General features: G+C 33.2%; 27 protein-coding genes across 54 annotated transcripts in view; 10 read left to right on the forward strand and 17 right to left on the reverse strand.

Annotated features, from left to right (window-relative positions):
• Cv-c (RhoGTPase activating protein) overlaps positions 1-67,839 on the reverse strand; it is a 230,120-nt gene extending 162,281 nt beyond the window's left edge. For 2 of the 3 annotated variants that reach the window (XM_072897445.1, XM_072897443.1), the window contains exons 1-2: positions 66,787-67,839; positions 41,167-41,383 (exon numbers count right to left, since the gene is read on the reverse strand). In XM_072897445.1, the coding sequence (XP_072753546.1) occupies positions 41,167-41,337 (171 nt within the window). In that variant the 5' untranslated portion in view covers positions 41,338-41,383; positions 66,787-67,839. Of the gene's footprint in view, positions 1-41,166; positions 41,384-57,626; positions 59,885-66,786 lie in introns of those variants that run through there. The other variant, XM_072897444.1, reaches the window with a different exon arrangement.
• A 19,488-nt stretch (positions 67,840-87,327) lies between these two features.
• Positions 87,328-200,114, forward strand: LOC140669076 (uncharacterized). 6 transcript variants are annotated; one of them, XM_072898570.1, is made up of 28 exons: positions 87,328-87,575; positions 111,363-111,445; positions 111,769-111,814; positions 138,054-138,850; positions 156,258-156,441; positions 158,211-158,855; positions 160,713-160,949; positions 162,325-162,865; positions 165,869-166,333; positions 168,036-168,339; positions 168,904-169,222; positions 182,418-182,495; positions 186,153-186,230; positions 187,306-187,410; positions 187,896-188,012; positions 188,651-188,937; positions 189,869-190,006; positions 190,335-190,429; positions 190,508-190,727; positions 191,320-191,411; positions 191,854-192,121; positions 192,231-192,338; positions 192,616-192,855; positions 192,944-193,011; positions 193,089-193,415; positions 194,211-194,381; positions 194,871-195,154; positions 196,096-200,112. In XM_072898570.1, the coding sequence occupies exons 5-27, from the start codon at positions 156,277-156,279 to the stop codon at positions 195,131-195,133; spliced, it is 5,331 nt and encodes a 1,776-aa protein (XP_072754671.1). In that variant the 5' UTR covers positions 87,328-87,575; positions 111,363-111,445; positions 111,769-111,814; positions 138,054-138,850; positions 156,258-156,276; the 3' UTR covers positions 195,134-195,154; positions 196,096-200,112. The 6 variants fall into 6 exon arrangements, with proteins under 6 accessions (XP_072754671.1, XP_072754674.1, XP_072754668.1 ...); XM_072898573.1 differs by lacking the exon at positions 87,328-87,575 and adding an exon at positions 110,511-111,018 and having other exon boundaries at positions 165,914-166,333; positions 196,096-200,114; XM_072898567.1 differs by lacking the exon at positions 87,328-87,575 and adding an exon at positions 110,511-111,018.
• Positions 127,678-130,497, reverse strand: Pasi1 (septate junction component pasiflora 1). Its single transcript, XM_072898018.1, has 6 exons — positions 130,320-130,497; positions 129,692-129,786; positions 129,446-129,545; positions 128,916-129,103; positions 128,767-128,817; positions 127,678-128,691 (listed from the first exon to the last, which is right to left on the reverse strand). The coding sequence occupies exons 2-6, from the start codon at positions 129,776-129,778 to the stop codon at positions 128,608-128,610; spliced, it is 510 nt and encodes a 169-aa protein (XP_072754119.1). The 5' UTR covers positions 129,779-129,786; positions 130,320-130,497; the 3' UTR covers positions 127,678-128,607.
• A 1,198-nt stretch (positions 200,115-201,312) lies between the features above and the next one.
• LOC140668788 (prostaglandin E2 receptor EP2 subtype) lies at positions 201,313-209,550 on the reverse strand. 3 transcript variants are annotated; one of them, XR_012047251.1, is made up of 7 exons: positions 208,166-209,550; positions 207,239-207,478; positions 203,863-204,040; positions 203,412-203,653; positions 202,550-202,778; positions 201,993-202,267; positions 201,313-201,459 (listed from the first exon to the last, which is right to left on the reverse strand). XR_012047251.1 is itself a non-coding variant. In XM_072898105.1 (6 exons), exons 1-6 carry the CDS (start codon positions 208,367-208,369, stop codon positions 202,158-202,160), a joined length of 1,200 nt encoding a protein of 399 aa, XP_072754206.1. In that variant the 5' UTR covers positions 208,370-209,550; the 3' UTR covers positions 201,313-202,157. The 3 variants fall into 3 exon arrangements, 2 of the variants coding, with proteins under 2 accessions (XP_072754206.1, XP_072754205.1); XM_072898105.1 differs by having other exon boundaries at positions 201,313-202,267; positions 203,863-204,037; XM_072898104.1 differs by having other exon boundaries at positions 201,313-202,267.
• Positions 209,551-220,583: 11,033 nt separating this feature from the next.
• On the forward strand, positions 220,584-226,345 carry LOC140668755 (uncharacterized). Its single transcript, XM_072898056.1, has 3 exons — positions 220,584-220,741; positions 222,707-225,640; positions 225,902-226,345. The coding sequence occupies exons 1-2, from the start codon at positions 220,664-220,666 to the stop codon at positions 225,482-225,484; spliced, it is 2,856 nt and encodes a 951-aa protein (XP_072754157.1). The 5' UTR covers positions 220,584-220,663; the 3' UTR covers positions 225,485-225,640; positions 225,902-226,345.
• A 2,770-nt stretch (positions 226,346-229,115) lies between these two features.
• Positions 229,116-243,743, forward strand: Mtg (mind the gap). 2 transcript variants are annotated; one of them, XM_072898578.1, is made up of 8 exons: positions 229,116-229,373; positions 236,509-236,643; positions 239,510-239,628; positions 240,823-241,227; positions 241,759-242,022; positions 242,343-242,656; positions 242,835-243,015; positions 243,240-243,743. In XM_072898578.1, the coding sequence occupies exons 1-8, from the start codon at positions 229,334-229,336 to the stop codon at positions 243,498-243,500; spliced, it is 1,719 nt and encodes a 572-aa protein (XP_072754679.1). In that variant the 5' UTR covers positions 229,116-229,333; the 3' UTR covers positions 243,501-243,743. The 2 variants fall into 2 exon arrangements, with proteins under 2 accessions (XP_072754679.1, XP_072754680.1); XM_072898579.1 differs by lacking the exon at positions 236,509-236,643.
• A 397-nt stretch (positions 243,744-244,140) lies between these two features.
• On the reverse strand, positions 244,141-263,000 carry LOC140669078 (thrombospondin type-1 domain-containing protein 4). 4 transcript variants are annotated; one of them, XM_072898576.1, is made up of 14 exons: positions 262,917-263,000; positions 258,423-258,715; positions 251,976-252,123; positions 248,969-249,135; positions 248,267-248,363; positions 247,951-247,990; positions 247,649-247,773; positions 247,432-247,561; positions 246,783-247,047; positions 245,920-246,120; positions 245,285-245,446; positions 244,938-245,114; positions 244,592-244,808; positions 244,141-244,438 (listed from the first exon to the last, which is right to left on the reverse strand). In XM_072898576.1, exons 2-14 carry the CDS (start codon positions 258,462-258,464, stop codon positions 244,302-244,304), a joined length of 1,908 nt encoding a protein of 635 aa, XP_072754677.1. In that variant the 5' UTR covers positions 258,465-258,715; positions 262,917-263,000; the 3' UTR covers positions 244,141-244,301. The 4 variants fall into 4 exon arrangements, with proteins under 4 accessions (XP_072754677.1, XP_072754678.1, XP_072754676.1 ...); XM_072898577.1 differs by having other exon boundaries at positions 258,423-258,674; positions 262,917-262,991; XM_072898575.1 differs by having other exon boundaries at positions 258,423-258,674; positions 262,472-262,966.
• A 6,360-nt stretch (positions 263,001-269,360) lies between these two features.
• Positions 269,361-271,174, reverse strand: LOC140668611 (malate dehydrogenase-like). Its single transcript, XM_072897782.1, has 3 exons — positions 270,773-271,174; positions 269,931-270,302; positions 269,361-269,735 (listed from the first exon to the last, which is right to left on the reverse strand). The coding sequence occupies exons 1-3, from the start codon at positions 271,172-271,174 to the stop codon at positions 269,436-269,438; spliced, it is 1,074 nt and encodes a 357-aa protein (XP_072753883.1). The 3' UTR covers positions 269,361-269,435.
• Positions 271,175-271,931: 757 nt separating this feature from the next.
• Positions 271,932-272,985, forward strand: LOC140668806 (adenylate kinase isoenzyme 1). Its single transcript, XM_072898120.1, has 2 exons — positions 271,932-272,067; positions 272,432-272,985. The coding sequence occupies exons 1-2, from the start codon at positions 271,932-271,934 to the stop codon at positions 272,983-272,985; spliced, it is 690 nt and encodes a 229-aa protein (XP_072754221.1).
• Positions 272,986-276,575: 3,590 nt separating this feature from the next.
• Positions 276,576-301,459, forward strand: LOC140668610 (photoreceptor-specific nuclear receptor). Of its 2 annotated transcripts, none has more exons than XM_072897780.1 (9): positions 276,576-277,055; positions 277,668-277,831; positions 283,327-283,732; positions 287,970-288,073; positions 292,292-292,421; positions 298,260-298,378; positions 298,762-298,973; positions 299,433-299,721; positions 300,013-301,459. In XM_072897780.1, exons 2-9 carry the CDS (start codon positions 277,711-277,713, stop codon positions 300,249-300,251), a joined length of 1,620 nt encoding a protein of 539 aa, XP_072753881.1. In that variant the 5' UTR covers positions 276,576-277,055; positions 277,668-277,710; the 3' UTR covers positions 300,252-301,459. The 2 variants fall into 2 exon arrangements, with proteins under 2 accessions (XP_072753881.1, XP_072753882.1); XM_072897781.1 differs by having other exon boundaries at positions 292,307-292,421; positions 300,013-301,458.
• LOC140668789 (uncharacterized) lies at positions 294,824-297,403 on the reverse strand. Its single transcript, XM_072898106.1, has 2 exons — positions 297,198-297,403; positions 294,824-296,729 (listed from the first exon to the last, which is right to left on the reverse strand). The coding sequence occupies exons 1-2, from the start codon at positions 297,401-297,403 to the stop codon at positions 294,824-294,826; spliced, it is 2,112 nt and encodes a 703-aa protein (XP_072754207.1).
• Positions 301,460-311,515: 10,056 nt separating the features above from the next.
• Mon2 (Mon2 homolog, regulator of endosome-to-Golgi trafficking) lies at positions 311,516-351,955 on the reverse strand. 3 transcript variants are annotated; one of them, XR_012047200.1, is made up of 16 exons: positions 351,381-351,955; positions 350,928-351,059; positions 350,661-350,843; positions 350,335-350,571; positions 350,118-350,243; positions 349,763-349,960; positions 349,433-349,679; positions 349,096-349,249; positions 348,769-349,011; positions 348,415-348,701; positions 345,995-348,326; positions 345,726-345,913; positions 345,360-345,603; positions 345,150-345,232; positions 344,787-345,016; positions 311,516-311,937 (listed from the first exon to the last, which is right to left on the reverse strand). XR_012047200.1 is itself a non-coding variant. In XM_072897773.1 (15 exons), exons 1-15 carry the CDS (start codon positions 351,498-351,500, stop codon positions 344,847-344,849), a joined length of 4,938 nt encoding a protein of 1,645 aa, XP_072753874.1. In that variant the 5' UTR covers positions 351,501-351,955; the 3' UTR covers positions 343,348-344,846. The 3 variants fall into 3 exon arrangements, 2 of the variants coding, with proteins under 2 accessions (XP_072753874.1, XP_072753873.1); XM_072897773.1 differs by lacking the exon at positions 311,516-311,937 and having other exon boundaries at positions 343,348-345,016; positions 345,150-345,226; XM_072897772.1 differs by lacking the exon at positions 311,516-311,937 and having other exon boundaries at positions 343,348-345,016.
• LOC140668612 (uncharacterized) lies at positions 320,519-340,212 on the forward strand. The gene is made up of 6 exons (XM_072897784.1): positions 320,519-320,616; positions 332,977-333,274; positions 333,437-333,481; positions 336,670-336,980; positions 337,316-337,513; positions 337,877-340,212. The coding sequence occupies exons 2-6, from the start codon at positions 332,980-332,982 to the stop codon at positions 337,910-337,912; spliced, it is 885 nt and encodes a 294-aa protein (XP_072753885.1). The 5' UTR covers positions 320,519-320,616; positions 332,977-332,979; the 3' UTR covers positions 337,913-340,212.
• Positions 351,956-352,616: 661 nt separating the features above from the next.
• Mrpl13 (mitochondrial ribosomal protein L13) lies at positions 352,617-354,006 on the forward strand. Its single transcript, XM_072897942.1, has 4 exons — positions 352,617-352,747; positions 352,914-353,037; positions 353,471-353,625; positions 353,705-354,006. Exons 1-4 carry the CDS (start codon positions 352,724-352,726, stop codon positions 353,936-353,938), a joined length of 537 nt encoding a protein of 178 aa, XP_072754043.1. The 5' UTR covers positions 352,617-352,723; the 3' UTR covers positions 353,939-354,006.
• LOC140668695 (uncharacterized) lies at positions 353,532-356,968 on the reverse strand. The gene is made up of 3 exons (XM_072897941.1): positions 356,750-356,968; positions 355,537-356,464; positions 353,532-355,382 (listed from the first exon to the last, which is right to left on the reverse strand). The coding sequence occupies exons 1-3, from the start codon at positions 356,870-356,872 to the stop codon at positions 354,229-354,231; spliced, it is 2,205 nt and encodes a 734-aa protein (XP_072754042.1). The 5' UTR covers positions 356,873-356,968; the 3' UTR covers positions 353,532-354,228.
• Positions 356,969-358,381: 1,413 nt separating this feature from the next.
• On the reverse strand, positions 358,382-366,969 carry Gat-a (GABA neurotransmitter transporter-1A). Of its 2 annotated transcripts, none has more exons than XM_072897877.1 (9): positions 366,409-366,969; positions 363,496-363,771; positions 362,976-363,276; positions 362,639-362,831; positions 362,266-362,533; positions 361,510-361,884; positions 360,957-361,259; positions 360,410-360,577; positions 358,382-360,283 (listed from the first exon to the last, which is right to left on the reverse strand). In XM_072897877.1, the coding sequence occupies exons 2-9, from the start codon at positions 363,649-363,651 to the stop codon at positions 360,194-360,196; spliced, it is 1,854 nt and encodes a 617-aa protein (XP_072753978.1). In that variant the 5' UTR covers positions 363,652-363,771; positions 366,409-366,969; the 3' UTR covers positions 358,382-360,193. The 2 variants fall into 2 exon arrangements, with proteins under 2 accessions (XP_072753978.1, XP_072753979.1); XM_072897878.1 differs by lacking the exon at positions 366,409-366,969 and adding an exon at positions 364,925-365,565.
• Positions 366,970-370,270: 3,301 nt separating this feature from the next.
• On the forward strand, positions 370,271-376,000 carry LOC140668607 (VWFA and cache domain-containing protein 1). The gene is made up of 9 exons (XM_072897775.1): positions 370,271-371,011; positions 371,087-371,452; positions 371,558-371,731; positions 371,846-372,318; positions 372,397-372,598; positions 372,696-372,942; positions 373,038-373,701; positions 373,793-374,162; positions 374,241-376,000. Exons 1-9 carry the CDS (start codon positions 370,543-370,545, stop codon positions 374,780-374,782), a joined length of 3,507 nt encoding a protein of 1,168 aa, XP_072753876.1. The 5' UTR covers positions 370,271-370,542; the 3' UTR covers positions 374,783-376,000.
• A 160-nt stretch (positions 376,001-376,160) lies between these two features.
• On the reverse strand, positions 376,161-380,375 carry Rpn1 (regulatory particle non-ATPase 1). Its single transcript, XM_072897776.1, has 4 exons — positions 380,172-380,375; positions 379,071-379,801; positions 377,364-378,934; positions 376,161-377,062 (listed from the first exon to the last, which is right to left on the reverse strand). The coding sequence occupies exons 1-4, from the start codon at positions 380,244-380,246 to the stop codon at positions 376,761-376,763; spliced, it is 2,679 nt and encodes an 892-aa protein (XP_072753877.1). The 5' UTR covers positions 380,247-380,375; the 3' UTR covers positions 376,161-376,760.
• Positions 380,376-385,052: 4,677 nt separating this feature from the next.
• Positions 385,053-460,156, reverse strand: Mnb (minibrain). Of its 3 annotated transcripts, none has more exons than XM_072897778.1 (9): positions 458,091-460,156; positions 440,186-441,345; positions 410,202-410,452; positions 392,800-392,968; positions 392,358-392,525; positions 391,972-392,258; positions 391,726-391,872; positions 391,063-391,495; positions 385,053-388,301 (listed from the first exon to the last, which is right to left on the reverse strand). In XM_072897778.1, the coding sequence occupies exons 2-9, from the start codon at positions 440,334-440,336 to the stop codon at positions 387,817-387,819; spliced, it is 2,091 nt and encodes a 696-aa protein (XP_072753879.1). In that variant the 5' UTR covers positions 440,337-441,345; positions 458,091-460,156; the 3' UTR covers positions 385,053-387,816. The 3 variants fall into 3 exon arrangements, with proteins under 3 accessions (XP_072753879.1, XP_072753878.1, XP_072753880.1); XM_072897777.1 differs by lacking the exon at positions 458,091-460,156 and adding an exon at positions 457,774-458,027; XM_072897779.1 differs by lacking the exon at positions 458,091-460,156 and adding an exon at positions 444,281-444,299.
• A 3,016-nt stretch (positions 460,157-463,172) lies between these two features.
• Positions 463,173-469,470, reverse strand: LOC140668575 (uncharacterized). 3 transcript variants are annotated; one of them, XM_072897733.1, is made up of 8 exons: positions 469,134-469,470; positions 468,752-469,061; positions 467,856-468,469; positions 466,773-467,426; positions 465,506-466,388; positions 465,263-465,317; positions 465,081-465,110; positions 463,173-464,831 (listed from the first exon to the last, which is right to left on the reverse strand). In XM_072897733.1, exons 3-8 carry the CDS (start codon positions 468,170-468,172, stop codon positions 463,936-463,938), a joined length of 2,835 nt encoding a protein of 944 aa, XP_072753834.1. In that variant the 5' UTR covers positions 468,173-468,469; positions 468,752-469,061; positions 469,134-469,470; the 3' UTR covers positions 463,173-463,935. The 3 variants fall into 3 exon arrangements, with proteins under 3 accessions (XP_072753834.1, XP_072753833.1, XP_072753835.1); XM_072897732.1 differs by lacking the exon at positions 468,752-469,061; XM_072897734.1 differs by lacking the exon at positions 468,752-469,061 and having other exon boundaries at positions 469,094-469,470.
• A 358-nt stretch (positions 469,471-469,828) lies between these two features.
• On the reverse strand, positions 469,829-472,957 carry LOC140668576 (speckle targeted PIP5K1A-regulated poly(A) polymerase-like). The gene is made up of 4 exons (XM_072897735.1): positions 472,703-472,957; positions 472,236-472,336; positions 471,839-472,135; positions 469,829-471,746 (listed from the first exon to the last, which is right to left on the reverse strand). The coding sequence occupies exons 1-4, from the start codon at positions 472,954-472,956 to the stop codon at positions 470,245-470,247; spliced, it is 2,154 nt and encodes a 717-aa protein (XP_072753836.1). The 5' UTR covers position 472,957; the 3' UTR covers positions 469,829-470,244.
• A 173-nt stretch (positions 472,958-473,130) lies between these two features.
• Positions 473,131-475,230, reverse strand: LOC140668579 (tRNA 2'-phosphotransferase 1-like). Its single transcript, XM_072897739.1, has 2 exons — positions 474,982-475,230; positions 473,131-473,718 (listed from the first exon to the last, which is right to left on the reverse strand). The coding sequence occupies exons 1-2, from the start codon at positions 474,991-474,993 to the stop codon at positions 473,131-473,133; spliced, it is 600 nt and encodes a 199-aa protein (XP_072753840.1). The 5' UTR covers positions 474,994-475,230.
• Positions 475,231-475,388: 158 nt separating this feature from the next.
• Pet117 (cytochrome c oxidase assembly factor-like) lies at positions 475,389-475,767 on the forward strand. The gene is made up of 2 exons (XM_072897744.1): positions 475,389-475,546; positions 475,623-475,767. Exons 1-2 carry the CDS (start codon positions 475,455-475,457, stop codon positions 475,765-475,767), a joined length of 237 nt encoding a protein of 78 aa, XP_072753845.1. The 5' UTR covers positions 475,389-475,454.
• Lin-52 (DREAM core complex component lin-52) lies at positions 475,767-477,044 on the forward strand. 3 transcript variants are annotated; one of them, XM_072897740.1, is made up of 4 exons: positions 475,767-475,984; positions 476,535-476,612; positions 476,696-476,794; positions 476,866-477,044. In XM_072897740.1, exons 1-4 carry the CDS (start codon positions 475,954-475,956, stop codon positions 476,997-476,999), a joined length of 342 nt encoding a protein of 113 aa, XP_072753841.1. In that variant the 5' UTR covers positions 475,767-475,953; the 3' UTR covers positions 477,000-477,044. The 3 variants fall into 3 exon arrangements, with proteins under 3 accessions (XP_072753841.1, XP_072753842.1, XP_072753843.1); XM_072897741.1 differs by having other exon boundaries at positions 475,844-475,984; positions 476,702-476,794; XM_072897742.1 differs by having other exon boundaries at positions 475,921-475,984; positions 476,684-476,794.
• A 45-nt stretch (positions 477,045-477,089) lies between these two features.
• LOC140668583 (chymotrypsin-like protease CTRL-1) lies at positions 477,090-478,998 on the reverse strand. Its single transcript, XM_072897745.1, has 6 exons — positions 478,473-478,998; positions 478,073-478,181; positions 477,771-477,952; positions 477,593-477,691; positions 477,331-477,503; positions 477,090-477,194 (listed from the first exon to the last, which is right to left on the reverse strand). The coding sequence occupies exons 1-6, from the start codon at positions 478,963-478,965 to the stop codon at positions 477,090-477,092; spliced, it is 1,161 nt and encodes a 386-aa protein (XP_072753846.1). The 5' UTR covers positions 478,966-478,998.
• A 118-nt stretch (positions 478,999-479,116) lies between these two features.
• LOC140668577 (PI-PLC X domain-containing protein 1) lies at positions 479,117-485,113 on the reverse strand. 2 transcript variants are annotated; one of them, XM_072897736.1, is made up of 7 exons: positions 483,722-485,113; positions 482,910-483,148; positions 482,327-482,581; positions 481,780-481,988; positions 480,823-481,027; positions 480,243-480,513; positions 479,117-480,089 (listed from the first exon to the last, which is right to left on the reverse strand). In XM_072897736.1, the coding sequence occupies exons 2-7, from the start codon at positions 483,004-483,006 to the stop codon at positions 479,849-479,851; spliced, it is 1,278 nt and encodes a 425-aa protein (XP_072753837.1). In that variant the 5' UTR covers positions 483,007-483,148; positions 483,722-485,113; the 3' UTR covers positions 479,117-479,848. The 2 variants fall into 2 exon arrangements, with proteins under 2 accessions (XP_072753837.1, XP_072753838.1); XM_072897737.1 differs by having other exon boundaries at positions 483,681-485,113.
• A 12,397-nt stretch (positions 485,114-497,510) lies between these two features.
• Positions 497,511-512,075, reverse strand: part of LOC140668574 (insulin receptor) — a 65,508-nt gene continuing 50,943 nt past the window's right edge. For 3 of the 4 annotated variants that reach the window (XM_072897727.1, XM_072897728.1, XM_072897729.1), the window contains 7 exons: positions 507,297-507,690; positions 506,163-506,655; positions 504,336-504,762; positions 503,230-503,392; positions 502,865-503,042; positions 502,084-502,243; positions 497,511-502,000 (listed from right to left, as the gene is read on the reverse strand). In XM_072897727.1, coding sequence (XP_072753828.1) covers positions 498,932-502,000; positions 502,084-502,243; positions 502,865-503,042; positions 503,230-503,392; positions 504,336-504,762; positions 506,163-506,431 — 4,266 coding nt within the window. In that variant the 5' untranslated portion in view covers positions 506,432-506,655; positions 507,297-507,690 and the 3' untranslated portion in view covers positions 497,511-498,931. The remainder of the gene's footprint in view (positions 502,001-502,083; positions 502,244-502,864; positions 503,043-503,229; positions 503,393-504,335; positions 504,763-506,162; positions 506,656-507,296; positions 507,691-512,075) is intronic. The other variant, XM_072897730.1, reaches the window with a different exon arrangement.

Raw genomic sequence — 512,075 nt, forward strand, 5'->3', positions numbered from 1 at the left:
AAATATAAGCTGATCCCAGGAACAAATTTAAAACAAGATTCTCCGAAGAGAAACAAACGACCAAAAAATTACATAAATCTCCCTGAAACATTCACTCGAAATTAAACCGGGATACAGTTATCATGACTAATTTAATGAGTGCTTCGTGGTATTGATATACGAATGGTGAAGATTTTTAAAACGTTGTAATGGAGATAATAAAATAATAATAAAAATTGTGATAAAAATCGATTCCTTCCTCAACAACCTGCCAGTCTTTTTACGAGAAGATCAAAGATCGCATCCGAAGCGCATCCTCGACTTTCATATTTGGCTATCACCGAATCAAGGCCGGGCATTTCATCACCAAATTATAACGTCTCTTAAGGTCCATCATAATGTTCCCGATGGCAAAGATAAAAGCACCGAAAGAGAGCAATAAAAGTGTTGATGAACACGTGGCCGATAAACAAGGAAAAGTAGCTCGAGCACCAAACTCTTTGGCCATGGCTTGGAAATTCCTTTGCTTCCGTGATATTAAGATTATTGGCAACTTTCTCCGATAATTGAACCGAGAATCCATCGAGGTAAATCGATAACGCGCGGAACCTGCTCCGCGCTCATATCAGAAATAGAGAATCAATTATATATATGTTAATAGAAAATTATAATATTAATAACATGTTTTACAACAGTATTTATGTCTCGTTATCGCGAACCAGAGTATCGTGACATGCGCGAAGATTTGCTCGCACTTGACAGAAATAGACAATTACACATTCTTAATGATATATTATAACCGTCAATTTACGAAAGAGCAATGCGTAAAAATATATTGAGATTGAAAGATATAGGAAATTAATTACGTTAATGGAAAATGATAATCGTACCGATTTTTAAAGCGGTCTTGCCGACGAGGGAGAACGCGACAACCGATAAAGAGTCGCGTGTACGTTTTTCAAGCGATTTCTAAACGCGATCTCGTTCCGTCTATTTTCTAAGTCTATTAACGACGTCTACAACTGCAAGAGTGTACAACCTAACCGTGGGTCCTCGGAATGGAAACCAAGCCGAGGAAAAAGCAGGGAACGCAGCGTTCTAAATCCGTGACGTCAACCGGCAAGAACTTGGCCGGTTTTAATTGGCTTAATGAGTTACAACGTCGCGTCGGGTGAGAGCCGCGACCTCCTAATGTTCCAAACTATTCTAAACACGACATTGGGTGGGCCATCTCGCGGTTTCTGTCCCTGACGTTATTCCCGCGATTGCGTCCCGAAACTTCGCCGACAGCTACAAAATCGTCCCACGCGCACGTCCAATATGTTCGTGCGAAAATTGGATATTACTTGGTACATTCAAGTGTCAAAACCGCGATCGATGACCGTCACGGTGAGATAAAAAATTAATACTTCTCTTCTCGATTACCATTCGACCCTGTTTCCCGTCCTCTCCTCTTCGATACATATTGTATGATATACTCCGAAGTGAACATGCGCTCGATTTTGATGTCGGTCACGTATACACCCGAGTGCAATTTTAGGGCTTACCCAATACCTCATACCTGTCATACACGCAAGGCATTCATATATTATTCGAAGACACGTGCATCACCACCTCGTGCCATCTACCTGCCGACAAGTCGCGAAGTTACTGTCGATCGAGCGCACCTGCCGGCTATTCGTCGCTTCGCGATAAATGTCGGAACCTTCTCAATCGTAATAATATGTTTCGTCGAGTATCCTTAACACGTTTAATGTCACTCGAATTCTGACAAAAAATTTTTTGCCGAAAGCTAAAAATGATAAGTATATACATTCAACGTTGCACTGCATAAATTTTTTTCAAGACTTAATTGTGTTATCTCATTTGTTTTTATCTGCTTTCTATGATAACGATAGTTTCTTAAATACAATCAAATAAATTTTACACCTAGATTCTCTTATTATCACGTGTCCATGTTTTATTATTTTATGATGCGAAAAAACAAATGTGTTTACATATATTTGTGAAGCCAAATAATTATTACGATAACGTAAGAATGCAAATATTTGTACGTAAATATTTTCAACAGAAACTCACGTGTTTTTAAATTTTATTGCGATTCTAATTTCGTTAAAAAGAGAAGAGAGGCAGGCAAATAGGTGGATGGCTAAATCGGCCACCGTGTATCACGATCGCCTCTCACTCCTTTCGAGAAACTGGAACCACGAAGGACAAGATTTATGTCGCTCGCCTCCGCAACAACCGCCTATGAACCAAACTGAACTGCGGTTAAATCGATGCTCACCTTTAATTGGCGATCGCGCGCACGTTATAGACGATCCACGACATATCGGAGATCTCTCTCGCGGCATCGCATTTTACCGGGAAAGTCGACACTTTTAACGCATTCATAAAGAGTGACATTTTACGAGCACGACTCTCAGCTGACGACAATTGATTCTTCTGTGAGATTTCAATTTTCTTGATAAATTTTTCTTACTATTATTTTACAAATTAAATGAAATATAAAACGTTGAATAATATTGTAAAATAAAAAAAAGAGCACAATAAGAAACGAGAAAGAAGAAGGTAATAAGAGCTGTTATCGCAAAATATCATCGTTAAATAAAAACACGTTGCCAGTTTTTCTGTGTGAAATGTGCATTCCGTGTTTCCTGCATTTGCATTGAATAAGATTTCTCCTATTAATGCGTGCAACAGAAAGCATTTTCTCAGATGCTCTCTGAGACGCGACACACAGTGCAGCTGTATAATTAAAACGCCGTAAAGCCGAGTCGCTACGCAACCGCTTGGATTATTCCGCAATTACGAGGAGAGCCGATTTAATCTCGCGAGGTGTGTGCTTGCGCTAATAAATTCATTTCGAGCTCGAATCGGATGCTCGAAGGAGCGGCGATGAATCGAGATTCGCGAGCGATAGCGCGATATCTCGAAGCGCGTGGCGAGACATAAACCAGGTGTGCGAGCCGCGAAACTATTAAACGACGCTTCATTTAAGCAAAGAACGGTACGTGTACTATGCGTGCGTAGAGAAAGGCAATTCGCGTGCCGGTAATTTAAACGCTAAATGGATAACTAAATGAAACGTGCGGTCATTCCGCACGCGATAATATCTTTTACATCTCCATCGGAGAATTATTCCGCGCGCGGGCTTCCAACTCGAGAACCCTATCATCACTCACTTTGCGAATCATTGAATATTCAGATGCATCGGCGAAAAATAAAATTCGTGCCCCCTCGAATAAAATTTTATCAACTATTGAATTTTTTATGTTGGAACGATAGTGGTGCGTTTTATTTAATAATTTTACAAATTTGTCACATTTTATTTATTTATTTTAGAGAATAAACGGGAAAAGCTCTCCTTTTTGTATAAAAACATTTCCAGATACATATGTATAAAATATCTTAATTAAAAAGGAAAATTAACTACGAGAATTAATAAATTATAAAAGAATTTGGATAAAAAATGAATGCCGTAAAAAACAAATATGTGCAATTAATCTAGAAATTTAATTTGATTGAAATGAGATTTTGCTAAATAGAAAAAAAAAGAATTAAAACATTTTATAAAATATATTCTTAGAATTTTTTTGTAAAATATACGAAATTGCGACAAATTGTTAGTTAAAAAATATTCAAATAAAAACATACTTGTATGAAAAAGTTCTCGTCGACTTGCAAAGAGTTTAAGTTGTACCTCGATCTTGTTTGCATATCATATCTCGATTCTTTCTGTATATTTTTTCGTTTGTGTGAATATCTTTGTGAAATCTGATAATTTATATAACTGTATATTACATGCTACTACTTATTTTGCATATAATTGTATTTAAATTCCTTCAACTTTTCTGTTAAATAATCTCGTTTATGTATATGAAATTTTTCCTCCAGATATTTTTAGAGTCAAATCCTTGTTTTAATCGCATAATAAATTAATGCGAATATAATCTACTGTGAAAATGTATAGCTCAAGCAAATTTGTTGATTCTGCTTATCGAGGCAAAATTTATTTCTAAACCTCTTAAACATTTAAATCCAGTTATTTTGTTAACATTACGTTACGTCAGAATAACACACAATCATTCTTCGGAGATAAAAAGTCAATTTGCGCTATAAATAAGTTGATCGGTAAACTCATTATTCTAAATGACAGATCGCGTAAGAATATGATAAGCTTCTCAGAGAGAAATTTATATTTTGCACCTTCGCACACGTAATCGCAGCCGACGCACTTATTCATTACTTACCTACATATACATATACATGCCCGTTATCACGCGCCGGCGAACATGAATGACTTACGGATTTACCGAGCGTCATTAGTGGATCTATGCGCCATTAGACGAAAAACACGGTTCTATATTCGATGCACACATCAATAGTCACTGAACGATATCGACACGCTCGATAAGCACGATCGTACAACAGCAGCGTGATCTTCGACGATCGGGACGCGAGTGCGTGTCGCGTTCGAGAACGTGCACGCACGATCACTATTCAAGGATCACCAGGTGACACCGATCGGTCCAATGCTGCGCGCCGCTAGTTCCATTTTCATCGCGAACATCGTTCCAATAGTTGAAATTTTCCAATTCTGATTTATTGAGAAAATCTCGGAATCGGATTAATTAATTAAAGTTCTTGCAGTTTTATTATTTTTTGCATAAAATTCCAAATGTGCGAAATAAAAATGCATACCCTGACTAATCGAAACTGCATGAAACTCTACGAAAAATAAAGAAAAGAATTAAAGTTGACATTTTTATGTGCCATTTTCAACTCTGTGTGTATGGAAGTTTCCGAGGATATTTTTTTCCTTTATTTTATATTTCAGTCAAAGAGATGGAAAGATTCAAGGCCCCTATCGATATCGCCAGTTTACACTGACCCGACGGTATATGGGAATGTCGCGATTCCACGCGGGGACGCGACTAATGTTTAAACATGATACTGCAAAGTGGATAATGAAGTATGATTACACGTCAAAGATCACCGCGGCCTTGGTACGCGCGAGGTCTCCGCGAACAACGATGACAGGGAGATGCACACGAATTTATTTACACACACCTGACACGTTAAACACCGGGATGTACATAAAGTCACGGATGGACCTTAAATCATCCCCGTCGTCGTCGTCGTCATCGAGAGACGGCGTCATTAATTTTTCCCGAACGCCGAGCGCGATCATAAATTACCGTTTAACGATGGTGCTCCGGGATTCGTGCGTCGAGGCCGATTCATCGCGATTCTTAATTACATGCGCGAAGAGGATCCGCAATTATTGACTTTCGTATCGAGAGTGCAGAGACGCCTTCTCGGTCGCCGCAACCGCAACGCGTTTTGCACCGTCGAGTATGGATACGCATGCATGTGCACGCGTGCGATACAGGCGTGGACTGTCTCGTTATTGAATGGCTGACAGCTAGTCGAGCTGTCACGCGCGAGTGGAGAAACTTAACCGAGAAGAGAAATGCGCGGGGCGCGGCACTGACTTCGCTCAGTTTCACCCTTTGACGTTAATCGCTAACGTGCTTGCAAATAGTCGCAAGCACGTGGCTATAACACGTTACCTATCACTTTATTTAATTGGACGGTATCGCTAAGGCGTGTTCGGATGAACTGAATTGCATCGCTTTTAGCTTAATAGAAATTTAATTTGAGGTTTACTGAGCTATTGAATGACTGATAAATAAACTAATAGATAAACAGATAAGTCTCTCTTTCTCTCTCTTGCAAGAATCATTAATAAAAAATTCTAGGAACGTATTAAATGCATGATTAAAAGTGCGAGAAATTAAATTTATAAAAAGTGATATCAAAAATATATGATATTGATGTAAAGTAACATTAATGATGTCGATAATATTGATAAGAAAGATTGCTATATAATAATATTATATAAATAAAAATAAAATAGAATATCACATAAATGCAATATTATAAAGATAGCCATATAATATTACCATAATAATCAGAGCTTTTTCAGTAGCAGAAAATCTTGACGGAAAGTATATAACGACTCTGTTTACAAAGAAAAAATATGAAAGATTGAAGAAGCAGAATAATACAATATAGGGTTGGAAAGTGTGAGAGGTATACTTTGGGTATAATTATTCGCGTTTTTCATTTTCGCCGCCGACTACTATAACCATTAACCGTAATTTTCAGATGAGTCTCAAGCCATCAATTGCACAAGATGAAGGTGGATTGGTGGCCGATGGTGGAGATGCAGCCGCGCACTATTATACGCCAATGTACACGCGTAACATTGGCCGATTCTCTTAATTTTCTCTTGCGTGAAGATACCAGTTAACCGCCGTTTGAAAACAAAGATCGCGCTGTCTCGGTATAAACGATCCTTGCTTTATAGCAAGACGTGTCCTTGAAAGCTGGTTACCTTAAACTTCACTACTAAACACTGCGTATGCGCGAATCTCTTTAATCGAATTAGCGTTCAATCAAATGCGAAATAATCTTCGATCGAATCTTATTGAAACTGCGTGTAATAATAATTATTATCGAATTTACGATCGCATCGTTACTTTAAGTCGACTTAAATTTGTCAGTTCTTTCTTTCTAAGTTCTTCTCGATTTTTATAATAAATAAGACATTAAGATGAATGTGTGTTATATAAATTACGGTTTTATATACATATAATTAATCAATGACGGCTCGTCTCTTTTAAATTTCTAAATTAAATAACTAACAGATATACCTATCCCACATGACGGAAGTTGAGCCAAGAGAATTCATTCGAAATGGCAGGCCATTAAGCGCGAATCAGACAGCCCACACGAGAAAATCCTTGTTGCTCTCGTCGAACTTCATAATTATAATGTCTGTCGGGCTCGAACTACATCGCGCTTGTGCTTATCGCTCCCCCTTTAATTAACTCGGCAACAGCATCTGTCTTCGAACAAATCAATAAACGCGTTTACAGTAAATAACGCATTCTCGCGGATCTCATCGATCACGCGGGTTTCGCGGTCACGAGTGAACTATCGCCAATTCCGCCTCGAGTCACGCTGCGAATACGGGATCGCGATCGCCCTTTCTTCGCGAATATCGTTTGTGAAAATAATCTGAAAGCGCCGGCGACCCGTAAATCGATTCCGCAAAGAATGTCCCGTAAGTAAAGTCGCCAAGCATTTAATGCCGGGCCATGTCACGAATCCAATTATCAGCCACTGGAAATTCCTCTCCGTCGAATAAAGTGAAAGTATGATACGCCGCTTGAAGCGGCTACCACAATATTGCTATTGAAATCCTCGAGTCATATGCCACCCGTGTTTCTAATTACCGGATATTCCATTTGCATGAAAGCACGGTACGCAACTTATTGCATACAGCTTCCGTTTTAGCGCAACTCGTTCAGTTTCGAAATGTTTCCTTCATATCTTAAACTTCGCGACGTACGTTCTAACGCGTACACAATTTTAAAGTTTAATACAAAATATTATTGTCAAATTTAATATAATGAAATTATTGTCATAGATAAATATATAATTCATATATAATTAATATTATATATATAAAATATTAAAAAAAAAAATATATATATATATGTATAAAATATATTCTCTGTTCTCTCTCTTTTTTCCGATCGCAATATATTAATATCCTGACTATAATTACATGTCACGTGTCTGATATAATCTTCGGCGTTGATTCGCGTGCAATAAATTTCATCCTCGGTTGCTTTAAGGAGCCGATCGCATCTTTGTGCTGGGATTAACAAATTACGACTTCTCACAAAATGGCGCGACAGCTGCCATTTTTTTCGTTTAATTACCACAACGACGAAGATATATATACATATATATATATATATATATATATATATATGTATTAGAACGAGTTCGTTTATACCGGTTTCACGGCCACCGGTTGAATTTGAGAAAAAGGACGATAGGTAAAGGGCGGGCAAGACGCGCGTACTTTGTCCTTTTATCGCGGCGTCAGTTAGGCCGTATTTCACGCGGTATCGAAGACTCCAATCTTACCATCAACGTAAGTGGCAAGGACTTAACTCTCGGAGAAAATAAAAATTTCCCCGATAAGACCGCCTCGGAACGACACTCGTGAATTTATTCGCAAGCGCTTTGCCTACGCATAAACGGTGATTCGAGATCGTCGATTCATCCTCTTCTCGCGAGTGTTATTAGCGGCGAGGAGTTAATTACGATGTTTAACCGGCACTTTCTCCTAGCCCGAAGTCTGCGAGCTAAACGTCTGCATCTAGGTACATGGGTGCAGTCGTTAATCATCGATCACGCCTGAGTTTCATTTGATATTTGTCATCTTTCGTATGAAAAATTACACGCTCCTTAATAACGAGTCGATAAGATGGTCGTGATGAAAATTTAATCACAGTTTTAAATAATATCTCACGCATATATATATATATATATATATATATATATATATATATATATATATATATATATATAAACATTTCATCATATATCAACAAATTTTATGTACACATTATACTTTATTATTATTATCGTATAATATAAGATATATCTCTGTTTTCCATTTTATTTCAAATAAACTTTAACGGAATATTTTTTTAATCGATATCGATAATCAGGATATATTAAATATAATTAAATATTTAATCTATTTAGGACAAGAAAGATCCCTCTAGTACAAAATGATTAATAAGAATAGACATCAGAACAAAATATATATAGATATAAATTCTAAAAAATAAAGAGTTTTAAACAACTCTTATCTCGCTTTATAAAATTTACAAAAAATAAGATTTTTTCACTCGAATACCTTTTGATCAAATTGCGTTAAGCTATTAAATTAGAAAAAAACATTATACATGGCGAGAAACTTTTATTTTAGCCGCACATGCTTGTTTCTAGTTTACGTGAAAATCGAATCAATATTTCCACGAAAAGTATAATTCCCCTTTCTCGATGAAGTTATCGTTAACGTTGCTGTTTCACCTCGGGCAAGTGTCTAACTATGACGCAGCAGCAGGCGCAATCAACTGTAACGACATCGTCACGATCTACTCTGTCGTCCCGATCTTAGATGATAGGGATTTTTGCGGCGACCGGAATCGATAAAGCATTCTCGCGATGACAGCGGGCTATCGATGATTTGCAAATGTCCCCGTTTATCGGAACCCGCGTATTATCACACCGCGGGTACACCGTTAGACCGATTAAACACCGGTGCTGGATTGCACGTACCAAAGTATTAATCACGTCGCGTCTCGACCGATCGTCGACCGAGAATAACCGCGCGATTATTTACGATGCGCGCGTAGGAACCAGTTTACTTCACGGTTATGCGAATGATAAACGCGCTCCAGATAGGCTGTGGAGTCTTTTGGAATCCCACTTTCGTTTGAGCTCCTCGAAGAGGAGCCCCGAGGCTGGCCCTCTTTTTCATCCTTTAACGTCTCACGGCGCGCCCATTGTGTCTTATCGTACGCTCTCCGAGATGACACTTCATCTTTTCCAGCTGTTTTATTGAACTCGAGCTTGCGTTGACAGCTCTTACGAAGGGAGAAGATCTAATACGGAAATATTTTTTCCCCAAAATATAAGAAAAATATCTTTCTAGTTGTAACAGATAGAAAGAAAAGCTCGAGGCTGGACATACAAAGTAATCGTTTCCGGTTGATAAAGTGGCGATAAAAGTAGCCGTACGGCTGCACACAAACATGAGACGGTATAGTTATTAAGTGCGATTGGCGCAATTCCTAGCAATCTAGCGATTTCATCGGTGAAACCGCAATACTTGTGTCGACGACGAATAGTAACAAAGCGCACGATCGAGACACCGTACAATAGCTAGAAATAATCTACGTAATCAAACCTGTCCTCCTCTCACTGTTACTTTGTTCGAGAAATCCTCGTGCCTATCCTTCGAGTAAATTGCTGTGGCGAGGGCGCGATGAAAATTTGACGAAAAGAAAGTTTTTCACGTGAGAAATTTTTGTGCCGTATAACTTTGTCATTGTCATTGCATATTTAATGAAAAATCGACTGAAAACTTTGCCGTCGTAATCAGTCAATTTCGATATTATAGCGAAACTTGTCAATGTTGACCCTTGATCGATACTATTTTTTTGGCATCCTTGAATCTTACGGGAGTGTGAAGTTAGCACCCCCCGACAAAATTTTTATTTTTTATTTATCAGGAACTTTAGAGGATATAAAAACAAAGCAAATGAGCTATTCAGAACTACTCGATCTCGATTTTCGATGTAAAGTTAGCACCCCAATTTTCAAATTCAAATTTGAAACCGTTAATCGACGGAACTCTTTTTATTTTTTATAAAGAACTCTTAAACTCTTTAAGAAGAAGCTAGAACTCTAATCAGAACTATAAAAATTGCATTTCGGAGTGCTAACTTCACACACCCGAATCTTACAGATGGGCTTCGGTTCGACGTATTTATCAACAGATGTAAAAGTGTTTTAAAAAATCTAACAAATTTATATATTTTCGTTGATTATCGCCTTCTAAATAAAGACTAAAAATAATAAATTTCAAAAATAATTTATTTAAATATTATTATTGTAAATATATCCCTTAGTCTGCACTGTTGTTTTTGGCACTCTCTAATCGTGCGAGTTAGTTTGCGTATTTTCGACGAGTTTATTAATGTGTAAAAGTGTTTAAAAAAAAACTTAAAATTTATATTACCCTGTTTGATCTTTCTAAATAAAGATTAGAAAAATAAATTTAAAAGATAATTTGCTTAAATATATTGTTTTACGACGACAATTTATTTTTAAGAAATTGACGCTGTTAGAAAAATCACGAACAAAAGTAACTCACCAGCACAGAATAAGAAATATAAAGCAAAACACTTAAAGAAATTGGTATTGGTAGAAAATTGCACGGACAAAAATAATCTACAGGTACGGAGGAAGCATTAAAATTATTGATTCAATCGTAATCGAGAAAACAAATAATAAAAATAAATCAAATAATAAATAAAATAATACAATTTAATACGTATCTAAAAATAATATGAATAATCGGCAGAAAGGTTCAATGTCATCGTTTTCGAAATACTAAAGGAAGACATCTCGCGAGGCAACCGTCTCGCTGATATTTTTCCCTTTTTGCTTTGTTTGCAAAGATGTATACGTTGTTCTTTGCGAGCCGGTGACTAGAATCAAACAGCGATCGCGAGAGTCGTATGTGATCTCTCTTTCTCTCTCTCTTTCTCTTCTACAAGAACCACGGTTGTTTCTTGCTGGGAGCCAAGAAACGACAAGCTGCCGTATTAGGACAGGCAATGGCGCTACTGTCGTCAATAGAATTCCCAATGAGCTTATTGAAAATCTCGTTGCAATTGCTTAGTTATGAAACCGTCGACGCCATGTTGCTGCCGAGCAGTAACGGAAAAGTTTGTTGAAAAATAAACTTGTACGAAAAATATCAAATCACTTTTGTGTAATAGCACAAATCTGATGGGAGAATTTTTCTTCGTATACAAGTTTAGCCAATATTAACAACTATCGCTTTGTTATATCAAAAATAATTTATCCTCGCGATAACATATTAATTACGTAATTAATTATTTTGATAAATCTCTCTAATATATATAATTAGATTTCCAGCGATACAATAAATAATTCGACATATCAAATCCTAACTTTTATATTAAAGAAAAATTAGAATATTAGTATCAGACGTAATACTTAGAATATATTATAATATTTATCTAATATTTATTTTTATATTAAAATATTTATAATATTTATATATTTTTAATATTTTTAACAGATTACTTTAGCTTACTCAACTGTGATTTAATTTTATCTTCTACGTGCAAAGATAGTCTCTTCGCTATCTCTCAAGCATGGGAGGAAGAAAAGAGTTCTATCTAAGGGTCACGTACATCCGCATACGTGATTGAAAAATTCGAGATTACAAAGATGTCTCTCTACGAAGCGTTAATGCAATCCACGTAATTCGTCTGTATTTTTTGAGACGACATCCGACACGTCACCCATCTTCTGTGTATTTATTATATATCATCGGTATTTCTTGTTGCACACTCATCTAATATATGCCTCAATAATTACCAATACTTTTGTTATCAAGAATAATTTAAGCTTGCTGTAAAACTATATTACATAATAAAATATAATTTTACGACGTAAATTAAAGTTTATTTAAGTTACGAAATATATGAGGATGCGAGAGCAACCGTAATATTTTATCCGCTTTGGGCGGGACTACTTGAGACGGGGGCGATTTTAAGACCACGAGGGAGTGTTCTGATTTTTTCCTATTTTTTTTTTCTTATCCTCGAATTACGGTCCAGTTCTCCGGCGTATTTCATTCTCGCCAATCAAAGTTATCCGTGGAAGTTACAATACAGCAGAGTCACAGAGGGACGACTAAGCGAGCGAATCATGTCCTCTGCCGTCGTCTTATGAAAGACGATGTAGGATACGTACTATATCTTGGAATTTTCGTGCCGAACCAAGACCCGCGTCTCAGGAGGACCGTCGAGCAGAACATAAAAGCGAGCAGTAAAGTTCGGTTTCTCTCGGGACTTGTCTCTGATAATATCGCGGCTCATGAAATTTACCACCGTTGCCGAAAGAGAAAAAGGGAGATTTGCGAGAAGCATTGAGAATGCTAAAGAAGAATTAGCATGATAATTAATCAAAGTATTTTAAGGTCATTTACATAAAATCCATGCACTATCGCACTTCAACATTTGATATGAATTATATGTATGTAAATAATTAGATATACTTTGCATATTTTAATTCATATTAAAAATGTTTTTTTATTTCCATGCAGTGGTAGCTCATCTAAACTTTCTTAATAAATTAACTTGACTGGTTAGTTTGAAAACGGAACTAACGAGTCTCATGTCAAACTTGATCAGCTTGTTCTCGAAGCTCCGTTCAAACTGAATAGCAAACTAGTCCGCATCGAAAGGAGGCGGTAAAAAGTAAACGAGTTCAAAAAAAGGAAGCGAGGAGTATCGGGCCAGGTAAAAAAAAAATGACGAAGATGAAGAGGGAGAAAGACACTAAGGAAAAAAAAAAAAAAAAAAAAAAAAAAAACAAGAAACGCACGGGCGGGAGTTACGGGAAGAAATAAAAAGACGAGAATGGCCATTGAGGGCCATGGAGTATCGCCATTATTCGCCTTTCCTCTCATTGTCCCCGCTATTGCCTTGCATTATTTATCGACCCTTGGTGCATTGTCTCGCGCAAGGGTCCCGGTACGATTCGACCTTCGTCGTCGCAAAGTTATCGCACAGGAGGAAGCGAAGCGAGCAGATGCACTGAGACTGCATTCATGATAATCGCTTCTAGTTTCGACCTTCCAATTTCCTGCCTACTATGATTCATTCACCATTGGTGCTATCATTCTATTTGTGCAAACAAAGATGACGCAAAGAAGAGGGTGTAGCTCGAAATAATTTCTTTTCTTATTCAAGAAGTAAGTCAGACACTTCGTAACTATCACTCTTCTAATGGTAATGGTTGTTTGACAAGTTACATTAACAGAAATCACCGAAAAATTAATGTGTAAAATAGTTTCGATTTCCTCCTTATATTCAACGTATAAATGCTACTGTAATAAATTATTTAACTTTTGCATTAAATATTGCCATAAATGTTACTTTCATTCTTCAAAATGAGCGAAAGTATCATTATCAATCATAAAAAAAACCGCAAAATATATAACAACTCTGCGAAATTCTTGTTTTACATGTAAAATTACAATAACAATCAAACACAATTATTATTTTTTCAAAAAATATTTTATAAGAAAGAAGCTGAAACATTATTGATTATTTAATAGAAAAATAGAAATTTAACAAATTTTTAAACTTCAAATATACAAAGACCGTCGTTTCTTGTCACGTTGTATAAAGTTTACAACAATAAAACTGGAACGTGAGTAAACAAGCAGATCTACGTTTGATTTTGCAAATCCGGTGCTGCATCATCCGGGAGTGTGCAATTCGCGCTCCAGATGCACTTGAGCGCGTACCTATGTATCGATTATGGTAATCGCTGACCTTATCTCTCTTCGAGATAACAATCTATCGATGACGCTCGATCGATCTCGCGAGACGCATCCTTGTTATATGCTTGCGAAAGCTTTGCAAGAAGATCGATCAGTCATAAAGGAAAGGGAATTGAAAATTCGCGAAGATGTGCTTTCGTTGAAAATGTCGAAACGACGAGATACACTCACGATTTCGATAACTTCAATACGAGCCGCCTCATAAATAAACATTACCTCGATCCACAAGCCTACTCGAAAATTCGGATTTGCAGCACTGGATGAGTCACGTGTTACATAAACCAGCGATATTTTGCGTTCGCCGACGTTCATCGCATTCGTAAATGCAATTGAGAAGAATCACGCGTGAGCTATGTTGCAATTGCAGTGCGATTAAATTGACATTTCGTTGCATAGATTTTTTTCTGTGGTAAAATAATAATTAATCATTGACGACCTTATAATTCTATTCGATAATTGATTGCACAATTTCTGTTTAATTACTCAATCAACGATTTTACCAACATTTATTAATTTTAATCGTAGTTTAAAAATTCTCTCTCTCTCTCTCTCTCTCTCTCTCTCTCTCTCTCTCTCTCTCTCTTCTTTCTAGAAAAAACGAATATAAAAAATTAAAAGTTAACATTGATGAAATTGCCTATAAGTGTTCCAATACGGACAGATCATTAATCTAGCAAGTTTTCATAGTAGCGTGAGAGAAAACTAAATATCTACAAACTGTCGCGTTGACTTCATTACATAAATCATGCAGATGTGCCGCAGTAATAGATGTAGCATTAAGTGAAGAAGTACATATATAAAATAATGCAATGTATTCACATATCGTTAATCATATTTAAATTGATTGTAAAAATATGTAAAATCGATATAAAAAGATTGATGATAAGTATATAAAGTTATATAACTTTGCATAATAAAATATAAGAATATATAACTTTTTATTTTACATTAATTATCAATTAGTAATTTTATATTAACAATAATTATAAATTATTTTTACTACGCGTCATCGAATCATATCGTCAGTGTTTTCATAAATAAAAAATTAATAAAGGTATTTAAAATTAGCAGATTTATATTTGAACACATATCTATCGATCCGCGCATGATCAACAAGAATTATTATTTTTTTTTAAATTTAATTTAGCCTAGAGATATCCATTCGGTTGCGACAAGAATTAGTGACATATCGTGATCCTCGCGCCATCTCTTCTAGAATGAACGAACGCATGTGGTTGAGTTTCCGTGGTTCTACAGACAAGGAGAATTCCTGTCCACGTTGCCGAGGATGGTTCGTATCTCGGATACACGCGCACGCGTCGTAAATATAAATTCGAGAGCGTGACTCGCGAGTAAAGTACTCTTTACCATAGCAATGAGTGGTCCTTAAAATATATGCAAGGCTTACTTTCTGTTTCGTTGCGTACACTTTGCATAATCCATTCGATACACTTTAAAAGTTCATTTTTCATTAAATATTGTGTAATGATATTTAAGTAATTGCTTTGCAAACGTACAATTAAAAATTTTTCCACATTTTCAAAGTAAAAGAAAATTAATTTATCACGAAAAGAAATATATATTTTACCTATTATTATCATTACAATGATAAAATAATTTTGCAGAATTTTTATTGTATAATATAAGTGTATAACTTTGATCGAGCTATCATTATTTATTGTTTATTATAAAGAGATTTAAAAAATTTAATATCAGTATTTAAGAAATTTGAAAAATGTTGTAAATCCATAGATTTAAAAAATATTAAAATAGATAAATGTTAACATAAAATATTATTTGAAATAATTATTACAAACTCAATCGTACTCTCTTATACCATCTAAAAAAATTTATATAATTTGTAATAATTTATTTTAGCGTAAAATGTTAAAATATACAATTCCAACATGACTATATACAATAATTTCGCATTGGAACCTAGTAATATTGACGTTTGTGATGTGACAGGAAATATTTTGTCAATTAATTGAGTTTGAGTGTTTTTTGACTTTATCTTGACTAAATTCTAGAACAAAATTATATTTACATATTATTATCAAAAAGTAAATTAAACTTGTGAGCAAAAATATTGTAGGAATTATATTTACATAAAAAAACTAAAATACAGACAATTTTAAACCGGCCACATTTTCTCGGATTAACTGCAGCTTATATACTGTGTTATATTTTTGTAAGCGAGTCGTACACTCTTTAGAAAAGAAGTTAATTATGCGTTTTATTTGACGAGGCGGCACGAGGCAAAGGCAAATGAGGAAGGAAGAAAACAGAGGAGAAAAAAAAGGGCAATCTCTGCACGAGAGATCTTCCCACACAGGATCACGACAAGATTACATTGCAGGATACTCCGCAGAAGGATCATATTGCTTTTGGACCCAACTCATGCCACATGACCCTCCTTTGCGAATTCTCGATCCTGTTTTGTAAAATTCGATATAAAAAATGGATCATAGCTGCAAATCGAGATATGTGCACTCGTTAATATCAAGGAAAAATATATAATTTTTATAGTATTATGAAAAATTAAAAAAGCAATATTATGTTTTATTAATTGTACTACACAATTTTAAAAATTATTATAACTTGCTCATTTGTTATTATGTTACTATAAATCAATTTAATGATATTAATTAGGAATACAACGATTTGATCGATTTCATTGTTGTGATGTCAATTAAATTTATGTTAAGTCTTTTGGCTATAAAAATTATTTAAGATGATTTTTTTTTTCTATAAAAACGCATAAAAAAGTGATTAACAATTATAATACTAAGCAAAAATACTAAAATGCATTTATATTTAGCTATATCACACACATACACACACATACACACACATAAATGCTTAAACTATTACTAAATTATTATTACATATAATTAAGACATCAGGACAGTATTTGAGGCAAAAATTAAGTGTGCGAAAGGGTTAAATCGCCGACTGACTTAAATACATGGTAGAGTACCCAGTTTTTTTTTCAGCGCGCGCTTAGCGCGCTGCTTAAGTGGTAATCGTTGATTATTCGATCGGCCGCGTCTCGGTCCTGAGTGCAACATATATGAGCGTGCATTCTGAGCAACGATCTCTCACAATCAGCTAAGAGGGTCAACGGCCGACTAAACCGAGCATGCGACGTGTACGAAGCGGCCTGGATCCCGCCACCACCATCGATTTCTTATTTAAATCACGGCCGAGCTCACAAATCACTAAGCTATCGCATCTCATTAGACAGCTCGGAATCTAATAAAACCCCTTTCGCCCATCGTCCCGCGCCTCCCCCATTGTATGCGCGAACGATCGTGCTATATATTTCGAATACACCACGATTACACTCGATCTTTTTACCGCGGCTTGCCTTTGTTGTGCTCGCGCACGATACCGAATGTGCTTTTTTGACGACCGATGTCAAGTGTCACTCCGGCAACTAACCTTTATCGCGTTCAATGACCATCACTCAATTACACTAACGGAAAAGTATGTGTATTTTTGTATCTTCACGTTTTGTATCTTTACTTGGACGAAAAAGGATAAGCAATTATATTTTTGTTAATCTCCTCTATCTTAAAATTAGTAAATAAATTAATTGCAAATAATTTTATTGCGTTGCATGTGTACAGATGCAATAATTCAGTAAACAGAACAAAAGTCCACGAGAGAATAATTTTATTCTCCTCGATTCATTGTAAGTCAATCGCCATTGCGAGAAAAAAAAAGTTTCGATGACATCAACGTCGCTGGTAGCATAAGAATGTTGACATAATACTGTTTACTCAACGGGGTAACAGATTGCCGTATTAATTATCGGTGGTCGTCAGCAACTCGCCGTTCAGCGTAGCCATTTTTCATAATTTAATGTTCGATTCGACCATGTCGCTTCGAGCGATTGGAATTTAAATTCTGCATCTCGTACTCTTGCGAAAAAAAATCGTTTATGAGCAAAGTCCCTCAAGTAAATATGAATATCCAAAGAAATTCCTGCATATCGTTCTTTCAGAGAAATCTGCAGACGATATTAATGCATATTTTCGTTAGCCACAAGAAATATTAATATCCATAAAAAGAGGGAGAGGAGGGGGGGAGAGAAGGAGAAAATAATAAAATCTTATCTAATTTTTAAAAAATATATATTATTATAAATAAAGAAAAAAGAGAAAAGCAGTAAAAATCATTAATCTAAAAAAGTGTTGATTTTTTATTAAATTTCCTAAATAGAATACAAAACAATTTAATAAAATAATCAATTTTGAAAATAAACATAATAGTCGATGACGTAATATGAAAAACTATTGGTAGCAATATATGGAATCACGATTTACGATCTCTATCTCTGGACTTTTATTTCAAAGAAAAATGAAATTGTGAGATATAAACGAAAGACGAAAATAGAAAATGCAGATTGCAATCAACAGTCAACAATGAACTGATAAATGTATTCATAAGAAAATTATAAGTAATATTTATCAGACAATTCTTCAGTAATGTTTATCTTTATAGATAAAATGTTATCAAAAATTGCAAACTTATATTTCGATTTTGTCGATGCTTTCAAATAAAAAATTCATATTTTGTTCGATTAGTGTCCCGAAATAAATTCGTATCAACTGTTCGGATAAAAATTTCTTATTAATGCCAACATTGTTCAACTCAATGACTGACACTGAAACGTATGACCAATTACGTTGAAAAGTGCCGCTTATTAAGCGTGGATTACAAGTCACCGAGCAACGGTCAGCCGAAAAAAAAGATCAAAGCGAAGCAAGATATCAGGCAACTCCGGGAATTTTTTGCGCCACAAGACTTCGTGTCAATTACTGATTCCACGTTTTCTCGACTACCACGACCAACAGCTACGCAATTACTCAAGTCTACCGTAAGAGTGTGAATAATCATTGTTGTGAAAGCTTGTTAATATTTGTAACCAATCACAGATATTAATTTCTTCAACAAGCAGCTTGAAAATAATGTAATATTCATATTCTATTTTATTTAAAATTCTTTTCTCTGAGAAAAATATAATTTTTACTTTTGAAAAAACAATCACCTTCGGTCCAATAATATTATTAAATGGTAGAATCCAACACAAAAATAGTATTTGTAATATTAATATGATGTAATTAAACAAGAAATGTATGCAATTTCAAATAATTATTATAAAATTACATATTAATTTACTTTCTTATTCTACTTTTATTAATTGTGAATTTATGTAATGTTTTTGTCAAGAAAACTAGAATGAGAGCGTTAAACAGTTACTCTTGCACTAGTATCGTACTGTTAATCTTGTAAAATTACATTATGTTGCGCAGTTCGCGTGTATATAAGATTTTAATTAAATTACAATGTATTCACAACCATTTATATGCAGAACTGAAATATTCACATAGATACCCTCCACGTGCGATATTCAATCGTGTGCGCGAAACACACACGTCAGCGTGCACGTATATGTACAAACGATGCGTAACGCATGTAACAAGGTTGAATTAATAACCGTGCCTCAAGGGCATATGAAATAATGAAAAAAATATTAAGGAGGGTTTACGAGATCGTAACAGTTATTTAATTAACAAGAAATAAATTTCATAATATGGGCAGAAAATTGTTTTCATATTTTGGTAAAAGATATTTATAAATATTTATGCATAGAGAAATTTTAATATCGGATGGTAAGTGAAAAAATAAATTAGAAAGAAAATGTGTTAAATATCTCTAATATTAAAAAAAAATTTAAGAAACTTTAAGTGCACATGTGATTAAATACAATAAAATGTAGAAATTAGAAGGTACATTCTTTTTGATATTTTGTATTATAATATTAGATTATAAAAATTTTATATTATTCAAAACTGCATTATTCTAAACACGTGTCTCGCGCATTACGCATAGTTTCCCATAGAGCGGGATGCGGCCCTGTACACGAAACGTATATACGCCGAAGATCTTGTCGGGTGCTCGTAAAACGGGGCTTTACTATGTTTTGTATGTAGTATTTAACCCTGAATTTATATCCCGTCAGAGCTCATTTATACCAGGCGTCGTCGCGGTCGCAACCCGTTGTATTCAGTAATGCGCGCAATTAGATAGTAATTAGCTGTGCCGCGGCGCGGTATGGGCCCCACGTGGGCCCGTGACGTGCAAAGCGTTTCCCGAGCGTGACTGCCTGCCACGATTGCTCTGGCGATCCTCGGGACGTTTTGAAAAACCATTTCTCTCTGCAGACCGCTGTTTTTCGCGAGCGGCCCATGGGATAAATCACGTCAACGTGAACAATGCTTGCCGTTGTGGGAAACGAGAAACCGCGCTCGATTCTTATATAATCCAGAGGAGCGTGAAATCAAATACTTTGAATTAATTAATTAGTAACAAATAAAATAATATATAATATGTAATTCAATCAGTTATGTAGGAAAGTTAAATTAAGAGATTGTATAAACTAGATATTAAATTAAAGATATAATTATGAGCATGCTTTTCACCTTATAATTTAATTGAATATAATTAATTCGACATAATCTAATTACGATTTAATTGAGATTTTATATGTAATATCATAAAAATTGTAACCTGATAGTAAGAATCATAATGAAATAACACAGAATATTATTGAATAGCATTACAAATAATAAAGTAAGAAACACGACGAGTGGACTTTTTCTTTCTTCCTCTACTTTAACTTAAGGCAATTAAACTTTCTTTTCAATGACTCGTACATCCTTTAATTAATTCTTATTACAGTTGTTACAATTGCTACAGTAAATAAGATAACAAGAGAGAACAAAATAGAACGTGGTTTGCATCGCAAAGCGATATTTTTTTCAATAAAAAAGTAGCTATAATTACGTATATATCTACACCATTCAAAGTGAGTAATCGATACGTATCTCATTGCACCTTCCTTACAGAGAATATAATACGAGTACGAAGCGCAAATAAAGGACGACCAAAACAATCAGCATTATGTTAATAGATGTAATTATAGGCTTTACAAAGATCGAGTCTGCTAACGATTATCTATTTCAAACATACATATGCTTTTGTACAAATTTGCTAAACGAATCGATGAATCATCGTACTTTCAGGTACAAACATCACTTTTCAAACTTAGAGAATATTTTTACATAGCAGAAACATTGTTGAAAATGTTTATCAATTTCTCAATTAAATCGTAATAGACTTGAGAGTCGATGAATAGCTTTTTAATTGAACCTGATAATTTTAGTAGATTATATATGTATAACATTTTCGCCACAATAAAATTTGACATTTTATTTTTGGAAAAGCAAAAAAGTTGTATAAAAGAGAAAAAGGAATATTGATGTATTTTTATTGAAGTGAAAAATTCTAATTTATATCTCTGCTTCCTTATCTTCATTTGACTGTAAGTTGTTACATCGACTTCACGAGAAAATGCAACTTGAGATGTGCCGCGCATCTCTGTCTTTCATCCGTACCGGTTGTGCATTGTCATAGACATCTGCATTGCTTCGCCGACATACGCAAATGATGCTTTGAACGACGCACCGTTATCCGCAATAATTATCGAGCGTAAAAAGCAATGGAATCCGCGCAGATAGGCAGACGCGTAATTTGTGAGTAGCGACGTGTACCCGTTTATCTACATAATTGCGTATTTAGTTACGTAATACGTTCCCTTGAAAATATGTATGTTCCATCCTCTTTTCAGAACGTTTTCAGGACGCGATAAAGCGCGGGCATGCACACGCAAATGCGTTGTACATGTCGGCTTCTCTAAAGCTGCTTTATCGTTGATCCGATTATGAACGCCTCTATCGATGTAAGTAGCGGCTTCCCACGAATCTTCGTCGACGGGAAAACGTCGGCCCCGAGGAATTATGAGGCTAACATATATTTCAAAACGTTACCCAACTAGTTGCAATAGATTAGTTTGTTAAAAATGGTAAAATAAAGAGAAATTTTTTTTTATTTATATTCAATTAAGAAAGTATTTTCTAATTTAAACTTTATCCAAAATCAAATCCATAAATTAGGAATCAATATAGCAAGTAAATTAGCTTTTTGTTAAGAAAATGTTGAATAGTAAATGCGAACCAGATTAATATTGGTAAAAGATTTTTTAACATGTTTCTATTACATTTTTCTTGTTAAACTAAAAATTAATATCAAATTTAGCAACGTTTATATCTTTTGTTTTAAAAATTTCATATATTAATTTGAATTAAAAAAGACGATTATTATTATATTGATTTTATTTTTTTAAACTATAGTAATTAATATGATTTATTAATTAAAGCAAAAATATCTTTTTGTATAAAGGTAACAATAAGATGTTACATATTGACACTCATCTTTTCGATACAATACACGAGAAAAATATATTATCCAAAATTCGTTATACATCCGCAAGTGTCAATTTGTAGGAAGCATTAAGGTATTCTGTAATTTACGTGTTTCTGTAATTTGTACGAAGCGTTTTTCTCCTCCGACGAGTGGCAATTTTATCGAATCGATAGAGATATCTAAGAGTGAACCGAGCGCTCGGAAAGTTAATTAGCCACACCGCTCAAATTGGCTGCAATCAGAACGGAACCAGCCGGTGAATCGGCATGGTTAGGTGTGTGAATCAGTGGGTATCGCGTCCGTCATTTCCTTCTGTTGCGACCGTGCGTTTTCCGCTGCGCACTCGCGGGAGCCGGCTACCACTCGCGGCGAAGAAGCATCGATACTTATCGATAATTCTAATGGCTATGCCCGATCCGCGATTACGGAGATCGACGATGAGTGAGTTACGGCCGCGGGCGCATCGATTTGCGGCTCCCGTGCGAGAGCGAGAGAGACTATCTTAAAAGAGCAACGGTGTCCCTCCCATTTCTGTCCTTCCCCATCCCCTCGCTGTTTCGTAATACGGTAACGTGCCGCAAATTGACCGATTGAAACTCGGTTATAACGGCTACTCATCGCCGATCGGTCGATTGATCGCGGCCGATCAATCGATACGCGCGTGTGCGGATGTAACAGCGATCGTGAATCGATCTCTTTCTCGTTCCTCTCCACCCCCGCCGGATCGCATTCCTACGCTACTAACAATTATGATGCGCATATAAATGCGAAATGCACTTTTGAATCGCGTCGCCACCGATTGAAACGCTCTCGCGTCCAGATAGAATCATTCATAATGACGGGCAACAGAGCTTCGAGGCAGAAAGGAATTCATTAAATGAAGATGAGTCTGCGGTAAACGAATCAGCTGTAGCAGTTCCTCATATTTGATTGAACGTTTTTGTCAAACACTAAATGTCTGATTATAATTTATTTATTTATATATTTATTATGATTTATTATATATTTTTTATATATGTATTATTATATTTATTTATTTAATTCGAATGTCTGGTATATTATAATTTAAAAAATATTCAAAAAGTAAAATTAAGTTAATCTGAATACAAATCGGAGAGTGACTTCAGCACACATTGTTACATTTCAAGCTCTCCAATTTTAAAGAGAAACATAAAATAGAAAGGAGAATATTTTTAATAAATAAATGTTTTTTATCATGATTTATATAGAGAGTATCTCTTTAATTTTAAGCTACTTTACAGCAGCGCAGAGTTGAAGCTTTAAAATGAGGAATGTACTATAAATTTAACGTAATAGGCAATAAAGGCACTACTAAAAGAGCAATATTATCCTCGTACAAGCTATTACGCATCGCACGCACGATATTGCGTCACGATATAATTTTATTAGACACCGTAACCGCATAGATCGTGGGAAATATTGCGACGTTCATCGACAATTATTTTCGTACCCCAAGACTTACGAGAGATACGCAAGAATTATTTTCCAAGATACACGGTCGTTCGCGGGTCATCCTTTTTAGTGCTGAAGGGCCGCTATTCGTTAACCCGGCGCATCCTTTACATCCCAATCATCCGGTGTGTCGTGGCCAATTCTCGATCGTTCGTGGTCAATCGCATCTTCTTCCGTTTATCGGACCGGTGACTTAACGGTAATCGTTAATTACGAATCTCTGATCACCATTGACGCGAATTGAAAGTCACATTCGAGCCGTGCAATCAGCATTTCTAATTACGACGATCCTTAATTGTGGCAGCTGTCGATCGCAACTTGGTTGTAATAATCGGGATTCCATCGATCAAAATTTAATTAAAAGTTATTCTGAATTAATATTATACATATTATTAATATTATTAAAAAAGATTATTGTTAGCAAAAACGAGTCAGAGCGCAGACATTTTATTTGGCCAATTAATAAGCAATTATCCGTTCCACCGGTATCAACCAGAAATAAACTGGTCGCGTATCGCGATTTTGATATAAAATATAGAAAGAGAAATAATAATGGTCTATTGCGCTTAATGAACTACCAATTAGAAATCGCTCATGCGCGTGGAGCTAATTGCTATCCCGGCGGTAACGATGCATAGGTCCGCGAGTAATTACCTCTCGCAGAAATACCGCTCGTTCGACGATAACTTGTTGCACGCTGATGCATTGCGACACATTATTCGCAGCATAACGTACCGGTGACTCAACATATAACGCATCAAAGATTCTCGACGAATTTCTCTGGCGAAAGTACGCGTGATTTATACGCAAGATCCGACTCGTAAAAGTCTCCTCAATCGTGATAAGAATTTGTTTAAAAAAATGTATATATTTCTTATTATTACTGATTAACTTCTCGATCCTTTTTCAAACAATGCTTGAAATGTATTTATATTTGTATTTAATTGATTATTCTCTCTAAAAATCAATATAAATATTGTTTTTTTTCTACGATATATTATAAAAAATGTCTGATATTTTTTACTTACATTAAGTGAATTTTATTGTCAATGTAATTTATTGTGAATATAATTAATTATTCACATAATTATAAATTAGATTCTCTGCAGTTTTTTCAGCATATTTTAAAAAGTCACATATTTCTCATTAGAATATCTCACTTATTAAATTTGTTTTTTTTTTTCAAATAATACTTGGGATGTATTTATAAGATTTGTATTTAATTAATAACTTTGTCCGAATCAACGTAAATATTGCTTCATTTACTATGTATTGTAAAAGTTGTTATCAGTACAAAATGTCTGGATATGTTGTCATTTATATTAATTTTATTGTAAATATAATTTATTATTTATAATTGTAAATTGGATTCCCTTCAATCTTAATTGATATATAACTGCAAATCTGCATTAAAAATGTATATAAATCAGAGGAGAATATGTATAAATCATAAATTATTCCCTATACATACTATATGTATGTTTTATAGAAATAGAAAACCCGTTTAATCCCTAATATATTCAGGGAATTGACGCGATATCCTGGAAAACATATGAATTGCTAACATTTTTTCCTCCACGAGCCATGTACGGTCTAACTAGAATTTAACACTATCATTCACGAAGAGAGACTTCTCTCTCTCTCTCTCTCTCTCTCTCTCTCTTTCTCTCGGCAACGCCACGGAGAACAAGCCCGCAAAAGCGGGAACGAGAGAGCGTCCCGTTTATATAATCTCAAGAGTGACCCGCATAATTATTTGCAAATACCGTAACGATACGACGCGGTACCGGCATAAATTTTCATCGGGCGTTAAGCGTGTCCGCGAGCCATAATCCGATCACATCGCCTTGCCTGGTTACCCCGCGAGGAAGGCGACGGTGATAGAGTGATATCACGTGTGCGATGCGTGTGTATGTGCATGCGTACGTGTACGTGTGTGTGTGTGTGTTTGTGTCGACTCAGCCTTTTCGTTCCTTTTCCTACCTCTTGTTCGCGACCTCTACTCTTCCGCTTCGCCTCGTACACAGCAAAGGCATGATAAAATAATGACACATCCTCGATATATATCCTGCCTCTCCTTCCCTATCTATTTTCCTCGTCGTTTATTCAATTTCTTTTTCTTCATTCATTTTCCTTTTCTTTTCTACAAGATGATAGGATGACACGGGATAAACTCATTTCCTTCCTATCCACGATCTTTAATTTATTTCTCAATTCTACTCGACTACTTTTTCCGCTATCTCCTTCTCCGTTGCATCTATCTCGATCCGTTTACTCTCACTCTCATCTTCAGCATCCCCTGTGGTCCTCCGCATTCCTTTCTTCCCCCTTCCCCCTTCCCCCCGCCCCGATATCTCTATCCTTAATCATTTCTTTTATTTTCTAGCGGCGCACTGCATTTCTCCCCGAGCTTTTGTTTCTTTCTCTTTCGCTTTCAGTATCAGAGGCCACGCTCTTGGGCACATGGCGGAGGCGCGACCGAAGCGAGGAGTTATTTATCGCGGAACAAGGAAGGAAAGTTACGGACAACTTACGAGTTACGAGGATGCCCGGAGACATTCCCGGTCGCTTTTAATGAGAAACGCCACTATATAATCCTTGCATTAAACCGCATAGTCTTGCGAGATTACCCCTACTTGCGCGGGCTTCACAAGCGCGGAGCATAGTGTCTTTTCTGCATCATTTTTCGGCTTGATCGTTACGTGAATATTACAGTCATACCGTGTTAACGTAAAAAATAATTAAAAATAAAAAATGCCATTAATCTTGTATTCAAGAATTGAAATAAATAAATAAAGTTGTTTTACGAAAACATAAAACAGATTAATCAGAGATTGTAAATTTTTTTTCCCCGATAAGAAACGTTATATTTAAAAGCTCAAAGTAAATAGGACAATAATACTTTTATAAATGAATAACAATTTCTTATCACTAATACATAAGAAAATTGCTGTTCAAAAATTGTCAGATAGATCCTCGATAGAATTGAAATTTAAGCACTTTTTGATGAGGAGAGTCTACCACCTTTCAAACGTTTATCGACGGTCCGTACCTAATTATTTTCCGCCTCGTGAGAGTAAATCTGCTCGAGTGCTCTATCTGCCGTGATGCCGAGAGAAACGTGTCCAACACGAGAACGCGAAGCATCATCTTATCGAACCGCTCCAAAGTTCACGCGTGTCTGCGTCACATTTTTGTCAAGAGAGAGAGAGAGAGAGAGAGAGAGAGAGAGAGAGAGAGAAAGAGAGAGAGAGAAAGATAGAAGACAACACTTTCTTGTATCGAACTGAGACATATCGTACGTCAATTATTAAGCGGGTTTCACATTATCACATTATTAATTAACGAACTACAATTCTCGTTTTCTTTTGGTTGATCCGCGCGTTGCGGCAAACCTTTTTATGAAATAATTAGCAGACGGCTTGATCCCTCGAGATATGTGAATGTCAGAGAGCCTTGATAAATAATATTCGGCGGTATCAAGGAAGATGTGCATTTTAATGAAACGAAAATACGATCGACTTGTGCGAGGATGCCGGCGGTTCCGCTTTTTCGCCCATTAACCTGACACACGAAGAGAGTACTGACCGCATGATCGCGCAAATGAAGGTTGGTTGCGTCACTTATGAAGCGTTACAGCCCGATTAACATCGTAACAAAAACACCGACGTGACTTCCCGACACGCACCCGACTTAAGTAACAATATTAAAGCGTGACTTTAAAACCCGGGCTACATCTTAATAAAATATGCTGACACTCACGACTCCTCGGACTGATTCGCAAAAGTTACGCGCGATTTGTGTGTGTGTGTGTGTGTGTGTATATGTGTGTATATGTGTGTTTATCGGCTACGAGATATAATTTAAAACTGACAATCCAACGTTTCATTTTAACATTCAATACATAATTAACTATAGGTAAAAATATCAAAAAATTTGACATTAACATATATAAATATATACAACCATTAATATCTAGAATTTAAGAATATCTAAAAAACTTAATTTAACTTCTAACTTATAAAAATTTACATTTTTATACAAAAATTTAATATTACTGAATTTTTTTATTTAAAAAAATGTAAATTTTTTAATAAATATATATATATATATATATATATATATACACATATTAAAGTAACGATAATGTAAAAACAATTGTGTCAGCAGATTCGAAATATGCAGCTATTGCGAATAATCATCGCGCAGAACTCCCCTTGTTCACGCTGTGTATAAATATACCGCCTCTCTTCTTTTATGCAACTTTTGTTTGATTCGCCATAAATCGCGAAGCACACGGGCGTCATTATTTAACCGTTGAACCAAGCGATAAAGGCACTGTGTGCTCGGCGATAGCGCAATCGTACGCTGCTGCAACACACGATTGCGACTATGCGTTACAGATGCGTATTGTATATATCGACCACGCACGCGTGCAATATACGATGCCGAAGTAGACCAGTGGGATTTCGATAGACACAAACAGGTGGGCAGCGTGTGATTCTTGGCTCCGTGTTATCTGCGAAAAAATTGCGACCGCGATAATCAACAGCAACGTGACATTGTAACGCATCAGCGTCTCCTTCTTTATCTCTTCTCCCTTTTAAATGCGATATTAAAACTTATATAAATTTTATTATATTCAACTTTTATATATATATATATATATATTATTAAAAATAATATTAATATATAGAAATAAAATATGTTATATTAATATGTTATTTTTATTAATAAAATTTTGATTATAATAAATTATAAATTATATTTAATACGTATATTTAAATATTAAAATTTTATTATGTTAAAATTTTTATTATTATTTTGAAACAATCCTTTTTCGAGAGAAACTTCAAAATTGTATAAAAATGAAAGATTCTCAAAAATTTTGTGACGAATAAATTGATAAAAGAAAAATATATGTAGCACCGAAATAATACACGAACAAACGGCCAGCAGTCGCTAAAATTTATTGCGGTAATACACGACAGAATCTTGGCAAGTGATGCCACTTAGCGAGCAAACACACGATCGGTTAAATCACGTAAATGGATACACCTCGATTATCGTTGGATCGTTGGAAACTCGATACACGTGACGCGAAGCACAAACGTGCCCCATTGCAATTTCCTTCTCTAGGATGTATCAGCGCGCACTCGGTGTTGATTACCTAAGATAATATTAGATATTTCGAATTAATTATTATGCAGTTTTAGTAACGCATCCTTTAATTGACAATAACGTCGTGCCTCGATACAGAGGATTATTCGAGTAGATTTTACGCCACAGATTACATGAAATACGGTTGAATAGGCGAAAAAAAAATCTATTCTAAATATCTACGAGATTTTTGGTAATAAAATCACGCAAGAGTGTGTCTGTTGAGAATGACTACAATTTGAGTTTAGAAAAAAAGATACGAGAAGTCTTTTATCGTTATGCAAACACGTTCGAGCATTGACGTAATTCCTCATCTTCGACGAGAATTATCATCGCATTACGCATTCCATTGTCGACTGAATACAAAGTACGAAAATATTTCGTGTCGCTTATTGCAAGCTGAGAATTATTTTCGTTTTACTTAATCGGATGAAACATTCCTGTGTGTCACTCAGGAAAGATTATAAATATTTTTATACGAACAAAAAATATCTATAAATTTGCACGATGTTTATATATTAACCGTATGATATTTCTTTCCACTGTGTGTTTCACAAAGACGCTGTGAGAGCAGCTTAAACACGCAGGCGATTATAAGGTGGCGATGCCGACGAGATGTTATGTCATCGCTATAGCCACGCCAGCCTCTCATTTCATACCGTTACGTTACGTTTCCTCAGCGTAAAGCTAATCCATGTTACTTGCCCGATCGTTGTGTACACCGCTTCTTGTTCCCCTCCCCTCTCAATATCTCCTTCAATATCTATCGATATTCCTACGCATCAATTTACATTCCTATATTCGCGAAAAATGCGGAAATGACTCTACTTCCAAATACTTGCTTGTAAATAAAAATACATTGAGCAAAATATATAATGAAATTTTAAAAAGTTTTTTAATTTAAAAATTTTTAAGAAATTAATTAATTCTAAAGAGAAATGTTCAGTTACTTTAGAAATTCATCTTTCTTTGATAAAAAATTTTTCCGAGAAGCTAAACTTTATAATAAAATTCTAAAAAAAAAAAGTTATTTGAAGGAATTACTAGATATTGAAGGGCTATTGACTATCATGATATTTTTGCTGAAAAAAAATCAATCTCAAAATTAGCAATAAAATAATGATTAAAATAATAATTAAAAATCGGTCTCAAAATGACCGATAAAATAACGATTGAAAAAAAAAAAAAAAAAAAAAAAACAATTAACATTCTATGTAGTACGAAGCATGAAATTTTTTGGAACGCCAGAAAACGTTAGTGCGCAATGAAGCGGGCGATGGGGAGCTGGTTATCAGTTACCACCTACTGCTCGCAAACTCGTCTCCTCTCCGCTCGCGGTGACAAGCACAACGCGCAAACAAATTAACCGTCGGAATCGGCGGCGCGTCCGGTCGATTGCGTCGCGTCGGCAACAAATTGACGGTACAAAGCGGCCACAAAATGCGGGGGGACGCCGCTAAATGGATGTAATTCCAAGTTAACCACACGTTGGCTCGCATCTGCCTGCCACCGCAGTTGCGAACGGCTCGCGTCGCAGCTGGCTAGAAAAAAAGAGAAGAGGCGAAGGGTTGGTAAAGAGAGAGGGAAAGGGGGAGAGAGGCAAAGCAAATTAATTTCGACGGCACTGGCTCATGAGGTCGTTCACACTGAGAAAAAGCGACCACGATATCTAGAATATCCCGTGCGGAAAGCTAGCTAGGATCGACACGCCAGTTCTACAAACTGCCGTTGATTTCGCGAATTTATTTAGCAGAACGTATAAGAGCGTGCGTTTATTAACAAAGAATACCGACAAAGAACTTTAAAAAAGAGAGAGATTCGGAGTTATATAAATATACTTTTGTATTTAGGTATCCCTTTCTTACACACGTTACCTACTTATGCAAATTTTATGTATACGTAATAAACAGCTGCGTAGTTATTGACACTAATTTAAAATTGGATTATTCATAGAAAAATAAAAATAATTTTATTTCAATTAAATTATATATATATATATATAGAGAGAGAGAGAAAGAAAGAAAATATTCTTGTAAAAATAAAAAAATGCCGGCTACAAAGGTCTTGAATGTCATCTCATACGAAACACAACAAGCCGAACCAAATCGAACAAAGCAAAATTAGGTCTAAGAAGGAAATAGCTGTTGTGCATATTTGTTTATCAAGCAACTTTGCTCGGCAATTCACACATTACACGTCTTATCAACATTACAAGTTCATTGACATTTCTCGTATTTGTTTATTCGTTATTATTGCATCATCTATGTCAACAAGAGTGGATATATTTATGAAAATTGTTGCTGAATCTACAACTAAATCGATATTGCGCGAGAAAAATTATTTGACAAAATGTCATTGATACAACATGCAACAAAGTGGTATAGTAAATGTATAGCGATCGCAACAAATCGTAAAAAAAAGGCTCGCAATCGGTCATTCGTCAGCAGAGACCGGATCGCTTTCATCGTTCGCGGCAGTCGAAGCCGATTACGTCGCGACTCGACTTACAAATCCGCTCGGGCATTTCCATCTTATCAGCATTGCAAATTGATAATACGCGAGGAGCGACGCGCAGGCCCGCCGGCGGAAGAAAAAACATTTATGTGACCCGATGACCCCGCCTGGTTATTAACCTTCTCAAGAGCGGACTTGGTTCGAAGAGAACGGAGTCATCTGCGTCATTAAATTGGAGCAGAAGCGAAGAGTTTCACTTTTCGATTACGGAATCCTTTAAAGTGCGACATTTGAAAAGTTGCATTTTCCAAGTGCACACATCTTCAAATAATTTTTCTTATTTATTTATTTTTATTCATTTATTTATTATTTATTTATTTATTTTTGTTTATCCATTTTTATTTATCTACTGTTTATCATTTTTCTATATAAGATGAGATATAATTCATTATATTTATGACGTTTTTCAAATAAATAAATTTAATCCAACTAATCTAATTCAATTTACGCTAACACGCTTTCTTTATATTTTCCAAGTCGGAAACGTTGGACATTTTCAATGAGCCAACTAATGAAGTTGCATTGAATGTTAGCGGAAGGTAGTCGCATTCTACATAGTCCTGCGGCAGGAACTGCATCCGATTCGCGTTAACGAGGTACGAAACGTAACCGTTTTTCGAGCACCCATCCGACACGCCCAACCGGATGTGCGGCAGTCCTACACTTCCACCCACACACGCGCATATCTTGTCCCCCACGTGCGCGCAACATGCGATCGGAGCGCGGAAGCGAGGGAGTGCAGCTGCGCGTGCACGCGCGCTCGCGCTCGCGCTCACGTGTGTGTGCATTTTGCAGGGAATGTGACAGTACCTGGTCACATGGCCGGGAGATGAAAAGTGAAAGTAACCAAGGCTAGCACAAAGAAGTCATTGAGGAATTCGAGAGAATAATCGCCGCGCGCGCGCCATCGACACGAGAAAGAATTCCACATTTCTTATAAAATTGAAAAGAAACAAAAAATGAAACAGAATCTGCTAATCGTGATATTAGCATATATATATATATATATATACACGCATATATTGCATTTTAATCAATATTTACTCAGTCATTAGTCATTAATAATAATAAAGAAGATAAATTTGTGTTATATTCTATCTATGTTTTATCGAAGATATCAATTGTTTATATTGCTCTGATAAATGTATCGATTGTTTACATTGGTTTAATGAGTCAAACCGCGCGCATCATTAATATGATTAATCACAGTTGCAGTTTCGGTCACATTTGTAGAAAATAATCTTAATGGAAATATTCAAATTACCTTTTTCCCATTTATTATACCCGACGAAAATCGTAATATTGTAGAGTTAATCGCGTAATCGATGCACGTATACATGCGGTTTCACTCGTGTCGTTCCCACGAAGTTATCAGGCGGCCGCTTTTCCCAAGACAACACGTAAGTGCGCAGGGTCGTGTTTACTTTCGAGAGCAATAGGATCTGAATTAGATCATATGATAATTAGTAATTACGTACCTATTACGACATCTATGAAAAAATCAATTCTGACCTAACAAGTTTCTCGATTCTGTTCGTTATCTTAATTAAAAGATTTTTGCATAAAGAGCCTTTTCGAAATTTCCAACGATTCGATATTGTGGACGTCATGCTGTGTACTAATGCGTACTATTCGCCTATCTGTATGGTCGGATTAAAATTCGCAACATTATTAAGAAAACCATGTCTGAATTTTCTTCAACATTCCAATATACGCTTGAATCCAATTATTACTAAGTAGTTTTTAATTTGATCATTAATTTGATAATTAAAATCAATTATTGATAAAATTTATGATCGGTGCACCTTAAAGTATCTTACATATAATACGAGACGCTTTACGAAGGATATACTAGATAAAAATATAATTTGCACATAAAATGTTTCTACTCTTCTTTAATCGCAATTAAAGCTATTCCAATTTTCTTTGTTATTATCCTCGTTTGGACTTTTGTAATTGGACTCTCGCTTCCTTGAGTACCTTGCAGCACGTGACATCATTCGCGCCGCGAGTAATACGTGCATCATTCTTGTAATTAATCGGCCGATTCAAGTTCGTCGAGTGAGTCAGCTGGACATCGTTCAGAGGAAAAATATTTCGCTCGATTTACCGCGTGCCAAGTTAAATCATTCGCAAAGCTTTTCTCGCGATCGACGCAGCGCGTGCACGGAGATTGCAATCTTCGGAAAGGGAAAGGACGACCAGCCTTGAGATTCCAACATAACATCCAAGTTCGCATGCAAATAACGTCACACTATCAAGATCTCTATCGGGCACAGGTGTGAACGTTCTTAATTTGTTACATAGTTACATTCTCTCGTAGAATTTAGAAAACAAGATCCAAGACAATTTTATAATTAATTTGCAATAGATTTTAGTCAGTTTTACTCTATTGCATTTACTTTATTTATTGCGTCAATTAATTATTTCTGCCGATTTCATTTTTAAAGTATGCATTATAAATTTTAGATATGCTACAATTAACGTAATACAATAATTAATTATTGAATTATTAAATTATTAAATAAAATATTACTTTAAAATATTCTTTGTATAAAGATTTATATAAAAAAATGTAATTTTCTTTAAAGTATATTTTTCAATCGTCTTAAAATATTGAATAAATTATTATGATAAAATTTGCAAAAATTCTCTATACAGCAATAATATTTAATAATGGATATTATAATTTCCGGAAGATGGTATGTATGTCAGGCGTGTATAATCGACATAATTAATAAACATAAAAAATACAATAGCATACACTGCGACCATTTTTACGCCACAGAATGGCAGACGAAACGCGGAAAAGGGGTCTTCGAGAGATCGAAGGCCCGGAGCGTTACCAGAGAGAATTCCAGGGCCCCCCTGACGATCGGGAAGCCCCCGAGATAGTCTTCAGCCGGATGTTATTTCGTATTCCAGCGTTCCCTGCCCACTCTGTTTCCCTGTCGTCGCGGACAGACGCGGCGTTCTGAGCCCCGAGAAAGTTTATACCCATTTTGCATCCAGAGATTTTATCGCGATTCACTCTGACGCACGATTTATGCGGTGATGCGTCGATACGCGGTGCATCAAGTGCAGGAGGCCCGGCGCGATTGGCCGTGGGAAGTGCCAGTCCTTTATCCATGAAGCTTATCCGCCAGAGCTTCCTCGAAAATTTATATGGATCTCCCATCAATCTCTCGTAAACGCGCGAAGGTGCGAGGCCTTCGGTCTTCGTCGAAACTCACGTTAAGGTGAAATAAACCGGCTTCGTGTGCCGTTTACGTAAAATCATATATTTTTCCAAGAGTCGCCGCGCAGACTACCTTCAACAAATTCCGGGAACGATTTATTTCATTTTTATTTCAATTAAAAGATTTATCGTGGCTGAAATTCCCGGAGCTAGCGTTTAATCTAACAATCAAGCAATCAGCCCGTTAGATAACTAACAAGTAGCACGAAGTGGAAAACACGATCGTAAATTTGAATGAATATATCTGCGAGCTAAAAGATAATGTCACATTCGATAAAAATTTTCAATTTTTAATAAAAGCAACGATAAGTAAATTGATTTATATCAAGATATCAAGAAGATCCGGAGAAACCAGAGATTGGTCGAAATGTATAAAAAATACAAGATACGCGTAGGTGCAAATTTATTCGTAGCATTAACAGTCATCTGTGTTTTTAAGACGAAAAAAACGAGAGAGAGAAAGAGATTTTGTGACTGACTCAAATATCGGCACAACCGCTGATTTCAGCATATATTCTCGCGCGCGAATCGCCGGGATATAGGTACACGCGCGTGTTCTTCACCGGTAATTTAATACGAATAAGCTCCTCGCATCCGCGACGTGTCTGCCCGTCCTCGCGAATACACAATTTCGTATGCAAAGCGTAACCTATTTGCGAATTTATTGCTGCATATAATCTCCGGCTACGATTTTCGAGAAGAAACTCTTTTAGAAAACACGTTCGCGGTATTAATCCATGGCGAATTTTGGAGATACATCGGAGATATCTTTATCGTTCTTCCCGCACAAAATTCTCGTTAACTTACAGATTTTATTAATATCGGAAGTTTGAAAACTTTCATTAAATTCTTTAAAAATATATATATATATATATATATATATATATATTTATTTTTTACTATACTATATTTTTTATATATAGTATAGTAAAATCAATTTAATTATTAAATGTTGCACATGTTATAATTATTAATATTTAGAGAAAAACGACGCAATGTTTCTTTATAAATAAATGTATTTTGTGGCTGTTTTTTTTTTTAAATAAAATATTAAATATAAAATATATATTATAGAATTATCAGAAAATTAAAAACGATTAATATCGAGTAAAAACCTATTATATTTTAAATCCTTACATTTTTACAATTTATAATAACTGTGAAAAATATAGCAAAGTTGAGGAAGATAATTTCGGAGTCTGCAGCCGCGTACGCGCGCAGTTTGAAACTTCAATCAGCCTCGCGCAAACGTTCGTCGCGGTCACGAATTTATTCCGCGTTCGGACGCGTCGCCTCGCGAGAGCCTGTACGTGTTACGTTCGAGATCGGGAGATAGTTATGCAGATAGAAATGCTGCCGGTCGGGGCGCTTGCGTTTACGGCTTGAGGTCGCTACGTTCCGTTCTGATTATTATCCGCAACCTCAGGCAGGCCGTGGGCATCGGTGTACCAAACGTGTGCTCCCTGGCACATGTGTATTTGCATTAAACTGCCGTTTTAAGCGGTTATAACCGCCGCCCTCTGCGAACAAACCAACCTCGCGAGGTCAAGCGCGAATTGATAGCGTCGCCACGGACGGAAATCAATTTTTCACAGCAGAAAGCTTTATTATAGCTGTTCAATGTGTGGTCTGACAGCTCATTAAATTACAAACTGCGAGAAACTTAATTAAAACTACTACTCCTAATTTATTCTAAAATATCGGTGTATTTGTCGATATTTCCTTAAAATAATTTTAATCAAAATTATATGTATATGTAATTTGTAAAATAGTTAGATACGTGATTATTACTTAACGACTATATAACGCGAGAAAATGTTTGCGGTTGAGGGGAATATATGTATGTCCTAAAGCAGCAAGCTACTTTTACAAACGCAATTCCCTGTCAATGGGTCGTCGAAAATGCATCTCATGATCCACCGAAACCCTATCAAAATACAATCTCGTACTTTAGAAATGCGCGTAGGCGTCGATATATGAAATTTACATTTGATTTTTATATCGATCGATTCAAACATTGAATATTATTCGTATCTATTTTAGGTTCCCGTCATTACAATGTATGTAAATATCATCGAAAGAATGTGTCTGATTGAACGTTCTAACGATATATGAATGAAAGTGATTCTGAGGACAAAAAGAAAATGAGTTTGATCTTATTCTTTCTTTGTTATACGTGAGATCCTGCGAGATTTTATATATGACACTCATCTCTCATGTCATAATAAAAAAATAAAGATCCATAAATTCTGACACATATATGTATGTCAACGTTAATAAAATACCAACAAAAATGACTGTAATAATTAAAAAGTAAAATATTCAATCTTAGCTTTATATTCATCGTATAAATACAAAATTAATTTAAAATAGTCTTTATAATAATTTTTTACAGTAATTTTTATATCTTTGATGACATCATGAAAGGCTTGTTTCATTGTATGACGAAGAAACGTTGGTCATTTCTATTTTAAAATTCCTACAGCGGTGAATGTAAAAATTATATTTCGTAGATTTAATTATAATTTTTATATTATTTTATATTTTGATATTAAAGATGCAACATTCAACAAACAATTATGTTTAAAAAATTATCTTTAATTGTGTTTTTTTCATTCTCGCACTTTTGGATTTTGATCGATCTTAGAAAAAAAAAACTTGTCAATTATTTTCACAAAAGTCTTTGATATTAGTTAAACAACAAATAATTTTATTGAAACATATCATTTTATATCATCATTCAATCAATTAATAAACGAAAAGATATGCGCGTATTTTATGATTACGGGGATTTTCTGTGGAAAAACATGAATATACGGAAAAAACTAAGATCTAAAGACTCGCACGCTGGTATAGCCATAAACACGGACCGCGACGCTAAATTTGGCGCACATTTACGGACTCGAGACGCAAAACAAGTTTTCCCGATCAGTCTGGTCGCCACTGACGACCAGATATGTTAAGATTGAATCAATCGTTCCGTCGTGCGAAAGAGGATTTGAGAAAAAGAGAGAGAGAGAGAGAGAGAGAGAGAGAGAGAGAAAGAGACCAGATCCTGTTTAACCTAAACCTTGAAAAGCTAAAAGCTTAATTCAATAAATGGTAAGCTGTCAATGACCAACGATACTTTACGCCTGCTTTCTTTACAAATCTTCGATTTGAATCGCAATTATTAGAGAGCCAGATAAGCCTAATAATGACAATTTAACATCCTAACGACTACTAATGTAACTGATATGATTCTAGTAAAACCAGAAGCGTTATCTGTTAAACTGTTATTTATTAACTATAAAACTATTATTTGTCTATTAACTATTATTTATTATTGTACTGTATCATATTGATAACTGCAATTATTATTTGCATAGGATTTGTCGTTTGTTGTGATAAGGTAATGATACTGATGTCGATTCAGTTGAGAAACAGTTGCGAGTGAGAATCGAGTATTGATAGAGAATCATTTATTATTACTCAAGTAGTTCCTCTGAATTTAACTTTCAATAGGATCATAGTCTACATTCTTTCGTTAATGTTCGAGCGTATTAAAGCGATCCAGACTCCTCGAAGCTCCGAAAGTAGACGGAGCACCCATTGCAGAGGTCAAGGATCGCAAGCGGAATCGGACAAGGGTGACGTGCGACTTCTTTTCTATTCGTTTAGTTAATAAACGCCTTTCAGTTCACATGGTCGAGAAAAACAACGACAAAAGAATCGAGCGAACAAAAGGGAAGTGCGAAAAAAGCGGAGAAAGATCCGTTTGTATCATCTGCCCTTCGGCTTGGGAGAATGTTGAGTGTCGAGCTCCCTCGCTTGAAAGAGCAAGAAAAAACGTGAAACTACTCAACCGTGCAACACAAAAAAATATGCTATTAATTGAATCATTATTTTTTGTACATAATTAAAAATAATATAAATCTAATTTCATAATAAATAAAAATAATATTACATATTTAGTAAATAAATCAAAATATTATATAACTGTATATAAACGTTTGTGGAACGTTTATGTTAACAAATGCGTGAGAAAATTTTATAGTAATTGTATACAATTATAACGCTATACATTAAATCATGTGAAGGCTTAATTATTAAACTAGAAGTTCAATAATTAAAGCTCGAAAACTAGATTGAAGTATGATTTAATATCGAATACAGGTAAATGGATTGACCGATGACATTTATGACTTCGTTACTATCGGTTACGATAGTCTGTTTCTTAAAGGGGAAAACGATATGCAGATGAATCTATGGCAGCCTTGAAGTTCAAATCACTCGTTAGCCGATAAGTGGTCGATCCTTCATCTGGAAACGATATTGGGTCCCGATTGCATCGGGGCTATAAGTTTCTCGTAAAGACCACGTTAAGGTGCCGACCAGTAGCAACACTCGCAGGCAATATCTGAGAAATAGTAGGAGGCCGAGAGGAGAACGACTTCCGCGCCAACTAGTTTTAACGATGAGCCATCATCTCCTCCCTCGCTCCCCTCGCCGCAGGATTCTTCTTATTTGTTTGCGCTGCATCGACATGCACCGATGCACTCACGATGCGCTGAAGGACGATGCGGAACCGACGCGACGCGACGCGACGCGACGCGACGCGACGCGACGCGACGCACGCATGCACGCATGCACGCCCGATTAAAATGAGCAAACACGTTGTAAGCGAACGACAAAAGCAAAATCTTACGGTAACAACTGATAATCGAATTCCACGATACGTATACGGAAATGCAAAAGTATCGAACGCATTTTTCGTGAATTTCCAACGTTATGAGTCGAGTTAAATCGCGCTAAGATTTATTTGATTTATTAAATTAATATATCGAGGTTGAATCTATTTTATATAATAAGTATTATATAAAAATGATAAATATTAATAAATTAATAAATTAATAAATGTTATATTAAATGTTGTATGATAAGAAGAATGTTATATTATTTGTGCATATATTGTAAAATTAATATTATTAAAATATATTGGCAATATTTATACATATTTTCTGACGCTAAACTAATTTTTCAAGTATATCCACTATAATTAATGAATATTTAAACCAGTTGCATATGAGGGAACGTAATGGTGACACCTGTAGTCAAACGCACCTTACGCGAATTCGCAAACAAGAACCGGTTCGCACTCGCGGGTGCTATTGGAGTCGTTTAGTTAGGTAAAATCTCTGAAACAGATGTATAAACATCGGGATCAGGAAGAGAACATTGAAAAACAAGCAACGAAGCGAAAAACGAGTTACGACTTGTCTCGTGATTTCGCGATCGTCGACGTCGCGTCTAATTTGTCGCGCCATGCTTCGCCATTGACGATCAACGAAACGATCGATAAAACATCGATCGATTTTACGATCCTGCTAAGTGAACGTAGTTATGGCGTACTAAAGGAGCGAGTGATCCATCGCGAGGGCTCGCGAGAGATTTCAAGAGACAGTTTTTTATGTCGCGTGTACGTTAAGCAAAGCACGTGTGATTTAAATCGAATCAAACGACTTGTTTTATTGAGGAAGACGAGAAATCGATCAGAACGGAATCATCACGCTCGGTCTACCCGTCAGGCGAGAGAAATCCTCCGTTCTTATGATGATCTGCTCGATAATGAGAAATATTATGGGCGAACCTCACGATCCCTTTCACCGCTCGAATCTTCCGTTTCGGGCCTAAGATGTCGAGGAACCGACTTGGTTCCTTGGAATCAGAATCGATTATCGTAAAGAGAAAGTGGGCGTCAATTTTTCACTCAACCTTCTTAAATCTCGGCGCTGATCTTCGTCTTATTCATTCAAAAGTCTGCTCGTACAAACGTGATTATGTCGAAACCTTTCACGATCCGTAGAAACATGCTTTTAATAGCGAAATATTGTGAAACAAGCAAGCTAATCGTATACGGAATAAAGGTAGAAGAATATGGGTGGGACTTTTGAATACGCGAGTGATATATATGCACGCAATGATTAATCATACCGACAGGCAGCGAGAGATTTCGAGTACGATTAACTCTTTAACGCTCACATGATGTAATTTATCGGCAAATTTAATTATAAAACAAGAGTATCGGACAGAAAAATTCCACAAAGAAACGATATAGAAACATATTATTTATCTCTTATAGTATTTATCTATTGAATGTGAAATTACTGTAACGAGAGAAATTGGAATTTCTCGGCTAATATCTTTATTGATGTCTAAATAATATAAATTAAATTATATTTCATTTATTTAAAGATCAAACTTTTTTTAACATACTATACAAAATATTTATAATTTATTTTCTTTTGTGTAGCTTTTTTTTACAAAAGCTGAATATAATTGCAAAATTCCGCGATTTCCTCAAATTCCATAATATCTTCAAATTTTATAATCACTGCCGATTAAACGAGAGTTAAAAATATATGAATTATGGACTTACCTTAACCTTGGCGAGATACAGCTCCAATTCTCTGTACGGATCCATTTCCGTTCTTCTCTCGCACGTCACCTTGCCATTTTCATCACTTTCCACGAACTTTAATCGATTCGACATTCTCTCGACAGTCGAGCCATTTTGCAGACGACCACCACCTTCCTGCATGGTCTCCATGCTTTCACGGTCACCTCGATGATCTTACGTGCATTTTCTTGTGCACCTGCAACATGATAAACAACATAAATTAATGTAATAAAATAATTAAAATAGCAACATATTTATTTATAAAAGTATAAAATAAAATTTTACTTCAAAATAAAAATCGAGACCAATTTATCATGTGGATCGATTAATTCGATACTATAAAAGTTTGCATCCTAAAATGATAAACATCGTTTCAATTATAAACTATTAATAACCGACGAATAAAAACAATACAATAATTTTAATGTATACCGAAAACGGTGCTTAATTGAGAGCGTGAAAAGGGTGAAAAGAGGTAAAAGGAGAGTGTGTTCTGTGGCAAAGGAATTATAATTAGCTCCCGGCGTGAGTCACTGCGGCCGCCGCCGCCGCCGCCGCCGCATCGCGTCGCGTCGCGTGGTCCATACAATCTCGAAGCTTGTCAAACACTTGAAAAGGGTAAAATGACCACCTGCGCTGTTATGATTGCATTTGGCTAAGTTTAGCGGCCGCACTAGCGTTAGTCACTGGAGTTAATTATATTTCGTGCGGATTAACCGCACCTAAGATAGGCTAATCTGAAATCAGGGCTCTACTTTGTATTTAATAAACTCGAGATTGCATCATACGTAATCCGTGGACACGATCGTTCCTTATCAGACAAAAAACATTTTCCGCAACGCGTAAATATTGAAATGTCTAACAAGCGAGTTGATCCTAATACTTGTATTTTATTGGTACTACTGTGTGACATTATCAGTCGTCAACTTGTAAACATATATAAGAAATTAATAAATAATAAATTTCTGATAAATCATGATAGAACAGGACCATCTACTGGAATCGATATTAAATAATATTAATTTTAATAATATTTCTTAAATAATATTTGAATAATTAATATTATTAAATTAAATAATATGTAAATATTACTTTAAGCAAAATAATTATATAAATAAATAATAATATTGTTTAATAATATTATATTACTATATTATTATAATATTATATTATTTATTAATATTACATAAATAAATTTTAAATAAGAAATCCTAATTCATATAATAAAAAAAATTATATATGCAGAAATAACTTAATGTAAATGACTTTACAAATCGAACACATGTTTCGTCAACTTTCTATAAATCACAAAATTAGTGTGTAAAACCAGCGCTGTAAATGTTGTCGATTTAAAGTAGGCGAGAGAGCTGGCGCTTTCAATGAATGATGACATAAAGAGCATAAAATGCAGTCGGGTAAAATAATTTCTTCCATTTCGCACAGCTGTGTGGCTGCGGAAATATGGCGGCGACGGATTGATATTTCTGCACAGAAGTCGCGTACGCTACGACATGGAGACAAACGCGATAGCAAAACTAAAATACGAGCGTGTTTTACGCTCCGGCGGTCTCGCTATAATAATTAACATTACATTTTGTATTCACTTTCGACTTATCATATATGACTTTATCTTAGCGCATATCTATTCATCTGCGAAAAAAAATCTTGGCTGAAAGATAGCGCGATGTTATCTACTAATGAAGTTTCATAACTTGAATTTTCTATAATTATTGCAAAACTGATTCTCACTTATAATCTGTTACGTTGAAGTTTTACGATCGTTGAAAAAAAAAAAATTACGACTATCCATTACATCATGGCTAAGAGATTCTGCGATTTATTAATTTCGAGATAGCATTGTCGACAATATAATGTAAAAAATATAATTTATCTTATCTCGCGAAACTCTTTCATAAATTTTTATAGCAAGTTGCAAAACTATTTGCAGTTATACACGTGTCTCTTTAAATAGAATATCTATCGCGATAAAAACGTTCAGAGTTAACCATTCTCTCTCTATGTCTGGTAGAATTGCTTAGAAATAAGGAAGCTTAGAAGGAAAATAACAGAGCACCTTTAGACGCTGTTCGATTGACACAAGTTATGCAACGGACATTAAATGAATCATATCGGTGTAATTAAATCTGTCGATCGTATTTTATTCGATACATTTGTAGCTAACTATAAGTCGTGTATCTCGATGCAGATCTACACACGATCGCGGGATTACGAATCGATCACATCAGGATCCGCTTGAAGAATACAATACGACTGCCGTTACAATCACTGAACTCGCCAACAATGAAGTCATACATGCAAACGCGAGTCGCCTACCCGCACACGTAACATTAGAAAATCACCGGATGTCTAATCGCGGCCAACTGCCGGCGGCCAATACGTCAGGTGATTTCACAGGTGAACGATGATGCTCGTTGCATGTTAAGTACGGTTCACGCCGGATAATGGCCGCGCTTAACTTCCGCATGAAGTTAACTCGTTGACGAAATTATTTCCCAAGAAGTTTCCCAACCAGTATATTAACCAATATAATCGTACAATGTCATTTAACAATGATAAAAATAAATTGCTGGTAATCAAACATAATAGCTTAAATATTGTAAATATTGAAATCTTAAAATACAAAAAAAAAAAATGATTTTATTAACGTTTCCATTTTTTTATTTCTTTTTATTTCATAATTTAAACAATATTTTATAGCGCTAATGATTAAAACTCTTGAAAAAATGCATAAACACACTGAAAACACTATACAAGAACTGTATTAAAATAATTTAAAATTTATTTAGCGATTGAAACTCAAATATCGCATGTTCGAATAAAAATAAAAATTTCGCTAAAACAAATTAAAAATTTTTGACATAGTTCTCACTGAATAATACTAAAATTCTTCAGTCTCACGATTTCTCGTTTATCGCATTTTATCTGGAAATTACAGTCAATGAAATTTCGACCTCCGTCTGTCTTAACTCTATATAAAACGAAGGAATTTGTGGCTCGTGATAGGTAGGTGAGGACTGTCAGAATGCGATATTGATGACTCTCGATATCGGTATCTCACCCTAATCGGATGCCATTCTGCGAAAGGCAGACACGGCCTGTTGGCTAAACTGAATTAAACGACTCGCTAACCGTGAGAGAAAAAAAAAATAGGGAAAGAGAAACGCTTCGTTGTTCTTATCAGCTGGGAATTATTGCAGGTAATTTACCCCGGGATCCATTTGCTTCTGGACGCGTTCACACCTGGGTGGCTTGTAAGAATACAGATGAAACAGATCGGAAATCGACTTCACAAGATATGTATTAGATTACAAATTCATTACTACATAAATATGAATAAATTGAAATTTTATTCCTTGCAAATCGTATTTATTATTAAATTCTATAATCGTTAAGTATAAAATTGCGTATTACTCTTCACACATACTGTATAGTGAAGCATTTTCTTTCTCTTCTTTCTTTCCTTTTTATTCTTCTTAAAAACTTAATCAATCTTAATAAAAATAATTATTAAATTAGTATCAAAATAAGGTAAAATTTATTTACACACAAATAAAAAAAACATAGTGTAAAAAAATACTAATACTGAAATTACAAAATCTTCTTGAAAAAAAAATCCCTTTTTGTAAAAAATTTACATCTTACGCAGACGCGTGTGTGTAAAATTAACGTATCCTTTCGTAAAAACTAATAATCAAATTTTTAGTAGTGCGGTAATTTTTTAGTAATGTGTAATAATTAATAATTTTAGTATCGTAATAATTTTAGTTTAAATATATAACAATAAATAAAAATAATATTAATAATAAATAAAAATTGACTCAAAAGCGTCTCAAATAAACATGTTAAAAATGTGATAGTATATAAGTATCTTTAATCAAATGAATAAAATAAAAAATAAATTAATAAATTAACGCTGCTAATAATTAGAATTCTTTAAAAAATAAAAGAATGTAATCCGTAGATTATAAAAAAAAAACATCTTTAATTTAACGGCCAAAACTATTTGTTTAAATTATATCAAAACATATAAAACTATAGAAAATAAAACCAGAATGCTTAATTATTTACAAAATGATGCGCCAGCTTCACATACACCAAGCTTGTATGTACGTCGATGTGTTGACTTGCAATTTGAGATAGCAACAAAATATCCACGAACATTTCGACACGCGTGGGTAGCCATAACTCAATTTACGAGATTTTTATCTTTTCTTGAAGTTTGGCTCTTGCCAAGGTGCGATACGTCGGCGATAATTGTTTTTAGTGTCTCCTCACCATCGGGAAGGCGAACACGATGGCTTTGTGCTAATCAAAATCGTAAATTCGACCGATAAGAATGCTGAGTGTTTCACGTACGATATATTTGTTACGTGAAATGGAACTTTAAAAAGCTGTTTTTGCCTCTTTTTACAACGTTATTATCGCACTCTCGCATGCTTATTACGTTCCGCGGAATTTTTTTGCTCCCAGTTACGTGAAGCCTAATCTTGTACGCGTGGACGATAATAATGAGCGATTTCAAATTATACGCAATAACAAGAATAATTATCCCCCTGTACCGCAAGAATAATGCGTGGCTGTTATAATTTTCAGACTTTCTCGTTAAATTGCTAATTTAAAGAAAAAATTTACATAATACAATTAAACGTGAATTAAAATTTATCGTAAAAACTATCAATTCAATTTTATGCACTAAAAGAATAACATATATCCGAAAACTTACGCGATAAGTTCGCACATGGTTTCTTCTACGCATCAAGAGATTGTGTATGTGCGATTTATCTTTTAATTGATGCTGCGAAGAGTAGAAGGATCTACTAGGAAAAGTGGGAGTTATATAAAGATAATTGCAATCGTTCAAAGTATCATGCAATAGCCGACACTCGCGTGCATGATTACATTAGATTAGAGTATGTCCTGTGCATGTGCATCGACAACGATCATAATCGTAGAACATTGTTTAGAATTCAAATTTGAAGCCGTTAATCGACGGAACTCTTTTTATTTTTATAAAGAACTCTTAAACTCTTTAAGAAGCTAGAACTCTAATCAGAACTACAAAAATTGCATTTCGGGATGCCAACTTCACACACCCCGATCTAATTCGTTTAATAAATATTCTAATAATTTTTACGCATCAACATCTCTCTAGAAATTAAAAGTAATTACAGATTGACATGAAATCATTTAAAATTGATCGGAATACGATCAGCGTTTAACCTCGGTATTTGCACGTCCGGTCTCCCGGACAATCTAATTTGTTTAATTATAATATTCTAATAATTTTTACGCGTAGAAATATTTGTAGACTGTTATAAAACTCTCAAGCGTTTAAAATCTGACAAGAAATGCTAAAAAATCGTCGGAAGACAAAATGAGACGCAGCATAAACTCTCGATTTGTCCCACAAACATTTTTTTATTTTAATAGTCAAAATTATTTGTTTAATCTATACATCAAGAATTCTAGAATTATTAAAAATAAAGCCGGAACTTTCAACAATTACATAGTTTCTACGAAGTGAGATGCTATTTCCACACACACACACACACCATTTACATTAATATTTGATATAAATAATAAAATTTTCTATTTTTTTATTTGTATTTTTTGTAAAACGTAAAAATAAATTCTGTGCATTTTTTACAATATAACATTTAATGCATCGAAATATATCGTTTATATGCTTACTATGTAAATGGCGCAATGTATAATAATTGTAAAAAAATTTAATTTTATTGTACTTTTTTAAATAACTTTTATCATATTATTAAATATTTTTTAATCATATATTATCATAAAATAATTTACTATCACTCAATTGAGTATAACTTGTCTGATTGATATCTAATTTAATCTAACTTATCACATAAGAATTATAAATATGATATAATATCTATAATATAATATCTAATTAATTATAGATTCACCAATCATAGTCTGTTTTTTTCTCGTTTTTAATTTATTTATTTTTCTACCTTAAAATCTTTTGATTATCGATGAGCACTTATTCATCGCACATGCAACTGTCTGAATCAGTCAATTAGGTAATCAATTATCACTCACGAAAATCGCGATACATACTTAAAATTCCATAATAGCACGGTTTTTTTTTTACTTTCCGATGTACATTTATTCAGATATCATCATAAAAAGATAGATGCCGAGAATCAAAACTTGTACCGACTTTACGCGCGATGATTCGATTGAATATCGATTACCAATATTCACGACACTCGCGCAATTATAATAATCGCCCGACACTTTTATTCGGCGATATTTATGCGCGCTGATCTACTTAAGATCATATTATTCACCATCACTCGCAACGCTTAAAACACACGCATCTATGATATGTACTTTTGTCCGATATTTATTCTCGGCATTCCCGTAATTCGCGTGACAGCCACTCGACAACGTAAAAACGTGCGTTCATATTCGTGATACTATCGTGATCGTCCAACGATTGCCATTTTTTATTTCTAGCAGAGACGCAACGTACGAGAGATTTATACAAACAGCTAAGAGAGATAGAGACAATACTCGACGAAGCTTTGATGGAATATTTTGGAACACGTGTTCTCGTCTAGCACGCGGTAGACGCAATTTGTTTCTATGAACACGAACTCGCGTCCGTCCTCCTCCTCTCCCCCCGCCTTCCCCCCCTTTAATTTCAAGAATCATCCGGTGAGGCTCCGTTTTTTGTCCAATATAGAACGCTTCGCGATACACGTGGCTTTTAAATACGTTTATATTGCGTGTATCCTCGCGTCCATTCCAGGAATAAAATCGTCGCAACTCACGCAGCCGTTGAATCTCGATCCTTATCTCTCGATGTGATATATTACAACGTCCGATATTTTTTTCGCCCGGTACTCTTGAAATCATTCGGTGACTATAGCGAAAACGCGATTAATATTATGTAAGAGTATTATATTTTACGGGAAGGAATATCGCAATTATTCAAGTATTTTTTGATGCAAACAAATACATAATCCAATAATAATAGAATATATAATATATAATGGATAGAATATATTATGCATAAAATATACATAATCGTTAATAAACAAATACATAATAGAATAAATATATAATTTATTATTTTTATAATACGTATATTCTACAATTAATTTATTATAGGCGAACAGAGATACAAGCGTCTTAATCTCATATTTGCTATACGTTTGGCCTCTCGGACCATCTTTGTTTAATTAATATTCTTCTAATAATTTTTACGCATACTTTATGTAGAACTATTGTATAACTCAAAACGCTTAAAATCTGCTACAAAATGCTAAAAAATCGTCGGTGGATAAAGTGAGATGCAGCATGAACTTGACGTCACAGTTTATTTCGAGCCATTTTTTTAGTTTAATAGCTAGAACTATTTGTTTAATCTATGTATAAAGAAATTCTAGGACTATTAAAAATAAAGCAAAAACTTTCAACAATTAATGAGACACCAGTTTCACACACACTCATAAATGTTATTCGTTTCGAATCCGAGAAACGCAACTGTTTATTTTATTAGGATATCCGTCTGTTAGACTAATCCGTAATTAATCGCTATCGCGACCGTTATCTCTACTTTGTAATTTATGTTAAGTTATTCACCATCTATACATCTGACTCTTACGGCCCCGGTGCATTCTAATAAGCCGCTGCAACCGCTAATTCTATTAACCACTTTAGCACACTAGTATGATTGGCACTCGGACGCCCTCGAAAAATGTCCGAAAAATTTCTGCACGTTTCACAAAGAAAATTGCGACTGGTGATTCGTTAAAGATGTAGGTTTCGACTAAGCATGCGAGTCACACGATGACTAGCCTATTAACCTCTGCAGCTGTTCGGCTACGTGAATTGCGAACGTGGATGTGTTTCCCTCGTCTAGACTCATTGACATCATTCCCCCAAAAACAGCAGCAGAAACAAAAAAAAAAAAGAAAAAAGAAAGAAAGAAGAAAAAAAAAGATAAAGGAAAGTCAAACGCATTAAAAATCAAATAATATTAGCAAAGTCTTTTAAGTACATTCGACGAGATTCATCTCAAGAGCCCTTGATAATTTTATTTTGACAGGAAATTTACTTTTTCGCTTGCGCAACTTTCACTCTAAAGATGTATTAAAATAATAAAACAAAGATAAAAAATACAATATTATTAATGAGCAGAATAAAAAAAAATTAATATAAAAATATAATTAAATTTATAAGAAGTAAAACATAAAAATAAAATATAATAAATTGTGGACATGGAAATTTATACTACATACATAGAACTTTAATATTCTTCAGGAGAAAAATTCTTGATGTCAAAAAAAAATGCTGTGATATCATGTTGCTATTGAGTTAACAATAAACGGAATAATATTAAACTGTGAGTACAGAATCCGTTTATAAATGTCACAATTTTGACATCTAAATGCGATAACCAGTGAAACACGTAGATAAGGCCACACCCTCATTAAAATTCAAAGATTCAGTAGTTCAACATGCACACGCATTGTTGCCATCCAACGTGTACATTCGTGAATTGTAAGCTAACGCCTAATGTCATGCTAATTCCTTGCCATGCGTGAGTCATCGCGTGACATACAATCGGACTTTAATATTCCAATTGATTTGAGCATAAAAAAAACATTATTTTCTGTTTAACATTAATAAAAAAAACATTAAGAACATTCGGATTGTCGACAAGACAATCTCTTGTAGATATAATGTTTTTTATATCTATAGCTAAACCAAAAGGAATCCAATATTTCTTGCTTTTTTAGATATATACTAATTTTATTTGAAAAATAAAAATATTTCGATAGAAAGTAAACATATATGTTAGATGTGTATACTAGAGATATATTAAAATCTAAAAAAAAGAAAAAAACAATACAATATTATTAATGCACAAAATAAAATTAATATAAATATATAAATAAATTTATAAGAAACAAAACACAAAAAAATAAGTTTTATTAGAGAACAGATAATGAAAATATTGAAATAATACAATAACAATGTTCTATACACATATGACCGCAGGGGAATTCTATTTCTTTATCACGTAACAAAATTTTTGCTACAATATTCCGCCTCGAGAAAGTAACGGCGTATCTTGAAGAAGTGGAGGCGTCAAACTCAGTAGTGTCAGCAACACCTTTATGGGTTTAACGCTCGTTAAACGTTTGTGTACACTTAGTTGAGTAATACATGGTATAACTAAGCAGGTGTACGCATTCCTGCCACCGCGGGCAATCTGACCAATCCGAGATGATAGATTCTTCATATATCTCGAATAATACTGTTGTATCTATGCGAGAAAAAGAGATAAGAATATATTGTTTACTGTATATATATATTATCAATTTTTTTTATTAATTTATGTTGAGGACAAAAATGCATATCAAATTTCTGTACAACTGTCATTTATGATAAATGTATTGTATTTAATCGTATCTAAAAAAAAATTTTGTTATATTTCATATATATATATATATATATATATATATATATACTAGCAACGTTGTATAATATTATCATATATTGTATATCGTGTGATGTAACATTCTAATTTATTCTTCATGCTATTTTTAACGACGAAATTCGTCAAACGTCACAATAGTATTTTTATCTATCTTTAATGGATTTGTCCGCATCGGTGCGTTTCTAACGACACGAAAAACCACGTTTGGTCACGTATATATATATATATATATATATATATATATATATATATATATATATATATGCCGATATTTATTCGGACTTCAAAGTTCGTTGGGGCACAATCGAGATTCGTATGATTAAACGGCAACAGAAAGACGGTTGAGATGTTGAGAAAGAGAAAGGCCACTAGATGGAAATGGAGGTATCGTGTATACCTAATTACTATCGCTATCACGGTATTTATCATTCGACCGTTTATAAAACGCGGCGACGGCGGACGAGAGGAACTGCATTTAATTCCAATTAGCCGTTCCGACTCGAAAACCAGTTTCGAGACTGCCGAGGATTTTGTAAAAAAGAACTTTGTTGCCTCTTCTTCTTTCGCGATTACTTCCTCAGAATGTGAAAAATTTCATCCGTAATAACGGGCTTAATCCAATCGAAACAGGGAACAAAACATGATTCCATATCAAATAAACTGTATATCGATTGAAAATAATCTACATCACTGATATTTTTTGGAATAAAATTTTTAAAATACAACAACGCGTTAAATTCTTTTACAAGCAAAAAAAAGGTTATAATAAAATAATTATAATTTTAAATTAATAAATTTATAAATACTTATTATAATTAATTATAATTATAATAAAAGCATAATATATATAAAATTATACAATAATTATAAGAAGTTCTAAAAATTTGTAGGAGAATAAAATGCACCTAATCATCGCTGTATATGAAGTCAGTTACTATATATATGTCCTATGCTTCTCGTTTTCGTGTCGTCATTATGCCATATCTGCTCCGATACCCTGGCACAGTTTTATCGGCACGTTTCCTAATATAAATAATTTATGGCGATACGGATGGAACTACTGATATGTGCTGACCTCGAGTCTTGGAAATACTATTGCTAGCGCACAATAATGTCGCGTCGAGATAAGTAGTTAAATAATTTTCATGTTCACGGCGTTTTACAATAGTATGCTAGAGTGATGCAACCGACTGGAAAGCGCGATCGCTAATGTCGAAAGACTCGGGATAACCGGAATATCTCGGAACCGTCTAACAGACCGACGTATTAGAACGTTAAGTTTTTCCGCGCGAAATAACGGCGAACGCTCATGACATGAATCGCTGCGGGCGAAAATTCAATTCGCCGCACTGATAATTCCGCGAGAAGGCTCTTGTCAGGTGGCGTTAATCGGGGCGGAAAGGGAGGAGAGACCCGGTGCATTACTTTACCTGATCTTTCCCTTCCCTCTCCCCTCCCCCGCTCGAGCTTCAGGGTGTTCTTGCGCCGGCCACGCACTATCCGGCAAGCACGCTCGATTTGCTTCTGTCTCGGTGCACCGTAATCATCGCGTCAAGTCGAGTAGCACGATAATGACGGCCGGTAATTACAAAGCATTACGCTCGCGACCGCTGGACTGCCCTGTTACCGTCGGAATTAACGTACCAGCGTGCACTCTGGTATGCCGGATCTCGAAGACGAAACGAGGTTTTGTCACGCGGAAATCGCACCCGCGTGCGTCTCTGTGTTCAAGCGCTCCGCTCGAAACTTCCGCGTGAACGTCAAGAGAAAATTATCGTGCAAGTCAGCTCTAACTTTAGCGATACAGTCGAATGAATAATTCAAAATGTTAGATAAGAAGATTTACGGAAGACTTTAAAACAATGATAATTTAAGTAATTCTTACATAAATTAAGAAAATTATCAGAAATAATGATAAATATTATTCATTCCTTTCTTATCGACTAATTTCAAATTACCAAGAATTTTTTAATATCACTTACAAAAATTATTTTAAATTATAAAATTAAAAAATATTATTTTAAATTATTTAAAATGTATATTATTTTAGTATTAATTGAATATAAATTTAATATTAATTAAAAGACAAAATTAAAATTATTTATTTAAAAAGACATGAAAGTACTGTTATCTGTCAATCATTTATCTCCTATATTTTTCTTATTCTACGCATATATTTCAAAAAGCCTAATTAAATTATATCCTAAAACTGTGTTTGAAAGAATTTGTTACGAAATAAAAACACAATAAATGTAAGTAAACACAAATAGACGCAATATATGTACACAAATAGGTAGACTCGAAAGTAGTTCGTAGACCTCGCTAAGAGATAAGTAACCTTGCAAGGCCTCCTTACAACCTTTCTCCATCTCTCTCCCTTCGAGGAACTCACTATGAAGTGTTCAATGGATGGAAACATAAGCTGAAAGGAGCTGGTCGCCCAGGATGTTGACTACCCGCGATGTTTAGCGGCCGCTAACTGGCTCTAAACATTCATCGTTAAATAGCTAGTTCCGGTATCGGACTCAAAAAGAGAAGAATGGTCAATAGATTCTTGTCGAAATTCTTCAATTTCGGTACTGATTTGTAACAATTTATTTTTCAAATATGTACGAGTATATACTGCGAGAATGAACTACTAGTCAAAATTCTTTTTTATTAAAAAAATATATAAATAAATTATATAATTGATAATATTCTTATTTTAAGCAATTTCTATAATTTATTTGTATTCACAGATTATTTCAAACATTTCCATTTTTTTTTTCTTCAAAAAGCCAACAAGAAACTGTACAAATTATTCACTATTAAATTAGCAGCAATTAAAATACATAATGGTTAAAGGAATGTTTATTTATAAATAAAAATAATAAAAAATTAATTTTTATTAAAATAAAAATTCGGAGAAACACGCGTTCTTAATTGATGAATGCAATCTTTCTTCGCGAGAATTTGAAAAATGTTAATGAGAATTGTAAAAAGTCATTATGAAGTTGTCGTTTTCTAATTTATTGTCGAATCACGGACGTAACATCTATTGCGATAAATTGATTGAGTTCTTTAAGAGAGTATACACTATAAGAATATATGTGCAATAAAATATTTATTGAATCGTTGGATATAATTAGCTGGGAAATTTATAACAAGCGCATAAAAGGTTCTTCTCGATTGACTCCGGAGTATAACATGAAGAGAATTCAGATCATTAAGAATCCCTTCTTAAGTACATTCTTCGTCACGCTCAAGGATCAAACGTACTATCCGCGAGTGTGTGGCCCCTTTGTTACTTTCGCGACTTCATAATGTTCTTATGGTTCGCATATACGTATGACTCAGCCTCTCGTGGTATCCATCCGGGAATGATAAACGAAAACGATACATTCATCTGTCTCCAGCGTTTTTCCGGAACCGTCAATTATAATTATAAAATCAGCGAAAATATGTATTAATTATTCCCTCCTCTTCCGACAGCTTAATTAAAAATATATTTTATAAGGCAACAAAATATAATTAATTCAGCTTTATGTCTGACAAGCTAACTAAATTTATCCGTTTAAACTAAAATTGAAATTTTAATATTCCACATCTCCATTATACAAAAAACATCTCCTTTGCAACAACGTGGCACGTATTTACCTTTGAGCAACTCGGCAGAGTAATAAATAAGAAATAAAGGTTAAAGATTATTAAATCTGATATGCATTTTTTCCCTAAATTACAGCAAACCATTTTCATACGTTCTCCAAACCATTTAGCAAGATTTAACTTTGTTGGTAGGCGTAGGCTGCACGAGTGTAATCGGGAAACGATAGAAAGCATGAAAACGGGCATAGTGCGACGTCTTGATTTATCGCCTTTATAAAATGTACAAGGAATCGTGCGGGGATATCGACATAACGTGATCGTGAAGATTGCGTGACGGGAGTTATTATCACACGACGATTTACAGTTTATCGCGTGTTTCGTACGATTCACCTCGTGACTCGGATACGCGAAAACTTAATAACAAGCTCGAAAATCGAGTCGCTATCAAGTAACAGATGGTGTTATACCCCCGAATAAATAATGCGCGTCGGTTCTTTAATGTTTTATTTATATTGTTACAATATATGTACATTTACGCGCGTTCGAGTATTACCATTTTTTTTCCACGGACGTAATTTATTTTATTTTATTTCGCTCGCAATTTAAATTTTAAACCCACTCTCGACTCATGCCACGAGTTTACGTCTGTGTTCGTGTACAAAAGAGAGTTCGGATAATGTAAATTTCTGCGCGACTTATACGATCAGAAAATATATATATTTAGATCATAGCTTGGGCTATTGCAGTAGTACAAACAAATAGAGCGTCGTTACAATGTCTACGAGAGAATAAGGATACGATCGTGTCTCGAATCGGACGTGATGTTTGTTTGAGTGATGTCAGGAAGGGACCTACGACGTGAACCCTGAATTCCAGTGCACGGAATTAGAATCGTTTGCACTTAATTATTAGAAACACACTTGCCAGCTGGCGATTTAAAGTAAAGACTGTAGCTATAACATGTAAGACGAAGTTATTTTTAGAATGACAATAAGAATTTCAGTGGAAGATATTCATTAAAACGTAGACAACCGTAGTTCAACCTATCTTTAATTATCTCGAATACAAAGTATCTACTTAAATCTTGTAAAAATGTATTTTCTAAAAATTCCTTGATCTTTCAGGTATTTTTTCGAAATTCCAGGTAAAGGAATTATTTAAAGATATTTTGGTGGAATTTTTTAAAATAAATTTTTTCAATTGTAAGCGTCTTCTAATCTTTTGTCACTCATACAAAAGAAAAAGACAAAGCCACTTATATTTCGAGTACTAAATTTACAAATGTACTGAAAAATTGAATGACTTTTGTTAAGCTAAAAATTTTGCACTATCATTACATTTTTATTTTTATCATTAAAACTAAAATAAAGAATATGTATACTGCATATTCAATATTTTATTAAGATTTTTATATTTAATGTTTTAAACAGAGATAAATATATATAAATAATTTACTGTATAAAAACAAAATAACAAAGAGAAAATTAAGAAAAAAATTTTCTTAATCCCAATAGAATTCCCTGATTTTTTCAGTCACAAAAAACCTTTCTGAGAAATCTAGGCTTTATAGGAAGTATATATTTATACCCTGTACAAACTGTACTGTAATTCATCGTGGTACATTTTCTTTTTTCCACGTAATATCGCGACGAGGCAAGAACTTTCCCGAAAGTCGCGCTTTTCCCATCACGCGGTTAATACGATCGCTCGGTGGTCGTGTTTCTTCAGCAAATGATTGCATCGTGGCATTCGAGCGGCGGCGAATAACTCGCGCGGTGGTCGTGCTTCTACCGCGATGGCTCGTTGCATTTTGAACGGCGAGTATCTTGTACTTCTACCTCACTGACGGCCGTCGGTTTATCTGCGGAGATCGTCCGACTCTCTGCTTCTACGGGCTTCGGATCGCGTCAGAGAAAAGGTTGCTTTACATTGTGAGGGGCCCTTATCTACCGTCTCGATCCCTGTGCGAAAGGATCTCTCGAAAGTGCAGTGCCGATATACTTGTATATACGGGTCATAGAACTTAGAATTATGATATATCTTGTCGCGGCGCGCGCGGCGACGGTGGCGGCGGCGAACGTTCGTTGAATCTCGCAATATAAACGCCATAAATGTGAATTACATTAAAATCGTGATGCACGTGAAATTAAATCGAATGTAGTTTCCAGTCGGCTCACCGTGTTCCGCTATTTTTACCTATAGGCTGAGCTGATTAAATTTATTAAGATAAAATACGCTATTTCTCTCTACTGAATTCGCTTCTATCTGTTTTATACGATACGAGTTTTGTCCGATTAACTTCGTCATATTGCGTTCATCTTTTTTAAAATTCAGAGATTTCTCGAAGATTTTAAATTAAAAATTTGTCGAATTAAATTAAATTGTAAAATTACATTTAAATTAAAAATCAGAGAGATTTTTTGTTACCTATTTATATCCTTTTCAATAACACATGTAAGACAAAAATAATATTATATCTCAATAAAATTTATATAAATAAAAATGATCGATAAATATATATTTGAATCCTACTTCATCTTTTGTAATGAATGATCAATCAATGATAAAATAACCTGTATTTAAAAGATTGATATTTAAAAAGTCACGTATCATAGGAATTAAATGGCAAATTTCAAGATTTTAAAAGCTCTAAGCTGGCAGGACCAAATCAGCAAAATCAAATGAGACCTAATGGATTATTTAGTACTATTTAGTACTTATTTTGTACTATTTTGTACCACCAAAAATAATTTTGTATCCCAATTCAGAAAAAATCGTGGCGCTGTTAACTTAATACTAAGCTAGCAGGATCAAAAGAAAAAATTAAAAAAATAAATAAAACAAAACAGATACAATTAGTAGTACTGAATTTGTACTAATTTGTACCACCAAAAATAAATTTGTATTCCGTTCCAATTAAAAAAAAAATAAAAATAAAACAAAATAGATACAATTAGTACTGAATTTGTACTAATTTGCACCATCGAAAATAATTTTGTACCACCGAAAATAAATTGGCACGGGGTACTGTTTTGTTTTATTTATTTTTTTAATTTTTTCTTTTGATCCTGCTAGCTTAATATTAAGTTATCAGCGCCACGATTTTTTCTGAATTGGCATGGGGTACAAAATTATTTTTGGTGATACAAAATAGTACAAAATAAGTACTAAATAATCCATTAGATCCCATTTGATTTTGCTAATTTGGTCCTGCCAGCTTAAGAGAGCTGATATTCTTACGTGTAGTTAATCATAAGAGTTAATCAATTATGTTAACAATTGCTAATTATAAAGATTATAATTAGCTAATCGTATTTTAAAGAATAATGCGGTATATACGAAGTACACATACCTATTCCTTCGAATGTCGCCGTACATATGATAAGAGCAATAGCGCGCTACGTCTGTAAAGGTCGAGCGCCGAACACTGTGTGACGATGTAAGATAACAAATTCCTTATACCTATAAAATAATATACGTAGGTATGCCGAATATCCTTTGTAAAAAATAGTGACGCGTCCTTGTTTGTATCCTTGGTATGCGTGACGTAGGAAGACACGCCATAGGACATAGTGGGGGAAGGCAAGTGGGGGAAAGGACCGCCGCGTCGCGCAGAAAGCAGAGAGACGAAAAAATTATTATTGTTCAGCCAACGCTCGAGAGTTAACAAGTACGTATTCGACATACATATGTCGTTTATATCAATAAAGTTTTTCTATCTCATTGTCAGTAGCTTTCGATATACGATCTGATTCTTTTGTAAAACTAGTTTTACTTACAACACCTTTCGTTCTCGAGTTTCAAATTAATTTTATTAATAAATGAGTGTATTACAATTTTTTATTTTTAATGGTTTTTATTACGATAGTTGAATATTAAGTTAGCAGAACCACAATTTTTTTTAATTGATACGAGGTACAAATTTATTTTCGGTAGTACAAATTAGTACAAATTCAGTACTAATTGTATCTGTTTTGTTTTATTTATTTTTTTAATTTTTTCTTTTGGTCCTGCTAGCTTAATATTAAGTTAGCAGCGCCACGATTTTTTCTGAATTGACATGGGGTACAAAATTATTTTTGGTGATACAAAATAGTACAAAATAAGTACTAAATAATCCATTAGGTCCCATTTGATTTTGCTGATTTGGTCCTGCCAGCTTAAGAGAGCTGATTTTAAATATCAAATGAAAAATGTGCGTGTCGCGAATTAAATTATAATATAAAATTAAGTATCTTTAAATTGAAAATCGAAAAGATTTCTTTGTTATCTATATATCTTTCGATAACGCGGCAAACATACATACACATATATAATTATTGCATCTCAATGCTTAGATAGAATTTATATAAATGATCGATGAGTATATTTTAATCCTACTTGCCTTTCAATTTGTAATTCAGTAATAAAATATATCCTGTATTTAAACGATTGTATATTTAAAAAGGTCAGAGGTTATAAAAATCAAAGGACAAATTTCAAGCAGGTATGGTAGACGCCAGAATACTTATATCATAATAAGAATAACAATAAAGAGTACAGCAAAAAAAATATATAATGAAGCGTGATCCGTATGATCCATTTTGCTTTGAAACAGTCGCGAGTGCGCGAGCTATAAGGTACTTTATCCTCTCACCATCCCCAAGTCGTAGAACTGGTTTTACACGCGGTCGATTCCGATATATAAAGGACGAACGAGGGTGAGAGGAAGCCGCGGATAGCGAAAAAGAAAGATGTATCAATGATCCTTACAGAAGATCCCTCGCTTCTTGTAGTCCGCGCGATTCATCGCTCACCGATTAAAACGAGAGACAGACTCTTTTTTGTGACATCGTGACTCAGTGCCATAGATAAATGGCAAACTCTTTTTTGTCACGCTTAAACGCGAAGTGAATTCAGCAAATACTTTATACTAAGCGCGTTCTTATCTTCTTTCTTTTTTACATCTCTTTCTACCATCATCTTTGTTCCTTCATCCTTATTTATATTTTATCTAATTATTTAGTAAAATATGACGCTAGAATAAATATCAATGATATATGTACGTCAATAATTTATTTGTAGAAATATTCTTCTCTCTTTCTCTTTTAATAACTATCGTTTTTTGGATATCGGTTAAATTTTTACATAAAAGAAATTTATAACAATTATTAAATTCATAATCAAATAATATTTTATACCACAATTATTTAAATTAATTTTGCATACGCGTATTCAAATAACAAATGATAAATTTTATGAGCGTTTCTTACGTCGCAACTTATGGTCGTTAATTCCGTGTATTCTAAACGTCGTTTTTGATAGCCCGCTCACGAGATCAGCTTTCTACGAATTGATTAACAGTGAATGCTTCTTGAATAAATTACAGTAAAGATGTACCAGCACACATATGCATAAGTTTTCTTTTGTCTATAAATCTATCAATAGAACGAAGAATTTACACTCTATTTATATTCTACCGCGTGCCATAAAAAATTGAAAATAATTTATGTGTTGCAAATACTCGTAGATTCTGCACAAATCGCTATATAAAAGTATTTGTGATGTATAATAAATATGAGTGTCATAAAATGATGCAATATGCATGATATGCATCGTGAATACTATAAGATTTTGTGTAATAATAAATCTTTACGAAGGAAAATGCCAAAAATATTCCGTTAATATTATAACAGTAATATATTATTTTAAGCTACATGTGAATAACAATGGTGATAATAGTATCATTAATATTTTTATAAACATAAAAGGTCACGCTAATAAGTTTGTAACAGCATATTTAGCTAAAGATAAAGTTTGCCGGATTTAATATAAAATGTCAGATAAATAATTAGATGCTGAAGTAATAAGTACATGCTGTCCAAAGTTACTGATCAGAATGAAAGCAATTAATAGATTATATAAACAATCCTCAAATTATTTAATCAAAAATCATACAACACATAATAATAATAAATAAGTTAGAATTGATTCTATAAGCGTTAAGAGAAACTGCCGCAAATTTTATTGTATTTTTTTCGAACCCGAATAAGTTATATAATAAATATGTGCAATTAATCATGAATAAATATCCTTACTCGTAGGCTAGAAAGAAAAGACATGCGTAATATGATCCATTTATTAAATCTTTGCAAACAATCTCGAAGAACTTAATATCCTTATGTGAGATGAGAAGTTCTTCGAGACGTTGATATCGATACTATCAATGACGCGACTCTTTAATCGCCGCTTGATAAAATAGGTCTATTGTTTATATCGCGGTGTTCAACTTATTTTTTTGTACATTACGACGTAATAAAATAGATTGACAGTAATATTGCATGTCCAAACTTTAAACTTTTTTTTCGAAATATCTTTGTTCATAATAAAAGTTTCAGCGATACGTGAAACCTATTCAATTGCTTAATTCTATTTATTAATTGTATTAATTAATTGATATTGTATATTGATCAATTACAATAAATATGCGACTAAACCTACATTACTTAATATTTATTTATTGTTAGCTTTACATTACTCATCGATGGATGAGATCGATTCTACATCATATCTCACCAAGATTTTCGATTTCGTGCACGCGACAAGAATTTGCACGACATCGAAATCAGTTTTATCGCGCAAATTTTATCGTCGGCTCTATCGATGAAAGACAACCACGATTAAACAGAGATAAATATTTTCATACCAGTACGCACTTTGCTTGTACCGCTTCGATTTTTAACTCTTCCGCCCTAACTCGATTTCACACACGAGTGACGCTCTTATCAACGTATCGAACAGTGACAATAGTCCCCCTTACTCTTTAATTGGCTATAATTGCTTTCGATTTCCTCGATCGTTGATTGTGTGCCGCGCAACACTTAACGAGGATGGTACGAAAGGTCTACGTGTATGCGTGCACGTGCGTGAGTGGTAGATCGACGGGCCCATTTGCATATTTAAATCACGATTCGATCGGTAGATGCTCCTCCCTCTTTATCTCTCTGTTGATTTTCTTTACTCTTAGCCACTACGATTGACTCAGTAGCTTCTCAATGCTTCCTGATTGTATCCGATGCTAATGCAATTTAATTCTAGATTGTCTGCATTTTCCATAGAAAAAAAGAGAAAGAAAAAGAGAGAAAGAGAACCAAAATGTGTGTAATTTTTAAAAAATATATATTTATATATATATTATCAAATTTTTATTATTTTATTATTTGTTATTATTATTAAATATTTTTATTATATTTATATAATTTATAATATAAATAATTATATAATTTTTATTATTTATTACTAAATATTTATATATATATTAAAATATAAAATTATACACGCAAAAAAGTAAAATTAAAATGAAGCCTTTTAATAATTGTAACAATAAAATATTATTCGGAATTCATAATATTAATTCAGCAACTCTAAAAATATTTCATTATATATTATTTATTTATATAATTTTATTTATATTAATTTAATATATAACTTGCAGAGAAAGATGTTATTTAAAATTTAAAAACTTTTGCCTGTCAGAGATTGACGTAAATTTTTTTGAGCTTCTGTGTAAAGGATTGTAAGATTATTTCTCGTGTTCCGTCGACAGTAATCCCGGTTAACGGAGATCGCTTTTAGGACCGTCGTCCTTCGTCGGAGGAACAACCGATATGCCGCGGGCTCGATTTCAAAGAAGCGCGCTGCGGCATAATCATAATTCCACGAGAAATATGACCCAATGACACAATAAGTACCGGTCATTACCGTGTGCGCAACTGGCCGGCAGACAGTGAGAAAATTAAATTCCCACGCACGATCGCACTTCGCGCCATTAACGTTTTCTATTCGCATTAAAATCTCGCTTGCGTAAATTTGCAACCGCGCGTTTTACTCTCTTCCGCGTAAGGTAAAGGAATATGAGAAATGGGAAAAATTCCGTTAAAACTGTTACTTCGATATTTTTTTTTTTTTTTCTTTCGAACACAGTCTCTCTTGTAGCGCGCGCGAAGACTCTTCTGTATTTTCCTCTATTTTACTCACAACGATACAAACGGCATTACCGCTGCCTCCTCGCGGCGCTCTAAGTCAGAGGAATAAAGCCCGGATCGCGCATAAATATTTCACACATCACCTACCGAGATATACAGGCATTTAAAGAAGCGCGAGGAGAAGAGCGCTCCCGGCGTCAGTTCGCGTCGGGGTTGGCTCGTGGAAAGTTTCACGCGGTTTTACGTTGCGTCATAAATGCAGGATGTAAATCATGCGGGGAGGCACGAGCGACTCTGCAGACACGCGTAAAAGTTGAAGGATCAAGAAGGAAGCGAAGAGAAGTCAGAGGATTACTGACGACGCAATTAATCCTGTACAGTAGAGCCTCCGATGCAGATATTTTTCTTCTATTTTTATGTAATACGATATAAAATAAAAAATTTCCAATATATAGAAATTTGCAAAACTTTATAATTCGTATAGTCTTAAGATATTAAATATAAAATGGTCTTAAATATTAAACTGCGTTAAAGAAAAACGATGTGAGCCAAGACTATTGCAGTGATTAATTTAGTATTATATTATTAAATTTTAATACTTTTTTTTTAATTATGTGCGTTTTTATATAAACAATTAAAATAACATTTTAAAAACTTGTAAATAATTGTCTCTTTTATGAACGATATAATTAATTATAATTTTCAATATTTTTTTTAATTTCTCAAATTTAAACACACATACATATAAACATATATATAATATTTTTAATAAATTAGAATTACGTCCACATATTTTCCTCCGTTAACAGTATACTTGAACTCATAAAAGGCAATAGTCTAAACAAAGAACATACTTCCGCTGAAATATCAATCGTAAAATATGGAGCTTTTCGGAAGAGTAGTCACACGTGCTGGCCACGTGTTTCGTTGAGAACTCGTGTTAAAAGGAGTCATAGCCCTTTTCGTTCGTCATGAGAACAAAGGAAAGCGCATCATCATTCTTTCATAAAAATAAATTTCATAAAATAATTGCCACGTACATACATACATTATGTAACCACCAGTAATTATTATTTAGGATTAAATAAGGGATCGTTTTTAATGGATAACTAATAATTTCTATGTTTTTTTTTTTTTATATTGCCTTTCAAAAGTTGGAGAAATTCTGCTGCGTTTCTTTGTGATCTATGAACACGTTAACTAGTTTCTAAAATGATAGACGAAATCTTATCGCAGTTGATAGCACCTACACAAAGAGTAAAATATCTGAGTGACTATCTTTCTCTCTTCCTCTCTTCGCTCTCAGAAAAAGTAGTCATGATATTCATTCGATTTGTTGATTTATAAATAAAAATGTCACTGACAAGTCAGCGTGATATCTTGTGTATTTGTGCATGATACAATAAGATAGTTTTTATTTGTAATACTGTAACCGATCAATATCACCCTTGAAAATTCATAATCTTTTTATCTCTGAAGGAAACTATACATTTAATTAAGAGTACTATACAAATTGTACTTTGCATCAATCATAATAACCGTACTTTACATAGGTAATCACGTTGTAAAATCCAAAGAGATTTAAAGAAAAATATTAAAATATGTACTCTAAAATTTTTATTATTACGAAGAATATAATATTTATATTTCTTTTCGTACAATTATAATAATTGAAAAATTGATATTCGTTAATAAAAAATTAATGTACTCTTATTTCGACAATCTTTTCGACGACCTTAAAAAATAAGAGTGGTGTGTTGCATTATTTACAGAAAATAAAATTCGAAATATAATTTAATTTTAATTTTAAGCTCTAAATTTTAATGACAGACATCAATTTGTATGTAAAACAACAATCTCAATTGCATCGTGCGAAAATGAGCTGTTTGCTTTGCGTCGATCCGAGGCAGAAATAACTCGCCCTCCCGCTTAGAATTAAGGAAACCGTTGTTATTATCAACAAAACATGCGTTTAGTTTCGCAATCGCATTACTAGTTACAATCGACGCGATGACTGTTCGTTTCATACAAGTTGCCACATTGTAATTTCTACGAAAAGTGCAATCATAGCAATTATATACATAAAAGAACGCAGGAAAAACCATTGTTATTACCGCATTAGGTTTTCTTATCATGATAAACACATATATTATTTACGCGTAGATTAAAAAATATAATCTATTACATCTTTTTATTTCACTAGTATCTATTTCATGAAAAAAGTTTGTATTTTGTACGATAAATAATTTTTATAGAATGTAAATATCATTTTCAATAAAATTTTTTTGATATAGATAACATAATTTTTTAATATTATTTTTTAATATTATTTAATTATAATTTATTTTTTTCTGTATTAGTTTGTATTGTATTTAATTATAATAATAAATTTCAATTTAATATACAAATACCTATGACACATAATATTATTTATCCTTGATTCACAGTCTTTTCCATGTGCTAAATTAAAATTACTATTTAAATATTAGTACCATTATTTCGAGAATCCTACATCCTCATGCCATATACTAATAACGTACAAAATAACAGGCCCGACGATCGCCCGCGGCTGTTAGCGTCCGTTCGCACCAGCGATAATATTATGAAATAAGTGTAAATAAACACTTTTTCTTTTAATGCACGTTTAAGACATTCATAATTTTCAGCCATGTGTATTGCAATATTCATTCAGAGTCTTACCAGGCGTGTTGAATGAGAAGCTCAAAGTCATAAAGCATCAGTTGATTTCATTAACATAATTCATTTATCTTTTCTATGATATCACAATACAATATCCCAAATAAATTTATAATAATAAATGAAATTGATAAGACTTATTCAAACTTTATATTAAATAAATGCTAGATGTGTAATTAAAAATATTTTTAATTACTTAAAACGGCTTCTCATTAATTTGTGACTGATTAATAATAAAATTTAAAAATTATAATTGCATGCATATGTGTTGTAAGTATTCTGGAAAATAACGGATTATTTGAAATTGTATTATTGCTGCGGAACATCATCAAAATATTTGCGGCTTAAATTAGCGAATAAATACCAAACGAATAGCTAAATTAGCGATAATATGCCAAAGGAATTTATAACTCTAAATTAAATCTCAAGATCAACAATAAAATTTAAAAAATTATATATAAATGACATGTATATGTATGTGTATTTTAGGTATTCTGAAGAATAATGAATATTCCAGCGTAATATTGCAATGGAATATCATCATCAAAATATTTGCCTTCTAAAGTAGCGAATAAAAAACGCACGAAAAAAAATTGTTTCCTTGAGAAGCGCAAGCAAACCTAGACACGCGTAGATTTTAATCAGCGGCGCATTCCAAGAAGATGATGATTTCACGGTGATGTCACCGAGGCATGGAACGGAATCGTAATCGGGATCTCGCTTTCGAGGATCGATACGAGACCTGGCCGAGCGAGTCTCTCGCTACCGCCGACAGATAAATCGCTACGATAAATCGAACGAATCACCCGGTATGCACGCGTCGCGTCGCGACAGATATGTCGATTCGAGATTTGTTAAGCAGCGCAAGCTCGGCTACCGTTGATTCTCCTGTAAACAACGCATCCAGTTTCCGTTACTACACGGCTGCATAATCGGCGATATCACCGTGCGATTCGCGATCGGTTGTCGCGTTTAATTGGATGACATCGAGCGATCGACAGCCGTTCTGCCGATCTAACGATCTCGCCGCTCGTCGCTTTAGTTTGACTTTACTTACTCAACACGGCATCGCCATCCGGGCATCGGCATGGATTCGATACAGTAGCGGTATAAAGAGAGAAAGATTATGTCACGCTGTATTATTCACAAGTAATTATAATTCTGCGACTGGTACTATTTCAATTCAAGTTTTTCGTCACGCGAATAAAATCATATATGTAAGCATAACATATTTTTTAAGCCAATGAATAATTTCCTGTTTCTCTTAAAGCTTAACCAATTACTTCTTTATCGATAATAATATAAATGACTTTGTCATTGACGTCACAGAATTGCGTGTTGAATGGAAAAAACAGATCATTTAAATTGCATATATTATTATCAGGTTGCAATATTAACCAGTTGGCCATAAACGACAATTCGCATTCATATATTTAAATGTTTGCACCGATAAATTTTCTATATTTATACCTTATTTATATCGACAAAAATATTTCAACGCGCGCGCATGCGTAATAAAAATCTATTTAATAAAAACATTTTGTCGTTTGTCAGCAATATAATATCAAATTAATCAATCAAGGATTAATAATTTATAAGACACACAACAATGGAAAATTATTTTGATTCAATACATTGAAAATAAATATATAATAAATTCAAGTAAAATTAAAGGAAAAAAAAGTTGTTCCTTGTGCAATTATCTCAAATAGAAAATTAAATATTCATTAAACCGTTCTTAATATTCTACTAAACATTTTGTCATTTATATTTGGCTTCGTTAATAAAAAATTGTTTCTCGTGTAATCTAATAAAATAACTATTGAAAGTAAAAAGATATAGTATACTCACACCGGAGGAAAGATTCCCAGCGGACGTTGAAGGCGGCGAGAAATGACGGTACGCATCCACGTGTTCGCAAGAGCGGCGAGTTGAAATTCACTTGTACAAACGTCGGCGCGACACGAGACCAACACAAGAAACCACCAGCCACCGGCGGGGCTGGTCTTCTCTCTTTCACGATTATATCACTGCGGCCACGACGCGCGGTCTTCCTCTCTCGAACCGGCGTGTTTCCGGCGCGTCACTTTCCGCGAAACTCCGAGTAACTTCACTTCCGCGAAATTCCGAGCAACGTCCTCCTCGAAACGCGACGAGACACCACTATTCGCCGTTCGTTCGTCGCGAATAACAAAACGCGCACGAAATACTCTCTTCGACTTGTTTACTTCGCGACACACAATATCGAATAAAATGTCGACTCGATCGACGATAAATTGTTGATGTTCAGTTTATACCGAAAGAAACTGAAGTCGGTCGCACTTTGATTCCACCGCTATTGGTTGGGTTTTCAAGTGTTTCCCCTTTTACTTCGACAACAAAGCATGACACGAAACTTTTTTCGAAGGGTTGGTTGTCTATCTCTATATATTATATATACCTCACACGTGTCACGTGGCTCCGCCACACTTGTTGATTGTCGCCATGGATACACGAGCGCTCAGTTCCCGCGAAATTTCCCGATACGCGTGAGAATCAACTCTCGCACAAAGTCAACGCACAATCACACAAATCCCGAAAGTTTCATAAATAACGAGAGGCATCCACGAGAGGGATCCAGAAAAGGCCACGTATGTACGTATACTTTCGATCAATCTCGCTTGTATTTAGACGTCGCGAAGAAACAAAAACCGGAAAAAAACATTCTCACCTCGACTCGAGCGTTTTTCTCGGAACGCTGTTGTCGTAACTTTTGTCACTTGCTCGACGAACGAAGAACACTCGACAGACACTGGACGCGGGATCGAAAAATTCGAATAACTCTCCTGGACTCCACGCACGTTCGCGAGCGACGCGTTCGAAGCGAATTAACGACATGTAACCAAGTACGACCGACTCCCGCGACCGCCGCGGCGAGACTGAGGAGCGACAAGGGCGTGCGCATGCTCGGCACGCTTACCGCTTCGAGTCGAGCGCTCGAGCCAGTCACGGGAGTCATTCCGTCTCAGTCGCTCTTCGGGTGAGCATCGTCGCGCGCACGTCCCGTCTACTGTCTCTCTTTCGCTCTCTCCTGCTTCCAGTCCGTCTCGCTCACCGCTATCCGATCGCACACCGCCTTCTCCATCTCCCCTGCTGCCGTCCCGAGCTTCATTGAGAATCCTTATCTCCGTTTCTTTCTAAGAAGCAGTGGAATCAAAGATTGTGTGCGCTCCGCTTAACCCGCCTCGCCGGTACGTCATATATGAATGAAATATATATTTTTCTGAAAGTATTGTATATAATACATGTATGAATGATTTTTCGATATAACTAGTCTATCGAAATTCAATATTTGTTGGAATAATATGTATAATGGCGCGTTATATATTGTATTCTTTTATGGCTGTGTGTATGATCGAGACACGCATTGCGATTGTTTAGATCTGAAGTTAGATTCGTGAATATTTTGCCGCGACGCGTCCGTCGTCTTCTGTGTCATCTATTTACGACACCAACGCACATTTCGTAATTTTCATAATTTGAGATTTTCGACGCGAGATTTGAAAATACGAGATTTAGTATAGTTGAGTGTGAATCGATCTTGTTTCAAGAAAGAGAGAAATCGATTCACATGGTTATATTAAACTCGTATTTTCAAATCTCGTGTAGATAATCATATATTATATTATATATTTATTATGACCTTGCACTAACTTTACATGGGATATTCGTTTCAATTTGTCTAGTACGAACGTAGTATTACTGTTTTTTTTCTCGAATGCAATATACGGTGTTATCTTTCTCTCTCTCTTCCTCACGCAACTCGCCGTCTCGTCAACCGCGTATGCGCTCCGTTCGCTCAGCTGTTCCGAGCGGAGGCACGCACGTGCGTGTCCACGTAGGCATCCTTCGTCACGCCTTAGGCGCCGGTCCACACTTTTCACGGAATGATCAGCGGGAATCTAATTACGCGTACGTTTCATCGATTGCTCGCTGAGCAATCGGAAACTTTTCTGACACAACAATACGAGTTAACTACATGATGAATAATACCGTGACAATTATTGTTATTACATCCTTAACTCTGTCTTGTAATTTTCATCTACGCACTAGATGTTTCTATTGATGGACTCCAGCCGTTTCGATCCTTCTCTTGCGACACACAGAGTTTAATTTCTTTCAATATCTTTTTTCTCTAAAAAAGAATGACATACTTTTTTAATTATTTAACAAATTTAATTAAAATTTAATTAATTAACATTCCCAATATTTTTGATCAAATATTAATACATGTCTTCTATATTCAAAATAGTATTAAATTGCATATATATATATATATATATATATGTATATATATATATTATAACTAAGAAAATAAATTATGATTATCAATGTTTGCGCACGCGCGGAGAAAAATATTTCTTTACATTTTTTTAAAAATTATAATTGAAACAATTCTAATTCGAATATTATTAATCATAATGGCTTTCAATATACGTGTGCATCTATTATCATAATTACAGGTATAATAAAAAATCATTTTCGCCTCGCGATAAAGAAATTTTGACAAAGTAGATTTCTGCATAGGACATTCTCGAGCCACCTCGCGATCATGGATCTCGAGGTGGCAGCCCGAAATTTATCGCGACGAGACTGATCGATGGAATGCAACCTCTTCGCGGAATGTCCGTTTCAAACCGGCGGTCCAGTGTGAGCATGAGCGTCCTTGAAACCAAGGATCCCGGGCCATTAATTCCGCGGAGGATGTTCCACGCGAGGGAACATTCGTCCTCGCGAGACTCAGCTGTTTCTTACAGAACGTGCGAGCACGTTGGAGCACGCGTGGATACACGTTCCCGACTATCTTGAGTGAATAGTCCCGGCCGTCTATGTCGCCTCGTATGGTCTACTCCGCAAGATCTTTCTCGTCTGCCGTCGTAAAGTCGACGAGAAAAGCCGCGATGTCTGTTGAATCTCAGATTTCCGCGGCTCAACTACAAATAATATTTATTCAACTCTATTTGTGACCAAGTTAAAGATATATTTTTTAGGGATTATTTAAGGGATGTCTTCAAATTTTAGAATTTTTATCTTACTTTTAAAGATTTTCCAATGAAATATATATATATATAAACATTTTTCATATTCTTAAATTTATTTTTACAAAACTTATAGAGATTATTATTACTTGAGCAAGTACATTTTTCGAAACACCGTGTTATTTTCGGACGTGATTCTGCAACTCGTAAAATCGACTGGAAACCGATAATCAATGCAGGAAGAAGTTTGGTATATATGTATACATCGCGTAGCAACTCCGTCGCATGCCAGTGAGATTACCCTATTATTACTTCATCTAGTTCGGGATGGTGCAAACTCGTGCCTTTCCGTACTTTAGATACGCTAGACTAATCAGCTATTTACCACGCAGGTTGTTCAACTCTTCTGCTTAAGACCAGCGTGCGGCTCTTTACACGCCTACGCTATAACGATTGTAAATATTCACTTAAACGCAGAAATCTAAGAAACTGAGTGTTTATTCATTTTCTGGATATTTCAAAACTTTTTTCTAACATTTTTGTAAAATACAGATGTTAAAATTTCAGCGTAGAATTTTTTCAGAGAAAGAATCTCTGACAACTATAAAAGAGTTAATTTTACGTGCACGAATAAATTGTGACTCATTCATTGCAAAAGAGAAACGTTACTTCAAATATAATTGGAATATCTCGGTCGAATGAAAATTGATGCCTCATCGTAAAAGTCTTTTTCTGGAAGACGTTGTATATCACGAGAGAGTCCGGCGGCTTCTTTGCGGTACATCTTTGCGCGTTTCGACTTTAATTCATCGAGGCAGATATCATGGTCGCCCGCATGCCTTTTCATTAATCTCAATTACGACGCAATTAAAAGCAGTCAACGAAAGTGGGGTCATGAACTGACTATCCACCTTCATAATCGGGTTCTCTCGAGTGTTCTTATTTTCGCAACCGATTTTTTTACTAGATACTACATTATATTATATCCGATGAAAAAAATGTGAGAAAGTAGATTTTCTTCAGCTAAATTATTCGTGAAATTCCAAGAAATATAATTACAATATATTTTCTATAGTATTTTCTATAATATTTCTTATAAATATAATATAAGAGTTATAAGAGAATTATAATTAAAATTTAAGAATTTCTAAGAATTTATAATATTTATATTTTATACTAAAATATACGAATATAATTGAAACATTTCTTGTAATTATAAGAAATTAAATAACTATATAAAACAAAAGTTTTCTATTTAAAAAAATTTATAGAAATATCATTTATTTTAATAATAGACAAAGGGATATATATATATATATATATGCAGATTTTGCGTGGGATCGAAGTTCCGAGATACTAACAGATCGGAGATGTGCCATCTGAACCGAGTTATGATATATGTGTTTTTGTGTTCGAATTCATCAAGACGCATTAGAGGGACCCGGAATATCTCGCATCGTCGATTTCATTTGCATTCCTTTCCTCGCCAAGGCCGCGTCGGGTCCATGGGACCCACAGCTCCAGGGGTCCCCGGCTCGGTTGTTTCACCGCGCGCGTCTCTCTCGACTTTGAAACTTTCGTTCTCGCGCGAAGCGGTACGCGTATTAAAGGTCTCCTCGATAATAATGACAAACGTTTATCCTCGTAGCGAGAATTATTCGTTTCGCGATCGTCGACCGACGAGGGCCCCCACGGAAATGCGGGCATTAAATCAACGACTGGCATGAACCTAACTTACCTCGTTATCGCCCTTACACCCTCCACTGACACGCAAGATTTACTTAACTATGTATGACGAGGTTTTGGAAAGGAAAGAGGAAAGTGTGCATCAAAAATAACAAGTCCTTCGCGACGCGTGCAAGCCCATTGATTTGCAACCTTTAAATGCAACTTAAAATTAAAATAGTAAAGTAGAATGATATAACGTAATAATATGTATAATATAAAATTATAAAAATTTTTATATATTAATAATTTTTATAAAATATTATATAATAGATTTACATAATTGTAAAAGTATTTAATTTAAAATATTTACATTTATTCGACTCTTATTGTGACTAATAGATGTTTGTTAGCTTGTGCTGCAGTTCGTGGATAAAGATCAGTTCTTTTTACGGTTGCAAGGATAGTGTGAACCAGGTAGGGCTTAAAGAAAGCAATGTAGATACGATCTTCCGGTAAAAGGAGATAAAACCCCCGTGGGTGTCTGAGCCTATAGTTCTGTTTAAAGGCCCTTTTATAGCCTTTACCCTTTTGTGTCGGCTTGTGTAAAAAATCCAATGGTCTACACAAATTTCTTTAAAAGGACAAATAGATAGGCAGGTTGAAAAAAATTTCACACACACACACACACACACACACACACACACACACACACACACACACATACACACAATAAATGATCTTGCACCTTTACCTGCTCCCGATGTGGCAATATCGATATTTACGAATTTTAAAAAATTTTTATACATAGATACTCTATGAAAAGAAAAAATATTTTTTTTCAAGTTGCAACAATTAACATTTATTCCTGGTGTGTTATTTTTGTGCGCGATTTTTCTAACAACGTCAATTTCTCGAAAACGAATAATCATAAAATAATATATTTAAATAAATTATTTTTTAGGTTTATTATTTTAATCTTTATTTAGAATGCTCAAAGAAGGTAAATTTTTTCAGATTTTTTAAAACACCTTTACATATTAATAAACTTATCAAAAATACGCGGATTCACCTGTACAGTTAGAAGGCGCCAAAACAACAATACGGAATAAGGGTTAATTTAACAAAACAATTATTTAAAATGATTTCATCTCTAATAAAATTTCGTACATCTTTACTTCTTCGACAAATTTTGGAGTTATAACATCGAGATTTGTTCTCTATTCTGGTTGGCGTCGAGTTTCGATGATAACACAGACAAATAATGAAACTCAAGATGTTTCGCAGACTAGTGTGCGTTGCATCAGAAATCCCTCATTGTTACTGTGACGCGCGCGTTCGATGGTTGCTTTCGCCCTTTCGTTTAGAAGATCGGATGTCCAACCGGTTCGCGCGTAAAACGATTCCTTTTATTTCGGTTTTTCATCGGCGTTTGCGTCGTTCTCGCCGTTCTCGCCCATTCTTATGCTAATACCGAAGCGCAACGCTGGTAGACCGCCATAACAAATAATATAAAATACCATTAACATTATAGCTGAATTTACTTTATCGAGATAAACCATCTTGTTTGTGATGATTCTTACAAACCCTCGGACATTTATCGAAATTTAATTCGCTTCTATTAAGCTGTTCTCGATTCACCAAGAACTGTATATACTCTAATTACATCTCTGAATCAAATACGACGCGCGTTATGAAAGATTATGCAAACTGCGGACACCGCAACACATTACCGTTCTTATCACTCTATCAGCATAAACAAAAGCTGTATACAGTACAATACCGCCGCTCGGCGCTTCAGCTCATTTCCAGATGATAATTGATAACACGTAAGTAGTACCGTGAGACACAGCTTGCGGCTGCAACTTCAAACGCGATCCGCGAAATCAACGGCCGCTTCTCGTATTACGAGGCGAGACGTAAGCTCATCATTATATCGTATTCCTCGTATTATTTACTATTTTGACAGACTTTGTTATCAACGCTATCTATATATACATATTTATTTATCAATGTTATCTTTTACTGATTTCAACTTTTTACATTTATTATTGTAAAAGTTTTAATTTTCTTAAAAATAAAACTTGCATACTTTGAAACATTTTTTTGAGAGTATCATATATACATTTTGAAAAGACAAAATTCCGGTCTTTTTTGGCCTGTGTAATTGAACGCAACGGTGATTTCCATCCGAGAAAAGACGGGAACGAGGCGGCATCGAACCGGTCTGCAAAATGTTTTCCACACGGTAGTTAACGTCTCTTCATGCGCTTACGCACATGTCGCATCGCCTAATGCAGCGTGTATGCGTGCGTGAGCGCGTGTCGCATCGTCTGCGATGCGTGTTAGAGAAACTAGGTAGCCTTGAGGGGGACCTGCGTTTTCTGTCCGCGAATTCTAACCGTCTGCGTGTCTCGTCGCTTTTATTTAAGAGACGATGGGCGACGTGTGTCATTGATTTGCATAGCCGGCGCGCCCATCGCCATGACCTTGTTCCTTGTGTCCGGGCATCGAAACGCATGGGATGATGCACGCGAGCATTCAGATGCATTTTCGACATTGATTAGAATCGTGAATAATTTCTCAATAACCTTTTCACGAATCATTTTTACATGACATTTTTTAAGCGACCTCGTAGCTCAATGAAAACGATATTTGTCATTATTTTAATGGAGATCCTGGTGTGAGAAGCACCTATCTTAAAATAGAACATGGTTGTTAATTCCGAAAGATTCGAGTTAATTGGAAGCAATAAGAAATGTGGGTTAATTAAGAAATGTGTAATTTATACGACACTTCAATTTATTATAATTAAAGGCACGTCGTAAGCACCGCGTGCTCGACATACGTGACTGGTGTAAATTATAATATTAAGTAGTTGTAAAAATAACATCTTACAACTTTTTACTCAAAATAATATTTTATTTGCGCTTTGAAAGTTTGGCGAAACTTTTTAATATTAACATAACTCGATCATTTCTTTTGTTTTTATTTATACATATATTAAGGGTATTATTTTCGGAATTTAATGCACGGTTCCGTTGACAACGACGGTTATTACATCGCGTTTCTCGCTGCGCGAATAGTTTTGCACAGAAAAAGACGGAGATTAGGATGGAAAGACGTCGTAAAGAGAGCCTGAGAGAAGTCGCGAGACACGATTCCTCCGTGCTTTTATCTGCCGCACATTCCACGACCGAAATATTTCCAGTGCGCATATAAAAGGGCTCCCTTCGTGCCAGTCTTTCTCAACCTTCTTCATGACTGTCTTGATCGTTAACGTTTCACCTTTCTGTCCAAGTTAGATATGGATTAATAACTGATAAAAAATTGTTAACTCTTTTAAAGATATCTATCTTTACATAAAGTATATTGAATAGCCATATTTTAAAAATTTGCAAATTTGAAACTGATTTGTTTTCTTTGTAAATATTTAAACAACATGTATATAATCACGCAGTTATTTGATATTAAAGGATTCGTTAGATAAAATAATATAGTATAAAGAAAGAACGGTTCATATATAATTCGGTGTCATAATGCTAATTATTTTCAAAGAACATTTTATATTTTTGGTTTTTTTTCTTTAAAGCATAAGATAAAATACTTAGAGTAATTTAAATTATTTAAAGTTAATATAAATTATTTAGATTTTATATCTTTACAAAATTTCTTTTGTTTTGAAAAACATATGAACAGAGTGAATATGATTAAACTTATATTATTTATTAAAAAATTATAAGTACATAACTTGATATTTGTCATAGACTTTTTTTTTAAAACTCTATTTCTATCTTTAAAATAAGTAGAGAGAAAAAGTGTAAATGGTTTGTCGCCTCGTGCTAAGAAATAATTCTCAAAGGGGTGGAGTGTTTTAATGACGGAAAATGTTTTCCAAGTTCCGCGCACTCTCCTTTCACTTGAAATCACGGGACTTCTATTTCTGGAAATACAGTAAACCGCGACGAACAGGGCTCGGGATTGGATTAAAACGGAGAGAAGGAAATTACAAGATCTTAACTTTGCGTCGTTTCTTTACATCATTCTATTTTAACTCGTCTTTAATTAACCCGACCTTCTTTCATGCACTTTATCTTCTTAAGTAAAATTATGTACGTGTTAAGTTAAATATTCAATTTAATAAATCAATAAGATTGAGGCTTTGTTTTTCAAATCGGCGTGTTTTCTATTTGTCAGTAGAGCCGAATCACACGATGTCACACGAGTCACAGGCGTCGAATCCACGAAATCCTCTCGGTATACAGAATTATTTATTGACGCGCCGTCCAATAAATTATTTTCAGGACAGGGTGCGTCGAGGAACAGCAACGAGACGGGGTCGTTCTGCCTTATAAACACGCGGACGATTTCTACGAGACAAAGTGTCGTGGCGTGGCTGTTACCACGTGACGAGGCATTGTTCGGTTCGGTTGTGTCAGTTGCGACGAGACGACGCTTCCACGGTTGTTACCACGGCTTCCTTTCGAAAAATAGCCCGCGAAAATAAAAGGTGTCCTCGAAGGATTTCCTCGAAGGATGCGCTAACTCATTGCGTCAATTTTTCACAATGGAAAAACGACATGGGGTTCTTATCTTGCGTATACTTGAACCTTGGGAAGTATCTTCTTTGGGGCTACTATAAGGCATTAAAATGGACACTTTGAGGCACTCATTTTAAAAATGGCTCCTAATCCGAATCTATGTCCCATATTATCTAGACAACCGATATAATATGTATTTAAGTGGAAAATTTAGGATGCTTTCATAGAATTCGGATAAATGGAACTGCTTAGAAGAAATGTCGAACAAAGTAAAACAGTATCATATTTCGGAAATGTCGTGCGAAATGCGTCTAGGTTTTTTCTGTCGTCGTATTTTCAGTATGATCGAATTTTCAACAAATGAGTAAAGATATATTTGCACATTTCATATACATATTTGTGTACGTTTCAATTTTTAGATTTTAGCATTTCTCATAATATTTACAATGACAATTAAAAAGAGGGAAAGAATCTTTTTTTTAATATAAGTGAAATGTAATTTTATAATTATTTATATATAATTATAATTATTTAATCTAATAACATTGCAATTATTTAGTATAATAAAACGTTGACAATTGTGTTTAATTTTCAAACACAAGTTATAATGCGTTTGAACAAAAACACTCGAAAAAGTAGATTTCTGTTTTCTTCACATTCAGAAAAATTCTTTTAATTGACATTTATTAAAATGGCCTAACCATTATCAGCTCGTAAATACTATAACGCGCGTAAAATATTTCGTAGACCAAATACATATATAAAATCTTTTTGTCGGGGCAAAGATTACGTGTTTTATATCGTTTGTACGGTGTATATTTGCGATACAGAATATAAAGCGGCATTTGTCCCGCGGGAACATATTGCTAGTCATCGATTCGACGTGGGCCGACGGATGGCGAATTTACAACTTCCTCCCACAATGCGATTCCAACATCGACAACGAGCGTGTGATCTATGATTTAGCGACTAGCGATGAGAAGGAGGCGTAAGTTCTCCGCGACTTGATAAAACATAAATATTAAAATGGACAGTTTGCGTCTTCTCATGGGTTCAATAATGCAATTACGCCGACGCAGTACATTTAATGCGACAAATAAATAAATAAATTTCGGTAAAATTTAACATACGCTATATTTGCTCATTTTATATAAAATAATAAAATTTAAACCTTTAAAAGAACAATAATTTAAAAAATAAATTAAACGGTTTTTAAAGACTCATAAACAATTAAAGAAGCGCAATAAATTAGAATATTTTAGCAAATGTAGATACTCATATTGATGTTGGAAAAATAAGAATTTTATTTTGAAAGCTTTATGTTTTATTTGTTTTTGAACAATTTAATTTAGTCATATAAAAACCGCAAATAGGACGAGAAACTGCAGAATGCACATGCATCGGCTACATATCTGGCAATAAATTGTGCGAGAATGAAATTTGCGGCATCCGAATATTGCGTTTTCTATCGGCAGTCTTCTACGAAAGAGTTTCTAATCGCCGTCGTAAATTGCGCGTCACCGTGGAAAACATTCGCGGAGAAAACGATACATTTCTGTTTGCACGAGAGAGACTATGTTAGAGTAAAGAGTCGATGGATTTTTGCAACGCGAGTACGCGAATGAACATATGCTTGTAAAAATAAATAGAAATGGATGAATGAATTATTTAATTTAATTTATTTATTTAATTAATTAATATTTTATTTAAACTTGCAAACTGTACGCGCTTCGTACGCATTTTTTATTTGGACTTGATTTTTCCAATTTATTAAATAAAAAAGAAAGAAAAAATCTATATATATTTAAAGTTACTTTGCTGATAATCTATATATTTAAAATTACTTTAATTACTAATTTACTTTAATGTACTTCATTTTTTATTTTATACATAATTTTATATATATATTTTTTTTCTTATCAGCATAAAATCAAACAATTAGCATCATGAATATAAGTTTTTGTGCGAATCTCTAATCTTATTTTTATATTAGCTCTCTTCAGTTTATATAAAGCAAATAAGGAACTAAAAATTTTTCTCTATAAAAATTAGAGGATATTATAATAAACTTTTCCATTTTGCAAACGGTTACTTCATGCGAGCTTTTCACCCTTTGATTGTATCGACAAGTAAATCACGTCCGTGGCACATACAGAAGGGTAATAAATCCGATAGGACTTTTTCTAATTATACGAGCTGCCCCGCATACGGCAATGAAGTCGCCTGTTCAGCACCGTTAACAACCGTTCAAATAGCGTATAAAACAAGTCATCGCGACGTTTTCATTGTGGCAGGAGGGAATAAGTGCCGAGAGTACGTATACTGTATATCGAAGGGATGCAAGAGAGAGGAAAGTCAACCCTCTGTAGTAGAGTCTTTAACCGAATGTATACGATCGTTTCGTTAGTCGGGTGTGTTGATGGGTCTCAGGCCCTTTCCTCTCGCTTCGCTCTCTCTTCACCTTCTTAGTTTCGATTTATATAAGCTCGAGACGCACACACGCGGCCGACTTGGTCATATTTTTAGTACTGCGAGATCGTTTGGATCGTCTACTTGTCGACGACGGCGAGCGCATGTTCTCGGCAATGCAGTGGGTTAAAGAAATTTACTGCAACATATGTATACGTGATCTTAAAAACTTTAAGTTATTCTTCGATACGCGATTAATTATTATTATTAATATTAAATCTTTATTTAGCATTAAATTATTTTATTTAAATTTTATTAGTTTATTTTAGTAATAATTAAAATAATTTATTTATTTATTTAATTAATATTTAATTAATTAATATTTTATTTAAACTTGCAAACTGTGCGCGTTTCGTACGCACTTTTTATATGATTTTACTTGATTTTTTAATTTAAGTAAAACAGAGAAAAAAATCTATATATTTAAAGTTACTTTACCGATTATCTATACATTTAAAATTACTTTAATTACTAATTTACTTTAATGTACTTCAATTTTTACTTTTTCATATAATTTTATATACATATATTTTTTTTTCTTTTTCTTTTATATGGTATTAAAAAATAAGTTATTTTTATATTCATTATATATTTTATATAAAGGTATAGTGTATATTAAAATAGAAAGAATTAATAAAAGAGTTAATAGTTTTGGAGATATATTACATTAGTATTTCACAGAAATACACATTTTATTATTAAATATTTTTAGATAAACTTTTATCTCTCTTTCAAGCTATCAAGAAGCACTCGCTAGGGTCGACGAAAAATGTTACTTTCCTCTAGCGATGCAAATCGCTTTCGAAAGAGCATTACTATCGTGAACATGTGGATTTAGCATATGTAGGTCGTTCTGAAACCAAAAAAAAAGCTGCGACTCTTCCTCTCGGTAGAAAAACCCCTTTTATCGTCTCGTTAGTACGTCGTCGCTCGAGATGAGAAACGATTATTCGGTGCTTGGAAAGCTTGGAGCGCATGTCGAATCGATCGGCACGGTCGATCCAAGATCGGAATGACTCGTGAGCTATGAACAACTATTGATGCGCTATCGCGTAAGCGTTCTCGTATTATTCCGCTCTTCTCCTAATGACCGTTTTTCCCTCACGACAGTATGACAGAGCATATGATTAATAACGCGAGCTGAACAAGGCAGACGAGATTTTTTTCGTGCAATCAGCTGCGCGATAAATCGATATGCAGCAGTGGAGTAACCACAGATTTTCAGCTTTCAAGTCAGATATTAAACAAGCTATGCTTCGTCTTGCAAATTAAAAATTAAGAACTGTTTTGATTCAATAGATAAAAGAATTATATTATAATTATGTTATGTCTAATTTCACAATTATTATCCTTTTTTAACACGTTTAAAACTTTAATCTTTAATTCAATTTAATAGACGATGTTAATAGTGTCGCCACTGATATTCAGCGAATGAGAAGCCAAAGTAATGACGTTAACGTATATTCGTTCCGTTCAGCTGGTATTATAAGCCTTTGTTTCCAGTGGAATTTGATTCTCTCACGGATATATATGTAAGTGCATCCGTGATGCGAACGAGCAAGAAGAAAAAAAACAGTTTCTCACAGTCACGAGCGGCACATATGCCTGTCAGCCATACGGCTTGCAATATTGCAACAAACTCCATTAACGGTTACCAACTCATTAGCCGTCGCGATAAAAACTAAAAAGAAATCGCATGAGTGTGATGGCTTTATGTTTAAGGAAACAATGTGATATGCAAAAATAAACGCTTTAGAATTTCTTAAGAAATTTTCATATAATCTCTATATCTATATGTAAATAAATTTGTCTTATTTTGTTTAGATAAATGTACATCTGCATTTAAATTAGAGATAAAATATAATGTAATTAAATGCAACATGAAATGAAAGAAAAAGTTTCAAAAGAAACAATCTTCCTTAAATCTTTACAATATAATTTTGTTCAATATTTTTTTATTATTTAATTAAGAGGTGTATATTGTTTATGTGCGTATATATTATTTAATTAAAATATATACATACATCTATTGTGGTTTGGAAAGAACGCGAAGAGATAAAAAATGGTAACTAGATTATCATGTCTGCGGCGTCGTTCCCACCATTACAGCCTATTGTTGGTGCAGCCGCCTTATTTCCAACTGACCTAGAACCGCGCGGTGTGAAAAAAGGAACTCGGTTGGGTTACGGAAGATATTTTTTTCTTTTTTCTTCAGCCGAGAGCGCACATCTTACGATGCGTTTCGCGACGTGGTCTCCTCTCCCTTCCGTTGACAAGACAGCCGTGACTCGCTTAGCATAAAACAACGTTGCTTGATCGTACTTGTTAGCATATGAAGTGCGGTAGCCTCGCTCGTGTGTACGACTCGTATAAAACGCGCTTACAACGTTTCCTCTACCATTGACATCACAATAATGATATTAATTATATCCAGTCAACGCGCGGGGAAATATATTTGCTGGTAAAACGACCGACTGCAGCTTTACTTTACCCTCGCTAAATCGAGTGTACTTGTTGCCGTTGCAAGTCTGATGAATTGGCTATTCGCCAATCGCGAAGCCTTCGATTCTGCATGCACACCATTTCTCTAATGGAACTGCCGGCTGTCAACTAGTAAAGCGCGAAATGTTTATTGTTAGAATAATACAGAATATACTCGGAAGTATAAGCTGTAGCCAGCTGAATTACAGACCGCGCTTCCGGATCTCTATTCTGAAAAAAAGTTGAAAGAAATATATTTTTTTCGACTATTTAAAAGTAATGAATTAAATTTAACATAATTTGTATTGAAAAAAATATGACGAATATATTATCACATTGTTTATCATTTAGCAAATCTAATTCATATAATTATTATTTGCAGATTTCGTATATATAAGTTTATTGTATAAAGCGGCTCGTGTAAATATTAAAAATATGTAGCTGCTCGTTGCACATTTATATCTTTTCTTACAAGCAAATATGTGTCACTTTGCATTCCTCTTATTTATTTGTGCATAAAGTATTGAGGCAAAATAATCGGAAAAATAAATATTTACGAGATATTTCATCACTTATGTAAAATTAAATTAAAATATAAAATATTAAAAATTTATATTAAAATTTATATTGTAAATTTATATTAAATTAAAATATAAAATATCTCATAAATTATTCAATTTTTTATCATACCCTTATAACTTGTTACATCGAATATTGTGAGAAATCGATTTATATAAAAAAAATTATGGTAGTTTGATTTAAAAAAACTAGTTTGATCTTAAAATTTCTTTAATGCTTTTTTTTTTACAAAAAAAACCTTTCCACTTTGCGATATTCTCCTTTATATTAAATATTTTTGTATAAAGAATTTTTTTACATATTTTAAATTCTTTTGCAAATATTTATATGGGTCACTTTATACGAATCAATCTGTATATGTTGTAAAATTTCTACTTACAAGGCAAGTTAATGACAGTTCTTTTCTTCTGTCACTTCTCGTCGCCGACCGTGACATTCTTAAACCGATCATGTTTGCAAAAAAATTCACCTTTGCCACGGAGACCTTCGCAAACGTTCTTATGTGTTTCCCGTCCTTCTCGCTAATATCATCGAAGCGTGAAAATCGCAACGTAACGTGGAAATGTTTCTTTTCAACTAGAAAGCCGTCGGTTTGCGCGTCGCGGCGCCGATAACTCGCAGAATGGCTTCCTAACGAAGGCACAATATCGGCCAATTATGCACCACAAGATGCAAATTTGCATCACTAATGGTGCGCACAAAGAACGTTGAATTTCTTGCGACACGGTCGAGCTACCGGCAACTTCCTCGGTATCTTCTTCTTATACTTTTAACGATGCGTGCGCGTTTGTAGCAACAGGGAACTCGGTATTTCTGTGAAAGGTATATTATTATTATTATTAATGATGAATTGTATGCGTAAAAAATGTGATAGTTAATAACCATTAAAAATCGTTGGGGATCGTACACATTTACATCTTGTAATTATTACAATTCTATAAATTATCCTTATATCACTACTTCAAATTATTTCACTATTACCATCATTATTGATATTAAAAAAGATATAATTAATATTAAAAAAGTTTTATGAAAAATATTATATACCATAAAAATTTCACACAAATTGATAAGAACTTAATAATTTTATGGTATCTTACGTTAAAAGCTAAGCATTTGTAATAAATGATAATTTGGAACGAAACTTTCGCGCTCTGAACAGAAATTGATTTCAAATTTTATTAGTCTATAATTCTTTTTCTCTTTCATGTACTAGAGCATGGTAATAAAGATTGTTCTTTTATAATGATTCTGCACTTTCACGAAGCGTGATCGGGCCAATTGCCGGCGTGAAAATTATAAATTTCCTGTAGCAATAAAATCTCACGATATATATATAAATATACATATAACACACGTTATGAACAGGGTCTTCATCTCGATGTTTATTCGGTTGGCAAGTATTAAAATCGGTAAAACGAGCAAAGGCGTCGCCAATAGTACACATTGATAGCCCATTGATAAGCGGGTTTACTCAGATGTGGTAGCTGCGTGGTATCGTCGAGACGCACAGCTTGTACTGCCTTGTAACTGGCGGCACCTGCAAAAATAAATAATGATAAATAACGTGATAAATGGTTTTTATCAAGTGACTTCCTGACTGCGTGGACATGCGTCGCCGATAAAGACTTTCTACCGCGCGTTTCATATAGTTTGCTGCGCATAAAAGTCGTTAGAACGTCGTCAAACATTACCTTATCAGATTTTAATTATTTAATTATTTGATTTACTAATATGTTTATTGCTAATTTAGATAATCAATTTTTTAAACTAAACTGCATTTTATTATATGTCAAGATAAGTTGCACAGACTTTTTCAGATATAAGATAAAATTTGTTTAAATATGTAAATTAATTTTTCACTACAAAATATAAATTAGTGAAAATTAGAAATAGTCTTCGAACATTTTTATATTAAATTTTTCATATTTAAATTCTTTGAACCTCTAACCTGTACGTTTTAATTCTCTCGATATTGCATTTAGATTAGATTTATTGACAAGTCTCGAGCGAAAAACATTTGGATACTTTCTACGTTTGTTCGCGCAACAAACGATCGATAGGTCACGCGTTCCAAATAGATGAAGCGAACGTGATCTATGCACTCGCGATGCTTCCGGCGTATTATTTAACCGCCACGATTGCGCCAGAGTTGTTGCATAGTTGCCGCCCAGCGACTCGATGGTGCAATTAATTACTCGCGATATAAAATAATTCTTAACGTAACGAGGAAGTATTAAAAGTAACTAGCTGGAAGCGGCCAATTACGAACCGTATAGCTTCAAGGCTCCGATGCGGCAGTTATCGCGTCACGGCAGTGCGTAACGCAATTCGTGCGCGCGATCTCTATACCCTGTATAACATAAATAAATTTTACACGTTTTGATGATAGCGTTTTACTATCGCGTTACTTCCACCACGCGCGTTTACGGATCGTCGACCCTTACGGATTTAATCGTACAACGCTTTTCCGTCTCGTCTGCAACTCGTCTGTGTGCGATTCAAATTCAGTGCATGTTCAATGAATATGTTACTCGACACAAAATGAGGTGTATTTTATGATTTATATACATATAAATATAAAATATTAAATAAATATTAAATAAAATATAAAATATCTAATATTAAATATTAAACAAATTTAATATTTAATATTTATTATTTTATTCAATATTTTATATTTTATATTTTAAAGAGCAACAAAGGAAATAATAAAGGTGATTGACCTTAATGAATGCCATAAATGTATCGTTGCAACCGTCACACTGATGACAATTAATCGCCGTAATGAATGCAATTGATCTGGATTTATCGAGATGCGCCTCCCAAATCTATTAATTTTTATTAATTTAAATTAAAAAAAAGCAAACATATATAAAACATATATGCGCTAGCTATTTACAGATGCGTTGAACCGGTATATCGCCTACCATTATACGATTATGATTCTAGGACACCATAACTCCATGCTGAGATACGCGCAACTTGTGCCCACGTGCTTTTCATCATCTCGCGATTTTTGCGTATCACTCATTATTATTAAAATCGAATATCGCTGCAATGCATCGGTTGATGAGCCGCGGTTATCGAATGTATGCGTCGATCATCGCGGTTGTCGGACAAGGTCGGCAATTAATTGCAACAATCTTGAGTGCCATTATCGGAGATTCAGATCTTGTGTACGTTTGATATGATAAAAGCATTCCGATATTCACAGATTCAATTTTTCAAGAGCCTCTCGCAGTAAGTATTTTTCAAAAGGAGATGATAATTTTTGAGCGATCTTTTAATAATCTTAATAGAATTGCTCGCACATAGCCAGCGATTAAATCATGATGTGTTAATGATTGAGATGCCTACAAATGTCTCTATATAGTGCAAAAAAAAAACAAATTTTCTCTCTCTCTCTCTCAAATAATAAATTTCGGCTAAAATTTCGTCTAAAACAAGACGATCGTTGCACGCATGAACGACGGACGATGCTAAGCGGAGAAATCCGCCGGCGACTCAATTCGCGCATGTCAATCGTATGTGAGTTACGGCAGACAGTCGGCAAAATAGGGACGATCCTGAGCTCTCTTGGCATAACGTACGATTTCCTGATTTTCGTGGCAATTTACCGCAATTTGTCGCCCACGCGCGCGCCAAATGCAAAGCGAACGTAGGCTGCATAATGCAAGCTGCTTTATAACGCACATCGCGCCCGGCTCTATAGTTCGTTTAACCCACAAATCAGACTCCAGATTCGCGCGCTTCACTCGTGGGCGATGATCGGAGCAGGCTCGATATGGGATCGTATAGCTCCGCTTTCCCGCTAATGAATCGCTCGTATATAAGGCAAATCACGAGGCAACTACTTCGGAAGCCAATCCTAAAAGTCATCTTCAACAAAAAGATTACCATAAACATTCGACGATTATATTATACGAGAATAAATAATTCTGATTGTTTTATTGCGTAAATCCATCTACATATATTTTTAAAATAAAATAAGATTATAGATAAAGTTACTTTTACCTTTTACTTTATATTAATTTAAAAAAAATATATATATATATATACACACATTGTATATTATCATAAAAATAATTGTATCTATTATTTTTTGGACGAAAGTTTGCGTAGGTAGATTGTATATATAATTTTATTTTTTAACATGTATTATACGAAAATTATTCTGGCTGTTTTATTATATAAATCTATATCTACGCAAATTTTTAAATTAAAATAATAGATGAAATTATAGGGAGATAAAATTATTTTATCTCTTATCTTATATTAATTAAAACAGAAATATATACACACAATTCTTTTATCGTATATTATCGTAAAAATGATTTTATCTATTATTCCATCTTTCAAGAGTCTATAATTTTTTTCTACTAAAGTTGCGTAAGTAGATTGTATATATATAATTTCACTTATTTTCCGATTGAATTGATTAATCGACTAATCTGCCGATGCATGGCTTTCCAGAGACGGTAAGTAGACCTTCTATGGAAGGTTGAAAGCGACGAAAGAGATTCTCTGGCAAAACACGACTCGCATTTCCTATTATCCGAGTCGCCTTGAACTTAATTCGGTCGTCGGCATGAGCCGACGACATTGCAAAGATGACGGACGAATCTGGAAAGCCGATCGATTCAAGAAAGATTTTTGCTGGCTATAAAAAGTTGATTTTAAACTGAATAGAACTGTGAATGAATTGTCAATTACAGTTGACGCTAAACAGTCGGAATTGTATCGAGAATCTCGTTATCATTGTAAGAATGAAAGTACTCGTAAAAGAAATGAAGGATAATTTCCAGTTTACAGTCGATTCGCCAAATTTGACAAAGAGCTATTATATTTAAAGTTGTTCTACAAAAAGGGCGCGAATCAAACTGATGTCATTTTATGAAAATGGACTTATCGCAGTCGTTAAAAATTAAATCAGCTTTGTCGACAAGTCGTAATTACGGTACGGTTGTAATTCGATAGCGTTTCATTTTCGAAGAGCCATTAAGGTTTTAAGGGCGCGCCTCGGTCAGGACTTTCGAGATTTAACGCGAATAAAGGCGCCCTAGGCACGCACTTAAAATTATCTCGGACGTTAAAACTGTAACAAATTAGTCATCGGCACGTCGTATGACGTCGTTACGCCGGCCTGACCGCCTGTCATTATTCTCCCTTTCATCGTTTAATTGCCAGTTAAGTTTCATGCTCGCCGTTAAGGACGGACGCGCCTTCCCTCTCGATAGCCGACTTGCATCCATATGGCATTGCAAGTGCGTTGCAACTGCCTTGAACTGATCCACTGCCGATTGTAAAGCCAGACAGTTAACTTATAATTGCAGGGGAATAATATTAAATAGTTATTATTAATTAAGGAATGTATTTTTTATACTTTTCATCTCAAATCTCTCTATAGCATATTTTAATATCATATGTAATATTTTTCCAATTTAAAAAAATATATTATTTTTCTGCGCAATAGAAGGATTACATTCAATAATATGTTAGATTTTTAATATTTTAATTTTATATTTTTTATATACGTATAAATAATAAACATATATGACATATTTTTTTTGTTGAGAATATTGAATAATATTGAATCTGTAGGCTTGCAAAATTTATGAAAATCACCGTTATTACAGGATATGGCGCGGAAACAAGCTGTACAAGTATGATTGCTCGTTATCATGACGGAGATCGTTAGGACGAAACGACTAAATTGGACGGCTACCGTTTGGAGATTTCCTCAATCATTTCATCAACTGTCATCATCGGGCTTGGTCGCTCTCATGGGTCAGTCCCATGCGATCTCATCGTGCTACAGCAAAGGGACGAAATTATGTCGTGCAAATCTGCAATGTTTCTATAATTTTTCTCCAGAAAAAACCAGGTAACATGCTATAAGATTATTAATGCCGAATAAATGTACATATGTGGCCAAAATCCACTTTAAATGATATAATTCACGACAAAACAAGATTTAAATCTATTTATAATTTTACATGTGATATGTATTCTGATGTATACTTTGGGTATTTTACTTTTTGCTAATATTTTTATAATAAAATACACAAAGGCTATGCCGAATAAGCATACTAAAAATGCCCCCGACGAGTTTTTCAAATAACATTTAGCCTGTCATGTTCTCACTGTAAAAAAAAATTTTCCTCAAAATTTCAGCTCCCTAACTCTATTATTTTCTAAGTTATCAAGAAAAACGTAATTTTCAGTTTTTATTTTTCTTTTCTGTAAATATTTGAAATGATCCCATATCGATTTTTTTCTAAACATTTATCAATAAAAAACACAAAAAAATATTTTTTTATTAATCTGGAATAAATGCTCGATTTTTCAAAAAAGATTGAAATTAAGAAATGGCTTTTTTAACATGTTCCTTTCGAGGTTCAATCACCAAACTTTTATAGAATACTCTTTTTATATGTCTCAATACCCTCAAAATTTTTCAATGTTTTCGAGTTGGTGCAACATGATGAAAAAAATGGAAAAATTTTTTTTTATTATTTTTTAATAATAGAAGAGAAAATTATTAATTTTTTTTGTAATAATTATAATAGTAATTATAATAATTGTAATAGTTATAATTATACTGCAGGATAGAAATATTTTTTATGCAAAGACAATTTAAAAGTTTATTTAAAAGTTGTATTTGTGAAAATTGTTTTTGCATAAAAAAATATTTCTATTTTACAGAGTAATTATAACTATTACAATTATTATTATTACTATTGTAATTATTACAAGAAAAATAATTTTCCGCCTTATTATCAAAAAGTATTAAAAATAAAGGATTTTTATTTTTTTTACTTTGTTGCACCAACTCGAAAAAATTGAAAAAATTTGAGAGTATTGAGACATAAAAAGAATATTCTCGAAAAGCTTGATGAATGAACCTCGATTGGAATATATTAAAAAAGCCATTTCTTAATTTTAGTCTTTTTTTAAAAAACGAGTTTTTATTCAAGATTAATAAAAAGATATTTTTTTGTGTCTTTCGTTGATAAGTATTCAGAAAAAAATCGATATGGGATCATCTCAAATATTTGCAAAAAAGAAAAATAAAAACTGAAAATGACATTTTTCTCGATAACTCAGGAAATAATAAAGTTAAAGAACTGAAATTTTGAGGAAAATTTTTTTTACAATGAAAAAATGACAGGCCAAGTGTTTTTTATGCTTATCCGGCTTATAGCCTTTATACATAGACTTCTGTCTTAAATTATAGACAATTTAAAGTAGATTTAACAATAATGAAATAGTGCGCTTGCTTTAATGATAATTGTGTCCCTTTTTCTCTTGATTATCGACTAAATGTGTTACTTCTGTTATTTTGTGGACAGACATCTACATAAATTTAATTAAAGAATTTCTTTTCCGAAAGATAAGAAATAGTAGGATTTCTCACCATTAATTTTTCGATTTACGTCAAAACATCGCTACTTATTTTATTTTTCATATAAAAAATACGATGTACGATACGCAAAGTACATGTCAGATTTGTTTTATGAAACTTTCGTAAATTCCGAACGGCCGATTTTTCGCGATCGTCGCCGAACGTTCGACTTTCGTGGAATGATTTCGTGTTCGAGGCAAACAGCTCTCGCCCATTAATCTAATCGATAAAATCGTTGGTAATCGATAGCCGCGTAAGCCGCTCGCAGTCACGCTGCAATCGCAAACGCTAATACACACAAGCGTGTGTCTTTTAAGGATAAGTAACTGTTACTTATGGTATCGCTTACAACCAGTGTGGCGTAGAGGATGTGGTCTCTTCATCGCGTGTTTTCCATATGCAGAGCGATAAGAAATATAAGATTACGATCAGCAAGGTTATTAATATATATTACGTATAAAGTTGCTGACATACATCAACTTTTTAATGGAGCTCTAATTTTACTAAACAATACTGTGTATTAATATCAAGGAATTTATGAGGCATATGTGAAACATATTTAACGTTATCTTGTCTTTTTACTATCTATCGCCAGAGTAAATCACTTAAATGCACACGCGCAGGAAATTCTCGTTTTGAAATGGAGCGAATCTTTTATCGCTTTACGGGATTTTTTTCAGGATAATCACGCAAGACTATACATTAGGGTTTCTCTTCCCATCACACTTGATTGATTATTATTTCTACGATATACAATCTGACTTCGTGATGTTTCGCAAAGAGAGAGACCGTTTTACCTTTAATAGTTTGCAAAATCGTAACATGATTGAAACGAAAGTGCAGGATCGGTTAATTAAGAATTTGTTGAAAACTGCAAAAAATTAAAATTTCCACGATTATTACGTTGGAGGGAAATTTCCAATATTTTTTAATTGTTTCATTTAATAAGAAAGAAAAAAAAGAGACTTAACATTTTGCTAAATTAATATATAAAACTTTGTTAGATTAATTATTCTTAACGATCGATATATATGTGTAAAATTAGAATTTTACGCCCGACTGTTTACCGTTACATGTACATGTTTGTTATCTTTTGATCAAAACATATTAAAAAATTGACTCGATCATCGTGAAAGCCGATAAAAAATCATACAAGATTTTCCTGTAAAAGCGCGCGACGTCTAATTCTGTTATATCACGTCCGCCGCGGATGAGAGTTCGCGCGGTCTTTTGATGATTACGTTGTAGGGATGATTAACGAGTAGCTTTCGGTCCGCGTGTATCTCATTAATCGTCCGACATGCACGGAAGTTAAGAACTTACCGGTCATTATCAGGGGACATAGTAACCAAGTGGCTAATGCAGAATCCTTGGGATGATTAATGTCGCGGTCGTGCTATTACTCGCCACGATGATGGAGATGCACTTTTACATGTGCAATGTGGACCTCCGCGCGCGATGGTACACTTTCATGTTAGCCACTTTGTTGCTTTATCTTGCATCATTATTTATAAAGATAGGAGGAAATTGAAAATAATACAAATGCACGCTCGTGTGAAAATACTGATTACCAAAAATAAATTTGTAAATAATATAAAAAATATATAAGCCACAGTTATGCCTAATATAAAGTTCAAGATAATGGAGGTTTGAGAACTTTTAGCGATATTTTAATAATAGATTAATATTTTTTAATATTTAATATTTTCTTCTGTTAACGATAAAATATCAAAATGATTTTCGAAATAAAGCGTTTTATACGAATTAAAAAATCAGTCTGCATAAATAATTGCTTCGTAAAAACGCGAATAATAATCTGATCGAATCTTGAAATCGTCATATAAAAATAAACATCCGTCGTTTTATCATCCGTCGAGCGAAGCAATGGCGGCATTACTTTTGCTCCATCCTGGCAACGGAAGTCGAAGAAGTGGCGGCAAGTTTTTGCGAAATTGTTGTATTCGACGCATAATGAGTGCAAAGTATTCTCCGAAGCTCAACCGAAGCGATCGTTGAATGATTCCATTTGTGAATGTCAAAGTGCCGTTTTGTCATCCGCCGCGAGGATACGCGCGGTAATAAATTTCCGTCGCGCGCGAAAATTCCGCGACTCTCGCGAGAGCCTGGAAGCTCGACAGGCGACTCACGTGGGCACACGTACATACGCGATCTCATCAGAAGTCCATTAAGTCCATTCGCCATGTGGGCACGCGTACACGCACCCACGCGTGAGCCAGGTTTGCCTTACCGAGACGCTTAGGGGCATAAGAGCTTCACCGGTTTTAACTATACATATAATAAGAATGAATCAGAAAATAAAGACCAAAGTTTTTCATATTCTATTTTAAGCGGTAACGTGATTGTGCGAGTTAATTTACTTTAGGTAACTTAAAATTTGGAAACAAAAAATGTTATATATATTTACATTATTTATTTCATGATCCTCCTTCGAATTGTAATTTCTGGATAAATGAATTATTTTAATTTTGGTTATTGCTTAGTGATAAATTTGAGCTATTAACTAAAATGATAGAAGATTTTTATTATAGATTATTTAACCTTTTCTTGAAATCATTAAATGACCACATTTATTATAATTTTGATTTATATAATTTATTTTATGATTTACGTTCTAATATTTATTCTTTCTACTTTTTCTTTTTATTATATATATTATATATTTATAAATTTTAGTTTTATTTTATTGACGTTGCTTTAATTCACATACATTCTCAACATTGTCTATAGTCTATGTCTATATTATCGGTATACAGATTAATTAATTCTCACAATTGATAAAATAAACGTATGAAAATGTGACAAGTATTCCTTCCGATATATTTATTTGAAATAGTAATTGATGCGCGACAGGGGATCAGATTTATAAATTATTTTATTGCGATATTCACCGGCAATAATAAATTTTTAAATATTCTTCCGTTCAAATACATTTTGTCTTTCACTTTGAATTCTCGATTTACATATAATAATCCAGAATAATATATAAGTCACAAGCTAAAGTAACGAAAAGTCATGATATATTAACTGTTTATTAATAATTAATTTAAATTTCAAAATAAAAGCAGAAAATTTCACATGCTTTTATTTCATAGCATGAAACATTTCAATATATTCATTTTTGAATATTTCGCGTAATAATAATGACTATCACATATTGGCCGCGTTCGAGGAGACGCTATTAGTGCGAAGAGCATCGTTCTATCTTTGTTATTTACTCAAAGTTGAATAAGAACAGAACAGGTTTAATAGCCCTAAATAGTGTCTCCCCGAACGCAACCATTGTACACATATGATATTTTGTTGATATTCGGTGGCGTATATACAATAGAAAAGGGAGAGCACTGTTATTGACATTCCATAGCAAGGCTATATCTTGCTATGGAATGTCAACAACAGCGCTCATTCACGCGACGACGCTCGAGCGAGCAGGCAGCATCGTGAATAGATTCGTGTTGTCGGAATTATTTTTCGAAGAACTCGATTATTTTTTCTATTACAATTCTAATTATTATTACAATCATCAGCCCGTGCACTTGATTAACTACTGCGATAAACGACATAAGAGCATCACGGCGATTGCTATTTGATTCAAGTAACGAAACGACATAATATATCGCTCGTTTATTAATAATACATATATTTCACCGGACGTATGTGTTACAAATATACTATGTTTACCGATATTGATTTTCGATTACACATTTTCAATTTATTTTTTATTGTGCTAGGCTAATTAGTGTAACATCGCGCGGTGTCAAGGTAAATCGATTCAATTTCGTGTTTTCCGAGCATTAATAAAACGTCACGAGTATAATTATAGATATAGATTGGAGTTTGCCATTGCAACATGTTTAATTAATAAAATATAATTGTTATTAATTTGTATTTTAAGATTTATTGCACGCAAATTTGTACACCGTTATCAGAAATATATCTTTTGAAACGTCGATCGAAATCCATCGACAAAACTAATTATATTTCATATATTATAGTCCGCGAATATTAATCTTTAATTTGTTTATTTATCTATTAATATTGTAACGTAATAATATCTTAAGATGCAACGTACGCTGCTCATTAGCAACAGAGATAGTATTATCGCAACGATTGATACAATTTTGTTGCATAATATTTGAATGCTGAGAGCGAATCGCAATTTCCGCATTTGTTTTCTTATCGAGATATGATAAAATACGCAACATCGTATGCAATTAACGTTGGGAGTGCAAAATGCTGTGCAATCGTTGTGTTCTGTTGATTAGTGCGCGCAATCGTAATTAACAGTGTTTTCGCGAATAAGTTCTGCGAAGAAGCAATGAAGGATGAATAAGAGAGGAAAAGGAAGTCTGGAGATGCATCGAGCAATTGCCGTAGGGTAAGCAATTTGTAATTTATTATTATATTTACTTATAAATTAATTGTTGCTTGATCGCCATCAAATAATGTTTTTATCTAGATCTCAAATATTTAAATAATTGCTTAAAATTATAATAAAGTAATTATTTAAATTGTTTATGTAAAAGATTACATTTTTATTATATTTTATTATATAGGTATTATGAAAATTTATACATAAATAATTTCTTTATGTAAATTGTACAATCTTTTTTAATAAATATTGATTTAAAGGATAAATGAAAAGAAATTAATATTGCGCTTGATAATTATTTTTATTTTATATATTTTTTGTATGTGTTACATATAATTTGGATATATTTATATTTTACGGATCACAAAGTTGATCAACATTGTTGTGCTTGATATCCATGAATTTAAATTCTAGTTTGTTTATTTTATAAAATCTAGAGATAGATTTTATGAGAATTGTATCATATTGACTCGCGGGCTTAATACATTGGCTTCGCGATTCTAATCACGGACAGTGAATTATTGACGTATGATCATAACTTATTGCGGGTAAGGCACGAATGAATGGCCGGATTTTGCCAAAAGGCTCCTTGTTACTATTTTCTTAGACCAAAGCTGTTTGCCAGATGCGTGCGACTAGACTGGAATGCGGACGAATTAATGGCGACAAATTCCTCGTCTACGAGTTCATACACTTGTCCTAATTTCGAACGAACTAGATAATCGCCAACTTGAGAAATTCTCGGAATGTCCGTCGCATTGCTCTCTGTCTCGCTGTTTGTCAAATTAACCCGATTTTTTCTAGTGTCGGTCGCGTGCTTCGCGTGAGTTGAGAAAATTAAAACCGTCGACCAACATTAGACGTGTTACATGTTTGAATAACGAAAAATAGGTCATGTGATTCTAATATGTAGATATTACAAGAGTTTTCGAATCTCTCGGGACTTGGTGTATAATGTTATGTTTTAGTTATTACTCTCAATGAGCGACATTCAGTCGCCTTCGGACAGGTTCCGTACAAGTCATAAAGAGTTCGCTGGCCTCTCGGCTTGAGTGTCGCTCAAGCGGTGCATCAGGATGAATCACCCAGGGTCGGACGAAGATACTTTGAAGCCTCTGACAGGACAATCATTCTTCGCGTTTATTCTGAAATCGATAAGTTCATTTAAGTAACTGTTAAAAATTTTAATTTTTTTCATAAAATTAAAAAATTAAATTTGCCAATAAATTTTTCACAATTGTACAGGAAAGAATCATTATAGACGTAAAAACTTAATGTGTCCATCAGTTTAGCATACGCTACTTGCGTTATGAAAATTATACTAGTAAAAGCGACTGGCGAGATAAAATAAAAGCAATCCACACAGTGTTGCATACTATAATAATATCGTCATGCTACATAGTAAAGTAATAAGGAGAATAATAATAATGCTACGCGTTTACATTAATCCGACCCTGGAATCACCTGGGCGAAGGCTGTTTTATTATGCAAATACGCGGTGGTTTCGCGCGAGCCACGCTACGAGGATACTAAATGCACTCGGTGGATGCACACGTAGACGAGGCAGATGCGTACACATCGGCAACGAGTCGATCGAGAGATTCGACGAGCTGTATCTTGTGCCATAATGCAATTTTTAATAAAATAAAATGCAAATTATTTGAACGCGTATAAAATAATTATATGTTTTATATATGCATATACTTCTATATATATATATATGTTAAAAAATTAATTTCAAAAGAATTTCTATCAAAGTTATTAATTTGCGTTAATTAACTTTAATGTTATTTATTGAGCAATTACAAGAATATATTTTCTAATAATTAATAGAAAAATTGTTAAAAATCAATTTCAAATAAAATCTTTAGTATTACTTTTTCGTTTTATTATAGGTGATTTAGTTTTTTTTCATAATTTTATGTATTGTATATTTTTAAATTGTTAGCAGAAATAAATTAAATTAAATTTATTAAATTTTTTTTCTTAAATTTATTCGTGTATAATCATACTGTGAACAAGTAAAATACTAACTCCTCATATTTGTATCCTGCACAACTGAATTACTCATCGAATATTACCCATTAAACTCGAGCGTGCTAAAGTACAGAAGGAGGTGCCGCTAATCTGTGTTTATATTTAATTATCATTATTGTCGCGCGTCGCGAGGGCACGTCCCGCAGGTGCGTGGAACGCAACTCAACGATGCATTCATATCGACACGTCGTCGGCGGGTAACCGCAGCCAATCGAAACGTGGCGGTTTATGGACGCGCCGCGCACCACGTGAATAATATTAAATGCATTTTGCGAATGCTTGATGCCGTCGCATAAGCCGTCATCGTGCGCGCGCGTTCAAAACGACGTTTTTTTCGCGATCGCTTGATCGATGTACATACATGTGTACTTTAATATTCGTTGAGAGGATTGACGTCTCTTCGCGCGGCAAAATTTTATAAATCGGGAACTCGAGGAATGCGAGATGGTCGATAAAATGGTCGCGAAAGCGTTAAATGTGTAGATAATATTGTAAATAAGGTCTTATTACGTTCGGCGCACGCTGGATGATGATGTGCATCCTATGCCTATAGTTTTTCCCTTTTGCCTTGATCAAGAATTTAAATTTCTATTGGTGTATAGTTAGAAAATTATTCATCTATCTGAGCATCAACGAGTTTTATTGATGCTGTTTATTGAGAGATACAACCGTGCGATTCGATGCAAAAGTCTAATTCCTTATAAAATTTGTTTATAATTAACCAGTATATTTATAAAAATATTTACTTAGTTTTAATAAAGATTCTTGGATCAAAATAATAAATAAAAAATAATTAAAAATAATTGTTGCATTAGTTATTATAAATAAATGAATTTGATAATATTTTTATAAACTCTGATAAAAAATGTATGACATGGAAGAGTTTAATTGTCGCATTCGAGGCGAATAAGCTATTAAAGTTCTTTCGAGGGAAATAATGAAGACTTAGTGCAGTGAGATATTATTTGATAAATGTCATCAATTAAATGACAACGTTGAAAATTCGACCTATCGAAAACGGGTTTAAACGCTAATGCGGCGGGGTCACAACAAATGCACAGTGGCTCTCTCATTGAGAAATATTATATATGTACCTCTCCACAAGGATATTGCCTTTGGCGCACTCGAATATTGACACATCGTCGAATATGGGCCCATCGCGAGAAGCATTTCCGTGGCATCGACGAGTCTCCGGATGACAATGGTACGCGTAGGCGCCAATGACAGAGTAGTTGTTCTTCGAAGGTGTTTAGAAATCGAAGGGAATATAGGGGGAGAAAGTAACACCGGACGAAGCTATTGTCTCACCCGACTGTATTATTGGTGACGAAGCAACTGCGGCAATTCTCAATTTATTGCGTAACGATAGGAAAAGCGCAGAGAGCGCGCGCATGAAAAAATACACGGTTGAGACACACTGTAGTTTCTTAAGTGAGAGAAGCTACTTTCCGAATCGTCGGCAGTCGTGATGATAAAATTGCGTTTTTTTTTTTTTTTTTTTTTTTTTTAAGAGAACTCTCAGAAAAGGTCCCTTCGATTTCTGCTCGCATTCCGCGAAATCGACTAAGTAGTTCTGATAAAATTCGTCACAAATTTGCAGGCAATGTTTGTCTGCAATAATTTCGCTGATCACATTAAACAAGCCGAGCACTATATTTATACGAGATTAAATACGAATGATTGCAATTTAATTCAATTTTTCACGTATTTCTTAATATAATTTCTCTATTTCATTCTTTGTGGAACTTAAAATATTTTTCCTATAGCGAAAAAAAAATTAATTTTATCGGAAGAATACAAAATCTATTTTTGAAACCTATATTAAAAATCATTTTCTGCAGAAATTAAGTTTCGATCTAGAAAAATCAAAACTGAAGAGAAAAATGCGAGCAAGATAAACTATGTTTTATCTATAAATCATATGTCCCTAGCATATCAACTTAATAATTGTTAAAAACGCTTAGAGAGGACAACGTTATAAATGGAACTGAAAAGATGAATTGAAGATAGATAACAAAGAGTTTCATCGAGACTTCGTTCTGTCATAATTCATTCGCGATCAGTCTCGTAAATTTGCCGACCCACCTCGTGGAATTTCTAGAGATAGAAATGGTCGATACGCAAATGGTCCAGCGAGATGCTTTATCGGACTGAAGCGGGTCTTAGAAGAGAGAAAGACTATTTATCGAGAGAGTGCATCGAGGAGAGAATTAAACGGCGGCAAACCGCGACGATAGTCTATCAATATAGATCAGCACATAGAGCCGTGATTGCATATTATATCCGCCGCTATCGCCTCTTAACGATCGCAGAATCATTCCGGGGCTCATTGACGAGCACCATTGTCGAGTCCGCTCGACGATTCCGCTCTCGTTTCGCCGCGAGGTTTTCCTTGGCGCTGCTTGAAAGCAGACTGGTTTTTGCGACGAGAGTGCTCGCGCGCTCGCGCGCGGGATCTCGTTAAATTCCATCTCGTTCTATCGGCGATCGACGAGCGGGATCCAGCTTCGATCCAGCGATATACCCGCCTCGCCGTTTGTATACCTTTGCCGTGTGTATGCCTTCGCAGGTGTGGCTTGCGACAGGATGTGTCAACGCTTGTGGAAGCCGGTCACGTAGGTGCGCACGCCGCGATTGTGGCCGGTGCATTAACCCTGCGAGGATGTAATGAACAAGACGACCTGTCGAAACCTCTTTCTTTCCTCAGGCGATAGGGACTCGCCTTTCGGGTCACGCAAAAGGAATCACGTATGATAAATCTCTCGAGCGGTACCGGAATGTCCTTCGGCCCGCGGGAAACGCACATGCGTCACGATGAGTCTTTAAGATTTCGCACGCCTCAAATTTGCCGTTCCTGAAATTTCACTTGATTCGAGCTTGAGAAAAAAATGTATAATATCACGCTCAGAGCTACGATAAATATACATAATTAGTTGTGAATAGATCTGATAAAATATATGTAATTTTATATAATCACATATAAAGTTATATTATAAATATATTTATATCTGATTATATTATATTATTTTTTCTCGGGAATAATTAACTGTATTAATAAGTACAATCATACATGCATAACATATATACAATTTAATTATTTATAATTTGTGCTTTCTTCTGATGTTTTACACGTTGAATTCAACTTCCCACGTTCTTATTTTCGTTACAGCGAAGGAGAAAAAATAGCTTATGAATGAAGCCGATTTGTTTATGAGCGCGGACAAGGTAGGTCTAAAAGCGAACATTGTTCGATCGTAGGGTTTCGTTTAAATGCCTTGGAGCGAGCAGTTGCAAGATCTACGGTTGTTTTAAGCGGCTGCGAAGAAGGTGTGAAGGTGCGAAGAAGCAAATTGCGAGCTCGCGTAGAGAAAGAAAGAGTGAGAAACGGCGGCGGTGGCGGTCGAGGCAATGATCGAGGGCTTTATTATGCGATTCATTTGTCGCTGGCGAAAATCGATCGGCCGAAGTTTGTCCACGGCGTTAAATCAGCGGAAGGCTATTAAGGCGGAACGATTAATTAATCTAGCCTCCCAAGTATACGAATTTTAATGAGCACATATATATACACATATATATATATATATATATATATATATATATACATATAATATGCATTTGCGCGTACATGAGCCTCCTCAAGGTCGACGATTAATTTCGGATTTAAATACGGCGTGCTCGGGGCGTTAAAACGAGACGAGAAATTATGAAATGGATCCGAGGGGAAGAGGGAACCGCGTAGAAACTCTCTCTCTCTCTCTCTCTCTCTCTCTCTCTCTCTCTCTCTCTCTCTCTCTCTACCCGAAAGGGTTACAGACGAGACGAGAGATTCGAGCTCTGAGACCAATTTCGTCGCGAACACTTTGTGCGATTCGTCACGGCTACGACGACGTGGAACGTTAACCTTCCCACGACTAGAGCGCGAGCTTTCCTTAATGGCTACCCTTTCTAAGAAGCCGATTTAATTTGGTCCTCGGTGCCGCGATAATAGAACTGCTGCCGCGTATGCGCAGCACATATTTCATTTGCATTTGTACCATATAATTCATGTAACGCGTATCTATAACTCATCTATTCTCGCGCACAAATTTGTGGAGATTTATTCAATCGATAAATTAATTTTAAAATTAAAATTATTAATTCAATCGAGATTTGTTTAAAATAATTTTTTGTCCATGTTAATTTGTTATTATATTCTTATATTAATTTGGTTCGTTAATAAAGCACGATTTCCGGTTTTGGAAGTAATATCGCGTAATCATAAAATATGATTGCAAGTGTACAAATGTGTGTTCTATTGTGATTCTATTCAAGAAAAATGGGCGCGCCCGATTTCTAGACAGATATCGATCGATACTTTCATCATGACATCGAACATTGCCTTTCATTGCATTCAGATCTCCATTATCAAATAATTATAATTGTATAACGTTTTCAGCTTTTTTTTCCAAATCAAATCAAATTGAATAAAATAATATTTTAGAAATTTCTTGTTAGTCAAAATCGATCTATATTTGCTCATTAGAGTTTGAAAGAAACTTAATTGTCATAAAATATGACAGACTTGAGACAATCATTTCCTGATTCAGGATCATGAAATCATAAATACAAATGTCTTATTCCATAATGCCAATGTGTCGTTGTAAATCAGTTTATAATTGCAAATATCAAGACAGATTAAATTTTTTAGATTTGATATTAATTTTTTTAAATGTCTTTAACAAGACTGTAATCAAATACATTTTTTACATACTTAAAATATACAAATTAAAAAAAAAATAAAAATATTTTTCAACGAGTTTATCCTACGGAGTTTCTTGATGATTAAGCGTCTCATTTAAGTTGAAATTTCAGTTTCTACATCTTCTGTATCTCGCAACAATTTATTCAGAGCGATACATCGCACGGATCATTTGACTTTAACCCGGACGTATGTAAAAAAATTCAAAGATTTCAAAATAGCGACTGTGTATAAAATTATAAAATATACTCCTACTTCCATGTGCGATCAAACGGATACACGCGCGTGTTCTCTGGAGGCCCAGATTCATAATTCACAAAACGGGACATGTTGCGTTTGTTTGTGTGACAAACTTAGCGCTGGACGTTGGCAGTGAGTTTCACTCGAGTTTCGAGGAACGATATGAACGGGAGATGAGAAATAGCTTCAACCGTGGACTCAGGACTAGAAATCTAGCATTACTGATTAAATATTTATAGGGTATATACATATACATACTAAACAAATCGTGACAAGAAAAAAATTTATATATTCATGTCAAGCCATTTACGAAAGGTAGCAATAGTGCTTCTAATAAATAGCACTGTGTCATTTTGGATTCTTTATAATATAATTTTTTTTTCAATCTACAGTTAATATAGTTAATAAATATAATATACTTAACATATTAATATAATTAACTTTATAATTAATATAATTTTTACTTTGTATTAACAAAAGAATTAAAGAAATGTCAATATATTTAGTAACCTTTTCAAAGATGAGAATTTTTCAAAATGAGTTTTAATTTTTTTCTAATAAAATAATATGCTTTAGTAATATTTAAGTTTAGCACCAGAAAAGTATTTATCTCTCTCAAGCAGAAATGGGCATTTATTATTACAATCGCGAAGACGTATATACAACCATTCGTACGGAGTGTCGTAAAACGGTGCTTGATAGAACATAAGTTAAGCGAAATCTTAGGACCGGATAACCACGTATACGAGTCCGCGCATCGATAAAGTTAAATACGACGGATGTGGGGAGACGTTTCTCCGCGATATCTAAACGATTCTAAATCTCGCGCTGTGCGAGTACGAGTTTCTAGATGACTCGCTAGAAAGTGATATTCGATATTTTCCACGAAGGATAGTCGCGACCGATACACGCTCTCGCACTCTTGTATAGCTTGATATACTTTGTCAGTGGACATTTATTCGATGTAATGTCGATCGATGAGGAAACGACCGGCGCATTTGTTTTCGCAACGTATTGAGACCACCTTTCTCGCGCCGTCTGAAAGACTCAAGACACAGCAACTCCCGAGCGTCGTTCGTGTCGCTATAAGACATCATAAAGAGCATGATTTCATTGCGATCGATTGCATTAACTCACCGAGGGTGACAAACCGTTTCGCATCCACTCGAGCGGGAATGTTTCGATGAACGATAGCGCGACATAATTATTTCATCCACAAGTTCCGATTGAGTGTGATTCATGGCATGTTATAGAAACTGCGCGTTAAAGCGTAAAGTAATTTCACGATCGAGTAACTGATATATTGACTCGAAGTGCTCTCCTATTCTCATATAAATTCTAAGAAAAATTTAAAAGTCAATTTATAAAGCCTATGATATTTATAAAGCTTATGATCTTACAGTAATTTTGAAATTTAGGTGAAATTTCAGCGCAATTTAATTGAAATTTTTAAAAAAAGATGCAAAGATAATTTTTTAAATATGTTATTAATTTTCCTTTAAGAAAAGTTTATTTTTTAATTAAAAAAAATACACACACACACACATATATATATACACACATCAACATTTTTTTAAACAATAAGAATTTGACTAATCAAATAAGAAAAATTTATGTCGTATATCTTATTACAATTAATTAAAAAAATTTTTTAATGATATTACATGAAAGCTATAATTACTTTATAATTTAACAGTCCTTTTTTAACACGTGTTCGGTCGCGAAGATTTTTGTTTTTTTTTTTTTTTTACAATCACGCGTGAGAGATAGTAAGGGATATATTTGTCGGCCGATAAATTGGTTGGCATGCAAAGGATACCAAAACCGGCACTGGTTGCCAGGAATACTGACGTCCATTCAACAATGGACCACTTCGTCGAGAAAAATTGCCACACACGATGCCATGCATCTCTCGACGGCGAGAAGAGAAGAAGAAGGAAGGGACGAGGTTGCCGGAACATTAACAAACAATGCTCTTGCTGGTTTGCGTATATGTGAGGAGTGACATTCGTTCTGGACGAATGAGAAGACGGGAGGATTAAGGAAGAGGGATGACAGTATTAAAAAACGGAAGCGAGAAAATACATTTTTAGAGAAAGATTTGCGGTTTGACTCTTTCGTAAAATTCACTATTTTGTGATTTGCATATTGTTTCGCCGAACATTGTAGCATATTGCATGCGTTATAATTTTATAATTATAATTATTTTATAATTATTAATATGATTTTATACATATAATATGATTAATACAATTATTAATATTTTTCTTATAATATATTGTATATAATGTAATTATATTATAAATATTAATAATTATAAAATTATATATAACACATACAATATTAATTTTATAGTATTTGGCAAAATAACTAAATATAATTATATTATAGATATTAATATAACATTTATAATTTATATGTATGTTATATCTTTCTAAAAGAGTAATATCTTACGATTATAAACGAATGTAAAATATTTACACTTGTCTGTCGATGATGCTAATCAACCGGCAACAGAAAGAGTTTCTCTTCTTCTTTAATCTCTAAGAAATCTCTAGAAATCGAAACAGAATGAATACAGCCAAGAGCAATGAAAAGTCTAATACTGTTAGAAGAATAAATATCAGCTACGCAATATGATCAGAGAATGCGTCGAGTGTGTATGCAAAGCAAATATTCTCAAATGTAGAGATATTTTCTGATATAGAGAATCATTTAAGAAGTACAAGATTTTAATAATGTAAACATGTATTCAAAGTAAATTATTCCAATCGTATAAAAAACTTAAATCTCTCACTTCCTGGTAGTTTTTCGATTTTGATGTAATGTAAATCGATTTGATTTAAATGCATTAAAAAATAAGCATTGCAATAACAAAGTAAGAGTATCTGCGGAGATATTCGCTGACGATAAAAAAAGATCCGCTGTCGCGCATATGTTAGCATCTAAGCATATGGAAGGAGCATTTAATCATCCCACGATACGCAATTATTCTAATGAAGGGACCAGATGCGGTTCACATACAAAGAAAAATTTTCGTCGACTGACAAAGAAGCAGAGATGACGGCCCCCTTCCCGTTCCCTTTAATATGACGTGCTTTATTTCAGGCATTCTTCTCATACTTGTCACAAAAATAATAAGACAAACGAATCTCATTGACTTTTTCAGATAATCTTTAATATATTTTCTCGCACACATATTCATCTTGTCAGTTATATTAAATAATTTAAATGTAACATTTTTACACAGAAATTATTATATATTATATATTCTGTTATGATTATATATTATAACACAAAAATATAATTATCTCAATTGATTAATTAGTTTTAAAATTATTTAGTTTATTTTAACAAGCATTAGATACATTACATTGTTTCTATTTATTTCACATTCGTCTTTAAAAAAAGACGTTGTGTAATCATTACAATTATTTGGTCGACGCAGAACCATTCCTTTCATTAATTTCTGTAATATAAAGGCATTTTCTCTTTGTTTCTTTCTCTCTTACGCATCTGCTCTCGTTCTCTCTTATGCTTGTTTATGTAATTTGTCGTATTGTTGGCCGCCGTCATCGTTTCCGCGATAATTGCGACAACAAGGGGACCACTTGACTCGTGCCACCGGGCCCTTAAAGTGCTGCCCCACTCTAATGCCCTTCCGCTTCAACTTGGTGGTTCTGCGTGCATGGCAATTATGGGAAATAAGAGGATAATGAGAGCACATAGAACAAAAACTTTAAGTATGGAAAAAAGAAAAAAGACACATATGTATACGAAGAATAAAATCTAAAAAGTGATTTTAGCTCTCAAAGAACATCCAGATATTTTATACTAATACATGAAAGAATTGGAGAAAGAAATTCTTCCACGCATATATAGCTGTTTCGGTATTTGCAATCTGTCAAAAAAACCGCGAAAGATAAAATTGAAGAAAGTTTTTTTTTTTTACCAAGCCTGATTTTATTTTTCCACATTTATACACTTGTCATTCTTGTTCTCTCGCAATTGATATGGAACAAAAAGAGTAAATGACAAAAAAAAAAAAAAAATGCTCTCCTTCAGATATCACCAAGCTGAAGAAGAAGAGAGTGGGCGGACAAGAAAAAACAAAGAGAAAAAAGATAAAATGGAAAGAGAAATGCGTGGCAAGTAGCGAAGAGGAGGAAGATGCGGCAAGTATATACTGGTCACATCAAACGGCACCGCTGCACGGTAAAAGACACTTTATTTTGGACGCGGATGGCAGAGTAAACGAGTTTTCGTCCGTCGTCAACATAATCGTATTTCCATCCACCGCTACGGACGAGCATACGATCATGCGAAATAAAAAAGTTTACTTCTCTTAGATTTCCTGCACGAAATAATGAGATATCTATCAATATAATATTTCGCAAAAATTATGAACTTATTCTAATAGAAAAATTTAGTTTATATTTACATGGATATTTATTAAAAGATTATTCTGGTCTTTATGTAAAAAGATTATGGAAGGTTTAATAAAATGTTAAATATAAATATTAATTAAATGTTTAATAAAATATTAAAAATTTAAAGTATTAAAATATTTAAAACTGAAGTATAATAGAAAGAAAGAATTTAAAAATTTTAGACACACACAACTTGAGACTATTTATTATATTTAATTTTTCTCAAAATAATAAAAAACAAGCCGAAAATTTAAAAAAATTTATTTGAAATTACATTACTGGTTGATTTGTATTTATCTTATCGGAGTCCGTTTTCTCACGTTTATCGAACATCTCGATTAAGGAATTCCTAGACAATCGAATCGTGAATTCTCCTTCCATAAGTATTCGTGACACGCGTTAGGCGCGACATAATCTCGCGTCGCGGCTTATCAGTTTCCCGGTGTCGCTGCTCGTTCGCGCCGCAGTGTCCTCTCTGTCGCTTTGTGTGGCTCTTGTGACGCCGCAACGAGAGACCGCAAAACCGGGGTGTCAGTGTCCCATTGCGTGAGATAATGCATTGCGGGGCTTGCGCCATTGCATTGCTCTTACGCACAATGCCCTCGCCAGTCTTTCGTGGGGCCTTTGTAGGGGCCCCCCCTACTATATACGCGCGGCTTCCTTCGCTCGCCCTTCACCCCTCCCCCCCTCTCCTCCACCGTTCCTGATGCAAATGCTGCATAACAATGTCATACGGCGTGACCGGTCGCTGAATCATGGGCGGACGGTACACTGGGACATGTTTCCATGATCGAGCTGGTCGTCGACACCGCCGACGCGCGTAACAGCATTGACACCGACACAACCACAGATTCGCGCGGTTGACTCGCTCGTTAATCGGGATGGTGCAACGCCATCATTATGCGTATCCTGTTTGGACATTAACGTAACTAAACGCTTAGGCAGCTTCGTGCTGCTCTTTTTTTTTCGCGACTCGGTTATTACAGGTGACGTTTCACCTTGTTTTGCGCCGGAAAAAGATAGCGTATTTACGTATCACGTCGCATATTATTTTTCTCGTATCATGCGTGCGTGCAGATATTTAGCAATTTTGTAAATCTATCTTTAAGATGTTAATAAGAGCTCAACATTTTTTTTTTGTCCAGCACGCACAATCAATTCAAACTCAAATTAATTAAATATTGCGGTAACTAAAAAAGATATATTTTAGTGTCAAGTTTGCAATACATTCTAATATACTTTCCACTTATTTTTCATGTAGGCATAAAACGAAAGAAAAATATTTCTCGATAGTTTATAAAAAATGCAGTTCTCTCTTTTGCAATAATATAAAATACAAAACGCGCGCACACACATGTCAGAATTTTCAGAATTATATTGACTATGTTAAATTTGATTAAATATTTATTAAATTTAATTAGATTAAATATCTATTTAATTATTTATTAAAATAAATTTATTATAGAATTTTAATTATGATTCTATTCAGAGATTTTTGTGTGTGAGTAAGGTTTAGATAAAATATTAAATAATCAAATGCACTTTAATGCTCAGTCACTGTTTTTTGAAAAAGTATATAAGTATGAAAGTATATCCCATGTATTTTTTTCTTGCTCAGGGAAAGGTGCGATAATAATTTATAATAAACGCGCGATTAGGTAGCTAACGTATTATTATTCAGATGCGTTACACGTTGCACTGTGTCCCGCTTGATCAGTCCGAGGCGAGGATGATTAAACGCGAAGAAACTTCCTGCGTCGAAGAAGGAGAAAAAAAGCATCCCATAAATATTACGTCATGGGCGCGGATTAAATACCAGTCAGGGAGCTCGCGCGCGATGTAAAAACGTGCGGGTTACATAAACTTACGATTATCCCGCGGTCGGATCGTCGACGTCAGTCAATCCTTTGACACGCACTGCTCGTTGCGAGCAGTTAATTATGTATTTCCGTATGACGTGTAAGATTAAATGAACTGTCTAACGGTGCCTTCTCGTCGATTCGACGATCTCGCGTGATCCGGCGCGACACGGATTTCGTAAGCAGCGGGATTGATGTTTCAGCGCTTGCTGGATCAAGAAAAGCAGCGTGCGCGACTCGTGTTAATCCAACGTTTGACGTCCATGCATCATAGGCACTCACGCGTGTATGAAATACTTAAACTTTCACTCGTAGAGTGCGTAATTTAGATATCTACAGAAAGACAGTAAGTATACATATGTTTTTATATACCAGAGTACTTTTAATCATGGTTCTATTCAGAGATTTTTGTGTGTGAGTAAGATTTAGATAAAATATTAAATAATTGCTATTTCTCAAATTCTACTTTAATTAGGATGTATTCCTGATAAAACATAGACAATCTGGACTTTTCAGAGAATTTTTTTGTACCCTGGAGAAATCAGGGAATTTTCATGAAATTTTATTGGAACTCAAGGAATTTTTTAAAAATCCTCTCTTTGATAATTTTACCTTTATTTTATAAATTATATCTATCTCTGTTTATAATCAATGTCTTAAGAAAATATTGAATATACAGTATATATTTTTTTTTAATTTTTAGTGTTAAAAAATGATAAAATATTTATGAAAGTTATGAAAATATAAAAATAAAAATAGAGAAAGCTCGCTTGTATAAATATAAATAAAGAGAATTATCATAGCCTATCATGAGCTGATTAAAGATGGACAAACAGTTGATTACAAAATTAAAAGATAACAAAGTATGTAGGTCGTATTTCATAAATTAATGCAATTACAAAGTTACAAGATAACAAGGTATGTAGGTCGTATTTTATAAATTAATGCAAGACGTTTCGACGCTTACTTGTGTCTCTTCAATTGCCAATATAAAACAAATGAAAACAAAAACGTTGTGGACAAAAGTCAAACCATCATTAAGTCAGCCAAACGTGTCACGCAAAAAATCGAGTTCAAGTTTTCCATGAGAAGAACCCATTGCAATGACTCGCAATACAATCAGTTTATTAAGCAAAATATTATGTTTATCCATCTTTAATCAGCTCGTGATAGGCTATGATAATTCTCTTTATTTATGTTGAAAGTTAAAAATTTTTATTTTAACGAAATATATTCAATTTTTTTCAGTACATTTGTAAATCTAGCAATTGAAACTTAAGTGATTTTGTGTTATTTCTTTATATGAGTGAAAAGTATTAGAAAATGCGTGGAATAAAAAATTTATTTTAGAAAATTACATTAAAAAATCTTTAAATATTATGTTTACCTGAAATTTTGCACAAAAATATCTAGAAAATTAGGAAACTTTTTTTTTACAAAATTTGAATAAATATCCTGTTAATCCATTTGTAAAACTTATATTAATTAGGAATTTAAACACAAAGAAAAGTATCTTTCTTTATTGAAATATCACATCAATACTAAATTAATATACACGATTAATAAGAAGCAACAATTTCTTCTGGAGAAACAACTCAACTTTTGCAAGCATGTAATCTATCTTTCCCTTCAATTAAATCGTGTGACTTTGAGACACGGAACTCTAACCGTTTTTTTTTTTTTTTTTTTTTTTAATAAAGATCTATGTCATCGTCCAAAGAGTCGCATCGTTGAAGCCATCCGGCGTCATCGCGGTATTCGCTAATCGTCCCGTCATTGTCCGCGCGACAGGCGTGAATAAGTCGAGGGAGCGGCGAGCATTTTCAAAATATTTCTTTGTGCTTGTGTCCATACATACACATGCGTACAAAGAAAAGAGGGAGAGAGAGAGAGAGAGTGAGCCGGCGCGCGTCAGTGTGCTTAAAGAGTGTCACAATGGGAATTGGAGTCGGTTTACGAAGTGTAACTTAAGCGAGAGGCCATGGAGAAGACAGTTGTCGGCCATTCGAGGTACTCTCCCTCCCGAACGGCTCGTCTGCATCATAAAGAACCAGTGTTATATAAACTTGGAGCTCTCGTCGTAGAGAGAGATTCATCGACAAAGGCAAGTCCTTCGCTTCTCGTTTCGGAGTAGTTAATTACCGTACGTTATACGTTATATCTATTATCTAGATCACTTGATTCTTAGTCATTTATGTATGTGGTATTAAGTCGCTAAAAGCAGATCGTTGTACGAACCATTTCATTATGAAGGCCGGATGATATCTCTATGATGTGTGATGCTATTATTCAATCTAATAGGATTATTATATTAATGTTGATATAAAAGAACTCGTTTGACGAGTTTTTAAAATTTCAGGTCAGAATTTTCTAAGTTCTCAGGGATTAATAATATTTTTGAAAAAATTCTGACATTTTTTTTTAGAATTTTAGGTAGCATTTCAAAACGGTGTTTTATAGAAAAATATCATTCAAATTGATTCCAATTGATTCTAATTAAAACATACAATGATTATGGATTTTTGTATAATAAAAATGTGAAATTATATCTTTATTTCTCTCTGGACTCTTATTTTTTTACACTTATAATTACGTATTTTAAAACTCGATAAAGAGACTTTTCGGAAAAGAGCCAGAACTCTATCAATTATGCCGAAATTTTGAGAATGGGGTGCTAATTTCTCGCGGAGAGTTTACAGACACAGTCTCGAAAGAGTCCGCACCTTTTTTCTCTCGCCGATATTGCGTGAGCATAAAGTAATTACGGGCGGCATGCTGATCGGCAAGAAAATCGCCGTGCACGCGCGCGGTCGTTAACTGCAGGTGCATCTCGTAAGAAGCCCGATCGCCCGGGTGCCCCCCGGTTCACTTTCGACGATCGGCATTCCGCGGATACCGATGACGATCGTCAAGATCGCCCAGATCCGATGCCGTCGGATTATAAATTATACGAGCGTTTCCGAATTAAACCAGCAGCACGGAATGCCGACATTCGGTTTCAGATGGATGCTACGAGATCGTTTTTTCGAGTCGCCGGACTTACACGGATTAAGATGACACAAAGATGAAAAAGTTTTTAAATCTTTACGAACTCTTAGCTTCGATACAAGTTTTATAACAGGTTTTAATCAAGAGATTTCCATTCTGATAAAAAATTCATAAATCCGATTTTTATTTAGTTCTTATGTTCGATTCTTCTTTATTTTTATGTATGGGATTAATTCTTACATGATTATTCTCAGTTTTATGTGATATATTTTTAATTATTTTAATTATTTTGTTTTTATTAATATACGTTTGGAGAATTTCTCTAATGAAAATATATCTTGTAGATTTATATATATATATATATATATCATAATTATATTAAAACATATGGACACAAATGTCTTATTAATAAAATAAATAATCGTATTATGCGTTAACAATTTTAATGTTGAAACATAGTAATAAAAAATTTAAATTATATAGTATGTATATAAGTGTGTGTGTGTGTGTGTATATATATATATATATATATATATATATATATATATATATATGTTTTTTATTTATAATTAGCGCGTTTTACTGATGTCATTATTCTTATCCGAGTATACATATAGTTTAGTATGTAAAATATTTCGACAACAAATTGATAATAAATCGGTGTTCGACCTTGACAGCGTAGCGCCCTATTGTTTACGCACCGCGGCCTTGCTATCATTCGTGCGACGACACTCGAGTAATAAGGTAGTGATAGCGAGACGCTCCGTATAGTCTCAAATTCTTTTTCACAATCACGACAAATATCGGAAAATTTCGCTACATCATGAAAATTAATTAACTTTCGAGAACGACACAATTATTAGAATCAATATTCTAATGTCTCATTTGAAATCGTGTCTAATCAAATTCGAATTGACATGCGAACATCCGCGACAAGAGAGTCATTCGCATCAATTTCATCAGTAGATTCCGTCTTCTTCGAGCTTCGAATTTAATCCTTGCACGAAGTAATCGGTGATTTCCTTGTTGATTCAAATGTGATTCTCGTGTGAAACGGCAACTGTGATTTTTGATCTTGCCGAAATTCGGGAGTGTCATCCAAAGTATCACGCGTAAAAGTGCAGGAGTGCCATTCAAAGTATTGTGCGTACAAGTGCGCGTGGCGCGAGTAAATCAATGAATCATGATAACTTGAGAGGAGGAGGCCTGAGAGAGGCATCGATACCGATGGAACAACCGTGTAATAAAGGATTTATTATTTCTATATTAGTTATTTATTACTTATGTGCATGCGATTTGAATTAAGTAATTAATCACATAATTTGATTTTTTATTTACATAATTTAAAGAAAGAATTTTAATATAAGATCTTTTTTATATAACTGTTATAATCTTATAAAAGTTCCTATTTTTATAGCTTTTAATAAAGTTCTTAAAGCGTTATTAATAGGATTGTTAAAAAATGTATAAAGTTATTTTATTAGTTTATTTATTATTATACGCGTCAAATATAAAATTCCAATTTTAAAATACCAATTATTTTAATTATAAGTATAATTTGAATCTTTTATTTGTATGTTACAGATCAATGTAGTTGATGATTCTGACAATCTGAGAGGAGGAGGAGGCCTAGGAAAGGCATCCTGCATCAGCGGAACAACCCTAAGGTGAATATTTATTATTTGAATATACATATAGGTATTAGTTATGTATTATGAAAATTGCGTGCTCGCATTAAAATTGCATCTCATTATTTAAATTAACTAAACAAAAGAAATTCGAAAGAAGACTTTTATAAATCCTATAAAGTTTTAATTTAAAAAAAATCATTTTTTTAACATTTATTATTTATATATCTGTTTAGTATTGTACTCATTGTATAATATATGAAATTTGACACGTAAAATAATTACAATTTTTTTATTATAGTATTAATATATTTTTTAAGCGCTTCGCGCTTTATAATGGATTTTATATTTATGTGTTACAGTCAAACGCTTTAATATCAACAACTCCGCTGTTGCACATCAATATCGGTGAGTAACAAACTTTTATTTAAGTTTGAGATAACGAATTTGTAGATATTGTGTAGATATAAATTGTAAATTGTAGATAGATCCATTTTAAAATGGATGAGCTGGAAAGATTAAATTAAACAACTTTTAATAAGATCTTTTTTCGAGCATCTATCGTAAAAATAAGCAAAAAAGTATAAATTTAGTAAATTGGAAAAAGAAAATTAGAAAAAAACATTTTTTTTAAATTAGTAAATTTAAACTAATTTATTTAATAACAATTTTATTTTAATTACATTTTATCAACTTATTTTATATACAGTTTATTAACTTAATTTCTTTTAACGATTTAATTCTAATTTTTTAGAGCCGTCCATATTGTAGAACTTGTTTGTAGACTGACTACTGATTAGTAGTACTGTAGTTCTTAAACTTTGCTCTAACTAATGTAAAGCCAAGTGATTAATCAATTAAGTTACCTGTAATATGATAATAATTTATATAAATATTTAATTAATTTTATTATAAATTACATTTATTATAAATTGTATATTACTATAAAAATTTCAATCAATCAATCTTAACTTTATCTCTGTTAAAGTTATAATTACTCATGTTTAACGAACGATCATAAAGTCGCAGCACCATCGTCAACGAGCGCGAAATATTTACGTTCATCTATCGGCGACAGTAATTAGCCGCCAAAAGAAAGAATTTTTCTTTTTTCTCGGATATAGGTTACGTAAAATAGGCGGTACTGAACAAAGGCATAGCAAAGATACATTAGATATTTTTGAGAAGATATATTTCACGTATTTTATATTTTATCTACATATAATAGTACGTAATCAGGGATACTGCATTCAATTAAGGTTACGTGATTAAGACACGCGATTAGGACACGTGATTAAGGCACACGAGTGGCACGTTGTTATGACACGCTCCCAATTTCGGATAATCGCAGATTTCTGCAGATTTAATTAGCAAGCAAGCTGATTTAATTAGCAGCTTGTGAGAGCTATTATAAGACCATTAGGACTTTCTTAATATCTCAATAGTTCTACAGATACTGAAACATAACATATTAAGAAAACTGAAAATAAGATTAAAATAAACATAATATATATATATATATATATATATATTTATTTTTAGAAATGTTTAAAAACATTAAATGTATATTTGAGAAAATTATAAAAATTAAATTAAAATTATTTTTAAAAAATTTCAAAATTGTTTTTAAAATTAAACAAATTATTTAATTATATAAATGTTAACAAATAATAAAACATGTTATATAATCTATCTTAAACAATAAAAATATTACATACATATGTATTAGAAGTTGCACAACTTTAAGTTCAAGTACTGTCAATATGAAATTATTATTATTAAATAATTGAATATACTAAATATATATATGATACTGATAGCATCATTATAATTGTAAATTACATTAAATATGTACAGATAAAATTACCAATAGAATTTTATTTGAAATTTCGTCACGAATTATAAATCGATTAAAGAGATCTTTAATAATATATAATACATTTTTCATACGTTTTAAATATTAAAGATATCCACAACGCATTGAAAATTTAGCTTTATTCAACCGAGTATATAAAATTAAATATATTTCTGATTTATGTGTTTCATTGAATCTCCAAAGCTCAGGACCGCGAGAGATTAAACTCCGAGCTTGATTGGTGTAAATGTAATATTAATCCGGTAAAATATCTCGGTCGGCTCTCGCATTTGCCGCTTGAATTAACCTAAGCCTTTATTTATTGACAAATTCAGAAGGACGCGACGAACTCTTCCATGATAATCCGTGTAGCAATGATGCACCTGCGCCAGACAATTTGTCTGTTAACTGTGGTATCATATTCGGTCAACTTTATGAATTTACGCCATTCTCGATATTGCAGCCTGAGAAACAAGAACTATTAGTGTGATAAATTGACATTAATCTCTAAAGTCTAGTAGAACGAGAAAGCGTTTGGCAAACTTAACGTATTATTAATAATATATCATTATTAAGTTCTTAAACACTTTGTTCACGATATAGTAATTTGAAAAATTATTTGCAAATATGCAAAGTAATTTGTAAATGTTATATATTTACAGATACATATATGTAATACTCACTAGCAAAAATTATTGCGCATATGTTTTACTTTTTAGAACCACTTATTGATAGTTGAATACAATTATGGTTTGATACACACCTTCCGGTAATTAAATATTCAAAATGCAAACATTTATCACTGGCGTGCCAGTCACATCCTTCTCCTGAGCTATCCCTCCTTCATCCCTCCTCTCCTTTGACGCTCGAGGGATTCTCGTTTAACCTCGTTTTCTTTTTGGGGCGAGATTTCTGGTTTGGGCGGTAGGTCGTAGGAAGTATCGCAGCTGGGTGGTCCTCTCGGTGGCTGCATTGAGACGTCAGCGCCGAAGTAGCCTGCGCCAAAATCTCCGTGTGCGTGTGCGTGATTCCCGAGGAGGATTGCGGCAGCCCCTTGGAGGTGAGATTATGCCGTTTGGCCGCGATTAAACGGATGGAATGTGGCTCGAGAGACACGTTCCAGATAGATTCTGGACTGTGTGCGGAGAACGTGACCGAATTATTCACTCTTTCGTTTCGTTTAAACGCGCGAGCGATAAGAGCGCCCGGGTTGATAAGAAAGCGACGACAAAGGAGCTTAAATTAGGAGATAAGTGGAGCGGGAGGGAAAGAATGTGATGATAAAGGAAAGTGGAGCAGAATAGCAGCGGAGATACATCTTGGTGGAATGTGTATGCGTGAAGATAAGGCCTGCTCACTTAATCATGAATTTAATAACGCAAAGTCATTTCGTTTTATGCACTTGGATAGAACTTGTTCATTAATCCTATGCATTTATTACATAGTCGCTCTGTTATCGGAGATGGGCAAAATTTTATTCAAAGAATAGATAACAAATAATAGAGACAAAACATATTATAATTTATTTGTAGGGAACAAATGCATTTTTACTTAAATAAAAATTTATTTGATTAAATAATTATCTAAATTCTTATCTAAAAAATTATTTAATAATATGTTTTTATTATTTTTTATTCGTATAAATAATGAATAATATAATACGAACAATATCATCACTACATTATCAAATATTGTAATAATCGTTTATACGTTTCTATTAAAAAAAAGGATCTTTTCTTAAAAGATAAAAAAGAAACAGAATAATTTTAATCTGTTTCAAAAATAATACGTGTAAAAATTAAAATAAAATACTTTGAGTACATACGTATTATATAATAAAAACTATAATAGATAACACAAATATAAATTAAAGTAACAAATAATATATAAATAACGAATAGTATAAATAAATAAATAGTATAGATAAAAATTTTATCAAATATTCAAATAACATTAATAAATATTTATTATTCAAATAGCAAACTAGATAAAAATGTACTCAAATAATATCCATTTCTATTTGTTATCTTCGGAGTATCAAATATTTTCTATCCTTAATATTCTTTTCAACTTTCTTAAGACGCATGTTCTTAAGATTTAAAATGTAAGCGCACTCTCGCACTCTTTGCATTAAAAATCGTTGTGCAATTATGCAAATCGCAGCATTACGGAAATGTACGAATTTCCATGGAACGATCGACCTATGTATAATCATGTGTGTCGGTGACCATTCAGCAGAGTGGCTTTTCCATTTAGCATACATTTGCAAACAAACTCCGCGGGCTCTCTGTTTACTCGACGATATTATCGCGGGTACATCGCCTTAACGGGCTTGCGCTTAGGTATGCAAAATGAAAAATTACGCGCGTGTGGATTGTTACTTTTTTTACGTCACGCTATTTAAGTTCGCGTATGTTAAGTGGCGAAACCTCGATGGAGCGTATTATACGATTTGACACGAACGTCTAATCGTAATGATAGGGCACCCGACGTTAACAATCGTCGTAATAGTCTGGAATTACGTCGGCGAAGATAAAGCCGCGGCCGCGCTCAAATAGTCAATATAGTACTTGAAGCGCTTAATTTCGCGCGACGCCGAGTTATGCAGGTGAGAGCCCGCATATAATCACCGGCGTGGCAACAATCGACGACCGCAACAACGATCCCTCGAGGAAGTAGCACTTATTGTTAGCGGGAGTGACGCTGTGGCTTGTCGGTATTTACGCGTTAGAATTGCAACGAGTTGAATTCCGAGCCAATTGTGTACATTGAAAAAATATTCCCGTCCGAAATAGATTCTCATCTCACGAATATTTCTCACTTATCTTTATATCTTTATATTTTTTATATTTCATTTTTCTTATTATTTTTCTCGAAAATGAACACCAAAAGAATCCTCTTAACTTAAGAGAAAAATTCTTTGAAGAATAAGTAGTCTTTGATATTCTTAATATGTAAGAATATATGTACTGAATAAGATATTTTTTACGTTACTTAATAATATATTATTTAATAATTATATTACATTATTTAATATTTGAGATTAATTATCTTAATGATAACAAAAACCAATTTTAAAAATAGACATTTGCTATTTATTAAAACTTTGACCAAATTAGATATACATTTTTTATTTAATTTATAAATAAGATATTTCAAAAAAATGTCATGAGAGAAGAAAATATCTTTATTCGTTAAAAATTAAGGCTTATAAAGCATATTTCGAGAATATAATTTTTCCACTACGTACATATTTATCTCCGCGTGTCTGCACTTGTAAGTTAAAAAATTTTCGCAAGATCTATCAAAGATGTAATAAAACACGGCCGTTTCCATGTCTGGGAATCTTACGTAAAGTTAAATAATTTTTCTCGAGAATTGGAAAATTGTAAATAACGTAAATCGATCGCCGGTGTTAAAATGAAACCGAATGAACTTTATGGAGCCCGCGGCTGTCACGACAGGTTATCCTAGGACGCATATATGTAGCAATTTATTCGTCATTACGGCAGAGTGCAAGAAATCGGTAATACTTTGGCTCGGTCCGGTTATATTCTTAATATTACATATTACAGCTCTCCCTTGGGCCGCACTGAATTAATCCTTCATTATGTTTTTCTTTTTAAATATTTAATATATTATCCTTAAGAATATTGGCTCTCGTAAGGTTTTGTATTTTATTATTTTGTGAAGAATTTTTGAATGCTTTTAGAAAATTTATCCCAATGCAGATAACACAAAAAACAATTTATTTACATAAAAAATATGCTATTTGACGATACATATATCGTGGCTTCACAATCAATATTCAATTAGCTGACTTTTATAAGATGTGATAAAAATTTTGTCTTTATTTTATGTGTCAAAAGAGTGTAACGAAAGCAAGTGTTCTATTTAGAGCACATATTTTTTTTTAATTGCAATGTTCTTTAAATTTTCCTTCCTTTTTACGTTTCGCGAATAAACGCCGCCGTCATGTATTCTATTTTCGCGATGAACCGCAAGAAGCGTGTTCTCCTTCGTCGCGTCAGAAGTCCACGTGGACTTTGACAAATGTGACGCGCCATGCTCGTCTGGGCAGGGAGGCAAGGCCCGTTCCTCTCGAAGACGGAGAACGTCGACTCGTAGGATTAACCCAATTCCTTCTTCCCACGAGATGCAGCGACAGGCGTGTTCCTCTTGGCGAAGGCTCATCCGCACCGAAATGCGCTTAAGGCGACCTTTCGGCGCAGAAGCACGTGATATTCGCGTTACCTTCCATCTCGTCCTTGTTTCGTCTTCCGCTAGGAATAATAAGCGGGTGTATCCGCCTCTTGTTCGGATAAGGAGGCTCCCGACAATCATTAAAGCAGTTCCTCTCCTTCTGCCTCTCTGAGATCCATCGCGCGCGATAAGATAATGCACGCCGTCGATCATCGTGTTTGCATCCAATTTCGTTTGATCGCGTCCGGCTACTATGCGTTATACATTAAGAACGCATGCGAATGAGCGGTGTTAGATATAATCCGCCTAAATGATGTACTAATGCTAATGCGTACGAATATATGTAATTTGATTCTCGCTATTAAAATTATCTGAGCAAGCTGCAATAGTGATTTAAAAATTATCTTGATGTAGATAGAAACTGTATCGTTTTATTCTTTAATCTTGAATGTTTACTTTGAAACTTGACAGGTTACAAACGCGTACACAATATAATCCTGAAAAATATTATAATACATATTTACATATATGTAAACATTATGAAAAGGCTATATAGAAAAAATTATTATTCTTGAAAATGTCTTTGAGAACCTTTATTCTCGACATGTAAATCTTGAAAGGAGATTATAATGTTAAACAAATAAAAATTATTTGTTCAAAGATATTTAATATAGTTCTACTACACTAAGAAAAATGTATCCTTATTATTCAAGAATAATTTTCATAAATAGAAAAGAAATGTTGGATGGACAGATAGTATATATTCAAAAAATTATTATAACAAAATTAAGATAATAATCGTATATTTTTTAAATGACTATTATATAATATTAAAATAAAATTATAATATTGTTGAAGTTTAAGATTATCACAAATCTCTCATTCTAAGAAGATCATATATTGCTGCTTATATATGAAACAATGATCGCGTTAATTAAAGTATATAAGTTTTCATTTCATACTAATTTTTTTCTGTACTTATAAATCCATATTAAAAAAGAAGTTTACTAAAATGTAAAATCATTCGAGAAGGAGAAAATTCGGGCAATTCATGCAAATTCGCAATCTTGGAAAGTAGATAATATGATAGTAGATTCTAACGTTCGTTTTCATTTCTCCTTTCCCAGCGACGGATCGTGCACAGTTCGTCTCTGTCAACGTTGCAAGCCATTATCGATTCCCAGAGTATCTCTCTCGATTGAAACGTACCTGTTGCACGCCCGTTGTACGTCCGTCGTTTCGAACGCGGCGAAACTCGTCGATCCGTTCAATGACGGATCGTCGAACCACGATCCAAGATTAATTCTTACGAGGGACGACGAGTCGGCATCGACACACACGTGCAGCGAGCCGTGTCACGTGTGTGCCAGCTGTAGCATCTTTCCCGCGCATCGATCTTGCAATATCGGATCAGCGGATTATGCTCGGTCGACTCGGGGCCGCTCCTACAAGAGGAGACCCCGAGTTCTGGTACGAGACGAGGTGCGCTCGTGACATTGCACTGTCTATGATAATGCGACACGTAAACTCCATAATCCGCTCTACTAGCATCGCGCTATGCGCGATTTCTCTCGCGAGAGAACCATCCGCGTGGGAGATTCGCGACTTTTACGAGCTCTCCGGCTGGCACGTCATTCGTCTGGAATTTTGCGGCTTACGCGGCAATCGCGATAAACGGAATCTTCTCATGAAAAATCTCTTGCGTGAGAAATTTTTGTAAGAACAATACATTAATATTCAAATTGTACAAATTAATTCTTTATGCCGAGATACATAAATAAATAAATTTTAGATATTAATTATATTTTTTTCATCTCGATATCTTATAAAAGATTGCAAAATGGGGGAATAATAAATGCAACTCTTTTATTTAGAACAACTTTCTCCTTATTTCTATATTTCAATTGTTATAAATAAATAAAGTATGAAAAATAAATAATAGAATAGAGAAAAAAATAATGAAATATGAGAATTAATAATATATATATATATATATATAATTTATTAATATACATGGAAAAATAAACTAAAACTAAAAAGAAAAAGATAAAATAAAACTTAAATTAATTATATAATGGAAAAAAATTGTCTTCTAATAAACTTACATAAAAATTATAACGTCATTTATATATTTATTGAGTGCGAAGTTAAACTAACCATATAATATTGCACTCAAATTTAATCACAGTAGAGTTCAATTACCAAAATCTGATAACAATCTACGTTTAACCCTCTTTTATCTTCGCACAGACCACACACGCACGCCGCAATAATTCTTCACTCATGTGTAACACCCGGTATATAATAGTACACCAGCAACAAGCATAGTAGCTTTAATATACCGTGACACCCTCGGGATACGAATGATTTCAATAATAATAGGGATTTCGGTATCAATACCCCGTCGCGTCTCTCATATCCTTTGATCCCTCGAGCACTCAGGTTCTCTCGAGAGTACCGGCGGAAGAACATCCGAATCCTTCACGAGACGATGAGAGGAAAAAGCTGTCTCGACCGTGGGAAAGTGTTTCTCGCGCGAATAATGAATGCATTTTACGTGACGACACTCGAACATTTCTCAAGCGATTAATCGTACCGCTCGAAATTAAAGACCCGGCGCAAATTAATTTAGCTGCTTATTTTTTTTCGATTGCGCGAGCACAGGAACAAGTAATAAACCGTCGCGATATAATTTACAACAGCATTGCGTATCGATTAACTCTTGTGCAATCGAGAACGAACATCGTCACGTATTTGGGTTACGGGCAACCCGTAGAATCAATTACATTCGCGCTCACCGCGGTTTGCAGTTTACAAATGAGCGATAACTGTGTATTCAGATATCCATACGTCTATGTGTATTCTTCTATTTACGGTGACCATGACACGATATTAATTGGTGGAGAGTGGTAATGTAGATTTGTCCTTGCGGACCGTTTGCATTACGATATCCAGATGCAGATGGAGATCTGAACGGACGTGCTTGGTGTTAGTCTTGCGTAATGCGAAATTAGACACTGTCGACCTATTTGCGGGTTCCGGCAAAAACGCGTATTTACTACTGCATACTACGTAGTTTGCGTAAAGTAATTGTCTCACGCCACGGTCAGTGCTCACTAAGTGACTTGATGCGTTTAAAGATTACCACATGTGAGATACTCGATTTAGACACTTATTTGCAGACAAAATTTCAGTGATAGTATTTAAATCACAAAAAAGACTAAATTATAAAAGAATATCCAATTGTTTAGTAAATCAGAAATTGATGCGTGCAAAAAAATTAATTATATCACGTATGCAATTTTTTTGTGTAAGAATTTATAGAAATGATATTATTATTATATTAAAATATTAATATTTTATTCATAATTTGAAAAAATAATTTTTATAATTTATGATGTCATAAAATATAACATTTTTTTCTCTGGAGAACTTTGAAAGCCCATTTCGCGGTTTCGTCTTTAAAAAAAGGTCGATTTGTACAGCTGTTGGCGATTCAATTTAGTGTATATTATATCGATTAAATAGCACTGTAGCTGGCGCATATATTTAACGTAGCAGATTTATATGAGATAATTCGCGTGCGGCAACGAACGAGACAACGGAAAAGGCGATCGCGATGAGAAAACGACAACTCGTCGCAATTGAAGTGGTCAGTTGGACGTAATTATCGCGGGCGAGCTTCCTCGTGTTACTTGATAGCGCAATTAACATCGCCACCAGCTGGGGTGCCGCGTGTGAAACATGCGCCGGTGGACGCGAACGGATGATCGCATTAATCGTTAACTATCTCGTATGACGGCGGCGCAACGACAGCTTTAAGCCACATAATAGTGACAGTCGTAAAGCTGCAGCCGCGTGCAATTAATTCCCATCCTCGGACACGATCGTGTTCCTCGCTCGCGCGAGCCTGTCTCGTTCGTCCCGCGGAAATCCATGAAAATTAATTCGACGCTATTAAAGCGACGCGAACCTGCGAGACACGCGACCGGACAAGAGAGAAACCTCGTTTCTCTCTTTCAGGGATCTCTTTAGATCTGCGTGAAATCTCGTAAGAGTATTAGTTGAGATATAGAATGCGCAGATTTAGACTTTCACGGGAGCCCTAAAAGTTGTTAGCATAAATATTGATTCAAGTTAAACGAGACTCATCTGGTCTTTTAGCCGTTTTCAGAGATGCAATTAAAAAGGGACGGGACGAGATCTCATTTAACTTTGTTAATCTTTACGAGGATTGCTATAAAGCTATAAAGGCAATAGTAAATTTACTTCTTGGAGAATTATAGAAAATTAATCTGCTTTTTTTAAATATTTATAAATGGAGCAACAATTTTACGAAGAACATATTATATTTACAAATTATTATTTACTGCTTAATAATTATTAATATAACTGATTTTTAAAGAACGAATGATTATAAATCTTTAGAAGAATGATTTTATAATAGTCGAAGCTTTATTTAAATAATTACTTTAGACAATTTTACGAAATCAAATTTATTCATATCGGATCATAGAGTTAAAAATATGCTCATAAAAAATATAATCGGACATAGACATAAATATTTTTTCGATAATCAAAAGAATGCATAAAGTAATTTACAAGTTCAACTCATTAAATAAGGTTTTAATTTAATATTTTAATTATCCTCTATCCTTTTCTTGCCGTTATGTATTATAATGGAAATCTAAAAAACTTGAAAGTAAATTACAAAGTTATAAAAATTATTGAATTTGCGATGCAACGAAATGCAGTTTAAATCTGTCGAGGTTTGCGACGCTTCCTCGCCACTCGAGATCAGCACGCAAGTATTATGTATAACGGGTGGGATACAAAGTATGCGCGTGACCGTGACGTGACAGGAGGTTCAACGAGGACACAATATCTCTCGCGACATCCAATAACTCAGACCCTCGTTACAATGCGCCTGTAACAATTACAAATAACCTGCGGCACGGCTGTTCGCACGAGGCGCATGATCTACGATCGCGGATCATTCGCAAAAAAAGCCTTCGTGCTGGGATTTTTCTTCGACAGTTATTCGAGCATTTCAGTCTTGTAAGTCTTACAAGTCTAGAAGAAATAAAAAAAATTTAATCTAACAATAAGGAAAAAAAATAATTCGCGATTCGATTTTAATTCTCCAACTCGTGTCTATTAATACAGCAAACGAAAGAAATAATCATTTGGATAATAGTGGCTTATTTGCGAGAGGAGAATGTAGTCGCGCTAGATATTTGCATTGCATTACAAATATCATGTACGTTGCTACAATCAATGAAATGCATGCGAAAAGAGCGGCATGCGTTGCTAATATGGAGCTTGGCCGCAGCCGGTCATTGCGGTTTGTGCAATGCAAGATGCACTAATATGGCTCCGCGGGCCCCGATAGAAAGCGAGATACATACGTTATGAGACCAGACTTCTCTCTTTGCATACATGCCGCCGCCGTAAAAATTCCCGTTGATTCCCTGAGAATTTTCGTTTTTCAGTTACGTTATTGCAGTTCTTTCGCCAGAACTTGATTCAATGAATCATGCAACTTTCTTCATTTCTCGGCTGTACAAAATTAAAAGAGATCTAGAAGATTAAATTTTATAATATTGTAAAGAGAGTTTGTTATAAATTTGAAGATTATTCAATAAATTAAATGAAATAAAATATAATTAATAGTGCGTCAAAAATCACTCCGTTTATTTATTCTAATTATCGTGTTAAATTAAGACATTTATCAAATATTGTCAACGTTCAACAACATTGTCTTCTTTCATCATAAAATTAAATATGTATATTTAATATGCGTTTAATGTTGGAAATTATAATTTTCATTTGTGATTTTAATTTTGCAATTTTTTATTTAAATAATTCCAAGGAACCGATCAATTATAGAATAATTTCATGACGATATTATTTTTATTTGTGTAAAATTGCAATTTGTCTTGAAACAAATTATGATTCAAAAGAGATTAATAATGAAAAGAAACTGTTCGATGAAAGAGGCGCAGGTAGAGAAGTTTACCTGCGTACACAAGAGTGCTTTTGTGAACAATACAAGATAAAAAATGAAAATGCATACGAATAGATTGAATGCATTCTGCTTCGACGAAAAGGAGGCCGTTCGAAGAGGTTTACTCAACCATATCTCGTCAAATGGTTATCGCTCGACCTCAGGGCGCCTCAAAACCTGATGCGGGGCAGACCATAACTTAAGTGTTTTCTTAAAAAGTATTCTGAGGCTCATACGTCGAGATGAAATTGGAACCACCGAGAACGAGGGTGTTATTTTTCCCAAGGAAGATTGAAGGATAAACATTGAAGTCCATCGAGATCTCAATTTCACGCATCGAATAGTCTTTCTTCGAACTAGTAAAGATCGTATATAAATAAATCGGTATCGCATTATAATTTCTTCTTGCAATTTCTTTCAGCGATTAAATTAATTTAGAAATAAACAAATGTTTATTACGTGTCGAAACAAACATAATTTCTTTTTACAAAGTTTATTGTAAAGTGTTAATCAGAAATGCAAATAGAATGTATAATGTATACATATATACATATATAAATATGCAATACTGGCTTAAACCTTTCTTTCAGAATTATAATAAAATAAATTGAGAAAAATTACTGAAGCAATCATAAATCTAAATAATTACAATTATATAAAATAACTTATAACAAATAGATAATCAATAGTTTATCTACATCATCGCCGTCTCTCATTCATGAAAATGATAGAGTACGACTCAACAGAGAGTCAAAATAAATTATTAAAATTCGTATTAACACGAGTGGCAAAAGATTAATTTCTATTTTATGCCGGAGAATGAATCGGGCGCCGCATAAACTCGACGGGACTCTCATGTCACGCGTCGTAATCTTTTATGAAACCATAACGCTCGCCGCGGATTCAGGACGAGATACTTACGAGGGCTATTACGAGTAATTTCCGCTCCCTTTAACTCCTCTCGTTTCCTCTCGAAGCACCGCGCGATACCTTCTCTGGTTCCTGCGTCTCGTTCTCGATTATTCGCATTTTGCTCGTTGGAATCGTAAATCGTGAAACCGGCTTAATGAACGGTGGACAACGACTCGTGAAACGGCTCCGGAGACGTTAAGACTCATCGCGGCGATTGTAATTGGCAGACAGAGGGAAGGGAAAGTCGAAAGTTTCGCAATGTCCTTAAACTGCACACTTGCGGGCGTAATTATTGTTAATCATGAAAGAAACGGAGATGTATGATTGAACCGTATTGAACCAAGTGTCTTCAAATATTGTACTTACCGCGAAAGTCCATATGAGAGATTATAGTAATAAATCTATTTTATGATAACGATTATTATGGTTATTATGATAATTTACAACGATAAACCATTATGTAGTAATAACATTACTGCAAAGGTAAAAGTTTTGAAATATTATGGCTAAACATAATTATTTTTAAAATATTTATTTTAATTTATTTTATATTTTAATTATTTTTAAAATTATTATTTTAAAAACATATGATTATTGTTATACTTAGAAAAGAGAGCACGTGTATTTTCTAGTGCCATAATTGTTTAAAATTGCCATTCTTCTTTATAGAATTTATTGTATATTATATATTGCATTTTATTATATGTATATATTGTATGTTATATATATTTTATATTATATTTATTTATTTATTTATTCATTGCGTGTTTTATTCATTTTCTCTATGTGAATTCCAAATTGTATTGACAAGTCCGTACTTTCGCCGGAATGCAATCACGGCGCATCCATAAGACAAAATATCTGCAAAGATCATTGGCGTCACAGAGATTTACTACGTGTCATGCAAAGAGGTCGTCAGCCAAATTGTTTCACATTGATTTTCAGGTCGGGCAGGCCGGTACGGCACCGCGACCACTGCCCACACACGCGATGTCTCCGCAAACGTATTGTGGTTTTCAAGGCGCTTATTTATGCACGGCCCGGCGTTTCCGCCCTTTCCGCTTGACGTTTAGGGCCGTTGACTCGTCTGACTTTGTCGTCGTCGCGTCGATGAAGTCTCTCTGTCGTCGCTCTCGTGCCGATGCACCGCCGTCACTTTCTCGAGCTCCGCGAATTTTTATCGCAAATAAATCTCTCGGACGTTTCAATTTTACGTCTCTTTACGATACAGTATAAATTATTGTTAATTTAAAAAAGAAATGAAATTGTGGCGAATTTGATTTAGTTTGCATAAAAAAAAAAAAACATATGTACAAATGTCTGTCAATACAGAAATAAGATTGTACAAAAAAAAGTTTTAATAAATATAGGAGCAAAAAGAAAATAAATACACAGGAAAAGTAAGAAAGCATATTATGGGATAGTGTAATCTTTCGGACTGCATGCTTTAGACGAGCCTATACATTCTTCTTCCGCACTATCAGTACAAGAAGAATGTCCCATTCATACTTTTACACGCTGTTTATGGACGCGTTATGCGTCGTATCAGTCTTATCAGCACTTCTAAGCCGCCTGCAATTTAATGCATTTGTATGCGCGTGTAGGGCTATCGGTAGAGGAAAGATCGTGGCCGCAGAAAACGCTACTTTGCAGTACAATAGCCGCGTGAACCTTGAAAATTTGATAGCACTTTCATAAACTATAAGCAAAGCAGGACAAGCAGACATTATTTCAGACTTATTATATTTATATAATAAGATATATACATTTCGGCAATAATCCTTAATTATTTATCCTTATTAATTAAATAAAATAAAATTAAAATTAATTGAAATTAAAGGGATAAAATAATAAATGATCGATAAAATAACATATGATTATTCTTCCCTACATTTATTTTGCACGTTTACTCACAAGAATAGACGAAACGATTTATTTCGCTTGACTGTATGTACATCCGAAGCGAAGACAAACGATAACGACTATCATTGCAAAATATCACAGCTTCGCTAGATATGTTTCAAACGCCGCTAGAGGCAATGACATGGACATGCGCGCCGTTATTTGGTGAGAATTTGTCAAGTCCATGCGCTCTCTCCGCAGCTCTCTCACGACAGGCGGCGTCGCTAATTGGATGCAAGATACGAAGCTACGTTTTACTAGGACGCATCCATTAATATTGTCTTCGACAGATGGGCACGCGCGCGCAAACCCGGTGGTCCCGACGAGAGGGAGGATTTCTCGCGCTGTCATTAATCACTGAAACAGGAACAGACCTGGAGCTCGGGTCGCTTAGAAAGCGCCTGATTTCTCGCAAAGACATCGGTTAATCGCGTGATCGAGAATCCGCGATTTTCGTTCCGCTGGCACCGCTCGTATCGTTAATCCTGCGATGGATGATATCCGCAACGAGAATTATATATTTGTAACATACTTGTATGCGATTTCATACTAACTTGTATGTACGCGCAAAGATCCATATGCACGCATTGAAATCTCTCGGTCACGCGATGCGCGTATAAATGTGTTGCAGATAAATCGTGCGACTACTTTATTAAATCTTTTGGTAATTAAATAATGTATAGATATAACTTTCACGCGTTAATAACAAATGTAATTAATTATTTTCCGCGCATATATTATTAATATATTTTATTTTTCGTTTTAGCATACCATTCAATAATTTTTATATATCTTTTATCAAGTCTTTCTGTAATAATTTTTTATATACATATATATTATAGTTTTAAATATATACGTTATAATTTATTTTATCTTGATAATAGAAATAATATTTAAAAAGTTACTGAGATGAGGAAAAATTACTTGATTATAGAATAATATAAAAAATATAGTATTACGTATAAATAATCAATTATTATTACTATAAAATTTAATATCTCTTATATTACAAAATTTATCATCTGTTGATAAATTTTTTGATCGAGTCTCTTTGTTTGAATAAAGTGAATCGTCGTGCCATCTACGGCATAACATGAGCAATGAAATTGTGTGTTCGTCCTAGTAAAAATAAAAATAACAATTGAAAAAAAACATAAAAATGGTAAAAATTTTTATTAGTAACAAACTTATTGTTAGTAATAAATATATATTTGCAATTAAAAACCATTATTTAAATATTTTTGTATATGTCAACATATATATTATATATGTTAACAGGTGGAACAATTTTTGATTAATAAAAGAATTTGAATAGTAGAAAAAAAAGAATTAAAAAAATTACATAACCGAGATTATATTATTTATAATGAAAGGATTAAAATGAAAAATTCATTTATTCTTAATTCGTATGCTCGTATAATATAAATAGAAGTTTATTATTACATCAAATAATGATTCTTCACATATATTATTCGATTAATATTATAGAAAAAATAGTTTGTAGAAAAATTGTATAATCTCTATAAAATTGTCGGAAAGAGAACAATGTTATAGTTGTAAGAGATCTCTAACACGAATTTATAATATATAACGTGATGCTACTATAATTATTATAATTTATCCATTAAATGAGATTCATTAAATAAGCTTTCAAATAATTTGTAGCTTATGATAATTTGGACGGATGTTTCAAAAGGCTTCCCTCAGTCTTTTGTTACACATTAAAAACTTATTCCTTTTCATCACTAATTGTATACTATTAAAACTTAAGTAGAAAAGCGATATGATATGATTAATGTTAATTGAACTTTATATAAATGTAACAAACGTAATCGCTGCATTTCACGCAGCTTAAAATGTTATTGCGATTTTAAAAAGCGTTATTAAAAAACTACATATCGTTAAATGGTATGTCAAAAGTACGTAAGCTACGTTTTATAAATATATAATATATATATGGATTTTTATATGTCTAAGGAAGATTGTAAAAATATATGAGAATTGATGAAATGGTGAATTTTATCTTTTAGATAACTATTGAAAGAAACCTTTCAAGTATAAATATTAAAACGACTCGTAATCAAATCATTTTAATATTTATACTGGAAAAGATATTTGATTGTACTAATTAAAGAGAGAGAAAAAGAGATAGAGAGAGAGAGAAAGAGATAACTTTATGTGTTATCTTCAACAGATTCACATGTTTTGTTTACGTAGACTTTTCTGAGCAAATCTAAATGGAGATTCTCTCTCACACTTCTTCTTCGATGACTATTAATGTATATGTATCATATATCTCGCTCTTTTATATTGTACTTTTCTTTAGGGCCACAAGAGTTCTATGTTGGGAGATTGCAACTTTGCAAATATTTTGTACATTGATAAAACAACCAGCCAACAATATATCTGAAAAAAACATGAAAGATATGATTATCAGAAATAGCTTTGATAACGCGTAATAAATTTTGATAAAGCACTTACGTTATAAGACATCCAGAGCCAATTACACAACGTGGCGAACACGGAATCCAACTAAAAGCAAAAAAATATACAGAGAAGCGATATGATTGCGAGTGTTTATCAAAACGGTAAAAGAATCATCGCTTAAGTAAAAATAAAAGAAGACTCACGTAAATATAGTAACCGCCTAAAAGCCACAGTCCAAAGACTAATTGGAACAAGCAAACGATAAACCATCCAACAAGCCATGGCAACAACCATCCACGTACTCCTTCTTTTATGCCATAAACCATGAATAAGGCACATATGATTAACAGAAGCAGATAGAAGATTAGGAAGCCCCCGACAATTTGCATGGCTAAAAATTACAAGCATTTCTTTATTTTCTCTCTCTTTAAAAATATAGTAACAAAAAATATTAGGAGCTTGGTAACGTAAAAAATACGGATTGTCAAAATTAATTTCCTTGAAAATAAAGACTCGAACAAAAAGAAAATTATCTACAACTATAATTTACTTTCGCATAAGAGGTCATCATCTAAGCCGCACTCTGCATACGTACATCAGAAACGATGCAAGTTTTGAAAACATCTTCATCGAAAAGAAAATATCACGTAGATATTTTATCTTTTTAAAATTTATTTCTATCCTCTTTTTATTCTTGAAGCACTTCATTATATGCGATCTGTGTCGTACTTACAGCCTCTCACATCAGCTTCAAATAACGGATTGTATATTTGCGTGGAATCGCCACCAGCCAGTTGATAGCATATTAGTGTAATTAACACTATACTAATTGCCTAAAAGAAATAAAAAATCGATTATTTTATATTTTATCCATAATAAAAATAATAAATTACGCATTAAAATTATTCTCTGCTAGATACACTTGAACATTATCACTGCGTCTAATTGCTTCTTAATTACAGTCAATTAAGACACTTACCACTGTGTAAAACGCTATAGCTTTACAGCCAATTTTAACACTGTTTGACCAAATACACGGCGACCAACAAGATTCCAAGACCGCCATTGTTCACGCTGAAATAAAAATTAAAATTTGAGAAAGTACAAAGCGCGCGTCTTAATCACCGACAACGATGTTTATCGAGCGACTGTTGTAAAACTTGGGCGTCGACGTGAGTCAGAGTTACCAACCGTAAATACGTATCGAAAAAATTGTGATTAATTGTAAAATTAAATAGGTTACAAATTCGTATTAATCCGCTAAACACCAAGTCTACATGACAATAATTATGTTAGCATTTATTGCCGACATTCCTGAGCATCAATTTCAAAAAAATACATCAATTGACAAGAAGCAAAAATGTTTAGATTGAAGGCATAAATGGGTTTTGCTCTGCAGAAATTAATATTGTTCGATGAAATTAAAAAATGTCCACATTAATTTTTAATGAATAGACACATCACTCTTCACTCGATATTTTGACTTGACAGATACAAATCGCGCGTTCTCCAATGTCATGACACGATACGGTGGCACAGTTGGTTCATGTGACACATGCCAGCACCGAGCAATTTTCGAAAGTCGTTTTTCTTTCTATCATACTTACGATTTTTGTGAGAAAAAAATAATTTTTATCGCAAATTTTTATTGCAAGCGCAGATTTATCTGCCGCCACGGTCGCTGAGATTCGATTCGTTTCGGAGTAACAGTGAAACTGACAAAGAATGCCATGCACGCGTCGATGGGCGCACGGCTAATGGCGTCGTTGGTGATCATCGTTGATGATCCCCTCCACTTTGCAAGCAAGTTACAACGCCGACTATTTCTCTTTTCCCAAAACTTGTAACTGCATCGACTTACCGATGCTGTAAGCGTCAACTGGTTGCAATTATATTTAATGTATAACTAGATCGTCTATGAAGAAATTTGTTTTCCAGATTTTAATGTACTCCGAATAATATTTTTGACAATATCTTATAAATTATTATATATTTATTTCTTTTATTTTTGGATCACAAAATATTCTATAATTAATGTTTAACTTTAAAAAAAATTATAAAGTATAATTTATGATATATTTTATTATAAAATTTATGACATATTTTAAGATACAAAATTCTCTCCTTTCTTTCAATATTAAAGTGTACATATTTTTAGCATAAAAAATAGAAGACGTAAATCTCATTTTTTAGAAGTTTGATAGTAAATTCTGATAAAGAAATATAAATATATTTTTTTTGTTAATCCGTTGAGTCTAATAAAATCATTGAGACAACAATGAATTGAATAAATCCACCAGCTGGTAACATAGTGCGATTGATGATCAAATAGAACCAGATCATCATTATGTACATGTCTCTATGGCGCCAAGTTTAAAAAGAATTATTCATATGTTTCATCGTATTTTTATAAATTTTAATTTAAAAATAATTGTATTTATTATATATATAAATTTAATAGTATTTTTTTCAAACAGAAAATTTTGTTTTGTAAAAAATGTAACATATCAAATTTTATGAGTTCAAATCAAGTAAAGTGATCATATGTATCTGCAAGAAAATTATTTATCAATAATGTATGAAGCTTGAGAATATTATTTGCTAAAAAAGAATATACTTAATGTTCATTTTATATAAAATAATCGATTTCTTTAGAGAAATTAATAAAATAAGTTAATATGAAAATTTACAAATTTATATATCTTTCACAAGTAGAAATGATGAACCTAATAGAGTTATGATAATCAATATCTGCAAAGAGATTTATTATTTATTAATATCACAGTGCAAGGTCAGCTTGGATAAAAATAGAAATAACCACATTTATATATCTTCTATTAAGCCATGCGTTTAAAGAGTAGCATGATGGTTGCTTTGTAATTTGCAACGTATTTCAAAGAGTGCTTGTAAAAAGTAAAGAGCAAGTGATAATTTTCGTGATTCTTGTGCAATGCATTCTATAACAAGAATTTTTTTTTTTTTTTTTTTTTTTTTTTTTTTTTTTGCGTAAGCGCAAGAATGGAATTATACAACATATATATTTTTAAATATTTTTATAATAAACTAATATAAAAGAAGATTGATTTTTGACATTTGACTGTTTTGAGATAAGCCTGTTATTGCGCTTGTTACCGTGCATTACTGAGACAGTCAACGTCATCGGTGATTAATCCGTAAATGTAGTGCAACTCGGTTTCGGATTACCTGGCCGCAAAAAAAAAAAAGAGCAAGCCACCTGAGATCGACTAGGCTGAGATTTACCAATGATAAGTCGGTGATAAAAATTCAGCTCGAGTGATGCAGGAAGCGTTCGTGTGTTTACGTATCCCGTTGGGGAAACCGCTTTATGCGTGTTTCGTGCTTTCACATCGATGGGAGACGATGTAATTCAATCGGGGTAAAATAAGCCTAAAGTGACGCGGAGAAAAAAATCGTTGTTAAGGGTCACGCGAAGGGTCTAGACGGACTCACGTTCGTGAATCTCCTTTTGTAATCGTCGTGTTACACGACGGTCACAGAATGGTTTGTTGATTGGCTGTCATTGTCAGTCGGTCGTGAGGAATTTCACGGGCCTCTACGAAACGATAAAATCCTCCCATTCACCCTGGGGGAGGACAGTATCTACGCGCGTCTATAAATCCTCGCAGTCATCGGACGCAACAACTAACAGCGTAATGGATCCAGACATTCCATGGGATAGCGGTGCTCGAAAGCGCCGTAGATCATCGACATGCAGGATTAACGTCATCAGGATTAGCAATATCATAAGATGCCAGAATATTTCCAGTTGGAAAACGATGCAGCAACTGATTATATCGAATAGTCGTAATGGCAAGATTACCGTTGAATATCGTTAGCAATTCTCATAATGCAACACTAGTTTCAGTAATAATCGCCATATTTATCGCCTTAGAAGAGAGTAATAAAAGTCGCAAATAAATTTTCTCCGCGATTTCTCGCGATGATTATCCTGACCATTCTTTCGACTATTGACAGAAATAAATATATTTAATGTATATATGTATAATATAAATTAATAAATTAAATTTATAATATAAATATTAATATGTATAATATAATTATATACAGTATAAATTTATTTAGTATATTGTAAAAGCACTTATGTTACTAGAGTAAACAAAAAATTATAAGTAAAAACAAAAAAAAGGTTCTAATATAGAAATATGAAAAAAATTATCTTTAATTATAATAAATAAATAAATAATAATTATTATTATTATTAATAATATTTATTAATAATTTATTCATAATATTATTAATAATATTATTAACAATAATATTAATAAATTTATTAATAATATTATTAATAATTTATTAATATTATTATTAATAATATAATAATAATTATTATTAATAAATTTATAATTAATTATTATTATGCTAAATTTATAATAAATTATTATTATTGCATTCTAATAATAATAAATTAATTAACTATTAATAATGAATATTTCAATTCTTTCTTTGAATCATCTTCGGCATACGAGTATCTTATCTATTTTGAAGATGCCAAGGAAGGACCAAACGTTCATTATTATTCTTAAAAAGAATCTTTTTACACAAAATAAATGCACTTATTTCTCCTTCCCGAGTTATATAAAATTATAAGAGCCGATATAGATAAAGATTTATTCGCAAATGCTATTCACATAAGCATTCGTCTACCAATCGACGTGTAATTTTCAACTTTCCATTAACACTGTCATAAGCGATAGCGCCAAAGAGCAAGAGATGCGTCCTATAGTCTTTCGATGCCGGCTAGTCGAGAAGCTATAAATACATATGTGCTGTATGTGTGTGTATACAAGCGATATACATAGATATACATATCCGTCTGTTCTCCAGTCTTCCGTACCATTTTCTATGATCGCTCGCTGCCATATCGGTTTCTCCCCAACAGCGCTAAGCTCCTTAGCATCCGGTGGACCACTGTAAACTACCTCGATTTAGGTGTCGAAGTCACTATGCCAGCTGCACGACACTGTTAGCGTTGCCGTCTCGCCAAAAAGTATCTCGACAGCATCAATGGTTGGAACGAAGACAAGACACTGGCTGGCAACGCCGCGGAATCTTTAACCGATATACCCGGCACGTGGCTCTTCTCATACCTCGATCAAATTGAGCAGATCGGAGTAATCAGTAAACCCGACAAAGCCGTTCTGTCGCGCCCGCTGCTTCTACAACAGACGAACGTGGACGATCTCTCGAAATGCACAGACGAATTGTATCGTGTGCACGATTTATTTACTCCACTTGTTTATATTGAAGATTAAATTAAATCTCTTTAGACAATGCTGCGTTTGATCGCAAACAATATAAACGCGTCTAACATAAACATGTTGAGAAGATATAAATATTAAAAGATACTATTACCTCTCTAAATTATAATTATGAAAAAAATAGATTTAACGCTAAAATTCTCTTGTGAAACTTTCTGATAATTTTGAACAGTTACCAGATATTTGCTTAGATATTTATGGATAGACACCCTGTATATATATTACATATATATGTATATATTTCTATATTTATATAATGTTAAGAGAATACGTGAATATTAAATAATTACGAAATAAAAATATCTCAGATTATACTATTTTAATTATGTTATAATAATTGTTAATTTCTTATTATTGGTAAAAAAACTATTGCTACATTTCATTTGTTTTATTAATACTTAATCTTTATAAATATACTTAAATGCTACTCTCCAAATGAGATAATGTAATTAAGATAAAAATGTCATGAGAGAAAAAGAGAGATAGAAAGAAAACGAGAGAAAAAGGAAAAAAATAAATGAAAAAAAGAAAACAACATAAACGCGTCTAATATAAACATGTTAAAAAGATATACATAAATATTAAAAGATACTATTACCTCTCTAAATTATAATTATAATTTAAAAAAAATAGATTTAACGCTAAAATTCTCTTATGAAACTTTCTGGTAATTTTAAACAGTTACGAGATGTTTGCTTAGATATTTATGGATAGACACCCTGTATATATATATATATATATATATATATATATATATATATATATATATATATTACATAATATATGTATATATTTCTATATTTATACAATGTTAAGAGAATACCTGAATATTAAATAATTATGAAATAAAAATATCTTAAATTATATTATTTTTTAATTATGTTATAATTGTAAATTTTTTATCATTGGGAAAAAATTAAAATCATTACTGTTTTCCATTTGCTCTATTAATATTTAACCTAAACAAACTCAAATGCTATTTTAAATGAGATAATGTAATTAAGATAAAAATGTCAGAAATGAAAGAAAACGAGAGATAAAAAGAAAACGAGAGAAAAAAGAAAAAATAAATAAAAAAGCGAAGAAAAAGGAAGCAAAAAAGGAGGAATGAAAAAAGGCAGAGGAAAAGGAAAAAAATAAGGAAAAGAAGAAGGCAGAGGAGGAGGAGAAGGTGAGGGAGGAGGAAGAGAGGAAAAAGTGAAAGAACAAGAGAGAAATAAGAGTAAGAAAAAGAGAAAAAGAAAAGATGCTGCGTGTCTTGCATATACAAAGAGTATACAAGAAGAATATTCTTTTTTTTAGGTAATTAAAAAATGAATTATCAAAATCTATTAGCCGAAAAAGAAGAGATGGCAGAAAGGAAAAAAGAAAGATACAGTGAAAAAAGAATATAGAGAAAGGAGAGGAACAGAGACAAAGAGAGAGGGTAATATATCTAGAAAATATATGTATATCAAGTTAAAGAAATCAAAGAAGAGATAAAGAGAAAGAGGAGATAAATAGAAAAAGGTAAATATGCTATTGTATGTACACGTACTCTTTCTTATTATATTTTATATTGAGAGAGAAGAATAAGAGAAAAAAAGAAGGGAAAAGAGAGATCAAGTATTAATATTTGTAATTAATATTTTTAATGTTAATATGTAAAGTTTAACTTACTGCAGATGTTGCATCGTGAGAGAATTCATAACAAATTTTAAAATAATTATCTTTGAGATAAACTGTTATCGCGCCATGTCGGTTGTTTAATTTTGCAATCAGCTGCTTTCTCTGAAACGGAAAATATTTCGGCGACGCACAGGAATGCGTTATTTGTTTGATTAGCAAATCGAATTTCGAGTAATATTTCTTGTGTTTACAACAGTTCGAGTCAGCTCGACGTACTTGGTATACTAAAGTCACTCGAGTTGAACGAAGCGAATAACAGCATCAGAAAGAGAGAGAGATAGAGAACGGAGATGATTGAGATATGCTGCCTTCGTGATAACTCTAATAATTCAACAACACGCCAGTCTCGACTTAATCTGTTTAAGATTTAATTTTCATTAAACATGCAAAAATACAGATATGTTAATGTATTTGCGTAAGTTAATTTATACGTAAGATAAAAACAGCTAAGAAAAAATTTCATTTTTCTTAAAATTTTCTGTAATGAGAATTCTCAGTTAACGTGAATTATCTGCGAGTAAAAACTCAACTCTTTGTACATTTAGTTAACAACGCTGAAAAGATACGCGGTCTGAATCGAACTGATAACAGGATAAGATTCTGAAAATTTTTTCTTTTGAAGTTTAAATTTAATGCTTAATATTACGACTATTATATCCATCAAATAATAACAATGCAAGAGCTACTTTCAACAATTAATAATATTGCATAACTCCAAAATATTATTAAAAAAACTGTCTACTGAATATATAATTAAAATTGTTTTTATAATATATTTTTTATATATAAACACGATGTTTTGAAATTATATTATGTCTGGAAAAATATTATGTTAATGTCATTTGATAGAAATTAGAAAGCGGAAAGAAAATAATTATATAATTGTTTCTCTTTTAATGTATTAACATTTATTATTAAAAGAAAGCGTAATATATTAGTCATTATCAAGACTGAAATATCGCGTGTTCTGGATATCGAATCACGTGCTCAGAGATCGCGTGAAAATCAGTTTCGGGAGCTAATAGTGGCGGCGGTCAGTTACGTGACTAATATCTTAATATATATGTACTGCGAAATATTTAGCCGGTATAGCGAGAGCAAGCCACGCGATGAGGTGTTTGAATCTGAGATTTCTCCCGCCCAAGCGAAATAAGAACCTTGACTAAGGAACTTATAGACGCACGGTCGTAATGGATTTCTCGGTATCACCATATATATTTTTATAAATAAACTTAAAAAATATTATCACCAAGTATAGAGAATATTAAAAATAAAAATCTACACACAGAAAGCCAAATTTTCATCTATAGAACGTAACATTTAAATTAAAACTTTGAAAAACTCCTTTAAAGTAGAAAGAGAGAGAGAAAGAGGAAAATAATGATATTTATATTAATTAAATTAAATATTTGTAAAAGTAGGAGGCAACCGATTAAGAAAAGCGAAGATTCCACGTAAAATGATCTCTAATAACGAAATTAATCTTGCCTTGCCAGTGTGTGTCGGCAAGGACAATCTCGGCGAGAATCTTGACGCGGCCACCTTTCTCGCTGCGGGAGAGTTAGCACGAAGGGGGCATAGGGGCCCCTCCGGTTAGATTAGGCCCCGTCGGACCCCTCTTGCTCGTCGAAGCCGTTCCTTCGTGCCGGTCTGTGCTATCGGGCTCGCCTTGCTTTGCCTCGTGCACGCGCGTCATGGTCACTCGCGTCTCGGAGCAGCATCGTCGTGGCTGGATCCCAGCTGGATCCGGACAGTTTGCTTCGTCGGTCCCGTCGTCAACCTTCACCAGGCGAGAAGCAGTGGTATCTCGGCGCGTCATATCGTCGTCGTCGCGAACGACGAGTCGCATCGCGCGCGGACTCTCCGCGACTCTCTGATGTAACTCCCTTCTCCCTGCACCCGCGTGAAACCGCATCGCGGCCACCTTATATCGTCGCGATTACGCACGCATACGCATACACGCACGCACGCACGCCTGCGAGAGAGTCGTGGTCCCAACGATCCCGTAGATCGCCCGCGAACGTCTGCGACGCGTCCTCGCGCGCGCACGCCGGGACCGATTTCTGCGCTGCTTTGCTCGAGTGTGAGTTCTTTTGTGAGCGACTATCACCCTTTTTAAGGGGTGAGAAGAACGTGGGAATCGGTAAGACCTGTGACCTGTGTCTCGCGGATGCGCATCCGGATCGGCGTCTACTTGACAGCGGAATTCTCGAGCCTATCGTCGCGCTATCAAGAATTCAATTCTGTTGCATGTTTGACGTTGCATTTTTGTGTGTGTGTGTGTGTGTCAAGTTTTATTTTGAAACGTATAAAAATTGAGGTGATGGAGAAAATCTATTTAGAATAGAAAGAAAATTTCTTTGATCCCCCAAGAGAAGAACTCTGTAAACGGAGTTCATTGACAGGATTGACGTGACAGTGGGAAAGTGCAATGTGCGATTTATATCGCGCGAAATCATTCGTCGATATGACGGAGTAACGACGAGACACTACTCCGATATATGGATTACAGTCGCAGATCATAACTCAGGCTGGAGCATGGTTTCTTTCCGACTCTCGCCAGACATTCGACGCAAATAAAACTTTGGATACAATCGAGAAGAACGGTTTTACGGATTTAACGCTCTCGATTAAGCGGATCGTAAAATACAAAATATCGCGGCATTTATTGCGATTGCATGCGCGTAATTCACGGACTTTTGGCGGCGCGATCTGCGTGATGTGACAAACGGAGAAAGAAAGATCCGGAGGATCGAAATCGAGAAGGAGCGAAATCGGGAGGAAGTGAGAGATATCTAGATTTGTAGAACGGCTATGCGTTGAGCTCTCTGATGTGTGCCACGGATCTACCTTGTGCCAGTGCTCGCGTTTGAGTAAGATCGACTCCCCGGATCTCTCCTTGGTAAATCGAGATCGCTGATCTTCTCATGCGATTGACGCGAACGACGCGAACGACGCGCGGTGAGCGCGTACCGAGAGTCATGTGAACGAGTGCGGACGCACTTGACGAGAGAATTCGCGGGCTTGTACGAGACCGCTCAGCTGGTGATACATCTCGCTGACGGATATTGGATCATGGATCTGCGCTGCGTTGTCCTTCAGCCAGCATACTTTCTCAGGTGGAATCGCGCGGAGAACATCGGCGAAAGTATCTTCGATCGTTCGCAGAAGTAAGTTTGACTATTATTTTACAGCTAGATACATACAATTTTGCGTTATTAATGCTGAAATGCGTCAGATATGAGATATGACTATATTCGAGGTAGGAGATAATATTCTGGTTTAATAAATGTTAAAAGAATTTAGATTCCTAGAATTTAGAAACGAATTAGATCCTTAAACGCGATGAAACCTGAGAGGTTTAAGAAATGGGATCCTTTTGTATTCGATGATTTTATTAGAATGCCAAGATTTTAGATTTCAATGAATTATGAGGCGCCAACGTCACATAATTAACAAGAATAAAATTAAAAGTGATTACGACTCATATTTTATATTTATCAAAAATCTCGCATTTAAATGTAATTTTTGATTATTTTACATAAAAAATGTAACTTCTATATTATTGTAAATTAATTTTAAATTAAAATTAATAATAATTAATCATAAATTAATATCAAAATTACAACAAAGATATAAGTATTAAAGATTAAACTTCTTGAATTTGCGTGAATGCTGAAGATTCGAGTTTTCGAGAGGCAAAAAAAAAATCATAAAAATTTAATTGATTTCTTGCACAAAATTCATGAAAACACGCGCAGTTTTCTCGCGCAGTCGATCGACAAATCCCTCGCACTTGCGATTCAACGGGCGCTTTCTTGGCCCTGAAGTCGAGCGCGGCGCCGAGCGACGTTCGCCGAGTACGTCCTTGATTTTCTCTCGATTAGTATCCATGCGCGCGGTGGATCGCCCGTTATTGAAGGAGGAAAAAGTGCCGGGCGTCGTTCCGGTTGGCCGTTTCGGTTCAACGGCCCGCGCTCTGAAACGGCCTGTATCAAACGGCGGCTGCACGCGTTCGTTCGCGCGGGCACACAATACCGATTCTTTGCACGTTACGACGACGAGCGGAGAGAAGCGCGGCTTCCGGGATTGCTTAGGATTACCGCCTGAACTTTCACCGATCGGCAAAAAATCGCCATGTTTTCCGCTCGAACAACGCTGCGGCAACGGGGGAACGCTATATCCATAAATGCCGACGTGATCTTCTCCATTGTGTTTATATCCGCAATCTATCATTTTTTTTCTGTTCTCTCTTTCTCTTCCTGCAGCTAATATTTAATATCAAAAAATAATTTTTTTTATACCCAATTAATTTTTTTATTCATTAAATATTGTATTTTATTTCATTTATTAAATACTTATATCCTTAAATTTTTTACTTATTAAATTAATGAAGTTGATTCAATTAAATTTTATTACTTATTAACATACTTAAATTTTTTTACTTATAAAATATTGTCATTCTCTCTCTATTTTTCGATGTATTTTTTCTTCAATTAATTTTCTTTTCTTTTTGAAAAATTTGTTTCTATTAAAATTTCGGAAAAAAGTTAAAAATTCATTTTATCGCATATCAATTCTTTCTAATTTTAGCAGAGAGACCGGTATGTAGAGTATTGCCAAGTTGATTTAAAAGAACATTCTACTCTTTGTGGAATTTCTAATGTTTGCCACGCTTATCGAATGTTTGCTTTCTTTCCTCAAATTAATTATCGAAGTCTACGATGCCGTCGGGCGTGAAGTACGAATCGTTTTAAGGAACGGGAGGGTAAACAAGAAGAAATTCCATTGCGCGACTCACTGCTTCTCGCAGTTGATTATACAAATGGTACAAGTCTTTTTTTTCACTGAACTTATTGTGCCTGTGTAGTTACGTAAGCGTTTAAGGAATTTTGCGTACAGACACGGCAATCATCATCTGATATTCACACTTGTATTAAATTAAAACAGCTGCGAAAGTCTGCAATTCAGATTTCCTCCGTTGTAATTTTCTCGAAAATGATAAAGGAATAATTGTTTTTCTTTTTCCAATTTTTGTTATTTTATTTATAAAATATGTGAGCAAATTTTTATTATTAATATTAGTGATAAACAAGTTTACAAATTATTTTATATTCTAAATTGAAATTTTATTATTTAGTTTGTATAAAATATAAAGTTTATATAAAATTCTTGTATATAAATTATAAGAATTTAATAATAAAACATGTAATTATAAATTGTAGTTGATATTGAATTTTTTTAGTGAAGATGTCTAGGTATCAATAATTTTTTACTTACAAACAATTGTGAAAATTTAAAAGAGGACTTTTATAAGGTAAACGTAATAACAGCTCATTGATATTAATTTCTTTAGATAGTACAACAAAATTTTGAAGAAAAATATAAGTATATTAATTATAAACATAGCTGAAGGTGAATGTTAGGAAGGAATACGAAAACACAGGTAAAATTTTTGCCGAAACAAGATAGAAATTTGTCGACAAAAGTTTCAACGGCAAGACTGTGAGATAGGTACACGGTGCATAATTACTTATTGAAAGCTACGACTGCGTTGCTGTAAAACGACAAAATAAATCCAGGGACGGAAGATCAGATTAGATCTCACAGTAATCTTCACCACCCAAGAAATGCACAGCGGAACTGAAGAGTAAAGGTCCCCGGTTTCTTTCGCCCGAGACGCAACTGATTAACCCACGTTTCTCCCTCCCCCTTTCTCTCTCCCTTTTTTTCCGTTTCTCAGATCTTATTGCCGATGAGGCTGTTAATTCCTGTTGCGGCGCGCCCTACGAATTCCAGCAGACGGTCGAAGAGAATCAATGGCATCCGATGCGTTTCGTCCGCGCACACGAAGAGGGATGTTTCTGGTCGCGGCCACTGGTTCTCCAAAGGCACGACATATAAATACCGCTTCGTTGCGAGCCCTCCTCCTCCTTCTCTGTCGTCGTCGTCGTCGTCGTCTCCTCTTCTGCTTCTTCCCTCCTTGGCCAGCGGTGTCTATTTAGATAATCTTTCGCTTGGCGGGAGGGGCACTTGATGCGGTAAGGGAGCCTCTTCCTCTCGCTGGCTTTTACCAAGGTGGTATCGCGTTCCTCTCGCGTGTGGATCGGCGATCTTCTCCTCCCACCCCTCTTTGATCTCCCGTTCCTCTCGTGATCGCTGTTAGTTGCCGGTGAAACTTTTTGGCATCCGCCACGCCCGTGCGCGAACTCAGATCTCGTGATCTTCGTACGACGGCCTTGGAAAGAATTCCGAGGAAAATCGCGAACAGAGTAACCGCGAAGAGCACTGAAGAGGACTCGAAAAGAAATCTGGAAGGGAGGCGAAGTCTCAACGAGAATGTCGAGGACGCTCTTAAGAGTCGTCAAGAAGAACAACATCTTCAGGAAAAGCACGTAAAATATTTTGAAAAGAAACACTCTCTCTTCTGCATTATCCCGAAATAGAAATATTGATGACGAGAAAGAGCTTGGGGACAATTATAAAATGAAAGCTTGAACGTGATATAATTTGTAAATATATATAATTTAAAGCAAAACTAGGAAAAAAATTTAGAAAATCCTTCATAACAAGTTTTAATAGCGAATCGAAAGACACTCTATTTCCTTCTTTTTTTTTCTCTCAAAGAATTAAAATTAAATACTGCTGTCAAGTCTGACGTGATACCGGAAGTTTTTAAAAAACTGACGGATACAGTGAGGCATGTGAATGGATGAGAGATGATAAAATTTTTGAGTAAATGAGAAGAGACGCTATGGTTAGCGATGCCGGTGACGATGGAGATGCCTACGAATTTATTCTGGGAGGATATGTACCTGGTGTGCCGACCGTTGACTGACTGCAAATTGTTTGTTTAGCGTGACGATAAAAATATTTGCATATTGTTGAGATAAAACGGGACAGTAGCTTCAGTTACTGTTGATAAACATTCATTAGTTTCTCTTTCTCTCTCTCTCTCTCTTTTTTTTTCTTTATGATTTTGTTTCAGGTTCATTTCAATTTATTCGATAGATCTCGTATCCCGTGGATTGTTCATATTTTCTGTATTTTAATACAACATCATACTCATTGAAATGAAATGGATTGATATTGACTCATGATATTGATATTTTTTTCTTTATACATAATTATACATAATTGATAAAATTATACATATTAAACGTAATTATACATATTAAACTAAAATGTTTTCCTTAATTAACTTTTAATTAAACTGTACACTTTATAAAATATGTCTCTTTTTATGTAAATTTATGTATCATCTTTCAATAATTTGCATTAATTGCATTAATAAAATTACGGCTAATTTTTTAGCAATATATAAAAAGTACATTAAAACAAATAATGAACATTCATCTTTTTATTATATGAGTGTTAATTTTTACGATCAATGGTTCTGGTCTCTATGTTTTTCTGAGATAATTATAAGAGAAAAAAGTAAGTAACCCCACTTAGATTTGAGATATCGATATTCCATCACGGAATTGTCAAACATTCGTAATTTAATCGTGGAACGCTATCGGGATAACGTCTCGTGTGTAATAATAATAAAGATACCATCGTTATTGACTTTAATTATGATATATTATAGTTTGTCATTACATTAGATAATTTGCTAAAAAGCAAATACTTGTTTCATGCTCTTTTTATATTTACTTTTCTGCAAGTTTTTTCTTATAATTAAAATAGATCAATATCTTAGTTCGATACGTTTACATTAGATATTTTGCAATTTATACAAATATTGGAACGATATGTGAACGATATAAAAGAGAATTATTTTAAAAAAAACATTTAAAAACATCCATTTGTTAAAGTATTCTATACCAGAATAATGTCATTTTCGGACATTATTTAGATATAGTTAATCTTACAAAATACATATAATTAAATATAATTATTCTAAACAAGTTATTCTAAACAAGTATTTCATCCGTGTTACTTCCGCCGCGCGGAATGTCTCATGCTCGAGTCATTTAGTGGCGGGGAGTCAGATATAAATATCGTCACTTCAATTTTCTTAAGGAGAAACACGGTTACTCACTGCGGCAAAAATATCATACCACTTCTTGTACGGCTTTAATAAATAATTAATTAATGACGTAATTCCCCGTCAAAAATGGCACGTGGAAATAACTTAATTTTTTAATCGCAGTTGTGAATATTCATGTGTTGCAAAAAAGAATTACAAAAGTAGGTGAACATAGATAGAAGTAAAAGTATTCTCCGATCAGAATTTATGAGCGATGATTTATAACAAGTGATTTATAGTGACTTTCGATCGATATGTAAATGAGAAGGTCAGACGTGCCTGTTTAGACTTAGATCGGTAAATTAATTTATTGGTAAATGACAAATAGTTACCTGATTAGATCGGTGTAAATTGTATTCGTTTAATTAGTCGAAAATATATTATCAGCTATTGTTTATTCTTTAATTTTCATTTCATAATTCCGGAATATTTTTTATCCTGTTTCGATCAAACCTGCTTCTAAACGGAAAGTTTAATATTATCGAGAGTACTCGATTTATATCCAGAATTATATTTTTTTGTATACATTTATATTTATTATATTTTATTTATGTTTACATACATATGTTTTACTCGAAACTAAAAATATTTAATAATGCATCTTTCTTCATCGTTTTCTCTTATGTATTAATATAAGAGCAGTTTCGCGCGAGCAGATGTTCGCGACAATTAACAGTGATTGACGCGAATCTGTCCGACGCACGAATCGCAGATTAACTCAGGGCAAAATTAATCGTGGAACGAACCAGCGGTCGGGATGTTTCTGTGTAAAACGTTAATACGCGTCTTTCTATTCTTAGAAACGTTTCCCCGGGAGAAAGATTTTGAAACCCCCTTGGTGACTTTCTTTACGTATTACGTTGGCGAATCGTTTGACGTACAAACAGCTAGCAGTCTGTTAGCCTGCCTCAGGCATGAAAGCTTCTCATACCCTAATAGATATTAGTATGGAAATTTTATCTAGATAATAGTTTATAATGAGACATCGTCCCACAATAGATAATGCTGGCAATAAAAGAAACAATTTATATAATAATAAAGATCATAAAAAATGCATACTCCAAGTGTTGCAATTATCTCATTTCTCTTTATTATGTCTCTTTATTATATTCTAATTTAAATTTATAACATTTTACTTTAAATCTCTCCTTTTCTTTCTAATAATTAAACAAATTTTATGCATTAAATATTACTTGTAAAACAAAATATATAAAATATTTTTTGTTTATGAAATATCTTGATGATATTTAAAATGTATCATTAAACTGTAAAATAATTTATGCGTAATCCTCTATCAGGGTGTCTACTCCCTGGAAAAATATGAAAATAGAATTCTCAGGGCTTTCTTTTATATCTGGAAAAATCATGAAAATCTCATAGAATTTTATTAAGATTTTTTCTAAAAATTACTTTCTTGTTAATTTTGCTCTTATATTGTAAACAGTTCATGTGTGTGAACTGGTGTTTCCCTTACTGGAAACTTATTAATTGTTAAGAGTTCTGCCTTTATTTTTGATTTTTTTTAAATTTTTAACTAGGAATTATTACATGGATACTCACGTATAGCCATTGATTCTTCCTCATCTCTTTTACTTTCTCATGAAAGAAAAATTTGTCTAACAATAAGACATTTTCCGTTTCATCCTCTTCCAGCTCTTCTAACAATTTAACCAGGCATTCATATGTCACTGGAGAGCTCTTTCAACAGCAGTATACCATTCGCTCACTTATATATACAATATACACGGTATTATAACTTCTACATGTAATTTTATATATATATTTTTCTTTTATATAGTATAAAAAATAAGTTATTTTTATTCACTTATATAAAAGCATATTATACATAAAAATAGAGAGAATTGATAAAAGAATTAAGATTTTAAGATATATTATATTATGCGCTTTTTGATTGATTTTAATTACTTTCACTTATTTATAAGTATTTACATAAAAAATATGACACTCCTTCAATATGTTAACTTTTATATTGAACTAATTGTAAGAATACAGAACGCAAGGAACAACAAAAATTATATTAAAATAATTATAGCCGTTTGAAAGATGATCCCACTTTAGCAATCATAAGATTTTAGACGATATTAACTCTTGGTATAAGTTGTTTTAGTTAATAAATAATTTGATAGCGTGCTAAGAGATGCTCTCTTGAAGATGGGTAGGTACAGTAAATATTAAGTTTGTCTTGCTATTTTAATACGGAGATGAAACATAAAAAAAGTGTGCAACATTGTCTTTTCTTTTCAATATTCTCGTCTTGAGAATTAATAATAAAGAGATTTATTCCATTTTTATATGTTTCAATTGATTGCTAGATTTATCTTTCAAACAGTTAGGATTATTTTATTAATTTGTTCCTTGTGTTCTGTATCCTTATTGTTAGTATAATATTAAAATTAATATACTATTTCTTGAAAGAGTGTTATTTTTCGCGCAAATTTTTGTAAATAAGTGACAGTGCAAAGAAAAATATCAAAATTGATTAAAATCAATCGGAAACAATATTATAATCCTGAAAATTATAAATTCTTTTATTAATTCTATTTTAGTATACGACATATTTTTATATATAAGTGTGTATAAAAATAATTTACTTTTTTATACTATGAAAGAATAAGAAGAATTATATATATATATATATATATACATATTCTTTAGAATTATAGAAGAATAAAAAAAATATATAACACACATACACACATATATAATTGCATATATAAAATTAGTAAAAAGTAATTAAAGATTTTAAATATATAGATCTTTTCTTTCTTTCTTTATTTAATAAATTGAAAAAAGTTAAGCCTACATAAAAGCGTGTGCTGTTTGCTAGTGTTTATAAGAAATTATTTTCTTCTTTAAAAAATTTTCAGCAGTGTTTAGTATAATCACTATGTTAAATGTTAAATTACGATTATACAAAATAAGATAAAAGCGACAATTTTTTCAAACAAATTCAGTTCTGTGCCTCAAGATACATAAAATATGTAAAAAAATCCTTAAAGTAGTTATCGAATATTAACGAAAAATAAAGATTTGAACAAACTTTATTCGTAAGTCAAGTACTCAAATAATTAAATACTCTTGATAAATGCAAAATAAAAATCTTTAACAAATATATTTTCGTAAAACGCGTAAAAAGAACAATAATGAATTTTTAAACACTTATTGTTAGCAATAAGAATTTTTGGTAAAAGGGAATATCCACTAAAAGGGAATATGCACTTTAATAATGTATCTCTTAATATTTCAATGATATTTTTTTTCTTTCATTAAAATCTTAATAAGTCCCCGCGTTAATAAGAAATTTTTCTGCTTAATTTTCCTGCATGAAATAATGTCTTTCGTATGTGTTACGTTACGTCGTGAGACGTGATCGCGCGTTACATAAGAGAAGCTCCCCTTTAAGCCGTTCAGTTCCGCGCAGGTGTACAGAAAAGTAGGTCACTGGGGTACTGGAGCACTGGGAACCATCTTTTCCACCTTCTATGTGTTACCGAGGTTAGTGTCTGCCATAGTGTGCGCGGTACGTAAGCTGCGTAGTTTTCGGCGTCTTTTTACGCGCTTCGACGAAATGTGCGTAGAAGAGTGTCGAAAGGACTGAGTTTAGCAACGGGCATTTCGTTAAATGATTCGCGTGATTGTAATCGGTGATCTTTTCAATAATCATCGTGTATTTCTTTGTGCGTTTCAAAGGATCGTTCTAGAAAGATCCATTTTCTGTTCGTTTCACGAACCTTGTATATTTTGTAACCAGGATTGCCATGTAGAGAGGAGTATTTAGAATCTCAAGAAACATCGAGGAAGCTTCACAAAGATGGAGCTCAATACACTAAATGTGAGTAATATTATTATCCGCGATTCTCCTATTCTCGATTGTGTTCCTTAAAAATTAAGTCCGTATGTATAAAATATTATATCAAATTTCGAGATTTATATTGTTGTATTTTTTCGTGCGTTTGATCGATGACATTGTGAAGTGAATGTTATAAAGTGTCATATTTTGTAAGTGGAGTTAATAAATGTAATGTATTGATATTAAAGAGAAGTGTATTAATTTAATATTAAATCTATTACATTGTTAAATTATATATTATCGATTGATCGGTGATGTTGAATAAACTTTATTAAGTTTGGCATGCGATGATAGATGCAAAGATGACAGTATGATAAAAATTATTTGTAATAAATAAATAAATATTTTACAAGTTTATTAAAAATATTATTTATGGAATTATAATAGTTATTATAATAAAATAGTAATTTATATTTGTTTAAACATGCATTTTTATTATTTTTATTATTTGGAAGTAGCTATAACGCACGCTTTATGAACTGTCAACAAATTAACATTCACTTTTCAACGTCATTGATTGCCAATCAAACGCACGGAAAGTGCAACAATATAAATCTCGAAATTCGACTTAAACACGCTTCACGAGTTTTCATCACTTTTTTTATGATGGATAGTTCTAGAGCTTAACAGATTAAACAAATAATTCTGGCTATTAAACAAAAAATAGCTCTGGCAAATTGAGACACCAAGTTTGCACTGTTTATTTAGTCCGTTGACGATTTTTTACTACTATGATTTTTTACTGACATTTCTTACCATATTTTAAACATTTGAAAATTCTACAATAATTCTACAAAAAGTTCTACGCGTAAAAATTATTAGGATATTAATTAAACAAATCATTTGAAATGCCGGACATTTAAGTACCGAAGTGAGACACTCTTATCTTTGCTTGTCTATAATAAATTAATTAGGCATATGTACAAAAAACATTAATGCCTTTACAAATGAATTTATGCACATATCAATACATTTATATATTTTGTATATACATATATGGAAAATGTTCCAATATGCACATAAAATCATACATAAAAACTTTAATAATTCTTTCTATACATACTATAAAGTTGATAAATTATCTATTTCATTGTTAATAATTATATTTGTTTGCACATCAAAATATTTGAATAATTGCAATATTTCTTCATAAAAAATAAAATTCATATAACATATTCGTATATATATTATTAAATAAAAATATTGCGCATGATTTTTGTATATAAATGTCAGTATATTCCAAATTAAAATATATAAGATTACAAATCTTATATATTTTAACTTTTATTATATTTTCTCCGTGTAGAGAAAAATTACTATTGTATTATTTTGTCGCGAAGCAAAGAAATGCAGAAAATTACACGAGCAGTTCGAAGCATAGAACTCTAATCAGAACTATAAAAATTGCACTTCGGGGTGCTAACTTTACACACCGAAACAATACATACCGAATTTTTTGTACGTATATAACGCGGTGACTTTGTTATATTCGTTTTTTTTTTATATTACATGCGATGACACGGGAAGATACTAGTCTGACATATATTTCGTCAATAAATGTAATATGTAATGAAATTGGAAATGCAAAATGTCGCGCGAGTATTTTTGAAGATGCATCAACGAAAGATTAGGAGAAAATAAGCAGACTTGGAATGACATCGAACTCTGTGGAGTAATCAGATAATTTATTACGTATGGAGTAATTTATTATTAATTTATTTACAGAATTATTTTTTTGTCCCGATTATCACATATTTCGTGCAATTCTATTTAGATGTGTGTAAAGCTGACGTCTCATTTCGTAGAAATTTAATTGTTGAGAGTTTTGACTTTATTTTTAATAGTTCTAGAATTTTTGATATGACTAGCGTCTCATCTCATTGTCAGTACTTGTACGTTTGGCATTTCGGCCAATCTAATTTATTTAATAAGTAATAATTATAATAATTTTTACAACTCTTTCTGGAAATTATATAAATGTAATTGCAGATTGACATGAAATCTTATTAAAATCGATAGACCTATCCAAATACGACTGTGTTTCATTTTAATATTTATATATTTGGCATTTCGGGCAATTTAATTTGTTAATTTAATAAATATTTAATAAATATTCTAATAATTTATATATATAGAACTCTCTTCCTCTGGAAATTAAAAGTGAATGTAGACTAACATAAAATTTCTAAAAAAATTAAAAACATTATAAATATTAATCGATTGAAATATGACCAGCGTTTTAATTTGGCAATTTAATTTATTTAATTAATATTTTTGTAGAATTATTATAGAACTTTTAAATACTTAAAATTTGGAAGTAAGAAATGTTTAAAAAATTATCAGCGAACAAAGAAAGCAGCGTGAACATGTTTTCAGTTTGTTCTGAGTTTTTTTTTTGTTTAAGAGGACTATTTGTTTGTTTATCAAACTTGTTAATTTATCAAACATTCTAGAATTGTTAAAAATAAAGCCAGACTTCTAAATAATTAGTGAGCTTCCATGAAGTGAGACGCCAGTTTCACACACACCAGTCAAACAAATTATTTAAAAGATATGCTAAATAAGTGCTAGATTGTAAATGTATTTAAAAAACTGAATAACTTTCATGAGATAAGCATTTTTTATGCAAATAATTATCTTATGAAAGTTATGATCTTATGAAAATTATTTTATTTTATGAAAGTTAGTTGGTTTTTTAAATAGATTTATATAAATCTAGCACTTGAAACTTGAGACTTTGTGTTTTTCCTTTTGTATAAATGAAAAGCATTAGCAAACATATGTAATAGAAAAAATTTATTTTAGAGAAAACATTAAAAAAATTTTGAAAATATTCTCTTTACTTGGAAATTTTCTCTTTGTTTAGAATGTTGAACAAAATATCTGGAAAATCAGAGAAATTACAGAGAATTTTTTTTACAAGATTTGAATAGACATCCTGTCTATATTTTACAGCGTTGTTAGAGATTTTGATAAATGTGTTAAACTCATATATTTAAAAAAATGAAATACTTGTGATTTAGAAACAATTTTCATGTGATAATTTGGAATATTCACAATTAAAATATCTTTAGAAATGGATTTATCATCTTCAACGAAAAGGACGTCGTTGAATCTGTAGAAAGAAATCCGCGAGGTTGTTAGAGTTTATGTAGTTAAGAGTTCAAGATTTTCCACGTCACAAATCACAGGTCTGGAATAATTAAATTTAGAACGCATACTGCGTCGTGGAATTCTAAGATTTTTTATTTTTTTTTTTTAGAAATGCGTTTAAGAATTTAAATTAGCACAAGAGCAATTTCTTTTATTAAGTATTATAATAAAAGAAATGTGTGTGAACATATTTGCACGCGAGACAATCTCTTTAAAAGATTTTGATGTGTGTATGTGTGTGCGTGTGTGTGTATGTGTAAAATATTATCATACATCAATATAAAATTTTTATATTAATATTTTTTTATTAAGAAAATTCGCTTTCTTTTCTTTCAAAGAAGTGTTATTTACATTAAATTAACAAAACGTTAATTTATTTAATTGATAGATGTCAACAATTCTATTTACAGCCTTTATATATTTAGATCTTTTAATTTAAATCTAAACAATTTTGCAATTAATGTGTAAATCAAAACTTATTAGCGTCTCGACGTTTATATCTCTTATTCTTTTGGCGACGTACAGTCGCGAAAATCGTCAAAATACGCGGGAATGCACTTTTGACGCGGATGCTTATCGTTTCGCAAATAAACCGCACGACATGCTGCGCCGCGCCGCGATGACAAAGCATTGCGAATGTTTATCAGTTATTTGCACTGACGAGGGACGAGTTGCCCTCTCTTGTACAAATAACGTGAAATGGAATGCGACTGCTTCTTTCCTTATGTGATGCTTTCCTTTTTTGGAACTGAATGTTAAGCCGGTAATGACAGAAAAATTTTACATTATTTAAAAATTTTGCAAATTATATTTAAAGTTATAATTGGAATTACCGTGTAATACATACATATATAAATATATTTTCAACATCTTTGAATGAGTAAAAAAAAAAATAAATGTAGAAACAAGTGAGAAAAATTCTTGCAAACGAAAATAATATGCTTCGTCCGATCGAATGCATCTAATCTCGCTGAATCGCTCTTTTAACCGAGTGAATTGATTCAATTGAGGAACCGAATGGATCGCGACACGCGCGTTTATAATAGAAGCGATCCAGCTGGAGCTCGCGAGAGAGCTGCGCTTTCGTTTCGGTTTTCTTACGTGCTCCGCGTGCCGGATAAAACGTGATCTTCCTTTTCTTCGCGATCTTGATCTTACGCCGGGGCAAGAACCCCTTCGATCAAATCGCAACGCGCGAAGATGCATTGCTCGCGCGTGTTCCCCGCGACTTTGTTTTTCACCTTGATAGTTTAACCATTTCACCGTACAATGGATAGGAAAAATATTTAATATGCGTGTTATAAAAATTTATTTATTTAATACATAAGTATACATATACATATATCTTTTTCACAATATGATTTATTTCAGTATTATAGCTTGTACATACATACATTATTTTATAAAATTATATTTTTAGTTCGAAAAATAATCTTAATAAGCCTTAAGGCTTTAAGATAGCAATGGTGATTGTGTTAACTGCATGCGATGTAATGAATGGCGCGATAAATCTTGAATATATTATATATGACTCTTTTGGAAATCAATATGGCAATATGGATAAGTATCGCGGTATAAATATAACGATATTAACTTGGCCTTGTGCAGTCTCCATTATTTGGTAGCGTGTTTATCGATTGAATATCTTTTATCGCACTACGCAGAATCATCGAGCGAGTCATCACATTCGATTTTATCTTGAAAATTAGCAATTGGATTTTCCAACCAATTATAATGAATTCTTTTGATTCTTTAATTTTGAAATTTATCAATAAAAATAAATTAAAATTAGAAAGATTACTGAAAAAAAGAAATATTTTTCTCAATTATTCTACTCGTATATATTTTTCTATCTCATGAAAATTTTTACTTGATTAATAATACACATAATATTAAAAATAAAAAAGTTGCAACAAATAATACTTCTCAAATCTATTAAGAGAGAAAAATAATTTCAAAGTCATTGTGGAAGATAAGTTACAATGGTTCAACATCGGCTTCAATGTTATCTTATATTTTTCTACTACGAAATCACGAAGCAATTAATTAGAATTAAAGCAAGGATTAAGATAGACACACACAGAGACGTCAAGAATAATGTTTTTACTAGCATGTGCTGACAAGGCGAACAACAGTTTATCGCTTCACGATTTTCACCGACGAAAATATGTTTTCCGTCACATTAAAAAAATTCAGACGGGATGGACGCCAAACGGTGTAGCTGATAAACACATTTTTCACGTCGACGAGAGAGACGCGATTTTTTTTTCTTCCATATTCCATCTTTGTTACGCTATGATACGATGAAGACAGCATCTTGGCGCGAGTTCAACGATTCGTGACATCGATCCGTCATTGATTACAAGATAAAGTAACGCAATGAATACCTATCTATGAGAGATTGATACTCACTGACCTTACTTTACGGTAGCAATGCACGTGAATAATACGTAAAAGGCACGCTTTTAATGGACGGTAGTTATGCGCTGCTTTTCTCGAGGAGTCATGTATGCTTCAAGAATCGTCAGTCTCTGATGTCGATTAAACTTCTTAGGTTCAATCTTCTGCCTCCTGACTGTGTAATCTACTCGATTCTGATATTACGAGATTTAATAAAAGATTACGAGGCATAATAAAAGATTACGATATGAAAATATAAGAAGAGATAAGATATATACAGATATACAGTTTTTTGTGTCTATCAAAAATATATGGATATATAAAATTTATAAGATTCTCAGATCATTCTCGATACAAATTTAATTTATTTTGGACAGTCGTGTAGTTTGAAAAAACTTGCAGTAGAATAGATGCAAAAGAAGTTAATTTTGTGTTGAAAGTTTTTTCAGGATGAAAAAACGTTTAAAACGAAAAGAAAAACCAATTGTATCGAATACATTGGTACCTTGAGTAGCGGTGCAATAATGCACGACGATAACTTCCGGTTCGGTGAAGTGTCCCGTTTGCTTTAACGGTAATAATAAATTTGGAACGGATGTTTTTTTTATGCAAGGCCACGCACGCAAATTTCTGCGAATTTTCCATCCATTATACCTGTCAGCCACGGCCACGCTTATCTACTTAAACGGATGTCCATTAAACCGCAAGACTTTCAATTCTTCGGATATAAATCGCAATTAAATCTGTATTCTTACCTTTTGTTCGATAAATTTTGTTGTTTATTTAGGTATAGTTAACTTTCTTAATATCAGGGACAAAAACATGGTATATAAAATTCGAACCGTCAGCCAAATTACATGCCTAGTGTTTATTAAATTTGAATTTTATAACTTGGATTAAAAAACACTATGGCACAAATAAAAAACAAATATATACAAAATGAAAAATAAAATCTAATTTTTTTCTGACAAAATTATGCTTGTGTCTTTGTTTCTAAAAATATATACATTATAGTAAAGGTGAGATTTTGCTTTCGATATTTACATCTCTCTTTCTCTTTCTGTCTCTCTTACATAAGTATTTTATTATTAAATAAAATAATCACACACATAAACACACTATGAATTCTCTCATTGTCGCTACTTGTTGTCCAGCTATTCTTCATCAAGTTGTTATTTTGTAATGAAAATATGTAGGGAATGCATGTAGGTGGCAGATCGAGATTTATGCAACATAATTGCAATTTTGTTTTAATTACTTGTTTATTTACTCGTGCGCGATAAATGGCCAGCAGGCGATCTGTGAAACTCATTGATCCGCAAAGCGTCGCGACAATTGCGTGTTATAACGATCAGCTGATTTTATCAAGCACATCTTTTTAATAGAAAATACGCAATTGGCTCAATAACATGCTTTCGATGTGTATATAAAACGACTTTAGAATAAAATGAAACATACGCGTAATAAATTGTAAGAAAATATCTCAAACATAAATAGCCTTTGTATGCAAGTCACCGGGTGCCTCTACATGTCTGTGTATATGTGTAATTTACTGTTTTCACTATACATTTAATGCAAAATGTGGCTGCGTTTAAATTCTTTATTTTTTAATTCAAGTTATTTAATTTAATCTGCGATATTATTAAAGTATAATGAGAGAACTTTTTAATATCTTTTTATTGATTTTTTATCGATTATATGATAGATATAACGCGGGAAAAAAATTTTTTTAAAAACTATTACATATTACATACTATTCTATAAACTTTTAATGTTAAATTATAATCTATTTATATTATTAAATGTCTATTAAAATTAATCTCTAATTATTAAGGCTCTTAATGAATTTAAAAGAAGAAGATGAAAAAAAGTCATATGCGCGATTTATGCGATAAAAATGTGTATGGGAGAAACTCGCATGTGTGGGTCGGATTAAATTCATATTTTACATATGTTCATAATTTGAATCTGATTTTAAGTGGAAAAAGTCACGGTACATTAATCTGACAACGACTTTAGATTATTTCTCTCAAATTCATCATTTTGCCACATTTGACTTTCATAGATATCGGCTAGGCGTTTTTCGATAATAGCGATAATGGCATATTTCATCGAAATATGCAACATGATGCAGTATCATTAAAAATGAAGGAACGTTGTAATTCGTTGAATTAGTTCTTAAAGTTTCAGGTATGAAGCCTATATAGAAAAAAAATCAAAGAAGTAAAAACTGAATTTTTAATTTCGATAATATAAGCCAAATTATATACTTCTTTGGCGATATACATATATATATATATATATATATATATATATATTGATATTATTCAACGAAAATAAGTATAATAATATATTTTATTGTATCTCATTATTAGTTTTACATTTTTAAAGTAGAAAGTTATAAAAATTCCTATTTTCAAAATTATAAGAGCAATATACGTATAAAAACACATGCTATTATTCTAACATAAGTCATATTACAAATCAAGGACTTAAAAAAATAATCATTTGTTATAAACTTCCGCATTATTGTTATTTTACCGGCAATTTATTTTTATCTGTGTAAAGCCTCTTGAAATATCTTGTACCGAAATCGTAAACTTGTTCCGAGTTCTAAATTCATATTTTTCGCAACTTTAAGGCGATATAACTTTTTTGCGGCTGTACATATCGATCTTGTTGGTTTTGCTGATGGCCTCGTCGCTTCTGGTAGCAGTCGACGCGATCGTTTTGCGACTTTGAATGACTAGCAGCTGATTCCGGCGTGTTTCATTCATCGGCAATGGCACAATAAATAAATAAGATCGTGAACCGACAGTTATTGAGGAATGCGCGAACGTTCGCAGTAATTCACGCAGCGAGCCGCATTTTGCGTACGTAAGTGCGTGATGCGTTCGTCGCGTGAGCCGTTCGCTCGTAACTCAAAGATCGTTAATATCTCATAGGATGAATCTAACTCGTTAGTCTTGGCGCAATTCATGTGAACTGCGATCTTTCTCGCGAAACGCAAAATTTTCGTTTTTCGCTTTACATTTATACACGTGTCATCTTTATGTGTCAATTCTTTCGATATTCGATTACTTTTTTTTTAGAAAATTGTATCTTGCGACTTGAATTTCAGGGTGAGGGAAGGATGAAGAATGCCCCGTGCTGGCGGAGGAGACGGGGGTAGCGGACCCCAGAGGACGGGAGGGGGTGGTTTTGGAGGATGGCTGGGGGGCGCCGCGAGGGCCATGACAGGTGGAGGCGTCGGTGGAGGATATGTCATTCTGGGTGGCACCAGATATGGCCTGCGAATCTCTCAGGTATTGTGTAATTCATTCATTAATACGCTAATTATATGCTGGATAAGTTATTTAAAATATTTTTAGATGTTTTATCTTAAATAGCAGAATTTAGAGTAACATAACAAATAATAAAATAAAAAAGATAATAATCTTACAAAATTTTTTTTCTTTAGACAATAATTAAATCAAAACGGCCCTCTGTGGTTAAATACAAATGATTACAAAAAAGCTAATGAGAGCTCAGTTATTGGTGACCTTGGGCTCTCATTAGCCTTTTTATAATTATTTGTTTTTTTCCTAACATGTGTAAAACTGCATTGTTTTACTTTTGTTTTTAATTATAAAAGACGAAACTTACATCTTTAATTTATATCTTTGATTTATATTTTTACTCTAGCTTAATTACCGGTAGTTTTCTAATTTAATTATAAATTTATTTTTAATAAAATAATTTTAAAAATTTAAGTAATTTTTTAAATTAAATAAAATATTTTTTATTGTAATATTTAAAGTGATTTTGAATAAATAATAAATTAAATGAAGTATTTAGTCTTATTTAAAAATAAGATTCAGCAGAATTTATATTGTTTGACGAGAAAAAAAGTTGCGTCATTTTCCTTCTAATCCGGCCATTCCCTTTGAGTTTTGACCATCGATAACGACCTTCGATCGAATCGTGACAGGGACGATCCACGACAACAAGATTAAGATGTCGAAGGACCTAAACTTAGAACTGATTGCACAAATAGAATCCGCCAGTCACTGACTCGAGTCGATTTTGCGGCGACTCTTTAATTCTCATCTGCTTGTTCCGACTTTTCGCCTCTCTTTTCACGACTCGTCCGGAATAATAAGCACCGTTGACGTCACACCGGCACGTATGGACGACGTGAATTTCATGTGACACATCGCGCGTTGTCTTCTGCCAAATTCTGCCATGATCCATATAAATCGCCTTCAATAATTTGTCGTCATGTAGATCGATGACGTCACTATCGATTTCGGTCTGCTGAAAATATTATCTTGGGCTTGGCGACATAAAAAAGATTGGCCGAAATTTAGGAGAGAAACGACTATGAAACATGATGCGCCCTATGCAACGATACACTTCATCGTACGCTATTTTTTCACACAAGTTTAAAAATGGAGATACATTTAAGACAACGCTTGACACATAGTGTCCCTAACTCAAGAGATCGGAACATAAGAGAAATGGATGGAAATGAGCAAAATGTTTTACCAGAGACGGTGAAATAAAACGGACATGAAGACTATATATGTGTTTTACGAAATACAAAGAAGTAGCAAAGAAAATATGAATGTTTTGAAGAAATTCCGAGCCAAAGTTGTATAATTCTATTTTCGAAAAAATTTAGCAACAGTTTTTTTTCTCTTCAACCGAGTCATCTATCTCTCGACATTACTAATTCCAAATTAAATTTGTAAAAGCATTTTTAATGAAAGAGATTTATAATTACCCAAATTGCTCTTGAATATGACAAATGTTGGAGCACGTGCACCGCATTTTTAAAATATTTTATAATAAAAGAAAATGAGTAAAAGAAAACAAAATAATTTTTCTTTTATTATAAAGTCCTTCCTTTATTATATAATATTTTTATTATATTTTAAAAATAAGATGCACGTGCTCCAACATTTTTCACATTCAATAAATTTAAAACGTAATCATAAATTAACACAATGATAGAGATTTCTTTACGAAGAATGGGAAGATTGATGATCAAAATGAAGGCAAGCAATATGGCCGTACAATTTACCTATTCCAGGAGAGCCTGCCGCCGGCCAATTCCGGAGAGGAATCGCAGGAGCATCTGCGGAAACGGAATTCGCGCGAGAGCGACTCGCGGGAACGACTGACGGAGAAGACGGCGGAGAAGCCGCCGATCGATCTCGCGGGTATAGCCGATTGTTGCTGTATCGGACCGCGGTCGCGACTCCCGCTCCCGCGGATTCCAGTCTGCTCGTCCATCCCGATCACGTCCTCGATGACGTCCGCGCCGATGCCGTCGTGCCCTTCGACCGTCGTCAGCGGTTGCTCGCCGCCTCTTCCTGCTTCTCTCGCGGAGACGACGCCGACGTTTGCTAATAATAGTCACGGCGCGGTGCAAACGTCGGTGGGGAACATGGGCAGCACCAGCCAGCAGAAGCAGCAGTCACACCACTACCAACATCACCACCACCACCACCACCAGCAGCAGCAGCATCACTACCAACAACAGCATTACCCACAAACAGCGGTGGCGGCAGTAACGTCGTCGTACCCACCGCCGCTGACGACGACGACGACGACGACGCCGTCTTCACCCTCGACGTCGCTCGGCTACTCGTCCGGCATCCCGACGACGACGCAGACCGTCTCGGTGCCGCGGCAGCTCGCGCAGTGGACGAAGCATCAGACGCTCAAGCTTCAGGTACTCGTCGAAATCGATTATTGATTCCTTGTCGAGTCATTCGATTTATTCGATCGGTTGTTGGTCGATCGTTTGTTTTGTTCGCGAGTGGATCTTTTTTTTTTTTTTTTCGCGCGATGAGCATTCGATCACGATCGTCTATGATCTACGCGAGATTCGAGCTTCACGTGTAGATCCGCGTGAAGTGCGAGAGGTCTCACAAGGGATACAAGGTGGAGTGGCTTAGGTCCGGAAGACTCTGTGTCAGCAGCCCTGAGGTAAGTCTCAAGGTCATCGCGAGAAATTTTACCTCTGCGATGATGCATACTATTGACTGCGGGCTTGAAACTATTTCATTCTTGAAAAAGATAATAATCTTTGTGCCAAAGAAAATTTTAATTTTTTCCACTCTTTGCGCGCGCGTGATACTATGATTAAAGAAATTAATAGTGTTTTTTATTTGAAAGGAAGATGTTATTTTCTTTACAAAATATTTAATATTTTTCTTTTTTCCAAAGTATTCGAAAAATTTTTTAAATTTAAATGTATATGCGAGTTGAAAAAAAATATATATATATTATTTTATTAAGAAATTTGCGAGACATAATTTTTCTTATACTCGAAGAAGCTTTATGATTAAACTGGTGTTTCTGCTGCGGACGAAAATCTTTTTTTTTTCACTTTTACGAGACTGTCAGAACGCATCCACTTTGCTTCGAGAAACATTCGCGGTCTCTTCGTGCCAGGAAAACTCGTCGGCTTGCAAAGAGGCTGTGCCAAAATTCACGCTTGATCTTTCCGTACACACATATTCCCTCCGTCTCAGTTTCTTCATTTACTTTTTAAAATCATGCACTCGCGCGTCTGTCCGATTTTTGGATCGCCTCACGCGCAGCGGCCGTTCCCGAGGGGGAAAAGATAGAGGCGACGAAAATAGAATATCGCTTCTTTTCCGACTAGACACTTATGTATGCGCACATATATGAGATATCCTGGGCCTGCCACTTCGTCGAGCGATTACGTTCCCGCGACATCCTCTCGCAAGTGCAACGCGCGTTGCTATTACCGCGCGTCAATCGTTATACAAGCGCGATGCATTCTTTTACGTTTGTCAGAAAATTGCAACGATTTGCTTCATGCGAAACAAATTGGTGCAATTTTTTTTATCATTTTTGAAAATTAACAGAAGAGGCTAGAAAAGAGAATCATTTTAAAACTTCACTTATTTTGGAGAATTCAATCAATGAATGAACAATAATTCAGTCTCTAAATGGGAAAATATATTTTATAAATTACCAATTCAATTTCAGAGAATGAGAAAAATGTTTTAATAAAATTTTTTTTCGCGGAATTATTTATTTAAGATTCATTTGCATTTTTTTAACAGTATTACATATTTAACATCATTAATAAGATTACTTTAATTTTTTTTTTTTTTTGTTAGCAAAATATTTAATGTTAATATTCTTTCCATGAAATGTTAATTAAAAAATTAGAATAAATACTAGAAACGAAACGTTTCAATTAAATTTTGTTCCAAACGTATTTTACATATAAATAAATATAAAATATATAAATAAAACTATGCAATATAATATTGCATTCCTTGAATCTTATTTCTTAAAACTGAATATAAACTCGAAGAAACAAAGTAAATTAATTCTGTAGTTTAAATTTCTACTTTAGCGCTATTCAAAATTAAAGATTAACGTTCTTAATTAATTAATTTTTGAATCGATTCATTAAAAATGAATAATCGAGAATAATGAAAAACAAACGTGATTCTTTGTGCGTTTCGAGTTGATGTTGCATATCTATGCGTACCAAACCGTTATCGAAACTGCGAAATTTATTTGTTTTTCCCTATTCGGACTACAGGAACCAGCCGTGATAGCGGTGGACCGACTGCACAGGTTTCGCTGGAGCGGGGGCGGAGGAGGAAGTGGCAAGAAGTCCTCTTCCGGCCCCCGCAGTGAGAAGGCCGAGCGCCTTCGCGAGCTCACAGAGAAACTCAAGGGACCGGCACCGGTTCCGCCACCCAGAAGACCGTCGCGGATCCAGGCTTCCTCCCCTCCTCCGAGCGGATACCAGCCGTCGTCTCAAAATTATCCACAGGTGAGGAATTCCATACGTCATGGTGACGAAGACTCGATGTATTCTCTTGCGCACGAACGAGTGATATTTTTCGCATTGCTATTTTTTTTCTATTTTTTCATGTTTACTTTAAATATATGTATTGCCAAGAAGAAGAATGTCTACTTATTTATTATCATCACATATAAATATCATAAAATGTTATTACGAAATAAGTTAAATTTATTAGAAATTTAAATAAATAATTAATATAATTTAAACAAATTTTAAATTTAAATTTAAATTTTAAATAAAATATATAATTTTATTATGAAATTAAGTATATGGAAAAATTACATAAATAATAGTTTAATAATTTATATTACGGTGCACGGGACAAAATTTTTTTCATAAATTGTCAATAAACTAGAAAAAAGGAACCTATTATGATTTTTTATATGATAATTTAATAAACATTTCATACAAATATTTAATACAAAATATTTGTTGTATTAACAAAACATTTATTTATTATTAAATTTTCTATGTTGCACTTATATGATAGTAAAGTTTGATAAATTAAAATTATTTTTTTTTATTATTTAAAATTAAAAGAAAAATTAAGAAAAATATAAATCGATACTAAATGTGTAAAATTTGCTTATCATTACACACATACATATGCATAAGAGAGAATATCTATATTGAATCCTGTCGAGATAAGAAATAACCGATACATCTACTTCTCATTAATGAATCTCAATGCCCATCTTGTCACTCGTTCCGAGAAGAGTTTTGCTGACCTTCGCGATTCGCGAGACACCTTTGTCACGATTTTGCTGAACTCGGTGCATTCTAATACGCGTACAATGATCGCTCTCTCGTACACATAGAGACGCATAGAGACACACGCATAACAAATAATATAATTGTCATTCTATTCATCATAATTTTTATTCTTTACCTTTAAATATATTTCTTACCAATTATAATAACATCAATGGTAACATCAGCATACAATATAACAGGAATTAATCGATATAGCATCACGTTAATTTCAATCAAATAGGTCAAAGGTCATTAAAATTTGCGTGATTCGATGTCACATTCATTAATTCTTGTTACAACGTAATAACGACACTACCGGTATCATATAGCAAGATACTTATTAAGGGCAGCAGAGAATAACAGAGGTCAAAGGTTATCGAAATGATATTTTAATAATCGCCCATCATGTATAAATCATTATCTGATTTATTACCTACGTAACATTGCACGTCTAATTAAAATCCACCCACAAACAAAGTGGGCGTATACAAACCGACATACAAGAGGCATCGCGTGCTTCTGCCATTTATAACTCGACACAATGTAAGAAAAGTTTGATTACACAAAATTTCTTTGGTCCTTTTTTCAGACTCAAGGCTCAAACCCAGGTTGCGGTCGTTGCGAGGGTCGCCCGTCTCATCGCAGCTTTGCATACAGCGAAGGCGGTCAACATGGTGGCAACAATCAACAACCTCAGCATCATCAGCAACAGCAGCAGCAACAACCGAAGGACCATCCGAAGACGATCGTCCGCAGTGAGAGTGTCAGTGAAGAGTGTCTCAGTGATCGATCGGGTAATGACGCCGGGTACCGAAAGCCCTGCCACGACTCGAGGAAGCCCTCGAGAGCGGGCAGACCCGAGAGAAACAGTGGTGACGTCAGTGACCTCAGGAGCAAGCAAAACGCCAATGCGGAGGCGGCGAAGCACTTGAGACAGTACAGTGATTCTGTGGTGGACAGTGCTACGAGTGTGGACGATCTGTGCGATAACCTGAACGTCGCTTCCGTCGGCGGTGAGGGAGAGGCCCGGGATGCCGTAACCACGTTGGAGCCGCGTGGGCTGCTCGCCTTTCACAGGGCCGGCGCGCCCTACAGGAGCGCCTCCTTCAACCAGGTGGACTTTAATCAAGGTAAGCTTCCGCGTGTAACCCATGACGATCGGTCGAGCTCGTTAAGGACGTCTCCGAGGTCTAATTAAACCAATTACACAGAGCGAGACTGATGCAAATTATGTTTTACCTCATCGTCACATTGAAGTGGGAGAAAGAAATTAGAGAGCATCCTCGTGCGCGATTGAATCGAGCTCTTGATTCTATAAACGCGATGTTGCATAAATATTTATTGTCTCGGAGAATGATCTCTCTTTTTCTTCTTAATCGACAATTTAAACCGATATTTATAAATATAAGAATCTTGAAATAACGCCACGTGATAGCCTTATATTAGATTTCAACCCTGAACTAAATAATAGTTTCTGTTGCATAATGGAGGACTAAAAATAAGAAAGGCATAAGTGCAGCTGTCAATAAAGTTTGGACTTCTAATGATGGATTCAGTAATAAAGTGCTCTTGACTTGTATATACATTTACACTATTTGCTTGTTAGATCATCGTAAAACTGCAATCGTATTACTATCTTTGATCAGATCCGTAATATCTTTGATAATAATTTTACTCGATCTACAAAATATAGGAAATTATTGAAATAAGAAAAAAAATGAAAGGGACCATAGCTTTTTTATTATCAATAAATTATTTTATTATTAAAACTATAAATATATATTAAACAAATATTTTGTTATTAAAAAAGTATTATAAATTAAGTTTATGGTTAAAAAACGTTTTTAAAAAAATGTTCATCGAATAACGATGGATAAAAAAGCTCGGAAGATTTTAACACCGAAGGCGCGAAAACTCGACGCTCAGTTGGCAAGCCGGAAACACTTTACGCTTCCGAAGCAACAAATCTTTCGAGACACCTTTTACGCACGAAAGACGGCTGCTGCAAACGCGGATAACCAGGTGCTCCTGAAATATCGCCAGGATTTCCGCGCTTGCCTAAGTCTCGTCTATCCGCGATTGGGCATGTAAGCCAAATTTATTTATTCTAACGCTTATACTGTTTACATTATACGGAGATTAAATCTTATACATCTCTTATTGAATATTATACGTATGTTTATGTATTTGTGAAAGTCGCGTTTTGCAAATTGACGTTATTTCAATTTAAAATTACAATTTATTATTTTAAACATTATATTTTAAATCAACTATCAAGTAATTAAGTTTAATGAAATTTAATCATTTATCGTTGAGTAAAATCAAGAATGATACGGAAGAGAAAATATTCTTTACTTTCTTGTGCAGAGGAAATACACAGTAAATTAGATAATTTTAACGAATATATATTTTCGTGTAATTCTATTTTCAAAACTTTAAAATACATGAAAATAATATGTATGCTATACGTATATATGTATAGTGAGATTGTGAAAATGACATATTTGATATATAAGATATATTTTGTCATAATTATTTACATAATTAAAAAAGAGGAAATTAATTATTTTAGTCTGAATGTGCTGAATAAAATTTTGCATCGTACACTTTTCTTAATCGGTCAGCGCACGTTCCCCGGAACTTCGCCAACGAGATGCGCGCTGTTTCGCGTCTTCGAGATCTCCTCTCGTCTCGCACGGTCTGTTTGTTATTATTGGAATGGTCCACACACCTCCTCGACCTAAGAGCGCTGCCAAACTTACGTGACACTCGAGGAGGTAATTAGGACTTCCTCCGGTGCTCTCTCTTGCGACTGAAAGACGGCCTCACTATATTGCTCGGTGCAAGAGTACTTGAGTTATTATTAAAAACATAATACACCTCTGAAATACGTCTTATGATAGTACAGAAACCATTCAAATTTATATCGAAATATTTGCATTTTAGTAATAATGGTTAATATTTGGCCTGTCATTTCCTCATTGTAAAAAAAAATTCCTTAAAATTTCAGTTCTTTAACTTTATTATTTCCTGAGTTATCGAGAAAAATATCATTTTCAGTTTTTATTTTTCTTTCCTGTAAATATTTGAGATGACCCCATATTGGTTTTTTTCTGAATAGTTATCAACGAAAGACACAAAAAAATATTTTTTTATTAATCTCGACTAAAAACTCGATTTTTTAAAAAAGACTAAAATTAAGAAATGGCTTTTTTAACATTTTCCTTTCGAGGTTCAATCATCAAACTTTTCGAGAATATTTTTTTTATATGTCTCAATATTCTCAAATTTTTTCAATTTTTTCGAATTGATTCGAATTGCAACATAATGAAAAAAATAAAAAATATTTTTTTTTAAATTATTTTTTGATAATAGGACGGAAAATTATTTATTTTTTGTAATAATTATAATAGTAATTATAATAATTGTAATAGTTATAATTATATTTTTTTTAAAAAACGAGCTTTTATTCGAGATTAATAAAAAAATATCTTTGATGTCTTTTGTTGATAAATGTTCAAAAAAAAATCAATATGGGGTCATCTCAAATATTTACAGAAAAGAAAAATAAAAACTGAAAGTGATGTTTTCTCGATAACTCAGAAAATAATAGAGTTAGGGAGCTGAAATTTTAAAGAAAATTTTGTTTTATAGTGAGGACATGACAGGCTAAATGTTATCTGAAAACTCGTCGGAGGCATTTTTAGTTATGCTTATCCGGTTATAGTCTTTAGTTAGACAATGAATTATAGATATTTTTATTTTAAGGTTTTTACGAGATTAATAGTAAACAATATATACATTTATTCTCTAAATACTAGAATATAGATTACAATACTTATTTTCTCTTATTGTTAATTACTCTTAATTTACATTGTACTTTTAATAAGAGATCGGTTTCAATTTCTTAGTACTTATTCTCCAAGTAATAAAATGACTATTAAATATTAAAAAAAATAAAAGCATTGTAATTTTATTATTTTATATTTACATTAATATCAATATTAATAGATCAATTCTGATAAATATAAATCATTAAATATTTTCTCTTTTATTTAAGAAACTTTAAAACATAAAACAGAAATGAACAAAAAATGATAATCTCACTAATTTCTGATGAATTTCTGCAAAAGATGCAGATTTTACTTTCAGCACGAACTCGCACTTTCCTCTTCCAGTGAACCGACAAAAAACCCAGCCGATCGCGACGTCTAATCGTTCCGAGATCAAAGACGTTCGCGCGAGCACATTACCCCGTCGTCGTGGTGATGTCACCACGACACCAGGTGGCTCGACGCCCCAAAACAGTCCCAATCGACAGAGCCCTAGGACGTCGACGCCCAGCGTTGACAGCGCCGTTGGTTCTGCCGAAGGTCTAGGTGTATCTCAGCAAGGAAATCACGAGGAAATTCGACCCAGAAGCGATGGCTCAGACAGCCTGGCAACTTCGAGCGCACTCACCAGCCCGGAACCTCTAGTTCCGGAGGTGAACGAGCCGAGGGTAGATCAAACGGACGCGACCACCGTCGAGTCAATTAGCCACGAGTCGGTTTATCCGATTGTTGAGGGAAGCACCGTGGAAGAGACTGTTCAAAAAGGTTAGATTTTAAGGATATAAATATAAATATCTTACGTTTAGTTTTTTTTTTTTTTTTTTTTTTTTTTCAAAAAGAGTTCTGTTTGAACATCTTTAGTTTGAGGAAATAAGAACTCTTATTTGTTATCTTTATTGTGTAAGAAATATTATTTATTTAATTAAATTAATTAATTTATAAATAATAAATGAAATTAATTATTTAATTTTTTTTTTAATTTTAATTAATAAGTAATAAAGAAAATTATTTATTTAATTTTAATATTTAGAGAAGAAACTTCAATATAATACAAAAATTACTAAAATTACTACATTTTATTTTTCTATTATTATATTTTACACATACATAAACATACTTTATTTCATTTTGTTTTATCTTAATTTAGATTTGACTATGTTAGCAGCTATCGATTTCTAACTGCGGTATTGTTTTAAGAAGCATCGCGCGCTCTCAGGATCTTACAATCTTTCTCGAAGAAAAAGGAAACAACGGCGGAATAGTTTGGAATCCCAAAGTTGTTAGAAAGCAAAGTTTCCGCTCGCCGTAGTGGATCGATTGTGTGCGTGAAAGATATCTCAGTAGGATATAAAACGGAAATACACTCGCGTGGGAGTCCGCGTGTGCGAGCGAGGGATCTGTGTTTGCCTGAATTTCGCGCGGTTGCTCATCAACGGGGGAAACAACGAGAGCGGGCAGGAAACGGACGAACAAGGCGAGGAAACGCGGTGCGATACCGCGACCGCGTATATATTATTGTCGTCATCGGTTAAGAAATGCGCGTCGGTTCATCATTTATTGTGAATAGCGCGCGATTCCAGCCGCGAGTGTGAATGCGAGTGCGCAAGTGAAGTCATCAATGAAGATGGCTATAACTCAATGACGCTCAAACCCGTCTATTTCCACTCTCTCTGGCACCCACCGTTCTGAAAATAGTGCCGCGCAAAATAACATGGAACTTACGTGCACCTTTGTACCCGTGGCTCCTGTCGATGCACCCAAAATAGTCTGCGTTCTTTCTCTCTCTCGCTCTCTCTCTCTCTCTCTCTCTCTCTCTCTCTTTTTGCTTCTCGACCCTCGCCTTCGCTCTTCGTTTCATCGTTATCCCTCGACATCGCGGAATACATATTCGATTCGGCGACCATGAAATAAGTTCGATTCAGAGCTCAATCGGATCCGAATCGATAAATTCTCGCGCGAATCTATCTGACTCGATTAGATTGATTTAAATCGATAAAATATTAAAACGATTTTAAACTATTGTTTAACTCAGGTTAAAAAATTGAGGGAGCATGTAAAATGACAGAATATTTAATTTGAAACAGTAAAATACTTTTCTTAATTTTTGTAGATTAAATTTAAATTTTACAAATGAAAGAAAAAAGTTTATTAATTTACATTAAAGAGAGATGAGAAGTTTTGAAGGTCTCTCTATAGCTAATAATTTTTCAGACTTCTAGCAAAGTGCACTTCTATTCTTATGTGTGTGTTGTAGCCTTAAAATATATATATATATATATCTTAAAATGTAGCTTTGAAGTAAACAAATGTTTCTGAACAATCTCACTACAGCTCTGCACAAATATATTGGTTGTTGAAAGCTTCTTCATTTTTAATAAAACGCCATCTCTGATCACTTGCAATTTTCATCCGTCTTAGACACACGACAGACGGACAGAAATGATAAAGACATGATGACGATTTTTAGAGACCAGAATAGAGCCGCACGAGGTGATCATCACACCACCCCCGGAGGAGCCGCGTCTGAGTCAAGCTAGCGAAGGTAGCGAGGCACCTAGTGAGACCCCCTCAGAGACATCCTCGCCATCCGGTAAAACGAGACGATACCGGGGCGACACCAGCAAGAGGAGGAAGGGCGTGTACATAACTCAATGGCCGGAGCCCTTGGACGCGGACAGGAACAAGCTGTCAGCTCAGAGCAGCGAGGAGAGAGACGAGCCACCTGCGACGCCCAGCGATCTGTCCGACTGCGAGGGCCACACGCCTCGAAGGTAACCGGAGAACCTATGCTCGGATCCATCGAAATAGAACGGAAGTGCGCCTGATATGCAGACGCGCATCTAACGTGCTCACAAACTCGCGTTAATAATAGCCTTAACGAAATAATTACAGTTCCACGTATAAAGGAAGAGTAAAGCATTGCTTTTCGATCTTTGTGGTTTGTCTTTTTTTTTTCTCGTGCAAAAAAATTGTGTATATAGAATACAAATTTAGAAATGTTAATATTCTTAAATTTTAAGACGCGAAAGTGTGCACAATATTTCAAAAGTCTTTTCTTATCTTTTTAGAGGAAAAATATTTTTAAGTATTTTTTTGTATTTATAGAGTGTTAAAACATTTTTTTTTCATATTTATAGATTAAAATTTTAATTTTATATTTAATAAATATATCTTAAGAATAAAATTTAAATTTAAATTTAAAATTTCAATTTTATTCTCAAGATTATATTCGTTTCATTTCCTCTGATTTACATACATACATATATATATAACATATATTAATCTATAAATATTTATATAAAAAATAATAATGCTTTTCTTTATTTCCAACCAAGATACAGCAAGAGGCCGCTTCGCGGACCCTACGGCCAGATGCTGGAGGCCGAGATGGCGAAACCGCGTACCGCCGACATCGCACTCGACGAGGGTCTTCGTCCTCGCAGAAAGATCTCGGCGAGTCTCACGTACAACACGAGCAGTAACAACAACAGCGGCGGTGGCGGCGGCGGTTCCGAGCCGCCCACGCCCTGCCACCACCGGACGACCTCCAGCCCGACCAAACTCGAGGGACTTCCGGGGCCGAGTCCCGAGCTACTCGCGGAGCTGCTGAGAGGGTCCTCGGAGAGGGTGGCTCGTGCACCGGCGCATCGAAACGTGAGTCAGATTATCTTGCTTCGATATAAATTGCCTGTTACAATGCCCCGGCTACATTTCGTCCATTTTTCGCGATACGAGGGAGATAAGCGCGAGGGAGGGCCGTAAAGTATCCGCACGGTTCGTGCCGCGCATTTGTTATCGAGACATTTGATGCATACACAATGCGCGCGTTTCCCTTGATTAATGAACGAGCAATTTCATTGGAAAATTGCATTTTTTCTGGCCTATGCTGAAAGCACAACTTCGTCTTGTATGATATATGTATATAGTACTTTTAATTGGACGCGATAAAAGAAGAGAAAAAAAGAAATTGATGTTGGCTTTCGAAATTTGCACTATTCTTTTGCATAAAGTAATGTGTGATCTCTTAATTTAACTCACTACGTAAAAAATAAGACAAAATTATAAATAATAATTTTTTATATTTTTAATTTTATAATTATAAATAATTTTATAACACTTTTTAATATTTCTCTATAATTTATAATACTTTAATATTTCTAGTAAAATATAACATTTGCCGAATTATGCTTATCTTCAAAAGATAGCTGTTTTAAAAATAGTTAAAAACGAATCGTCTGACTCATTTATTTAATATTGTAATATCTCTCCTTTGAGAGAAGTAAATTATTTATATTCTATATTTATAATTAGCTATAAACATGACTGATTCTCAGTATATGACAACCTCTCTTTTCATGTTAAACGAATAAATCTCTGGATGAGGCACACATTTCGCTCTAAATACAAGGTATGAATACAAGCCAAAGAATTTTGATTCTGTTCCTTCCTCGAATTTCGCTCCTCTTCTAAATACAAAAACGCTGATCGGGGTTATCTCGTATCTCTCTGGCATCTTTCGTGCATCAGCGTTGTAACATCTGGCCGAGAGGCCACACAAGAGAAAACGTCGGTCGAAACTGAGAGATCTCTCCGAAGTTCGAGAGGATGGCCACCGCTCGTGTTCGCATGCTTGTTCGACTCCAGCGCCGAAAACATAATCTAATAATAATGTACGGTCATATTTCTCGGATGAGTCCGTGCCTTGGCCAGTGCACTCGAGGTTGGTGTAGCCGTGTCCCTACGTGATTCTGGCACGGCGGGGGCGTACACGCGGATATTCCTGGCGGGTTAAGCGTATCTGGGGACGTCTTCGACGTCGACGATTCGCCATGATTTGCCTACCGCGATCATCTCGACGATCAATTTTCGCGACCTTGCGTGGTACATGTGCTTGTCAGTTTGCATCTGGTGACTTGTGGATTTTTTTATAATAAATCGATTTTTATTAATTAAAAGACCGCAAAAACAGAGAATCTTTTAGTCAATTTTACGTTCTTACAAAAGATTTTTTCGAGAAAATTTTATTTCTTGGTAAATATTTCTTCTCAAATATTTTAATATTGAGTAGTAATTTTATATTAACTTTTACTTATTAGTTTATTTTTAATCTGACGATATATAATATTAATAATATTAAATAATATTAAATTTGTATGATTTCTTGAATAAAGCAGAATTGAATTTATTATGAAACATTATACGTAAAAAAGATTATAAATATATAGTTTTAATTAATTACGATATTAATTATTATATTTCTTTCTTATTTCTTATTTAAGTTAATATATTCCCACTTCTTTTTTTAAAATATGCTCAAAATATTTTTAGTAAGTTAAAAAAACTTTGGAATTTAAACTAAAAATATCGTAGTAATAACACTACGAAAAATAAGAGAAATGTTAGAATATTCATGGATTTTTTATACATTTTAATTTATGAGCAGATACTACAATATATCAAACTAAAATAACTGATCTGAATATTTAGAAAAATATTTTGGCTACATCGACAGTTAATATTTCTCAAAATTATGTCTAAACATTTTTGACAGTTCAATTATGTTTACATCAATTTTTGCGTATATTTCGCAGTAGGATTTTACGTAAAATCTTATGCAATAAATATATCTTCTATCGCTACTTATCTGCAAAAAAACAACAAAGAATTGTAAGAGCAATAGATTCTTTTTCTCTACAAATTGGACGAATATATCACTTAAAAATGTCGTCATAACATAATCACGTTTCTCCGCTCGCGTCGATTAAAAGCCAGATAAGTCTTCGCAATTAAACGATTCATGCTCACAGGATGTTACGTGTAAAATATTAAAACATTTGTTATTAATGCAGAGTTAAATAATCGTAGCAGTTTAATTAAAAATATTTGCAAACAATACAATTTATTTTTTTTAAATTTTTATTTAATATAAAAGTTATTAATTTATCACACAATAAATTTATTTACACAATATGTATATAGGAAAATGTAAAGAGAAGAGAATTTGTTAAAAAATTTATTTTTACTATGTGCTTACGCAAGATATTGAAATTTACAAATATACACTCGATCTAATAAATGAGGACTTTTCCTTAGTGAGAAGAGATATTTTGCAAATTTTTTCGCTGGGATTTAAAGCGTGAACGAATCTTGATGCGAATAGTCGGCGAGATGAAGATTAACGAGGCTGTTTGAAGAATTTCTATCGTATTGTAACGATGCACACACGCGGCAGAAATTAGTCACGGTAAAAGAAAGCAAAGTTGTGTCGTTGAGAGAAAGCAGAATTGTTTATGTAAAGATGAAACATTTATCACGATATATCTTATGGCGTGAGTTGCAGTCATCATGAACTGAATTTTGAATTTAGCCAGAGCTGATATTTTTTCTTCTTTTTTTTTCTTGTGACGTATATGACGTCACAAAAATGCGCGCAAACTCGTGATAAGGCAGATAAGTAGATACGCAGCATTTGTACGCAGTCGCGTTCCCATCGGCGAGAGCAGCGACCTATTTCTCCCGCGTATACGGGAGACCCTCTGTCGACGTCATGTTTACCGCTGACGTCATTACGCCCAGGCACATCGTGAATTTGCGTTCCATTCATGAAATTCCCGTCGGACGCAGAGAATGACGTAATACTAAACACCTACCACCATCGTGTAAAGCTCACGAAAGCACATTGAGTACTTTATAAAAATCCTTTTTTATTTTTTGCGCACATGGCTACACATTTTCGCGTATTCTCGTCAGAGATGAATAATTATTATGATGTAAAGATAAGTCAAAATTTCAAGATAAAATATCTGTTCTGATTATCATGCGCGTAATAGATTTGTACTTTATTTTAATATGGCAGCAAGAAAAACATAATTTTTAAATCATTAAATAAACATAATTTCAAAATTAGTTTTATTATTACATATATATTTTATTAAATACATATTTTTACTCCCTCTAATTGTAAGAAGTATATTTTGATATATTGCGCAATGTAATGCCCTAAATAATTTCAAATTTAGATTCATGTAAGTCGCATACACATCGCTTTTATTTTATATTTGTTTAAATTTTTGCCAACATAAACAGAGATTATTCAAATTATATGAGATATGATTCATATTTCAGGGTACATATTATTTGACCAATGGTACGTGCTTCAATCATTTAATATTACAAACAATAAACGTGCGTCTAACAATTACTCTGGTGGCTCGATTCTTGAAGTAGCAAATTTCCCTGTAAACGTGATTAAGTAATACGTACTGAGAATACAAATTTTCTACTTTATCGATAGCATTATTATCGATGGAAGTTCAGAGAAACCACGGTCCAGACAAGGCGGCAGAGTTTCGACGCGTGCGAGAAAGCGTGTCGACGCGAAAGATACACGCCGTGGAATATAATGAAAGGCCTTTCGGTCGACCATAAACTTTCGAACAATAGCGTAATCGCGGTTCCATTGACTGTTAAGTGCGGACGCGACTAAACACGTGGGTGATATCGGTAGATACCGACGACTTTTATTGCCCACCGCGCTTGTGTATCAGTCTCTCTCTCGGTAGACCGTAAAGGAATCTCGTGCACGCGCGATATTAAACGCAGTTACATCTGATACAACGGTATGCAACGAAGATTCTTAAACAAGCTCTCCGACAACAGCTATTTTAATATCAAAATGGCATAAAAACTCTATTTGGTATTCTTGTACTCTTTTAACATGCATAGAGCTCAGTTATTTATTTTAATTTACGACTTTCGTCAAGAATAGTAAAATAAAAACTGCTACATTTTTAGACAATAATAATTTTAATTTTTTGTTGTATTTTTAGACAGTATTAATTTAATTTTGTTTTTTTTTTTAAATTTTTGTTTGTGTAATGGGTCTTCTATGTCATGTTAAATAAATAAATAAATATTATTTTTTTATATATTTTAAGTGGATTATTATTAAATATTTTACCGTGAATTTGTATTTGTAATTCTGTTTAAATCAGAACGGAGAAGAAAGCTGTGAATTTAAAGCCGGATGTTACAGTAATCTGACTTTGGTTGATTTTTCGAAGCGCACAAAATGGGAATAGAGATCATAAATCAGTGACGCGATGCTTCCGCAATATCTCGCGACATTTCGATCGGATCGAAGAATGATCGTGAAACGAAATCTATATGCGCGATCGCGCGGTGGACCAGGATGTTGCCGGATAATCTATGAATAAACCGATGAGTTGTAGGGCGCGCGGGTGCATGCAAAGTAGTAGTTGCACCATATTTGCCGCGTGGCACGTTACCGGGAAATATTTAAATATTTAACTTACACGTATGCGTATATATAAACCACTTGGCCGCGACTGATGCCTTTACGGTTTCGCAAGCGCGACCACTCGCCGGTTGCGCGATATTTAATTCGATCGGATCGACCTTAAGATCGCGATCCCCTGCTCGTTGTGAGTAAACAGAATTGCATTTCCGCAGTCGTTCGGACCATTGCCCGTCCCGTAAATGTGTATGCACGTAACTTTATTATCGTACTACGAGCATCTATTACAAGCTACTTGTTTGCGCGATATTTTATATTGTTTACGCATTTTCGTGAGTATTTTTAAAAAATTCCGAAAGCGAATACGTTTTAACGTCATCTAAATCTGACGCGTAGACTCTTTCTTTTACTTAAATTCATTAATCTTCTAAAGTATAATATATTTTTATGTGTCATAATATTTTTCGAGGGGAGAAAAAAATATTTAAAAAATTTCTAACGACTCAAAAACAAATAATTGTTAAACTGCAAGAAATATTTGATTTTATCTTTTCATTAAATATATTTCATAAACTATGTAGGTATTTTTTTATATTAAAGCTACTTAATAATTTAGAAAAAAAATATAAATAATTATATAATAATTTAATAATCATATTAGAAAAGGAGCATCGTACACACTAACACAAAATTGTTTTGAGTTAACAACTGCTTACGGAATTCTTGCTCTGAGCAATGTGTGTTGCATTCTGCAGCAACTTGATAAACTTGCTAAATGCGCGTCCGAAAAGTACGCAGCAGCATTTTGATGCCCGCCACAAGTCTGGGCGCAGACTAAACATGCGTCGTCGAAATAAATATGGGTCGCGGAATGTTGCAAAAATGCGCTCTCATAGAATAATTCAGAGAATATACATGCCAAGCCGCAACCGCGATCACATTCCGCGCGTCCCGAAGAAAAATCATCGACGTTTCACCCATGTTGATGACACCCACGTCGTCGACGACCCTTTTGATGTAATTGCCGCCGTCGCATGACGTTCTTACGATTTTTCCACTCAATCCTTTTGTAATTTGTGTATGGTATTGAGAGAGAAAAATTTTTCCTCTAAAGTTTTTTTATGAAAAATTACAATGATTTAATGAAACATATCATGTATTATTTCATATTATTTTATTAATATTCTTTTTGCTATTATTTTAAATTAATTTTTAATAATATATAGAAATATCTTACGTTATCTTTTTTTTAATCTCTTAATTCCGGGCATATTTATATAATCCTGATATAGAAGAGTAGAAAATAAAAATTTTCACGGCTTTACTCTTAAGAAATTTTTCCTTAAAGTTTTTCATGAAAAATTAAAATAATTTAATGAAAGATTATATATTTTATTAGTATCTTTTGCTATTATTTTTAATTAATTTTTTTATGCTAATTTATATGGAAATGTATTACTCTATCTTTCTCTTTTTCTCTCAAGTCCGAGAATATTTACATAATACTGCTGTAGGGGAGAAAAAATATAAATTTTCACTTTAACTATTCTTAACGATTCTAGATTTGTTTTAGGTGTCAAAAAAATCAAAATAGAGAATTAGTATCGAAAAGGTCTCTTTTCTTTCTATTCCATAACGATTTTCATTAAAAAGCGTGGGTGGTGGAAATTGATGCTTGTTATCGAAGAGACAAGCACAGCCTTAATAAATGCCTGTTCATGTATTCGAGAAATGGATTCACAGGCTTATCGATTTCTCGCTCGTTCGTCAGGATGGTAAACACAAAAGCTTGCGTCTCCGTAAAACGGCACAACTAACCGGTCATTGTTCTTGTGTATGCTCGGTTTGCATAAATCATGTGTTTAATTTATTTAATCCTCACGTGGACGCGTTTATTCGGGCGTAAATCTAACCGTCATGTGTGATGCGGCGAGCAAACATGTGAGCGAACTTATCAAACCAGAATGTGCCCTTCGATTATGAATTAGGTTTGTAATTTAAAAGAATAAAATTATGGGTCCGCGCAAAAAAACATAAGAATCTTAGTCTTGTGGGTTCGAAGTTTAAATTAAATAAAATAATATATACATAAAATTGAACCACCAAATCTGTCGACAAACGTGTGATTTAAATTTAAATGTGACCATTCGATCCTTTAAATAGCAAAATTTAGACGCGTCGTGAACTGTGTATACCATTGTGATATTTAGTTTACTTATATTAGATCTTTTTAATTTAATTTGGAGAAATTACAGGCTGCACAAATTACAATTTACATGCATTTAAAAAAAAACAGATACTTTCTATATTTTTATTAAATCTCAATCGTACAAAAATATTGCACGCTCCTCTCTCTCTGTCTTTTTCTCAAAGAAACTTTAGAGAGATTACAGAAAATAAAAAATATTTTCTTAAATTTCCCAGATAGCATCCTATCTGATCTTTCAACAAAGGGAATAATTTAATAAAAAATTAATTAATTTTGACCTTCACTTTAAATCTGACGTTAGAAACCTGTTGCGCGATGGCAGAGTTTGAAAGGGTTAACTCAGCATTTCGATGCAAGGTCGCGTCACGAGACTTCATCCCCTTTCCCGTAGGACAAGGAAGGGGAAGGGCGACAGATACGGTGGTACAGCATCCAGGATACAACGAAGCGCGTGTAAAATCCACGTGAAAAGTACGCGCCGGCGTCCTGACGTGCGCGCGCGCTCTCAGCTTCCGTCCTCTCCGCCGCCGCTATTCTCTTGGGCATCGATCAGCTTCCTGGTAGCTGTGCGACGGGTCGCCAGTTTCAGGCGTAACGTCGCGTCTAGCTGTTGCTCGTCGTGAAAAAGCCGCAGCTTGCGAGGATCGCGATGCCGTCGCGATAACGTGTGTTTGACAAATCGGACGTGTACGCTTACAAATATTCCGATATCTTTCGAGACGATTTTTTTAGGTCTTTTTTTCTCTTCTCTCACGATTAAAACCCAGTAAATTAATAATGATAATAATCTGTGCGGTGTGATTTTACAGTAGGTAGACGCCGATCATTACAAGTGTTTTGTCTTCGACAATTTTTTTAAAGATAAAAAGCACGCTTTTTCCGAGCGAAATAAAATCTTTCAATGTCAGTAATATTAATAAACATATAATATAATTTTACGATGCGCGGTAGATCGTTGTTGTTGGTCGTGCAATGTTTTCAAATTTGTGTCTGTTATTAACATTGGATATTATTTATTCGGAAATTAAAGGGAAATAGAATCAAGTTATTAATCGCGAATAGAATTAATTCGAATTTAATATTAGAGTTTCTCGTGCGAAATATTTTGATTGCGATCAATGCTATTTATTTCGCGCGCATTTTGTGTAACATGATGGAGTCACAAGCGAATAATATTTCCATCGTGAACAACAATTTTTTCTGTTTAGTGCAACGTGCTAACATTACGCAATAGAACGTTAGAGTGAATGCTCGGGAATTAAATGATACTCTCTTCTCGAATCAAATATTCAATTCTTAAATAAAAATATTGATTCTAAAAATTATGGTATTTTTCACAGAAAAAAAAAAAAATAAAGTAGATCTCGCGTTTTTTAACGAAATTTGGCAGTTTTGCTTTCGTTTCTTCAAGAGGATAGAAGAGAACTGTCATCTCGTTCAGGTTCATTCTCGATCGATGTAGTTGTCTCGCACGTTAAATTATCTCTCGGTTCGTTCGATTTACATATCACCTCCCCTATCGTATTATTCGTTTATCACGTTAGGCTGAAATAAGCGACCCGATGACGAATTTTTTTCATTATAGGTTTTTGAAAGAAGGTGTAACGACGTTGTGCTTTACGCTCCTTTTTCCTCTCTCTCTTTCTCTCTCTTGATGAAAATTCAAGTAGCGCGGGCGCAATTACAGTGCGTCTCGACGCCTCGCGTGTAACAGGTTGTAATTTCATTCGAGCCTCGTCGGCGAGCAAACTCGTGTTGAAAGTGTTTACTTGCAATCGCGTGGCTTTCTAGAGCGGCGGGAAGGCACGTGGATAAGTACTTGTAAGTACGTGGACGGTTCTAAACACGACAGGGCTGTTAACGGTTGGGTGCATTTAATATGCTTTGTTATATTCAGTGGTCTATTGTCTCTCATTTTTTCTTCAAACTTTTCCTTTTCTTTTTTTTTAAATTCTTTGAAAAACTACCTTGAGATCGATTTTCTTTCTTTGTAGAAACTTGACTGAACAGCTTCTTTCTTTATAACTTAGCGAATATTAAATATCCTGCTGGTTAGAGACTTTTAATTAAAATCATGTTAATATAAACTTTATTGAAACGTAATGAACAAAATTACAAAGATTTAATATAATATAATATAATGTAGATGTGTAATATTTGTATAGTATAACGTTTTTATATTTTTATAATTCTATCTAATATATTTAATTTTTTTATTTGTATTTCTATAACTAATTACCAGATTAAAATGCTGTTATTATAAGTTTGCTTGAAATGAAATGAAAAAGAAATCTTTTATTTTTATAGCTGAAATTTTTAATTTAAAAAATTTTCGAGGTTTTAATTATTTTTAACATACTTACGCATTTGAATTTGAGAGTATAATCTGCATATTTTTCTAACAAAAAATAACTGTACTATCTCTAACAATTGTAAAGAAAGAATAATATATTATTGTTGAAATATTATATTATTAAAATAGATTATTGCAAAAATCGCTTGTAACATTTTTGAATTTTTTCTTGCTGTTGCTACAGATGATTGCTGAAAAAAACCATTAGCATTCTGTATGCGTATTTAAAGGCAAATTGAATAATGTCACTTTATATCGTTGGAAGACTTCGCTCGAAAATCAACTTTACTCCTTTTGTTTGACAGCCTGAATTTAATCTTTCACGCGTATTTCAGTTTATCTTATCGATGCTCTCTCTCTCTCTCTCTCTCTCTCTCTCTCTATATATATATATATATATATATATATATATATATGTTTTTTTTAAATATGTTAACACGTCGTGCACGTTTAATCGAAGAATTGTCAAAACGCATTTGAATGTCAGAACCATCTGGTTTCTCTCTCGAGACATTCCAGTATTAGGAAACGTGCGTTTCCTCTTCTCGGTGTCACGACCACATTGCACCGAATACTTCTTTTTGACCTTGCCTCGTCTGCTGAAAATTTTGCAAATTGATCACGCGCCACATCGCAATGAATTTTGTTGCATATTTTACACGAATTTTAAAATCATTCTAAGTCACATATTTTTTTTATCAAAGTTGATTAATTTTTGCTCTACATTTAATAATGAATAATAATTTCGACAAATAAAAAATTCCGTAATATTAACAAAGTTTATCTCTCAAACAATAGTTATCAACAATGTTATACACACAATTAATACTAATTAGAAGATAACTGTTTGAATTGTTCTGTACATGTTTATAGTGTGTAATTGTCACGAAAAAGTTAATTAACAAATTTCGACGAGCTGTTCTGTCTGCAAAAATATTTATTTGACTCTCACATATTGTACCCACATATATACAGCACACATAAAATTAAATGTTTATTTAATAAAGCATTAGTGCTTACCTAATTACATGATTGCGATAATAAAGCCAACTGCTGATGTCATAAATGTGATTGTGGACTGCTAAAGATAATAGAATATAAGATTGATTTTTTTCTATAAGACAAAAAAAAAATAAACGCGTCATACTAATAAAAAAGATACTAAAAAAGTCATAATAAAAATGAAAAGAAAAAAAGTGTAATAAAATTTTAATAAATAATATAAATATTATAAAAGGAGCGAGTGCGTGAATTTTAGATAATGTGTATATTATAAATTTTTTAAAATTTATGTAACTTATCCGCTGTTAGATATTGATTTTAATTATCTTTATTCTCTATCTAACATATCTTTTTTTTTTATCTCTCCCTGATATTAACAAGAAGATGTCATGCGAGAATACTAGGATTACTTAAGCATAGGGATAAACCACGGAGAACATTTGTGACATAACTTCGCATTAATTAGCAAAGGGATCGCTTATGTAATTAAGTGATCGTACAATGAATCATTATGCTCGCACAATGGGATCAAGTGAGAGGCCATGATCGATCGCGCGCAATCGATTCTGTAATCGGGCGCGACTTGGTGGCACGAGGAAAAACCGGAGCGTGAAAAAGTAAGAGAAAAAGAGAGAGAGAGAGAGAGAAAGACAAAATGCCGTGGATGAGCTTACAAGCTCAATCGGTTGAGGGGAGCAGGGATCCTTAGTCACGGCGCTAAATATAACAAGCGGTCGGTCGGTCGGTCGGTTCGTTCGTAAACGAACGTAAAACGTTCGACGCGCGATCGTCTCGAAAGCTCTCCGTGCTTCGTGCAAACCTCCATGAGCTTTTAAAGAGGCGCTACCCGTTTTTTCTTCGATCGACACGCGCGTTATCTTCAGATACGACGCATATACACAACGTTCTTTTCCATTTACGATCTCGAGAGCGGAAATTTGCGTAGCTTTCAACACCGATCGCTCGGCTGATGACGGAATTCTGATTCAGGGAATTGAGTATCTTTGATTTTTGTAATTTTAGCCTTCCCTGGAACTGATAATTATTAGAAATTTTGCGAGAATTATTTATCTTGCAATCCTTATATTTAAAAATAACAAGAAATATAAGCATATGCGATATAAATTGTCAGAGTTCGTAACTCTTATATAACAATCGATACAGATTGAAAGTGTATATGGACATTTTTTTACAGATGCATTCGTTTTTGATATTTTTTCCGTCATTAAAATATATTTTTATAAAAATTGTTTATCGAAAAATCTTCAGTTAAGGATGAAGAATTAAAAATATACAGAAATTTGCTAATCACGTGTGAGGATCGATATGTATGTAATTTGTATTATTTTTCTTTTAATTTTAACGTTAGTTTCTTGAAAACTTGTACCATTAATAAGAGCAATTTAATTAGAAAGATTAGAGAAAGAGAGAGAGAGAGAGAGAGAGAGAGAGAGACGTAATTGTAATTTATTTCAAATATTTCGAAATTTACATAAAACTTGTGAAATTCGTAAAAGGAGTACACACATAAATTACATAATCACCATTCTTTCGATACAGTTTACGGAAACGAGGAACTCTTAAGCGCGATCGAGGAAACTCGTAGGAAGAGAGCCCAAGAATAAAACGTTCGAGGACGGCGCACATTTACGTAGACAAACCGTAAGAGCTCGGCTTTGGTTTCGCCATTTCCGCCAAGCGGAGCAGGTTGAAGCGATAGACCGGAAACGCGCGAGACGCGATCTGAATACTCTGTGTCGGCCACATTTCGCGGTAGCATCGGAGGTTTCTCGAGGATGCTATGCGAGTAGAGCGCATCCGCGCTTACGAAATCTCAGTACAGGTGGCCTACGAGGATGACAATGAACGCTGATCGCAAGCTCATCAATCAACCAACGTCGGTGGACAGCGAGAATAACGAACGCGTCACCTCTGATCGCGTGGGTAGTTCTCGTTTTCGTCGTTTATATAGACTAGGCAGGCAGCTAATTCTGAATGAAAAAACATTCCGGCTACCTTGAGTAAGCGCGTGGAGTATGTTCTTTTGACGTATCACGCGCGTCACAAAAGTATTTCTAAAATAATCTCTCAAGTGTCTTATTTAAAAATCAGGTTAGGGGTCTTTTTTTATTTATATATTTATATTTATAGCGTTTTCGATTGAAGCTTGTTTGATTGCTCCGAGAACGATTAATTACGTACATCTTAAACTCTGTCTTAAGTTATTAGGGTTACTTATTGTATTATTAGATTAATCAGTGAAATATTTCAAGGAGATTTTAATTAATCAAGACAAAGAGAATCTTATGCTTTAAAGTCAAAATAATGTCAAACGAAATGTACTTTTATATTATTTATGTATTATTAATGTATTATTTACATTAATCAGATTCAAAATATATTTTCGGTTGAACATGTGTTTCTGACAATCGAAAAAGCTATTAGTTTTCTTCTATACTTTTTGAGAAAAAAGATTTTTGAGAAGAAAGTATATTTGTTTTGTCCACTATATTTTTATTTGCCTTAGACATATAATGAAAGAAATACAGGAAAAAGGAAACGAATAAAAAAGGTATAAGCTAGGAAGAAGAGGCACGCTTAACACGTTAAAAAAGATTGATAAAGATAAAAGATATAATGGCGAAAGATCCTGAAGAGATGGATTGCACGCGATTCATTACAACGTGTAGCTATGCTTAAGTCCTTCATCAGAGTCTCTCGACATAAACAATCAGTATCGATACATTGTTCCCATTATCTCCTCCGCGATGTGTACTCGAAACGCAGCATCTTGCGACTTATTATTCATTTTGAATAACAATCATAATCGAGCCCATCATGCGCGCACGCACGTGAGGTCTTTCGTAAACGCACGTGCGAGCTTTACCACGAAACGCGATGCGACGATATAATCGAATGACAGCTGTATTATCCTTCCTCTCCATCTCTGTCTCGATCAAGCATTTTCTGCTCTCTTCGAACGCCACTTAACGAATATTTCAATAATTGTCTCTCTTTTACGTTACAGGACACAAGAACTCACGTGGTCGTGGAGCTTTACGATACGGAACGATCCTACGTAGAGGCGCTACAGATACTAGTCAATGTGAGTATTATATTGATTCTAGACAAAACTTTGGATAAAGTTCTAAATGAAATCAGATTTTTTAGATGACAAGAGAAATGAATATTGTTAAAAGATATCTTCTGTTTAATGTGTTATTAAATTATAAATAATAGAAATATTAAAAATCTTTTATAACGTGTGCCCAGATAATTCACATATAAATACAATCCTTAATATTTGATAGTGTTTTTTTCGAAATGTAATACAGACTTTTTACTCAATTCAAATATTTGATATTATTGAATATACTATATATTTTATAATTAAAGTTCTTTACAACTTTGAGATCCTTATTAGAGTATGAAAAGATAAATTAATTTTCTTTAAAAGTAATATTCTCTTCGGATTGGATTGGTCAAGAAAATTGCATCGATCGGTCTCTCGAGTCTCAAGTCGCGTTACAACGTCAGAAGAAACGGCGTTGAATCGATGCATGTCGGAAACTGCGATTCGTCCTTGCAACTTGTAAACAAACACCCCCGTTCGTTTACTCGCTCCGCTCGAGCGAGCTGTTGCTAGTTTGACCCAAGTACGCCGTCTCTTTGGCCTGTTATTTTCATTAAATTTCCATTCTCGACTTCGTAATCGTTCTTCGTTAAACACCGAAAGTAGATTCAAATACCTAAGTGGCAAACGTATCATCCGTTTGCGTAATATTGCATTTGGAATGTATTCGCGATTATACATGTATCGTTGTTCTTACTTTGAAAATTGAGAAATCATTATCAGATGGCGATGAAACAATAATAAATTTTATATTGCGATAATTTGGTAATAAAAATTAATCATTGTCTAAATCCATCTTCTTCAAACTTTCCTTAATGCTAGGAAATTTGAATGGTAAGAAAATTGTGGAGAGTCTATATAAATAAAGATATATAGGTTTATTTTATTAATTAACATAAAAAATTTAATTAGAATCTATTTTTATTAAAATAATTGGATTAAATAATATATAATATAAATATAATATATAGTATAATATAATATTTTATTTTATCTTATATTATATATTTTTATTTTTTATGTACTTTTCATACATAAAGTGATATATAAAAACAAATTTAATAATTTAATATTTATTTAAATAATAATTTATAATTTAAATGATAATAAAGAATTATTTTTTTTTACGTAAAAAATATTTGATGCCGTTACATTTTTGCGTGAAATACTGTTTGAACAAAGGCCAATCTAATTCAATGTAATCATCAAAGCTAATAGTATTAGAAAAAATAGTTAACATTATACAGTATTAACATTATACAAGAGAAACGCGTTGTACATTAAAAATGTGCGTTAAAATTCCCAACAGATAATCGTTATAATTGATTGTGTATTTCAAGGTGGCATTAAATGCAACAAAATTCCTTTTTACCAAGGACGCTTGCAAATGTACTCGCAATTTTATTTTCAGCGCATTATTTGCGTCTTTCGTCCGAATATTTTGTTTTAGCGACGCAACGCATCTAACATTCAGTTAGATGCACAGTTGAAGGGCGCTCCAACGTAAAGTTGATTACTGGACGACGTGCAAAACGAGTTTGCAAGCAAATGCGTATGTCAAGGTATCGCTATCGCGCGCGAAATGATAATAGCGTTACTCATCTAAATTCAATTTCCGACGGGGATATTCCGCATATAGAATATTCCAGTTCACGTGTTTTTTACTCTGTCTTTTTTGCACTCTTTATATCTTTAACTTTACTGAATTTAAAAGCTGAAAATAATTCATAATAAAATTTCATCTGATTTATACGATTCTTTAAAGTCAATTTACGGCAAGACGTATAGAACGGAATACATAAATAAGAATATAATCTGATTATATAACTTGCATTTATCACTCTATGTGTGAAAAGTGCATAAAAAATAAAAATATATAATTTAAAATAAAATTAAATGTTATATTATATACTATATTTATATTATACATATATATTACGTTTATTATTTATTATAACATTTTTTTTACTAGAAGCATTTAGAGCGTTGCTCTCGCGAGCTTTCTCTCGATATATTTTTTTGAAATGTATCAAACTCTTTCAAGCACACGTGAGGCTCGCTCGTAACCGGAAGTGTGCTGATTCGAGCACGTGTGCAGTGCACGCAACGCGTCACATTAACAACGTGTGCAACGTGCTTTGTATAATTATTATATAGACTGTAGTTGATGCTTCAATAAAAGGTATCTGGCAAATATTGACTATAAGACCGATGTTGAGGCAGATCTTTGTTTTAAATAATTAAGCGTGTTATGTGCCATGCTAATTGCATTGATGTTTTGCAATGCGGAATAACCATTGAATCGAGCAATTACGATAATTAATGCACGTGATAAAGTTATCAGGAAATTAAATGCTACTTTATTACATGATTCGTTCGAGGACGCCTTTCATTTTACCAATTATCAGCAATCGTTATAAAACGATCATATTGCGTAAGTTTTCGAACGAACCCATCATCGTTTCTCGATCTGAAAATCTTTAATGATAAAAAAGCCTTTCGTGACATTCACCCTTTCGAGACGGATGGATAAATAATTTAAAATATCTTAAAACTATGTGTGTACCATACTTTTAAATTGCGCATATTTAATATTTTTACATACTCTGATATTTTCTTTATACTTTTTACTTTGTATATTTTAAATTAGTTTTTTAATTATCTTAAAAAAATTTTTTAATTTTATCATTTTTAAATATTAAAGGGGCAGCATTAAAAAAATGAAAAGTACAACAGACATGTAACATTTAAAATGCGCGTTGTACTAATTACTGAGTAAATTAAATTTAATGTAAAAATGCAGAAATACATATGTATATTTAATTAAAAAAGATATATCTGTAACACATTCTGATAAATTATATGAATATTTTAGATTACTATCGTACTAGATTTGCTGTTTACATTTGAAATGAGAAGCTAAGTTTAATTGACGCGTGGCATTGTTAACGTTTCCAAAGGGTTTGTAGTTTTTTCAGAGACGATTTTTAATTCGTATTAGCTTGTATTATTAGCGAATTTTCAATATTACCGTGCGCTTAATTGTCATATTTTATAAACAACAAGTACCATTGTCGGCATGTTTGCCAATTATTTAACAACGGCCTTGGAACTGATGATGCGACAAAGAGCCCCGCATTTTTCACATCGTCAACGTAAAAAAAATATATAGTGGAAATAATGTATCGTCAGAGGAACGGTACAAATAAACTGCAGGACATATTTCCTGCCATAATTGATTACGCGCGTTGGCGTTAATTGAATTTAATTTTAATTTATTTCTTGGTATTGAAATTCTATCGCTTAAAATTAACGGTCTCCTTCACCTCGAAGGACAAGAAGGATCGAGCTGAAGGCTTCGCGGTAAATACGCACTTTCTGATCATTTGAATCTTATCATTATTATTAGGAAATTTCTTTCGCTAGTTGATACCATTTAGCACACAAGTTTTTTTTTCTATTTAATTAAAAATATTATTGATTGTGCGAAAAAAATATAATGTGTCAGAGACACGTTTTCAATTTTGTTGATAGAGAAAACTTATTGATAGATCGAAAAATTATTACTACAATATATGTGTTTGAAAAACATATTATACATACAGTATTTGGTATTTGCATTGATTTCAGAAATATCTACAGCCCTTAAAGAGCCCCGAAAATGCCGGCCTGGTGGATGCCGCAACAGTCGATGAGATATTTTATCAGGTAAGGCGAAGTTGTCATTTTATTATCAATTTTTGTTCGAAAAAAGCTGTTTAAAAAAAATTGAATTGGCTAAAAAAATAATGTTGTTTTTTTTTTCTGCAATAGATGACGTTTTTGTACTTTTCAATATAGAACACTGGTTTTAAGCTATAAAATATATACACAGTCTGAAAGCTAACACTTCAACGCGATTTAAAAAATTTACATTTGATTAAATTTTTTTTAATTGACCTTATATTGAAAATGAATGACAAGAAGGTATATTTTTCGGCAATTATGCTTTACTTTATATTTACATACAATCGCGTGATCGAGCAGCATACTCCGATTTTTCGTGTATTACGATATTTCGTTATTATATTTCATATGTATCGATTATATTTTATTATTATTTATAATTATATTATATTTTATTTTTATATTTATTATATATTTCATATATCGATGATTTAGTCACGCTGCTCAGTAGTGCGAATAAGTCGCGCGTGTACTCTTAAACCCTTGACACACGTTCGGAGAAGCAGTTAATTAGCAAATTGCTAACTTAATTAGCTGTTGACAAACTGCGTCCTTGAAAAGTAGCGAGTAATCAATTGATCAATATTTTATAGCCTGATAGTATCTAATCAAATTGACATTTACAATAGTTCATCGAATATTAGTAATATTTGGAATTAATAAAAGATGCGTGAAAAATTTGTTTATTATGTTAGACTTTTATAAAAAAAATAGTGGAATATTAAGATTACACAATTAAATATTAGAAGTTATAACATATATATGTAATAATAATTTGAAACTGCTTGCAATTGAGTTTGGGCTTTTTTTTATATTTTCCTTTTATCTTTTTTTAATACTTGAATGTACTTGTATCGATAAATAATAATAAAATTGTGAGAGTTAAAGCACATGACACTTCGCTTAAGCGCGATGCATTGTATTTCATAATAATCGAAAATTAAAAAATATATATATATATTTTTTTTTTGGCTTGATCTCATATAAAATATTATTTAATCTCGCCTCATTTGATTAATGATGAAGTTGTCGAAGGGAAATGCTTATGCATTTTCAGATTCCTGCGCTTCTCAGCCATCACGAGGTATTCTTGGAGGAGTTGCGTAGGCGACTAGACACCTGGGAACTCAAGCAGACGATCGGCGACGTCTTCCTCGATGTGGTCAGTTTACATTGTTACTAGGCGTACAAATATCTCCGGGTCTTGTGTGTGATAGATTAAGCGTATAACAATATATGTTTGTCTTCTTTTTTTATTATTTAAAATTTTCAAATGCTAACCAATTTTAAAATACTAACCAAGAATCAACAGATTCGCTGCGAACCGTTGATTTGCGATGCGTCATTTTATTCAGTCCGCTTTAATATCCTTCTTACATAAGCACGGAATATTTGTGGCCCTTGAAACACATTTGTCTGCGTTCCGCATGTTCTCCCTGTATTATGTAACGGATAAATTCACGATGGCAATTTTGCGGCGCAGTCGTATAATTCACCCTTAACTCATGAATACTTAAATAAATTACAGCTCTTCCTTTGAAATAACGCGTTTACTTGTGTGGAGAATTGCGTTTCGCGTACGGTATATATTTCCAACGATACGCAAAGGTATATAAACATAAAGAAATCCGTGCTGTGTTTTTGCAGTTTACGAAACCGGTGGTGCTGGAGACCTACACCCTGTTCCTGGACAATTGGAAATCCGCGAGGAAAGCGATAAAAACAACGTGCCAAGCGAAACCGGCCTTTGCACGATTTCTCGAGGTACGTTTTATTCGCTGCAATTCTCTCTCTTTTTATTCTCTCTTTCTCTCTCTTTATATATCGAGGTAGTTGTTATTAAATTCAGAACTTTTTTATTTTACGTCAATTTTTAAAGCATATTGTGGTCCTGATCTTTCGTACAATTTTATTGATATAATTTAACTTATTATTTGATTGCCATCATCATTCTTGTCTACCGCGTAGAGTCCCCCGAGACACGGTACATTTTTGACATGCTCGATAACTTAGTTTCTGAAATGCGTCAGCCATTTTAAACGCTAAACTACACTGAGCATTTTTCAAAGATTTTTAAAGAAAATAGTCTAGAATTTTATTTTATTGAATTAATAAGTTTTATTACATTTTTTAAAATATTACGTAAAAACAGAGCTCAACGAAAGATCGTTTATTAAAAGCAACGGTAAAGTAAAGTAAAAAAAAATAGTTAATATATAATTCAATCTTTAAAATTATCTTTTATGTAGAGTTTGTGTTCATGATTATAATTTGATTATAATTATTATCGCTTGAATTTAAATTGCGTGCCGAAATTTTCTCCAACCTGGGGTTTGTGTAATTTCACCCCAAGTAAATTATAAAAAGTTTTCAGTGTAGATTGACATTTTTGTTATAATTAGACGATGGAGCGTGAGCACAAGGGCAAACTGGGCCTGGATCAGCTGCTTATCAAACCCGTGCAAAAGATCCCGCGGTACGAGCTGCTGATACAGAGATTGCTAAAGCACACAGACCCGACGCATCCTGATTACGAGTTACTGCAGGCTGCTCAGAAAGAGGTGCACGAGCTAGTCGTGAAAATCAACTGCACAGAAAGGGAGTCACTCGAATGGGAGCAGCAGCAGACGACGTTAAGGGAGGTTCAGACTCTCATCGAAGGTCTCGCCGGCATCGTAACAAACGACAGGTATTAATGGCCTATTGTTTTGTTTACGATTCTTCGGTCGTGGATGATCATTAGAAATCAGAAATTGATATCAAATTGAACGATTTTAATAGAGCAATATATTTGAATACCTGGTCCTGACGGCTGATCTCGAATTTACTGCGATCGATTTGCTGCGCGAGATCGTGATTTACGATCATTTTTCAGCATAATGTCCTTCAGTAAAACGTATCTACCACAAATTTATGATTTTAATGGAAAAATAGTCTCGATATTTTTCTCATATCGTGCGCCTAGAAACTTAATTTCAGCAAAATACGGAAAAATAATGGAGCGAGGATTAGTGCAGTTGATTAAGATCTTTAAATTATAATTAATCGCTCAATTTGCAGAACGTGCTCAAAGTCATATTTTGTCGTTTAACGCATATTTTTCTTGTTTCTAGATACTTGAATATTAAGTTTTTATCATTTTAATCATAATAATAAAATATTAGATATAGATTGTGTAGTTAACATTAAAGCGTTTATAATTTAATAAAACGCACGATATAATTTAGTTTCATAATTTAATTAAACGATATAAAAATTTACAGTCTGCTGTCGTGATATCAATCTTTTAGAATAGCTGTTTGAAAGCAACCTTTAAAGGCGTAAATGATCGAGAAAATACATGTATCACGAATGATTGAGAAACTGTCTCGTCGCAGTAACGTTTTCCAATAAATTGTCGATTATTGCTGTGACAGAAACATCGTTCCACTTCACGCGCTTTTCAATCTGTGCCAATCGCGTCGCACGCGTTACATCGTTTTTCCACGGGACTTATTTAGCCGTCGGAATCGGGGTATCGATTACCAATAATAATGTGTTGTGGTGGAAACTGGCCGCGACGCGACAAAAGATTCATCGAATTTATCGTGTGACACGTTATCCGCTTTTTCCCCCCGTAGAGCTTTCGTCCGGCACGATCTGGTCACCATAGCGTCGAATCAGGGCACGCGGAAGGAACGGGCTTTATTTTTGTTCTCCGATCTCCTCGTCATCACCAGCATCAAGCGTAGAAGCGGCACGATAAGAAAACCATCAACGTAAGTATTCTTGACAAGAATATCTAGAATATATTTAAGTGAAAGGATAAAATTGTAAATTTCTCTATCAAGTAAAGATTTTTTCAAATTTACTTTTTTTCTATTTAGCTGAGTTTTATGACAGATAAAATTTTATGGAAAAAAAATGTAGACACAGTGACAATATTTACGAAATTTTCTAAAAATAACTTGCAATTATTTTATTTTAATTATTGAAGATTTTTAATGAAATTATATGATAGATATTTGATAAAAATATATTTTTATATAAAAAAAGATAAACAAAAAGACACAAAATATAAAAAAAATAAGGGATACAAATTTGCAGGAGCACATGTCCAAACAGCTTGGTTGGTTTGCTTGACGCGAACAAATACAAAATGCTGATGCGAATTCCACTGGATGATCTCGAAGTGATGAAAGGTATTATAGGGACTCTGAGTTACTGAACTAACTTACTCATCATTTTACAATGAAATTATTCTAACATTGATTTTCCAGCCAAAGACGAGAATTTAAGGCGAATGGTGCGCGAAGTAGACTATCTTCGAGAAGACTGCACAAAGTTAACTCAACTTCAGGAACTCGCCACGACTTTGCACGGTGCGAAGCAGCAGTTGGAGGATCTTATCAAGGATATGCTGAGTCAGTCCCAACGACAACTGGCAGAAAGAAATTCGCATTCGCAGTTGGCTTGCTTGGAACTAACACTCAATACTCAGTAAGCGCAAGAGAAAAATTTTTAATTTTAATATTATTTTAATTTAATTCTTTTTTAATTTTTGAGGCAAATTATCTTTCGAGAATTAAATGAGTTAAATAAATGAAAAAAACTGGGATAATAATTATGATAAGAAATTATGATTTTAACATCTGACATACATTCTTATTTGTCGTATACTCCGAGCAAAATTATAATTTTTGCAATAATACGAAATAAATTTTTGCTACGAAATATCAGAATCCGCGATCTGACATATTTTTATTTATTATATATTATATTTTTTTATTTATTATATAATTTGTTAGTTTATAATTATGCATATACACACACACACTATATATATATGCGAAGTGAAATAAACTAGAATTTATGATTAAATCAATGCAATCTATAATTAAATTTAACTTGGTTGATCGGTTGAAGAGAAAACTAATTTTGCAAGATTATCGCGAAATCCTTTAATCGCGTTTTCCGAGAATCATTTTCGATCACATTTTCGCTATATATATACATTGTAAATTCCTAAATTATGATAATTCAATTGTAGTTGCAACATGATTCATATTGCACTTGCGCACTTTATTTACAGAGCCGGAATTGAGAATATATCTGTTATGTTCGCGAAACCTGACAAACGTGCGAGTTGGGAGGAGAGCTTCAACGAAGCCAAACAAAAACTTGGTAAGTAGCGTTACGTTTGAGCTTTTCATATTTAGAATCATTCTTAATAAAAAATTCTTTTTAAATATTAATATATATTTTTAAAAATAATATTAAAAAAATTGTTTAAACAATAGTAACAATATAGTAAAAAAAATATCGAATATTATTCTTAATAAGTGAATAATTTAATCAATCATAACTTTACTTACATTTACAAAAATAATATCTACTATATGAAAACTTAAATAAAGAGAATTAAATAAGTAAAAATAGAAGATTAAATTACGATCCTAAAATAAACATGACATTGTGTTTATTAAAATTTTAATTCTGGTAGCAACCATATTAATCCATAAATTTAAAACCTTGCTATATGCACACATAAAATAATAATCTGTTGCATATGTTTTATAAACTCACAAGTTAGAATATTTTAAGCACTTTGCTATTTTGCGTGCAGCGCTATCAGCCGACAGGAGACCGTGTCCTGAATTCGTGGGACCTCTACCAGTCAGAAGAACGCGAGCTGGTCTTCAGTTCACGTGCGCTGCGCCGACATTGGTGAACGGGCAGGGATCAAAGGACGTTTGGGTCTGCAACAGCGACGGTTACGTCGGTCAAGTGTGCGTGCTGAGTCTAAGTCCGGAGCCACCTCAGGTTGAGTCGTGCAACGGAATCTGCAACGCCAGGATACTCTGCGTCGCCGGGATACCCGCGTGCAAGCCTGGGTAAGATTAAGCGAGAAGAAATTAATAATCGTGACGAGAGATCATATTTAAATGCATGTAATATGCGGATGTGGAGGTATATGAACACATTGTTGTCATATCTTTTCAGTTCGAACTTATGCACGTCTAACAACAGTCCGTTCATTAACAGCAAAAGCGGTATAAGCATATCGGTGCAAGACGTGGATGCCAGTGGCGGTAACATACAGTTGGACAGGTAATCATTCTCTCTCGCGGCTGAACACGTGTAAATAACGATATCTCCGTGATATTTGTTAAGTGGTTTATAGTTGGGTACAATTTATTAATAATAGTTATATATTTACATTTCATTACATATATGTTTTTTTTCACATTTACGGGATTAAATGTAAATCTCGAGCGCAATTTTATTAAGAAAAAATTTCTGCTTAAATTAAATTAAATTTTTATTAAAATATTGAATAATTCTTACGCATTGGTTTGACATTTATCTTTACTTGCGCATTTTACAGTAGCTCGGGCTCTGACGACTCGGACTTGGACGACATTCCATGCGCAGATACAGGCAGCGTGACATTGAGTGGTGACGTGTCGAGTATTGACAATACTATGGTGGAGGAGGACGCAAATCAGCCCACAATGTGGTTGGGAACCGAAGACGGCTGCATTCTCGTGTACAATTGCAATGATAATATTCGAACCAAAAAGAATAAAGTGAAGATCCAACACGGCAGCAGCGTCCACTGCATCATGTAAGAGCCTTTTCTCTTGTATCATTATTATTTTATTTTCTATAGATATTATTTTTTATAATTTATATTTTACTATAATGTTTTTCAGATACTTGGATAACAAGGTATTCGTTTCTCTGGCCAATGGAGACATCGCCGTTTACGTTCGGGACCACAGTACGTGCGATTGCTTTTTTTTCTTGTAATTTATAGTTAAAGTGATTTAATACAATTTATTGTCCATTGTATTGTAGCCGGTGGATGGAACATACCGGATCCGACAACGGTGTCCGTCGGGACGGTGGCGTCGCCGGTGACCAAGATGTTATCCGTTTCCGGGAAACTTTGGTGCAGCTGCCACAATAGCGTTAAAGTTTTGAACACTCACACTCTGGACATCGAGCACACGTTTACGGTTAGCAGCGATACGAGCCGTGCCGTTTCTTGCATGGCGAATTCCGGAGGTTTAGGCGTCTGGATTTCTTTACATAATAGCGCTGTGCTCAGGCTCTTCCATTCCGGTAGCTATGAATGCCTAACGGATATCAATATCGCACCGGCTGTCACTAAAATGCTTGCCAGTAAGTCTCAACTCTCGAACAATTGAAAATCTCAGTTATTGTGTCTTAAGTATCCTCTTAATTACATATTGCATAATTTCCACCAAGATTATCTTTGCAAAATGAATTAAATTAACAAAAATTAAAGAAGGTAAATTTTAAGAAATTTAATAAATTTGATATATATACATTTTGTAATTTTTATAACTTCTGAGAAATCGGTCAAAGTTACACAATCAACCTAGTGTAATTGAAAAGCAATTGAAAATCTTTATCATTGTCTTAAGTGATCATATGTTGCATAAATTTCATTGATTATCTTGGCAAAATGAATTAAATTAGCAACAATTTAAAGAGTATAAATATTAAAGAATATAAAGAAAATAAATTTTACAATATTTTACAAATATTCTATATATTTGACATTTGTATATACCTTAATTGTAATTTTCATAACTTTTGAAGTCGATCAAACTGATACAATCAAACTAGTTTAAAATTAATTGTATACAATTTCTATTAATTTAAAATTGTTTGTTTTCTTGCCTAATCTTGGTTAATAAAAATGTTTGCCATTAAAACATACAAAGGTAAAAGTAGATAGATATAACAAAATATACACTGTTATAAAATATAAATATAAATACACAAAAAAATAAATATACAAAATATAAAATATGTAACAAATTTATTTTTCAAGCTTGTTGAAATAAACCGTGTTTTATTTCGATTTGCTAATTGATTAACGGTAATTAGTCTTCATCTAGGGACAAGATCCGGCATGTCATTTTAACGAAAACGTTAAATTTGCTGCAGGTTGCGATGACATAATTCGGCAGCACAAGGCCGCGTGTCTCAGGGTTACCGCACTATTGGCTTGCAACGAGTTGCTTTGGATCGGTACGAGCGCCGGCGTGCTGCTCACTGTGCCAATTCCCCATATAAAGCCATCCACTCAGAGGATGTCGCAGCCACCGATCGTGACTGGTGCGTATTGACGTCACATTCTCGTCACATTCTGTCGCCGTTATTATTGCGCCGTGATATAATTAGAAAACTGGCCGACATCCCAAATCGCGCTCGATGCTCGTTCGTGCGGAAGGATACAGGAACGATCGATCAGTGTCAAGTTTTTTTTTCATCGTAGGATGTAACACCGTGATCTGTGTAAACATATTAATAGTCTCTTTTGTTTTGTACATAATTAATATCACATATATAATACTTCGGTAAAATTTTGTCAATTTATTGATATGTTTGCCTATTTTGATGAATGAATAAAAAAATCTAGTCAGAAACTTAAAATATACATGTGAGATTATTTTTATATGGATTGCATTAAAATTGTAGTCATAAAATTTTAAGCATTATAATTATGATATCTCCATATGCTTGATTTCTTGTGACATTTATCGAAGCGCAAAATTTGGACTCGGAATATTTATTTTAATGAAAGAATTATTTTGCCCCACGCAGGAATTCCTCATGGACATACGGGACACGTGCGCTTTCTCACCTGCGTGGAAACGCCAAATCCCTCGGAACCTGTTCCTCGTACGGAGGAAAATCGTTATTCACTGAAGTCGAGTAAAACGCAGCAGAATAATATCAATCGCGGGAAACTCCTAATAATATCTGGCGGAGATGGTTACGAAGATTTTCGTGGACCTCAAGCATCCGCGGAGCTGCAGGCCGGTCGTGAGGATTCCACGAATCATTTGCTGCTATGGAAAGTGTGATATGATCTCGTACGACCCCAGGTAAAAAGATAAGGAATATATTTAAGTAATATATTTAAAGAAATTTATTTAAAATATAGATTAACAATGTGAATTTAGGTTGTATTAATTATACATTATTACTGTTTTAAATACATGCCATTATTTGTAGAAAAGAAAAATACAATAGATAAAATTTTTAGAATACTTTTATTCATAGAAATGCAGGACTGTCGTCTCTACAGAAAATTTATCGCTTATTTTAAAATACATTTTTTTTTATCAGATACTATTCTTTCTTTTTAGTATTTTTATTAACATCTTATGTTAAATAAAATTTTTGATCATGCTGAACAATGTTCAGGATGATGCAGTAGATGCTACTTTACATCTAGTAAGTATTGCATTATTTTATCGAAATTTTGAACATAATCCTTCTCCGGTAAAATATAGATATACATATATCTGGTTTATCATTTATTATATACTTCCTATAGCAATGATTTTATTTTTTTTCTTGAAGCAGATAAGATTCTTATATTTTCCAAAATTTACGTTACGTTTATTTTTGCAGGCATGCTTATATTCAATTTGACAAAATTGAAACAGAAAGTAACTTAATTTTAATCCTATTGTAAGAAGCTAGTTGAAATTAATTCTTTCCTGATTCACATTTGTTTTATTCTTCAATCATTTTAATACTCAAATCAATGTGATTATAGATCTACAATATATATATAATATAATCTAAAAAAAAAAAAAAATAAAAACAAAAGATAGCAATTGTCGTGTTGCGAAAACACATAATAATTATTCATTAATTTTTAATATTATTATATAATTTATTATGCGAATGATAATGAATCATTTGCTTCGAAGAAATTGTTTTAATTGAATATACTTGATTCCGATAAGTGGATCTATAATCACCGTGCAAATTATCTCGTGGAGAAACGATTTAAGAAAGTTCGCCTGTATTGTAGGCAAGGGTCGCGGTGAAAGAAAGCCGGCATGACACGCCGTGGGAATCATCGTTGTTGTACACGCAACACGCGGACGGATGCCACCGCCGTCGTCTGATCGTGGCCGATCAGGACGCGTCGGCAGGCCGGGTTTTCAAGGAGCGTGGTAGGATCCTGTGGCTGATATTAGCCGAATGGATTAAGAACAAGATGCGGGAACTGCACTATTCCCAGGATGTGAAGAAGTATCAGTTGCAGTTCGCGCGGGAGTCCGACTGATCGAGGACGGTCTTAGACCTGTCTCTCTCTCGTCTTTGCACGATCTATAAATGGATGATGTTAACTGTTGTTGTTTGGCTGTCAGTTTGACGCAAAATCGTCTACCAACGACAAGTGCTCGATGGTCGTTTTTTTTTTATTTAAAGAAAATATAAAATATTATGGAACAATTGTGTTACATAATATCTGAAGATCTAAATGTTTAAAAATTATATTACATAATATTTAGAGATTTAAATGTTTAAAAATTTTATATATATATTTTTTCGCGTTATATAGATTATTAAATTATTAGCAATTTTCGTTGTATTTATTTCGAGATTCTGTATTTGTAATATTTATTATGTAGCATAAAGAATTATATAATTTCTCTGTGTATTGAGCACGTGCCTTTGGTAAATAAAATCGGACAAATTGCGAGATTGAATGTTACGTTGGAAATGATAAGATCTGATTCTAAATGTAATCCTCGATGTCGATGTATGTTTTCTCTATACACGAAGATACGAATACTCCCGAACGATACAAAATTAAAAAGACACCTACAAACTTGTTACGTCTTTTAAATAACAATGAAAAACTTTTTAGACATTTGTGTCGTTCGGATTTATTTTACGGGCACGTTTTCTTTTCGTTGCACTTTCTAATATCTTTTATAAATTTAAAATGGGATAAGCGTAATAGTAAAGCTTCTAAAAAAGAGCAAAAAAATATACAAAAAGAAAATAATAAAAGTGCAACTAAATAAAACATGCATTCTAACGGGCCGGATTACGATTAAATGAATCATCGACATCGATAAATCGACGATAGTGGAGTACCTGGTAAGGCGTTGAATCGAGCTTATATATGTGTATATGTATCAACACTGGCCTAAATCAATTAGAAGATATGTAGAGATCTATAATTTGTTACGATTACTAAAGTGCCAAAAAAAAAAAAAAAACGAAAATTTACTTCCCGTTTGTCGATCGATACCACGAAAGTACTGACATATTTGGTTATTTCTAGTACGTTGTATAAAATGTAATTCGATGTGTTCGTGTTAATTGTTGAGAAATTTATTGGATCTGTGTACATCAAGGTTAAAACTGCAGTAATACAAGAATTTATTTATTTAAAGGAAGCAAGAGCAGTAAAGAGAGATCTATTTGAAGCTTTTGCTTATTAGAAGTAAATGTTTATATTTTATCTGGAGTTTATTATTTTTTAATTAAGATCACAAATCAGTGAAAGCAAATTTATATATAATTGCAAGTCAGTACAAGTGCCAATAAATCTTTCTTTAATTCGTCATCATGTACGCAAATTTGATTGTATTTTATTATTCTTTATACTGTTTATACACAAAAAGTTGTTACACAATTCCCTTTTAAATTTACAAAAATTTAATTTAACTTAATAGATATTTAAAGGCGATTATTTTCAAAGTTTTCTGAGTTTATATTATTAATATTTGATTTGCGAGGAATTTGTGTCACAAAAGAAGAAAATTTAATTATACATTCTTTAGTATACACAGTTACTAGCTTATTATTTATATTTCTGCAAGAATACATCATATAATTTACAATCGGAAAAGCATTATAAATCTAATAATACAAGAAAAATTTTAAAAGGTTGTGCATCACTGCTTTTGTACGATTGTGATAATTGATAATTTAGTCGTTTTACACTCGCTGCTTCTGCAAGATGCAATCAATGTCGGATAATATAGTAATTTAAAAGAACATATAATTCGAGATAAGGATCTGATAATAAAAATCGTAACACATTTAACGAGAAAATATGCGATAGTTTATCGCTTCTGTTAATCACTTATGTCATACGAATATTCGAAAGATTAATTACTGTTTTGACTTTTAGCTAAAAATATACAACATTGATTGCCATAAGTACACAGTCGCGTGTGATTTAAATAGTCGACAGTCTGTAATAAATTATAATACGCCTGACAATAATTAAATGATAATGAACCTCAAGATTATACAAGAGACCAACCGAAGTTGTATGTATATAAGAGCCATCAATGTTTCTGCTTGTGATATCCTTCGTTGTTCATGAAAACAAGCAACAGCCAAGTAATTATTCCGATCACAGACTTCTATATATTATATTAGATTGCTAACACGGCTATATGGTGACAGATGAAGCCAGAGCAGTCATTTACAATTGAGTTGAAGATGAATGTATATGTTAGTAAGTGCGTAAGAAATTTACACACATAAATTAAGAAATTCTTACATTTGCTAACATATTCAACACACAATTGTAAATAGCTGCCCTGGCTTTATCTGTCACATCACTGTTAGTAGTCTAAGTTTATAAAAGTCTGTGATTCTAATTATCTGCGAATGTAGTGATTTACGTGATTTGGTGTTGACTTTAGTTAGTATTTAATTAATTATGAGTAAACTGCTTACAATTTGCAATGAAAAAAAATGTAACAAATCTATAAATTAAGTACAATGAATATTATATTAAATGTCAGACTAAAAATTGTGCGTAACTTGAAAATTTACGTCTTACATAGTGTTTCGGCATTTACGGTTTATTATATTCTTATTCGAATATATACTCAAGACAAGCAGACTTTTTTAGATAAAAAGATGTGGTATTTATTGTTCTATCTCTTGGTCTTTCCATTCTGATGTTCGACAATTCTATTTATGTGTGTATGTCGATTATAATGTCTAAATCGGGATTTGGCGCGCACTTGTTTATCGCACAAAAATAATTTTGTCTCTCTCAAAAGGATATACATATTATTAAATTATATAAATTTTTGTCGAATTAAAAGGCAAACGGAAATACATGTATGAATGTGAATGATATGTAATCAAGTATAACTTCGATCTCCAAGAGATCGTCCTTCAAGCAAATATATACACGGTGTAATGTCACGGAACATGAGTAAAATGTTAATATACTGCGCTTTCAGTTGTAATTTAAATTATCATTAGAAGAGAAAATTGTATTAAAAAATATGTTTCATTGTGTACAGACAATATACATGTATGTACATGTCGATAATATTAAATAAACAAAAGAAATCTTTATCAGGGGTATATATATGTTCCATTAATGTAATATTTTAATGTCTAACGTTTTTCTGCAAAAACACAATAAATGACATAATGATATTATATAATGAAAGTTTGCATCTTTCTCTTATATTATAAATTATGTAAGAGAAAAAATACACACAGAGAGCGCAATCATAATAACTTCCGATTGACGTTATATCCTGTATATGCGTTCTACACAATGTATACATCAATTTTAATTACTTGCATTTGTGAGATATGTATACGTTTCTCGAACGAGACTCCACTTTTTCGATAGTGAGTATATAAGTTACATTTTCAATATTGTCAGTGTCTATGAGCGAGTTACTACTTTGACACATGTGACTTGTATTATATATAATGTCATTCGATATATTTTTTTGGTTTATTATCACTGATAAATATACATGGATAGCTGATGGGCGCAGCTGTCGCGTCCTAAATTGAATGTCAGTCATCTAAAACTGAAACTTTCCCGCATGCGCATTACAGTGGTTCAAGAGTGGGTTCAAGTGATTTGTACTAACTATAAAATAATATATAAATTTAGTGTATTTTTTCATAAAAATAAAAGAACTGTGTCAATGTTTCAAAATGACACGTTGTTGTATTTGAAATGATACAGAAAATAAAACATTAAAACGTATATTTCACAAGTAAATGTATAATTTTTGATTAATATATTCTATAATATATATTATTTTTTGATTAACATATTCTATATTCTATATTATTATATTTATGTGCATAATAAAATAAATCATATCAATTCATATTATTTAATTCTTATAAATTCTAATACATCGTGATAACTTTTATCATTTATTATAACTCTTATTAACATTAATAACTTAATTAATCCTTCATGTTTTTTAATAATAGAGAAGAGCCTGAAAAGGGATTTATAATAATATAATAATATAATATAATATATTATGTAATAAAAAAATAAAATAACATGAAATAAAATATAATAAGATATAATTAATTGAGACATAATATAATAATATAAAGTAGAATAAAATAAGATAGATTAGAGAATTAATTAAAATAAAGTGAAATATAAGATAAATTCCTACATTATGTATGTTTGTTTTCTTCTCTTTTATCAGATAAAGAAACAGAGAAAGAATAAAAAATTTGTATTTTGATCTCATTTATTTATAAAATAAATTTTAATAATAATAGGTAATTACTAATAGATAATTATTATAATAAGAATATAATTAACAAGTTTATATGAATTGAAAAATATTTGAGAATAAATTATAAATTTGTAAGAATAATTAAATAATTGAGACCGCAATTTATATTTGAACCGAATGAATAAAATAAAAAAAATCTATAATAAAGACGCATACATCTATATATATTATCTAAAAATATTTTTGTAACAAATATTAAAATATTAAATTAAGTATTTAATAAATTAATGTTTTCAAAAATAATGATACATTATTAGTGCAATATATTATCTATTCTTTTCTCTCTCTTTTTCTGATAAAAAGGAAAAAGATAATCATATGTAATATGTAGGAATTTTCGAATTGTATATATATATTAATAATATTAATTCTATTTAATAATCCGATTTAACTAATCAGAATCGTAATCTGGAAAATTTCGGATTAACATTTATTATTCCAAAATTGCTAAACACGCACAAATATTATACGATATACATAAAATGCAATATATATAAAATAGTAACATATGTATGATACTATAATAACAATATTCGTTTAAAATAAAGTTGTTTAATATAAATATACTGATTAGTGAAACATTGCTACGCTCTACGTTGCAATAATATATCGCGAAATATATAAAAATTTATATATATATATATATATATATATATATATATATATATATATATAATCGAAAATCCTAATGACAAAATTTCGAGGGTGTTGTAATTTCGGAGATATAAAAAATCAAAATTGATCAATCCTTGTGTTGAATTTTTCTGCGTTCAGAATCAACATGTTGAAGGGAACCTGTGCATTGCGCAATCGGGTCTGATGAATGAACCGATCTAAAAAAAATTACGTAATTGTCGCATAATAATGTAAAAAAGCACTTGACCGCTAATGTGCTTACGATCACTTTTCTCTTGACGTTTTGTCATTGGGATTTTTATCTTACTGTTAGAGTGACGTCAAAAATCTATTATAAATTAATGGTTCAGTAAGTCTGGGACCTATATATATATATATTTCAGATACATGAGAAAAATATTTGAAATAATTGAATTGCATCTTTTATTTTATAAGTAATCTATGTTGAACTAGAAAATAATTTTGTAAAGATATATATTTTATATATTTTCTCTTTAAAATGTATTTTCCAATATTTTATATTTTATTTTTTGAATTTATACTTGTCATTCAGCTCTGATTGCATTGCACTTTAGTTGTCTGCGCAGTTAATATAAACTCTAATATGCTAATTGCGCAAGCAACTAATAAATCCGTCATTATTATTTATTTTCACGCTTATTACTGACTAGAAACTTATATAAAACATTTAAAAGTTAAATCGATTCAAATATATTTTTTATCTACAAACCTTTTAAGTGATTTTGTGCGCAGAAAAAATCAACTTGCACTGTGCAAATGAATGATGTCGATAGTCAGTCAAAAAAGAAGCAAATATCTGCCGGTATCAAAACGAGTATTTATATGTTGTGTGATTTTTCAAACGCTTTAAGAAGATCATTCGTACAGGCCGGTCTCAGAGAGATGCCGTGACGAGATGCGAATCATGTTCCTCACTGACAGGTGTCGACGCCTCAGTAATCGGCGTGGGTGGACCACCACTGCTACATTGATGGTCCATTGTTCCTATAATGTAAAATAAGTTTTGTGCAATTTTATAAAATTTTATTTTTTATTTTTTTTTACCAATAATATAATCTACATTTTTAATTACATTTATTTATACTAGTCATATTTAATCATTCTATTTTTTAACTTATATGTGATATATATTACTAATGTAAATTATACTTGCTTATGATATGGACAATTGTATAACTTATAAATTCTCACATGTTTATCAAATGTTGCAGAAACTCTTAACGTGTGTTACGAATCTCTTCGATATTCAAACTTTGGTCGTCTCACCTGTAAACGAGTTAGAACGACTTCGATCTGGCCAGCAGATTCTACAGAGCGGTTTCAGCAATCGAAATCTCGGCCGCGGTACTCGCAAAAGTACATAAATATACGGATCCAAGGTGAAGTGAATGCATAAAAGAATATCTGCTACAGCGTAAAAGATTTTAATAAATTTCCGGGTAATGATCGCCGTTTGTGGTAACCGCATCGCGATTTGAGCTAGCGGAATAGAAATCTACAAGCAAAAGAAAAAGATAAGTAATTTCTAACAAAAGATTGATATATGTCATAGAGAATTTTCACGAGTAAACAAAGGTATTTACAACTTTGTATTTATTAAATTTTTTTTTTTCAAACACTTTTATAGGTGAAATAGATCTGTATATTTTTCTTTATGTTATATTTTTATATTATATATTTTAATTTGATACAAAACAAAAAAAAAACTGTTAAATATGTTTCTAATACATCATAGAAAAATTATTTCCTGACTCACATTTTTCCTACGACTAAATCGCGATTTTTCCAAATACAAATTTTCCGTCATCCAATAAAATTGTCAGGACGAAATCAATTCAGAGACCGTCGGAATATTGACTCGCGGATGTCTCGATGGCTTATACGTGAAACTATTTTCAAATATTCATTATTCATCCTTACTGACCTTCGTCGCTTTTAAAGCGGAAAGAAATGATTTTTTTATATTGATTAGATATAAATAATTATGATTATTGTTTCCGGTGTGAGGTTAAGAGAAAAGATTCATTTTGTCAATCAATTAATTTATTTAAAAACGCAACTGTCATTGATTTTTTTTTCTCACACAATTTTATCATAAATTAAAACTAATTAAAGTCAACAAACTTACCATATGTGGCATCCAGCAGATAACGAATGATATCGATAATACAGCCATAAGTCTGGCAAATGCTTTTTCCTCAGTCGTAGCAACTTCCGGCCGAATCGGAGGTCCAGCTACGGTTAGCAAGGGTTTTGCTCGCGATGAGGCTCTGCAGATTCGCCTGAGAGAACCTGCGCGGCGACTTAATCGACTCAAAGCTCTAAAAACTGCCAAATTGCACCAGACAATGGACAAACATAAAAGTGTACCTATAATTAAAAAGACCATTAAAATAAATATAACACAAAAATGATCCTCTTTAAGTTCTTTTTGTTAGAAACAGAATAATAATTATGTAATTTTACATTTATTTTTGACGTTATATAAATATGTATGTGTGTGCAGCTTTTTTATATTAATGAAAGTGTATGTATTATAATTTTAATGACATTTATACCGTTATTTTTAGCTTACACACCGAAAACAAAAAATACATAAGCATAAGCGACGTCGCTCGACTCTGTAGCCTCCCTATAACGGATGCAACTCTCGTTTTTGTAATACAATCCGAAACCCATAACTGGAAGACTGGTCATTCCTAGTGCGACCAGCCAAAGCGCCAACATACAACGCACAATTACCGGATACGTCACCTGCTGGAAAATACATGCGTGTCATCTTATTAAGGTATCGAAACACCACGATGCGAGCATCAATTTCTTGCTTGCCGCCATAATCACAAATTGAAGAAGAAATAAACATAATTACAGATTGAACCAGTTCGCTTAACTATATATATAGAACAACAATGTGGTAAGATAATAAGCAGTGTGATAAGATAATAAATTTTCCTTCAAATTTTGAAATGTTTTAAACTCTTGGACGAAAATGAAATCTAAGCACGATACACACAATTTATCCTGCGACAGATATAACTACTAAGCAATATCGCTAAAATTGATAATTTTTTGTTTAGAGTTTATAAATCATTATTAATTTGCTCTTTCTTGTTTTGTAATGTTTAGATATATCAAGAAATAATTTCTGATTTCTTTCTTAATAAAAGATTTAATCAAGAAAGTTAGAAATTTTTTTTAGAAAATTTCAATTTATTTTTATTAAATCTAATCGAAGGTTTTTTTCTGTGTAACTTCACTAATAAGGAATTGAGAGCCTGGTTGAGATCCAGATAATATAAAACACATAAATATTCTCTTTTGGATTTTTCTTTATTGATAACTTCGTATGTTTAGGTCTCTAATTTGGACCATCATCAGCGAGTGTCCAATTATAGACGAAACATACGAAGTTATCGGTAGAAAAAAAAACCAAAAAGAGAAAATTTGTATGCTTTATTTTTTACACCTGGCTTCCAACTAACTCAATTTCTTTTATTAGTTATTATATTTTTATTATTTTATTCAAATTTCTATTTCAGATCTTATAAATCTCTTCTTCTAATGATTAATTCCTTTAAAAATTAAGTTTTCAAGTTATGTGTGAGAGATTTTTTTCTGAAGGAGACTCTTAAGACATTGAATTTATTACTTCCTAATAGTCGCATAAATCGTCCTTATTTTTCTTTCTATGATCCCGATTTATGCGCTCGTCTTTTTACTCTCTGCCCTTCAAAGGCGCTTCGGCAAAGTTAGAAGAGAAAAAACGCGGGAAAATGTTAGATCTAATAAATCTAATAAACGAGGAAAGGGACGAGCTAAATTTCTATACTTTCACGTGTGAGTCTCTCATTTCATATTATGCGCAAAAATATATGAGCATATGAATGTAACGTTTAGTATAATTTTACTAAAATAAGACTACTTTGCTTTGATGAATTTGAAACATTTCGAGACCATTTCATCAGGTACCTTTTTTTAAATTTTTATAGATCTTTTATGAATGATCATACGCTTTTGAGATTCGCAAAATACCCGAGATCTTGAATTAAACCGTATCTTTAAGAGTGAGTTGAAATTAGATTGGTATCAATAAATTGAGTCTTTATTTATGGCTTTATATCAGTTTCATGATTTTTACTATCAAAAAAATCGGCAATGTTTTATTAAAATCGAGAATATCATTTATCTTATTAATTCCTTAAAATTAACCGTATATATCTATGCTAGCACGTAAATTTTAAATTTCTACATTTTCTACAGTAATATTTGTGTATATTTTAGAGTGTGTGTCATTATATACAGATTTTCTAAATGATCTTTTAAAATCAATGTTTTTAATTTATTTTAAACTACTCTTTTCAAGCATAGCACAAAATAAAATTTAATTCAGATAACACAATATTGTAAATTTTTTAACTATTTAATAAAATGCTTTAACATATTGTAATGTGGCGCGCGATTACGGCAAATATATGTACAAAGTAATATCGTAGATGTTATATCGCAGAAGAAGGAAGTAATAAACTTCTTGGCGATATCACGTGTTTGTTCCTATAAGTGGTATTGATTAACGATTAAGAAACGTGCTATGATGAAAATTACAGTTCAATCTATTTTTGGAACAATAAAATGATGTGTGCTTTATACATTGAAAATTAACAATCATGAGTTTGACATGAATTATTTTTTATCGAAATGCTTAGATATTTAAAGCGTTATATCGAAAATCAAATGAAATATGATAAGTTTGAAGTTTAATTTAAATTTAAATTTTCAGATAATTTAACTTAGTCTTTCTCTTCGGTTAGTTAGAAATTTAGAAAATTTAGAAATTAATTCAGTTAGAACTAAGCGAAGAAATTTCTTAATTACAATATTTGATGAGTATAACTTTGTAAAGTATATAATTAACTAATAGTTAATTATATACTTTATTTTAGTGAATCAATATGGGTTTGCAAATTACTTCATTTTGCTAAATGATATTGTCGAGAAAAATATCTCGAATTAAATTTTTTCTAGAAAAGATAATATTTTGATAATATGCGGCATAACAAGAACATTAATCATCTTCAATTACAATCTTAGGTGCTGCTTCTGAAGATGATCATAGTGTAAATTGACGTTTTATTATTAGAGTATGAAAGACGTCAACCTTATTTATCGTGTATTGCGATCAATATTTTCTTAGTTAGTGTTTCTATAAAAATAAAATTTTAATTGGTTTATCGAAACAGTTTGACAATTTGAGTTTCAATGTTTTCATATCAATAAATAATATAATTTACGAACATAGTTCCAATTCCTATTCGTCGATCAATTGTGAAAATTCTTTACGCTTTTGCCTCTTTGTCATAATATATAACCGTTCTATAAACATTGTAGAACTCTAAAGTACCTCTACGGCACACGTGTATAAATTTTCTTATACACGTCAGCTTATCCGCATAAAGCAAAAACATGTCATGAATTACAACGTGCAGTTGATTTTGGCAATGTAATCTCGATATCTTTAGATTCGTTATTAAAAGAAGCAATTTCTCTAATAATATAACTAATTATATAATTTCTCTATTTATTTAATTTATTCTATACGAAAAAAAAATTTAACCATGTACTTTATTTAATTCTTTCTAATTTAGTTTTGCAGCATAAAATATTACAATAAAATAAAAGATTTCTCAGAAAAAAATATTATAGAAACAAGGAGAAATTTAATTCTGAATTATTAATAAATATAAATATAAATAAATATTAATAAATACAAATATAAGAATATTAATTTAACTATTCAATATCATTTAAATTATTCAAGAAACATTGTTAATATGATAAATATACGTTAGCCGCATTCAATCAACGTTTGATGACAAAGAATAAATTTTCTTCGCGAATTTCTCATAATTAGCTTTTTTTGGTCAAAGGATTAAAATATTATTTTAAAATTAAATTTACCTTTTGATAAACGAAGGGTCTAGTCAAGGCCAACCATCTCTCTGCTGCCATGACAATGGCAACGCAGCCGCTAAAGAGTCCGAAGAGTCGCCAAACAACACGTAGAGAGCAAAATATTTTCATGGACGTCACACCACTTGCATAAATAGTGACGTACATTTGTACCAACATGCCCAACAATGCTACAAGATCGTTGGTTGCTAGACAACGCAGCATTAGCAGGTGTTTACGATTTCTCCTCTGAAATAAAACGATACGAAAAAAGGTTATTTTAACTTTGTTAAAAGACTTTTATTAAAAGACACAATTTATGGTAGCAAGAAATATGTTAAAAAAAAATAAATTTTTTTTAACTTAAATATATATATATATATATATATATTTGTTATGTACATAGTATTTTTCATTATATTTATATTAAAAAATTAATAGATTTATATTGTGATAATGGTTAATAGCTACAGTTTATACTTATTATAATAAATTTGTAATTTGTAAAATAATTTATAATAACTAAAAGTAATTTAAAATTTAAAAAAGTAATAATTTGAGAAAAGCTAAACCTTTCTAAAAAAAACTTTAGTAACAGAAGCTTCAACTGTCCTATTGTCAGGATTGAATTTATGAAAAATTGTTTTCCAGAGTTTATAAGACAATGATCGAACCATTGATTACAAATTTTTAAAGATTTCATATTGAAGGAAAGCATACTTTTTACACTTTTGTTATATGCAATAAATAATTTTTTATCGCTGATAATATTTTGATATTATTAATTGCAGTAAAAACAAATTGCAATTAATACAAGAAAATTACTTTTATTTTTTAACAATAATATGACATTATAATTTATATAAATCATTTCATTATTTAATAAAAAATGAATAAAAATTTAATTATTAATGAATAAAAAATGATCTTATTTACCTTATCTCGATGAAAAAGAATAATTAATGCAGACACGTTGCCGATGACGCCGGTTACATACACCAGACTCAGTACAAGTTGAAGGATGTAAGGCATGCGTCTCTTCGGTACAACGCTCGCTATTGTATCGGACATCATTGTTGTGTTATTGTTAATAAACACCAAAGTTGACAAAGTATTATTCTGCCAGTTATCCGCTAGCATGATTGCAATTTTTATAATACGTTCCGTGCGGTTAGAATTTTAATTTCACCTATTGTTAGTGTTTGCGCGTTCAAATTTGTCGAAAAACTTATCTCAATGGCGCAAAACGCAATTCTCAATATAATAATAATGCCTTGACGTCATTGTTTGTCAACAGGATTACATCAATTGTTATAATTAGACGTAAACGTCAATTCTCTTTGAGTATCGATTATCTCATTAACAATTATCGTTTTTCTTCCAAACTTATACGTGATTTTTAGAAATTAGCATCGATCATAGTTCGATCATTTGCTATATATATTTTTTTCCTTCTTACTTTATTTCTCGGCCAATTCAGATTACGAGAAATTCAAAGTGGATTAAGATAAATTTCTCTTTACATAAAGCATGTCAGTCATTTGTATTTATATAGTCTCAATGCGTTCTGTGTTTTCAGAAATAAACGTTACGTATGTACGTTGATGTTGATACTCACGTGCATGTTTCTTTAACATTTAATGTAAGAAACAAATTAAAAGAGAGGAAAGATTAAAATTTAAAAAATACTTCAAATTAGCAATATTACAACTAGTTGAAAACAATAGAAAATTGTATAGATAGATTTAAATGTATATTAATCTCGATTAAATCAGTCAATCGTGCTGGAAATAAGAATTATGAGAAATTGCATCAATTAATTGCATTAATTAATCTGAAAATTTTGTAAAATCTTGCTAATAGTTAACAATTTTAAGTAATCTTATTCGCAATAAATAGATTGAAAATCTATTATTATTGGAATCAAATACTATAAAAATCTTAAAATCTTAACAAAATCTGTAATATCTCGTAATTTTTGAAATTCAGATTTTGGCACAAAAATCACGAATTCAAAAAACTGCGTTTCTCTAGCAGATTCGATTTTACTAGTCGATCACTGTTTCGTCAAAGTTGAGATTCCTTAAGACAAGTCTGACACGATTTCACCTAAATCGTAGCCAGTCGATCAAGGTTTACGGGGTCTGATTCTCGTATCGATAAGAAATGCCGAGCACTCGTCGCGCTCTTCTTGTCGCAAGTAATCCTGGAGAGCCAACGATCGACGAAATAAACCTCTGCGAATCTTCCGAGCAGAGATCTTGAATTAAAGATTTCTATAGTATCTTGAAGAGTATCAAGAGTTCCTTCGATGAACGGAGTTGTCGTCTAACTGATTGAAACCACGCGGTCAGATCTAATTTTGTTTACTCCCGTAGGACGAGTCGATCGCAACGGCGCCTGCGCGGAGTCATCAGGAGGAATCATCAATCATTTATTGCTAAATTTATCAGTAATATTAGTGATGCAAATAATGTGCACAATCAATTTAATTTTTAAAAATTTAATTATTTTTACGCAAGAAAATTATATATTATTTTAATTTTGCAAATAAATATATGTGATTAAGTTTAATATTTGATCACAAATCGAGAGTCTGTGTTTTTAATTAATGTTGAAGAAATTTATGTAAATTATTAAATTATATATATATACCTATATATATATATATATATATATATATATATATATATATATATATATATATATATATATATATATATATAGGTATACATACACAAACAAAATTATCTACAAGTTGTGCATGACAAAAATTAGGTATACTTTGCAATTTATGTGTAATATTTTATAATATTAATATTGTTATAGCATTAGAGTAACAATAGTTGAAAATAATTTTATAGCGTGTGCATATAAATTAATGATAGCAAAACAATACATTTGCTTTTTTAGTGCCTCTCAACGATTCGCACAAATTTAATTCGCAGGCATGTGGGTGATTATGAATAATGCATGCTACATGCTTTTCGTATACAAGACAGCACACTGGTTGATAAATAATTTCAAGCACGGGCCGATAATGCGCTAAACAAATGCTCTGCTCCTTCAAGGATAAAAGAACACGAGATGCATTTCCATTGTACAGAAAAACGATGAACTTTGTACGGATTTGTCAAGATTTGGATTTGCTCCAATGATTGTGGCAAGAATAGAAAACTATCTAATTTTGATTGTCAGCCAAGAATCAAATCGATCAATGAATGAATGTAAAAGAATTTATCGATGAGCTGCAGACGAATAAATGCATAAAAACGCAGGTCGGCGCAATTGTGTCGTTGCATCAAGATCGTGATGCGCCTGATATGTTGAGAGGTGAATGAACTATTATACATCCGTCGGTCATGTCGTCTTAAGTCTCAGTGGCCTAGATATTAACATAAATATCAGAATTCATTTTATTTGAATATTTTAAAAAAGAATTATTTAATTTTATTTACGTTGTACAAGAAAAAAAAATTGCATAAATAATCTCGCTTTATATTTGAAACCGGAAGTATGTACATACATACTATATAAATAAGGAATGTGTAAATCGCAAAGGAGGAAAATTATTACGCGGGGCAACAAAGCGACTATTGTTAGCATTGATTGAGAAAGGAAGGTTTTTCTCTTTAATGTGAATGAATGCGCTAATTTGAATAACATGTTTATAATAGTTATGAACGTTGACCTGAATATTTTAAAAATGATAATAAGAAAATTGCACTGATAAAATTAAAACGATATAAAGTTGATAATTGTAAATCCGAGAAATAAAGATTTTATCACTTCGAAAACTACGTGATTGAAGTTCAATGTCAAATACAATCATTTCCATTTAAAAGAAAAATATCTAGAAAACAATAATTCTCAAAAATCATTCTGCCAATTTTTTGGCCTTACGTTTTATGATTTTTTATTCACTTATACACAATTAAATTTTTAGATAAATACTATTTCTTTCTATACATGTATGTGTGTATATACATATGTATGTACATATGTATCTTTTTATGATGTTTAAATACTGTTGCTTCTTTATTATTTTAATCATTACTTTTATGAGATTTATTAAACTTTTTATATCCAAAATACATTAACAATCTTTGATATAATAACATATTTCATCAAAACATGGATCACTACGTCATCGCAAGATAATTATGAACAAAATATATATTTATGTTATGTGAGATTTTGTGTGCGCAGCTTGTATGTGAACGTCATGCAATAAGAGCCAACGTAAACAATATCATTTATACTGAGAAGTATTGACTATTTTATCGTTGTTGTTACAGAGATTTCGGCGTCATATCACTATCCAATTAATTTTTCGATAAGACTAAATATTGAATCTTAAATATCATATTTTGAAGCACTGGCGAATATAAAATAACATGTTATTATTATTAAATTTTTATAGGTACAGTAATTTAAAATAAAATAGAAAATAAAACGAGTGGAAAGAGTTTTGATATATAAAGTTTATGTAAAATTAATAAAGATATAATAATTAATAAAACGTGTCATAATAATGGGATAAATAAACATTGTTAAAATCTACTTATAATTATGTTGTAATTTGTCTTTTTTATTTTATAATGTAATTTTATACAACTACTGACAATATCGAAACGCATTCCTTGACAACACGAAAGAATCATCTGTATTCTTGCGTGCCAGGATGCACTATTTAAAACAAAGGTCCATCTCTACATGGTGAGCCATAAACATACAATAGTCAATACCCAGGAAGCTAACGAGGAAATTAATTTAAATAATGTAATCGCGATTGGCGCCATTCTTGCATAACGATCACTCGAATTGTGATGCACATAACGACTTTACGATTCGGCGAGATAATTTCTGTCTTCTCACTGATTCAACAAACCAAACTAAATTCGATTATTTGTTATTGATTTATCATCGTAAACTACAAACAGCGATAAAAATTATTATTAAAGTATTTATATTGTAGTATACATATAAATACGCATGTGCAATAAAATAAATTTTCTTCATCAATTTTTTAAATTTTTGATTTAATACAATAGTAAGTAATTTAATAGAATAATGATTAAAGGTAAATGCAATAAATTGCTTTCTTTTTATACTTGTAAAGTGAAGCTATCAAGCATATAAAAAATTGTTATTACATTGGACGTTTGTGGAGATCGATTAAGATAAGTTATTTAATTTGCACTTTGAGAAAAATTCACTGAAGAAGGCTTGAAAGGAATCCAAAACAGATGGATTATAAAATAAATAATTAATTGAATTATTGGTTAAAATTATTTCATGTTCTACACAATGGCCCGTTTCTATGAATTTTATGTTAATCTGCAGTTTAATAAAACTTCAGATAAAATTAAACCTCAGTTTAAAGCTACGAACATTACATTGGAAACGTTTAGCTAAACTTATAACCTATGTGACATAACTTCATTTGACAAAAATGTTTAGAAATAAGGCGCTGATTATTGGTTCTAACAGAGAACTAAACTAGACAATCTTATGTGTAATATATAAACCAGTATATGTGTATAACTTCTCAAATTTTTCTTTAATTTCACAAGATGGAAAATAAAGCACGAAAACGGGCAGTAAATTTTTCACAAGCTGAAAAAATGATTTTAGTAGATTTGGTTTCTAAACATAAAGACATGTTAGAAAATAAAAGATCCGACAATGTAACCTTAAAAGATAAAGAACATTACTGGAAAGTAATAGAAAAAACATTTAATAGCATTTCTTCTACAGAATTTCGAAATTCGAAAGTATTAAAAAGTTGTTGAGATAATCTTAAAAAAAACCAAAAAGTGTTTTGCAGAGGAAAGAATAAATTTTTACAAAACAGGTAATAAATTCATTTCACATTGTTTCACGGTTTCGAACAATTCTCTATTATTCTAAAATTTCTTTACTTTTTCTTGAAACTACACAGATCAAGAATAGGTCTTGAAATACAGTTTTAATGTTTTATGAAGAAAAAGTTCTGAAATATAATTTTAATATTGTTTAAAACCATAAAGAAATTTTAGAAAAAGTGACACAATAGTTTCGATAGATAAAATTCCTAAAGAAAAGCTTTTTCTTCTGACCCCCAACTGCAGATGCCCCTTAAATGACAATGTTTTCTGTATAGGCTATAACCGGATAAGTATATAAAAAGCGCCGTAAACGAGTTTTCAAATAATATTTGGCTTGCTCTTTCCATCGTAAAAAAATTTTTTTTTTAAATTTTGGCTCACTAACTTTATTATTTTTTGAGTTATAGAGAACCGTCATTTTCAGTTTTTATTTTTGTTTCTGTAAATATTTGAGATGATCCCATATCGATTTTTTTCTGAATATTTATCAACAAAAGACATAGAAAAATATTTTTTTATTAATCTCGAATAAAAACTCGACTTCTAAAAAAAGAATGAAATTAAGAAATGGCTTTTTTAACATGTTTCTTCTGACATTCTTCGCAGGGGAGCTCCGTTTCCTTCAGCATCTTTTTTTTTTTAATGCAATTTTCTATTCCTTTTATTTCTTTATTCTCTCTCTCTTTTCCCCCTCTCTTACTTCCCCCCCCTCTCTCACTCTGACATCTTCTGCATTTTCTTTCTTCCTCTTCCTTCCAATATTTGTTTCCTCTCATTTCGTTACCCAGCCTATATCTTGCCATTCTTTGCCATCTCCCTTCTCCTCAACCTTCTTTTAAATATCCCGGTATCTCACCTCCTTTTATAAACTTATTAAATTTTGATTTCCCTACCCTTTCCCATCTCTCTTTCCTCTGTTTATTTTTTTCTTTTTTCTCTATTATTTCCCATCTAAATTCCCTTTTCTTTCTTTCTTTCCTTTCTACCTTCTCCATTTCCATTCCTTTCTCTTTAAAAAATCCCCTTCTCTCCTTGTCCCACTCCGATACCTCCACTCCGACCTCAAAACCGTCCACACACACACACCAGTGCATCAAACAACCACTCTTTTTCTCCAATCCTCAATCTCCTTTTCTCTATACTTGACTTATAAAACTGCACGCGCCGCAAGTTTTCTTTTACTTCTAGTGTTCTTCTGTAGGATACATGTACTGTACAAAAAAGACGCAGTGAGAAAAAAAACCAAAACATCAACTTGATGACTACGAAAGAGTAGAACAAATAAAAAACCAAGTGAGATTCTATTTCTTTAATTAATGAATTAAGAATCACAAAACTTATATGTATTATTGAACTGAAAAAGAGTTTTAAAAATTAGAATTTTAGAATATAAAATAATAAAAATAAGTTAGAATATGGAATTAATTGGGCATTTTTTGAAATGCTATTGCAGTTATCAACAAATATTATAGTTATAAAAAAATAATTACTTCAATTATCCATTGTTACAATTACTTTTTTAAATAACTGTAGTGATAATTATTTTAATTTTTATAACAAGAAAATAATACCTTTTATTGGTAAGAAATTCAACAATTATTTTTATTATTATTTTTCAAACTAATGCTGTATATTTTTTATATAAAAACAATTTCATATAAAATTCAAATAGAGAGGTTAAATTCTATTAAAAATTAATAAGTAATATCGATATGATTGAATAATTTTCATTTAAAGTTAAATAATAAGATTTTTATAAATTATTGCATATAAAAACAAATTGATTTGTACTTTAGAACATTGCGCCAGAATTTAATTGTATAAAGTTGAAGATTTGTGAGAAAAAAAGAAAAAAGTGTTGGTATTATTATTGAGAATATAATTAAAAAATATTGACTAATTCGTGTGAATATTACCACGTGGCGAGAAAGGTTAGTCCGCTGTTGTGCAGTTACTAGTTGCACGCATAGTAAGCGTGTAACAGTAGGCTGTCTCTTCTTGCTGTGCTCCTAGCGACCGCCTGAGAGCGGGCTGTTCAGTTCAATGTGCTCTACCTGCTCACGAACATTGATTCAATCTTGACGGGATACCCTGTATATTTGATTTGTACAAGCAATCTCGAAATCATAGAGGTATACATATTATTACATGGGAGAAAGTATTAATAATATAATCAAGCGTTATTTTTCAACCATTGGTTGAAGTTTGGCAAGCGAATGATTGCCGGTATAATTAAAAATAATTCCAAATTTTATATGCACATAGATTTTTGCAAGCAGAAATCGTCAATTATAGTGTAAAATTCGTTCATCGTCAACACAGTAAATGTTTATAATTATAATGTTTTAAGCCAAAAAGTGTGCGTGGTACAATTTTAAAGATAGTTAAATATCACATCTTTAAATTAAAATAAAATAGGCTGTCCAATTATCTTTGAATTTGTTGTATTATACGCATACTTCTTTTCAGCTTAAAATATTATGGCTATAAATATTCACTAACGATAAATTATATTATAATTCACGCTTTCTGTTTGCAAAAATCTTTACACACCTCGAACCTCGAACTTATTATTTTTAATCATATCGATTATTTTATTTGCTTGTCAAATTTTAATTGTGGAAAATAACAATGCTTGCACGGCTATTAGTTCTCTCTCTCTCATATAACAATACATGCTTATGTGACTTCGAGGTTTGTACAAATCACATACACATACGTAATCAACGCTTGTATCTTTATTATTAGACTACTCTGTATTACTTTTTAAAATTGATAACAATGATACTAAGTTACATTTTAAAATCCATAACAAGTAATGGTAACAAATTAGTTTTGAAAATAACTTTTTCTCAACCTCGAAATGTATATATTAATTACTTCTTTTTACAATTTTTGTCTTCTATATAATCTATGATTTACAATTTGTCATAATAATGTTATAGTGAATTCTAAAAAGATATGCTAACATAAATTACATAAATATATTACTTTATTACATAAATATTTTGCTTTAAAAAAAAATATAGAATCTAATAAAGAATTATAATATTACATAATAATCTAATAGATATTTTATGCATGCTACAATTAAAAAAAAAAACAATTTATATTCACAATTTGAATTCTATGATTTTTAGGTCAAAATATACAAGGCTCTTTTGAAACTGCTACAGATTCTGACAAAAATAATATTACATTACTATCAGTAAAAGGCTCTCAAATAAAAATGGAAGAAGGAGATGATAACCGCATTACGTTACCGACAACAAATATCGCTGATACTGAAACAGACGAAGCAATAGAATCACCGAAACAAGTAATTTGTTGTAGTCAAGATTTTTTGAAAAAAATAATGACAGATTTTGAAGACAAAATGGAGAAAATGTTAGATGAAAAGATCGGTAATCTATTGAAAGTGTTAGAAGATATGAAAATCTGTTGTAATGGATCGATCACTGGAGAAGAGGAAGTGCCAATCTGTACTCAAGACTTGAATAGAAACTGTATTACACCAGTAGAGTGGTCATCGGAAATAGATGAATCAGAAGAATTCGTTATGTTACCAGAAGATCGGATTACGACACCGAATTTCATTGATGAAGAATCCAAAGTAGAGCAATCACCGAAACAAATAGATGATATTAAAAATATTGAAGCCATGGATAAAGACGAAGGGATGAAACATATTACAGATATTTATGAGAAAATAGAAAAATATTTCTATTTTTATGTTTCTATTATTATTTTTTACTTTATCAATCTTACAAAAGTATTACTTAATGTTATGAGTAAAGACTACTTACAATTATGTAGCGCGGATGACAATTGAATAAAATAAATATATATATATGTGAAATCAATATATAATTGTTTAAGAGTCACATCAATTAGATTTTAATCAACTTAATGATTGATTATCTTTCAGATATCATCTTGTTCAACCAAATTTCAAAATTAATATTATGTAAACTATAATTAATAATTATATGATTAGAAATTTTGATATTGATCGGAAATTTTAAAGTTCGGCCGAAATGGATTTATTAAATAAACATATAATGCATATACATAATAAATAAATGAAACAATTACGCATTTATATAAATAATTTACCAATATTGCATATTTTATAGACATATTATTAGTCAATCAATTTCTCTATGCTTTTGTATTATGTAATGCAAATTTATTTACATATATGCTTAAAAATAATCAAACTACCTGTTTGAATTATATATTTATACTTTCGAAAAAAATGGAGAATTAACTATCACATCGTTTTTTTATCGTACAATACATATTTTGTTATTTTGTTATTTTACTCTTGAGCCGAATCTAGCATAGTCGTCAGTTTTTTAGAAATGGGTAGAGCAACATATTCCGGAATAGAGTAATAAATTAGTAACAAATTAGCTGAAAATAATTTTTTTTTCTGAAAGAAATTTTATTTTTTTATTCTTTTTATTATTTTGAGTACTAATTTAATATTTTAACTATCACAGCCATTGATTTCTCCAAAATAACCGGAGAAACAAGATCTACAATAGAGCAATATTAATAATAATAAAATAAAATAATAATAATAATAATAAAATAAATTAGCAACAAAAAAGCAAATTTCTGTGTTAGTTTTATTTGAGTATACCGAAGTGGCTGTACCAGCTTCAGTATATGTCAGTGTGTCTTCTTCTACCCCCACTCATTGCATATCTATCTCACTCTGCAATAAAGGCAAACGCTCGGCGCATACTTACAATAGTCCACGTACGACTAAGAACACCACGTATTTTTTTCTCTGCAGTGTAGACGTGTTACTGCAAAAAAAAAAAATAAACATTGGTAGAAATTCATACGAAGATAATTTATCTTATTCACGATTGAACAATTAAGATTAAGATCAAGATTGGATGAATTGACAATAATAAAGATTAGATAAAATTTTCTTTGTTTAACTAATTTACAATCAGAAAACTCTATGTACAGGATATCTGAGAATAAATAGTGCGGTTTCGATTTTTATACATAACATAATATAAATAAATATAAATTTTTGGCAAAACTTCTGGAAATGTCCATGCTTCGAGTTTGATGAAATTTTTAAAAATATAAATCAAGAATCTATAATTCTCGTCGGTTTAGACGATTTTTCTTATCAAAACACGTGAAAAATACTGTGTATGATGATTAGATATTTACCATCTCAGAGATAGAATCATTGAAATAATTGCAGTAGTTATGTCATGTCCTTGATCGAGTGGATAAATTAAATTAGCAAATTCAATTATGTACTATGCCATTAATGGAACATATATAAAATTTATTAAAGTAATAAAATTGTTTGAGATGCTGGTTATTGTCAAAAAGGTTTATTTAAATATTCAGTTATTAATAAAAATCAATCAAGACCCTATTACCCATTTTCGGATATTCTGTATTATTAAACTGAGAAAAAATGTTAGACTATAAAATAACGAAAATAAATTAGGATTAGGAATTAACGCTTTTTTTTGTAACGCTGTTAAGATTACAGTTAACACTAATTAAAATAAAATTATTAAGATTAATAACTGTTACACTTACTTTTTTAAATTAATGTAACAGTAATTATTATATTACAATTTTTGTTTTTAACGAAAAAAGGAATTTTGATATAATTTTTCGATAACAAATAACGAATTCACAATAATTATTTTTATACTTTTCGAATCAACACGGCATGTTTTTCATATATTTTTATATTCAATGTTATTTTATTTTGATATTTTGCGGTTATGGTCGAATAAACTAATGTGTAAAAGACGTTTTGAACACACAAAATAATGCTATATGATTTAATTATAATTTACACAATAAATGTTTAAAAAATTAATACGTCTGCTAAAAACAATATATGCTTATATATATATATATATATATATTATTTATATATTATGTATTTATATATTTTATTATAACTAGACATCACAGGCGCGCGCTACGCGCGAGTTATTCCTTATACAGGATGTCCTCAATTTAAATAGCATAGCTTCGGGAGCGTGTAGGGAACCAAAAAACTAAGACAAAAAGTTCTTTAGAGATTTGGTCGTTTTTGTCCCATTTTGGAGAAAATCGCAAAAAAAGAAATAAAATAAATTTTTGTTTACTTCTTTGTTTACACTTTATTCATGTTATCATTTGTTATTGCAGATATTGTTCAAAATGCTGCCCTCTAGCAGCAATGGAAGCATTACATCTAGCTAACTGCATTAATTGCAGCTAGACATTGTTCTGGTACAACTGACTAAAGATTGATTAAGAACTCGTAGGAGAAAGCAATAATGTAACAAACAAAAGAATGTAAAGGACATCAAGTGTTTACAAATATAAAAAAGCTTGATACCCTGTATGGTCACACTGCTATGAAATTGAATTTATGTATACCTATCTCTCTCTCTCTCTCTCTCTCTCTCTCTCTCTCTCTCTCTCTCTCTCTCTCTCTCTCTCTCTCTCTCTCTCTCTCTCTCTCTCTCTCTCTCTCTCTCTCTCTCTCTCTCTCTCTCTCTCTCTCTCTCTCTCTCTCTCTCTCTCTCTCTCTCTCTCTCTCTCTCTCTCTCTCTCTCTCTTTTACTCTTTCTCTCTCTCCTCTCTCTCTCTCTCTCCTCTCTCTCTCTCTCTCTCTCTCTCTCTCTCTCTCTCTCTCTCTCATGATATAATTTGACAGCTACAGACAACACGAATGAAGCAAGCACATAAAGTTCGAGACTTCACGGATTTTTTAGAAAGAGACATACTCTTATTATAAATAATTAAAGTAATTATAATAAATCTTTGAGAAAAATAAAAATCCTTGCATACATATGTATAATTACAATAATTAAAAGATTATTTAAAAAATAAATTTCGGAAAATTTTGATAACAAATTTTTTTTAAATAATACGATGAATTTATTTTATTATAAGCACAAATTATAATAATGTTTAAGAAACTATGTTTTTTATTTTTACAATAATGTCATATTAATTATTAATATAATTATACGCGCATGGCTCTCATTGCCTAGTATATTATTGTGTTTGTAAATATCGGAGTCTTATGTATTTCAAATTATTATAATAAATATAATAATTTTTTTTGTAATATTTTCTCACAAAATTTGATTATAAAATTATGATTATAAATATATGTTATATATACATATACATGTACATTTTACAAGCGTGTTTGCGTATTTACAAATATATTTATTTTTAATATTACTAATCATTATTTATAGTTAGAACGAGTATTTATTTCATACTAATTGTTAATTTATCTAAGAGTATTTATCTCATAAACATATTTAAATTAATATAAAATTTACCGCAAATTCAAGTTTAAATTTATTATAAAATAGATTTTGAATTGAAAAGAGGCGGTTATCCTTAATAATAATCTCGACAGTCGGGTCGCTAGCGTTGTTTTTGCTACGTGTTTATTTTCGTTCCTCTACTCAATTTATGTATGTGCCATCTGTACAGGGACTACAGGGCATTCGTTGTACGAAATCCGTTGGCTAAAGGTGCTACGTTTACTACGATTGAAATGACAAAATTTGCAATTTATTCGGTTATTCATGATACTGAATCAAAGAAATTTAAAACGCAGCAAATGAATAATAAGGTAAGATTCTATTTGTCTATTCGGTTATTATAAAACTGCATTTTATATTATTAAACTAAGCTTTCAATCTCCAGGTCAAATCTCGCGAGACAAATATATCTTTGAATTTTCATCAAATTAATTGTAAATCTCGTATTGTCGTGAACTCTCCTGCTCAATTCGTATTTTGCCTCTTGATGTAAGATAAAACGTGTATAATTTCGATAAGATCTTATAATGCAACGACAAAATATTATTTTCCAACGGAATTTCTAAGAATTCAAATAACATAATACTGAGATACTAGTAACTGAATATTCAGTTGAATAATATGAAATCGATTCGTTAAAGGATCGAAATTTAGATCGATGACTTAATTAATCTATGTAAAAATTTTAATTCTCACAGCTTTTAAAATTCACAATAATTTTTAGTAAAGCTTGCTAAATAACAAATTAATATATAATTATAAGTTAATAGTTTTCTATAGCCGTTATATTGACCCTTGTTTAAGTTAGGTTTGTTTAGTAATTGAACAGGAAATTGTTCAGGACTTAATCAAAACGTAACGCTTTTCATGCAATTACTGTGTAGAAATAATGTACAAAATTTGAACTTAATTAATTAGCAATAAAGGAATAATAAATACCTAAGAAACTATATAATTCAAATTATATAATAAGTAATAAATTCATTTAAATTTAATATATTATTTAAACATTTGATATATAATTATAGTGTGTAAAGAAAAAGAAATTTTTTTAGTTATATATTTATTTTTTAAATTTTATTTATGTTTTATTCATATTATTATAATATATTTTTATATTACTTATAATATCAAAATTTAAAATTTTAAATATTATTATATTATATATTATATGAATATCAAACAGAAAATAATTTTAAGATGTAAGAAAAATACATTTAGACAAATCATTTCTTCATATATAATATAATAAAATGATATCGCATTTATTCTTCTATATTCATATTTATTTACTTTCTGAAAAAAATCTCTGAAGATCTATTGTTGTTGAATTCCAATGCATAATTTTATTGAAGATTTTTAATTTCTTTAGTTGATTTTCAGTTGTGAACTTTATTTGACAGTTTCCATTAACAAAGAGAAACGTATTGAGTGAATCAGAATTTTTTTGAGAATTGGATGTAAAAAAAGCAGATGATAACTTTAAAAGTAAAATATTTTTAACTTTTTTTTTCATTAATTTTTAAAAGCTACAACAAATTTTGCCTAGTTACTTACTATGCAGTATTTTTGTATTGTATAAAGAGAAATCAAAATACTAGATAGTAACTGGTCGAGTGTTCAGTCAAACTGCACAAATTTCTAGGAACAAAAAACCAGGAAATGATAAAATATTAATTACTTTTATAATTAATATTTTTTTTATGAGTTCATACTTTATTATACAATGTCACAATAGATTATATATGTAGGTATATACATAACTTGCACACCTTTAATAATTTGTAAATTATGTTTTATGAAAAATTGTTACATGTAAAAATTGTATAATTTCAAAAGTGTCATTGTATAATATTATACATCTATTTTTTCATAAGTGAAAGTGTTTCAGAGATTTAAAGAAATGAAACTACTCTAATTTTTTTTATATAAATTGATTCTTTACATGAGTATTATACATAAAAAGTTATAACGGTTGGATGGCCAAAAATTGAATAGTTTACGAAATATTTTACATTTTAATATATAACTTAAATTTACATAAGCTATGAAATATCTTGTAAAATATTCATTTGTCGATTATCTTATCTAATTACTTTTATATACAAAATAATGAGAAAAATCCGTTGATGTAAAGAAAACATAGTTCTTAGTATATATATTAATATACGCTTATAGATAGATTATAAATATATTTTTTAAAATTATAAAATCTATAATAGAAAATATTATGCTTAATTAAAAAGTATATTTATTTTTAATTCTATGACTTTCAGATTACGTTGCCCAAGGACCTATCTTATGAGATGTCACCGTCGAATACACTTTTGCTAGAAAGTTCAGGCAAAGGAAACAATGATAAAATTCATGAATCACAAAATATGCCACTGTTATTAAAACCCAGTGAACAAGAAGTATCCATTCAGCAAGGAAAGAAATTTGATATTAGTTATGATAGCGCAAACTTACCGGAAGTCACAAAGGAAGAAGAGTTTATTACGCAGCAACCTGCAATTGATACCATGTTATCTAAGAAGAACGTTAAGAACGTCCAGGCTATTTTCAAAGAAATAGAGCAATGTGAAAAGGATTTAAAAAATTTATCAACACATGTGCAAATGATAACAAATGCAAAAGCGTTTGACAGAATGATCCATACACCAAGTATTTATTATATGAGCCCTCAGATTATTACGCAACAATCTACAACTGATTCCACTTTATCTACAAAGAGCACTAAGGTAATTAAGTCTGTTCGTGAACAATTGGACCAATTTAAAGAGGAAATAAAAAATATAGAATCAATGCATCAGCAAATAATAACAAACGTAAAAGCGGCTAGCGTTGAGATGACCAATAAGTGGAATAACATCAATGATAAAGAAAACAAGCTGAGGGGACAGAACACATATTGTCAGTTAGTCGCAAAGAAGTATCAGGATGAGATTAACAAACATGAATTTGAAATGCGTCGATACAATATGCCAGATGAAAAGTTGAAGAGGTGCACTGATTCCGTTATACAGAACACTGATATGATGAACAAGATTTCGGAGTTGACAGACGAAGTGAAGAAACTTAAGCTCGAGAACCAACAATGCTTGGAGCTGATTAAAGAATCTTCTTGCAATAAAGAGAATATACGCTTTAAACGTCGAGAATATGAGGTTGAAAATAACAAGAATCAGGAGATTAAACATGAAGAATGTGAATCTGACATATATATAATAAACGAGACAGCAACATCATATACAGAGAATGAATTGGAGCGACGTTTGGAAAAAAATCATATCTCATTGATAACAACAATGGCCGAGAAGATAAAAGTAAATATAGAGCAATTGAAATTCACAACGAAAGTGGTCGAGCTTGATAATATGTATAATATATTGAAAAAAGAGAAGTTGAGTTTGCTATCGCTAAAGAACAAACATAACAAAATGTTTCGGACGGAATTCAATACCCCGATATTGCAGAAGACCTTCCTTCCAGAAGAGAGCCACCAAAAATTGTCAGAAGCAAATAGCGTATCGTCGAATCTGCAAACCTTGAAACAGCAAGTTGCTGAAGTTATTACAGATATTGATCAAAATAATATTACATTACCATCAGTAAACCAGTATCAAATAAACCTGGAAGAAGAAGATTATAATCGCATTACGTTACCGACAACGGATATCGCCGATATGAAAATGGATAAAACAACAGAATCACCCAAACCAGAAGATATAGCTTTAAATTCTTTGCTAGAACTGGTGATGACAGGTGTTGAAAACAAAATACGTACAATATTCAGTGAAAATTTGAATAAAGTAATGAAAGTGTTAAAAAATTCAAAGAGAAATGATAACTCGACTGTTGTAGAAGAACAAGTGCCAAATTTTAGTAAAGACTTGAATAAAAATTGCATTACACCAGTAATATCTCAAATAGAGGAACAAAAAAACCAAAATGTTTATGAGTTGTTACCGCCAACGAATTACGTTGTTAACAAATCCGACAAAGCAGAGGAATCACCGAAACAAATAGATGCCTCCTTGGTAAAATCGTTAACAGATTATGAAGAAAAAGTTAATGAAATACAAAATGAATATGTCATTGAAATGTTGGAGATATTAAAAGATCTAAAAGGAAACAAACTTGATAAATCTACTGTTGTAGAACAAGTTTCAAATCAAGATAAAGTAGCAAATGATAAGACAGAAACTAAGAAAGATGATATAATTTTTAGAAACGAGATATTACGTCAAGTGCTGATTCAAGAAGAAATTAATGAAGTACAAAATGAAGATTATATTAAAATAAAGGAGTTATTAGAAAATATGGAAAAAATTCATAAATCTACTTCTGTAGAAGAACAAGCAGCAGATGATAAGACAGAAACTAAGAAAGACGATTCAGTTTATAAGGAAGAGTCAACATTCTCGATTCCGTTATTTTCTCCTATAAAAGACCAGGATATAGAAACAAATATTATGCACAAATCATATCAAAGTCCATCGTCCGCTCAATCTGATGACTATCAATCATTCAAAAATTTAAATTTGTATCAAAAACTTACGAATGATACTTATATATCACAACATGACGAAAAAGTTAGTCCGAATAAGGTAGATGCAAATGTAAGTAATAATGATATGCATTGTGACTTCTGTGATGTAGCCAGGAAAATTTTAATCACATGCTATCCAGAATACGATATTAGTGAGAATATGTATTATATAAAATACCAACCTATTGAGAATAACAAAAATAAAGATCACGAATCCATGTTAAACGTAGCTATCGAAGAAGATCAAACTACAGAAGATATAAAAGAAAGCGAAATTGAAGTTAAAAGCATAGATTCAGACACAACCAGTTATAAAACATTATTACATTACACAGAAGATGTAGATGTAATATTGGAAAAAAATGTCAAAGCCGCTAAAGATGGAACCTTGATCGCCGAAGATACATCTAATGTCGCACATAAAACTAATTATAAACTAAATGGGAAATTTATTGATCAGAAATATTTGTCTAAATATTGCCCAGATAAAATGTTTTTATAACAATTATTATTAATTTTATTATTCTGCAATTTTATTAATGTTTGTAACTAAAGACTCGTTAGATAGGATGACATTTTGTTGAAGATCTTATCAAAAATATTTTTGGACATTGATGATTACACATCGAAGACAGCTTTTTAATCAACATTAATAAAGGTAATAATCGCAAATTGAAACCGAAATTAATGTTGCATTGACAGAAATACAGATTAATATTTAAATAAGATAATGAAAATTAATAAATGGAATTACACATTGAATCAAATTTTTTAACGGCTTTATTTTTAATTTACTTTATTTTAATTTACTGCTTTTCATTACAATAAATCTACATATAATCAAAATATCTAGTCTTGAGTGGCATTTTGAATAATTTATATTTTACTAATTTTCTAAATCATGTTTTTATTGTTTTAGGAAAAAGGAAATAAAAGAAATAACAAATGATTCGAGAAACGAGGATGTACTATACGATGTCTTAATTTGATCATTTGAAATATTTTGTTTATTCTAATAATGTAAATTGCGTAAAGAAATGAAGGAAACTATTGTGTTTCATACAAAGGTACACAGGTATTGTTGTTCAATAATATTTTTAAGCAACATGGAATTTAAAATTTTAAGATATAATGAAATTATAACGTAAATAAAGTCATAATTTTCTTTTATAAATTGATTCTCCTATTATGCAGATAAAAAGAAAATTTTATTGAAAAATTAGAAATAAATATTAAGTAAGTTATTTAATAATTTACAAGATATTTATTCATTTATTATATATTTATTGCGTGATATAATTCTGCAATAAAATATAAAATATTCTTTCCTTGATGATTTTATAAAAATATCAGCTGATTATAAAATTAATTGAAAAAATGTTTATGTATAATTACAATTATATAGTAACAAAAATACCATTATATCAATTACATTCTTACAAGAAAAAATTATCAACTGATTTTTTTATAAAAATATAAAGTATAAAACGTTATAATTATTGTATAATATTTTATAGTTTATGTAAATAACTAAAATCTCTTATAAAAGATAATTATAATTAATTTATACTGAAAAAAGTTATTGAGACTTTTTGCAAACTTAGATCTTTTATAAAAAATTTTATTGATCACCATATTTGTCCCTTTCTTTATCACTAATTTTTTCATTAAATCCAATAAATTCCTTTTTACTAATTTTTCCATTAAAAACAAAGGAAAAACTTTTTTTGCAGAAATGGTCAAGTTAGAAAAAGAAAAATATTTATTATTATTTAAAATCATATAAAACCGGTTTTTTAATGGAATATTCACATAGAAAAAAAGATGACACATAGATATAAATTTTCTTACACTTTTGCATGCGCATATGTATGTAAATATTTAAAAATTTCTAAATTAAATTAATATTATATTTATATTAATATATTTATATCTAACTAAGATAATTAATTTATACTAAAAAAATTATTATTGAGACTTTTGAAAAACTGACCTTTTTTAAAAGATTTTGTTGATCACAATATTTGTTCCTTCAATATTAGTTTTTTTTTACTGATTTTCCTATTAAATCGAATAAATTCCTTCTTACTATTTTTTTTCGATTAAAAACAAGAAAAATATTTTGCCAAAATGTAAATATTTCAAAATTTCTAAAGTAATCAATATCATTTATAATATAATATAATAATCCTCGTGAAATAGAGCAATTTTGAATTGAAATTTTGTTCTTGATGTTTTCTCCAATTGATTATTCTTTCTTTTCCTTCTTTATAATAAAATTCTTCCTTTTCATTCAAATTAACTTGTCCAAACAATTATCAAAAGGTCTCTATGGCTGTCATTCGTAACTATACAGAATAATATGCAGAATAATAAAAAATAATCAGAATTTTACACTTGAATAGCGATGAATAATAATTATATGATTTATTTTAATTAAGAATAATAATAATAAATAAGAATAATTTATAAGAATTTAATTAAGAATAATTTATAAGATTTTTGATAAGTATTAAGTGAAGAATAAAACAAAAAAAAACATAAAATAAAACAAAAAAAAACAAAATAAAATCATTAAAATTATTTTATCTTAAGGACAAATTATATAAAAAATTATCTAAATTTTAAATATTATATGAAGAATTATATAGAGTTTATTACTTATAAATCACTTTTTTAAATAAATTGAGATATAAAATTATGTTATGTATTAATATCTAAACAAAAATTATATAATTATATTTATTGTAAATGGTTAGAAAAAATAAAGATTTGTAAAATTTTCTTCGGCAAACAGAAAATGTAAATTTTTATTTTACCCAAAAATCAACGTACACGACGGGACGTATTACATCATTATATAATATAAATATATAGAATTGGACGGTTTTTGACATAAGATTTACGACTAGAATTATAAGCGAAAGTCTCATTCGATAATATGCTTTTAATTATCTATTACTTTTATATCTATTATTATTTGATTCAATTTATTTTAGTATTCAAACCTTCTTCAGTGCAATGACTTTTATCATTTATAAGTTATTATAAACTTTTATATTTATGTATATAATAATTTTATAAATTTATAAATAATTGTTTGCATGTTTTATTATTATAAATAGAAATCTCTTCTCGTATATATGTGTATATTGTTTAAATGTATGTGTATCTGCGTATGTTGTGTATGTGTTAAATAACATTGGGCTGAAATGCAATCGATTTTTGAAAGTAAATATAATAAAGTTTCACGTTCGATTTTTCGAGGTATCCAGTAAGTGTGATCGATTTGGTTGCTTTGAATGAACGCATGTCAGTCCCGTTATCGTTTCCGAGTGGGTCACCGGCACCTCGCCAGGATTAACTCGCTGCCGTGCCGCGCGTGCACCGGACTTGTTCCGTGAACGGGCCGTTCTCGATGAAGCTCTGGTGGGGTATAATACAGTGTCGGCTTATTTTTCTAGCGAATCCCCATCAATTTTTCAAATCTGAGCACAATGTCTTAAACTTTTTATTTATCGTAAAATTTAAGATTTTCTTTATAATATTCAATTAAAAATTAATATTTTTTTCAATATTTTATATATTAAATACTTGACTTGTAGTTTTATAGTGTAGTATATTATTAAATAAAGGGTTAAATAAATTCTTGTAAATTTTTGTGATAATAATTTCTTTGAATATAATATACAAAACAGTAAATTAAAAAAACATTTAAGGAGTAAATCAAAAAGTTTATATTATATCTACAGCTCCTAAATAATACAGGAATAATGTATATATTTATTTTATTTTAATAGAATAAAATATAGGTAATAATAATAATTTAGAACATGAAAAATAAATAATCAAAAATGAGAAAAATAAATATAGAAGAAGACTAGAATCAAAGAATGATTCTCAATTTGTAACACATTCTTAGAATAATTGTTTGCATGTTTAGTATTGTAAATTATAAAAAGTATTATATATTATTAAGTTAAAAAAAAAATACATATTTGAGAAATATTCGAGTTTCAGTTTTATAGAACATTGTACTTTATATGGGAGAAGATCGGATGCATAAGGCCCGGACTCGGTCGGCCCTGAGGGGCCAGATGAAGTTTGAAAGTGGTTGCCTTCGTCGAGCATGTCCATGCGCTATTAGTATCCGCGGGATCGAGTAACCTGCTGCACGTTTTTCCTCGTCGATCATTTGCAGCAAGGACAAACTCGATTAGCTTGCAAACAAGTTCCTTCCACGAGGTTCATCGCGTTTGCCGGTTTATCCATTTCTGCGGAGAAGCTGCAAAGCTCAAAATCATCTTTTCTCTTAAGATTCTTCATAATAATCAAAACTGGATTCACGAAAATGAAGATCGCTAGCACATTATTTCTATTCGTTGTCGTCGGTAAGTAATTTGTTTTTGTTTAAAGAGAGTGACGTAGCTGGTGGTTTATTTATTTTGTAAAAAAGATAAATGTTTAATTAGCTTGTATTTTTATCAAACAGAATTAAAATATAATTTTAAAAGATTTTATTAAATTGCAACTGTGTTTTGGAAATTTCAAAATAATTTTCACGTATAGAGCTATATTAATTTAATTTGATTGTTAATTTATTATATTATATATATAATCATTTATGTAATTTTAACTTATTATATTAGATGTATAATTTTGATAATTGTGTGTAGATTCTAAGTTAAATTTTTAATAAATAAATTTTTAATTAAAGCGGTAACTGTTGTCAAATTCGCTGTAAACCATACAGTTATGTAACTTTTAATGTATGTTAAATGCATATAATTAATGCAGATATGCAGATGTGTGTGCAACAGCATTAATACATCTAGTTATTTTATCTCTTATAAAAATCTATATATACTATGTACATTGTGTATATGCATTTCAAATTTAATTAAATTTTTTAAAAAATGTTATTTATTAATCAAGCGATTGAGCATCAGCATACAACAATTTGCTTTAAACATGTATATTTATTAATCAAATAAACACACATGCATAGTTTACATTTATACATTTATACAAGCGACTTTGCGACAAAAATATCAGAATTCCCATGTCGTGACAAAATACAACAATCGCAATAAATGTCTCAATCGCTCGATATTTATAAATGTAAATTTTTATTAAATATTTTCTTTAATATTAAATACTTTTGGAAAACATCGGTTTTCAAATTTCCTTATGCATGATCATACTTTAATAACACTAATAGTTTAAACATTGATATCAATTTATACAAATATTAAGGTATTATAGTAATAGTTTTTAATATTTGTTAAAGAGGAAGCTTAATCAAATAATTTATTCATTGTCAGATATTATTTTATTTGTAATTATTTTAAAATACATCATGTATAAATACAATATAATAATATCAGAGACTTATGATTAGTATTTAATCACAAATCTCTGATATTTTTTGATAAAGATTTATATTTTTTTGCGTGTCCCTAAGATTATTTTTTCACTCATATTGAGTAAAAAGTTTTTATATGAAAATATTTAATTCTTTATTAATTTTACTTTGTTTTTCATATTCTATCGTCACGTAAATAAAAGTCATCGATCTGCAATAGGGTCGTATTTGGAAACCGATCATGAAAATCGTTAACGGTTCTACTGGGCTATTGTAGGTTGCTGGGCCTTTCTCTTATTATTTTATATTGCGCCTTGTATGAATCGCATAATTTTATTCTGTGCTATTGACTGCGACGTCTGTATCTTCTATTAGACTGCACTATTCACACTCGATCAATTAATTGGCGTATTTCTTTCTTACTGTACTAATAGCCTCGATACTTCTATCTAAGTAAAAAATTTTCTCGCTCTGCGACAAAATGTACTTGTAAATATGGGTCTTTGTGCGCGGTGTAAGCGGGCATTTTACATGCCCCGCGGAAAACTCGTGTCATACTTACGTACGTGAGTCGCGCAAAAATAATTTTCCGTAATTTCACGCTACTGTTTGCGATGATCTGAGCGTGACTGTGATGGTTACGCATCGTGAAAAGTAGCCGGACTTCTCTTGTGGGTCGATACTATAGTGCGTTGCACTCGATGCATCATCATGATGTGTCAGAATCAGCACGCGAAGAGATGTTGAAAATTTTAATTTTATTCCCATACGGAAACTTTTCTTATTATTTTCGCGATAACAAAGTATATAGTTCTAATCAAGATCAATCATGGTTGCAAAAAAAAAAAATGATAAATGACAAACTAAATTGTTTATACAAATATTTTAAATAATATATTTTTTTTAATCTTTCAATCAATGAAAGTATTTGTAAATAATAATGTTAATATAATAATTTTTTTGTACAATATCTTTACAATAATATGTAAAAAATAAATTTATAAAATATTAAATGTTGCTCTATATGTTTCGAAAACGCATTGAAATTTATCTGCCTAAACGTGTGTGACATTGTAAATTATTTATCCATCCGAGAGTTGTAAAGCAAAAAGAAATCTCAAACTAGTCGGTGTATATATTACGTATTTAACCTGTGTACATAAAATGTAAATAATGACAAATCTCGATTACTCGTTCTATAACAGTTTTTAATTCTTTTTTGCATATATATTAGATATTACACTAATGATTTAGTAATATCATAAGAACTGTTGATATGTTCATTTCGCAACTTATTATTCGATTCAATGAGATAACTAACACATTGTAAATTAAGAGAGAACTTTACGCAGTATAGTTCATAATCAATAATAAAATGTTAGGAGAACAGTATCCAAAAACTTAACAAAATTAAATTTGTATACTTTTTACTAGATATAGATATTATTATGTTATTCTATATGCATCATCTCTTTGATATTAATATATTAGAACATATGGAATTACAGAGTTAATGATTTTCCACGATATCTACCTTTATAATAATACTAGAAGAAATTAAATATTGCGTAACTTGATTCTTTAGACAGCATCATATGATTAAATGTGTTTCAAAACAGATTCACGTAACAAAACGTTCCTTACGTGATAAGTTGCACGCGTAACAATACATATTATGGGAGAACGAAAAAAAATTACCATGAAAAGAAAAGTATTGTCATTGATCCGTTCATTGATGCAGGATAGAAAGTCAGAAGAAGATCAGGTGCGCTTCTTGCAGAATGTAGAGTGGAAAAAATAGAACAAGGCGTCGACGAAAGTACGCAATTTCAATTGCTGGATGATTGAAAGTGATCTAAGAGAAAGGAATTGTGAAGTTGTTTCGCTTCTACAAATATAACTGCATATTATCGATCGTTCTTATAAAAGTAAAAGATAGAGAAAGAAAGACGTCTTGGTCGAGGGTTTATGAAAGACATCGTGACATGCACATCTTATGTGCCACAAACCTGTCATGTCATACATATAACACATAATTTCGTTAAATTAAAGGTTCGTGAAAGCTTTCTCCCCGCGAAAAGTACCTTTTCTATTTATATCTAATACTGGGATAAATAAGAAAGTAAGTGTATAAATTAAAATAGACATTTTAAAAATTCTTCAGAATTTTAATTTTAACATTTAAATAAAACACTTTTTTTCTATCGACGATTTTTATCTATTTTACACATATTGTACACCAAAAAAAAATATATATATATATATATATATATATATATTTTGCATATATATTTTCAAGGAGCCTATCACGTTCAACTTAGGAAATATTATTCATTCTAAAATATTAAAACAGTTACTGTTATCTTTAATTTATCTAGTTAACTTTATTTGCTATAAATTGTACGTGTAACCGATTGTTTACATGGACTCAATAAAATAGCACGCTCCACAATAATAAAGGAATATATTCTGTTTTATGAATAATTTTGAAATAGGAATACTTCAACAATACTTTAGGCTCCTTCAAAATGAAAAATGAATAGTCGCGTCTGCCGATAATCTTTTTACCAAGATTCATGAAACACGTATTTAGGGAATTAGGCCAACGTGTCTCTATGCAAATGTCATCTATTCGCATACTTTCTAGTCAGTTACGTCGAACAATATTGTTTGTGCTAATTAGACGTTAATTATTTATTATATTTATAATTGTGGAAAAAATGCATTTTTATTTTAACCGTTACATTTTTATTACAGATATTTTAAACACATTTTCGTAAAAGTATTATTTAACGTTTTATCTAATAATAATATTTACGATTTCTTTCCTATTGTAATAAGAAAAGTAGTAATAAAAAGTAAAGAGTACACTCTCGAATAATACAAATATATAGAGAGTAAAATGATCTACTTTCGATCTACTTTCCGTTCTATCGAATCAGCTTTGTCTTGATTGATGATCGCGATCAACAAATCATTATATACGCTTTAAAGAATCACTGAATGTTTATCGTGTTTTTTCGTCGAAAATTGCTACTATTTGCGAAAAGAGAGATTTTATCGTTACTTTCTAAATGTCGAACGTATTGATTTTCTCCTGTTCTATCTATAATTGGGATCCGTTCTTATGATAGCGCAAAGATAATAGAGTAACAACGTAGAAGTGGCTGCAGCAGTCAAGGTGAAGGTCAGCCTTGGGAAAGTATGGTCGTACACACATACAGTTACTTAGTATACGGCCATTGTTATGTCCTCCGATGCGACGAAAAACCCGGTTAAGCGAAGAAAAGTGAATATCATTATTCGTAGGATCCTGTATTAACTCTCAAGGATTATATCGTCATTCGATTACATCAGGCATCCCTCAAAAGTGAAAAACAGTGAAAGTATACGCGCGATTTGTAAAAAGTCATTGTCCTCATTTTGGTTATTTATTACATATGCTTAGCATATAAAATGACGAATTTTTATGACGAAATCTTGCAAAAATATTAACTATTCAACTGAATTATCCTGTACGCAAGACGCAATTTAATTTGTCAATGTTTTTCTATAGCTTGTCCATAAATATTATATTATTAAATATTACTTTATATAATATTTATATTATTAAATATTATTAAATATTATTAAATAATGTATATACATGTGATAATCATATTTTACCTTTCACATAATTAAAATATAATATATGGAATATATATATATATATATTAAAATAATTATAAGAAATAAATTTTTATGAATCAGCTGATGGAATGTTGTTTTAAAATAATTAGTATACGACCGAACCTAATCACGATATGACGAAATTTTACATAGTAATGAGATTTCGTCGATTTAGTTTTACTCACTTCTCGCTGTCACATGAATCGTGTACACGCGACACATATGATTACCGGTGATTTTGAAAAAAGAGTTTTTACGGCTGCTTATCGAACCGAAACAGTGAAATTTCTATTCAAAGATAATGTTCTATGTTACGAAATCTCCTTGTTTTCCGGAGTTTCGTTTGTTATAGTGCAATACGATTGTATAATGAAAATTCAGAGCAACAAAAAAACATTCATGATAAGAAACTTCGTCAGGAGAGAACGAAACAATATTGATAATCCGGCCCGCTGTAATTATTAATGCAATTTGTGCACTATGGCAATTTATGCCCTCTGCCGTACGTAGCCTGCGTAATTTTTTTTACAAAATTTTATTATTTCCCATCCGGCTGCCTCTACGTCAGACAAAAAAGCGATGTTGACAATAGTGACATAGTGATTTTATATCAATTAAAATGATTCAAGAAGAATTCGACATCCGTAAGAAAGCAGTTTAACTACATAGGAACCATATAATGTGTTGTGCTCGGTCAAGACAGAGCGTTTAGTGAGGTTTCAAGTGGGTCACTAGGCCTTGGCCCAATGGCACGCCTGGGATCCGGCAAATGTTCTTCGAACAAATTCCGGAAGTACCTTTCACAAAGTTTGGAGTGCTCGTTTCGCAAATTAAGAAAAATGTAACTTCTGCAAAGCGTGCTTGTAAACATATACATATTTCAATGCATATGTTTTAATGCAATGTGTTGAGCTAGATAGTAATTCGAGCATACAATCATCACATAAAGTGATATTTATTTATTTAGTTAAATTATTTAGTTAAATTATTTATAATTAATAAGAGACAAGCATCTAGAGTAAGTTAGAGTAAGTTATATAGATGTAAGTAAGTTAGAGCAAGATCTGAAAATAAGTTATATAGATATGAAAGTAGTTATTTTTTTAAATGTAATAATTATTTATTATAAAGATAGTATTAGCTATTAATCTTTTTGTAATAATAAGAAATTATATTATTAGTATATTAGTATCATCAAAAGTAGAAAATGTTATTGCAACGTAAAAGTCAAAATAGACAATTTATAATATTTAGCCTACAATTGCAATGATGCTTAAACTTAAATAAGGAGGATAAACGCGTGGATGTAAATCAGTTATTATTTTCTTGTCGTGATTGTAATTACATATAGTTATTCATCTCTAAAATACTCTTCAAGAAAAAAAGTTGAAAGATAGAAATTAAATAGATATTTTTTACAACATGATTTGCTATCAACTAATATGTTTACATTGTCATTAAAAAAAATAATTGTTTCGCGATTAAAACATATTTTTATTAATTAATAATAATTTGCTTCACACAAATATAAAATATTCTAAAAAATATCGTAATATTGCTATTATTAATTTATTAAAATTATATATAAATAGAATTTTTGTTTTATATGTATATACATATAAAACCGATTGTGTATATCTATATGTGTGTGTGTGTGTATACATAATATAAAAAAAAGTTTAGAAAAAAATAATATAATAAAAATTGCGGATTATAGAGTTCTCTCTTAAACAAACATTTTACAATTCATATTAATCTTATAAGATTCATCTGATAAGAGGGATATTACACACAAATGCGTGAAACTACATCTCCTCGAAACACATGATGTTAACAGACGTCGAAGAATCAATAGCACAGAAATATGCGTGCTCTGCTCGCTTACAAATATGTACTCTGATAATTCAATTTTTTTCACTTAAATTATATTCATTTTTATTATTTGATGTATTAAAGTTTTTTATATATATTTTCATATATTTATAAAAATAAAATATTGTGTTATTTTTTTATTTATATAACATTATTTATTATTTAGTTATAATCATTGTAATTAAATGATAATTAGTGTGTTAATAATGATAATAAGTTGTTACATTCAATGATTTTAAAATATCTATTATATAATATGAACTTATTATAATAATAATTCTTATATAAACATTTTATTTGAATCTTTATATAATACAAATGTTTACAATTTATTTCTACATTAATAAAAGCAAAGCATCTTTTATTTAATCTATAGCTACTTGACAACAAAAAAATCGGAAATTATAATTAAATACATTCTCTAATCAAAATTGCATGTCGCATCGGAGCTTGAGGCGATCATTAATATAATAGGCATTATTAATATAATATGCAGTTTAAGAAAATTTTAAAATTCACGAAATTATAATATTATCATCAGGATAAACGTATCGCGCGGATCGTTATTCCGTATTCGATGGGAACGATCCATGGCTTTGTTTTTTTCCGGTTTTTTACAGGATGTACGTGGCGAGAGGCACTATGCACATGTGTATTTCAATCGGACTTTGGTTTTGTGCTAAACTGCGCTTTCAAAAAGTCCGGACTCTTCCGTGTCAGAAATCTGGGTGGCGTCAAAGGCTACGTCGGCCTGGGTGAGTTGAATTATGGGAACGATCGCGATCATCGATCTCAATAACCGTATTCATCAATAGGTCGATTTTTCCGGTTTAATCGATTAATCTCATCGAAGATATAAGCAGACAACTGGAGGCAAAAGACTATAGTCGCGCCGAATCTTTTTTTCTAAATCCTCTAAAAATCTCGATTATATATTAAATATTACGTCTCACACGCTTTTAATTTATGAGAAAAAAATAATTCTATTAAATACACATTTTTTTAATGTTTTAATTAGATATTTAATGTACTATATTAATGTATTTAATAAAGTAAAAATGATATTAACTTTAATCTACTTTACTGCAAATTTTATGTGCAAAAAATAAATTAATTTAAATTTTATTTATAAAAGGTATCATAATTTATGTAACTTTTATTCTGTTGACATTTAATTTATTCGTCACACTTATATAACTCTTGTAATCACGTACAGATTAATGTTTACTTTTACCTTGACACTTCTTTTGATACTTGCTTTTTAAAGAACTAAATTACATACATTTGACTATTTGATACATTGCATAAATCTCTTAGCCAATTTTTGCTATAAAAATATTACGCAATATTCCTATAATGTATTGATCCTTACATTTACAAAAGGTCTTCCTGTCAGGAATATTTTTCAAGAGAGAATTGAAGATTCTTATCACTTTGTAATTGAGTTAATCAAATCCTTTTATGTCGCCTAAAATGAATTAATCTTATTCAAACAGATATATGCACCTTTCACAGTGTTGTGAAATTCTTTCTGCTACATGTACATAAATGTACATATATTTATAATAATTTCTAAATTATACGTAACCTAGTTTGTATATATATTTTATTCATAGTTTAAGACTTGCGAAATGAGTTTCTACCAATTTGTTTTTCATATGTTTATTAGTGTACTTATATCATCTTCAAAGGATTGAGAAACAAGGTAGCTTGAATAATGTAGTAAAATTTTCGCGCCAGTGCGTTATTTGCATGCAAGCTAGTAAATACATTTATCGTACCATTATGTCGAAAAGACATCCGATGACATGCAAACGTTGCATAATTCCAAAGATAAAAGAAAACCAGTGATAAATACATTAATAAAAAATAATGCGTCATAACGACACCCTGCAAAATGTATCATAGCAAATCAAATTGTCAAATCGAACGATTTATATAATTCTGTTTCCTACCTCTCATACTTATTACGAATGTGATAGAAATATCCAGTTGTACATTTCACCGTGATTGTATAATACTATCAATTTTTAAAAATACTTGTCTTTTACATTTTAATTTTTTACATCTCTAACAATTGATGTAATTAATCTTTATTATCTTACAATTAGTTAATTTCAAAAAATCTACATAAATTGCATCAGAGAACTCTAACTAACAACAAGAGTCATACGTAACGGCCTTATCTACGATCTGATTGCATGAATGCTGCCCTTTAACCGATTTCTATTGCAATTTTACAGCTTTAAAAAACGCGGTGACAATGCTGATGATTTATTTATCACCTTGACTCGACCTAGTTACCGATCATCCATGTAATGTTCGCATAAATATCTCCGGGCACAATTTACATTTAATATATGCAATGCAGAATCAAAGATGCATTGTAAAAATGAGTTATCATAATAGCCGCAATTAAAATGAAGCAATATCCCTTACGTAATACCTGCCTATCTTTGAAACTGTTCACAACTTGGAAGAAGTCTGTTTACAACTTTATTAGCATTTTACTAGAACATGTTTATGCATCACAATAGTTTCCATGAGCATATAGTTAGCATTGACATACATAAACGTGATTATGGAAAAAAATTCAAAAAAGAGCTCCTGTATACAGGGTGTCTATTCATAAATGTCCAAGCAAATATCTCGCAACTAATTGAAATTACAAAAAAAGATTAATAAGAGAAATTTGCACGGCTTTGAGTCTGCTATAAGAAGAATCAATTTTTGTAAAGAAAACACATAATTAAAGAAAAAATATATGTAACTGTTTGTTGCAAATTTAATTTTTTAAGGTAACTATGTGTTTTTTATACCAATTAATTTCTCTCATTATTCTGTGCGTAAAATTATTAAGGCAAGATAATCAAAAGAAGAATATTTTACGAGATATTTCACAGTTAATTATATCACATTAAAGTATAAAATAAAGATGTTTACGATATTTTACAAGAGTAAAATATAGTAAATTTTTGGCCGTCATACTCTTATAACTTTTTATGAAGAAATTGCGAGAAATGGATTATTATAAAAAAATTAAAGTAGTTCCACTTGAAAAAATTAAAATGACTTTGTAACTCGAAAAAGTCACGAATAAATAAAATATTTTTACATGCCACATTGTGTCAGTATACTCAAAACAGTATAAATTTCTCTTATTAAACTTTTTATAACTTCACTCAGTTGCGATATATGTATTTTATATATATATATATATATATATATATATATATATATATATATATATATACATATATTTTAATTTAAAAAATAAATAAAAATGTAAATATATATGTAGAACTGTAGAAAATTGTATAAAATTTTGTCAAATATTGCATAAAAATTATATTAAATATGATAAAATGTAGAAAAATTTTAGAAATTCTTCAATTTCTGAAAGCAATAACTTCTATATCGACTTTCATATATCTATACTTTATGCGCATCTATATTATCTCTTAACATACTTACTCGAAAGCTTTCTACAAAACTATTACCTTCTCTATGTAAATTAAATCGGCATATATACTGTCCTTTAAAATTTCAAGAATTTTAGATCTCTCTGATTTATATAATATATTTAAGTCAATTTAATTCAACATTACTTGGCCATTACAGGATTTTCCGTTGGAGACGAATTAGGCTTCAGCCAATCGCTCTCCAATTTAGAAAGTGCAAAAAGAAGAAGCGTACAATCGAACAAAATTAACGGCCTTGCAATTAATCCTTTAAATACGGTAAGTAAAATTTCCAAAATAATCCAGCGATTTTACTTATTTTAAGCCATCATTTACATATAAAACTATTTAAATAAATAAAACGTTCAAAGTATGCGTACGTTTGAAACATGAAATAATACATACATATTATACTTACATATACTATTAAGCTTTTTATAATTATTATCTACATATAAATGCATATAAAGGCCTAATTAGATAAATAAGTAGAATCTCGAGTTTACTCTCGTTGAGTCTATTTCATGTTCGATTTTCATATTTTCAACTTTCCTTTCTGCCTTCTTTGCCGGTATTGCTCTTTAACGCATTCGTGATACATCCGCATTGCACATCCTGTATATAGCGATATTTATCGCGATATAAACGACAGCCACGCTCAAATCAGTTCATGGAAAGTCATATGCTGAAGGGGATCAGCGCGAAAGCGTTCGCTCTTCGTTAAGGCGATAAATCCTCTTTGAGGGGAACAGCTTTGATCGTTCGATTGCACGGTATGCTGCAGTCTAATCTGCTCTCTTCGATCGCGCGATGATGATTACAAGATTTCATTCTAAATGTTATTATTAACTTTTCATTTCGTAGTCATTTTATCAAGGTAAATACACAGTGCATTCGCAACTGTTTCGTAACTAATACTTTCTATGCGAAAATACAACTTATCACGAAATACTTAAATAATTCCTCATAGATTTTATAATTAGTTCCTTTTTAATATCTCTCATGCGATATTAAATCATGAATAAATGATACTACTATGATTTGTATCAGCTTTGCCTTATTTCCGGGCACTCACTTTTACTTCTTCAGTCTAAAAGAAATCGACGAATAAGATTTATAAAATGTTGCCATTTGGTTTACGATAGTTCGAAGGTAGTCTAGTTCGACGATAGGATGAATTGAGTTTTTAGCACTGTGCTCTGCAAGAAAATATATAAATTACACGAGTTGTCGAAATCGGCCTTGTCGCAACTGGTGCGTGAATGTCGCTCCGGTTACATTCACATACGCCGAGTGTGTTGCGATTTTCCTAATATTTCCTCAGGCGACGAAAATGTTGCGGCTTTTCACACAATATAATAATACTTTCGCGAATTGTGAAAGTGCTGTATTAAGAATTAATTAATATCTGAAATTAAAAACAATGAAATTGCAAGGCTCTTTATTTTGATCTAATTTCGATATTGTTTTTAGGCGGGCAACCGAGATGAAGCGCGCCCAGGCTCGCTAAATACCCGTCAAGCGGTACCGCCCTTCAAACCCTTGCCGCTTGGAACAGCCCGACCATTAGCCCAACAGCCTGAACGTCAGAAGCTGGTGGTGAACTCGACGGCTGTTAAAGCCTCGCCAATAATGCCGTCTGCACAATTGGACGCGCTACATCAACAGCATCAGCGAATTCACCAGGAAGCCAAGATGAAGCAGCAACAGAGGATACAACAAGAGGCGTTAGCTCTACAGGTGTTGAAGCAGCAACGACAACAACAGCAGGAAGCCATGAGGCAACAGCACATGCAAAAGATACAGCAAATGCAGAAACAGCAGCAGATGCTCGCGCAACGGCAGCAGATCATGACGATACAAAATAAAAAGGATCAAGTAATTTTTGTGATTCATTAAATTTGATCAGTTCATATTTCACTTTAACTAACCCTTGAATTCCACACTCGCGCGAATTCGCATAAGCTAATAAAATTTTCCAATATAATTTTTTTAAGTGTATTTAAAAAATTTTTTTTTAATATTATTTTTATCTTAATATTAATCTCGTTAATCGATTCCGAGAGATTGTTATTCTTAAAAATACATATTATTTTTAAAACCGTTTATTTTAACTGAAGTTATGCTGTTGAAAATGTAAAATCTCAATTCGGCACCAATATGGAATTTAAAAACTAATTTAATTTTAAGAGAGTTTCAATGAAAAGCTCTTGGAATAAAACTTATTGTTGGTATCAAATATATGTTATTTTTTTCTAGTTATAGATGTAATTATTATCCTAATGACAAACTGATATTTTCTGCTCTTGTATAAATCTCTGCACTTGATTACTAAGATTATTTTGAATCTTGGTAGTGATTTGTGGTATTTCTCGTTTCTAAAATTAAACTTCTCCGCTTTCTATTTAGCCGTCGCAAATGATAGCAGTGACGGGGACAATGCCAAAGCTACCCAGTGTCGTTGCTGCAGTTCCACAAAATAGTATGGTTGAAGCCGAAGTCCTTTCACCGTTGTCGTCAAAAGTAACAGGCAATTTGATTTCATCAAGTGCTGCTCTGCCACCTTTCATCGCGATGCCACAATCATCGTCGAAACTCACAAACAGAATCAGTAACAGTGGTACTTTGCTACAGGATTCCGATAATGAAGTACCCAAAGATGATTACACTCAGGTAATCGATATAATCTAATTTTATCTTACATGCTTAATTATAAAATATTATTGATATTGATATTAATGATATATAAAATATATTAAATTATAAAAATCATATATTATTTAGTATTAATAATTATTATTTCTATTATCATATATGTTTGTTAATATTGTATGTATTATAAAATTATCTTGAATTACATCTTCTTATATTGGCTGTCTAACTCTTACATGTCAATAAGAAGAATATTCTGGAAAAATTTGTCGTTGATGTCTGTTGAGATATACTTGAGGATTATAAATTTCAAATGTATACATTATCATTCTCTCATGCAGTTACCTTTGCCGAGCGACGAGATGGCTGCTTCAGTGAACGAAATGACGTTGCTTTCGTTGCAGCCTGTCGCTGCAGCTGAAACCAGTCAAATGCTGCCTCAACAAAACGAAAAACAACAGTCTCTATCCAACAGCTTACCATCTTTGGCGCCTATCCAGGGTATGGAAACTTCTTTAAAAGCCCTTGCGGAAGCAAGTAATATCACTCTAGAAGCCTTGGAAGCGGCAATTCTTCTGAGACAACAACAGCTTCTTAAAAAACAACAAGGACCTGTGACAAGTACCATAACAACCACAACGGCACCTCTTAAAAAGTAATTTACATCCAAACTATTTTTATTTTTAATTTTCGTATATTTAACTAATCTTTTCAATTTTTTTTCTGCATAGAATAAAATGTATACTTTCTATACAATAGATCATTCAATACACTCGAAATACAGTAAGCTAAAGTTAAGTGATAATGAAAAATAAAATTTTTTGTTTGTTAAGTAAATACAATTCCGGAGCCACCAAAGTAATGAACGCGCCCCGAGAGTACTATCCGGTAGGATATGACAAAAATTTCGATGACAACTTTGCAAGTCGCGTTGACCTGCCTGACACAAGCTTTTACTGTGGCGATCAAAAACATTTCCCAGGACTTTATGCTGACGAAGATCTGGGCTGCATGGTAAATCTTTTCTTTGAAGATTGCGTAATAAAAAAAAATAATTTAAGAAAGACCTTTTAAATTTATTTAATAACAAAAAAAGCTTCCTTTTAGATTTTATTAATGTTACATAGTACATTTTAATATAAGTTATCAAGTAAATGTATAAAAATTTATATACAAAAAAGTTTATTTATATTATTTTAAAAATTCTTTAAATTAATTTTTGTATAAATTCATTTTAGGTGTTTCACGTTTGCGCGCTGACGGACGATGGTCTGATCATGAAATCCTTCCTGTGTCCGGAATCGACGTTGTTCGATCAAACAATTTTGAAATGCAACTGGTGGTTCTACGTGGACTGCAAATCTTCCAAGAGCTTGTACGACAGCAATATACCTATTAGCAAAAGTTACCAGCTGATGAAGGCTTTGGCGTTCTTCTCGGCGTACAAAAACCATGAAAACGGGACAATCAATGAACAAGAAAACAAAAATAATTCTTGAATCAGTTGATCAATCAAAAATTGTAGAATCGTATATAATTGTTAAGCTCAATTTTCCATAATATGGAAATTATCGTGTTTGCACGATACAACTTTCTCAACTAGTTTTAGAAGGCGTTAAAGCTTTTATCTGTATATATAATTTATTTGGTTAAAAGAGAGAGAAAATAAGAAGTAAGTTAGATGTTATTCGTACAAATATTTCTATTTTATATAGAGGCAATATGTAAATATAGTACACGTTCCTGGCTCAATCAAATTGATTTTGTTGAATAATAATATATATTATATCTCTTTTTGATTAAAATTTCCCTTCCCGTTAAAACTAACATTTAGCAATAAAAAAAGAAACAGAAGCAGAAAAGCATAAGGTAAGGGAACGACGGAGAATTGAAAAAGCGCAACATTTATTAATACTCGATATACATTCACACGGTTATGTGAGAGCAGTGTGAATTTAAATGCTGCATCACTGTAAAACGAATTAGCAATTACAACGCGATCAGTCTCTCTCTCATATTTTTCTATCGAATATCTTACTGAAACTTATCTACGGAATCGTGTGAGCTTTGTATTAAATTATTCTACGCGCATAGCATGCATTACCTACACTTCTAGAACGCATATAAAATGTACAAAAGTTTTGCTATGCAGATGCATTTATTAAATGATAAAAAGTTATCTGTTACCGGTAGACGAGATGAAAAACTAGTTTTAATTGACGATATATTAACAGAGAATACTACTAAGGCAGATTTTTGTGTGTTAAAGCGTCATCGTAAACATGATTGTCGACAAGTTTCTACTCCAAATCTTGCTTGCTTCGGGAACACGATAGACAACAAGACTCTTGGTAGAATTGATAAGAGCAGAGCCGAGCTTGCGTGACTAAATTACAGTTTGCTATTTTGTCCTTGCAAAGTGGATTGTTCTCAACGCCTAAAATGAATAAAATAATACATAGGTCATTTTCTATTATAGAAAATATTTTTTGGTTCAGCAGTTCTTCAAAATGTTTATTGCATAATATATTTAATTAATTAATCTATCAGCATTGCAAAGACTCTTAATGAGAGAGAAAACTCGTTTTACCATTCGTTATTTCGGGATCGTCCTGAACTTGTAGAACTTTGTGAGGATTTTCAGACACGCGTAGATCGTCCTTGCAGGGATAATCGTTGCATATCCTTCGAGATATCGGTCGATCGTCCTCTCGGCAATGAATCTGATGAGGTTCTGGTAATTGACCGTCCGGATTTAAGCATCGAACCTCCCGTTTCTGAATACCTTTACCGCAGGATCGTGAACACTATAAACAGAGATTAGAAAAGTAATTGTAACTCGTTAAATTTATCAAAAACTTCATAAATATTAAAGTATTTGAGATTTTAATTTTGACGCGATATAAAGTGATATAATCAGATAAATAAATCTTTACCGCCGTCCAGTCTGATATAAACCAAGTAGATACGCAAGAACGTTCTCTGCAAGGTCTCTTAGTTTCCGGCTTGTTCGCAGGACAATTCATGTCTAGGACAACACGTAGAGAACCCCGAAGACTCGTAACACATACCACATCTCTAACTTGCTCACCCAAATCGCAACTCGAGGAACACTAAAAAATATAAAATATCAAATAATCATCAAATTATATTTTTATTACAAAAATAGAGAGCAAGAGAGCAGATATATAACAATAATATAATTTTTTAATACATACATAAATTCCGATTTAAAATTAATTTTTTATAAGATTATTATTAAATGATTAGGTTTGAGTCTGACCTTTGTCCACGGTCCTGTAAACCATTGACCGCTGCAAGTTCTGTTACTCGCGCATTCTCTGGAAATTTCAGGTCGATTATTTTCATCGCAATACTCTTTGTCAGAGCTTATTTCGCAGAAAACCCTTCTAGTTTGAACTCCTATCCCACATTCCGCCGAGCACTGAAATCAATAATTTTAAATTGCTGAAATCGATGTTCTTTAAGTTTGCATTCTAAGTAAAATTTTTAAATAGTGCAATAATTTAATTTTTTTTACATTTTTTTCCATCAATGTTACAGAAAATATAAATAATAAGTTATTGTACGCATTATTAACCCTTATTCCGTACTGATGGACCATTTTTGTCTGTGATTTTTCTAACAACGTCAATTTCTCGAAAACAAATAATCATAAAATAATATATTTAGGTAAATTATTTTTCAAATCTATTATTTTAATCTTTATTTAAAATGTTCAAAGAAGGTATATACATTTTTTCAGATTTTTTAAAACACTTTTACATATTAATGCTGACCCATCTGTACAGTTAGAAGGTGCCAAAAATAACGATACGGAGTAAGTTAATTGTATGCACATTTTTATTAAAAGGATATTTTTGACTCTCCTAAATTTCTTAAATAGTAACAATTTACCTGATCAGACCATTCAGTAAATAACCACTGCGGACTCTGAAGATTTACGGAGATGATGTTCAATGGCGTTGATTTCGCTAAACACGGTCCCAAGTCACAGGTTTCATATGTTTCAGGTTTCTCCAAAAGATCACACGGTGCATCTTGAGTAATGCAAGTTACGACTCTCGTTCTTTTCCCTACGCTACAGGACGTGGAGCACTTTGAAAAAATAATATAAAAATTTATATTTAATTAATTAAATGTGTTTAATTATACATTAAAAATTATATAAATAAACTCGCACAACAGATACATCTTGATATTGGTGCTAGAAAGTACCTGAAAGCACTTGAAAGCTTTATTCTAAAAGGGAAACTAAATATTCGTGACTTGATAAACGAGAAAACAACTCATGACAATGCTTTTACAGCAGAAATATCATTATTGCTCGATAATAAGTTTATTTAATTTTATAATCGACAATAACTTTGTGAAAAATTGACACAGTGACGCGCGATAAAGATATGGATTTCCAGAATTTATAATTGCACGTCTTTTTGTGCATTTTGATTATAGAACTTGTCGTTTATTAAAAAATAGGAAAGATATCCATTTACCATTGTGTGAAAAAAAATCTCTTCAATTATAAAAAAAAAAAACTAATTCGGAGTTGAGCGTCGAGAAAATTAATAAGATAGAAAATTAATAAGAACTCATTTTTGAGAAAGAAACATTTTAGTTGGAACAAGTGCGCAAAATGTTTTATTTTATTTATTCAATCTTTTTTTAATTAAATATGTGGAGCAAACATGCTTTTCGTACGTATTAATATGAATTGATTCGTTTGACTGACAAAGAAATATGTTAACGGATAAAATTACCTGTGACCAAACGCCCACAGTCCATCGCGGTGACGATGATTGAGAGGATGATTGAGAGGACGTTTGCGTCGATGTCTGCTTAATCTCCTCGCATTCTGGCATTTTGCATACCTCGTTCGTTGGTAAATCTCTCGAGTCCGTGCAAGCACCATCGGCAATCCTCATCGTTAACGAAGGTTTCACCTCCTGGACGCACTCGAGTTCCCGAGTGCGAACTCCAGTACCGCAGGAAGTGGAACAGTCACTCCATGGTCCGCCGCGCCATCTTTTCAAAATATACAATTTCTGCATCATTTTCAAAGAGAACTATAAATTGCTGATTAAGTACTCTTAAGCAATTAATTAGATTTTAACAATCTAATTAAAAAGTATCTTTATTCACATTGTTATTCACAAGAGCAATACTGTTTTATAATAATATATGTTTGATATAGCTTTATTTTTATTAAATGTAATCCATTGCAAATACATATTTTTGCAATAAAAGTGTGTATTTTGAAACCATAAATAATAAGGTATAATTGTAATATAATTATATTAATTTTAAACTTATATTTTTATATACATCCAATGATTATTTAAATGCCTTTACATAATTAAGCAATATACACAACATACTTATTAGATATAAAAAATAAAATTAGCTCACCTGGGCGGACATGGCCTAGTGTTGCATCTGAGACGAACCTCCCGCGGCTTTTCTAACGCGTGACATCTCTTTTCCGGTACCTGTTGCTGCGTGTGCTCTTTGATACACACGTGTCTGAGTGTTTGAACACCTTATGTAACACAGAGAAGTCCTTTGTATTCACAAATATGCATAAATTGTCATTAAACAAACTGTTTATTAACCAGTTCTTGTTTACCTCCGCCGCATGATTTGCTGCAATCGCTGTAACCAATCGCCTTCCATGCAAATTTTCTTCTTTTGTAACGCCGTGGTAAATATGGCGGAGATGTTATATTACTCGCTACAGCTCCATTGTTGATCCTAAAATTCAATTCTCTTTATAACCGCTGAGAAAAATGTATGCTGCATGTGTTTTTAAAACTACTACGTATAAAATTTTAGATACTTTAGTTACTGGTTAAAATGTAGACTGTATTTTGTTTGTAAAAGCCATCAGATTGATTAAATATATTAGAGTTTATCAGAAATGTTTCTTACCTTCTATTTTGTAAACCAGGTTCAATGCCTTTATTTGAAACTGTAAATATATAATTTTTCAAGAATTAATTTATTATTAGCATTTATTATGCTTCAAGATGAAAAAATATAACGCTGAAAATCTTTTAGTCAAATTTTCACTGCTTTACGTAAAGTAAATCTAAGTATGTAAGCATCCAAATAAATTAATAAAAATTAATAAAAACAATTTTTTTAGCGCGAAAAAATATTTGAAAATCAAAAATGTAAGTCTTAAAAAATTACTTTCCCTTTAAAGAGTATTATAAGGTTCATATATTATATTAAAATGATACACCTGCGTTATGCGCGAGATGATTGTTTCTCGGTAAATTTGTATTTCCGGGAATCACATATCGATAAACAATGCCAGGGTTTGGTTCCTGATACAGAACCTGTGGAATGATAATAAAAGGTTTAATTACTTTGTGTATAGATAGCATTTTTATTCATTTTTAATTGTTGAGTTTTAATGGTATGTTTGAAAATAGAAGAATAAGCAATTTAACTCTAGTAAATATAGGATCTATATGATTTATGACAATGTGGTGGAAATTCAACGGTGAAAGGGTTAAGTAGAACACGGTTGAACTCATTAACGCCCACGATTGTCCGAGCACAACAATGTTCTATATCGCTACTCGTAAAACGCCATTGTGATTGTATTACAATGATATCTGTAATTTGACCGAAAGACGCAAAATATTCCGCAGAATTATTACCGGTTGAGCATATTTTATACATAGTGTGAATATTTTTATGAAAAATATTCAATGATATTTCCATTTAAATAATTTACTCGATTCTGATTAGATTATTTTTCTACTGTTGATTAGAGGTGCACATGCATTTATTATAATATATGTATAATAACTTTACATCAGAAGACAGTAAAAGTTTCTTCGTACATGCAGCACTCATATAAAAGATAAACTTTATATAATCCATTAATATCTCATATTAATAGATCCATTAATATTACATCTTATGTATTACTTACCATGACATCTATAGGTTCTTGTAATGGTCCGGCGGCAGAAAAACTCTCTAAATTCTGAGAACCCTGACGTAAGTAGGTAAATGTTGTTCCGGCCGCCTTGTACTCACCGGACCAGTTGATAGTATAATTTCCATTCAACAGGTAACTGCCATCTTGTAATCTAATAGCTGCAAATTTATTATCATACTTTGTCATTTTCTTTTATGGAAATTGAAAGAAGCACGTTATATAAATTTCTGACAATGAGTTAAAGCTACAAGAGAGATATGTGAATAGTATTTATAATGATTATTGTACAATTATATAGCTATTATATTATATTTATTAATTATTAAATTAATAATATAATTTATACTCATCGAAAAGTAGTCTATCATTGTCGTTTATGTTAGAATTTATTTCTACCACAGTTCTTCCAGCAAGATACAGTTACAGCTACTCTGTATGTGTTTTAGAAACGTGTTGCAATATATATTAGGCCAGTTGGAAAAAATCATCGCTGACCGCATTTATTCGCAAATGATCTGCTACATCTATTTATAGAATAGACGATCCCCAACACGTCGATTGACACGTATCACGCTAAAGTTGGCAATTACGATCGTTTAAAGTGAGACTTATGCGCACAATGACGGTCGTTTACGAGCGAGTTTACGGTCGCGGGGGATTTATGTAATCCACGTGGCATGGACCGGTGCATCTAATTTAGCAAAACTGCGGGTCCCGTTTCATTTACGAATCGCAACTCGATAGATTAAAGGAATCTCGTGCTCTGGAATCTTATCTTTGATCTTTGAATTTATTTAAAATTTTGGTGAGGAAAATTTATTAAATATATATAATATATATATATATATAATAGATAATTAATTGAGATGCTAAAATTTATTAAATATATGTATATCTGTGAACTCTATGTGTTTATAGTCTTACATTTATTTCTTTCTAAATTCTGAAAAAGACACTATATGGATATATTTAATTTCACAGGAGGAGTAATTTTCTATCCGCTTCCCTCGAGTCATCTATCTTTGCAGATTAGGTGAGGATAATGGGAGGCGCGATCGCGTTGGTGGTAATGAATGTTCCGACAGTATTGTTAACGATAGCGACTAATCACGCCGCGGGCGATTCGTTTGCTTATCGGCGACGCGATCATTGCATAGGAGACGCATCGATTACGATCTGTTGTGTTCGTATCCTGTGAAAGGCAGTCATTATGTTGCCCTAATCGAGCGATGAATAGATTCGAAAGGTATTGAAGGCGGTAATGATGATTACCTTCAGATACAATAAATCAAAGTTCGATTTCTAATCGGATTCTAGATATTATATGACTGCCAAATTTTAAAGAATGAACGTTGTAAACGTTTCTAAATTATTGTTATACTTAAATATTCTTAAAATTTTAATTTCTTTTTTATTATCCACTTTTTATATTCTACATTATTTGTTGCTTTTAACATTATTAAGTATTTTAATGTCTTAATTAAATAATTTAATGTGTTTTAATTTTATTTTTATATTAACTATAATATTGATGTAGTTATCTGACATATTATTTATTGCTAGTTTTTTATTACATACAACTCTTAAAGTCTTTTAAATAAATAACAAAGATAGATTATATCTAATATAAATTAAATAAATAAAGATTGTGTTTGTAATTGATCTTATATTATTATAAAAATCTTGTGATTTATTATATGTTAAGTCGTTTAAAAAGTATAATTTTTAAAAATCAAAAGCCGTCATGTAATATGAAATTTGCATGGTCAGTCACGTAAAGTGTTTTAATGCCTTATTTTACGCACATTACTCTGAAGAGAAAACGAATCGATTGGCTTTCGTAAATTCAATAGTCATAACCATTAATAGCGACATTTGTTATGTTTTGTTTTATAAGAAGCTATTAGCTTTTTTTAGCGTTTAAGACTTTTTCTTAGGAATCGCCCAGACACCTGGCGCAGATGACTGATAATTGAAAGCTTAATCTGATATCATTGATTTAATATGTGCATTCGTTTTCAATCATTCTTGAACTTTTTATAGCTTCTCGTAAATGTATTCTTTTTATGTAAGTTTAAACAATAATTTTGTAATTTTCACAATCAGTGGTATTATTTTCATTCGCGTCTCTAATTATTTTTGATTACACAAGCAAAGTATCTGTTGTAAATTAATTTTTGCATGTAATCACTCACGCGGGTCGTCGATGATCGTGATCTTAATCATCGGGTGCAGTCACTGTTTAACGTCTATGCTATGTAAACGGGTTACCGTAAACAGTATATAAACGGTGAGAAATCACGGTAAGTGGAAATGAATTCCTCGTAACCGGTTGCCTGCGATTTCCACGAAATCCATAACGATACTCCACTGAATTATTTTATCTGGCGCCAATCGCGCAATTAATGTTAGAATCTTGATAGGATCTTGATGGAAACGTTAATAAAAAGGATTTCGCGCTAGTCACGTCCTGGTCGTGTAACGTTTAATTTACATTGCAAAATATACAAAATTGCATATGCACCAATATCAATTATATCTCGCAATAATAAAGCAATTACTGTCAACTTCTTCTTTATCTTACTTTTCATCGAAAAAAAAATTATACATTTTATAATACCGTGACTTTAAGAAAATAACTAGAAATGTCAAAGCACTTAGCAAATTCATATAATAATATATAATCATATAATAATAAAAAACATTAACTAATATAAGCACTAAAACGTAAAATACATGTGTATTTAACATATATAAACTTATTCAAATAAAATCATATTTAAATTTTATATATTTTTAAATTTTACATATTTAAATTTTATATGTCTTATTTAATATTTTATCTAAATAAATAAAATAAAATAAGTTTAATTCAAAATGTGAAGTACACAAACGCATGCCCTTGAAATGTATAGTACAAAATTCAAAGTAAAACTGAAGAAAAACAGTTTAATTATTTTAATTTATCTTATAATTGATAGCGACAAATTTCTCTTACCAAGATAGTTCTGTGTGTGACGGAGTTCGGTCACGTTCAATGCCAAGGCGCCACGTGGGACCACCGCCACCAAATTGTAGCCCGGTTCCAAAGTCGGTTCCGTGAAAATTCCGTCTATCAGATGACCGTTGCCAAATCTCACGCCACCCTGAAACAGTCCGTAATAACATGTGTTACGACGACCGAGAGAAATTCGCGCGAGGGATAATAAATCATGCGATTTCGCGGGACTAAACTTCAATTGGAGTCTTAGCGTCCAAGATCAAAGTCCGGGCAGTTTGTGTGGGCGACGAATGACGTTTCTGATCGCACTTCTATTTTTCCAGATGTCAAACGCGGAACCAGTGGAAGTCAGAGAACACGAATCACCGCGCCGATGCGAATCTGCGAAATGAATTAATAGGAAATGGCACACCCGCAGGCAGATGAACGATGCAGACAGGCGATGCGCTTGTGTGCTTGATAAGTATCTCGGTGGACCGATTATACGACGCGTGACAGAGCCGCGAAATAATACAAAAATTTTGCAAACAATGCAATAAAGAGATCCGTTTTAGTAACTGCAAAATATTTTCATAAACGACAAAGTCTTTATCTCCTATATATTTCGATTTCCGATCCTAACACTTTGATCGCGACTTTCTACGTTGTGACAGTTATAATTTCGTGTTATTTCCTTTTCATTCTCCGTCCCAAACGAATATTTTACATTGGCACGATTACTGCGTGTGCATCCACTTTTCACTAACGCACGAAAATAAATATTTGTCGCGAGTTGTTAATCCTGGAAAGTGGCATAAGTATGTAGGAGTACATTATTTAGATATGTGATCCTTATATATTTTAACATTAAAGATTATTTTTCTGCTACAAGATTAAATTAAAACAAATGCAGCATATTTACAAAAAGATAACATTTAAATAAACATTTTTAAAAAATACATTCTGTATAAGAAAAAAAGGGGATAAAATTTAAATTAGAATTATATTCATCGTTTTTTTTTAAACACCTTATGCATGAGAACACTAAAATAGCTTGAAAGCATGATCTATTATATCGAAACGGTGGAATGTTTTTGCTTCTTCGCTAGATCGCTGCGTGAAATCATCAAGGTTAATTAACCGATCAAACGGCGGCTGGAGATGCAAGATGCGCAATTCGACCTAAATCGCGATTAAAGTATTATCATGGCCTGTATGTGGCCACGTGGCCCCATTCATAGTCCATAGCTAGTTTCTTCTGATCTACCACAAGCTTCTTCGATTGCTTAGTATCTGCAATAAATCATTTCCCTAAGAATTGCTCTGGCAAATTATTCTCACTGTTTTATAATACTATTACGAATAATCCTATTTATTAATTCTAAAGTTTTATTAAATTTCTGTAATGTAAGAAAATTGTTCATTATTTATAAAATCAATAAAAAAAACAGAAAATATAAATTACTATATGTTTGCATTCTTTTATTTAAATTAATAACAATCGAAAAGTAAATAATTAATTTACAAATTATAAAAATTTAATGATAATTAAAACAAATAAGTAAAAAATCAAGTAAAGAGAATCAATTTATATGCATTGGATTTTCTTTAAAAATATAGTTTTTCCCGAGTATGTAAAAATAATTATAAGCATTATAATTCGACAGTTTACACGTCGGGGATCATTCTGAAAGAGTGACGGGACTCGATCAAGTCTGGCCATTCATTTTCAACCAGGTCTAATCGGCGCAAACTGCACATCAAGCCGCGCCCAAACTGACACTCCTCTCTCCAATTGGATTAACTCGGGATGAATGTCAACTGGCTTGTCGTTTGTATACGCGCGATCGCGCGATGTTAATTGTATGAATATCGCATGAGCAAATTTATAAATCGGCGGCGAACAATAAATGTACAGTGGCGTAAAACGTTTGATACTCGAGTCGCGAAGCGACTCGAAAGAGATAGATTTCAAGACTATCAAAAATGATATAAATAAACGGATTATAAACGTTCCTCTGATTTAGAATCTAGTCAAAAAATTAATGGTCCCGACTTTTATGATTGTGTAAGATATGGGATCAAAATAATTTCTCGAAGATGTCTTAATTTTCACAAGAAACAGATTTGTAATAATTTATTGTTAGACTTTTATGATAACTATGATATAATTAGACTCAATTAATCTTTATGTCAAATTAACCTTATATACGTTGCTATTAGAAAATTAAAGTTAGATCGAGCGTCATAAATACATCGCTGATAAATATTTCTTTGTGAAACAAAACTGTTGCGTTCAAGTAAAACAATTTTATGTTAGTTAATAACAAAATTTATTGAATCGCATCGTAAATAATAATGAACGGGCTATAATTCTGTCGAGCCTGCGAACGTGCGTAGCTTCCTCGTCTGGCCACATCAGGTGTTTACACTGCGATAAAATAACGTGCGTATGTACACTCCGCGAGTAACGTATGAATACGCGATTAAGAGGGAACCATCTTTGGACTGAATGGTTTCCTCGATTCCTCCTGAGATTACATCACAAGTGTGTGTCGTTCCTTTTATCTAATTAACCGTCTCGTGTTACACATTTAACACATTAATTTAATTATTTTCTTTCATTTAATTAGTTATTTATTTAATTTATCATTTATTATATTTATTATTTATTTTAATTTAATTTAATTATTATAATTTAATTATTAAATTAAATTAAATTAATTTAATTATGTTATTAATTCCAATAACAAAAGGAGGACGCGACTTATATATATTTCGTCATTTATCGAGGTATAAAAATAAAGTAGACTGTAGACAGTTTGTGTGCAACGTGTTCTTTTATTTTTTTTTTTTTTTTATATCTATCCGTATTTATATGCCGACGAACAATACAACATGTAAAAGCGCGATCTAGGAAAACGAATGCACTTTCTAAGCACCGGCTTAGCTGGATTATGCGTAATGTCACCACCAAGGGAGAAAGAGAGAGAAAGAGAGGAGCCGAATAAATCTAAGACAGCGCATCTGAGGCGGCGCATCTCCTTTTTTACGATAATCAAGATCGACGGCGTTGAGCCGATCACCTCACGATGATATCCAACGTCGAATCTCTGCTTAGCGCTTATTTTCAGTGTGTTATTTTTGTAGCCACTCAAGCTGTTAAATCCCCATCGCCCTAAATGCGGGGCGCATAATATAATGACGTACTCGCTGCGTTTTATACATCGCGACGCTTTTTTTATAGATCTACTATTGGGTCAAACAGTGAAATTCTTTTGAAAGTGGTTTCCTTGTTCTGATTACTTATAATTAACATACGAACAAATTACTGACTAATTGATAAGTAAATTATTTTTTAAAAATTATATGATATTAACCCTTACTCCGTATTGTTATTTTTGGCACCTTCTAATTGTACAGGTGGGTCAGCGTATTTTCGATAAGTTTATTAATATGTAAAAGTGTTTTAGGAAATCTGAAAAAATGTATATACCTTCTTTGAACATTCTAGATAAAGACTAAAATAATAAATTTGAAAAATAATTTACTTAAATATATTATTTTATGATTATTTGTTTTTGAAAAATTAACGTGTTGTTAGAAAAATCACAGACAAAAATGATCCATCAGTACGGAATAAGGGTTAATTTTGATTATTGAATAAAATGCGATAAAATGCTTCATAAAATTTTTAGTAAAAAATGTATTCGCATGGATTTCATCGAAAATCTCAACGTCGTCACTTCAAACGTAACACGAAATATTTTAATGTCCGCTACATAGGATAGTTTATTGCGTTTGTTCCTTTCAAGTCAGAATGGAAAATGCTCTCAGTTATTTTCGCAACGTATTTTGTCGCGAGTGTCACTAAGACTTGTATGAGATACTTTGAATAATCATGTACAGGATTAACAAAGTTTGCAAACTACAAACACTTAAACGTCGAGCATATAAAATATTTTAACCGCAAAGAACATCGACGATGACAGCGACTAAGAGGTTGGCCAACGACATGCGTCTTCTCGGTAGTCACAGCCGAAGAAATTCGGTTCCGTTCTCGATCCGACGAGAAATCTCATGAAAGCCATTAAACGAAACAGAAAATAAAGACGTCGTCGCGATTTTGTGGGATGAGCGCGTCGAGGACATGCTGGAACAGTCGACGCCACGTTCCCACAATAATGAAGACGAATAGTCGCCACATAAACATGTCAAATAAATGTTCAAACTAGTAAAAATGCAATCTTGCCTGGCAGTAGAAAAATAAAATAGTGGTCACCCGCAGAATTTTTTCACTGTTCGTGTGTTCACATTCTATTACATCTTAATTTTCATCACTTGCCATAAAGATAGAAGAACGATTAAAATTTACATTAAAAATTATATTTTGAGAAAAAACAGGAATTGTTCTTTGTCAATTTAAAATGTTTCACGTTGTCATGTTTAAAATAATGTGTATATATATATATATATATATATATATATATATATATATATATATAGAGAGAGAGAGAGAGAGAGAGAGAGAGCTTAGAAAAATTTATCATTATATAGATTAAAAGAAATAACAGTTTCTTGCGGAATAAGGACTAAGAATAAAGACTGTCAAACATTAATATTGAGAGACAGTAAAAGAAATATCTGCAGAAGTTATGAAAATTACAATTGTTTAATAAATTTTTAACGATTAACGATTGGAGTTCGAGTCATATGGCAGGAAGTTGCACATTCTCTGCTCCGATTATATTATTCTGCCATTCTAAAAATACACACCGCCGACAACACTTAGCCACAAGAATGCGTTAAGCGAGACTTCCTACTCAACACATTCGAAACATACTAGCTATTCAAAACATAACTTACATCACAGACGCCGAAACTCGACTGTGCGAATATTGTATTACTAGGAAGTTTGATTCATTTCGTTGTTTTTGCGTGTCCCTACTCATTCTCGCGGCAGGAACGATCCTTGCAACTTTAAATTGCCCGTAATTAGGAACTGGTAGCGTTTGAATTATGCTAATAAAGCAGCGTTTCACGCGCAAGCCGGTTGGTCCAGTCGAGGTAATATTATGATGACGTTAGTACAAGGTTGATCGTTTGTTCCAATTAGCATGCGATACCTTCGCAATTTTTATAAAGCTAAGTAATACTTTAGACTTTTTTTCGCAAAATTACCCTCGTCACGCTGTTTTCATTGGAACGTAATTAATCAATGTGTAGCATAAGCACCATCACACCATGTGATCTGCATCTAACAACCGGAAACTTGCATAAACGAACAATATAACATTGAGAAACAAACTTTTTCATGCTCTATGTAAATTTAAATAAGAAATTTAAGACAATTTTATAAAAATATAAGATTACAAAGTCAAAAAATATTTCCATTGTCACAGTAGGCTAAAAGATAACTTTATTTTTTACTTTATATTAAAGTGCCATTGTTATTAGAATTTTATTTTTAGAATTTTATTATTAGAATTATTTTAAAAACTATCTCTCTTTTTCTTATATATAATTTGTATCTTTATTTTAATATGTTATCTTATTTATTTTATGTGAGATTTCACTTTACAAATTTCTCGGAAATTTATTCTAGCTACCATGTCCAATGACGTTAACTACGCATCAGTGCATTAACCTGCGTCGAAAATATATACGCACATTTTCGAAGAATTTCCGCCATGTATGTAGATAAAGCTACGTTTTCTCTCTCTATGAAAGACTCTTATCAGCATGGGACGAAGAGAATCTGTCGTCGTGTAACACTTTTTTTTATTACCTCGTAGAGGCCGAGCTATCGTCGACGAGAGTCTCTCATCGTTGATTGAAAAAAGGTCGCGAGCCAAAAAGAGATAATAGAGACACCAAAACAATCCATTTCCATGTGTCTTCTAAAGTGACGAATATACGCAACAAATTTTGAAGAGTTTCTGAAAATTTATCTAAATTTTCCTGTGAATTTTAAATAAATATTATTATATATATTTTAATAAAGTACATTTTAAATTTATCAAAATTGATTATCAAGATAACAAGAGAAATATAGAAATAAAAACATATTAATATTAATATATTATTTAATTAATATAATAATTAAAATTTACAATGTGTTAAAATCTCAGTCATATAATACGAGTATGATAAGTAAACTTTCTTTTACTATTTATCTTTATTTCTAATGTCACTCTCATCTAATGGAATTACGTTATTTCACACCTATGCGGTGTGAAAATTTTCATTCTTTAATTTCTCGCTAAAGGAAAATTACATGATCGATCTCAGCGGGTTAGGACCAGCAGCGCAATGTTCGTGACATATGCCGGAACATATTTACGAACAATTTCGCCCAAGTTTGACATACGAGTTTGACATTGGGGCTGCGGCCGGCTGGCTTGTTAATGGCGCGATAAATCACACGTCAATATGTTAGTCGCGCGCGCCGCGCTTGTGCCTTACCGTTAAAGATAGCAGCAAAAAGGGAAAGATGAGTAGATGCATCTTGAGAGATTTTCGCTCACTCTCTTCCTCTTTCTGTCGATCTCACTGTTGACGCATGTCCGCTGCGGTTTCCGGTGGATGGCGCACACTCTCCGCCTCGCACTGCCTTCGTCTGATCTCTATGTCATCTTTCACTTGCGCGTTGCGATGTCAATTGATTTCTCCGTCGATTAAGTCTTTCTTTTGAGCAGCGATAGAGATTTGTAAGTCCTTAAAGAATTTTTCTTTCATTGACTCTTTTGTCCGACTTCCTATTTAGATAAATTCAACTTATTTGTATTCAATTACATTTTTTTATAATATTACGTATAATTAATATAATAAATCTGTAATTATTAGTATTTATAGTAGTAATATCTACATATATTTTTTTCTCGTAGTATAATTTAATAATTTAGAAAATTTAAAATTTCTTGATTATCTTCCTTTATTCAAATTAAATGCATCGTAATATAATTATAATTAAATTTATTATTATTATTTAATTACAAGTAAATTTATTAAATTTGTTAAATTAATTTCTAGCATCAATGTTTATTTTAAAATAATATTATAATTAGATTAAGGAAATCTTTTGTATCTCCAAATGTGCATGCATATTTAAATATAGTTATTAAGAATTTCTGTTAATTAAACTCAAAATTCTTTCAAAATACTTTTTTTTAATAGATATCTTTTTGCGTGATTACCATGCATGTGCAATCTGTAATATTATTGAATCTTCAAGCGTCATTTCCGCGATATTTTACGAATGATAAATATATGGCTAAAAATAATATTGTAACATTCTAAAGATGAAACCCAGCGAATACTGACATAAATCGCATGGAATGCAATTACATCACCGTCTTCATAAAGTTTCGACGAGATCCGCAATTTTACCAGACATTTATTGAATCTTTATAAATTCAACTATGCATAATATGTGTTATCATTGAATAAGATGTCTTGAGTTGAATGTCTCTTGAGTGACGAGTTTATTACTTCACATACACTTTTCAAATTCATTCACAATTATTTTCTATTCGTATCTCTTTCTTTATCTCTTTTCTTATAAAAATTAAATTAAAAGAATATTTTAAATAAAATTGTTATTAGGACAAAATACGTTATAAATTTGTCAAATATGATTCAAGTAGAATAGTAACAGAAAATATGACTAGTTGCAAGTCTCAAGCATTTTGTTATCTCTAAATTTTTAATGAAAATGTTTAATCTCCGATCAATATTTGATTCTTTTTCGAATCAGTCAGTCAACTGTTACATTATTTCTAAAAAAAATTCCGGCCGGTTCTTTAAATTATCTCTGCAGTTTGCATTAATCGAGTCATAGGCTAAAATAAATATGCATATATATACATTTGTAAGGAAACACATGCATATATAAGGATTATCATAATATATAGTAAAATTTTAAATAATATGAATACACTTGCATATATAAATGTTTGCATTTGAAAAGAATTTTTGCACTTGAAATAATTTTGCTGTATATAAAATGCGTGTGTAATAATCGCAATTGTATATTAATTATACTGTTAAAAGTTGTGATTGTATTTTTTAATTTCGTACCAGAGAAAGTAGTTATCTGTTTGCTATGTGTATCTGTGTGTGTGTCGAATAGAAATATATCTATTTCTAAATCTAAGTAATGTAATCGTTCTGGTAAAGCGATAGAGATTAATAATGTTAGATTATTATGATTAATGTAGTCAAATCTTACTTGCCATTGATTTAATTAATAGTCCGCGACTTAATTATCGTTATGACTTGTTTGCACTTAAACGATTGATTTGACATTCAAATCAAATGTTACGGCGTGACGCTAGAGAGGCTATCCAAGGCGAAGGAAATTGGATATTAGAGAAGTCATCGGCTGGGGTGCATGTGTGAGTGCATATGCGTATAATACTTTCATGCTCCAGTTGCTAGTGAGCGTTAGACAAGAACTTATATTACCCGTACGTCGACCTGTCGAAGGTGGAGTAGCCTGAAGCTAGAATTATCCGTAGATTGTACGAATCGAAGATTTCTCTATCATCTCATCTTATTATGCATAGATAAAATTTCTTAAACTTTTCCCTTACATCTCGACAGAAAATTAATTTCTGTACTCCCATTTCATCAAAGTCAATCAATGGAAATCAATTAATGGACAAGAATCTCAGATATGCATCGCAATTAATCTCGATCGTTTACCAAATGAAGGAGTTCTTGTCCCGCGCAAGTCTAATGTCCTCACTACGAGATAAATCACCGACAAAGCCGAGTCGCGTCGCTAATTATGCGACTGCGCTTGCATAATCGGCCATGATAAATTCGCGGCGGTCGAGCCGGATGCCGGTCGTGGAATTTTTGTAGAAACGGAACCCACGAGTGAGAGCACATTCACGTACTCTGTCGCGTATATTCTGAATGAAATGCGATTAGTTCCCCGTGATAATCTCAATGCACGGGCATCACAATGCTAGTCGCGTAAGTGCACCGCGTTTTGTTCGGTGACAAACGTATAAGTCCGCATAAAGTCGAGAAAAAAAGATCGTCGATCTGACAGCCTGATACGGAATAGCGACGCGCGTTATTTACGCGCACAAATGCGTGATAAATGCAAATTAACACGCGCGATATACGATCGTTAAATTGCATACGAATTGCTCATTAAGCTTACAATTATTACCAGCCCGAGACTGCATGTCGAATGCATGTTGTTGCATGCCAGCAAATCATAGGCCGGGCGCACGGATAACGAATAAGTCGCGCACATGCATAATTGTGCGGAATAAGTTTATTAACTTTTTTTTGTCAAGTACTCTCTAAGTAAAGTTGGAAGTAATTATATTGTTACAAATAGAAAATTTTATACGACCGATGTTAGTTAATATATCATACGATCTGTAACAGTTGATTTTATTTAGAGTCACTATTTTATTAATATCTCAGTGCATTGCATTAGAATTTATTCAACATAAAGTGTAAATTAAAATTGCATTAGTTCACTTGTCGACAAGCCAATATTAACATTTTGTATGACGCAAATTTATTTTTTCTGTCGGAAGTTGCATTAAAATTTATTTATTGAGAGAAAATCTTTGCTTTCATATGAGTGACCACGTTAATTTTTATAATCGTGTAATGTGTAATCATTATTACTTTTAAATCATCATGTGATGAGTTGTGAATAGATCTCTATGCAGATATCTACGATGAAAATATCACGGGCATATTTAATGTGCATATAAAAGCTCCCATTGGGAAATTATTCGCATGCATTTCCGTGTGTGTATTTTCTATACACGATGTTGTTTATTAGATGGCTAATTTTATTGCAGCAAAACACGTTGCATCGCGGCAAGATGGAGCAATTTAAGGGGAATCTTCTTACGCAAGTCGCGGTGTACCGTTTATTTTTACGATTATCGAATCGCCAGCATTACCGTACTATTAATACACGTTCGCAAAAGGCGTGAATAAGACTGTGAATAAGTAGTAATTTTCGACCGAGTAGGACGAAAGTGACACGTAACTAATCATAGCTTTATACATTTTTGACTGCGGCTTCGTTAATTCCTATATTGGCAATTATGTCAACTACAATAATTATAAAAATAAAATTGCATAGTATTACTCAAGCTCTAATTGCCGAAACAAATACAAATTTTAACATTACAATGTTTATAATATATTGATGTAATATTTATGTATATAATTTATTACTAAAATCAGCTATATTTTTGTTTAATCTGACTTATGTATAATTAATATATATATATATATATATATATATATATATATAAAATTATATTAATTATCTTTGCGTTAAATCACATTGTTTAAAATATATTTTACAGAGTTATAAGTAAAATAAATAATGGTATTTTTAATAATTGTTAAGAAAATTATTTCTTGTTAATTTTAGTTTTAGTAAAGCGTTAGGAAGAAATTGTTTACGTCTGCATTTAATTAAAAGGAATATTGACATCAAGTTGTGATCGATGCACTTGACTAACCTGTTGCACTAAGTTCAAATAGTATGTGCAACTGTTGATACAGAATACGAGCACACTAAAACCGGACACGGTAGCCAAAATCAACTTTCACATCAATCACAAAATATGTCTCTCATTTGTGAGTTTGCAGGGCAAATTGTTATCACATCTTGGTGATATGAGATCATATCAGTTAACCACTTTAATTACACAATTATCTTGAACGAATAATATTTCTATGTAGGTGTGCTCGATTTATAATTTATCGCCGATTAATTCACCAGCTGATTGATTCACCAGCGGTTCCGATTGGTTAGCGAAACAGTGTTTGTCAATATTGCAATATGTTTACGGGATATGTTTACGGAACAGCTGCACGGGGGATTTTTATTTCCCGATATTTATTTTTCGAAATTATCTCACGCGTAAAGCTAGATAATGTGCAGCAAGAGGTGCATGTTGCAACCTGTGGAGAAGACCGAGAGCCGAGTTCCTCTCTCAGAGGTGTCGTTTCGTACTGACGGCTCCCGTCGGTGCAGGACTGACTTTATACGCCCGCGTGGAGTCGCGGAATCGAGCTTTGGGTGCCTCGTGCCTCCGTCATGGCGCCGTCACCTGGCAACCAAGTATAAAGACGATATTTTAATAATAATGCAAGTCTGTTTCTTTCTTCGTTTTATGATGTAAAGTTTTAAGCAACACAAGCAAATGTTTCGGAAATATATTGATTAGAACAGATTTTTATTCATCACACAATCAATGAGAACACACTCATTGATTGTAAGAAAACTACATATATATATATATATATATATATATCCTATTATCTTTTATCAAAAAATATTATAAAAAAATATTTTTAATTACATTTTTCTAAAATTTCCGATAATAAAGTATTAAATAATGTTAATATATAAAATATTAAATTACGTAATTTTCGATAATAAAATATTAAATATTTCGAATAAGTCTGAAATTCATTTATATTGATAAAATTATTTTATTAGTTTTATTATTTTAAACATAAACTTTAAGAAGAACATCTAAAATTAAACTTGGTAACAGATTAAGCTTGGTCCAAAGGTGAACCAGAGATATATGATTTATGGCGCTTGTGGTATGATAATTAGTTTGTGAATATTATTATTGTGGTGTTTGTGGTATTATAATTAGAGCTGCAGAATATAAAGTTCTTTCTGGAATATTGTTATTCTTTATTCATGGGTGATGGCATTTCGAACAATTGTGACAATTCTGATAAACTTGACCGATATATCTTTTTTTGAAAAAGTAAAAAGAGAAAATGCATCCGGTCTTACGTCAAATTGTTTCTTAAATACAATATTGGAAAGCATTGATTTACATCGATAAATTAAACTTAAATTCAAATGTGCTGGAGATATCGTAATTAATCGTGAAAACCTACTACTTTTAGAGGGAAGCGATGACAGCAGCTGACATTGATAAGCCGGTCGACTTTCGCCAGCGTAATTTAACATCTCGTTCGCAGCCTACATGCGTCCGTATGAGTAGCCTGTAATTAGCGGCCAGCCCGGTGGCGATCTAATAAGTTTGCCCGAGCAAATTATTGAGTGGGGCGCTAGATAGAATTAGCCACGCCGGCCCGTCGGCTGATATCACTAAATTGCTGCGTTCCTAGAGTAAGGAGTGCGTCCGGAGTGCATCTTGTATCGTCATCGTTCATCAGCCTCCGCTACGTTCGCTTCACGCGAGGTATAAATAAATATATCAGGTCATCCTCTCGATCGTACTGTCAAAGTACGAGAAATAATGTTCAATAATTTATCCTTCCGCGAAACAACGGATCTCGATATTTTGAAAAAAAAACCCATCGGCAAAATGCAAAGCATTTTCTTACGCAACTGCAGGAAAATCAACGTTCGGAATTTTAAGTCGCTCAAAATAGCGTGATAAAAATAACACTGGAAAAAAAACTACTAACAGTATCTTTTATATAAACACTTTTTTGTAAAGTAATATATTTATGTTTTATATTAAAGATTATATTTAAAGAAGTACACAGAGAGAACGATTTGTTTGAATCATTTGTTTGGATTTATTTATTTTATTCAAACAACATTGTGTAATATGAAACATTATCTTTATTAACTGAAAAAAGTACTATTTCGTTAAATTAAACAATATTATATAATACATGTTTTAAAAATCCAACAATCTTATTAATTTCTTGAAATAAATAGCTTTTTTCGACTATTTCAAGCATAAATTTTATTAAATCTAAAGAAATTATTCTCTCTGTGTATTTATATTGAATAATTAAACTAATATAAATAATATTAACATACATATACATGTGTGTGTAATATAATTTAAAAAACAATATTCAAAACATTGTTTAAGAAAAAGTAATCAGAGAGAGAGAGAGAGAGAGAGAGAGAGAGAGAGAGAGAGAGAGAAGATTGGTACAAGTAATTTATTGACATACAGTAACGAGTATAATAAAGCGTCTATTTAAATTACTTTAATATGGTTATCTTAACATAATGACGAGATAATTAACAAGATTTAGATATCTATTAGATCTTTCCACGACATATGATTCAAATACCACACAATGTTTTGATGTAATATGGTGATTATAGCGTGGCAAGTGGAGCTAATTACACGCGACTCATATAGCTACCTGCTTTTTTGCCGGCACCGCTCGCAGTGTCATTGACTTGATGACACCATTCATCAGGATCATTAATGTTGCGTCATAATTAGTCGATTCAGGCGATAACGATCGGTGGTTTAAGAGCATTGAACGACATGCCTACAAGCATAAGCTAATCGCGTGCGTGCAAACGCGAGCTTTGATCGATTCGATACATCACAAATATAGCTTACGAATCAATAACCCTTCAATTTTGCAAGTAAATTATTATATTTTGAGAAACAAATTCTTATTTTATGCGGAAAATCGTACCGTTTGCTTTATACCCGATAAAATATATCGATGCGATTGATGCTTGTTTATCTAGATAAAGACAACCGAATCTCTTCGAGCTCGCATTGTGAAACGCTTTAAGAAATATAGATCGGTTCGACATGCAACGTTTCAATTTTTTTCCCAAGATTCCCAAGGAGACTGTTATTTATTAACGTGCGGAAATAAACGCGCAATTCATTCGCGTTAATGGTATCTGGTGCATGCATAACTGATCGGTAAAATCCGCGCAATGAGCAGCGGTTTAATATTAGGCGCTGATCTGCGCGTCCGTGTATTCTGTTGCGTAATTGGTGCGGGAAGAGCGAAATTTTTATAACAATTATTACGGCCGGTTTAACTGCAGAAACGCGAAAATTTCGCAACCGCGTACGATTAGCCCCCTTAGGTGCGGCGCGTTATATAAATGGCTTTTAAATACTGCGAGATATACAGAAATGCGCATACTGCGATTACGGAGCATATCGCTCAGATTTATTTCCATGTAAATCAGCGGCAAATAATGACGTCATAAATCAACGGCAAAGAGTGTCTTGTAATCGATCGTTTCTAAAAAAACTAATCGCCATTAACTCTCAGTTCTCAACTCTCGGTCCTAGTTGCACCCATATCTCGACATTCTCAATCAAAAGGTTTATACATTAGACGGTGTTGCAATATATGAATATTGCTAGAGATTATGGTGCAAATAATCCGGTGCAACTTTAATGCGACAAAAATTATATTAATTTGTACATTAACACAATATATATATATATATATATATATATAAATCACAAAGGTAGAATAAATAAGCTAATTAACATTTTCTACCTGGAAAAAGCTGAAATAAAGAAAGACATTAGTACAAGATATATCTCTTTACTAAATTTATGTTTATTATATTTATGTGCTGGCAATAAACGATGAGCGTTTTACAAAAGCAGGGATTAACGAGCGGAATAACTATAAAGTTTAGCGCATAAATTTAATAAAAGCTAGTGCGTTAGATTGAGATCGTATTCCGCATTGAACCTCGGCTCGCTTCATGACAATATATCTTCATTCCGATCATTGATCATGGCAGAATAAGGTCTTGATAAAACGCAAAGTCTCTCCGCCGCGGAAATGCAGCGTGGGAATTTCTAATTGCGATCGATCTAGGTACGATGGTTCTTCGTCGAACGTCGCGAGGATGCATAATATAATCTCTATTTAATATCGCCACTTTTTGCGGGATGAGATTTTCCCTTCCACGATTTGTTCGTTTAGTAACGCTTTTCCCGCCACTCGAAGCAGCGATTGCCTCTCAATAAAATCGGCGATTGCTCGTCGAGGCTTGATTCACGAGAATCATGCCTCGTGATAATTTCGCGTTATCGCTAATGCGACGATACCACCGTGATTAACGTGCTATCGCTATGTTCGTCCTCCCTTTCCAGCCTCTTAAATACCGCTACTGAACCTGTTCTCTTATCATCACCCGCGCGGAGGATACGCTTATGATTCTATCGATGAAACGAGAAATTTCCCTCCACATTCTAATGCCCCCTATCTTAATTAGGCAATTCAGAAAATAGGAATTTGTTGATTGTATCATCCTAACGTTTGAGGAATTCTGAATATCTACGGCTCTCTTTCGATTGAGATAAATCGTTCTTCTGAATTAATATGGAAAAATTATTTAGAAAATTCATGCGCGATGAAACATACTCTATCAATACGAGATTATTTTGTTGTTGAAGAATTAATTTTGCATCATATCAAGAAATAATTTTATAATTACTAAAAGAATTTAATAAAATAAACAATAAACAAAAAAATTACGAATTACTTTCTTAAATATAAATAAAAAAGCTTCTTATGATGCAAGAATTCTTGCAAAACAAAAGAGATAAATCTATAAAAACAGATTAATCCTTTCAATAAATACAGAAAAATGATTTTTTAAAAAGATTTATCAATGCAATCAAATATAATCAATTTAAATAAAATAAATTAATTGATATTTTAATAATACGAAAGAAAGAGAAATATGAACCGCATAAATGAGAGCTCTCTCTCTCTCTCCTCCTTTCTTTCTCTACAGGATCTATTATTAATTCGCAAATCCCTCGTAAAGATTCAGATTCAGGGACTTGCTGCGATTTACCCGGTGAATTATGCAGTCAAGTTGCCACTCGCGCTGATATTTAAAGGCAGCCAGACCGCGGACAGATTTACGCATAATTCCAGCGTGTAATTCTGCGCTTTTAACGGACCAGCGGTCGAGCCGTACGTCACTCTTCACAATCCGCCGTGTCTGTAAATGCCTTCTAATCTAATGATCTTACGTCGCGATCTAGTTTGTGTCGAAATGGCGTTAATTTTCTCTAATAAATATTTTTTAAATATTTCACTCTCCGATAAGATCGTTAATTAACGAGCGGCAAAACACAGCACTTTGAAGTTACTTGCTGAATTTAATATTTCGCTGATTTAATAAAGTAAAAATATTTTTCTTTTCCAGGAGAATACAACTCTTCATATTTTTTTTTAAATGCTTCCGATTCAAGAAAAATTATCCAGCACATTTACATCTCTAAACTTATTATTTTCAATTTAAATTACTGATAAGATATATATAATAAATAGTAAAATAGAGGTTGTAAAAAAATTAATGCATTTTTATTTTAATTTTTATATTTATCTACTCTTATTAAAAATAAATTATATCATTTGTTTATTGCAAAAAAAATAAAAAGATAATTTAAGCGACAACACATTTACTCAAACATTTTAGTGTTTCTCTTTGATTATAATAATGATTAAATTTTGATAATTATTAATCGAAAAAGATGAAAATAATATAATTTCTGATGTAACCTTTCGTTCAAGGGCTACGAAACTAAAAAAATTTTCACTTTTATCTTGTATTTCTCTACCGAGTGTTGCCCCGAGTGACAAATAAATTGCATCATTGCGTCATCGGGAATACGATGAAATTGGCAAAACCTTTCGCGGACAGCAAAATGCGCACATATACAATTTCCGTTTCAGGAGATAATATCAGCCCTTCCGGACCGATGCATTGGATCACAATCGATCTATGAACCGAGACCCGTATTATTTGGAAAATTACGGCCTGATTCAAGATCCGGTTCATATTTTACAATGATGACGTATTGTTACGAGTTACGGCCTAGAGTGCGGAAGCCTTCCAGCAACTGTGCAATTTCTTGTCACGACGGTGTAATACCTGTACTTGATTTTTATTCCGATTCTGATTAGCGGACAATTATCTAGTTAGCTGCATGTCTCGCAATTTCTAGCAGACATGAATTAAAGATTTATGCAATATTTATAATAACATTCTAAATATTTACCATAGTATTATGAGATAATGAGTTTAGTGAGAGCTCATAAATCATAAAATAACATCCAGAGATATTATTTAATATCTAGAAATAAATTTAATATCGATAAAGTCTGGCATGTTAATTATTCTTAATTTTATATCAGCTAAATAAATAATATACTTTATTAAAGCTTAGACTTGCGACATAAAATAACGTACTTCATAAAAAAAAGTTATTTTATCACGTTTATCTTTATATTAGTATATTTAGTAAAAATTAATTAAACACATGGTGTTATAAATATTTGTATTATAGACATTGAAATTATGATCATTCTGTGTAAGAGAGAGAGAGAAAGAGAGAGAGAGAGAGAGAGAGAGAGAGAGAGAGAGAGAGAGAGAGAGAGAGAGAGAGAGAGAGAGAGAGAGAGAGAGAGAGAGCAAGAACGGTATTTACAAGTAAAAAGAAATGTTACAGGCGTACTTTGCAATGATTTAAATCTCATTTTATACATTATTATAGATACATAATACTATTAACTTTAATAAATATACAAATTACATAGAAAATTAGTAAAAAAAAAAAAATTACTCGAAAACCGCAAACTTAAGCGTGCCAAGAATTTATGTTTATATTAAAAATGTACTTATCTATTTATTCCGTAATAAAGATCGTAACTCCATTTTTGTAAACCACTTTATACATTCTTTTTGACAAACTCGTCAGCCATCACAATATCTCGCTGAAGGATTTTCACTGCCTCGTCGATCAGATTTTGCTCGAACTTTGTGACTGTACCATATCCGAGATTCCTGTGAATGCCACGTGGTCCAAGTAGTAATTCGTTGCAGAAGAAACGCGCGTTGGTCACCGTCGATTCCACGTAAGCGGAAATGATCACATGCGGCTCATGATGAATGGCGCGGCACAATTGATGAACAAAGTACAACGTCGCTGATGCCATTGAAAACGTAGACCCACCTGCTCCCTTTTTTGCCTAAGTCATTAATATACTTATCTGAATAGTTGTATGACGGGTAATAAATTTGATTTTGGAGAAACATATAACATGAATTTTACATTAATGATGTACAAGATAAAAAAAGTTGTATACTTATATGTATATAACGTAAATATATTATTTTTCATTTATTTATAAAATAATTATTTATAAAATAATTTTGTCTCTTACTTGAACGACTCTTTTTCCAGCGTCTCGCACAAGCTGGACTAAAGTTCTGGTTTCTTCCTCCGTCAGAGGAACATTCGGTCTCGCTTTAGAAAATAAAGGAACTGTGGTATTATCCGCGTGGCCACCCACGACAGGAACATAAGTCTTTCTCGGTTCCTGTCCAATGGCCTCGGCGTAGAAATGCTCCGCTCGCATCTGGTCGATCTGACAGACGCCGAAGAGCCTTTCAGGCCGATAAACTCCACGTTTCTTTAAGACTCCCGCCGCAACTGGTACCAATGAGTCCAAAGGGTTCGTCACTATGGCTATCAGAGCTTCAGGACATCTGTCTGCGCAGATATTGATTATGTCTCTGCAGATTGCAGCGTTCTCCTATAGCGATTGATGTAAGTATATGTGAATAAAATCTTCATAGGAGGTTATCATCTTAAATTAAAGTTAATATTTTAAAGCCTTTATTAATTCAATAAAGATTAATATATGTAATAATAATATATAAATGTAATAGTAAGTCACGCTGTCATTATTTTAAAAAAAAGTTTTTAATTAGAACAATATTATTTAGCACCCAACATTAACATAACTCTTTATTACATACGCGATTAAATATAGACTGAATAAAAAAAATAAGAAAAAATATTTTTTTAGTTGTAAAAAAGTAGCACTCCAACATCACGTATTGTTTAGTTACCTCCAGCTAATATTCAGTATCTTTTAAATGATTGGTTTTTAAATGATTGGTTTAATTTAATAAATTCAAGAAAATTATAACAGATTTCAAACAATTTTATTATAACAAAATACGTAAAAAATGTAATAGGTTAATTATTCGCTATAATTACCGTAAACAGTTGTCTTCTTCGCGTGCCAGGTCTTCTGGCCGCTCCTGCTGTCACGACGACTAAATCGGCGTTTTCCAAGCCCAAGGGCAGCCTATCTATACCTTTAAATCCTCGAACAAGCAATCTCGTAGGTATATGATTTAGCTCTTCTACGATTCCCTCGGGATCGCTTCGATTGCAAAGTCGAAGCTCGGTAAGACCACCCGGATATGTCTTCAACAAATGTGCCAAAGACTTGCCGACTCCACCAAGACCAACGATAGCGACTCGACATCTTCTGATGTACTTCAATTCCTCGCGCTCTTTCATAGGATGCTCGTTTTTCATACGATTAAAAGCCATACACCTCCGCTCATCGATTTTCTGAAGGGATTTACGTATCAGCCTGATGGTACTGTACATTTTGCAACTAGAAGAACGAAGCAAATTCCTATTATGAAATGTATGACAGACATATCTATGCATACACATTACTTATATAAGCCCACATATTGCATAAAGAATATTTATTTATTTATTTTCTTAGTAAATTGTTAATGTTAGAATATATTAGTATGTATAAATAAAAGATATAATTGCGAAAAGTATATTAAGAATAAAATTGAAATAGGTTAATATTCTTTCCACATAAAATATGGAAATTATGAAAAAATATGAAAAATTGCATTATACAAAATTTTTGTAGAATTAGAATAAATGATATCAAAGTAAGTAAAAAAATATATTTACAATGAAACTAAATAATTACTACCATTTTTTTTCTTCTTGAGAGTATGGGACAAATTACCAACGATCGAAAATGTGGATGATTGCTTTAGCCGCAATGTAAGTCGTTGTATAGTAAATGCATAATCATTGTATAGTAAAATTATACTCTAAATGGTAACAAAATTTTGAATAAACATAATTATAAAAGCCGTCAAATACTATTAATTTATTATATTTTTCCGTAACATATTGCTCCTATGTTCGCGATTATCTAAAAATCGATACTTTTCTATCATTACATATTACGTATTTAGAGAACTTCAAGGTTCTTAATATATCGTATTAGCGTGTTACAAACTCTATTCTTCGTATAATTTCTCTTACATATAAAATAGAACGTAATACTTAATTTCAATAATTACTATTACAATAGTATTTATAAAGAATAAAAATGGGACTCAATTGCGTGAGGCCCGTCGATCCTTTGTGTGCTATGATTCCAAGAAGCAACAAGCTCGATGTTTCAACAATTATAGAATCAAGATTACCGATTATTTTCTTAATTGGAGGTCCAGGAGCAGGAAAATGTTTGTTATCTTCTTATATTTACGATACTCAATAATAGACATTTTTAAAATTATCAATTTTTTTTCCATTGTTTATAAATTCTTCTAGTTATTGAAGATATTACGCAACAGAAAAAAAGAATTCGCCAAATTTATAGAATATTATCTAATTTCTGTCACAATTTTAATGAAATTCTTGTATATTATTACAATAATTATGTAATAATAATATTTTTTCATATATATATAAACAAATAATAATAATTATACATTTTTAATTGTATAATTAGATTTATTATTTAATAATAATTTATTTAATAGTATTTAATATTAAATAATAATTTATTATTTAATAATAATTCAGGAACAATTTTTCTTCCTGCAGCAACACAGTGTATACGAATAGGAGAGCATTATGGTTTTTGCACTATTATAACCAGAGACTTATTGCGTAATGAAATAGCCACCGGTTCACAGAAAGGTGTTATCCTGGCATATCTGATATCCGACGGTAAACTAGTTCCCGCAGATGTCATGGTGGAACTCATCAAAGCAAAGATGCTGAGCACCTTTAATAACTCGAGGGGTTTTTTGGTGAGCGGATTTCCCCGAGACAAAGCACAGTGTAAATACTTTAACGATCATGTGCGGCCGCCGGATCTCGTCCTGTACCTGTACGTCAGAGACTCGCTGCTGATGGACAGGATCTCAGCCAGAACCATCACCGCCACCGAACGACAGACCCGTAAGTTCGATGAATATGTGCAGCGAATCAAGGACGAAGGCAAAATGATCAAATCAGTTCTAAGGTTGTATAAAAAACAACTAGTGGTCATCAACGGCGAGAACGACGAAACGGAAGTTTTCGCGGATATTTGCAAGGCGATCGATAATGTCCTGAAAAACTTTCCGAGTACGTCTGTCAAAACGGCCGATTAAAACCTGTTCGTATATATTGTGTTAAACTAGCGATACTCGAATTCAGTGTCGATTATCACATGTAAAATATAATTAATAGAGTTAATATAATATAATATAATTAATAGAGATTCATACAGACTCTTGAATTGCAAAAGCTGTGTTTTGTACGTGCTATGTTAGTATTAAAATAATTATTATATAATTATTAAAATAATCATTATATGTGTATATATACGTGCAGAAATTATAATTATTAATAAATATATTATGACAAAAAAAACGACAGGATGTAAAAATAGAGACAAATAACCTTAATATTATTATCTATGTACGTGATTAATTGATCACCAAATTTATTTCTGGAAAGCTATTTACTTTTAAATGTCGAGCTGTTTCAATATACAATAAGTACCAACGCTCGGAATGTGAACAAGGGTGGAAACGCTAAGGGTGAACAACGGTAACGATGTAATGAAAAACCGTTGGTTTTTATTCGCCACCGATAAATTATCATTATATGGTATGTATACAGAATGTGAAACATTCGAAACTAACGCATTGACAACTTATATCTCTTATAATATATATATATATAAATATATTAAATTATAAAAATTTTTGCAAAAACTTTATGTGATATTTATATCTATGCCTATACGTTTTCACATTTATATACATATTTCAATATAAAATTATTATTTTGGTATTGCATTATTTTTTTATAAATCGACTTTATTATCAAAAGTTTGTTAAAAATGATTATATTGAATTTATATTTCGATGAAAAAAAGCTTCTAACAATATAACATTTTTATAAAAATCATTGCAATTTTATCGTTTCCTTTAAATGCGACGGATGAACCTCTTTGCTGTTAAATATCATTATTATATCGAAGGTCATAATTTTTTTATTCAGCAGAATCTTGGCGTATAATATCTCACGTTACGTGGGTATCTGTGCTAAAAAAGGTTCTTTTTTCTGAGAACTCATGTAGAGCGACACACATCCGTCTTTATCATACATGCATGAAAATAACGCTCATCTAAGGAACATTGCACAAAGACGCGCTAAGAAAGCACAGGCGTGTAAATTTGCGGGGTGATGCTTGAGATGTGCACACCGATCCGAGCATCCCCTTTGAGGTATTCATTGAGGGAGGAAGAGCAACTTCCTCTTCGCTGCTCGTTCTACTTTCTAGCGTGTGGCATTAAACGAGACGAACGCGAGTTTGATAGATGTCCCGCAAATACTCAGTTTCTAAGAAATTGATCATACACGTATTGAAATAATCGTATTAAGGTGTATTTTCAAAAACTTTAATTATTATGATAAGAATTATACGAAATAATATAATTAAATTTATTTCAAATATGTATGTCGCAAAAATCTGTAAACATTTCAATTTTACTAAAATTTGTGTAACATAAACTCACTCACAATATAAAATCAAATTAAATCTACACAAAATCACGTATTTTGTTTTAAGAAACAGTGTCAAGTTTTATATTTTTTTTTCTTGAAAATGTATCATAATAAATAGAACAAAAAATTCATACGTAAACTGATAAAACAAGGAATCAATAAGCTGAATAAGCTGAATAAAGTTTAAATATTTTGTTGATAACACATGAATTGAAAATTAATTTTGAATCCAATTTAAAATCAAATATTTCACGATGAGATGTCTAAAATTGAAAATCGGAAGTACTACAAGTACTATAAGTTTGAATCTAATTAAAATTTAATAATTTTTATCATGTGTTTGTAAAGCGTCCATTCATTCACCATACTTAAGCCGTAATATATTAGTCTATATAAAAAGAGATGCAGATATAAGTTTATCGTAAACACGTATCTTTATATAATGCAAACATTTCCTGTACAACATATTCGAATGATTGATCAGCGTCACCGTACCATTTCTACCCCCGTACACACCCCAAATCCACCCTGCCGTCCCATAACGCGCATTCCCATGTACTAGAACGAGCACGGGCGCACACCCCTTCTCCCTCCCTCCCCCGCTACTCATCCCCGACTTTCCACGCGGCTTTGTATCCCGAATTGCGATTGTCTGCGTGTACCCACGCACACCATCATGTCGACGACAAGTAACTCGACGGTTGTGTGTTTGCATCCCCCATCGCCCCAAGCCAACCCTGCAGCGCGGGTGGATGGGTGGTTGGCTGCGTTTATGAGGCCGCGAGCCCGAAATTGAAAGGCATCCAGTCTTACGCGGGGGGAAGAGAGCGCATGGGGAGGGAGGGTTGGTGCCGCGGGAGGGGGGGGGGACGCGCAGCAGTCACTGACAAGCGAAAGAGCGTATCAGAGGGTAATCCTATTGGTGGACGCCGGCGTCGCGACGTCCCGACATCATTGGTCCATCTGAGATCCACGGGGCGTGGCGACGCCGGTTTAGTAGGGGAGGAAGGGGTTGTTGCATCCCTGGCAACGATTACCAGAAGGCAACCGGGGTACGGCAGAAATCCAGCATGGCGGCGACCCGGCAACAACCCCTTAAGCGCCGCCGGGCTCTCACCCACTGCCACAACCACCACAACGATGTCCGGCGTCGGTCGTTACCGATTACTCGCGCTCACTTTCTCGTGGATCTCGCTCGATTTGTTCGGGGGATCGCTTCAGGAATCGAAAGTTTGATCACGATCGATTAATCGCACCGCTAACGACTCCTTTTGAATGTTGATTCTTTGGCGACGACGACTGGGAAAATTGTATCACCTGAGATTTTCTCTTCATAGAAATATAGCAAGGGGAAAATGCTATTCATTTTTAGAAACTGAGAACTTTGACAAATTGATTTGTTTATATTTTTTTCAATATTAATAAGATATGTTATAAATAAAATGTGTAAATATACGTGATATTCTGTAATAATTATATATTTCTTATATAATAACTCAATATTTTGCCTTAGTAAATTATTATCAAATATTCTCTTGTTATATATTAAACAAAAAGTAAATTGTTTCATATCGCAATATTATTTAAAAAAATATCTAAACGTCCAAACTATATAAAAGGGAATTAATTATAATCATCAAGTTCTACTTTAAAATCTTTGCATCTCCATTCAATCTCACTCAAGCTAGATTCGATTAATTCACGACGGATCAAAGGACCCTCCTGCTATTTAGCGTATCGTCACTTTTTATCCAGACGAAGCTACGCCGATGCCGAAGCGACCCGGCAAAGAGAGAGCCTCGCCAACGATCAACAATTGCAGCGATGCTCAGGTAGTCGTCGTCGTTCCCCGCGAAAGTATCTCCCTTCCGTAGGGGTAGTTTGGTCCAGGTCGCCGCGAGGTGGGAGATGCCAGGCAGATGTCATCTCCCACCCCGAAGGGGTCGGCGCAGGCGCGTCGTCGCGACGACGGGCGTCGCGACGAGGCGCCGCGTCAAACGTGGAGGCTATAGGTTAAATCCTCCCGCTCCTCGTTTTTGTCGTTTTTCCGGCGTTGCCTCCTGATCCCGCCTTCAAAAGTGCCGGTGGACCAATCGGCGCCGGGCGTTGCTCGCCCGCTGCCTCCGACGGCACGGCAAGCACCACGACCACGACGACGGCGGCGGCGTCGGCGGCGGTGACGACGACAACGACGACGACGACGACGCCGACGTCATCCGCGGGTAACGGCGACTCGCCGCCGAGATCCCGGATCGGGATCGCCGCAGACGTCATACGCCAATCTGACATCGACGAACGATCGTTCCCGCTTGCGCTTACGTCGATCTCGAAGCTGAACGAACGTCAATCTTGACAGTGCCAACGCAATATCGGTTATCAAGTATCTTCTTATCTTGCATTTAGCATTCGATCGTGTCGGTCTAGATCACGCATCGTCAAGCCTCTTTCAGGCTTCATTCAGAATTGCTGAGGTGCTTTTACGCGTCGCTAATATCGGTAGTGAGATTTAGCTGAGTTGGAGAACTAAATGATCGTAGATCGAATTGAGTCGAGCGGTTAAAAAATTTGGTGATCGTAGATTTAAGAGGGTGGAGAAGTCAGTGAACGCACAGGAAGTGACTTACGTGCCGCAGTGTGGGTACGCTAAAACCTGGAGTTATCCTAGGTAAGAGTTTGCAATGATTTTTAATAAATAAATAATAGAGAAAGAGACGGAGAGAAAGAATGTGTGCATGTGTATGTAAACTTGGAATATATTAAAATTTACTTTGAAAGAGGTGAACTATTTCTGATAATGATACGTCAAGTTAAAAAATATTTTTTAGAATTAAGAAATTAAAAAAAAATAAAAACAAACAATTAAGAAGTTTTTGCTGGCAATATATGAACGGATATAACAAAGATTACTTTTTAATTGTTACAATAATTATCTTGGAAAAATTACTTGCACTAGATTGCACCTTTCAATTAGCCAAATCCAATTAATGATATTTTTTTTTAATAAAATAAATAAAAAATACATTATTGGAAGAAATATTTTTGGATCACAAAAATAAATATGTCGTATCTTACATAGTATATAATTATTTATTGTTGTATTTGAAATAAATTTTCAATTAAATAAGCTGAAGTAGATTACACATCTTTTTAAGAATAACTGCAACAAATTCGAAAGTAAACTGTAAAAGATAATGATTAAATTTTACATTCATATGTTTTATATTTAATTTACACAGGAAATTATTAAATATATGAAAGAGACGTGTATTGATTTTAGCGCGTTTGATATCGGCCTGATAACGAATGATCGAGGAGGCACGATGAACGGAGCAGCAACGGTCACGGCCTCCGAAGATCATCAGCATCAGCATCAACAAGCGCAAAATGAAACGACGTCGGAGCATCCACGGAGTCCTGCCAGTCCATTGAGCGTTAGACACGGTAAGTTAATACAAAGAAAATTTATAAATGCTGACAAAAATAATTTAGAGAGAGAGAGAGAGAGAGAGAGAAAGAGAGACACTATACATAAAACTTCAATTCATCAGATTATTTTTAAAAATTTAATTAAATACTTTTAAGAGTTGTGTGATATGTATAAAGCTTAAGAAAAAAATTAATCGAAAAGTTCAATTCTATTATAATAAAAAATTATAATTTTAAATAGCTGATAATAAAGTTATGCACACATAATAATAATAATAATAATTGAATAGTTTATTAACGTTTGAAAAATTACGTAAAAGAAAGATTATATTTGCCGGAAAAAACATGCGTAAGTAATGGATATTTTTAGACTTTACCTTTTCATTGGAATTTATTATAGATTAATAGACTGAGAGATTAACCTTCTTCAATGCCGTCACGACATTTTTCTCGCGTCATAATGCGTAATGTAATGCGTAAACTTGCATCAACGCGCGATTCCTCTTTCCCCGTTCACGCCGGGTCAGCCGAGATTTGATTATTCTAATGGCATAATGTCGTTGCCTACGTGCCACCCTCTTTTTCCACTTATCCCGTCCCACAATGACTGTGACTCGTATAAAAGTCTGTCGCGAGGGTGAACCTGCGTGCATTTTGTCCGTCGCGGCTCATCGTCCACCCTTAACGACAGAACGCAAGATGAGATTCTTTGCCCATTTGATTAACCCTCTTGATGTACATATAATATTTTCCTCAAGAAACTCACCGTGTAAATATTATTATAAACTGTCATTTATCATTAATAGCTCAAACTCACACATGTTTTTATCAATTTAAAAAACGTATTTGTAACCTTTAAATATCTTTTCAAAGTTACATTAAAACCCTAAAGTTTTTGTTCGAAACAAAATAATAATATCTTGTTATTCAATTAAATTATCAAAATTTAATTAACGAAAAGAATTTCATTGTCAATTGCTTACAACTAAAAATGTATTCAATTAAAATTGACTAAAAAAGTATTTCTAAAAAATTTTTAATTGAGTAACTCGATAATATTTTATGTGAAATATTTGTAATACAATGAAATATATAATTAGATGATATTTGATAATAATCTTAATTTCATTGATCAAAAATTTAAAAAAAAATTACAAATATATATGTAGTTTAATCTCTTATTGTATCATTCTCGTCGACGATATAGAATCGTAAATGTTTATCCAGTCTTGTTTATTTTGTATGCACCGACGGATGCACCTAATTTTGCTCGGCGACACAAGCTTTTTCAGTTATCGGTAAATTTTTGTTTGTCAATTTCCATGTTGTGACTTAAAACTTTGGCTGTACAGTTTGAACTTAAACAAACGGAAAGTATATAAAGCTTCTGCTGTTTTCTTCCCTGTACGATTAGTGCATTGCATCTCATTCGGCTGTGGCATCAACCTGCATCTACTTAAAACAAATATCGAAAAACAGCTGTGTTTAATACTATTCTCTCGTCAAACATTGTTGTCCCAGTAACATTATTTCAATAACAGCCTTGATGATAATAAATGAGATCTGTTTTTCCTTCTTGGCTTTTGCAAAATATATATATATATATATATATTATTATAATGGCAATTTGTTTAATTTGTATTATTTTTTATAAAGAATTTTTTCAAAATAAATCTCGATAATTCTCATACGTTTTATTTAATTTCGACATTTCTCTTTCAACAGAAATGCAAGATATTTTCTCTTTCTTTCTCTTTATCGTCGCATCCAATGCGCTAACGATTAGTCGAAATTAGCGAAGAGGAAAAGGGGGAAAAAATTTCTTCTTTTTCTTTTTTTATCTTTTCAACTACGCAACCCCTGGCCCCACTCGCAACGATCCCCCTCTCACTTTTCCCGATGATCCCATAATGCGAGGGCGCAGGTGGCGCCTTGCCATCCACCAGCATTGATATGCTAATGAAATTTGACGCCCCTGCTTTTGCGCGCGTTACTCTCGGCGCGGGTGGCTTATAGCGGGTGTGTATTCTGTATTGGACCGTCATTTTTCTCCTCTCAGGTTTAACCCCGCGCGGACGACAGATTGTACCGCGACAAGATTTGATTACCCTAATGCTGTAATTTGCGAATGCGTGCGTGCACGCACGTTCTTAAACATCGTCTTTAATATATAAACATGAAACTAATATAAAAATAGGATTCAATATGAACTTACTATTATTATATTTTGATTAAGAAAAGCAAGACGAAATTTTATCAGGTAGATCAGAACGATATTAATTGGTAATAAAATGACTAAAAAAGAAAAGGTAGCCGATCTCGACGTTATCGTGAAACAAATCCTTTATCGAAGATTGAATTTGCGTATCAGAAGATACTTCACTAGTAATCGACAGGATTACGGGGTGTATGTTAACGAGATCGAAAAGCCTGTACGCTTATACAAAGTCACGTGAGTTGAATTAATTAATAAGATTGACACCACATCTCGACGTGATTTGATAACGATCGGGAATTGATGCGATTCGACAATCGTATTGTTCAACAGTTGTAAACAACAAACATACTCAAAAATAGTGAGAGAGCTCAAGAGAAAAAATACGAACAAAAATTTTGGCAATGGTAGAGAGGGTATCTTCTTTTTCTGACGACAAAGTTACTACTCGATAGCTTCTGGCACCCCAGGAGAGATTCTTCTGTTCCTGTTTCGCGTCCCTGAAGGCTTACCGGCTGGATCGCGGAGACAAACAGTATTTACATCGGGAAATGAGTTTGGAAAAAGCTCAGGAAGTAAGAACGCTTTAATATAAATATTTATATCGAATAAATGAAAAGGGAACCGCGATGATTCCACAGTAACGCGCATCACTAGATCGGTAACCTGCTGCAAAATTATGTTTCAGTGAAATTTTCAAAATCTGCTTACAACTCTAGTTTACATCTTCTTATACAATCAAATATAAATTTTAAATTTGATTAAAGTATAATTACAGAATTTTCACCTACATATCTTTATTTGGCGTATGTTTTCAGATTTAATACCGTAATTAAATTTTATTTTTTATGACTGTCTTTTTGTTATAATTTTATTCGTATACAAGCATGTTTATTAATAAATTAAATGTATTATTAAATTAAATTTTATTTCATTTTATTTTTGCACAAAAATTATAATTACACTCTGACAATGAAAAAAATTGAAAAGATACTAAAAAGTGAGACAGAAGGTGAGCCTTTTGAAATACTCAAAATGCAGAACATTGTCAATGCAATGAACAGGATTCGCGTTTCGCGAAAAAGTTGCATGCACTATGGCGATGAACATCTGCGTGATCAACGAAATGCGATTTCGCTTCTCTGCTTGGCTCGACTTTATTAGTCACGCTGGTATTCTCAACGAAGCACGAGATCTCGCTCGAATCGTATTTGTCGGCCGCCCCCGAATTCGATCGAAAACTCGTTCCAGCCTCGTTAATGCCGCGGGGTCAGATAGGATCCGTTCGAGAATTACCATACAACAGGACGATGTCAAGATAGGAACAATTTCGCGCGAAACAATTTCGCTCTACACTCGGTTGTTTAAGTATAATCGATACAAACCGTCACAAATCACGCTTTCAACAAATGAAAATATATTTCTTATAATTTTTTAACTTTATCATTAAAAATTATTTATACAATAAATTTGTCACTCAATATTGAATTAAAATACTATTTATATTGTCTTGGATTAAATTAAAAAAAAAAAAAATTCTCTTTCGATTCAAGTTAAAATATTTGTGTGCGTGCTTCGCGTTAAAGTATAATTATAAAATACAATTATACACTACGCCAACACATAATGCATGTTAAAATAAATCTTGGAAATATTTCATTCAATTAATGATCTCGAGATAGATATCGCTGTTATTAAATCCGATCACTATCACATAACACGAGGGTGACTTGTTATGACGCAAGGGGTAAGAGCATCCTTTAGAATCGCCTTCGTCGAGGGTTATGAGAGAATTTCAATTCGTGATGATATCAATCGGCAATTGAATAGAAATGACAACAAAGTAGATGGCGTGATTCTCGTGGCTGTCCATAACGATCGGGCGTTAAGTGAGCGTGCAGAATTATTTTATATGCGACCGTGTTGCTCGACCATCTCTATTCCGAAATCAATCAAGGCTGGCGGGGTCTTTCGATCTACCCCCTGCTTAGGGTCGGACGCGCGAAAGAGAGTTTTGGGATTAAGCCGAAAGTAACGGCCAACTGATCGAATGAAAACGCTGCCAGACTGATCGTGGAAAAATGATATTTTGATCGTAAATCTCGGGCCTTTCGTCGCATCGCTTGATCGCCAAGAAAGCCATTCTGCGATCGAAAAAGATAATGGATTATCGTAGTTAGATATATTACATTTCGGTTAAAATAGTGATTCAATTTTATGTTTCCTTCTTGTCATGATTTTTCGTTTCGCAAAAATTTACGTTGATTTTCGTTAAAATAAAATAATTATATAATATAATAAATAAATCAATTTACACAAAGAATTGTAGAAGTTTGTTATGTTAAAAATTGTCACCTCTGTCTCTCATGGAAATATAGAATTAAATTAATAGAAATATGTAAATATGTCACAAGTGTAATTCAGCTAAATTCGAGCTTGTTATAATTAAAATTATAATTAAAATTATAATTAATAATCGCAGATAAGCGCGAGATAGTAATTTAACAATCGAGCGATATTTTCAATTAAGTTACGCAAGGGTCAAACTAATATTATTAACGACTCCAGGCTCATTTTACATTTGCAAATATATTTCTGTAAATACGTTTAATAATAGTAGGAAATTTCGTTGTCGATATTTTAGTTCGGAATGAGGAAATTCGATTCGAGCGTCCAATTATAATGATTTTCCTACTTTCGGCGATCGCAAAAGTGGGAAAATCATTATAATCGAACGTTCTATTGAAAAAAAAAAAATCGAAGAAACCAGACGCTTCGTCAACACATTCATTGAATTGCAGTTACCACAATTGTGCAAAGTCTGGAACAACGCTACGAGGAAAATAATTCGTGAATGTTGACAACGCTGACACGTCAACCGGAAGAATGCGACAATAATTCACTGGCAAATTATTTCGATGTGATTTTTTTTTTCCTTTCGGAAGTTCAGTCACCTAGAAAATTTTAACACCTGTGTATCGAGATCGCATATATTAACTTTTGACTCCCTGTTTATTTTTTCGTTATCAAAGCAGGGTCATTTACCGATAAAACGCGTTTGATTAACATACTCTTTGAGTTCAATATCTTTTTGACGCTTCATTAATCTCATTCAGAACTGCGTAACTTATTGTAAGACTTGAAAAGATCTTGTCAGAAAACTTTGTATGTATAATAATATATATGTATATATATCATATCAATTAATTTCGATACATTTATATTCTATTCTTTTCCTTGTCGAGAGATTTGAAAAATTACAAAAATTACAGAGATTGGCACATTCACATTACAGATTCCGGCGAGAGCAGTGTGATTTCGCCGGGCCTGCCGGAACGTTATAGTCCTCTGGGAGCGACGGGATCCACATCCAGCCACGATCCTTACGCCTCCCGGTCGGTCCAGGAATGCCCGGTGCCCCTCTGCAGAGGAATGCCGACTGACTTCCCTCTGGCCAGATCGCCGTATCTGACCGCGCTCGGGAACGGCCACCCGCACTTGCTCGGTCAGGTACAGCATCAGCAACAGCAGCAGCAACAACAATCGCAGCAACCGCAACACGGCAGCAAACCGCCGCGAAGTCTCGGACTGATATGCGTCGTCTGCGGTGACACCAGTTCCGGCAAACATTACGGAATACTCGCCTGCAACGGTTGCAGCGGCTTCTTCAAGAGGAGCGTCAGACGAAAGCTGATCTACAGGTGAGTTCAAGATGACTTTGACGACTAGATCGTAAGATAAATTATTGAGGTGCCACATCAAGAGAAAAGGGGTTTTTTTTATTATTCCTTTTCAATTTTAAATAAAATATTTCTTTCTGGAATTGCATGCACGAATAAATGCAACTGTACGCTTCCGCTGCAGATGAGCGTGGATTTGACTTAATTTAGGCAACAGCGGTTCGTCTGTCGCGTCCTACTGTTATTATTGCACGCCACAGAGAGAGAATACGATTGGGATTAATTATTATTCATCCAACGGTATTTCGACCCCTTAACGTAATTCTCTAGTTCATGCAGGTGATACATGAATGTGTAATAGCGTTACTGCAATGAACACAACTTTGATCAATCAAATTGTGAGATACGATTTTACGACACAAGAGATTACACGATACACAAGAACAATATCGCAAGGCACGCGATCGGATAACGATATTCAGTCACGGTCAAACGTGACGATAGTTCATCGACACGCACTCGTTAACAACTCTGGCAACTCGATCCGCGACGGGGAAAGAATTGTAACGTCGCGTATCAGTCGGTTTGGCTCTTTCGCGAATCGTCCGGGATTCGACGACGGGTCGCTTTGCATTTCGATCACGCTCGCTCGCGCCTGTTCATTTTTCAAAGGGCAACGTGCGAGGGTTAATAGTTTGCGTATCGAGTGCTGTGCGCGCGCGGATCAGGACGGGATGGGACGATTCCGGGAGCGGGATCCGATGGAGATGGATGGCCGTTCCCAGGGGACGGTAATAGTTCCTCGCTACCACCAGCATGGATACCCGGGTATAATTCGCCACCGGTGTGCGGCGACGGTGGCTCTCGATGGGCCCCCGGCGGGCTCGACATATTATGCCGTCCCCCACGTTGTGGCCCGGTATTAGGATGAGCCTGCTCGACTTGGCCCACACATGGCTCCGCTCGATGCTTAACTCGATATTAATCCCGAATTATACTATCGATAGCATCTCCCTTCAATGCCGAGATTCTGCAATGTAAAAATGTTATTACAAGAAGGGGATACTGGAAATTTTGTAAAGCAGAAATTTTACAAAATTGTTGCACATATATATATATATATATATATATATAAAACTTTTTTTAAATATATTGTTAATAAATCAAAAGTCGTGTAAAAAATATCGCACTTCAAGATTTCATGATAAATTCGAAACTGATGGTTTAAAGCTAAAAAGCTTCTTTATCTATTATTTGTATATTTATTTCAGTATATTATATATTTTTATCCTGCATATGTATTAATATTGTCATTATAAGTTTCAAAAATCAACAAATACACATACTTATTTTAAGATTTTAATACAATATCTGACTTGTGTCATATAAGATGTCTAATTATTTTATCGTTATAATGATTCACGACAGAAATTGTTTTCGACGCGGTATGTGTATTTTTGTTAGCACTTGATACAGATCCGAATATTCTTAATTTTCCCGAAAGAAGAGGAAGAACCATAAATGTTTATTTACTCAACCTGGATCTGTATTTATATTTATGCATCGGAATATGTTCTTCTTATCAAATGTTTATTAACGGAAGCGTCGAATCAAGTCTCCCGTCTTATATGCGCGCATAATATATAATCGTTGTAATTTACATGTTTATTATCTTTTAATTAATAATGTCGGAAAAGAATATGTCACACATTACGATTGAATGGCTAAAAAAAATCTTTTAAAGGAAAAGAAACATTTTCTAGACGATAGAAGATATATCAAACAATTCAATAATTCGGCTTCAATATACCTATTTCGATTTAATATTATATTCATCAGCATATTATAAAAAAATAATAATTATAATCGTGGATAAGAAAGCAAAATTAATACACGCAAAAATGAGAGGAGTTTATAAAAGATGTTAAGTAAAAAATATAAATATTATCTCTGAAAATTTTCGTGCGTTGAACACACACGAGATGAAACAGAAGGAAGGAAGATGCGGCCTTTGTCATTCGAGTAGCGACATTTGCGTGCAGAGTTCAAGTGCGAGCCCCGCGGGAGCCCGTGCGAACATTTCAGTCGCTCTTATCCACGCACGATGCACTTAATTGCATCTAACCGATCCGTGAGGATTTGCGCGCTAATCCGGCGATTGTGGACGCCGTCGTCGTCGTGGCGCATCGCGTCGGGACGCATCTGTCGCATCTCGTTCCCCTCCGCGGGTAATTGGTTATCTGTGCGGAGGCTCTTCAATCTTTTACCGCGTTATAGCCGTCCGACGGGAGCGAAAACGCCGTCCTCTCTTTCGTTCGCCTCCTATTTTCACGAACGATGAAATTAAATGTCGCCCGACGATATAGATTGCCGATACTACCGTGCAGTCTATCTCATCGTAGCAAATATTCAAAAAAATTTATAATTAATTTTACAAAGAGAAAGAGAGAGAGAGTAGCATAATATCATATTTTTTGCAACCATATGCAGTGTGTAGTATACAAAATTAATTTTATAATCTTTAAATATCTCCCAGAATTCTATAAAAAAAATGTTTGTATTATATCAAAAATCTCTCAGAAGAATATTAAAAACCTGAAGAAATGAATTGCAGAAATTACAATTACATCATACATTACTTAAAAATCACCTTATATTTTTTATTTATTAATTTCACACCCATCATCACACTTTCTCGTGGTCATTATCCTTCCCACAAAATACAATACTTCACACGCGAATTAATACCAGACGCGCTTTCGAGATTTTCTCCGCCGGCGGCTGCCGCTGGGTCGCTGTTAGAACGATTTTAACAAACGTCAGTCACAAGGAACCGAGCGCTATCTTGTCCGGAGGCGATGTAACACGAAGGGCCCGTCGACCGAACCGGTCCCCCGGTACGGTGTCGGCGGGGGGTCCGTCGTGCAAATTGATTTGCGTTCACACCCCAACGGATCCGCAGGGCGCGAGATGCCAATCCCCCTCCCCCCGTCCTCTCCTGCGCGGGCCATCCCCCTTCTTGCATTCACCCTTCAGAACCACATCATACATTTATTTACGCATCTCTCTGTTCTACGAGCGGCCCCGCGGCATTGTTCGCCTCATTGAATTACCGGAAGCATGTGCTGCCGGTTATCACGCCCGTCGGATCGCCCTACTTCGCGTTGTCGGATGCAGGCTGGAGCTGGATGCGATAGATGTGTGTTGTTTATTGACGGTGTCGTCGGCGAAGCGGCAGGCTTGCCGTAACCCTTTAGATAGGCCTCTGTTAAACGATCTTTTTGATGTAACGTGATGTTATGAATGTTAAGAGAGGATAAACGACATGTACTAAACCATGTAATTCATCGGAAAGAATTATAAATAATTAGTGCAAAAATAGAGCTTCATTATTATGTTGTCTACTACAGAGAACACGAAGGGGAGAATTCATAATTTTTCGAAAATAAGCCGCTTCTTTTATATTATATATTTTAAAATTAAAAAAGAATAAAAAAATTGTATATAAATAACAAGAATTATATATATTTAAGTAATTCTTTGAATTTCCCTTTTCCCTTTTAAATTCTAGTTTTAACACCTGTTGAAAATTTTTCGCGATACGCGACAGGGACTAATTCGTCAACTCATCCCTCTCAATCGATCCTTGACGATGACATTTCATCAACGATCAATGCCTCCGTAGCTCTTGTCCCTCGCGGAAAGTCGACGAAATTCAGTCGCACTTGTCGGAAATCCGGGGTGCGCACTCTTCGGGAGATGGTGTTAAATTCGATTACTTTCATTGTTGGGCTAACCCGGTTATCCCTTCAAGCCGGCTAACGTAAAGAGGCGAACCGTCCGGGGTCACGTACCTTCTTCTTATCCCTCTTAATCTCGTTCAATCCAGCGACAGCGTCCCCGCAACTTCATTGCCCGGCCTTAAAGGCGTCCTATTTTCCTTCCCTTATTACATAGCACAAGATATAAAAATCACTACAGTTCGAACGAGACCGGAAAATTTTTGCACAATGCCAATTGTCTTGTTCAGCAGGATTAAATATATAATATTAATAACTTTTTTATTAGCAAGAATATAACACAAATATAAAAGTGTACACTTATTTTTAGTAAAATAAGTCATTAAAGCAGGCTTCAAGAAACATTGCAGAAAATTCTAAATATTTCAAGAGAGAAATTATAAGTTAAATATTAAAATAAAATATAATAAAACATATTGAATGTACAATATGTATAAACGCTATATGTTTTTGCGCAGATGTCAAGCTGGTACCGGAAGATGCGTCGTGGACAAAGCGCATCGAAATCAATGTCAAGCTTGCCGTCTGAAGAAATGTATGCAAATGGGAATGAATAAAGATGGTGAGTGATAATATAAATATCTCCAACTAATCTGAGCTTCACATATACAGAGATTAGATTTAAAAATAATTATACTTTTCGTCGTAAAAAGAGTACAACTTCCAGCATTTATAAATTGCAAAGTATGATATAAAAAGTCTTTAACAAGTTGTATCGCCTTTCGATTGTTAAACGCTGAGATATAATTTATATAAGACAAAATCTCTCATTTCTTTCTGCTCGATACATAACGGCACTGGTGTGAGAAATAAGAGTTAAGATTTCACTATAAAGTTTCGTGTCCTGCAATAAATTTCGCGGATAAAAATCGCCGCGATTGTTGTGCGCAATTCGATTCAATCGAAAGGATCACCCTCTGCGATATCGAGTTCGGCAATAAGAAAGTTATCAGCGGAAGGGAGGGCGCGAGGAAAGAAGAACAAGAGAACAAGACAAGGGGGGACAGGTGCACGCCCGGAAGGCATTAAGAGTTGAATCGTTGAGGCTGTTCGAGACACAGCCAGACTTCCGCTCGCGTCCCGCCTTTATCCAGTTATTTATGTCGCGAACATAAAGGGCCCTCCGCCCGAATTCCTCCACCCCCGTCGCTGATTGATTCCAGCATTACGGCCCGTACCCACGAAAACGGATAATCCGCCGGATCTATAACTCCCATTTGGCGACAATGTCTTCGAAACTAGCGATGGAATCCCGATATTTCCCGATGATCGACGGAATGATACTTACGTGTCGTTCTGATCGATCGACTGAAAAATATTTATATCGATGTATATTTGATGAAAAAAAAAAATAATAATAATAATAAAATTACATCTTATCTGATTTTACAATTCTCTGGATTATCAAAACATCGGAAAAACATTAAAAAAATACAATAATAATTAAAGACTATAAATCTCAATCATATAGAGAGATACCAATACAAACGGAAACTGAAATTACATGGGAGACCCACGAATCTGTATATATACGTAGTTAAATTCTCGCAGTTTTTCGGAAGCCGTTGCTCTTCGGACTTTTACGCGGGGAAGGTGACTGGAATAATTACGAGAGCATTTTACCGCACGTGGAAGACACTCGTTCCCGTGTCACAAGCGCCGAAAGGAGAGAGATTCGTGTCGTCCACCGTGCTTTAATAGATGCGCGATTAGGGCACTCATTGTCGCCGGCGTGTAACGCGGGCGCAATTTTTCCCGGCGTCCCTTTTACCACGGGCACGCGCAGTAATTTCGTAATAATAAAAAGCGTGTCGGCTCGCTTTACCTCCGACGTGCAGCCTGCTGGGCGGCTTAATGGGGTCCTCTTGCTTCGTCGGGCCTCCGTTTCTTCTCTCCCTCTGCCCCTCTTTCTCTCTCTCTCTCTCTCTCTCTCTCTCTCTCTCTCTCTCTCTTTGCTTGCCGTTCCCGGTGTCTCTTTCTCGCACCAGAAGAGATAAACGCCCCGTGCACTCTGTTTCTGTTTAATTTGCATGCACCTCGCTGCGAGAGAGGACGCCCTGCTTTTTGTCCCCTCTTTCCTCGACTTCTTCTTCGCTCGTTTAACTGACGAGCGTGCCCGGTTTGTTCACTGATGCATGTAGGGTCCTGTTATTTTTACTTGATCCCTAACTTGAATAAATCTTTTCGACAATTTTATCTGTTTTCAAAAAATAATCTACACTGTAAATATTATAATAAAAATATCAATAAAAATAATTACAGAAAATGCACATTTCAATGCAATGTAAATTTTTTATTGCAATGTCAGGAATTTAAAGATCGCTAACAAATTTTAATATTTTTACTCATATCTACAAATATGGTTTCATTGTTATCCCTAAGTATCCGTCCCATGTAACATTTCTTGCGCGGATTCTCGCACCAGGACATGCGTTTCGCTCATTTGCATGGTGACCACTCTCCGCGGGAGAGACGGACGCACCCTTTCGCGCGTCATCCTGCTCGTCTCCTTTATCCTTATTGACATCGGCAAAGTCGCAAACGGGGAAGAGATAGAGAGAGAGAAAGATAGAGAGAGGGATGATCGAGGGTCATGAAACGAATCTCCGCGTGCGCATCGGGCGGTCGGCCGCACGTTGCATACGTTTATTTCCTCCAATTAACCCTTCGGGATTCGTCGAGGGCCACGCGACCGTCGCTAACGACCGCAGTGTTTACGACGATGACGAAGACGACGACGAAGAGAACGAGCGCCGTCGTTGTCGTTGTCGTTGTCGTTGTCATATCGCGGCGAACCGCACGAGCGTGAGCACGCAAATGCGCTTGATTGGCTCGCGTGAATAAAAATTAACTAACCCCCTTCTCCACCGCCGATCGTTTATTTCTACATAAGATATTTACGGGATATTTATAAAAAAATGCGACACAGAGGATGTCCCCATGATCCTCCTTTTTTTTTCAAATAAGTGTAGGTATGTATCGAGTAATTTTTTAAGCAGGTCTATCTTTGTAAAAATATACAGGGTACCCTAAAACTTTTGAACTTTCTTTTAATGAGAGATTATCTGGAATTTCCAATTAAGAGTTTTTCCTCAGCAAAATGTTGAAAAAGATTATCATTTTTTGCATGAATCCAATTTTATAGTCACCTTATGATTAAGCTTTAAAGCTTAATTAATAAAATTAATATTTTATTAAAACAAACTCCACCTAAAATTAACTGAAAAATATAGTTAATTGTGTAAACTTCACAAAGTTTAATTTATGACAATCCTTTCTTTTTCAATCGCTTAATAGTCGAAAATTATTGATTTATTATTGCCTTAATATTTAAATCCAGTTTCTTTAAAAAATTCAGAAATTTTGCCCACTCTGTAGAAAATGGACTTTTTTCTTTTACACGATAGGCAATTCTAGAACAATGCATATAATAAAAATTATACCGCCTATACTTAGAAAAATAAGCTTTGTACAGTTGATAATATCGTCTTAAAAAGCGTACGAATTCGTTGAAAAATTGATTGTACTCAATAAAAACGTAACAACATCATCGCTGAAAGTCTTTTTTAACGGAATCCTCTCGCATTGATGATCGGTGAATGAAACTCTCGGATGTGCACTGGGTTGCATATTGCAAACAATAAGCGTGACTACCGCGTGCCCGTTAAATTCACGCGTGTCAGACGCAGATTGCCGGCGTGACGTAACGTGGCGTTACGTGAGTTTGACGAGAGGGCGGCAGACAACCGCTCGCGCTCCGTAGTTTCCCCCGTAAATCCGGCGGCGTCCGGGGGAGTGAAGATGGGGAAATCGACTAATATTTCAATAATATTTCAATCATCCGCGAATTCGACGGTCTCGACGAGCGACAATGCTTCCATTGTTCGCCGACCGCATCGTCGTTTTCAATATCCTTTCTCGTTGAAAAAAGAGAGAAAAATCACAGTTTTTCGAAAAAAAAAAAAAAATAAATAAATAAAAAGAAGAGCGCCCGAACGAAACGATGAATATGCATTGTAAAGGCTTTACTATTGCCCTCTGATTTTTCTCGATCAATCGGAAAAGCTGTTCGGTTTTTAACGAAATATATACCGACTTTGCTAGTACCACGCTCTGCTTTTATTCACCCTATTGTTACATAATAATCGATATACAATGGGATATACAGTTCTAGCTTTTATATCACAGTATTGTGGCAGCATAATGATACTCTTATCTAATGAAAAACGTATTACGTCAAAGACTTGTGCAAGCAGTTTGAAATAAATGAAAGAAATACATTTGCAATACATGGCCTATGTAATCTCGCGTAAAAGATGTTCAAAGAATACGTCACCTGTAATTTGCGCGAATGACATAAAAAAAAATATATATCATACAACTATGTTATTTTTAAATGTAATTGATATATGAGCAAGTTCGTATTATGATTTACCGTAACTTGATAACTGATGATGATTCAATGAACTTAAGAGGAAGTTTATAATCGTTGCACCTGCGAAAACACTTATCAGCGATTGTCAATCAAAAACATTGAATCTACTTCGCTATAAGCATTCATTACAAATGATGGGCATTTCTGTGTTAAAATCAATGATCAAAATTCATCGAAAATGTACCTTTCAATTGTCTGAATTATCAATTTAAAGAAAATATTAATTTTTTTAATAACTTTACAAAAGAGAGGTATCAATTTTTCGCAGCAATTGTAAAAGTTCCAAACTTGCTCATATATTCTTCGTCATTATAAATGGCTGTATATATCTATAAACACGACAAGATCGTGATATTGCAGCTGTCCAGAATGAACGTCAGCCGAGAAATACTGCCACCATTAGACCGGAAGCACTCGTCGAGATGGACCAAGAACGAGCGTTGCGCGAAGCTGCCGTCGCCGTGGGCGTCTTCGGGTAAGTGATAATTAATTTCTCCCTTCTCTTTTTGTAATTATTTTATTATCTCTGATCTTTATTCCTTACCATTTTACCTATTCTTTTTGAGAAAAAGATGTAAATTATTAAACCAAGTAAAAAAAAACAGAATAAAATTTCGTCAAGAAATATTAATTAACAGGCCGAAACATTAATTACAATAATTAATGGCGATTGAGATGTTTGCGCAAATTGATGGGAATCTCAGGAAACAAAGTCTTATTCAAAGCTTTTGAATAGGATTATCGATCAAAAGAGCGATATCGAGAGTGTTTTATGTCACGAGGCAACACTTGAAGTTACTCTGATAAATCTTCGATTAATTTAACTTATGGCTAATAATTGCAATATTTTTTTAATATGAATAGAATTTATTTTTTTACACACCGGAAAGGAAAGATTAAATTAAAAGCGATGAATTATGCAGTTGGAAAAATTCTGCTGAAATTTTTGTAATTCTATTAATGGACGATCGAGTTAATGGGAGTTTGGTCGAAGTGGCCCTTAAACACGGTCGATTAGAGCGGCAGGCGACGAAGGCGACGATCGATAATCACCTGTCGATGGGTGCAACGACAGGAGCAACAAGGGCCGACGACGTTGTTGGCACGTTTGATCTTGTGCTGCACACCAGGCTTACCTTTCGCCGTTGTGAGCGACACGCCGAGCGTGATCTATCATGAAAAATTACCTTTGACTAGCAGCCCGAGTGTGCGTAGCGTTTTTCAGGTAACCGGTTGCCCAGGTTGGAACTAATGGAAAATCCATAGAGCGCCAAGGGGTGAACGTTAAAAGCGACAGGCCGGCGTCCCGACGCGGCGCGAAGCGCGTCGTCTTCGGCGAGTTATTACACCAAGCTCGTTACACAAGCGCGAGCCATCCTCTCGCGATACGCGAGCCTACGTCACGGATTAATTCAACAGGGAAAATCTATCTCTTTTGTCGTATTTTAAAATATAATATCTTTAAGGAATTTTAAGGATCAAAAATGCTGTATCGAAAACAAAAGATTTCTGATCGATAAATCAATTACACTGAATCTGTTAATTTTGTAGAAAAATTATACAGAATGCCCTATTTTTATCGAATTTTTTAAATAGGATATTTCAAATAGAATACCTTGTATTTTAGCTCAAGCTACTCTTTTTATGTTCGCGTAATTGATATAGAATTCGATTAGTTTAAAATAGTATTGAGTAAAAAAAAATGGTTAAAATAGTGTCATTAAAATGAACGCATGTTTATGAGCAGATTTCACGTAATTAAATATATAATAAAACAACTTATGCTCTTTAACTATATGGTTCAGTCCAACAATTTCAATATAGATTGTTTCTATCAATAATTCGATTACATGTACATAAAATTTTGAGACTTTCATTAGAAGAGAAATGAGTATAAATCGTCAGAGGTACTAAAAATTAATAGAATAATTATATAAAAATAAATATTGACTTGATACGTTATACTCGTTATAATAAATTTTAACAAGATATAATTCAATGTAAAAGTCGAAAGCAAATCATAAGAAAGAAAGAATTATTTTATCCGTTGTTCGCGATATACAAGAAATTTGAACAAAAAGTTTTACGGAAATAATAAATGATATTTATTCCATGTATACATAATATCGAAGCTAAGAAAAATGTAGCTATAAATGTTATACGTTCCTCACACGATCAACATCGTCTTCTGATTATGCACTTGGTCGATTACCCAGAAACGCTAACTGGTTCCGCTATTCTTAACCCAGTAATTATCTCGATTCTTTATTTCAATAAACAATTTCCCGCATTGCGTCGCATCGTCTGTCACTTACATTTTGCTCCAAAATGTTTCGGCAATTGAATGCAATTCAAAAGAAATTAATATATTTTCCACGAGATTCAGGTCACCACCTCACAATGAAAGATATAAAAATAACGGTGTGATTAAGTAGATTTTCTATCAAATAAAAGCGAATCATATCTGGATTAATTTTCCGTATTTTTTTTTTTTTCCAATTTCGCGATGCAATCTTATCGAGAGATGGCAGTAATTATTTACTTCTCAAACAACATAAAAGTATAAAAGACATCTATTAATAAATATTTAAAAAGCAGCTCTTACGGCGTTTTTACGGCGTCACTTAGATGTTTATGACATTGGGATATTAATTAAAGTTTATATAAAGAAAAAATTGTGCTACAGTAATGGAAATACTTTTCGCGAGAATAGGGGTGTGTCATGTATGTGCGTGTGCGTTCTCTGCACGTAGTGTATATAATATACGCGTACAAAATACATATTCATAATAATTCATGTGAAGTCTCTTCGTGTAAAGGCCAGCCTACACCGCGCCCTTCGCACGCAATTACCGAATACAACCGATCGATCGACAATTAGTCGAAGTCGAGCATGGCCTCACCGCTAACGATGCTCGCGAAAATCGCGCGGGCTCGATCGCCGGGCGATATCGGCTTCGCGTCGACGACCTCGCGACAACGCCGATCGCGGGACCCGTTGTTCTCCGGACACTCGCCGATCTTCTTCTCGAGGTGCGAAGCCGGAATCGGCACGATAGATCTCACGTCGCTCTCGGACTTGACGTACTTGCGCGCGCTGTCCATGCCGTGCGACGCACGTGGTGATTCGACGTCCATCCTGTATCTTTGTGTGTCTTTCTTCAGAGTCTCCGACTTGGTCTGCCTGATGACGGACACTAGTCGTCGTTTGATGTCCGCACTTGCGAGCTGCTGCGCATTCGGCTGCGTCCAATCGAATGGCTGTTTGGTGACGTTTTCTAGCAGATCTAAGAGCCGGTCGAAGGATAGGCATATCTCGTCCAAAGACTGCTGGCTGATCAGGAGACAGCCGTTGGTCTCGATCTCCTTGTTCTTCAGAACGTTCTCCAACATAGCTATGTTGTTTTCCGCCGATCGCAGATTCGCCTCGGTGGCCTCGCGGCACCCCCGTTCCTCGATGAGCAGAAGATCAACCCGCTTGATCTCCTCCAAGAGGCGAGTGTGCTCCGCTTGAGCTTCCGTCAATTGCTTGAGGAGGCTCTGAATTTTTTCCGAATTGTCCTGCCGGTCGACAATTTGCGTGCTGACGTCCACTTTGGTCGAACCGAAGCTTCTCAGACTCGTTTCTTCGAAGCGCTGCGTGACGTTCGTGTATTCAGGTGTTGTCTTTTGATCCTCGACGTCGCGGTCAGCACGATTCACTGCAGATTGTATTCGAGATTGAAGATTCAAGTGAAGCGAGACCTTGGGCACCGTTTGTATGTTGCCGATCGTCCGCGATCGAATCAATTCTGATCGTTGTTGCGGTGTCGCTCGAGGGGTGTCACGAACTGGCGGGGAAGGCAGTCGGACCTTCATCTTCGTAGGTAGAAGCGACATGGGAATCGTCCTTCTCGGAGGAATCACCTGGCATGGTCTCTTCGCGTACCTGGTAAAGGCGCTTCGCGCTCTCGAGAGCATCTTCGTGGTGTCTTCGTTCTCGTTGCATCGTCGAGTACCAGCCGACGCGGTCCTTTTGTCCTTCGGCGCCAATCCCATCCACTTGTATTCCGATTTTCCCTCGACGTCCGTTTCTCCCAACCTTCTCATCACCTCCGCCGCAAGTTCGTGGTTCAAGTTTGCATTCTTCCTCACGTCGAGCACTGCTAGAGTATTATTCTGATCGAGTAGGTTCAATAAATCCGCGCCGATCTGATCCGTCAAACCACAGTGCTGAAGATCCAGTGCCTTTATCCATAGACTATCGCGTATAGCCTCGATCATCTCTCTCACGGCACAGTTGCCGAGATGCGGATTGTCGTTGAGAGTCAATCGACGTAATCCTGGCATCGCCTCGAAGTTGGGTTCGCGATATCTCAGCGATTGCTTCCAGGTATCGTGGTAAAGCGCAAGTTTCTGTCTGGAAAGCGCGGACGTTAACGCGCCACCGCTGTTTGATGTGAGGTCGCAGTGACTAAGATTCAAGGACTTCACGCTACGAACGTCCGCTATCGTCCGGCAGATCAATTCGCAACCGGTGTCGCCGATGTAGCAACGTCGTAGGGACAGATGGTGTAGAGTCTCCGTTCCCGACAGACCGACACAGAGCACTGCGATGCAGTCCGGTGGAAACGGGATACCCTCGAGCTCCAAATGCGTGAGGCTGGGCGAATTTCTTAGGCATTGGCCAACGCTTTGCGACAGCCATTCCAGCAAATAACGCGTGAGCACCACCGGAGCCTTACCCATCGCTCGCGCCTTGTCTGCGGAATTCACCTCTTCTAATGGTTTACGACATTGATACCTGACATGGATACGGTCTCTTTATCACCTCGAGATTTTGGCAAGTTCAAAACAATGAGGGCGAATTACATTTTGTTTTCTAAAAAATAATTTCCTCCATCCAAGATGTATAATTTAATAATAAAAATTCAAAAAGTTAAAATAAAAGAAATAATTTTTCAAAAAAAGCATAGATAATCAGAAATCCATAAACAAATTTGCATTATATTTCGTATATATAAATTCATTAACGTTAAATAATCTAACATTGTTAAATTTATCATTATCAAAAAATAATAAAAAAATTTTACATATGAAAACCAATGAATTGACATCAGAGAAATAAATAAAAAGTATCAGTCAAAATAATAAATCACTATAAACTTAAGAATTAATCTAATATTTTTAAATATATAATTTAAAAAAGGTTTATATAAAAATAAATTGAAAGCTATCCGAAATAAATAGATAATAAAAATATCAATGTAACCTGCTGTGCACGCTAATCGATTTGAGCGAGCGATCGAGAGAAAGGGAGTTCAATATCGGGCCCCAATCGTCCATCTTGACGCGATCGGTGGTGAAGTCTAAGCTGTGCGGTAGGGTGACACATATAACCGGCAACGGTCGCAGCCGTTGCTGCTTGCACAGTTCCATATAGCAACTTGCGAAGTTCTTGCCGGCTGGGATCGCCATTTTCCGCGGCGAAGCCGGCGCGGCCGCATCGATCTTCCGTCGGCGTCGCGACGGAATTTCACCCCCGAGGGTCGTAATGTTGCCGGTGGTCTCGCCTCCAGAATTATGAACAGTCTCTGCCGCTGTTGTAAATCGGCGTATTATCAGATCCGCTCTCTCATCGCTTCGTACAAGGAGTTGTTTTTAGGCATATTTAAAAACGGACGCAAACATATATTTCTTGAAAGACGGGATATATATATATATATATATATATATATTAAAAATTTTTACCTTCCCCTTTGTTGGTTCGCCCGTGGACTAACCGCGATCTCACCGCGAAACGTCATCTGCTCCACCAGATTTGGAAGAGATCGCCGAGTTGCGAGAAACGGTTTCGTCGAAAGGGATATTTTTCGAAAACATCGACGGCTTTTCTTCTCGTGATCGTGATAGCTATACGCGGGCCTACCTACCCGGGATCGACATAAAATTTCCGCTACACGGAACACGACGAACCTACAAACGAAACTCACACGCGAACGGACTGAACATGTCGTCGCTCGCGATTATTTCACTCTGATTTATTTCTTTGATTTAGCCAAATCGAGTTTGCATTTGCTAAATTATAACGTGATACTTTATAATCAAAATTCACTTTGAAGTGGATATATATGAAAAGAAAAAATAATGTTTTAAAAAAGTCATTCTTTTTTCCATTTAAAATAGATTGTAATAATGTTTCAAAAATAAATAGTGTTTAAATTTCTCTTTAAATTTTAAAATTTGCCATATCTCTGTAGAAATTAAATAATTGCATAATCATTTTTTATTATTCAAATATTTTAATCCTTTCGGCACATGAATTTTTTCTCAGACCGCCAGTCTCCTTAGCTATGGCAAGATACACTACGCCACTACCTCTGCCCACAGTCGCACCGACGACAAACTCTGCAAATAATACAGCGACACCACCTCGACAAGACAACGATGACGGTATGTATCTTATATATTTTAAATATATGTTATGCTTAAAATCATTCTTTTACAAATAATAATAGTTTTTCATAAAAAAAGATGACATAGGTACATACACGTACAAATTTTTATAAATTTCAACAAAAGAAATATTATATATATATATATATATATATATATATATATATATATATATATATATATATATGTATGTATAATTTAAGACGGACAATATTTGTTTTATATAATTTGATGAAAGATATATGAATCGTTTTATGATAATTCTATTAATTCAAATGAAAATTTGCATCAGCGGTATTCACTTTTATTGCTTGCTATTGTCAGCTGCCGAAAAAGAATATACAGAATATAAGATAGAAAAGAGTTTTATGTTTAAATAGGAAACGCATCCGAAGATAGTATAGATGTAACTAACGAGGAACCATTGACACCTCAACGAAGTGGATGCGCACAGCTTCCACCAATACTCCCGTCATTATATTCACCTGCGAGTGCCGAAACGGTTTACGAGACCAGCGCGAGACTGCTTTTCATGGCCGTCAAATGGGCGAAAAATCTTCCTTCTTTCGCTGGTCTACCATTCAGAGATCAGGTAATGCTTTTTTATAACTGCAATTTACTTACAATATATAAATTTAGTGTATATATAAATATTTTTAACGCATTTTTATTTGACAATTTATTTCGATGTTAATGAATGATGTGTAATCGTGACAATAAGTTGTCAACAATGAAAATGTCAGCAAACAACGTTCCTGTATTAACGTAAGAAATAAAAATATGAATAATACATACATATAAAAAGAAAAGAGAAATTTTTTAAATTATATATAATAAATCTAATTATAATAAAAATATCAATTTATAATAAACGGTATAAAGATACAATAAAAATCTAAAGATTAAAAGTTTGATTATTACGTTAAATCTTATAATAATATAATTAAAATATCAAGTAGAAAAATCCGGATGTAATTAAAATGACAAAAATATAGTAAATAATACACAAATTTTTAAATAAATCATAAGTATTTCGACCAATCGTGTTTAGGTAATATTGCTGGAAGAGGTCTGGTCGGAGCTGTTCCTCCTCAATGCGGTTCAATGGTGTCTGCCACTCGAATCGTCGCCTCTCTTTAGCGCTGCCGAGCTGACGGCTCTGACCCTTTCGCCGCATTCGCATCCGCACTCGGGACTGCACCTGCAAACCACCACCGGAAAACCCAGTCAAGTAGCGGCTGATGTGAGGCACTTGCACGACACTCTGCAAAGATATAAGACAGTTATGGTCGATCCCGCAGAATTCGCCTGCATGAAGGCAATCGTTCTCTTCCGCCCAGGTGATTTTTCGACATGTTTTACGTCATACTGTAAAAAATATATATAATTTATATTACTTTATTATAAAATACTTTTCAGAACTTTAAACTGTTTTCTTTCTATCTCTGCTTCTCTCTCTCTCTCTCTCTCTCTCTCTCTCTCTTTTGTTTAACAAAATTTATTTGCTTAATTTTCAAAAAATAATCACGATAATATATCTGCAATTTTTTAAAAATTATTAAATTATTTAAAATTATTTAATCTCGCAAATTCGAGATATATATATCTAGGGATGCGATTTTCTGTTACAGAAACCCGCGGCTTAAAGGACTCCAGTCAAATTGAAAATCTGCAGGATCAAGCACAGTTGATGTTGGGACATCACGCGCGCGCTCAACAGCCAAATAGTCCTGCGCGTTTTGGCAGATTGCTGTTGCTGCTTCCGTTGCTGCGAATGGTTCCGGCCGCAAGAGTGGAACTGATTTATTTCCATAGGACCATTGGCAATACACCGATGGAAAAAGTCCTTTGTGACATGTACAAAAATTAAAAATCATCTTGGACATTGGAGGATTCCCCGAAAATTATAAATTGCCACTATGAAATTGATAACGCGAGTTACGCAGAATCCAAAAAAAGTTGGTGTTAGAACAACGGATTTAGGGAAGGCGGAATCACCGATGGTGGACAGCAAAGACTGGCAAACGAGACTATCTTAAAAATATAAGAATCAAAGAGTAAAGCGCGCGCGCGCTTTGTTTTCGACACGATCAGGCCTAAGGACGAAGTCCTAAGTCCCTACGAGATGATCATAAGATAATAAATTCGATTGGCAAGTATTCTTACCGTACAAACGCGAGGCGCAAGAAGAATGGCTAACGAATAAAACGGCAACTAAAATCGACGGAGGGACACTCAATCGCGGCGTAAATATACACATAGACACATACATATATATGTATTTATTTATTATAGACATATATATCGGGCGTTAGGCCCGGCACGTTGATAGAGCGTTTTTTTTTTTTTCGTTTCTCGTAGGAGATCGACCGATTAATCAAAAAAAAAAAAAAAAAAAAAAAAAAAAAAACAGGAATATTTCGTTTTTATATTTTCCTTCTCTTTTATACTTTGACTTAAGTTTGTCGTGAAATTACCGAATTAGAGAGGAAAGTGACGGGAGCGATGAATACATGTGACATGTTCGTGAACTATAACTTTGTGAACGTTATTAAAAATATGTGATATGCAGAATTCAATTATTTTATGGAATATATGTTGGTAAAATCGCAGTGAAATTATTTGAAAAATTAACGCAATTAAAATATTCTTTTCTCTTTTTACACGCGAACAAATTTATGCATCAGAGATATGATTAATAAACCGCGACGATATATATTACAAAATCAGAATTAAATTGCATTTGGAAATTACTCAGGCAGTAATATAAATTCATAAAATTTAATGTTGCATAATATGATTAATGAAAGTAATTTGATCCACGAAGGTGTGTGAGGAGTTAATTTTTTTCAGCGCTGTAAATGAATGCTCGTCCGCACTTTCTCTGTATATTTCGTGTTGTGATACTATTCGCTGTAAAAGTCTACGTATTCTCAATCGGTGATATGTATTGTAACGATTACTTGTAATAAAAGTAAATCTGATTAACTCGTCTATTATCACTGTCTCATATATATTATCTGTAATTTATTTTTACTTATTACTTTAGATCACATACTAATATCTTTAATAATAATTAAATCTAAGTTATTTAAAAGTAAAAGTAATTACCTTAATTTTGGATAAATATATTTAGTATCTCAACTTTATATAATAATAATAAAAATATCGAAACATTGACATAAATGCCAATTATATAAATATAAATACGTATAGCAAAATAAAAAATCTCATATACAGTCAAAAAATCAAAAGATTATATTTTGTAAAATATATTTCATAATTAAAATTGCAAAAAATTATGACAACAGATTAATCTATTAAAATGTAATAAATTAAATTAATAATTATTCATAAAAAGATGTCGCGAGGGTCCAAGTGGAATCCTTCGAACAGAGCCAAAGTTCAAAGATTGTTGCTGTATTTGACGAGAAGGGGTGGCTTTAGGCTGTGATCCCCTCGAAACGCAATTTGACTTTGGTCGCAATACAACGCAATGACGTATATCCGCATCCCCCGTAAACCCCGTCACGGTGGTTGTTGCATAAACGTACATATTTATTTATCACCGCATAATCCCTGACTTGCCCTGTGCCGACGAGGGTTTTGCCACACGGCAGTTTGACGGTCCCCGGCGGAATTACCCCCCTCAGCCGCTTATAAATTACATCGGGGCTCGAGCGAGGTTTAAGGGCCTGCTTAAGTTGTCAAAGCAATCGGGGAGTTAAACGCCCCGACGCCGGGGGTGAGCGTCCTTAATGCCTTTTCGAGCGGATCCACGAAACGCGCGGAGTCAGGCGGCGAACCGCGGAGAATAATTGAGGGAAGCAAGTAGACTCCACGTTCCTCTCAAGTTTTGGAAGATAGAAATAGCGTTGGACAAACTTTCACTAATTTGCATTGCGCTAATATTTGCGCGTATATTTGTAATATTACATTTCTCGTGATTTTTTAATGTAAAGTTTGCATTTTAAATATATTGTTCAGCTTCTTCATTTTTTTATTTAAAAGCTGATATTAAATAATAAAAAGAGATATAACAATACATTTTATCTCGTTAGTTTTTATAAATATTTTAAAAATATATAAAATTATATATACTGTAAAGATATTCCATGTTAAATGTTTAAAAACAATTTCTTTTAGAAGTTCTTTTAATTCATCGAATATTATATTAAATTCTTCCAAATTTTTATTTCCAATGAATTTTTCGATAAGTCTTACAACTTCGGAAGACTCGATAAAGATAAAAGAATAAAAGTAAAAAGAAAAATTAGATCAAGTTATTATCATCCATACCTTTTTTATCCACATTAGAAGGATGCAAAAGTGCAAAGATATTTTTTAGATTAAGCCTGTACTGGCATACAAAATGTATATCGCTAGCGAATAACTAAGGATTAAAAGAGCATCATCAAAGATAGGACGACAAATCGACACGTCCTACAAGACACCTGTATCGAACCCTTTCACGATCAACCCCCTATCCCTCGCCGTTCTCGCAATCGTAAGTCCCGCGGGGGTCGTACAGCCGGTAACGAATTTCGATATCCATCCTCCGACGAGAGAAGGCGAGCATAGGCATGGCGGCATGCGGGGATGGAAGGCAACGTGATAGTATTGACTCGCTTCCGCGGACGTGCGGGGGCGGAGTTTTCGACCTGTCTCCCCCGTGTTCCCCCGCAACCCTGTCCTCCCGCTGCCTCCAGGAAACCGGGGTCGTGCCAGGCTCGATCGGGTCGGTTGGGAAGGGTGAGACTGATTCTCGTCGCACAGGGCTGTCAACCCCCCACCCACGCGACGACAAAACTCCCGCTGAAGGGTGACCCAGCAATGGCGGCGGGACTTGTTGTATTTCGCTTTCGAGGTGAGCTCTCTCCATTCCCTTCTACCTTCTCGATTCTATCCCTGTCCTCCTCCTCCTCCTCCCTCTGCTCCTCCGATCTCACGAACCAAAACGAGATGGTGGCGGACGGGGATGGAGGTGCGAGTGGCGGAAGAAGAGAGCGACGGTGAAGAGGAGAAAGGGTGCATAGCGATCTCCAGAGCTTCAAAGGGATGAAGGGGGAAAGCAAAAAGAGAGAGAAAGAGGGTGGAGGACTATATCGCTCGGAAGCAGCAACCTCCATTTATTTTATTACATTATCATACCAACTAGGCGCTCGATAAGTGGGGCTTTAAAGCGACGGTTCTCAAATCGTTTCGCACGAAACTTCCGCGCGCGACTTTTGCTGACAGCGATGCTCGCTTCGACCTTACTCTGAAATATCGAATATATATACTTTGTTTCTTCATAAATTCAGATTTAATTTCCAATAAAGCATGTAAAATTTCAAACACGTTGAGAGACAGAATTAAAATCTTTTTTTCTCATACATCAATAAAAATAAAAAATATAACTCTCTAAAACATTTATCAATTATTTTAAAGAATTAATTAACAATTATACAGCCTCACATATTTTTTCTCATTATTTGAGAAATTAGATTTACAAATCTCTTCAAAGAGAATATTTCTTTGGTACTGAAAACACAAATACATATAAAATTTACATTACGTATATGTAGTATATGTAGTAATTATAATATAGTATTATTTCATTAGATATTAATATTTTTAATTTTGTTAGTTCAAAGTGTGTGTAACTTAACAATGCTAATATTAATCAAACATTTCAAAAATTTTTCTCCTGTTCTTCAAGCATAATAATATTCCTTGCATATATAAAAAAATATATAATGAGAGAGAGAGAGATTGTAAAAAAATTTTAATAAATTAAATTTATGTAAATAAATGAATTTAGAAGGCAGTAGTTTCTAATAAAATTGCAACACATTTTATTTAGAAAAAAATCTCGTAACTTATTTAGCAACCTTTAACAAAAAATTGATATTAAATAAATAAATAGATATTAAATATTAAATTATAATAATAGAAAAATTGATTCTAAATATATTTAGTACACAGTCTTGCACATCAATATAAATTTTTCAAAATAATTTTATAAAATATAAAAAGCTAAATTATATTTTATATTTTTTTTCTATCGTAACACCGATTCATCCAGTAATCACTATACAGACCTCATTTAAAATTTCTGTCGCAATGCCGATGCAAGCGTCATTTTGCGCTTCAACCGATTAGCCAATTATTAAATTCGAGCCATTGACTCAATTAAATTAGACCAATCTGAAATTTTTACCGCACGCTTTTTCGACGGGGATTGATATGGAAAATTTGCGAACGAGCAACGAGACAAACAAGTGTGTGGCGCGACAATACGCAAATGCATGCAGTCGAAATCGCGGCTTCAATTATATCATAAACGGAAATTGATGTAGCGCATTTTGTTTGAGCATTAAATCGTGCATCGGTCCACGCCAGCCGCTCGTTAAGTAGAATTAAAACCGGAAGCGACACACGTAGAGCACCGTGCAATTTAACGACCATCGATTATCAACGCGAGTTTAAATTGAGCGCGAATACAATTATCCTGGCGGATTTTACAATCTCGTTAGACATATCCTTTTCACTAGGCACGCGGCCGATTTAATTCGCGCAAACATTCGCCGTCGAATAATATCTCTTCTTCGCGCCGATGATTCTCTCGGCAACAATATTTCGGTGATAAATAAATCTCTCAGGCCGAAATTTTTGCTTTGACGAAGGCAAAACTATTATCAAAAGTAACATTTTGTATAAAATATAATTTCTATAAAATAGATTGATATAATCACGTTATTTTATTATAATATTATCATATATTTAAACTCTTTTAATAAGCCAAAAAATTATAAAATATTATAAATTATTTAAAAAAAAAGTATATAAATATTTATTATTTATATCAAATGTGTTTTGTACCTGTTACAAATCAAATAATGTACATGTTTAAAAGAAATGCTGTCTATAAAGATTAAATAAATTAATCGAATCACACAATCTTGCTGTCAGTACTGAAAAATAAATATATTATATATTTCAATAACAAATATTTGATATTTATTAGCAAATAATGTGCTTTAAAAAGACTTGAAAAAGCGTATATTAAAAGAAAATATATTTAATAATTTATATTTATCATTGTATATATGTGTATGTGAAAAATCAATGCAGTCTTTCCTAAAGAAAAGGTAAAGGGAAAAGTAAAGAGGGTCAATCGGGTCGAGAAGGGACGAATCCTCTTTCCGTTTGTGGATATTCGAGATGAAGTGGCCGCCCTCCCGTCCTGGTCGAGAACGAAGACGAACCGTAATCCTGGGGAATACGTGAGACGGAAGTCTGATTTCTTAAACAGAACTCCAGGACTCGCGGGGTTTGGATGAAAAATTCACAGAGATCTTATTAGGGTAGCTACCTTGTAAACCGTTATGGACTGTACAATCGACGAAATATAGACTCGAAAAACGATCTGAAAAATCGTTAACTCTCTATTGGATGTCTCCGAAACAATATAATGTTCGCGAAAAGAAAATTACTCGATAAATATTCAAAATTGTCTCTTTTTACAAAATTATGAATTACATATAAAAATATCGTTTACATGTGCGTAAACTATTTTAAGAAGGTCGTGTTTCTATGATTTTATATTTTATAATTAAATTAAATATAAGAATTTAAAAAATATTCATATTATATTTCTTTCATACATATATATGCATATAATACGTAAAAAATATTGCAGTTTTAAATAGTGTATCAGCAAAAAATTTTTTATTATAACTTGATGCGAAAATTATCATATTATATTAAAAAAAAAAAAAAAGAGAGACAAAGTTTCTGAGAAAAGATTTATCGAGAATGAAGCTGCAGCGGTCAGAAGAGTCGGACTACCTTCATCCCCGCGTCCTCCATTCCTCATCCTCCCTCTTTCCTAAAATCAATAGGTACGTCGCCGCCCGTCACGCTGTGAATTGTGCAACATTATTGTTAAATGATTAAACAATATATATTATAAGCCATGCCGACGCGCAAGTATTAATGTGTACAGTCGTGTGTCACCAACATAATTGTTAACATAAATAATATATTGCAGATCTATAAATTTTCATTATGAAATAAATGTTTCATTGTAAAACTTGATTATTTATCCAGAGAATAAATATATATATATATATATATACTTTTAATATATAATATATATATATATATATGTACTTTTATATATATGTATTATACATCTAACATAGTACAATAAATCTACAAAATATTATATGATTTTTTTATAACAAGGACTTTTTATCAATTTCACTACAACCACAGTTCATTGAAGCTTGAGGATGACAGTTTTCTCAAGGTAACATCCCTTCACCAGTCACGACAATGTAACAATTATCTCTCCAATTATTTTCTTTCCACTCAGACAACGTTTGCTCGTCGCGTGCCGATGGTTTGTCATCCGTAAAGCTGCGCGATTCGTTCAGTGAACCGAGAGCAAAGCCTTTGTCTCTTTCACGAATTAATTTCAAGGACGAGGACCTTCTCTGCGACACAAACCTTGTCTCCGCGAGCCCAATTTATGCTTAAACAAGGAGCATCTTCGCATAACTTAGCGTTGCATGAAACACAACGTCAAAGGGAGGAAATTCCGCTCTTAAAGGGTCTCACGGTCTTACTAAGCTTCAAAGACGAGGAGGAAAAAGAATCAACAAAAAAAAAAAAACCTCCTTAAACTCGTCAGTTGTCTCAGAAATGTATAAATGTCATTTCTTCTTATCAAATATACAAAAAATAATTTGTTGATTATTTAAACTTACTCTATCAATACTTTTTTAATATCTTTTGTTTCGTCACAACTGATTTTCAGAAGAAACTTAATCAATAAGATAAATATTCTGTTACCATAATATTTTATATATATATATATATATTTATATTTGAGCTATTTATATTTTTTCAACATATTTCTGTAAGGTAAAATTAAATAATAAATTATTTACTTATTAATAAACGCTTTAAATAACAAGAAATATAATATTTATTTAATTAACAACGTGCATAGCAAATAATACTGTTTCAAAAATTAGAATAAGACATTTAAATATATACAATTTTCCACACATTGTTAAAGAGAGAGAAAAGGGGAGGGGGAGAGAGAGACAGAGAGAGAGAGAGAGAGAGAGAGAGAGAAAGATACATGTATACGTACACTACAATCGATATTTAGTCGGTAACATGGGAAACCAGTGAGCTTTCTTCGAAAAAAGAACTTTCTACATTACTAGATTTTGAAAAGATAACATATCGAATTTATCTTACTTTAATAAATTATCCATAAAGAGAAAACAATATATTCTATAATAATATATTCAATATTATTATAGGAAAAAACGTAGCATATTTGTAATTATATCAACTAATATTTTTACAAAAAATACACCTGTAAACAATTTTTTATGCCTCTTATAATAAATTGATAGTTTTGGAAATAAGCGAAAAATATTCGTAGTATGCTTAACAAATATACTTTACTTTTTTTCCTCTAATCGACATAACGTGATTTATTAAATCATTATGGTTATTTGCAAAACAATGCTTAAAAGAAATATGTTGTTTTTTTTCTTTATCTCTTTTATTAAATAAATAATGAAAAAGAAAAAACTGATAAAAAAGAAGTTTTTAAATTTTAATGTATGTAAATTTAAAATATGCAAATTTTTTTTTTTTTTTTTTGCTAACACACTATAAGCATTATAGATTTTGAAAAATGTTATATTTTTACGCTATTAATATCTATCAAATGCTCTTTTAAATCCATTTTAAAAATGCAATATATAAAAATAACCGTCTCTAATATTTTTTGCAAAAATAAAAAATATTTTTTATCAATTAAATTAAATTTTATGTGTTATATTTGCTAATGTTATACAAGGAGATGATTTTATCGAGGATTGGTACATCAATCTACGTGCTATCGGCCACTGATTTTTTACTTTAATTTTTACTGTAGAGTTTAAAAATTTTGTATAAAAAACAATATATCAATAATTGATAAATTACCAGATGCAGATCAATTAGCGACAAAAACTAATGATATAACACTATTTTGTCATCAAATGATAATAACGAGAAAATTCGCAGAAATGTAAGTAAAATGCTGTGTAAAAAATTAAACTATAAAAACATTACAAAAAAAAAAAACAGATATGTAAACACCTATATTTAAATTTTAAATGTCATTTCAATATTTGCAAACTTTTTCTATTAATGTTTATATTATTCCAGCAAACTAGAATTCGTATATTATTCTTTCTCTCAATTTTATATTAAACTTATATATAATAAAAAAACTAAAACAAAATTAATTATACTACAAATAATTATCAGCTAAATAGTTTATTTACAATAAATTTTTTTTATTATGCAATTTAATAAATAATAAAAAGTTCTAAAATTATAGAAAACAAATAGTTTTATTGTCAGAGAAACAACAGTTTTTACTATCAAGTTGCACGATGATTTTAAATATCAAAATTATGATCAAGTACAACTTATTTAAAGATTTGCTTAACTCCTTCAACTATAAATATACGTAAATAATCCAATTTCATGTTCAAGAGATTTTTATGTAAAACGTATTCGAGTAAAAGTCGTGAAATTAATACTTGCATTGAAGACAAATATTATAAAAAAATACATTATATACCTTACTTATGTATAACAATTAGTGCTTACATTATTATATATATATTTGTTATTTGTTACTTGGATTTATTCCAGAAAAAATGAACCAAAAGTTAGTAAGTATTATTTTTATGAGTTACTAATTGAAATATCAAAGTAAATTTAAAAATATATAATCCTTCTTGTAAATAAGAAGAAACTTTATTTTATTACATATTTAAGTATAGGTGTAAGTTGACAGATACTTTGATATAATGTGTAAGAATAATTATCAAATATTATATCATAATATTATTATCTATATTATCAAATATTATATAAATATAATGTATAAGAATGATTATCTATATTTTATACATATACTACATTATAAGAATTAAGAGAGATTTTCTCTCTCAAAAAAAAATATATATATTTATTTTATTATAAATAGTAATAAATAGTAATAAAATTGATGTCTCTAAGCTTCGAAGTTAAAATAACAGCAATTAATTAAATTTATATTTGTTCAATATATGTATGTATTCTCGATAGTTATGATTACACGTCACAAACATTGCAAAAATAACTTATAGAGCAGTAATCAATATCAGTTTACGAGCAAGTTTTATCAAAACAGAACATGTTTTATATCAAGAAGCAAGACATTCATTCCAAATTTAATTTCAAGCTAAAATAAAATACCGCCTTCGCATTCCGCCTTCAAAATCGCCGAAATTTCTATTCTTTTATAAAACGAATATTTATACATATTTATGTACACGCATTTCGCAATTTTCTCTCGAAAATCGTGGCGCCCTAAAATTACGGCCAGCCCTGCCTATCGTAAAAGATGTTGTTTCCCCTTCTTCGTGTTCCACCTACGCCACTTCCACTCGCTTTCTCGCACACATACATACAAACACACACACAAAGGTAAACCGCCCCACGAGCCTCACCCCTGGTAACTCACTCCTGCCCTCATATCCCCCCAGGCGGCTGCTGCGGTCCGCTGAATGGCCGAAAGTGGGGGAGCCCCTTTTAGCTGCCCACGCAATCAATAGCAAGGCCTCCCGCTTCTACTGAATGGACTTGGCGCGCCCGCCGCGCTCCTCATCGCACCAACCCCCTCCTCTATATTGATTACTACGCCGAGGGTGGATCGGCGCGAAGGCGCGCGCGGGGTGCCGCTCTATCGACCAGGCCAGCTGTATTACTGTTCATTCATAAATTTTCGGTTTTCACTCATGATGTTGTCGCGGGCTGGTTTCACGAGCCGAGCAGGCTCGACGAAGCGAGTAACGTTATATAAGTGATTTTCAAATATTTAACTATGAATATTAGTCATAGTTTAGCTAGTTCTCCTGTCAAAATATTTTTCTTTTCTAAATATCGGTTCGTCAATTTTATTTAAAAATTAACTAATATTTTTTTTTTGTTTTCTTCTATACAGATCGAATTGGGAAAAAAGCATCAAATCTCAGTTAAACATTATTTAACTTTTAACACAATCTTTTTTTAGAAAAGATAAAAGAAAAAACAATTTATATTAACATTGATTTATGTTTACGGAAAATTAATTAATTATTAGTAATGATTACTTGATAGTAATGCTAATCAATTAATCAGTTAATTAAAGTTTATAACATTATTCAACTAATTATTTTCCTAGTTTTATTTCCGGATAGAGACATGTAGTCAGTAAAATTTCAATGAATTTTAACTAGCATTTCTGAGAATGGTTCTACCATCGTGCTTGTTACAATGATCCGAGATTTAAACGCTCATGTTCCATCGTCGCATTTATAGGGCAGCCGGTAGTCGTTGAAAGAGTACAGTAAAACAAGCGAGTGGAATTGTGGAGTAAATTCGTATATTCTAGATTACAAACTCAAACTTATTTCGATTGATGACTGCTAGTCTTTCTTGTTTTTCCGTAATTTCAATCGGTGTATTTCTTTTCAGCAAGAGACAAGAGGTTTTATTTTTAATTCAATTTCACCGTTCAATCTCATTCACAGAATGTTACTACTAGCACGAGCTTTCCGAGAGTATAAGCCTGTATCTCTAATACTTTCAACGAATCAACCGCCAGCACCTATTCTTGAGAATCCAACGTACTAATTCTTTAATTCAGGTCGGTAAATTACACAACGCAAAACATGGAAATGACTAACATTTAAGCCGCTCTAAATTTATAATCATTTACGAAAAATTTAAAGCACATATTAATACTACTTATATAAATGTATAAGTAATGAGACAAAGAATATACAAATTTAATAATAAAATTCAAGAATAAAAAAGTTTAATATACTAACTGTATATTTTAATATTTTTTTAAGAAATTTCGTTCTCTTTTTCTAAGAGAGTTTAAATCATGTAATGAGAGAAGTTATATAATTTAAGTATGTATAACTAAGAATATATATATAAAATGCAGAATTTAAATAAATAGACATAACTCCTAAATATTACATATATCATATTAATTTTAAACATTTATTTATATAAATTAAAAGCATATCACGGTATATTATATTTCCTACATATATTTCTCGCCTCTTAGACGTTCCTAAATTCATTACTCGTTTCATAAGTTAAAGCTGCATCTAATGTACGCGGTGATAAAATTACTCTCCAGATCCGTGCGACAAATCGTACGTCTACAAGATGTGGTAGAGAGACCATATTATTGTATTAAACCTATTCGCACGAAATTGTTTCTGTCAGTGTGTTGATCCACCATTCGAAGTTATTGACATGATACTGATCCATTAGATTGGATTTCAGTACCTCTAAATATCGCGTAGCAAGTAGACTTCACAAAAGATGATAAAAGATGTTATAGTTTAGTGAAGAGAGATTTATACGATGTCCTAAAGCACGCTAAAGCATAGGGATGAGGCTGTATCCTCGCGAGAAAAGATATTTGAGTTGAGAGAATTTCCCATCTGTCGAAAAAAGAAAACGGGTTAATAAGCATTGTATATTAACGAGTTTATTTGTACGAATAAAAATCGTATAAAATTTCTACGATAAAGAGGGATTTCGTACGTTAAACAAATATATTTATTTTTTTATAATTAAACAATACATGTTTATAAAAGTGAATAACGTGGTCACAACTGAACATACAATTATTATTGTTCCGTTATTATATAATATATATTTTAAATATCCTTTTCTGATTTTCTATTGTTTAAAATTTTATGTGATCTAATTTTCATAGTCTTGTAATCTCTCTGGTTTTAAAAAAATAACGGAACTCTATACATATATATATATATATATATATATATATATATATATATGTGTGTGTGTGTGTGTGGACATGTATGAAATTATTATTATTACTTTAGGTGATATTACGTCACTTTCTTCTACAAAAATATAGCACTATTAGATTGAATAATATCAATGTAATAACGCAGCTCTCGCCACAGCGTGTAGGTCAGAACGTATTTCGTTCTCTACAGACGGGAATCTAATTATGTGACGTATCACTATCATTTAAAAGGACAATTACGAGATTCCTGAGAAAATTGTATTCATATCTCTTCTTGATTCACACGCAAAAAAGTATCGTGGGGGTAGAATTAATAAATTACATTTATTAAAATAATCTGCGACCTATTTTTAATTTATTTCGTGCCATAGTGACACGGATATCTCGGAGGAAAAAAACTGCTCTACCGCCCATAATTATTTCCTAAATAAATATCAGAGGTAGAGAAAGATATTCTGATTAATTTAAAGTATAATAAATACAAAGGCAATAATCACAAGAACGCGAACAGTTTAATCAACAGTTATGTCTTAAAGAATTACAAAGAAATTTATGTGTTTTCGCACAAGAGATTATTATGACATTAAATTTATTAAAGCAGCCAACGTTCTTTCGCTGAACGAGAAGTTAGCTTCGAAGAAATGTAATTTTCGCTTGAGGCTGTCATCTCGAAGGTAAGGAAATAGTTGCACGTTACTCATATAACATTATGTGCCCTCATAGTTTTCCTCTGAAGTAACGTACGTCAAGTATGCCCAACATTACTAACTAAGGTTATTGCGCATTCTTGGAGATACATGTGGCGTTCATTGAGGCAAACTACATCCCTCTATCATCGTTAGAGAGACCGTTAGCGATCATTTGCAATACTGTGTTGCATAGCTTATCGTGGTTGGTGGATTTCCTCCTACGCAATTTTATGTAAATTATAGTAACTAGAATACGCTCATGTATAGCTCTTAAATTGACCTACTATACATATATGGTAAATATGCTTAATTGCTTAATCTATTTGGTGTAAATTGAAATTAAAAACATATACATCTCAAGATAATTTTACAAAAATGAATAAACGACAAGGATATCTGATGAAGAGTTTAAAAAAAAAAATTGCGAGAATAAAAAAAAATAATTCTCATTACAAATAAATAATAATATAATGTAAGATAATAATATATAAACATAATAATACAATAATAAAAATAAAAAATTTAAAAAATATATAAAGAACATTAAAGAAATAATTAAATTATAAATAAAATGTAAGAAGAAATATTTGTATGTGCTTCGGAAATATATTATAATAAATTTTACGATCATTTTTTCTTTTATTTATGGAACCGTTTAAAGCAATAGCACTTTTAAAGCTGCCTTTTTTATTTCCACTCTGCAAAACTCCACGTCGACTAGCGCGCTTCTGTATTGATAAATTGTTCATAGAATAGGAAACCGTAAAAGGATGCAAAACCGAGAATTGCACAATTTTAAGATTCTTTAACTCAATAAAGCGTTGTCTCAATTATGTACTTTTAAAAGAGATTCATTTTCAGAAATTCTATATTCTTTATTATTAATATCTTTGTTTAAATTTTCCATAAAAGCGTAAAGCGTAAAACACTGAGAAAAGTAGTTCTCGAATAAATCACGACAGATATGTGTTTTAATGAAAATATCAAATTTTACATTACATAGAATTGACGTAACACAATGGAAACTTGGCTAAAGATATAATAGAATTACATAGTATAAAATATCAAAATTTAACAGTGATTTCAACGTATTATTATTACAATGTAATTTACGTCATAAGTGACGTTTATATTTCTAAAATATACTGTTCTATAAATATATACATTTAATTTATCGCATTCAGTTGTCATTTTCTCTCAACATTCTTCTGCCATCAAAATATAATATTTGCCAATTGTAAATATACAAAATTTTTTGCAATTCATAAATCGATTTGCACATTGAAATTTGCACATTGCATTATTTAATATGCATAAATATTTGATCTCTGTTAAATTTCATTGAATTTGATGCAACCGATTCATTCAAAATGTAGGTCACATAGATATATAAGTATATGCATTCAGCGTTAATGATAACGAATGTACATAATAATTTTTGGATTTTACATTGCATGTGATTTAAGTTAATATGTAAATTCGACATTCATAAATTTCGATGTGTTCGACTGACTTACTTGACGTAAATAGAGCTGAGGCTTATCTAGGTGTGACAATTAAATTAAATTAATTATTTATTAAAAGTTTTGTCATTTATTTTGCTCTTTTGGCTTAAAAAATCGGTTTAGCATAAAAAAAGAATAAAGATTAAATGGTTATTACATCTCAAACTCAGTGAGATATAATATTTATAAAATGTATGTTTCTAACGAAACCTAAAAATTAAACTCATTACAAAAATTATTATGTTATTATTAATATTTTTTCATATAATAAATAGGCTATCAAGAATGATTCTAAAATTAATATCAAATTGACATTAGCTATAAGAGGGCAGAATTAATATTGAACGGAAGAGAGAGAGATGAAGTATAGTGCGCGCGCATAAACTTCACGAAAACTATGCTTTCTATGTCTGTCCAAGGTGCGCGTACCACGAGCTCTTGAATGGACCATTCTTGCCTTTCTCTCTCTCTCTCGATACCTTCTTGTTGTTTCTACTCCGTCTACCCCCACATTCTCCTACATTTTCTCTCTTTCCATTTGTTTCTCCGACTCTATCCGCAGTACAATATATACAGTGTACTCAAAAGTTAAGCGTAGGCACGCATTTTTAAAAGTAATGAATCAATCCTCCGTCCTCCTTATGTATTTTATTGTAGTAAGTATAGAACGCAAATATGTAATAATATAATATTTCATTAAAGGAATCCTACACAAGAACAAACAAAAATTTTAAATACAGAAGATGTATACATACATATATAAACTTTTATTTAATAAAATATTATTATTTATTTATTATTTAATTATTTATTTAATAAATTAAACAAAAATGATACTTTAAATTACATTTAAATAAAAATAATTGTAGATTGTTAAAAAGCAGAATAGTTAAAAGGCAAATATACTATAATACACAAATATATTAAATTAAATTTAGAAAACATTTTGTCTTGTAAAAATATGTTTAAGAAAACCAATTTTTTTACAGAAATTAAATGCATAAAAAAATAATGTGTTGACATCAATTTTGTATAAAATAAGAATACATTTTCTTCAATACTCTCAATAAATATTTAAACATATCATGTCTTCAATATATCTATACAATATATATATATATATATATACACATGATTCTCAAGCACGTGCACGAAAGAAAATCTCTCTAAGCTCTTTATACCTAGCAAAATACAACATGTGATGAGACGAATACAGAATTGAAGCGACCAATCATGAAACAACAAACACTTTCCACACTTGTATATACTGTAAAAAAACTAGCCAGCTTTCGATCTTCACAAACTGCTGTTATAGAGATGCGCTAGAAATATTTTTTAATATTTAATATATATATATATATATATATATATATATATATATATATAGATTATCTTTAAAAATCAAAATTAAACTTTAGAAAAATTTCTTTTTAAGAATTTGCTGACATTATACACATTAAAATGTTCCAATAATAAAAGTCATTGCTCCGACAATTTTAATACTCCAGAAATTTATGTTTTAATTAAATAACTAGCTCTAAAACATGTTATTCTTAATATTTTTTAACATCACATAATGTCTTTTAATTAATATCAGAAGGTGTGCATAAAATACTTCGTATTTTTCTTCAAAGAATGTTTTATGAACTATAAAGTTTCCGCTTACATGCCACGATCAATCTTGACTATAATTTAACTTATTCCAAGATTTTGCATTTTGATGCGTCGAAGTTAATACAATTTTCTCAAAATAAACGTCTGCATCTTTTATCTACAATGCAATTATCGAAAATCGAAGATCTTAAACAAATTCTTCAGATTAAACTAATCAAATATTCCATTTTGAAATAGGCTAATTGAATAATTAATTTTATTACAATTTTACATACATCATAGTTGATTTTACCATTAAGACATATTAGATATTAAAATACCATTAGATATATTAAATATATTCTAAACTTTTACCTGAAAAAGTGATCATAATAAAATTTGGCAAAAAATCGAATAATGCATATACAAAATAAATATCAGACCACTCTCATTTTTAACAAAAAAGAATTCAGGGAATTTATTTGTAATTTTTCTTAAATGTAAATTTTTACATAGCTAACGAGTTTTTTTTTAACGTTATGTTATTCATGTCTAATAGAACGTAAAATTACCACTCGCTTTACTGCAGTGATATTTATAATTTGAATACTAACAACAAAATTATCGATAAAAAAAAATTAAATAATTAATTTTAATTCGACACTAATTGCCATCTACATTTAATTTGATCATCAGCGATCTATATAATTTCTCGATCCGATCGAACTATATATATATATATATATATATTTCGAGGAGGCTTCCAGGATGGCACAATGTGCGTCACTACAGCGTTGACACCCATTGTTGACACGACATACATACATTGTCCCGTTATAATGGCGTCAGGTGCAAAGCATAAAACCGTATTTTACGAGAGAGATTCGTATTTCGATGCGAGCCTCGTGAGAGAAATTGTCGATGCGAGAAACTTTTCTGATTCATTTGCCGCCCAATCAAAATTACTCACGCGATCGACATTGCAGGATGCCCTTTTCTTCCGATAATGGATGATTAAAATTATTTAATTTAAGCTGGAGAAATTAACAGTTGCTTCATACTAAATAAACAATATCATAAATCATATCAATGTACAATATTCCACAATTTATAGTGTCATGTAAATTATGTTTATATAACATTATACAGCATTAGTAACTAGATTTTACTTAATCAAAATCTATTAATTGTTTCAAAAAAGGATTGATAATTATAAAAAAATTACTTGAAAACTGTTTTAAATGTTAAAGATTTTCAATATATCTCAAAATATTTTTATAACAAACAAAAACTTCTAAGAAAGAAAATTTAAGAATAAAATATTTAGCTAATTATATAAAAAATATAGTATATACATATATAATCAGATTCCGTATTATTTAATTTGGCTTAGTCGGTTGCATGAATAATTCTAGCAGTAAATTCCAATTTCATGTAACGTTGATATCGCAAATTAATATTAAATCGATTGCTACACGATAGACATAAATTTAGCACAGACAACATACGACTCTTTATATTAGCTCATTATATTTGCCTTTTATTATTTTAATAATAGAAGAACCTGATTATAAATAATGATTTCCTATTTTTTTTTTAGACATAATGCCCTTTTCTAAAATGGTTACCAATAGTTCCCAATGATGAATGTAACCTTCGTCTATATATGTAAAATAATTGGTGACATAATCTTGTAATTCACATCGCTCTAATTTTCCTATCCTGACAGCGTATACTTCCATTTCAATATTAATAGATCCGGCATTGTCACATATATCTCATTTTATTCCTCACAATAACTAGCATTGTATAATTCGTTCGTGCTATGTTATTTCTAGACACGTGGGCGTTACACTCGCTGAAGATCATAATCTCGCTTCAAATGTAAGATTGATTAATACAAGGGAAACAATTTTTGAAAAACTTGATCATCAGTTTTTTCTCAATCATTATTCACGTGCTTATTGCTTGAAACTAATGTAAGCTATAATTAAAAACGTTTTATTACATATAATAAATCATATTTTCGTAATGTTAATTAAATGAATAAAATATTATACATTCAGGATAAATATTCAATAACACAAACATGATATTCATTAACAAAAATTAATTATATGAGTGATAGATAAAATTTTTGTTCAGAAAACAACTGGTCGTCTTTACAAGAAAGAATCCTGGCTATCCGGGCGACGCTTTTTCGGGGGCACGCTGTATAGCGTACTTGCAGTCAATATAGCTTAAAGACGCTAAGTTTCAGCTCGCCTGCGCAACAAGTATCCGGGAGTCAAAATCGTTATAGCTCGCTCGCTGCGGCTTTTCGCCCCCGACTGTTTTCGCGGCATTTTAACCCCTTAATCCTGGAACCACAACCGTGAATGAATTTCGCAGCTATCGTCGAGGAAGCTCTACGGCAATTCTTCAATGAACAATATGCCGTTGACGTATTCCAAACGGATTTTTCCACGTATTCAATTTACAATAATATGTATTTTGCATGCTTTTATTTCCGCGCGATCTCTCTCTCTCACCTCTCCCTTTCTAATGACAGATGAATTTGACACACCCGGTTAGTACGATGGCAAGATTAAATAGCCGTCGATTCAATCGCGTCTTTTATTACTTTTTACCCGTCTTTTCAGTCACAGCAAGATTAGGGCGGAAATCTCTTTTCGAAGCGGTAACTAAAATGGAAAAAGTTTCCGAGCATTTTACCGTTTCGAACTTCCGTTCCTGTCTGTCCGCTTCATTCGCGTTTTTTGCACAAAAGTTCGCGAGCTTGGAACTCGTCTTCCTTCTAGCACTTAGCCGTAGGAAGTTCGTTAATATAATTAAGGAGCCGCGAAGATGGAACAAACACGTACGAGTACAAGATGAGTCTGATTCAACTATACTTCGTGTTCCAATGGAATTTAAATTATCTCAAAAATTGTGGTGAAAGAATTTCAATAAGAATTTATACTTTTTCCAATCTTTTTTTACTCTTCTTTATCACGTTTACGTACTTAAACTTTTATTCTGTGTAACAATATTAGATAAATAGATAAAAGATCTCGAAATTATTCTTATACGTCTATAATCCTAAATTTCATATAAAGTTATCGAATGTCACATGAATTAAATGTCATATAATGTCTTAAAATTATATAGAATAATAGAACAAGTAATTATCCCTTACGCTATTATTCATATTAATTACAAATTAGAATATCTATAATTGAGAACGAACCGGAAAAGTAACAAAGCAGATGATCTTCTGGGGATCGCACGACTGATTATCTCTTCCAGCATTTTCCACGACGCTATTTATTTAGATTAACAAGGGGACATTACTTCCTATAAGAGGCAGCGCTCTATGAGCAACAACAATATCACGCAATTTTTTCTGTGGCTGACTAGGACACGTGGGCGAAAAAATATTAAGTTCACCTCTCTATGTAACCACGCGAAAGCTGGTATCTAGCCTTTGACATTTCACATGATGCAGTACTTTCGTAGATCCCGAGGAACTCGTGTAATGGACGTCGCGTCTATTCCGGATTTATATCCGGAACTAAAGTATTTTGATCGTCAACATTTCAATTTTTCAACACGTATTGAATAAAATATATTTTGCGAAAAATTGCCTTGCTTCATCGTTTTCTAAAATATAGACAGAAATTAAAAAGACCGCGAACGCGAGAAAATTGCCCGATTATGTGAGAAATTGTGTCAAATTATTAATTGATGTTTACTTTCTAAAAGTAAAAAATAGATCTCGATATTATAGTTGGACTTTGAAGATATAGATAATAAAGAATTAAATATTCACACGATTTAATTCGTCTTGCAAATTCAAGCCATAAAATTAATAAGTTAATATCTGGTTATGTTTGAAAAATAACAAGATCATTAAATGATCAATTATCGATTATCTAACGTTCTATCTGCGCGTGGGCTCCCTGATCGACAACTACGTCACTGCCAAGAGGGGTGCAGTTTCCCGGACGTACATTTATAGGATGGTTTTCAGGGGGAAAATTTAGCAGACGCGACGGAGGGGAGGAACGGCGGGAGGAATCCTGCGCGAAGGTAGAGTTCCCAAAAAAAGAAACGGAAGAAATGTGAAAAGCGTGACGGGGCGAGAGAGTAAACGAAAGGGTGACAGAGACAGAGGGAGAAGAGTGACAGAAGGGGAGGCGGATGAGGGTGGCGAAGGGAAAAATGTACGAGAGGGAGGAGGAAGAGGGAGAGAGAGAAAATGGGCCGAATGGGAGCATGAACGGGGCGAGAGAGAGCGAAGTCCCAAGAACATCCCCCCGTTTTCGTTCGTGAAAGGAACAGGGACCCCGGCGACGTGGTGGCAGGATCGACGACGATGACGACGACGACGACGACGACGACGACGACGACGACGACGACGACGACAACGACGGGGGTGGCGGAGGAAGGGAAGGTGCCACCGCGGGGGTGGGTTTCGTACGACCAAGGCAGTGGGGCCGCGGACAGTCGCCTCGACGCTACCACCTCTCTCAGTCGCTTCTCGGTTTCCGGACACGGCGGACAGGCCACAGGCAGGTTAGTGAATCCAATTCTCGTTCATTCACCAGCCAGCCAACGCGCATCGTCACTCCGTCCCCCCGCTATCTCCCCCGTCCGTTCTCTCTTTTCGCACATCCTCTTTCTCTTTCTCTCACCCTTCCGAGTACGTCACCCTTGTATGTAATCGCTACACACACTCGTGTTTCACGTGTTATTTTTACTGTCGACGACCGCGACTGTTTCCCAGCTTTTACAGATAGCGTGAAGCATATGCGAATAGCAAATGGTATATACTATATAGTGTTAATACTAGAGATATAGTTTCTTGAACAGATCGCGCGGACCGAGGAGAGCTACGACAGCAAAGGCATCCGCAAAGCACACCGAATGTCGCTGTCGGAGTGTCATAACTGACGCGCGTTTCGCGCCGCGCGCTCGTCGCCGATTGATGAGAATTAGGCGTACGCGCTTCTCCCCGTGACGCACAACCTGTTATGCCGTCGTTGCAGCATAGGCGATGATGCCTGGGGAAGGGAACCGGGATCCTGAAGCGACGAGGAGGCACGTAATTGTGTCTAATGAGACTGTCGGAATTAGAGCGGGAGAATTAGAACAGAGACGTAGTCCGCGGGACGCGAAATATGTCACACGAGAGAACGAATGATGGATGATGGATGTAATTGCTTGATAAATTAGATAGAACATCGCTTAGAAAATAAATGAGTTTTAAAGGAAATATGTAAAATTTTATGTTTAATTATTGCATATTTAATTATTGATTTTTGCATAAAGATAATAAAATAAGGACAGTATTAGATGAGATTTCGATTAATTATCACAATCATTGATTGTTTGAGAAATATATTTCAGAAATAATATATTAGATAGTACTCATTAAATCGAATAAAAAGTGCTCAATAAACATAAATCGAAAAAGCAATCCTGTCAAAGTTAGGAATAATTTTCGATTTTATATTAAAGTAAGTGATTTGTTTGCTTTTATTTATCATGCAATGTGAAAATAAAAGATTATCTTACAGATTTTGTCACGTTTTTCTTTTTACAAAAAAAAAAACGGAGAGAGAAGTGTTCTACATATTTACATTTCCATATCAAATATTTCTGTAGATTTCATCGAATCATTTCACACAGGCATTCTCTTGGATTTGCTTATAGAAAAATCTTATACATTTTTACGTAGAAACTTTTCCGTAAACATCAGAATAAGAATGTGTAAAGATAATCCTTCGTTTTCATATGACATGCGATAAATAGAATCAAGCAAATCACTTGCTTTATAAAAACTATAACTTTTGACAGATTTGATTTTTTCAATCTACTTCTTGAACAGTTGTTGTTCAATTTACATTAGAGTATTATCTATTCTTTATAAATTATAAATTCTTTTTTAATCTTTTAACATCTCATATGTATGGATATATTTTACAATAAAAGAAACATAGAACAAATCGTATATAATTAAATCAAAAGAATTACTTCGCTTTTATTTTAGAAAATTGCAAAATCAAATTCGAAAATATCAAAAAAGACTTAATTATATTTGTGTTTCATAATCTAACAGATTCGCTAGAATTCGCGATTCGTTTTCGCGCTCGTTCAGTTAATATGAAGCACGTCACTTCTATATAGCTAATAGCCTTGAACGAGAATAGAACATTTTATGATTAACTTCGCGAGAGTTATTACGTTCATATATGAATGGCCATAAAATCCTTACTCCCATTCGGTACGATCAAAAGTAGGTCAGTTCCAAAATTGGAAGTCTGTCGATCGGCAAAAAAACGTTGGTGCGTTTTTTTTTTTTTTTTAACATATGACATTTCACGCGCAAGCGACAAAATTTTGATGCGACGCATCATTCCACCCTATATGCCGTACCGTCACCACACTGAAAAAAATATATCTGCAAATTAGCTCGGAGCTTTTACTTTTTATTCTTACTGGCGCAAAGATTGCGAAGAGACGCAACGAGTCGCATTAGATTCAATTAAGCTCCGTGACATACGACTTGCACGATGAGTTTTGCATCTTAATTACATGCTCGCTGTCAGCTATTAATCACAGCTTAACTTCGGTAAACTGTCAACATGGCGTCGATGTAATGAATAAACACGAGGTAAACGCGCGATAATATTATCCTTGCGTAGGTATACATTAGCCGAATATGACTGAACATTTGCGAAATGTCAATCGCGCACAAGTGTGATGTATTTTGCGTAATCCCAAAGTATTACTACAAATATCAATAATAGATAAAGTATGAATGCGAGCATCAACATAATTTAGCAACAATGATAATATTATTATTATAATAATGAAAATTGCCTCATTTTTACAATCAACAATCTATTAACTTAATAACTTTTTTTATTATATATATATATATATATATATATATATATATACATAGAAAGAGAGAGAGAGAGAGAGAGAGAAAAAGTTAATAAAAGTTCAATAACATTATTTTGATATTTGAGTTTAAAGTAAAGCTCTTAAATTACAAAATATATAAAAAAATAATTTACAAAATATTAAATAAAAATGGAATGTTTCATATAAGCAGTAGAGAGAAATCAAACTATTAGATTATAAATGTGTATAGCGTATACACATAGTCGTGCAATCCATACATTGCACTGCTACATGTTTGCATGCAACAAATAATCTGGGGCTTGCTCTACTGTCGGATTTAAACCTCTCACTTGTTGCAACCTTTCCACTTCAACATGCTAGCGTGAAAAATCATATAATTTCTCTACCTCTTTCCACTTTGCAAATCGGTTTTGCAATTTTTTGCTACTTCCTTGTCAAAGTTCCAATGATTTATAGACCACGCCATAACTTCTATGATCAACATGATACACTAAGATAATAAAGAAGATAGAACAGAGATCGTTACGGTAATTTGCGCAACAAGAATCCTTTTATTCTTTAATAATTAAATCGTTCATGCAATTCTCACCGTATTTATCGAGTATATAGTAATCGTCGAATAATTTTTGTTCGAGCCAGTTTTTGTGAAATTGACTTTATTTGTCAAATATAGACGAATCAATATTAACAAAAAGTTATCAAGCAGACCAATGATACGATGAAAAGCATTCAAGCAAAAAAGATAAATTGTTTTACAGCAAAAATTCAAACAGCGACACTAAAAAATTCGCATGCTTTAGATGTATAAAACATGAAAGAGAGTTGGTCTTATTATTTTGTCATAAAAGCTAATAAGCAAAATATTTTTATACAATAACGTGAAATTACATACACATATGAGTAAATAAATATAATATGTATAGTGTAACATAAAAATGACAATAAATTTGTTGCGAGATTTATTCCTATTTCACAAGAGAGAAATATATTCTGACAATTTATATATATATATATATATATCATATCAATTCAAAACTCAAATATATATAATAAGACTAAAAAAAAAATATGAAAAATAATACAATTGTTTTAGTTTCAAAAAAATTGAAAATTATGAGTAAAAACGCATAAAATAACAGAACAATTTAATCGATTAAAAATCAAAAGTGACTTGAAAAAATAATTTTTAATTAACTAAAAATCCTTAACTTATACATGTCAAAGTTTCAAAGTTCAATTCAAAGTAATAAATAGCTTAATATTTAAAATCATTAAGTGCTAAAATAATTGTTCTTACAAACAGTAGTTAATACTAGTGTAAAAAAATATCATCTTTAATCAGCTCGTTTACTTTATTTATCTTTAATTTATTCTTATAATATATACGAATTTATATTCTGCATTAATAAAATAAAACGTTATTTTCACTCGTATTTATTCACATATGGTGCGGGTATTAATTTAGCGCGTTTTTTTTATTGTATCGATTTCATCTTTGCTGCACAGAAACGCAAATAAAATCCGACGCGCAAAAATGTAAAAATGTGAGAACCAAAATATCGAGAGGCGTGCGATTGTATTGATGCGCGGGGGCGCATGAAGGAGATTTACGATCGAATCGTATATTCGCAGCATTTACCGTCATCTCTTTTATATTGACGCGCTGTTTAGCACATTCATCATCCAGGATCGTCACGTCAGGTCGTCAGAAGTCTTTTTATTACATGCGATGCCATGTAGATACGATGAAAAGGCCGCGCGGAGATAAAATCAGGCATCGTAGAATGTTATCATGTCACTATGTGTGCCATGGAGCACACATCCTCTTTAAGCTTTCGTCTTGCAAAATATTCTTTCTAACATTTCTTATTCTCCAATCCTCTTATTATTTTATTTTTTATTTGCCACATGTCTGAGAAATAGCTAAAGGCAGTCTATTTTAAGTTTGCCTAAATTTATACAAATTTTTATTTTCTAATTTTTTAAATAACACATATTAAAAAATTTAGATTAAATATATAAATGTAATATGATTTTACTATATATTTAAATTGTAAACGTTAATATTTCCATTATTTATATATTAAATGGTTACCTGAAAACAGTATATTATATTGTATGATAAAATATATACTATGTGAAAAAGGAATTAAGCAGGATAACCATTTATCTATAGAATTATCGGCCACAAAAAATAATCATAAAAATGTCAAAACCGTGTGTACACAGGTGTTACTATTAAATGTGCGTTAATTCTTTTTTTTTGTTGATTTAATTCAAGGAAATTTCATTGATTTAATAAGAGTTGTTAATGTTTATGCACAGATACTATCGGTGATTACAAATTTTTCATTTGACTACTTTTAATCAACATTTCTTTACAAAGATAAAAAGATACAGAGAGAGATAGAGAAATCCTTTGAGCTCTTCAAACAAATACAGCTTTATATAACGCGTCAAAGTGAATTTATTTTGTTCTCATTTTCCAAGAAAGTGCCCTTTAAAAATTCGGAATTTCTTTACGCTAGGAATTTTTCGACAAACTGAATTTTTTAGATTTTTTCTGGCCTAAAATATTGATCTTGTATAAAAAATTATCTTATATAAATAACCATTATATAAATAAAATATACTTTTTAATATAAGCGATATTCAAGTACGTATTATATATTAAAATCAAATACACATGTAATACATAAAGCATACAACTAAAGTAAAAAAAAAAAAAAAAATCAATAAACTTTACCGCATTTTAATGAAATTAAATTCTCAATTTTTATAAAAACCTACAAAGCAATAATCAAATCTATCATTTTTATACATTCAGTTGAAAAAGTCAGTCGGATGTACATATGTGGATCTTAATAAGTAGAACAATTTTTGTTTTCTGTGCAAAAAAATTTGCGCTAAATTCTTAATTATAAAAGTTTCTGGGCCGATAGATTTATAATTAATGATCGATTTATCCGCGCGCGTGCATATATATAAATAACACAAACTGAACGAATACTGCATATTGTGAATTACCGCTAAGAGAGCTATGTGTGTCACGTTTGCGCTAAACGAAGAGCACCAATATATATATATATATATAACAACAAGGAGAACAAGATAGATTGCCTTTAACACTCGTAGGGGAACAAATACGGCGAGCTCGTCGCGTGTGGCTTACGAAGTACTACTTGACTTTAGGCTCTCGCGTTCAACGAGCAGCCTGGAGATAGCCACCTTTGAATTGTCACTGGGAATAATTTGCTTTATACAACTTCGACATGTATGCCATCAGGAGTTCCCAGGAGAACTCTAAGGCTAACAATTTGCTAGTTGGATGGCAAATATCTTTCGCAAGTGCGGCTACAAACTCGTGCATCGCCATAGCAGAGATTAATTTCAAATAGATTATAGCGATTCAATGTACGATTCGAATGATAATAATTTTATTCACAATAATTCTTACATTCCGTAATAGTTCCAATAATAAATTCAATCCATTCATTATCAGTTATAAATTAAACCATCAGTTTCCGAATATTAAAAATTAATTCATAATAACCTCTTTATGTCATGTCGCGTTTTGAAATATTATAATTATATAGATTATATAAATATCAATGATATATGTATAATATAATTAAATTATTATAATATAGGAAATTATATGGAACACATATAACATATACAGATAGCACGACGGATCTTTCATTTACGCGTCAATTTTCTATTAATCCCTGTATTCCATTTCACTAGACATTTACAATATTAATGAATAATTCATTCTATTCCCTTACGTCTGATGGAATGCATAGAGATAAGAAATGCCGTTTTCCTGGCCTTGTACAGTAGCATTGAAATGACAATGCGTTTGAGATATCTATTACAGTTTCTTATTGTTTCATGTATGTCGCAAGTATATATTCCGTTTCTCGATTAAATACATTGCAAATAAACAGAAAACACGTGATGTACATCGCATTCTGTTTAGGCTCGTAGATATTTTTATGAAATAATTTAGTCTGACATTTCCACGCGTCAGATTAGGCTTAATTATTATTATTATTAGTATTAATTTACAAAGATTTAAACAATAATGCCGTAAATTATAAAGAGTAAGAACATGATTACGTAATATCATTTATATCATACGTTTTATATGAATTTTCATTATTCGAGAAAAAAGAATTCAAAATTATTAAAAGAAACCAAGATAGATTTTATATTTTTTCTTTTACCTTTTAAAATTAAAATAATTAAATTATTAATAATATAAATATATTTAATATTTATTATATATTTATACATTAATATGTTTAATGTTTGACGAAACTGAAGAAACATATAACATTAAAAATTTTACTTACACTGAGAGATATAAATATTATAAAATATTATAAAATATAAAATAAAAAAGATAATACACTGACATGAATAAAGAAGTACACACACAATTTTAAAAACTTTAGTGTTTTTCTAAGAAATTCCGAGCGTAAAGTTTTGCCAATTTCATTTTCTCCAAAGTGGCTACTGTGAGTTCCGATAAAGTTCAAACAGTCATTTTGGACAGTAATTGCTACGGTATGTTGACCAAAGACTATCTTGGATGAATTGTCTGAATGAAGGATCGATTCTCCGGAATAAATAAAAGTACCGCAATATTCCCGCCTTCGCGCGCTTATCCTTCGTCAAGATGTCAGCCAATTTCCGCTCACGCGAAATGAGAGTCGAGAGAAATGATGTCAGTAAACCGCGAAATTCATGTAATTGCGAAAGAAATACGTATATCCTCTTATGATTTTCTCGATCGATCGGCTTTAACTCGACCAGGGCAAATAATGTCTTGCAAGTTCGTAAAATTATTACAGGAAAAGCTCTATTTCTAAGTTTAAAAAAATTATTTCATCAACAAAAAAACTAGAAAAAACGCATAGAATATTACACTTTCAGTTACGTGATTCTGCAGATAATAAACAATCTATATGTAATTAACACTTTTTTTTGCGCGACCTAATTTAAACGTAGCAGATGTCGTATCCAGCTGTCGTCGACAAATAAGATTGAGAATAACGCGCGGGCGGATTTACAGTTAGCTACACTTCAATTATGTACATGCCTGGCTCTGAGCATATTTGTTCATGCCGTATTGAGGGAGCAGCGATGCAAAGTGCATTAAAGCGGCTTACATGTACACCGTTTATCGCGCGAAATCCGGAATTTTTCCAGAGAACTGCATTTTTATATTCATGGCAACGTCACTTTTCACAAACAGTACGTTTCCGCTCTACAAATGTAATTTTACACGTATGTAAAATGTGTGCGGAACCGTGTTTTCGCGAACACTTTTACATGCGGAAACTTGTTTCTATTCAAAATTAATTGCTCTCGAGTAGAGAGATGTATTTTTCTCTGAAAAATTTAAAGCAAGCATGATATTCAGATTACGTATCGTTTATTATTTTAATATTTATAATCATTATACGAGAACAATTGCTTTATTCGATACAACACATATATAGTCGAATTCTGTGATATTATTCAATTATTCTGTTATTGTTATTTTAATAAAATCATATGACATTTAAAGAAACAGCAAACAACGTAAAACAAACTATAAGGAAGCCTTTAGAGATCACGTGCGTAACATTTCATTATAAAAAGAAATGATATCGTGCGAGGAATCATACTACAAATTTATAATTCTAGTTTATGAAACGTGATATCGATATTATTTTCTCCTGCTTCTATTCGAGGTTTTCATTTCCGTGAAACACGTGACATTGAAAACTACGGAAGTATTTCATTCTATTACTCAAAGAATCAATCTTCCGTGAACGGTTGTGTTTCCAGAAATAATCCAGGTACTGAATTTTTTTGCTACTTTGTTACAATCTTATACCTTTCGCATGAAAGCATGTTTTTATCAATTAATCTTCTCGATTTTCTCATGAATCTTCGAGAAGGGAACCGTCCGTAAGATTGCGGGATAAATCGACATATGTAACGATGCAGTTGCAAAGCTTGAATATTCATAGACCATTCTCGGATACGTATGTGCTAGTCCTTCGGAATATATTTATGAAAACACATGTTGCTCGGCTGGACCACAGTAGCTCAATAATAAATCACGATGTCGAATCTCTGCTACGAGAATTCAACTATATATTTGTTGTATCGAATAAAGCAATTGTTCTCGTATAATGATTATAAATATTAGCAACGTATAGAGGCACTTATCACGCGTTCAGCATAAAAGGAATCTTAATTTTCCAAAAGAAAATATTTATATTATAAATACGAAAAAATTTCTGATTTCTAAAAAAATGTCTACCTATATAAAATAAAGTAGAAAAATCGCTGCACAATAAAATATTTAAGATGCAAAAACATCCCACATTTTTGCAAAAGAACATGTTTAAAAGTTTAATAATGTAATTCGGTATTTCCGTTTCATTTCATTCATATAATCGTTTCATGATAATACATTATTAATAAAAATTCACATCTGTAATTCGCCAGATCCATGTACTCGCAAATCTTCATAATGTATAATTATTTTGATATTATATGATTATTTCGAAATTATTATTATTACTCTTTAATAATTAATCGCAATGATTATTATTTTCATCTGACCTTTTATACAATTGTCATAAAAAGTGCAGCCGTATATAAAGCTTACGCGACATAATCTAGTAATGATGAAAGCACGTGTCATTTTAATAAAAATTCCAATAAATCCCGATAATACGCATAGCATTATGTTGCACGTTGGTGTACATTCATCGATGAGAAATATCGTCGATAATGAAGAGATGAATTTCGCATGTTATGAATATAAATGCGGGACAATGCGTACACATACATACAAAATCTCCCCACAAAGTGCAATAACATTCAGTTGTCCGCGCTGATAAAATCCATATTTTAATCCCTCTGCATGTGCATATACGATCACGCGGTGCGCAAACGTGAAGTGTATAACTAGAAAAAAAAATAAAATCCCGACATCTTATTAAATAATTAATTATACAAAATAGACCATTGTAATATGAGATTATGTTCTTACGACAATTACAGTTCAAACCAAATGTAAAACAAAATTGATAATCTGACCGAATTTCAGTTTGAATGGCTCTCTCCAAAGTTTATTCGACTAATCCGCACACAAATACTGTATAATTCACTGTAAAATATCATATATTTCTCAATCTACATATACATTTTTATACATGCCTATAAATGTACAAATTCCCAATGGTTTATTACAGAAAATTATAAATAATATCGCGAGACAAAAAAAAAGAGAGAAGAGATAAAAATGGACAAATACTTGAAAAAAAAAATGTATTCGATCTAAAAGAAATAGAGTATTTTTGTTTCTTTATAATTGACAAACGTAATCGCATTCAAAATTCAAAAGAATATCATATGCTGCATTTCGTGGATTATTTAGTGGCAGAGTACCAGCGCGAAAAATGGGAGGGGTTGCTATCATTTATGTTCTGCGAATAACGAAAGCTTTATGATGCGATACTCCAAAATACCAACTTTTCCAGGAACAATGAAAGCTTCCGCGGCAGCGAGCCGTTTCCGCCGCTTCCACACTTTCCATCGCACCGCTGCACATTCCGCAATGCTTTTCCGAATTACATCCTATAATCAGCCGGCTGATTGAACAAATCGATGACGTCATGCGCGATTAAAATACCGCGGAGGTGCATATCGCAAAGCTAATTATTCCTAATTGGATTTCGTACTTCCACCCACACGATGGAAGCGTGTTTTATTCAATATTCGCGTATATCGAAACTATTCTATCAACTTTGCCAAAACAACAAAAAGCTATTATCCTTGCAGTTTATATATAATTAATCAATAATAATTCTATTATGTAATTATAGGCAAAATTCAATATCTTCTTGTGCAGTTATATTATAATATTATATTATGTAAAATATAAGATTTTCATTGGTTTAAGTGTTCATCGGCTATATAATAAGATATAATATCCTTGTTTATTTCATATATAATAATAATACAAAATATCTGAAGCGTAGATGAAGTTATCGATAGTAACAATTTAATTTCCAGTACTCGAGAAAAATAATTTCGATATTAAGGGATTTCACAGGCGATCCCCACATGTGCTATAATGTCAGACTGAGAAAAATGAGCGAAAGAAAAAGGCAAGTCTTCGCATTTCAACGTCAAAGTTTCCCACACACGTAGAACAAATAATGCTTTTTCGCAAGAATTGTTGCAACAAGAGTCGAGCAATATATCGGTTGAAGAATCCAATCGGTTCAAGAGAGAAATCTGATGCAAGAATCGCTCGCGCATTTTTCGAACGCCCTCGATATTTTCCGCGATTCGTTAAATTAACAACATTTTGTTTAACGAACGCTCGAGCGATCCGGAAAAAGTTCTTTGAAAATTTCGCAGGTGCAATCGAATCGGAAACTTGGTTCTCTAACTCAATTGAACGGCGTCAGTCGAAAAACGGGAGATTGACGGTAGGCCGCAGTCTCTATTCGATTTAAATACATTTCACCGGATTCGATAGGGTACAAATTCTCGACGACAAGCGTGTCATTAAAGTATACTTCAGCCTTCTCGAACTGGTGGTTACCACTCGACACGCGCTAGTACTTAATTAATGCGGATTACAATGTGGCGCAAACAGCTTGTTGCTCCGCGCGCAATCAACCTATACATATCCCGATAAATGCATTCGATCTTGCAGTTATGTATATTTACTGTATTGCAAACAATCGATATGAAAACCACGGAAATTGAAAATTAAATGATCAAAGAAAAAAATCTATAACAGTTAAATTCACGATTCATATATAAAGTAGGACAATATATGAGATATAATAATAGAATTATATAAAATGAATCTTTTAAGGGCCTTAATAAATATAATAGTACGCTTTTCGCTATTGTACAATAATATATACTTTTTGTAACGTAAATCAATATTAATTATTTTCTATTAATTCAATCAGATATTATTTGAATAAAAATATATATTCACAAAAGTACGAAATCGTATTAATGCAATAAAAATCTATACAGAGAGAAAAAAGTTAAATTCTATATTATTCACAATAATTTATATATTGTAAATTTTTTGTATTGTTATATATAGATTTTATATAAATATTTGATTAATTCAAATTCATAAAAGCTTTGAAAAGCTCCGATAATCGCTCGAGGCTTGCAATGCGCATCTGTAAAAGTGCATTTCAACAATTTTAAGAAACTATATGAAAAAGTTTCGAAATAACATGTATATTGATAAAGTGCATCAATATATATTTTATATATATATATATATATATATATATATATATATATATATATTGGGTCATATAACTGGCACAGTATATTGCTAGGTTCCAAGTTTTTCTATTTGTTGGATACGCCTATCTGATTTTGCCGTCGGCAAGCTTGCAGAAAGCATTTCGACAGTTCGCCGAATCCAACAATATATTGCTTTATACAATTTCACGTCGCTCGGTTTTATTGTTATTTGCAAATACGGAATATATCGCGTTACTTACGAACGCGTTACAGATTGTAAAATATTACATTGATTTTACACGACTTTCCAGACTCGAGGAGTAAAATGTGCACACGCAAGCTGACATAAAATCACGATATTTTATGATTGAAGTTTACGTTTGGGTAAATCCAAAGACTTATAAAGATTTTAGGAACTTGGTTTATGATTCTTTTTTATGTGATCATAAAATCTATACTCATTTTTTCACGGTCCTTGGGGGAAAAAAATAGAATCAAAAGCCGAGATTCCAAGTTTTTTTTTCTCCTATTTAATTCTCACCGTTATTTCTACAGTGTATTTTATAAAAAAAAAAATTTTATGCGTAATCAAATCGAAAAATATCTTTCGAAGAAATATAAAAGCTTTTTCATTTCCTCGTTCATATAGCCATTTCGATTCACGATAGTCTGATTCAATCGGTTTTGGCTTTATGATTTTAGAAAATGCGCTCCGCGGCCGTGTGCATCGCCTTCGTCCTGACGTGCACGAGCGGGTCGCTTGTCGCAGGTATGCGATACATCGATCCGCAGCCGGGAAGTAACGGCGACATCGGCGACAAACGACTGGACCTGACCGAGCCGTCGTGCGACGAGCTGCGCGCGATGTGGAGGTACACCAAGAGACAGAGCAGAGCCGCTAAAACCACCAACGGATACCCGATGTACCCGTTCAATCCCAATATATGGCCGCGTGCCGAGCTTCCCGATCGCGCTATATTTTCTGGGGGATACGCGCGAGGTGAGACTCCTTACATGCCTCTCGAAGCCGCCAACGTATCTTCACGAAATCTTCCTGAATGCTCAGAAATTCGCTTTTGTCATTCGCATGGATAGATATAATTTCGCACGAGAAACTAGAAAATTCGCAAAAATTAAAAAAAAACTAATTGGCCTTACGCAGATATTGTCGCGCCTACACGACTGAAATTCCGGGAAGAATTGGAAGGTAAGCAAACTATTTTGTATAATTTTTTTTAACTGTGCGTGTCATTTAGTAAATATAAAATTATATAAAATTATATTTAAATTAAAATCTATTTAAATCTATTTTCAATTTAGTTATCGCTTGTCAAATTTCATTGCAAAAGTACTAAATGTAGTTAGACATACTTTACTGATAGTTAGACATTCAGTAAAATAGAATTTTATTTCTCCTTTAAACAGTAATAAAATGCGAACTTTCTCTCTCTCTCTCTCTCTCTCTCTCTCTCTCTCTCTCTCTCTCTCTCTCTCTCTCTTTCAATGTATTTTCTTTGGCGTATCGTAGACAAGACGTGGATAACGAGAAGGTGTGCATTTTATCGATTTGTGCGTTTTATCGAGTAGTGCATCGCAGCCCACGAGTTGCTGTGCGAATCTGCATTGCACAAGCAGACAGGCTCCAATACCATCTTGCAAATACACGACGCACATGTGGGTCAAGCGCACCACTTTACGCACTGGCACTTACGTTAACGAGTATACATGATTCAGACTAATTATTGGGGATATATTGGCTATCTACCGCTTTGTAAAGCGCGGTAACATTGGGGCGAATCAAGGGCTTTGTCCGCATCTAAATTTGATCGGCTGCGCAGACCGGACGTGATGTAATTAATTAAGGCAGCATTCGAATTATTTAATTTCCTCTTCGCGCGATTTTTAATTAGACGAGAATCGATTTCATTCTTTTGCTCTCGCGAATCTCCAAGAGATTCCTATTCGAGACACAGTATTACGCTACAAGTTTTTTTCTTTTTTTTATTCAAAATAAAATTTTTTCTTTTCAATATTAATCTTATTAATTTTATAATGACGTCTTTGTCACTTAATAAATATGTTAATATTTACTATTTCGTATTTAATTTTGATTAATTAAACTAGTAATTACATTGAATTAGATTTTCTCTGTACATTTATGTATATAATATAAGGTGTCTACTCAAATCTTTAAAAAAAATTCTCTGAAAACTCCCTGATTTTCTAGGTATTTTTGTTGCAAGTAAAGAAAATATTTTCAAATTTTTGAATATAATTTTCTCTAAATTAAATTTTATTATATATGTTTTCTAATGTTTTTCATTCATAAAGGAGAAACACTTCTTAAATTTCAAGTACTATATTTATAAATGTAATAAAAAAATTGCATAACTTTCATAAGACAAGCATATTTTACTTCTATAAAATTTTTATTTCATTAAAAATTACAAAAAATATGTACTTCGTATTCATTGTCAGTATTGCGTTAAAACATTGAATATATAAACAAACAATAGAATGAGTACATAATTTATCCTTTTTATGTAATATGTACAGAAAGAGTCATTAATGCTGTTTTTATGAATTTATGAACATTTCAGAACATACATTTTTTTATATGTGTATATACAAAATATAAACATATATATTATATATAACAATATATATACATATATTTATATGTGCATATAAATTCATTTGTGAAGTTTTTTAGACATATGCACAATTAATTTATTATAGACAAGCAGAAATACGGGCGTCTCACCTCTTACATGTCCGGAATCTCGACGATTTAATTCGTTTAATTGATATTCTAATAATTTTTACGCATAGAATTTGTTGTAGAATTATTATAGAATTTTCAAGCACTTAATTTATGTATGTGTTAAAAAATACTAAAAAAAAATCATCAGCTGACAAAGTAAGCAGCGTTAACTTGGCGTCTCAGTTTGTCCCGAGCCATTTTTTTTAATTTGTAATTTTAATTAATTTAACTTTTTTGTAAAGCCACAACTATTTATGTAATTTATCAAGAGCCGTAAAATTATTTAAAAAAACCAGAACTCTCAACAATTATTGAGTTTTCACGAAGTGAGACAGTTTCACACACGTGGCTAACTGTTTATAATATAAGAATAAAATTATTAAAAAGAGAATTTTCGAAAAAATTCTCCGAATTCCAATAAAATTCTATGAAACTTCTCTGATTTTTCTAGATACAAAAGAAATCCTTAAGAATTCAAGTTTTTTATGTTTTTTTAGGGAATAGACACTTCCTCATAATATAGATGATGGAATGTGATCTTTAGAACAAAAACAGAAAATTAATTAAACTATTAAGGTTAAAGTTAACTGACATTACTGAAATGAAATTAGTTTGTTATTTATCTTGGCATTTGTGTACAAACTATGATGCAATAGTAATTTGTAAACATTCACAAATTATTTATAAAAATTGTTTAACTTTTTTGTGTTATTCACGATGCTTACTTTTCGCGATTGTTTAAGAATTGCTGATCAAACAAAAAAATTTGCAATTAGAGAGGGACTATATTTACTTTCAAATATATATATATTAGATATATATATTTGTCTAGTTAGATAGATTGATCTTAGTGTTTAAGTATAGCCTTTCAGTCATATCTCACAATATAATTCCGAATAGTTAGGAAATAGTTAACTGATGATGCATATACAAGCTCAAAAACAATTACTGAACTTCAATATCGTAACTCCGCTAAGACTTAGTCTACACAGCACGCCACAATACCATCGGCCACGAAATTCGCGACGACTTCACCCACGCAAAATGTCAGCAACCCTTTTCAAACCCTTTTCAACCATTGAAGCGTAATACACACGCTTCTTGACCTGATGTCACTCATTTCCGCCCACGCAGGGAACGTCTGTAATCTCGAATATTTCAAACGCTCGCGAATATCCTGTGTACTGTGCACGATGGTTATTCCAAAATATTTGTGTCAATTATTAATTTAAAATAATTAATAAAACATCAATTATTCTAAAATATATCAATTCTCTTTTCATGCAAAAATCAATTCTATAAACATTAATTAATTGAAAGATTAAGAGAAAATAAAGGGCCACAAAGAGATTCACGATATAAAATCACAATTTTTAACTGATATTTATGAAATTCTAAGAAACATATTGATTTTTTTGCGTTCTAAGATATTTGGATTTTTGACAAAATTAAATTTATGTATAATAGTACATATATAATTTACTTTACGATATTAAGTTAATCAATGTTTTCGCGGCAAGTAATTTTCTTTCGCATTTATATTACAAATTGGTATTTGCAAAAAAGAAATTAATATACAAAAAAGATTAAAGGGTGAATTAAAAAAAAAATAAGGAATTAATTAATCGCAGGCCGACACGCAGGACGTCCGCGCAGCCGAGCTGCCGGGGGCGCACCGATTTACGGAAGGATGGTGCATAAAGCCCCGGCAGGGGCCAGATGGCGAAGCGGGATGCGTGGGCCCTCGCGCATAAAAGCCATGGAAGAACTGTCGCGACATTATGGAACCGTGAATACGGGGCCGTATTCGCCCAACAATCGTCATCACGTCACTAGCTTCCGCATCGGCGGCGGTATGCCACCAAGAACGCAGGTCCCTCAAGCCGGGAGTTTCGAAGCGCTCAAAGATCTCATCAAGGCCGAAAGGGCACGCGAGTTACAGGTCGGTTCCCGATTAATTGTTCTTTTAAATTATAATAATCTGGATGGTCGTTGCAATACAATACAGGGTACAAATTTACATTGTTAATTCATGAACGCTTGATGGCTTAAATTATTGTATTTTTTATGATATTGGAGACACAAGACCATTTATGTTAATTAATTGAAAAAAATATCGAAAAAGAAAAGAAAAAGGTTTTTTCCGATATTATATTTTTCTAAATGAGACATTATATTACATTGATACTTAAAGTGTTCGCTGTTGAGCAACTTAGTTTTACGTTTTTGTAATAATAATGTCTTTACAAGAATCATTTAAACATTTACCTACCCTAGGAGCAACATTTAGTCGAAGAGATGGAGGCGAAAGTTGCCGCTTTTAATAAAGGAAAAGACCGGATAAACGAGGAACAAGAACAGAGTAGACAACAACAATCACGAAAGCAATTCAATCCATTCTCACAAATGATGGTACCGAAGGTCAATTATGATATTCCGCGACGTTTTACGCCTAACACTAGTCGGGCTTGGTCGGTAAGTTTCTTGCGTAAAAATTAACGAAAATTTTTCAGATTCCACAATTTCCTTTTCAATTTTATCTTAAATCTAGTTTCTTAAATTACAGTCTATAGTATATTTTAATTTACATTTTAAAATTATGAGATTATATTCTGTATGAAACTCTTCGAATTTGAAAATTATATATGCATCTTATATACACTTAACTATTGCAACAAGCAATATTTTATTTTATATTTATAATATTTAACTTTCTTGTATTCTTTAAAAAATTAATTATATACATATAGTTAAATTCGTGAATATAAAATAATCCAGATTTTCTAATTATTTTTATACATATATTCAACGTATCTCATACATTTTTTTTTTTCACAGAGGAGCGAGCCTTTCCCGCGTGAATACACACCTTAGTATGCTGCGAATTGTTGCAAAGGAACGGTATAAATCCGAAAACTGCCGCATGCATACTAGTGTTTGTGACTGCTCTACACAACGCAACTGCAGCCAGTTGTGGCTATCACAGCGAAACTGCAATTGCAAGAATAAACAACGCTCATTTCGAAGATCACGTGCGTTCTGAAGATTTGGATATCTGCGCGAACTTTTAAGTCTTTGTGTCGACAATAAGTAAGTGCAGACAAAAATGCATTTTAACCCAATATCGACTCTTATCAAGGAACTTTTTTTAGTGAAAAAGCACGGTTCTCCACCGCACTAAGAATTTTAAATCTGAGTAAATTTTTTGGGAAAGAATGATAAATATTGAAATGGATTAAGTAACATTTATATTGGGTTAAAAACAAAGTTATTTTCCCTTAATGTATCAGAATATCGCATGCATATCTCTAATGAAAATAGAATTAAAAATATGCATGAGATAAAACAATTTATTTACATATTGCATCAGACTTTAATTGAAGATATGCATGCATTTTTTTCGATGCTTCTTATATTTGTGCAGTCCGATATTTCGCAACGGCATTGAAGCGAGTAATTTGACATAATGCATTTTCATGGATTTCATGAATTTTAAGGTTTCTCTGCATTTGAAGCTTTGGCAAAACATCAAACATAGAAAGGAAAGAGAATAATGAATACCGGAATTTCCTAAATTTATATACAATAACGAGATACAATGTTTGATCTTACAATTAGAGAAATTTAGAAACACAAAGCATCCCCTTTCAAGTTCCTTTTAATTATTCCGTGATAATAAAAAGAAAAAATTACAAATTTTTAAATCAAATGTAATATTTAAAATTGTAATCTCTTAAAATGTCGAATATATCAAAGATAATATACATATTTTCGTAGTCATATAAAATACAACATTCATTTAAATGAATTTAATTTTATAGAAAAATGGAATATTTTCTGCATTAGTTTCTCTTAAAAATTAATTCTTTCACCTTTTTTTATTAAAAAGATCTATAAAAATATTAAATCGGATTTTTCTCTCAAAAATATATGTCGTAGAAAATTGTCAAATACTTCGCGAAAATGCAATTCAATGCAGTTGCATGGATTGGGTCACATATTGCAGCTTTCACGTGCAGAATTTTAACATTATTCCGGAGAATAATGTCGCCTAAATAATCATATCAACGCTTAATATTATCAAATAAAAATTATGAACATGATAACAATCTATGCAGTCTAAATATAATAGATTGTCATATATTTCACAATGTCATTTTTTATATTATTAATTTAATTTTTCAATATATCGTGTCCATTTTGTCTATTGTAACAAATCCCAAAATATTACAAAAAACATTGAGAGCCATTAAATAATTTACATAAATATCTAGAACAAAAGTATTACAGTTTAGAAAAATTGATTTTTTTTTATCGTAGCTTAATTTTTTTCTAAATTACTTTCATTATTCGTCATTGAAAAACAATATTTGCGCTATATGATTCGATAATACAAAAAATATTTTCAAAGATATTTGCACGTGAATGTTTGCAGCTGTGTGCCAAATAAAAAATATTAATAAACATCCTGACTTCCTCCACAACATTTAAAAACTAAATACTTGGACAATAAACTAGTAAGACTTATATCTCTAACAAATTTTGACATTGTACATTAACTTAATGTAAGAAACTCTAGTATATTCTTCGATAATCCATCAAAGTGCACTACGCTGTGCCAATGTATATTGGAAATGAAAGACAATAATTACTCTTAAGAAAAGGTTTGTGCGTACAATACTTCTGTGTTCTTAATATGAAAATATACGCCTATATTGCGGTAAAAAAAAAAAAAAATAAAAAAGAAAGAAAAAGATTATTTCTGATGTCTTATAAAAATAATTAAGACAAAATTAAAACGGAATAAAGCTTTTGTGAAAATGATTGGTAATGATAGTTGTACGTACAAACAATGTTACATCTTGACCCTTAAATGTTTAAATGTTCATTGTAATATACATAATGCGTATAAAAATCGATATAAATGTACCACTTATCACTATCTTAAACGCAATATCGATAACGTGAATTTATTGTGCGTCTTTAAATATTTTACTCCTATAAACCCTATCAAAGTATTTATTAAATTTGCAATGTTTTGCCACTACTAAGTAACAACATAGCATTGCAATAACAAATGCTGATCAAACACTTAAGGGTTAAAGAGTGCATTTTAATGACAATAAATGTAAAAGTTTCTTGCAATTCTATAAAAAAATTGAAATCGCGTAGAACGACTATTTGTGTGGCTTATTCGTAGCTCACGCTGAAGAAATAATCAGCTCTCAGCTTTTGTAGTTCATACAAAAAATATAAATGCGAGAACAAAACTGGATATATAATTATTATACGTATAATAATTTGATATTAAATGACGTTCTGACCGAGAAAACTTTATACTTGTATATTTGAATACCACACATATCTATGTGCAAATATATTATCATTTACACATACGCAAACACAAACACATATGCACAGACATATCTGATAATTTATTCTTTGATTCCCATATCCTGTCTTAAGACTTTTGATAAATTTTAATAAATATTAATAAATATTAATCGACGAAATAATAGTATTTTTATTGTGTATCACATTACTAAAATGTTATGTGTGAATATATCCATTATAATTATATCCATTATAATGGTTATAATAGACTTTATAATCTGTTATAATATATATTCGTGTCATTTATATTTCATTGTTTCTTATCAAAAATTTAACAATGTTATTAATTTAAATAGAAAAATATGATTTGTTGATGTGAGAAGTTAAAAGTCTTTTAACAAATAAAATTTGACTAATTATGAAATATAAAATAAATTCTTTTCTAAGAATTCATTGAAATGTATAGTTTTGAAAAATATGACTTTTAATTAGAGAGAGATAATATTTTTACGCAAGAAATTTGTTTTAAATTATGTTTTAAATTATAAATTATATATTCTTTATTACTTGTGAAATATTTCATACATTATTCTACGCTAATTACAAATAATACAGTTAAGTCAAAAAATGAATATATCAAGTTTCGCTGGTTGCTTTGAAATATTTTTCCAACTAAAAATTAACGAAATAAAACGATGTTATCTAATTCTTATTTTTTAAGTTATGTGAACCTAATGAATAAAAAATATTCATAGGTACATGAAAAACTAAAATTTGATTGAAAATAATTGATTTAGCTCTTTGTTTTTCAATTTTGTCTATAGAACAATCTCACAATTGTTAAATAAACTATAAACTATCAAAGCGAGAAACACGCGGACTCTTGATTCTCCTTTTCTATCGACGTCTTATTCGTCGTGATTTCACATATACTCTTCAAGAAAGGCTGTTACTTACAGTAGTTGATCATAGATTAGCTGTTATTTTAAAATAACGTCGTTTAGGCTGAGGTTTTTAGTTGAGACCCAGTGCCTGATATTACAAACTAGAGACTGGTCGAACAATCTCGAGATTAAGACTCGGACAAGTTGCATGCTCTCGTAAATATCTTATTGAGTTTTCACTAAAAACATTAACATTTATATTTAGTATTTATGGTACAAATATTAAGGACCGAAATTTATTAAGTAATTTTTTTTTATATGTGCCGGCGATTTCTATAAAGCACGAAAATTATTATAAGATAATATTAATAAATTGTGTTTTATATATATACACATGAAATGATAACATAATAAATGGATTTATATATATATATATATATATATATATATATATATATATAAATCCATTTATTATGTTATCATTTCATGATTTCTCTTAATGACATGAATATTAATAATAATTTACCGAAGTTCATGCCTTAAAAAACAGCAAAGAAAAGGATGTACGTATAAAAGAGTATGAAACTGTTCGAACTCTTTCTCTCTGTATAAACTCTTGAAACCTCACAGTGTGCTTACCTATATTTTATTATTAGATAGTAAAAATTGCCAAATAATGACAATAAATTAATCATAGGTGATATTTTAAAACAGGGGAGAAGGATAACGTTAAGTACGTTACATTCTGTAATTAAAATAAAAGACTTGCATATTGTTTAAGATATATAAGTGTCACTCCTATACATATACATATGTATCTGGCATGTGCACATGATCTTCGTGCACTTAATTCGATAAATAAACGAGACTATACTTTATCACCATACTTGACATAGAGAAATATTATGATATTAATTATGTCTATTAATAATTATAGATTTCCAGCAGAAATGACAGAGACAATAATTATGGTAAAATATATTTAATATTAAAGACTTAGAGAGAGAGTTAAGGCAAAAAAAAACAAAAAAAAAAAAAAAAAAAACAAAACGGAAACAAAGAGAAAAACTGAAGCTATTTAAGATAAATGATAAATACATTTGCTTATTCTGGCAATTCGACATATCTATCAAGCGTATTACTAATTTTATCTTCAAGATTTAATTTGTCTGCACCGTTTTTTAAGACGATATTTTATTTATAATATAAAAGATACTTTGCATATAAGAATTTAAATAGTTATACAAAAATGCTTTTTACATATTTCGCGTATAACAACGTATTTTTAGAATATTGTTAATTGTATACATCTTTCTAGATACAAATTATTGCGACTGTCATTTATGTGTATGTATAAAAGATTCAATGAAAAAAAAAGGTAACAAATGTAACTACGCTCATATACAAAATGCGTATTAAATATAAAAGTGTACTGTAACTATTGACGACAATGCTTACATGTGAACAAGTCATGACTAAACTGATGATTAATTTAATTTGTAAATTAAAGCGGTAGTTGTCTATAATGAATGTATAGATTTACATCTAGTCCGAGAGATTTTAGAGATTATTCTGTTGAAGATTTTATTAATTATACAGTACACAAAATATCAAAGTGATTATGTAAATTAGTTAAATGCTTATGTAGTTGACTTGCCACATTGAAAATATGTTGCGCAAATTGATGACTAGAGTTAACGGAATTATATATCAAAATGTATAGTTGTAAAAAAAAATTGTGTTTAAAGAATTTAAAGGAACATTATGCGTTATACGTAGACAATGCCATCTAATTTAAATATAGGATGTTTCAAGTAACGCACATTTTTTTATTGATTTCAGATTTATTGCAAAAATTTAAATCAATTTTCACAAAAATCTTATATTCATTATTTTTATATCTCTTAATTTTCAATATGATTAATTAACAAAATGATATTAAAATTTTGTTGCAATAAAATTCATTTTAAGCATAATACAATTTTTATTCTATCTGCAGTTTAATTTCTAGTTTTTTCTATTAAAAAAAAATAATTTATAATTTAAAATAGTAATTATTGAAACAAATATTAAGTAAATATATATTTTCAGCATTAAAAATATAGTCTTTCAATTTTATCTCTCTCTAACATTCATGACATAGAGAAAATGTGCGATGCTGTCAGATTCTATATACGTATATTATATATTCTAGTGAATGTTCCATACGTGCGTGTACACTCTCTACTGGATTATATTTTATTTTTAAATATAATATATGTCTCTCATCAAAATATTTTATATTTCCCTTTTCCCAACAACCTTCAATTAAAAACATCAGGTATTAAATTTTATGAAGTAATCTTTAATACTCAAATGCAATATCTCCAACTAAAATAAATTACAAAATTTATATAAATTCCATACAAAGAATTACATATATAATCTTTGTGTTTTTATTTAGCAAAGATTTATTATATCGCACATTATTTTCTCGGATAAATTAATACTAAAAAATATTAAGGATAGGAATACTTGTGATTCAGGGATATTGTGGAATCTGAAGCGGAAGAGCATGAATAACGTCTGCTCGAGAATTTTATTTACTCTGCATAGATTTATTTACATTCTGGTAATATAACTTACGACACGCCGCGTGATTTGTAAGAATATATATATATATAATATATATATATATATATATGATAGTTTCATATTATTTATAAAATCATCTTGTACCCATATATCCTAACTATATATCTATATCTCGCATTATTTACAACACCAATTAAAAAAGCTGACTTTTGTGTAAGTGTGTACATTTCCTCTGCAGATATATACAGCCTTCTGTTTTATGTATATTCGAAACGAATTATCGATTGTGCTATTAGAACACATGATTTCTACACTCTTTATGAAGAATATATATGCAAAGTAATAAACCCTCTTTATAATTTCATGTATCTCAAACAAGAACGATTTTCTTTTTCTCAAGTCCTATTTGTCATTACTTTACAACTATCTCAAATTTATTCGATACAACAATCCTATAACGAAACTTTTTTGCATTACAGTTACCAATGACAAATCTCATAAAGAGATCTTTGTTACGCCTTAACATAAAGTCGAAAACAACAAAAAGTAATGCAATATATAAAATTCCTATAATGAAAGCGTCAATCTAAAAAATCTGTTCGCATTTTGATTATTGTACTGCAACATGTTGTAAAAACAATTTATGTATATATAATATATGTATATCGACAACTGACCGGAATAAATTACAATGATCCAGAAAATTATCTTGCTTTCGTATACGATTATTAAAATCGCACTTATTAAACAAAATACTCAACACAATGTTTATTCTATCACTGAAGTGTATAATTACATACACTTAAACTCATTATCTTTCTATATATGAAATCGGGAACATATAATCGTAGATATATTTTTGTCAAAATATTACTTAAGCAAATTACTCACCTTGTATTTCAACTATATTATATTACGCAAGTCTGTACTCCTCAGTATACAAGTAAATTACTCACCCTATACTGCAGCTATTAACACAAATCCATGTTTCCGGTTAAAAGAAAAGAATGTATTGGTCAAACGCCGTTGGAAGTTGGCGTGTTGTTTACCGGTGCCCGCAATAAATCGTGATATTGTAACAGAGCCTCCCGTAAGGATCTAGATACCTGTCCGGAAGTAGTCGCGATGGTGCACTCCACTAAGCATGGATATAATCCGATCAACTGCTCCCAAACTGATCTTTCGACTGAAACATAAACGATTGTGTGTTGAATATGAACATATATAATAAAGAATATAATTTATGTATATATACTATTAAATATATATTATATATTATTTATATGTACTATTATATACGCTAAGAAATAAAATAATACCTTTATTTGGTGGCGCTTTTTTAAGTGACACTACAAGAGTAGCAACGGCTTTCAGAACAAATGATATCTCCGACAATCTGTATCTAGAAAAGGTTTCTATAATAAATACTTAAAATAAGCACTTTCAACATCTTTTGAAATAAAAGATGCGCATACTTTTTCTAAAATAAAGTAAAAGCATTTGAACTTATTAAACTATTATACTGTTACCTAGGCAACGGGCACTTTCCGCTTCGCCTTTCGCTCTCGATATATCGCCGCAGCACTTCTTGGAATCTATGCAGAAGAGCCGTGACCGCCAGTCGCCCGGCGATACCGCCCTCGTCATTCTCTGGGCTACTTTTAGGACTATTTTCTGCGTCGTTGTTTAATCCATCCAACAGAGAAAACTGCAGCAGAGTCTCGAAACAAGTTTTTGCAAACTCTTCCCGTAATTTCGTTTCTGCTCCATTCTCTATGAAAATAAAAAAAAATATTAATAAAATAGTAATAAATTTATATAAATTTGCCCACGATAAACAAATATATTTCAAACATAAAAATGTATTATAAAATATATTTAGATATTATACATACCAATATTCGCCGCTGCGGTAGCTGAATGTATAGAACCTTTATTTAAAAGCATAACGACTCTCAGTATAAACTGATGAGGTATATGTTGAGAATGTGGTAATACTTCATCCCTCAGTAACTCCATAACCTGACAATCCACAGCCTCGTCGGCCTGGATCTCTTCAACTCCTCGTTCTACATTCAATACGCTGCAATTAACCAAATAAAATCCGTTTTTGAAAATCTTTTCTAACTGAAAAAGTCCCACAAAACATAAATTCAGAGTTTACCTTTTAGGGAATAGAAAATCGTCCAATGTACTTGCGAGCTCGAGCCACATACTCTGAAACTGTTCAGGATACTTTCTGGCGAGTGGCAGACCAGTGTGCAGAACAGCTAAGAGACTGGTCACAGCTAACTTCCAAGTGGTCGCGGATGGACATGCATATTTCATGGACAACGGTACGTGCAACGCTTCCACGATGTGTTTCAACACCTGACCGTCGATCACGGCCATCTCGTGCGCGGTTTTCTGATATAGGCTCACGACCATCGACAGAGCCTTTTCGCCAAATGGAACGTAGTTCATCGTGACCCAGTCGGCAGACACGCCTCTAATCTGAGAGATGTGTTTTGTTGGTATTTTACCGTACGTTGGGGCTTCGCACGCTAGCTTGGAGAAACTCAGTAACTGGAGGAAAATCATCACAATCATCGTGCGTAAATTATCTGGGCCATTTAACGCTTCCTTTTGCAAGAGTTCCATAGAATGCAGCACTTCGTCTTGCAAATGAGTGAGAACTACGTCAGGCACCGATGGCAATATGTACGGCGTCGATTCACCGTGCACTGGAACTGCCACCGCATTTTTCAGTACAATACACAATTTCTGCAAATCCGGGCCAGTAAATTTGTTTCTAATATGTTGAAAAACGCCTGGGAATATATGCATCAACGCAGTTAGAAATGCCTGTGACGGCACATAAGGTTCAGTGTCGCCTTCCTGCGGTGGCGCAGTGCTTTCCATTCCGATATTGAGCCACACTCGCCAAGTCACTGTCCACAAACCCACCGAATCATTCGATTGAATCATCTCGGTGTTGTCGCTTCCCTTCGGTTGAAAGAGGATCTCTTGGAAGGATTTTAATGCCGCTAATGACACCTCGTTATTCTTGCTGAGCGCGGAATTTTCGATGAACTCCAAAAGCAATGACCACGCTCTAGGAAAATCTCCCAACATTTGCAATAGTTGACGTTTTGTGTTAAATACTCTGGCCACGCCGCTTAACGTTAAAACCTGCGTTTCCGCCCACTGTTTTTGCGCTGTATTTCTGCTATGGTGAATAAGTATGTTTCCACTGGTGTCAACCTTTTCACTGCTGGCTGAATTCGATAAACTTCGCACTTTATCTAACAGCGGAAACAATACTTGCCAGAGTACTGCTTGCCACGTAGGTTGATGTAAAAGACTACCGTGGGCGGATATCGTAGAGAATAAAGTTTGACTTGCTGACTTGCGCACAGCGGGTCGTGAATCGACGCATAAATCTCCTAGTCTTGCATAGAGACACATCCAGAGTTTGTCAAATGGCGGCATGTTTGTTGTGCCAGGAAAATCGGGGAATACTGATGATGAATCCCCGCGCAAACAAACACACAATTTCTCTTGATTTTGATAAAAATAGTCGCTTATGTTCCACATTAGACCGACGGCTGTGAGCGAGATATTTAATTCTTGCGTTTGCGATCCAAATTTAGCGGCTGTATCGACGCATAACGGAAGACATCGCCAAGGCATCACCGGTAAAAAATCCGTTACCACCAGCTGTAAACATTGGAAAGCTATACGCACTAAAGCTTCCCCATGATGATCGGAAACTGCCCCTATAATACCGAGGACTAAAGGCCAACCGTGATATAACGTCTCTCCGGCACCATGGAGCACTTGTAAGACACACTCCAACTGTCGTTGTCTGACATCTCCATGACGCACAGACGATAACTCGGACAATGGCCCCAATAACAACGTTTGCAATTTCTGATTATCACGGAGTGGTTGCGGGTATTTATGCTGAAGAGCCATCTTGACAAGATATGTAATCGCTTCCACCCCCCATTCTCTCATGCGAATATGTGGATGCTGACAAACTTCTAGTAAGTGGTTCGTTAACGGTCTCCAGAGCACTTCCACACGTGGTAAATTTACTAAACCTGTCTCTAACAATTTAGCAACTGCAAATAACGAAGGCTCGCGATTAGAATACGCCAATTCCATAGCCTCGTGACTCAGCTTGCACAAAGCGTCTATCAAATGATGCAGGGCGACGTCATCGAGATGTTGACTGCTCTCGAATAATCTGCTCAGCATGGCACTGAGTAGCGGTAAATCTGCCATAACCGCGTTCGTCAATACGGCGTTCGTATCAGCCGGTGGTCTTCCAGCTTTCAACGATCCTCCGGTGGAAGGTTTTAGACCGAGTATCCAAACGAGATGTTGAAGAGTGGTGAGTACCAAATGCCATGCGCTACCGAGTATGCTACCATGACAATGAGCCAACGATAACAGCGCACGCATGCACTGTAGATTCTTCGCAGTCAACATGACGGGACCTTGATGAGCACCTGGAAATAATGAGTGTGATGAAAATGATTACTCGACAAGATAAAAGTGAAATGTTTGAGTAATTTATCATGCATATTATTATCCTACCGATTGGTAAAGACGCTGTTGGCAGTGGCGTACCAACAGCAACTACTTGTTGTCTGTAATCAAGTTCGCCCATTGTCAAATTATATGCAGCGGAATCCTGTTGTCTTACAGTCGGTATGCCTTGAGGTGCGTTGTATAATACAGTTAAGGCGTAATGAGGTGGCAGCGAGGCCTTACATATCGCTGTTATGAAGGCATCGCGCGGCGGTTGCAAATCCAATTGTCCGCAAAGAGATGCAAACATTTGGATTGCTTTCAGAACATTCTCCGTCGCTGATTCATCCGTGCTAGAAAATATATCCGTTATTTCTGAGTTTTTGCGTACAACGTAAAATTTGTACATAAGACTGCTACCTGGCATCTATTAATGGGCTAAGAGCTGCCAGTAGACCACACCAACTAGAATTTATTAATTGTACATGAAGCTTCCGTTCGGATTCACTCGGCTGATAGGTCTGACCTTCAGTACCATCGTCCTTCGATCCATTTATGGCTAGCGCGATCGATCTTATGATGTCTAGTAAACACGCATAAGCTATACTGATTCCATAACCGATTGGTATTTGCGGCGGATCAACTTTGTCCAACATTTCCAAACTAAAATAATTGCTGTGTTACTATCTCAATTCCTCAAACCTTATAAAAAACTTTATGAAAGTATAATAATATTGTAATGCTTACTAAGTTGGTTTAGCTTGTCCACTTGTAAATGTTGCTACTACTGGTAACCAAATACCACGCGAATAAAAACCAGGCTGAGGTGATACACCAGGTCCAATAGGGATTCCTGTGAACAATGGTGAACCTGCACTTTGAGGCATGGCTGTACTTGTTGCTGTAAAAGAATAAAAAATAAAAACATACATAGATAGTACACACATTTTGAATAGTAATAAAAGTGCAAAGAAATATATTTTTGCTTGCAAATTCTTTGGAATAAACTAAAATATTAGAAATCTAGCACATAACGCTATTAATTTTATAGTTGTTAAATATAAATATAATGCAATATCTGTACCTGTTTGACTCATCATTTGTGGATTTACAAAGAGGCTATGTACATAAGCACCTAAGCTACTGACAATATCCTGAAAAATATTTGTAGCATGCGGTTTTAAATCATAACATTCACAAAAGTTTGTCAGCAAGTCTGCTTGCACTGTCATTTTGTGTAGAACTTCTAATGCTAGAGCTCTCTGCCAGGTAGGTTTATCAGGATCCAGAAACTTTACAATTAAGGATAAAAATATTTCACATTCTGTTACCTAAAACATTAAAAATATTCTCACTTTCTAAATTATATTAATTACACTCACATATATCACAGTGTAAATTCTGATATATTTACCAGCAAGGAATGATATTTTTGTATTAAAATTGACACCACTCGCAAGAGCCTCATACTAATAGGAAAATAAGGTTTGTCTAAAGGTGTAGCTTGTTGCAAAGATGCTGGTACTGAATTACGATATTTGATGTTAGGCGAAAACAGTTTTATCACAAGCGCGCACACTCTTTCTTTCAGCAAAAAACTAAATTCTGGATGCTAAAAATTGTACATTTATTATATTTAGCTTTTTTATATAAATAAAGTATAAGTAATCTTTAAAATAATTTTAAATATTTTCTATAGTCTTTAAAAAAAATATGAATTTTTTAAAAACTTTTTATTTATATTTTGTTGTATATGTATCAACTAGTACCTTAAAAAAAACTGATGAAAAATTGGTTAAAACTGATTCTAGTAATTCCAAACCAAAAGTTCTGGTCATTTCAGTTATACCGATCAGCCAGTATGGTTGATCAGCATTTACTAATTGTACTAGATCCTAAAACAAAGTTTACAAAATATATTTAATATATACAAGCAGATAATTACATTATAATTTACATAAAAATTATGATTAGAATAAAAATTACCTGGAACATTAAGTATGCATCCGCAGCGCAAGGGCCGAGACCTTTAGGCGCTTGATTCGTTGGAATTTTCAGTTCTTCTAAATTAACTTCCTCAGAGTCTGGTTGATCAGAACTTTGTTCGTCCTCAGCAACAACTCTTTCAAATACCAAAGACACTAGCTGTCTTACTGTAGCACCAGCTGTATTTATTGTTGTACAGTCTTTTGTAAAGTGTAATCGGAAACAAAGCACCAAGTTCTGAAAAAATACAATCTCGAATAAAATATTATGAAATAATTTTGTTAAAAAAGGTAAATGCAAATATTTGAATATAGATAAATCCTTACTCTTGCAAGAGTATCTCCGTGTACTACAGCATTACTAGTAAGTAATAGAGTTACAGTCTGCAAAACCTTAACTTCTTCTGTACCAGATTCCATTAGCAACCATAAAGTATCTGTAATGTATCTAGCACCTTTCTGATCTATTGCTTGCTGAGTTATTAATCTTTGCATCATGCCTAAGCAAAACTGGAGAAAAACAGACATTTAAATTGTAAAATATTGATTTTTTGATATGTAACATTTATGAATATAAAATATAAATTTTAATACCTTGATAATTTTTACATCCTTACTCTCACAACCCTGAACTAAAGGATAAAGTATTTGATTTACAATATAATATATTGGTGTTCCTGGATTATTTGATGCTGTCCTCAACTTTGCAATTCCTTCTTCACATGACTGTAATAAATATGTACCGTAAAGATTAAATTCAAGTAGTAGTAATTTTCTTTCGTACAAAAAAGACTGCACGTTTATTAAACATACTACATTAAATAAGAATAGAAACAGCATAATATTGCTATTACAATTATCGATGCAAATTTAATATATATATTTCTCTAAACTTAATGCAAACATCTCATGGAAACTATATATAGTTTCTAAATCATAGTTTTTATATATGTATAAGAAGACAAATTCTAACTAAAACCAAAACCAAAACTTTCTTATTTTCAGTGCAACTTAGAGTATGATAAAGATGATCACATTTCTGCGTACCTCCTTGATCTGTGGATATTTCTTCTTGGTTTCTGAGGAAAGTAGCTTAAGGTCTGCCTGCAAAGTCTCCAGGAACTTGGAGATGTTCTCCGGGTTGCAGCTAATAGCAGGGTTCGCCATCGTTAATACGTTATCTTAAAGTTCTAATACGACACAACTTCTGTCACCAGGCGCATGACAGTTCGCTGTCAAGCCGAGACGCTAAGCGCCAACCGGCCGACACTTGAATTGACACTCGCCGCGATGCCGATTATTATCGGCGTACAGACGATTTCGATGATCCATCGAAATCGTCTTCCTTTCGTAACCGTCGTATCCACGGATCACATCGAAGGGCGGGTCGCCGTGGATGCCCATAAATGGCACAAGGTTACTGTTGTTAAACGCGACCCCAGCGTTATCTTGAAATTCAACGATTCTCTAGTTCACCTCTCGTACTCGATACTGTTGCAACCAATCTGTAATTATTCACCAAGTCGAATAATAATTCGTATAACTACTTGAATGCGATCGTACGATTCGATAGACACGTATGCAACGGCGCTGCCGCGCTGTCACCGTGAAGCAAGCTGCGTTTGCATGAGTTTTACGCGCGTAATCTCATAAATTTGAAGAGACTCGAAAAAAATGTTTAACAATATAAAAATATATAAATATAAATTTAAGTATAAATATATATATATATAATTATAAAATATATAATTATATAATATATATAAGTATATAAAAATATAAAACTGTATATATATATATATATATATATATAATATATAAATATTATATAAATATTTATATTATATATATGTATATATATATATATATATATATATATATATATATAAAACATAATATAATTTATTATAATTTATTATAATTATAATACACTATAATGTAATGTAATTATGTCTGTAATTATAAATGTTATACATATCTAAAATATTAATAAATGCAACATAACATGTGGTACAATAAATAGCCTTTATATTTTAGATTAACAAAACAATATCTTTATCTATATATATTTAAAATATATAATAATGAGAAAAGAGAGATAATAAAAATATTTTAATTTAGAAACTCACTAGTAATTTCAAAAACAATCGTAATATTTTACTTTTTAACAATTAAAATTTCAATTTTTGAGAAGATATAAACACATCCGCATATATATAAATTAGTGAAGTATACGTGTGTGTGTGTGTGTGTGTGTGTGTGTGTGTGTGTGTGTGTGTGTGTGTGTGTGTGTGGAAATCATTGTGACATAACCTCAAATTGAATGAAATAATCCAGAATAAAATATTGCAGCAGTGTATGATAAAAGAAGTTTATTGCCGAAATTGATCATGTCACTTGCGCGAAGAGGACAGGTTTGCCTTTCTATAATATTATATATAATAATTCACTATTTTCTAATATACATATATCTCTTATAACAGGCAAATATTTACCTCAAGCTAATTCCTTCTTGTTTATGTTCCTAGCATAATTTTGCATAAATGATTTATGTATAATATAAACTCGATTTATTTTCAGCACTGGGGAACATTTGCCTCTATTTGGCATGTATATGATGCAACATGGCAAGATCCATATAAAAGTGCAACATTAATAAAGAATTATCTTTTGGGAATGCATAAACCAATATATCATCCATTGAGTAAGTATTGTACATAGAATTACATTAGCATTCTCTTTCTCTCTTTTCATTTTAATTATCTTTTCTCAAATGTTTATATAAAAAAAATTATTCTATTAATCTCTCCTTAGAATTTTATATTCTTATGAACAATAAATTACACAAAAATATTCACTATAAGAAGAGAAACTAAGTATTCTTTTAATTTGCTCAAGTATTATTTTAAATATTAAAAGAAAAAATTATAAATCTTTTTATTACTAACAATTACTATTACTGATAAAAAATAAAAAATATATAAACCAAGATTTATAATAACTTAACATTATGCCATGTATTTATGCTATAAATTTACATCTTTTAAATGATAAAAGAAAGATGTGAATCATAAATAGAGTACAAGTAGTACAATCTTATGTTAACTGTTAATGAATACTTCATAATTTGTATATAGATCAGTGTGGTGATCACGTAGTAGTAATAAACAGCAAAGATATTGCCTTACGTGGCGATGAATGGCGAAAACGAGTATATTTCCATCATACAACATACCATGGAGGTGCTACTTGGACTCTCGCATGGGAGTTACATAACAAAGATCCAACTCTGGTAAATACAAAATGTGAACGCTTAATATAAAATTTTGTAAAATGTGTTTCATATAATTTTGTATATAAAATTTAAACAGATTGTAGAAAAGGCTGTATATAGAACATTGCCAAAGAACTTGCAACGGAGACACACTATGCAAAGATTGCATATATTCCCAGACAATAAAATACCCCAAGATATATTGAAAAATATTAGCAATCAAATTAAACAGCTAAGAGCTGTTCCAGTTCGACTTGATCATATTCCACAGGAAGAAATAGATAAGATTCCACAACTTTTAAAGTATCCCAAAGATTATATCCTTAAGTGACAAGTTTAATATAGATATTATATATTGTAAATGTATTAAAAAAATAATAATATACATTTTAATAATAATAGAGTCTTCGATTATTTTAGTTTTATAAGTTAAGCCTAAAATATTCGTTCTAGTTTTGTATAAATCAGATAAAACTATATATTACAGTTTAAATATATATTTCTAATTCATAAAAATATGTTAACATCGTGAAAATGAAAACAAAACGTAAAGATATATAAATAAGTCAATATCATATTCCTATGGAATGATTTAACATTCACATTCAGAGGCTCTTTCCATTAAAATTTTTCCCATTTCTCTGTAATTCTACCTGATTCATCATCGTCATCATTAACAATTATGGAGTAAGTATGCGATGTATCCCACTTATTTCTTCGTTGACTTTCGTGCGTCTCTTCCGAGTTTAATTCTCTCGATTCCACGATATCTACAATACGTTGTGACAAGTTTCTTCCGTATAATTTAGAATTTTCTACATCAAAAGCATAAGGATTATATAAAACAGGCATATCACAGAATTGGCATTGTGGTTCTTCATATAGTTCTTTCAAACACGGATGGAAGATTTGTCCGCATATCGGGCAAACGTAATGGTCTACCAATGTTGTTTGCAATAATGTTGTGGTACACCTGGGTAACTTATGACCTCGCGGACAAGATTTGACGTTCCAGAACTCATCTATCACTTCGTCACATAGATTGCACTTTTCAATTTGATTGTGATAGGATGCTGTCGCATTCAACATTTCTCGAGCGCGACGATATGCGACATTCTCCTTCTCATTTTCGTTTGTGAGATATATTTCTATATATTTTTTGAGTAAACTCACAGCAAGTATCTGATTTTTCGACAATGTGCTCTTCTTCATCGAATTATCGAGGTATGCGCAAACGGAATATAAAAAGATTAATGGTAACGCTGGCGTTATTTTACATTCTTGTATATGATCCATGTTAGGTATTGGTTTTTTCGTCGTACACACATTGATCATTACTGTCATCCACATTGATAGTTGCAAATTATAAAGCGATAACGATTCGAGCTTTTCTGTAATGGGCCATAATACTGTACTTGGATCCTCTGTTTTTGTAGCTTTAAGTCTGAGCACCTCCATGCAATCCCAAACGCTTACAAGATTTAAACTGTTATTAATAATAGATAGTGGATCACATGTTGCGCCTTTTAAAGAGAATATATGCAGTATACTTGGCTCTCTCATCACTAAATGATCATAAATTGTTTTTGGACTAGTTATATTAATAAACATTACTTTATTCGGCGAGTGAGCAAGTCCTAAAGACTGAACAGATGCCTGTGGTAAATGATTTTCTATATTAATGATGGCTAAATTGTTCAACTCTGTGTCGATAATGAAAAACTGACAATCCTGTGTAGTGATCAAAAATCGCTGAGCAGCAATAGGGATTATACCTGAAATGATATAAACACATCCTTATATGCTTCAAAATCAAATTAATAAACATTTATATCAAATTATACAAGTTATAATATTTACAAAATTTTATTGTATATAAGCTATTGTATATTGTAGATAAGCTATAAATTTTCAAGGATATCTACGTACCAGAAATATTGAATCCTTGTACTTGAAGATGTTGCATACTTGTTAATGTTCCTGTCAAGTTTATACACAACAATAAAAGAAAACTGCCTTTGGTAACAAGAATTTTCACACTTGACTCATCTTGAGAAACTATGTGTAAATAATTAATTGCTACACGATTTGGAGCGACATATTCTTTTATGGATATTATTTTTAGGCCATTATCACATGTCAGTTTTATACCACATATTCGGCCATCAAAATATCCAATAATTAACAAATGTTCATTTATGTTGATAGTAATCCAGCATAATACATTTATTTTTACAGCAGTGTTTAAATCTATTTTACCAATGAGTATAGGCAGCAAGCTTTCCATGAAGTTTGAAATTCTAGGAATCTTCCAAATCAATATATCACCATTACAATAAGCTATAGAAAAATATGCAAAGGAAGCTTGTTCTATTTTGAACAGTTCGCTCCATGTCATAGCGCAAGCTTGCAACTGTCTCATATTTTCAGTTATTACTGCATATTTATTATTTGATTTATTACACTTATTAAGATTAGATATAATTTTATCTTGCAAACTCTTTAGTCGAAGAGATGAAAAGTCACATATAGAATACCATTCATTGAAAAATTTATGTAACAACTCAACTGTACCTGCTGTAGTTAATATTGATAATACACACTGACTAGGAGAGATCAAATTTTTTGGTGACCATGCTGTATTCACTATTTTGTGAACCATATTATTTATACCATTTAACATTGGAGTAATTGTTTCCTCCATAAGAATCGAGTAAATGTCTTCACGTTCCAGATTCCATATCAATGGGTCTATCTTATTCGCAAATGTATATGCTGGCAAACTTCCAGAAGGATATATAAAAGAACGAGCAAATTTGATTGTTGCGTTAGGAGACATGGGTGAAGGCTTCAGCTCCTGTAAAAGAAAGTTATTATAATATTAATCTTTTGTGGTCGTAATTCGTGACATTCAAGTCAATTTGACAAGTATTTTACGGTTAAAATTATAATTTCCTAATCTCGATTTTTTCCTAATCTAGTCTGATTCGACGCATTCTTATATCGTGAATATTCATTAAGAAAATCTTAATTATGTGATAGATATGTATTAAATTAAAATTTATACGTATTATAGAAACTAAATCGTCCCCTTTCCTTTTTTAATAAATGAAGTAACGTAAGTAAGCGTAATGTAACTTACGAATACTTGAATGCCTCCGTCTGTAATTATCGAAATCTGATTGTCGGGTGACCATTGTATCGCGAATGGACTCGTCACCAAAGGAGAGAGATTGATACTGCAAAGTTCTTCCGTTTCGATCATTCTTCCATTTCTTGTGAATTTTTTCTGTCGAAATAATATACGACCAGAGAGAATCCTGAGCAGAGTCACGCAGCTAGTAAGACATTTTTTCTTTGCAGGATGCTTCAAGATACTAACGCCAGATGGCGCCGTTTTTCATACGCTTTTTCTTTTCTTGCAGTACATTAGCGCCAACTGGATCCATTCCAGAAACTACATGGTCAGATACATTTTTCAACGCTATGGTAAAACAACAGATTGGTTCATGTCCGTACTAAAGCTATAATTTTGGATTTGAAAAATATACTTACGGAAATACTACATGAGTTTATTAATACATTTCATTACATATTATTTTAGCTGCACATCATAATTCTTTTTATTTTAATATATGTTATGGATAACAATAATATCTAATAATGTCATCATTTTATAGTTAGGGAATTTTATATGTATTTCAGAATTATTTGACGTATATATTTAAACGTGTTAAATTTCATCATAATATAATGCGTATTCTTTACTTTTAGCGCGAGGAGGGAAAGAGAAAGAAAGAACACTCTCCTTTCTCTCCTTGATGTCACACGTTGCATAGTAAGAAAGGAGAGAACGCGCATACGTGACTGATGACAGGTGACAGTTGTCAGCCGTTCATTCGAAGTTCGGCAGACATAGCATGCACACGTGTTTTTATTTCGGCGCCGGCGTCGGCACGTGCGTCTCGCGTCAAGTTTGGTCACCTCGAGGTAGAGTGTGCCGTCAATGTTTCTTGCGATAATACATACAATAATATTACGCGATAAATCTTAACGTGTTAAAATACATTTAAAACGATTCCGAAAATGCGTAAATAAAATAACAACATTCGGCATTCAGCCTTGCGGTGACATATAACGCGTTATTATTTATATTCTCGGCTTGTCTCGTAATCGCGATCGCGATCGTGTTCTCATAAAAACTTTGTTACGTGTCACATTGTCATGCACGATCTGCACACAAATTAAAAATTTTTATCTATGCATGCGAATGTCATGTAACAGAATTAAATATTTTAAATGAATATATATTATATTCTTTCTCTTTTTCTCTCTCCACAATTTAAAACTGAAAAAAATGACAAATAATTAAGATTAATTTCTTAAAGATAAAGGAGATTATATTATATTGATATTAAATAAGCGTGTAAAAAAAGTTGATAAATAAAGATGAAGTTTCTGTTCCCCCTTTTATTACTCTTTTATAAAAAAGTTTTTTTACTATTTTTTGTTTTCTATAATAAACATTCTTTAAATCTCTTTTACAGATTTTTTAAATTTTCTCATGTAGAGACGATTACATATAACATATATGAATAAATAACAGATATAAACTTACGATTTAAAGAAAGAAAAATTCAATAATACAAATCAGAAGGAATAGATTTTGTGAAACTGTGATCATATCTTGAACCATGCAAATATAAAACATAATACAATTATTATGATACATTTGAAATTTATTATTTGTACTATCAGTAAAACAAAATAAAATACAGTAAATCAGGAATCTCATTAATTCTCTAAACAATAAATAATTCCAATACCATATCAATGCTTATTACGAATTTAATTATTGCGCACTAAGTGTTGAATTACGCTGTAAAGTCGAGCGTGTTTTTGAAAAATACATTTTGTAATAAATGTTACTATTATTAATACCTCTGCATATGATATATGTGATAGACTTCACTTAACATTTTATCATATTAATGTTAAGTGAGGCAGGTACCATATACAAATAGCAATAATAATATCGAAATTATATATATATTTTATTTCACTTGGACTATAACTTATTCGTCACGATATTACAACGTCCATCGTGCCGTTGATACTATCCGATATTTTGCTATCGCTACTATTACCTTATCGACGCTGCAGATCTAACGACAGGTACGCGAAATAAATTACATAATACTAATGTATATTTATTAAATAAGAGCGATAATACAACGCGTCTATTTATAATATTTATGGCAGCATAAATATGCGTAATCCCGGAATCATACTCGTTCATCTGCTCGCAATGAACGGCCAGAAATGATCTCGATATACTATCGATACCAAAACCATTTCAAAACGATAAAAAATTCCATCGTACAATGACAATGTTAGTGTCTACATTGTTGTTGCTTACAATTCGTGACAATAACATAACGCGAAAGAAATGCTGTACGCTTGTCTCTGATCATATTAAATTGATATTTAATACAATCTTTGCAAAAAAGACGCAGTCACATTTCGCACGTTGTGACATTAAATGATGCGAAAATATAAGCGTAACAATAAGTGCGAAAACGTCTACAGCTATCGCGATACAAGTTTACTGGATAATGTGATCATTGAGTATTGTTACATGAGAGTTAAGAACCGATAGAACCAGTATCGCTTATTGTTAACACTAATAACAAGTAATTTTTTCTCTATTTATTTATAAACACAATAATTTGGCAAAAAATGTTGTCATAAGAAGTAAAAAATCTAAAAAAAATATTTTTAGAGAGGTTTCAAAATTTTATATTAAAAATAATTTAGAATATAACAATAATCTCTCATATCTAATTAATCCCTTAATAGCTTATTTATAATAAAATCAATTTTAAATAATTTTAGTATCATTCAATGAGGATGCAACTTGATCTGCAAATTCCATTTGATCCCCAATGAGTCCGATGATTCAACCAAATGTCACGAAAATTCGCGAATTTCCTACCATGCAGAAATTAGACGATAATTGCTACGATGACAAATAAATAATTTATGTACAAAGCCAGCGAAGCTTTTTGTCAAGTGGATATGAGGGGATCGAGGGCAGTGTCGGGTATGTTTGTTTGATTGCTGGCTCTCCGCTTCGCGTTGAGTCGCGCTTTAAATGAAAGAGAAGATAGATCTCGACAATCTATCGCGACTGTGCGCGTTGTTTTATAATAACCGTTATCATGGTATCCTATAAAGAGTGAATTAAAAGAAATTGAAAAGAACTTATTCTGTAAAATTATATTTTATATAATCTGCAAAATTAATAATTTTCAATTTAAAAAATGTTTCTGTTATTTTTCATTTTTCTTCATTTTCAACGTGATAGTGTTTTGTACTTTATTCTTTTATAAATATTTAAAAGAATAGTCTTTTAATATTTTTTTCAATTTATTAAAATTTACTTCCTCTATTTCAAAGATTAAAGATTTATTATTTTACAGAATAAATTCCCTTTTTAATTTCTTATAATTTACCTACTCTCTCTTTATGGGATATAATAAACGGCTATATTTTCGTACTAAGCGAATGCCAATCAAAATGAAACTTATAGGGGTGTTAGCTCGACTGGTGGTTGACCCATCTTCGTTCGCAGAGTCGCGACATCATCCTCTATCTGGATCAATAATTTGTATTTCTGCAAGGAAAATCAAATAATAAATCTCTTTTATTATAATGATCTCTCTCCTCTAATATTGACATCTTATTACTATTACTTGTATCATTGTATTTAATGTTTTATTATTATTATTTATTGACTTACTGTCCTATTATCGCCTGGTGTAGTCATCCACGCATAAACCATATATCCGGGTATACAAAGCATGGAAGATAACGCTGTAAACCAACCTAATACATGCGACCACCAGGGGTACTCATAGTCCAAATACTTTATAGGTGTCCATTGAATTAGATTGAAGACAAACACGCCCTAATTTCAATATCGAATATTAGATATAAACTAATTTAAAATAGTTACAAAAAGTAAAATTCACTTAGCATTCAACAAAAAGTAAAATTTTGTTAGGCATCTGCAACCATACATGCGCGAAAAGATCTTTAAATCACGCATATATATATTTCAAAAATTTTTGTTAATATGAAAGAAAATTTACTTCGTTTTAGCCGAAAGAATTTAGATGAATTATAGATGAAAAAAATACAGAAAACATATATCCCATAATCTTTTTTTTTCATTGTACTGTTTTTTGGTTATTTTAAGAAAAATAAATTAGCAAAAATAACGAATTAAATTGAATTAAACCGAAATAAAAAAAGCACAACAAAATAATAATAAATCTTATACTTACAACGCAAATCAGCGGCGTAGTTATCGTCCAGCAAAATTTCCACCACATGAGAGGATAATATCCGATCATATCACGCAGAGCATCATAAAATCTATTTACTCCAAATGCCCAGCTGATCGATATGCACTCGAAGAAGATAAGGAAGAGCAGACAGAAACCCGAGACGGCGTATGAATCGAGGATTTGAAAAACGTACATGCCACCTTGAGAAATGCATGCTAACCCGATGAGATAGGACAAGGCACACACGATGGCGATGAAAATCTCTTTACGGCGACGTAATAATAGAGGCCACTCATCCACCTAAAAAACAGTTGACTAAATAATTGAAACAATATCTTTGTAGACCAAAAAAAGGAATTTTTCTTGAAATGTAATAGTGTAATCAAATATTTGAAACAAATCGTAAACAACAATCAAAGAAAATAGAAAATTACTGATTTTTTAGTTGAAAAATAGAAATTTTTAAATTTTACTAAAAAAGTTATATTTTAAGTTCAGTAAATATATAAATATTAAAATAATGAAAGTGTCACGCTTTTTAAAATGGTACCATAGCTGTGACGAAGCCTTCCATTGTGCAAAATTGGGAATCAAGTCCGATGAGCAGTAACATGAAGAAGAACAGACACGACCAAAGTGGTGCCCCCGGAAGTTGAAGAACCGCTGATGGATAAGCGAGGAAAGCTAGACCCGGTCCAGAAGCAGCCACTTCAGCGACCGGTTTTTGTTGTTCGTGCGCCATAAAACCTACCACTGAGAATATCACGAAACCCGCAAACATACTGGTAGATGAATTGACCGAACAGACAATCAGCGCGTCCTTGTAGACATTGTTGGTAAATTTATTGTAACTGCCAAGGGCTACCAAAGTGCCGAGTCCAAGACCGTACGAAAAAAAAATTTGCGTCACTGCGTCGATCCATACCTGCGAATTTCATTATCTGTTTTCACAAGTTTGCACGTGGAATATTTTTAAAATATTTTCGCTTTAATTTTCAATAATAATACTCTGAAGATATATACTTTTCAAGAATATTTCTTTTTTATTTTTATTTTTTTGTTTTATTTTATTTTGTTTTGTAGAATATTTCTATTTTATTCTCGATCTCATCACATTATCCGTAAATTACTTAAAAAATTATTATTAAAATAAATGTGAATTGATGTGTATTATAAAATCTTAAATTAGTTATATGTTGTTGGATCATATAAATATTGAATTAAGAATTATAGTTAAATAACACATTTATGGAATTATTTCAAACCCAAGAAGCTTAAGAAGTCAGCAACTGAGGAAAAAATTTACCTCAGATTCTCGAAGCTTAGACAAGTTTGGACTGATATAAAATCGAATGCCTTCCATAGCGCCGGGTAGTGTAATGCCACGAATCAAAAGAACAGTGAGCAACACGTATGGGAACAGAGAAGTGAAGTAGACGACTTTGCCGGTCCACTTCACGCCTTTCCAGATGCAAAAGTAGCAGATTATCCATACTAACAATAATGTACCCGCCAATTCCCATCGAATGTGGCCCATATATTCGATACCCTCGCTGATTTCCAACGCTCGACGTCTGAAAGATAAAGATAGTTGTATTTATGTAAGCGCGGCGGTAGAAAAGCGCAAATTATGTGCGTCATGTATTCAGGAGAAAATGAAAAATTGTATTTATACTGACTCCCAGAACTCCTTTACAGGATCCGTAAGCTCCGTCACCGACACGTTTTTGTGATTGACCGTGCACATATTGATAACGCTATTATTCCTGACTGATCCTGAGAACTCGGTCCAGCAAAACAGCGAGCTTCTATCGTAAGGATTCACACAGTTCTTGGTGTTCCAGTAGTTGTTGCAGCTGCCCCAAGGTAACTCTACAGTTATATAACACTTAATAAAGTCTCTTACCCCAACTCTTCATCATTATGAAATAAAAAATTTTTTATTTAAGCTATATTAAAGAACATTTTTGTAATCGCAAAAATTTATAGTGTAGATAAACTTGTCAGTATACTCACCACTGCGCATTGACATGAAGAAGTAGAAAATCGCCCAAGCCAGGATAACAATGTAGTAGACATTCATCCAGCAGGACATAACGGCGGCGGCGTAACCGATACCTTTGAAGAGTGGCGCTATTTTGAAGACTCCGAGGCCGCCTATCGTGAGCATCTGTCCGAGAGCCAGTTCCATGAAAAACATGGGTATACCGGCGAGAAACAGTGTCAAGAAGTACGGGATTAGAAATGCGCCGCCGCCATTTTTATAGCAGAGATACGGAAATCGCCATACGTTGCCAAGACCGATTGCCAGACCGACCTTGAAGAAATAACAAACGTCAAAGCCATGAGCAAGCACAAGGCACACACATACTCAAGTCACATTTATTTCACTCAATGGTAAAGAAATAATTTTATATCTTTAAGACTCGTAAGTTTTCTGGCACATCATCTCTTTATTCGATAGTTATGTTATGATATATGATTTTGTTGAAGTTTGACGTAACGAGTAATATAGTAATATAATAAAATGCATTACCACGCTGAGAATAAAATCCAGCTTGGTGCTCCATGTTCCACGATCCGGCAGAGGTTTGCTTTTGCTGGTCGTTGAGCATGTTAGGTTTAATGCTGTCCTGCCGTTGTCGGGATTTTCTGGATCAGTTACCTCAGGATCGCGCGATGCTTCTGTCATGTTTGTAGAGCACCAATGGTAATTTCAGTGTTCTCTGTTCGTGCACTCACTCCAGCTGATTGTCGACTAGTGTCGTCTCAAATGCGAAAATGATAATGAGACATAACACAGGAGAAGTACCTATAGCAAAACGAAAAATGTACAGTTTACTCAACTTTACGATATAGCTTAAAATAAATTTTAAATACTTAAGAAACAGCAACAAGCAGTTGCAGCCTGGCAGTTGCTGCAACAAGAAATTTGAAAATTTTGACATATTTTAAATCCGTGACATACATAAACATAAAAATTCATGAATATAGAGTAAACAAAATTTCTTTTTACTTTAAAATTATAAAATTATAAAAGTTTATAAAATTGATCAATTTGCTGAAACGTGCTAAATAATTGTAAATAATTATATAAAATATCAAATATTATAATATTCAGCTTTCAAATTACAAATTTTCAACTATCAAAGTTTCCTCATCTTTTCTCTTTTAAAACGTTTCGATCGAGTTCTCATTCTTCGCGAGCTACAGATGTTCCTCTGATTTTTATTGTCTGGAAAATCTGCGGAAAACGATTAGATATTTGGGTCAAAGATAAATGCTCCTAGGTATTGAAAGAAGTGAAAAACTGGCTGATCATTGTGAGCATTAAAGCAGACTACCGAGAGAACAGCCAGCTAAGAATATGCGTTCTTCTATTGGATAATTAGGCTGTATCCGCATTGTGTCTCAATAGTCGTCGGATGTTAAAGTGTCCCGTCTGATACATCAAGATGCTGAAATCAAGTTTAATCGCGCGAAAATCATCAGTCAATAGCTAGAATTAAATATACTTATTATAACCGATTATGATACATATGTAAATTAACATTTATAGTAAAGTTACATATATATATCAATGAAAGATAAATAAAGCTATAATAGTATAACAGTAATAAAACAACAATTAAATTTAGCAAATTTAATTATTTTGATAAATTGCAAAAACAATTTAAAATTAATAGAAATTCACAAAAATTTCTCTCTCTTTTTTTTCTAAAAACATGTTTACATACTAAATTTATATTTATATATTCTTTAAAAATTGTTTATAATATCTTTGTATGAAATTATTCTGCAATAAAAACTTAGGGGAAGAATAATATTACCAATTTTTAGTTAAGCTTGTTTTGAATTGAGGAATTGTTCATATATTAATTAATCTTCTATGCATTTGTAAAAATATATTTAATTTAACGTCTTAAGTTAATAATTAGCTATTAATTAACACTAAAAAAGCATACTTTTAAAATTATCTTCACTCTAATTTATACATATATATCAAACACTTTTCACGAAACGACAGCAAATTACTTGATCGATATTTGATTTAGTTTCAATCGATCGAACTTGCATTAAATGAGGATGTCGCGAGATCAAGCGAGACTTGCGGGGGAGGTCCTGCAAGAAGAGCAGCAAGGTATATTCTCCGTAGGCACGTAGAAGGAGAAGGGTGAGCAGTGGCCATTGGTGCGGCCCGTTAAATACGAATGTCCGGCAGGGGTCCCGTATAATAAATATCGCGATGGTGCATGTTTCCTTGCTCCTCCCTTCCCACCGCCACCCATCTCGGCTCCCTCTTCCTCTTCCACGCTCATAAAAAACAGCTATATTCTAATTAACCGAGGATGTGTCGTTCCGCGTATCGTTGCGATCGGCGTACCGGGATTTTCACGCCGTCGTTCTCGTCGTGAAAATTCTGCCTTGACCAAAAACCCAGATATTTTATTTTAAATATTCCGACACTTCCAATCTTTCGATATTACATACTTCCATATTAATTATTGCGAATGTTTTTCCAAAAGATAGAATTGAAAGACATGAATTGATAAGTCAATCACGAACACGTGGCATCAGAATGTTCGACTTGACAGATTGAAGTATCTTAAAGCACGTGCTTCTCTCTCTCTCTCTCTCTCTCTCTTTCTTTCTCTCTTTTAAGAATACGTCACTTATGTAATTTGACAATCAAATTACATAAGTGACGTGACATCAGAATACTAAATCTAAATATCTTAATTTAAATTAAAAATAATGATTTTTTAGATAACACGTATGCTTTAAAAGTAGCACTACATATATGTACTAAAAAATTGAATGAAATATATTAAATTAATTACTTGTATATTAACCTACGTATGTATATATATTTATATATATATATATATATATATATATATATATATATATATATATAGGTTAATATACAAGTAATTAGTTTAATATATTCCATTCAATTTTTTAGTCTACTTCAGTTATGTTAAAGAATAACTGATTATTATTGCTCATATACTACTTTAAAAAATTAATTTTTATATTATTTGAAATGATGTTAACTTAATCAAAAAAGGGCTTTAAAAGTCGAACGCAAGAAAAAGTTCAAACTTATTTAGACGTTTCGGTCCTTCTTTAGACCATCCTAAGTGATACAAAAATAGTAAAACAGTGAGATCATTTAGTTAAATTTGAATTTTTTTCTTTTAAACTGTGTTTTTATTTACACTCCTACATCTTGCGTTTGACTTTTAAAGCCCTTTTTTGATTAATTTATTTCTGAATTAAGAGCCCATTAGCTTTTATTATTTGAAATTATGCTCCGTAAAAATTCACATATTGCAAACAAAACGAATTGTCATTAATTGTTTAATGCAAAATTTACCGCCATTTTTACTTAAGCTCGATTGAAACTTTTATTCATGCTAAATTTCTTTCCAAAAAATCTACAAACCTTATTAAATCCGGCGATGGAACTTCATGTGAAAGTCATCGGCTTTTTCGAGATAACCACGAGCAAACCGATGCAAGACAATTTGGCGTCACTTTATCGTCGATGAGCGGAATGAGTCTGATTTGTTTTTACACACTGCACTTCTCTCCTGAGCACTCTTGATAGACGTGCGGGATGTAGTTTCGCGCTCGCCGCCGGAGTAGCTGTATCGTATCGTCCCCGATGATCCAACGACGAAAGATCTTCCGTAATCGATGGATCTTCAGCTGACTAACTTTTTTCCGCGGCGAGCGCTCTGATTTCTCCGAAGTCGGTCTCTGCAAAGTCCCAACTATCCGTAAGATCACCCAATCTCGACAGATGATCCGCGGCGATGAAGTCGCGATCACTCGTGATCGTCTACCGCGAATATACTGTGACTGAGGAAGCACAACGCGTGTACTCAGGGGGCAGAGAGGGAGAGAGAAAGAGAGAAAGAGACGAGCGATTCCCTGCGTTGCATGCGCGAGTGTTGTCCGCGGGATACTGTGCGTAATCGGTCTGCGATCGGTCCAGTCTTCCGTACGCGTCGCGCCAGCCGGCAGTGACTGAAATCGTCGTGCAGGAAGAAAATCCAGGAGGGGGGTTCCCCCTTTTTTCTTTTCCATTGCCCGTGATCTACGCCACCCGCACCGCCCTTATGCCCTCCGTCACCCCGTCGCGACGAAACGTTATCTGGTGGTTAGGTGAGATCGAATGAGCGAGAAAGAGAAAGAGCCCTGGTGGCAAAAGAGACAAAAGATGACGGTGGAGAAGAAAGGGGGTCATACACCAAGATCGCAACAGTATATCATCATCAAGTTGACATCTATGTCCTCCCTCTATCTCTCCAACCCTCTTTCTCTCTCTCTCTCTCTTCCTTCTGTACATTCGCAATTGCATTTTTTGCCTCTTCCTCTTCTAGTTTCGTATTTCTGCTCCTGCGAAATCTTATACCTCAATTTCTTCGTACAGACAGCCAATTTACCTCATCTTGTACGAATTTTCCTACGTGCGTGTGCGTGCCCTTTTCCATGTCCATGGGCTTTAATCCATATCGGATATATGATTTAACGCTTTCGAAATTCAAGATTGATCCATGAGATTCAGAATTATAATAGTCCAGAGGTAAGATTTTTCGTAAGACCATAATTCTTTTTAGATTTTTAACCATGTACGTACATATTATTTCAATACTCCAAAATCTGAAATAATAATGATTAACACTTTTTTGTGAAAAGTAATTTGTTATTATTTTAAATAAAAATAAAATGTTATTAATGATTTTTCTAAAAAAATTTTCTCGATCATAATATCGCTCCCTTATGTCACGTGCAAATTTTCCGATTTAATTTAGAACAAAGATTCTATGCTGTAGAAATGCAAATGCAATGATAAGTAAAATCAATAGCAAATAGTAAAATAATAATAAATTACATCAAACTTAAGGCATCAAATTGACGAAAATAATAAATATTTTTATGTAATAATCAGAACAAATTAAATTTTCAAATTTCAATAACTCAAACTTACAAAATCGTATAGTCGTGATTTTAAGATATAATAAGGACGACGATATATATAATTATTATTTAATTATAACAATAATCAGCGATTTAACTTCAAATTAAGATTGATTGCGTTTTTGACAGAAAGATGGAAAAAATTTAAGTATTTTAAAATATTTTTCGCGCCCTTACTGCATTTCTTATAATGATGGGCCAAAATATTTAAGAATATATCGTGTAATCAATGAAACGAATACCGAATGTCTCTCGACCATTAACTTGAATACCTAAGTGCTATCAACGTAAAAACAAAATGCTGTGCATTTATTATGCAATTACAGCGAATTTTTTTCCATTAACGTCGCATTACTAATTTCTCGTCACATTAATATGTCACATATATATGTGAGTTATCTGCGATTAGTAGTTAAAGATTAAAAGTCTTCTATTTCATTATCATTCCCTCATTATCTGATTTCCGTTATTAACATTATTTCACTGTCGTCTTATAGGATTTGTTGATAAAGATTTTTAAAAGGATTTAAGCAAGCACAAAAATTGATTAAAACGGCATTAATGCAAAAGTTTCGGCTAATGAAAAAAAAAAAAAACCGACGAATGTGCATTTCGGCAACGAACTGTCGCACGTTTTTCCCGCCATGGGCGATTTCCGAACATTTCCGATGAAACGAAATGGCGATAAAGTAGGTGAGCAAGACTAGGAAGCTGGTATATCCGGAGGGTTCACGTGACACCGATCCGTCCCCGCATCCGTTCTAGGTACAGTCCGTTGTATAGGTCATGAGGAGAAGCTCCGGATTGATAACGCAGAGCCGTAAAACGCTTTGCGTTACAAGCGAACTTTTTCGGTTCGTGATGTCGAGATCGATATCAAGGAAATCGTAACCATAATCGTCCAATCTCATCTAATCCACTCGCTCCACTTCTATCTGTAAAATATCCAATTTGTCAGAATTATTTGCCAATGTTTTCGCGTCTAAAGTTTCGCAAATGAATTGGATAATTGAATAAATGTTGTTTATGTTGTTTCCTATCGCTAGCGATTTTTTTTGCGCTGTTTCGAATGCGCCAGCCTCGAATCGCGATATTTCGCAAATAACAATATGTTTTTTGTATCGCGCGACGTGATTGCTTGATGACATTAGGCACCCGAAGAGGGGAGCATCCCAAATGACAAGAGGATGTGCGGAAAGTGGCGCGGGAACCACGCCGCTTACCATCTTGCTGCTTAGAATTTTCACGGGGACGCGCATGTTCTGATTTTTTGAAAATCGCAATTTACAATATCGGACCGTAAAAATTTCGAAAAATGTGTATTATATATATATATATATATATATATATATATATATATATAGAAAAAAATAGCAAATTGAAACAAACATAATTTTGCACGAATTTATTTTTTACAAATTTTTCTTTAATTTTGACGATATATATAGATATACAATTCATTTATTCGCCAACGAAAATTTTCACGTTATAAATGTTCCTTGAAATTGCGCTTGATAATAATAATGATATTTAATAAAGAGTATACTAGACTTGCGAAAAAGACGAATAAAAGCAGCAGTAATAAAGCCGATAAAGATTTCAATTATTTAATGTCAAATCAACTCATCGATATATTGAGCTCTGACAATGTTCGGATACGCGTATCATTGATACATTGTATCGATGAATTGACTATAATAAGTAATTTATTGATGATGTTTCATGCGTCAAGCTGTACTTGTAATAAATAAGAACTCTCAATTTTATTGCCTATGAGATAGGATCGTTTATAGCTAATATTAATTAAAGTTTGAACTACGTATATGCAAGTGAAAATTTCTGTTATTTTTTGCATAGCAGAGGAATATAGCACGTATTTTCTGATATACACTTGTAAATGTTATGTCCGTGTGAAAAATATATTTAAACTAGATTTGTATCTAAAGTAATCTAGAACAAAACGTATGCCATCTGATAAAAGACTATGTAAAACCGAATATATTATTCTAGAAATTGACAGTTATTTTTTTATCCATGGCTTTTCTTTTCAACAACTATTGTGATTTAATATATAAATAATATTCTCTTATTATATGAATACTTACAATTAGACATATTATATATTTCAATAATAAATAAAATACGATTTTTGTACGCATGCAACAGATGCAGAACATTTACTCAAGATGGCGGCCCAGAATGGAATAAACAAAAATAAAAAAATATATAACACAAAAGTTGAGTGATGTCGCTTCTGCAGGTAAGAGACAAAACTTCTTGTTCATAAGCTTTGTTTCACAAACTACAGATGGCGTTAGTTGCGAATTAGTTTGGCCGAAACATGACGCTCACCGAAATTACGGTACTCGATGCTTCGTAGTCTCATTATCGTACAAAAATTGAAAGATTGTTGGCGTCTTCGAGCACGTTTTCTCGTAAAACCGGTAAATAAATCTCGTGCGTTTCGAAGTAACCCGGTCACGCGACGTTTGAAATGTTTGACGATGCAGATATGAACTGTCATCGTCACGCGACAAATTCGTGAGGTTATGAAATTACAACGCGCCGCTAAAATAGCTGCAATTCCGTCAGAATGGCTGTAAACAAGATTTTGTATCTAGCCTTGCCGATAATACTGACATATTTTTATGTAGCCGCTAACGAAGTCATCAATGCTACCGTCAAGTGCCAATCTGGCAGATCGCTGCGCAAACAGGTGTCAGTGGAACCCTTGAACGGCATGTGTTTACGAGATGTCGTGGTATACTTGTCAAAGAAACTGCAATCCATCGTTGACGAGGAACTTGGTGTGTCCTCGTTCCAGGATAAAATCGACAAGATGGAATACGCAAACATCTCCAGCAACCTGGACGCGAGACTGAATGCATTAGTTGATAAGTTTAATAATAAATTAAGAACGCACATCGATGTCCTCAAGCAGGGCTACAACGCCATATATTCCATCCTGTCGAAGGAAATTCGTACTATTTATTCTAGTCAAACGGTTGATCTGGACATGATGCAAAACAGAGTTTCAGATATATGTAGTGAGATTATAACAGGTATTCTATATCAAGCGATACATCTATCATGTTTTATCCAGATTTATACTTATATATTATTGATTTTGATTATAGAATTTGCAACAAAATTAAGAGGTCAAGAATGGAAAAACTTGCATGTACTACCTATAAGCCAACCAAGTATGATATGTGGACCACCCATATTGGCTCACATTATTGGATCACTTTTATTATCTCAATACTGTCCTGAAAAGAATGTTATTTTACTTTTGGAGCATGGCATATTTATGTCTGAATCTGATCTCGTTTTGGCTCAAATAGCAGCCAAAACTGTTATAGATATGCTTTCTGAAACAGATAATGTTACTGTTATTGGTCTTGCTAATACTGCTCCCTTATTTTGCAAAGATAGCTTGTTGAAAGCAACAGATATTAATAAATTTCAACTAGCTCGTTATGTTGATAGTTTAAATAGAACAGGTAATTAGAAGTCAGATTTTATTTAGAAATTACATTGTATATATGAGATATATATTGTTTTTAAATTTTTAATGTATATTATTTAAAGTTTTTAATTTTTTTCAGATTCAAATCAGACAACAATGATTGATTTTAGAAAATTAACACAGAATTTAAGGCATGAAGTAGTTATTATACATTTGACTAACAAATTAAAAGATACGTCAAATGTGCAAAAAATATTTGAAATAATTTCGGAAAGACTTAAAACTTATTTGAAAACTATACTTATTCTTTCAGGTAAGTTATTTTTTATATTTACTTTACTTTAATTATACAAAAAATTTTTTTATAATATAAAATAAAATATACAATTATATGATATAAAATTTATATATCACCATTTATTTTTAGACCAACAATCACACGTCAGTGTCAAACAGCCTTTAAACAATGATGTTATTATTCTTCCAACGCAAAATATTCTTGGATATGAAATAGGAAAACTATTTTCTTGTTTACAATGTTCTGATTATCATAAGAAAGATTTTTATATATCAGATCCATATTTTGATCTATATAGCAAGACAATGACATTATCTATTGGACAGATTACAAGTACTGCGCTACTATCCTTAGATGTAAAATTATGTGATTTCCTTGATGATATAACGTATTTTAACGCTGGTCCAAACATATACGTTATATTCTTCGACAATAAAGGTGTGGTTTGGATGCATAAAAATTTTCCCAGGATTGAGACAATAATTGAACAACCACTTAAAGTACATTTGCAAGATATTGAAAATATAGATAATTGGACAGTAATGAAAATGATAAATGAGACTCAAGGAGTGATAAATGTGAAAACAAAATTAGACGAGCAGGTAAGGAAAAACACTTATGTACAAATTTTAAAATACACGAGTAAGATACAGGAAATTATTTTTTGATGCATGACACAGAAACGGTACCGATGGAAACACTTACATTATGATGACTTAATAATATGTCTGGTATCCACGACTGAAGAGGGAGTATTGCCTGTTGCGAGAACTGTGTCTTCACTGCCTACAAACATATTACATCATCGCCTTGATCTTATGCTTCAAACTGTCGTTGATAAAGATACACTCTGCACTTATAGAAACAGGATTGTAACTTTATGTAAGAAAATATATAATAAAATTTCTCATTTTAATTGCTAATTATTTATAAAATCTTAAGAGATATTTAAAATCTTATATATTTTATATTTTTTTAGCAACGGGAGTAGTTTATTTATCACCGTGGTGTTTTCAATCTCCAATGGAACAACTAGAATTATTAGAAACTGGTTCAGCTATGACTGTACAAAGCTATATGGCATACATAAAGGATTTAACAGGTCTTTTAGCTAATCCGGGTTTACATCCATCTGTAAAACCGGATGTAGCAACCTTAGCACAAGTTTTAGAACATTTCAAAAAGCAACATATTGAGGGTTCGTTAAATAAATTTGTAATAAGAAGGTAATTGTATAATAATACAATTAATATAAATAATTAGAATTTTATTAGATTATTATTAATAACTTATAGTATTTTAATATATTGATTTATTTTAGATATGCTGTGAGTACAGTTAGTGGTGTGTTGGAGATATTTCCAGGAATGGTATTGGATTCTGGTTTTGATCCCAAAAGGCGAATGTGGTATGGAAAAGCATTAGAATATCCTGATAAGATAATTTTGACTCCACCTTACTTAGATGCAGGTGGATCAGGCTATGTAGTCACTCTAAGCCAAGTTGTTAAATATTCCGTGGGAAATAAAAGTAAAGATTATGTCATTGCTGTTCTATCTATGGATGTTACAATAAGTTACATTATGAGACTGCTAGTAGAGATGTTTCCATTTTGTTACGATGCAACTGTAAAATGTTTCTTAATGGATGACAAAGGCTACTTGGTGTCACATCCGACATTGTTGGAGGCAACGGGCAAGATTGAGCAACAACATTTAACGCATAAGGAACTTTTAGTAGCCAACGACATATTGAATCACGGGCTGTTTGTGAAAAAAAAATCATGTGCCAATCACTTGGAGGGCATTGTGCAAAGATACTATCAATTTAATATGTCACTCGACGATGTACTCACTAATATAGCACATGGCGAGCATTGTGTTAGATATCAGGTAGCTGCCGTACCAGGCACTAATGTATTTCTTGGAGTTGTCAATGTGACGACTCAGTGCAATCTACTTAGAGCTTTTTGTCCATGCAGTACGGTAAGTTCATATTAATTGTATTTTATTTTCAATTTTAAAATATTTTTATATTTATTTCATATATATACATCTTTTTTGTTAAATATTATAGATGGATCATTCGTGTCTAAACTGCAAAAGTATGGAACAAACTGGTTGCGAATGTCCTTGCGAATGCTCCTTGTATTCTTCTAGCTGTACACAACAAAGTATCAATAATTTAAATTCTTGTTCACCTTTATATGAGCAAGGCTCGAGCTTACAGACTCCGTGGATACAGCCGACGAATTTGAAATCATGTCCATCTGTCGACTGCAAATCATACACGACAGAAAGAGAATGCTTAGGTGTTGCGGATTGTCAATGGTGTCACATCGATACAGATGGAGAGACATCTTTGCAACAACCATTTTGCTCCGACATGTCCATATGTTTCAAGGGTATCTTCGGATCTTTGATACCCTACAGTGATGGCACTTACAGTAAATTCGCTTTTTTCTTTTTTTGTAATATTTATTGATTTCTATTAGATATTATATAATAAAGTTATACTTTTCCAGATTCACACTCAACAGATGAAGTCGTGATAGGAGAGTGGCCATCGGTCGGTCTGGTAGCTGGTGGAGTTCTTGCATTAGTATTGATTTTAAGCGTCATTCTGTTTTGCTATAGACTTCGATCGGTAAATTCAGGTGTGGAGCATCAATGTTTACATCTTCATACCTCGCCCGACACGTTGCGCATGACGCATCTCGAGGGTGATCTGGAGCCAGCGGAATTGGATCAAACCAAAAGCAATTTGGATTCTCTTGTGAGAGATAATCTCGCGCCCATATCACCGTACAGAGTTTCTACTAATTACAGAAGACCACCTGGTGGAGATAGCGATCATGGGTATAGCACGATGACGCCACACGATGATTCCGAACAGCAGACGTTTGCCTCTGAACCTCTGTTAGTCGTCGACAATAACATCGAGCCAGATTTGACGAGACAGTCCGGCATCGGAAGTCTGCCTTCTCCTACAACATATTTGGGATCGCCGCATCACGTTTTAGCGCCTGTGACTGTCCATCGCGATATGGAAACAAACTACTGTTAGTAAAACGATTGCCATTACCATTTATTTGAAAAAGTAAGATAAACAAAACGTCCTTAAAATGTTGTAAGAAACATCACGTTTTTTGCAAATATGACCTCAGTAATGTATAGCAATTAATTTTATTTGCAATTTTTAATACGGGAGATATAAAACCGTTATATATTGCAGCTGCAAAAGAACAGTATTTATTATTATTAAACTGGCAGCAAAGTTTTTATTATCAAAATGACAATAAGTACGAATTTTTGAATGACTGACGAGCTTACACATATAATTTTTATAAACTGTCTCTATTGATAGTAAAACCTTCTATATATAAGCGCTAATAATAAATTGATAGGTTGTACGAGTTTATTTTATATATGAAATAATTTAGATGACTAGTACATTGTATAAGAGACTTAATTTAGGGTATAAATTTAGAAATGGATATAAAAAGAGCAATAGTGAATTATTTATATATAATTCTGATTATAGAACAGTTTAGAATTTTATAAAAGTATACTTTATTCACACAAATAATATTATAGTTTCCCAAGTAGAATATTTTTATGTGACAAAGTTAACAAAGTATTTTTAATAGTATATTCAGATAGGTGCTATATATTCCTAATTATATGCAAGATAAGAAATTAAAAATCTTGCAGAATTGTTATCGTTGACAAATAACTGATATGAAAAGTGCTAACAAATAATTTGTCATAAAATGGTAAATCTTAGCTCACTTGTTTGAAGTACTATCATCATGCTGCGATTGTATCTCGCAAGACAGTTAATTTTATATAAAAAAATAAGACTAAAATAACTGAAAATTGATTTCTTTTTAAATATTTCTTTTCAGTCAGTTTACAATATTATATTATGAATTTATAAATAGGTATATAATTTTCTGATTTTTCTTTTTTTTTAGAAATATCAATTTTTCTCTCTTTATTTTAATCTATATAGTGTACTTATTATCACGGTTTAAATAAATAACAGTGCCAAAACGTGATAAAACTTTGTATACTGTGCAGAATAATATTAGAAAGCTGTACATATAGAATCTATAACATCATCTCTATTGTTACTTTATTGTGTTCTTATATGAGATTATTTAAGCATTTCTCTTGAAATCATTATTTTATCATTACACAAATCATATATATATATATAAAACAAAATTATAAAATTTTGAAAATATCAATGAATAAATTATAACAGTTTTTATTAATACAAGGCTATCAAAACAGTGGAATTTTATAATAGTTACATTTTTAAAATGTAAAAATATTTTTCTTTTGCATTAGAAATATTATTGAAACTAAATACGCAATCGCGATCAAAAGAAAAGTTACATTATATCATAGTAACTATAGTACAAGCTTTTACAAAAGTATTATTTAAAGTTTTACAATTATAGTACTTTATTGACATAGTACGATACACTCTCGTTCATATGTGCGATAATATACACACATTTTAATAGACTAACATGATCGTAATACAGACTTTCCATTTCTATGGTTTTTAAGTTAAGAGGACAGAGCGGTAAAATATAGAAAACATTTAGATGTAATTTATATATGTGTATGTATATATGCTATCTTGAATGGTACTTACTTTAGGAAAGCAAACTAACGTCTGCTAATGTTTTATTATCGCTAAGAATATAATGTGAAATACCGTTTCGTATTGATTTTTTATGATGTATACTCTGCATACAAAATTCGAGCGAGATTTTATACATTATATATATATATATATATATCAGTATTTTTTATCATTAAAACCAATATTTTATTAAATATAAGAAATAATATTTTTCCCTTTCTGCAAAACATGAAAAAAATGTGATCTTGGTATTCTACAGAAAGAGAGCAATACATAGAGAAATGTTGCGATTTTTCACATATGCAAAGTGAATAATAACACACTTTATTATACTCTGCCTTACAAGTAAATACGAAGCGTACTGATGATTAAAAAAATATTACGACTAGGGTATAAAATCTGGATTTTTTCTTAAAATTATGAAACCCTCCATGATCGGTGTTAACGGTATATACTCTTCAGTTGCAAGTTCTGCTCTCTCGCCATATGCCAACAATACCGGAGTGGTATGCGTTTGGAAGCCTGTGATAGTTTTCGGTTTGCCCGCTTGACCGACGACGTCGACGGCAAGACCGACTCTCACTGGTACGGCTAACGGATTTAGGTCCTCATCAAATGTCACCAACATTCTGGGCTGCATCGCAGCAGCCAGCGTATATAGGAGATAATGTGAGCGTCCCAGGATAACTGAAAAAATATTTATGACGTTAATTAGCAATAAGGCGAATCACATTACATCAAAGAAGTTTGCTTTTTATAATAAAAGAATCAAAATAAGAATATTAAGACTTTTGAAAATTACTCTGCTTGACTGTAATATAATATAAAAGGAAAAGATTAAAATTTATTATAAATTTCTATATTTCAAGAATTGATTATAAAAGATACTTCTTATAATTATTTGTTTGAAAATGTATGTGCATTAAAATGCAAATAGTAAATAATATTTCTATATCCTTTACATCGTGAATATAATATATATACTCACTGTTTTTCACGTCCAAAAACCCAATCAGTGTCGATAGAAGACCGGCGAGAGCAACAGGGCTGAGCAGCTGCCTGTCGCTGTGATAAGGAGACAGGGTAAGCGTACCCTTACCTAGATGTGTCAAACCTTGCGCGATGCGCACCATGAAGAGATTATTGGGATCCTTCGCATGGAACTGAGCCAATTGCCTTAACATAGCAGCCAATCGTGCATTATTTGTACCGGCACCAACCAGGCCCATAGCGAATATCGCGTTGTGCGCCACCTCAGGGTCGCTGTCGTGTGAGAACTTGGACAACGTGTCTAGGATATTTAATTTCGGATTCGACACCGAGATGAGACCTAGGGCGAGAGGCACCGAACGGCGAATCACAGGCTCGCAATAACGTAACAGGTGACCGAAGGTCCTGTACGCCATCTCGGCACCGATTTCCTCTCCCATAGCGATTAAGGCAATGCCGAGAACGGCAATAGCCTGTTTAGAACTGAGATCTTTCTCCTTATCCTCTTTCTTCTCTTCCTTCTTCTCTTTGTCTTTGCGTTCATTTTTTTCCTCCTTCTCGTTGCTCGGTTCGTAATGCTCCGAACAAATGTGCAACAGGTGTTGGATCTTGAGGACATTTCCCGTGCCGGCGTACGCGCACACTTCCACCAACGTCGTCGACATTGACCTGAACGGCTCGTGAACGATCTCCAGAGCTGCTATGATCGCTTCTGCAGCCTCTTGCTTTCCTAGAAAACATAATCCCAAACCGAGCGCCAGGAATCGCGCGTACGTGTCTTTGAGATCGGACTCCGATTTGTCCATCAATGTGTGCATGATCGCTGTGGTGACATAAGCGTTGCAGGAGCCAGCGGCGACCATTCCTAATGCCAGACCGGTCATACCTAGTACTTCCCAACTCGATTTCGTGTCACTGAGGACTGGCGTCAGCAGGCCTAGTACGGCTTCCCGGTTAGAGCCAGCGTACGCAATACCGAGACCGACGATGGCGCCAATACGCATAGTGTTGCTACTGTGCAACACGTAATCAGATAGCAAAGCCAAGGCGGGATCGCACTCGTTTCTCACGCCGCAATTGACAATGCCACAAGCTAGTAGAGCACCGGACTTGATATAGTCTTCCGATGAATACAGATACTTGTCGATTGGAGTGAGACCGCCGTCGACATCCCATAACAGGATTAGACCTAGGGAGGCGGTCGCGCTTAGCATGCCGTGTTCTTTATTCTTGTAGAGCCACTTATTACCATCCTCAATTAATAGTTTGTCGTGACCAAACGCAGCATTCACGAAACCGTTGACGAAACTCGCCGCGAGATTCTGTCGCGCCGAGTCAACCTGACCACCGCCGAACGGCGGTCTTGAATTCTCTAGGTGGGATTTGTAGACGTCCTCAGGTGTCTTGGGTTCCATTATGTCCAACTCTCGTGCCAAGTTTAGGAAGTGATTGTTTAAGTGGGAATTAGACATTATTTCGAACAGATCATCGTCTTCTACTGTAGCTTCATGTAACTCCAGAAAGATCTGCTGACGACCCAACATAAAGGCCAACTGCTTTTGCACAGAACTGAAAAATGTATGTTGACTTTTTAATTTCTTTCTAGAAAATCGACTATAATTGATTATCAATTAAGTTTTTTTTTTTTAGATAAAACTGCTTAAAAATATTCTAAATAAATAATTCTTTAAAAGATTATACTTACAGATCCCTACAATTCGTGAAGATTGATTCAATAAGAGGTAAATCATTCAATTGCATTGCCAGCCTAATTGCTTGTGGATATTGTCCAAATTTTCGATATAATTTACAAGCGACATGAAGAAGAGTGCTGTTCTCTGGATCAGCTACATATGGTACGCAGCTTGTAAGATAAAGACATACTCGTTGATATGCACTTTCGTCGACATATTGCTCTAGCAGATCAAGTTTTTCAATCTCCATTAATAGGTCACATGCTTCCGTTTCCGCGTTGTGTGCCATGTTATAGGGGACAATCTCATGCACCAGAGCAATCAGTTTCTTGTTCGTCTCCTCGACATTCTCACCCGTGACTTCGTCCCATTCTCCTGCCAATTCTCCTGATAAATGTCTAACATACTCATGTCCCCATTCGCCAATCGCCAATGCCGAGCCTGTAAGTCTATACTTCAAACACTCTCGACCTTCACCCATGGTCATTGCCAGGACTGAAATAATGTCGGAGCATAATTCTTTACATTTGACATTAGTCATTTTCTCATAGATATTTTTCATAGTATCGTAATGAGGTCGCATAAATTTCAGTGGCTTTGGAACACTTGTCATTGATGTTGTTGACGCACGAATATGTGACCGCAAAGATTCTAGGGCAGGATGATATAGTTTGGTATTGGCATCTTGCAAACGCTCCACAAGCAGAGTTAATTCTTCCTGTAGAAGTTTATCTTCCTCTGACTGAAAAATATAAACAAATTTCCAATACACGCATACCTTATCATTTTTTTTTTTTTACATCAGAATATTAGTTGAAATATTTTTTTAATTAGAATATCTCAATCATAATTCTTTAATTCAATTTTAATTTTTTTTAGATAAGGAGAAATTATCATAGAGAAAAAAAATTACAAGATAAATGCACAGTAAACTGTAATTTAATAAGATAAATAACAAAAGATAATTTCTTATAAATAAAGTAAATTACAAGAAAAGCAGAACTTGTTTTATTTCGTATCGATAAATTACATTTTATATATATATATATATACAGATTTAATTAATATATTGTTGTAAAATCCGAAATACTTTTCTCATAGGTTACTCTTACCAAATCATTTTTATCGTCTTCTTTCCCATTCTTTACATCTTTGATCGGTTTCGTTTCTGCCTTCGTTTCCGGCATTTTTTAGTTGAGCTATTTTCGAAACAAATACACAAAGTGAAAACACAATTCTTTCTTCGATCATTCACAGTTTCAAGTTTCAGGTTAGAATAGAATACTCAAGACGTTTTGCGAGTCACCATCATGGACACGCAACATAGATGAACGATTACATATTCGTTAAGCCGCGTTCATAAACACTGTGTAATTATAATTGGACGCCGTAGCATAATATATATAAAATATATGTAATATTTACAACAATTATTTTTATAAATATTTTTATAATTTTAGATTTAACAGATCATAAAGATTTATTAAGTACCCTAGCAAATATTTGAGAAATATTTACAAAACATTATTACAACAATTTATTTTTTTATTTGTTATAAATATTATATAAACTATGTAATCTATACATTTTAACAATATATCAAATATACAAGTTGATGATTTTTTTTTTCTCTTAATGTATATAAAATATTATATACATAATATAAAAAGAAATAAATATTAAATGATTTTAAATCCTCGCGCCAAATTGTTGAGAACTGCTCCGCGATTTTCATTAGATTTGAGTCATAGACATATAAAATAGACTGAGCATTGCATAGCCAAGCGCGCGCCCGGTTTAAAGAGAGAGAGAGAGAAATACTACACTTGAGTATTAAATACTGGCCAATCACAGCCATTCCATTCTTTAAAAGACTGGCTATGATTGGTTAGTATATAGTACTTAGTCCGCGTATCAAATGCTCTGTAAACTAAAAGCTACTGATTGCTACATTTATTTCGCTCCGAATTGAAACCAGATTGAAGCGTTCGATGGAAACTAGACCAATGAGATCAATATTAAATTATTTAATTTTATGTTATAAAGTATTTGTATATATATATATATATATATATATATATATATATATATATATATACACACACATATGTATAAATTATATATTTGTATATATATATTATATAAATTATATATATTAATTTACAAATAATATATATATATACTTCATAATAATAATAATATAGAAAAAGTATTTGATATTTAATGTTTTTTATTATCTGAATAAGAAAATATTAGCTAGAAACTCATACTAGATAAAATAATTTCTTTAGCTTACCTTCTTTTTATTTGCATTATCGAAGTATTATCTCCCTCTTTCCATTTTGTTTTAAATAAGAGAAGAGAGTATATTTTGCTCTACAAATTATTCTTTAAGATAATATTAACGAGTTTAATACACATTTATTAAACACATATATTAAATTTTAAAATAATCACTTTTATGCATAATCTTTTAGTTATAAGTAACAAATAATGCATTACGATTTTTTGCTTCTTCTCTATTTACATACAAGAAATAAACTCGCGAAAATTTCTTTAAAGTCAAGAAATATTGTTTTTTCTCTCATATATATTTTACAAAAAAATGTTTCTCTTTTACACATCATTTTGTACATCCATATCCGTCAAGAGTTTAGTCATTAAATTGAGTAAAAAGTCATAGATATTTCCAATATACATGTGCGTATGTAGATGTGTATGTGTATATATATATGTGTTTGTTATTTTTCACTCGATTTTTTTATATAACAAGAGGATGGATGCGTTATGAAATATCGGCAGAAGAAAAAGGTAACAGCAAAAGGTGAAGATGCTTTTGTTTATTATTAACCTTATGTAATATCGTTTCAAATTTTCAATTACATTATTATATATATAATAATAATTATAATAATCATATATCATAATAATGTTATGACAATGTATACACGTTAGATACAAGTTCATTTTCCTTCATCCGGTATAGAGTTTTTGTTAATTATTTTTTTTCATCTTAATAAATCGGTTTTTTGTTTCTTCCTCTCTCTCTCTCTCTCTCTCTCTCTCTCTCTCTCTTTCTTTCTTTCTTTCTTTCTCACGCACACGCATACAAACGTACGTACGTATCCACATATACACATTATTTTCTTTCGTTCTTTGCGTTCATTCTCTATATTCTTTTTTTGTCCCGATTATGGTGCATGACATCGCGCCAAACGAGACATCATCAAGACATCACATTACCCCTCTCATACTTAATTCTCAAAGGACGCTCGCACATCGCCTCTCAGGCGCATCAGTCATATTATAGTTATATTTGTTTCTGAACACAATGCTTTTACACATGACGTTAGGAAACTTAAGTTACTTTACTTCCCCGCCGCGACAACATGTTCCAATGATCCTGGAATTAAAATTCGCAAGCGCGAGTTTTACAAACGGACTTTTATAAAGAACCGCTCGTATGTATACACACACACATATGTGTATATATATATATATATATATATATATATATATATACATATACATATATCTATCGCATTAGATATAAATATGAAATTTTACAAAATATTAAAACATATAAAATTGTCGAAAAAAATAATAAATACAAAAGAAAGATTTATGATACAGATTCGTAATAATTAACAAATAAATGCCATGTAGTAATTGAAAATTAAGAAACGAATCAGTTTATTGCCCAATTTATGCGTTGGAATTGTAAAAAATTATTTAATGTACTGGCTGCGTCCAAACTTGTGGTCCACAACAGATTGTACCACAATTTTGAATGCACCTTATTTATAGAGAAGTTTATATAAAAGAATAATAAATCTATATATATTATGTGAAAAAACAGACACGTATATAACGTATTAATATATGTACATATATATATATATATATATATATATATATATATATATATATATATATACATAAATAATAAATATATAAAAAATAAGAAATGCATTTTTTTATATTTCGAAATTATGAATCGACGAACGCGAAGAGAAACGTACAAGTAAAATAAAATTTGAAAAAATTACATCCGGTTAAGAAAATTCGTCGATAAATCCCATTATTAATTATCCAATGAATTATTCAAATAATTAACACATAGCATGTGCAAAAGTATATATCGTATATATATGTCTAGACTAACAATAAAATATGTAATCAAAACATATTAATCGATATATACCGTTTTTTCTTTCATCATTCTGATCTTAATAATTTCTTTCACGTGAAATAAATAAATAAATAAATAAATAAATATATATATATATATATATATATATATATGTATATGTATTATATGTATGTGTATATTTGAAATGCAGCGAAATAAATCATTTGGAACATGAATCGCAGCTAGCTCTTACGTTATTAAATGTATACATCTCTGTTGTCTGCTAATTGGCTTAAATACTTTGCATTTTTGCGACAGTTGTTGAGTGAACAAATTCCAAGAGACAGTGATTCTCGAAAAATAAGACGCGCATATGTCGGAAAAAGCAAAAGGAATCCTAAGGGAAGTTTTTTTTTTCGTTCTGCTCCATCGCGGGCCCTTTCATTTCCATATTGGGAGACTACTAAATATACGTTTAAAACGCATTTCGTCGCGTTTACGTGGCAAATAAGGATCCTCTATTATTCGCACAGCCACGTTCGGCACGCTCGTTTACGTTTCGCTTCGATTTAATATTTTACAGATTTTTCTAACTTGCTTCTGTCCGAAATATTCTATTCTCCGAGAATCCTACCGTGGCCTCTCTCTTTGCGCATTATGCAAAAAAAATTGTTTCTAAATTTATCCGCCTGGATGACGTCGTTTAATCGCGCTAAAAGTCTCGTTACACTTAATCAATCACTTTGTTTCTCTATACAGATGTGTAAAAAAAAAGAAAACAATTATTTTCAATTAAAAATCAACAATTGCCCAAAACACACAAGAGCTATGCATTTAATGAACACTGTGCCCAGGAGTCCGTCGTGGAAATTGTGCATGTCCTTGATCCGGCTAAAGAAAAGAGATTAGTGATATATCGCCCTTGGTATGTGTATGTATGTGTGTGTATATATATATATATATATATATATATATATATATATATATATATATACATACACACACACACACACACATACACGAATCATCCGATATGAAGGATCGGATGTCCTGTCACGAAGCAAAGTCACCAGTGAACAAAATTCAAGAGAAATCTCTTCTTTTTTTGATGATAAAAAATGGTTCTGTATATCTCCGAAAATACAATCGCGTTCGATTCTGTACGCGAATAATGTTATGAATACCGTGTTTGTTTTTGGAACTGATGAGCACAGCGTTAGATTTGTAACAATTGGAATTCGGAAGAGGGCTCGTGCGTTGTAATATCATACACGCAACATTATCTATACTTATGGAGCGTACTGATTTTTGCCGTTCAACAGGACATTCTCTCGCGAGGAACGCTTAAAATTTGTCACAGAAAATTCTGAGCGTTCCGCCCGTTTAATTTTGCTCTCTTTCTTTTTCCATCTCTCTCTTTCTTTTTACACCCTAATAAATCATATTATTCTGTACAATTTTTTTTTTCAACTGCTGAAATTATTAAAAAGATCATTGAGGTAAGATGCGCGACATATTCTGTTTTTTTTTTTATGTTTTGGATAATTTTTGTGGAATTTTTTCCTCTTCTTTAAGCATATTTATTATGTCACAGTGAATATTTTTATTTATTTTTTTTTTTTGAAGCATTGCTTTTGAGCTATCTAATCACAACACAGACTCATTACGACTCTTTGAATTTTTAACGTATCTTAAGCATCGATTGCCGTAAATCTTGATGCAATATAAAAACATTTATGATACAGGTTTGTAGGATATCGTATTTTCTATTTGTCCCTCGGAGGAATTTACATTATTAGATACTGTTAGAAAATTTGTTTTCGCTCGGTAACTTAGTATAAATTCGAGTATAACAAACCTCAACATCTGAGTTGCAATATAGAACGTTTCGCGCGCGCGTGTGTATCTTGTTTAAACGTATCCGCAAATGTTTCTGTGTTGCAGGTGTATAAAAATATACAAATCATTCGAAAGGCCGCATGAAGAAAATGATTCTTAGCAGATCGAATGGCTTGTGAAACGTTAGACTTTTCTCAGCTCTACTCGAAAAAGTATTTTATATTTCTCTCATATATATATTTACAACTAATACACAAGAAAAATTCAAATCTAAACGTCACAGTGAGACTCTCATTATTACTTTTCCAGAAAATACATTGTAAGAATCCTCTTGGTCGTCTAATATCTTTTTCTTTTTTTTTCTTTTTTTTTTTTTTTTTTTTTTTTAACCAAGCTCTTTTGACAACAGTCGCGGTCATGTAGACGAAATACGGTGTTTGTTTAACCGCCGCGATCTACGCATTAAAATTTGTGTACACAAAAAAAAAAAAAGAAAAAAAAAAAAAAAAAGAAAAGAAAAAGATATAGCAATTAAAATATTAAAGATGGCGGAATTGGGAATTATACATGTAGCTTTATTTTTACGAGAGACCTCTCATAAAGCAATTAAAATTAGATCTAGAATGAAATCCTAATGTAGCTACACAGTAAATCAATAAGATCCGTCAACAAAATGATTACGCATTTGTCCTATGTATAATATAATAAATGGCATAAAAGAAAATTATTATCTAAATCTTAGGTCTCCATGAAGCATTCTTTTTCTTTTGTATATGTATGGAAGTATAAAAAGCCGCAATTATATAAAATATATTTCGTAAACAGATTTAAGCATTTTCACATTTCTTTTTTTTTTCTTTTTGCTATCGTGATTATAAAAAAAGCAACATGCATAATTCTTTAGGATTTTTTTCTCTTTACAGCGTATATTATTATAGTTTCTATTAAGTGTCATATTTTTTATTCTCTTCTTTTTCTTTCATAACACATATGGGCTGTGTAGAGGGATTTATTACGGTTGCATTTTAATGGTCTGCCTTCAGGTACTATACTACACTTTTACAATTGGTAGTTTCACAACGAAACGTATTATGGTTACGCGTGGACAATAAGAAAGAAATTATTGGCTTCTACCTTTGTTCGTCATTTAATTTTACAATACGTCGGCATAAATAATCAAAAGGGATCATACAATTTAATTGAGATTAAAAATCATTAATGGCCGAATAAAAATCGAGTCTTGCGTACACGAATAAAGAGGCTGATATAACGATCGATGCGAATGGCATAAGCGACCATCGGAGCAAAACGGCAAAAATCAATGACGATTGGCGTTGAAAACGTATGCGTGTGAGAGTATACGCGCGTATTGTTTATTATAAAGTATCTAGATTCCTCGTATGATTATATTTCATTCTTGATCGATCTTACGTGTATGCTGTTTTTTAACTTTCTTATTACTGTTTTTTTTCTTTAGGTATAAATATGTATTGTTGTTAAGCCGCGCAAACTCCGTTTGTTTAAAGTCCTTGCTCAACAACAAACTGACGTTCGCAACTTGCATCCTTGTGTTTTCATTAAAGTAAATAAAATGGTCGAGTTTACATTGTGTGCGTGTGTGTGTGTGTGTGTGTGTGTGTGTGTGTGTGTGTGTGTGTGTGCGTGCGTACGTGTGTGTGTGTATGCGTTGTGTATAAGTGTATGGTGTGTCTGTGTGTGAATAAGTGGATGAATGAATGTATGTTACCTCCTCACACTTAAAAGCTAAACCCTAAAGCTGCACTCTTATCATTCATTCTAAGTGTATTGTACAAATAACTAGCAGTCAACGCGACTGTTTGCTCGCAAGTACTTGCTAAACCGTTTACATCCGTGACATCGTGTATAAAACTCTATTGGAGTACATGCTTACATTGGTAATTCTTACTTTTCCTTCTTTTTTTCTTTTACGCAGTAATAATATTAATTATCACTTTTTCGCTCTCTAGGCCACACAGTTTGATTGCCGAAAGTTTTCCCGCTCAGAGTTGTTTTTTTTTTAAACTGCTCAGAGTGTTCGTGGAAATCGGGCAGGACCCGAGAGGCCAGCTGGGTTCATCCTCACTAGACCATTACCGTTTGTCCGTGCTCGAAGCTTTCGTCAATCATCCGTGTTAGACATGTAGTAATATCCACGCTCAATGTAGGGCCAGTCAGCTCGATAAAAGATACGAAAATACAGCAACGTAACAGAAATAGAGGTTTACCTCTCTCACGTTTTCCCTTCTCTTTTTTCTTTCTCTTGTGTGTTCTCTTTTCTACTCATTGGTTTTTTCACACAGTCGTTATCGCCGCCGAGCTTAGAATAAACTTCTCCGCTTCTGTGATCTCTTAATCTCAGAGAGAGATTTGGGCTTTGTGACTTGCGTTTGTCTTGTGGATTTTTTTCTGGAAAATTTTTCGTCTGCATTTTTCAGAGAATTGTTCAGCCAAACCAACGTGTGTCCGAAAAATTTGTTGAATTCTCACTGTCGAAGTTAATTCGCTGATTGCGAACACTGATGTGCTTTTTTCTTTTTTGGCTGTTCGAGAAAGCAGCATCGGAGAACGACGTTTGAACATGTTTACAAACCATTTCCTTTTCTTCCTCCTTCGCCTCTTTCTTCGTCTACGATAATAACATACCGTAGACAAACGTTTGAAGTACGCCACGATCTTTATCCGATAATAAATCAGCTAAACCGCCTTTCCTCTTCCACCGATGTTGCAATTGCCTACAATCAGCTGTATTGTCCACTTCTACCACCTCAGTGAATAGCGACCGGGCTCTGTTGGACGCAGACACCGACCATCGGGCTATCTTCCCTCTCCGCTGGATCTCGCTGGTTACCGGTCGACACCGTTGACGGTTGTCTGACCATTCCATGCGCGTCGGCGGTCGAGTAGCCGTAGTTGTAGAAGTTCTGCTGCTGAATCATCGGTGAGGTCATCATCGCGGGCAGATGGGGTATATTAGGAAGAATTAGGCTATTGTACGATCCAAGGGAGCTCTGTATCAGGGAGCTGTCCATGGATTGCATGGACGTCGTCATCGGGGCTGACGCTGGCGCCCCGGCCGATGTCGATGGGTAGCCCGTTGTTATGGCACGCCGACCGCCCGTGTGACGAGGCGAGGACTCGCAGTCCATGGGTTGATAACCGCCACCAGGGAGACTCGACGTTTGCATCTGCTGCAGACTTCCGCCGCTGCTGCTGCTGCCGCTGCCACCCTGTCCCGACATGGTTACCAGTCCTGGGACATCGAAAAAGGAGAAAATCAATTTAAGAGGTCGAGCATAAGTTTTTTACATACATATATATATATATATATATATATATATATATATATATATACATATATATATATATATATATATGTATGTATAATTTATACACACTAATGCCATAATCATCCACGCAAATCGCTCTAGCTCTTACAATTGAATAATCACTAATGGGAATAAAGAGAAATAAAATTTCAAACGTCTACAGGGACATGTTTGCAGGCAATAATCTCCACCGCTAACAACCTTTCTTTCACGGACATTCCTGAGACGAAAATTATTCTTTGATAATGTGTTTCTTTCTTTAAGTACTCGCCGTCTAAAATATTAAATACAATTGCAAATACTCTCTAATACAAATTCTTCTTTAGTCTTGTAAATTTATACAGCCGATAAGAATTAATCAGGTTTTACACATACTGTAATTAATTACAAATTTATTTTACAATTTTAATATTTACGATGTCTTCATTACAATTTATGTTCGTGTTTTATTTGCTATAAAATATATGCTTACAGAATATAATTGACACATCATTCATATTATTAATTTTATCATATATATTACAACTATTTAAGGAGACACGGAATTCTCTGTCTAAATTGTTCATTATTTATGTAATCACGAAATCGCGATGCAGCGCAATCTTCTTTTAATTGCATACATAATAGTTGATGTGCATTTGGGGCACATACATTAGCGCAAACTTAAGAAGAGGGATATATGATAGATGCATATATATATATATATATATATATATATATATATATATATATATATATATAAATATATATATTACTGACGGACACAAGACTTATTTCACAGAAACATTACTATTTTATGTCCCATTTACAGCACTGCACTTGATAAAGTGCACAATGTAAGCAGCTAAAGCATGCATAAAAAAACTAGAAGACAATGATGTGACTTTCTACAAAACAGAAATTCGCAATTAACACAGAGATGCAATACTTTCAGTTGGAATATGTTCTGCAATCGTGATAAAACATCCATCTCCGACAACATTCATGTACAACGATTATTAATCGCTTTCGATCATCGGTGAAAGCAAAAACGATAAAAAAAAAATTTTTTAAATAAAAAAAAAAAGAAACATATTCCAGCAGTCACACGACGTTTTTTTTATCCTTTTATTATTTTGTCCTTATATGTTCTAAGATATTGTCATCAAAAAAAGGAGTTTTATATAATAACGAATGATCGACCTCGTATAGTGAACACTATATAAGTTGTATTAAATACATTGTGTTAATAAATTAAAGAAGACACGGGCTACAGAATAATGTCAATCCGTGTCTCTCAGAGGGAATAATATCTTTTCAAGCAAGCAAAGGCTTCGCGCAATACATCCGAGGCCAAGATATCATTATTAGGGACATCGTTAATCTTTTAGCGTGTGTGTCTGTAAGTGTATTGTGTGTATGTGCGTGTGTGCGTGTGTATGTGTGTGTATGTGTAGGATTGTTTGTTAGACAGAACTTACTTATGTTAGTAAGTAAGATTAGGGTTGGGGCCTAGGACAGGTCGTCGCCGCCCCGCGGATACGACAGTCATCGAGCCACGTATTGTCCCCCCATCATATCTACGGGCAACAACAAGTATCGTTTAGTTTGCGCAGAAAATAAAAGATGTATTATTAACAAAATAAAAAAAAATAAAAAAATAAAAAAAAAAAAAAAAGAGGAATAGAGGGAAGAATCAATCGTGAAATTGTATCTGAGAAAAATTATCGTCGTTCATTCACACGTATCCGTTATAATTGCCTAATATACTAAGTAATTATTCGTTGATTAGTCTAATTTTCAAAAAGAATGCTAAGAATATCTCATTTCATATAAGAAATAATATATATAGATATATAGGATGGATAATTTATTTTCTGCACAAATCAAAACCTTCCTAAACTCTCAATATAAATACCACTGTCCGTCCTGAGTTTTTGTTTATATCTACCTTGTGCTCAATTATTCAGAAATGGTCAATAACAGCAGAGGTATCGTTAGCCACGTAGTAATCAAACGTTTGTCATTTTTCTGTCTTTTAATCGTTTGCAAGAACGGTGAAAATTCCTGTAAGCAACTGTCAAAAGACTTTATTGCAGCCTGAACAGAACTGTGATTGCAGTTAGATATTATTTTCTTTTTCAGATATCTGCCTCTTTTTATTACAATTATTATATTTTTATTTTACTATTATTACATCTTTTTATTGCATTTTACAAAATTATCTACCGATAATGGGCAGTTAAAAATGGTAAATTTTCTTTCTGTATCGGCGTTTGCGTTTATTGAAAAGGCCGACTCAGAAAAAACTGCGGATTAAATGTATCATCAGGCAATTAAGTATGATATTAATAATGAATGATGAATGAAATCAAGCGACATAGAGCCATACTTCGATAGTAAGATCATGTTTCTCGCTGCAATTAATCGTTTAACGTACAGTTATCGTGACATAATGCAAATCTGACATGTTTTCAACTTTAACACATTTAGTAGAAATAATCTATGTTGTTCGAATCGAAAATACCATACGCGGAATATATGGAGAGTAAGAGAAACGCGATATAATAACGTTGAAAACCTGCCAGAGTTTCGAAGAAACTCAGATGTGAAGCACACAAATGCGTAATCGGATTACTTCTCTCCTCTATGTTACACAATGATTCGGCGAAATCGAACGATGCCGCGCGATAGTCAACGACTCACCGTGATCCTGGCTCATCGACACCACTGCCGGACTCGTGCTCGCGCTATTGGCAGCAGCGACATTCGTGTTGGTCCCCTCATCGGCCGTCCTCTTGAAGAAGTTGTGTTGGAGCGCGTAATACGGCGTTACCCTCGTCTTCGGATCGAAGTCCAACATTCGTACAATTAGGTCTTTGAACTTGAGATAATCGGACATCGAGTGACCGGGTTCCCCTATCCTTCTACCGCCAGGGCCGCCGTTCTCAACACCTAAAATATCATGTAAGCGCCTCGTGCCGGGAGGTTTGTATTTTTTACCGTCTTTCGACTTTTTCAGCACGTATGAGCCATCCGTGGGGACTTTGTCAAAGTACTTCCGCGCTTTGTGCGCTTGGTCCAATATATGTTTCGGCGGCATTCCTAGTACTTCTACGATTTTGTTCATTTGATCGACCTGCAAATTATGCCAAGAATCTTTATACTGTGTTAAACGAAGATTTTATCTTGTTTGCAACAATATATGTGTACTTTTAAATGAGTCATTTGCCATTGCACGAATATATTCTTAACATGGCTATAAACTCCAGTAGCGTCTCGTGCTATGAATGAAAATTATCGAGAGCTATGGATTTGAAGAAAGCGATTAAAAAGACATGCATAACGATAGAATTATTTTATTATTACCTCATTGGCCCCACTAAATAAAGGTTCTCCTGTGTGCATTTCTACTAAAATACATCCCAGACTCCACATATCTATCGCGAGGTCATAAGGTATTCCTAATAGAACTTCCGGTGATCTGTAGAACCTAGACTGAATATACTGGTATATCTGCAAAACACGAAAAAAAAGAAGAAGCAAATAAGATACGGATCGAAGAGCGACTCGAAGAACACGAGCGAGGTAATTAACATCTTATAAGATACCCACTCTTTGTCCAAGTTGACACGAACTACCGAAGTCGACTATCTTTATCGCACTTCGTTTGGGATTGCATAAAAGGATGTTTTCGGGTTTCAGATCACAGTGAATGATGTTCAATTCCGGTGTAGACAGGAACAAGAGGGCAGTACACAGTTGCTGTGCAAACTTTCTTGTCAGATTTAATGACACTCCTCGGAAATTCGTATTTCTAAGTAGGTCATATAGATTATACGACAGCAGCTCGAATACCAGACATAAGTGATTCCGCCACATAAAATGCCTCTTCAGTTTAACTGTAATCAAAATAAGAAGAAAATATTAGCATCGTGCGTATTTGAACGTATCTTTCACACTTGTATGTAAAATACAATGCATATTTCTCGTGTATATACCTATATAATACTTGTTGTCAGTATCCGCTCTGTTCATCATTTCCAATAGCCTAACTTCGATTTGCGCTTGATTTAGAAAAGGCTTCTTGTTCTTGATGATTTTTATTGCCACTTGCGTCTGCTCTTCGTGATCAAACGCTTTCACTACTTGGCCAAAACTGCCTTTACCTGTAAACAAAAAATAATATATGAGAAAACTCTATGCAGAATAAACAATTAAAATATCTTTACCGAGTAGTATATAATTGTTAAAAACGAAGAGAGTATATTACAATAGATTTATATCTAGCAGATATTATACGGAATCTAAGAGAAGAAATTATTGATTTACATCATTAAAAAATATCTCATGATATCGCGTTCACGTAATAATTTACACAATAATTATTCTACTATTGTTTGCGCGATAAAAAAAAAAGCAATTTTCTTTTTTTCCTCTTACCTATTAATGAATCGATCTCGTATCGATCGAGGAACTTTTCCCCATTCTTGATAATATAATCGTGATTATCATCGTCCCAGCCGTCGTTGTAGAGTTTCCTCTCCTTTTTATGCGAGCCATCCTCTCCTTGCATCTGCTGTGCTCTTCTCTTCTTCTTCGCATAGTAAACCTGCAAAAGAAATTGATATATAAGCAATTGTTGATATTTCCGATGTATAAAAATTAGATTTATAAAAATTCTATGCAAAGGCATCCAATGTGTAGAAACAAAAATATTCAAATTATCGTAATAAATTAAATAATTTTATAAATATAACAGTCTATATTTTATACATATTGCCATTATTAAATCACATTATTGTGTAATATTTGTCTATTTATTTTTCTTTATTTTTGATCAATGTTAATTCTTTTATGTTATTTATTATTAAAACGCTATAATATTTATCAGGCAACTGTTTTGTGCGTTATTGAATCGTAAAATGGGATCATAACTCTTATCAAAGTGTAATTCGCGTAATTAGCATGTTTATTGATATAATGTTTATAATCAAAATTCGAACAATTGACCGATTGGTCCGAAAGTTTATTTATGTTAATTATCAATCAGGCCGAATGGAATTTTATACATAACGAAGTACACGTCCCGAAGTTATATTCGCACAGGTAGGAATTTAGGTTCCATGATGTTCCACGAGAACGAGGAGAGAGAACGCGCGTCCGATCGATCGCTTATATTTTTCACGACGTATATAAATCCGCAGTTATATCACCTTATTCGTGCCTGTAAAGCACGCCCTAGTCAAAATGCCGTCACGATTATCCGTCTCTCTTTCTTTCTCTCTTTCTCTCTATGTGTCCTCTCGCTCTCCTCCTAAAAAGCGTCATATTCGCCGTAAATATCCCTCGTCTACGAGGAAGGTGGAAGGATGGCGCGCGACGAGAGGATGGAAGGCGCAAAGCGGGGGTGAACGGGAAGGGAAGCGAAAGGGAAAAGGGCGCAGAATCCGATCTGCCGCCTCGTCCGGGAATCGATATGCCCGCGACCACGTGAAAACCATGCCGTTTGAAAGCAACTTGAGAGGAACTCGACTCGAAGAGTCCGTCGATGACAACGACGACGACGACGACGACGACGACGACGACGACGAGGACGACATTCCCGGATTCTTGCTCGGTCGACCGTGCCGTGAGAAATTTTTGGAAGAAAGCCGGGGATGAGAGAAATCGACATGAGGGAGGAAGGGGGCGAGAAGGCCCCTTCTCGCGGATCGGGCAGGATCGAGGTGGTTGTTCCACTGCTGGCACGCCTCCACCACCCAGGTCATCGACACGGTGATGGTCAGCGCTGTATCGGCGTCTAGTTACTCTATTTCGGCATCGATTGTGTGTACCGTCGAAGAAGTATACGAGGGGTACTCGGTGCCGCCGCCGTCACGACGCGGCTAATGAACTCTCGATGCCGGGGTTCTCTTCTACACTTCCCGGAAGCGAATCGCCCCAACGACGGAGCGCTTATTTTTGACTTCTCGGCTGCGTGTCAGCTCAATTTATAAAAGGAATAGACCAGACGAAAATCTCCGTTGTTACTTGTCGCAAAACGGAAGAAACACATTCAAATAATTTAAATGTCTTGCGCTGCAACGTAGAAAGTTCTACAAGAACGTATTAATGCAAAGAACGCTAAAAACTATTTATTTTTGATGTGCGATAAATCAACGCGCAAGTTTTCAACGGCGTAATCATTAGTTTGCTTGTCAAGACTCGTATAAAAAAAAAATTTGCAAGATTTTTTAACAGTAATTTATTATGTGACAGTTTTCCTGTGCTAATAAAACATCTTAAATAAATTATTTTAGTTGAATATGTCGAAGAGTTATATTTTTTAAAATATCAATTACATTTTTTTTTTTTTTTTTACTCAGAAAAAATTAAATATTTTTTTAAGAAATCATATTTCTTAGTTTTTATTGAATCCTCCCACAAAAATATAAGATAAAAATTAATTTTATCTTCACGATTTTAAAGAAAATGCTTATTACTTCTGTCAAAAATTTACAAATATGATTATTTAAAATAAAATTTCTAAGTCTTTTTAATTTATCAAGAGCGAGGCAAAATTCGTTTTTTGCTGATAAAAAAAAAACGGAAATCTCTCTTTTTCGTAAGATTTTCAAATAAGATTTATTCGTTTTTATGTACTCTAGAGTTTGAGAATTAAAATATTAGAAATATTCGCATCTGTAGGAATGGCATAATTTTTTTTTATTTAATTTATGGCAGTTCTACTCGGGGGATGAAGTCGGTATTCGCGCGGAATCAGACGACAAACTTCCTCGCTCTGCCTCTACGTGCAAGTTCTCGAGCGAAACATTCGCTGTTTGTATTTGTATGTTTATAAAGCATCTACATTATACGCCCCGTTAACACTTCCATTAGTCATAGGCGCGACTCTTCTAAGGAGCGTGACCTCATTTCGCGCCACAATATGGGTTAATCGCGCGGAACTTCTATATTCTCGTCGTATTCTTAAGACATGATTTTTCGGTTAAACTTTTTCACCCGCCATTGGGAAATAGTCCAAACCCGATCCGAGGAGAGGGATTTATCATTCGCGATATTACGAAAGTCACGTGACTCTTGACCTACCGCAGTCGAGGACGACGAGTTTTATAAGACTGCATAAAAACCTTGTACATTAATTCATATCTTTATTTCGGAAAGAGAGAACCAAGCAAGAATTAAGTTTCGCGATCATCTCTTACACGCGTATCAATTAGATTTCTAATTAAAACTCATGGAAACTTCATTGTGCTCGTTTCAATCAGAATCATGCGAGATCCGAAAAAAAAACAGCCGAAGAATCATAATTTATTATTTGATCGGGCCAAGTGTGTCTTACTGTCATTCGTACTTGGACCATTCATGCCGTAACTCCGGGTAAAAGGCGGGCACGTGTCAACCGAATCGAATCATCATCTTTCGATTCGGTTTCATTCGCGTGTGGGACCGGCGAAAACCGGTATAGACAACGCGAAATTTGTCGAAGCAAGCCTACAGATTTCATTGTCGTCTTTTCTCCCGCCATCTCCCGTCGTGCCTGTCACCGTCGCGTCGTCAGCAACATCATCGGAGAACACCGTCACCAGGTGATGACGACCTACCCTTCCATCCTCTCCGACCACTGGAGCTTTGCTCTTTTTCGCTCCTAGTGTTCTCTCTTTTCTTCTCCTTCCTTGCTTGACTATAGCAATCCGATGCCGCAGCGAGAAAGATAAATGTATAGTCAGGGACGGATATCTCTATAGAATACCGAAAATTTATTTACACAAACTTTAACACCATGCTAATTCAAAAGCAAGACGAAAAATGTACAATATTATATAATATTACAAATTAAGAAAACTATAATTAGTTTTAGAAAATAATAACTTTATATAAAATCAAAAAAACGGGCAATCAAATTTTTATTAAGAAAAAAAATTGATGCTATTAATCAAAATATACGCCCGAATACGTATAATTTTTAATAATTTGCATATAAATATGAGTGAAAATTCGTGATTGTAGAAAATAATTTTATACAAAAAAAAAACTTGTACAATATTTTATAATAATACATTATATAGAAAAATAATAGAACAGAACACACGTGGCAATAAATGAAGCGAGCCCTTATCACACATTTTTCCTTTTCTTAATACGTACAGAAAAAATGTTATTTAAGTATACATTTAATAATTAAATTTATTGATGTTTCACAGATTTATATTTCGATGTAGTTAATGTACCTTCTTGTTTAAATTTTTTTTGGACATTGTATAAGATAATGATTATAATACATATTGAGAAAAAAATATATATCATAATTTGACGTTAAAGGAAGCTAAAAAATGAAGGGAAAATAAGCTTTATACGATTGGCACCTCTAGTTTCTGCCTTCCTGTCTTTTTTCCTGTCTCGCGTCATCCTTCTTCGCGCATGGTCGCCCTCTCTCTCGTTTCTGTTGCTATGCGCGAGTGCACGAGACCGTCCCCATACGCGGTACGTTCATTAGCTTCATCGAAAGCAGCCCAGGACCACCGGATGAGAGAAAAGGAAAAAGAGATACCGCCAAAAAAAAAGAAATGAAGGAAATCGATTTCGAATCGCGAAATCTACCATAAGAATTGACACAAGCAGGGCGCTCTATATACGCACTTCACTGAAACCTCTTCCTGTGGGAAGAAACGTCAGAGCATGAGTGCGGACGATTGCCGTCCTCATGTATATACGTCATTCTCGACTAACGGGTTTGATTTGTCGAGAGCGGATTAGATCGAGAGTACCGTAAGAATTAAAATCGAAAGAAAGTTATACAGGTCTTTACAATCGATCCTTGGAAGAAGAATAACGATTTTTTTATTTCTCTTCGAGGATCCACTCGGTATCGCTGATTTTTCGCGTTCATGTTATGAATAAATCTCTCTAACAATAAGTCGATTTTCACATCGTGAAATTTTAAAAGATCCGTTGAAACAAAACGTCTTGAAAAATACAAAGTCGGATTAAATTATCTCGCAAGGATTTTCCTGCTTGGGAGAAATTAATTGCGACGTATATTAATGGCACGAATAATCCTTTAGTATCCTTTTATTTTCTCAACAAAATTTATACTTGAAGCGTAAACGCTACGCTCTGAATATGAATAAAGTATTCATATGTAAAGAAATAAAAATAACATTTTAAGTATATTACAGAAAGACTTAGAATTTTAAATAAAATTAAAAATGTCTATACAGCTAATGTAAAACTAAGTAAGTTGTAAGAAGCACAATATTTCTTCCAAATTTCTCATTAAAAAAAAAAAAACAATTAGAAGCGATTTTTTAAAAACAATTAAATTTTCAATAAAAATTATTTTAGAAAAATAGAATAATATATAAAAAAAAATACAATTTTTCTATATAAAAAAAAAAAAAAAAAAAAAAAAAAAAAAAAAAAAAACTTTGGAATTATACATACACATAAATGGTTCATTACTAGACATCAACGTCATTCCTATTATTGAGTCACACGTTAATAAGCGACATCGTTCCTTTAATGGGACAGGCTTGCTATAAATCTCTTTCCGAACAAAACGGAATTTTCCCGAACTTTTCCGCTTAATAAACTTCCGCTTTCGCGTACGCAATTATTGTTCGTAAAAAGGGAAAATCTCGATGAGTTATTTATAAATCGCGTTCGGCAATACAGCCGTCGTTCATGCCACACATGTTAGAAGACACGTACATACATGGTAAACTTGCCGAGGAGCGTATAAACGCGATCACATCGTCAGCTGACTGGATGATGACGAGTCGACATAAATTCCGACGCGGACGACGTCACGCACGACAGTTAGCTTTACATTCCGCACGCGCCGCTTTTCCGCCCTGTTTTATCATAATTTTGTCTGCATTGCGTGAATGAAACTGCGTTAAAAATGTCTAAACACTATTTAACACACGTTATTGATACATAGCGCTCGGTGTTTTCACTTAAGGATTAAAAAACCAAGAGAAGAAAGGAATATTAAATATATAGATACATATCGATAAATAATATTTTTTCAAGATATATACTATTAGAATTTATACAATTTACGCAAATGTAATATTATATGATGCGTAATGTGTCAATAATACATATATCAGATCTTTTTTTTTTTCAATGTTTCGTCCCAGATAAATTCTGTAAGGAGTCTATCCATGGACATGTTGTAAAACGCGATCATGTTTTTTTGTGACATTATTTGTAACAGATTGCGAACTGAAATGTTTTATTTTCCAATTTTCAAATTACATCAAACTTGTAATTCTAAATAATGTCAGATTATGAATAAAACTATTATACGTATTCATTTTCTTTTTTGATATTGTCGTAAAGGTGGGCATCCGTAGCGCAAATTAACGTTGCGGGAACGATAGAATATTTTTTTTAAACTGTCGAAGGAGGATGTTCTTGAGAAAGAGAAAGAAGACGAAGGAACGCTATGTCATTGAAAGCCGTTATGAATATCTCGCTGAAACGAAGGCCGTACAAGACTTGGAATGCAAAGAAAAAGAAAAATGAAAGAAAAGGGTGGGAAAAAAAGAAACGAAAGAAAGGAGAAAGAAGGAATGAGATAGAAGATGATTAGAAAAGACAATCAGGTAGACAGATAAGAAAAAGACCCGAAAGAAGAAATCTAATTCAAAATATTTGGGTCTTTTGTTGTATTACAATGAGAATACACGATAACAATAAGAAAAGTGATTTTTCTTTAGGCATTCAGGTAAAATTTAGATTTTTTAACCTTTTTTCTAAAAAAGATATCTAGGGCCGACATTATTCATAGTCCATTGTTATATTCAAGCTCGTCTTAAGTAAAGTCTTAAAATTCTATTCGGTACACTGATTGGTTGAACGTAAGTCTTAAGTCGATTAAAAACATGATTTAAGATGATCTTACATATAAGAACGGACTATGAATACCGGCCCAAAAAAATTGAGTTTTTACTAAACCATAGTTTTCACTCATTCAACATTCCATTGCTTTGAAACAGAGACTATTTAACCAAATTTATTTACTAAAATATATAATATCAAAAATTGAAAAATTGTAATAATTATTTTCTTTTCAAGCTAATAGTTTTCTGCTCTTAAAGCTCAGACAAATGCTTTTATTTTTCGCGAATATATTTGATTATTTTTATTACATTTAAAATAAATTAACAATAAAAAATTTACTAATATATATATATATATATATCTTCTCATTTTCTCTTTCAAATTCTATGTTATAATTCTATGTATGTATATATAAATTAGTCATTTTTCATTATTGCACAATGCAAAAAATTTTATAGACAAATATCAGATTCATATATTTTTCCGATTCTATAAAAGGATTAACAGAACGAGGTCCGGAACGGTCGCCTGTCGACTTCGTACATCGCTCCGACCCTGAAGAAATAAGAAGCCGATGAGAAGGAACGAGGTAGAGACAGAAGAAACGTGATCAGGACTACCAGCCGAGTCATGAATGAAGTGACAGACGAAACGAGTGAGAAAGCCAACGGCGGCGGCGGCCGTTTCGCGACCTTCCGGAACGTCTCGACGTGCCACTTCTTCCCTCTCTCGCTTCAAAACAGACAGTCGTAGAAGTCATAGTCTGACCGATGTCGCACGCGATACATACAATGATCGACAAACACGAGGATAGAGGAATGACAAAATCTAACTATTTACGGACAATCTTGTTTTTTTTTAATCGTAAAAAATTATAAAGTATACACAAATAATCATTTAATAAATAGGTTACGCTGGTAAATTAAAATTTTCTTCATCAAATATCATTTTATTCTGCAGTTTTTACGATATTTCAAAAGTAAATATTAATATTTTTTAGCACAATTTTATTCAAATCCAAAAAAAAGTTCTCAACAATTTATTCACAAAAAAATTTGTACAAAAGAATTTTCTTGATTTCGAAAATTTGTTAATCAATCAATATTGTAGATTTTTTGTGTCATACTTTTTACGTGTACAAAATATCCAAAATTGTCTTTCAGATTTTATCTTCGATTCTATACATTATGTAATTAAAATAGGGTTTTAAACAAAATGTGTCTGAAAAAAAAGTAAATACATTGCGTGCACGATAAAAATCTATTTAATATTTTTAGAAGTCTTTTTTAAAATGAGTATATATATATATATATTTCTGCGAGGTCAAGAATATTTCTTGAACAAATCGAGGCTGTGACCTTGGCTTCTAGATCACTTGTAACGTGCAGGGTGCAGAAAAGCATTAGGTCGTACCTGCGACATCGTTTCTGAGTCACCGAGCTCGAGCAACGGTCAACGGAAAGTTTCGGCACAGACGACAGAGAGCCGATCGAGAAGAAAGAGATAGAGAAACGGACAAAGAGAAAGAGACAAATCCGCTCGAGAACGAAATTATCGACGAGATCGGAATGGGCTTATAGAAAAATTATAGATAATTAGCGTTTTCGTGAGGGACGTGCGCGATTCGCGCTCTTCTTGTTTCCGAATGGATTTCAAAAATCGCACAGACAGGCATTAATTTATCAAAGCGCGGGTGTGATAAATTAGAGCTCTCGTCTCTCCCCTTTTTCTCGTGTCCTATTCCTCCTCTTCTTTCTCCGCGGTCGCACCCAGCTGTATGATTTATACCGCGAGGCAACGTGCGCGCCATTGACCCCGCGGCGCATCCTCGAAAAAGAAAAAAAAAAAAAAAAAAAAAAAATTATAAACTCGCCTATCGTCTCTAATTAGTAACGGCGGATAGACTTGTACTCCACGTAAAAAGAAATCGAAATCGCACACGATCTCGAGTGGCCTTTACTCGTTTTTTTCCGATACATGGATTTCGGGTTAACCGCCCGATATTCCGATAATCTAACAGCACTCTCGATATTTCGAGAAATTTCAAAATTAGACGCTGTCGAGATTTTATGAGCAATATTGAAAAAGAGGGATCATTCGCTAACGCTGTTTTATCTGTTCTTACCGATATGAATAAATGATTTTAATAGATTTTAGATATTTTTTTTTATATTTTTTAAAGAGCCTTTTATATATGTGGAAAAAATTTCATTACTTTTTGTAAATTTTCTTATTAAAATTAGAATATATGTGAGAGGATTTAAATTAAAAATGTAAAAAAAATTACAAGCAATTATACTATAATAGATGTAATCAAAGTGCAAGTTTTACACATGATTATAAAACTTATATATAAAGTTCACAATCAATATACAATACTTCGATACTGACATTTTTTATTTTTAGCAAAACTGCGAGAGACAAGCTCTATTTTAAGACAATCATTAGATACATGAAAATCATACTAAATATAGAAATATTAAGAGAAATGATCGTTTCTCGTACTACATCTTTTACAAAGTTCGGTTCTACGGAAGAATCCTCGAAAAGCTCCATCGACCCTTCGTTTTTCGATCATCGACGTTGAACGATTCCGAGGAGCAGTAGATCGAAGTTTCAAGGACGACAAGGCCCGGGTCGGCCCAAAAAGATAGAATTCAAACGGCCGGCAACTATCGTTATCCCTTTGTGGCGAACGAAGCCGCCGTGTCGCGAATTTGACAGAGAGATTCGGCGAGATTTCAGTTCGAGTAAAATCAGGGCGGACTTTCACGGACGGGCGACACAAAACAAGGAGGCAAACGTAAGACTACCTCCCTCCCCCTCCCCTCCTCCGGCTCTATCGTCCTCACCCGCTCGAAAAGAAGCGGTTGTTCGCTCTTTTCTCCCGCCCGCGTTTCTCGCCGAAGCACGCATAAAGCGTAACGCTTAGCTGCACATCAAGCTCATCGAGAGACGGACATTAGAGTGAGATTTTATTCTCTTATATCTAACCTATTTACACCGTATTTCACGTGCGCGCAGGTTCTCGTCACCTCTCGCAAATCACTTGTCACTCTGTCATCTTTCACTCCCTCCCTTTCCCTCATTTTCTCTCGTTTCACTTTAAATAATGCAATTGCGATTATATCTATATGTTTGATTCTACAGAATTTTTCGTTTTTTTTTTTTCTTTCCATTTATTTTTTCACAAATTACTTGAGAAAAAGTGCCTCGAAAATTTCAGTTTCTTCTTTTATCAATCGTTTATGATTGATTATATAAGTATATGTAATATATATCTATAAAGTATATAATTATACATTTTTTTAATTTTATATAACAATACATTTTTTTTATATATTTAACTTTTTTCATCATTTATTGTGGCATAAAAAATGTGGAGATGTGTGATAATTATTTCAAAGTGTTATTTTTTTCAAAAACTTTCTATTTTTTACATGGATATTATGGAAAACACGTGAAATATAATAAAGTATATGAATCGACAGATAAAAACAGATACATATTGAAATTTCGATATAATTGTTGTTGAAGATTATTTGAGGTACAGAAAAAAAGAATGATATTTAATGAATTAAGACAGATAAGCGAATTGCATTGTTCTCTTTAAATGAGTGATCGCTCAACCGCGACTGCTGGAGAAATTGCAAAAATTTTCGATTCTCTTTTCGCTCTATTTAAGTCAGTTATTATACCGTATAGCTTAGCTTCGTTTTTTATACGATTTTAACCACGTTTCGTATCATGCTAAACTATGTGAAATATTTAATTTTGTAAAACAACAAATTTTTATTTCAATCATTTTTATATATTTTTAAGTGCCTTAAATAATCTATTTATTTGAAAAAATAATTAAAAATAATTTAAGAAAAAGAAAGCTATCTCTTTTAAATACGGTCCATTTATCCCTGTCAAAATAAATTCAACACGCACGATTTTGAAAACTAGATATTTCATTCGAAAATTTTTTATCAAACATAACTTGATCGAATTATTTAAGATAAAAAAATGTACAATCGTTTTAGTTTAACAATTCAATAATATTTGTATCAATGCTTAGCTTAAAATCTCAAATTAGCATTTTATCTTACTATGGTTATGAAAAGAGACAGAAAGAACTCGATGTTACACGATCGATTTTTTACGAAAATACCCGACAGGGAGAAGCGGCTAGTTACGACTGCTGGAAAGGGTGGAAAAACCCGCGACCGTTAATTCGCGGAGGCTTCTCTGCTAATCTCGCGCAGCCTCAATTCGATTCTTGCGTCTTTCTTCCTTCGTCCTTGAATATTTCTTTCGCATTATGGCGCGCACGCGCGAAACAGGCTAAACCATCGCCAAGGATTTCGTAGACAAGTTAAGAAAGTGCCTTAAGATGGTCTCCGCCAACCCTGTCTCGCACATCATAACATGCATCATTATATTACGCGACGCATTAAACAGAGTCTGTATTGTTTCCTAATGTGTTTTTCAATGCAAGATGCACAAAAATAAAAATACGTTTGAATGACAAGATTAGTCTTTTTCTTCTTAAATTAGCTAAAAATAGCCGGATTCGTTCATTAAACCCTTTCTAGATGTAAAATCTTTTAATTAGAATCAACAATTATCATCGGCGAGGTTTTCTCGTCAGCGCAACTACATTGAATTCCGAAGTGTTTCCACTCAAGCGGCATCTCCAGTGTGCACGGGTCCTTACGTACGTATACGCGGAATGAGCGGATGGCATCTGGGTCGTCTTTAATTATTCGCAAAGCTATTCTGACTTGTGACGAGCGCTTCGAGCGATGAGATTCGATTCCTCGTTGCCTTCCTCAACTTAACGTGACTTACGGTCCCGCCGTAAAATTCTCGCTTATAAGAGTCGCGTAACACGATGTTGATTATTACACGACGTCAGATAAAAACGTGCGCGGATCAACTGATGAATTCTTTTCTCGGAAAAAAATGTATATTGTATATTTCTCTTACAAATGTTGGACATGTTTATCTTCAAAAGAGAGTTGAAGTTATTTTTTTTAATTTTCTTTATATAATTTTTTTAGATTATTTTAAAATTAAATTCTGTAAATTTTGTTCGGTTAAATCTTTATTTTTAATTATTTACACTTTTATGCTTTACAAAAATATAAATTTATTTTTACAACAATTAAAAGCTAAGTATGTCTTCAGGTACACCAGATGTACATTCGATACGAGTCCGTTATCGTACGACAGAAAAGAAGTCGTGAACGAACGCACCGAAAGGACGCGCGGTGGTTGCACTTTCGACCCTCGACCCTCAGGTCAGGCTGCAACCGATTTAATTTCAAATTTAAACACCGTTTGAATTTAAATTTAACCGACACCGCTGCCTGATTCCACACTACGACTCGACTGAGTAAAATCCAAAATATTGCGAATATAATGCAGACTTATTGCCTCGTTTGCGAGCCGAAAATCGCAAACTTACTTACACGATAAATGTTCCACGTTATGTTAGTTTTAATGAGATTTTAATGAGAAAACTCTTTATATAAGCATTCTCTTGAGAAAGAATCTTAATATATACGTGATTCGAAAACAATAAATATATTAAAAGCTATCGCTTCAAGAATGTTCTCGAATTATTATAATTAATAACACAATCAAGATATTAAACATACAAAGATAAAATGCTAATTATATCAAGTGATTTTATAAATCCATTTATGTGATATTTCAAAAAATAACTGATATAATAAATATTTGTAACTTAATGAATTATAATTTCAACATGAGATTTATATATTGATTTGGGCAACATTTTAGTTTCACATCCCTCTCTTTGTCAAAATCAGAATAAATGACTATAATGTATAATATATATATACACTTATATATACTTATATATACAATGTCATAATAACTTCGCCGATGTATGTAATAATTGCCGAAGTCGTAATATTCAACGACGATAACACGCCGGAATTAGCGCGCGATCGATAGCAGAACTGGAAATATCATTTCGCGAAAGTGGCTCGCTCAAATTTTCCCCGGTGACTTTTCGAAGGAGACGATATTATAGATTCTGAAGAAAGACTATGAACTTTTAGGGAGTGGCGGCGCACCCCGTGCCCTTCGTTGAAAGATATCGGCTGATTCCGAAGACTTAGCGAAGAGAGAGAGAGAAAGAGAGAGAGAGAGGGGGGGGGGGCAGGGGGAGAGAAAAGTGAACTCTCCGACTATTTTTCTTGCCGCATCTTTTCCTCGTCCTTTTTCGCGTCTGTCTCGCAACATATACGAGTAACACTTCGCGGCCGCCGCTTCGATTTCGCAAACTCGCCGAAACAAAGTGTCTACACTATACAGAGAGACAGACAGCGTTTCTCTCGTATATATGTTAAATATTTCGCGCCCTTGTCCATTGTTTTCCGACGCGCGAATTGATTTTATTGGCTTTTGGACTCGAGATGTGTTCCACGTTGCGCGCCACGTGTCGCGCAATATTGCATACGTTGTCGATCACAAGGAATAATTTTGACTTTGAGAAAAAAATATATATAACGTCAAAAAACATTTCGATAATTTTTCTCAACACAAGATTTTGATATCTCACATTTCTACTTGTAAAAATATTCAGAATTCAATTATATGAAAAGGGGCATCATCAAAATTTTCTGTAAAGACAAAATAATTTTTTTTTAATTAACCAAAAAATTTATAAATAATAATGTTTAAGAGAACAAGAAAAAAATCACTATCATTCTTATGTTCGATTATTAGCTAAATAAGAAAATATTAATAACCCTGTGATTTTTCATTTCTAAGGGAACAGAAATTGCTCTTCGTCTCGTTATGCTTATTACGATGTGGCGAGGAAAAATTCCGTTTGCGTTCCTTAATGATGCATGCTCTGTATTTAATACTAAATATCGCGTTAATGCATAGCGATCGTAAATATTTTTCATGATATGACCGTGGCGTTGACTGAAAATAACTGTATGAAATATTCAGCGATTTGAAATATAATGTTAGGGTGCGTGAATCGTTGCATTTTATCGATGTCGCGCGTCTAGCAGTAAGCCCTTTATTATTTCGTGTTCAGTGTATAGATTGGAATCTGTAATGTTAACCTAAATCCATTATTATCACATATATATCGTATACTTCAACGCCGTTATAAAAATTACAACGTTGAAACATGCAACAGGTTTACGACGCATTAACCCGCTTTGTGTAATTTGTGGTCAAATTAACGGCAAAATTACCATGGCAATTACCAATCAATCTCGATCTTTTTCTTTTTTTTAATTTGTGGTGACACCTACCGGTATTTACTATTATATAATATCATTTTTTTATCGAAACATTTTAGATAAAAATTTGATATATATATATATATATATATATATATATGTGTGAATTGAAATATGTATATCACTTGAAGATTCCTCTTTATAAACGTGAATTCTCCAAGGCGTTACGATAAATCGTGAACGAGAGCGCGACGATAAGCGCGACCGCGACGAGATAAGACTCGGATTTTCCTCCGGAGGTAATATCCGGTCTGACGCGCTCCTTTTCCCGGGAACTTACGATTCCGCGAATAATCGGTGCGACGGCGGCCGCTCGAGAGATAGATAGATAGATAGAGAGAGAGAGAGAGAGAGAGAGAGAGAGAGAGAGAGAAAGAGAGAAAGAGAGAGAGAGAGAGAGAGAGAGAGAGAGAGAGAGAGAGAGAGAGAGAGAGAGAGAGAGAGAGAGAGAGAGAGAGAGAGAGAGAGAGAGAGAGAGAGAGAGAGAGAGAGAGAGAGAGAGAGAGACCGCACCGTTACGGACCGGCACGGAGTCGGCACGGTTGGCACCTAAGCGCATAGCTAGTCGACCTGCATCCATGGATATGCAGGATTCCGACGTCGATGGACCTCATACCACTGGAATGCACTCAACGAGCTACAGCCTCCGCGTACTCCGCAGGCCCCGGCTCACCCCCTCCCCTCCTTCCCTCTTCTCCTCAAAAGGCACGCGCTTCTGCTTCTTCTTCTTTTTCTTCCTTCCTTCTTTCTTTCTCCTTTCTTCATGTCTACCTCTCTCTTTTTGGCCTTCTTATCGCTTACCAGTTACCACTCTGGATATGTTAATGGCTTCGACCACTTGCATTACCAAGTGCGAATCTCTTTGGGAGTCGAGTTTTTGACAGAATTCTCGATCCATTGAGTCGATCGATCAAACGATCACGAGATACAAACTTTTAAAATGTTATACTAGTTTATTATTAATAATCAGTATTATGTATATTGTATGATTAAAAATGAGATATTTTAAGCTTTTCTAATTCTCTTTAACATGAAATATAATCACAAAAAATAAATAATTTGAATATAAAAGTATACAATTTTGTAGTAGAAAGAGCTCACGTGGCATGTTTCGCTTTAGAAATATGCCTTCTTCACCGATACAATAGAATAATCTGTCAAAAATCGCGAGGGTTTCCACCACTTTTCGAAATTACTGAAACTGCTGCAATAAGGTAAAGTAAAATAGAGTATTTGACGTTACTTACTGTTCGCATTTTCGAAACGCTTTTAGTAATTTCGGAAAATGGCCTTTTTCTCCGATGGACGCATTTGTCCGTCTCACGCCATATCAAATTGTACGGGCGAATGATTTTTATCGTAAGAATCGTAAAGAATTCAAAGAATTGACAACGCGAAGGGACCGAAGTCACGACGACAATGCGGACTCTCCGGGCATTCCGTATAATTACGTATCGCTGTCGATCCATTAAATATAGCAAGGCCCCTCGAGAGCTTTATTGCTCTTCGATTGTGCTCGATCGATCGTTATGGATAAATAGAATCGCGGTGCCGCGCCGGGAATCATCTGACGATTGATAGCGCGTCGACGTTGTTTCCTTGATAAAATGCCACGGTTTGACGCAACAGCACGCCGCGCATCTTATCAGCTTGGAATGTACACGCGCCCACATACTTCGATCGCCGATAATTTGTCCTTCGGGAACACGGAAATGTCGCTCGTGTCAATCGTGTCGATCCCAATTGACGTATGTATATAATTATCGAATAAATTAATTGAAAAACTTTGCCGAATAATAAAGGCTCTCGGTAATTGTATTTTAATTACCAAACAATGTATTGAAGAATTTCTGTCCGAATTTTTGTCATTATAGCGTTAAATTTATTACTACATATAATTCAAATTATTTCGAATATTATTCAAGGAAATCTTGAAGAACTTGAGTGATTCAAAAGTTCTAGAGATCAACAAACTATTGTTTTTTTGTACTACATATTCGTGTAAAATTATATGTAAAAAATTCATATTTTTATGCAGAAAGATAAATATTTAATAGACTTTCGATCGTGAGGAATAATTGTGTTGAATAAATCATTGTTGTATAAATTTATAGTGTACTTGTATAAATAAAAATACAAATCTTTAAAATTTATCTAAAAACTTCAAAAAAAAAAAGAAAGAAAGAAAGAAAAAATTTAAGCACCGATCACTACTGATTATGTTAAAAACTAAAATGCCATCTGCGATGTGGTAAGAGGCTGTGGTAACAGCTTTTCATATAAGGCTTGTGTTCCTCCCACGTTATACACTCACGAAGGGGCGATCCAAGAAGCATCCTCCTGAACTATATACATACATATTTCGTTTCTTTTGCGCGTGGGTGTCGCGACTTTCCGCCAACTCGCGATCCCACCTTTGTCCTATGCATTTCCGAGAGATACGTTTACATTATCGTTGACGTCATCCCTGATGCCATAATTGTCCAATCAGCTGTGACAGTCGTGAGGGACGGAAGTTCCCAGGCTATCGTGATTTCACGATTCATTCACTTTTTTCCCTACACTTACCACATAATTATCGCTCGTATAATCGCTTTATGATTGTTCCGATATCAGATAAATGAGCTTTAGTAGTTGATTTGTTTGAAAAATCAAAATCTTAACTTTTGATTTCTTTTATTGCAGTATTATTTATAAGTTCGATAATCGCCGAGTAATTGATTAAAAAGCCTACGAATACGAGATATCGAAATACAACCAAATTAAATTATTTACAAATTGCAAGGCATTGCTGATCGCTTCTCGATTTTTTTTTTATATATTGTTATTTATTGATAAAAGTAACGTGAATTTCAATATATGAAAAAGAAAAGATAAAAATAATTATTTCTAACATTTACATAATAAATTTATGTTAATAACTTTTAAATCAAAATTAATTTGATTTTTAGATACTGATTTGATTATCTGCCATATATTTTGTATTATATTATAAATTGTACATAGTAAACTACATATTTCATTATCGGAGGTGTTATAAATGTCGAAAGTATGTCGAACATTCTAAGCTTTCTTCTTGATTTTCCTTCTTTCGTAATCGGTCCATACGATAAATTCCGATATAGACTATTTTCTCATAATCCAGATATAGATGCGCACATCTATCACATCTCGCACAAAGCGTGGGAGTAACCGAGAACAAACAATGCACGTGGTAATTTTATTTTCTGTAACTTTATTTTCGGATACCTCGATCTCTATGCTTGGTCGATATAAGAACTTGGTATTTGGGCGATAAAGAGTCGCTTTTAACTCCGGAAACTTTCCACAGTTATATTTCGTCTGTATAGGATAATAAATGAAATAACAACAGCATCTTGATATAAATCAACGAAATATCCCGGTATGTCTTTCTCTATCTCTCTTTGCCACTTTGAATGCTTTTCTCGAAAAAATTATGGCGTTGCCACAAAATTCCTGACGATAATTAATATAATATATAATAATGTGAGTACTGCGTGTGTGTGTCTGTACACACAAGTAAAATCTAAGTCTAAAATATGGAGTTTTAATTTCTTTCGACATGTGTCCTTTAGTAATATTTAGGTCCAAATTTTTCAGTAAAACACAAATAGTAATTTACTATGGAGGATGAAATTAAAATAAGTTAAAAAGATAAAAGATTGATAGCACATATAAAGGGGGCCTTACCTCGTTGATGTGTTTGTAGGTCTTGATGAGGTCGACGCTGAGTTTCCTGAGGGGCGCCGTCGCTGGATCGCGAAACCTGTGGGGTATCCTGGCCTGCATGGCGTGAATGTCCGAGGGGGTCTCCTGCGGGACCCCGCCGGCAGCCCCGCCGCCCGCGGCACCGGCACCACCGCATACCGCGGAGGGCATGGGCTCCTCGGCCACCAGGCGCCCGTAAAGGGGCGCACCGCCGGTCCCCGTCCTCCCGCTCACTGAAAGCATCAAGAGACAAACGGATCAATGCACGTAGCTCAGCAAAGAGTACCCACTATTGATGCACCTTGCATGCATAGTCTCGATCCTTCGAGCGTGTTACTTGGGACGGAAGGAGAGGGGATGAATATATCCAAACCGATATGTGCTATTTTATTTTTAATTTAATTTTTTTTAACTTCCCTTATTTCTTAGTTATCCTTTTTATATTAGGTAAATTAAATTATTAAAATCTTTTATTTATATTAAAATATAAATGTACTATACAGGTAAATAAAAGATTATATATATTATTCAATGTCGGTTTTTGAAATCATGTAATTGCAAGGGAGAATTTGATCGCTTCGCTATACATACCGCGAGACATAGATCAATGCGTAGCCACAAGTTTATAATCAATGATCAATATTTGTGTATTTGCTGCTTGATGTTGACGTTTATCTGTTAAGTTTATCATTAGGTAATTAGATCCGCGTATTAATTAGGCAACGTCAGGTAACTAAGTTACAAGTTGTTTTGATAAATGCCGACTTTTCAGATTATTGTATTTGCCACAATAAATAAAATTCTGTTACAGACATCGTAATGTAGTACAAACTGACAAAAAAAAAAAAAAAAAAACGAATTTAATTAATATTATCTAACTGCGCGGGCGCATTCGTTTACACAATGCCATAATTACTTTTTTCTCATGTGTATAAATTAATTATGACTATAAATCATCGCTAATAAAAAAAAAATTATGATCAACAATTGACAAAAATGTTGTAAATAATACAAGTTTCGTTAAAAAATATCATATGCGTCACGCAGTAAAATGCTGCGCGATAAATTTTATCGTATCTTGTACGTATTTTGTACGATTAATTATAGTATAATTTGCAATTAAATTTTCCACTAATTTTGAAGCAACATATACTCTATAGGAACGAGATTAAGACAAAAACAACAATCTTTTGTCGGTGCGACATTTCTTTTGACGAAAGTATGACTGTTTATCCAAACATTTCCTTCATTTTTATCTTGGTTGAAGTTGCCACGTAATTAGCATTAGAAAAATTTCACGGAGAGAAATATCTCGCGAGAGCATTCGTGAATAAATATGCGATTAAACGCGACACGCGCCGCGTCGCGCCGCTCTTCCGCAAACGAAATCGGTTTTGTTGAAATTACTCCCGGATAATCCGGTAATAATACCAGAGTTACCAGAGGATTAAATGCGCGCGCTTATCTTTTTTGTGAGAAGAGTTATCTTTACACTGGCAATAGAGCTTTCTTAAACTGTAATTAATAATCTTTCTTTTAAATAACACGCAATCATACGTTATTTCCCTGATAAAAAAATTAGGTTTAGTTACAAATCGCCGTGATTGAGCGGCAAATTAAAAACCATTTCTATAGAGGCAAATGAAAAAAACAAAAAACAAAAAAAAAAAAAAAATTAGCGTTTTATCATTTCGCGTTATGAAAGAGAATCGAAAGTTCGAGCGCGAGCTCCTAATCGAGTTGGAAGCGAGACGCGGGACCTAAATCTTGCGGAAGTTGAACAAAGAGACAGAGAGAAAGGGAGAGAGAGTACGTATGCGGAAGTGTCGATAATTAACAACTCCGTCAGAGGGATAGAGTGTGCACCGGAGAATCGGGACGGCAGCAGTGGCGGGCGGTCGTTAATTTTGATGTACGACTCTCCGTCCATCCGTCCGTCCGTCCGTCTATCCGTCCCGCTTCGGCTCTCGCTGGAAACATTACTGTCATTTTAACGACCCTGTTAGGTGGCGCAAACCGGCTTAACGCCAACCGCTTGATACCGCGTTAAACAACTCCCTTCTTGGACTACCCTCGTCGTTTCGGACGGCTCTCTCGGCGTGATTGTAACGCGTCGAATTTACTTTCGCACGGCTTATTCGTCTCTCCTCAAATGCGAATACGTATACGTGTGTGGAAAAAATAACAGCGAAATTGACACTAATATCCGTCTGATAAAAATCTGTTTGAAACTTGTTTTCTTGAATTTGAATAAAAAATATTTATTTTTCTCTTTTTCTCGTGATAAAAAAAAAATGTTTTAATTCATGGTATCGATAATGAAAATAGAGTTTTCTCTTTTCGAAAGTTCGACAGTAAATCGCGAAGCGCAAGTGTTTCGTTTACCTCGAATGCCTTTAAAGTTCCTCGAGTAGAGAGAAAGACAAGGAGCATGCGCACGAAATATAATCTCCTTCAAAAGCAATTTAATTATTTTTGCATATAGATTGAATAAGGTCAGCAAAAAAAATTAAGTTTATTAATTCTCGATGCCAATCAAGCAATCCAATCAGAACACAAATTCATCTTCAAGATGACACCCAGCTGACAAAATAAAGAATGTAACAATTTTAAATATTAAAAAATTAAATTATATTCGACAATATATATATATATATATATATATTCATTAATTGATTGTTCACATATATCTTGCAAACAGTGCATTTTACAATATTGTTCTAGAGCACAGTACAATTTATTAAATAAAGTTTCACTACGCTTTATTCTGATAATAAAATGAGGAAGGAAAAGAATGCCTGGCTCGAACAAATGAATATGTGATAGATTGAGACAACAAATGAATGAGCGAATGTATAAACGAACGAATGAATGAATGAATGAATGAATGAATGAATGAATGAATGAATGAATAAGCAATAGTGGATATAAGCGAATAGAATGCTTATTGCACTTTATACGATACTTTGCGGAGCATTATCGAATATTTGTATACAAGTCTACTTTTATTTAAAAACACGATATAATTCGTAATGTGAGTTTATTATTATTACGTAAATGTAAAATGTGAAAAGATTATTAGTAATGCAAATACTAACGTCTTATAATATTAAACGAAAAAGAAAATACTGAAAATAAACATTTTATTTTAATGTAAACATTTTTTAAGTATATTTGTATATATTTATATTTTATTTATCAAAAACATTTTATTTATACATTTATTATTTAAAATGACTAAATAATCACAAATTGATAAGAATTTCTCCCTTCAAATGTATAGAATATAATAATTATCTCTCTAAAAATGAAATAATTTTAAATGAAAATATACTTTTCTCAAAATATTTAGTTCCGAATGTGGATTAAAATATAAAATTGTATAGTAAAATTTATTAAATTATTTTTCTTAACAGCGCTTATATGTAGGTATTTAAATCATGTAAAACAAATCTGCATTTCACAATGAGGGCATATTAAGTTTTCAATGACTTGATCACAAAAGATGAATAATAATTCTATTAATCAATTGATATAAATAAAAAAATTAAGTCAAGATATGTTATATGTTTAAGTGCATCTTTTCGAATTTAATGATACGTCTTTTTAAATTGCGGGGTAGATTTCCAAGAACATTGGAGAAACTAAGAGATCAGTATTAACGAAAAGATGTCAAATAGAAATATATTCAAATTCTCTATCGTGAGAGACAATAATTCATCCAGCCAATCGTTCGTGACTGTTTGTCATGCGACTTTAAAGCACGTGTACGATATCGAAAGATGTGGGAAAAAGAATCGTGAGATATACGCACATACGTGAGGACAAAGAAAAAAAGCGAGGAGACGACGAGAGAAAAAAGGGCAAAGAGGGAGAAGAATGAAAGAGAGATGGACGGAAACGGGCGTACAACGAGGGTAACGAGAAAATCACGACTAGGTCGGGTCAAATTTGCGGGCTGTCTATCCTCTTTGACCTCCGTTCCTGCTCTCCGAAAGAGCTTGTCCCCCTTTCCCTTTCCTTCCCGCCGGTTTCCACCCTCCACACACCCGTGTACATACTCACCCCAACCTCCTCCGCTTTTTTCTTTCTTTTTTTTTTTTTTTTTTTTTTTTACGAGCCATTGCGTATCGGAAAGCGGAGCTAACTCCCGTCCCGGCTGCTCGCTCACCGTCGTGCTTCCATTTGAAATGTAGGCCAGGGCGCGGTTGAATGAAAAAAATATTCATTAACACGCGGCGCGCGAGTCAGCGGTTCTCCGTACGCGATCCCCCCTCCCCCTTTCCGCCACTCCTGGCGCTTTCGCGTACAAGCAAATGCGACTTGCGTGCACACGCACCCACGATGGTAATAATCATGATGATAATGATGGCGGGGGCAATCCGGTGAGATGCATCGTGCGACGAAACGTCTCATTTGCATGCCTACATCTTGCGCGACCTGGCCCGAGTCGAAGATTAATTGACGCGCGATCTCTCTCTCTCTTCCTTGTAAGTTAAACTCTCTCTCTCTCTCTCTCTCTCTCTCTCTCTCTCTCTCTCTCTCTCTCTCTCTCTCTCTTAGCGTAACGATAGAGGGTAGAAGGTAGAAGGGTACAAAGTAGAAGATTTCGATTATACGCGGCGTGATTTCGAAACCGAAATAATACTTAATTTCCTGACTTAATTAAATTGTGATGGGAAAAAAGCGAAGTTTCGTATGATTCTTTTCTTTCGCACGCTAAACTCATTGAAATAATTAAGATTACGAGATCGAGTAACAGAGAGAATCATCGCGTGTTATTCGATTGAATTTTTCGTCTTGCGGTTTCGACAATGTGCGCGAGATTGAAACTTTTTCTTTCTGTCATTTAAAGTATTATTTTTTAAACGATAATTATATATAGAAATTATATATGTATAGTATAAAAGCTATGCTCTCGTAGAATTCCACACTGCAAATTAATGATTTTACAAATCACCGTCAGAGCGACTCGACTGAGAATGCGCCGAATGTGAAAGGTCTAGTATCATCGACAAAGATTTCCCGTTCCAAAAATATATTTCGGCATGAATCGTGAAAAATTCAGGCGAACATATCGATACAGAAACAGGAAGAAGAAAGAGGGAAAGGGAGGAGGATTATCCTGTCGGTCGATATAGGCGCGCCATTGCTGGCGGAGAAACTGGAACATTTCACGTGAGTACATGAACTCACACATAGAATTCGCACGCGCGGATTTTTTTCCCTTCCTTTTATTTCTTATTTGCTTTTGTTCCTTTAACACACGCGCGAAGGGCTGGTATAGATTCGAATTCGAGATATAGCACGGTATATGTATATACGTGTCGGGACACGGATCGGTCTCGTCGAATACGAACGAATTATGGAGCACATGGCCGCATAAATCTGTGTGCCATCTGTCATGCTGTGTTTACCATCCCTCGTTGTCACCCTCGAGACGCACAATTTTGGAATCTCGAAACTCGGATAAGTGGAATCGATTCGATAATGAAAGTAAAGTGACGTTGTAACGTACCTTAACAAGTCAATGGGCAATTGTAATTTCATCTTTCATTATTCGCCATGAAGAGACGAAATAGACGAGCAAAATTATGTACACGTGAAAGAAAGGGTTCCTTTACGAAGAATATTTAATCTGAACCTCATAATTAAAATTTAATTTAGTTAAAAATTCAGATTATATTTTTCGTAAATAAGTATAAAAATCCTAAGTCTCATTCGCCTCTTTCGTTATAATTGCAACTCTAATTATATAACTACAACTGTACTACTACTTCTAATAAGTAATATCTGTAGTAGTATAATTAAAATTTTATAGATTTTAATTTATTTCATCTGTCACCAGATATATAAATACTTTTTTCAACACATAGTTTATTTACAAAGTTTTCTTACTAAAGAGGGTTTAATTTTATACTTACTACATACAATTATAATAAGTATTTCTAAATAAGACGCTGTAAGACCTACTTTTTATTACCTTTCGCGAATATTGCATTACACTGTTCGCGCGTTAGCGCAAGCAGGTGTAAAACCTGCAGGTATAGAGTTCGCGACGTGAAACGCAGAGGAGACGTAACACGAGTTGAGAACCGCGGTCGCGAGAGGTCACGAAAGGCTGACATAGGCCGTGCGATAGCCAGCACGCATTCCGCTTCCATTCATGCTTCTTGATCCACCTCTTTGCCCCCCCCCTTCCACCCCTCCCCCCGTCCACCTCTCCCACAATCCTACGACATCCCTGTTCTGCTCTCTCTCTCTCTCTCTCTCTCTCTCTCTTTCTCTCTCTTTCCCCACGCTCTCCGAGGGTGTATTTGCAGGTACGGAGGGTAACACGCGGGCGACAAACCGTATCTCTTTTTCCTCGCCGAATGATTCCTCGCGCGAGAAACTGCCAGTCCTTTCGCGAAAACGATTCTTTTCCTCCACCCTCTTCAAAGATCCTATATAGAGATACAAAAAGAGAGACAAGCCTGAAATCCGTTCAATCTCTCCGTTCGCGTAACGCTTTAAATTTGTTTTTCATCAAAGTTACATTTGAATGTCGACATTACTTATGTATATTAAAGACCATTTGTAATTAACTATAAAAAATGCAACGATATTAGAAGCATATAAGTTACCATTTTTATTCACAGCTGTAGCTTTATTCGTAAATTAAAAACGAACAAAAATATGGTAAAAAATTAATTTTTCCCTAATATTCTTTTCAATCTAATTCAAAACAATATGATTATCTTACATCGCGATGTCCCATATGCAAACAAAATAAATCGATTTTGTAGCAAAGTTCTTTATAAAAAAAAAGTTACGATGTGTGATTCGAATAGTGTTACACCGAGCGTCTCTCGTGTGTTATGAAGTATATGAAATATAAATCCGCGAAAAAGAGAGAGAGAGAGAGCCATTAAAAGAAAAAATCCCCTCCAAAAAAAAAAACCTATTTTAACCATCTCGAGGACCAGCTGTGCATTATCGCTCGGGGGAATGCACCGGGTGAATCGCATTAACGCGTACGTCAATCTTGCGTGTTCGCACGAGGTCCGCACGCGCCGATAATAATCGCCGCAGATAACATTCACCGTGATGTTTAAAAAGCGACGATTAATTACGATCCCGGGAAATGATCATTATATTCCTCTCCTTTCCTCCTCGCGCGATGTGAAATGCGGACGCGACGTTCTTCTCCTCTTCAACTCACGACGTCGCGCGTTAAAAATTATGCCAACGGAAAATATCCTCATTTTCTCCAAGCACGTTGGTAATAAATGATTTCTATTTCTCTCTCTCTCTCTCTCTCTATATATATATATATATATATATATATATATATCAGTAATTGATTTTCATTGCGTTGAACGCTGCCACCCTCGCTGTGGTGAATCGAATCCGTATTTAGTTGTTGGCTTTCGACAGAGATATTAACAATACATTTCTCGTACTACTCTACTCTCGATTCAAAATGATTCAGTCAATTCAATAAACAATCAATTCGCAGACTTTTTATCATAAAATAACTTTTTCGTTTATTTTTCATATTAAAAAAACGTTTTGGAATTAATACCTACGAGAAAAACTATATAAAGAGAAAAGAAAAATTGTTTGATATACTATTCTCGGAAATTTTAACAACTTTTTACGTCATACAAATAAAACTAGCATTCGTTTATTAAAATTTTTCGATTTTGCGTGATTATTATCGATGGAGATCGAAAAGAGATTTCCTATTTATTGTATATCAAAACTAAATATTTATTGTATATTTACAGTGAAAAATAAATTCTTGTAATTAAAGTGTTTGATTTAACAAGAAATAACATTGAAATTCAATTTTTCAATTAAAAAAAAAAAAAAAGACTATTCAATATGAGAAAAGCACAGAGAAATTATAATGATTGTTGAAAAATATAAGAAAAAATAATCGACTGGCGATTAAATTATATCAGGCTGAAATTTCAATCGAACGTTTCTATATTTTTCGATATCTGTACAAGTAAAATTGCGGATTTATTTCGTTTACTAGTATGTTGACTTGAATACGTTAGGTACACCCGGTACAATTGACACGTAATACGTGTCACGGTTCATAACTGGTATTTTATCTCTCTCTCTCTCTCTCTTTTTTTATCAACCTATATCCGGAAATACCAAAGCTTCCCATGATTAGCATTACTCATCGCTGAGTGTTCTTGTTAAAAAATCAATATTTAACGCACTCCAAAACTATAAATTATTATGATTCTATTTGCTCCATCTTAAGTACTAGAGTACTAGAACGGCTAGCTACAAATAACACGATGTATAGGTACGAGACGATAGATCGCGATATTAACCCTCTATTTGCTAAAACAGTTTCGAGGAAACGGATCAATAGTATATATCCAGTATTCTGTTTCTGATTCCTTGATGCTACCGATATATCGCGTGACGTAACTATCTACTTCGTATATAGAGTCTTATAAAAAAAGACGCAGTTCATAAATTATAATATTCCTCCTTATCGTGAATTTATAGAATATTTTATTTCTTCATTATTGTTTACAAAATTTGAATATCTATTTCTTTAACAATTCGAATTATAAAATACAATTCTGTGGATGTTAAAACAAAGTCAACTATGCACGTGTGATTTTTATCTCACACGATTTCATTATGTAAGCATATAAAAATATCTTCCCTCATTATTGCTAGTATATTTTAAAATATATATCACACCGGGTACCTCTTGACTCTAAAACAAATCTTAAATTTATCATCTTTTTTTGCGCGTAAAAGATCATTTTTATTTTTCTAAATAGTAATATTTTTATATATATAAAAAAAAGACAAAATAATAATTCCCGAGAAATAGAAATCGTTAATTAAAGGAAAAAAAAACATCAGAATCTTTCATGACCAGCATTGCTCGCAAACTATCTGCGACGACGAGGACGACAACGACAGCACTATATTGATCGATAAGCAAGCGCGTCGAGAGCAACGTGCAACGTGTGTGCGCTTTCCGCGAATCATGACTTTCGAACACGAGCCCTTGGGTGATATCGGAATCGCCGGTATTACGATAATTATATTGGTATATATAACTCGTATCGCGTATCTCTCTTGTATCCGTTAATCTATGCTGCTGGACCAACATTCTCTTACCTAATTGCCGATCGAAAGAATCGAGAAAAAGAGAGAAAAAATTGTATAATTTTATCTTATTTATATAAACACATTATTGGAAATATCTTTATTGATAATGTATATGCAATATATATATGATAAATATCTCCTTTTATAATACTAATATATGATATACCTCTACACTCAAAAAAAGTATTTTGCTAATGTAGATTTTTAGATATCTCAAATTAAAAATTTTCTGTCTAAATTACACTACTAGTACAGATATAAATTCTGCCTTTGTCATTTAAATTGATTAAGTGCAAAATATATGCAGTATCACAGTATTTTCTAATAATTTATCTGTTTCAGTTAATTTTTTACATCTAGAAAATTTTTGTAAAGGTGCCAGATCATTTTTTCTTTGAGTGTATTAACAATAAAACAATTTTTCGAAAACAAAAATTTTCAGGTAAAAATTAGAGTTTCACGAATTTTGCATGATGTGAGTTGGGAAAACTTGTTAGAGAAAAGACAAATAATTAAAAGTCCTATAATCATAGTGAAAACATTTCCTGTATAATTTATTTAAACTTTATGTTAATAGAAAACTACTAATTTTCTTGTCATAATTATTTCGAAAAATCTCGCACAAAGGATTAGGCGGTAAAAATTATCGCAAAATATTTGTTGTCTGGCAGATACTGTGTAGGGCTGATGACAGGATGACGGGGTGAGACTCGTGCAATCAGAAATTCTCGTATGCACGGTCGAGAGAGAAAGAGAGAGCGCAAGCGGGAGAGGGAAAGAGAGGGCGAACGTGAAAGAGAACAAGACGGAGCGGAAAGACAACAAGGACAGCTAGTTGTGTAAACCTATGTACACAGCAAGTTGCATGTGACTCGAATACGAGAGACAATCCTTCCATCCCTCCCTGTCCTCCTCTTTCTCCATTTGCTCCGAATTCTCGCGAGAGACCGGCAGATTTGCGAAATCCCGCGCTAAGGACCGCGGAGTGCCGTAAGTCGCAGTCATCGTGGACGCTATCTGCTCGTATCTCGACCTGTTCTTAACGGGGTCTACTACGAAAACGAGGGAGGAGAAATAGAACTAGAAAAAGAGACAGGCGGAAGAGGAGGGTTGAAATGGAAGAACAGAGCGCCAGTAGCGAGAGATAGATAGATAGATAGAGATAGAAAGAGAGAGAGAGAGAGAGAGAGAGAGAGAGAGAACTTGGAGGCTTCATCCGAAACTTCGCACCCCTCGTTTGCATAATACGTCCGAGGGCGTCCGTTTTCCTCGTCCTTTCCACCCACATCCCTCTCTTCGTGAGAGGTCGAGAACGAATTAAGGAGCTGATGTTCGTTCCAAAGTATTTCGGCGCGAAACACGTCTGTGTGCGTATTATATATTCAATAAAGAACAATTTAGCTATAAATGCATTAGTTTTATTAAAATATATATATATATATATATATATATATATAAATAATGTGATATTATATTTTAATATTAACCGTGATTCGTATTGAAAAAAATTCTTTCGATTATAAGCTAGTATAATAAAACGATCGCGAATGTATCAAAATGACAGAAACCGGATTACGTTGAGTTTTCGAGTCTTCGTCCTGTTATAGTCATTTGTTGGTGATATTATCACTAATTAGTTTTAAAGCTCATTAAGCACTAAATTGTTTGGATCTAACTATCACGAAAGAAAATTAATTTTTCTTATTGCAAAATCTAGTTAACTCTCCTTTTCAATTAAAGGCTACTCTCTCATTTGTCATGTTTATTTTTATTATGCATTTAAAATAAAAATATAGAAGTTTATAAGAGAAATAGATGAAGTGTTCGGTGTCATGATGAGTTTAAAATAGAGGAAATTATGTCCTATACTTTCATAAATATAAACGTTTTTCTTTCTTTACATATCGTTGCAGATACAAATGAATACGTTTGTCTATTATAGAAGAATATTTTGTCGCGTCGTGTCATTGGCATACAATGTAAATCGATCTTGAAAGAGAAGAGACGTTCGACGGTAGACAATAACACGGACACTGTCATAGCCTGTCATTACTTTTGCGTACTTGAAATTTGATTTGCTCTTACTTCCGTACATGCGTGTGTGTACGTGTGCAAATGTGCGTGTTATAATAGAAATATATTTCCTTTTCTCCTCCATTGATCTTGTTGATTTATTATGCAAAGCAGAGTATACACTAGCAACACGTGTTTATTTTCAGTGTCTCTACTTTCACACGCCATTGAGACAAAAATAAAGGAGAATTTTACCAGAAAATTTATGAAAAATATATGTTTAATAACAAGCAAGATGTTTAGACAACAATAAACATACAGTGCTAACGACATGTTTGTAAATAAAAATAGTTTTTATACATAATATTCGTTAAAAGTTCCAATCGTCAAACATTTTGAAAACGATTGCGTGTAATACATTTCCCAAAAAGTTCCAAGATATTAGTATATTAAATAATTATATTAGTTGCATCTTAGATGACTTTTACAAGATTACATTTTAAGCTTATTTTAAATTGTTTAACTTCTTTTAAAAAAATCCTAAATTTGTCTAATATATTCTTGTAGTTGTCGTTTTCAAAATAATTTGAATCTCTTTTCGGTAAAGATTTTTTGATGACATTTCGAGATCAAACTAATATAACTATTAAAATGCAATATATAATATTTAAAATTTTTTCTTAAATACTTTTTTAAGTGCATAATTTTATATAAATATTATTTTGTTATTTTATTATATTTGAACAATCTGGAATTTTTTTAAGTGGAAATCCTGTGATAATTAATATACTCAAATTGATATCTTGTATAAACAATAGTAAGAATGCAATTGTAAAAAAAAAAAAGAAAAGAAATAAATATAAAATTCTTCAAAATGTTATCGGCTCTTTATTCACTGACCTCGTCCGATCTTGCGGCATTGCATATCTCTTTTTCTTTTTTTTTATCCCGTGCGATCTACTTTTACGTTCGAACGTGCTTTGACATGACAAATATGCGTTCGAATCGTAACTGGTAATTGCCTGTTACCGGCAAAACGTACACATGCGACTCATCGTTGTCCGCGATGGCGGCTATAAAACTAGCGGAATGCCAAAACGTGACAGATACATTTCACTATACCAAGTACACTGCGTACAAACTCTTCTTCTCGCTCTCTCATCCGTGAAAAATATTTGTTTGATACGAAGAAAAATATATGTATATGTGATATTTAAACATGTGTAAAAAATGAAAATTGCCATGCAGTTAATACGTAACTGTCAAATGTACATTTATGTTTTGAGATAGCATGAGTGCAACATAGATATTGTCGAGATTCATGCAAAAAGCGAAAACTCGAATTAAAATCAATTCTTACTTTTCCTTCATCTTTCTTTACTCTTACGCATGTTTCTCTAAAAGGAGAGAAAAAGAGGAAAAACGTAATCTCGCACGAAGGTTGCAACTATGACGTTCAAGATCCGGCTATTCAAGGTTCGATGAGGAAGGAGAGGAAGAGGAGCAGCTCTCCTCCAAGAAGTAGCTCGATTGCGCTGCTTGAGCTGCGTGTGTAAATATCCCCTTCCCCCACCCCTTTATCTCTGTTCATCGGCGCATCTCTAATCACTTGTTCGTTTTAAGATGTACATACAGGGAAAAGCTTACTTTCTTATAGTATGCGACTACTTTCAGTCATACAATAACACGAACAAAAAATCTCGCCGCACGGTACATTAATATGCCATCTATTCAATGAGAACACCAATTAAAGATTACAAATCATGTAATAACTGAATGGCACATGCGCAATGTCGAGTATTTAAAAAAAATTTCAATTATATGTTAATTACACTGCGATTGCGCTCGTAAAACATTGCGACTGTTATTAAATTTAATTGAATAAGGAACGACATAAACGTGCCACGCGGTTGAGAGTTGACGTCACGAAGAAATTGTCTCTCATTATACAGACGTATTTCCTTTCCTCGGTTAGTTTCTTTCGAGTTAATTGACATTTAATTAATCCTCGTGACTTTTCGTTCGTAGATAAAACAACGCGACACGATGTATCGGTTAAAATAAAAAAAAAAAAAAAAAAAAAAAACTTGAAGGCTTGCGCGAAGGCCGTTCACCCTTCGGTATAGGTCGGCGAGTTTTTCGACAGCCGTCCTGTCCGCAATAAACGGTGCGGATGTTTAATCGATAAACAGGTGCTTAACCGAGGAAATTACGTCGAGTTATTTTTCGAGCGTGCGTACGTACGTGCGTGCGTGCGTGCGTGCATTTCGCTCGTGGATGCGGCAACCGACAACAAGCGCGCGAGTTGCATGAGTTGAGAGAAACCCTTTTTTTTTTTTTTATTACCACCACCCTCTTCCCTCCTCCCTCTACTCAACTCGTCGCGTTTACGTCTCCCCCGCATCGGACGGACGCGGCTGCGCGTACGTAGATGCGTGCAATATGTGCGTGTCCGCGCGCGATCGCGGTTAAGAAGAGTCACGCGTGGTGCGAGTTAACGCGAAAGATGGAGCGGAACGGGAACTCGGCTTCTGCGCCCGACGTGAGATTCACCGAGCGCGCGTGATCGGCGCGGACACTTATCAATCAATAGATGACGAAATTCCTATTTCCCGCGCATCCACGGGGACTTTGACCTGTTAAGCACGCGTTATTTGCGTGGCTATCCGAGATTCGAAATCTGTCAGGCGATAAGCCGCGCGGCACATACTTTTTTTTTCGCGATTTGTGAAATGTGCTTCGGATTCCTAAAGGATGTTTTGTGATTCCCGTAAAATTGATCTCTTGTTTTCGAAAATCGATAGTCCTGTCAACAGGTCCATTTGTGCTGGTGATCATAGTTAGGCTTTTATAGTACTCCATAAATTTCATAAACAATTCTCTTCATTTAGCTAAAAGAATGACATTCGTGAAATATAAAGTGACAATTTTCTGTAGCACAATTTCTCAATCTTAATATAATTAATAATTCTTAAAAATATAAAATATCAACGTCAAAATAAAACATTTATTTAATAATATTTAAAAGATGTAACTATTGTTAAAACCTATTGGAACTTTAAAAAGAAATATAAAAAAGAAAACGTTAGAAATAGTTAGCACTAATAATTCTCGAAAATAAAATGCTAGAATAAAAAACTGTTAAAAAAATTTTTAAACTCATCTTATTATTAAAACATATAATTTTTTTAAAACTATCAAATTCCATGATATAGAAATGACATATTTCAAAAGAAAGTGAGTGAATATTATATATCTAAAAATATTTTAAAAAAAGTTTCTTTATACGCACACACAAAAAAGTATGTAATTTTTATTTTATTAAATAATCTATATTTCTTTAATATTTGTTTTGTGTAAAAAATTAACATTACAAAAAATAGTATTCATCCTCCTTGCAAATTGCATAGAAATATTATTTTACATATCAAAGATTTTTCATTCGTCGAAAATGCGTATTTCAGTTTGAGGAACATTGCTTCCTAATGCGAGGGAAACTCTTATCACGCGCCACGCAAGACAGTATTGGCCGCCGATATTGTTAACGCAAAGCGACAGCTTATCGGAACCGCCAAACTTAGCTTTCAAGCAAAATATGTGTGCGACATGTTTATTCGTTCCGGCGGCGGTGATTATTTACCGCCCACGCACGGTGCTCCGTGCAAATCTTCACACTGAGGAAAATGTTTACCTGCCTTGTGTGCAGTAATTTACGCCATAGATAAATATCCAAAGTATTAGCAATAATAAACAATGGTCCTAATCAGCTGTTTCACATGCTAGTGCAAAAAAATAATATAAAAAAATGATATGACGTAAACTAAAAAAAAAAATTATCCTGAACATCTTTGTACCTGTCTCGAATGTAAAACTATAGATAGACATTTGCTGACGAAATAATCATGAAAATCCTATGCACGTGTATCGATAGTTTTTATTTTCCCCATTGCGATATATATACTTTCGATATAATTTAAATAACTGGAACGTTTAATAAAACATTCGTCGATTACCTTCAGGTGATCATTTTAACACAGTCTAAATATATTACACAGATTTGCTTTCAAAATATTCGAATAATTCTAAATTTTTATTCGAAAAATTATTCCTTTTATTCGCCAAATATATAAATTTAAAAACTAATCAAAAACATTTGTAGTTAAATACAGCTATAAAAGTAAAATTGTATGAAAAAAAATTAGCTTAACCGATTTATTACTTATGTTATTAGTTATACAACATTATATAACAATAAAAACAAGAATATTAATTTGTAATAAAGTAGCCACAAAGGTAGCTAAAATGATTCAATTGCTTGTTAGAATAATGTTTTAAATAATATATATAAATTTAGGACTCTATGGAAATATAGCGAGCGTGATTACACAAATTGAGTTAAAAAGAATTTAATCGAAATATTGCAAAATGTTAACTTTCCATTTTCAGTCATTTCTCTCTTGGAAGATTATCATTTAATGAATATTCAGAATCATTATTTTCAACATAAATTTATATCTTATGTTCGAGTAATTAATAGCAATTAATTATACTATATTTACTTTCACTTTATAATTCTGTACATATATTTTTACGAATAGAGTAAAGCTGCTAAAACATAAAAAATAGCACCTTCCAATTTTATTATTCTTACTAATTTACAAAAACGATAAAATGGTGTTACAGCAATAAATTTGCTATTAATTAGCATTGGTTCTGCCAAGAATTTGAATTTAATTTCTAATAACGGAAGTGTCAGATCAAAATAGCAGAAATGTAACTTACTTATGAGAACGACAGATGAAAGTTTTATCGAATCAACAATAAACATCATCTGATCGCTAATCCGACCAAAAGCAAGAAAAAGAATTTTGAATATTTTAAACCTTGTTGTTTGAACAAAATCAGATAGGCTAAAGAAAACAAAATTCTCAAATAGGCAGATGTAAGATTGACACCAAAAAAAATTGCAAAAAAAAAAAAAGAGATCCTTCGTGAAAATGATCCTGACGAAAAGACACATCGGGAACTATCCTGCAGGATGATGCCAACGCAAGAAGGAGCGTTCTCACTAGGAGAGAGGTGTACGGTGAAGTGTCGTAAGGCCGAGCGAGTAAGGGGAAAAGAAAGAAGACAGAGTAAATGAGAGAGAGAGAGAGAGAGAGAGAGAGAGAGAGGGGGGGGGAAGAGAGCGAGAGAGAATATGCGAGCGAGAGGAGGAAACAGAAAGGGGGCCAAGGAAGGCTAAGAGAAGCCGGCATAGCAACAGAAGGACCACTTCGAAACGAACAGGCAGTCGAGCGCGCTTCTGTTGGTTACTGGCTGCTGCTGCTGCTACTGACTACGAAATCGCTCGGCTGCATCACAAATGAACCAAAAGCTATGATATAAAAGCAAAAAGAAGATAAAGAATGAAATTAGAAAAATGAAGAAAAAGGAAGAGGAAAAAAAAAGAAGAAATATAAAAGAAAAATTTAAAAAAACAAAGGGAAGGAGAAAAAAAAATGAAATCAAGGAAAGAACAGAAAAAGAAAAGAAGAGATAACATAAAGGAGTGGAAGAAATGAAAAGAAGAAAGAAAACGTAAAAATAAAAATACAAAAAAAAAAGAAAGGCAAGAAAAAAAAACAATAGAAAGAGGAAAAATAAAAAGACAAAGAAGACGCGAGAAAATAAGCGAAAGAAAAAAAAATGTAAAAAAAAATATAGAAAGAAAGAGGAAAGAGGAAGAGAAAAAAAGAAAAAAAAAAGAAAGACAAAAAAGCAATAGAAACTAAAAGAAAAGGGAGAGAAGAAGAAAAAGAAAAGGAAAAGCGGATAAAAAAGAGAGAGAAAGAATAAGAACGAATGAAAAAGACAAAAGATAAAAAAAAAAAAGATAAATAAGGAGATAAAAAGAGAGACAAACAGATAGACAATCAAACAGACAGAGTGAAAGAGAAAAAATGGAAAGCAAGGGAGAGAGCAAGAAACAGAGAGAGAAACAGAGAGAGAAACAGAGAGAGAGAGAGAGAGAGAGAGAGAAAGAGAGAGAGAGAGAGAGAGAGAGAGAGAGAGAGAGAGATAGAGATAGAGAAGAGAGAGAGAGAGAAGAGTCGCGTATTGATCGTGTCGCACGGGGGTGGAGCAACCGTCGACCGACTGGCTGGTCTACCTTCCATGCGAGCCCGCCGCGCGAATTGCGGGGAAAGGGGTTAAAAGGGGAAACGACAGAGGAGAAAAGGGAGAGCAAACGCGCGCGCGGTCCTTCGGCGGTAAGGGTTCTTCGTCGTCCCCGTCGTACAACGTCTGGACCGGCGGCGAGATCATAGAGGGGATGCTGGAGTCGACGATGTGATGGTCGTCGTCTTATGTAGAGAGACGGACGCCTGCGTGTGATGGGATGCCCTCTAGTACCGATCTCTTCGACATCGATTCGTTTTAATTGTAGCTGAATCCTCCCCCTTTCCAGAAATTCCGTGTCTCTTTTCGGAAGAGAAACGATCGAATGATAATTAGATAAGGCTATTATACGACATACATAAAATAAAATAATCGTTTAACCCTTCTTGTTCGCGCGCGTAGGGCGCGTTTCGCATGGGCGTGAAGGAAAGCACGCGGAGAAGAGCGGAGGGCGTAGGGATGAATGCCCTGGCGCTTCCTCTCGGAGGCGCTGCAGTCGATGGCCGCGCGATGGGAGACGCGAAAAGGGAGCGCGAGGGGGTAAAGGCGGGTGGCCCTTCGCGAACGAAAGAACTTCCCCGTGACTCGCGCTCTGAACGAAAAGGTGTCCGGCATCGGTAGGACAGACATCGTCTTAAGAATAGATACGTAGAAGGTAGATAAAATGTTCGGTGCGCGATGGACATTTTACCTTTAACCCTTTGGGTCCTATACCGCCCTTCGTTGAATCGCGAAACGACGCTTAATGACGAAGAGACGAAGAGGCGGTCAAAGAATGCATGAAAGGAGCGACGAGTTTCGAAGACATCAAAGCGAAATGTTTGGACGAAGGACTTCGACGGGAAGAGTTTATCATTTTTAGCTCCCTAATTCTTAGATAAATTAACATCCAGTGAGATAGAATTAGGCATTGAAATTATTCTTTACATTCTTACTGCTCTTACTTTGGACAGTGAAAAATAATTTAAAAAAAAAAAAAAAGAAAATATTTGAAAATAATAAAATTTCATACGTGTATATATAAGACAAAAAAAAATATCCTATCTTCAAGTTTTATCTTCGAAGCTTTAAATTTATTAAATTAAGAAATTTGTCCTGCTTTTCAATGTTCTTTTCAAACAAGACAAATAAAAGTAATTCCGGAACAACTTTCAGGAATAATCTTAACACATAAGGTTTCATTACAAGGATATAATTGGGAATACTAGAAAGCAATCGACCTCGGAACCTGAGAACGCGAGAGAAACGAATGCTCTGAAGAGCCGTTGCGGTAAACGACTCAAGTTTACGTTGCCTTTAGTCGCTTTGTCTCTCCATCTCTCGAGTGTGCTCTCGAAACAAAATTTCGTCTTATATCGCCAAAGTGTCGCTTTGCGACCACCTTACGATTATCCTCGACCACTATGGCCCTGGTACCACCCCTCGTTTCTCTCTCTCGTATCTTCCCTACCGTTTTATCTCTCGGCGAAATCGTTTGGAGAAAAAAATGTAACACTTTCAAAGAGCCAAATGCCACCCTCCTCCCTTCATTTCCGAATGCCGGCGAAAAGACGCCGCTCACCACCTATGCCTATATAGCGGCGCGAGATTTCAAAGGACACGCTTATGTGCGCGCGCATGTATACCTTACACCGCGGGATTGAGTGCAATTCTTTTGATTAGAAGCGTGACTTTTATTTCGAGGTGCTTCGTGACAGACAGGAAATTTAAAATGATCCTTCCGGATACATTGAATGAACAAGTGTTGCTACAGATGAGTTTTTCTTTAACGATAATTAATATATATTCTCTCTCAATAACTAATAAAATATTAATTAAAATAAATATATCACTTGCATATAATCTTTAAAAGTTAATTCTAGTATAAATATTTATATGAAAATATTGCCAAAAAAATATAATATAATATATCTAAGTTCAGCGATATTTTCCTATATATAAAAGCGATACGGATCTTGCGCTTCTCAAAAATACTGCTCGAAAATTAGCTCTTAGAAGGGTCATTTTTCCAGAATGCCAGGATTAAGGGAGCAAAGATACGCAGAGAAAATTACCACTAATTAGGATATTCCGTACATTCGGTGACCTCTAATCTCTCTCCTATTTTCGAGCAGTGCTTATCGGTATGAAAAGACGGCCAGTGAGCTTCTGTATAAGCGAGAAAAATATTCCAGAAATTGAATCTGGAACATTTCACCTGCCAGACAACTTCTCCTAAATTACTAAATTAGCCAGGTCCTCACGCAACGGTATTTTTATGTTTGCTTACATACTTCTAATGATGATACTTACAGTTCTCTCTTTAAACGAAACGCGGAAGAGAATTTACGGAGAAATACTGCAAGTTGGAGAAATGCAAGTGCGCTCTCAAGAGAGATTATATCTATTTATATCAAAGATTTCGATATACATATAATCGAAATATTCGCAACTTATCCGCGAGGAATCATTTGATATTTTCATCATTTCTTAACAAAGATCTCGTGAAAACTTTATCCCCTCGTAAAATAAGCGCGGAAATGTAATTTGTCATTGCATTGCGAAATGCTTAATGCACGAGTATTTTTTTTAATTTCTTAATTTTTTCTTTTCTTTTCTTTTATGACAAGTCGCGACGCGGAATGTTATATCATTGACGTTTCGAATGCACAATAACGCAAATATCTATGAGCCGGTTACATGCTGATCAAATATATCGGATGTTTACCTAGAAGTAATTGTATCGGAGATTGTAACGTTTACCCCTTTATCATTTATACATTCCAATAGATGTACTGTAATATTAATTATTACGATATATTAGTATCAATTAAAATTATGAAAAAAATATTAATGCATATGAATAAAATTTGTTTATTAATTTTTAAGTAAAATTGCACGTTTTCTTGTGCAAATTTCATCCCAGGAGAAATTGTGAAAATAAAAATTTTTCGCATTTATCGTATAACAATCAGCATGTTACAGTCTTTATGCAGAATATTAGACAAAATCTAACACGAAGAAAATTAATATTTAAGCTAATATCTTTAACTAATTAACACGTTAGGAAATTGATTGGGATATAATATTTTAGTTAGAATCTGCGCGAGATTAAATCGGATTTGTCATGCTCTGTATAAGCTAATAATCTCGCGATAATAAATCTATCGGTCGATGGAAACGCTATGACGCAAGTAACACGGAACGTAAGCCATGATATACATTAAAACTCGCAGAAGCTATTCTCCCCTTCTTCCCTCCCCGCTCTTTTGTTCGTTGCAGCATAACGCGAGATGTGAGACGCAGTTAGAAAGAAGGAGCGAGACAGGAGACAGACACAGCGCGAACGGAGAACGCGACAGGAAACTCGAGATCAGAGAACAGCAACACATAGAGACAAACTTGGCCCGATATCTATTCGAAGTGTTGCGTTCGCTCGACTTACACCGCCTATTGTTCGAAGTATCGATACTGCGCTTCCGGTACGTGATCTTTTCGGTATCGCAGGCCTTGATGTTGACTACGGTATCGAATAAAAAATATGAGCGCCAAAGAATCTAGTTACTGGGAGAAAGAGAGAAATTAATATTCCCTGTATAAATTGAATTAATTATTCCTTCTTGTATAAGTCTATAAATCAAAGGAGCCGATAATGCAATATATAGTGGCAAATAAGTACAATTCAGCTAATTTTGCGACAAATTCGTACACCGACTAGTGTCCATAATCGTTTACGAAATTGATTATTAACAAACGTCAAGATACATTTTCGTACATGTCCATATCAATATATATATATATATATATAGGATTTTGGAAACGCATCCATTTCAAATGATTCTAAACTGAAAAGATTGCATAAACATAAAACCCCGATTCGAGTTATAAAAATATAAGGCTTCTGTTAAATTAAAAAAAAAATTACATAAATAAATCAAAATATTAACATATTAATTATTATTCATACGTAGCATAGTAAAAAAATACTTACGTATAATACTTCTTTAAATAATATGTCACAATAACTTATAAAACAAAAAAATAAACATTATTTACTGTCATTTCTCTCATATAAAGATTCTTTCAACCATATTCCAAAATATCAAAAATATTTAATATTATAAAGAATATATTATAAATTAAAAGTGTGTGTTAGTAACAAACTCTGATAAGAATAATAAGAATGCACACATAAAATGTTCAATTTTAGGTTTTTAACTTTCACATCTTTGTGTATTTTTTTCGCCTTCTCAAGTGTAATTTATATATTTTAATAATATAAATTATAAGTATGAAAACGTTTCGATCACACATATGGAAAAAAATTGCGCGTTTAAGAGTTAAATCCGCTTTCAGTAAGAGTTCACAACTTTATAAGAGTTCTAAATCGAATCAAACGTTTATACGATTTCTCTCTCATTTAGAAATGTTATTCCAACATGGAGTTGCGCAAAGTGACCAACCGTTGAGTATTTGTGGTTAAACGTGCGAATACACTATAATTCTTATTTATAGTTCTCATTAAAGCGCTTATAATTTTCAATTTATAACAAAGAAAACAAAATATTAATTATATATTATATAAAATTAAAACAATTATATAACACATTTCTTTCTATATTATTTAATTGAAAAATATATTTTCATTGAATGAATTTCTTCTCGTCCTTTTATATATGTATGTAGATGCGGGTTGATTCTTTTGGAGGTCATCTTTCCATAAAAAAGATGTCGAGATTAACGGTCAAAAATAAAAAGTTTTCGAAAACAAAGCGACTAGATGCAAACAATTATCAAAACTTTAGTCTTCATTTGGTTTACAAATTTAACAATTAGTCACGAGAAAGCAAAATTTAATGCCGAAAGTTGTAAAGAATTGCGATGAACGACAACCATCTGACATCACGCAAGAAAGATCTTCGATTCGGTCAAAGAATTTTTATTATGAAAGATAATTCGTTTTAGATCCGAAATATCTTGTAGATATATGTCGCAGCTGATGAGAGTGCGTGCTCACGCATTCGTAAAGATTCGCAACTTTGCAAATTTACGCACACATGTGCGCGAGTATGGAAGGGAGATATATCTGGTAGTGCGATAGGGTAGAGCTGTATAGACAGTCTATAGCCTCCCTTCTGTCGACAAGCGTAACCTTGCTGAAGCCAACCTAATTTGAAAATTGGAGAGGTCAGTGTCGGGAAATTGAGAGAAACGAGAGAGAGGGAGAGAGAGAGAGAGGGATAGTGAGATGTGACGGATAGTGCCGCGCGAGAGCACAATGTAAGGGTGAAAAGGAAGACTCGTGGGCTTGGAATTGCCCACTGTGTGTGTCGATCGCGTATAACGAGCATTAACGATTTGACAGTACACTCGACTCATTCGATACCATTTCATTTCGACGAAGAATACTTCGAATAATAATATTGCATCTAATAAAAAAATCAGAATGTTTCGTAAAATCAGAGAGAGAAAAAAAAAAAAACAGATGATTAGTTAGAGCCGTTCAATGTTTTCAATGTTTAAAAAAAAAAATACACAAAGGATTTTACTATAATTAATTATTACGAATATATATTGCAATATGAAAGGGACTAAATAAAAATCTCGCGCAAAATGTGTCGTCAATCACATATACGACTTGCGTATACACAATTCAAGGAAATTAAGGTGAAAAAAATGAAGAGGGTTCTCACGAGCCGCAGGGTGGAAAAGGTCAGACGACCTCGACGACGGAGGGAAATCCCTTTCATTCCCTTCTTTTCTCTCTTTTATGACAAGAAAATTGCGCGCAAAGAAATTGCGAAGGTCAATTCGGTGATTACACCATTGTCGCTATAATTTCATTAAACGAACGTAGTAGGTATGGCTCGGTTTTTATTTTGCTCTTTCGATTAAAAAATATAAATTCTATACGTATGTACGTGCATCTTCCAAGTATTAAGGTATATTTAAGAAATATTTGTCACGTTTATAATATTTAATTAAAAAACAACAAACTTGTTTTTACGTCAAGACACACATACACATATACAATTATTCTCACTAAATATTCTATGAATTTACATCGCGCAAGGAAAATCCTTGTATACCCTTCTATTTACGCCCCCGCAATAACACGCACAACTGTCATCATTATTGTTTCCTTCGCCGTCTACAAGAAAAAAGAAATGGAAGAAAGCAAGGACGATTATCGGTTATTCGATAACCATCTTTTCCAACTTTGACATTAACGATCTTCTCCTGCTTCATTAGGCAATAAATACCGCTCTCCTTCCCTTCCTGTCATCCTCTCGTTCGTAAAGTTTGAATGCACCGCGCAAATAGCAACGACTAATTGAAGCCGTCTCGGGTCACAGTCATCGTATTTTGTATTCGGCAGAAGAGTACAACGAGAAGAAAACGATGCAAAGCCACGCCGCCGCAGCTTCAACCAACAATGAATGGCAATAGACGCGGACAGAGACACGCTGATATTATCTGCCCACAGTTTCAGCCACGGATCATCGTAGATATTCGCGAATCATCACAGTAGATAGATTTGAAAGTAAAATAAAAAATCGCGCTTTTAACATCCGTTCTAGAAACTCTATATTCGCATGTTTTTTTCTTTACTCATAGTTTATACTATTTTTTACAATTATCGACAAATATGTTTCTAATATTTACTATTGTAATCTACAACATCGCGCTAAATGTCTAGTTGTTAATTTTAGCTTCTATATTTATGCAAAGTTGAATCAATGTGATCTTATAGTAGAGAAAAGGACGAGTGTCAATTAAATTATATTGACCTTTTTCTTTTGCAAATAAGAAAAAAAAGATGAGAAGAGGGAAGATGAGAAAAGAAAGAATGCACTTGATGCAGCAAGCACTGAACTTAAACGATTCGATTTACCGCAATTATTTTCTCAAACTGTCCGATTATAATCTATAAAAATTGTAAACCGATATCGATACTTTTTCTTCTCGCGAAATTATTTATCAAAATTATATATCAAAAATTATATTTCATTTGAATCGACAATCTCATTCTGTTCGATCGCAATCCGTTTATTGTCTTCTTTTATCTCGGCCGCATCATATATTTTATTAATTTTTGCTTAAACAGACAGAAATAAAATCACTGTGATATAATTATATACTTTTAGAAACCATACAAAATTTATTTCTCATTACAATGTATATAATTCGTAGTTTATTTTCTCGCATTTACTGAATTTCAAATCAAATGTCACATTTGCAACGCTTCCATCGACTTTATTTGAAAGATTTATTCATTAATTCTTTTCAATATTCATAAAAATTAAAATTTCTAGTATAATAATATATTTTTAATACATCTCCTAGTCATTTATATGAACGCAATTAATTAAATGGAATCATACGCGTAGATAATATAAATTTTAATCTTTTAAAACGTGATTAAATGTTACTTTAAAATGAGAAAGACTGCTGTATAAAATCTCTTTCTTTCTCTTTTTTCCTTCTCAAGAGGTCAACGTCTGTCGATATCGGCCCAGAACGGTAAAAATGGGCGGTAGGTTGCACAAGGGAGGAAGGAGGGAAGATGCTGAGTCGAAAATACATATATACGTCATTCGATAGCCGGCCGGTCGAAGTTTTCGGATTGTCTGAGAGTCGTTGATCAGGCATCGGTCCAAAAACTGGCCGTCGTCGCGACGCTCGAAATTTGCGTTGCTATTTGCATCGTCAATCTCGCCGATCGTGACGAGAAAGTTGGAAAAAACGTGCTGAGTCCTTTCTCTGTCCATTTAACTGTGTCATTCGTATGAGTCGTATAGTCTTATAGTATATGAGTATTTAAATATCGAATTGACACAGTGATGTGTCGGGAAATAAATGTCAATGAGTTTCTAAATTTCGATATGAGACATCTTAGGGAGAAGCCTTAGTTCGTCGAGGTTACACGGATTTCCATTTCTGTCTGAAAAGAAAAGAGAAAAAAAAAGAAAAAAAAAAGAAAAAAAAATAGATAAGAGATGATTGAAAAAGAATGTATCATTTATTCTTCCAAAATCGAACGATTGTTTTTTGCCGAGCGGTAGAACCACACTATTCTCGTCGTAAGACAAGTTGAGCCTAAGTATAGGAGGTCGGGTGTTTGCCTCCGTTTAAAAATATACGTCATATCCCCTTCCACCCTCTCACTTCGCGTCTTCTCTCCCTGCATGGCTTGCTACTCTTTGCTTCCTCCTTGTCTCTCTTCTCTTTTTTTTTTCTACTATCATCTTTTTTCACGCTTCGTGTTTCAACCTCGCACGCATTCAAATGGCGTAAAAGAGAGAGAGAGAGAAAGAGGAAAGAGAGAAATGGAGACACGTCGATCAGCAGCGTTCAATGATTCACGACAAAAGAGTATTTTGGAGCGACGATCAATAGCTAGTAGTTATACGAAAGCCCGCGATTTTCAGCAGAGTAAAATCCACGCGCGAAGAATTCACATACACACAATTCCCTTCTCACGATTCATGAGATAGATCGCGATTCATAAAACACAGATCTGACTTAAACGACGAAAATAAGCGGTTTAAGACTAACCATTACTACGAAAGATCATATCGTATTATGTTACCAAGAAACAAAATCAGGCTTGTAACTTTAAATGCTGAGACAATGATCTATAAGATCTTGTGCTCGTATAAAAATCATGTTTATTTTTTTCTATTACAGAAGAGATCCAGAGATAAAGAGCACAGCAACGTACACTTTAATATTTAATACATTCAAGATGTCTATTTGTATTTGAGTATATCTATTTGTATTTTCTATATTTTTGTATTCTTAATTTTCTTTATCAATAATATGTAAATTATAATATATATATATATATATATATATATATATATATATATATAGAGAGAGAGAGAGAGGGGGGGGAGAGAAAAGAGGTAAAATTCAATAACGCATAAGCGAGAGACATGTAATTAAATTCAGGGTGTCTCCCCAATCTTGTAAAAAAATTTCTTGAAAATTCCATGATTTTCCAGGTATTTTTATTCAAAATTCCAAGTTTAAAAACATTTATTAAACAAATTAGATTAGTCGAGACGCCAAACGTACAAGTATCGAGATGAGACGCTAGTCATATTTCGATTGTTCTATTGACAATGAATTTAAATGAGATTTCGTGTTATTTTTTTATGTCGTTCTGCAATCACTTACTTTCTGAACAGAGTAGGCGTAAAAGTGATTAAAAATTTATTAAACAAATTAGATCGAAACACCAATATAACATGAAATCTCATTTACGTCCAGCGTCTCGGCGATCTAATTTGTACAACTAATATTTTAATAATTACTAAAACCATTAAAACCATTAAAAATAAAGCCAGTCTCTCAACAGTTAATAAGTTTCCACGAAGTTAGACGCCAATTTCACACACACGGCTGATTGTTTATAATATGAGAGCAAAATTATCAAAAAGAGATTTTTCGAAAAAATTCTCTGAATCCTAATAAAATTTCGTGAGACTTTCCTGATTTTTTCAGATACAAAAGAAATCCCTGAGAATTCCAGGGTTTCTTTGTTTCTCTAGAAAGTAGATACCCTAAATTGAAAAATATGAAAAACATAGTAGATACTCGTTAGTTTCTTTTTCTCAAGCAGGATTACATTTGCTAAATCTAGATCTCTGTAGTTTGACTATTGTAAATAAGAATGGACAATAAATAGTAGATATAAAATATGTGTAAAATATGTGTAAATTTGTAATCTCGTATTATAAATAAGAAACGGATACGTAAAAGTTTTAAATTTCCGTAAATAGTTAAAAAAAAAAAATATTATATACACATATATATTTTCGAAAATCGAAACACGTCTCTCTTACCCTACATTATTCATTACCAACCCTCTACAGTGGGTTGGCCATTCCACCTGTGATCATTCAGCCATTATTTTCAGACACGCCTGGGCGCATCGAATTTATGCGCGCACATGCAAAAAAAAACATATTATTCCAAAAAGCCAGAATTCTCTTTTGCGACTTAATAGTTATTCATCGCAATTACGGACGGAAATCGTGCATTGGCGAGGGAAAAAAAAGAGAGAAAGAGTCTAACTTATTATCGCGATAATTAACAATTTCCCGAGTCATCGGATCGCAAACACGCCTGCATTTTGCATTGGGGTCGAGTCAGGTCACATCGCAACACTATACTTACATCGGCGGCCCTTCAATTTTTTTTTTCGTTTATATTGCGCTTTAATTGTGAGAGATAATCGAACGATCGATCACAATGACAGTTAATAATCTTATGTGAACGCCGTCGGATCAAAGGGTTATTTGTTTTCTCTCGATTACAGATGCTCACGCAGATACAAATTTTCACGAACACAGATCCGCAATGTGATCGATTAAAATGTACTTATATTTCATATAATTTATATAAGATAAAAATTATTTAAAAATAATTAAATGTAACCTCTTATGTATTGTTTTCGGTTAAAACTGTATTAAAAAAAAATTAATTGTACAAATAAAAAAAAATCCATAAAAAGAAAATGCAAAGAACCTGGCGCTTTGTGTATATAATTAAGGATCTAAACACGATAGAAATCGATAATATTCTTCCGCGTTTTGCAATATCTGGGTTGTCCGTCACAATTAACATCTCGTAATCGCAAAGAACGCGAGAAGAAATAACGTTATTGCCTAACAGCAATATTGTCAGTTAACATCATTGATCGAATCACACTGTCGTGCTAAACACACAGGTACGTCGTCCGCAATTGCAGCATCGTGCAGTTTCCTTCCGTCGTCGCCGGCTCGTTAAACGCGACTCATTATTGGACGACTACGAGGCAGGAGGAAAGGGAAAGAGGATGAAATCAGCACGTCGCGCCTTTTTCCCCTTTCATCTAACAGCGAATAATGAAAGCCCGTTTCACTAATATACATTGCACCTGCTAATTTAGGCCGTCCTAAAGCCCGCGGTTATCGCACGTCGCGATGCACCTGCATTATCACCGCCATCATCTACCGACGTAGATCTCGTGCATGCATGTATGTATCGCAACGTCGATCTCTTTTTACTTTGCTCTGCCCGATATGAAGGCTAAAAGAGAGAATAGACGAGTCGGTAAAATTGAACGAATAATCCCATCGCGACTTTGATCTATTTCTTAGCTTTTTAATATTTTTCTAAAAGAAATTCAATCAAATAAAATCAAACAAAGAATCTTTTTATCCGTATGCGAGAAAAGAAATTTCACAATACGTAACACAGAGTTAACTTTAGAGATTAATATTTATAAGAATAATATTTTGTGAATAAGAAAAATGACAATATAGTCTGTCAGAGAGTGTGTTGCTTTCGAAGGCACGAAAAGTGACGAAAAAATGCGACAGCCGAGCGTAAATGTCAATTGTCAAAGGCCGGCATACCGTAACTTACAGTTACACCGTTCATATTTTTCCTTCATAACACTAGCCGGTCGATGTTTCATAGCGCGCGCATATAAGCGTGTCAAAGGTCAGGGATCGAAAAATGTAGGAGACACGTGTCTCTCTCTCTCTCTCTCTCTTTCTTTTTTTGTTTCCCACACTCTGCATCAAAGGAAAATAAATAAATAATGCCAATTTTGTCTCTATAATACATAGCTTTTTACCTAATAAAATATTTCATTATTATATTATAGAAAATATTTCGAGATATTATAATGTAGGAAAATTATTTTTATCGATTCAATCTATCATCTGTCAATATTTTTGAATCTTTTTCAATGATCATTTGTCGACGATACTAAAATAAAATACATTAAAATATATTTAATAAATATTATTACCGCGATAAGTAAATGAAAAAAAAAAAAGTTCTCTATCCAAAACGGATATCTGAATTAGCGCAGTTGCGAATAGATCGAACCACGGAATAATCTCCGTCGAGCACTTCAAATCATTTTCTCTTCTTTCTTTCTCATCTCTGATTAAGTGTTTAGTAATCTTTATATGCAAAAATTCGGCAATATATTGAAGATTTAATTAGATTTAATTAAATGTTTAATTTAAATATCCTGTGAAGCAGTTTTTCTAACTAGTCATCGTGTGGATTTGAGAGTTTGGACAAATATTTATGATCCTCAAATAAAAGAAATCAATTAACGTGCTTTGGAAATAAACTTATAATAGAATCTAAATGTGCTATTAATTTTCTACAACAATTAAAGCCTTTCGTGACAGATCGACAAAAGCTGTTATTCACCTAGATTTTCATTTGAATACATTTATAACACGACGTTAGCAATTAATTGGCTTTTATTGTTACCGAATATATATATATATATATATATATGAAAGTTATATTTTAAATTTAACGATTTGTTAAATAAAAAGTAATCTCAAGTTACTTTTCTGCTGTAAAATAATTTTTGCAGATTTGAAAAATCATACTGCTTTCGGTATCAAGATTTTCCCTGCATTCACAAGCTCATCCGGCATCATGCATTCCGGATCGAAAACTCGCGATCCAATGTATAAACCGCAAAATTTACCCCCTTTCCTTCTCCGTCCCCAACGCTCTTAAATCGATAATCGCTATCGCTTCCCGAGCGAGCACGTGGCTTGTCAAAACTAAAGGGGGAAACGGAGGGAGAAGGAAGGGTGGAGGGGGAGGAGGGGGGGGGGAAGAAATAAATCAGAGATGCGTTTACTTACATTGTTGCTTGTGCCTGGACTCCATGAGCATCATTTGTTCGTGTTTGTGCCACGCAGCGTCGGTAGTGTCGGTTCCGGCGATGCCCCTCGCCCCCGCGGAGGGTGGCTGGACACCTCCGCGTGCCCCACCGCCCCCGCCACCGTACTCCATAACGGCGGTGGCACCCTACTCCGCCCTTTCGCTGCTGCCCTCGGCAGTCCTCAGACGCTCACAACATGGAGCCGGTCCTCTTTCGATGCCGCACACACGATTGCTCTCTCTATATTTCCTTCTTTTTTTTTCCTCACCCCTTCTGCTTCTCTCTCTCTCTCTCTTCCGCTCCTCTTTCTCCGTTTCTTTGTTTTATTAACGATATTTGCGTTCGCCTCTTTTTCGGCGATTCCTATGGAATATCGGTCCGGTCAGTCTCCGTGAGGGGGATTACTCCTCTGTAGGGGGAAGAAACACCGGCGATCTGGATTGGAGAGCATTGAAACAACGTCCAAACAACCGTGACGCGACCTATCCTTTCGCTCTCTTCCGTCGTCGTTGCAGTCACGTCGTCGTCGTCGTCGTCTTCTCCTTCCTTTCCTTCACACGACGACTCGGCCCTCTTCTTCAGGAGAAGCACTTTAAATCTTCCCTCGTTCGAGGATACTCTCGAACGTTTCGTTTCCCGCTTCTCTTCGGCCAGGGCGCGTTTTTCTCGCTCTCATACGAAAAATAGCTCTTATTTACACGCACACTCACGAATCGCCTCCTCTTATATTTATATATATATATATTTATATATGTATATGTATCTTGTGTTTCTCCCGTTCTCTCTCCCTCGTTTTCTCTTTCTATATATATACATATATGTGTGTATTGTGTATGTATATATATATATATATATATATATATATATATATATATATATATATTTGTCCCGTTCGCTCGCTTTTACACTTTGACTAAACTTCTACTAACTTTTGGCGGTGATCCGTTGCGGTCTTTTTTTCTCTTTCTTTTCCTAAATATATATGTATACAGTCAGAGGGTTCAGCCTTCGTTTTCTGTTTGTTAGCAGGTGCGTATTTCGAAAGGAGGAAGTGAGGAGAACGAGTGGGCCGCCTATTCACTTCGCGTCGCTGTCAGCCTTCATGCTGCAAACCGGCGGAGGGGTATAATGCGATGATACCTGGAATCAAATTATAAAAAAATATTAACACTTTGATATTATATTACAAACAATTTGTATATGGTGAAATTTCAAACACTATATCGTTTCATGTTACATTGCGTCGAAAATATTGTCCTACCCAGCTCCATAATTGTATATATTAAACTCTTAACTTTATATAATAAAGATTTTCAAGTCCAAGGCAAATATAAAATAATACACACACACGCAAGCATATATTAATATACATATTTTTGATTTTAGATATAAATCATAATTTTTATTAATAATAATATTAATAATATTATACTTATATATAGACATATAAATATATTTGTGTAATATACGTAATATATAATTATAATGTATGCGTGTATAAACATATGTAAACGTAATAAGTAAAAATAGATTGAAAAAACTTTATCTGCAATTCTTAAAATCCACTTTTTGAAATCTGAATATCTCGTCGTAAGGCATTCAGATAAACGTTACATCTTACGATAAGCAGCGTAGGGGATGCTCCTCCCCATCATGAATTAACAATCTACAAAGCAGCAAAACGATCTATATCATCATCCAAAGTACCGAAGTACGGATATTATCGAAAATCCCACCAATCGTTGCGAAAGCGGCAACTAATTCACTGATGCAACAAAGTTTATTTCGGTTTCAGTAGCAAACTAGCAACCGTTACATTAGCACAGATTGTTGGAAGCCGGCAGCGTCCAACATCCAACCTCCGGCCAACCGTCTCCAGATGTCGGTTCTCAGACGTTCGATTGCGATTCACAACGTCCTCGCACGATCGTACTCTCAATATCTCAATAATTCATCGACTCTTCTCTCTCATCTCGGCTTATTATTATCCCGATTACATTCTTTTTACGATGAGCACGATTGAATGTACGGCTGTATATGCAGCCGTTCCATTAAGGTGTCTCAAAATAAAATTCGTCTCGTATAGTAAAATCTGGGATACGTGGATTTAAATAGCAGATCGGGTCAGCTTTTCGCGTGTATCGATCCGATACGTGGTAGCGCGTTTCGCGACATATTGTCGATATAGATAGAACTTCAAATAATTTTGCCAACTTATAATATCTATTTTCTTTTTAAATAATTTTATAAAATTATTCAAATTATGTGTTAAATTCTCGAACACTTTTTATATATTTTGCGTATTTTTAATTTATTTTAAACTTAATGTTAATTTAAATTTTACACATGTATTTAAAAACTTATAATTCTAGCATTTCATGTAAACCATATCATCTAATATGCATTTAAAATTGTGATAATTTCAAATTTCACTTTTAGAATGTTAAAAATACTTTTATTTTTCTATTTTTAAATGTATATCTATAAGATGTAAAAAGATACGCAGATATTTTCGGTTTAAATCGTCAAACTTAAATTCTGAATTAAGGATGTCAAAATGAGAAAAAATTTTAAACTCGGACATATTAAGATTATTATTTTTATCTAAATATTTAAAAATTAGGATCTTCGAATTAAACTTTCTAATCTTTAAAATTTACTAATTAAAATTTTGGGGGATAAGTTTAAATTCGCCTTAAATTGACTTCACGATCGTGAGAATCTCAATTGTTCAATCGATCGATCGATCTATATTTGACTGTGTATCGCAGAGATGACGGCAAGAAATGGTGAGAAAAAGTCGTGGCGAAACTCCCCGCGGTGGCATGAATGGTCACGATCGACCCCCTACACGCAAAGAAAAGTCCACTTTGAAGTGGGTAATCACGATAGCGCGTCCTTATCTTAAATATGTAAGTATCCCGTTAGTATGTATTTAATTCACGTGCAAGAATTAATACATGTTAAGAGAGAGACAATTGTTAATTTGCAAGCCATTAATCGGTCACTGCTGAACGGGAAATAAATCGAATCGAGATAAACTGTAATGCTGAAAAATTTGAAAGAAGAACATTCTGGTCCGCTTTATACACTAATTAAAGATGTTATCATTTCGAATAAATTTTGTGTTATAGCAATTTTCGAATAATATCCAACGAGAGATGCTGAGCAAGTGCAATTTTTTATGAAGCAAAATTTTATTTATAAATTTTCTTCTTTTCGTAAAAATAAACTTTAATAAATCTTTAAAAGTTTTTTCCACAAAATGTATAATTAATAAAATTTTTTCGCCGAGTCTTTCGTTAGTGCGTTGCTAATAATTTTATGACTTATTGCAATAATCAATACACACATACCATTAATGATAATCTAAAGTTAATATTGCGACGCAGCCGTCAAAAGTAGAGCAAACGGATTCACACGTGGCACGGAAGTAATCCTGTGACTGAATATTTAATATTCCCGAAGTCACGTGCGGAAAGTCATGTCAATCGAGAAGCATATCGCTTCCTCCCCCGCGCTATTTTCCTGCGTTATTTATCTTCTCGTTTTCAAGTGCCTTCCGCGAAGCAATTTTATGACATTTAATGATATTCATGAACGAAAATGCGTGCATGCGATCCAATCTCTAGATATTCGAGAGTATCTTTATATGGATTTGCAAACAAAAAAAGATTGAATAAATACGATCAAATATTTTTATCGAAGGGTAGTATCTGGATACTGTATACGCGTTAGTAATACATATATTGTAAAATCCATTTTTAAACGTATCAATCTTGAATTTCGATCGATTGTTATAGTAGCATCTCCAATCCGTAGTTTAACCATGTTTGATATATGTATATATGTATATATGTATATATGTATATATGTATATATGTGTATATATATATATATATATATATATATATATATATATATATATATATATATATTGTGTATTATATATGTCCTTTTTTTAGAGAATTTAATCATAAATTTACAATTTTACTATACGTTTTTAAAAGAATTTAATAGGTAAGCTTTCCTGTCGCTTATATGTATACAATTTTTACCTTTTTTATGATCATACCTTTTCTGGAAATTTTTAACTCGAGGCCGGATTCACTTTCCGATTCTATTCTCGCACTATCCCTCATATGTTTATCATATAAATTGTCTCAAAACTGTCATTATTATTATTATTATTTTTTTGCTTTATCAATATAAAATCAATTTTCCTTTAATAAGCTACAGTTTACAGATATATTTTCTTAAATTTTGGACTGTAATTTTAAATACTTTGATAATTTAACAATTTATTAAAATATCGATCTTATTAAAATTAATTAAAATTCGAGCTTTTTATAATTAACATAATTTATTCAAATTTTTTCATTCTTGCGTAGATAAATATCGCGCGGACAATTCTGAGACAAGCCTTATATACCGTAAAGTAAACACGTTTTCGCAGAAACCGTATGACTGTTATTTAGCTCATTATAGATTTCGATCGACAACAACAACAACAACAACAACAACAACAGTAAATATACTGGTGGGGCGGCGGATTAAATGCGAGACAAACGTAGGACGGATTTTCTTCGTCGCGATGGCGAACATATGTTTCCTACGTAGCCACGCAGAACGTACCGAGAGCTTTTGTTCACGGCGCGCCGATCGATCCGAGGGATCGTGCAACATTGTGTGCTCCATAGAAACAGAACGAAGCGCTCAGGTTTGGGCCAGGTGGTCTTCGCCCTTCCCCACTTGACGCGCCGGTGGAACACGGCGGTTGGTAGGAACGCGAAACCCGCGCGCACGCATCAACAGCTGTTTCGCGCGTTTATCGACGATCTGGCCAGGAAAATCTACCCGATTCACCACCGTGCGCCAGCTATCGACTTGTCGGGACGAATAACGAATGTTTACGACGCTACCATTACGTAGCGATACCCATACGCATACATTCTCAATAATATTGTAACATTTAGGTATCAACAAGATTATCGATATTATAATTAATATCTTCGCGCGCAAAAAGATACTAAATTAACTCGTCATCTTCGTAACTTGGTATTCCTTTCCCCACTATGAAAAATCAAATTCCAATTACGACACAATTAAATACTGTTTTATTACTAATTCGTTCCTCTAATCTTGAATTTATTGCTCCAATTAAAAAGAAATTAATATTAATGGATTGACAGATGAGGATGTTGAGGTAATATTACGTTAACACTCCCATTTCCGAAATTGTATTTACATTTGTAGCGAATTGTAAAAAAATTACAACAAATTTAATTGCTAATTGTTAATTGGTTATATTACAGGATATTAAGTATTTTAATTTTTATAGAAACAGCAACACAGAATATTGTATATATAAAAGAATATCCAAAAAATGTAGCGATTTTTAGATAAATCACACACATTATCATGATAATAAGCGAGCAATAATAAGTTTACATAATTTAAATAATTAATAAAATTATAAATTACTCAGCCATAGTTACTTCGTTGATCCTCGGATCTCCTTCTGTTTTGCTGTTTCTTCTTTATTGCTCCTTCATGGCATTTATACGACATTCACTCGTAAAAACACGAGATTAGATTAGGTTACGATCGCGCGTACATTAATTAACTTACAATAAGACACAACTATTGTACTTTCTATTTTAATATTTTAATATTTTCGACATTGATTACACACAACGTGCATTTTATTTTAAATTGTGATGAGAGAAAAGTGGTGATTCATGAAGTTGTGATTCGCTTGGTTTTCGAAAAATCACGTAGCCGCGAATTCACACAATGTTATAGCTCTCGTTAACGAATAGTACACACGCACTTTATTGTATATATGGCAACTTTACTATCTCTTGTTATAACTACATAATTGTAATAATGGAGAATGATCGCGTACTTGTCACGACCGTCCGAGAGATATGACGAAACGCACTTCGCGTTATCTTACTGCTCGAGTTTCGCCGTAAGAATGACAACAATGTGACCGATTAATATAATATTAATGTTATTCATACTGATTAATTAATATTAATATTTTATTTTTTATTAATATTTTATTAATTTTAAATTGGAGCAATAAACTTGAGATTAAAGCAACGAATTAGCAATAAATTAGTATTTAATTGTGTCGTAGGTACATCCGAATTTGATTTTTCATGGTGGAAGGGGAAAAGAATATCAAATTAACGGAGATGATAAGTTAATTTAGTATCTTTCTGCGCGCGACAAAGATAATTATAGTATTGATAATATTGTTGATAAACAACAGCACTCTCAGATAACGTCACAAAATTCGACGTTATTGTTATTTTTTATTATTTACATATCTCTTTATTATCTATCAAAATAGAATTCGTATTGAATACACGGTTATTTCCTACATTATATTACATTACGTAATAAGACATAGTAAATTGCTATATATATAAAATGTGTGTATACTATTTGTTAGCGAAAGAAATACTACCGTATAAATTCGATCGCATAATTTTCCACTTTCGAGGAGATCATAACTCTGTGATTTTCGCGTTCTCTCATCGCAATACAAAAGTGTCAGATTAACACGTGTTATGAGAAGTGTTGATGATTGTATTCTGGTTATTAAGCACCGAATCATAAGTAACCGTGTTTTCGCGTAAATGTTATAAAAAAGCAGCAAAAAACAAACACGCAAAGAGAAGATTAAAAAATCGTAAGACACCGAAAAACGGTGGAGCAACTATGAATAAGCATTTATAATTTTATTAATTCATTGTTATTTTGTAAACTTAATTATTCTCTTATTTTCGTGATACTAATAACTTATTTTACATCCTGCTATTAAGAAATATAAAAATGTAAAAATAACCAATTATGAATTACATATACATAATCGTCTGTTTGTGAATCGCGCATACATTAATTTTAATTATCGCGCAATTTTTTTAAAATTTCCATTAATCTGGCAAATCACCACGAATCTCAAAAATAAGATAGACAAAATATGAATATTTAATTCTGGCGCAATAATATTTTACAACAATATAAAACAACAAGAATACAGTTCAGATATAGATGCATAAATACTAAATATGAGTCTCAATTGGAGGAAAGATTCACAATCGTGATGAATAAAATATCATCTCTCCAGCGAGTAAGTTTTAAGGCTCGATAAAAAAAAAAGTTTATTAGTTCTTTAATAAATAAATTTTATAATTAAGCAAGTTTGTAATTAATATAAAAATTATATAAATGATACTTCATTCGCCACTAAAAAAGGGAATATAAAATGTGTATCTTAATTTAAATATCTACGTATATATAAAACGTTATCGTATAAAATCAGCGTATTGTATGACGCCTAATAAACCATTATGTGATCAGTACAATTTTATTCTAAATAAAAGCTTTTTGAAATTTTAAATATTTTAATTTATCACATTATTTTCTTTTACATCAATCGATTTTTCTTCATCATTATGCATATAAAAATATAATAGAATCACCAAAAGAATCTACAACTTATGAGATACAAAAAATAATTTTAAAAAATAAGTTTGAAATATTGTAACGTAAAATACGTAATATCTTGTAAAGTATTCACTTTCTCGTAATTTTGTTTTAATATTTTTATATATCAAACAATAAGTTTGAGTTTTTTCTACATTTAATATATTTTTATATGTAGAATGAGAAGAGAAAAATCGATTTTTATGTAAGAAAGAACATATGGTAAAAATAAAAAAAAAGATCTTGAAATATGGCAAGTACATCTGCTTGGCACAAAAAGTCTTAATCATTTCTTAAAAATCAACAACATTTTGTTCAAAATATTTTTCATTAAAACACATATCTTACGATTTATTAAAGATAAGTTCTAGTGACTCACCCTAATATACACAAACAGTAAATATTTCTTGTTTAGCGCAGACAACATTAACGCCATATTAGGCGGAACGTGTGATTTAACGCGTTGTGATGCAGCGCGCGGAAGAGGCCGGCCATCATATCATAATTAATGGCTATTATTATCCAGACATTCTTCACCAGACTAATAATAATACCCTCGCCCACTTTCTACGATCTATTTCTGTCCGCTTACGTATTACGCGAAATGTTCGCGCGCACGTTGATACGAAACGAAAATTTCAAGATTGTTATTAATGATATCGATATGCTCTTTCTCTCTTAGTAAACTTTCTATTTATAAGTATAATAGAATAAAGTTAATTAGGTAATTTTATTTTAAACAAAATCTCTTATGCGCCTATTAGTTCTCATTAAAGAAATTTTTAAAAAAAGATTGATTAAAATGTGATTGTGATAATAGAAATGTTCTAAAATCTTTAATATAGCTCTTTTATAAAAAGTCTCGTCGTAAATCTTTTTTAATTATCGAATATTTTTAAAATTATATTTATTTTTATTTATAATATATTATTTATAACTACTTTTATATTTGTCCTTATTATATTTTTTATTTTATACCGTAAAAATGTATATATAAATATAAAAGATAATAATGTATTATGAAAAAAAATAAACATATAATATCAATCTATACAATAAAATGTGGTATACAATTATGAAGTATAGAAGAACAAGCACATATAGCCCACAGTAACATTGAGAAAATGTATACATATTCTAAGCTATGCAACTATGTCACGGTTATTGTGTGCATTCACTTTCAGGAACTTCAAGACGTCACCTGCACGAAATCTCTGCAGTGAATAAATAATTCGAAAAGCGAGAGTAATTAGAACTTATGCACCATATCGAGGACGTTTACGGTTATTTCACGTGTGTTCTAAGATGACTGATAAGAAAAAAAAAAAAAAATGGTTGCATATTCTTAACATAAGACACTGCGGGACATTAATCGATATCGTGGACTTCAAACGCTGCGCGATGTTGCAGTATCGTCTTATTTATTTATATTTACAAGTGCGCGCGACTGTCGCTCGCGTCTCGCTTCCTCGTTTTCGATGCAAGGAGACAACGGCACTTTATCCCTGACGTGAAAGTCGTTCGCTTTTCTTCCCTCACCCTCATCCATTGACATTCTCGTCGCGACGTTGGCGACGACGTCTCTCCCGTCCCTCTTTTCCCCCATTCCTCTTTACCCTAGGCTCGTCTAAGACGTCGATATTGAAAACGCGTGACTAATGATTATTGGCCGCGGCGTGTTTAACAGCTGAAACGATACGCTCGATGCATCACGTGACTTCCATCTCTCTCGCTCGCTCTCTTGCAAAAAAAACCTTGGCAGTATCTCGCTGCCGTCAAAACGACGCGTAAGAATAACAAATAAAAAGAAAATCCTATATAAAAGATTATAAAGAATATTTATTACTTGAACTCGATGATTATGATAAGACTTTAAAAAAGTCTAATATATATGTATAATTTATCTAAAAATTATAAACTATTATGTTAGTAAAAATTGTTATATTATTTGATACCTATCTTATTATGATATTTATGGAGACGATAAATTTTGATTTTATGTTTTCATTTCAAAACTTTTGCAAAAAAATTTTACTTTCGTTATATTTGTTGCAAAAGCGAGTCTTTTATAGTGTTATTTTATACGTGTTGTTTTCAATTAGTAACAGTTGCACAAAGTTATTAAATAACATAATAATGTCTAATTATAATTTTCATAAAGAATTCTCTCACATATCGTATAAAATCATATAATATATAAGGATATATATTAATAAAACGTACAAATAATTACAAAAATATACACAAGCATTTAAATTATGTATATCAAATATGGCGATTTATGATGAGTGCATGTGTTGTTCTTTCATTTAATGAAGCACGTATTATTACTAGACTCGTGCGGTCGCTTTAATGCGTTAAAGTCTACGCGGTGAAAATACGAGTGCGTTTTTGTAAAGAAGCGAAAGATATAGAGACAAAAGAAAAATATACGGTCCATTGCGACGCAGCGAGCTGTAGTGAATAAAGAAAGGAAAGAAGAAAAGATCCTGATGTTGTAATAGTAGTTATTGCACCTCTATTGACCTGACATTCCTACTAGAGAAATCAAACTTGGATATATAGCATAATTAAGCACTAATTTATTGTTCTAGTCTCGAATTTATTTCTTCTATCAATTAACAATTAGAAATTATTATAGAACGAAGATGCTGACTTGCTGTTAGCAGCCGCGAAAAATACATATGACGAGTTGTATATATATCTCACAAAATAATTATAAAACGATCATAAAATAAGCTTATTGTTACAGCAATTAATTAGTATTTAATTTCAATATATATATATATATATATATATATATATATTAAATGCTAATTAATTGTTCTAACAATAAGATCATTTTATGATTCATCCCTCATGTGTTTTATATACATATATTTGATCCTTGTAATTAAAAAAATATTCTCTTTCTTTTTAATTTGCCCACACAAAGTAAATGAATTTAAAAATTACAATTAATTTTATGCTAAAATCTAGATGGAAAGAAAACATATGAAATTTGTATAATATATATTATAAGAAAATTAAAAGAATATATGAAATATTATTGAGAGAAAAATGATGTGTGAAAAATTCTTGTTGCATCATGCAGTATCCATAACTGTATGTTTATGCAATAATGTCAATCTATTATGAAAATATAAAAAAAAAAAAAAAACAAAACAAAACAAAACAAAAAAAAAAAAAAAAAACAATATCTTATTTCTGATTGTCTGTCAGCGTTATCTCGCGTCGGTTCATAATAGCGTCGCAGGGCTAAGAGCAAGTCAGCCAATAAGTATCAGCGTGGAACGTGTCGCCTATTATTAGACGCGTCGTTTCCGCGTACGGGCACGCAGGCGGACCGCGTCACATGGTGCACGCGGACTGACGCGCGAGAGAACGCCATGCGTCGCACACGCGACGACGTGTCGTCGCCGAAGAAAGGGAAGCCCGCGCGCTCGGCGCATCGTATCATTTCGTCACTGTCTAAACCTCTAAACAAGTTTTCTGACGCTTGCGCCACGTTTCTGAACGAAAACGGAAGGTGAAATAGGACGAAAATTCGGCGCGGCAATTCCTTGCAAAATAGTATGTAAATCTGGTCTTTCTTTTCGAGACTAGTAAGAGATCTGTATCATAAAATTATTTTTTTAATATTTATATTTTTTTATTGTTATATTTGTTTTCTTGTTTAGTGCCATTGTACGAGAATTCTGCACATTTTAATCATATTCCTTTGTACAATCGATGTCTATTAATCAAGAAATTTGTACGAAAGACTTTAGTTTAACTTCTAATTTAAGTTTATGTAATCTACGCACTTTTTTTACGCACAATTAAGGTCAGTGCGTAATGCTTATCGCATATTCATTTATTTGCCATTTTGAACATAAATAGCAGTATAATATTATTTGTATACGAATGATATTTCTTTCTGTCTTTTCGTTACACGATTTTATTTCATGCGCAAAATGCTGGATTAAATGGAATCCGATTGTGTTTGATCGCCTCAGCAAGTGCGTACCTCGATATCGCCAAAGTATGTTTTTCAAACTTCACGATATGGGGATAGATCGAGACTTTTCGCATGAAACATTTCTACGACCTGTACACATGATTCTCGCTCTCGGAAAACGTATCGTCACTTGTACAAGAGCGGACGTATCGAGTGTGTGTTTGCGGTAGATATTCATACCGTAATTTTGCCGAAACGGAAATCGACCGGCGTGCAGCACGCATCGGAATTTTAAACAGACGTCCGTTCGTCTCGCGTGTATAAGATTTAATTGCAACGACCGTCACAGCAGGCTTGTTTCGCTAAAAACAGATATGTAAACGCGAATCCGTCCCGCGCGATTCCGCTTATTGTGCGTAGCTCGAAATTACATTGAACCGCTGTTCATTAATGTCATAATGCAATGAAAATTGCGCGTGGAATTGTTAACATTCCTTTCCGTACTCGTTTGCACTCTCTTCGACCGAGACGTCGAGGCTCGAATAAAAAGGAAATCTATTAAAAGGATTGTTATTCGGTGCGCTCTTTCTTTTCAATCGAGCGCAGATATTATCGATGAGAAAGGTCAAATAATTCCTTCGGTGACCCTCGAAATACGAACGCAGGCGTCCGAAAAGGTCAGAGTTTTACGAGAATATACACCTCGCAAACGTAGTTAAAGAGTAACGAGACCAAAAAAACAAAACGCGCATACAAACTAAAAATCAACCCGACCTTAACCACCTCAAGTATTTAAATGAAATTTGACAGTTCTTGTATTAATCTCGTTGTACAATTATAGGTTTTATCATATATTTAAACCAAAAGTTGTTTTTTTTTTTTTTTTTATTTAATTCTAAAACGAGCAAACTAACAACGTAAAGGCAGAAAAAATCGAGAGACGTTTATGCAGAGTCGTTTTAAGAGTAAAATACGTCAAAATATATTGTATACATTGTCACGTTTTTTACGCGATACAATTATTGTTTTTATGATCATTTTTCTGAAAATTTTTTAATTTAAACTGATGCCATGTTCTATATTATTATAAAAACATTATTTGCATCTAAATGAATATAATTCTCAAAGATATCAAACTTTAAACCTATAAGATTTCCATGTAATATTTCAACCAATTCTTTGTCTGATTTTAAATACATTTTTCTTAGTAAAAACATCAAAGCATATGCACAAATAATTTTTTAAATGTCAGAGATGTAAATAAATAATAATATTTTATCATTTAATTTATAGAAAATAAATTTAAACTTTCATTTCATATACGTATAACAAAAGTAATTAAGTTCATTGACAAAAATGTCTCCACGATTATAATTAAAAATATTTTATCACAATTTTATAAATATAACATTATTTACGCGCACGTAAATAATCGCACGTAAAAAATCCTCTTTTAATGTGTCTGAAAAATTAAATACAGTTTTAAAATGTATATTATATATCATAAAGTATTTTTTTAAACTTTTTATATATATATATATATATATATATATATATATATATATATATATAACATCATTGAAATCGTTGGAATTTCAAAACTCTCTTCTCACGAAGCTCAATAGCACTCGATCGACAACGGCGACATTGGTAATCGTGCCAGGGTATCCGGCTCATTTTATCGGCGCGACTTCTTTTACTGTGCAAACGAAAGCGTGTTTGCGTCTGATAAGTGGAAAAATCCGAAAAAGTTTCATCACGGGTCGAATTTAACGCAAGTATAACTCCGATCTGATAAACGTCGCTCGTAACTGACCTACCATCGATATTTCGCTCGTTTCCTTCGACTTCTCCCCGACTTCCTATACAACAGTCGAAATCGCCGAAAAAATATAATCGAATTCGCGGAATTTTACGATTATATATAGGTGTTCCTCGAGAGTGATGAATCAGTTACGGTATATATCGCGGCGATAAGAAAGACCGTCAACGCTGATTAAGCAGACGTTGAAACGTGGCGAAAAAAAAAAAATTTGCTTGGTCGACCTCTAAGTCAGCGTGAATTTCCGACGTCAAGCACAAAATCCTTTTTTTTTTATTTTTTTTTTTTTTTTTTTTTTTTTTATGCACTATACACATTCCTCTGCAAACTGTGTATATTTTCATATTGCGTTATAGCGAGTTTATCGAATGATTTTTTAATAAATTTTAGATACAACAGCGGAATAAGATATGCAATCCATGCTTCATTAAATAATTAAACAACATGTGAGAAAAAACATTAATAAAAATAAATATTTTTTATATTTTTTAAATACAAAATTACATCTCTTGCAATAAAATCATGTCGTTCAAAGGCAAATCAAATTATTCAATATATATTTTAGCAATATTTTATTTTAAAAAGCACGTTTTAGCTTTACTTTACGTATGCAGCTTCATTTATCTGCAATATAATATTTATTAGCAATACAAGTTAATTTTTCTTAAAAAAAAAAAAAAAAAAAAAAATAAATAAAATAAAAAGAACCACGCTCTCTGACATATTTACGTGAAAAATTAGATTCGCCCCAAACGATAATTAGTTTATAACTGGAATTAAGAAGACAATGTAATGCATTCCGAATCCGAGAAATCATATTCAGAGAAACGGATGGAGAAGACGTACAGAAACAAAATCACATTAATCGATACGACGGAAAAGCGACGGAGAGTATGCCGTATTCTTGTTTTAAAGTACAGACATACGCGCCATGACTCAACATGTTTCAGAGAACAGCATTGTTAGCGTCGACGCGTCGAAAGTCATACCGAATCAATAAAGTGGATCTCTGCACGATGAGTGCAACCGCGGTAACTTCCTCGAGGCGAATCTTTCGAGGAGAAAGCCCTCGATTAAAAGAAAGAAAAAGAAAATCAATGGCAGTGTAATTTACGAAATACTCCTCTCGTACCGAAAAAGATGTAATCACAATCGTAAATGTGTCCTTGTTCGCGCAACGATTTATTGATTCGAGGCACGTAATTTAATATCAAGCTGATAATAACATCGCCGCGTCAAAATTAGGGCTTTATTTCACAAAGTTACACACGTATATGTGAATTGAAAAGATTGATGCTCGAAAACACAATCGATGAAACTATCGTAAAAAGATGAAACATACTTGCTCATTTTTATGTAATAATGTAAATAATAAGACAGAAATCTCAAATTGACAAGTAGTTTACGATTAAGAAAATTATAGATAGAATGGAATTACATAATTGCTCTACTTTGTAATTATAAAACAATCATTAATATATAAAGAATTAATATATAAATTTTATACGCAAAAAAATTATCAAACAAAAATAAAAATGATATCGTACAACATGTCATTTGTATATTACTAATAATCACTAATAAGTAGATATAAAAGAAAAAAAGTTATAATCAAAATTCGTAAATCCTTTCGTGTCCTTTTCTTGACTTTAACTTCAAAGCAGCAAAAGAGCAAAGTTACGAAATACGCGTCGATACATTCTGCACGGTTGGCAAAATTCCACATGTTTTGGATAAAATCCATACCAATGATAAAAACCGGTATTTTCCAGAAAAAATCGGCAATAATTTTTCATTATTAAAAATGTTAAAATAGAAACTCTTTTTATCAATATTTGTCAATTGAGAGTATTTTCTAATTTAAACTTTTTATCAAAATAAAATTTGTAACAGATTAAGAATCGACGTAACAAATAAATTAGTTTCTGTTAGAAGATGTTGAAAGGTAAACGCGTAAATCAGAAAAAAGAGACTCTGTTATTATATTATTTCATTTTTCTAAACTGTAATGACTAATATGATTTATTAATTAATTAAAGTAAAAACATTTTTTCACATAAATATATAAGTATATTTTGTTACATATTAATTATTTTTATAATTTTTACCAATTTGTTCCATTAAGGATATAGTCCAGGACAAGAACCAGAATTTAGCATAATTTTTTTTCCACTTACTGAACTTTTCCGATCAATCTTGACATTCTGAGAGAGATAAAGTGTATTTAGATAAAAGTATGTTTCTTTACTATATCTTTTCTTGGAATCGGTCTATATCAATTTTCGAGGGGAAGTCGTTCGCGTCCACTTCGAGATATCGAATCGCCCGCGTTTGCGCCCCCTCCGTCATTTTTTCCCGCCGTCGGTTTATTACTTTTTCGGACGACAGCCGCAATAACATGATTGCGCGATAATATGAAACGCGCGACGCAACGACACGGAGGCCTTATTACGCGGTACTTTTCCTACGTAATGTTATATACCATCTGTAGAATTCTTACAGTATTAAAAAAAAAAAAAAAAAAAGTTTCGAAAACATGCTTGAAGATATCTGGTAATACAAAAAAAAATATTTTTTAATTGTCTCTAAATAATCGTCTTGTACGTGTGAGAATTTTATTTGTCGCATTTTAATTTAACGAGTGTGAAAATTTCAAGAAAAACATTTGAAAACATATATGTATTGAAATTATTGTTAAACTGTTTTTAAATATTATCTCATCAACTTATTAAGTGTGATGTACATTTTTCAATCTTCATCGTATAAATATTCGTTTCTCGTTTATATCTTATCGTTTTTTATCAGATGTATTAAACATTTTATTTTTTTCTTGTATACACTAAGGGTTCATTAATATCTTAACATATTTTCTAGATATCTAGGGACACTATTTTTGGTCAGACGTTATACTGTTTAAATATCTGTGAATCATAATTCAAAATTCAGTCTGATAGTTTGGTATTTGTATCTGATAGATAAATAAAATTGAAAGAAAAAATTAAGAATACAATGTAAGATTATAATCAATAAATATTTTAAATTATTTAACCACAAGACAATCATGGGGTAAATATTTACAAAGATCTAACGATCTTAGATCGTAGATGTGCTATAGGGCACTTAACGAAACTTAATGTGCATATTGGTTTATTTTCACGTTTTGTTCCTTGAAACTCCTTACGATTGTAATTGCGACGGCAACGTTGGTCGTAAACCTACTCTTGCAGTTTAATAACGCGATTGCGCGATAGTATGAAACGCGGTGACGTAAGGACGAACAACATATTCCTGTATTGTTTGATCGCGACGAGATTTATTCTATGCTATATTAATTGATTTTATGCGTTTAAATTAAGTTTTCTCAATATTTTTAAGATATTTTTATCTTTCCCATGAAAAAGACTATGTTTAAAAGAAAAATTGATTGCAAAATTATGTTTGGAAAAGCTTATCACTTTTGGTTACCGCGTTTCTCGATAACGAAAAAATTCCTTTGGTATAAAGCCACATTATAGATAGCCAGTACAGGCTGCTCTTTAAAATAACTGATCAAGATTATCTTTAAGATACAAAAGATACAAGATACGAAAACAATCTCAGAAACTAAAATATATCGATTTAAATAAGTTAATGATAATTAGAAAGAAATACATGAACATAAAATTAGTAGGTATTACAATACTATTTGTTGACTCTATTGCAATTGTGTGTCAATAAAGTGTTGCGACAGATGGAATGATAATGTTGCAAATGCGTGAATGTTTCATACGCATAAAAGTGCGATATAAGTCACTTTTTCGTTTCTTTTATTTGACAATGAGATTCAATCACGATCGTGTTTATCACAGAGATCGTCAGCATATTTTGAATACGATGATCCTAATCGAAGGATTAAGTAAACGATACGTAATTGAAAACGAATTAAAAAGACTAAAAGAAATGTATTTATAGAATTATCCAATTAACGATCAGACTTTATTGATGTCAATTAATTCCGCTTAACTTAATTTTTTCTCCAATCTTATAAAGAGTAGAGAGAGAGAGAGAGAGAGAGAGAGAGAGAGAGAGAGAGAGAGAAAATGAAATATTATCGCGTTATATCACCAGGCGGCTGATTGACGAATTTTATTTTTTTCACGAATCAGATGTATTACTTTAGCAGAGAGAGAGAGAGAGAGAAAGAGCGCAAAGTCGATGAAAAGGAAGAAAGAAAAAGAGAACTCGGAGTCTCCCCGCTCACGACGCCGCTTAAACAGCTGTTCGGCGGGCAGCGGTGTGGCAACAGAGAACTAGCGTTAATACTTACGACGCGCTTTGAGGTTAGGTCCATCGTCATGGAAAGATTCGCGGATCGGACGAACACGAGCTTCGCTCAAAATCCACCTCCCTGTCGTCAACGTATCTCCGTGCATTTCGAGGCGGTGTAACACGCGTGCGGAAAAATAAACGCGCACGGACGCACGTTTACGACGCACACGTAAACAATGCGCGACGCGACACGCGCTATCTTTCGACCGTTCGATCGACTGACGCGACGCGGCGAGCGGTCGAAACTAACCTTAAAAAAAAAAAAAAAAAAAAAAAAATAACTCGGCGGCGAGCAAAAAGAATCGATGTGCGTACCTTCGATGCGAATCCTCTCTCAAACTGGCGGGAACGCGTTTTCTCTTATTCGCCGCACTAGATTGATCTTTCCTTCGGACGATCCCCGAAAACACGCTGACGATGCCGCGAATGGGAGGGAAGGTAAAAGTAGAATCTCGAGAAAGAGGAAAAACTCAGTATACACGACGCGAAAGAAAACTCGCACAATCGGGCACATTGGGTGATACAAATATATACGTGACACACACACCATGTACGTTTCACAGATTTAACAGTCGTGCACTTCACTTCACATGGAGTGTGGAGGGGGAAATGAAAACCGGATATATATATATATGTATATCTCCGAGATACTTGCACGTGTTTGTACGTGTATGAAAGAAGACGGGACACTGCGGGAGAAAAATCACCTTATCTCCGAGCTGTCACCGCGAGCATAACGCGCCTTTTTCGACGAATGGAGCGCGAAAACGACGAGGCGCACGACAGAACGCGACGCGTCGCGCGCGGCCACCGACACACGACAACGAGGTGAAGTGCGACGCGAGTCTGATCGCGCGGCTTCACCTCGCTTACGTACACACGCGCGCGCGAAATTACTCCCTCGCTCGTTACTGCCTTTCCTTTCGCCGATCGCAATCGGATCGCGACCGTGAAACTCGTCGGCGCGTCTCTTTCTCTTTTCTCTTTTTTTTTCTCTTTCTTTCTCGCGGGAGTCAATCGGACGTGCGAGAAGCGGTTTCGGCGATCAATGTCGATCAGCGGGTCGGTGATGAAAGCGGTGATTGATGATGATAACTGACGTTCGTCGATGACGTTCGCGGTACGCACGTGGACACCCGTGTCCTCTCCCCTTCCGGTTGTTGCAAAAATGACAGAGCGACCACTTCGAGCCAAATCCTTGTTCGCGCTTCGAAAAATAAGGATTTTTCCGCGTGTATCCTACTATAGCTAGTAATTTTTTTTTTTTTTTTTTTTTTTTTTTCGTGCTATGAAACAGGAACGCTCCCCCCCCCCCCCCCCCGTTGAGCGGATAACGACCAAATGATATATTATCCCGTGACGTGTCTCGAGTTTCGTTTCTCGTGTTCCACCACGCGTGCGAATGAGACGGAAGAAATCTGACAGTTGGAAAGCGGAACGCGCGCTATCCGGAATCGCTTGCAACGTCGGTCTTTCAGGTTATGATCGTCGGCATCACCGCGTGTAGTAGACGCGCGATCCCGTGGATCCCTGACTTAAACCCTACTGGCCGTTTGCGATGACGTTATCACGTGGTTTGCGCGCGCGATTCCAGCGCTTAATCACCTCGCGATTTTTTAGCATCTTTTCTCACGCGACGCGATTTATAGATTCGTCCACCCTTTACACGAGCGGATCCTCCTTCTCTTTTCGAGAATTAAGGGGTCCCCCGGACCCCGCGGGACCGACCGGGCGCCTTAAGGACGCGCCCCGATCTTCCGGCGTTCTTCCTCGAGCTTGACGATCACGAGGCGCCCGCCGCCTCCGTCGACGCCGGCGCTGCCGCCAGACAGATGGAGGAGGGGGAGAAGCAGGATGAGGCAACGGAGGATACGCGGAGAAGGAGAGCGCGGTGTGGACGTATACTACCGGCTGACACCCCCCGCGACAGCGTCGCAATGAACTCGCCCGGTGTACGTAGGGTCAAAAGCACCGCGGCAAAATAATAACAGAACGCAGCCGCCGCCGCCGCCGCTGACGCCGCCAACGACGTGTGAGCTCGGCAGTAGTCGCCGCCGTCGTTGTCACCGTTGTCGCCGTCACACGAGCGCGACCTTCCTCTCTCTCTCCACCACCACCACCACCACTACCACCAGCCGAAACTAGCCGTAACCGGCGACGGCGTCGAAACGGCGAGAGAAACGGCGCGACGCCCCGACGCGTCGAAACAACGTCGACGAGACGACACGATAATGTCGTCGTCGTCGTCGTCGTCGTTGTCCGTCGTCGTCGTCCGTCGTCGTCGTCCGTCGTCGTCGTCCGTCGTCGTCGTCGTCGCCGCGGCTACAGTACCAGCGCGACGGATGCTGCCGTTAATAACAATGTCGCTGATGTATTTGTTGTTATTGTATTTGATGCTCACGGGATTTTTGTAGCCACCAAAGACGCTCCTCCCGCCGATGTTGCCAATATCGTCGTCGTCGTTGTTTTTGTTGATGATGCCGATGCTGATGGTGTTGACGGTGACGGTGGTGGTTGTTCGCGGCCGCGGGTTTTGGCGGGTTTCCACGGGCGACGAGCGCGCACACCACTGGCACACACCGCGGCCGCCGTGCATTCACCTCGTCCTCGCAGCACGCGCCGCCGCTGCTGCCGTCGCCGTCGCCACCGCCGCCGACACGCACCGACGAGCGCTCCTCCTCGCCAGCTCGCGTCGCAGCCGTGATCGGCTTCCACGAGGTCCCCCGCGGACGCCTCGTAGGAGCTGCACCGAGTTAAGATCTTTCCCGTTGCCACCTCCGCCAACACCACTGCTGCTACTATCACCGCTGCTGTTGCTGTGCCGCCACGCCACACTTAGACACACGAGACGAGGTCGTTCGACGCACCACTGTTTCGCGGACGCGCACGAATGAGCACCGATCACGACGAACTCACGACGAGCACGACGCGTAACGCGCGACGTTCTCGCAGCACACACGAGAATCGTACAACGTCCTAACCGCGGGGACACCGCATCGCTTTCACGGGCGAACATGGAGCTGGATCCATGCCGAATGCTTCGCCAATCGGTCGACAGGCGGCGCACTCGGGCGCCACCGTCGTGGCGGAGAGAGAGAGAGAGAGAGAGAAAGAGATAGCGCGCGCATATCTCTCGTCTCTCGTTCGGCTCGGCACAGCCTTCGAGTGCCGCGCCGTCGCCGACCGCCGACCGCCGACCTGCCGCAGGTCTGCCAACGCGATACCGCGCCGCTTGACAACAGCGAATGCGCTTGATTCCCGCCAGATGTCGCCTCCGCACGTCGGCACTCGGCACGCATGACCGGCTCTACGCGCCGCGTCGCCCCCGCCTAAACTAGGATGATTTTCAATCGATACCTATGGCAATTTATTTATATATATGTCGAATGGACAGACATTAAACGTCAATATATATCCAACGAAATCAGATGTCGAATATTTTCATTTGCCGAATAAAAAACCAAAATTATACTTGATACAAAATTGAATTTTACGAGAAATAATATTGTCACACGCTTTGATCATATATATGAAAAATCGCCATAGATTCGGCGCTCTCAAAGAAAAGATTGCGTCTTAATTAATTTATTTATTCAATTTCTGAGTTTCTCTGTATCTAATTCCGACATTTAGCGAAAATGTAGTATTGCTCGACACAAACATAATTTTACTTACCGTTTTCGAAACTAAGGAAATCGCGACTTTGTCGGGAGAAAAATATTTTGAAAGAGCAATTAAAAATTGAGGATAAATCACTAATTATATACGCGTAATAAGAAATAAATTTAGAATTAATATTCTCTTAAAATTTCCACTAAATAAGTCATTAAAAATTACACGCAGTTATAAAGGCATTTACATTTGAAACGAGACTGACAAAAGAATTATTTGCAAACAATCTTTGATCGATGAACTGGACGCGGTTCGTAAACGGAAAGCGCATTAAATTGCTCTTTGGAGTAATCAACGATTGCGTGTCTGAAAATTAAAAGCGTACAATTTAAGTGCAATTAACTTCGAAAGAATGTGCTTCGCGTTAAAGATAATGTCAAATTTAAAAGTATTATATGAAATTATTATAAAAATATTATATGAGGTTTAAAATGATTCTTTTCTAAATATTAATAATTTATTCTGTTATTCTGTGACAGGCACAATTAAATAATCACTGAATTGTGGAAACGGTTTCTTGTTTATTGAATTATATATAGATCAATTAATAATTGTATTGATCTACGTATTTTTGTTTGTGCATTTATTATATATTTATTGTTTATATTATTTATTTATAGTAATTGATATATAATTGATGTATATATAATTCATATATATTTAATGAATATTAAATACACTAAGCATAATATAAGTAAATGAACAAAATATATATATGTTGTATATATATGTCATATAAAAATATAATTAAATTAAAACAACGGAGGAAAAATTACAAATTCGTAATAATATTTATATAACAAATGTTACATATTTATTATATATTTATATTGCATTATTTTTTAAACATAAATAACTTTGTTCTTATAGTAAAACAATCTTTTAAAACATAATTTTAAATAAAAAAAGTACCAAAGAAAATAGCTTCATTTGCAAGAGCATTATTTAGTAGCTATTAAATTTAAAAATCTTATTTACGTGCGAACAAAATAATTTTGTAAAAAAAAAAATTAAAAAAAATTTCTTAGAATACGAACTAAATTTTGCTCACTTTTTTCAATAGATTTTCATCGGAATTTAAACAATTAATTGAAATAAATGCATATCTCGATATTAGTTATATAATGGTAACACAATTATATAATAAAATATATATACTATTAAATAATGGAAAACTGTATTACCAAGCACGCATACTTATAACACAACGACAAGTAAACGTAATTATTACAACAAATATAATACTATATTATATTTGTTCGCGAGATGATGGCATTCAATAAATTGTTTTTCTTACAAAAATCATAATACATATAACAAAGAGTACATTGGATTTAGGGATATAAAATTTTTCAAAGATAAAAAAAAAGAAAACAATTTGCGAGATGGTAGCTTCGAGACAAAAATATATAAACTGCACAATATGACGTAATACTTGAGCAATAGCACACGTGCAGTATGTATTATATATAGTTCCAGATTAATTTACAATAATAAAAGTCTTAATAAAATGAGATGTGCAATTTAAAAATAAATGTAAATCGATTCGGCAAACATATATTTCTCTATATAATGTAGTTTGATTTTCACGCATATATATATATTGTATATATATAAAAATAAACTATTTTATGATAGAATTTATAATTAACTATTATATAATAGAGTTTATAATAATAACGAGAACAGATATGACTAATGGAACATTCAAATTTTAACAATACATAATGGTAAAACCTATGAATAGAAAAGAATAATTTTCTAATAAAATTTTCACAAAAAAATCATGTATACTCTTGTTCTTAAATTTCACAATACATTCCATTTATAATCTTTATTGGTTACGCTGCAAATCATTACTTTATTACATTTCGTTCAATCTTCATTACATGTCATGTTTTCTGTGTGTATGTTTATAAGATTTGTATATTATTCATTCTACTAAATGTGTACAATTTTTTATTAAACTGTTGTATTATCGCTAGTTTTCAATATATATATATATATATATAAATATACAATAAAAATGACAATTAAACAGTATTTACTATTACACAGTATGCAATATTACAATATTATGATACATGTTACAAGATTATATATATTATTCTAATTTTAACAATTCTTACAACATAAAAAAGAAGACGGCGATGTTTTTTTTTCTCATACACTTTTCATTATCAATCCGATATGCACAATCCTTAAATAGAAAATTAAACACACTTATGCAGAAATATTTAAGCATACATTTTTATAGTTCTCTTCATTTTGAATTCATACTTAAATATTCATCTCCTTTCACTCTTTTGATATCAATTAAGTTTCATGTACATAGCATCACAGAATTACAGTTTATGGTATTGTATGTATAACATAATATTTCTTGTAACTTTCATATACATATATATTGTTAAGATTGAAATTATCTGTATCATTGTTGACATGATATTCTATTCGATGTATATGTAATTAATACTTATTGTTAGTCTTAAAACTTGCCTCGAAAACTTCCATGACTCCGATATTGTTTTCCTCCCAAGTGCTTTCCTCTCAAAGCATGACTTTTGTCTTTAACCTTTCCTCTTCCATGCCAATCGTGTTCTCTTTGGAATGTATGGTCATCCACTAACTCATCGTCGGATTCTTCTAACTCCATCGGACTCTCTCCGCGGCTATGATCGCTTCTTCTGTCATGAAAATCGTTGCGCTCCATAGAACGTCTATGATAATCTGGCGAATATCTATTATGATTATAATGATCACGTGTATTATGAGCGGAGAAATCATCTCTACTTCTAACAGGAGATTCTAATCTCACGCTTCTAGATCCATGATCCATGGAATCTACATGATGTTCGTGCTCGTCAACGGATCTTCTAGAAGGAGATGGTTGTCTGTAAGAACGTCTCTGCGAAGAATTACTTAGACTCCATCTGAGATCATCTGCTTCACGAAATTTGGGAGCGTATTCATACGTTTCCCGTATGCTCCAATCAAGACGATCCATTATTGGTCGCTTTTCTTCCTTAATTTGCTGGAGATCGTGCGAATAGACCTGTGTTTCGGCGTCAGTCATGGTGACATATACTTGCACGCCTTTCGTTTCTGTTTCCACCTCATCTGTTTGACAGATCTTCTGATGCATCTGAGTTGTTGATTTTGGAATCGGTATCTGCTGTTCCACGTTACTCTCTTCCCAAAATATCTTGGTTTTGCCTTTCTGAAGAAGTATCGAATTCGACGAATGGTCCTCGGGATCATTTTTCGTATGGTCTTCTTCGTTGCGATCATAGAAAAATCTGCCTTTCATCTTTAAACGTGGATCCTCAAGTGGAAGCTGGCACAACGCTTGTTCGCAATGCCGCATTATTTCAGGCTTGAATCCTATTAGTGAAAAGAAAACAGAGTTGCGTAGAATCAACACCAGAATGATGTACATGCCGTAATGCTTATAAAGATACGCTGTATGTCATGCTTCTTGTGATCTTGATGCACGTTGTAAATCATAAAATGGAGCACACAAATGTCTTTATATAAAAAAAGTACACTATACATTAAAGACATATCGCGCAACTTTCACATACACGAAGCACGCGATTATAAACACCTTGTTAAAACTGTCAAGATTCTTACCTGGATATAGCACTGGTATATTAGATGAATCTAGAAAACGTAATGAAAAAGAAAATATAAAAAATTAGAATAATTTAACAAATAAAATTACATAGTTTTATGTGATTATGAAAAATAAACTATGTACAAAGTTCTTCTATAAATATTTACAAAACACGTAACAAGTAAAAACATACTCGCACCTTTGGCTGAAACTGACGCTTCTAGTAGACTGGATAAGCTGGTTTTTTCAAATTGCTGTAAGATGCAAAATATAAAAAAAATATTAATCTATTTTCTGCACATAATATTCACATATAATTAACGCTCCATACGGCGAATCAAAATAAATTAATATCAATTAAATTCGACGTAGCGATAAACGCTTCTCATCGAATTTAAAACAAAATTAAAATATTCATCACTATTATACGTATTAAAATTACTTTTGGTTTGGAGATGACTGGTGGTTCGGGTGTTTTCACTCGTTCCTTGTGCGGAGCATGAAATTCAGTGTACGATGCTGATCCACGTTCCGCGTAATTCTGCGACGACGTGGACGGTGCAGCGATCGAGTGATTCGACGGTTTGTTCAAAGATTCAAATTGACGAATCGGCGATCGTCGGACAGAGGACATGGTGTGCGACGGATTATATGGTATCTGCGTGTGATCCATCACCGGTGCGGGTACAGGTTGTGGCGCGGGTACCGGTGCAGGGAGCAAGGGTGGACGGATCGCCGATGGCGGTAGCGGTGCTTGGATAGGAGGAGTGACATTCGGCTGATTGTACATGACAGGACCGGAAGAATATTCGGTCGGAGGTAGGATGTGCGACGGCGGTGGCGGTGGCGGTGGTTCGAAATTCATTGGAGGTACACTCGATATGGGTTCGAAATTCATAAACGGCAGTCCACTCGAAATAGGTAGCATAGACGATGGCGGCAGTGACGGTGGACCTGGTTGATGCATGTACGTTGGAGGCGCTATAGATGCTGGTGCTGATGATGGTGGTGGTGGTGGTCGAGGTTCCGGTTCTTGTTGATACACAGGTAGTGGATTGAGCAACGGTGCAATTCCTTCCATCGCGGGTTGTACGTATCCACCGCTGTTTACACCGGTCGGCATCATCGCTTCGTTTCTCAGTTGTCTCGCCAGTTCGTTGATGAAGGGCGAACGTTTCCTCGTACGCTTCTCCACCGATCTGCTACGCGTTCGTGTGCGACTTCGACGACGAGGACTGTAACGTCTGCTTGCTGGTGAACGACTTGAGCGTCTTCTCAGACGTTCCGTACTGCGGCTCCTCCGATCGTGAGATCGACTTCTCCGGCTTAACATTTAAAGCAGTTACAATTGCGATGTGTTAAAATAAAGTCATTAAGATACAATCTCTGTTACATTTTTAGTAGATATATCTGTATACATTATAATAAGAATATAAAATTTATGCAAAAAATGTTTGTGAGAAATTATAGCTATCAAGTAAATATACTAATAAAACATATATTTGTACAAAATAATTTGTACAGTGGTTCTTATAGTATGCGCGCACACGCACACATACGCACACACACATACAGACACGTACCGTAAAAAAAGAAAGAAAAATTATTTTTAAATAATTAATACATTTTTCTAAACCTCTTTCTCGAAACAGAAAGAGTTGAAAGTATCTGAAAATCTTTTAACAAAAATTAAGAATTATTTTCCTCACCGTTCATGTATCCATTCAGTGCGTCTCCTTCGCGACCGTTCAGGGCTCCATCTTTTATCTACGCTGGATCTTCGTTCTCCGCTAAGTCGTCTAGGACTTCTTCGTCGATCTGGACTTAACATGATGGGACTTCTTCGATCGGAAAAGTGTCGCGGTGAATTTTTTCGTTTGCCTGGACTGTATCGGTGAGGACTTCTATGTTTCTCCGCGCTTTTGACAGGACTCCTACGACGCTCTGGACTTAACACAAAAGGACTTCGTCGTCGATGGGGACTCGACCGAAGTCTATCGGGAGTTCTACGCCTTATCGGACTAGGTCTGGAATAACGATCAAACGATTTGCTCCTGCGATGTTCCCTGCTTCGTTGTGCTTCGCGCTGCGCTCGTTCCCTATTCTGTTCTTCCGTGATGCTCTGAATAGCTTCAGCTTCCGTACCAGGTGGGACTACATTGTCCGAATCAAGCAAATGTTTAATCGCCTTCTCTTTTTCGGCAAGGAGCTTGCTCTCAGTATCTCTCTTCGTTCGCATCTTATCCCGTTCGATGTCCTTTGTGCTTTTCAAAGGGTCTCGACGAATCTCCTCGCGTTTCTTCTCTTCTTTCTTCGGTTTTACACGACTGTAAGATCCCTTAGGCTCAGGACGATGACGTTCCCTATAATTACTTTTACCATCATTTATTTGCTCAAAAAATAGCAAGCCTGTTATAAATTTTCTTATTAAATAGATACACAGTAATATACACAGCAAAATGTACAAATTGTCTAATAATATTTGCAACTTATAATTAAACTGCAAAAAAATTAAGCTGTAATACATTTCTATACAATATAAATTAATATAATTAATTCAAATTAACACAAGTCACAGTCAATTCTCTTGTACTGGACTTGTATATAAAAAAAACATCTCATACAATAGCACTGTATATATATGTATATATATATATATATATATATATTGTTATATGTTGTGCATATATATATATATATATATATATATATATATATATATATATGCTTGCACAAGATATAATAACAATAATATAATATTAAGTAAAAACTATTTAAACTAATAACACTACCTAGAGGATCGTCTCTCTTTTCGTTCCACAACATTTTTCTTGTCTTGCTCGTTCTCACGATTTCTCTCTTCATCTCCTTCCCAAGCATCTACGACATCCAATCCTTGCATAAAGTCTTCATCGTCAAGGAACTCTTGCAGTTCTTCATCTGGTATCTCCTTAAGGCCCTCAATTGCACGTTGCACATCGATATTTTTCAACGAGGCATCTTTAATTATCTCATGAGATTGTTTCACATGAATCTTGCCAGTAGTTTTCATTTTTTCACTTTGCTTTACATCCATTTGATTGTCATCTTTATCGTTTGTATTCTTCATGTTGCTCACCAACTCGTATGATTACTTCAATAGTTTGAAATAATCTATACAAAATATTCTTTCAATTATATCAACTTTTGAAATTTGCACAAAACTTAACTACTCCGCTTGTATTCACATAGTTAGCGTTGTATTCACATTGGCTTCAAATAAATTCTTATAGAAAGTATGTTCGAACATAACATGTTCGAACAAATAATTTGACACAATTGATAGGATTGTGTTATTTCAATTATATGACTGGTTAATCATATACAGTATCTATAATCTCTATATTTTATCCATATTTGAGTATGTCTGTAACATAACAAAGTTATTTTACCTTCAACATGCTTATTAAAATTCAATGTAACACTGTAGTTTTTAACGTTTTAAAAATATCTTGATTTTGACAACATATAAAATTTTTGTTAAATTTTTTTATTCATACGCAACTGACAGGTGCAATAATTCAACATACGTAAAATGTCAATTATAAATATGCTTAATTTAAATTAAGATAATTAATTGTAAAACAACAGATTATTTGATTCTTATTAGATTAAGAAGAGACTACTTTATAATCAAACCTTCACTAACTTGGCTTTAGCAATTGACAATCATTAAATCATCTGGAGCATCTTTTTAACAAAGATAGAATTATATATATATATTTTTTTTTATTATTTGGCATAGGAAAAAAATTAAATTAGAAATGATGAATAATGAATAGTTAGAAATTTTGCTACAGGCAATTTCTGACTTCATAGATTAGGTTAATTAGAATTTAATCGACGAGGTTCCTATTTTGTCTCTTATGCGTGAAAAAAATGTTGCAAGGAGGAATTGCAGTACTATTGCAGAGCTTTCGCATAATCAAAAATTGCACGTATCGACAATAGGACGGCAGCTAGAAAGACATATTTAAATAAAGATGTATACTTGTTTTAACAAAATTGTGAATGCGCGACTGAAACAATACCCTTAATGTGAAGAATGAGTGCCAGTCCGACGAAAAAATCCTCTCTTCCTCTCTATTCCACCATATTGCTCATCTATAACCTAACTTTTGATTAGATCAAATATCTTGTATGACTCGTGTACGCGAGGTTTCACTCATCTTAGCGTATTTTTGCAATTTTATAATTCTTATTTTTGCTGTATCGTTCCTTAAATTTATTAATAACGCCAGATGCACATTGTAAAAAATTTCCTATTATTTTTTTATAAATTGTGAAATTTTACATTGAAATATATTTAACAATCTCTCTATAAAGTTTCGTACTGGAACGAACTGAACCGAACTGTATGAGAGAGAGAGAGAGAGAGAGAGAGAGAAAGAAAGAGAGAGAGAGAGAGAAAAAGGGAGAAATAGAACAAAGCTCTGATAATGAGTATATATAGATTCTTTTTTTAGTTTTACTATTCAACTTCCTGTGCTGAAAATGAAATATGACATTGGAAAGAAAAAAGATGAAAAGTACAGAAAACAATAATGATACATGTAATTATTATGATTACTACAATTATTATATGTATAATTATTATGATTATTATAAGCAGTAAAAATTATATAATCTAAAAAAAGATACAAAATTTATTAAGATAATCAGAAAGTTTTAAATATACACTATCTAGTAAAACATTTAGTTTCTTCATTACAACAAAATAAAGATATTTTATATTTGTAAAAAATCGTATTTATTTTAATTTCGTTATGCTAAGAGTTATAGCTCGCAAATATTTTATATGAATTCATAAATCATACATATATATTCATAAGTAATAGTTATATACTAGTAGTATATGTGTGAATATCAGAAAGGAAAATTTAATCCTTTACATATGATTGTTTTTATACATGTTCATCAAAGTCATACTCTGTGAATTTATACATTTTTTAAGTCTGGAAAATATATAAATATTCTAATTAGACAACACTTATAGTTGAACCTATATTTTAAATTAATGACTTCTCTCTAGTAATGTTATAAAAATGAAATTAGAATGATCAAATTATAAAAAGTTCTTAATGTTTGGTCCATGAATGTAAGAAAACGTATGTGACGTGTACACATACTTGCATAGGACCATCACGGTTTCTTGTAGTACAGCAATTCGCTGTAAGTCTTTCTGAACTGTAACATATGTAGCAATGTCTTCTCTATTATTTTTGGTATCCAACTGTCTACAAAGCACTCAAATTGTCGAATGATGTGATTTTGACTGTTCTCATCATTTAGGATTATAATTACTGCTATAGGATTATCCATCTTTTCTAATGTACATATAAAATCTAGCTTGATATCATTCGTCCCATCAGCGTTCAATTGTTCCACCACTCTGTCTGACATAATAGCTTCTTTCTCCAGAAGACTTAATTGAACATCCAATAAAGTTTTATTATTTTTCTTTCTGTTATACCATACACATTTATTGCCTGTGCAATGGAACGTTATCTTTTGTTGACTTCTAGTATGCACATCGGACAATACTTCAACTTTTTGTTGCTTTGTTTCTTGATCAAGGACCTCGACTTGTAATTTAAAAATCATTTCGAAGATATCTCTTATTAAATTAAAAATCAGGAAATACCAATTATCTTTCTTATACTGCTCCTTGTTAGAGATATCTGTACGTTTTTCGAAATCTTCTGGTAATCCAGCATGAAGGAAACGACCAGCTTTTATTATACTTTTAAATTTCGTTTTCCTTTTCTTCGTTGGTATCAGTTGAGGAGGTACTGTATTAAATAACGTTTTCAATAAATTTTCATAATTATTTGCTTTAGCGGCTGCACAGATTTCGACACTAAACGCGCAACAATTTTGGAATGCTATTAATGCGCGGTCCGATGTAATTGCAGCTGTATTCTGATTAAGTTCAATCGGATCTTGAAGGCATAATGGTTTGTGAATATCTAATTTCTTGGCACTATTCTCCATGACGCAAGTTTTGTATCTGTCCATATAATCGGGTAATTTGTCTATTTGTGCAAAGTCAACTGCTGAATATGTTTTTCCGTCCAACAAACATATTACGCATGAATTAAAGGAAAACGTAGCATAAAAGGAGAAGAAATTGTGAAATAGTTCTGCAATACTACTGCTATTATTGATGGGTGGTAATACAGTATTTTCATTAAAATTGACTTGCCATCCATTTATGATGTGTGGAACACAAGTTTTTTGGAGATCTAATAAAGGCGGAAGAAGACCGACTGGTTCTTGTTGAAGATAAAAAATAATAAGACACACTAATCCGTAACTAGAAATTCTTCCGATGCCCGAAATTCCAAAATGCCTTGCCCAATACTTGATGAACAGCATTAATGGTTGTAATCGAGGATCTCGTGATGCACAATAACGTAGGAAATTACTTTTATAAATACCTAGGCCATTTTTGAAAGAGATATCACACGAGACATTAGTCGGCATATAACGAAACTTTATAATAGGTGTTTTCGCTTTAGGGATTGATATTATATTAGAAAAGACAGATTTCATACTGTACATAATTTTTCTTACTCTTCTAAATATCGTTAGCGTTAGCTTAAACGGTGGAATATCCGGTTTATGATAAGACGGTGATAAATCTTAAATAAAAAATGAAAATTATTTAATTATTATTAAACATATATAACGATATTGTAATTGTAATATATACGATAGTAAAATAATGTCTTACCGATTTCACCAACATACATATAGATGTCCAAATCACTTTCTTTAAAACTCAATCCAGCCACTGTTGAGCCAAATTTATATGTTTGACATTCTGGAAAAACTGGTCTGAATATCTCATTCAAGTGAGTGCAAATGACATCGTATCGTGTTTTTAAATCAAATTCAGTAAGTTGTATTGTATTTAAAAGTGCTGTTAATTGACCGTCAAATGTTACTTCAGTTTCAATAACGTTCTTTATACGATCGTAACTTATTGGATCTTCTTCTTCCTCATTCGATATATTATTAGTTTTCTTCCCTAGTGAAATAATAAACAAATATTTTATTAAATAACGTTCATAAAAGAAATAGGAATAGTAAGTATGATACTGTTTTATATAAGAGAAATTTGTCTTTACCTCTGTCAACACCATTTTCTTTATTTTTCTTAATCCTTCTCAGACATAATTTTTCATTTGGAAACCAATTTGACTTGCTCATTAAAATATTAACAGGTGAGCTGTAACATTACAAGGAAATATAAATGAAATATCTCATATGTACAATGACTTACATATTTGCATTTTTCAAGGTATTAAGAGTATGTTTTTATTTTTCTTTTCTCTAAATTAACGATATAAATATATTAATCATAATGTAGAATATAAATTGACACATTAAAGTAAATCTTTATCAAAATTCAAGCAAAATAGAAATAATGTATTTAAATATATTTAATAACAATATAAAAGAAATTTATATAAAATAAAATAATAAATATAAAATAAAATCTTAATATATTTAAAATTATATGAGTTATTAAAATTAACTATAATTAACTACAGCTATTATTTGTTCCTTATCACAAATATTTATCATAAATTACCTATCATAGTACTCAATCCATAAGGAATTCCGTCTATAACGTTCCCTTTTAACTCGTCCAAACTGGTGGAGAAATCTCGTTAAATCCTCTCGCGATATAGTTCTTGGTAAAGGAGCAATGCAAAGTGTTTTTGGTAAATAATACTGATCTTCTTCTCGAAATTTATGCTCTTGTGATTTCACTGGACGATTTGAACTTGTAGCAGCTTGATTATTTGCATAATTAACAGGTTCAGCAGATGATTTAGAATTCATTATTAAATACACGGTATGTGCAATTGTTTAAATAATTATTAATTTGTTATATTGATTTGTCTCTTTTTTCCTTACTCCTTTGCAGAAAATATCAGTTACTTAGCAGTAATATGTTAAAAATAAAGATAAATTTTTTTTTTTTTTTTAAATAAAGAGTTCAAAAGATGAATATTTTCAAAAGTTTAATGCTTGACCGTGTTTAGTAATCACTTTCAAGAAATATTTTATTTCAATATATCCTTTTAAATTTCCATCACAGAGAATAACACTGTTTTCAGATTCAAGAAATATTAAGCCATCTTCCTTTGCCTTCTCAAAATTGATATAAATAAAAAGTTCCGCACTTTGACGCAAGCCGTTAATAAAGTTTAATCCTTTAGCAAAATGAATATGATTTCTTTTCATACGCGATAAACCTTCAACTTTTATTGTTTTCCAATATTTAAAATAAGTTCCATGAATTATATCAAATTCTGCATTAGCAAGTATTTTTAAAGTCAATTCGTTAATCTTAGATATGGAATGACCCTGATTTGCTTTGATTTCTAAAATACCATTAACAGTATTAAGGGTAAATCTCTGTTTGTTGTTATTCTCTACTACTCTCTTGATATCGTCAATAGTATAATAATGCAATTTATTCAACAGCTCATCTACTGCAACAAAGCCATTTGGTTTAATATTTAACCCTTCTTTTATAGCGCCATGGCGTAGTAGATATGATAGCTTTTTGCTAAGAATGATATCATTTTTACTTTGAGTCTGAAAATAAAATAAATAACATCTGTTAAAATCATTGATTATGTATTTAAATATACTGAATATACTTTTGAATTAATCCTTAAAGAAATGTCCTTTCTTATATGTTTTATAAGAAATGACATTTCTTTGAGGATTAATTTAAGTTTTATAAATAGATTATTTTACAAAAAATATTGTTTTTATTACTACTATATTAAAAAATACATTAGTAATAGGACTTTTTAAAAAGGAACAACTTTTAGAGGAAAAATTTTTAATCCATCCAATCAACTAAAAAAAAATGCAAGTAATTAATTTTCATTCACAAATGTTCAAATTTCTTCTAATGACTTCCAAATAAAACATAGACATTGTAACTCATGTTACAACGTTTACTTTTTTTGCTCAAGAACAATATAATTTAATTTTATTGTAGATTTATGTTATAAACATTACATTAAATTCCTCTTCATGTCAAAGTGAGATTTCGCATTGTGTGGAATAAAATTTTTCCTTAATGCAAGTGTTGATTTATTTTACATTTATTTTCAATATTTTCATGATGGTGTTCAGCAATGAGAGAGCTTTTGATATTTTGATGGTGTTAGGGGATATTCTACACAATGCAAAATCTCACTGTAAAATAAAAAGGAATTTAATGTAATGTTTACAACATAAACTTACAATAAAATTAAATTACATTGCCCTTTGCAAAAAAAAAAGTAAACATCGTAACATGAGTTATAATGTTTATATTTTGTTTGGAAGTCAAAGGAAGGAATTTGAGCATTTAAAAAAAAATGCTTGATATGGGCGCTCTGTTATACCTTGTGTGTGTGTGTGTGTGTGTGTGTGTGTGTGTGTGTGTGTGTGTGTGTATATTATATATTATATACATATTAAATATTTAAAAATATTGAAATATAAACCCATCATATAGTGCTCAATATATTAATACTTAACTTGGATATATTTTTCATGAGAAAGAATATTTTAAATTACAAGTTATTTAAAACAGTTACGAGCATTATCATTAGTCATCTTATATAATTTTTAATTAATATTTATATTAATATTGCAGATGTAGAATAAAGTTTCCAGTGATATAAATTAAATTTCTAATTTAATATCAAGATTATTTATATGAATAAATGATAGAAAGACTCATGTTTCTTTAAGACAAAGCCATTATTGTTTTAATATTAATACAAATTATAACATATCGCAGAGAATAAGTTTTTAACGAATAAACTTTTTGAACTTGTTACATCACAAAGATCTAACCTTCGAAAACATGAAATAGCGCAGCTCTTAACGTTACTTTTCCCTCGCACAAATTCACTACTACTTCGTTTTACGTTAATTTAAAAATGCACATTTCACTATTTCAATTTTTCCAATGTGTACAATTTGCAGAATGCTCACAGCAATTCTTTAATAATTACAAAATAATCGCGTAATAATGCGTATTATACGTCTAATGTCGCGGAACAAATCGTACTTAAATTCGACACTCGCAAGTACAACTATGATCAAGGTCAACAAAATCAACATTGGGAACCAACCAATCACAGCAAAGCATATGAGAGATCCACATTGCAATCTGATATCCAATGAGAGAGCTCGTCTTCCCAACTAACTAGCCAATCGCAGTCGGACATCGACGCAGTGTGAATCCTCCGAATTATATCGATTATCTCCCATCATGCCTCGCGCAACCATGTGCGACAACTTGACGCGTATCGTTCTTCGAGAATATGTCAACAGCATCTAAAGTCACTCTCGGTTTATGTTGCACGGCATCCGTCGGAATAATAGGCTACGTGCATTTCAAACAGGCGTATGACAGGTAGGTGAGTGTACGCGCATTATTGTATATTATTCGAATATTTGATAATCAGCTGATGCACTACGTTACGTCACAGAGAGCAACTTCACTTGGGGCTGTTACGCGACATCGAGCGACGAGAGCGCCGAAAAGCTGAAAATGTCTACATTCTGCAGCAGCAGGCCGAATTAGCCAAGGAATTGCGCAGAGGGATCACGACAAGTCGAGAGAAGAATGCGTAACGCGAAATTATATTCTGTTGCTCGAGAGTTTTTTCAAAATATATATATAAAAGAGAGAGAGAGAGTCGCGCGTGTTTCAAGTATCTCGTTCCGTCATTTCACGCCGTCATTTTGTCGATCCGTTGTGATCTTTCTCTTTAGAAACTCTTGAATAAATTTTATTTTCTTTCCAATTCAACGAACATTATGGCTACTGAAGAGACTGTGGATCAAACAGGTAAGAAAGTTTGGAATTTTAAAGAACAAAGTGCTGAAATAAATTTGTCAGAGTACACCGGTTACGCTGGTGTATATATTGAGGTTAGGTTAGATATATATACCATATATGTTACGCAACTTGATGTAACTGCTTCTTAAACTATTTTGTGTTATTTTTTTCTATTTTTTCTATTTTTTGTTTGTTTTATTACGTAATTAAGTGTTCTTTTTAAAGAAGAGAAAAACAACAGAAAATAAAATCCAAGATGCATCTGAGATAATATTATTTAATATTGTAAACTTTAGTAGATGCTCAAAATATTAAAATTTATTATTTTAATTTTTATCGACATCTTGTTTGCTCTTACATGATAATAATTTAGAATAGAGAATGTAACAATATTAAAATGATCAAATTTAATTAATTGTGCAGAAAGTATTATACAAATTAATCTTGATTGTATTGAATTAAATTTAAAATTATAAATTTCAAGCTTAAAGTAACAATTTACATTATAATGAAAACATTTCAAGTATGAAGAGTTAAGTGATAAATTTCTGTTTTATAGATTTGTCTTGCGTAGAGGAGAGCCTTATGAGTCTAGAAAAACTGGATAGAGCGTCTCCGGATTTATGGCCTGAACAAAGTGAGTGTCTTGTTTTCAGAAAAAATCTCTTTTTGAGATATATATATACATAATATACATCATATATGTAGCGAGCAATGAAGTTCCAGGTGTGCATGAGTTTGTTGCTCAAAATTCACCGCAGACAGAGCCATGTTTTTGGACTGCGAGTTTTTCAGCGGACGACATAAGTCAATTGCATCGTGAGTTAATATGCATTAACATACAATTCTTTATCTTGTGTTGCTAAATATCGTAAAAAATTTTCTTGCAGAATTGGGTAATTTAACAATGACCGGGCTTATCTCGGAAGTGAAAAAACTGCACGATTTAGCTTATCAGCTGGGTCTAGAAGAAGCTAAGGAAATGACGCGTGGCAAATATTTGAATATATTTAAACACAAATAATATTTCATAGAGAAAAAAATAAAACTCGTGAAAATGCAATACCAATTGGTGTTCTTAAGTGCCATTTTGAGATGATTGCAATTTGCAATCTTAAGAATTCTCCAAGATCCATCTTGTGTATCTCTGTACATTTATGAACGCAGATGGAAAAATGGTGCTTGAGTCGCAACTAGACCCATATGATAGAATTCCGACCTGATCAAAAAAATATATATTTATAAACATGTAAAATATTATCTAAAGTATATATATGTATATGTATATATATATGTATATATATATATATATATATATATATGTTTATATATATGTTTATATTAATGTAACATACGAGGAAATATGTGTCCGCATATTTATATAATAGAGGACTTCCGCTAAAACCTGAACAAGGTTCACAATTTCCTTTGGCGCACAATTCAACAGACAGACCTTGGCTTGAATAATCTGAGCATTGTTGCTTAGGTACGAGTTTTAGTTGTAATGACTGTTGCGTCGGTGGTTGTGCTGGATCACAGGGTTATCGCATTTGAATCATCACACATTAAACACTGCTTACAGTTTATGCTTTATAGTTTGTTCAATTAATATAATACCTTTTTGACCGGACAATTTTCCCCAGCCAACAACGGTGCATGTATTTTCCAAGCTGACGTATCTGTCTTCCGGTATAAAGCAGATTGGTTGCGCTGTTGCTGAAGAAGACCAGATATGCATTTCATTAAGGCTGAGCGTCATAACTCACATGTATATTTAAGAATTGTACATACATACCTGTAAAATTAATAGCCTTTTTCAAACGAAGTAAGGCAACGTTACTAGAAAAACTTGCGGCGTCGTAGCCCGGATGTTTTATCACATACGATATATCGTGGCTACTGGTATTGTGTCCGCAAAACAATTTATTGCAATCTGGATCAGACTCTGTATTATATTCACCAATAAGCACAGAGCATCTAAATACGAACAAAAACCGTTATAATTATTGCATGTTACGATTCTAGGCTTAATTATACAATCGAAAATCTTAGCAACGATTATTCGTTATATTATATTTTCGACTGCTATATACATACAATTTGTATCTGTCCGATTTCGCGAGTGCGCATGTAGCTGTAGTTAATACTGTACGCTCATTAACAATCACGCCACTGCACGAGTATTTGATCTCACTCGTTAATGTATCTGAAAAACGAATTCTTGCTAACAGTCTCAAAGCGCATGTTTTATATAATAAAAGAAATATGACTAATTAATCTCTCCTGCAAATAGACAAACTTGAGTATAGTTTGTCGTTTATATATAACGTTACTGAAATCGCACAACTTTGTTGAGAAACTTGGAATAGAGTTTATGCACTCAATGAAAAGTTATCAACGTTATTTGATATATAATATCTTAACTCTCAAAGTCAAGATTCTGACTAAAATGAGCGGATTCTAGGACATATTTTAAGCATTTCGCGCAAATACTTGCTTGCAAAACCGATTCTCGCAACGAAAGGATGCGATCCTAAACCGTCTATGTTATTTCGAATAAGACTCTTCCCGCATTGAGAGCTAGAAGATTGCGTCAGGTATGCATCCTGATTCGTATTATATATCGGCCGTTCGGAATAACTGTCTACGCTGCAGCAAATTTTCATGCGCGTTCGTTCATATCCACATACAGCTTGTCGTAATCTATATTCGAAAAAGATTAGGGGTATTGTAGGGGTATATGGATATATCCGCGCGTATTTATATATATAATATAAAAAATATGATATCACGTTATACCTGTGGGCGGAGAGCTCGTTTCTTTCCATTAGAGATACAACCGTCGGGCAGTGTTCGATGAATGTGCATTTCTGATCGCCAGGACATGAGAGAGAATTATTTTGACACATATTATAATATTGATTCTCGGAATACTCGCACGGTTTCGAAGTTACTATTGGCAGTAAAAGCAGCAGCAATAAGCAGCACATTTTTTCTAAATATGAATATAAATATATGGTCACCTTAGTAAGGATTAAAACTCTCTACTTTCGTAAAATATTCATCTAAAAGTTTAAGAAGCAGCAAATTGATTAAACGGTTTTAGTAAAAAAAAAAAAAAAAAAAAAAAACATTCCTCACAGAAGGAATAAGCGCTGATCGACTTTGTACAAAAATCCGTTTCCTTCTAGAGGAAAAGTTCTCTGTTTTAAATTTGTTGTTCTTTCCATACGCGACAGATAACACAAGATACTGATGCAGATGTATCTTCAGTTTCGTATTCACGACTAACATCTGTACCGGATGATGAACTGATTTCGTTGCATCGCGCGCTTTTGTGTGCGACAGACAATTTCGTTTCTCTCGGTTACCTTGACTGGAGCATTATCCACACATCCGGCGGAACTGCGATTATCACGCAAAAAGTGTATTACGTATTACACGATTAATGCGCGAGCTGCCGTTATGCTTTACCTAGATTTCTTAAGAAGATAAGAGAGGGTTGATATAAACGGAATTTCAACGAGCTACCGTTGATTAGCTTTAATTAAAAACATATATATATTGCCCCTCGTATATTATATTTCTACGAAAATAATCAAATATGAAGAATAAGAATATTTTTTTACAAGATATTTATATTCTTTCAATTATAGACATTGTCTAATTGCGTGATCCACCTCTTGTGCGTATAAAATTATTATATATTCATACAACATAACTACACAAAAGATTATAGAATCGAGATAATAAATTATTAAGTACTAGCATAAAATCTCTTGCGCTGCTCGGCATGCTATGAATTATTATTGAAATGTATTAACAAACTTTGGTTTGTAAGTTTTTTTTTTTTTTTTACTTTTACGCGTGATCTTAACAAGGCGAATTTCGTCTTTCGTTCCATTCGATTGCAGTTTCAATGATGCCAGATGATCGGACGAAGTCGACGGCGACGATATTGGCCGTATGTTGCCACTTGCTATTATACCAATTCGTAACATTAATATTAACTTTCTCCGCCATCTGACGAATGCTTCCAAGCCGATTTAAGATTACGTCCCATGTGTTGGGCGTTAATTCTGCCATCGCTGATCTTGGTATTGCTCTAGGATGTCTGAAATCAGAGAAGCACGATTAAAACAAATATTCTTATTTTTATCAAACGATATAGACATAAGTATCAAAAATAATATCGAGTTTAATTATAGGGCTATAAGTTTATAATGTCTGCCAGCATATCAGTATTTTTTGTACGAATTTTACATACCCGAGACTTTCGGTTTCGATACGATTTAGATAGTTAAACAAATCTTCGATGTTTCTGACATTTCCCCATTGATGTGTCACGCAGGGCCACACGCTTTCGTAGCGACTTACGACTCGTTTCTCGTCGTAACCAATTATGAGTCTTTTCCCAGATGACCAGATTGTATTTAATGTGCTGGTCCATCCGTAACTCTTCGGCAAATAGTATCCGGCAAATTGTTCCTCGAGAAACGCAACGAAATCGTGGTGTACTCCCAGATTTTTTCCAAAACCTATTAACAACAGCAAATGTGCAATTAAATAAAAAATTCTTACATATTATGAAAAAGAGAAGAAAAGAGAATTAATAATATTTATTATTAAAGTATATTTTTATTATTGTTATTGAAAATAATAATAAATTATACCATAAAGTATGCTTTAAAGAAATAATACAAAATGTTTTATCTTCTATAATATATCTACGCGTTATATGTTATTATATAATGAAAATGTTATATCGAAATTTTGTTATATCTACAAATTGATATATATGAATGTTATTTTTTTCTGATCAAAAAATATCGATTAAGGAATATTACCAACGGGAAATTCCTGGATATCGAATATCACGATCTCGTTCGTATTGTCAAGGAAGACCTTCACCTGATTCACAACGTTTTGCATGGGAACAGATTTGAATACCCCATGATTGGCCCACCATATCGAATTCGTATTAGGGTAATGCCCGACCCTGATGTCCAGATATCGAACCCCGTAGATCAATTGCGCGAGCACGTCCACATCCTGCAGTTTAATTATCCTAACGATTACCAGCAACGGTTATTCCATATTTAATGTTTATCTGAATTTCAATGTTCCTACATCTTCGGCCATACTGAATTACGACAACGAGAAAATATGTGAAATTTTTTTTTTAACTTTTTATACGTCGAAGTAAATTAGTTTTTCCCTCATTCGTGTATTTGATAATGTAAATATATCTGAGACTCGTAATAATATATGAAATAACTAATTTATTTTGTCCTACCGCGCAAAAGAAAAAAATTTGTGTAATTCCTCGCCTTTGACGTTTCGTAATTCTATATGGCTGTAATGAGGAAATAGGAGCCTTACTGTGTAAGCTAATAACACTTTGGAACATTTTTCGTTAATTATCCAGACGATAAAAAAACTTCACCTTTCACCAGGGAAGAACAGTTCTGATAAAATAAATTTTTATATACGTATATTGTTTACAAATAATTTTCAAAATATTTTAACTGTCGCGTATTATTTGTAACAAAATTATAATTAATTAATTTGTAAGTTTTACAGTCTTTTCCTTTTTCTAGAAAATCTTATTATTCGAATCATTACAAGTGCTTTTATACTGAAAGAAAAGTTTGTTTCAAGTCGATAAAAGGACTCTATCAAGGAAAATTAATGGCATAGAAATATATATCTTTTAACGACTTTCTCTCGGTACTATTGTAATGAGATCTTATGCAGATTTACCTAAAAGGAGCATTCAATTTTCCAAGCAATTATGAATTTACCTGGGTTATTACGAATCTCTCAACGATATTCTCAGAGTTCGCTCGCTCGTGTATCGCGTACGATGCAGAATCATGTGTACCTGGCAGGAATACCCTGCTCATCGGTAATGATCCTAGGATATCCCTCCTCTCTGCCATCCAATGAGGCTGCGTTTGCAGACAGTTTGTCAGTCTTATTGTGCCGTTTCTTAGCCAGGCGACATGGTACTCTGATATAAAAAAAAAAAAAAAAAAAAAAAAAAAAAAAGATTTGAATATATAGTTTAAATACAACTTATTAAAAATATGCCGCAAAAGAGAGAAAGGTAGCGAATCGACGTAATAATCAACAAACAATAATCTTTTTACTGCTCTTCAACAAAACTTAAAGAATAAAAAGATAACGATAGAGTATCGTCTTAATAATAAACACAATAAAAAACATGTCGTTTTTATTATATCATCAGATTATAATGAGAGATTAATGAAATCCCCACGTGTACCTTTTACGTGAGATATGCGCTCGATTCGTAATCTATATCGTAAAATTATGTAATCGCATACGTACGTAGACATTGTTGAACGAACGTGAGACTCGAGGTGGGAACGAATGTGGCCTGCACTCCGGTCCTCTTCATACCACTCGGCGCGTTCGGTATCAGGGTATAAATTGGCTCGAGGTCGTTCGTGGATTCACCCGTGTAAAGAGCTATCGTATCGCCCGGTCGATATTTGACGTGGTTCCAATAAATCTCGATCTCTCGTATCATTTTAATGGACATTATGGGCGAGATAATCAGGCCAACGTGTGCGTGTTGGAAATCTGAAAAGCGAAACGAGTGTACAGAGTGTTTGATCCATTTTATTCGTCATACATGTCAATCCTTGTGATTTGAAGGAATTATCGCTTTGTAAAATTAAAACATGTACATTACATAATTATGCAAGACTAGGAAGGAAGTCGCAAAGAAAACGTTTCCTTAACTCTTGACCAAGAGATATACGAAGCCAAGTTCAATATCTACACAATATAATGATGCGATGATTCAATATTCAATCGACCGAAGCATTGCATTCGTTGTTAACAATCACATATTAAATCACGTATTATGCATCGTGTGATATTGGTATACCGTGATTTTATAACTCACCGTCCCCAGTTTCCGGATCGCAGAATCCTCCGGTCGAAACGCAATCCACGATCGTTAACCAAGAGAGAAGGGCGGGAACGATTGCGAATGGCCTCATTTTCGTTCACGAGTTATGCAGGAAACCTCGTTAGTAAGTAAAATCTATCCGCCTCTTCGTCAGGACGTCGACATTCCTCTTTGTGCCTCCGTAGTCGTTTCAATTCTCTTTTCTACGAAAGCTGTGCACTATAATATTATCGCTGGAAAAAAGACGTCGACCTTAGACTTTGGTCCAGCTTGCCGTTTCTTACGCGTATGCACACGCAATTCTTGGGTTTAAAAGATTATCGCAGTCATAAAAGTTAATAATCTCACGTACAACGCATTTTTGTTCTATACAATATTTATGAATAATACATTATTTAATAAATAACAGAAATGCGATTGCATTCATGTAAATTATATTTTCAATGTAATATTTTCTCTGTCTTTTATGATGAATATAATATTTCAAAATATTTTTTTTATATATGAATGACATACTTTATAAGATTATTCAAAAATTCAATTATTTAATATATATATATATGTATATATATCGCGTCGAAGAATTTACATTTATATTAGTGATATTTTTCACGTTTGTATTTTTCAAAATTAACTAATTAACAAAACTATAATTCATTACTCGAAATATTTAACACAACTAAAATTACAAAAATAACCCCAAGTCGCGAAATTACAGGACGTATTTTGTAGTAAGAATAATATTAACACTTATACAATAATCACTTTTATATAACAATCATTTTGCATAAGAGTATCCAACACACTTGCGTTATATATAATATTACGAAGATGATCGATTGACTGAATGGTCTTCGATTCTTCTCGCGGTTCGGCGCACTCGTACCTCTCTCCGTTGATAAATCGTGACTGATCGTCGTCGTGATCAAGTCAAGTTGTGCAAGTTCAAGAACGTGTAATGTTGTGAACGCGATGACGACAGATTCGAGAGATAGCTACTCTAAGCAAAAATACGCGTATAAATCATGAATGTTGACTCTTTACTTTACCCCGTCCTGCATTATATTTTCTAATCCCAATTACAATTTCTTATCCTATCACGCTCGTATTACGAGATTCTGAAATGTGTATTCTTTACGTCGCTAATTTAAAGAAAAAAAGTGAGGAAGATTTTCTCTCTTCGAGCCTTGTAATTTTATCTAATATTTAATATACGGTGATTCGATCAATTTAAAAATAGTCAATGAAGTATCTAAGATTTTCTTTAAAAAAATGTATTAAAAGAAATTACGTAAGAAAAATTCAAGGAAACTGTCTCAATTATTATTTCGTAGTTGTGAGAATCTGCTTACGTAGGACGTAACACGATCGAGATCGTTGAATTGTAAGTGGGAGGGGGGGGGGGAGGAAGAAAATTACATATGTAGAGCGACTCGACGATATTCCTCCGATGCTGACCCAACAACTTTAGATTACACGCACGAGAGGAGAGAAGATTTCTTTCACCGAAAGTTTATATTATATACAAAGAGTGACCGAGATATCGGCGTAGCTGGCCCCGAAGCTCGGACGTCTTCGATCATCTCCTTCCCTTGTCATCGGAACAACATTGTAGTTAAGTGATACATAATCGCGCACAAAAAAAAGGGGAAAAAAAATCAAACTGACTCGCACGCAGATGCGTGAAACTATGCGGATGATTCGGTATCACGCGAGCTTCAGCGATGGCTCTCCCGGTCAAAGCCACTGTGCGCGCAGCTCGTCTCACACAGAGCACGAATATTTCTTTCTCAACGAGAATGTAGCTCTTTCTCAGAAATAACGCAATATAGGGGTGGTGAATATTGTAGCGCGGTGAAATATAATTAAAGGCCGCTAACAACCCCCATGAGGGGGACGACTGCCGATATCAAAGGACTTCTCAGTCAAAGAAATTGTAAGATCGCGACATGCGAAAGAAGAGGGAAAGGAGAAAACAAGAAAAAAAAATGGATGGAAAGAAAGAAAGAGTAAGAACGTAGAATGAAAAGGAAGGAACGAAGAAAGAGAAAGACATCAAACTTGCAGTCTATACTTGCTTGTGAGATTGAACTGCGCGAGCTGCAATCTTATGTCATTCTACTTTTTATAACGTTCGTATATCACCCATCACCTCGCGTATTATTAAGGTTCCAAATCATCTGAATCATGCTACGAAAGTAAGATCGTTTACGACTTATTGTTAAATTTAATGAGTACAGTCTCTCTCTCTCTCTCTCTCTCTCTCTCTCTCTTTAAATTAAAATTATATAATAAGTTTCCTTAAACATAGAAAAAGAAAAATTGTTTAATTATCTCTTTTTTGTACATTTTTTCTCTGGGAAAATTATATATAAATTCACAATTAGTAAAATTATATCACAAATCAATTTTGAACAAGAGAACCCGGTAAAAAATTTGTTATGTATAATCATATATGATATATGACCATATAAAATTATATAGAAATATATAAAATTTTGTATGTTATGTATAATTATATATAATATATGACTTATTATATATAATTATATATAATTTTATATTAATGTTGGCTACATGTCAGTCAACGATAATACAAAATTATGCATACTATACATAACTATACATAACTTATACAGAATTTTATATATTTCTATATACTTTTATATTGTTATATATAATTATATATGAGAAATTTTTTACCGGGAATATACATATTATATGTATAATCTTTCTCCAAAAAATTTGTAAAAGAAAGAAGAAATTTTTATCTTTAAAATAATATACATTATATTTCTCTCGAATAAAAATTGAAAATGCATAGCATAGTTATTCGTATAAAGCAGTAGTAATAATAATAATTATCATTCGGTATTAATGACTCACATTACAATAACGGTTTATAATTGCGCACAAGAATTTATAGTACTTTTCCACCGAATAGATCGCCGGTATGCAAGAACCATTAAGTAAGAAGTGTTAAGTGTTAAGTAGATCTTGGCACATAAGTTTAATGCTAATGAACATACAGGAATATTTGTGCGCTCCGTACCCGTGAATTATATACATACATAAGTATATTAAACGCCTCTAAAATTTACGATAAAATGTATTTTTAAATATCGCAAGAGAGAGAGAGAGAGAGAGAGAGAGAGAAAATTAAGATTTTTTTTATAACCAATTTAATCACGCGGAAACATTATGAGAAAAGATAACTCTGTTACGTACCTGCTGATTGGCTTCGCTAAAGTCGGAGAAAAACATAGACAACCTTCGGAATATTTTCACACGTACATTATAGTTGTACACGTAGGGAGAATAATCCCGACTATTTTATCAGTGACTGTTACGTCTCTCTGATGAGAATGTGCGCTTCAAAAATGAAAGCGGAAACGAGGGCATATAGCGTACGAATGTTAGCTTCGCTTGTATCGCGCTTATGTAAAAGAATCATTGTATATACAGAGCGTTATTCATTTCCGCTGCCGTGATCATGGTCCGATGATTAATTACTATGCTATAAAAAACGTATTTGCAGGATGTTGCAGCAAATACTCCAACTGCTGAAAATAATAGAAAAAATTATGAATATAAATGTTATGCATGACAAATTTTTAATATAATAGGATGAAGAATTAGTCAGTGCGAATAACTAAAAGGAATGTTGTTACATAATTTAAAATGTTAAAAATGCAAAAATTATATAAAATAATTATTTTCTTTTTTTTTATAACATCGTATAAGATTTAAATTTTCAAATGTTAATTTTTCGCTAAAAAATATTACTTAAGATTAATAATAAGACAAAATCTTTGAAGGATAAGCACACATTAACACTTGTCAAAAATATATAACTACAATTATATACATCAATACAATTACAAATGAAAAATATCATTTTTTCAGTTTTCGTAAAATACGTTATTCGATAACAAATATCATTGTTTTATTTTATCTAATGACTCATAATGTAAGGAAGTCGAAGGTAAGAAAATAAAAAGAAAATACGTATGATGTTCTTCGGGTTTTTTCTCATCTTCCTTTATTTTACAAAACTGAAAAAAAGAAAACTTCTGCGAGAGTAACAAACTTTTGGCTTATATGACTAGTTGTAATACTTAGCGGCAATACTAAATTAGTGCAGTGTAAGTATGTACATTTGTGTTTACAACGTCTCGAGACCGCAAGAAATTCTTTTGCGGATTTGTTTGCAGAACAATCGTAACTTTTATCCTAGTTCAAGACCTCGCGTCGCAGAAATGTTTCTACGAAAGATACAGAGAGAAATTGCCTCTATTTTTTTCATTTTTTATTCGGAGAGTGCACCGATATATATTATATATAATATATATATTATATATATATATATTATATATATATATATATATATATATATATATATATATATATGTATATAAAGATTAATACACGAGAAGGACAAATGTACGGAGAGATTAGTAAATCTCATCTCTCATCTCGTCCTCTCGTAATTTCTTCGCCTGTATTTCGCCGATTATCTTAATCTCTAAAAGTATATATTACAGAATGTAAAATAAGTTACACGTGCGCATGGTTCATCGTATCAAATGAAATGTTCACACATGCGAAACGACACACACAGTACACCCCGTACATGTCAGTTTTAATCCATCAGTACAGTATTTCTTACATATATTTTAAACAGTGTAATGAATAATTTAACTTATGGATTATTATGGATATACGTAAACACGTTAAACTACTTTAAGATAATGTTCATAGTCTCTCTCGTGGAAGACACGGTATGGCAGGATTTTTCCTATTTTTTATTTTTTCGTTTGATTAGGAATATTCCTTTTAATGCAAACCATATGTTGGTTTTGGTCGTAGCCGGTGATCGAGTCTTTCCTCTCGAATATTCTTTTCTGTGCTTTTGTCGAATCGGTTTTTATTACTCTTCACGGAAAGAATAGAATTGATGTTCCGCAACTAATAACGTGTATACCGGAAAAACCACGAAGCCTGCCTTCAGGATGTAATACAATACTTTGTGTGTATTAATTCAAGAATGTTAGATATAATAGTAGTGTATTTTAACGAACCATATCTCATGTTTTATTTCATTATTTATATAAGTTGCCATTTTGCGATTACAATCGAATTTATCTTATTCAAGACGTATAGGAAAAATCTATCATTTATTTATTTGAATAGTATTTTTTGCGAAAGGAAAAAAATAATGACGCTCAAATTCAATCATTAATCAACGATTGGAGAAAATTAGAGAATCAGATCCCGAATAGCATAACCATACGGACATTGTAAAAAAAAATGAGGAAATATTTAATGTACACAATCGCGTATAAATCTTAATAAATAATTAATGTGATAAATTACAAGGACGAAAGTTTGATTCGTTGTACGGGACTTCTTTCTTTTAAATTGCTGTCTCTGTTTACGTTGCAACTCATTGTCGACACTTTATGTAAACAAAAAATTACCGTAAATTTCAAGTTAAGAAATCGGATCAAATCGTAAATCAATTCGTAACCATTTATACAAGTCATTTTTCAATTTTGAAATTGTAAGCGAACTGCGCTGCATTTTCATTTAAGTTTTAAATTATATGCAAAGAAAATATTTTTTTTATCTGTTATAAATTGGCACGCGCTTTGAATAATTTTGGTGCAAAAGCTAAGATCTTTTGATCGTGGTTGATAACATTATACAAATAATTGTATGGAAATGTTCAAATAAAAGTAAATACTTACTTTGATGGTACAACCACTAAATCAAACACTAAACAAATATTACAATGTAAAAAGTATTACATATATTATAAAAAAAAAAACAAAAACAAAACGACATTATATTTTAATATTTTTTAAATAATTTCAATGCTTTTTCTCTTTCATTGAAAAGTAAATATTTAGCGATAAACGTAAAATAAATTTCTTAAAATTAGAACTTAAACTTCCACAAATTAAGACTATTAAATATATGATTCGATTAGCAAATAAACAATAATCTTATTCAAATATGGGATCTACAATTATATTTCTTTCGTCCTTGAATTTTGCAAATTTAATCCTATCTAAAATTGAACTCTCGCGTGAAATTATTTAGAACTATCTCATATATTATATGTGAAAAGTAACATATATATGTAGACATGTAGATTATTTGTCTAAGACTTAATTTGCGTAATTTCCTTAGCAAGAAAAGAAACAAGAAGAGAGTTAATCTAAAGAAAATCGCGAGAAAGTATATATCATGAGCTTTCGTGAGTCTTCTACAGAGTGTCTTAGGAAACATTAATATGTACTATTCGCAATCTAATTATCCTGATAATCTGTATTCGAATTTTTCTTATTTTTTTCTTAAGATAGTTAAGCACCATCATTACTATCATATATATTTCATTTGCAATAAAAATTTATTTATTATTATCATTCTTTTATTATCATTTTGATGTGTTTAGTTAGACTCACTCTATATGATATTTATGTATAATATATCATTCGATCGGGATGTCTTATATCCTCGCGCGTTTCACGAGCGGGTGATTTGATCGATCCGCGAAAAAAAAAGGAAGAAAAAAAAAGAAAACATCAGAAACGATGGCGGGGCAGCGACTAATTTAAAGCTAAAGTCTTCAGTATCAGTCCATTAAAGTTCTCATGCACGTGTAAATAGGTACATATGGTGCACGTGTGGTCGTACAGTATGTACTGCAACTAGAACGGTGATTGACGGAATTGATTTTCGGATTTTCCAGGATCGGCTTACACAATTTTTCCGCGATCTATAGCGGCCGATTTAATTCCGATGGCTTCTGTTTGCGATTTTCGAAAAGCGTGTTTCAAAATTGGCGGACAACGGATATAAAAGCCAAAATCATGATAGTGCTTTACAGCAATGCTGATTGGCTTACAGCAAAATGTCAAACAAAATAGTGTCTCTTTCTCTTATTTTTTTTTGCAGTAGAATCTTTATTGAATCATTAATTATTTAATTATTGAATTATCAAATTTTAATAATTATTATCATAACGTTATACGTATCCACTTTCCGCCAATTTAACAATATTACGATGATACATATTACGTGTCGCACAGCAAAGTATATAATACCCTTGATAGCGGGAACTCATTGGAATTATAGCAGTTTGTATTTTGAGTCATGATAATCGTTGAAATTACATTATTTGAGAATTTTACAGGCAGCCATGACAAGAATTAAACATATGTTCGATATGATGGAACCAACGACATACATACTTAAATAAAAGATAAAACTGAGTAGTGGCAGTTTAAAATTAAAAGAGAATTTATTTCAGGCAGTAACTTAATACACTCTTATAACATCAGGAACATGTCGTTTAATTGTTCATATCATCACTTATAAATGCATACATCGTACAACTACTTCTGAAGTCGAAGAAAGTCAAAATGCATGAGAGAGAGAATTTGATAAATATACAATATTTTATTATAAAAAAAGGGGAGATAAAGAGAAGAAAAAAAGAAATCCGCTTGGGGAATTTTTTTTCGAACGGATTCAATTTGTCATCGAAAAATATTTCTTTAAAAAGATATGCATAAAATATATGAGAGTTTGATTTAAAAAAAATCTATGAGAAGTTTGTTATACGGCATAATTACCGAAAATCTTAGTCTTAAGAATATTTACAACGATAATTTGTATCTTGTTGTATATATGTCGTTGGACGAAAATATGATTTCAACGAGAATGCAATATAAGCGACAATATTGTAGGAATAAATTAATCAACTTTTTTTTTATAAATATACGTATTTCATACGACTTTTTTGGTCGCATTTATGCTGTCATGGCGTTCTTTCGCTTCTCTAAAGTAAATAACATGAAGACTCAAAAGAACGGCGTCACTCGCTCTTCATTAAATACTTAATTAAATACGCAGTTAATTAACTAATAAATCGAAGTGCTGTACAAGCGACATAGCGCGATATATAACTTAGGTAGGAGTTACACAGTGTGAAAAATTCTTTTAATAAATACAGCTTAAATTTTACATCTTATGGCCCGAGAGAATTCCTCGGTGTACCTATTCTGGTATACTTAAAGTTAAGATAACATCGCGCAGCAATTATACAGATTAAATGCTTACACGCAAGCTTTACGTTATACTTTACATAGTATAGCGTTAATACAATATGTATATATATATATATATATATATATATATATATATATATATATATATATATATATGTATACATATATATGTGTGTGTGTGTATGTATATCATTAATAGTATTAGTCGTGATTGGACCATTCGTAATCGAGATATAAGTAATAAATTAATCGCGATTAATCCACTAACTATAGGATTTCCCTGAAATGCTACCAGATTGACAAGCAAATTGACCGAAACACCGGTCAATCATATGCCAGTTCCACAGTCACGACACTCTATTACGGAAAAGAGAAAAATAATGGACGAAAATAAAGGCGAAAAGAGTACTATAACTATTCGCTTTTATTCTCATCGATTATTTTTCTCTTTCTTCTATCTGCATTTCGACTTCTCGTAATTAAAGATAATTTTCGTGCTCGACATCCGCGTAAATTACCGAGGAAACCCGTAAAAATCGATTCCCCGCCTCCTAAGGCATTATACTACAATGGTCTATTGAAAAAAGAAAGAAAGAGTACGTGCGTTATTTATATTTACTCGCGTCTAAAAAAATTTATTATCTCTATTAGCCCAACGTTGTATATGTACAGTGTGCATTGACGCGGGGTGATAAGGATACTAAATTCCTTGCTTTTATGATGTAGAGAAAAATATAGGTCATACTTTACTTTTCTGATACTAACTACATGAGATATTAAACGAGTAAAATAAAAACGGGAACAGTTTCTACGAGTAAGATAAATGCGATTTAATTTTTCTCATAATTATATATACATTGAGCGACTTCGTAATTGCAATTACAACGACTGAATAATCGAGTATTTATTTATATACCTGTATTATATTTCCATGTAAGAGAGGACAGGGAAGCAACGATGCAGCTGACGGCTGATTGCGCTTTTTAGATTTGGTTTCAACGATTAACGAATCCGCGCTCGAATAAATATGTGTGTTTCGCTTTACTAGACTACGACCAGCCCCGGTTGAGTATAGAATAATTTGATGTCATCGTCGGTGAAACGGGACGTGAAATACGACAGGGGAGGAAAAAGATGCGCGTCTGACTAAAAGCTTCGAGGATAATAATTGATGTATTCTCACATTGTGCGGATAAACGATGACGGGAATTTACATTCGAGCGTCTTTCACAGATGTGTATCCTTTCAGTTAGCATAATCAGCAAAGTTGCGAGAAGTTGCGTTGAATTACAAAAGTTATCTTTCTCTTTCTCTCGGAATTATCTACAATATCTGTGTATGCACACTATCTGCAGCATCTATACGATTTTTCAATATTGAATAATTTATTGTAAGCGCGAAAGCGTCATTATTTTAATTTGTATCTCCGATTTATAGAGATATCGTTTCCTCGTATCGATTATTCAATTCACCGGTTTCACGGTTAGGCTTTCATCATGAGTCATTATTCGGATCATTACTCTGGTGCTTGCAACTACTTGACTCATAGATCGATTACGATCGTTAAAGAGTTAGAATGAGACGCATATACCATGCGATTATAATAATCGCGTTCTACGAGACTGACTAGGTGCGCGCACGATCTTTGAAGGAACAAGCGTATAGCGATTGTAGGAAATGAAATAAAACGACGCGAATCCTTGAATCGTCAGCTTAAGCCTCGTGCGGCTTAAAATGATTCAGACACATGATTCACAATCGACGTTCTCTATTAACATCGATATCTCGCGTTAGAGCTTTTCCTTTCTTTTTTTTCATTCCCATCAGGCCTTCGTGATTTTTAAAAGCTTGATTGATTTTTAAACCTGATTAATTGACCCGCAATTAAAAAAATATAAATCGACTTTATGGCGTAAAGTTCTAATAAATATCTGTGCTTAAGCAGTGTCTTCCGAATAAAAATAATCCGGATTGTTCTTGTTGTTAGACACTATAGTGTAATATTCAATTATATGATGCGATGTAATTGTTAAAAAATGCATTTTTTTTGTATAATAGGATTTGTTTGAAGGGAATTCCGATTTCAATTAAAACGTTTTCTCTCCTCCAGGAATTCGATACTCGGGCGCGTTCTTACAATTCGAGATCGTCAAAGTAGCGAGTATAACAGAAACAGGTTCTCCCTGATACGTTTAATAATCACAAAACTATCGACAAAGTCGAAGGAAATTTAGTACGATCGCGTGTGTGACATTTATTAGAGCGGCGTACAAGTAATTGTAGTTACATGCAGACTCTGGAAATAGAGACTCGGTGGGATCGTCTTACTAGCATGCGAGACACAGCTGTAGATTGATTTGATCATTCTATAATAATTTGATCTTTGCACGCGACAGACTCAGAAAAGAGGTCTTACATGTGCTACTCTTCGAAAATGACATTTCGATGAATCTGCTCGCCAGACAAAAGAGAAAGAGAAGGATTCTGGAAAAAAAAAAAGGTGGAATAACGAAAATCGAAGTAAATCAATCTCGCTGCTTGTTGAATCGATGAAAAAAAAATCGGTGACAAAAAAAAAATTTGAAAATTACTTATGCACTTTCTTAACATCATTTTGCTCTGTTCGAGATGTGACGAGGAAACGCTCGTTCTTTCTCTTCCCGGAAAAAAGGCAGGAACACGATGATATCCTATTTCTAAGACCCTGATATAATTATGGTGCGCCTTCATAGTGAGAGCTTCGTGGAGAAAGCGGTCGATACCGTATACAACGCAGTACGACGCGTTTTGCCATCTCGAAGATAAGGCTGTATACTTTATGTAGCCTAAGAGCGAGTTCTTACAATATAATATAAAATATAAACTCTATATATGTATATAATATATATGTGTATATTATATATGTATATTATAGGAAAAAATAAATACTTAAATATATATGTATATGTGTAAATATACATATATATATATATATATATATATATATATATATATATATATATATATATATATATATATATGTACACATTACTTTTATAGCAACGCTGCGGCAGGATTATAACGCGATGTATGGGGATATTAATGTTAAAATTAATGATACTCTTTAGGACAGAGCTTTACTATGCACGTATAGCTTAAAGCTTAAATGCTGCAGAATGATGATTATTATATTAATATTATCTAAACGCGTCGTACCGCTAATTTAAAATAAGGTCCATCAGCCGATTGGTCGGGAATCAACCGGTTAATGAGCCTCGAGACCTGTTTTGGTTACGTTACAGTACAAACTTGTCTTTAAATCTTATTTAAGCTTATCTTATTATTATGGTAAAATATTATAGCGTAGCGAGAATGCGTTCTCTAATCGTATTGCTATATAATAAAACCGCCCGTGCGGTCGCAGATTTCTCTCCCAATGCGTGCTGTGCCGACAATCGGCGAAATTGCAACAATTGAAAAATATATATATATATCAACACGTTGTGATATTTTCTTTTTTTTTCTTTTTTTTTTTTTGCATATTCAATGACAGATATAAAGGTGAGCGGATAAATGGTAACGCTGCTTCTGTACACAATTCGAATCATCATAATTTTTTCAAAGCGAGAACGTATTCGAATATATGGTTTCGCTCTCTAATATTTCAATTATTAAATTAATTTTTTTCCGAGATGTCAAAGCGCGTACAAACACGCGATATTAATAATTATAGTTTTATGTATATATGTATATTTTACATTTTTTATTACACTCTATATCTTTATATAAATAAATTTTATTTTTACACACATACACACGCGCGCGCGTGCGCGCGCGCAAAGCTCCGAATTATGTATATAAGAAACGACGCGTTTATTCCTATTTACACTATCTCACCGCTATATCATTCACGAACGCAACTTTGCAAAAAGAATACTGTGAAGAAGAGCTGGTACAGCTTTGAATCTGACTACCATCATAAAAATCTATATATTTTTAATACCACCGAAAGAGTGGTAAAGCAGTCACCTGAAAATCGAGTAGATTCAGGTTTCAGCTTCCATATCATGTAACGTCAAAAGAGTTGAATAAAAACGAAAAATTAAGTTTTATACAGTGTGTATTACAATGCGTGCTTTAATAAGAAATTCCTGTCATTTCTGTTTAGTTATTTAATCCGCCATATGTAACAGGCAAATTTGAGACGTAATATTTGAAGGGAAAAAAATGCATAGATAAATATTAATTTCATGTTGAGACATAATGTACACACACGTTTAACGAATTTTGCAAGTAAATATATTTCTGCGATTCTTAAATCGGTAATTTTTTTTTTTTTCAATTTAAATTTAGTATCGTCGACATTAATTTATTTGCATAAGGTGGAGAAGGGGGGGGGGAGGGGCCGCTTAACTCTTATTATTGAAGGAACTCTATTTGAAATCTCTTTCTGTATACGAATTGCGCTGACTGTCGCGCTGTATAAGAAAAAGAGTTTAACGTTTGTGTATATTCAGCAAAACCGTAATGGAATTTAGAGATTGGGATTATTACTTACTCGGGAAAGCGGTTCAAATTGCATTTCATTGCGGTACGCGCTGCAATTAAGTCGGTCGTTATTACTAATTACTACTGTGCACTTAGTCTCGCTATATGACGCATTATTACTCTGACCAAGAGATGCGAAACAGTTGGAGAAAACTTATTCGCAGGGAACTCGAATCTCCGGGAATCCTCCGCTCGGGAATCCGCATCCCACAATCTCGAGTGTTTGCAAGTTTTTCCTTTTTTTTTGTCCACGATACAAAATTTATCTTTACAGGGGAATGGCTGAATCGCGCTTAGCAAAGATCGGCATCGACATCGACCGTATTATTTTCTATCCCGATTAGAGAAATAATTGAATCTTTGAATTTTTTATCATATTAAAATATGTCAAATTGATCTATGTGTGTATGTGTGTGGGTTATTCTCTTTCGTTAATCGATACATATATTATAATTTTTGATTTCTTGGAAATTATTTCTTTTAATTTCGAGACATGATTTTTTTTAATTTGAACGATCGATGCGCGACATATAAAAGTATACATGCGCGTCCTTTCTTTCTCTCTTTTACACACACACACACACACACACACACTCTCTCTCTCTCTCTCTCTCTCTCTTTCTTTCTTACTAACATACAACACTTTTTTATTATTATTAAATACCGGAAGATTGGCTTGTTCCCTTGCCGGGACAACGAGATGATAACTTTTATACTGTACAATCATCTGACAACGGATACGATATATCATAAAAAAATTCGGTGTTATACTTTCTTTCGTCATAAGCATTTTTCTATTATATTTATACACATGCTCTGTCTCTCTTTCTCTTTCTCTCTCTCTCTCTCTCTCTCTCTCTCTCTCTCTCTGAAATCTCTATTGAAGATAGATCCTATCATAATTCTTAAACAAGTTTTTCAAAGATGTTTAAAATATTTGTATTAAAAACGTGAAAGAAAATGAAAGTTTCTCTTCCGCAAGCAAGATAAAAAGAGATACCTATAATATAATTATAGGTATTAATTTCTCTTATACTATTAGAAATTATCTTTTCTTAACACTCTCAGAAATAATTTCATTATCGATTGCATAGATTTGATATTATTTTAAAATAAAATGCAAATCATATAAAAGAAGCTACATAAATGAAAAGGGAGATCAATTTGATACAAATTATGTAGAATATATGCACACAGATATATTTCTGCGGTAATCCTGAATTTAGGTTTTTATAAAACAATAAAATGTAAAGATTAGTTTTTTTGATTGCGAAGTAATCCTATTCCGCGAACAAAAGATGCTTTGTTTATATATATATATATTTTTTTTTCTTTTAAAGTGTGAAAAGAAAGACAAATTTGATTTTATGCCAATAAAGATGTTTGTATGTTAATTATTTTCAGTATCAGTTACATTCAGTAAAATGTGTTTGGCGAGAAATTTGTTTGCGAATCTCTCGAATCAGCTTTTATAAATGTATATAATCGTCCCGCTGACTTGATTAATTTATGTTCAAAGTGATTATCAAACCGTTTCAAGATGTGACGCCATGACGAGAGATTTAAGTAAATACGTCTAATAAAATGCAAATATTTGATGTAAACTTATGTTTCGTATCCACGAATAGAACACGCGGCCAGGAGGAATTCCGCAAAGAAATGAAAACTAAAGTACAGAGTAGAATATAGAATATTGATAGGATCCGTCATAGTAATCTCAACATATTGCGTTTCTTTCTATTACCTAGTTTGTCGTTACTATCTACTGATTGTTTACGTCATCCAATTCCATATCTGCAGGAGATCCGAGGCTAAAAACATTCTCCAGGTTCATATAATTTCATGCCGTACAGAAAACTTAAACATGTGATCTGACCGACACCCCTGATTTACATCCCCGCTCGTCACCCTCCTCCTTCCTTCCTCCCCTCTCCCCCCACTCTCTCTCTCTCTCTCTCTCTCTCTCTCTCTCTCTCTCTCTCTCTCTCTCTCTCTCTCTCTCTCTCTCTCTGCCGGTCTATGCTAAAATTCTTCTATCTTAAAGACTGCGAATTGTAGAGATTGTAGACACGCTCTTATTGCAATAATTATCTACGAGGTACCCGCGCTTTTGCGAGGGAGAAACTTGTAACTTTATTTACACTTGCGAGGGTAAAGTTTGTCTTTTCCTTTTTTTTTTTTAAACTCTCGATAAATTAATTACGGGGGCTATGCGCGTATATATTGCATTCAGTTCTATTAACTTACTATACGATAACTGTTTGTAATTAGAGTAATTATTTACAACCTTGAGATTATACATCGTAATAACGTCTCATGCTACGGATACGCGTGCGACAAGGAACTCTGGTTTGCGTAAATCATTCTTCCGCTGTGTGTGTGTGTGTGTGTGTGTGTGTGTGTGTGTATGTGTGTGTGTGCGCGTGTGTGTGTACCTTCAATTAATCCTGAAACAGCATTTCTCGAAACGATCAGGAGCGGAGCTATGATAATAATAAACTCGTAACAAGATCAATAATTAACATGTACATCGTGTTTATCGTCGTGCGATAAATCGTGCGTGCATTTACATTCAAAATTCTCTTCACGCTGATTGAATATGCATTGATATATATTTCATATTTATATCTGATATTGCAATAAAAAGAAAGCATATTCAGATTCTGGTCGACATTTGTAGCCACGTTATTATTAATATTCAGTCAATCGAGAATGGAATGAAAATCTAATTCTTGATTATTCCGGATCATATTATCTGGTATCAAAAGAGTGCGAAAGAATAAAATCCTCTTAATAATAGAGAGAGAAATGCTGACAAAAAAAAAATATCTTTTGAACAAATTCCGTGATTATGTTAAAGTACGATGTTCGGAAATAGGTGCTTCAGGACTTGTATACAAAGGACATTGAAAAAAGTAACTCTGAAAGGAATGAACAGTCATGACAATGGCAAAAGGATTCAGAGCTTCCGGGCGTGTTTAAGAGAAAGAAAACACGGATCTGTGAAGCTGCAGTTTTCAGTAGGCTATTCAAGATAGAAACACTACGCGCCTACAAATCTTTATCTAATTGTCCGATGGCCTAGTTTATATTTTACGAACACAACATCATCTTTCCCGAGGTCTCCTCGCATTGCTATTCACCGTCAAGATCTAATTACGTTTGGTCCGCAACGAGAGAAGGACACGAAGCTTTTGTTGCCGCATTAGCGAACAAACGACTTGGTAACATTTTTTTTTCTCGTCCAACAATCTCGTCAGGACCACTCGCGGATTGCCCTGAGTATTTGTTTGTACATTAATATCTACAGATTTTTCCGCAGATCTTGTGATCAACGAGGGCATCAAGCAGCTTATCTTTCTCTCGTGCTTAGATTTTCTCGCTTATAATTAATATATAACTCGTCTAATCTCATCGATCAAGCGGAACGTCCTCGAAGTTAGTTACATTACCAAAATGCTGGAAACCGTTCTTGAAGATCCGCCCACGACTGGTGCCCGCCTTCATCTGATCCAGTAGCGTCACATTGTCCTCAAAGTCTTTCACCCACCTAGCAGTCTCGTGACCCCAGTGGAATCGAATCGGCGCGGCGTTGTGGTAGACCTTTTTGACGCCGAGACTGCGAATCTCGATCCCCTCGTCCGAGTGGTAGAAGGACTTCTCGCAGAAGTCCTGATTTAGAAACGGTTCCAACTCGGCAACAATCTCCATGAAGGTAGGCCGTTCGCTTGGCCGCCACTTGAAGCACTTCTCCATGATCTTCTGTACGATCTCGGGACAGTTACGCGGTATGTTTAGCATACCTTTGCGCAACACATGATGCAGCACCTCCTCGTTCGAGAAGCCCTGATATGGTATTTCGGCGAGGGTGAGTATCTCGTACAGAACGACACCGAACGACCACACGTCCGAATCGGACGTAAACACACCGTCGGAAAGATTCTCCGGTGCCATCCAACGTATCGGTAGCAAACCCTTCTTGCCGATCTTGTAGTAATCGGTCTCGTAAATGTCTCTTGCCATGCCGAAATCTCCGATCTTGCAAACGAGATCCTTCGACACCATGCAGTTGCGCGCGGCCAGATCGCGATGAACAAATTTCTTCGATTCGAGATAGGCCATACCGTCGGCGATTTCCGCCGCCATTCTCATTATCCTGGACGGATCGGGTACCATTTGAGTATCACGTATCCTACGTAGATACGTTTTCAAATCGCCATTCTCCATAAGCTCCATGATGACGAATGGCGGATTACCCATGGAGACCACGCCTAGCAATTTGATGATGTGCCATGTCGAAAAGTTTTTCATGACTGAGGCCTCGTTCAAGAACTCGTTCTTTTCTCGCTGGCTGGCGTTCTCGGAGATCGTCTTGATGGCCACCTGCACAGTTCCGTCCAAATAACCTCGATATACCATGCCGAAATTACCCAGTCCAAGTTCTTCCAGGATCTCGACGTTTTCCCTGGGCACTTCCCAGCTGTCGATGACGTACCTAGTCTCCGTAATGTAATCTGGATTCACACTGGCTATCAAGCGTTCCTGTGTTCGCCTCTTCTGGTGACTCTTGACAAGAAACGTTATCGTAGTCCCGCTGATGACTATCACAACTATGGTCAGTAACGTTGCCAGCATTATCTGATTCTTGTCCGAGAAACCGACGGAGAAGTAAGTCACGTTTGTGAAGGCGCCATCGCCCGCCAACGACGTGGAGCGCATTCTCAGACTGTACCTACCTGGACTTAGGTTCCTGATATAATGATTGTTATATCTTTCTTTGCGCTCCGTGTATGGTATGCATTCGGTACTTTTCTTTGCATCCTTCACATTCAAATTCGTATATTCGATGGTATAGGAGACAGTGAATGCGTTTGGGTCCTTGACCGACTCCCAGGCGACCTCGACTATTGTCTCGTTCGAAACGTGGACTTTCACATTGTGAATGTCGTCCGCGTTCGCCCGCTTCTTAGTTCGAGCATTCGCGTACTGAATGGACGAACACATCGGCGTATCACCATCCACCTTCACACCACATGCGGCGATCGTGATGGTGTACAAAGAATAGTGACGTAATTTCTTCAAGTGATACGAATTATTTCCAGCAGTGACATTGTATATAAACCCTTCGTTGTCCATATGATTGATCGCGATATTGCCCGTAGTGGTTGAAGAAACGTTTGTTGCTTTCTGTCTCTCCTGCGTAGAGGAGGACAAGTTATTTGTCAGATCGTAAAATTTACTATCCGGCGAGTTGTAGACATTGAAAACGCAATAGTCCTTCCAACCAGGTGACAAGTAACTAATGGTCATATTTACATGGCAAAATATCTCAAACTGCTTCGAAGTCGCGAGTTTCGCGTTCGTGTCTTTGGAGCAGCAGGAATTAGGATTCGAGATGAGCGGGGTCTTAATCGTTACTTCGTGTATCTCTTCCTTCTCGGTTTCGCTAACCAAGGTGTCGGTACAATAATCTCGGGAAGCGATTAGTTCCTTGTCGTCTGGCTGAATCGTACCGGAGATCATATAGTAACCTATAGGACCGTTCGGATACACTGGCGGGGCCCACTTGAGCAAAATGTCGCTGTCACTTATTACGGTCGTGCTTACGTTCGTCGGCACTGACGGTATCGCGCTCTTCGTGCGGAAGAAGATAATCTCCGATTGACCCACCGGACTTATAAAAGAATTCTTATTCCTTGCAGTGAATGTTTTCACATATGCGGCGTATTTGGTGTACGGCTTCAAATTTGTGATATGCTTCGAAACGGTCGAGTTCCAACTAGATGTACCAACATCTACTGTCTGCCATGTGTTATTACCGCAGGCATTCGCCTCGTACATTACGTTCTCGTTCTCAGTTTCTATGTAATTCAATAGATAATTGAGCAGCTGCTGGCCTTCCGATGGCTTGTAGCTGTCCCAGCTCAAAACTACGGAATCTGCATCCCGCTTCTTTACTGTGATATTTATGTTAACAATGTTGCAGGCCACTTTGTCACCATTCGATTCCGGTTGTACTTCGAGATCTGTGAAATTAGTGATGTTCACCGTTTTGCCGAATTGTTCTATCTTGGAGAGACAGAGTTTGGGATTATAATGGAAGAATAGTCTGCCTCTTTCTATTGTTATCTTTTGAGACGGTGGGAAGAGCGAGGAGAGATTTGGATTGTCCAAGACTACGAAACTCGCGTTATTAATGTCCAAAATTTCGCCCTTAATCACCTTGAGTTTCTTGAAGAAATCCAATGACGTAATCGGAAAGGAATGCGTTATTTTCACATACTCGGTTATCTCTTCGATTAAACCGAACGCGTCTGCCAATTCGTTCATTATATTCGGATTCCCGTTTCTGATTTGAAATTCTAGGGCACCCTTAACCACCGTTATCCCACGAAAACTCTGAGCGTCTGAAATGTGACGTATAATAGCGCCGCTTCCGATCTTACGGCACTGGCCTTTACAAACTCGACAGGTTGTTGCCTGTAATGCAAAATCAAGAAAAGAAAAATTAAGAAAAAAAAGAATTCGCGAAACATACGTAATAAAATGTAACTGTATCATACATTCTTTTCGTCGACATCATCCTCGAAACCATCAGGACATTGAGTGACGCAGGAACCGTTGAAAGGCCGCCATGTTTCGTCTGTTTTCGAAAATCTTCTGTACTGATTCATCTTCTGGCATTCTTCCTTGCTGATACAGCGCCTTGACAGATATGCGTATCTGCCAACAGAAAAATCCGTGTTACAGTAGCACAACAGATCTTGCTACTGCGAGAGATAGAACATATTATGTGTGTCATACAAAACTTTAAATTCTTCTTCACTGACATTATATGCGAAAACTGAGCGCGAGAGTATAAGATACAACGTATAATATGCTTTGTAAGCAAATTTCGAGATATTTTATGCAAAACTTGGAACTAAAATCTTGACAAGAATTTAATTCAGTGTCTCTTTCTGCGTATTTTATTTATTTTCAATTAGTTACCTCGGAAACTTTTTTCCAAATCGAATCAATTGTAATACAATTTTAATTTTTAATTATCGCAGATATTCGAAGAGTTGCAGAGAAAAAGAAGGCAATCGAGTAATTTTTCGAATTTTAAGGAAGTAGTCAGTTGACTACTTCCTTAAAAAAAAATTTAATAAGAAAATGATTTAGGATAATCTCCGGGATAATTTACACAATTTAAATTAGAAATTAATCTATAGATTTATTACGCGACCTCTATATGTTTGTATTATATTTGTATATAAAATACAAGATATAAGAGAGAGTATATATAAAGTTAAGTTTTTCTGCATCACACATCGCAATTGCATTTTTACAAAAATTACTTACAAATTAGGCGGACAACTTTCAATGCATCTTCCGTTGTGTCGGTAATGCTTGCATACGTAGCATTCGGCGTCGCTCGAACCATAACACTTTCCAAGGCATTGCTCATGACATTGTGACCTTTCTAGCAACTGGCAGTGTTGGGCGGTCCAGCAATAACCGCCACGACACTGAGAGCATCCTATAGTAAAATAATGAGTATTCTATAGTAAAATGAAAGTATCTTATAGTAAAATAATATTAAAATCTTTTCTTGTGCATCGCATAACATAATCTTTAATTTTCTCTGATTATATTTGACATTTTCATTATATATTACATATAAAAGAAAAAGAAAAAAAAAAAAAAAAAATTTAATCATCTATCACCTTTCGTGTGCGGGCAATTCTGTTCATTTCTGTTGTCTTTAATAAAATTCTCGCCGGCCGGCACGATGAGGCTCCAATTTAAAGTATTCGTGAAGCAGAGAGCGGGATTCTTCTCGATGCGTACACCGCCCCGGGAGATCTTCGTCAGACTCGTGAGACCGATCTGTGAAAAAGTTTCGTAGAATTGTAAGTCAAAGGTCGAACAGCCGGTTAATTTGATTGACTGATTAACGTCACTTGACCCAAACCATTTAACGGGGTCCTATAGCAACAGATTGGACCATACACCTTCGAACTGACTGGACTTGATTCGGCGTGGGAATGAACGATCGCGATATGGATTCTACGTGACGAACGAGCGTCACGTGCGCACGTACGAATAAAAATCCTAACGTTCGCGCGATGTGAAAAATTGCAGTCCCACAATACCGTTTGTCATGGAGTGTCAGTATAAAATACAATGAACTAGCAATCGGACATCGAAAGCTCTTATAATCCTTCCACGGTTAGATTTTTGTAGAATAAGATAATAAATATATATTTTTAAATCCCAACTTAATAATCATTTATGTTAAAATTAACTAGTATAAAGCAAAATGTTAAAGATATTGATAATTGATTAAAAAAATATTAATTTAATTCATTTATTAATGAGAAAGAAAAATCTCTTTGAAAAATAAAAAAATAACAAGTGTGTAATCGATCGTAAGTAAACATATGAAATATATTTTCTATATTTCAAAGATATAAAAAATATAATATTCTATAGATTAATAATTAAAAATTAAATATTAAAGAACATTTAAATTTGCGCAAAGAATCCAAGAAAAAGTTACTAACATTATAACACTATTTAAAATACATGCTAAATTATTAATTCTGGTAATAGGATCTGTGTTAGATTCATGTTCTAAATGGTCCTAAAACGGTAAACATAAAAAAAGTAGAATAGCGCGAAGAAGTTTAGAACAATATAATTTGTTTAAAATTTTGCTTTAAGAGCTATTTCCTTATTAAAGAAGAGAGGAAAGTGACAAAGTTAAACGGGGGGGAAAAAAATAAGAAAATAAAACGAAGACCAAAAAAGCACAGGGCGAAAATCTTACCTCCTGCAAGTTCTTCATCTCGTAAATCATGAAGGCGTAATCCGTGAGGAGTATATCGCCCCGGATGACCTCGAGATTTGGAAAAAGTTTGCTGAGGCTCTTCAGACCGTCCACGCGATACAGAAGAAAGTAGCCGGTGATCTCTCGCAGTTCCGGGAAACTGACATTCTCGAAATCCGCCTCGGTATTGTTCTCGATCAACACGATCTGAAGGAAACCCTCGATCACGCGGCAATCTTTCAATATCGAGAAGAAGTCAACGTTGTTCCTGATATCTATGCTCTGACAAATGCCATCCGCGATAGTCACGTTCTTGTATCGCCGTCCCTTCTCGCGTCCCACCTCTTCGCTTGATTTCATATGTGATTTGGGAAGATTCGACGACTGACTAGACTGCTGATTGTTTTTGAACCCGACATCCGTAGATCTGGAACAATTGAGTTTTCATTAATTACAGTAGATAACGAATTTGTCGATTCTCTCTTCAATTTCTTTTTACTGTATTTCACGAACTTCGAGTTTTGTCGATTCTCTGAGCAAACTTTGAACTTTATCGAGATTCTATCATTCTTTCTGTAACTCTGTATTGTTATATTAAACCGCAGACTTCTATATATCTATCTAGATCGCTAACAGGAAAGGGCAGTCAATTTACAATTGGGCAGAATATATAGATTGAATTAATATTTACTCTGCGTCGTATTTCAATTTGCTGACAAGTTATTAAAATATAAGCTATTTTCATTTGAACAGACAAGTATTGATTGATAGTTATAAACAAGTATTGATTCACATTCTGAACTGATATTCTGCTGCCATTAATGCAGTAATAATATTCTGCCCAATTATAAATGGCTGCCCTGGTTTCACCTTTAGTAAGATCATTGTTCGCGGTCTAGTATAATGTATAGAAGTCTGTGTATTAAACTCTTGAATATCAGCTATCGATCAATGTTCCGCGAAATTGTGATGTTGATGTTGAAATTTTTGTCAAAAACTGATTTTTTTTAAATAACTTGATAGTCGCAACTTGACATAAATGATAATTTTCACGCACACTTAATAAAATAAAATAAAATAAAATAAAATAAAATACACGTATTTCATTTTTTGTTAAATTTTTAAAAAACATAAAAGTGCTCTTTTACTCAAAAAATGTTAAAATAAATACATTCCGTACAGGTTTAAAAGGATTACTTGCATTTAAATGAACTTGCTTTTTGTGCGCGATGAATCACCCGTTCAACCAAGTAAAATTAGCGAGGCGTTTAAAAGCCGTTAATTACTTTAATAAGATCAAAGAGAATTTCAATGGCGACAGGAGTGCAGAGAATCTCGCCGTGTCGCCATCTCAACGAGATATATATATATATATATATATATATATATATATATATATATATATATACATTAATATACACGTAATAATTAATCTAAAGGAATTTATTGACTAAAATAAAATTTCACTTATATAGCGTTAATCATCATATTCAAATAAATTCCAAGGTACCTAGAGTTATGAAATCTATCAGATACTTTACGCGTCTGTTTCAAGAAACAATTTCTGCATGCGCGGCATCTTTCGCCGTTTCGAAAATTTGCATACGGGATATCACGTATAATATCTCTGATTACGAAAGAATTCGCTGATATATCGAATAACGCGAAAATACAGTTTGGCTCTAAAAAATCAAGTAGATCGTTCACAAGTTAAATCATTAATTCATTTAATATCGATATATATACCTATATATTTTTTCAAAGAAATATATACAATTAATATAATAATATTTATAATATATATGTGCATACATTTTCAACACATACCTGGAGTTGTCGATCGCTCTGTTGTTTCTATAGGCCAGTTTGTCTGAGAAGTCAGGATTGTATCCCATGGCCGAGCTCCGATCATAGTTTAACTCTTCGGAATACTCCTCCCTCGTCCTGTCCGCGTTATCAGGATCGTACTTGCCCTTAGCGCTTTTATCCCGGTGCTTCGTGGTCGACTTGAGCCACCTTTTCTCCTGGCAGAGCGCCAGGCCCACCACCGTAACGCACAGCAGAACGATCGGCAGCAACGACTTCCTCGTCCTCATCTCCCTGTCTCATTGAAAACACCGCGCGCTCGGATCTAACCGTTGAACGTTCCCGAGTCTTATCCCCACGTGTCGTCGCCCCGACCACCACTTTTCCTCCTCTTATGATTGATCGACGATTGATCGTCGACTCTGCGAGCCTGTCCCTCTCCTCCGCTTACTTTCTTCCCCACCCCCGGAGCCTAGATCGTCTAATTATACTTTTCCCGGACTTCACGGGAGAACTGCAAAATAGACCGTAGCTTCTATTAATGTTTAAAGAAAGTTCATTTGAAACTACATATAATTTAATAGTAAGTGGTTATTATATTCAAATTTACTCTATCTTGATGACATTTTAACTCATGATAAAATGAGAGAACGATACGCAATGAATAAAATATTATTCAAGATATCCATATAAGAGGAAACAAATATTCTCACAGTTATTATTATTAGTAATTATAATTAGGAGAGAATAAGCGTGAAGGAATAAATGTTTGCAAGTTCTGTAGTAATTGAACTTTTTAACTCGCGAGTGCTATTAGAAGTTAAAATGTTCAGATAATTTATAAAGGGTCAAGGAAGAAAATTTTTTGTTTGTGCAAAAAAATGCTACTTTTATAACTTGCAATTTGTGACATTGGTAATAAAGAGTATAAATCTAAGATACAAAATGAAAAGAGAAAATCTCTTATTTGTAAGATTATTCTGTGATATATTCAAGAAGGCTCGTTAAAACTGCATATTTAATATCTTCCCAAGAGATGCGCAATAAAGCGGCAGCATTCGTGAACATTCCGTTTTACTTGAGATAATATACACACAAATACTAAATACAATGCTAAATACACACAACGAAACCATTATTTCCTGTCTCGTGTACCTGCGGATTAAACGATTGAATGGCCGAGAGAGCTCGCAGCCGCGAGAAAAACACTCCGAGTTATTCCGCGCTCCTGTTCTCCTCCCTCGTAATCGATCGATCGTCCCAGCGTTTGTCCCAGGCTCGCGTAACCCTCTCCGATTCCTCTCCTCCCGTGCGGACGCGCTCGTTCTCCGGGTGACCGGATTTCGAACGTTATTTCCTTCCTTCCGATCGGGAATCAGAAATCCTTAAGAGTCCGCGCGAGCGAGTCCTCTCGATCGCGTAGCAACGTAGGAATGCACCGCGAAATGTTTCGGAATCTGATTGGCGTCGAAAATGCCTTCAGAGTACCTTTTTGTTGAAGATGAAGTACTTTTTAGCCTTCATAATTACGCCGTCGCGCCGAAATTATCTGTCGAACAAAAAACGGAACGTAACGTTTAAGCTTTTATAAGAATTTAAAATTGTTTAATTTTTTTTTTTCTTTCTTAATTCAGATAAAATAGATTATATATTAGGAGAAATAAAATTGAAATTTAAAGCTTAAATTCGTGATTCTATGAAAAGCATAATTTAAAAAATTATGTAAAAGATAGAATTTATATTTTAAAAATCTGTGGATATTGACTGCGTTTTAAAATAGCTAATACTCTGTTTTAAAACAGTGTAATGCACTTTGCATGCAATGCGAATGTTTCGTGTTACGTTGGAATGACGAACTTTTGTCTACCGCAATAATAACCACAGCCTGCGTTGATAATTGTTACAATAATTATAATAATTATGTACAAATTGGCTTTTCAAAAATTCTTCAAAAAGTTAGAAATACATTTTTAAATAAAAAAATTGTTTCTTTTGATTATTAATATAAAAAATTCTTTGAATTTTTTATATTTATATAATAAATATATTTCCCTTATTTCACTTTGATATGAATATTTTCAATATAAGTGTATGCAATATGTATACTTAGTGGTTCTAACAGACTTTATATACTTATATACACCACTATGCTTAATTTAATTAAGTAAATTTGCATAAGGTATTTAAGAGAGAATATTTACGCGTATACCCACTAATTAAGACTATATAAAAACATACCGTTCTAAACTAATTCACAAATTAATATGACAATGTCAAGCTCAACTAAAGACTCTCGATATCATTTTTGGGCGACGTTTTTTGCTCGGTACTGTTTGCTATTGAGTATATGAATCTTAATTAATAAAATCTTTAAACAAAAATTAAAAATATTGCTTATTTCTTTTACTTAGTCAGAAAAATGAACAGTATTTAAAATTTCATTAAAATACAAAAGTACAATTTTCTTTGAAAATAATAAGATGTGTAATAAGTAAACAAAATAATCTTAATTAAATTTAGAAAATTTGTGTTTGCGTGAATACAACTAGGATAAAATTAATTACATACAGTAGCATGTGATATAACTGTGATATAACTAATTATAATCAATTCAAAACGTGTATAATACATACGTAATACAACTGATATAATTAATTGTAACATTTTCATATCTTTACTGTGACGGTTTTAATAAAACAATTAAAATTGCTAATGATACGTAATTTCTATAGAAATTCATTGTATCGAAAGTAAATATATGATATATGTATTTTAATCAAATACATATTGATATAAGATATTCTTAATGTGAACTTTTTTATGTATTAATTCATAATTTTATTACGATTCTAATAAAATTCTGAACCTGTATGTGTGTGCGTGCGTGCGTGCGTGTGTGTAAAAATATAATTAACAGAATTCATATTTATTTATGAAATTATTGTCTCATATCTCTCAAGCAAAAATCCCATTAATTTGAATCTAGATTTTCACATTATTTATATAAATGTATAATAAAAAATGCAATCAGGTGTTGATCTTTTTCAGAACTAATTTATTACCGAATCTAATAATATCGTGAAAGAGGGAGGGGAGGAAGGGAGAGAAAGAGAGAAGGAAAGAAATAAAGTTTATCTTCGCAAAATCCAGTCCAATGCTTATGATTACGAAGCGTGTCACTGCATAAGATGGCATCATCCTATGTAAATACTTATTCGCGAATATGTTTATATAATTTTATTGCAAGTATAGTACGGGTCAAAAGTAGGTACCATCATTTCAAGTCATCATTCAAAAAAAAAGTTACTGGAAACGTAAATGAATGAATGTTTGTTTATTTTTTTTCCCTTAGCTATAGTTTTATTCGTGTATTCATAAAATTATTAACGCAAAATGAAAGCAATATAATTTAGTAATATTTATTTATGGTTTTTTGTGCATTAAACAACTTTTCTGAATAAGTGAATATTTCTATAAATGCAATATTTTGATCGGTAGTGTAAATACATTCGTATACACTCGCTTTGTATTTAATTAGAGCAAAGTAAATCAATTCGCTTCGGATGTCGCGCCGGACACTCAAATGTGTTTGCTAATTAAAGCTAGGCAAATTTGTACTCATTCGAGATTTTCTGGGCGGAGTTTTTCTCGTCAGCAAAGCAATGAGAAGCTGGAAAAGGAGCGTGTGTATTTTATTCTCATAAAATTATAATCTTGAATAAAAAAAAAAGCAATAAAATCGATGTAATAATGTGAAACTCGGCTAAAATTGAGGGCTTAAGTTTTATTAGACTAATTTACATACAAAGCGATTCTAAAACAAGCTTCTAAAGGCAAGATGTGTTCTTTGATGAGTCTTTGACGAGACCATAAACTTTGGAGTCGATCTTTCCTTATCATCCTTAATTATCTTTTGTCTCTCACGATCTTTCAATTTGCAACATTATATATTGTAGAGAGAAAGAGCAGCTATAAAGCCTCACAGACTGTAAGATTCTGTTAAAGTAAAGTTTATATTTAAACTTTAAACTTAAGGCAAGAACAATATTTTGTTATAGTCTTGCGAAGCTTAATTGTCGAAAATCTTTTATTTTTTACTACTTCGTTTATAGGGAGAATGTTTTTTTTGCATTACCGTTAAGAAAATTCGATTTTAAAATGATTAAAAAGAAATACGATGAACAAGGTTCGGCGACTTAAATCACCCTGTAAATCCTAAGTTTTGGACTTGTTTTTCTTATTTATCGTACTTTTCATCAGCTTTTCCTTCTTTTACGCCATTCATTGCTCAGCAATACCAGATATCTACCATCTTGGATTACGACGTCAGCAAGGAAATTCGCGCTCGCAGAGTTTCTGAAAATTTATGTCTAAGAAAAACTATTCTTCCATTTTGTGGTTGTCAGTGAAGCCAGCTTTACGAAAAAATTATCATAAACTTTGCTGTTTTATTAACATATCGTATCAATGTAAAAATTGCAGTTACGACGTTGAATTTTCACAAGGGTTTCGACGGCATTTCGTCGCTCGGTTGCATTTTATTAACCCACTTTATGGAACCTAAAGATGATTTCCCTAAGTAGAAGTTATTTGCGCAAGCTTTATGCGAGAATGGTATGTATTATTCGCGTATTTCTGTCGTGAGTTAAGGCCGTTGGCTGTACATCAGTATTCTACCTTAGCCATCTTGGGTTTCGAGACGTCAAGAGCATAGAGAGACCGCAGGTTTGAAAGTTATTTCGGATTTCAGAGAGCTTCGACAGCTGCTGTCATTATTCGCGGTTTTACGCGATATTCCGTCGTCGGATCCGCGATGAGGTTTATGCCGCGTTTCAAGAGTTTGCTTGATTGAAGTGACACGGCTTCGTCGACAAGAAATGATTTACGTCGACATAAAGACTCGTCGGCGCGAATCTCCACTCGCCTCTGACGTCATAATCCAATACCAGTCGATGTAGGTAGATGGATGCGTAGGCGTAGACCCTTAACGCAAATTCTCGTTTAAAATCAGCAAGATTCTACCTACACCCACCGAAAATAACAGTGTCGTCGACCATTTCCGTTGTACGCGCGAATATCTTAATTTGTTGTATAAATATTGCGATAACGATCGAAGCGAGAAGATAACAGGCTAGGGAGGGAACAAGGATCGGAAAGGAAAAAGGATAGAAGGGAATCTCGGCGCGGCGCCATCGTACTCAGTCGATTAAAAGCCGGATACACGTACGATAAAATACGAGAACTTGTTCTACGATAAACGTATACTTGGGAAGCGGAAGAATGCGCGTCCGTAAACTTATTATTTTCTTCTTCTTCTTTTTTTTTTCTTTTTTTTTTCTTTTTTTTTCAAAGAGAAGAAGTCCGGAATTATGAAAAATGCAATTGTCACGATAAGTACATGCGCATAAATTTAGTCAGTTTTAAACTTAGCGTGTTCCAAGGTAATATTATAGCTCCTCGTTGCGTTCGTTTAAGTAAATGGTTTGCGCTTTAAATGATACAGATCGTCCGTGTAAAATTACAATGATTTTTCGATCATGAAAACTTCAAGCGTTATGCTGATCTTCAATTAATCATATTTGAGAGCTCTACTTCAGTCACGTTTCATTCTTCGCATTACATATATGTATGTATATAAAATTCTGGAGATTTTTCTTGTATAAATGGAAAAATCAAATAATGATAATAAAAATGTACAAGTACATTTGAATTAACAATACTAAATTACTGATCGTAATAATATATATGTTGATTAGTTGTTTTTAGATAAGAACAAATAAAAATACGTGCTTTTAAATTTCTTTTTGAATTTGTAAAAAAGAAAGAAAAGTTATATGGCTTAATCTAAATAATTAAATAACCTGCGACCTAAATCTAACTCTAAAAAACTAAACGAGTGTTAAACGAGAGAGAAATAATCTCAAACGATTAATC

This window comes from Anoplolepis gracilipes, chromosome 8 (assembly GCF_047496725.1).
Source record: "Anoplolepis gracilipes chromosome 8, ASM4749672v1, whole genome shotgun sequence".
Classification (NCBI taxonomy): Eukaryota; Metazoa; Arthropoda; class Insecta; order Hymenoptera; family Formicidae; genus Anoplolepis; species Anoplolepis gracilipes.

What these genes read in the sequence shown, in the direction of transcription:
- LOC140668575 (XM_072897732.1), bottom strand. Translation starts at nt 468,172, where the DNA reads ATGAAGAATACAAACGATAAAGATGACAATCAAATGGATGTAAAGCAA. An exon ending in CAGTCATCTCCAAACCAAAA is followed by an intron (nt 465,318 to 465,505) that starts GTAATTTTAATA and finishes TGCATCTTACAG; the next exon opens with CAATTTGAAAAAACCAGCTT. An exon ending in AGCGTCAGTTTCAGCCAAAG is followed by an intron (nt 465,111 to 465,262) that starts GTGCGAGTATGT and finishes TACGTTTTCTAG; the next exon opens with ATTCATCTAATATACCAGTG.
- Mtg (XM_072898578.1), top strand. Translation starts at nt 229,334, where the DNA reads ATGAAGATCGCTAGCACATTATTTCTATTCGTTGTCGTCG. An exon ending in CAAAGGCTACGTCGGCCTGG is followed by an intron (nt 236,644 to 239,509) that starts GTGAGTTGAATT and finishes TGGCCATTACAG; the next exon opens with GATTTTCCGTTGGAGACGAA. An exon ending in CCAAAGATGATTACACTCAG is followed by an intron (nt 242,023 to 242,342) that starts GTAATCGATATA and finishes TCTCTCATGCAG; the next exon opens with TTACCTTTGCCGAGCGACGA.
- Gat-a (XM_072897877.1), bottom strand. Translation starts at nt 363,651, where the DNA reads ATGACAGAAGCATCGCGCGATCCTGAGGTAACTGATCCAGAAAATCCC. An exon ending in TGGATTTTATTCTCAGCGTG is followed by an intron (nt 363,277 to 363,495) that starts GTAATGCATTTT and finishes TATTTCTTCAAG; the next exon opens with GTCGGTCTGGCAATCGGTCT. An exon ending in CTAAGCTTCGAGAATCTGAG is followed by an intron (nt 361,885 to 362,265) that starts GTAAATTTTTTC and finishes TGAAATTCGCAG; the next exon opens with GTATGGATCGACGCAGTGAC.
- Mnb (XM_072897778.1), bottom strand. Translation starts at nt 440,336, where the DNA reads ATGGAGTACGGTGGCGGGGGCGGTGGGGCACGCGGAGGTGTCCAGCCA. An exon ending in GTCCAGGCACAAGCAACAAT is followed by an intron (nt 410,453 to 440,185) that starts GTAAGTAAACGC and finishes TGATGCTTTCAG; the next exon opens with TGAGCGGGAGGACGGGGACC. An exon ending in CGAGATCGATTCATTAATAG is followed by an intron (nt 392,526 to 392,799) that starts GTAAGAGGAAAA and finishes TTTTGTTTACAG; the next exon opens with GTAAAGGCAGTTTTGGCCAA.
- LOC140668577 (XM_072897736.1), bottom strand. Translation starts at nt 483,006, where the DNA reads ATGAGGCCATTCGCAATCGTTCCCGCCCTTCTCTCTTGGTTAACGATC. An exon ending in TATCCAGGAATTTCCCGTTG is followed by an intron (nt 480,514 to 480,822) that starts GTAATATTCCTT and finishes TGTTGTTAATAG; the next exon opens with GTTTTGGAAAAAATCTGGGA. An exon ending in ATCGAAACCGAAAGTCTCGG is followed by an intron (nt 480,090 to 480,242) that starts GTATGTAAAATT and finishes CTCTGATTTCAG; the next exon opens with ACATCCTAGAGCAATACCAA.
- LOC140668612 (XM_072897784.1), top strand. Translation starts at nt 332,980, where the DNA reads ATGCGCTCCGCGGCCGTGTGCATCGCCTTCGTCCTGACGTGCACGAGC. An exon ending in TTCTGGGGGATACGCGCGAG is followed by an intron (nt 333,275 to 333,436) that starts GTGAGACTCCTT and finishes GGCCTTACGCAG; the next exon opens with ATATTGTCGCGCCTACACGA. An exon ending in ACACTAGTCGGGCTTGGTCG is followed by an intron (nt 337,514 to 337,876) that starts GTAAGTTTCTTG and finishes TTTTTTTCACAG; the next exon opens with AGGAGCGAGCCTTTCCCGCG.
- Mon2 (XM_072897772.1), bottom strand. Translation starts at nt 351,500, where the DNA reads ATGGCGAACCCTGCTATTAGCTGCAACCCGGAGAACATCTCCAAGTTC. An exon ending in GGACAAGCTAAACCAACTTA is followed by an intron (nt 349,012 to 349,095) that starts GTAAGCATTACA and finishes CAATTATTTTAG; the next exon opens with TTTGGAAATGTTGGACAAAG. An exon ending in GGAAAGTGCCCGTTGCCTAG is followed by an intron (nt 345,233 to 345,359) that starts GTAACAGTATAA and finishes AACCTTTTCTAG; the next exon opens with ATACAGATTGTCGGAGATAT.
- LOC140668576 (XM_072897735.1), bottom strand. Translation starts at nt 472,956, where the DNA reads ATGAATTCTAAATCATCTGCTGAACCTGTTAATTATGCAAATAATCAA. An exon ending in AGAAAATGGTGTTGACAGAG is followed by an intron (nt 472,136 to 472,235) that starts GTAAAGACAAAT and finishes TTATTTCACTAG; the next exon opens with GGAAGAAAACTAATAATATA. An exon ending in TATGTATGTTGGTGAAATCG is followed by an intron (nt 471,747 to 471,838) that starts GTAAGACATTAT and finishes TTTTTATTTAAG; the next exon opens with ATTTATCACCGTCTTATCAT.
- LOC140669076 (XM_072898570.1), top strand. Translation starts at nt 156,277, where the DNA reads ATGCCCCGTGCTGGCGGAGGAGACGGGGGTAGCGGACCCCAGAGGACG. An exon ending in ATACCCGCGTGCAAGCCTGG is followed by an intron (nt 192,122 to 192,230) that starts GTAAGATTAAGC and finishes ATATCTTTTCAG; the next exon opens with TTCGAACTTATGCACGTCTA. An exon ending in TGTCACTAAAATGCTTGCCA is followed by an intron (nt 193,416 to 194,210) that starts GTAAGTCTCAAC and finishes AATTTGCTGCAG; the next exon opens with GTTGCGATGACATAATTCGG.
- Pet117 (XM_072897744.1), top strand. Translation starts at nt 475,455, where the DNA reads ATGTCAACAGCATCTAAAGTCACTCTCGGTTTATGTTGCACGGCATCC. An exon ending in TTCAAACAGGCGTATGACAG is followed by an intron (nt 475,547 to 475,622) that starts GTAGGTGAGTGT and finishes GTTACGTCACAG; the next exon opens with AGAGCAACTTCACTTGGGGC.
- LOC140668755 (XM_072898056.1), top strand. Translation starts at nt 220,664, where the DNA reads ATGACAAAATTTGCAATTTATTCGGTTATTCATGATACTGAATCAAAG. An exon ending in CGCAGCAAATGAATAATAAG is followed by an intron (nt 220,742 to 222,706) that starts GTAAGATTCTAT and finishes TATGACTTTCAG; the next exon opens with ATTACGTTGCCCAAGGACCT.
- LOC140668611 (XM_072897782.1), bottom strand. Translation starts at nt 271,174, where the DNA reads ATGTACAGTACCATCAGGCTGATACGTAAATCCCTTCAGAAAATCGAT. An exon ending in GAAGAAGACAACTGTTTACG is followed by an intron (nt 270,303 to 270,772) that starts GTAATTATAGCG and finishes CAATCGCTATAG; the next exon opens with GAGAACGCTGCAATCTGCAG. An exon ending in CTGGAAAAAGAGTCGTTCAA is followed by an intron (nt 269,736 to 269,930) that starts GTAAGAGACAAA and finishes TTAATGACTTAG; the next exon opens with GCAAAAAAGGGAGCAGGTGG.
- LOC140668583 (XM_072897745.1), bottom strand. Translation starts at nt 478,965, where the DNA reads ATGTGCTGCTTATTGCTGCTGCTTTTACTGCCAATAGTAACTTCGAAA. An exon ending in AAAATTGTCCGGTCAAAAAG is followed by an intron (nt 477,504 to 477,592) that starts GTATTATATTAA and finishes CCTGTGATCCAG; the next exon opens with CACAACCACCGACGCAACAG. An exon ending in ATGCGGACACATATTTCCTC is followed by an intron (nt 477,195 to 477,330) that starts GTATGTTACATT and finishes TTTTTTGATCAG; the next exon opens with GTCGGAATTCTATCATATGG.
- LOC140668788 (XM_072898104.1), bottom strand. Translation starts at nt 208,369, where the DNA reads ATGCTAGCGGATAACTGGCAGAATAATACTTTGTCAACTTTGGTGTTT. An exon ending in TTCTTTTTCATCGAGATAAG is followed by an intron (nt 207,479 to 208,165) that starts GTAAATAAGATC and finishes GTTTTATTTCAG; the next exon opens with AGGAGAAATCGTAAACACCT. An exon ending in GACCCTTCGTTTATCAAAAG is followed by an intron (nt 204,041 to 207,238) that starts GTAAATTTAATT and finishes TGTATTTTCCAG; the next exon opens with CAGGTGACGTATCCGGTAAT.
- LOC140668789 (XM_072898106.1), bottom strand. Translation starts at nt 297,403, where the DNA reads ATGGCGATCCCAGCCGGCAAGAACTTCGCAAGTTGCTATATGGAACTG. An exon ending in TCGATTAGCGTGCACAGCAG is followed by an intron (nt 296,730 to 297,197) that starts GTTACATTGATA and finishes TATCCATGTCAG; the next exon opens with GTATCAATGTCGTAAACCAT.
- LOC140668806 (XM_072898120.1), top strand. Translation starts at nt 271,932, where the DNA reads ATGGGACTCAATTGCGTGAGGCCCGTCGATCCTTTGTGTGCTATGATT. An exon ending in AGGTCCAGGAGCAGGAAAAT is followed by an intron (nt 272,068 to 272,431) that starts GTTTGTTATCTT and finishes TTCTTCCTGCAG; the next exon opens with CAACACAGTGTATACGAATA.
- Pasi1 (XM_072898018.1), bottom strand. Translation starts at nt 129,778, where the DNA reads ATGGCGGTCTTGGAATCTTGTTGGTCGCCGTGTATTTGGTCAAACAGT. An exon ending in TAGGCGGTTACTATATTTAC is followed by an intron (nt 128,818 to 128,915) that starts GTGAGTCTTCTT and finishes TTTTGCTTTTAG; the next exon opens with TTGGATTCCGTGTTCGCCAC. An exon ending in GGCTCTGGATGTCTTATAAC is followed by an intron (nt 128,692 to 128,766) that starts GTAAGTGCTTTA and finishes TGTTTTTTTCAG; the next exon opens with ATATATTGTTGGCTGGTTGT.
- Lin-52 (XM_072897742.1), top strand. Translation starts at nt 475,954, where the DNA reads ATGGCTACTGAAGAGACTGTGGATCAAACAG. An exon ending in GGATTTATGGCCTGAACAAA is followed by an intron (nt 476,613 to 476,683) that starts GTGAGTGTCTTG and finishes TCATATATGTAG; the next exon opens with CGAGCAATGAAGTTCCAGGT. An exon ending in CGACATAAGTCAATTGCATC is followed by an intron (nt 476,795 to 476,865) that starts GTGAGTTAATAT and finishes ATTTTCTTGCAG; the next exon opens with AATTGGGTAATTTAACAATG.
- Mrpl13 (XM_072897942.1), top strand. Translation starts at nt 352,724, where the DNA reads ATGTCACTTGCGCGAAGAGGACAG. An exon ending in CACTTGCGCGAAGAGGACAG is followed by an intron (nt 352,748 to 352,913) that starts GTTTGCCTTTCT and finishes ATTTATTTTCAG; the next exon opens with CACTGGGGAACATTTGCCTC. An exon ending in ATAACAAAGATCCAACTCTG is followed by an intron (nt 353,626 to 353,704) that starts GTAAATACAAAA and finishes AAATTTAAACAG; the next exon opens with ATTGTAGAAAAGGCTGTATA.
- LOC140668610 (XM_072897780.1), top strand. Translation starts at nt 277,711, where the DNA reads ATGAACGGAGCAGCAACGGTCACGGCCTCCGAAGATCATCAGCATCAG. An exon ending in AATGGGAATGAATAAAGATG is followed by an intron (nt 288,074 to 292,291) that starts GTGAGTGATAAT and finishes AAACACGACAAG; the next exon opens with ATCGTGATATTGCAGCTGTC. An exon ending in TCGACAAGACAACGATGACG is followed by an intron (nt 298,379 to 298,761) that starts GTATGTATCTTA and finishes ATGTTTAAATAG; the next exon opens with GAAACGCATCCGAAGATAGT.
- LOC140669078 (XM_072898576.1), bottom strand. Translation starts at nt 258,464, where the DNA reads ATGCATCTACTCATCTTTCCCTTTTTGCTGCTATCTTTAACG. An exon ending in TTTTGCTGCTATCTTTAACG is followed by an intron (nt 252,124 to 258,422) that starts GTAAGGCACAAG and finishes GGACTGTTTCAG; the next exon opens with GGTGGCGTGAGATTTGGCAA. An exon ending in CCTGGTTTACAAAATAGAAG is followed by an intron (nt 247,774 to 247,950) that starts GTAAGAAACATT and finishes ATTGAATTTTAG; the next exon opens with GATCAACAATGGAGCTGTAG.
- Rpn1 (XM_072897776.1), bottom strand. Translation starts at nt 380,246, where the DNA reads ATGCCGGAAACGAAGGCAGAAACGAAACCGATCAAAGATGTAAAGAAT. An exon ending in TTCACGAATTGTAGGGATCT is followed by an intron (nt 378,935 to 379,070) that starts GTAAGTATAATC and finishes TACATTTTTCAG; the next exon opens with TTCTGTGCAAAAGCAGTTGG. An exon ending in GTTTTTGGACGTGAAAAACA is followed by an intron (nt 377,063 to 377,363) that starts GTGAGTATATAT and finishes ATATTTTTTCAG; the next exon opens with TTATCCTGGGACGCTCACAT.
- LOC140668695 (XM_072897941.1), bottom strand. Translation starts at nt 356,872, where the DNA reads ATGATCGAAACGGAAGAACTTTGCAGTATCAATCTCTCTCCTTTGGTG. An exon ending in ACGGAGGCATTCAAGTATTC is followed by an intron (nt 356,465 to 356,749) that starts GTAAGTTACATT and finishes TTTCTTTTACAG; the next exon opens with GAGCTGAAGCCTTCACCCAT. An exon ending in ACAAGGATTCAATATTTCTG is followed by an intron (nt 355,383 to 355,536) that starts GTACGTAGATAT and finishes ATATCATTTCAG; the next exon opens with GTATAATCCCTATTGCTGCT.
- LOC140668607 (XM_072897775.1), top strand. Translation starts at nt 370,543, where the DNA reads ATGGCTGTAAACAAGATTTTGTATCTAGCCTTGCCGATAATACTGACA. An exon ending in TGATAGTTTAAATAGAACAG is followed by an intron (nt 371,453 to 371,557) that starts GTAATTAGAAGT and finishes AATTTTTTTCAG; the next exon opens with ATTCAAATCAGACAACAATG. An exon ending in AAACAGGATTGTAACTTTAT is followed by an intron (nt 372,599 to 372,695) that starts GTAAGAAAATAT and finishes ATATTTTTTTAG; the next exon opens with CAACGGGAGTAGTTTATTTA.